Genomic DNA, 576,716 nt, shown 5'->3' on the forward strand with positions numbered 1-576,716 from the left:
GATCTTTGCCTAGCATATCCCACAAATACATCCTGCCTATTATATGTTGGTGCTATGAAGGAACATCTAAAAACATCTCTAAGTCTCTTTTGCTGGTCATGAAGTGAAGCTCCCACCAGTTCTGCATGGAAATGGAATTTGTATCATGAACAGTCATGGGAGACAAACCCAGAGGAGGAATAAATACTTGAGGGATTGCCTCTCCCCCATTACAGCTACCCATCCCATCAGGTTTGCTGGAGGGGCATACTCCAGGTCCCATCAGCTAAGGAGTGTTGCCTGGGCAGACATAGGAGGAGACCCTTTTCTGCCATGGTGCCCACTCTGTGGAACATCGTCCTCCCAGATATTAGACTGGCCTCAACCCTGCTGGTCTTTCAAAAGAATCTGAAAATGTGGTTTTGCCAATGGGCGTGGGACCAGGGAATGTGGCACAACCAGCACAGTGGCTGTATTGAGTGTTATTGTTAGATGTGATTACCTTAGCTATGAATTTTATGAATTGTTTTTATGATGGTTTTCATATGCTTATATATTGTTCTTTCCTTGTTTCTTTAAATTATTGTATTCTTTGTATTTTATTTCTTTAATATTTGTTTTAATGGTAAGCAGCCCAGAGTCATATACAGTATACGAGATGGGTGGCCATATAAATTTGCATTAATTAAATAAACAAACAAATAGTTGGCAGCTGGAGCATATTAATATAATTGCCAATGAAGGTCTAAGCATCAGGAAAGGTAGAGGGAAGAAGCTAGTTGCCTGGGTAACAGAGAAAGAAGGCAGTTGAAGTCCCATAAAGCTGTAAAAGAAAGAATTATGAAGAGTGAAGAGTTAAATAGAATCTTCAGGAGCTGTGAAAAATGTCAGGCAGAAGAACCAGAGTTAAAGATGGAAAACTTTAAAAGACTTAAATGTCAGGAATGAGAGGTTTTCATCCTAAAAAGGAATAGGGATCCTATTTTAGAAAGTGCCAGATCTAACTACAGTTGCACAGTGACTTGGGATTTTGGAGGATTTTCTAAAGGAATATTTCCAGAAATGATAGTGAAGAATGTTGTTTATATTAGGAACATCTCTGTTTTAACTGTTATAGGTTTATAAACTTTGTTTAATAACTGACTAACAAATTGGGTTAACTTGGCTGATAGCAAAGATCTAAATATATTTCTGAAGACCCTGTTACACTCAATTCTTGAACCCAGATGCCTGGTCACCACCTGGTACTTATCAAGAGAAGGCTTAATTATGTGTGGACATAGGAGCATTTTTATTTACTTTTAAATTCAATTTGTATATCTGTCCATCTCAACAAGTGACTCTGGGTGGTGAACAAAATTAAAAGAAAAACAATTACAATACAAAATTAAAACACATAGCAGCCAAGAAATATCATACCCCATAATCACTAGCACAACCAAGAAATGGGCCCCTGCACACTCAAGGCCCCAGGCCCTGCACACAACCAGATTTTTAGGGCCTTACGAGAGGCCAGCAGGGTTGGGGCTTTCTTGATCTCTGGAAGGAGAATGTTCCATAGGGTGGGCACTACAGTAGAAAAGGCATGCCTTTTGGGCCCCACCAACTGCCATTCCTTAGCCAACAGGACCTTAAGCACGCCCATCCTGCCTGGATCGAATGGGTAGAAACCACTGGGGAGAGACAGTCCCTCATGTAACCTGGTCCCAAGCCATGAAGGGCTTTAAAGGTGATAACCACCACCTTGAATTGCACCCAGGAGCACACCAGCAACCAATGCAGGTCACAGACTAGTGGTTACATGCACAAAGTAACTTTACTACCTGTGCTACTACCTGTGCTGCTGCATTCTGCACCAGCTGAAGCTTCTGAATGGTCTTCAAGGGCAGCCTCATGTAGAAGAATTGCAGTAGTCCAGATGGGAGGTCACGAGGGCATAAGTCACAGTGAGCAGGGCCTCCTGGTCCAGGAACAGCCTCTTTCAAGGCTACCAGTAACTCCCCATCCTGCAGTGAGTTGTTGACAATTTCCTGGAACCAAGTGCCTCCCCACCGCTTCCCCTATAGAAGTTGGGAGGGGCAGGGATCCAAGTGGTAAGTTGGACAGCACCTTATCCACTTCCTTCGAGGTCAAACACCAAAAGGAGTCCCAGATAGCAGAGCAGGATAATGTTCAATCATCCCCAAGATCCTGTCCATGTGGAGTCAAGGCCACAGTGAATCTGAGCAACCTTATTGGCAAAGGGTTGCCCAAACTGGTCACAGCGACCCAGGTGAAGATCAAAAGACTGTCTTCTCCCTCCAATGGAATTCACCACCCTGTAAAAGTCCGCTGGATGGCATCCAGCCAGTGCAATAAGGGAAGAGAAGTAAGCATGCTTCACATCCCTTATCACTACAGGGTAGGCCCAAGCATATTTAGACTTTCCCACTAACAGCACAGTATTGTGGTTTACTGGAAAAAGCACAATTAGATACATTGACATAATATGACAATTTACAAACCATACTTTACAAGTCACATGGGCTTGCTTTATGCAAAACACTAAACCAGAAATGGGTAAATCACTTTTGGTTTAGCTGTTGGAGGGAAACAGAAATAGTGCAAGATTTAAATGTATCAAAATATGCTCAACTTCCCATATGTTTTGGGTCTACAGTAGCTGTTTTGTGTGAAGTGTCTTTTTCCACATACAGTAGTTTTCTTTCCCAAAGTACCCCCTTGTCAGCTTTTCAGTGGGCACAACATTAGCTGAAGGTACATAATCCCATTTCATGCATCCCACACTCTACCAGATGGACTCTCTGTACCGTCTTTATACTCTGGTGGTGATAGTGCTGAGTTATTCTGAATCCATGGGCTATCATGCCAATATCATTAGGACAGTATTGATGCAGGGCTATCTCTTTTAAATATCTCCCCTCTTTTTCTAAAGTCAGTGAGAAAGAAATTCTTTGTGACAGGTTTTGCCTCTGTACAAATTTACTGCCAACACTGCTGTAGTTGTGAATAGAAGGGGTACACAGGACACTCTTTAAGTATGGTCGTTCCCTTTGCCACCTACATTCTAGTCGTGATTGCGTTGCATTTTTGGTAATGTCAGTAGTGGTCTTCGGTGATCTTTAGGACATCTTGCAGTTTGCCAGCAGAGTGGGGCTTCTCCCAAATCCTATAGCCTCTCAACTGGCTCACTTTTAATACAAAATCACGTTCTTAGATTTTAAGATTTAAGATTACCCTCACCACTGATATACAGTGATGTAATTCTTCAGCCTCTATGTATTCATCAAGTCCTTATGCTCCAGGCTATTAATCAAAGACCCTTCCTATGATGTAACTTCCTTTAACAGCAGAAGAGTGATGACCCTGAACATTTGGATGGGAGGCAGGGGAGAAGGACACCAAAAACTGGAAACAAAGAAAAACAAAAACAGAAAAGCAAAGCAAAGCGAAGTGAAGTGAAGTGAAGTATAGGTTCAGTGAAGATCAAGTATGTTACAATATGCTATATACAGCATCTCTTGAAAATGACTTGAAATAGATGATACTCAGAAATCTTTGACATCATCCTGGACACAAATACCATATAAGATTTATAAAACAGAACTATTATTTGTTTATTTAATTTATTTATTTAGGACAATGACTGAGTCATATGTTTATTTTCCCTCAGATGGGAATCTGAAGAGAATACAATAAGCCACTTTTTCATATTGATCCTATCTCTAGGAAGAAGTAGAAAATAGCATCCATTACCTAACAATATAGTAATACATGATTTCAAATATAATTATCATGGCAATAGATTGACAGCTACTTATGCCAGTGAGACTTGGAAGGCATCAACAAGTATCAACAAGATATCAACAAGACTTGATGTCTTCCAACAGAGATGCCTCTGCCGAATCTTAAACATCCGATATTTTGACCACATCACCAACTAGGAGGTGCTCCGAAGGAGTGGCTTGTGTAAACTTCATAACATTGTCACATGTAGAAGACTCCAACTGGCTGGTCACATCTTTCGCATGGAGAACAACCGGATCCCTAAAGTGGTAATGAGTTGGACCCCCGATGTTAAACGACAAGGACGCCCTCAAATAACATGGCGAAGAACACTGATACAAGACCTGAAGGCATTGAATATCACATGGAAGGATGCCGAAGCACTCGCCCAAGACCGAAAGAGTTGGAGAACCCTTACTGTCTGATATGCCATGTAGCATTGATTCGGGACAAGAGAGAGAGAGAGCAATATACTAATATATGCTTTGAAATAGTGATTGAAAGAAACAATAGTATATTTCAATAACAGTAATAATGTTAGTAGTGTTGCTAAAATGTATAGTTACTTGCAATATTATTTTTATCATCCCAAATCAAGCCACTGTGGGATGTCAACCTCTTCACTGAAGGTTATGGGTTGGTAGACAGATTTTTAGGGCTTCCTCGTCTAGGGCTGAGAGAGTGTGACTGGCCCAAAGTCACCAGTCAGCTTCTGTGCCCAAGGGAGGGCTAGAACATGGGCCTTCCTGCTTCAAGTCCATCATCTTAACCATTACAGCACACTGGGTGTCATTATTTATTCTTTCTTAAATATATTCACCAGACATGGATACTATAAATCTTTCTTATTCAGTCAGATAGGAATAAGTAACCATCAGAAGTTAGTTCCTCAAGAGTTCCAAGTGCTGGAAAAGGAGAAAAAAAAGATCCATTATCTGCAGTAGGGTTCTTTTTTGAATCATAAATTAAATCTATTTGGGTTTTTGGGGGGCACCTTTTGTATACTATACAGTCGTTAATGGGTGATTAAGAATAAATATGCAAAAGAACACAAATATAACTATAAAATAGTACTAAAATACATAAAACCACCAGAAACAAAATATTAATACATATGTATAAATAACAATATATGTTATGTAATAAAATTTATAATATTAAGTCCTTATGAAAATAATACATAATATTTATTAGGAAAATAAAGCCTAGGCAAATAAAAGACTTTTCATCAAGGGCTGAAAAGATAATAACAAGGACAGTCAGAAGCCACTCTAGAGAGGCCAGTGTGACATGAGAAATGCCCAAGCATCTAGAGTGATGGATGTATATATGGCCTGTCTCTCAAAAAACCTATTAGGATTGTTATTCACATACTTTAGTGAATTGATATAAAAGGTACAAAATTTATGATTTAATAATCTTCCAAGATCAAACAATATATTCCAAATATACTCGTATACATTCAGAGAAAACCATCTACAATGCCTGAGGTTTTAGCTTTCACCTCTAAGGGCTCATACTTAGATTAAATTTCAAGCGTTGAAGCTACTGCAGTGTTGCTTTTTCCCACACTATAATGACAATCCAGGAAACCACAGACCATGTAGGAAACCATGATGAACCTCCTCTTTGAAAACTAGGGCAATGATCTTGTGGGGAGTATCCGCAGTCTTTTTTGTGATTGAGAGCTTCTGATTTCACCACTGTATTTCAAGGGAGCAATATCCTGGAAAGGTTACCTGATAACCTTAAACTGTTGAATGTTGTATGGTATATAACTCCTTAAAAAAATCTACTATTTTTATCTCCTGAAAAAAAATGAATAATCAAATTCATTCCTTTGATTAAGAATAGTGTTGCTAGAGCTGGACTACCAACCACAAGCCTGGGGCCCTGAAGTGCAGAACCAACTCAAGGTCAGCATTACATGTTTTTAAAGTTCAAGAGGTCTTCTCCTCATCCTCCTCTTTTGCCTTCTGATGGAATACTTTCTCCTACTATTCCTGGTTTGTTTCAGCTTATCCACTGGACCCTGAGCTGGCAGAAAACCATCTCTATCCTGTCATAGGCACAATGCCAACAAATCATGTTATGGGGTTTCCAAGTGTACACATTTTTCTTTCCTCTAAATCTGAAAAGGTTTTTGAAGTGCTGCAGAGTGAAGTTACAGACATACCCAGTATTTTGACTTCTAAGGGTAACTCTACTGGCACCCAGAGGACTTCTATGGGTGTTGAATGAAGAAGTAGGATATGTTAAGATTTGCACTGCAGTGCAAGAAAACTCTTTTTAAAAGAAAAGATTATGCCAGCACCCAGTGGCATTAGAAGATGGGGGAGGAAGAAAATGGAAATGGAGGGGTTTGAGGGCTCAGGGGGTATAAAGGTGCTCTGAAGTAATGCTAGATGGCAGTAAAGTGTTAGAGGTTTCCGGATCTCTTTGCTGCCATCTAGTGATAGTGTGGATCTTTTTCTGCCCAGATTTGTAGTCCTAATCTAGAGAATATCTTGCTTAGAGCTCCCTCAACCCTGGCAGCACTGCTGCAGGAATGAGGCTTAATTAAATGTTCAAAAAGTGTCTGAACTTTTGCACTTGTGCCTGTAATTTCACTGGATGGCTTTAAGATTTTGAAAGTATGAGTTCATATACTTAAAGCATTAGTAATAATTTTAGCATTTCCATATGACAGCTGGAGAGTTGTTTTAAAAAATCACTTTTGCTGTTTTCCTGTTTTCTAACTGCACAGTTGGAATCAGGAAGCTCTCTCATGGTTGTGATCTACAATAATTCAGAGGATATCCTCCTCTCTCCCCACCTTCCTATAAATAAATTGAAGAATTTTTCTACGTACTTAGAAAAGCCATGCATAGACATTGCAAACCCTTGCTCTACCCAATTATTATATCATCTTTTAAAGGTCCCCTTTTCCACTACTTGAATTGCACTACAGGGCAATCAGGGATCCAAGAAGAGATTGGTTTAGCAACCTTCCTCTAGGACAGGATCTTCACATCTTGGGCCTTTACGTATTAACTATTTTAACATTATTCAGCATGTCATAAGAAAGATGGATTGAATCAGAAAGGTGCCTGCAAATCTGGCTGAAGACTTGAGCTACTGGGCCTAGTCACTTGTTAAAGAAGTTAAAATAAAGTTTTTTACTGGAGACCCCACAAAACTACTGCAAAACAGATTAGACAACGTTGAACTAAATAGATGAATAGCTTCATTGAGGGAAGGCTTAGGTGTTCAGCTAGGTCTTTAGCAGACTACTAAAACACATGGTCTCCTGAAAAAGTGGCTCTACTCAGAGAAGGTTGCTTGTATGTCGTCATTAAATGGAAGTCAGTTTGTATATCGTGGCAGAAACAGCAGATGAACTTAGAGGTCATTGAAGTATACATTGGAGAAGATGAATGTTATAGTTTTATCCAAAATGATTTAAGTTCTTATATGCCTACAGCAATTCTTTGGACCTGACTTGGTGTCTAATGAAAATCCAGTGCAGTTGCTTCAGCACACCTGGAGTGATGAGCAACGCATTCAGGAACCTGGCTGCCTTATTCTGCACCAGCCATTGCTTTCTCAACAAGCACCAATTTAGCCCTGCAGGAAGCATATTTTAGGAATCATAACACATGTCCATAAATATAAAAAATGAATGCTCAGGAGTTCATATGACTAAGGAAATTTTCTCTTTCACCCTAATCAGATCTTGAATTTGAGCATTATATATGTGACATCAACAGAATTTCCCCCCCGAAAGCATTTATTCAGGCTTAGGAACAAGAAGAAGAAATACCCAGTGAATTCTGGCTGTGTTTGCCCAACTGCATCTACTGGTGTGTAAACTCTTTCTTTAGTGGCCTTCTTCAAAGGAACTCCAGCCAAGCCATCACTAAGATGGCTCAGAAGCTGTCGTTCTTGCTTTTTTAGAAACTGGTCCTGAAAAAAAAGTGGTTTGGTTGGCACCATGGACAGATGTGGAAAATGAACCATCCCATTCCTTCTGTCCCTGTTTCAGTCCTAGGGTTACAGCAGAGAGGAGGAATGAGAAACAGAAAGGTCAGAGAGGGGGTGGGTCTAGAGCAGTTCCATTTTAAGTTCAGGGCTGCTCTTGTCTCAACACTAGCAGTAGGCAAAAAGGTTTAGCACTCCATTTATTCTCCTTATTGTTTGCATGAACATGGCTGATGGCAGGAAGTTAGGAAACCCCAAACAATCCTTTCTGTTGTCCTTTCTAATTGGGTTTTGGCTGCACAACTGCCCCTCCTTAACCCTGTTAAAATGTGCAAACACAGCTTCTCTGTATAATGCTATCCTGCAGTTACTTACTTCTGCATTGAAAACCGTCTCTAGGATGGGATGAGCCAATGGAAAGAAGAACCACATTTATTAAGACTAATTTAAGGTAAATAACAGTGATACAGAATAATTTTACAAGGTATATAAGAGATGTTTCCATAGTCATCAACAAGGGGCAAATGATGGTGTCGTCGTGGTTTCCTGCTGATGCAACCAAATATTTATGTATAATTGTTAAATGTCTTTTTGTTGTGCTGAATTTAAATTTAGGCATTAATTGCCTTGGCATACATGCTATTCCATTTCCAAAGACTCCAATGGCTTATTTTGCACAGAGTTAGTAAAAAATGTATAATGAAGTAATGAAGATTAGGGTAGGTATGACCAAGATTCATTGCTCAACCATGAGCTGATAGATTTCAGCAGTCTAAAGACTTTGTAGTTTATCATGTAGCCTGTTAACTTCCTTTCAGTACTGTCCTTGTAATATTAATTCAATTATTTTTATAGAGCACTAAGAGCTACTGTCTTTTCCTGGCACTAGCCCTGATCCAGCATCAGTAATTGGATAACTGTTGCAAATGTAATGGAGAGGAAAGGATATTGTTATAAAAGGCAATATCATCCCAGTTCATGCCTTTTCCATAATTCCTTACTGCAGATGACAGTCTCATAAAAATAAATGAAGTGGGAAAATTAACTATCTGGGTTACTCTTACATCAAAATTCACTGTTTTTAGAAGATATAAATTAATCATTTCCAGGTGGTACTAGTGAACACAGAACTTCCTTCCTTCCTTCCTTCTTCCTTCCTTCCTTCCTTCCTTCCTTCCTTCCTTCCTTCCTTCCTTCCTTCCTTCCTTCCTTCCTTCCTTGTCTCTTGGTGTCTCCCACGGACACAGCTTAGTAGGTGTCCCCTGAGTCACATCCAAATACACATGTCTGTTGCAATATTCCTGGCTATATAGCTGTGTGATGTACTTTAGCTTTTATGTTATACAACTTTAAATGCTATAAAGACTTGAAAAGCTAGCGTGATTTAAATACATTAATACCACTCCTATGTCTTGGAAAAGATTTATTTTATACACAACCTATATTCTGTCTTCCTTCCACTTCCATACATAGATATTCCCAGAATAATTATAATTGTCCATCCTGTTAGCATGAAGTTGGGAAGGAAAGGGGCAGGGACAGAAAACATCAGAACAATTCATATAGTTTATTTTGAATAGGTCTGGCAGTAGGCAGGATTTTTAGAATATAAATAAACTAACTTCACAAGCCAGAACAGAATAGAACATGCTATGTTTAACATGCCACATTTCAATAAAGGTAACTAATGAACAAAATTTCAATTAACACTATTTTACGAGTTTTAGGGACCCTGTTTCAGAAGATTCTGAATACCGTTCATATCATCACACTGAAGACAGCATTTAATTATAGCCTTTTCAAACAGAGAAGTTTTTTGGAGTTGTAGACAGTGGTTTCAAAAGAGTAAAACTAATATAACAGAACTACTGATAGCACAATTCATACCATCATATTGCAGTCTCAACTAGATAAGCAGATGTGGCAAGTTTGAGGCAGTTCAAAACTTGGCACAAAAACTACACTGAAACACCCAATTTGCCCCAGAAAAACAGGTCTGTCACATTTGAAGAAAACAAAATAAAAAATACAGTTTGTCAGATTCCTCCGATCAAAAGATTCTCAGAACCCCTTATCGGAGCATCTTCCATTACTTCCTTATCAAAGGGGGCAGAGTCTCTGTCACCAGATGGGAGGGGGTGTTAGGTTGGAGTGTGAAGTGGATTATTATGGCTACAGATTTATGGTGGTTCACATCAAGGCCAGCCAGTAGAGATACACCAGCAACACCACCTGGATGGGAAGTGGGGTGACATACTTTCGTGGGAAAGGAAGGCAATCAAGGGAATATAGATTGATTGATTGATTGATTGATTGATCCATCCATCCATCCATCCATCCATCCATCCATCCATCCATCCATCCAATTTGTCCCTGCTCACCTCCTCCCATCGGGGGACTCTGGGCGGTTTACAACAACCAATTAAAACAACAATCATAAAATATACAGTATAAAATTACAATATTTTAAATGTATGTTTTAGCAGGAATTCTCCATTTGCAGCTTTACCTCTGTCCTAGTTATTTCACTTCATTAAACAGTTACAGGATCCTGGTCTCCTGACTGTCATTGTGTGAATGCTCCAATGATCTAGTGCTGACATTAAGCTGCAAATCCATTGTATTGGAGAACTCTTCCTGGGAAAGTAATTCAGTTGAGAGTTAACAATATAACGCCGAAACATGGAAGATCCAAGGCGAAGGAGCCATTGCCCTCAATCTCCACTGAGAGGACAGCACTGTATGCCAAGGAGGAAGAAGAAAAGTTCGAGTCGGAAGGGAGCTCTGGGAGTGGGGAAAGCAAGTGTGAAACGGAACCCCGGCTAAACACTACAGAGCTGGAGAGCACACTCCTTACCCTCGACTTTGTGAGAGAACTCGAGACTCTGGACGTGATAGTGGAAGAACCACAGATGGGCCCCTCACAGTCAGGCACCAAGGTGGCGGAGGGGAGAGCACCCCCCCCGGAGGCACAAGTGAGAGTGTTGAGCCCGAGGTCTCGTGGGACTGCAACAGACACTGATGGGACCCCTCAAGCGATTCGTGGGTTGGAGGCGAGGAAGTTCGCCATGGAGGTGATGATGCAGCATGTATTGAAAACCCTTGACACCCTAGCCTATCCCCTGGGGGAAATTTTGACCCAGCTCTCCAGGGGGGCATCACCGGAGCCATGAGGGAGACGCCACACGATAACCCCCACCAGGGGGTTCAACTCCCCAATTTGGCGACGAAGGAGTGGGGCCCACGCGGAGAGCCAAGAGGAATTGGGAGGACCTCCAGCAGGTGAAGCGGCACACCTGCAGACGCTGAAAGAGATACAAGTCAAATTCAATGGAGATCCCCAGCAGCTGGCGTTTTTCTTGACCAACATGTCCATTTATATGTGAGAGTTTGGGTCCTGCTTCCCCATGGAATACAAGAAGGTGAGCCAGGTTGGCACGAGGCTTTGCGAAGCCGCAGCAGATTGGTATGTGCAGCTGCACGATGCCATGGCATATGAGCTACACAGCTTGAGGGAGTTCATGAAAGCCCCAAGGGAGAGGTTCGAGGACCCGCTAGATAAGATGAGAGCAAAATTGGCCATCCAGCAGCTTAGGCAAGGGGGGAAAAGTGTGGCAGAGTACGCTATGGAGTTTAAAGCCCTAGCAGGGAAAGTCATGGACTGGTCAGAGACCACCAAGACTGATTACTTCAAGGGGGGCTTGCAACCTGAGGTCCTGAGATGGGCGTTATGCAGAGGGGATCCCTCCACTCTAAAGGAATGGATCTGCCTGGCTGGGGAGGTCGAGAACACCCAGTACCAATTCTGTAGGCAACTGAGAGCGCAGGTGGCAGGGAGGAATACCGGGGCTTTGGGGCAATTCCCCTTTGCTCAACGAAGGCTGTTCTGAGAGAAAGAGGACAATAAGGACCATACCTGGAAGAAAGGCAGCTGCTTCAAATGTGGTAAAGACACTCATCAAGCAGCGGAGTGTCCCTGCGGAGGACCGGAGGCAGCCAAGTCGGGAGTGAAACTGGCCAAGACCCCACCACCCAAATGCAAAGGAGCTGCCACGACCACGCTGGCCTGTAGAGACCTGGATGCCGGCCCACTACTGGAGTCAAGCGAGGACTCGGAGCCAGAAGAACAGAAGCTGGCGGGAAACGAATATCACCTGTTTTGAATCGCACTCGTGAGCAGGTGGAAAATTCCGGGCGCAACACGCCAGCTTCTGAGGAGAAGGAAAGGGAAGACCCTCTGGTGAGTGATGACTGCCCTACGTTACTGGTCAGGGTGGAATTAAAAAACTTAAGAACACATCACAAAGCCAACCTGACGGCCATGTTAGACTCGGGGTATACTAAATGCTTAATCCACCCCATGCTAATCAACACACTAAGCCTCAAAACTAAGAGACACAATTTGAGCTGTTTACACAAATTTACATCACATTAAGCTATGACTTGATTGATATTAAGGGACGTGGTGGCGCTGCGGGTTAAACCGCTGAGCTGCTGAGCTTGCTGATCGGAAGGTCGGTGCTTTGAATCCGCGTGACGGGGTGAGCTCCCGTTGCTAGTCCCAGCTCCTGCCAACCTAGCAGTTCGAAAACATGCCAATGTGAGTAGATTAATAGGTACCGCTTTGGCGGGCAGGTAACGGCGTTCCGTTTGGTGATGCCGGCCACATGACCATGGAAGTGTCTACGGACAAACGCCAGCTCTTGAGCTTTGAAATGGAGAGGAGCACTGCCCCCTAGAGTCGGACACAACTGGACTTAATGTCAAGGGAAACCTTTACCTTTACCTTTGATTGATATTATTAAATAAACCATAACTGGCTGGGATTGTATAACATGCTGAGTCACATGGCTTACAAAAACTGGCTGGGTTTACACAGTACAACAAACCACAACCAAACAAATCACATTACAGCTTATTTCAGTGTGTGAACCCAATCCCTTTCACTAAGCTTTCTTGGTGGGATGGTAAAATTCAGAAATGCTGGTGTATCCTGGAGAACAGTTCTACATGTAACTGGAAAAGAAAATACTTATTTTTTTCCTGTGACACATGAAAAGTAGATAGCTCAGATTTGCAAAATGCAATGTTCTGCTATACAGATAAAGTAAAATAGTACATTGTAATAGATATATACTGAAGAAATTATGTGATAAAGTTGGCTCTCCTATGCTTGATTTTATAGAAAGTGTTGCTGCAGTAGATGATAGATAGATCTGTTAGTGGTACAGCAAGCTGAGCTATACTGGTTCACCCCAATAAAAAAGACGAAAACCCATTATGGGATCCATGAATAACACGTTCACTTCTGTGGTTTGGACTGGGTGCTGCAATGCTACAATTACTTATTTTTAAAAGCTTTCAGCAATATCGCTTCAGTAATCTCAATCCACTTGGAAGGGTTTTCACATGCCACTTTGTTGAACAAAAGGTGCTTCTATTTGTGCATTCATAAAAAAATCATACCCTTTGGGCAAAAGATTTTGTGATACTTATATAAGGTCTTACATAATGTTTCCATCATGGAAGATGAGTTATTAATACAAATCCTTTCCTATTCGAAAGAATGAAAAAATAGTATATGGAAATGGGGTGGGCCACAAGTGTGAAGGACGGTAAAAAATTAAAATGCATTTTTTAACAGACCTCAGAAATAATAATTCTTGAATTATAAGCCTCTTGTAAAAGCAAGAACAGTTAAACAGTTCACTAAACTTTTCACTACCTTAAATATAAATTAGTATGTTTCAGTGATATATAATTAATGTAATCAATGTATCTTCTGCTATGACTGTCCTACCTAGTTGTGGTGAATTGGATTAATTTTTTTTATAGCTTGCCTATATTGCTTTTACATTTGCTTGTTTGTTCATGCAGCATATGCATTTAAGGGAAACCTTGACCCTGTATATAATGTTATATGATTCTCTAGCAATCTTGCATCCATTGGGGATTATCCAGTGAGGGAGAGGGAGAACAAGTGACATCACAAATGCCGTGATGTCACCATATACCTGATGTGAGTTACATACTGTATGTAATTTGCATTCTGATGTTGTGATGTAACTGATGCAAATTACATAATTTGTATAATTGGTGTAATGATGTCATGGAATATTTGTTGTCATTGGGACTTCTAACAGATGACTACACTAATACACCAATATCATTTGTTGAACATAGTTGTCTGAAGAAATCAAGCTTAAACACATGCATTGATTTCCAGCAATACTTCTCCAATGGGAAAGTATTTTCAAGAACCATGTAAGATATAAGGGTTGAGGCTAAAAATCAAATCCATTCTTCAGAGATATAAAACCTGGTTAGGCTGTTACTAATCCAAAGGGCAAAAAACTATGGGAAGGTAGTAGTGATGGTTCAAAATAAATTTGCTAGACATCTACCATATGAATTCAGCCCTTTCCCCACTCTTGAAATGATTCCTAAATTAATAGTGATTGCAAAACATAGTCAAAGAAATTTCTCTTAGGAAACTAAATTTTACAGGTCACATAGAAACTTCCCCAGGCTTTCTTGAGGACTGCCACTGCCTTGAGAGAAATTCAAATATCAAACCATATTTTAGTAAGCTAAGAATAGAAAAAGGGTCCAACATTGCAACTTCTGTTAGTAAGATTAAAATAAGTTCAGTATTGCAATCACATGAAGTTCAGAAAATGGTTAATATCTCTTTTTTTCCCTTTGTTAAAATATTACTTAGAACAAGTATGGGTTAAGTGGATGCTCACTCTACTAGATGTAAGAGGATGGGCAGACTGTCAGTCCCATCAGGAAGACCAGACTAGGAAGTCAACTGGAAGGCTAAAACGACTTTTACTTAGAGTGGCTGTAATAATAGAATCTTGCAAGTCTGATTGGGCTGTACCTCCTCCCCCTTCTTATACTCCATTGAATTAGGAAGTATCTGTCTGAGCTGTTTCTGCCTATTTTCTGCCTGTTGTAGACTTAAGATATGTTTGGGGTCACTTTGGTAATGGGGCCTACATATCTCCATCAAGGTCATCTTCCTTACTATCTGCACAGACATAACTGGAGAAAGACAGTCCTTCAGATAACCAAATCTTGGGCCATAAAAGGCTTTATAGATGATGACCAACAACTTGAATTCCACCCAGTTGGAGTTGACTGGCAACGTATGCTCTTTTGATCCATCTCTGCTTCTGATTGTATCCAGTAGAACTATTTATAGGTTAATAGAAAGGTTAATGGAGAGAAAGTTTCCATAAGAGCTTCAAGCATAATTTCCCTGCACTTATTGCTAAAGATAATGGGGTTGTAGTCTAGACAGGCTGCTCTGAGTCTCTTAGGCATACCATATCTGAGCTGCATCAATCTGGACAGGGCAGCAAAGAGGTTTAAAAAACTTTCAGTCTCTGTCAGCGTCTAGCAGATGTTTGCATTGCAGCTATGATTTCTTTCTCCCTTCCTTCCTTCCTTCCTTCCTTCCTTCCTTCCTTCCTTCCATCCATCCATCCATCCATCCATCCATCCCATACAGTTCTATATAACTGGTAAATGTTTGTGTACCCTCTGCCTGGATTTTTTCTTTGCAAAGAGTGGTTTTTCAGGCACTAGCAATAGTGACATATGAAAAACCAGTAGGCAGAGATACTGATGACAGTCTGCTGGATTTTTATATGGCATGATTGAATAATTCAGCTGCATTGCAGTTGATGTGATAAGGCTGAAAAACGTTCACTTGGGAATAGAAACATGAAATTTGATATGAAATGTGAAGTGATTGATTAAAATGGTAAATAAAATTTACAAAATAGCCACTAAGGTGAGTGAATTTCAAATAAAGTGATATAAAATTTTCTTCAATTAAATACCTATCACAAAGTAACCTTTATCTTTGTGTAAGTAAGACAGTTCTTTTATCTATCCACCAGTTGATATTTTAGCAATTTACAGTTTAGAGTAATATATTTGCAATTTATTTGATATATATTGCAGATAGATATGATATTGTAATATCTGTATTACAGATTACAATTGTAATCTTTGTATGAGTAAAACAATTATTTTGTTTATCAATAAAGTTCATACCTGATCAACTTATCCTGGTAGCAAAATAATTTATTAAAATATACAGACTCTATTGATAAACAAGAATCCTCAGAATCCTCTCTTGTGATAGAAATGAGAAAGATGAATTCATAAAATGTTATTTAATGAGCTTGAAAACTAGAAGTGGACCATTGTGATTTTCACAAACTATAATCAGCAATTTTGTGGCAATATAATTTATCATCATGCCTTGCAAAATTCTACAGAGAAGATAATTCTAAGGCCAAAATTCCAGAAACTGAAATAGAGACAGCATAATACATATCTTTGCCTCCTTCCCCAGCTCTTATTTTATTAAGAACAGAAACAAAATGCATCTCATTTCAAGGTGGCTGATTTCAGCAAATTGTATATAGCTCATCTCAAAGAATGAAAGGTTGACAGCATAAGCAAATTAAATTCTTTGAAAAATTCTTTTTCAAAGGTGATGATGATGATAGGAGACAAAAACACAATAATGCAGGTTTTAGCTCATTGATACATATCTTAAAGATAGTCAGAAATATGGTACTGATAAAATGCAATTCATGGTGCAAAAAAGAAGCAGCTATTTCCAAGATCCATGATTTTGCCCCAAGTAGCATTGCTTCATGCTACCCTGAAGAAGTGAATATAAAGAAGTGGACTTGAGAATAATACCCGACTTAAACAATGTGATTGAGACAGTGACCACCAGGGGACGCTATGATACCAGTTTCATCTTATTTGGAACTCCTCTGATGTAGGTAGCCAGACATTATTCTGTGGGTTCAAACCCTCTGCCAGGAATAACAACAACAACAACAACAACAACAACTTTAGATGACTAAATTCAGTGCACTAGCTTTAGAACCTATCCAAATCCTGGACTCAGCAGTATTGCAGGAAGGAATATATAGAATCTCTCAGAATGGTCTATACCATGTTTTTCAACCACAGCAACTTTAAGACGTGTGGACTTCAACTCCCAGAATTCCACAGCCAGCATTAAGGTCCACTTTTCCTTAAGCTCTCAAAGCAGAGAAATACAAATGTCACATTATGTCATGTTCCCTTGTACAGGGTTTTACAGGACATCCACTGTGTCTTCCCTTGAAGGGGAGAAAAAATTCTGTTTTATCACAAGGTATATCCTGGATGGTGTTTCAGTTATACCGACCACCCGGAGGCACTATGGGACTAGTTTTGACCTATTTGGGACTTGTCAGATATGAAGAAACCCCACAGGATGCACTATATATAGGCACCTAAAGTGCAAAGGTTGGTGAGTTCAGTTCCCAGTAGAGGGTTTGAACCGCATAGAATAACACCTGGCTACCTACATCTACCACTTGGGTTGTAATCTAGCATGGGAAATGATAGAATCTAATGTGTTGCCCCTCACATGTAATTTCATATATCACTCATAAAAACCATTACAGGTGTTTGTTTCCCTTGCTGACATCTCTTGAGGTATAATTCAAACCCTCAATAGTGTTCCAGGGCTAATGTAAAGATAAGCACTCAGGTAAAAATTGATACCAACCAAACCAGTAAATAGCATTCATATTAATCTTCCCCACTTTTGTTGTTGATTTCTTTACTTGATATAGAATGGTGGCAAAGTTATGATCTCTGAATGGATAGTCCTTCCCCTGGTTCCATCTTTAAGAAAAATCACACACTTATACATCCTGTGGTTACACAGAGTTAAACACAAAACAAACAAAAACCATCAAATAAAACTTCAAATAGGTCAATAGCATTTTTTAGTATCTTCCATGGCATAGGGGGTATGCCAGCATGCCTGCCTTCCTTCCTTCCTAATATTACAGTGCCTGCTTGGTTTGAATAGTACATACTACACGCAGTAGTATCTTCGACCTACTTCCTGCCAGTGCTTTTTTCTTATGCTAGCCATCTCTAAGTTGTTGTTTTGGAGTCCCTCTAGACTAGGACTTCCATCACTGGAACAGCATGGACATTGTCTGGGGATGCCGGGCCCAACAACTTCAAGGGTGCCAGCATTGAAATGGCTACCATGGAACTGAAAGCCCAAAGTGTAGCACTTTGTCAGGCGATTGAAGGTTTGTTTATTAGGGTTAAATTACTTAAGTGTGGCAATGTTTGATTATTACACAGAACCACTTGGGGCTGTCTGCAAATTTAAAGTGTGTGCGTTTGTGTATAGTTTTTCTAAAGAGCTATATACTTCCAACTTAATTACTATTCCTTTAGGATGGTACAAAAATAAAGCTTTTAAGTGTGATGTTTATTATCTGTGTAAGTTCCAAAGCTTGCTTTTAAAATAACAGAAAAACATCCTGCTTGATTTGGTGGGAAGGGACTAGGATTACCTCCAAGAGAAAGAGAACTAACATAAATGTGTGTCGTGAGAGCTCCAATGCATTTAATATTTCACTTTTAAAAGAGGTTAATTGTGCAAGTGTGCACCATCAATCTATGTGATAGACTCAGTTTTCTTCTGGTTCCCCCCAGAGCTTTCTCTTTTTTCTTCCTGTTCTGTTTGCTCCATTTTAGAGTCTTGCTTTAAAAAAAATATAAGAATTCAGATGCATAATGCATATCAGCCTGACTTTAGCTCTTACAAAAAAACAAAATAATGTCCATGGTAACATATGATGTCACAGTACAAAGTTTAGTTATGTGTCTAGACCAGCCTTTTTCAATCTTTTGACCCTGGAGGAACCCTTGAAATATTTTCCAGGCCTCAGGGAACCCCTTCATATTCAGGCTCAAATACAGGCCACAAGTTACAAAATTATTATATTCGCTTCATGTGTAAGCCTGTACAGTGCAGCATTAACAGTGTTCTTAAACTAAAAATAAAGAATGAAATTTACCTCTTTAAAGTGAAGTTGCCTGAATTTGAAATGATTTTTTGAATAGAGTCTGATCTCCCAGGGAACCCCTAGTGATCTCTCATGCAACCCTGGTTGAGAAACCCTGGTCTAGACTGCCCAGACCAAATTTCCCAGTGAGCAGACTAGCCTCCTTTTCAGCACAAACCTCTGCTTCATTATGAGCCTAAAGCAAATCACCTCGGATCCCAGGGGCTTATCTTCTTAGGTTTGCAACCTTGGTTAGGAAAGAAAGATCACATATCATTTCAGTGCAAAAGTCATCCAATAACTGTTTGAAGAATATGAGGATGACCATGAGCAAGCAACAAGTATGATGTAATTGGATATGCCCATTGCTTTTTCTTTGCCTACGAGCAGCTCCAGAACCATAATTTGGACTGGATCTGTGGCTCTAGAACAGAATTCTAAGAGAGATTTTGTTTTGTTTTGAACTCTTCTGTCTGGTCCATTTTCAATTCTTTCCCTCTGCTCCACTTCTTTGTTTAAATCCATTTCCAGCTAACATTAGCTAATATAAACCACTCTTCACCAGCATCACAGGTGCTATCACAATCCTATCCCTCCCACCTAGTGTTTGTAAACAGGCAAAAAGCTGTCAGGGGATCTGATCAAAGGTTTCTGATGTCACAGCACTCTAGCGTTTCCCGCATGACCGCTCTGGCTCAGTTATCTGACATGCATCACACTCTTCTCCTGGTGCAATTTTTCATTCTATATTCCTTTTTTACCCTCAAAGGACACTGACAATAGTTTTTTCAGTTATTATGATTTCCCTGTACTGCCTAGTTATATGCAGCTATTACCATATCATTTTAAAATCTGTATTCTTGCATGATTGTGAAGTTCTACATACAGCTCTTTGACTTCTTTTTTTAAAAAAAGCACCTTGAAATGGCAACATCAGTGGGGAAGAAAGTGAAGCGCATCGTTCACTGAGCATCACTAAGATAAAGATCTAAAATTGGATTCATTATATTCTAACTGATGACACACAATTCAGAATAATCTGTATTTTTATTTTTATTTGTTATGTATGTTAAGTATCTATTTTTCTGGACAACAAGAGGAAGTTGAATGCTTGATGTCAACTTTTGTTCATCCATATTTCTTTTTTCTCTTTTTTTTAATTAACTAAATACAAAAAGAGAGCCAATTTGGTGTAATGGCTAAGACATCAGGCTAGAAACTAGGAGACCATGAGTTCTAGTCCTGCCTTAGGCATGAAGCCAGCTGGGTGACCTTGGGCCAGTCACCTCCTCTCAGTCCTGGGAAGGAGGCAATGGCAAGCCACTTCTGGGACAAAAAAAAAAAAAGACCTTGCCAAGAACTACAGGGTCTAGTCTAGGCAGTCACCAGGAGTCAAAAAACTGGCGGGAAGGAACAACAACAAAGAAATACAAAATACAAAAAGCGAAGAAAAGGAATAGACAAAATTAGAAAAGAAAAAAAAAGGAAACGAAATAAAAACACACAAAATGTATATACTACAAATCGCTAAATAGTTGGAGTCATATAATTGTGTTTCTAACACTGAACAGTAAGTCTTTTGATTATGCATTCACTTTCTCTGTATAAAAGTCAACTGCCATGTGATTGAGATAAATCTCAAGGTTGAATTAATACATGTAATTGCTTCTTACTGAAATGAAACAATATATTTAAATAAAGCATTAGCATGTATCTCCAACAATATAAATGCAGTATAGTCATTTCTGAAATATTGTTTTATGTTGAAAAGATGTGATCTAAAATCTATTGAGTTTTTTTAACCCCTCTTTTTTTAGTTAAATAAAATGTACAAGCCAAAAAACAAAAAAAGAAAAAAGAAAAAGATACACAAATATATTGATTATGTGCCATCAAGTTGTTTTAGACTCCTAGTGACCATGCAGATTTTCTCCATGGTGATCTGTCCCTAACCTGGTCTTTCAGGTCTTCCAACATTGCCACCGTAACTCAGTCCATCCACCGTGCTACTGCTTGTCCTCTTCTCTTTCCTTCCACCTTTCCCAGCATTAAAGCCTTTTCCAGAGATCTTTGCATAATGTCTCCCAAGTAAGATAATTTGACCCTGGTCATTGGTGCCTCAAGTGAGGACTCTGGGTTGATTTGTTTGATGATGCATTTGTTTTTCTGGCTGTCCACAGTATTCTCAGGAATCTTCTCCAACACTAAAGTTCAAAAGCATCAATACTCTTCTTATCCTGCTTCTTCAAAGTCCAACTTTTGCTTCCGTACAGCATTATAGGGAATACTGTGGCTTGCATGGTTCTGATCGTTGTAGGTATAGACACAACATGGCTTTTGAATATCTGTTCCATGACCTTCATGCTGCTCCACCAAGTGCTAGTCTGCAGTGTATTTCTTGAGTGCTCGTTCCTTTACTGTTGATGGCTGATCCTAAAAGGCAGAAACTAGACACCACTTCAGTATCTTCACTGCCACTTCTAAGGCTGGTTGTTCTACCCCTTGTCATTAGTTAGGTCTTTATAAATAATTTTAGTCACATTTTTTCACTGTGCTTCTTAACTTGTATAACCGAGCTTGCAGATCCTTTGTTTTTTCACCTATCAGTGTAGTATCATCAGCACAGCGCAGGTTATTGATGTTTCTTCCTCTGATTTTAAAATCGTGCTCATCTTCTTCTTCCAGCCTCCCTTAATATATGTTCATCATATAGGTTGAATAAAGTATTTATTTATTTAGATTTATTTATTTAGCATATACAGCTTTCTCGCACTCCTTTGCCAACCTGGAGCCAGTCTGTTTCACCATGTTCTGTCTGTACTGTGGCTTCCTGACCTGTATATGTTTCTCATGAGGACAATGAGATGTTCTGGGATTCCCATTTTTCTGAGCACTTTTCATAGCTTGATGTGATCAACACAATCAAAGGCCTTTCTGTAATCAATGAAGCATCTAGTGATTTTTTGGGGCATATTCTTTGGCGTGCATCAGCAATAGTATCTCTTGTTCCTTGGCCTTTTCTAAAGCCAGCTTGAATATCTGGCACCTTTTTCCACCTAGGGCTCTAATCTGTATTGGATGATCCTTATTTTGCTAGCATGTGAAATTAAGGATATTGTACGATAGTTTGCACACACTGTTAAGTCTTTTTTTCAGTATCAGAATGTAGATTGACCTTTTCCAATCTGTTGGCCACCGTGTCATTCTCCAGATTTGCTATATATGCACATGTTTAAAAGGAATTTGAGAAAGAAAATTAAAAAACAAAACAGAGAAAAATTATAATATTTCTGAATGGGAATGAGTATGTTTCTTCTTTAAAATCTTGTCGTCATCATCATCATCATCAATTTCTAGTTTGTTTTATGAAGAAACTGTAACAGCAGTGGTATCTTGTGGTCTGACTGCAGCACGGCATCTTGTTTTAGCCTTTAAAAAAAAAAAAATGAACTCATTTGGAAGTGACTGCACTTTCCAAAACTGGGGAGTGTAAGGTGTGTCATTACATTAGCAAAGAATTCCTTTGTTTTTATTATTTGCTATGATTTCTGCTGGGATAGTTATGTGTAGTTAATACGATGCTGGTCGCTGGTGCTACCCCCTTAATTATATGGGGCTTTGACTCGTTCTCACATGACAGGGCTAGCAATATGGTTCTTCTTTCTAGATTTCTAAAGTAGTGTTTCTTAGATTTTTTTCTCTCAGGACCTCTTCCCATTTTTAAAAATTATGGAGGACCCTAAAAAAGCTTTTGTTTGTATGGGTTATATTTATCAATATTTACCATATTAAAAAATAAAATTGACACATTCACTGCCTCTAGTGTTTCTTATGATCGTTTGATGGGATTTTAATATTGTATTGCAGTATTTTTCAACATAGGCTGGCAAATAATTTTGATTTTGAGGACCCCTGAGAGGGTCTTGGGAGACCCCAGGGATCCTAGGACACTTAAGAAACACTGCCCTAAAGTATGGATCCACCAGACACTGATCTTGCCATGGGTACTTTGCGTCTCCTTGTTTTATGTTTCTCTCCAAGATGAGGTCAACAGCAATTGTGGGCTGCAGCAATTCTGAACCTGCTGGAGTGTGACAGGATTTAAAATTTTGGTACTCGATTGATGGTACTCCATGGTTGGTACAAATGATGCAATTCTTATTTTTGTTCTTTTTATTGCTATGTGTTTTTATTCCTCTTTGTATGCTGCCTTGAGTTTCTTAGTAACTAGGCAGCTTTAGAAACCGATTTTTCTAAACTAAACCAGAAGTAAATAAGTGTGATTATGTGATGGGGGGGGGGGACGATGACACAATTTATAAGTAATGAGACTGCTGCAATTATTTAGTAATGAATATACAAGGATACCAGAAGTGGGCTGCAAAAATCTAGACCTCCTCTAGATGGAATCAAAGAGTTTCTGAATCACTTTGCTGACAGCTGGTGTTGGTGTGAATTTTGCAGCTTAAACCTCATAGTCCTATGAATGGACTAGAAAGGAAATGGCACTAAAGTGCAGTCAGCACTCTTCCTCACTGCCTGGCTAAGTACTACCCAGAGAAGGGTCTCAAGGAGGGAGCAGAGAAACTTGGAACAAACAGATTCCATTCACACAGCCAAATTTCCAAAGCTGACTGACCTTCCTGATCTATAAGCTTCCATCTCCATATACCATTGTGGATGCTGGTCAAGCGAAGGAACTGAAGGCAGTTTATTGCAGGAAGTTAGTTCTATTGATACAGTCTCCCCCATGCAATTAATAGTGAGGGTCCTACCTTATGAGGAGGCTGCCCAGCTGCAGAAGGCTTCCCCCTAGGTATCCATGGCTGGATCTCAGGGAGTCAGAGCCAAGAGAGAATCGACAGTGGAGAGGAAGCCTATTTCATCCAGACCTGGGCCCACCTGACAGCCAACCCTGATTTACTGTCAAACCCTTGTCTGGCAGGAATTCTCACTGAACACCAGGCCGGGGGGGGGGGGGGGGGCGGATATTTCTGAGCAGTCCTATCTAAGATTGGTCTTCCACAGCAACACTTGCTCCTCCAAGCTGTTGTGAACGGTGGTTCTTCACTCAGCAGGCGAGCCCAAGTTGCTCGGGGAAAAGACCCCTGGATCCCGGTGCCCGCAGCTGAGGAAGACGCGTGCTTTGTCCCTGCGCCCCGCTTGCGCGCCTCAGCCCTGCAAGGGTCCGCCTGACCTCGGCTGCTGCCTCCTGGGCGGGGGTTGGGGCGTCCCTCGGAGGCAGCAGAACCCCCCCCGCCCCCGCGAGCAATACTTGGGAAAAAAATTAAGAAAAATAATTCCTCCGACGACCGAAAGGTGGGAGGCACTTCATCCGCGGCAGCGCGGCAGCTCGCTCTCTTCGTGTGGTCCGCCCAGAGTGGTCGGCGGCGGGAAGCGGCGGTGCCGGGGTGGGGGGGCGCCTCCCGTCCGTGGCCCAATGCACAGAGTGTGAGGAGGAGGAGAAAGAGGCGTGAGGGTGGACAGCGACCCCCTTTCGCTTCCAGACGGCTGCCGTGCGCGCAGACCATGCCATGAGCGCCGCCGCCTCCTCCTGCTCAGAGCCCCCAAACGCAGCAGACCCGAGGCCCCGCCGCCCCCTCGCCATGCACCGCCTGTGCTACTCGCTCTGCTTGGTGGCTGCCGCCGCGGTGGGGCTCTCGAGGGCCAACAGGAATTGCCCGGACGTCGTCGTTGACAGCTGCCTCTGCACCGCCGAGCGCTCCAAGGGACCCGGCCGGCAAACCCTGCGCCTCAAAGTTGTCTGCAGCGGAGGCGAGTTGGCGGAAACTTTGCACCCCTCCCTGCTGCCCAACCGCACCGTCTCCCTGTGAGTAAGAGGGGACGGGGTGCGCTTAATTCTGCCTAGAGGCTCAACTCGGGTCCCTGGAAAGATAACGGGGCGGGGCGACACTTGGTGCATGGACAGAAGCCCCTTCTTCTCGATTCTCGGGGTCTGTCAGAACCTACGGGTAGTGCTAGGGTAATGCCCTAGCACTACCCGTAGTTTCTGGTTCCGTAGAGAGCTGCTAGGGGAACCCTCGTGTGGGAACTCCGCCGTGTTTGCAGGCTAAGCGTGGATTAAGTTTTATCGATTTCAGAGAAGCCCAGTTCCAAGACAGAGGGCTGAAGGCTGCTCGTCCTTTTAGGTTTACACCGTCTTTTGCGGGATTTGTTGGGAGGTGGGGGACTATGCGCAGGAAATCCTGCTGTCCAGGATCTGGCTGCAGACCTCTGAACCGAGCGAGGGAGCCTAAGACTGGTTACTGCGTTTCTCAAACCCAGAATGGATATTGTTAAAGGAAATTCGCTCTTTCTGACAAAGCAATGGGGTGGAGAGAAAGAAGGGCTGAAAGAGTTATAGCATTATTTCTTTCCCCCGCAGACTGTAAGGCTAGTTTAAGGATCCAGCTTTCTCTGGCCAGGGGAAAACTTTTGATTCCTCAAATGATACCTGTCCAGCTGAGGAAAGACAAGCTCACCTATGGCAGGGATGCTGAGCAGATATTTTGTGTGTCCTTGGAAATCCCACACCCTTTTCCTCCTACAAAAGAAGTATGAGAGGAAGAGATGCTTTGGGGATCCTTTGGTGTGAAAGAAGACAGGAATAGGTTATATCCTGGCATTACCTTTCAGAGGCTAAGGTCTGATTCTGATTTTTGAACACAGATCTTTCTTCTAAAAGTTTGTTCAGTGGAAGCCTGCTTTTTCTTTCTTCTCTGGGAACCTTTGCTAGCATTTTTTTGTTTTTGTTTTGGGGGAGTAATGTATACTGAAAAGTAAATTGTACACTGCCTTGCCCAGTTGTTTGCAAATAATACTTCCATGCTATGGCTTATATCAATTGAGGTATCTTTAAATCTGACTGAGGATAATTTCAGCCAAAACCGCACTGAATTATAAAGGCTTAACTGGATTTGAGAAATAAGTTCTATTATCCATATTTTTAGATGCCCATTTTAAAAATTTCCTTTTTCCCCCAACCTAACACAATGTTAAAAATATACTTTGAGTTATAGTTCCTGTTGCATAAACTAAAATTGATAGGTCTGTTTTCCTACGCACATTTATTTATGTGTCTGTCGCTGAAATCAATAGGAATACTAAGCAAATACCATTAAACTTGGACTGTAGATTAAGCAAACTGATCTAATTAACAGATAAGTTTAGGTATTTGGATTTAAAATGCAGGGCAGTCTTGTTTATATTGTATAAACTTTATTCTTACAGCCTGATCTATGGTTCATTTAAAACAGTGTTGAATATAATTGATTGTATCATCATTTTTTTCTCTAAATCATTCATCCAACTAATCCAGTGCTGTTGAATGTAATTGTTGACAACTCTTGCTGTGAAAATTTCCAGTCTTTGCTGAACTTCTTTCTTAAACTTGACACTTTTTAGAGAGACAACTGAAAAAGGAGAGTAATTTACAACATCTGTGGAACTTGTGCTTGGAAAATACAGATGTGCTCTGTGTTCTCTTGCTTAAACTTTGGAAAAATCTTTGGCGTGCTCTTTTCTTACTATTCTTCTGGGAATCTCTTCCTCATTAAGGTATAGATGTGCTAACTTCATTTTGAATGGAACTCCTCTGAAATAATCCAAACAACGTCATAAAACCTTATATGTAATGTAATCACTGTGGTTTAATTACTTTAAGGATACAGTGCTGAAATGTACAAGTGAATATGAAATATATCTACAATATATGGTGTGCGTAGGATCATAGACACTAGTTGGGAGTAAGTTCTATTCAACATACTGATACCTATTTTTGAGTAAATACTCATTGGACTATACAGTCTATTACCATCTTAGTAGCTATTAAAGGCTACTCCCATGTGTTCTTGTGCTATCCATCCATCCAAAGCCTAACAGATTTATACTGTACCATGAAGCTGCCCTTGGATAGTGTTGGAATAAGGGGGAAATACTACTTTAATATACTTGTCTTGTTCATGGGCTGGTTATGAGATGAAGGCAGTGTTATGGGGCCATGGCAGAACAGTGATTATCTTGGTTAGGTGCAAGTAGGGAAAAGCCCAAAGCAACTTGAAAATTATGTGTATATATTCCTTGTTTTATTCTAAAATGATGGATTCATTTTGGCAGATTGCTTGCATCATAGTCATAAACAATGTTTGCTTGAAAGTAAAGCCCATTCATTTCACTTGACTTTAATGGTTTGGAATGTAGATTCAAGCATATTTATCTTATTAAAATGTATACTCTTTTGTCCACAGTTACTTAATGCAGAGTATATTGGCAAATTTAACTGTTTCCTTGTAACTGTTTTATGTTAATTGAACTGCTAAGATAAAATGAAGCCAATAATAATATACATTTGCTGACTTGTAATCCTATTCATGGTACTATAATTACATACACACAATTTTCAAAAGTTTGTTGGCATATGAAAAAGACCAAACCTGTAAAGTGCAGAACTATTATTTCTGTTTGGAATGAAGTCCCACTGAGTGTTTATTTCCGGGTAAGTAGACAGAGAATTGCAGCTTTATAGTACATTCAAGATGAAATTTTAAAACTGTTTTCCTATTTTGACAGTTTATTTTGTAAGTAATCAAGTTAAAGGAGACTATTCTAGAATATTTAAAGTAACAGTTGCTCAAACAAAATGTTAAATAAACAAAATTAAAAGGAAATGCTTTTTTCAGTAGCTGAATATTTTAGCTGACAGGTTGATCGAAAGTGTCAAATACTTTCTGCAGAGAATGGGTTTTTGATTAATCAGATTATATCATGTGACTTTTTGCCAGCTGCAGAAATTGGTAATAAAAAGTGCATAATAATGCATGGAAGACCAGGGAGTTCATGGAAAACCAGGGAGTAAATATTTTTATGTAGATATTGGCTGTTTACTTCCACTTTATTTTCTCTCAGAGAAGGGGCTTCAGTGTATGGAACATAACTTCTCAAATGATTTCAACATTTCACATAATAATGAAAAAAGAATTATCTAGTGATAAGTCACTGTGTTTACACCAAGACAGTTGTAATAAACCAATATTTTTTCATGGATATTTAAACAGAAATTAGAATGTTCAGATTGAAAGAGCAATTTTAAGAGCAAATCAATGAGTCTGATAGATTTATGAGTGCCCCTGCCATTTCTAAGATATTGCTGATACAGCGAGAATGTTATATGTTGTAGACAGATATATCCTTGTATGATAGAGAAATCATCTAAAATGATCAAGAAATGGCGAAAAAAGTAGGCGCTCTTTGTTCTGGATGGTGCTCATTGGTCGTGAAAACTAACATTACTATTAATTAACTATAACACACGGACACATATTGTGTTGGATGGCACGTTTATGTATAGTGAATTGATGCAATTGGGATACTGGAGGGAAAATAACTTTTGCTTCAACTTTTGTTGAAATGGACTTTGATGCACAAAATAGAATTAAGCATCACTGCTGTTAGGGGATTTGTTCATTATCTGGTGTTTGGGTGTCAAGAGGGAATTTCTCAGCCCTGATTTGTATTAACAGATTTTAGCAACTGGACATTTTATGATGGTCTGGGTTGTTCAGTGTGAAGTTCACATAAATTAATGAAGTGCACTGGCAGTTGAATCCAACTGAGACGATTAAGCAGCTGCTCTGCCTTCTTGATGTTTAAAAGGGAACTTTGTTTAAAATATTCTCCATGCATGCCATTCTGACTAATAATTCATGTCCCTAGGTATGGGAACTCTGCAATTTTAGCTGTTTGGTTTTTTAAAAAAATATTTGATTTATGTTCAAAAGTAGTATTTGAATGAAGTACTTTCCACTTCAATGTTCGATTAATAGTATATTGTTAATAAGTGATTAGAGGTAGACACCATTTTATTTGCCACCAAACATATCAAGATGTTAGAGGTATTACAAAATATTGAAATACGACGCTAGCTATTTTTAATACTGGAAAAATAAATACCTGATATATTGTGAGTTTATTGACTAGGACAACTGTACGATGGTATTAGATAAAATGATGACCTCCAGGTCAAATCCTGTAGATGTGAACTTTGATGTCATCTAATTGCTAAATATACTGTATATTTATTGTATATTTATTTTGATAGTCATTCAGAAAAAACAAAGCAGTGTTATGTGAAGGATCATTATATCTAACTCTATTAGTACAGCAACACCACTGTTGATTAAGATAGATCTTACAGTATTAGAGATTAATTATGACATAAAATCTCATTGATCTAATTTGTAAATTTGCTCTGATTTGCTACTTTCCTCAGGTTTGTAGACAGAGCTCTTATTTCAATAATCCTTTACTGCTTTACATAATCATGCTATATTAAGTAGCGGGTTCATGACAGCTGATATCCATGGGTTTCTTTCTGTAATGGATTCAAGGTTTGTATTTAGAACTACAGTCCTATTTTTTAAATGAAATCTGAATTTGTAATACGCTTCTTGCCTAAGCATAAAATCAGAGTCTTTTCAAACTACTTTGATTATATAGTATTTATATTCTATACCATATTATCACACATTGATTGATTTGTTGAGTGCGAAGCATTGTGATAAAAATGCATAACTATATATTTTATGATGTGTTATCAAAAAGCATGTACATGACTCTAAATAAAAAACACAGAAGAATCCCAAATTCCATAACTTGCAAATTTTAACCAATACGATGACTACTACTACTCTGACTACTACTAATTTGGTGCAGTTTGTGCTTTAATTCTTTTGTACTCTAACTGTATTTCCCATTTTGCTATAATTTATTCCTTCTTCTGCTATAATACAATGATATTTTAGTTTCACATCTGTAAAGTATTTAGTATTGGAGTTTATTGTCATTGAGTTGATAAATTTAGTCATGCAAGATAGTTTGTTAATTCATTTCCAAAACTAATAAAATACTTTGAGTGTTCATATCACTTAGACAACTGCACGTTCAATTTTATGACCACAGTCATACATGGTTTAAAACTGTTCTTCTAAATGTATATATTTTCTTATCTTAGGATAGTTATGCCTTCTTCCTGTTTCACTGTGATACTGCAGATTGATATTTAGCTGTGTCCTAGTTTGAGTTAGTTGAGGGCTTTTTATGAGGAATAACTGTATGTCATTAAACAAAGGTATATAGAAACACACACACAAACACCACTTGATTCTGAGGAAAGTTCAGCAACGTCAGTTAGAGATCTTTTTCTCTGGTAGAGCTTTTTCTTGACAGATTTTAAGAAATGGCTTTTACTTATCTCCAAATCACGCTTTATAGTACATATAATTAAAAACACAAGGAAGACTCTGTCTACAGAAGATTATATAAATTTATTTTTCCTTGTGGCAATGAAATATCAGCATTAGCCATGCTTTAGCAATAAAAAAATTTAACTGTCATTTTTTTTAGTTTTTGTCTCAGTATACCTTTTCAATATAAAAAGCAGAAGCAAAAACAAACAAAGGACCAAACAGGAAGTTCAGTTCACAATAGCATCTCTCGTTCCTCTTTTACATGTTAAAATGATTCAAGAATGGATTACTGCTGATACAGAAAGTGAATTTTAACAATCATTAGGAGTAGCAATTTTTTTTTCTAAGTTTGCTCTTCTTGTATTATTTACTTTTTCCTTTGAAAATGCTAACCTACATCCTGATCATTATTATTACATGTATACTTCTACAAGTGATCCTTGGAATTCTCTAAAGTATAATAATCTTGGAGACCTCCTACAGAACCTTTCTTTTACTTTTGCTATATGAATTAATCTTCTTGCCTTTCCTGATTCTTGAAATCCAGCTCTGTGTTTCCTCAGCTTCTGCAGGTGAAGTTCAGCCTGCTCTATGCTTTGACCAAGATTTTTTGACTGATCATCTGTCTTTAAGTCATTTTGAGTGTCTGATGCTAAACTGATATATCACCTGGTCTTACGGCCTGTTCTGAGATGGTTGTTTTAGACCTAGATGCCTAAATTCTGAACAATCCTCTGCTCTTAAGCTGTTTCCTTCACCTGCTTCCTAGTGAAGCACAGAGGATTTCCTTTTCCTCACCATGCAGACAGAAAGGTCAGAGACACACGGTTTCTATTGCAGCATGTTATTTCCTAATAAACTTTATTTGTCCTTTTGGACCTTAAGAGTCTGTCTCTAGACAGGCTTGCTTCTGTTCACCAAGTGTGTGCTGCTGACTATGAATGCTAATGAAGTGCAAGATTCTGACCATAGTTATACTAAAAAATTCCTATGAATTTCAGTATAATATGAAGATGTGCTGGATATTGTTTTGTTCTGAGACTGGGTCATCAGGAGTTGATCCATTCGATGTAAATGTAATGGAATTAGTGATCAAGGACATTCATAGATATTTCTATTATTGTATGCACAAAAATGGAAGAATAATGAAACACCCAGAATGGAAGATTGGCTTATAAAATTAACAGAGCTCGCGGAAATGGCAAAACTGACCAGTTTGGTCAGAGAAAAAATGATAAAGCCATTTTAAAAAGACTAGAAGCCTTATATGCACTTTTTGCTGAAAGAAGGAAAGACTGAACTGATGATATATGGGGTTGGGGGTTAAAAAGAGAAGGGAAAGAGTAAGATGGCAATTACTCAATAGAAAGAAGGTCGGAAGTCAAAATTCTATACTTTCTTTTTCACTTCTTTTTTCTCATTTCCTATCTTTTTTCTTTTTCTTATTTTTCTTTCCATTTCTTATACTTTTATTGAATTGTAAAATTCTAATAAAAATATTTTTAAAAAGGATGTTTATAGATATTTTTGAATATTTTTTTTTTGCAATTTCTAACTGGGTGAATGCTTCTGAAAAGTAAACAACAATTCTTTAAAAATTACGCAGTGGGTGAGGGTCTTCTTCAGTTTTATTTAATGGTTAAAAAGCCTTTGCGTTTTACTGCAATGCTGCGTTATTTGTACAAAGGTTTCTTCTGTGGTGCTTCAGCAGGTGGCAGCACCTGGCTAAACTTGTCTGGCCTTTAAAGCTAAGCATAGTTGGGTACTTGCATGGGAGGTTGTCCAACATTGCTATAGCCTAGGCTGGGTAGTTTTAAAAAAATCCTGGGAGGAAGAATGATCCATTTGTCTATAATTTCCAAGGAAATTGAATGGGAAATGAAATCAATTTGAATACCATTTTATTTTTTGCCTCTGTTTCTTGGATGACCAGTGAACAATGTCCCATTGCTAAGGAGAGTGGTTATAAACTCTGTTTTCATCGTCCCCTTTTCCTCAATTGCTACTACTCAGTACTTAATATTTGTATTAATAGTTTACATTCATTACTGAATTGTAGGCTTTTCCAGCATCCTGTAAATTAAGTCAATATTATAATCTTCCACATTGTAGAATAAAGGGGTTGACTGCCTGAATCCACCTCCTTTTCTTCACTTCCTTTTGTGAACTCATCTTTGCTGAATGTAGTTTGTATTCTCAGTGTTTTGGCCACATTCAGTGCTCTCAAATTTATTGCTTCCATAATCCTGTACAATTGCTACTATATGTGGATACTTTTTGTATTAGTAATTTCCTTTTAATATCTGATTTTTCCAGCTCTGGTCTTTAATGGGCTGGTTAGGCTGAAGCTTCTTATCTTGAGACATCTTGTTTCCTTATTTAATCAGGGTATGTGTTAACATAATAGTTAGACTGCAGCTCTGTTCTTCTTAGTAAGGATGCCATTTATAAAACAACTGCAGCTGCCTTAGTTTTGCTGACTCTCCATAGCTGAAATGATCAACTGCTCTGTCAATTCAGGATGAGAAATAAAGGGGAAGGGTCACTGACCCTTCAGTTCCTTCAACCATATATAACTATTCCTATCCCACAATAGGGCCACAGGAAGTGTAGCATACTTCTAAACATATGTTAAAACAATGTAAAGCAAAGATTCTCTCCTTCCCAGGAAATATATTCACTGGGAAACAGGAAAGTCATCTGTTCTGTATGTGCATGGAATATGAGGTTCAGTGGACTATGCTCCTGTACTATGTCTGCAGTTCAGCTGGCTCCATTCTCTATGGCCTAACAATTTTACTTCATCTTAATCAGATCAGCACAATCAGAAATAACTATTTCTAATTGTAATTCTTTTGGCTATGAAATCTGGAGTAATTTGCCAAAGCTACTGCATGGCACATTGAAAACAAAATTATTTTGCAAACATCTAGTACATGTATTTGTTTATTGGATTATGATTTGTATTTATTGGTCATAGGATTGATTTTAAAAATGTACTTAATTGGTTTCACTTGCATCCCTTCTCACATTAAACTGTCCCAGGGCATGTAACAGCGGTGTTAAAACAACTCAAAAATGAGAAAACTAATATAACTAAAAATCAGTAAGAGCAGTAATAACAGAGTTAATTATAGGTAGTCCTCGTGACCACAATTGGGACTGGCAATCAGGCGTTAAGCAAAGTGGTTGTTAAGTGAAACTGTAACTGTGCTTCTTACTTCAACTTTCCTTTGCTTTCCAGACCTGCAAAGGTCCAAATGCAAGGATTGCTTGCAAAGTTAATTTTTTATCACCATCATAACTGTGAATGGTCACTAAATGAGGCAGTTGCTAAAAGAGGACTACCTGTATATATCCAAGCACATCTGTTACAGTGGACAGTAGTAATTCATGAATACCTGATTAAAAAAGGTAGGTCTTAGCTTGATGCAGACAGGTAATATCCCACATCTTGAATTACACATCTCCAAAACCAAAATAGCTGTAACATGTGCTGTAAATTCTCAAATGTGTTAGTTCTTTGGCATTGCTTAGAGACAATGTGGCTTTCATACCCTCTTTCTTCAAATTTGGCTGTATGCACATTCTTCTAATGTGTGTTTTCTGATTGGACAGGTTCCAGTAAAGTTTGGGAGCATAAAAACTGATTGGTCTCCAACAGGACCTGAGACTTTCAGCCAATCTCGACTGTTGACTAATTGAAGATGAGTGATGATTGGAAGAAGGTGCCGTTTAGGGTTACAGGCTTGTGACATACTGTATGGATGAAGGTAGAGTAAAAGTGTCAGGGAGTCAGGGACAACAGAGACGAAAAGCAGACTGAATGTATACTGTTTCTGAAATTAGATCTAGATCAAATGAGTTGTGATGTGGTAGAGTTCAATTTGTATCATTTCTGATAACATCTAATCAGACTCCCCTGTGTAATCTAGTTTTTAATATTTTCACTACAAGCATGTTCTTTCTACATTCACTCTACACTGCATTTTGAAAATATGTGTGGCACTTTAATTGCAACCTGATTAGGTTACCTAGGCAAGTAATAGTAAAGCAAAAATCGTGGATGTAGTCCTTTTAATAACAAGACTGATATTTGGGAAGGTCATGTTGAAGTGAGGCTACTCAAGATACTTGTACCCTTGCTTGAAGGAGATATTTTAATATTTATTAATATTAGGAGGTCAGGGACACAACAGTCCTCCTAGTTTGCTGTTTCAGAATATTACTCTTATAGCACAGGCTTACCATTTTAGTCTTTTTTAGACAACATTACTTGAGGTGTTTAAAGTTAATATAGCAGTAAAGAAAGGGATATGTGGTCTAAAGTTCTTCATGGGGTGATAAGAGAGAAAGAGAGGAATTCAACAGGAAGGCTGGTCTTTTCAGAGAGACACTTCAGTTCCGTACTTGAAAATAACTACTGGGTCTTTATTTACTCTTTCTCTAGCTACCAGAACTAATGCTCATGTTAGAAAAACTTTAGCAACCTGCAAGGCCAAGGAAGTAAAACCTTGTATTTACTGTAAGCATGATGGGATGATCTGAAATGTGCTATTTGACTATTGTGGAAATGAATAATGACCTTTCTTCTCTCCTTTGGACTAGAAAGAATAGTGGCACTGGCAGCAGAGACAGGGACAGAGAGTGGACGCAGCTATGGCTAGTATTGTAATCAGAGAGGCTGGTGTGTGCAATGATTTACTGATAGGCTGTTGGATGGATAGATAGATAGATAGGTAAATAAATACATACATACATACATACATAAATAAATAAATGCGGAGGCTACTCTCATTCAAGAGAGTAAAGAAAGGATAGTATGGCCAGAAGTGTTTTGCAATTTGTAAAAAGTGAACACTTAAACAAAATGAATTTAAAACATCTGTTTTCCCTTTGTGTGCAAAATAACAGCTATAGAGTATTAGAGAAAAAGTGTCAATCTCACATTTTATTTATCTGCAGAATTCTAAATTTCACAGCTAAGGAGAATACTAATTTAGAGTACTGGCAACAATATTTTAAGTCACAGGACACACTGGAAAGAATTGGAAACAATTTGAAACACCTGGCTGACTCTTTTTGACAATGTGCAAACTGATACGAAAGTATTTCAGAGCAAGCTGTTCTGCCAAAATTCAGTAGTGGAGATGGCATTTGGGACTGCAGACAATTAAGGGATCTGTTGATTACTGGGTCCTTTTTTGTTGGTTGTTGTTTCTTTCCAGAATCTTTCCAGAATCTCTCTTTTCTGCTTTCCCTTCTCTACATTTACAAATGTTTTTATATATTGATGGCTAAGGGTAGTTTTTATTTTGCTGAATTTCATATTTTATCAATTGCAAATTCTCTTGGCCCCACTGTTCATGAGTTAGGCAGAAAAATGTGTAGGAATGTTCATTTACAAACCTGTATTTTTTTAATTTACAGATTTTTGTATGCATTTTCTTAAGGAGTATGCTTTTGTAAGCAATTTTTTGAAGAAGATTTGAATTCTGATATATACATTTTTATTCATACTATGCAAATGTAGATGTATATTATTTGTATTGCAAACTCCATTTTAAAATTGCACTTCAGATTCTGAGAGATGCAGATTCTCCTGTAGGTTCAGATACATTAATCTACACATTATAACAGACTGGAATTTCTCAACTGTACCAACTGTGATGAGATTATTCAAGCCAATTTTTTTTTTTGTCTCATTGATCTTAATTTTAGACTTTCTTGTTTTTTCCCATCCCCTACTTTTTGTAAAATGAGTACCCAGCTTGCTGGGGAAGGTGACGACTGGGGAAGGCAATGGCAAACCACCCCACTATAGTCTGCCAAGTAAACGTTGCAAAAGTGGCGTCCCCCCAAAGGGTCAGACATGACTCGGTGCTTGCACAGGGGACCTTTCACTTTTTGTAACTGATGAAGAGATCTGAAAAACCGAAGAGCTTGCACGTTCTTTGGTGCTGTTTTAGTTGATCCTAATATCTCATAAAGTCATTACCTAACTGTGGACTTCAGGTTTTTAAAAACTCTTTTTAATGTAATTTAATTAACACTGAAATGGGTTCAAGAGAAGCTTATCTTTAAAACTTCTTATATTAAATAACATTTGGCTAAATAAATCTAAAAACTAGCATGTGAGGGAATATAACCAAATCAGAGAACGATCTGTCCAGATCATGATAAATAGAACCTTTGTAAACCTCACGAGTAGATCATCCTACATTCGTTGCTTCTGTTTCTGAGGGCACAACTAGGTATCTGCGAATACTTTCCTATAGTCTGTGAGCCAGCAGGAAAGTGTGCTAGTGTACACTGTGTTGTCCTCATTACCAATCCCCCCCCCCACTCCGGAAGGGAGAAAAATTATCCTGCTGGCCCAAGGGAAAGTCCTCCCTCTGCGGAGGTGAATAAAACAACCTCTCAAGCAGCCTGCTGGCAGCTGACTGGTGACTTGCCCCACTCTATGGGGCAAGACACAGTGCCTGCCTAGTGCAGTGTGACATGCCAGCCATGTTTCCTTCAAGCATGTTGTCATCTGAAAGGGCCTTTCTTCTCTGAAAGGTGCAGGAAAATCCAGCAGAGCGAATGTGTTTATTTACCTGGGATTTAAATGACACAAGGGTCAACGGACCCTGGGCTCCCAACAGGCTTATTTTGCATTACCGTTCAGTGGGTCTTGCATGAAGCTGCAGTCTGGTTCATGCTTGTTTGGGAATAAACTTGTTGAAAGTAGTGGGGCAACCTGCAATCCATAATGAGCCATAATGGTCTTGCCCATCTCTCTTTAACACACACACACACACACACACACACAGGTGTGCACTAGAAACAAGATACAGATTCTCTAGTCAGATTCCTCTTTCTTCTGAAATCCTTTGATGTTTAACCACACCATTGGAGAAGAAACTTGGGGAGGAAGTTCCATCTTATTCCCACAATGCCATCATTGGCAACAGTCTCAGCATTTCACCCCATTTCCTTTTGTGGAATTGCTCAATTCCTTGGAAAACTCATCCTTTTCTCATTCGTTTGGAATCTTGGCCCAAAAGAGCTTGTAACTTGGAGTACTGGATATGCATGGTAGAGAATCTGCCTCTTCAGAGTGGTGGAAACTAGTTTTGGAAGGGCCAAGTATATATACTTTCCTGTTCTATACTGGTTTCTGAACAGCTAGATGTGTGTTGTTGTTTTTTTACAGTTCTCTTCCAAAAGTGCAGTAAACCTGTGTTTATAAGAAGCCCATGTAAGATCTGACAATCATTCTGAAAAGTGCCAGGCAGGCATTATGTGATCAGATGCCTCCATGGAAGGATGTGGATAACAAGCAATGCAATGGTTTTTAAACCATTTTGATTCTGCAGCAAATCTATACTGAATGTTTGATAAGTATTTTCTCCTTTCATGGGATTGTAAGCTTTAAGGAGCTATTCACATACTTATTGACAATTCAATACTATATAGTTAGATAATTTGTTGTAAAGTTGGATCAATTTCAATATTTTTAAAAAATCAGACTTTAGTTTCTTCTGAACTCTAGATATAAGGCTTTATGCATAATATGGGAGTAGAACTCATGGTCTCTCAGTTTCTAGCCTGGTGCCTTTAACTTCTACATCAAACTGGCTGTTTACCCCCTTTCTACTTTATATTAATTTACTTTCTAATGTCATGTGTGTGAAAAAAAACTTGCAAGAGTTCATGTTTCCATAAAATTCCATAAAATTTGATAGATACATTGGTCAAACAAGTTTGTTCATGCTAATCTGAGTTGTTTCTATAACCCAGCCTTTCTCAACCTTCTGACCCTGGAGGAACCCTTAAAATATTTTTCAGGCCTTGGGGAACCCCTGCACATTCAGGCTCAAATATAGGCCAGAAGTTATAACATTATTATATTTGTTTCATGTGTAGGCCTGTATATATGCATTAACAGTGTTCTTAAACTGAAAATAAAGAATGAAACTTACCTCTTTAATGTGAAGTTGCCCAAATTTGAAATAATTCTTTAAATAAATCGTGATCTCCCAGGGAACCCCTAGTGACCTCTCACAGAACCCTAGGGTTCCACAGAACCCTGGTTGAGAAACCCTGATATATTCTTTGTGTAAGGATGATATGTGTTTGCCTGATTTCCAAAATTATTCCAGGAAGTTTAGTTTTCTATTTCCAGATTGGTAGGTTTTTAAAATTCCTGTCATCTCCTTCAGATTCAGGGCAGTCACTAAACATGACAGTAAAATAAGAAATGTATAACCTGGAATGCCTGAAGGTATTCTGATTGAAGTGAAGGCACAGCTTGACAATTGCTCCCTGGCCTTAGCACTTCAAGTGATCATCAGACAGGGTCTTCTAACTATTTTCTCTTCCTGAAACATACAGAAAATGTTATTGATTAATTTATATGCAGCATGTACTTATTAAAAATGCAGATGCAAACAAAGTAAGTTTGTACTGCTTTCACAATTAGTACAAAAATTACTGTATTTTAAACATGTAAAATTTGAGTTATTAACTGGCACACTTCCAGGAATAAGAAATGAAAGAGATAACAGTTGGATTTTTTGCACTTTCTCTGAAAAGAGGTTAACAAGTAAAAATCAAGACGTTGCTATTTCTAATGCTGCCATCATTTAGTACTGAAGTACTAAGTAGAAAGTTCAGTAGATAATTTTAAACTATCAGAATCTACTATGGTTTAATCTGGTTTAAGATATTGTGTCGCGTCACGCGACCAGTCCTTCGCCCTTCGGTCTATGGGATTCCCTGGGGGGGAATGAGCCAACGATTCCCTCGCAAGGGTGAGGTCGAAAAAACAACGGTAGGCACAGGATTCTTTTGTGGCGAGTGACGCTACATCTCAGGAGGTTGCTGGTACTGCCTCCTGGGCCACGCCCCCACCTCCTTTTATTCAGCAGTTCTATCAGGGCGGGGGAGTGAGTACAAAGAGAATAGGGAAATACAACTCATGCCCTTATAAGGGAATATACAGCATTCTGAGGCTACGTGAGAGACGTACAATCTAGCTGTGCAGTAATGGAGTCAGGTTCGTCACAATTCCACCTTTTTTATTTAATTTTGTTCCTCCCCCAGAGGGTCTGAGTCGGGGAGCCAGGGACTCTTCAGTCCAAGGAGACCCATCCCAGCGTCCTCTCTCGGGGGGTAGTGTGACCGGGGGTCCTTGTCCATTTCCGATTCACTATCGGAGGACCATCCCAAGAGTGGTGTTTTCTCCATACCTACAGCAGTGACCAGGTGTTGAACAGCAAGCTTTGTCTCGGATACCTCTGAGTCCAATGTATGAAGTCTCTGCTTTAAGAAGCGGAGAACGCGACCCAGCACACAGGGGCCTATGGTGCATACGAGAATCAATAACAGGAGGGGCCCCAACAGAGCGGACAACAGTGTGGTTAGCCATGGAGAAATGCTAAACATATTTTGATACCATGACATGGATTGTTGGCGCTCCAATTCCCTTGTTTTTAAACGGGAATTGAGCTCTTTCATAGAGTCCAATACTACTCCTGAGTTGTCGGCATAAAAACAGCAGTCTTCCTTTAGAGCAACACACAGTCCCCCTTGTTTGAGGAACAGAAGGTCGAGACCCCTACGATTTTGCAAAACCACTTCGGATAGAGAGGTAAGGGAATCTTGTAGCGCCACAATAGATTGTTCGATGGCGCGAAGGTCAGTGTCAATGATAACGCTAAGGTGACGCAGGTTCTGATCATTGACAACAAGGGCTGACACACCAGTGGCGGCTCCAGCCGCACCTAAGCCCAGTAGGACTGATAAAGTTACAGCAGTCACTACTTCGCGCTTAGCCTTGAGGGGATAATGAGGGGGCTCTAAAATGGAGAGAAGTTCGTCAGGGGAATAGATAGAAACCTTGGGGAGTAGGAGCACCTGAATACAAAAGGCGTTAGTTTGTAACAAGGTATCACCATATACACATGCGGTGAGGCCAGAAGAACATGCCCAAACAGAGTTGTTCCCAGGGATAAAGTATTGCCCTGTCAATCGGGCAGAGATATTACCAGAGGTAGTGTAGAGTACACCGTAGCCACCATGGCCGGTGTGACCGTTGATGTTCAAGCGATTTTTTGGAAGATAGAGGGCACAGTGATCATGAGAAGAATTAAGGCAATATTGAATATAGTTAGCAGGAACACGGCCAAGGCAGCAGCCCTGCCCTATTAGAGAGGTGATAGTCAACGTGGTGTTTTGCCAGCGGCAGGAGGCGGCTGAGGTAGAGTTTCGGATAGGGTCAGGAGAACCGACTGCTTCATAGAATGGTGGGGAGGAAGACAAGCAAAGCCAACATCGAGATGTGTTAGAAGCGGTGTGAACAAGGGAAAAGGAGGAGTTAAGAAGAGAGACAAGGGGGTTTTTTTGTTTGGTGAGGGGTTTAAGAAAGGTGGAGTGAATGTCGTCGGCATTGGGCCCAACAGGTGGGGACTGAGGGAGAGTGACCTGTCGTTGAATGTAGAATATGTTGCCGTAATGATACCCGGGCCATCCGGCATATATACGACCTCCCCATTTTACACCTGAGTCCCAGGCATTCCCCTGAGCTTTTCCTGCAGCAGTGAATTGTACAATAACCGGATTACATCTATTCCAACCCCCCTGTCCTGCCGCATTCTTTTTGGTTGCGGTGCACCTAATGTCCTTTCTCAACCGAGTGAGGGTGATGTAATCAGTCTTATATGGAGGGGTCCAGTAGATGTAGCCAGTGGAAACGCAGGACCAAGATTTGCAAAAGTAATCTGCTAAGCCTCCGCAGTCGTGCACGTGATCAGGGCTGGTGTCATGTCCTGGGCACACATACAGGGGATACCTTTTAACGGTGGAGTGGCTGGGCTCTGGGAAGCCGTCCAGCCTCCTGTAGGCTGTCACTCCTAAAAGCATTTCTGAAAAGTCAAAATACAGGTTAGGGAAACAAGATATAATTGGGCTATAACAAAAGGAGGTATTCAGGATCTGTCCCAAGGCATCGCGGATTGTCCAGGTGATATTGTAAGGGCGATGCGATCCCTGGGCGTCAAATGCCAGTAGGCGTCGTCCCTGCCAACGGGCGGGCTCAGGAAGGGAGAGTAAAAATAAGGTGAGCGTAAGGCGAGATGAGGTGGCGAACCCCTTAATTAATTTTGTTATTTCACAGTGATATTGTCCTAGATCGGTCAACTGTACGTTGGTGATAGCAAGGGTAGTTTGGCGAAAGTGATAAGTGATGGAGTAGGAATCGCCATCTTGGAGAAGGGTGTTGTTGCGGAACCAGCGCCAGAAGGTGCCTTTTCTTTTGATGGGAGAGCGTTGAAGACATTCCATGGCGTTGGATGCTGAGCTGCGGCCAATGGTGGCAGGGTAGCGTAAACGATGGGTTCGAATGAGAGAGGTTGTTTTAGGGTTCGTTGTGAGGGGAGCAGAGATGGAAGAGAGATAACAGAGAAGGAGGGTCAAGAAGGTGCTTGTCAGGAGGCTGCCCATGATATGGCCGGATGCAGCGAGCAGGAACCCAGAGCACTCGATCAGGTAGTTGCACAGCAGCGTAGCCTTTTCCCCAGGTGACGAGTTGCGCAGGGCCTTTCCACTCAGGGCTGGGCAGTTGCCTAAAATAAACAAGGGGACGGGAAGAGGGAACTACTGGCTTGGAAAAGTGTCGAGATGCAGCCGTAGCAGGGGGGGTACCGGTAAGATTAAGGAAATTCAAGGTAAACAAGGTGAGATTAAGGATATTTTGTAACATCGGGAGGCTTGGGGGGCCTAAGGCCTTTTTCCCCGTTTGCCGATCAAGGGCATTCTGTAGGGTCTGGTTAGCCCTTTCCACAATAGCCTGACCTTGGCTGTTGAATGGTATACCGAATCTGTGAGTAATGGACCACTTACGGCAAAACTCAGCAAAGGGAGTGCTGACGTAAGCGGGGCCATTGTCAGTTTTCAAAGTTTTGGGACATCCCGATGTGACGAAAGTGCGAATACAATGATTGATTACGTTTTTCGTGGCTTCTCCTCTTTGCAAAGTTGCCAGGATGAATCCCGAATAGGTATCCACAGATACATGGATATACTTCCAAGGTGCAAAAGAGGGATAATGAGTGACATCCATCTGCCATGTGTCACAAGCATGGACACCCCTGGGATTAACTCCCTCAGGGATGCACTTTGCCTGCAAACTGCAGGTTGGACATTGTTGAAGAATGGCGGTAGCTTCTTGATATGTAATGCCAAATTGGCGCACCAAGGCTTTTTTATTTTGATGGAAATAAGCATGGCTGTCCCCTGCTGAAAGCGGCGGAGGAAGAGGGGAAGAGGCCATAATTTTGCAAGCCTCATCTGCCATGTGGTTGCCTTCGGACAGGAAACCGGGTAGCTGTTGGTGGCTTCTAATATGCGCTACAAACAAAGGGGATGTTCTGTCCTTCAGGAGAGTTTGAAGCTGCAAAAAAAGCGTCATGAGAGAGGGGGGGGTAACAGGGGAAATATATGCATCAAACATGGCCACAGCCATTTGAGTGACATACATACTATCTAATATAACATTCAAAGGCTGTTCTGGGAAAAGAGACAAGGCTAGCAAAAAGGCGGCTAACTCAGCCTGTTGGGCAGATGCTTGTGGGCCTGTTAGGCGTTTATGCCATTTGCAATTATTTTGCCATGTACAAGCCCCTATGGTTTTGGAGCCGTCTGTAAAAACAGTGAGGGCTTCCTTGAGTGGCTGCTGAACGAACGGCGAGGTTAGTGTAAAGGGTACTGTTCGCAACAGTTGCAATCGAGGATCAGGGGGAAGATGGCATGACACCTGGCCACACCAGTCCTCCAAGGCATCCTGCAGTGCAGTGGAGTTTTGTAGGAGGGGTTCCCATTGAGTAACCTTAAGGGGAATGTACAGGGTGGAAACATCCAGTCCCATTAGGGCTCTAATCCTCTTCCGGCCTTTCTCAACAAGAGAGGCCATTTGTGCTGCTCTGGTGATGATGGATGTCTTAGGTGTGTGCGGCAAGTGTAGCCATTCTAAAATATGTAGATGTTTGTTATCAGACGTTTGGACAATGATGGCAGTTAATAATTGATGTGTCGAAAGAATGGCAAGAGAGGGTAGTTTGTCAGTGAGCGCACGGTCCACCCATTGGGTCGTAAGGACGGCATTGACCTGTTGTAGGGCGTGCAATTGTTGTTCTGTAAGGTATACCTTGTCAGCTGGGTTTGTCAAACCCACTAACGCTTGGAATAAAGGTGATAACATGGGTGTAGTTAAAGCAAGGTATGCGCGGGCCCAGTTAATGACCCCCAGACATTGTTGTAATCGGACCAAGGTGGTCGGCTGGGGAAGCGTGAGCATAGGTAGAAGTGGGGCAGCAGTGGAGGCTAAAACTTTGTGGCCTAGATATTGCATTGGATAACGAGACTGGACCTTTTCTGGTGCAACGTGCAACCCTGCCGTTGCTAGGGTGGCTAAAAGAATAGGAAAAGTTTTTTGAACTGTCCCTTTCGGGCCCTCAGCAGCGACTAAAATGTCATCCATATAATGATACACAAGAAAATGCGGAAATTGGGATCTATAGGGTTGCAATGTTTTATCGACAAAAAATTGGCACATTGTGGGTGAGTTCAACATGCCTTGTGGGAGGACCTTCCACTGGTACCGAGCAGTAGGCTTTGAATTGTTAAGTTCCGGTACCGTAAATGCGAAAATAATTCTGTCCTTTTGTGCCAAAGGTATGGAAAAAAAACAATCCTTGAGGTCTATTACAATAAGGTCGTGTCCTTCCGGAATCAAGTTGGGGTTGGGAAGTCCACACTGCAAAGGTCCCATGGGCTGAAGGATGGTGTTGATAGCCCTAAGATCCTGTAGGAGGCGCCATTTGCCAGACTTCTTTTTGATGACAAATACCGGAGTATTGTATGGGCTGGTGGAGGTTTCGATATGGCCTTCAATTAACTGCTGTTGGACCAAGATATGTAAGGCGTCCAGTTTCTCTTTGGTGAGTGGCCATTGATCAACCCATACCGGCACAGAGGTTTTGAGAGAGAGAGAGAGAGACCCTGAAGGGTCCTGTAAAGCCATTAGGGAAGTTGAATAAAAGCGTGGAACTGTGAAAGCAAGTCACGGCCCCATAGGTTACAGTGCAAAGGCAAGATATAAGGCTTTAGATACGCTGTAATATGAGAATGAGCAGTCACAGCAGAAAGCCAATGAGAGCTGACCTTAGCGGCCTGTGCTCCGCCTACTCCTTGCACCGAGGAGGCTTCAGCGATAGGCCAGGAGGAGGGCCATTCAGCGGAACGAATGACAGAGACGTCGGCGCCGGTGTCAATCAAGCCTTCGAAAGAGCGACCATTTAGTGTGACAAGGAGGGTGGGTTTAGAGGTTTGGACTGGTTGCTGCAAGGCAAACAATGATGGCATATCAGGAGAAGGGAGAAGTATGAGCGTGGCGACAATTGTTCCTTTATTTAAGGAAAAGCACCTATCTCCCACTCCTGCCAGAGCAATTTGTGTCAAATCTGATGAATCATACAAATAGGGAGCAGCAACCATTCCCTCAAGCGTAAGCGAGGAGTTGGGAATAAGCAAAGCAGGGGTAAGAGGAGGGAGGGGTTTATGCAGCGTGACAACAAGAGGAAGGGAAAGGACAGCCCCCGGATCGTCATACAAAAGATCCTCTGCCAACTCCACAGGGAAGCTGGAGATGGGTAATTCAGCCTTTGGGGCGGGGTTAGCTGACAACCCCCGATCTAGTTTTCCGAAGGCTGGTGAGGGGAGGAGTTATTGCGACATTGCGAGGCCCAATGATAGCCTTTGCGGCACCTGGGACAAGGAGTTTTAGGTTTGGAGGGGGGGGGCGGCCCCCTTTGAGTGGAAGGGGGCGCCCCACCTCCCCCGGGTGCACGGCATTGATTCTTAAAGTGGCCCGGCTTCCCACAATTGAAGCAATTTCCATGACGAGTGATTGCGAGGGCTTCCGGGGAATGGAGCTGAGGGGAGGGGTTAGTAGAAGGCAGCGAGGTGGTAATGGCGGCAGCGAGAGCGCTCACTTTGTGAGAGGTGGTACCAACGATTCTGCAGAGTTGCAGGAAGTCTGCAAGCTTTACACCCGGTTGATTGACTGCGGGTTGCAGAATGGTCTGGCAGTCATGATTAGCGTTAGAGAAAGCAAGTTTCATTAGCAGCTCATGTTTAGCCGTGGCATTATCAATTTGTCGGTCTAAAGCAATCTGAAGGCGACTTATGAAGGAAGCATATGGTTCATTTGGTTCTTGCATTATTTTCAAAAACGTTTGGGTGGATTGAGAGTCGGAATCATCCACTCTTTTGAGAGCATTCATGGCGCACATGTGAATAATAGCAAAACAACGACGGGGGGAGTTCTGTTGCTGGACTAAGGTTGCGAATTGTCCCTTTCCTAATAATTGATTTGCGGTCACCCCTGCGGGAAGACCTCTTCTAATTTCTACTTCCACCCCTTTGTCGTATTCAGATTGCCACACAACGTATTGCGCCGGGGTCATAAGCATAGAAAAAAGCATTTTCCAATCATACAATAACATAACAGTGTTAGCAGTAACTAAAGAGTCTAAAACTCCCCTAGTAAAAGGAGAGTGCAAGCCGTAGGTGGTTACAGCATCTTTGATTTGTTTCAAAACCTTAAGTTCAATATTGTTATACAAATTTCCTCCCGCCGCCCCTAGGCCGATGGTCATGGGAAAGGCAGAGGGACTCTCCATTTCCAATGAGAGGGGGGAGGAGAGGAGTTCAGTGATGGCGCCTCCTAGGGGGTGGTGTTGAGGGGATCCGGGGGTTGGAGCTGAAGGGGGAGGAGGAACGGCTGGGTATGGAGGGGGTGGTGGTGAGGCAGCATCGAGATGGGCGGCAAGAGGGGGTGGGGTTTTTGGGCCGGGAGGAGAAGGGCAAGTTTCCGGGGAAGACGGGGGAGGGGAAAGAGTGTTGATGGCCGCCATAACAGCCTTCCAGGCAGTCAGAATAGGCACGGGTGCTCGTGGGGTATCATGAAAATATTTTCCTATCCTTTCCCAAGTGGATGCTTTGAGCGACCCCTCTGAAGGATAGACAGGGCAGTGTCTGTCCATGTACAGTAGGAGTTGAGTCACCGATTTTTTTGAAATGGGAAAGATGGTCGTACCGTTAGCCTTTTGACAAGAGTTAGCCTTCTTCACTAAATCATAAAGTTCGTCCCTATGAACTGACGAAACTTTGGAGAGTGGGGAGCCCATTACTTACGATTGCAGAGCCTTTTCCAGGTGCGTAGTAACGAGAGTGAAGGCAGTGCACCTCTAGACAGAGATCACACCGTGAGACCGAAGGGATCCCGGACGAGCCCCCAGTTGTCGCGTCACGCGACCAGTCCTTCGCCCTTCGGTCTATGGGATTCCCTGGGGGGGAATGAGCCAACGATTCCCTCGCAAGGGTGAGGTCGAAAAAACAACGGTAGGCACAGGATTCTTTTGTGGCGAGTGACGCTACATCTCAGGAGGTTGCTGGTACTGCCTCCTGGGCCACGCCCCCACCTCCTTTTATTCAGCAGTTCTATCAGGGCGGGGGAGTGAGTACAAAGAGAATAGGGAAATACAACTCATGCCCTTATAAGGGAATATACAGCATTCTGAGGCTACGTGAGAGACGTACAATCTAGCTGTGCAGTAATGGAGTCAGGTTCGTCACAATATTGTAGTTATACATTTTTTTGCCCAGGTTCTCCAAGATTGGGAAGGGAGGTCTGTCCATTCTTTAATATCCTTTTCAATAGGTTACTGATTTGCTTAAAATATCTTAGAAGACTTAACATAGAGATTCCTTGTAATATCTGTCAATCTATCAATCATATTGTTCTAAACACATTTATTTTCCCCCATGAGCTCATTATAATTTTCAGTCATCTATTTAGATCAATAGGAATTTGAGTTAAAAAATGTGTAAGTCAAGTTCCAAGGAGGCTTTCCTAGGAATAAGTATTTCTGAACTGGCAGTAGTTACAATGATAATCTCTGTATGTACATTGTTTTATTTACTTGCTTAGAATTCTTTCTTGAATGGTAAATGCTGTTAATGGAAAACATTCTTGTATTAAGAGTATGTTTCTATATGAGATGTCCTGAAGTTAGATTTAGAAGAGCTATTTATTTTTAAAAAGACAGTTATTTATTTAATTTTACTTATTATTCATTTCAATTTATGATAGCTACACCTATCTGGTGTGTTTGTGTTAGAAGTCCAGAGCATGAGGTTGTAGCTTAAATAGGTTTGTTTTAAATTAATGCATCGCATCTTGAGTTGAGATGGGCTGAAATATACCAGTTTGGTGCAAAACGAAGTGAAATTTAGCAATATAATTTTTAGGAATATAATCATATCTGCTGATGTAACCATTTGACTGCTGTATTCCTTTTACAAGAATAAAATAATTATAGCTTAGAGACAACATATTACCTTCTGATCAGAAAATCCATGAATTTTGTTAATTAAGTAGCCTATTAATATTTTGTTCAGATTGCTATTCTGATAATCTGCATTATTATTTTGAGTTATGCTTGTCACACTTTCATTATCCATGCCTCAGTCTATGTTGATTGGTTCATAGGTGAATTTCATCCTTTTAGCACTGTAGCCTTTTACTATTTTATTATATATTTTTAATAGACGAGCAAAATCCACAATAAGAAAGTAAAGTAATACTTTTCTTAGTAGTAAGAAAGTGAGAAAGTGAAACATGGACAGAAAGAGTAATTTAGCTTGGCACTTTTAATGAGGTGGGGAATAAGAGACATATCAAGTTAATAAAGTAGGAATTAAGGATAATGTAGTTATTTGTATTTATATCTAGCACTGCAGTTATCAGAATTATGTGCTTCAGTTCTAATTATCTTTAATGTTCACCTCGTTAATTTGCTTTATGCATTTTATGTTATCCCATGTAAAACAGACCTCTTCAGTCTAAAGAGGTAGATAGTCTTCTATACAGTAATTCCATGTCTAACTGGTTAAGGCTACTTTATTCATGAAGGAAAATCAGCATAAGTTCCTTAGTGCTCCTGGGTGAACATGTGAATTGCCTTTGTTCTTCTTGATATATAATCATAACTTCAGTTTATTATTAAATGGCAAAAGATCAAAAGCCATGTAATCATATGGAAGGAAAGAAGGAAAACAATCAAGATGTAAATTAGGGTTGTGAAAGGAGAAGAGATACCAAGGTTCTGAGTGCTGAGATAACAGAATTGTCTGGGTACAGTTGCTGAATTCCATTAGTACAGCTGAATCCTTGAGATGTATTTATGACTGAAATGTCTCCTGCCTTTCCTATGTTCTTGTTTTTTGAAATTTGACTCTAGTTCTTCTCCCTGCCTCCCCTAAACTGGATCCTAAGGCTTCACACCTGGTTATCAGCATATATATATTCCCATTTTTGTGAATTGGGGTCATGCCTGATCCTTCTAGTTCTGGTTCCAACAGAGGCCCACTGGCATCCTGGTTTTCAATGAGATAGCAGCACTTCCTCTCCTTGCAATTCAATGGTATTTGGGGCAAAGCTGTAAGCTTCAATGTATCTTAAGCAATTCTTTGAAATAGAGATACTTTCTGAACATTATTTTTCCCCAAATAATCTACATCAAACTCCAAGTCATAATGCATGTGTTGCCTCAAAAACAATTCTTTATTAAATATGGAGGTTTCATTCTCAAAGAAGGGTCATAGGACTGCAACATTAGCCTAAAGTTAAGGTGCCGGGTGTCTCACTGAGCATTGGTTTATTTCTCTCAATTACTGCTTTTCACAATTTAATAATGGAGCTCAGATAGAACAGGGTTTACAGTTTGGCTTCCTACAGCCTGTATTGGAAGCAGTTAACCCTAGAACAAACATTTCAGAGTTTTGATGAGTAAAACTTTTAAGAAGGAGGTTAAATATTAAATATTCTATTTTTAAATGAGAAATCTATATATAAGCAAACTAGGGCAGGGATATTCTTGGTCTTTTTCTAGTGCCATTTTGATGTAAAGGAAAGAAGGCTTGTTCCTTGTGAAGGAGGATGGACAGTGCCTATTGATCATTTTGGAAATGGATACTACACATATTCTTGCTCTGAGAACTTGTTCTCACATTGGCATCCAAAATCTTTCTGTGCAAGTGTTGCACCTGCTTATCACAGAAGAATAAAAAAGTTTGGATAGCTGATGCTAAGTGATTCAGGGTTTATTACAGATCTGCTTTACAGGTCATCCTAAATCATGGTTTGACATGACCTATACCAGCCATATCTAATTACAGTCGTACATGTTTTACGTCCCCACAATCTTATGTGTGAGAGAAGAAGCAGAGCATGTGAGCCTGAGGTTCTCTATAGTTTGTGCACCTCATAGGAAATCATATTGTAGCTGTGATTTACAAATGCAGTCCTGGTCTTTTAGAGATTTATAATCTCAAACAGAAGTATTTTGGTTGTAGATTATTGTAAAATTGGGATAATGTGTTTAGTTTTGCCTGTAGAGAAAGCATTCCAGCTTAATTCTTAAAGTTATGTTGCTATTTTAAATAATACTATCATGTATACAATTGTTTTTGTTTTGCAGTATGTTCAGGTTGACTGCATATTTTGTTGTTTTTATTTTTTTCCCTTCGTTCATTTCCCCTAAGCCAGGAACTATAGTTTCCTGTAATGAGGTTTTTTGATATTCTCTAAGAAAGCTGAATGGCTAAATTCTAAAATGACCCATTTTGAGTTCAAAAGGACCTCTTTTCTTTATGAAACTGTACTTGGTATGATTGAAGAATGTATTAATTCAATCATATAATGGATTTTTGTGTGAAAGATGTTGAATATTTGAAACTCTAAAAGATATGTCAGGATAAAAGCACATTATTATAGCTCTTCGAAATCTGCCCAGATGTCCAGTAGTGTTGTCATAGGTTTTATCCGTGTTTGATATATATCCCTATTGAAAGGATATAAAATACCATGAATGTATAAAATCCTTTAGCGGGTTTAAAGACTTAACATTCCAAAGAATTATAGGAAGAAAACCCTTCCCAATGTTTATGGGAATGTTAGATCCTTCTGATAAGTCTCATGTGATTGAAAAAAATATTACATTATTTTGAATGAGAATAAATTTTCAATGAAATATGATATGAATTTGCTCAGAAGTAAGTCTGGTTCATTTCAGTTGGGTTTACTCCCATCTAACAGGGTATAGATTTGAAACTTCAGCATTTACTTGCTTGGCATATTTTTCTCCCCTCAACTCCAACATCAATTATGAAATAAGCAGTTTAATATTAGCTTAACTAGATAGATGTGCAGAACCAGTATGAACCAGTTTGAATTTCAAACATCCCATTTAGAGTTTGAAACACTCTATTTCCCGAAACACTTTATTTCAAGCTCCTGTTTTGCACTTCCCTACTTATCTGGTAAATACTTAGGAAGCAACATTATTTCATATTGCGATTTTAGGAAAGAGTTGCATTGTGTACTTTGTGTGTATGTGTGTGTGCGCCTTCAAGTCAATTTTTGACTCTTGATTTTAGAAGTGGTTTGCCATTGCCTCCTTCCTAGGGCTGAGGGAGAGGGACTGGCCCAAGGTCACCCAGCTAGCTTTGTGTCTAAGCCGGGAATAGAACTCATGGTCTCCCAGTTTCTAGCCTGGAGCCTTAACCGCTACACCAAACTGGCTCTCACCTGTGTACCTTACTGTCTAGACATTCCCCTTACGTTTTAAAACATAATATTTTAGTAGTTTGTTTTGAATCTTCAAACTCTGGCATTTGGGTGTGATGCAAGTGATAAAATTTTGGTAGAAGCCCCAGGATACGTCACAGCACACACATTGTACATTCTCTAATAGTTTGACAGGCACATTACAGGCAATAATCTGACTAAATTTCAAATACAACATGGATCACTGATTTGTTCATTTTCTAGTTAAAGGTTGTAAGACGTGTTGAAAATATAATTTCCCTTAAAAAATTTCTGTGAAGCAAATTACTATCGGGTATAAGGCTTAGATCTCTAATCAATGGCTCTGTTGGAATACTTCTCTGAAGAAGTGATAGAAGCAGCCAAACTGGATCATCAGGAATGGCTTAGAAGGCTACTGTTGCTGAACTTCTCACTTTTATTTTCCTCCTTCATATTCCTTATTCTTGTTAAGAGGAAAAGTGTACTTCTGAAAACACTGTCTAATAAGAGTTCTGTATATCTGACTTCTTCCAGATGCCAGTCTACCATAGAGAGGGAGACTGAGTGGAATGTTTTCAGTACAATGGACCAAAGGGTGCTGATTAGGATGCCAGGAATATTGTCCTTGTTTTTAATGAAGGAAAATTGATTATTTTCTTTAATCAAGACTTGCCATAATTGTTCCTAAACTAACCTGTTCATAAGATAAGTTATGCTATTTCTTTTTCAACAGCATAATTTATCATTTAGCAGAATTGATGCATTTCTCTTTCCTCCTTAACCTCCACAGCTCTCAAGGGAATCTTTGCAGTCTTTCTCTGCATTTGGGCATCTTGAGTTTAGGCTTAAAAAAAACACACATCCCCACACCCAATTCTTTTTCTTCCCTGTATTTTGAGACATTTGTGTCTGTGTCTCTAAATATCTCTGTAAATGAATGTCTGGCACTCCATGTTATCTTGCTTGCTGAACCCATCGTACCACCAAAGACCACTTTTTGGATTACTGTAGCAGAATTCATACAGCAGATGTTACAAAAATAAATTATCTTGGGGAGAGTGGTAAAACAAGGATCAGTTCTCTGCCATTACCTCTATGCTTCTTTCTTTTTTCCCTATGCTACAAATAAGAACAGTTTGGTGTAGTGGTTAAGGCACCAGGCTAGAAACTGGGTGATCGTGCATTCAATCCAGCCTTAGGCACAAAGCCAGCTAGGTGACTTTGGGCCAGTCACTCTCTCTCAGTCCTAGGAAGAAAGCAATGGCAAACCACTTCCGAAAGAAGATTATGTAGACTTGTCCAAGCAATCTCCAAGATGGACTTGAAGGCACAAAAAAAGAAAACTAAAAATTGTTGGGATAGAAACATTTGGAAGTGTGCTTTGTGTGTTTGTGCTTGAAACACTGTTTTGAATGTCTCAAGCTTGGAACAAATGAAATGGGCTGATTTTCAGTGGTGCTGTTTCAAGTCATCTGTGCTGTGCTGGGCAATGTGATTGAAGTGTTGTTTTTCTTGTTGCAGTCAAAGTGTTCTCTTTCGGATTTGTGTACAAGTTTAATCTAGTCTTTACTTCAAGGCAGATGAGACATGAACTGGATATATCATCATTTTCTGACTAAACTCTGGGTCATTGCCACCCTGGACCTCTGTAGGGGTTGAGAACCTATTATAAAGTCTACCCCAGATGCCTAATGGAATTGGAGGGTTTTCAAAGAATGCTTGGGGATTTTCCTGACAATTCGAAGGGCAATTCTGTCTCTCACTTGGTCAGTCTTTGGAATATAGAGGTCACCAACACATTTGACAAGATTGCCCCTGTGTGGCCTCTTTCCAGTCACCAATCCCAAGCAGCTTCCTGGTTTTCTGACGAGTTGCAGGAGACAATGTTACTGAAAAGACACCTAGAGTGATGAAAGGGTTAAACCAAAAGTGAATATAACCAAGCATTTGTATGAGCTCAGGTTTGAACCTAAACAGTGGCGATAACAGCAGCAGAGCATCCACACGGGTGGTATACTAACTATGGCTCCTCCGGATCCAGGATGCTGTGGCCACAGTAACTCACACTCTGATGACCCACAATTGGACTGCTGCAACATACTCTACATGGGACTGTCTTTGAAGACAACTTAGAAACTATAACTAGTTCAGAATCTGGGGGCCAGGCTGCTAGTCAGGGAAACCCATTATACCCAACTGCTAATAGGATAATGTAACAGAATATTGAACACCTATCAAAGTAATTGTTCCACACAACTTACACCTAATATAGTTAAGGCAGAGTTACTTTAGTCTCTTTCCCTTCCTCCCCTGGACTTAACAATTCCTTCTGAAACAGCCCAGTTCCCTCCCTTAACGTCTTCCTTCCTCCTTTGTGTTCCCATTATCTGTTAAGCGTTCTATTGTGTATTCTTGGGAGAATATAGAGAATAAGATGATTAGCTGGACTACAGATTCCACCAAATACAGTATTTGTGTAGAGGCATGCCATACTGTATGTCTTACTCATTGTCACCATCATTTTTGTCATCAAGAAGGATGTATGTGTTTATATGTAGAGAATATTATTTCTCATTATTTCTCAAAATAAGGTTATTTTTCAAAATTTCCTCAGTGCCAATTATCTATAATATATTTTTAAATTTTGGAAGCTATTTCAGAGACTTTTAAATCCTAAATTTTAAATAATCTAACATTTGCACAGTAACAATACTTTTGAAGCAACACTTTCCATCACTTTATATTAAATTTCTGTTGAATTCTAAAGAGGGAGTTAACTTGCTATGAGTGGCAGAGTTCCCATTAGTTTCTGTTCTGACAAACTGCTGTAATTTAGTTTGAATGCAAATGTGTGTGCTCCAGAAACGAAGGCATATTAGGGTGACGGTATCATTTTAGGAGACTTACCGAAGTTATTGTGGAAGAGCAGGAGAACACTTAGATTAACCAAAGTATATTTTCAGTTTATTGTAGCTCCAGGATATTGATTTCTTGCAAAGGCTTTGGAATTCCGTAAAGATTTGAATGCCAGACTTCGTTATTTTTAAAAGCAATTTAGCCAACCACAGTAACTGTACATGTAAATGTTTCAGGAGACAGAAAGTGCTTGGAATACTGTGCTGTCATAAAGTAAATGAAAGATGATTTAATGGAGAATACCTTTGCTAATGTGGAGGAATCAAGGGCTAAATATACACATGAAGATATCTCAAACATACTCAGATGGGAATTCAGGGAAGTAGGGAAAAAGTACTATTGGAGAGCATACTGAGGATGAAATATCAGGGGCTTTGTATTTATCATTTGGGTAAGTGAGTTGAATAGCGTTTTTGGAAACATGATGCATAAGATTTCAGATGGGTCTGAAAGGGCATCAGGATCAAATATTGAACAAGATGCTTGGTTAAACAGTTACAGTGCCTAGATTATGAGATAGCAAATTTAGTTGGAAACTAAGACAGTGTGTGATGCAGAGAATACAAACTGAACTTACAGTTTGGGGCAGTCTGATCTAATGTGAAGGTTTAAGTGGGGAAACTGTTCATAGGCTAGAGATGGCCATTGTGTAAACATTCAACAGCTACCAAGTATTGTGCCAAGTATCCATTAATTTGGAAGAGTGGGTGGAACAAGCCTCAAATTTAACCCCACCAGGGTATAAAAATAGTTTATAGCATCTCACTGGTAATCAACTGTTTAGCTTTCTTCTGGTCTGCAATAAAGATTTTAATTTAGCCAAGCTATAATTGTGAGCTTTCTGATAAATCAAGCCAAGGAGCCGAACTAAGCCATGAAGTGTTGAGAAATCTGTTATTTACAGCTGAGCCCTGATCAGGAAACCTGCCATCTTGATTGCCTGATCAGTACTCCTTTTGCTATGGGAGGAGAGCCATTGCTTAGAGATCAAGGGTAAACACCCTATGGCATCTCGATTAACCATTGACCAAGTTGCTGTTGCCTTGCTCAGTATCAGAACTGAATAGCCACCCAGGCAGACCAGTTATCCATACTGGGATATAATTTTAATTCAATCACCATCTCAATATCTAACTTAATTCACATGGTGGTAGTGAGAAAGGAATACCACATGGAGAGAATCATGTATGCTTGGCATATATTTCTTGGAAGAAAAGTGGGATAAATGGTCTTCCAGAAGTTGCTGAACTACAATTACCAGCAGCTGTAGTCAGCATGGTCAGTGTTGACCATGCTGGTCAGTTGAGCAACATCTGAAGGGCCACAATTTCTACACCTGTTCCATATATCAAATACAAATATTGGCTAATTATTCTAGCTTGTAAGAGAATCAACCAGGGACCTCATGTTAGATGGGAAGCTAAACAAACCACAAACAGAAATTTTGTGTTTTTTTAAAATCACTCCTTCTGACTTGAACTAAATGGCAATCATCAGGTAGCAGGATGGCTCTAAATCTTAGCATGTTTCAATTATTGTGAACTGGCACCCAATGTCCCCCACTTTTTAACTTCAATTAGGTAGTAGAAAGTGTGCTGTATATAGGGGGTGTGCGGTACTTCGTATTTGAAGGTAAAAAAGTAATTTATCCATTGTAAAAGTAGGCAACCCAAAGTGTAAACAAAACAGTGATTTGGATAAATTAAATACAATCCCAAATAAAACTGGAAAAGAAAATACTTAGATTTTGCAATTAATAAGAGTCATGAATGTAATTCTACTGTATCTTCAGTAATCATAACAGTCATCTTAAAGAGCAATTTAAGATTTTCTTTGTGTTGCAAACACACTCCTGTCTCGGTTAAAACTTGGTGCATAGTCACAGACTCTTATGAGCCAACTCCTACACAAAAACATCAGTTGATATTATTACATTTCTTTTTATCTCCTTTCACTAAAACTAGGCAAATACAACAAAATGGTTTTCCATTGCTGTCCTTTTACTGTTATAATTATTAATTTGGAGTAAAATCAGAAGGTTTATCTTCTTGATGGGAGCTTCTCTTTTATGGAACTACCTTCCTCTGACATGTGGTTAGCCCTGACCCTGTTGGCCTTTAGAAAGGTTGTCCAGACCTCGCTTTTTCCTTGGCCCTGGAGCTCTGACTGGTTGATGGTGTTACTACTGATTGGAGTATCATTTTATTATTTTATTGTTCCACGGTTGATTCTTGATGTATGTATATAATTTTGCATTCTTTTTGTTAGATTTTGTTGTTTTTTCTTTTTGTAAGCCACCCAGAATCACCTTGGTTGAGTTGGGTGGCTATATGTTGTTGTTGTTGTTAGTTGCCGTCGAGTCATTTATGACTCATGGCAACCCTATGTATAACAGAACAAAATGCTGTTCGGTCTTGCACCATATGCCTGACTGTTTCAATGTTTGCATCCATTGTTGTAATTGTATCAATTCATCGCATTGAAGGTCTTCCTCTTTTCCGCTGGCCCTCGACTTTACCAAACTTGATGTCCTTTTCAAGCAATCGGTCTTTCCTGACGATGTGTCCGAAGTATGAGAATCTAAGCCTAGTTATCTTCGCCTCTAGGGAACATTCTGGTTGTATTTCTTCTAAAACTGATTTGTTTGTTCTTCTGGCAGTCCATGGTATTTTCAATAATCTTCACCAACACCACAATTCAAATGCATCAATTTTTCTTCTATCTTCCTTTTTTTAATGTCCAACTTTCACAGGCATATGTGGCAATTGAGAAGACCATGGCATGAGTCAGATGCACCTTTGTTTTTAAACTGGCATCTTTACTTCTGAAAACTTTAGATAGGTCTTTGATGGCAGATTTTCCCAGTGCGATACGTCGTTTGATTTCTTAATTACTACTTCCCTTGGCATTGATCATTGATCTGAGTAGAATGAAATTGTTGATGGCTTCAATTTCTTCTCCATTTATTGTGACATTGTTTATTGGTCCATTTGTGAGTATCTTCGTCTTCTTCACATTCAGGTGTAGTCCGTATTGCTGACTACAATCCTTGATCTTCATCAGCAAGTACTTCAAGTCTTCTTCACTTCCAGCAAGCAAAGTTATATCATCTGCATATCGCAGGTTGTTAATGAGTCTTCCACCAATTCTGATACCCTGTTCTTCTTCGTACATTGCTGCTTCTCGAATTATTTGTTCAGCGTACACATTGAATAAGTAGGGTGAAAGTATACAACCTTGCCACACACTTTTTCCAATTTTGAACCACTCGGTATCACTGTTTTCTGTTCTAACGACTGCCTCTTGATCCGTGTACAGGTTCCGCATGAGTACAATCAAGTGCTCTGGAATTCCCATTCTTCATAATATTAACCATAACTTGTTATGGTCCACACAGTCCATACCATAACCATAACTTGTTATGGTCCACACAGTCAAATGCCTTTGCGTAATCAATGAAACAGAGGTAAACATCTTTCCACTATTCTTTACATTCAGCCAAGATGTTTAAAATAAAAAATCAAATCAAATCAAAATAAAATAAATCCAGCCTCAGTTTTGCCCTAGATAAGGTTGTTGTTGTTGGGACTCCAGTTCCAGAGCATCCTAGAGAAGGGAGGTTATCAGTCAGGTTTCAGGCCGGGGCCTGGAATGGAAGCAATGATCTGCAGTAGTTTTGCTCCTTCCTGAGTGAGCAGTTCAGTCCAAGGATGTGGGGAGACATCAGTCCATCAGTTGCTCTCAAAGCACTTTTCTTTACCCACTTTTTAAAAATTTTTTACATGAAGCTACTAGGAAAGGTCACATTACCGATTGGTTTGGTGGGAGGTAACATCAGTATTAGCTGATGATGTAGTGGAAGTCTTCTCCCTAGAAACCCATAAGGTCCAAAGATCCATATGATGCCCTCCCTCCTGGTATTTAGGAAAGCGGTTAAAATAGAGCTATTCAAAAGAGCTTTTAATATGGATTTATTTAACATATTTCTATTGTGCCTCAATCAAAAGACTCACAGCAGTTTACATAGAATAAATAAAACTATTTAAAACATCCATGGTACCATCTTAGAGATAAATAGAAACAACAGCGAAAGTCAAATGACAATAATGCCATAAAAATAAAGGTGGAAGATGGCAAAATATAACATACAGCTAAGCTATAGTTGTATAATTATAATTAAGATATAATTGTATATCTGTATCTTATGAGATCATTGTTTTATTATGAGTTATAACAGTATTTAAATATAATAACATCTCAAGAAACACGTTACTTGTCCTTTGGCATCCTGCAGAGTTCTGCATATTTGCATGACCACCATTTTTCTCCTCTCCATTTACACTTCTGAGTGTATTTCCTTTTGCTAGAATGGATTACAGGAGAGGAATAATGTCTCTTGTGAGATGAAGTGGGGGCACTTTCTCTGGTTCTTCTTTTCATGGTGGCTGTGGTGAAGAATAGTGGGGAGAGGGAACTCTCTGGTTGGCATAAGGGATAAGGCATAGAATGGGTGCATGGAACAGATAAAGGAGCATCTGAGACCCAAAGGGACTTGGTAAATGATTTTTTATGATGGATTTCAATTTGGACTTTTGCACCCCAACTATTGTTCAAAAGGTTTGCATTGTTAAACTGAATGTCTGCTTTAAAAATGTGTTGTTCCTAAGCACAGATTGAGCTACACTGAGCCAGAAAATTGAATAAATTATTAGAAGAAATATAAATGCTCATAACTGCATTAATTATAAGAATATCTGAGAAGGGAAGCTGGGCTACTGAAAATAAAGACAATTACCAGCCAAGTCTTTCTGTTTTTTGGTCTGAAAAAGATGTTTTATCCAGTTGGCCTGATTCCACATGCACTAGGCAATAACTCCATCATACACAGGAGAGTAATGATGGAAAAGGAACTCCATTCATTGGGATTAAATCAGGAAGCCCTTTATATGCTTACCTATAATCAGGCAGCCAAAATGATAAACTCATGTATATTGGATATAGAGTGTCAAACTAACTCTACCTCCTTACTTAAAGTTTTCTCTTAAGCAGCTCTGCCCCTGTGTGGAAACCAGCAAGGTACCTGAACAATGTAACAATAGCTAAATTTAGACGGTTCCTCACTCTCACCCACTTTGCTAATCATTGTCATGGAAGGGAAATTCAGGAGAGTTCCTTATAATGACCAATTACGTCCTTGTGGATCAAACACAGTGGAACCCCTAAGCCATATTTTATTATGGAAATATTAGGACCAGTTACATTGTATCTCTTCCCATGGTATTTTTTATATTCAGCTTCAGCTGGCTGATCAGTGCCATCTTACATCTCTGGCAGGGGCCAAATTCTGCTTTGCAGCCTTTTAGATCAGACACCAAATTCTGATCCAGCCAGAGAAGTACTCAAATTCTGGATAAAAAAATCTGCAACTGCTTTTTGTCTTTTTCTCTTCTTTTACTTTTAAACAACAACAAAAAACCATGCCTCTTCTTTTTCTTTTTGTATTTTGGTCTATGACTGCAAATTTAATAAATGAAATGAAAAATGGTTACGAATATGTATATTTCAGTTTAAAAAGTAAAACTGAAAACTCAAGGAATGAAGTAGAACACTGATATTATTCAAAGTATTATGATTTTATAATTTGAATACTGTCTAGCTCTGTATTTTTTTCTCTACTGTTTACACTGTCAGAGCTGTTTCCATTGCCATATGCCATTTCAGGAGATTTTCCAGGTGTTGAGTTTCATGGATACACTTGATTGCAATTTTAAGCTTCTATGCAATGCTTTCCAGTCATGAGTGATCTATAAATATGACCTTTAGAACTAAGAATATTTGTGCAGTCAAATACATTTTTCAGAAACAAATAGAAATAATATGTTTAACTTCAATAGTTCAAAGGTTGGTACTGCTTGTCAAACATTATAGAAAGGACACTGGTACTGTCTTTTGAAATTAAGCAATTTTTAAAATTATTTTACCTGAGATTTATATTTTTCCTTCTCCTTCTTCTCTCTTATTTGCATATTTAGCCTCTGTCCTGCAAAAAGAAACCAAAAGTGCCTATCATCATCACTGTGTTCAAACATGTATAGAAAATGCAATATTATATCAATAATATTTTTAAAAATCAGCAAAAAATTAATTGTATAATAATTGTATAGGATACAAATAAAATATCACCAAATTAGTCACATCATACTTCCTGTCTCACTACAAAAGAATGAAGGGGTATCTGCATTAATCTACAATCTTACTAGCTATAAACTTCTCTGAATGGTATCCAAGAGAAGTAAAAAGACCTATCGGTCGACCTCCAAAGAGATGGGAAGATCCAATAGTCAAGGACTTCGGCCGAACTGGAGAAGAAAAGCCAGGATTCGAGACGAATGGAAATCAAGTTGCAACCAGCAGGACTCTGTCCAGTTATGGTCTGGTCGATCAAGGTGATGATGTGCTAGGTAGATGTATTTAAGAATTAACTGGTTTCTCCCAAGTAAACTCAGAAGCAGGGAGGCATGGCAAGTTTTTATTAGGGCAATTTCCTGGTCTCCTTTTACAGAGGGGGATCCACCCAAATTAGGGTTTAGTGTTCGAAATAATATATTTTTAAATTAAATTATTTTTTTTTAAATTCAAGGCAATTAAACCCATCATTTAACATATAATCCCTAGAGTTAATTCATTATTTTATATTTCCATGCCGGTTGCCATTTACTGAGTCACTGACTTTAGTGGACAAAATGACAAGTGAGAAAAAAAATTACATTGAGATAGACTGCAGAGAGAGGAACCCCATAAATACATGTGTCAAAAGATCTGTGTGCTTAGATTAACATTTTGCCCCAGGCCGCCAGGGTGTCTTAAAAGAGCTCAGAGGTAAAAGATGAAACAATTCTGCACTCCACTCCTTTTCATTAATATAATTTACAGTATTGTGATTTTTAAGTCCTCATTTTCAAATGCTAGAATTAAAAAACCCTCCACTATATATGTGCGATAGTAAGGAATTACTGTTAAAATTTCAGATTAAAAGAAAAGGAGACAAATAGCTACAATCTTATAAGACTGTATAATCTTATAAGAAGTGTTGATGTTTTTGGATACAGTAAGAATTATTCTGGATGCTTTCCTGTTTTGTGAAGTAATTTGCCATAGATAGTAGCAAATTCCAGACTTGCAAAAGTGAAAAAAATGGCAGGCTTTTGTGTTAAAAAAACAAACTTCCAATGCAAAAACTGTAAAAAAAAATTACACAAATGTCCTTTAAGAGGACATATCCACGCTAAACTCTTAAGCTGCCCCTATTCTGTGTTCATGCTGGCTTGATTATAAAATGGCTTAAGAAAATCCTGTCTGAACTAAGACACCTTGGCAACAAGCTTGCAAGATATTCAGTCTGGACTACATCCTCTTATTGGACATTTCCTCTCCCACCATTTTGTTCCAGGAAAGCAACTGCCAATCACTTTCCTTCCTGTGGGTGGGTCTTACTGGACATATACAGCAAAATGAAATTTATATACAGTACATGGAGGCACAACACCCAGTTTTAATATATCAATTCCTTTCTTATTACCCTGTTGGTTGCTTATGTCCCCTAGAGCTCCCTTTACTAGCAATATTATAGTAGCATAATGTTATACAAAACTTACCTTGTAAATAGAAGATTGCTGATGTGAAACCAACATTCAAAAACCTATTTGGGAGCTGGGGGTGAAACTCTTCTACTTAAATGACAGGAAAAATGATGAAACGGTGCACTGCTGTACTTATTAAAACACAAACTCAGAAAAGTATCTAGCTCAGGCAAGGAAAAACAGTATTTTTTAAAACAATTATGCCAAATTTCAAACTAGCTAACTATATTATAACTTTATAAATTATAAATTTATAATTATTGAATTCTAACATTATAAAAGTATAATTAAATTAAATTAAAAATATAATTAAATTAAAATTATAAATAAATAACTTACAAGGCAAGTATTATAACCTCTGTGCTATTATAGCATTCCTAGTAAAGGTAGCTCCAGAAGACATGAGAGATCATAGTAACCATTGACTCAGTTGAGGGCCCATTCTCATCTCTGTAATGTAGTCAATGAACTGCTGGGGTTAGCCTGTAATGAAGACCGAAACAGACAGGAATGCTCGAGGTTACATAAAAGGAAAAGGCTACGTTCAAACTGCAGCTGGAAAACACACCCAGAGGTGAAATTTGTGATACAACTGAGATGAATAAAGAACAGCGTTACCCATTTCTGACCTCCAAAATAGTTGATACTCTGTTCTGGTGACAGGGCTGCTATTCAGTGCAGTTAACTGCGAAGTGTCAATCTGAGCACATCCAATGAATACATAAATTAGTTTTTTGTGTCTGGAACTTCTTCTAGCCTCTTTGAACTTCAGTTCATTGACTTTCTAGAAATTATGGAAACCTATCTTGGGAAGCTGATATACTGAGGTTTTTAACATTTGATGTGCTAATCTTGTAGCCTCTACTTTGCATATTGATTATTCGTTGCAGACATATCAGTTACGTGCTTGAGCCTGAAGGTTGTTGGGCACTGGGCACATTTTAAAATACTATAAAATATATAAAATAAAAATAAAAATAAAAATGCATGGCTTAGGAATTCCCAGCCAGTATGGAAATGGTTGTGATTATGAGAGTGGAGATCCAGCATATCTGGGAGATGTCAGATTGGGATCCTTGTACAGAAATTATTCAGATGTGCTAACAGCCTGGCAAGGTAGTGACAAAAAGATTAAAAAATGATTAAGCATGTGGTTTAACATTGCAGACAAACTCAAGAATGTGGATAAATGTTAAAATCATAAGGAAAGAAGTCTACATTTTACAGCATTAAATGCACTCTCTGAAGGCTCTTTTTGCTTGAGTTTTTTCTTTTTTTCTTGAAGAGTTATGGAAGCGGGCAAGGCAGAGCAATGTGTGTGCAACTTAGTGGGTTTCTAATGGCCAGAGTCGACCCTGGGCAAGAGGCAATGACAGAGATAGTGAATGAGTGATTATTGTGGGGATATAGACATAGAGAATGGATTCTGTATTCACCTGCCTCTATGGACCCACTCTGATGGCCAAATTTAAGCAACCCATTTGTTTAACAACCATTTGTTTAGTGGTGGTTCAGACTTCGACAGTGCTGAAAAAACCAACTTATATCTGGTCCTCACACTCACGGCCATCACAGTGTCCCTGTGGTCACGTGATCACAGTTTGGCTGCTTCGCAACCGGTTCTCATTTATGACCCTTGCAGCATCATGTGGTCATGTGATTGCCATTTTCGACCTTCCCAGTCGGCTTCTGGCAAGCAAAATCGATGGGGAACCATGTGATTTGCTTAACAACCACGTGGTTTGCTTAACGCTTGTGGTGATTTGCTTAATGACTGCCACAAAGAAGGTCGTAAAATGGGTCGGATTCGTATAATGACTGCTTTGCTTAGCAACCAAAATTCCAGTCCGAATTATGGTCTTAAGTGAGGACTACCTGTACGTTTGAGAATATAATACTGTAGAGGCAGAGAAGTAAATAAGTAAGTGAGTGTAAATCTGTTGCCTGGGTTATTTTGTAACTGCGAAGGGGATAAGAACAGCTATGTCTATGAAGGTGATTGTACTAGTCTTCTGCTGTCCTGAAATAAATGTGGCCTGTGGGCTCAGTAAAAAAAGAAAAACAGGGAAAATTCAAGAGACAACGACAAGACAATGGTGTAACATGAACCTCATTTAAAAAGTGAATACACAAAGCTGGAAATTCCATTTTAAATACCTACTGCATAACACTTGAGAAAATGCTGTATTTCAATGAAAGACTTGACGCCTTTAAAGGCTTGGGCCCCTCAGATGGATCCTCTTTAAGGAGGAAGCAGAGGAACTGGAAAAGAGCCTAGTGTACCTAATTCTAAGGAATCAGGACCTACTTTAGAAATTTTGACAAGACTCTGTGACCTGGAGTTGGACCTTGAAGAAGAAATGTGGGTATCAGGCCTGTAAGAGTACCTCGCCCCAAGATGAGCACTAGCAATCACAGAGACAGAGAACTACCAAATTGCTGGGAAGAATAGTGGTCTAATAGGCCAGCAATCACATTTCAACATTGGTGGCACCAGCTGAGCTTCTAGGGTAGAAGCCTGAGTTCGTTCAAATGCTAGAACAGCTTTGGTGGCTGCTTGACCTTGACCATGCTGTGACTATCAGATTGATGCTTTGCTGCTCAAACCCCTGAACTAGCTGCTAAATGCCATAAACGTGAATTCTGGACCAGGCTTCATTTTGTCTGTTGATACTCCTGTAAGTGCCTTGTGTGGGTTTCAGTCATTGGACTGCCTATGCTTCTTGTTCAACTGTGTAACCTCTGGGACAGCTGTATTTGCCATCACCAAGTAACTATCAGTAAGAGAAACAATTGGGATAGCTGTAGTAATGGAACACTCAAAGTGGAGCTGTTATAATTATAACTCAAATCTGACCTTCCAAAATGTTTTAATTAAGAATTTATAAAAAATGGAAGATTAAATTATGAACACTATAATTCCAAACTTGATCTGTGTTATCACAATCAGTATTACAATTACAACTGGGATTCAGTATCTTAGCATATATGTATTTACGTTTTATTCTTTAACTACCCAAAACGTATAGAGCCGGAATGGGCTATATGTTTTGGGTATATCTTCAGATAATCCCTGGGCTATCTGAAGACCCTAAACATGATTTTAATGACGATCAATACTTCCAGAAATAATACTATTTTAACTGGATAGCGAATCACTGAGTAGGAGCTGATTTCTTGAGATTTTTTTCACTGACAATAAAACCCTGTAAAACCCAATTGCATGAAGAATGCAGCCCCACTCACTCACATGAGATCATCCTACCTTCTGAAACACTTAGATGCATTAAAAAAAAAAAAAGCAAAGATCCTTGTGACTGAAAATCTGCCCACTCTAATGTAGGTTATCATACTTACTATACATTAAAACAATGGATCCACATCAGTGAGACAGCACACCTAATATTCATTCTGAGGTTTCTTTTCTGATCTTGCTGCCCTTCCCTAAGTCTTAGTCCTCTCTATTTGCCTCTTATATTTGCTGCTGACCATAATTCTCAACAAAGTGGGATGAGATATATGATCTTTGCATGTTTAAATGCTTAGTCTTTTGATCTAGGAGATGTGTATATTCACATCCACACATATTGCTGTCCTTTAGTTGTTGCATTTTAATTCTGGTGATAATGTTGGCTGTGATTTCCAGTAGTTGTGTTCGCAGCCCTTCTGAAAGCTGCTGCATTGAAACAGCTGATTTAATTTAGTAAATACTGTTTCAGTCTATTGGAACATTCCAACTTTCAAATGAATTATGTATGTCACGTGGCAAATATACTTAATAGAAAGCTTTCTTTAAAGTTTTAAATCTCCTTTTCCTACACTGAAGCATGCATTGTATGTGTTCTCAATCTTTCTTTTTCCATGACTTGAATTATTTAGCACTATATGCAGTTTTAAAAAGCTTATTGAATGGGACACAAGTCATTTTTGGGTATTCTCTGTGCCTGTTATAATTTATTATATTACCTTGTGCTTAGCTGGGCAGCAGCACCTTGTCAGCTGTGGCTCATTATGAAAACCTAAGCAGGGTTGAACCTGATTAATATTTATATGGGAGACAGCCAGAAATCCCAGGGCTGTAGGTATTCTGCAATGGGAAAAAAAAATTGGAAAAAGAGAATAGCAAACATTTCCTTATTGTTGCCAAGAAAATTACATGGACGTGTTCATGAACTTACCAGAATTTGAGCTGGATTCAAAGGAGACTTCATTATAGTATAGAGCTATCCTAAATAGGAATGTATGGAATAGGGGAGATCCATGAAAATATTGCTCATTATTTTTCAAGCTCTGGCAAGCTTACCTTTTCTAGGCTATTTACTTTTTATCCCTCTAACGTATCTTTGTTTTTCCTCCCTTTGATAGTTATGAGAAGGAAAATACCTACAGTATTTCATTTCTTGGATGATGATTTATCCAAGATAAATTTAGGTTCTGATGTTGAATACTCTGGGTATACAATAAGATAGAATAATCCTAATACCTTGCCAATTGTAATAAAGTAGTTATGACATTATGTAAAAAACGGGTTTGTTTTCTATTCAGATTCTATCAAATGCTTCAGGATAGCTATTCCTAGGAAAATGCCTATTTTGGTATTTCAAATTGTATAGCACAGTTAGTGGGAATATTAATAGGTGGATGAAAATATTTATGAGTTCATGGGAAGAATGTATACAGTGTACATTTAAGGTAGATGAGATATATTTGGGTGTTGCTGGATAAGAAATTAAAATCTGATTTTAGTTGTCAAAAAATTGACTGGCTTTGAATAACTTTATTTAAAAATGGCATAAGACCCCTTTTTGGAAAAATATAGGCAGAAAGTAGGGTAGGTACTTTAAATCACTTAACTATCAGTGACAGTTTAAAAACTTTTGAAAGAGTTCAAAAAGAGTATAATTTACCAAAAAACAGCTGAATAGCAATACATTTTGTTAAATCAGTTGTTAGTTATTCAATACGGATGCCACGGCTACCTCCAAAACTCCTGGGGTTTTGAATGCATTAGAGAAGGTTTTTTTTGTTTTTTTTTAAAGGAGGAAATCCAAGTCTTAAGGAATATTACATACTGTACATTTTTCATGATCTTAAGGAAAGGTTAAAAATCTTTTTCAGATTTTATTTTATTTGGCTTATCTGCTGCTCCAATTGATACCAATTCTAAGCAGCTTATATACCAAGTTAAGTGAAGGAGGAGTGGCAGTGTACAAATTAAATAAACGATAATAAACAATAATTAGAACAACATAGTACTACGTCCATTTCAAGCCCCTCAGAACAATTACCATCAAATAAATGGACAATCCCACTGCAGGAAGAGGCAAATTCATACCATATCCAGATCCAGTGTCTGCTGGAACACCCAGGTTTGAATGGCCTTTCTAAATCCCAGCAAGGTTGGGCCAGTCCAATTTCAAGGAGGATGCTGTTCTATAGAAGTGAGGCAGCAACTGAGAAGGCCTGACTCTGTGGTTCCCATTGATAGCATTCACTAAGAGAGAAACTACCCTTCATTGCCTAGATTCATGTGCTTTTCTTGCTGAAGAAGAATTTGATGTGCAAATTTATTTAATTTATCTCCTGCCTGGCATAAAGCCACACTTCTCAATTTTTACTTGTCTACCGCTCTTCGTATCTTCAAGCACAGAAGCCATCTTCACACATGCTAAACAAATTACAGAGCCACTCCGTAAGCAAATCATACCAGTACTTTCAAAATGTCTTTAATTATACCATTCACATCTGCAGCTTTATCATTTTTCAGCATTTATAAGTTCTGTTTCATAAAAATGTTGGCATGAACACTTAAACTTTTCATTTCTACTTGTTGACATATGACTACCATTCACTGTATACAATCCTCCTTCCTTTTACCTGCTTACTATTCATCCTGTTGGGAGATGAACCTGGACTCATACTTTTCATACAAGACTTACTTTTTATTTTCCTGCAGTTCTATTTTCACTCTGTTTTCTTTGTTCCATACATTTCCTTTTCTTCCATGTCCGTTCTTTCTAAGATCCACTCTCAATGCTACCAAACAATAACCTGTCGTACATTTAGAACCTCTTATCACCTTTGCATCTTTCCTAATTGTCTCAATATTTCATTGCATAAAAGCAGCTGAATCATATTTTCCATATTTTCATTTCTCTTCCATACTGTATGTAAACTCAAATAGGTTGCTTAAATCACATATTTGAAAGAAAAAACCATATTTCGAAGCCAACATTCACCAAACAATCACTATAATCATTCATCCATGGATTTCCTCATGACCCTGTCACTTCTGTACTCTCTTGTCTCATTCCTACACAACTATTCCTGCCTCCTAATAGAATAATATTTTCTGCTGGATTTCATTTATTTGGAATATTGCAGTTTCCCCAAAACTCACCCTTGTTTTTTTTAATCATTCATGGAACATAACACAGATTCCTAATTTCATGCACATTTATAGCAATCTAGGTGACACTAAATCACATTTTCTGAGATACATTTTAATCCATTTCTTCATAATTAAACCTATCCCTTTACTTCCCTGAATGTATTTATTCATTCTATTCCTCAGGTTCAAACCATCTTCATCCATCCCCTCCTCTTATTTCACAGATACACAACATATCTGTTTTCCTTTCTTTTAATTTATTAATTCATGCTCTTTACCATTTACTTCTTTTCAATTTCCAAGTCACAATCTTTCATATGACATGTTCATCTTTATAGCCATAGATATAGACCTCCTATCATGGCTTTGATCAATCAAAGCTTTCACATAACACTTATAGGAAGAGAAGGTGTAAACCAGGTTACAACCTTAGTTGTACACTTTCCTGCTAATGATAAAGACAGTAATAGTCAGCTGTAGACAGATGGTGATAGTAGTAATGAAATAGCCAGCTCAAGAGAAATTGTGAGAAATTGTCTTCATTATGACTTGGGCAGAGATAAGAACAATTCAATAAATTTGGGCAAATAATTTAAAAATACTGGAAACACTGAAACGGAAAGAATGAAACAGAGCAGAAAAAAGCCATGATAACATCATCTATTTGCTATTAAATAAAGCTATTTAATATTTTAATGAAGTGGTTGTATAAAGCCATTTGGAGTGAGGTGTCAGCATGTGGATGACACCCAACTCGACATTTTTTGTAACATCTGAACCAGGAGAGGTTTTGCCCAAATTAAATCATAATTTAAATGTAATAGTGGATTGGATGAGGGCTAACAATGTGAAGAAACTGTGAGAGGTTTCCAAGTACATGAACTAGGAGAATTGGCTCTCTTGCATCATCTGAAAGAATAAGTTTACAGTCTGGAGACTTCTGTAGTTAGGAGCACCCTATTTCAGCTTAGATGATATATGCAGCAGCACCTGATCTTGGACAGAAGTAGCTCAGCCATAATGATTCATGTAGTGGTGTTCACAAGCTTTAATTATTGTTTAGGATTACCCTTAAGACTATTTCATATATAATTTTTATTAAGAATTTTGATTATAATAGTAAAATCTAATACAAACTGAACTTAAAGAAAAGAGAATGGAAAGAAGGAGTAAAAAGTGCAAGAAAAAAGAAGAAAGAGAGAAGAAAGATAAAAGAAAGAATATAATAAAGAAATAGAAAAGAAATATATAAAGAAGTGACTTCCAACCTTCATCACAACAAATTTAGTGACTATTCACCCTTTAAGGTTATAAACATTTATTTCTTTATCCCATATCCCATCTCTTTATCTATAAACAAATCCATAAAACATCAACTTTTCGTTTTCAGCTTATGAATAAAATTTTCCTTCATTTAGGTTTGAAAGCAGACCCAGTATTTTCCAACTTGTCCTTCCAGTTTGGCCTAGTGGTTAAGGCAATGGGCTAGAAGCCAGGAGACTGAGAGTTCTAGTCCCACCTTAGGCATGAAAGCCGGCTGGGTGACCTTGGGCCAGTCACTCTCTCAGCCCAACTCACTTCACAGGGTTGTTGTTGTGGGGAAAATAGGAGGAGGAAAGAGTATTAGGTATGTTTGCCGCCTTCAGTTATTTATAAAAAAAATAAAGGCGGGATAGAAAATAAATAAATGAATAGCTTAAAAGTAGTTAATGAGCAATTTCCAAAATTGTGTGTGTGTGTGTGTATCCTTCTTTATTTTCCAATACTTATAACTGTAGTTGTATAGAACAGATTTTTTTCTTAAAGAAGATTGGACTTGAGCATATGAACTTATAATGGAAGAATGAATCATTTTTTTCCTATTTTTATACAACTTTCCTGCGAAGATGTCATATTTTTAAATTTATAAAGCTCCAGTGATGTACAGTAGTATGAAAGGTGATGATGACTGATGATGACTAACCTAAAGTTGCTCATTAAACTTGGTTGACTGAACAACAACCTTAAACCCAGATCTACTCAATCTGTATAAATCAAATCATATCTTTATTATGGTCATAGACCAGCATAGTTCAATAGTGGCACTGGTTTGTATTCTAGAATGATTCTATATTTGGTTTTGGATTCCATCTCTTATACATGTGCTTCCTATCTTTATAATGAATAACAATAGTATGCAAAAAGAAGGCATTTGTGGTCTCATTCATTAGTGTTGTATATTTGGGAAGGAAAGACACATCTCAAAAGCTTAATGGCATATCTTAAATCAGTGCTTCCCAAATATTTTCCTTTATTACCCAAAACAGCTTATCAGAAAGTCCTTTTTACCCAATGTAGGTAAAACATTTTAAGTCAATTTAAATGTCTCTGTTGTGATTGGATAATGGGTTCATGTGTTGTTACCCACAGAAAAACCACTTTTGCTGATTTTGGGTAATTTACCCAGGTTTGGGAAGTACTACCTTAAATGGCATACCTAAAACTACTTTACCATTGTTCCAAATTATCTCTAATACATTGCTATTCAGGCAAAATTCTTGTATTTTTTCATAAAAGATGGGGAGGTTGATACTTGGTTTTGAATGCTATTAATATTTAATGAAACCTAAGGTATAGAAGTTTAGTTAAATAAAAAGCTTTCAGTATGATGCATTGATTTATTTATACTTAATATTGTTTTGTTGTTAAAAATGCGAATTGTTTTTTATGTTTGAATCATCATTATAGAGTGTCCTTGACGAATCAAAATGGAATCCAAAGAGTAGTTATAGTCTAAAAGCTTTCTGCACTTACATTTTTCTGCAACGCTTCCAGGTTTTGTCTTGCAGTCATAGACAAAATCATTTTGTTAGAAGCAGCTGACCTTATTAAATGGAAAATGAGCGTAGAAATCAATGTGTGTTTTCAATTACAGAGGTCTAAAAAACTCCATCTGCTTTTTTAAGAACAATATAAAACAATTTATTTTAATTTGAAGAGATTTGACATCTGACGAGACATCTGGAATGGTAGCTGGGTTTTTACCTTCACTGAAGGAATTCCATCTGTGGCCAGGTATTTAGCATATCAGGATACAAATCTCAATTCTTTTTTATTTATTCCTGCCTTCCTCAGACCAATGGATTTCTATAAATAAGGGAGCAAATCAAGAATATAGGAATTTAAATAATTTCACAAGTGGAATATATCTCAGTGAAGTATCTGGCCCAATGTTCCCATACAGCCATTACTCCACTAATCCAAAATTCTACCAGTACTTTTTCTCTGTTATTTTCCAGTCTACCCTAAGATCCCTGCACTTTGGTGAACAACCTTATCCCCTTTTTCATTAATTGGTCATGAAGCATCTTATATTCTGATTAGTTACTCCCTATTTACTTGCTAAAACTAAGCAAGATTGTATCTGAATGTTAGAGCAATAAAGGTTGCAAATTTATTTATTTATCCAATTTGTCCCCGCCCATCTCCTCCCTTCAGGGGACTCTGGGCGGTTGTCTAATTGTCTAATTGGAAAAAAAAAGATTATTAAATAGAAAATGGTGAGGCTTTTTTTTTGCCTAAAAATAACAGGATACCTTGAGAATATATCTAAAGAGAGAAGGCAGTGAGCCTCTTCATATTACTAACTTAAATTTAGCATGATTTATAGAATCCTTTGTACTGCTTCTTCAGAGCAGGGGTTGGGTTTGTGGCTTAAATGGCCCCTTCCAACTCTATAGTAATATGATTCTGCATATTTTTTTGCAGTAATGAAACTGCATATTCGGGGATCCCAGCACTGAGTGTTCATACCAGCTGTGTGTGGCCCTGGATCTCTGATTTTTCCCTGAAGTTGGCAGCTCTTCCAAACTGTGTTCAAAAGAGTAAAATGTAGCAATAGGCTTCCCCTTGGCTGTTTGTTTTATTGTGTGTCAATGTGTGTGTGTATGTGTGAGAGAGAGTAGTGTATATAGAAAGGCAGAAGATTGTGTATGTTTGTGTGCAGAGGAGCTGTGTGTATGGTGGAGACAGGGGAAATGTGTGCATGTTAATGGTGTGAGGAAGAGAAAGTGTACAGGTAGTCCTCGCTTAGCGACCACAACTGGGACCAGCAACTTGGTCATTAAGCAAAGCAGTCACTAAGTAAAATACCACAATTTTACGATCTTACTTCAGCTTTCCTTTGCTTTACAAACCTGTGAAGGTTGTAAATGCGAGGATTGGTCACAAAGTTACTTTTTTATCACTGTCATAACTGCGAATGGTTGCTAAGCGAGGCAGTTGCTAAATGAGGACTACCTGTATGTGCATTTGGAAGGGGAGAGATGAGTGATGAGGGAAAATATCTTGCCATAGAACTTGATTTAGGTTTTGTAGCCAAAAGGCTGCTAACCCTTAGCCTAAGAAATGTAAATGGCTAAAATGGCTGCATTGGCAGCAGTTCCTGCCAGCAGGATAGGTTTTTTATGCTGCTTTTGTATCCACTACTGTCAAGGCAAGGCAAGACAAGAAATGCCCATCCAGTATATATGTCTGCTTATGGCCTTGTTGGTTGCTTCCCATATGGCTTCATTCTGTCAGTCCATAAGCTCTGAGTCAAGGATTTTTTTTTCTTTTTCTCAAGTTGAGAGTTATGTCTGAAATCCAAGCCCAGTCTCAAGCCTCCAGCTAAAGTATGTGGGTTGTGTTAAAGGCCATGTAATAGGCAGTGGAGACCAGATCCAAATAGTACTTTGTAACAGTTGTGTCCATTTTCTCAGTAGGTTTTCTAACTAACTACTGGCCTATCATGCCAGTTTTGTTGTTTATTCGTTTAGTCGCTTCCGACTCTTCGTGACTTCATGGACCAGCCCACGCCAGAGCTTCCTGTCGGTCGTCAACACCCCCAGCTCCCCCAGGGACGAGTCCGTCACCTCTAGAATATCATCCATCCATCTTGCCCTTGGTCGGCCCCTCTTCCTTTTGCCTTCCACTCTCCCTAGCATCAGCATCTTCTCCAGGGTGTCCTGTCTTCTCATTATGTGGCCAAAGTATTTCAGTTTTGCCTTTAATATCATTCCCTCAAGTGAGCAGTCTGGCTTTATTTCCTGGAGGATGGACTGGTTGGATCTTCTTGCAGTCCAAGGCACTCTCAGAATTTTCCTCCAACACCACAGTTCAAAAGCATCGATCTTCCTTCGCTCAGCCTTCCTTATGGTCCAGCTCTCGCAGCCATATGTTACTACAGGGAACACCATTGCTTTAACTATGCGGGCCTTTGTTGTCAGTGTGATGTCTCTGCTCTTAACTATTTTATCGAGATTTGTCATTGCTCTTCTTCCAAGGATTAAGCGTCTTCTGATTTCCTGACTGCAGTCAGCATCTGCAGTAATCTTTGCACCTAGGAATACAAAGTCTTTCACTGCTTCTACATTTTCTCCCTCTATTTGCCAGTTATCAATCAAGCTGGTTGCCATAATCTTGGTTTTTTTGAGGTTTAGCTGCAAACCAGCTTTTGCACTTTCTTCTTTCACCTTCATCATAAGGCTCCTCAGTTCCTCTTCACTTTCAGCCATCAAAGTGGTATCATCTGCATATCTGAGATTGTTAATGTTTCTTCCAGAGATTTTAACTCCAGCCTTGGATTCCTCAAGGCCAGCTTGTCGCATGATGTGTTCTGCATACAAGTTGAATAGGTAGGGTGAGAGTATACAGCCCTGCCGTACTCCTTTCCCAATCTTAAACCAGTCTGTTGTTCCGTGGTCTGTTCTTACTGTTGCTACTTGGTCGTTATACAGATTCTTCAGGAGGCATACAAGATGACTTGGTATCCCCATACCACTAAGAACTTGCCACAATTTGTTATGGTCCACACAGTCAAAGGCTTTAGAATAGTCAATAAAACAGAAATAGATGTTTTTCTGAAACTCCCTGGCTTTTTCCATTATCCAGCGGATATTGGCAATTTGGTCTCTAGTTCCTCTGCCTTTTCTAAACCCAGCTTGTACATCTGGCAATTCTCGCTCCATGAACTGCTGAAGTCTACCTTGCAGGATCTTGAGCATTACCTTGCTGGCATGTGAAATGAGTGCCACTGTTCGATAGTTTGAACATTCTTTAGTGTTTCCCTTTTTTGGTATGGGGATATAAGTTGATTTTTTCCAGTCTGATGGCCATTCTTGTGTTTTCCAAATTTGCTGACATATAGCATGCATTACCTTGACAGCATCATCTTGCAAGATTTTGAACAGTTCAGCTGGGATGCCGTCGTCTCCTGTTGCCTTGTTATTAGCAATGCTTCTTAAGGCCCACTCAACCTCACTCTTCAGGATGTCTGGCTCTAGCTCACCGACCACACCGTCAAAGCTATCCCCGATATTGTTATCCTTCCTATACAGGTTTTCTGTATATTCTTGCCACCTTTTCTTGATCTCTTCTTCTTCTGTTAGGTCCTTGCCATCTTTGTTTTTGATCATACCCATTTTAGCCTGGAATTTACCTCCAATGTTTCTAATTTTCTGGAAGAGGTCTCTTGTCCTTCCTATTCTATTGTCTTCTTCCACTTCCGCGCATTGCTTGTTTAAAAATAATTCCTTATCTCTTCTGGCTAACCTCTGGAATTTTGCATTTAATTGGGCATATCTCCCCCTATCACTGTTGCCTTTTGCTTTCCTTCTTTCTTGGGCTACTTCTAGTGTCTCAGCAGACAGCCATTTTGCCTTCTTGGTTTTCTCTTTCTTTGGGATGTATTTTGTTGCCGCCTCCTGAACAATGCTGCCAACTTCTGTCCAGAGTTCTTCCGGGACCCTATCTACTAAGTCCAGTCCCTTAAATCTATTCTTCACCTCCACTGCATATTCCTTAGGAATATTAGTGAGCTCATATCTAGCTGATCTGTGGGTCTTCCCTAATCTCTTTAGTCTGATCCTAAATTGTGCAAGAAGAAGTTCGTGATCTGAACTACAGTCAGCTCCAGGCCTTGTTTTTACCGACTGTACAGATGTCCGCCACCTTTGGCTGCAAAGGATGTAATCAATCTGATTTCGGTGTTGTCCATCTGGTGAAGTCCATGTATAAAGCCGTCTCTTAGGTTGTTGGAAGAGAGTGTTTGTTATGCAGAGTGAATTGTCTTGGCAAAATTCTATCAGCCTGTGTCCTGCTTCGTTTTGTTCTCCCAGGCCATACTTACCTGTAATTCGAGGTGTCATTTGACTGCCCACCTTAGCATTCCAGTCTCCTGTGATGAAAATAACATCTCTTTTAGGCGTGTTGTCCAGTAGGTGCTGCAGATCCTCATAGAACTGCTCTACTTCAGCTTCTTCAGCATTTGTGGTTGGGGCGTATATTTGGATCACTGTGATGTTAGATGGCTTGCCCTGAATTCGAATTGAGATCATTCTGTCGTTTTTTGGGTTGTATCCAAGCACTGCTTTAGCCACTTTACTATTAATTATGAAGGCTACTCCATTTCTTCTGTGGTCCTCTTGTCCACAGTAGAAGAGATAAAGTTTTCATTTTCATTCTTGGGAATGCAAATAATCGGATTTGTGCATTTAATGGGAAGAGTATACTGATACATATATTTTTTAATGGAAACCTAAGGTTTCTGTCTCTTAAGCAACAGAGACTATTTTGCTCTGGAGTTGGCCCCTGTCAATTTGTTTGATGCATAAGTTGTATTGTCACTCATGACTCTAGAGGAGAAGGTGGTGCAGGAAGAGGAGCAGGAAGCCTTATTGGATGATCATTTACTGATCATTTACAAAAAAATCACAATACACATTCTGTGGAAAGAGCTTTAGGAAATCAAATACTATCTGGAACCAACATAATGTCATGGCAGTTTACAAAGTGGAGAACGCCTATAATAAAAGTCTCAGTGGGGAGTTGATGTTATTTATTTGCGTGAACAACTATTCCTACTACTGATATGCATTCTAAAAAAAAAGCATTCATTAAATATGTTACTTAGCTGCAGGTGTTAAATTTAATTATGAACTAAAGCGCCGTATATTATTTTACTAGTTGTTAATTAAATAGGAACATGTTGAAGATGTAATTGTTTACAAATGATTATTTTATTTGCTGCTGTAAGAGGAAATGTAAATGCAGCACAGAAGCCTGTGATTAGTGTTTATCAGAACTGTCACTTACTGTAATTACATGTTTTTTAATGAGTAAAATTGCTACCGTGTTCTGCTAACAAAAACCTTTCCTTAAACTCCTTTTCAGAATTCTGAGTAATAACAAGATCTTATGGTTAAAGAACAATTCTTTCACTGGACTGAGATCCCTGGAGAGACTGTAAGTAGCTCTTCAGTTTTGTTCATACTTTTTTTTTTTCTGGTAGAGATTTGAATAGTTCGAATCAATATGCACTATATATTATAAGCTCTGCAGTGAGCATTGAAATAGGGTTTTCCTGGTCAGCCTTTTAGATGGTTAATAAGCATAAAGAAAATTAAACTGCACAAAAGTAGCTGTGTCAATTTGGATCTAAAATAAATAGAAAGGAAATGGGAAATGTGTATCTGCAGGTCCTTTCAAAAAGAAGAATGGAAAATGAATGGTAATTTGTTTTAGGTTAAACTGCGTGGCCTAATTAAATCCTTAGTTCTAAGTATGTGTGGTTGTGTTAGTCTTCACTGTAAATGAATTTTGCTACATTTATCTTCCCTATATCTGCTCAATCTGTCCTGACTTTCCTATGAAAGGTCTTGAGTATAATTTGAGTTCGAGATAGAGAATTGTAGCAGTGGCCTACATGTAAACCCACTGACAAGTAGTGGGTTCAGTACTTCAGTAGTTTAACCTTAATTTGATGAAAAACATGCACTAGTAAGGTGTAAAAGATATCCCTGCATTTCTTCAAAAACCTTACTTCGGTAGACGTTCATTTTCTAGTACTATATTTTGAAAATCTCTTATTTGGATAGTCCAGTCTTCACTCTGAATTGCTCAGTTGAAAAGATTCAATAATGATGGCTGCTGAGGCATCAGGAGAATTAGCAGAATAATAGTTGTTCTCCTGGCATATGGGTAACTAGAAAATAAACAAATTGGAATGGATTCAGAAACATATTTGGGCAACTGATATTAGTCTTTGGAGTGTAGCAAAGCATCAGCCTCTGTAAACACAGAAGAGAGGAAGCGAATAGCTGCCTATGGCCATCCAGGACTTCAGCCCTACTGTTATCAGTAGAATTAATCCCTTTTTTCTCTGTCAGTGTGAAATATTATGGCAAAACAGCAGGAGAATGACGATGCTCATGAGGAAAGAAACAAATCTGGGGTCACTTCTCCTTAATGACTCATGTCATATTTCATCAGGACAAATTAAATTATTTCCAATTAAATGTTGGAAATAATTTTACTATTACTTTATAAGTGAAGTCAAGTAAGATTAATCAAACCTTTGTACTAGACATTATTAGTGACACTATTTGACATTATGTTAAAAGAGTAATGCCAGTAAGGATAATGAATGCAACTTCTCTAAAATCTAAGTAAAATGAATTTATAACTGCACCCAAATATTAAAAGGGCAATTATGCCTTATCTGAGTATGACTAGGACCATACCTTGAAACTGTTCTAATTTCATTAATTTAAACATTTCTAATCTATGGAGCAGGGCTCTCAGCTGAAAGAGTGCTTTCTACCTTCAGTAAACGTGCCGTGAAAAAGAGAAAGGAATAGGTACAGTAAGTTCTTCAAGATGTTTTAGATATCAGAGATGTCTAGAGCTCTAAAATATTAAACAGAACTGATTTAAAGAAAGGTAACTAGTATCCTGGTGGTCTGATTTCTAAATAAAAAAATTAGGTTGGGACCATTTTCCCTCTTTCTGGGTATGTTATGGGGGTGGGAATCTGGTCATGTTCCAGATGTTGTTGGACTCTAGTTCTCATCAGTCCCAGCTAGCACGAATAAAGTCAAGAATAAAGGGGGAGTTCAACAATATTTGAAGAACAAGTTTACCACCTCTGCATGCAAATGATAATTTGGGGGTTTAGGGTTTTATTAGAGAAGCAGAACACCCTATGCTAAACTAGAATGTGGTTTGCTTGGTTTGTTATGAGTAAGCCCATTCATATTCATATGCTGGCTTATTCAAGAAATCATCAAGTATATATGGTAGTATATATAGTATGATGCTTGAACTAATCAGTGTCTAAATCTCCTGCATGGTTATACATGTCAGAACATGGAAGAATTTTTAAGAAAAATATTACTAATGTTAAGCCAGAGACAGCAACAGCAAGGAACCTATTATCTCTACCTATTGGACAGAAATAAACAAGCATTAAAATGTACACATAGATGTAAATAAAAGCAATAACAGTCATTATTCATGAAAAAAACTCAAATCCATAACTGAATAATATTATTAACAAGGCCTAGGAAAAAGGCACAAAAGTCTATATGTAGAATTCTTTATCTGGCAAGATGTGACAAATTGCCAGAGATGGAGAAAAAGCATTTTTTTTAATAGACTGGTTCTTTAGCCCTGTAGCCTACATTTTAATGTAAATGACAAGATGGTGATTGTAGATTGAATGTGTAAGTCAGTGATAAGAATTACACCTGGCACTCAGGGACAAAAAATAATGGACGATCATGTTCAGTTTTGGAAACCCAAAGCCAGTCTGTCTCCATTCATGAGTAAAGCACACACACTGTACTGAGCACAAAGCTTTCTTTCACCTTAGGTTGTGAAAAATCATCATCCTTTGTTTCAGAGTAGCACAAATAAAACAAGGTTCCTTCACTATCTGCTGATACCACTGAGAGGTGTTTATTTTATGCCTTTTGTTCTTCAAAGTAGTAATCTTTATTATATTTACTGGTGACAATTCCATAAGTTAACAAAATAATTAAAACAATTAAACAATTTCTATTTCAAATAAAATGAAATATATAACTAAGTAATTGAGTGATCAAGGCATGCCTGGTTTTACAGCCAGTAAAACAGAATTTAGCCACATTTAAGGAAATGGAATTATACTGGTCTGATAAGAGTAACTATATGTAAGATAAATCAGAATTGTCTGGATATTTCACCAAATAGGAAGTTATCAAGCAGGCTCTTGCATCCTTATAGATACAATAGGACATGATCTATGGATTCAATGGATCCTTCACAATCTTAGCTGATAAGGAATGTTTTTGTATTTGCCCTCAAGAACAGCTTTTGGGAGAATGTGGAAATGTACTAATGTTAGTGCTCTTTGGAGTTTGGGAACAGTTACTTGGTTTAAATAACTTGCCAGCCCAAAAAAGGGGGCTTGACTACTCAGGTACACGTTCTTGGTCAGGTCATATTGATCTGATGGGGTTTCCTAGACTCCAGCACATTCCTTGAGCACAATAATCAATCATTGCCAATAATCTAAATGGCCTCTCTTGAGAACCTACAGTGTTATCATATTTTCAGGGATGAACTTTTCCATGTTGATATGTAATTATCCACAATGAACAAAGATCCTAGACCTTCTGGAAGAAATGATAACTTTAGCTAATGAACAATAATACATGTGGTCATTAGTCAGACCGGCTTCCCTTTTTAGTACGAAGTTAGGTACACATGTGGCGACAAAGTATATTCCTTAAGAAATCAGACTGAACTCTTTCCAAAGGGACATGTCCCAATTATATAGTCCCAACTGAGTACCGTGCAAAAGTTACATACTTACCTTAGCCACATATAGCTTTAGTGCTGCTGGAATATGCTGTGTTCATCTGGTAAAACGGAAGGATTATATTGTTCTTTAAATGTTCATTGCTTACTCTGACTTGTTAGAAATGTCCAAATGCTCCTGTTTGATTCCTGCTCATCTAATGATTTGAGGGTGGGTTCTTTACTTGGAAATGCACCATTATTACTTTGCCAATAATCAGAAGTACTAGCCTCAAACCTGAAAAGAAAGATGAATAATCCATGGCTAGCAAAATGTCAGCGCCTATTCATTGACTCATATGCATTACTCAGAAATAATTTAACCAGTGAATAGCAGCCATGAAGACCTACACTTGATGATAAATAATCCTGCTTTGTTATCTTTGGTCTTTTTTATGGCAGATGGCCAATAAACTGAAATTGTTTTTGCCTGTGGTGTCCTCCTGTGAGCATTCTGACTTTTTCTGTTCTCAGATCTGCCTTCTCAGCTTCCCTTTCAGTCTGTCACTATTACTTTGAGACAGATATTTCTGCTTGGAAGTAAACCAGTCTAATCTGCTGCACTGGATCCCAGTGATGATCTATTTACATAGCACTGACTTCGTTTTTAGAAAACAAACCTCTTTATCTGAGTTTCACAGATGAAAAACTATGAACACACTGGAGGGGCCCATTGTGTGAGTATTGTGCTATGTGTGTTTCACAAGAAGATGGGACAACAGTACTTGGGATGGCAGACTGATTTTCTACAGTATATTTATTATAAATATATACAATTTATTTTCCTTTTAATATTTAATATACTATCAGCAGCAGTCTTATTGTTGCTGTTACTATATTATCAACTTAAAAATTATATTCAATATTAGAACAGAGGAAATGCGTGTTACATTATTTATAAAATCATAGAACGTAAGTGCTGGAATATTATCTTGTTCAGTCTCTTGTGTGGTGTAGGAATCCACTACTGCAACATCCTCAACAGATGGCTGTCCAGCCTCTGCAAATACTTCCAGTGAAGGAGAGTCCATCACTGGCTACTTCCTTGTAATTTAAACCCATAGTTTCTTGTCCCATATTCTGGAATACCTTCTGTTCCATCTTCTACATGACTCATGTTCTCCCCAGTCTGTTCTTCTCCATGTTAAACGTATCCATTGCCTCCAACTGTTCCTCATAAATTATTCTTACAGACTCCTTATCCTCTTGGTTGCTCTCTTCTGAATATGTGCCAATTTATTAATGTCCTTCCTAAGATGTGGTGCCTAGAAGTAGCCACAATGTTTTAGGTGCATTTGGCCAATGCAGAATATATAGGAAGAATGACTTCTTGTAGAGATAAACAGTAGAGAATAGAGATAACCTTGGAAAAACTATGTGATGGCTGTTAGCAAAACATGACTTAAGTCTAAGACTGGAAGAAAACATTAAAAAGAAACTCAAACCAGTTCTGCCTTAACTCTTGAGTATAAGAGGGAGGAAGGGAAAATGCTGTCAGTCTTCCAAGATTCTATTTCTATAGCCTATATCAATAAAATAGAGTTCCAGTGTTACTTATGGAGTCTGTTTCCTGATCGGTCCAACTTCAGAGAAATAAAGTTAGCAAAGATATGAAAGAACCCTTAGGAGATAAAAGAAATAGTAAAGATATCTCAGTCCTGGGAAATGAGGGGGCATAATAGAGACACAAAATAATCATAATTTGTTTCTGTGTGGGATAAGAGGGGCCAGAGGAAAACTCTGGGAGGCACCCATGTTTTTCATCCCTAAAATGAATAATTCTTTTAGAACTGTACTTGACTATAGATTATTGAACAGTGTAACTGTTTGTCAGCCTTACCAGGTAGACCAGACTGGAAACATGACCAGATAAGTTAATTCTACTTTATTATAAAGCTACGTTAACACAATCTTGCAAGTCTGAAAGTACAATTCTCCTGTCCTCTTCTTTAGAGCCCAAGAAATTTCTGGTCAGAAGGGTTCCTTCTGAGCCTCTTGCCCACCCCCACCCCCATCAAGCTGCAGGTATGCTGTCTCTTACCTGACCATTCCCTAGGCAGCATCTCTTTTTCCCATCTCCCAAGGCCTTTCCCACTTACCATTACACTATTAGAGATCACAGCCCACTGCCTCTTATTTCAGACTTGCTGCAAATACCTTCAAAAGGCATTCATTTTCATGAATTTGGACTTCAGAAGCACATACAATTTGATTAGAATGAAAGAGGGCCATGAATATTTAACTGCCTTTGATACCAGGTATGATAATTTGAGTACCCAATGATGCCATTTAGATTGGTGACCATTGGTGATAATTGGCTCAAATTATCCTACTTCAGACACAAGGTGGAAGGAAAGAGAAGAGAGGAAGACCAGAAGCAAGGTGGATGGACTCAGTTACAGTGGCGATGAGTGCACCATTGGGAGACTTGAAAGAACAAGTGAGGGATAGATTGTTATGGAGAAAATGTATGTGGTTTCTAGGAGTCAAAAATGACTTGATGGCACATAATCAATCAATTATGGTGTGGTCTTTTTCAGATACACGAAATAAATATGTTTTGATATTTTGGATAAATATATAGTGGTGTAATTGGGTGACATACTGAAATTCTTCAGAAGATCCATCCTTACATGAGTCTCACATCAGAAGTGACTTAGAACACAAACCCAAACATTTTGCTAAATTGGAAAAATGTGCATTTGATTTTCCTCAATTGCAGTATTTGGATTACCAGTTCTTATAAAAATACAGTCTGTACTCTCATGGCAGGCACCTAGAAATGTGAAGAATGTACATTTTCTGAGCTTTACAAACCTTTATTGAAAGTTCATCTCAAATTTTGCAGAGCTCACAAGACTACTTTCTCTACTTTAAAAGAAAGGATAAATGTTCAAATGGTCTACTCAAGAGCAAGCAGTATTTCAGGACTTGGAAATCCTTTATTTTTCCTAGCCACTGTTCAGATATCCTGATCCCTCTTTTCCCTTTGTTGTGCAAACCGATGTATCAGGTGCAATATTAGGAACTGTTCTCCAAGCAGTCTCCTTGAAGGAGGAGGAGACCTTTTACCATGTGCTTTTTTCTCCAGGTTGCTTCTTCCAGGTGAAAGAAATTGATATTTTCAATAAGGAGATCTTTCCAATAAAAACTGCGTTCCAGCAATGGAGGCATTTCATGGAGGGAGAAATCCACCTAGTGCAAGTACGCACGGGTCACAAGAATTTGGAACACCCACAGAAAACATAGTCCCTTATGCCTTGTCATGCACAATTGTACCCCCCTTTCAATTCTTATATCACTTATATTTCTGGCTCATAGAACAAAGTATCATGTAAAACTGAGTATGGTCTTCCATGCTTGTCCTTCCCTACCACAATCCTAAAGCTAAGTAACTTTGCCCCTCCGCCAGAAAGGTTGGAGGCAGGGAGACAGACAGTAGATCTGTTAGAGTGCAATAACAACAGGATTCATATGGCAGGGCTTGGAGGATGACCTCCAGAAGACCCACAGACTGATTCTTCACCATTCTCTGTGAATGACACAACTGTTTCAGAACAACAGTTTATAGGTTCCCCTTCCTTTAAAGGAAGAGAGATTACAACTCTGCCATGATAGCCAAACTGCAGGGCATGGGGGAGCATTTAATACTTTGTGTTGGGTCATTGAGAGCCAGTTTGGTGTAATAGTTAAGGCACCAGGTTAGAAACTGGGAGATCGTGAGTTCTAGTCCCACCTTAGGCACAAAGCCAGCTGGGTGACCTTGGGCCAGTCCCTCTCTCTCAGCCCTAGGAAGAAGGCAATGGCAAACCACTTCTGAAATCTTGCCAGAAAACTGCAGAAACTAGACCAGAAAATCGCTAGAAGTCAACACTTCTTGAAGACACACACACAGACACGTACACAAATTGGGTCCTCAGAGATTCTGGTGGCTGAGTGTGAGAACAGATGTCAAGGACTATGTTTCATCCAGTCATGGTTGTTGTCAAGTCAAGATTATTCCTGGAAGGCTGGTTGCATTATTTCAGCCCCTCCCTTCACTGCTGGGATCTGGGGATTCTGTTTCAATGCCTTTGATGGATGATCCTCCTCCTATGCAGTTCCTCTTATGCAATTCGTCCTTCCGCCTTCACTATTTTTGTGACAGTGGATTTGTTTACCAAGATGGCCCATTATATTCCTTGTGGAGGCCTTCTGTTGGCTCAGAACAACTTTTTCTAGTCCATATTTTTAGGTACAGCGGCTGAGTCAAACATGCAAACTCAATTTACATTGAAGTTTTGGAAGGCTCTCTTCTGGCTATTAAACATTCAGATTCATTTGCTATTTTCACATCATCCAGCTTTTAATGGAAAATCAGAGAGTGTGAACCAATTGTTAGAACAGTGCTTGAAGTGTTTCTTATCAGCAGGACAATTTGAGCTGTTACTTCTTTGCAGAATTTCCCTGTAACTACTCAATACATTCCTCCATGTCCATGTTTCCCTTTCACCTTGCCCTTCAGAACTACAGCATCTGCTGTCCCTTGCACCTCAGGCTTTTGGCAGAGATACAAGCTCCTCAGCTCCTCTTAAAAGAACAGTAAGAGTTGGCAAAGCCTGCATACAAGAGTGCCACAGATAGACACAGACAAGAGGGTACCAAGACTGTAGAGGGGAGGGGGGATTTGATGTGGCTTTCCACTAAGTTTTTTATTTTCTGCCTGCTTGCTTAAAAGGCAGGATTCAAAGTCACCATTCCCAGTTACCCAGCAAATTAACTAAGTGGCCTTTTGTTTGTAAATGTCTGGTTTATTGAAGATTTATCTGACTTCCATTGATTGCTGCTTGTTCATGTGGAGGCTCCCCTGCCCCTTGCATTTTGAAACTGTTCCTCCACACCCTCTCCTGGTGGATGGAGAGTCTGTATTCTAGATTCTAGATGTGGGATGAGATGTTTGGAATATTGTATTCATTGAAAGGACTATCCTGAATCTGAGAAGTCGTGGGAAAACATAATCAATGTCTATGACCCACATTTTGCACAATTGTTCCATCAAAAATTCCTGCCACAGCTATTATCATGATCTGCCACAGCTATCAATAGACAGGGAACCTGAGGAAGAAGAAGATTCTGTGCTTCCTGCCACAATAGACTCTCCAGTACTTCTGGGTGTGCAGCAAGGAGGGAGGGGGGACTTTCCAGTTCTGTCTGGCTCTGCATGTAAGCTTTGTTGGTTGACTTTGGGGAACTGCTAAGTGGAGACTGAGTCTGTAGTTGTTTCCCATGGAGACATGCCTGGGACATCTTCATCCATGGGAGGGGAGATTGGTTCTGACTGGGGATGTGGTGTAGAGGAAAACAGAGATAAAGTTGGTGAATGTACTATATGCAAGAACCTTCAACAAATAAAAGAGAGAGCAAATGGTACACTATCTCAGCTCTGGAAAAGGAGGAAGTGTAAGAAAGACTCAAAATAACCCCACCTTGATTCTGTATGGTAAAAGAGGAGGCAGAGGTAAACTCTAGGAGGCTTTTAGGGATCTGTTTTTAAATCCTACAACAATAAAGTTCCAGCAGTCTTTGCCATGTCCTGCTTCCCGCTATTTTCCCAGCTTTCTTTCAGTAAGGTAAAGGAATGATGATACTCAAAGTAATCTGGTCTAAATTTGTAAGAAATGGTCCTATTTCAAGAATTGATTTTTTCCCCTTCTGAAACAACATTCCTCTCATTTTTACAATACCTAAAATTAGTGGCACCATGCAAAGTTTCAAATACATCTCTGCTGACTATAATGATTTGTGTGTGTGTATGACGAGAAAGGGATGCGGTGGCGCTGCAGGTTAAACCGCTGAGCTGCTGAGCTTTCCGATTGGAAGGTCGGTGCTTTGAATCCGCGTGACGGGGTGAGCTCCCGTTGCTAGTCCCAGCTCCTGCCAACCTAGCAGTTCGAAAACATGCCAATGTGAGTAGATTAATAGGTACCGCTTCGGCGGGCAGGTAACGGCGTTCTGGGACTGTCATGCTGGCCACATGACCATGGAAGTGTCTACGGACAAACGCCGGCTCTTCGGCTTTGAAACGGAGATGAGCACCGCCCCCTAGAGTCGGACACGACTGAACTTCATGTCAAGGGAAACCTTTACCTTTACCTATGACGAGAAAGGCTTGTTTGAAATAGCAGAGTTGCTGTGCTTGATGGAGACCAGCATAATGAAATACAGAGAATAAGAAAGAAGAATATGGATACTACTACTAATAATACTAATGCAGTGTTTCAGTGGTGTGTGTGTGTGTGTGTGTGTGTGTGTGTATATGTATATATATAAATATAAATATACACACACACACACACACATAAATAAATGTAAAACATACTTGTCTTTGGTTACATCTTACTAACATCTGTAGCTGTTGGTTGCTGAGTTGTTATTGCTGGATGAGCTACAATATATTGTATAGGTTGCATAGGTTGTGTTTCTAATTAATCATAGAAGATTGCATTCATTGTATTTATTTAACACATTACTGAGTATATTTGTGAAATGAACAACCCTATTCTTCTTTATGGGTTAGTGGTACATTTAGTACTCTATTTTTTGAATGGGTCTTTGAGATGATTAAACTAAGTGAGTGGGAGCTTGAACTTTTAAAAATAAACTGTGTATGCTGTTCTAATGGAAGGAATTTCTTAAAGTGTGAAAAATACATTTTTCCCAAACTAGTATAATCCAAACGTAGCCAAGATGGAATTGTATGGCCAAATATGTATCCGAGTAAAAATGCATGAGAAATTGAAAGAGGGTTTTCCCCCCATCCCTGCCTCAAACTTAAAAATAGCAAAAAATAAGAGTATATTTGTTATCATTCATTTTCAAACTTCATTATACTGTCATAGCTGTGATATATTTAAGCAAAAAAGATATTTTTCAAAGATTGACAATTATTCATAATGCCTATTTTGTTTTATAGTGCCTAATCATCATAATTATTTCTCTGTGCTAAACAAATTAATCCATATTTTTAAAAGTATGTTGTTAGATAACTAAACCTAAGGGTTAATCTGTTGTACAACCAATACCTTCTGTGCTATATAAACAAGTAGACTTTCTTTGCTAATTGTTGATTATGATTCTTCTGTTATTCCCTCCTATGGTAGCTGTATTAGCTTACTGGAACAAAAGCAAGAGAGTTCTCTGGCATTATAAAGAAAAACACATTTATTATGAAATGAGCTTTCATAAACTAATTTCATGACAGCCTGATCAAATCCATCCAGTATTATATTGAGTTACATCTTTTGGTGATGATACCCACTGCCAAGGTATTTGTAGTAAGTCCATTAAGAGTTTCAGTGTATTGATCTCATTTAAAACAGGACAGATCTAGGAATGCCAGTAGCTAATAACTTGTCACCAAGACTATGCCAAGATCAGAGACCAAGCCTGACTACTCTTTCTTAAATCTACTTTATTTTGGAGCACTGTAACAGAATCTTGTGATTCCAAACCATATGGGATAAACAGTAGCTCAATGATGTCCTTCTGTATTCTACACAAAAAGGGCTACTCTCTATGTAAAATAAGTATACACAGATTTGGTATCAGAAATGAAGTGTTAAAAAATGTATGGAGCTGCCAAGGCAACACTGCCACTGATTGTGATTTAGTGCACAAATTTATTAATCAGGAACAAATAAATTTCAAAAGAAAATTACAAAATCCTAATCCTGATGAGTTAGGATTCATCAGATTTAATTATACCTCCCACAGTTTGAACTGGAGTAAGTTCTTCCTATCATAGTAAATTTTATTAAATGGTTTGTCTAATCCTAGGTTTATTTATTACTTGGGCTTGTAGGGTGCTTCACATGTAGCCAACCGTAAGTGGCAGCATTTAGGTTGTTTGTCTTGTAAACGGCCACTCTAAAAAAGGCAATGATACACTATTCACCTTTGATTTTCACACCTTTCTGTTCTCACGGTTTAAATTTACTGCCACCCAATACGTAAAAGTACACTTGTAGTTTTTCATATAATAGAAATCCATGAAAGCACATGCCAAACTAAAATTGCTAGACTTTGTAGGCAGTCCAGAATGCTTCTCTTTACTTAAATCATGTCACATGAGAAATGACTATAATGCTGATATAATCCTGAATAGATTGTATTCAGAAACTTTGTTTGATAAGACCAACATGTCTTTGTTACAGAGTTACAGAATTCTAAAATACTGAATTCTTTAGATATGAAAAGTTTCAGGTGTCTTTATGCTGTGATATCTTACTACAGTAGTAGATTTACCTTGTGCAGTACATAGATACATAGAAAGCTGCAGTACACCAAATCAGGCCATGAATTTATCTAGCCCATTATTGGTAGTACTATTAATAGTGGTTGTCCAGGCCTTCAGTAGATCTTTTCCCCAGTTAATACCAGTGGGGTAGGAGACTGCTATAAGTTTCTTTTATTTTCTTTTTAGTTTTTACAGAACAGAGTTCATACTGAGTTCACTGGCTATATAAGGAGTTTGCAACACAGCTGATCTTGTTTCAAGGTCAGTCCAACATTATGGTAATAACAGAATTCTGTGGTTTGACAGAAGTCAGTGTTTTTTTTTTTATAACTACTTATGATGTTCACTACCAGTAATTATTTTAAAAGCCAGTGGGTGCTGTAGACACATTGATGGCTGCCTTAATGAGGAATTCTAACAGATAATGCTTTTCTTTACAAGTGTAAACATTCATATTACCATAGATTTTGCTCTGTCAGCCATTTGGCAAGCTTATCATTTTTCATTTGTAAAATTGCCTGTGATTTCTCTTGTCTTTCACTATAAGCATTTTCTTCTCCTTTTCAGGCATTTGGACTCTGGCAGTCTCTTCATGCTTCAGTAGAAAGAAATAAAGTTCAGCATAGTTAATAGGAAGGAATGGGAAAAGCCTTCAGCTTATTTGTGCCTATTGACCACTTACAGTAGTTCATTGCACATTGGCTGCTCCAGATTCATTCAATTTTCTAGCAAAATTCATACTAAATGAATATATCTTGTAGTATGAGAGGGAAAACTCTTCTAAAAACATTTGTTAGGTTTTGTGTTTCTAACAACGAACTGTATAATGTCTCCATTGAAAGGTGAATGTTGGACAGGAGGCAAGTTCAAGTGAAGCTGAAGTTTATTAACAATTTTGTTGCAAAGAGAGAAATAGCAAACGGTGGAAAGAAAATGCTTCAGGACTAAGTTTAAATGCATGATTACCAGAATATCTGTCCAGAGCAAATAAAACATTGGCATGCGGCACCAAAGTTCCTTGCCTGCAAATACGAGGATAAACAGGTGACTGTTTAAGACATTTTAAATGAATTCCAGATTGCAGCAGACAAGGCTAGTTTGCAATGAAAAGTAGATACAGTATATGCCTTTTGTTAGTAACAATGCAACTGAAGTAACTTTTGTCCTATGCAGGCTATCATCAGGCTATATGCAGGGAGATAATGGATGAAAAGTTGTTGGAGGATAAATTGAAAGGAGGTGTTTTGTTAAATCCAAGAAATGAAGTTCAAGGAGGGCTTATTTTAATCTCAGCTAACAAAAATAAGTTTCTGTCATCATAAAGCAGATGCTATATGCTAAGTATATGTTAAGTATTGGCTGGGTGACCTTGGACCAGTCATGCTCTCTCAGCCCAACTCACCTCACAGGGTTGTTGTTGTGGGGAAAACAGGAGGAGGAGGAGGACGGAGTATTATGTATTTTCCCCGCCTTTAGTTAGTTATAAAAATAATAAAGGCGGGATAGAAAATAAAATAATAACAAAAATAAAATAAAAATAAAGTAGTTTATTAGCAAATGTACAATATGCCAGTGTGGCTTTGTAATGACAGTTTTGCATGAGCCCTTTTTGCATAGCTGCAAATGACTGTGTAGACATCTATTTGAGCCATCTCAATTCTTAGTTTCTAGGTTGGCAGAAACAAAGACTAATCAGTTCTGTATGCACCTCTCCATTTCATTTCTGGAAAGGGGATGTGCCATTCCATCATGTCATTTTTCTTTCATTTTAGTGCCTTACTGATAATCTAAAATGTACTTTTCCATTTTAGGCTGTAGATGCTTTCATGCTTTTCATCAGATGTAGCACTCTTTCAAGATAAATTTTAATGCTGACGTAACTGGAATGGCCATCTATACATTTTTTTCATTTAATTTGATGATATTTGGATAAAAATAAATATTCTTTAAAAATCACAATTAAAGTTGATTCTCCAAAACCTGGAGGAGTCGGGAGGTTTGACATGGTTTACATTTGAGTTTAGAAGTTTTTGAAACAGAATATAAATTTGGAACAAGGTTATCAGTAGATAGAAATTGTTTCTATGCTAAATGTAGTATAGTTCTTAAGACTTGGGATTGATCTAGTGGAAACTTAGAATAGGTTTTGAAAGGGCAAAGTTGTAGTTAATATGACTGTACTGTATTCTAATACAAGGCAAAATGTATTAAGCAAATCATACTAAACAGTGAAAGAACGTTCTTAAGTTTTTGTGTAAAAGTAGTTAAGAAATTCTGGTAGCCTCAGATAAATGTACCATGTGAGTGTATTAGAGTCTTTTAAGTTTTCTTTTTCTTTTTTCCTATAAACAAAGGTATCTCCTGGTACTATTAAAGCAGCATCTAAACAAGAGGATATATGGATTTTAGTAAGATACTATATTAGTACTTATGAATAATTGACACTCCACAGCTCTTTAACCATATTGCTCAGACAATAATTTCTAACACTGACACAATTAACATATTACAAAGGACCCAAAATGCCAAAGATGATCCAAAATAATGAGTAGCAGTAATACAATCCAGATATGAGATATTTTACTGACAATTTAAAAAAGCTTTTAAAAAGCTGGTGGGTGACTATAACCTTTAAAAGGCAGTGATTAACTCTCTAGTAGAATACACATTTTAGTTTTTGACGTTTTTGTTATTGAGAAAATGCAAGTTGTACAAATAGTATTCTACAAAGAGAAATAACTAAAATTGCAAATGTTGGATGAATGTGGAAAAAAAAATGGTAACATTTCATAGAAGGACTTGGGATGAAATGCAACTTATTCCCAGGTAATTGTGTACCAAAAACTATAAAATTTCTACTTATAGAAGAAAAAAATAAATGGGAAGATCCACAGGTGCAGCGTTGTGTTTCTCTATGTGGTTTTGAAGTAATAGGAGATCGAACCTGATGAATGTTAAGCTGCTTCAGGCCTCTTGCACTTGGGATGGACAACCTGAGGACCTCTAGATATTGCTAAAGCACAACCCCCATCAACAGCAGCACCAGCCAGCTGGGATAAATATAATAATAAGGGATGCAGGGCATGGTAGTTCTGTATCATCTGGGGGGCTGCAAGTTCTTTGTCTTTTTCTTTCTACATACCTTTTGTGAATAAAAAACCTTAAAGTGCTTGCTTACTAAATACGATGCTGCTGAGCTTAGGCTGCAGCAGTTGAGGGTAGGCAGGGGAAAGGAAGAGGAGGATGTAGAGGTTGTTTCTTCATAGCTGTTTCTTTATGACTACTACCAAGACACTGAGCCCCAGAAATTGCTTAGGGCCTCTGAGGGTTCAACTTCTAATGCCTGTTTTAGCCCTTCCTTGATCCAGGATATCCAACTGATAACAGGAGGAAAGTGATCTGACTTATCAGAGGAGGAAAAGTAGGATTGGGTTGGCAGTATTCCTGACTATGGCAACTGAATCAGGAAGAATGACTTTGCCACTTCTCCACTATGACTCTTATTGGGGAATCATGTAACCAGATAAGTTGAGAGCTTCACGATGGCTCTCTTCCTTGCTTTTTCTCTTGGTTTACCCTGTTCCAAGTTGTTATTGCCTCTTTTAACCTGGTTGATTCACATTTGTTTCATTAATTTGCCTCTGATACAGGGTGTTATCATAGTCACGGAATAGGTCCTTGTGAGATTAATACTTATTCTTTGGAGCTGTTACAGCTTGTATTCATCCTCCTGAATTGTGGATAATTAAAGTTGGATGAGCAACAAATACTTTTATCAGGATTGATAAAGTGATTTTCTGTAGTATCATTGTCAAGAAAGCAAACTGTATTCTTAAGGAGTGACATATGGCCTGCTTAAAATAATATACTAATGGTGAATCCATGCAACCTCACACCCCCCATATTCTGTTTTCCTTTATAGCTTTTAAGTATTCTTTCCTTCAGTTCTGTTATATATTCCATCTATGTGCCATTTTCTTAGAACAATGCAGCACCTTAATGTAAAGTTGATTAGAGAATTTTCAAAGGCCACAACGTTTATCTATTTGAAAGCCATGCTCACTTATTCACATCTGCTTCCAAGGTCATTGTAATGAAGGTTAATGTTGCCTTAAAGATATAAAAACACCCTTAAGTAAGGTTTCTATTTGTAAGTAAGCTGTCGACAAGCTTGTATGATGTTTATGTGTTAGAGGAAAATATTACAGACATGAAATATGAAACAGAAGAATACAATATGACAGCAGAAACATTTGAGAAACAAACAAGGGAATAGAGTATAGTGGATGATAGGTTTTGTTCTCCCTTTTTTATACAGCTGTAAGAAGTTCATTTTGATTTTACTAGATTATCTATGACTAGCCTGAAAAAAATGATATACTATCTCTATTATTAAAATAATTACTATTAACCACGTGTTAGAGAGAAAATATCAGCCAACTAGGTTTAATTCTTCCATATGTGTGCGTCTATGTGTGAGCTTAATATATGGTAATCTATGATAAATGTTGAATTTTGATGCTGGCAGTTGTAATTATCAGTGGCTGCCAGTTACAGACATGGTCAGTAGAATGTTGGTTTTGAGCTCTGGAAGAAGGAATTGTATGAAGAGGAGAGAAGAAGCTATCTTTCCAAATAACTGCCTATGTAGTATGTGTCTGTTCCAGTTCTACAAATATCTTTAGTCCAAGACAAATAACTTAGTACTGTAATGGTGGTGTAGCATTCAGTAAGGTTTTGTAAATATATTTTAAGAAGCTGGTTGCCTTCCCACTTGAAAACATTCAAATTTCCAAATGGTGAGTGTATCCCGTGTCATTCCTATTTTGCAATAAAATATTTGAAATGCGTACTCCAAAACTATAATCCAGAAATGAAATGATTATACTACCATGCCTGAAATATAAGAACAATATAGTTTTCCATCCATTTTTTTGTAACCAACTGCCTCATTTTTCCTTGACTTGATACTTACTGTGATGGAACTATATTGGTGATGCCCAGTGTAGGTGCCTGCTTGTTTTAGCTGGGCAGCTGGGATGAGCATCATTCCTTGGGTGACCCTGCTGGGAGTATATGCTCTTGGCATACACTCCTGGTGTTCTTCACTCACCCTTCCCAGGAACACTCTGCTGCCATGATGAGGCAGCACAGTTGGACTTGAGGGTGAGGATATTTATATGGTGTGCATTTATAACACAGAAGCATAACAACATGCTCACAAACCAAAACTCAAACTGTTTGCATTTATAATAAGGTCTCTTTTGCTTAGCTATAGTTTATGAATAGTTTAGTTCCTACTTTGTACTAAGATACGTGCTCTGCACTATGACTTACAAACCACAGTAGCTCAGTTCAGTTGGTGTCATGAGCTCTGATGGTGAGCAGGAAGGGGCCTCTATCCAGGGGGGAAAACGCATGCGTAGTACTGAGGAGTTAAGCAGCCATTCAAAGAGACACAGATCAGACCCGCCTTAACTTTTGGGGTTTATCTGTCTGGGTTTTTCCCATGCTTCTTCAGTTTGTTAGGATTTTCTGTCTTATGTAGCAGTAATAAACACTAGAGACCTATTCCTCATCTCAGCATGGTTCCTGACTGTTAGGACAGTTGGTTCTTATTTTTTAAAATAATTTTTGAATTTTTAATGTATTATGTTATATGTAGGCTTTTCAAGTTTTATTGATATGTTATTAAAATTATACTATGGATGTTTTAATGTATTGGATGATCTTGTAAGATGCTAAGAGTCATTTGTAACATAACTAAAAAGAAAAAACCAAAAAATCCACAAGAAGCAACAAAATCAAAAGCATTATGGCTTAGTGCAATATATGAACCAGTCACAGAGAGAGGCCTACACATAGGTAGCACTGGTGTGACCGGCCTGATCACATGGAGAATACGAAGGGAGTCAATTACCTAACACTCAAGAGAAATAATATGCAAGTGCTGAAAATAAATGTCATCATCTGTCTCAACTTTGCTGCTTGTGGTGGATTTTGGTGCTGCCACTGATTCCCAGGAAGGAAGGAGTGCATTCCAGGCAGATAAGAGGATTCACAGTCCAGAGACTGTTGCTGGGAAAGTTAAGAGGTTCAAGGTAGCTCCACCCTAGAGTCTCCCAGGTTATTTACCCTTAGGTCAGTTAGAGTAGCTTTAGTCTGGCAAGATCCTGTCTGTATGGTGAAAGCAATAAAGAACTGGAGTTTGGATTACACTGACTCAACATTGTTCTTGTTGGTCCTGACGCTGCTTCTAGGAAAATCATCTTGCAAAAAAGCACTGCCAATATTGAAACCTCTACGGATACCGTCCCTGCCAAATGAGCGATAAAGCAAGTCTGAAAACATTTCAGTTGGCCGGGAGAAAAAAAGTACATATTAAAATAATTTTCCAAAGTGGATCTAAAGTTTTGGGAGCAGTCCCTATGGGCTTCACATGTATTCTTCTACTGTAGTTACATAATGCATTTATTTTACCCCAGCATTCGGGATTTAACTAGTGCAATCTGCCCATGAGATGACATTTATTGTAAACAATGTGGACTTCTCTGTGGGTGAGGTTGAAATCTTACCTGTCAGCAAATAACAATGAACTCACTGGGACTTCCAAAAAATAGGAAAAAAGACAGAATTTTATTCTCCGTATAAAGAAGAATCCCACCCAAAGTCAGGCCTAGTTTGCGGTTTTCTTTGTTAAATGTGGATAGTGGCAGTGAGTGAATAGACTTTCAGTCCTGGCCCCTAGGAAGTTTTACAATTATTTTGATAATATACTTGGGTATTGCATAGCATGTACACTCTCTTAATGTAAGCTCAGTTATTCCAAAATATCAAAAGTTTTTTTAAATACTAAAATGAGCCATTATTATGTATTTAAGTACTCAGATATTAGTAGTTTCTCTTCTGAAGCTGTTTGATCGTTGCTATAATTCATGTGTGTGTGACTCCATATATGCATGCATGCGTATTTGATACCTAATTGTATTAAGAAGTGTGTTTATTTTTTTTTATTCAGTTGTTCGTCACCTAAAGTACTAATAAAGAAAATATTTATAAATAATTAAACAACTACATTGATTTGAATAGGCATCTTCTACAAGCCTACTTTGAGTTACTAAGGACTGTTGATTTATTTGTGAAAAGCTTGTATGTTATCACCTGAAATAGTCTTACAGTGTCTCCAGGGAACATGAGGATTGAGGAGATAGGACACTGCAAAAAGGTATGGCTGGTTTTAAAAATAATCTCTATGTATGTATGTATGTATGTATGTATGTATGTAATATTTAAATACAGTGTTCTTTTAAAATAATCCTGAAATCTAAATTGGGTGCTTTAGTTAAGTGGAACTAGCTATGTAAGGAGAGAAAGTAGTGTTGCATTCTGTGTGCTGTGCAGTAGCCATTCTAGGAGGCCATTTCTTCCCATTTCTCCAGCTAGTTTATTTTATTTTTATTTGTCATATTTTTATTACCACCCATCTCCCCCACTCGTTCACTCTTTCCAACTCAGACTCTCTCCTGTCACTTGGTTTGGGCTTTGCCTTCACCAGAGAGGGGGTAGTGAGCTCTGCTGGGCCCTGTGACCATTATCTGCCCACACAAAGCTGTGTGCCTGCTGGGAATTATGTGTTCTAAGTGGTCTAATCTTGTCAGAAGGTAAGCCATTATATTTTTGTTGAGTTATACCCTCCAAAGAGCCCTGTATAAATCATATTGCTGTCAGCAAGTCACAGAAGGCACTTAAAATACTGTAAATTCTTAGGAAGACCTTATTGCAATGTTACATTTTTCACCATAATTCAAGGAAGCATTATTCATTGTAAATAAATGTATAACCACTATCCTTCTGTATTTTGTTTTATTTTCCTAATTTCTCCCAGAAGCAATCTAAGCAGTAGTATAATGCCACTCCTAACTTCTTACTGCCGCTGTGTGGAAAAAATCCAAAACAGAGGGTGGTCTGCAATTTAGAAATTGCTAGTGCATGTTGGCAGTGCATTGTGACATGTTGTACTTTGGTTAAGTTGAAAAATTACTTGATTAATTAATGAATTGTGGTATTTTGGAAAAACTTAAAAAATAAACAGAGGTCAACATGTGTAATATTGACTGTCAGAACAACATGACATCATAGAGTCCTATCTGATGCCAGCTGCAACTGCTGGTAAACAATTTATTCAGTCATTGAATTGTAACTAAGGATAACAGTAATGGCAACAGCACCAAACTCTATGGTTCTCACTATTTATAGTTATTTATTAGATGTCAATAGATTGCCTTTGAACAGTCTATGAATGTCAGGGGACTTGATTTTGTGAGAAGTCTTTGATCAAGTTGCATGACTTCAGAAAGTGTGTGGGTGTAATGGTGTAATGTGTACAGCCATATGTCTCATTCAGCGACCATTCCACCACATTCTGCACCAATGGCAGATTCCAAACCATGCGCAAGGACAACCCAATATGTGTGTGTGGGTGGGGGAGGGACAGATATGAGACCTCTCCTTAAAGACCTGAAATGATGTCACATAGAAGATCAAGACCTGTTTCTTTTACTCCACAGTGTGGGACACAGAGTAACAGATGTATATTACAGAAAGGCAGATTTTGATTGAATGTTAGGAAACTGTAACAGTAAGAGCAATCTGTGGATGGTATGCTCACCTTCATTGGGTATGTTTGATTAGAAGCTATATCACTAACCCTTTGGGATGCTTTAGTTTTTATTCTTCTGCAGAATCAGTGGTTGGATCTGATGGTCTAAATGCTCTTCCTATTCCATGATTCTGTTGTTCTTTTCTTCTATGAATAAGTGAATATAGGCTGGGGTAATGACAGAATTCTCTTTTTATATTTAATTATTTATTAGATTTATAGGCTACCTTTGTAACAGGAGTTCCGATTTATTTATTAATCCAGGAATTTCAATCTAGATTTCATTTTGAAGAAGCTGTTAATAGCAGCATTTGTTTGTTACTTTAAACCATTCAGCATGCCTAGTTTGAAAATTGCCACTTGTGACTCTTTTCCTAAACGGTTTGGCTAGCAAACTACCCATTTGTGGTTTGTATATTGTCAAATATGCCATCTAAATGCAGGATGAAATACTTGTATCAATATTCAGTGAAGAACATAACAGTAAGCAAATGCATACCAAACCATGGACCTATTTAATTCTGGGCCAAAGCAAGCTGCACCCTGCATTTTTTCACAGTAATCCAAACAGCAGATGGATGGTTTGCTAGACATGCTACTTGGGATAAGGTGGGGAAGGGAAAGGCAGCTGCATGCCACAAGTGGATACATTGAGGTTTAGTATGAGGTGAAAATGACTTAAATGCAGCAAAATGCAGCAAATGTGACTAACATCAAAAATAAAGCCATAAAACATTAACATATAATAGCACCAAATAAAATTATCACAGCTGTTCAACAGTTTGAAGCTGTTTTTTACGTACATATTTTATTTAATTAAAATATTATAGGCCAAGTTGAATGGTAAAATTCTCTTTAAACATAAAATTATATGCAACTAATAATAAAACCAATAATCACAAATAGCAAGAGCGCTTGCTTAAGGTTTGAGCCAAACACAAAACAGAGAAGTGACAGGAGTAAATGAACCTCTTTGGATAGAGAATTTCATATTCTATATGCTGCAACCACAATGGTCTTTGAAAGCAGCTTCACTTCAGAATATGGAACGTGTAAAAAGGTCCTATCATCCAACTTCACTGAATAGGTAGCTTTATATGGAAATAGGACATGTTTAGAACAGGGGCTATCAAACTTTGCAGTGCCATGTTCTGCTGAACTGATAAATGAATTTGTGATTCCATCCTATAAATGATGATTTCAGTGAGATTAGGCTGGACAAGAAATAAATACATCACTTATTTAATAATTAGTTTTTATATATCTAATAAACAATGATAGATCTTTGCAAAGAAAAGCTTTTTGTTAGAAATAAATAATAAAACAATCAAATTTAAAACCATCTTTTTAAATGGGAAGGACAGGTTTGCTTAGCTTCACATAATTCCTTAAATTTGGGCTGGGCTGAATGCATTGCATTCTGCCATTCTGCTGAAATGTTGCAAAAATATCCTTCTGCACCAAGGCATGTGTCTTTGTGGGGATGACTTAGTAGAGTTCTGGAGCCACATGCTCCTTTATTACTGTCTCAACAGGGAATCCCGGACAACTCTTATTCGTCCTGTTCTGAATATATTCCCTGACAAAGAGCATGACTTCTATTTCTTGTTTCTCCTGTCTGATCATTACTTGGATATATCCTCCCAGGTTGCCCAATTTTATGCCGATATATGTATTGTACATCTTACCTTACATTTGCAGAATTGTATTAATTGCTTTTAATTTTTTTAAAAATTTCTATGAGTCTTGCCGTTATGGCCATAATAAAGGTTTGATTTGATTTGAAAATTGGGTGATATTTTTTGAGATAGCTACTCTCATTTCTTGTCAGCCCTACAAGGTAGAACAGATTAAGAAACAGATGCTGTGTAGGCCTAAAACTAATTTTATTAGAATGGCTGTGGTAACAGAACCTTGCAAGTCTGAATGTGTTTTCCTTCTCCCCTCTTTTATGTCCATGTGAATTTGGGGCAGTGGGGCTGCCTTAGGCATTTTTGTAAATCTCTATCTCAATAGGGGCTTAAGCCATATTTATCTGTTCATTGCCTTGGTAATGGATCTTCCCTCTCTCCATCAAGGCCATCCTCTATACTCTACATTTCTTGTTCCTCATTTGTTTTTAATCAATATTTGCTCTTTATAGCAGCAACTGTAGAAAATCTTGACTTTGTTGCTGGTTTATCTAGGTCAGGGTTCTCCAAAGTGGTCAGTATTGACCCCTGAGGGTTGATGGGGCTATCCATTGTTGTTGTTGTTGTTGTTGTTATTTGTAATACTATTAATTAAAGTAGTATTTATTAAATGATTTTCATATAATAAATGTTTGGGAATTGTTGAACAATCTGAAACTTCATGAAGGGGTCAATGAGCTGAAGAGTTTGGGGACCCTTGGTCTAGGCAGAGTAGGAGCAAATTCTTACAGTGATCGCACTTCAGGTATGCATACCATGAGATTTGCACACATACAGTAAAGCTGGTCCTCTATCACAGGTTCGTCAACCTTGGCAATTCTAAGCTGTGCGGACTTCAACTCCCAGAATTCTCCAGCCAGCAGCTGGCTGGGAATTCTGGGAGTTGAAATCCGCACAGCTTAGTGTTGCCAAGGTTGAGGAACCCTGCACTATCAGAACTTGCTCCAGGCTTTGCTTGGACAAATTATCTCCTTGCAACATCCAACTCTACATATGTAAGCACTTAGGCTGCATTCTGAGCTTTGTTTGAACAAGCTGGATGCCAGCTTATCCAAGCTGAGTGAGAGCAAGCTCTGACAGCAATCCAACTTTCAGTGCACAAGCCAGAGCCCTGTCAAAATTCTCTTTAGGCTTTGCTTGGAGAAGGCAGCAGATGAATTGTTTAAGCAGAGCAGGAGTGAGTTCTGATGTTGATTCTGTGCTGAGTGCTGTAGTCCTTGAAAATTTGCAGCCCCTCGCCTCGTCAAATTTGCTTACAATCCTGCTGGAAGGTTTGAGAACCCCTGCTTTGGATATAAGACAAGGATGTATGTACATATCACATACCAACATGCTCATGCCTTAACTGTTTGTGGAATTTCAGGATAAACATTCTGAAGAATTTTAAATACAGATTGAGGAGAGAAAATAAAATCAAGATTTGCACCAGCAATTTGGGATTAGCACACAATCAGAATGAAATATTTGCTAATTTTTGAACCAACTGTAGTTCATACAGTGGTGATGAGCTTTGTCACTACTGGAGTGACGCTGGCTGTGAAAACCTGCATCAATCTAGCTGTGGTTTGTTTGCTTTATATCTAATAGATTCTAAAGGAGTTATAGTTGCAATCATTAATATTTAATTTTATGTTCATTTTGGCCACACAGCAGGGATTTTTTTTACAGACTTTTCTATAGCACTGTAACTTATAAATTTAAAGGACTTACTTCTGAGCAGGAATGCAGAACATTTTGCTGGTAGTATGTCAAATTCTACACATTTAAAGGAATTATCAAATGCAGGCAATCTTTCCAATGAAAGATTAACTTTTAGAAGCATTTGCTTCTGAAAATTAAAACAGCATATTGAAAAGCATATTCTCCTTTCAATAACTTTGTTTTCATATTTGTACTAAACTGGAGATCATTATTTATTCAAAGCAGTAACTGTGAAATACTTGATTGTGGGAAATTCTATGCAGATCCAGAAATACATTTGTTTGTTTGTTTGTTTATTAAACAAATTTATATGGCTGCCCAACTCACACACGGTGACTCCGGGCTGCTTACAGAATTAAAAATCATAAAAACACAATACACACCCCATGTGATGGACTTTAGTAATGCTGCTGGTTTTCAGAAAGGAGGGAGCACATTCCAGGGAGGAGAACAAAATAAGAGAAAACACAGCCTAGAGATGGAATGTAGGAATACTAAGAGGTTCAGAATAGCCCCACCCTAGAGCCTTCCAAGGTTATTTCCCCTTAGGTTAGGTAGAGTAGCTTTAGTCTGGCAAGATTCTGTCTGTACGGCGTTAGCAAATAAAGAACTGAAGTTTGGCTAGATTGATTCTTAGTCATTCCTGAGCAAGCCCTGACATCCCGTGGTGGTAGCAGACACATTCAAATCAGCCACTTGATCAGCTCCAAAGCAACCTGGGGTCTCTGGGCCCACTGACAAAACCATGGCTTCAAGGCTTTCCAGTAAAGGAGCAAGGAGGGGGCCAATCTTACCTCTGGGGGAATGTTACAAAGGGAGGGAGCCACCATGGAGAAGGCCCTTTTCCTCGGCTCCACTAATGTACAGTACCTCCCTAACTGAAGGGACCCATAACATGCCCTGCCTTCCTGCTCTGGTGGGCCGGGTAGATATGACTGAAGAAAGGTGGTCCTGGAAATAACCTGGCCCCAAGCCATGAAGGGTTTTAAAGGTGATAACCAGCACCTTGAATTTGACCCAGAAGCAAATCAGCAACCAATGCAGCTCCTGCAAAAGGGGTGACACAAGGGCAAGCCTAGGCTTGCGCAAAACTATGTGGGCCACTGCATTTTGAACCAATTGAATGTCCTGACCCAGTGCCTGGAGGCTGTAAGGGTCTGGATGGGGTGCAACGGGCTTCAGCTCAACCCAAGCAAGACTGAGTAGCTTTGGGTCTGTGGGCCTTCCGGTGATAAGGTTTTTCCATCATTGGTCTTGGATGGGGTTGCACTGCCCCAGACAGACCCGGTACGCAATCTGGGGGTCCTCATAGACGAACAGCTCCTGCTCAAAGAGCAGGTGGCAGCCATGGCTGGAGGGCCTTTGCACACCTTCAGGTTGTGTGCCAGTTGCGCCCATTCCTGGACCAGGAGGCTCTACTCACTGTCACTCATGCCCTCATGACCTCCTGTCTGGATTACTGCAATGCGCTCTACATGGGGCTGCCTTTGAAGAGCATTTGGAAGCTTCAGCTGGTGCAGAATGCTGTTGCATGGGTAGTAAGTGGAGTTGGATATTCAACACATGTAACACCGCTGCTACAGGAGCTGCATTGGTTGCCGGTGTGCTTCCGGGTGCAATTCAAGGTGCTGGTTGTCACCTTTAAAGCCCTTCATGGCTTGGGACCGGGTTACCTAAGGGACTGTCTTCTCTCAGTTGTTTCTGCCTGTCCAATTTGATCTAGTAGGTTGGGTATGCTGCGGGTCCTGTCGGCCAAGGAATGTCGGTTGGCAGGAACTAGAAAGCATGCCTTCTCTGCCATAGTGCCTGCCCTCTGGAATATTCTCCCTACAGAGATTAGGATGTCCCTGACCCTGTTGGCATTTTGTAAGGCTGTGAAGACCTGGTTATGTGCCTGGGTCTGGGCCCCCGAATGTGTGAATGGTCCCGTTTCTTGGTTATATTAACATCTTACATTGTTTACTTGGCAGCCATGTATATCTATTTTTTATTGTAATTGTTTTAATTGTAATTGTTTTATTGTTTTATGGTTTTTATTGTTGTAAGCCGACCAGAGTCACTGGTTGAGATGGGCGGCTATAGAAATTGAATAAATAAATAAATAAAATTGAAGCTTCTGGATACTTTTCAAGGGCAGCCCCATGTACAGTGCATTATAATTGTCCCAAAAGGAGGTGACTAGGGCATGGGTGACTGTGAGAAGGGCCTGTTGGTCCAGGAATGGGCGTAGCTGGAGCACAACAGGTACTTGTGCAAAGGCTCTCCTGGCCACGACTGCCACCTGCTCTTCGAGCAGGAGTTGTGAGTCCAGGAGAATCCCCAGATTATGCACAGGTTCTATATGGGGCAGTGCCACCCCATCCAAGACCAAAGATGGTAATTCTCTGGAAACCAAAGAGCCCTGAACCCACAGCCATTCTGTCTTGCCAGGGTTCAACTTCAACCTGTTGCTCCCCATCCAGACCTCAACAACCTGCAGGCACCAGTTAGATAACTTATGCTTGAATGGAGATTGAAGTCTTGTGGTACACTAGTATGTCATACCTAGATCCCAGGACCAAGCAGTCATGCCCAAAGCAAATAAGCAAAATGGTTTGAAAAAGCCAATCTTAGGCTCCCCACTACCCCCTTCCAGTTTTAAATGGTTCTGGACACACTGCACCCTTTGGTGTTTATATTGTCTAAAGTATTTTGGCTATTTTGTATGGTAGTATGACCACTGAAAATTACTGGAGAACCTATCTCACATATCTGGATGACCATCCCCAATCAAGAAATAGATATTTGGCAGTAACAGTGCATGCAACTCATAATTACGGAATGCAGTTGAAGGAGAACAGCATTTTGCCTTCACACTTCAGAATTTTTTAAGCATGTCATGGATATGCCCACAAAATGGCTGACACAGTCAGTCATAAAATGGTGAGATTTTTCTCCCACCCACGCCAACGTTCCCCTGAATACACCTTAGCAATCTCACAGCTTTTCTCCTACCCTCTCTCCCTCTTGGTAGCTCACCGTTATTGTTATTTTCTAAGAAATCCTTTGAAATACGTTTTCCATTGAAAACTCGAAGCAATTCTAAATACAATTTAAAATGTTTAACAGTACTATAAAGGCTGCAGATGTAGATGGTCTGGTGGATGCCAAAGGAGGAGACTTTGTATCACTGCGTACATTTCTGAACTGAGTTGGTAGCATTTTTTTCAAATGTCTTCTATTTATTGAGGGGGCAGCATTTGCCCCTTTGCCTGTGCGTTTCCAAAAAGATTATATCTCCTGCCTTTGATATATTTACCAAAGCATACTCATTTCCCTTTCTGTAAAAAAAAAAAAAGATTGAATTGACCTATGAAATTATCACTGAAGTCTTCATAGGTAATAAACTTGCATATTGTCATGTTCACCGTTCCGGTGTTTATCTACATCGTAACGGTTCGCTTGCCAAGGTGCTGATACGTGTCCGGGCTGGGAGGGTGCTGCTGAGAGCCTTGTACAGAAGACGTGCTGATCTGTGCCTGGTGGAATGTGTTTAGGCTATCTCTGAAATGTCAAGGTCTTTTTGCCCGTTGATCAGCGGAGCTCGTTAGGAGCACCTGGGAATGTGGGGAGAACTGTATGTGAGGGAGGGGGTGGGGTGTTGTTTGCAAAGACGCTATTTAGTTTGAGTTTAGGCGCGCTTTTCTCATTCTCAGCTTTTTACCTGTTTGCACTCTTTTCTAACTAAATCCAGAACCTGAATTGACATTTTGAGTCTGAGAGTTTTATTTAGGATAAGGCAACCATCACACATATTTTCAGAAAGGCAGGCACAAAAGAATAAGACTCAGCTTTAAGGGAGGGACGGTTTCTTTTTGCCTAGTTGACTGTGTCGAAGTCACAGAAACTTTGGATGCTACAGGTGCGATGAAGTGGATGGATGGGTGACCCAGTTACTGAGTAAATGGAGTTTACGGTGTGTTGCGGTGGTTCTTGAAACCTGTAATATTAATTACATTTAAAATTAATGTCATTGTACCATAGTAACAGCTTAATTGTTTTAAAAATTATCTTCTTTATCCTTTTGATGTCATTGCTTTAAAAATTCATAGCTATAAACTGACATTGATTTGATGTTAGAGCCCTTAATAGAGCATAATTTGTTTGGACTAGCCAACTCTGCAGTCCCAATCACTAGGGTTTCTCTAAATATTTCATATGGACCTTTCTGTTTAAAAAGCAATAAAGCAAAATGTAGATACATCTGAATTATGTAAGTTGCCTCTCTTCTGTTTCCCTTTTGTTTATTTTATTAATGATAGATGTGTTTAATTTCCCTGGGGCCCATTTTCTCCATGATGCACTGGGGAATTACATGTACATATTCCATTAAATTTAATTGGCATTGGAAATGAACTGTTGGCTTGATTTAACTGATCTATCTATGGTGAGTGAAGTGCCAAAGAATACAAATGTGAAAAGGAGGGAAAGAACAGATGTGTGCTCTGTGTGACTGAATCCAGCAGGACTTACTCTTACATTCTAAGTCTAAACTATTGCTCAATCCTTCAGATGAATTAATTATTTTATAAAATAAAAAATAACTTGGAATCATCTCCACAACACTGGCTATGTTAAACCATATTTTTTGTAACCTTGGTTTATTGCATACATGATTTAATATAAAAACAGCATGATATTTTCCACCTGCATTCTGTGTATGTCACCGTTGAATTCAGATCGACAGCCAAATGTCATCTGACTTTCTTAAATAATATCTAATAATCAGTCCATCCAAAAATCAGAGTTACAACTTTTCAGGCATCTAGTAAGGTAAGGAATAATAGGTATGTTCCCTGCCTTGAGTTATCTATAAAAATAATAAAGGCAGGATAGAAAATAAATAAATAAATAAATAAATAAATAAATAAATAAAAAACTTGCCTTATCATAACTTGCAAACTTGCACTATCATAAAAACTACCATACAGCTGATACAGCAGTTGTGCTATTACTACTACTACTATTATTATTATTATTATTATTATTATTTATTATAAATGGTTTGGAGATAGATGATACTTGTGTAGTAGACATTTACTGTGTATAAACGTTCAGAAGATGAAACCAGTTTCTGACTGAACCGTTTCTGAGTTTCGAAATGGAGCTAGATATGCAAATTCCACTATGATGTTAGTTATGACTACACCACTAAATTTAGTATACGCCTTAAAACTATTAGATAATAAGGTATTAGGCAGTAAGATCAGCACTTTCATGAAAATGGTTATTATGGTAACTGTGGTCCATCATAAAACACCAGAAAGGAAGCAAAACCTTTTGCTGCACCCACTTACCTAATTTTCAAAGAAAGCCCGTGGGGTTTGTGTGACTTGAAATACAAGTTACGCTTGAAGCTGGTGCTCTCCTCTGCGGAACTTTTCCTTTTGTTTTTACATTAAATATTCTTAAAATATAAGGCAAGGCAGGGAGCTTGCCAGGTATTAAGGAATGCATCAGCAGGAACATTGTCACACTGGGGTCCCAGGCTATATCTAAGAAGAATATTTTCAGTACCTCACATGGGTTTGCTGATGCATGCTTTGCGAAAAAGTAAGTTCCTGTCTCAGGGGAAGGCAGGCTTAGCAATGGTATTACATAATGTTCTGTAACACACTCTAAATCTGGCCTCTCTTTGAAGAATCTTTGGAAGCTCAACTTGGTCCCTAAAGCAGCATCAAATGTATTAGTGGATATGTGCCTGTGAGGTAATTTTACAACTCTCCTGAAACATTGGTCTTGGCAACCAGTTTACTTCTGGGCACAATTCAAATAACTGATAATTAGCTTTCAAACATTGTATAATGGTTTGCACCCACAATGCTTGAGGCTGTTGGAGGTTTTGGCAAATCCAGCATGCCTCATTAACATGTAAGTTGCTTCACAATGCAACTCAGAGGAAGCTGTTTGTTGCCACTCCCACTTCCTCTCTCTCTCTCTCTCCCATCTTCTCCACCCAGAGGGAGGCAGTGTGGATGCTGCTCTCTTCATCAGGGCCATGTGCTTGGGCCTTGATGAGGGATTCTGCCCCTTTCTTTCACACACCTCTTGGAAGCTGTAGGGCTGAGAGTTTAGGGCAAACTGTGTAATTAGAAAGAAAAGAAGAACAAAGGAACTTCATCTCTCCCACCAAGATGGATGTTATAGAACAACAAAGAATAAAGCCAGTAAGCTTCTTTTTACTTCTTAACCTGATGTGTCTAAGCGTGTGATTCTTTATGCTTGGGAGGGCTAAATGTGTAAGAGCAATAACCTGTGTTTCTCTGGCATGCTCATTGAAGCTATCTAAGATAATTTTCTTTTTCTGTCCCAGCTTCTAAGCTGTGTTAAGCTCTGCTCCATTTCAGTGGTTCTAGCAGGCTGCTGAATTGGCTTCAGAGGCATCACTGCTCCTGCCTACTCTCGTGTCAGTCAGTCTGCTCCTAATATTGGAAGTTCTTTTCTGTGTCAAGCTTAGGATGAAGAGAGTGGTTAATGGTGACAAGAGTTAGGGCCTTCTTAGTGACTGCACCAATATTGCAGAATAGATTGCCTTGCTGAGTGCTAGGGGCTCCTTCCCATTTCTATTTAATGGGCCTTTGCCTGTTAAGAGTTTCATTTAAAGGTTTTTTAAAATATTATTTTAATCTATTATCTACTGACATCACCTTTGTATTTTTATTATGTGTATTATTCTAAAAGTTATTCTTACCTGAATTTATGGTTTTATATTGTAGTTGTATATAGTTGTGGCTTAAGAACTAGAATGGTAAGATACTGTATATAGGAAACAGTAAATGGGATTTCAAGTTTCAGATTAGACTAGCAAATGATCAGAATTAATATGAGAATATATATTCTATTCAATATTGAAAGTAAATTTCAGATTAAATGAAAATGAAGAATAAATTATAATATTAATGTGATATGAAGTGAGCAATTGACTGATGTAAAAAAAAACCTATTGCCAGAAAACTTTTTCTTTCTTTCTTTCTTTCTTTCTTTCTTTCTTTCTTTCTTTCTTTCTTTCTATCTATCTATCTATCTATCTATCTATCTATCTATCTATCTATCTATCAAATTTGTCACCGCCCATCTCTGAATGGAGGGACTCTGGGCGGTTTACAACATACAACAATAATATATAATAAAATTCCAATATAAAATATAGACAAACAATTTTAAAAACTACCAAATATAATAAAATCCCGATGGCTATGGTCTCATTCAGTCCTTGCATAGGAGGGACACTTCAAGGCACTAGCCAACCCCAAGTATGACTATTCTCCTCCCTGCCCCAAGCCCGATGGCAGACCAGGTCTTCAATTCCCTCTGGAAGGCTAGGAGCGATGGGGCTAATCTCACTTCTGGGAGCAAGATGTTCCAAAGGGTGGGCACCACTGCAGAGAAGGCCTGCCTCCTGGACCCCGCCATATGGAATTCTCTTGCAGACGGGGTCCACAGCATGCCCTCTCTGCATGACCGGGTGGGATGGGCTGATGAAGCGGGGAAGAGGCAGTCCCTCAAGTAACCTGGTCCCATGCCATGTAGGGCTTTAAAGGTGATAACCAACACCTTGAATTGGACCTGGAAGCAAACTGGTATCCAGTGCAGCTCACAAAGCAAAGGTGTTATATGCACCCTTCTAGGCATAAAAAGGAGGGGTGTGGTATAAGAGAATCTCAGGGCCATCAGGGCGTGATCTGACTATCACAATGGGGATAGCTGTAACTCTCCCCTCAGGTCACATTGCCACTGCTCCGACAAGAAAACTAAGTCTGGGGTGAGGTCACTGTCTCGAGTCAGGTCCCGAATAATTTGAGTCAGGCCCATGGCTGCCAGAGGTAGCCATGAACTCCTGAGCTGCCTCTGAGGCATGCCCCAGGGATGGCAGGTTGAAGTCCCCCAGAACCATAAATTTAGTTTTAAAAATTTGCTGCAATCTCAGTGATAACGTTAAATAATTATTTTTCAGTTCTTACTTTATAAAGTGACATTACTTAGTTTCAAAGCAATGTAAAGTGCTCAAGATTGACTTTGAATTTGTGAGATTAAATTTGGAAGTTTAATTTTTGGTGCCTTATAATACAATATATAGTGCTATTATTACTATTATCTGTACAAAGTATCTAGAAGACCTTTGCAATTAAACAGCATGAAGAATTTTGGTGAGCAGTCAGTAGTTCAAAGCATCTACACATTTTTTTAAAAATATCAGACCTTGAGTATGCCTAAGATCTTAAACAGGAGTACCTAAAACAAATAGCCTTGGGTATACTGGTTCTAATTTTCATGGTAAAACCAATTTGTTCATCAAAATTAAACAGAACTAAGTATATGAAGCATACTAAATTACATATACAAATCTGGTATTGTTGCTAACTTCACACTAAATGGTATATTCAAACCTGATATTATTTATTAAATAAAAAAGGAAGCATTGTGCTAAAACTCTGTGATCTTCCTTGCATCTTTTCCCAGACATTTTTAATAGAAGTGATGATATAGGGGTATCATAGAGGTAACCCTTCAGACACTCTCACATTTGAATTTTCCATTGCTGAAATCTATTATAAAATTTTGGATCCTATTTTGCTTTTTTTGTATAATCTCAAACTTAGAAATTTTAGTTCAGTCTTAAAAATATAATGAAACTGGTAACAATTTTTCAGATTGTATCCAGTAATTGAATATGGAATGAAAAGTTCAGTATAGATCTTCCTGGCTGTACCCCACATCCAATAATAAGATATTTTTCTGACAAACATATTTCAGCAGGATACAAAACCAAATTATAATAAGTTACAAATGTTTTGAATTACTGGTTTTGGGGAGGTTGCTGTTTTCTATTTATTGAGATTTTAGAAACTGCTCTCTGTTTGCTGCCCAGCATATCTTAATAAAACATAAAAAATATTTTCCCTTTAAAAGTATTTATTTGCCATGTAGTTGGCTTCATTTATATTAGATGAAGAAGAACAAGTGAAAACATCTGTTTTTGGTGGTCTGCTGGGTGTGTACATTGTATGGCTGAAAAATCTGTAGATTCACAAAATCTTTATGTATTTTGGCTGCACTTTTGGTACTCCTGTGATAAAAACACCCCAGAACCAAATTGCTTAGATATTTATCTTCCTAACAGATGTTTATTATAGTTCAAGATAATACAGTATAACTGGCTATTTGAAATTAAAGCGAGTAAAACACAAAAAAAGGGTCTGTCCATTTAATTTAAGTGCAATCTCCTGTATTTTTATTGAATCTTGCCTAAATATAGGTTTCAAAGTTTTACATCTTTTAAACTCAGTCTATCTATAGCGGCAGACACTCTTAAAATTAACTTCTGGGTCCATTGTTCAAAAATATCCTTCAATATGTCCAATGTTAAAATCTTTTGCTCTATTCTGTATTAGTAAGTCAAATTTAAGTGTTCTTCTCCTTTAATTGTAATCTTTAGTTCCTTCTGGTTTCCTCTTGTGTCCAACCTTCAAAGTCTCATTCTATCATGTCTAGTCCATCATTTCTCATGGCACTTTCTGCATATACTGTATGTTACATGGATAAGTGACAGTATACAACCTTCGCATACTTCTTTCCAATTTGGAACTATTTAGTTGCTCCTTATTCCATTCCAACTGTTGCTTTCTGTTACCATGCAGCTTCTTCATTAGCTGATGAGGTGGCCCAGTGCATCCAGTTTTTAAGGGCTATCCACAATTTGTTGGGGTCTGCATAGTGAACAGCCTTGCTATAACCAATAAACCAAAAAGCAGGCATGTTTTTGGAACTCGCTTGTCTTTTCCATTATCCATCAGATTTATTAAAATGATCATGGATGCCTCTTGTAAATCCAACCTGTTCATCTGCCACTTCTCATTCCGTGCATTGTTGAATTAAGGATAGCAAAGCATTGAACATGATGTTACCAGCGTGTGATTTCAGTTATTTAAACTATTATATGTATATGTGTTACAAAAATACTAGAATTTTCAAATTGACAAAAAAACATTTTTTTTGTACTTTTGCATAAAAATAGTTTTGATAGCATTTAGAAATCTGATTATCACTCCCTGTAAACATAGATTCTTCTTGCAAAGGTTCCATGCTAACGAATAAATTAGGAAATCTCTTGAAGCTTGAACAAATCTTCCCCATTTCTGTTGTCAGCATAATATAGGCCACTTGTCAAGTCTTGTGACTGATTTATCAACTATCAAGTGAGGTGTTAGTGAGCTGCTTTTGCATAATATCAGTGTACCTGATATGGAACATTACTTTATGCAGTTATAAAAAATGTGGATTCTTATGCTCCAGATAATTTATAGCACTGGAGGAGAAGTCCTTCACCTGAAAATGAATCAAAGTGAGCTACTGGTAGGTTTTCCTTCAGTTTCTAAGAAAATCCAGAGCTAAGGTGAGACATTTGTTTGGTAATTTCACCTTTCTTGTGACCAACAGATTTTTATAGTTTAAGTACTGCTGTTAGTTTGGTAAGGCTACCAGATCTGGACTGCAAAAATTCAACATTTCTAGATGGAAACAAAAAGATACAGAATACTTTAACCCCTGTGTTTATGAGTGCAGCCTCCGTTTAGGGTCCTACAGCTCATGCAAAACTGGCTGCTTTGCTTAAACTTTCATCAAATTGAAGCATCCCTTGAAGATTTGCACAGCCCTACTAGTTTTGAGAAACAGTTAGCAAAGATACCTTCTGTATAATTTTATTTTTATTTATGCAGCCTCATTAAGTAAATATAATTGCTCATTATATTCTTGAAAGACAACTGACAGCTTCTGAGTGGCAGAATTCAAAAGGAAACCATAGCTCAGTTATGCTGTGCTGTGCTGTGCTGTGCTGTGCTATGTTGGGTAGTTGTGCGCTTAGAAATAATGAATTATGCGTTAACCCCAAATAAGGCAGCTAATTATGTATGTACAGTATGTTAATTACATCCATAATCTTGCTTACATAAGTGTTCATGACTTAATTGTTTATCAGTGCAAAATGTAATACAAATAGGCAACTGCTTCATAACGGACTAGAGTGGGGAGACAGATCCAGCAGATTTGGTTCTGAATTCATAATAATGTTGCTCATTTACAGATGCATTTTTTGTTACTAGCCTTCTCTTTGGTCTCTGGCCTAGAAATAGCTACTGTATCTACCAGAAATACAGTGTGTATTTCTCCTCCTTCTTGATGATACATAAACTCCGTGTATATGAAGAGTACATGCAGCAGTTGATTCTCTGGTGCATCTTTTTATGGGATAGTCATAAAGGAAAAATGTTGTGAATCTACTGCACTTATTTATAGCCAAGGAACATGTTCTTGTTAAATCATTAAAGAACACTCAGTTCAAACTCAGATGGCATCTCCAGCATTACAACATTTTAGAATTCCCTATGTCTTAGATCATTCTAGAAGATTAGTACACTATATAAATCAGCCTTAATTCAATTCAAATTGGAGATTAAAGATTCCAAGAAGGCATGATTCAATTCAAGTTTGCACTTCAAGACCCCAGCTCAAGCTGATCTGTCCCTTCAACATTTGATTGAAAAAAAGATTCGAGCTGAGCTATAATGAGCCAGTATTAAAATGACTTGTCATTGCTTAATTTTTTATTTTTTGGCAGAACAGGATAAAATAGCAATAAAGTAAACCTGTTAAATGCAAGTTTCAGCTGGATTTCAATGCCATACATTTTAAGCACTCCTTCCAGCACCTCTTTTGAAGTAGAGATAGCAGAAATAAAACATGGAGGACTATACACAGGCTGGGTATTGTCTTACAAGGAACCTTAGTTATGCTGACCAGTGTAGTAAGTGTTTTCCTCTAGCTTAATAAAAAAATATTCAAGAACTTTTTAGAAAGTATCCTGTTCCTTTTTTATTTTTCACATACCTTTCTGGGATGGTGTGCTTGGCATGTCTTTGAAGAATGGTTTGTCACAGCTTGGCCTTTTCTGGGGCAGACAAGGAAGATTGACTGTTGACTTGACCTTGTGAAATTGGAAGTTTTGCCTCCTATGATTGTTGGGATTTCAGAAGTTTTAGGAGGGTTGGCATAGCTAATTATGGTTGCCTGTTCCTGCTCATTACTGACATAATTGCTGTGTCAAGAATGCTGGCAATGAAATACGTCCACAGAGACAGGCGGGTAACAGAGAAAGACATTGGCATAGAAAAAGTAACATTCGTAGCCTTGTTTTCCATGTTTTTTTTTAAAGAGTATATGTTTATACAAATGCTTGGAAACTGGCATCCATTCATTCATTATTAAGAGATTTTAACCCGCCCCTGACATGCAGAATGTAAAACTAAGGTTTCACAGAAGAATATGCAGAGTATTAAGACTGAGCTAAACTCCAAGTTGTTTTGAGGGGAGCAGAAATCTTCCTCCCTCCCTGTTCCTTCCTCCTTCCCTCCCTCCTGCACCCCCATGCACCCTCCCTGACCCACACCACAGCCTTGCACATGCTCCCCAACCCTCACTGCACCTGCCCTGCACTCCCTTGCTCCCTCCCCATCCGGCAGAAGCCACTTACCTGTGTGCTGGCCTTGGACTTACAACTTCCACTGGCTTTGCTTGTGGGAAGCTGGCAGGAAGTGTTGGCAATCACAATTGAGTGTAGACTTCCTGCTGGCTTCCCCATTGACTTGTGGGAAGCTGTCAGGGAGTGTTGGAAATGATGATCATATGGCTGCAGCTGACCATAGCAGTGCTGAAGCAGCCACAACTTTGCCAAATTTAAATCCCATGGAAGAAATGAGTTCTGGATTTTGGCTGCATTCTGTAAGTTAGCCCATTTGAGGTACCTTGGTTGAAAAATTATTGCCCTATGTTGCACCATTTCATTCAATTGAAGGTTACAAATTGACAAACACATGAACATTTTAGGAGTATGTAAATAATAAGCAGCAGCAGCAGCAGCTGGTAACAACAATAGCAACAACTATTATTATGAGCTGGTACTCAAATGCAGAAGAACTCAACTCTGAAACAAGACACAGGATTCTCTGGTAGAAGTACAGCTTTGATTTTATATCTATACCTTTTTGCCATTATTAAAAATAAAACAATGTAGAAACTGTAGTTTCCACCATTATATCAAATCAGTTTAGGAGTGGTTGTAAAACAATATTATTCATGAATAAAATAATATGAATAAAATCTAGCTCCTTGCACATAAGTATTTTTATTTTCATTTCAGGGGCTGAGGGGCTGTTTAACTTGGATTTTATTTTTCTTTAAAAAGTTGAAAGTTTTTCTGATTAAGTACTGTCTTTTTTTATGATACAAATACATACAGGGTAAAATGCAGTTGCACATGGTGATCATCTAGATAAATTTTGAATGTATGGATATCTGTCACTTGCCACCACTTTGTTTTATCTGGTCTGTCCTTTAAAAATTTGGAATGCATTTCTAAAACTTGTACATTGATGGAGATGGTGCTGAAATTTAAGGCTCATTTATTTAAAAGCAGTAAAAAAGAAACACACACACCCCTCCTCAGACCATTAAAGTAAGCAGTGGAAGAGTTCATGAACCAATCATTTGGGCTTTTTGGCAAGCCATATGGAACTTTTCTAACAATTATTTATACGGTTCTAGTGTGTTTATTTTCTCAGTAAACCTGACATTGCTGAGTATGTTGTTTTCATAGTGAAATAAATACTCAAGATTACAAACATAACCTTTTAATAAATGTTCCTGAAGGCCCTGAGATGCATTTAATAAGCAGAATACAATTTCTATTGATAAAAAATATATCTCAACTTCAAGACAGAAGATAAAGAGAACAAAACCTACATTTAGCAATCTTTTTTTCCCCCCTGATTGTTAATTTGGGTTGAAGTGTTCTCTCTGGAAAAGTGTCCCAGGCATCACAGAATAATGTGGATTTTTAGGTCACTCGCTGAGCTAAGTACATTTTCATTCTCAGTGTACGCATTGGTATCATTTGAAGGAATATGATCTATCTGGGGATCTTTCCCCATTAATTTGGATTTTAAAAAAAAATTTTGGGATGCTGGTGGACACACTAAATTATTTGTAGCTATGTTCATCTTGAATATCAATGGGAAACTTTCATTGTCATCCCTTGGAATGTATAAAAGGATAGTTTCTCATGACAAGCAAAGAACAGGACCTGTCCAGAAAATGTGATTATTCTTTCTACCATTTAAATCTGTATTCTTGTTTCCTTCCTTTTCAGTCATTCGATCCTGTTCCTCTTCTGTGCAATTGTCAGCTTCTTCCTCCTGCAAAGAAATTCTACCCATTCATTGCATCCAAGCATGGGCATGGAATGTGCTTTTATTGACCCCATGTAGAGTAATCAGGAGAATCATTGCACGTCTTTGTTCCTCTGTGTTGTTTTTTCCTCTCACCCCATAAGCCATTTTTTCTCTACTACACTGACCTTTATTTTGCAATGATTCTAGTGTTGGGTGGACATATCATATCACTTCTCCTGTGGTACATTCCATAGGTATGTATTTTCACAATGTTTGTACCTCTGCGTTTCTCCATGCCAGGTCCTTGGTATATTACTTATATCCGGCACTGAGCACAGCCACATAGATGCTCTTTTAATCAGACCTTAATGCTTTTACATAATGTTATTCTGTTTTTAATGGAAACTTTGCGGGAGGTTTCCTTCTGGTTAGATCTTTTTTTCTTCCCCAACCTTAATAATTTTAGGAGCATTTACAAACCTTGGAACTGAGCCTGCCAGTGCCATTTTAGTTGTATTGAACACTGAGAGATTTCAGTGGAAAGACTGCAATCAGTACCAAAATGTATTAGAATCTGTTTGTAGTAGAGATTATTCTGGGCACATACCACATTTATGATAGTTTGTTTAAAAACAAAGCATTATTAAATATAGTAATTTAAGATGTGTGTTAAATTATTTAATAATGTTTTGTTTTTAAAAGCTGTTCCTGAAATGTGAGAAAACCATACAGCAGCTGAACTAATTATTTTAGAATGTAATAAATGCCAGAGCCCTCAGGATGTGCAGTTTTATGATGATCAGTTTCTGTGTTTAGTTGATACAGAAGGACTTGTAGTGAAGTGGGGGAAAGAACAACTCTGTCAAGTTCTAATGCATTCTTTGGTAATTAGTTATTTTTATGAGCAGAAAATCTTTTAAGCCAGATTTGATTAAATCAAGTAGAACAAAAACTATCTTATAACACTAAACACACAGTGCTGCATTCCACGTTTTATTGAAGTCATACAGGCTGTATTGGCAAGAAATTATCCTGTGGCAGTTGCCGTTACATATTATTGAAGTATATGTATATTTAATAAAATATTTCTTTTAAATTTAAATACACAGGGTTGCTGTTGTATTGATATATTTGTATTTTACTAAATAATTACCAAAGTATAAAGAGAACTAGTCTCAATTGATATTCTCAGAATAAGAAACTGGCATCATGACCACAAAGAAAATAATTTTCTAAGCTATTTTATTTTAAGTGAGTTTATTTTAAGTGAGTGAATAAAACTGGTGAGTTTTATTTTAAGACCAACATTTGAGATGGAGTAAGTAAAGGAATGTCTTGACAGAAGTACACCATGCTGAACAGAAGCCTGGGTAGATCCTCTGTGGAACCTTTTCCCAAAATTTGTAGTAGCAGATCAAAGAAAGAATGAAGGAGAGCAGAAAAAGTATTTTTCTCTATCACATGCTGTTAGAAATGCGAGTGCAGAAGACAAAAAAGAGGGTGTTCTAATAATCAGGAATCATAAAATATGAAAATAGATATAAAGCTTATGGTTGAATCCTATCATTTAGTGTGCAAATGTTTAGGATGGTGCTTATAGGTCCCAGTGGCTCCTGAAGATTAAGGACACAAGAGCAATGAAGAAACATACATGACCATTATAACAATATTAACTTCAACACAGCAATTACCTTTTACTACTAAATTAGATATAAATTATCACTCTGAATTGTTAAGATCCTATTCTTACGTTAAGATCCTAAATGTCCTATTCTTCAGAAGAAAACTTACTTGATGTTCAATAAAGATTTCAAAGTAATGAAAATTGCTGCTTTGAAGAAGGGACATAATCAGGGAGAATACTCAGTGGAAAACACTAGCAAGAGAATGCAATTGATTTTCTGCTCATTGACTTCAGCTAGATACCTGGTTGGCCACAGTGGAATAGAAAACCAGGATAGTTTACCCTTTGATTTGAACAAACACAGCTTTTATGATCTAAGATATAAATGGAATATAGTATGTTAAGATATGTTAGATTTATCTTTTATTTTAAAGTTATTTTCTAAGAATAAAAATAGATCTGGAGTTTTCTTTGGCTATGGAATTTCATAAGTCACCATGTACAATGTAATCATAATATTAATTAAAGGCATTTGCAAAAATTCATAAGATAATAATGTTTAATTTCCTCCCTATCAACTTGTATTCATTGTTATATTAGGTTTTGGATGAATGGACTTTTCTGTTTAATATCACAAAATATTGTGTGAGTCAGAAGTGAAATTAGTTATTAAACTAGATATGCAACAGAAACATTCCTTGTTCCCCAATATTTGTAACCAACAGCAAAATGGAATCAACTTAAACAACTAAGAAGAAAATATTGCTAATCTATTTGTGTTATAATTTATGATGAAGTATTGTCTTGAAGTTGAATGAGATGATAAGAAATCTGAAAGCATGAATTTTAAGTATAATAAGATTTTGTCATTCTTATCTTCAAAATCAAGTAGCTCTAGCTCTTTCATGCCCACGTATTTTCAAGTGACGCTTGAATATATTAGGATTCTTTTCCTTGGGTGCTGTTGCTATTGAGGATCTCAGCATCTTCAAACAATTTGGAGGACAAAGACTATTAACTTGATGAACTGGAAAAAAATGGTCTGTCCTAACCAAAACAGCTTAATCCTCTGTTTCTGATTCATGTTGCTCATCCTCTTCTAGAAATAGAGGCAGTTTTGTGTATTTTACTGGATTTTTTTCTTAATACACACTGTTTTGTGTTAAGGCAGTCAAGTCAGTCAAGAATGCCATATGTACTCTAGCCAGAAAGAGTTACTGCACTTGGCCTTGAATCCTAGAATAGGACTCATAATCTTCTTCCTTGTCTTGCAAAACCAGATGGCAGAAAATTACCCAGGTTCAGGCCCCACAGTAGCATTGGTTATTCAGAATACTGGGCTTATTCAGAGAGCCAGGGCCGGAAATTTACAAAGCTTCTACATTCACTTTTCCTTTTAATTAGCAACATATCTATTGTGTCTAGATTTTAAATGTAATCACCAGGCCCAACATCTGGTGATATTTGTCATTGCAAATATAAAAGTATAAAAATGCAAGGATTTCAGCATTAGATTTAACTGCTAATACTTATAATTGGTAACTGTGGAGCTAGCATTATTATTGTTTTGTGATGGGAAAATATTGTAAGTTGATGGATGAGCATGTAATCTCTGTGAAAAATGTTTTGTTAAATCATCAACACTAGGTTGTTTGTCTCTTGGATCAATGACCCCTTCATGGCAGCAAAGATTTCACTGTGATGGATTTTAATATCCCTCTTTTTCCCGTTAGCAACTACAGTTTTAAAGCAGACGCTGTTCCACTCCAGCATGAATAGATAAATTGTCAGAGGATGCCAGCAAAATAGCTTCTGCATTAGAGGATTGTAAGCAATACTCTATACACTCTTTTAGCTGGTAAACACAAACTGTGCACATTTGGTGGCACATCTCAATTCTCAGTCTTCACTTGAATTTAATGAGTTGTAACAGTGTGATGAGATTGGGAAGAATGTGTTTAGTGTATATTGAATAGAAGCCAGATATGGAAGGTCATTGTTCAAGCACTGCCCTTTCCCACCACTTATCAGCCAAAGAGGAGGGGTAAGAATGGAACTTGTACACAGTTCATACTATAAAAATGAATAAGATTTAACTATGTAGTATCAGTCTTTGAGATATGGTGATGTGAATATGATGTCAGATTAATTTTTCAAAATGCTTTAACTGTATGTTTGGGAATATAATTGTAGAAGCAGGTCAGTAGTGGAACAAAGTTCTGTAAAGAAAGCAGTAAATTGTTTATGCTGGAAATGTTTAAAGAAAGTGTGGATAGATATTTGTGGGAATACCTTTTTGGCCAAGACAGGACTAATAAGCTGTCACAAATTCTGGGCATTCTTTTGCTATTCTATCCTTACCATCCCACACTTTTAAGAAAAGTTGGTTGGTTAGGCTAGAACTTCTTAATTAAAAGGGCAAAAAAGAATATCTTAGGAGATATTTTCAGGTTGGTTAAGTGAATTTTCACTATTCTGTTCCTGCTTTTAAGTGAACTCTGATTTAGGCCTTTGTTTCTAAACAATTTGTTTTTCGCTATTCCAAGCATCAGTTGAAATGAAAACAGCATACCAAGAAAAAATGAGGTCTCTGAGGACATCACTGTATCAATTATTGAGATCTCTAGCAATAGCAATATATTTTGTTGTAAAAAGTTATTTTCAGAGCTGTTTGTGCTGCGTTGTCCCGAGAGAAACAACGAATTTAGACTCTTGAGATCAACTTCAGAAAAAACATTGTTTGCCTTAAATCATATTCACAGTAGGCAGTTGCGTGCCAAGAGACCAATATCTGAATCAAACATAAATCAGATTCCTCAGCTTTTTTGAACTGACAAATAATTGCAGTTATCCCAAGTCTGTTACTTAAGGCAACATAATTCTTATGTTGGCTCCCTCCTCATTGCATTTAAAACAACAAGATTGCCTTGAAAATATGCCTTCGAATGGTGAATCTGTCTTCCCAGATTAACTGGACGTTCATTTTAACAATGAATAAAGAGGAACCATGAACAGACTATTGAGGTCTGTGCCTGAATTTCATTAATTGCAGTTGAACTGGAAGAAGGAAGCCTTGTGGAGATTGGCTGAATTGTGGTCTTTTAAATATTAAGATGTTCTCTTAATAATCTCTTGGAGACATCTTGGTTAATCAAACGATTGCTTTTGCCTATAATTTAAAGGGAATACAATTACAAAAATAAAGAGATAATAAAAGAAAGGAAGTGAGAATCAACACATTATGGTTATGCTGACTTGAGGCTATCCAGGAACCAAGTGACAAAGCTGAATTAAACACTATCTCATGCCAGGCACTTACTCTTTCAGGTTGAATGGATCAGGCTATATGCCACTACCTGCATTAGCAAAAACAATTTATAGTGACCTTACTTTGTTAGGATTCAGTTTCCTAGCTCCTGTATAGTCCCAGACGTAGTCGACAGGAGAATTCAATCCAAACCCCTAAAAAGAGGAGTCAGAAGTTTCATACAGAGATGAGATGGGGGTAGGGAGGGGAACCCACCAAAGCTGATAAAGTGGGACCCTGCCAGATTCCACTTTAGTGCAATTAATGCTTTTTCTGGGCATGATTTTGTTGCTAAGAGTGAAGTTTTATCCATGTAGCCCCAAAATCCATCTACAGAGTGGAGTTCAAGTGGTTCATAGAATTTATCCTAAATGTCCCATTTCCTCATGCAGAGTGAAGCCAGGCCTTCGGTTAACTAGCAGCAGAGGGCAATGAAATGGGAGAGATGGGAATCTGAATGCAACTGGAATATGGATTGAGCATAGTAGAAAGCCCATTTGAAGTGCTATTCCATGGCAATGTGGACAGTGAAGAGAAGGCTTACTTATCTGTTTCCATTGCATCATCACAGAACAGGATGGCACTTCTGTTCTGAATGATCTATTCTTCATCAGAATCCTGAGAAGGTAGAGTCAGAGAGTTAGTAGCATATTGTGATCATTCTGCAGTACTGTTTGTGGATAAAAGTCATTTGCTCATGACTTGGAATCTACTATTGAGGCAGGTTATGATGATGTAATTGTGGCAATGGCTTATCCTGTTGGTTTTAGTTTCATTTACTGGGTCTTGAGGATTTGAACAAACTGGAAAAATGAAGGCTACCACTTGTGTAGTCAACCTTTGCCCTCAACTTAGATTGGCTCTATGGTAGAGGCAGATAATTAATGCTTCCTTGTTGGAGTACCATGTCTCCATTTGTTTAAAGGATACCATTATTAATTAAATCTTCCTCTGACCTGAAAGAGCTGAAAAATTAACAGCTAATATCAAATGTACAATTTCTTTCTTGTTTCCAGACATCTGCTCAACACCTATGTTTTATCCTCTCAGTAGAGTTTCATTGTAGCTCCTATTCTAATGTCTACAAGAAACTACTGGAAGAGGGCATCCAGTTCTTTAGAGTGAGTGTCATGTTCATTGTTTTGATGTGCATGGTACATCGTAACGGTTCGCATGCCAGGGCGCTGACGCGCATTCCTAGCTGGGAGGGAGCTGCTGAGAAACCTTGTACCAAGCGCTCTATCTCTGCTCGTGAGGCAGGAATGTGTTTGGGTTATCTTTTTGGTTCAAGGTCTTTTTGCCTGTTGATCAGCAGAACTCGTTAGGAGCACCTGGGAATGTGAATTTGAGATGTTTGCAGGGGGGGCGTGGGACTCCATTTGTATCGAGACTATTTAGTTTGATTTTAGGCGCGCTTTTCTCATTCTCAGCTTTCATTATGTTTGCATTCTATTTCTAATAAAATCAGAACTTAAACTTTGTTTTATGAGTCTGAGAACTTTATTGGAATAGGCATTCATCACAGGGAGGTACCGTAGGCCTGCTGATGATATTCACTGTTAACTTTTCCTTGACAATGAACTCCGAACAAAGTGCTGTAGTCAAATAATTTGACTGTTGCTTAAGGTTGATAAGAGAATGGATGGATTGAGTTTAAATTGAAACAACATATAACTGCTGTAAGTATTTGGCTTTGGGACTGGAGTTCAGCATCTTCTAGATAAGGTTCCACTGTCTTTGAAACAACATCCTGAGACTCGGAGTGCTCCTTGATCCCTGCTGTTGCTGGATCCTTGATGGCAGTTGTGCAAGGAAAATGTTTGTACAACGAACTAGTACTCTACATGCTTTCCTTTCTGAGCCACTCAGTTCCAGCAACAACTTTGATTACATCATGGTTAAGCTATTACATTATGATCAGTGTAGGGCTACCAGTGTAGGGCTACCCTTGAACAGGAGTTTAACAACTAAACTAACTGGTGTACCAGGCTGAGAACGTCTTATATCCATGTAGGTTTCTTGCCAGTTATTTTCTGGGTACAAGTCCACCTGTTGGTTTTAATCATGAAATCCCTAGACAGTTTAGGATCTGATTATCTGCAGGACCCACTGTCTTGATATGGACCTGCTGAGGCATTAAAAACAGTAGAAATCCTATTTTAAAGATGCCATGCTTTCAGAGGACAGTTGGCTATGCAGGAGAGGGCCTTCTTCTGCACTGATATTTCCTGTGTTGTACTTATTTCCTACTGTCTCTTTCAGTCAGCCCTTTTAAGTTGTACTTTTAAGTTTGCATCAGTTCAGTTTTCAATTGTTATTTTCATTTTACCCTATCAGCTACCTTCAGTACTTTACAGACAGACCAGTAGATTTAGATTATACTAATATTAATGCTATCTAGTACTCTAATTGCCAGTTTTAGGGGGATCAGATCTTGACTGGTGTATTGTATTTAACCTAGTTTCACATGAAATATTAATTCTGATGCAGGAATCTTAAATCCAGTTATGTAACTTCCTCAAATATAGGAAAATACCTAATTCAAATCACAAATGTTTTTCTGCTCTTTATGTAAGCAATACAAACTGTTATAATATAATATCCAAGAGTCTGACTTCTTTTTATATGCCAAATGATTAAAGAAAAAGCAGTGGCTGGAGAGATAATGAGAGGATTGTATATCAAAAGTACACATATTTCATTTGCAGAAGATCCCAAGTTCAATTCTTTAGCGTTTTAAGAAGGTGCTGAAAAACTCTTGCCTGAGCCCTGAGAAAACCACTGTCAAAGTATGATTTAGGATCTCAAGGAAACAAATGAACTTTCTTCATTTAAAAAAACTGCATTGCATTAAAAACAATTGATCCAACTTGTGATGGATTGATTATGTGCCATCATACTGATGTCGACTCTTAGCAATTGCAAAGATAGATTTTTTCCAGAACAATCTGTTCCCAACCTGGTCCTTCAGGTTTTCCAACAGTGCATCCATTGCTGCTGTTACTTTGCTACTGGTCATCCTCTTTTTCTCTTTCCTTCCACCTTTCCCGGCACTGTAGACTTCTCAAGAGAGCTAAGTGTTCATATAATGTGTTCAAAATACGATAATTTGAGCCTGGTATTTGTGCCTCAGGTGAAAACTCTGGATTGACTTGTTCTATGATCCATTTGTTTGTTTTCTTGGCTATCCATGGTATTCTCAGGAGTTTTCTAAAACATCAATATTGAAAGGGGCAATGCTCTTCCTGTCCTACTTATTTAGGGTCCAACCTCTGCTTCCATGGAGTGTCACAGGGAAAACTATTGCCTGCATGATTTTGATCTTTTCAGGTATAGACACATCCCAGAATCGGTGTATCTTTTCCAAAGCCTTCTTTGCTACTCCACCAAGTGTCACTAGAAGGTTTTCCTTTGACCACTGGTTCCTTTACTGTTGATAATCAATCCCCAAAGGCAGAAGTTATCCACCACTTTATTATTTTCACTGTCAGTTCTAAGGCTGATTGCTGTACCTGTTGTCATTAGTTGGGTCTTCTTTATATTAAATCTTAGTCCCATTTTTTCCACTGGGCTCTTTGACTTTCATTACTAGTTTCCAGAATATTTACCCTTTCAGCTATTAGAGTAGTGTCATCACCATAGCACAGGTTACTGATGTTTCTTCCTCAAGTTTTAAAACCACACTAATCTTCTTCAGCGTCCCTGAATAGCTTATTCTATTCAGTGTATAGGTTGAATAAATAAGGAGAGAGCGTACAGCCTTCTTTCTCTCCTTTGGATTCAACCTGTATTCCTCTATAACTACCTTGTACATTTAGCTTGGATGGATTAGTGCTGAATACAAATATTAAGCCCGGAGATTTACATTGGTTTTTTAATGCAGGAGGTAGGGGATTTGAAAATGCTTTTAATATAAAATGGTCAAAGATTTATCTTCCTTTTGAAAGCTGATCTAAAAGAGGCTTGCTGCTGGTGAAAACTAAGCATATGTAGACTAAATAGCATATAATTGTTCTCATTACTTTTAAGGCTCATATATTTCTTAGCTAGTTTATGTGCCTGGAAGTTCTTATATATACTATCCAATTTTATTCTGAAATCAGAACAATTTATTCTCTGTTGTATGCTCATCTAATATATACAGTACATGACATGAATAAGTGCATTTGTTACCATCCCAATAGACTTGTTTGTAGTGATGATAATTTGCAGGGGGGGAAAAACCTGATTGGGTATTATCTGTCTATTCAAGTGTTGAAGTGTAATATGTCAGCCAATCTTGAGGCAAGGAGCTGTTGCATTCTTAACCTTCATTCAGCAGCCAGATGCTTAATGTATTGCTTATTTGTTCCACTGTGCAGTTCAAAGTATTGCACTGTAGTGTAAAAGCCTGCATGCTTTCTATAAAGCAGTGACTTTTTAATATCCAAATGACAAAATTATTAAAAGTATTTATTTGCAACATTTAAATCAAAAGTATGTATGTTGAAGCAGAGAAAATACAAATAAGTCACAATTCCAGAGATATTTTTTTTATACATGTGTATGGAAAATCCCTTTTTCCTGTCTCTGACTGATCAATAAATCTCTGTAAAGGAAGGCCTCTTCAAAAAGGTGATCTCCCCTATAGATTTTAAGCTCATGGCAGGTTACTAATGATACAGGCAAGTAGTACCCAGCCATTAAACAGATTAGGGCTTTAAAAGTTAAAAAACAATGCCTCGAATTCATCTTGGAAAACAATTGACCATCAGCACAGATTTTTCAAGATAAGCACAATGTGGTCATTGTATTGTATACAACTTAACTGCCACATTTTGTAGCAATTGTATTTTTGAAACATACTTCAGTGTGACTCAATGTATTGCAATAGTCTAATCATGTTTCAACAAATTATAGATAAGCACAGAAAGAACAGATTTGCTATGGATTATTTGCTGTTAGTGCAGTAGATTAGCATAAAACCGGTCATGTCACTAGAAGGAAAAATAACAAAACTTAGATTTAGTTACTTCAGTCAAGTCATGAGATCAACATCATTGGAGAAAGACGTTATGTTTGGAATGATCAGTGGCAAAAGATGATGAGGTCACCAAAGAACGCGCTGGTTGGATGTAATCAAGGCAGACAGAGGCCAAAATATATAGCAACTGAAAGAAGCTGTACAAGATCGGAAGTCATGGAGAGAGCTGACTTATGGAATCGCCAAGGGTCGGATATGACTGAATGGATAATTCGATTCGATTTGCAGTAGATTAATTGGCATGAATATAGAAGTTGCTACTGCTGTCTGCTAAAAATCCAAGGACAGAATTTAAAAAACAAGGTTGTGTGGTGGTGCCAGATGCTAAGGTAAAAAGGTGCTTTGGAGTAGATGGGAGGAGGAAACCACTGAGAAGCACCAGAGGACAAGTAAAGTCTCTCTCTCTCCAGCATCTACCGAATAGACCATCCAGCGGTGTTGCAGAAGTTCCATCTCCATATTCTGGCCTAGAACCAGTATGAAACAGGTACAGATAATCACTATCTTCCTGATGCTTCTGGAGTTGCTAAGTGCATCGTTCTGAATGTTTAATTACAGTTGTGCTGTTAATGTTCTAAAAACAGCAATAAAACTGCCAAAAAGCCTCACGTTTCCAGTAAATTCCAGCAGTATTTTTGCAGCTGTACAACTGAGCAATTGCTGTAGCATGCATTGACTTAATGTAGCATTCTATGGTTGGATTATAGCAGTAATTTGGTTTTGATTTATTTTCAGATGTGTACACACATACCACAAATGACATATTATTGGTATTCAACTCAGAATTCTCTGCCAAAAGAATGCTAACCCATAAGTTTAGTAATTTGGGGATTTTAAAAAGAATAGATTACATTGAATAAAACAGTTCTGTAAAATGACCCAAAATACTTTTTTGGCTCTGTTTGGTCATGGCTGGTGCTCTGTGTGTGGCCCCATCTGTGCTGTTGCTTGGTGTAATTAATACCAAACATTTTTTGCCAATCTCAGCAGTAACTTTGGAGGGATGTGGAATAGGGCATGTAAATATGCAACCAAAATTGCTCTGGTTTTCTTACTTAGCTCTGTAGAAAATTTATGCAAACAAGTATAAAGCTTTTAATGAACATTCAAAATGTTCCAAACAGTCTAAGCTAAACTGCATAATGGCAGTTACCTTGGGGGGAAATCAAAGTGGTGGAAATCTATATATATATATATTAATTTCCTGCCCCCACATCTCTGTCTCTCTCTATGTATACTGCTCTGCATTGATTATAATCAGGACAGGTCAAAACCATGCGTATAAACTTCAGGAAGGAGCCTTGCCCCCATTTCTGGCTGGACTGCCAAGCCAATTGATGTCATCAGTCTCCAGCAAGCCTGATTCAACAAAGCACATTCAGTGTGGTTCAGACACCCTAGATTTCATTCAGATTCTGAATCTTCCTGTTGTACATACAGCACTCCACTTCTGTTGTTTTGTTTTTTCACCTGCTATATGAATAAGTTTTCATGGAGACCTACTACATGTCTGTAGCCTGTCCCCACCAATCTGGGAAATTGGGAGTACAGTACTCAAATGGTCTGTGAAATTCAGCTAACTAATTAACCCAAGTAAAAAATCCTAAACTTTTGCCTAGGTAAGACACAGTGGACAATTTTCCAAGTGTATTTTGAGCTTGGTCTAATAGCTTTTCCATCCCTTTACATAAATAGTTTAAAATTGGGCTTCTCTTCCCTATATGGTGAGTTGATAGCCATATGAATTGAAAGAAAGAAGGAAGGAATTCCTATATGCTATTATTTTCCATTACAACTTTCTGGCTTCGTACATGTTCTCTGAGTGATCAGTTCTGGACCAAACCAAAAGTTGAAACCCCTACTAGAGGCCTCAGAATGAAGTTGTTCATCCATTTGCTTAATCCTTGTTGTTTAAGAATGCAACTACTGAATACTTTCCTGGAAGGAGTTTCTCTTTTTATTGTCTGAATTCATTCATTGTATTAAGCCATAATATGTTTTGTTTCACTCCTTGTGGTTCAGTCATTTATGGCTTAGAGTTATGTGAGGATTGGACTACATATACTTCAAGAAACCATGGTTGTAATGCACCAGAGGTCAGCACAGTGTTATAAATCCAGATTTTCCCTATATTTCTATAAAATACAGAGGTGAAAGAGAAGTAGATGTTATCTTCCTTTGTAATAACGACATCTTTTAGGGTTTAAGCAGTAACTCATCAGAGAGATCAGCCTATTTGTTTTGTTCACTTCCTTTTCACTTACCTTATTCATAAAAAACAACCAAACCAAATTATCCCCTCCAAAATTTTCACTGTAACACAAATTTGGTCTGTCTTTCTCATTTTCCATTGTTTTTTTTTTCTTTTAAAAAACTCCCTTTATGTTCACTGGCAACTAGCATGGGACCTTTTATTCTCCTCCTCTTCCTGCTCCTCATTATTTTGGGAATTACCAGATGACTTTACCTTGCAGGAGACCAATGTTCTTCTCTCTTTGGTATTTTTAAAAAGCATTCTGCATACTGCTCACTGTGAGCAAGCAAGAGAGCTTTTCTCCTTCTTTTTATGCCAGGAATTATTTAGGTGGGCATGCAGTCTTGTGAAATCATCTGGTATCCCAGAAGAGAAAGACGAAGAGGAAGAAAAGGAAGAAAACTGCTCTGATTCCTTTTTTTAAAATAGCCATGTGAAGGAATTCTTTAAAAATAAGTGGAAGAGAAGGACACCTTTTTGCTGTTTCTTGCAAGAAAACGTGACCGCACTTCCCCTTCCATGACTTTTTAAAATCCATCATTTTATTTGCTAGAAAAGGGACAGAAAAAAGCATAATCTTTTCACAGAGAGTAATGAAATTATTGAAAGCAATCTCTTTGCTTTCAATATCTAGGCCAGCATAAGCCTAATCTTGGTGTTCAGTTTTGGTTTCCAACGATTCTGCATCTCATAAATTTCCTAACTTGGTACTCCATAAGTGTTTCCTCCATATGTAATGGCCTCAAGTTTCTATAATCTGTAGATTTATTGCTAAGGATTTAGTTATGCTTATTAAAGAATAACTCAAAGTAAGAACACTGAGTAAGTATCCATGCTCCCTCATTGCACTGCATACATATATGTACATTTTATATTAAATACAAATTTCCATGAAAAATAATAGGGACATGTAAATTAGGACATTTGAGTCTTACAGTTTGATGTCTTTCTTTCTCCTGTCCATCTACCTACCCACCCACTTTCTACAGTGAAACTTTGGTTATAGTTATCATAATTTGATTAAAATGAAGGGCAATCCACCATAACATTGAGTATATTAACCTTAACGTTCTTAATTTACTTCACTGTCTGCAGTTGGCCCACCTGTACTGAAAGGAACAAGAACTGAAGGCCAACTGGATTCTCTTTAGACATAAACTGTTGTCCTTGTTCACAAAAGAACTGTCAGCCTGATCATTTGGATGATTAGTGGAGGTGGAGGGGAAACATTCATTCAGTTGGCTGCACATATGCTGCCTTCATGGCTATTCTGGAAAGAGTTACAACTGGTTACAGTTTTAGTATTTGTGAAAGTTCTGAGAACTAGGTTAGAGTTGATATTTACATAAAGTGAATAACACGGGACTGCCGAGAGAAAATAAACACGCTGGTGAAGGTTAAGGCATAGATTCTTAAAAGGATAAGACGGAGATCACAATATCCACAAACAGGGTATCATATTCTTCCCTGGAGTTCAGCAAGCATGGATAATTTTGCTTTATACAAGGAGTTATTTGGCAGCATAAATACAAGGCAGGGATCTCTGTGTGTGCAGAATTAGATTTTTTTTTTTTGCTTCAAACTGTAGCAAACCTGCTTGGATTACCTTGTTGGAAGACACAAGAAGTGTTGTGTTCAGCTTTTATTAAGGTGCATAGTACACATCCCTACTAGGATCTTCCTTTTAAACCTTTTTGGTTGAGTTTAAGGGAATAATTCCTCTTCGTCTTTTCCAGATAACTGACACAGAGAAGGAAGGATAAGTCTGTATGTCCACTGATACTTCCTTTTGCTAAATGCTACATTTTCACAAATGCAGTTTATTGAATTTTTTAAAATTGGAAATAAACCCAAGAACAATATAAGACAGTTGTGTATTTAAACTTGCAATTGTAAATTTATTTTATGGAAGAATAAATGACCAAAAGCTGAAAGTCTGTTGGTGGTGTTGGCGGACAACCTTCACTGAAAACTAGTTGGGAAACACTTTTCTTGTTGGCTCTGCTTAACTAGATACAGGTTTTAAGTACCATCAACCATAATATATATTTATTAAGTTATTATCTAATTTGTGGTTTATAACAGTTCAGATTGTATCAGATTCAGTTTTGCTATTAGCCTACAAGATAGTTGGACAACATTTGGCCCAATGGCCACACAATCTTCCTTATCATGGTTTGAATGTGCGTGTGTGGGTGTCACTGTCACTCTTATTCACACAAAGATCAAAGCATTACTTATGATAAGTAAATAAATCTCATTAAATTCAGTGAGACTTACTCCCAGATGAGTACAGAATTGCTTGGTTGAAGTCATATTATCATAAGAGGCTTTGGGGGATGCAAAATATGCGGTCCAGGGTTAGCCAATATTAGTTTTCTGTTCCAAGTAAACCTAATTTATCCCTTAAAACCCATGAATCTTTCTCCCAAAATGGGCCCTGGGCCCATTCACTCTTACTTTTGAGTCAAGTGAAGTTGTACACCCTTATACAGTATTTTCATAACACCTGTTTTTGTAAATTAAAAATAAAAAAGGTGTGATCATAATTATTTTCCCCAAAATAGACATTTTTAATGCATATCCCACTAAACACATGTTTGCAGAGGTGTGTATTTTTATCTGATAACTGAATTACAAAACTCAGAGCAGTGTACAGTGGAAAAATCGTACTTTTCTGATTTATGTAGTAGCCTGTGAATGAATTAGGTCAGTCTGCTTATAACAACCCAGCTAATATAGCAATCCCTAATGTAGCAGCCCCACAGCAATTACTTAAAACCCTAAATTGCATCGTCTTGTTAGGTCTTTGTTTACATTTTTATAACAAAACATGTACTGTCACATGTTTGGCTGTTACTGGAAAATAGAAGCACAAGTATTGGGTTATTTTTTGCAGAACAGAAGGAAAGAGATCACAAGTAAATCTGTATTTCCCCAGTGATAAGGCACGTATGGGCTATGAAGTTCATTGGTTATAGTAAGAAAGAAAAGCTACATCACTAGTGATTTACATACCTAAAACTAATTTGGAAAGAATAATAATGTAGCTAATATTGTCCATCATTACTTTTCCTTCCTTTTTAAGCATGAGTTGTTTAAAGATCATAAATAATTGCCCACCTAATAATGGCAACACATTTTTATTTTGGTAGGTCCAGGTGCCATTCATGGGAGTCTCCTCTGATCTTTCCTACAGCAGCCCAGTAATGCAGGTTAGGCAGAGAGAGTATGACAGTTTAAAGTCACCCACTTATGCAGGGACTTGAATTTGGGTCTCCCCAGTCTCAGCTTAACATCTGAACCACTGCAAATCATTGGCTCCCCAAACTTTGACTTCAGGTTTTGGCCTTCAAGAAGTTGACCATTGATTTTGATTCCATTTAGGACAAGGGTAGAAAATCTTTTGTTGACCAATGGCTTCACTTAAGATTTTGGGCTTTTGTTTTTGAGCGATGATACCCCTTTTTAAGGCTTTCACTACATTTTCTTGTTTCCTTTCTCAAAATAGTGCAGAATGGGGCCCTTTAAGTCTTAGCAGTTACAGCTAGAGAGGGCTTTAAGGCAGCAGAAAGGGAGCTTGCAGTCTCTAGAGCAGTGTTTCGCAACCTTAGCAACTTTAAAAGTCTTAAAGTCCACACATCTTAAAGTTGCCAAGGTTGAAAAACACTGCTCTAGAGTGATAACTCCTGAGGTCTGTTTTGGTGAGTGAGTAACGGAGAATTTATAAAAATCTCAGAATTTCATCTTTTTCTCATATGTATACAGATCTCTTAAAAATTGGGCTTGTGTGCATTTCGTAAACTGGATGTGCCTTTGTTGTAACTCTGGAAGCAGATTGAAAAATGAAATTCCCAGAGTAAAATAAGTACAATGCAAGGAAAGTTGAGTAAAAATATATTTAAATCTAAGAAAAACTCCTCTCACTGAATGTGAAGGAGAGACTTTTCCATTATCTTTTGTTTCTATGTAATACATTGTGTTGTGAGTCACCTTAATCATTCTTCTTGGATGGAAAGGATTAATTCACACCCACAGAAGTAGTTTTAGTTTCCTTTATAGTTTTTTTTAAATATCAAATTTGAAAAAACCTATTCTGTAACTTTCAAATTTTGTCTCCTGTATGCTATGTTCCCTCTGAGGTATGTGTACACACTACTTGTCAAACCCACACACATTGTAAAAAGTCGAGTGTGCACAAAACTAAACTAATAATAATAAATTTAGGCACCATAAAATTCCAGGCCCAGAACTTCTGGATCAGGCCCAGTAGAGCACGCTGGGGCAGCCCAGAGCCTCCTGTGCATGGCAGAGCACCTCCCTCCTCCCTTCAAAATATCTGCTGAGTTTTGGACAAGGTCCATGATCAGTGTTAATTTTATAAAAAATTCACAGTTTTAAAATTAGTAATAATTAAAGTTTAAATGAGGTCAGAATCCATCCAGAGAAGAAGGGAAAAAATGGGGGAAAAGGAAAGAGAGGGAGATATCCAAATGCTTTTTGTATGTTTTTCTTTCCTTTTTTTTTTAAAAAAAAAACCCCTTTCATTACAATATCAAATTTAAAAAAAAGAAAAGAAACCATTTTAAGTGCTTACAAAATATTGATTCCAATTATCAGTTATCTGTGACTAGTGAGTTTATATTATAATCTGTAAGCATGTATGTATGTGTAGAGCCGGTTCAGTGTAGTGGTTAAGGCACCAGGCCAGAGACTAAGAAATGGTGAGTTTTAGTCCTGCCTTAGGCATGAATCCAACTGGGTAATTTTGGACCAGTCCCATTCTCTCAGCTCTAGGGAGAAGGAAGTGGCAAACCATTTGTCATGTTCACCGTTCCGGTGTTTGTCTACATCGTAACGGTTTGCTTGCCAAGCTGCTGATACGTGTCCAGGCTGGGAGGGTGCTGCTGAGAGCCTTGTACAGGAGACCTGCTGGACTGTGCCAGGAGGAATGTGTTTAGGCTATCTCTGAAATGTCAAGGTCTTTTTGCCCGTTGATCAGCAGAGCTCATTAGGAGCACCTGGGAATGTGGGGAGGGCTGCTTATGAGGGAGGGGGTGGGGTGAGGGTTGCAAAGACGCTATTTAGTTTGAGTTTAGGCGCGCTTTTCTCATTCTCAGCTTTTTACCTGTTTGCACTCTTTTCTAACTAAATCCAGAACCTGAATTGCCATTTTGAGTCTGAGAGTTTTATTTAGAGTGAGGCAATCATCACACCATTTCTGAAAACTGCATGAGACATTTGCCAGGAGTAAAAAATATGACTTGAAGGAACAACTGTTAAGCATGTTTGTGACATACTACAGTATTATACTTTCTAGTTTCTATACTTCGAATAAGAAATATGTAAACATTTTAACCTATTACATGTATTTATAATTAACTCGTATACTTGAATTGTGGCAGACAAATTTGTACTTGGTATGGGGAAAGCTGCACAAGACAATGTTTCCACACACATAGCATGTCAGAAATTAGAGGGAACATTACCTGTATGTACCTACTCTTTGTAAATCTATATATGGTGCTAGTGATTGGAACAGAGATTATAGTAATGCATTGAGTTGTACTTCATGATCAGTAAGCAACTCATCATCTAGTTACTTCTTAACTAGTTTAATAATACATTTTCGCTAAAGGTGATGAACACTTAGTTTTAATTAGAATTTCTGATGTAAGAGGGGAAAGGGGCAATTTTTTAAAAGTATCTTTCCCTTCATTTTAATTTTAATGCATGCAGAGGAGGTTTCAAAGCTTTGTCCTCCCTCCTTCTCCTCGTTCTGGATGAAAGTAAAACTTCACATAAACTGGACATTAATTGGGTTTTCCCTTCTGTATCTCCAGAGATTTGAAGAATAACTTGATTAGTAGCATTGAACCTGGGGCCTTCTATGGACTTTCAGAACTAAAGCGTCTGTAAGTATTAATTACAACTGAATTACCTTAAAAATTACACCTGTGTTATTGATATTTGGTTTCCAGAGAATTGGGAATATATTACCATGCAATTATAACATATAGGATATGTCAACCAAGGATGGCTGTTTGGTTTTCTTTTCCTATGCATGATTTATTTTTATAAATCAAGTCAAAACAAATCAATCTTTACTACAGTCATAGAAGAAATTGAACATTTGAGAAATTGCTATGTTATATAAAATACATAGCTTATAATTTAAGAATGAAATTAATTCATCAGAAAAGTTTGTTTCATGTTTATTGGAGTCTCAAAAAATGGTTTTAAAAGTTGGATATCATATTTCCTGCATTGGTCTTGTAAGAAATGTTAGGGGTCTTTGACTCCATGATTTGGTCATGCTCAGTCAAGGCTTCCTTTTGGTTTCAAGTTACAATATATGTTAATATAGTCTTAGAAAAAAATACTAGTTAAAAATGTACATGTGATGTTCCCAAAATAGGCAGTTTGACAGTTTAGGAAGAACTTTAGCTTAATGGAATCTGGAGCTTGGCAAAGAAAATTATTTTACATAGATGGGAAGAAATGAATATTTCTGATTTTAAGGAATGAATTCAAGATATGTGTTCTTTATCTGTTTTTGAAATTATATTCTAAAAATTATATGACCTACATTAAATAAGTTTAAGGATTGGATTAATTTCATATGGATATTATATGCAGTCTTTTTTTTCTTATTTACTTTATTTTCTCTTATGTTTATTTTAATCACTGTAATACATATCACTGTAGTTTTGTTATACTATTTGTTATACTACACTAATTAAAATTAAAAAGAGTGTGTTATGAAACATAGTATGCTCTGTTTTGCCTTGTTTATTAGATAATAAAGTCAGTCAGAATGCTTGGATATACTATCACATTTTACCTCTCAAACTACATGTACAATTACAGTTCACACAAAAAGGTAGGCACATACACTTGAAATATATGCATGTTTGTATCTCAACATGGCTAATCCTACTTCGATTGCACAAAAGTTGTACTTCAGAAAACAGAAAGTTAACGGACAACCTATTTGTTAGAATTACAAATGTGGGAAACTAATAGCAGGATGTTAACAGGAATTAAACATATTTACAAACAGAACTACCCTATGAATCTGAATGACCTTTAAGTCATCAAAATATGTGGAAATATGAAAATTGTAAGAAGACAATTGAAACTTATTGCTACGGAGATGATGTATTATAATAACACAACCCTGACCTCTTGTGGGGAAAATAGAGAAACTATCAAGCTATGAAATGGTATTTCACAGTCAAAAGCATGAGAATGAGGAAAGTCAAAGGTCATTGAGATAGAATCTGTTTTGAGTTTGGCGATAATTGGAGAAAAGATTCTGTAATAGGCATACTTAATGCACAAAGTCACTATATTAAGTACAAAAATGTTTCTTGTTATCACAGACCTATGGATTTCAATCCTGTGTGGAATATTCTAGAGGCAAAGAATTGGTTGATTATAACCATAAATGAAGGTTGTTTCTAAGCTGGTATGAGTTTTCTATAAAATAGATATAGAAATAGATTATGTTACAAGATTCCTTCCTTCCTTCCTTCCTTCCTTCCTTCCTTCCTTCCTTCCTTCCTTCCTTCCTTCCTTCCTTCCTTCCTTCCTTCCTTCCTTCCTTCCTTCCTTCCTTCCTTCCTTCCTTCCTTCCTTCCTTCCTTCCTTCCTTCCTTCCTTCCTTCCTTCCAGCTGCTAACTACTTTCAATACGGCGCTTAGTCTGTTTCCTATCTTTTCCACAGAGGATAAAGTAAGCATCTAATGTAATGCAGACATATGTAAGTGACAGGAGGCTTTGTGAGTCAGCTAGAAAAGCCACAGTCTGCCAAATTCATAAAATTAACAATTTCATTTGAAACCCTTCTCATGGGCTGACAGCACTGTGGTAATTCAGTACTGTAGTTGCAATGGCAGAGGAAGAGAACTTGTGGATCACTGCAAAACAATGTCTACCAGAAAAAAAGAAACCAGAATGTGGGCCACGTGTCTGGTTTTTTTTTACAAGATTAATTTTATAGTCTCCATTTCTAGTAAAAACATTTACAGGAGAAAAAAAATGAACACCAGATTTATGTGACATGAGATAGATTTGGTCTGAAATGCTAAGAACAAGTTGAGAGATGTGTAGAAATAAGCTGATACAAACTGACTTTTTTTCTTTTTCTTATTTATATGTCTGCAAATGTTTCATTAGGAAAATTTATAGCATATTGGGTGGAGGGGAATAGCACTTACTTTGGAATCTTTGCTGTTCATTTGGTATAGCTGTGACACACGAAGTACATAGCATAAGTTTAGAAGTTTCTCAACTAGTGAGAAGCTAGTTAATATAAATATTAGAACATCTGATCCAGGTGCTAGATAGATGCTTTTTTCTTAAATTATCTCTAAATTAAATTATACATTTAAGAGAAATTCCATTGAACTCAACAGACCTTAGTAGAGTACAAATGCCTGTACTTGCTCAGATAAATATTTTTGTAGTATTTAATTTAGAGATGCTAATTGCAGAAGACCATTAAAATCTTGGTGCTAATTCTCACTGGTTGGATTCATGTAGCAAAATTCGGCTTGTTCGTGGCTTACATGTTGTCTGATCTCAGGCATTGTGCCTCATAAACCATAGATTAAAATTTAGTGTGCTGTGCAAACCCAGTTAATTCTCCTTTATCAGTAATCACACTTAAGCAAAGATTGCTAATCATGTTATGTGACCCAGATCATTGCATATGCAAAGTGATCTGAAGTCCCTTGTTAAGGCAAATCATGTTGGGCTGTTGTCCTACCAAAGCAAATTGAATTGCGTTTCCAGCACATCATCACAAAGACAAATCAAAGCCACCTTGGGGCTAAATGGTAAATCCATCTTGGTCTTATGGCAGGCCTATCTATAATCCCCCCCATAACTTATACTCATGATATTTTTAACTCTATTCACTGATTTAGGAGGGAGGGAGGGAGGGAAGAATTATATTTTTAATCTATTTTTGAGATTTTCAGAAGGTCAGCCAAAACACAAGTCATGTTTAAAATGCTAATAAAATAAAATAAAATTGAAATAGTAGTTTGGCAAGATTTTAAAAACATTCCTTATAAGTTATATATACTTTTCTTTGTAATTTTCATTTATGAAAATTAATTCATTTATGAAAATTATTTTAGTGATGGGTGTACCTCAGTATGCCCATGTTACACCTCTGCTCCATGAGCTGTACTGGCTCCCAGTGTGCTTCTGGGTGGAATTCAAGGTCCTGGTTGTCACCTGTAAAGCCTCCATGGTTATTTGTGGGACCAATTCTGCCCAATTGTTTCTACCTGCCAACTAGGTCCAACAGGGGGGGCATGTTCTGGTTCCCTTCAAATAAAGAATGCCATCTTATGAGACCTAGGAATCATGCCTTTTCTGGTGCAGATCCTGTTCCCCTGAAACATCATACCCCTGAGATCAGATTGACCCTGGCTCTCCTGGCCTTCTGTAAAGCTCTAAAGAACTGGATGGATGTTAGATGCCCCTCTGAGATGTTTCTCTCTTGTTGGGTTCATTCTTGGTGACCACTGTGTTTTTTCATTCCGCTAAAATTGTTTTATATTGTTTTAATGTGTTGTTAGCTGCCCAGAGTTGCATTCATCAGATGGGCAGCCGTATTAATTAATTTCATAAAATGTGTAAACAAATTTGTTTTACAGTATTGGTTATTTAAAGGCTATATTCGGGTCAAATGAGAATGAGTTCATACTGTAATTATATCTATAGTTAATGCTATTTTTTTCCTTCCAGGGATCTTTCCAATAATAGAATTGGTTGTTTAACACCTGAAATATTTATGGGTCTTAAAAACCTTCACAAATTGTGAGTATGGTACTTTTTGAGAACTAAATTATCATACTAACTTTTACAGATTAAGTTAAGATAGTTTAATGATATGCAACTAATGGGGCAAAATAGTTTGGTTGAATCTATACCTTGATTCCAGTATTAGAATGTAACTTACTTGGATCTCAGGCCCCCCTGAGCCACCCAAAATGTTCTCCTGTGCCCACTTCTTTGGAACTGGGAGACCTTCTGCAATGGTGATTGGTAATTGGAAAGCTAACCAAATGGGGAGTCTTTTTTCTCTTAAGTAATATATTCCCTAAAAAATAATATTTTGGAGGCTGCATGCCAGCACTAGAGGAAATCATTGCCTCCCCATCCATCATTCCCCCTCTTCTCTTTCTCCATTACTGAAAATTGTTTCTATTCCTCTTACCAGATAATTAAATTTAGACCAAAGGATTCAGGTTCCCCTTTGTAAGAAATAGCTAAACTGGCAAGAAGTGCCTCAATCCACTCTTCATGAAAGCTTCTGTGGGCAAGAAGCTTGCTCTGTGATTCCTTTCATGAACAGAAGGGGACTTTCAGATTCAGTCTGATGTTTGTTAGGTTTACAAAGGAAAATAAAAACAATTCTGATGCAAAATGAGGACTGAATGAAAACTGTAGTCTTCATGTTTAAAAGTTTATTCTGTTTTCACAACTTATACTTTTATAAAGGTATGTTTTACTTTGGTTATTGTTAGGTTGTTGCTGTGTTTTGGTTCTCCTCCTTCATCCTTTCTGGCTGTCTGTTCTAGTTGCACTGAGCCAAAACAGATTTCAGATTGCCATTGCCACATTGTCTGTGGTTTTCCTCTGATCTCTTTCTCCTTCTTCCCCCCATCTTCTTTTAAACTGCTGCTACAGCAAACATTGACAACGTTTCTATCCATTTGAGGCCATTCATATCTAGAATGTCTCCTTAGCAGAGGGAGCTGTTAGAGGGGAAAATCTGCTTCATTAGACTTGTAGGAGGTAAACACTTTCTCAACTATGGTCTTGGAAGTAAGCGTCATTTTGAGCAGGAGCTCTCCTCATGCTCCCCAATTTATACCTATCTGGCATCAATGCTTTGCTGATTTCACCTTTTGGGGCAGTCAGATTATTTTCCTTCCAGTGCAAATGCAATTGGTATAAATTACCAAGCTTCCATTTTGCAGTTTGTAATGCTGGAGCATTGTATTACTTCTGTTGGGCCCAATTGGACTGTAGGGGTACAGATACACACTTTCCACTCGTACAGTTCTTTGTGTGTCCTGTGCTGGGATTAGTCCATTGACCCAGCACCAGGAATGTATCTCCAGGCCTCCCACATTTAGCAGCCTGATCTCTTTGTAAACCAGGGAAGCCAGAGAATGTTTCTACAAAATTTTGTCCCCAATACAACATGAGAATTTCTCCAGGCAGACTGATTCCCGAACACCCTGTACTATATATGTGTGGCTATCTCTACTAAATCTATCTCTAGGATATTTATAAGAATATCCCTGTTAGTTTGTTGTGCCCTCCCATGGCTGAGTCACAACATTCAAGCTACAGACTTCTTTAGTTTCTTGAGTAAGCTATAACATGAGTTTAAGAATTAGACTAGATTGGGGTTTCAGAGCTTTTTAAAAAAAATTTAAAGCTTCATAAATAATTATAAAATTGAGCATCTAAACTTTGGTAAATGATTAGGATGGATGCAAGGCTCATCATTCATCCTAATCTGAAGGAAGGGAGAGGAAAGAAGAGAAAACAGGACTAGGACATGGGGAAATGTCTTCCTTTCTACATTTGGTGTTCTCATCATTCATTGTATTTCATCAATCTTTCTGAGGTAGGATCAGACTGAGGAAAACATAAACCAATGGAGCTCATTCATCCCTGAGGGCTGCTTGTCTTCATATGTTTATCCTTCAAACCTTTAGGACTGGATACCCTCCTCCTTATTTCAGCCCATGCTTCCCACTGCTTTTTTTCAACTATACTTCTCAGGTACAGAAGCTCCAATATTCCTCCCTTGCCCTCTTCTTCAACTACGTCCACCTGCATGTGGATATGACTGCAGCTGGCTCTCTGTGCAGGCATTTTGGTTCTGTTTCTTGACCCTCATGACAGTCTGTAGTCAGCTTGCTTTAGGTATTTTAGCTTGTTGTTATATATCAATTTCTTGGTTTTTTTTTTCTTTTTCTTTTTGACAACTCAGTGCCTAGTTTCCTTGCAAAATCTAAACAGGTCTGGGAGGGAGGAAAGCAAGTAATACAAATCAAGAGGCTTTATGCCCTTTTGCAGAACTATACCAAAGCAGTAAAAAATCAGTATTTCTGACATGGCTTCAAGCACTGTATTTATCACTTGAGGACAGACCATTTACTAATTTGCGGGAACTCTTGTCTCACCCTACCTCCCACCACCTGAATTCAGAGTCTGTGGTAGATTTCCCAGGCAATTTATGAGGGTACCTGAAATTAATCCTTCTAGTCAGTTGCTAATCAGGTTCAGAATCCCTGTAAAAAGCACTTAGATTTTCTTCATTTATATAAACAGCATGCACTGAAGTCTTGCCTCACTCCACCTACTGACCTCTGGGCTGAAATATGCTATTACTTTTTCTCCCCACCCCCTTCAGAAAGAGACTTTATGCTGTCACGTAGAACCACATGAGGAATGCCAATTTGCAATGGGAATTTTTGTAGAGGAAAAATAATGTCTTAATGGCCAAGAAGCTTTCCTCTCATACTAGGACGTCAGATGTTTTTGCAAAACAGTGGGACAAATGCACCCAGCATTATTGAAAATATTGAGGGTAGCAGGAAGGGCTACAATATATATATTTTCTTCTTCCTGTATGGGTTGGGGGCAAGATTATTTTAATTACTATTGGTCAGTGGGAGGCAGCATTGATTGCATCATTGTGTTCCCTGGCTCTTTTCAGTGTTCTGAGGCTAACAGGAGTGAAAATCATTTCATGGCCATCTTCAAAACTCTTCAGAAGAATCTTGGAGTGGAAACAGTGTGATGCAAAAGTGCCCAGGCTGTTTTTAGAGAGAGGCTTTGTGGTGTGGAAATGACGTAAGAACATATTTAATGCTTGGCAAAAAAAAAGAAAAGGAAAAATAAATAGGAAAAGGGAAGGAGGAGGTGAGGGAGGGAGGGAAGAAAGGAAGGAAGGATAAACCAGAGGAAGATACTCCAGCCTCAGAAATGTTAAGAATTCTCCAATGCCCTGAAAATGGGGGCATGCAACCCCTCCCCATGTGAATCTTTAAAACACAGCACTAAACCCATCAATTGTCATAACACCTCATTAAACAGAAGGAACTTTTTATCACATGTGGTGGACATGTTAAAAAAACCAACAGTACTGGAAGACATACATAGCATAGTGCAGAAAATCTTGCAATTTAAATTTGAAATGAAACCACAACTTTTTCTACTAGGTATAATTTCAGAAAAAATTAACAAGAAACATCATAATTGAATTAAACATATTCTTAAAAGTTGAAACAAATCTTGCTCAACACTGGAAGAAAGACACAATTCCTACAGTATGTGATTGGGAACTTAAACTTGGAGAATATTGGCAAAACTAGCAGTATATTTACACAACAGAAGTTTAACTAAATTCAAGCAAGAATAGTTCCCATACATACAGCACACCACTCAGCATGGTAAGTAGAATCACTTGCAGTTTGGCTTCTAAGGGAGCCTAAATGTCTACGAATGTTGCAGATTAGCAGATGTATAAAAACACGGGAGTCAGAAACCCTTATTATTTTCCTTTTTCTCTTTTTTCTTTTGTAATTCATTCTTGTTAAATGTGTTTATATATTTTTACTTTTATTAATAATATGCATTATATTGATATACATATAATTTATATATGAAAATATACATTATATTAATTAATACACACATACATACTAAGGGAGACTCTAATAAATAATCAGCTTAAGATCAAAACTTCTAGTATATAATAAGTATTTTGCTGTGAGTTGCAGTGGTTCTTTTCCAATGTTATACTCAACTTTGGATGAAAAAGCCAAATAGCAGCTTGTTTTATGGTACAGTTTAAAGTTTGGAAGGGTGAGGCCAGCTTTGCCTTTGAAATCTTGTAGGATTTTTTGTTTAACTGTGGGTCTTTTCCCACTCCGTATAAATTTAATGACAGTTTCTTGCCGTTCTTGTAAGATCCTGAGATTGGAATTGGTGCCATTTGAAATAAATAGTTTATCATGAATAGCACATTCATTTTGATAATTGCAAAAGATCCTAACCAAGAATAATGAATATACTGTTGAATGTCCTAATGAAATATTTTGAAAAAATATTGACTTAAGTATTCAGCACAACCCTATTCAAAATTATTAAGCCCTATAATATTTGGAATATGTGAAGGCTTTATTGCACTTTGCTGGTGTACAATCAAGGAAAAAAGAGTAACATGGTAAATATTTGGCAATTACTTGATGATGTTAGTATTCCAGTAAGTGTTAATACTGGTTGTTTTGTACTTTGTTTTGTGTAAATCATGTGCAATAGCCTATGATAAACACAATATGCAAATAGTTACTTGGATACGAATTCCAAAACCTTGTCCCTTGTGTTCACAATCATTAGGATGTTCATTAAATACTAAAAGTGGAACTGTGGTTTTTATGTAACTTTCAGGAAGCAAGAACAAAGACTATATTGTTATCAGTTTAATATCACCTCTGATTCAATTTCATTAAGTCACCAAATCCTTGCTTGCACATTCAACAATTTTCTTTTTGTTTCCTTTGATTATTCAAACTTAGAACCTTCCCCACTTCTGAGCTGAAGTACTATCATACACCCTTCAGCATGACAGTAGTCAAGAATGGGTAATAGGGTCTTTCCCCCTGCTGGGTTGAAGTATTAAGTCTGTGTGCGCATATACATACAGATATGCCATGTACATACTACAAATTTGCCAGTCTCTATACTGTTTCTGTTGCCTGTTTCAAGTTCTCATGGTTACTGACTTCCCTCCAAGATATACTTCACAAAGTATAACAGATTTTATAGATCTTGAAGTCCCATTGAACAGTGTGGAAAAAAGAGGGAAAACCATACTTTAACATTGGTATAACTAACTGCATTTTGAACCTGTTTCATTCATGGGCTAAAGGACAGAATGAAGGCAATGTTGTGGAAACAGGACAGAAAAAAAATGTTGCCAGATCATGTTTATTTCAGGGAAACCTACTTTTAAATTTGGTTTGTAGTACACATTTTCTTCATATTTAAATTGCAAATATATGCTGATTTATAGTCAGAGATATTATTTGAATGTCTTTGATTCTTTTAAAAAATGTATGAGTTTCAAAATGATCATACAACTTGTGTTCACATCAAATTAATTAATCAGATTTGGAGACAAATCAATTAATCAGAAAAAAAACCTTTTTACCTAAGTTGTTTCAGAGGTGTGTGTTTCTATAATGTTACAACCTTCTACATTACCAACTTTCCTTCTTTATTTTATGACCTGATTCCTAATTTAATGCCATAAGCCTGAAATTCTGTTGCTCTTATCCATGGAATCCTACCCAAATCCTGTTTTCTGGCATATCCATTTTTCCCTGCCCTTTCCACTACTAGATTTCAAGAATTAGTCAGTGAATTTATATCCATTATGACAATGACCATTACTACCACCTCCTTCCCATCTTACCCATTTTCATGATATAAACCTCTTATAGTTTTTGCAAATTCAAAATATTTCTAAGAACATGTGATCTCTACATGTAAGGTGTGGCAGTAGGAATGAACATGCTACTGTAATCTCCTTTGTTGACTTCCTAGAAGGAATTCTGCTTTTAAACTGTATGCATATCTTCCACAGAGAGAAGTGATTTTTCTGCTGTGAATGGCAGACTGAGCCCTATATTTGTATGTGGTAAAGCCTACTTGGGTCTGTTAGCACCCTTAGTTGCTGTTAAGGGATGCCCTTAAGGACTTGATCTGAGCCTTGACATTCTCCCAGCCCCTTTCATACATTGCCAGATCGGTTTCTGAAGACCAAAGTTAATTGTGTTTTAGTGCTGTATGTCTGCCTGTTTTCTCATGGGTTTATAGTTGAATATTTTACATATATGATTATTGACATCACAGAAGTTTACTGAAATGATTCACTTCATATGACAGATGTGGAGATAGTAGCTGATGGCAAAAAATATTTCTGAATAATATACCAGCCTGACATGTCTTGACTAGCTTATTTATCCCTTGGCCATATTTATCTTTTGTGAGCTGCTCGGATTCTTTCTGTGATTATGAATGACACATCTTAAGGCAGCACATTTTGCTTTATATATATTTTTTAAAAAGTTAGTGGCCATGCTGCCTGTTCTGACAATGAGCTCTGTGGAGTAATTTTGAAAGTATAATGGGGCTCTCTGTAATTTATACATCTCTTGGGAATTCTTTGCTCTGAATATCAGGTGATGTAGCAGATTGGCTATTTTCCTTCAGTAATGCATGTCAGCCAAATTTGATGGATCTACCGAATCCACAACTCAGACATTCCTTGTGATGCAAATTAAGCTTCTTTAAACTTTATTCACTTGATTCAAGTACATATGATTACTCTTTAATCCTGAGCATGAATAATCACCGACAGTTAGCAGTATAATATCATAACATATGACTGTAATAATGTTACTGGAGCAGGCATCTAATTACTTTCATCAGTGCCAAAAAAAACATACAGAAAAACCCAGTCGTATAGAAAACTGATGTAGCTCTGCTGAACTATATCCTTTTTAGATCCTTATTGTCCTACTGATACTGATCCATGCATTACAGAGTTGAGAATTGAATATGGTAATGACATTTCAGATCCTACTTCTGCACTGGGTACATTAGAATTAATCAGAATTTATTTATGCCTTGAGATTCTGCATGGGTTGAGATTAGTACCCATTTTACATACCAATTAGGCCTCCTGAGGCAAAATGCTGCCATAAGTACAGAGCATTTGAACAGTGTTTATGGAATGCCAGCTCTCCTTGTTCTCCATATTAAATAGAGACTGAGCCTTGTGGGAGCTTTTTACTGTAATAATATTTAAAACAGCCATTGATTACTTACATAAATAGAGAGTGCAGCTTCCAGGAAGTGGATTCAAACAATTGAGTTTAATAATGGATGGGATATGAATGAGCAAAGTGAGACTGAATTCACATTAGATGATACAAAAAGTCTGGTTCCTGGATTGGGATTCAACTTCTTGTGAAACATTGGGTTTATAAGCTGGGAGCACTTCTTGATCTTATACACAACTGAATGTTCAGATGATAGCAGTTGCAGGGATTACTTATGTAACTCTGTTAAGCTGTTGATCTGGCAGAGTTATTCATGATTTGGTTACATCCATGACTTGGTTATCCTTGCCTTGATACAGACTTCGGCAGTACTCTTTGTTTAGGCTACTCTTGAAGAGTGGTACATTTGGCAAGTAGTTTACTGATTGATTGATGTGCCATCAAGTCATTGTCAACTCTTAGCAACCACACAAATAGGTTTTCTCCACAATGATCTGTCCCTAACCTGCTCCTTCAGCTCTTCCAGTGATGCACCCATTGCTACTTTAACTGAGTCTATCCACCTGGCTGCCGGTTGTCCTCTTCTTTTTACCAAGCAAACCACATGGATCATTTACTAATGGTGTAGAATATTATAATACTGATATTGAAAGATGTGCACTAGTTCTCAGCTGGTTTCCAGGATCAGTTCAAAATGTTGGCTTTAACCTTTGAAGCTTTGAATAACTATTACTTGTCTGATGGATGGACTGTTCAGTATCAAGGACTAAGGGACAAGCCATTTTGGAAGCACCTTTTCTCACAGAAACCTACTTGTTAGCCACACAAAAATGAATCTCTTCTTGTCTAGTGTCACCCTGAAGTGTGGAATGCTTTTCCCTGACAGCTAAAATTTATAATTGCTTTTCAGAAAAAAGTTAAATCACATCTTTTATGAATTGGCCTCTCAAAATTGTTAATCAAAGTTTAACTACTTGGTTAATATATGTCATTGCACTGCACCAGTTAAAATGTTGGATATTCTTTCAGTGACAGAAACATATTCAGCCAGTCACCCAATCAACCTCACTGTAAGGCAGGAATGCTATGGAGGGCACTTTGAGAGAAAGGAGCAAGATAAAACTAATAAATAAATAAAGTTCTAATATAGTTTCAGTGTTTTTTAAATCATTTTTATCTTTGCAATTTTTGTTGTCCTTGTGACTTTTTTCAGAAGCATTTGTGAAGTTCAAATTGGGAACTTTATATGATGTCTTGAGTTCTTCAGAAGAAATAACAGGTTATAAACAAAATCCATGTGGAAGACAATGCCAGATTTTTTTTTCCAGTTCTATAGCAGAAATTGTGGATTTTTACAGGAACAGCTCTTGAAAGAAGGCTGAAAAAAAAACTTCAGCTTAGATTTTAATTACCTTCTAACGAAGGCATCCATGAGGGCAAATGATACAAGCCCTCCCACTTTTGTATGTGTGTCATAAAGTCACAGGCATGTGTATGAGGGACAGAGCTTGTATCTCAGCATCAAGATTCATGTTTTGTCATTCAATGAAATCCAGAATTTATGGATACCTGGATCTGAGTGATAACTCTTATGCCATCACTGAAGATTATCTACTTCACTTAAATTCCCCATGCATTGGTGTTGTTCAGAGGCAATCTATATTTTATTTTTATCACCTTCCCCAAACTGATGCCCTCCAGAAGTGTTAGGATATTACTCCTAAAATTCTATCTGGGAATTTTTGGGGTTAGGGTGAAGATCAAACCACTCCAGTGTCACAGAAGCTTGAAAATGCTTTTCTTTTTACAGTGTTTTTGTTCCTTTCATAAGCAGTTCTTATTTCGCAGGGAAAGCCTAGCAGGGACAAGTATTTAAAAGCCATACATTAAAGAAGGAATATGAACCTCAAAATTGCAGCCATACATGCCTCTGAAAAGGAGGTTAGGTTTTATTGAAGAACACCACAAGGAAAATAATGTCAGTGGAAATAGCAGTGAAGGAGAAAATAGCAATAATTGGGAAAATATCATTCACTGGAGAAGTAGCCTTTAAAAGCAATAAACAGCACTGAGCAAATAACAATGAAAACACGAAAAACATTCACAAACCATTCAATGGGGAAAGTAACAGTCAATGGAAAATGGCAATGAAGGGGAAAGTAGCAGTCACTGGGAAAAGCATTCAGTGTGGAAATAGCATTTAAGGAGTATTGAGGGAACAGCAAATGCTCTTCAGGGACTAGCAGTAGCACAGCATGTATAGCGAACAGCATGAATAGAGCAGATTTTAGGAGAGCATGCCCAGGGTATGCTCAAGGCAAGCCCCTTTCTTTTCCTTGGAGAAAGAGACAGAGTTTTAGAAAAGCCTCAGGGGGGAGGCAGGGGACACAATTTTGGCATGTGCATCTTAGTCAGGAATCCAACGAGAACAAAGGAAAAGGAGGACTGAAAAAACAGTCTGTGTGTAACAAGTAGATGAGGGGAGGGTGGGTAGAAAAAGGACAACTAATAAAAAGAAATGTGGCTGAGAAGCCAGCTTAAAGCTATGATAATAGATTTATTGGGGGGAGGTGGAAGAGGAAGGCAGGCTGGGTTATCTTTTCATTGCACTGTTTTTGAAGATCGGTGGTAGAGAAACTTGTAGAAGCTTATAGAAGCAGGGGAAGGAAGATACCAATACAGTAATTACTTACCAGTGGTCTTTTGGCTGGGTCAGCTTAACAAGCTCCTTGACTTCCTGAAGTTGGGGACCCAGACCATTTCACAGACTGGCAATTGACATATTGTTCTTTGAGCCTTTGTCAGGGCTCTTGAACAGACAAAGAGTGGCTATTCCAGGCTATGGAAGCAAGTCATCAGGGTCTGGTCCAGGAAGATTATGCTTCTGAGTCTTAGGAGGCAACATACTCACAACATATATTGTGAAAAACCCAGTGGTTTACTTGGAGTTGTAATTGCAAATCCAGCTCAGTGGAGGGTTTGACTGTTCTATAATCATACTGGCTGGACTTTTCTAGTCCATTTAGAAGATCTTACCACATGTATCTCAAAGATCTTTCTTTCTGGAACAGCAAACACTTAAAAAGGACAGAGAGTTCAACTTAGCCTTCTCAGCTGCTGCAGCTTCTCCTTGAGTGACTTTAGCTGGCGATGGAGAAATGGTGTTTCTCTCTTGGGTGAGCAAAGTCTTGCAAGGAGGAGGAGAGATTAGACTGGTTGCAAGCTCTTCAGTTTCCTCTTAAAAGAATTCTGCTAGAGATGAAGTCAACACGATTTTCTTCTTTTTCTCTTTGGCCTAAAAGGCAGGATTTTTAACCTGTCTACCTAATGTTGATTATTCAGAGCGGGTTCCTGAGTCATCTCTCTGCCCAGGGACAAATTTTTAAAAAGGCTTTCTAGGAAATATTGTATTATATTTTTACTATCCTTTTCCAACCAACATGACTGGGAATTAAGAGATTCGGATTCTAATCAACATTTTAATGGGATTCCTATGTGTGTTCCCTGCATTTTATATAACACCTTTGATGTTAAAAATCTGGGCAAAAAAGGTCACATCTGTGAGTGGGGTAGTGGATTTAAGGTAACAATTAAACATATTTATTGATCACTGGTACTATTTATGCTTTTATTGAATTTTAAATTGTTTTATTGTGAACTGCCCAGGGTCCCCGTGTGGGGGAGATGGGTGGTGATAAAAATACGATAAATAAAAACAAGCTTCCTCATAAGCATTGTGGCTTAATAACCTCCAATTCCTGCCATTATCTCCTCTACTGACTGCCATAGTATGAAGGTTTCTTCCATGTATAAGCTAAAAGGAGTGTAACTCTGGAGAGGTGAGAGTCTCCCAGGACAAGCTGAAAGGTTTTTATTCAAATTGGGGGATTCACTACAGATTTTATAGTACAGTTGGAATTATTTAAATTTACAAATCCTAGTATGTATACAATGCCACTAAATGCAATGCACTTGACTGAGCGAGCTGCAGCTCACAAAAGCTTATTCCCTTTTAATAAAATTTGTTAGTCAGAAAAAGTGCTATCAGATAGACTCCTAATTGTTTGCTACTGTGGCTTTCTCCCTACAGTGACTAGTAGCCTACACTTTTAGTACATTATTACTATAGCTACAGGTATTTGTTATTAGGCTTTTAGAAGCTATTTTCAGAATATTAAACAAGGATTGAGGAAACATTGATTTCTTTTGTTAGTTATTGAAACTTTGATGAAATAATATTCTCGTATATACAGATACTCCTCAAGAATGCCCACAAGCTTCAATTAAAGTAAAAGGCCTTCGAGAAGATGGGAAAGGGGCAGGAACCGATATATACACTCACATAAGCTTTCTTCTTCAGTCTGAAGGGATGTTTATTGTTACATTCTTTTCAAATAAGCCATTTATAGTTATTTCTATCATACAGTGGCCTAAGGTTATCAAATGGTTATACATTTATACACTGAGATTTTTGCAGTTCATCTCCCTTCCTTCCTTATTCACACAGGTGTTTCTTATTACTCCTTTGGTTGCTCACTCCTTTGGATAATAGTTTCAATTTCAGGCTTGCTTTTAAGTGAGCTCCTTGGAAATCCAGCACCTTGGTCAAGCTTTTCTTTGCTGACTTCTGTCTGTCCTTTCCAAGTAGAATCTTAGTTATTTCACCAGGTAGTCTGCTTCACAGGACTTCCTTTACAATGCTTCTGCTGGATCCTTGGTTGAAGATTCCTTCTTCACCCAGGAATCCTCTCTTCATCTATGCCTGCTTTCCTCCAATAGCTCCAGTCTTTGCTTCTTGATACACAGCACAAACATATCTGCCTCTGATATATATTTTCACTGAAAGGAAGCTTGCACACTCACAGGTTATCTTAATTAGGCAAGAAGTTTCTTGGCGTCTAAGTACCTATCTGCATAGAAGAGAAAATCCTAACCTTGGGACCAATTACAACTTTGTGTCCATTAGGGCAGCTCACCTTGCCACAACAACATAGCTAGGCTTTTCACTGGTATATAATACCTGGATTATATTATACTTGTATTGTCAAATCTTCATTGGTTGCTAAGTGTTCAAGCATGGCTCAAGGTTTTGACATCAGCCTTTAAAGCTCTAACAAAACATAGGGAGCAACTGTCTATCTCAGTATGAAGCTGTGCAATGGACATTAACATTTAAAAAAAACCCTTATTAAAGATGCCCACATTTTTAGAGGCTAGTCTGTTGGGCGTACAGGAGAAAACATTCTTTTGCACATGCAAAAGCTATGGAATTCAGTCTTTTGAGAGTTGACAGTCGTTTTCAACCGGGCCTTTTGACTTGGACTTCAGTAATTGTTGATCTTTTATGCTTTTTAATTGTTTATATTTTATTTTAGAATATTATCTGTCTTGAGTGGATAAAGGAAAGATAAGACTGGAAGTCTCCTGTCACAACACTATCATTTCAGTGGAAGCTTAGGGATGCTACTAAAAAAGTTATTAGCTTGGTGCCGTTAAGTGTAGCTCAACTCCTGGTAACTACATAGATAAAGGCATGCTATCTTCCCCTGTTTTAGCAATACCTCTTTCAAAACAAGTGTGTAATTTCTTCAATCCCATCCATGAACCTTATCTGTACTATTGTTCAATGGAAGCTTCTGCTGTCCTCAGTCTTGCCAAGCAAAGTTGTTGTCAGTTACCTGCTTGCATCACATGCCCAAAGAGAGGTTTTGCTTGCTGATTTTTATGGAAACTCTCTGTTTTTATTTGGTCAAGGATGATTGGTTATTCAGACCTAGGATTTTAAGGCATATCTCTAATTTACTCTTTCTCAATCTAGGATTCACAGCTATTCATATCAATGGAGAGATCACTATTCTGATACTTGTCTTAATTCTCATCCCTCATCCTTCATATAAGTTTGTCACTGCCTTCTTCTCTATAATTACTTGTTTTTACTTCTCCAACACATGGTCCATCTTTAATTATTCTTGACTGAGAAAACAGTCTGTACTACCTTCATTTCTTTGCTGTCAACTAAGCATATTGGTTCATATTACCTTTGTCTGCTTAATGTTTAACTTGTGCAAAAATGTTTAATATTTTTACTTTCATTATGAACTCTGTCTTCTTTATATTCAGCTAACAAAGTGGTAGTGTCTGCATAACTTGGATTGTTCATGTTTCTGCCTTCAGTTCTGATTTCAGATGTCAACTCTTCCAGTCCTCCCATTTTCATAGTATATTTTAATTTTTATTCTTGTTTTTATACTTATTTTAAGGGTAATTATATATTTATATATTGTATTTATATTGTATATTTGTTGTTTTAATTGATGATTTTATTGTTAACCGCCCAGAGTTTCCCGATGGGAGGAGATGGGCAGGGATAAATTTAATAAATAAATAAATAAATAAATAAATAAATAAATATTTGCCTTACAGGTTAAGAAAAGGGTATGGATCTACCAAAAAGATTTCCATCCACAAGAATAGTCCATTCCTTTCAATGGAAAGAAAATTCTGCATAACTTTCCATTTCTAGACATATATGCAGCAATTGTATGATTTCTGGATGGGACAGTACAACGTGATACAAAGTTTAGCACCCTCTTCATAAAGATTTCCATGTCTACTTGGTTGCTCAAGGCACAAGTAATTCCTCACCTGTATGTACTATACTGCGGGTGCATATCAGAGGCAAAAAACAGATTACAATAGCTGCACAGGTAACTATTGTACATGTGCATAGTTATGTACAGTACGTATATTGTAGATAGAATTAACTAAAAAAGTAGTTAATTCTAAATATGCATACCTTAAATATACTACCAGTGATCCCAAATAACATCATCCAACTGAAATACATTTCATTTTTTTAAAAAAATGATTGTTTCTCCCTTTCAGGAATTTGTCGGGAAACATTTTTTCAAGTCTCATGAATGGACTTTTCTCTGAGCTTCTAGCTCTGAAAGCCTTGTAAGTACACCTTCATTTTGCAATGTATGCTATAACTTTGTAGCATCGTACAGTATATGTATATTACTATTGCCACTTCTTTCACAATTTATTTAGAGAGAGAGATATAGATATATAGATACAGATATAGATATTTTGAAAATTATATTCAAAACACATTTCTGCATCTTGAAATAATTTCAAATCTCTAAAATATTGAAAAATATTATGGGAGTTGACATAATAAGATTACAGTAATATTTTATGAATGTTTATTATTTGAAGTTGTCTTTAAAAATATTAAAGCTTCATGGTTAATTTGCCTTACATTTTTTAAAGGGCTGAATGAAAACAGAAAGCAAACAAATTAATTATTTACAGTATTTGCATAAAATGTTCATTATAATTGTGGTTAGATTAAATGTACATATTAGATTAAAATATTTATATTTTCCTTTATTAAACAATAAAAAAGAGTGATGAAAAATTAACTAGAGTATAGAGGGCAAATAATATTTTTATAATTATGCACCTGGAACTTATACTTTTTTTTTGCTTAGAAATGGAATTTGGTCATAATCCATAGGAGTTATGGAACTGTAAAGACAAAATATAGGTCTACTATAATGAAAGGTCAGGTGAACTTTATGGCCAGGTGAACTTTAGAGACTGAGCCCAGTTTTCTCCACCCAAACTGGTGATTTAAAATTCCCAAGTTATAAGCAAAACTACATTTTAAGAATTCTGAAGCAAATCTCCAGTTGGAATCTTTAAATCCTGACTTGCAATAATTATATATTATTAGTGAGATATAAATGGGTTTCCCCACTAGCTGTCTTTCAAACATACCTTTCAATCAGCTATATTGGCTGAGAATTTCCATAATTCTCAGCCAATACAGAAAAGTCTAGCACTGGGATCATGACAGTTGAAGTTCTATATATCCGTTACAAGGATTTTCCTGCAGTATGCTGTTTCTATTGGATTTTCTCAGTAGAAACTGTACATTTGTGACATAAACTTCTGCTGTAACCTGGGTATGAAATATTGGTGCACATCATGTGTCACACACTCCATTTGTGAAATCAGAGGTTCATTAAACGTGATGTCTAGGGCATTAAGCTTCATCTATAAGTGAAGTTAATGTCATTTAGGATAATCAAGCTAATAACTCCAAGTATCCATTTTATCTTGAATATGTAAATGCATTCTATTGACAAAGTGTAATAATGTATCCATGAGCAGTTGAGAACTGCACATTGGGTAGTAAATCACCATCTGGCTGTCCAAGAATACCAACCAAAGTCTGAATAACCAAAGTGTGACTAAATGGCAGCACTGTTTGTATAGGAAAACAGAAGCACAGTATGTCTTGGGAAATTAATGATAAGCAGAAATATATCAAGTGAGCAGTCCTTTTCCCATTTGCACATATCATAAGCATCCAAAGTGAAAACTATGCATATTGCTAGGAGAAATATGCGTAATGTAACCTTGAGGGAACATAAACTTATCCAAATGAAAAATACCATATTAACTGAAAGGAAGATGATTGTAAATGTAAAATTATTTCCCTTACCCCAAGGAAAATCACAGAGAAAATAAATCTGTGTAATTTGTATCAAAAAATATAACAGGACCCCTCCCTCATTTCATAGGTGATCATTAAGGGGAAAAGCACATTTCTGTTAAGTAAATATAGTACATACTATATATACAAAGCACATACATTTATACATATTTGAATATGGATATTCCATGCAGGATTATATGATTTATACCTGTTGAAGGAGTGGACACTATTTCAACCCCTCTCACTACCACTAGATAATCTGAGAGCTAGGCAATTGCAATTTACATATCTTGGTTGATATAATCAATTCGTTATATGGTGGGTTTTTTTAATTTAAAAAAGGAAATGTTTGGGATTTGTTTTCAGACATTTCTACACTGATTCCCTCATTTGTGATTGTAATCTCAAATGGATCTTATATTGGGCTACAAATTCGTCAGTGCGGATATCAGAAGAAACTGTGTGTGCTTTCCCAAGGAGTTTACAAGGAACACCATTTCGGAATCTGAAAGAAAATCAGCTGATATGTGGTGAGTTATACCTTTGTTTTTCAGCATCATAAATTGAAACAAAAATGTACTGAAAAAAAATGCCCCAGAAAGAAAAGGGGTAGAGATTTGTAGAAAAGCTGGTGGTCAATACTCATGTACAGACCTTACACATATATGCATGCACACACACATAATTGTGTACACATACATACAGTATATATGTAAAATCTTGTAATACATAAACTTTCATGCATGAGTCCAGTGAAGAGATCACAGAGAGGCAAACATTTTAAAAGAAATATTTGGCATTATACAAACAAATTGGACAGGAAAGAGGTATAATGAAATAATATATTTGAGTAACTTGATTTTTAATTCAAATACAACCTCTTTCATTATTATAAAATCTAAAAATGTATTTAATCTAAAGTATTTAAATATCTAGAGTGCTTAAAATACCTATCTAGAGATATAACATATAAAAAAAATTAGTTCTAAGAAAGCTTGGAAGTGATGTTCCGGTCTTGTGTGTGATCTTGATGTCTTGGTTTATGCTGGTCTATGAGTATAATAAAGATTTGATTTGGTTTGATGTCTTGGTAGATTTCAAATAATGGTGATATAGCCAAGAAAACTTATATATCCTTCCTATACCTGAATTAGTATAAATCCATTTTCATCTAATATATTTCAGTTATAAGATAAGTCCTTACCCCATGAGTTAATGGCTTATCTTCTGAGTTGTGTCCACAAAGGTATTGCAATCTGCACTTGTTGAACATTTTCTGAGATATTTGGTATATAGGAAGCAAAATGTTTGTTGTATTAGTCTCATTTTAAGGCCAGAAGAGAGAGATTTCAGTCTCACAGGATATCAAACTCATGTATTAGTAAAATGAGAATAGGATGGAAGTTCCTGGCTTATCTATAAAAGGTATCAATCATATAAAGAAAAAAAAATCTTATATCCTGCAATTCTACTATAATTTTGTTAATATTTGCAGAATTTCTAATGGTACAGGAAAATTTCAAGAGGGCAAAGAGCATTTCATTTTTTCTTTCACCTGAAATTGAAGGGTTTCAGTCCCGGCGCCCAGTCTGGATATTTGAGAACTGATGGTTAAACCCTGCTATACCAGGTGACTAAAAAAATGGCAAAACAGTGGAACTGCACTGAATGAATGAATGAATGAATGATGAAGCACAGTGACAAGCAGGGAACTCAGAAAGGAAAAACCTTGTTTCAAACCAGCAATCTTTGACTTGCAAATCCAGAGTTACATTGACTGCTGTTGCAACAATGAGGATAAAGAAAAGGTCTAAAAGGTACAGACTAGTGATAAGCACTGCTTCAGCTGAAGGGGTGTTCCTTCCTCTGTGAAGTTGGTAATGAACTGCTGGAATTAGCCTGTAAGAAAGTAAAAGGCTTCAGCCTAAACAGACAAAAATACCTGAGGAAAGACTGCTTTCAAACTGCAGCAGGAAAATGCACAAGGGAGACTAATTTGCAATGGAAAGGAAGTGAGTAAAGACTGACATCCATTTCTGCCTTCAAAAAATGGTTGCTGTTCATTCTGGTAATGGGGCAATACAGGTAAATCCTATGTCTAGGTTTTGCTTGACCTATTAGAGAGAGAAAAAAAGACAAAGGGGAAGAGTCAATTGTAGTACAATATATAATATTTTCTTGTAGCTCCAAGGAGAAATAGCTAGAACAAGCAAGAGCAAAAGCTTTTATTAGAGATAAAATGTTTGGCAACCTGAGGGATCAAACACAATAGGAAAACATAGAGGCTTTTTTATTCTCCCAAAAGATTTTAGTGAGAATTTAAAGAAGTATGAAAATTTTAAGTTCCCATCATTGCTGGAAAGGATCTTTAGATGGCATCAGATAATTTGGGGTGGTGGGGGTGGGGAGGGGAGGAAGCTGCAAATGTAAAAATTTCTCTCATTAGCCAAATTTCTCATGGTGGGGAATGACTTTCTGTATTCTAGCAGGTTGTTGGTTGTTGGTGTTATCTGGGAAGAGTGTTATGTGAGATTTATTTCCTCCCATTCAATTACTCTACTAGTACATATTTTTTGCAGTTGTTCCTTTCTCATGGCAAAGCTAAGAAACTTCACAATAAATGGCTGAGTCCGTACAAAAGGGAAAGGCTAGAAGATGATCAATCAACCTGATACCTAGCTAATAATTTTCTGGCAGAGATATTTCAGCTTCCACAAAGGAGACTTAATGGTTAGTTTTATAACTTTATTGTCCCCATACATAATCATAATAACAGACATAATGTTGCTCTTATCTGCATCTAAAGTCTAATGGAGTGGGCAGCCAAAACAAATGTAATGAATTGAATTGAATTGAATCTGCCTTATTGCCTGGGGGATGAAAGTAATCAACACATCCCCTCTCAAAATGAAAGCAAAGTATCCTTGTTTCTGGTTCCAATAAGGGATAATTTGTCAGTTATCAGGATAACCATACTACAGGGAGTACCAAAGCATGCTAATGCCAGTCCTAATACAGTAGTATCTTGATCAGAAGTCACTTGAAATAAAATATATATTTTTAAAAAGTTAAATATTCTTCATCCTGATTCACTCAAGTATTGTAAAATTAGGAGAGCTAATTTGTTTAAATTCAATCAATTAAATTAATTGATTTGGGTTTTGGTATTTGGGGAACATATGTTCCATCACTGTAAGGCAGTCCATTAGAACAGATCTTGTCCTCATTATTCAACCAGATTCTCACACCAAGGAAGATGTGGCCTCTAAACTAGGCAAAATCCAATACAACTAGGACTTTAATTGATAATAATAGCAGTGTTGTTAATAAGCCAGTTCAGATTTTTTGATGATGTTACATATCAAGGAATAACCAGTTGCTGCATATTTTCCCCCCAAGAAAAGTGGGTAAATAGAATAGGGGATCTAGGTTCTGAGTGATCCAATGACAAAGATTTGGTAGACCAAAAAAAAAAAAAAAGCTTTAAGGTATATGCAGCAAAATATATTATTTGATCTTTTTCATTTTGATCATCTTTGCTTTTTCATTTTTATGAAAATTACTGAGAGTGTTGACATTCAGTGTAGGCTTATATTAGTAATCAAGTCTGGCTAATAGTAGTAATCACGTCTGGTGAGGAACACAGACTTAAGTGATTCATCCTGATGTTTTTTTTAAAGATTTCCAATTAAAAGAGTTAATGATTCATGGTGCATTTTAGTCACAGTATAAAAGCAAACTTCTTGCCAAGAATCTATTCACATAGAAATAAAAACATATGTATATGACATGGTTATCATATTTTTATGAATGCTAGAAGCTTTTTCCATCCATTGCATTTAGATTACTTGGTACCTAGAAAGCTAGTCTATTGCTTTAAATTGGTACCTAGAAAGCTAGTCTATTGCTTTAAATTCAGACAAAAAGCATGTCTGGTATGATAACCTCAAATATCATCTCTGAAGATATTTCTAGATTGAATATTGAAGGTGTTTTTCATGTGAAAAAAATAAAATATACATCTCTGTGGCTATCAGCAAACCAAAGAAAGACATTTAACAGGCAAAAAAGATTGGAATTTTAATGCTGAAGAATTGGGGAATGGGAGTTAGATAGTTTCTATTAAAATTAACAAATGATAGAAACCTAGAGCCAGGCCAATTCCAAAGCTAGGTACCTTCATGTCTTGCCCTGTACTTGGATCTCCCCTTTTATTCTTCTGTCAGTATCTTGTTTGTTTGTTTTTCAAATTTAGCCACTGCCCATCTCACTGGGTATCTTACGTACCCAATGTGTAGTTTTGTAACCACCCAACTGCCATTCCACCAGATGCCCAACAGCTTTTTCTAGACTTTCTTACAAGTTGGCCAAGATTTCTGTGAACTGATCAGACGTACTGTACTGAGTAAATACTGAATGCAAATGTTAACAGCAACTGCAAAATCTAATATCTCTCTTTTATTTCTAAAATGCCGTAACATAAAACTAGCTAGTTCTGTTAAGGAAACTAAATCTTGTAAGAGTCTATAAGATAAATTATGAGAGCTGTGATGCATGTTTCTTGTATGGGATCATGTTAAAGTTAGGCCTAAATATTTAGGCTGTTGCTATCAGTACACAGATACAGAATTTTCTTCCCTCTGTTTCTGATTCTTCATTATTCTAGAATACCTTGTGGATGTTATCATTTTCCTTCTAAGCAAGTTTCATTTGGTTGTACTGTACCAACTGTGTCATAAATTAAAACTGCATATGACTGACTACTAGGCTGTCACTATATCCTTATTCCTTGAGCCCCTAATAAGTTGTGTCAAGTATCTTCTTAGTTTCTTTTATACAAGTGATATCACCAAGGCTGTGTGAGTAATAGGTTGGGAATTTGATTATACAGATGTGGAATTTGCTTGTGCTAGTTCTTGCAAAGAAATGTTGGCCCTTTTTACCTGTTAGGCAACTGGATGGAAAAGTGGGGAGAACTGAAGGATTTGTCTGGCAGGGATAGATTTTAAAAGAGAAATATAAAAGTTACCCATCTGAGAAGAATGCCACTGGAATTTTATCTTTAAAATAGTTTCAAAATATATTTTTGAAAAGGCATTTGGCGGGAATACTAAGACAGAACAAGGAGTTCATCTTGGTGTTATCCGAGGACTGATTTAATTAGAGGAAGGGATTAAGTAACTCAGGAATGGGTGGGTTGATTATAGTACTTTTATAGAGAAGCAGGGTTGGCCAAGTGAGGGCAGTGTTTTTCAATCTTGGCAAGTTGAAGATGGGTAGACTTCAACTCCCAGAAACCACCCCCAGCTACCATGAACTTGACTTCTAGAACTTTCCCTGCCTACACCTATTCACACATAAAAGGGCTGAAGGAGGTGGAAGGAGGTGTTGCTCAGGCCAGATGGAACCATTGTGCAAACAATGAGCAGGTGTCTCCCATCTCAGACCTGGGGAAACATCAACCAAAAGTCCATTGATTTGAAAAGGTAGGAGAACAACATCTTAAGATTTAAACTCTGGGGTCTATATACATAGGGCTTAATTTTTTAATTCAGGAGTAGGCAGATTCTCTGCATATATATATGATTTATTTCTTATCTTCACTAATGGTATCAAGTATGAAGTTCCTGCTTGTTACTGAATATGAGAATGAGTTTCTAGACAGTAGAGATTTATAGCCATATCTGGCCAACAATCTGATAACACAGAACAAACATGACCTGGCAACATCTTTTTTTCTGCTCTGTCCTCATGTCATTGCCTTCGTCCTGTTTCCAGCCTGTGAGTAAGACAGGATTCAGCTGTCCTTAGGTGCACTAGTATTAATCCTTTCCCTCTTATCCCAACACTATCCAAGTGCAGCCTCAAGGTGGGTAAAATCTGTCACTTTAGAAGGACCTTAGGTGGCTGCAGTGTAGGGTAGGAATCAGCAATGGGAAAACACATTTCAGTTTTCTGCTGATGCAAGAATAAGTGGAGAGTGTTACAATTCAGCAATGGGGAATTAAAGGTCCTAAGAGAGACTTTTTAACCATATATTTACATGCCACTTTCTGGAAAAAAGAAACATTACCATCATCTTGTCTTTACCTTTTCTATGTTTAACAATATCTAACCAGCCAAGAAGCTACCCACTGGACATATTTATAAGCACCTTAGGAGTGGGTCTCGACAGTGATGCTGTTTTTATTTAGAATCATTAGAACCATCAGCAGATGTTAGAGATTCTAGGAACCTGATTCCAAAAAAAATCCCTTATGTGCTACATGCATGATAATTCAGACTTGATAGTATCTCTCTGTGTATTAAAGAATGAGAAAGAAATGCTCATGTACATATTAAAATTAAGCAATTCAATCTTCATTGCCAACAATGGAGGCTATTTTAAAGCTTGACTGCAATGTGTGTATGTGTGCAGGGATAGATTGGTGATTTGGGGACTTACACTGTTGCAGAAGGGAGATTTAGCTTTACCTTAGCCAGCAGATTCTTCTTCAGAAATGTCTCTCTTGTGGAAGTATGACTTTTTAAAAGCCTTTACTAACAACAACTGAGACTATTTTAAAGTCTTGTGAGTTAGGCAGGAAAGCCTTCATAGGGCAGGTGTCATGCGCTGCCTGCCTCTGAATAATGCTCAGACACTGGTTCGATGGATCAGGCTCTGGTTTATTCACAGCGCAGTTACAGCGTCGGAAGAAAAAAGCTGAGAGTGACAGGAGCGCGCCGGTGCGGGGTTTAAATACCCCGCGCCGGTCAGCGCCCCCTCACTCGCGGTCACGTCACCCCCCTTTGTCCAATACGTTGCCCTGCCGGTGGGTGAGGGGTTGTGAGGCCCCGCTGGCGTTCCGGGATCGCCCATCATCGGGTTTTCTATTCATCCGGTGATTGCTGTCAGCTGGGCGGTCCCCGTTGTATTGGCGCTGATGGCTCGGGTGTGCTCCGTGATCCGTTTAGTTATTGTTTGTTGGCCGTTAGTCGTTGTGAGTTGATGGCTACTTATCTTGAGCCCCTTCTCCTGTTTCCTTGCTATTGTCATGTGTGCCATTGCGCTGATGACTTCAGCTCAACGGCACTCATGACAGCAGGCAAGTTATTGATTAGAAATGAGAGCATTTCCCATATTCTTAGGCATATGTCATGACCCCTTCTGGTTGTGTTCTCATCAGAGGAGGGGGGAAAATGAGACGAGAACAGATCCTGTGGTAGTGCTGCATTTGAAAGATCAGATCTAAATGGGAGCCCAGGAGTAGAGCTGTATTACTTATTTAGAACCTGCAAGTCAGACACCTGATACTACTGACACCACAACCTTCACGATGATGAGAATTGTATTGCCTCCAAGTGATGCAGCAACAAATGAAATGGTGCAAAAGTACAAGGTTTCCAGGGATAAAGTCCTTGGGAATAAAAGCTTAGTCTAAACTGGTTGTTCTCTCTTAAAAGTTCATAAGTGGTAATAGCTCATCATGGGGGTGGCTAGCACCATAGATCTTTCCCACCAAATAAGAACGTTGCCCCTTGGGTCTGGTATTTATTTTATTTTTATTTATTGGTGTATTTATTGTAATTTATATTTTATGAGTTTAATCTTGGTTTTATTGTAAACTGCCCAGGGTCCCTCTTTCTTGGGGGAGATGGGCAGTAATGGAAGTTTGAAGAATAAATAAATAAATAAACAAGCACTGGCTGAGTTTGGGTGGAATCTTCTCCTCCTTTTGACATAAAAGCTGAATGTAGTTTAGTGCTGGAAACCACATTGCTTATAGCTATCTCCTTTATCTACGTGCTTAGATTGATGATGCAGCTTGCTCACCAGAATTTATGAAACTTCCTCTGACTCTTGATTAGGCTGTAGGGTTCCTCTTTTGGATTTATGGTGCTTCCACTGCTATTCTGAGCCTTGAACTGAACTTTGACTATCCGTACTGTCTTTTCTCTGATCTAAGGGCCCCTTGTGTTCCTGACCTTGATTTGTTAGATGGTTATCATTGTACCGCTGCTCCTTGACGGCACTGAATGGGAAGTTTAGGTTCTTGGGCTGTGGTTCAGGACCTGGGAAAAGTACATCAAGGGCTCTAGAACAGAAGCAGGGCTTGGGATGGTAGGTGGGATGGATGGATTAATTGGACCTGGAATGATGTGGTCTGCGGGTTGCAGGAACCCTGTGACTTAATATTTTATGTTATTTATATTAACATATGTAATAGTTTAGGCTGCTCATAAAGTTCATAAAAAGATAGTTCTGAGAAAAGCACTGGCTGTGCTTTTAAAGAATATTATGACATAATTTCTAAAAGCATACATTTAATATTATTTTATCGTACTTCTGCCAGTGTTTTCTTACATTATCTTCAGATCTTTGGCAAGGCATATAATTTGGTTCTGTTCTATTTTGCATGCTTTTGTGTATTTGGTTTTTGGTTAAGGTATTTATTGCCTTATATGTGTCATAAATATTCTGGTCTATCATTACTGATTTAAACCTAGCTAGATTTTTTGAATAATTGGTAGAACCATCCTACACTTAAAGAACATCAGAACGACAGCTGCAACCAATGGATGCTGAGCCCTAGAGGGAAAAAACGCAGATGTAAGTTTTTATAAAATGAAAGAAACACAAGACAGTCACAGTGTTCCTGGGAACTCACCAGGGCCTGCCAGTGAGAGTGGGTGTGCCACTGACAATGCAACACAGCACTTAGATTACTCTGTGGACAAGAAGCATGCAGTGGGTGAACAGAACAAGAGTATTCGTCAGAGAGAATACTCTTTTTGCAAGAGATGGGATTTATGCCATACCAGGCAACAATAGTGCTAACAGATAAAAACTGAAATATATTATTAAGAAATGGCAATGGCATTATGCTATATACGGTTCATAATTTTTTCCTGCTTCTTTAGGTTTTAAGTTAAAGTGCACAAGATGTGGTGACAATAACTGTTTTTAATTATATGTTTTTGACAGACTTCTTACAATATTATCTTCACTTAATGATGATTCATGTTCTTCCGTTGTTTGCTGCCCACGTACTAAGGAAAAATGCTTAGATGAAAGAATACATACAAAATGCTTGTTGTTGAAATGAATATATAGCACGTTTTATTCATAAAATCATTGTCAGATTTAAACTGTCTAGAAATTAGATTCATTTCACTGCATAGTGATCCAGTATAATGTGGTTGTCTTTCCAGTGAAGCCAGACAAGGGAACATGGATAGTTATTTTTCTTTTTAGAGGTTTCATTAATTTGGATAGCTCCTTGAGATTAAATTTAATCATCTGTACATCTGTGTACAAATGAGCAGCGAGGGTTCAAGCCTTTTCAGAAATACTAATTAGAAATTATTTAAAGAGAACAGAGCACTCTCTTTTGCCCTAGTAGAAGTTTACTTCCAAGGAACATATATACTACAGCTGTGCAAAAACTCACAAGAGATACTTTGGTTTGACAAGGCTTCAGTTTAATCATTCTGTTGAAGCATATTTGTGAATCAGCAGATTGAAGCAAGTGGCTGAAAAACACTTTGGAGATTCACTGGCTATTTTCAGGGGAGGCCAAGCTTCCCAATCAACTATGCCAACACTTCTACACCCGCAAAATCCAGCAATCAGAAACAGCAAAGCACCCCAGCCTATAAGGGCAAATGGTCATTCTTCAATGTCATGCCAAGCCTGGCAGCCTGGAAAACCAAGAGTACTTTTTAACATTTTTATTTGTAAGTTGGAGTAGACAGTTTCTATATTGATTTAACCAGTACAATTTAAGTTGATTGCTGGATACTTTGGAAGCTGCTGTTCTGTCCTTTCGTCGTCCTTTCTGTCTCAGCCTTAAGAGGCATTCAAATTTCAAAAATTTATTGTGAACCTTGAACTATCCTGCTGAAAGTTCTCTGAGATACTTCCTCTAGGAATTCTAGGATACTTCCTCTCCTTCCTATTTTCAGCCCCCCAAATGTAGCATCAAAATCAGGTATTTTGATGCATCACTTTCATAGCCTATGGACAAATCCTTTTTTCTTCTAATTAAAATTCAAATATAGAAACACTCTAAATGGAGTAAGTTTGCTTTTAAATACTGAAGTGCAAACTTGAATAAAAATAAGCCTACTTTATTAAATTTGTTTAATAAATAAAATCCCAAATCTTTTCAAATCAAATTAGAACTGATTTGCACAGGCCTACTATACATCTCTATATGTTTTTCTCTATGTATTTTTCTAAGATCCTGTGTCACTTTTTGAAACATTACTAGCTGTTATGAGAGAGGAAATTAATCTATACATGGTAAGATTAACCTGCCTTTTGGGAGCGGGGCATTTTCCAGATTGAAATCACAGCTCATATAATCTAGAATTTCTGAACAAGGAATTAAATGCTGTTCAGCCACTGGCAGTCCTTAAACCTAAGAAATGTGAAAAGGTTATGATGATGGTGTTGATGATGGAGATGATGATGATTTGCAAATGCTCTATTGAAGACCAGAAAGTGACATGTGACACTTGGTCAACCTACAGTACCATTTGGTTGGGCTTGAACTGGATTTGTTGTTACCCAATGAAAAAAAGATACATGTTCTCAGATCTGTCCAATTCAGAACTTGTGGACAGGATTTTTTCAAAAGAATGTCAATAGTAGCACTGTTTAAGAATGATTCTGCCAACTTCTTTGTAACTCTGTGTTCAAGCACTACACTTCTTGGCTGTTGCGTATGAGGCTGAATGGACAGAAGGCCAAGCTTGAAAAGGGTAAAATGATGATTTGTATAAACATAGAACTGCTCTGGCAATATTGTTCTAATAATAATATTGTTATGATTAGAAACAGGATAATTTAATATTTAGGTAACAAAGTTACTTACATTATTCCATATATATTTAATATGCCTGATAAGTTCTGTATTATGTGTGTGAATGCACATATATCATGATATATTTGAATTCCAAAGTAATTTGCAATTGACTGGTAGTTTAAATTAGGAAAAGAAAGCGGTTCATCACACTAACGGTAGTAAATTATTTATTCTTCAGAACTGTATTTGATTATTTTAAAAATTCACATAGACCATGAATTCATATTGGGCAGTACTGAACGCAATTGCTATATAAGGCTGTAAGGAAAGATGAAAGAAAAGGGGAAAACTGTTTTGGTTGCTTCTATCTGAATGACTTTCCAGCCCATCAATTCTGAAAACCATCTTAATTTTAACAGACAAGTCATGAGTGAAATTAGCACATAGTGGCTGACACACAGAATATTATCTAGAAGAGGTAGGGTTTTTATTCTGAAAGAACTCTAAAAAATAAAGCTGTGTCGGAAGTTTCAGGAAGCTGATTTACTATTTCATATTCTTTCGAAGTCATTCCTTTTATATATTGTTCAGCATTTAAATTGGAATACTGTACAGTCAATCTAAATGGGGAAAACTTTTTTGAATTATTGCTAGTATTCATAAATGTGTTGCCGCTATTGTATGCATACATTTCTTAGAAGGTTTTCATCATCCAAAGCACATTCATATTAAAAAAAAAAAACCTTAGTAGTGGGCACAAAGGTGAATTTAATCTACTAATCACTTTTCTTACTTCAGGAGTCATTGTGAAGTCAGAGTTGTGTCTTGTGGCAGTATAAAAAAACTTGCCAAATAATAAACTTCTATTTCTTTGATTTTCAATTAAACCATCTTTATTTATTTGCTGATTGAAGAACCGATGTCTGATACTCATGTTTTAGAAGTTTTAGGTATATTGATTATCACTGACCTTTCATTCATACCTGCTTGTACTTCCTCTTCATGCCTGACAAAACGAGACAGGTTCAGGCCCCTGTTTAATTGGAAGTCATCACAAGTGAGAGCTACAGAATATTTTACCTTTTAGAAGTTCTTTTAGTATTGGCAGGCATACTGTAACCTCTGGATTGGGTGGTATAAAGATCACTCCCAGGTAAATAATAATAATAATAATAATAATAATAATAATAATAATAATAATAATAATAATAATAATAGGCTGCTTGGACACTTCAAAGTAATCAAATCAAAGAAAAACCACTATCCTGCTTTATTCAGGAGTGGCAGGAACATTGGCAGTAGCAATACGGGTGCCCCATTTTTCTGGCAAGTTATGCTATATGACATATGTATCCATTTTGAACTGTGACTGTGAGTTACTGTGGACAAAGTCAAATGACATTTTCATGTTGATATCTGACTACAGTATTCTAGGAACTGATTAATCTGCTTTCTATATTCATATTTGTATAACATTAATATTTGATTTTCAGGAACAAGTTTATTCTATTACACTGTTGCATTTTTCAAATGCTTTGTTTCAAGGCCACATGACAATTACTATTTATATTGTGTGCATGGAAATTCACAATTAATTTTACAAACATTTTTGCTAAAGCACATCGCTTTTACATGTACTGTAGTTCCCCTAATAAATACATCTTTTGCAATAGTTTTTTCCTAAGATTTTTTTAATTGCAAAACTGCTTTGTAAAAGTGAGAGAAATACAAAACATAAAGGATAAATTGAATTTTATCATATTCTCTACAAAATACATGGATCTTGTCAAAGTTCAAAGTGTACATGTGATTCAATATGTCTCTCTTAATGTGGATCAGAGGAAAAATATGGTTCTACTTATATTAAAAAGATCAAAATATTATATTTTTCTGTGTTATAATGAGAGATACATGTTTTTAAACCTCTGGTTTTGTTAACCGAATGCAAATTAAAAAGAACAATTTCTTCTTTGCCCAGGCTCTTTTCTCTTTGCCCATAGCTCTTTGCCCAGGCCTTTGGTGAGAATGATTGACACCCCTTTTCTTCCTTTTCCTTGTCCTATCTGGGTTTGTTTTCTCTGCCATTGTCTAACCTCTCAGGTAAACCAGACAGGAAACATGATGATTAGATGAGCTAATTCTATATTATTGTAAGTCTACATTAATAGAATCAAGCAAGTGTAAAAGTACAATTCTCCTGCTCTCCCTTTTTACGGCCTGCCAAATTAGGACAGGTCCTTCCTAAGTTTCTTTCTCTGTCCGTTACTCAGTTGTAGGCTCCTTCCCCTTTTATCAGATCATTCCCTAGGCAGCATCTTTTCCCCTCCCCTCCATCTTCCAAGGTCACCCTCACATTCCATCACAGCCGTCTTTGTTTCTAAATGTTTTTAACAATTTGTAAACCTCCCAGAGTTGCTGGGAGTTGGGTGACATATAAATTAGTAGTAGTATTAGTATCATTTCACTCACAGAAAGAAAATTTCTTTGAAATAGTTTTCAGAAGATCTGTTACAAATATATAACACAAATTTGCCAAGTCCCTTCCTGGAGGATCTCCACCTTCCAACCCTCTACCTAAGTTAAGGGATATCTGGGTATGGCTGTTTCTCCAAATGGAGCAATTGTACCTGAGGCAGGTAGTTAAACTGCCACATTTCTTGAATGGAGAGTTATTCCACCTTTATCTGGAATCTAAACAGGTAGAAGAAGACATACGCCTTCCCTAAGATTAAGCTTCTAAGTGAATTTGGTTTGGTTTGGATTAAGTTAATTTGGAGTTCATGGTGCTAATACAACCCCCAAACAACACAAAAGTATTTTTTTAATACTTGCAAGAAAGTGAATATGTGGGAAATAGGATAGCTGAACTGTGTTATGAGGCCTGGATATACATATAAGAGCTAGTAGTCATTAATTATCAAATATGGAAATATAATAAAAAGTTATAAAATAGGAACAAAGGAAGGACAGTAAAGTAATGCTGAAATAGGCCACTTTGCCTTTACTTTACTGCCAGTTTTATCAATTTTACCATATTGGCTCCAGTTTTCTCCGGGCTTTTGGCCAGAGGGCCTGAATCCTATAGTCCTTGCTAGTCTCAGGGCCTCCAGATAACACAGACTGGTCTTTTAGTGGAAGAACGTAGTGGCATTTAGAGTATAATTTATTTAGAATTGCTAGCCAGCCTCAGGCTGCTAAATGTACTACATAATCTTTTCTCTTTTTTACAAAAATATTATGTTTTTCCAGGAGTTAATTTCAGTTCTTCTTAGTCCCATGTTAAAACTGTTTTCTACAATTTGCTGACATACTTTTCTATTTAGTCTACACATTAGTACTCAGTTTGTATATTAATACACAGATGTTGAGCTATGCTTTCCCTATCTTTCTGTATGCTTTTTTGCTGCTTTTTAGCAGTGTAAAAATACTGAAAGATAATTGCACTCCAGTACACATACTGATTTAGGAAGTAAGAACATAGTAATTGCTATCAGAATCTAAAGGGAACAAAACCTTATATATATAATTTTTAATTTCTAAACTAATTTGGGACACTATTATTTCTATGATTCTGTTAATTTTTTTTTCTATTCCTATTGTTTATTTTAGAATTTTATATTTTGGGGTGTTATTTTTATATTCAAGAATGAGAATGATAGTTTAAAAAGAGCTGTCTGTCTGTCTGTCTGTCTGTCTGTCTGTCTGTCTGTCTATCTATCTATCTATCTATCTATTTATAATACCTATATGGCTGCCCATCTCACATGATGTGACTTTGGGCGGCATACAAAGAGGCCATAAAAAAACAATTTTAACACATGCAAAAAGTACAGACATAAATATTATTATGAAAAGGCTATGTGCAATGGAGCCAACTTTTTTTTTTTGCCTTTTCAGTACAGTCTGGATTTCTTTTTTTCCTTTTTATATTTTCTTATTATATTATTATAAAACACAAGGGTCTGGATTTCTTGATCATTTCCACTGAAACCTGACATGGCATCCCAGACACAGATAGTCAACCTATAGGTTTCCAGGTGTTACTTAACTTCAGCTTCCTGAAACTAGCCAATAATAAAGGAAGCTGGGAGTTACAGTCCACTACTAGCAGGAGAACCATAGGTTAACTATAAGTATACTATACTGTACTGCATTTTAGGCAGTAGCTTTTGTCTTATTTGGCTGAACATTCCCAGAAGGAATACAGAGGGATTAATGTCCAGTTCCTTGGCTGCTGGCCTTGGAGATTCTCAGGCCTCTATTTCATATCCTTTGCTTTTTAAGGTTGCCATTAAGCCAGTGTGAAGGATCATTTGAGATTGTGGGTTGCATCTAATCACTGAGCTGATGATAATCCCCTGTTAGTCTTGTTTTAAACTAATACCAACAATGCTGATAAAGTCCTGAAAGGTGCTATAATTTCCTAATACTGTATTAGGAAGAATTCAGTATTGGAACCAATTATCAAGAGAGGTGGTGGGCTCAATTTAGGAAAGGTTTTGATGGTCACCGATTAGTGTAATCTGGGATTGGGATTCAGGCCAACTTGAGGGAAGTTGATTTCCTTCTAAAGCATCAGGTCTTCAATTTGGAGATTTTCCATGACCTATTCTAGATTTTGGATGCTCAGGAAGTTTCCCTTATCAGGAGTGCCTTTACTCCCTCAGATAATGTTCCAGTTATTAACATCATGAAGAAAGAAGAGTTGGAAAATGATACATGCTTTTGATAATTACCTCATTTAGATTATCACAATGGACTCTCTGGGGCTACTTTTGAAGCATGTCTAATAAATATAGCTTGTCCAAAATATTACAGCCAGGCTGCAGGTGGTAATCAGCAATGGGCAGCAAGCTCCAGGGAAATTAGGAGATTGTGGTGTATAGGAATCTCAGCTAATCTAGAATGAGGCCATAAGAACCCAGTGAGCAGCATAGGAAAGTCTTATATATGCTAATTTATCTATTTAGAATCCTTAAATGTTGTGTCCCTGAATATTGCCCTAGCATATTTCTTTTATTACAATTCCCCATTGGAATTACATTTAAATAAACTGTTTTTATTTTATTTTTCTGTGCAGATAGTTATTATCCCAAATACCATCTTTCCTGTCAGTACATTTTCTTTTATAGTCTTATAGAATATAACTGTAGTCTTTCGTGGGACTTCAGAAACTGGCAGTGTCAAGGGCAGAAGCTAATCTATGCTCAGGGCGTTGTACTTCTAAGTGAGGTGGAAAAATACAGTGCTAATGGGGTAAGCCCTTACTTTGAAAGGCCTGCTGAATGATATTTTGGTTGTGTATATGAAGCTCACGTACTTGACAGTTGCCTAGCACATTCCTGACAGCCAGCTAAATCCTCAGGTAACCACTGGTAGTTGTTATAGGTTGTTTTTAATAATTTGTGGAGAGCTACTTTATGGTCTCTTTTCTAATTCTTCTTACTGGGAAGATCAAATTACCGTAGCAGTGGAATCTGTCATTTTTAAATGATATGACAGTAAAAATTACGTGTTCTTGTACTGGAGTTTGCTGACCATTTTACCATGTAAGACAGTCATTATACTGAGAATACTTGGTCTCTCTTAGCTGCCATATAACATGGCAGCTAAGCACTTCCAAATTACTCAGTAGCCTGCCATGTTCTGAGGAAATATAGAGATCCTCATCCTTATCTCATAAGTAGATGCCCCAATCAGGACTATGCATGAATGTAAGTGTAAGATTGGAAGCGAGGACTACATGTACATATCATTATTGTAACTTTATTAAAATCTGTAAGTCCAAGATACATGTTTGGCTACATTCATTTTAAAGTGAGAGCTCTTTGTCTAAAAGATTGGTAATCTATGTTTTCTTCTTTCTGCCTTTCTTCCCAGGCACTTACACGTATGTCACATGTTCTTACGTATGTCACATGTTCTTTGACTCTTATCCTGGTTGTCTGTAGCTAGCTAAGTACTAGGCATTGCCTATAATCCCTATAATGTATTTCTGTAAATAAATCTCCTTTCTTTTACTGCTATAAAACCTGCTTTACGAATCATTGCTTAGGTCAGAATTCTGCTCTTGGGAATTCTTGTGTGCACATACAGAACTCTTTAAGCTACTTTTACTTCCTCAGCTAAGTCTTCCACTTTGGTTCTATTTCTCTACTGAAACATTTGGAAAACTGTCAGCAAAGAAAGATTGTTTTAAAGGAGCAGCTTGAAAGGGTTTGTCTGTCAAGGTATGCTAGAATAAATTAAGTCCACTATTTTTTCTTTGAACAATCTTCAGTTTGCATTTTGAAAGCATTATCACCCATATTTTCTTAGTGATTAGGTGAGTAGTAATAGACATGAACATCAATACTCCTTTTAATCATTCTTCCACTTGTTATTAGACAGGTGATCTCTGTTGAGGTTTTCCTACTAATAGATTAAGACTGCTATTGTATCAAAGCATTTTGGCCAGGTGAAGGGGTTGTATTAGATTGTCTCCTCTCACGTGCTTCATGCAAATAGCCTGGGGGGAGGGGAGGAGCTGCCCGGACTTGTCTTCTCACTTCTTTTTTTTTCTCTCTGCTGGAAATGTAGCTCAGCAAGGCTTGCTCCAAAGGGAGCTACGTACTTTAAATGTTTTGCTTTTGTTTTTGCTTTCTGTAAATAAATTATTTTTATAGAAATGCTTGGTGTGTGACTTTTTTGACCTCTCCTGGGCTAAAGGCTTTCCCAGCATCTGCCAACAGGTTATGGGCCCAGTAAACAACGCAGTAAAACCCAGAGAGAAAAGAGAGATCAGCTCCACACCTCGTGCAAAATTTAAAGGCAGGTAGCAAAGACCTGTGAAGATTTTCTTTGGAGCCACCTGGAGATTTTCCAGCAACTGCCGGTCTGCAGGACTTAGAAGCTAGCTGAGGTGACTTGCAAAAGAAGGAAGAAGCCATGGCTACCTCCCAGCCCTCAGCGATGCCTCTGGAGCGCCTATCAGAGACCAACTATTTGAATTGGGCCCTGAAGATGGAAATGTATCTTCGCAGAGAGGATCTTTGGCTGCAAATTGGTGAGCAAACCCCCCAAAATCCCAGTGCTGAATGGCTGAGAAAGGATGAGCGGGCTAGAGCCACCATTATCTTGGGAGTTGAGGACAATCAGCTAGTCCACGTGCGAGGCATGCAGTCTGCAAAGCAACTTTGGGACGCTTTGAAAGACTTATATGTAAAGGCAACAGCAGGGAGTAAAGTTGCTCTGATGAAAAAGCTGTACAGAGCCTACCTTGCAGAAGGAGATAGCCTTCCTGAGCACCTGCATTATATTCAGCAGCTGTTTGTTGAGTTGCAGGAGAGAGGAATGGAATTTACACCTCTCACAAAATCATATATCCTCCTGTCCTCACTAAATGAAACGTGGGACACGCTGATTTGTACTCTGGAGGCTATGCCTGAAACAGACCTCACCCCATCGTATGTTACACAGCGCTTACTCGCTGAATGGGAGAAGAGAGAGGAAAGATCCCCCCCCCCATCTCTTCTGGAAAGCTGCAAGACCAGAAAATGAGGGAAAAGAAGGGAAAGGAATCTGAGGCCACAGCACTAGCCAGCCAGCGATGCTTCACTTGTGGTTCAGCTGGACATTTGCAAAGAGACTGTGCCATGAGACCCAAGAGTAGAAAGACAGAGAAGAAGAACACAAGGGCAACACAGAAGAAGGCTCTTCAGACAACCCAAATTGCACAGGTTGCTGAGAAGGGTAATTCTGATGTATGGGTGTTAGATTCTGGGGCCAGTTGTCATTTATGTAATTGTAAAAGCTCTTTTGTGTCACTGTCTAAAACTGAAAGACAAAGTGTATCTTTGGCTGATGGGTCTGTGACCAAAATTATGGGACAAGGTGACTTGTATTTATCCTGCTTAGGAGAAACTGTAAAAGGTGTGTTGTATGTGCCAAATTTACAATCAAACCTTTTATCTGTGGCACAATTGGCTGCAACAGGGTATATCATAACATTTAAGAAAAATGGTTGTGAGATACGTAAACATGGGAAATTGTGTGCTACTGGTATGTTAAAAGACTCCTTGTACATTGTGCAAAATGCAAGGAAGCCAAGCTGCAAGGCTGCAGTTGGCAACACACCATATCATGACCAATGTGTACATCTGATGCACAGGAGATTTGGTCATGCTAATTTCAAGTATATAGCACAAATGCCACAGCTATGTGCTGATCTAAAGATAAAACCCTGTGATAAATACTTAGATTGTGTAGTTTGCAAAGAATACAAAACACTAAAAGCTCCTGTGAGTAAGCACAGTGACAGAGTTACAACTAGACCTTTGGAAATTGTACACTCTGACATTATTGGTCCTTTTGCTCCAAGTCTTGGACAAGCAAGGTATGCAATGACCATCATTGATGATTTCTCAAGATACACATTTATCTACATCTTAAAACATAAAGATGAGGCATTTGAGAAATTTAAAAGTTTTGTGACATGGGCAAATGGAAATTTCCCTAGGCCTGTATCTGCACTCCAGTGTGATAGAGGAGGAGAATACCTTTCTCACAAATTCAGAAGGTTCCTAGTGGAAAAAGGGATAGAACAAATTCTTTCTAACCCGTACACCCCTCAGCAAAATGGTGTTGCTGAAAGAAAGGGCAGAACCTTGCAAAATGCGATGGAATGCATGTTAAAAGATTCACGCTTATGTTTTAAGTTCTGGGGAGAAGCTTTATCGACTGCTTGTTATGTTCAGAACAGGTTGTATAACTCTATGATTCAGGACACTCCATTCCATTTGTTTTATGGTGTGAAACCAAAGGTAAGCCATCTTAGAGTGTTTGGTAGCACTGCATGGGTTCACATTCCAAAACAGCAGAGAAGGAAAGGAGGCCCCACAACAAAGAAAGCCATCTTTGTTGGCTATGAACAAAGCCAGAGGAGCTACAGGTTCATAATGGGAGAGAAATTAATAATTAGCAAAAGCGCTTCTTTTGCTGAACAAAACTGGGGGAGATTAAATTCTAGCTCTCCAGTTGAACTGACCACCACAAGAGAACAGCAAGGACTTGCTGATGGTGATCTTTTGCCTGATGAGGACATTAAACCAGAAAAGCAAACTGAAGATCTGTCTGATGAGATAGAAGCTTCTCAGGAAAGTGATAGGAGTCAAAATTTAAGCCCTGTATTACCTCGCAGATCTCAGAGGAGTAATAAAGGCGTTCCTCCATCACGTTTTCAGGCTGAAACAGTAAAGGCTTTTCACATATTCACAGAACCTGAGTCTTTAGAACAAGTGAATGCTTTACCACCTGAGATTGCACAAAATTGGCATTCTGCCATGCAACAGGAATTAGCATCCTTGAAAGAAAATAAAACATGGAAACTGGTAAATCTACCTCCCAATGAACGCTGTCTGGGTTGTAGGTGGGTTTTCAAACTGAAAAGGGATGCTGATGGCAAAATCCAAAAATATAAAGCAAGGTTGGTTGAAAAAGGGTTTACTCAAAGGAAAGATTTAGACTTTGACAAGACTTTTGCACCAGTTACTAAAGGTGAATCAATTAGATTACTGTTAAAAGTTGCTGCACTCAAGGGAATATCAGTTAACCACTATGACATTCAAACTGCATTTCTCTATGGTGATTTAGACCACAGATTATACATGCAGCAACCCCCTGGCTATGAAAAAGGGGAGAATCTAGTCTGTGAACTGCAGAAGTCAATCTATGGGTTAAAACAAGCTGCTAGATCCTGGAACCAAAAAGTAGATGAAAAACTGCAGAATTTTGGTTTTGAAAAAGGAAAAGCAGATCCCTGTGTATATATGAAGAAGGACAAACAAGGCTGTATGTATCTGTGCATTTATGTTGATGATTTGCTGCTGTTCTCATCAACAGAAAAACGGCTTGATTTTGAAGCCTGCATGAAAAGCCATTTCACATTAAGAAGCCTTGGAATTATAATAACCTAGGTTTGGAAAAACACAGGAAGAAGAATGGTAGCTTTCTGTTGAACCAAAGGGGAGATAATGGTAAAGTAATGTGAATGGAAAGACATATAAAGGTGTCAGAGAAGATTGGTTATGCATCTTAATCTGTAGTGTAAAAAGGGGAGTGTTGAGGTTTTCCTACTAATAGATTAAGACTGCTATTGTATCAAAGCATTTTGGCCAGGTGAAGGGGTTGTATTAGATTGTCTCCTCTCACGTGCTTCATGCAAATAGCCTGGGGGGAGGGGAGGAGCTGCCCGGACTTGTCTTCTCACTTCTTTTTTTTTCTCTCTGCTGGAAATGTAGCTCAGCAAGGCTTGCTCCAAAGGGAGCTACGTACTTTAAATGTTTTGCTTTTGTTTTTGCTTTCTGTAAATAAATTATTTTATAGAAATGCTTGGTGTGTGACTTTTTTGACCTCTCCTGGGCTAAAGGCTTTCCCAGCATCTGCCAACAATCTCAACCATTACTCTAAGTTCATTGTTTTTTATTCTGTGCAAGTGTGAGTTCTTTTATATAAAGGGACTACTCTTCCTTTTCTAGTGCTTCTGTTCCTTTTGAATCAATTGTACCCTTCAGTTGCTGCATTCCTGCCATTGGAGTTGTCCCACTAAATCTCTGTTGCACCTATTAAATAATGTTTGCCTTTCTTTACTAACAGTTCTAGCTCATTTTGTTCATCTCCCATTCTGTGAGCAGCAGTACATAGGAAATGAAGAGCATGAACTATGAACCAATTTTCTTTCTGACTTTTCACTGAGTGATTTAATAGCTCCCATTAGAACAACACTCCCATTTACAGAGTACAAATCTTTATCTGGGGTTCTTACTTCAGAGCTTTTGTTTTGTCTCCAATTCTCATAGTTCAAAAATCTCTCTATCAAATTTATTATGTTTTGGGCAACGTTAGCCAATATTTTTACTAGTCTTTGTGAGATTTGGTACATCCTGGACAGTAATCCACTATCCAGATAAATCACAGCCTTAGAAACTAAATTGCCACTTATACCATTGGTGTAGCCAATAATACACTTGCAGGATTCTTCTTTTTTTTCCCCGCACCACTTTCAAAGGTTGTACCCTTGAGGTCTTGAGGTTCCTTCCTAAATCTTTAAAATTCATATTGATATATGTGTTTCTGTTCTTTGTTGCTTCATTTGTCCCAATATGGATTTGCAGGAAAGAATAACTTAATGAATTTGAATATTTAGAAGTTCTTCTGTAATGTTTGTTATTAGTGCTCCTGGCAGACAGCACGCCTCATGAGCTGATGGGCTCCATTGGCCTACACTTGGTTCATTTCATTGTAGTAATCAGTTATCAACTACCACAACTTTTATCTCTGATTTCTTTCAAGGCTTTGCTGCATCCTATCTTGCCCTTCAGTGACCCACTGTGTAGTCATGTTCCACAATGTTCTGTTAATGAAATAATTGTCATGACCAATGAAATCATCATGCTGCATATCCAAATGAAGTTTTAAACTTCATATTCATATTCATTCTTGACTTAGAAGAAAATGTTGTCATCTTCCATTCCCAAAGTGCTTTCCTCTATTAGAAATATAACTTCAGCATCTGAACTCATAAACAAGAATCTTGAATAATTCCACTGGGAATTCAAGAACCTTCACTTATTAACCTAAACCTAGACTAGCCTATATAGCAGCATCACATTATGGACACTACTATGCAACTATACCAGAGTTAGCAATCTGGCACTCACAACATTGCTAGAAGGTTCTATGCTTGATCTTAGCTGAAAGGCCAATAAGTTTGACTTGCTTTGTAGAGTAGCCAAGGGTTCCTTGGTAGCCAGGCTCAAGTCCTATAGGGCACAAAACTCCAACTCTTTCCCCTGCTTTATTGTTATAGAAAAGATCATATAAAGCACTTCTTAAAAATAAAAAAATGTGCTAAAAAAGAATTATGGGCTAAATTTACACAGGCCACCAAAGCAAATTATAGAGCTCCTTGTGGTAGATTGCAGCTCAAAAGATGAAAAGTAAGACCCTGGGGCAACCTGTCATATTCCTGCACTTAATTGGGAACTGTATTCTCAAATTCTTGTTGCTTGTTGCTTCAGAGACAGATACAAATTCTCTCTCATCCTGTGATTCTCCACATCTCAATCTCCCAATTTGACCTCCAGTCACAACTGCAGAAATTAAGAAATGAGAGGCACAGGCTAAAGCAGGCAGGTCTGATTATATCCCCATTGAACTTTTCAAAATTAATATTGATTGGTGGAGACCAATTTCAGTTTCACTTTTTTCTGTCACTGATTTTTCCCTGGTAATCCCCCCCCCCAAAAAAAATGGCCCTATCAATTAGTATTCCCATCTATAGAAACGGGTCCTGCTTTAGTCTACTGAGTATAATCAACAAACTATATTTGAGACATCTCTGTGTAAAAGTTTGCAGTTGGCTGGAGTCTGAAGATATCCTTGCAGATAAATAAGCCAGTTTTAGAACTGGCAGGTCTACACTCCACCACTGCCAGGTATTTCAACATCTGGCAGAAAAATGCATTGTTAAGCCTCCTGGGACCCTTCATGCGGCGTTTATCTCAAACCCACCTTTGATTTTATCCCATGTGACAGAGTTCGGAAAAAGCTGGAGGCTTCAATGATAGATTGGAGGCTTTATTTTCTGATACAAAAACTTCATGAGAATAATTTTCTTAAAGTCATTTTAATGTCCAAGGACACTTGTGGCAAAGCATCTCTCAAAATAAGTAGTTGAAAAAGGGCTGAATACCGGCACCTTTCTTGTTCAACTTTTATTTGAAGATTGTGACCCAGGTTCTTAGAAACATGAAACACCACTTCTGGCCAGTAGAGAAATTCCCAACTTACTTTATGCTAATGATATTAGTGTTCATTCATTCCGCATTGTGAGACTAAGAAGAGTGTTATAGCCCTTCACAACATACTGTGAACAATAAAGATTCACTATAAAAGGTATGCTTCAGCAAAGGATCGTTACCTTATCGTGGTGCTGGAGCTTGAGCACCTCAATGATGCCATGAGCTAAACCGTGAAGGGCCACCCAAGACGGGAAGGTCGTGACAGAGAGGTCAGACTAAATGCGATCCCTGGGGAAGGTAATGGCAACCCACCCCAGTATTCTTGCCATGAAAACTAAATGGATCAGTACAACCAGAGATATGTTGGTATACCATCGGAAGATGACACCCCCAGGTCGGAAGATGGTCAAAATGTTACTGGGGAGGAACAGAGGATGAGTTCAACTAGCCCCAGACGTGATGACGCAGCTAGCTCAAAGCCGAAAGGACGGCTAGCGGCCGACGGTGCTGGTGGTGAGCGGCGAATCCGATGTTCTAAGGATCAACACACCATTGGAACCTGGAATGTAAGATCTATGAGCCAGGGCAAATTGGATGTGGTTATTGGTGAGATGTCAAGATTAAAGATAGACATTTTGGGCATCAGTGAACTGAAATGGACTGGAATGGGCCACTTCACATCAAATGACCACCAGATCTACTACTGTGGACAAGATGAACACAGAAGAAATGGAGTAGCCTTCATAATTAATCGTAAAGTGGCTAAAGCAGTGCTTGGATACAATCCAAAAAACAATAGAATGATCTCAATTTGAATTCAGGGCAAGCCATCTAACATCACAGTGATCCAAATATACACCCCAACCACAGATGCTGAAGAAGCTGAAGTAGAGCAGTTCTATGAGGATCTGCAGCACCTACTGGACAACACGCCTAAAAGATGTTATTTTCATCACGGGAGACTGGAATGCTAAGATGGGCAGTCAAATGACACCTGGAATTACAGGTAAGCATGGCCTGGGAGAACAAAACGAAGCAGGACATAGGCTGATAGAATTTTGCCGAGACAACTCACTCTGCATAACAAACACTCTCTTCCAACAACCTAAGAGACAGCTTTATACATGGACTTCCCCAGATGGACAACACCGAAATCAGATTGACTACATCCTTTGCAGCTAAAGGTGGCGGACATCTATACAGTCAGTAAAAACAAGACCTGGAGCTGACCGTAGTTCAGATCACGAACTACTTCTTGCACAATTTAGGATCAGACTAAAGAGATTAGGGAAGACCCACAGAGCAGCTAGATATGAGCTCAGTAATATTCCTAAGGAATATGCAGTGGAGGTGAAGAATCGATTTAAGGGACTGGACTTAGTAGATAGGGTCCCGGAAGAACTATGGACAGAAGTTTGCAACATTGTTCAGGAGGCGGCAACAAAATACATCCCAAAGAAAGAGAAAACCAAGAAGGCAAAATGGCTGTCTGCTGAGACACTAGAAGTAGCCCAAGAAAGAAGGAAAGCAAAAGGCAACAGTGATAGGGGGAGATATGCCCAATTAAATGCAAAATTCCAGAGGTTAGCCAGAAGAGATAAGGAATTATTTGTAAACAAGCAATGTGCGGAAGTGGAAGAAGACAATAGAATAGGAAGGACAAGAGACCTCTTCCAGAAAATTAGAAACATTGGAGGTAAATTCCAGGCCAAAATGGGTATGATCAAAAACAAAGATGGCAAGGACCTAACAGAAGAAGAAGAGATCAAGAAGAGGTGGCAAGAATATACAGAAGACCTGTATAGGAAGGATAACAATATTGGGGATAGCTTTGATGGTGTGGTCAGTGAGCTAGAGCCAGACATCCTGAAGAGTGAGGTTGAGTGGGCCTTAAGAAGCATTGCTAATAACAAGGCAGTAGGAGATGACGGCATCCCAGCTGAACTGTTCAAAATCTTGCAAGATGATGCTGTCGAGGTAATGCATGCTATATGCCAGCAAATTGGGAAAACACAAGAATGGCCATCAGACTGGAAAAAATCAACTTATATCCCCATACCAAAAAAGGGGAACACTAAAGAATGTTCAAACTATCGAACAGTGGCACTCATTTCACATGCCAGTAAGGTAATGCTCAAGATCCTCCAAGGTAGACTTCAGCAGTTCATGGAGCGAGAATCGCCAGATGTACAAGTTGGGTTTAGAAAAGGCAGAGGAACTAGAGACCAAATTGCCAATATCCGCTGGATAATGGAAAAAGCCAGGGAGTTTCAGAAAAACATCTATTTCTATTTTATTGACTATTCTAAAGCCTATGACTGTGTGGACCATAACAAACTCTGGCAAGTTCTTAGTGGTATGGTGATACCAAGTCATCTTGTATGTCTCCTGAAGAATCTGTATAATGACCAAGTAGCAACAGTAAGAACAGACCACGGAACAACGGACTGGTTTAAGATTGGGAAAGGAGTACGGCAGGGCTGTATACTCTCACCCTACCTATTCAACTTGTATGCAGAACACATCATGTGACATGCTGGGCTTGAGGAATCCAAGGCTGGAGTTAAAATCTCTGGAAGAAACATTAACAATCTCAGATATGCAGATGATACCACTTTGATGGCTGAAAGCGAAGAGGAACTGAGGAGCCTTATGATGAAGGTGAAAGAAGAAAGTGCAAAAGCTGGCTTGCAGCTAAACCTCAAAAAAAAACAACCAAGATTATGGCAACCAGCTTGATTGATAACTGGCAAATAGAGGGAGAATGTAGAAGCAGTGAAAGACTTTGTATTTCTAGGTGCAAAGATTACTGCCGATGCTGACTGCAGTCAGGAAATCAGAAGACACTTAATCCTTGGGAGAAGAGCAATGACAAATCTCGATAAAATAGTTAAGAGCAGAGACATCACACTGACAACAAAGGTCCACATAGTTAAAGCAATGGTGTTCCCCGTAGTAACATATGGCTGCGAGAGCTGGACCATAAGGAAGGCTGAGAGAAGGAAGATAGATGCTTTGGAACTGTGGTGTTGGAGGAAACTTCTGAGAGTGCCTTGGACTGCAAGAAGATCAAACCAGTCCATCCTCCAGGAAATAAAGCCAGACTGCTCACTTGAGGGAATGATATTCAAGGCAAAACTGAAATACCTTGGCCACATAATGAGAAGACAGGACACCCTGGAGGAGATGCTGATGCTAGGGAGAGTGGAGGGCAAAAGGAAGAGGGGCCGACCAAGGGCAAGATGGATGGATGATATTCTAGAGGTGACGGACTTGTCCCTGGGGGAGCTGGGGGTGTTGACGACCGACAGGAAGCTCTGGCATGGGCTGGTCCATGAAGTCACGAAGAGTCGGAAGCGACTAAATGAATAAACAACAATAAAAGGTATGATTTGCTCAAAAACACTGGTTAGACATCGCAGATGAATGGCTATGTTATTGAGTAAATGAGGGAACACAAATACCTGGGAATAATATTTTAGGATTTGAGGAGCTGGCTTTATCTCCTTAGAAACCCAGTTTTGGCAAAGCAGCACTGTCTATGTTTTTGGCAAAACATTGTCTATGGCAGGGTTTCTCAACCCTGGGGTTCTGCAAGAGGTCACTAGGGGTTCCCTGGGAGATCAGAATTTATTTTAAAAATTATTTCAAATTCAGGCAACTTCACATTAAAGATTTGAATTTCTGTTAATGCATATATGCAGGCCTACATATGAAACAAATATAATAATTTTGTAATGTCTGGGGTATGTTTGAGCTTGAATGTGAAGGGGTTCCCGAGGCCTAGAAAATATTTCAAGGGTTCCTCCAGGGTCAAAGGGTTGAAAAAGGTTGGTCTATGGTTTAGTGATAACAACCCTAAATGAATCACCCATTGCGGCACAGTCAAAAATCCATCTAAAAATTTTCCCTGCCTTCTGATCTTTTTAATGACCCTTCCTCATATCACCACTGTGCCTTTTGGCCTGTTGAAATGCCTTACCCTCTGCAATTATATAATATACGATGTGCTGGTGTCCAGTATGGGTATACCAATTGCACTCTTTCCTGGATCAGGAGGCACTGCACATGGTCACCTGTGCTTTGGTCATCTCTTGGATGAATTACTGCGAGGCAGTCTATATGGGGCTGCCATTCAAGAACATCTGTAAGCTTCCATTTGTCCGGAACACAGTAGCGTAGACAACTATGGTTATGTCTTTTTATGCCCATGGTACGCCTTTGCTCTGGAAGCTGCACTGCCTCTCAATTTGCTTCTGAGTACAATTCAAGGTGCTGGTTTTTACTTCTCAAAGCCCAAGAGAGACTGCCTTAATCCCATTGTTTCTACCCATTCCATTAGTTTGGGCAGGAGGGGAACGCTCTGAGTCCTGACGATCAGGGATTGTCATTGGCAGTCTGCCTTTTCCATAGCTGTGCATGCCCTCTGGAACACACCATCTGAGGTTTGGCTGGCACCAATTCTGTTCACCTTTCAGAAAACCGTGGAGACCCAGCTGTTTTCCCTGGCAATGGGCAGGAGAGTAGTTGAGCCCATGCTGCTGATATATGTTGTTTTGGGGAACCATTCTGTGTCAAGTTGTCTGGGAAATGTATTTTTTAAATATATTTTGCATTTAAATTGTATTTTTCATCCTTGTTAGCCTCCCAGAGCCACATTTGTGAAATGAGCAGCTATATAAATCAATTTAAATAAATACAATGCAATATGTGTCTATGGTCATGCCTTTCTGGATCTGTTGAGTCAGTGGCACAGGTATTATTGTACTGTTCCATTTGTTTTGTGCTACTCTGTTGTGTTGTTATACTGTAGTGTCATATTGTTTTAGATGGACACACAGAAACAAATTAATTTTAGCGATCTTTAGCTAGCTGAAATCTCAAGAGATCTGCAGTCAAATCCTATGATAAAATTATATCTATTTCACTTGTTGATCAAAGACATCACATTTAAAAAGAAACTAGAATATCTCTCTGTTAAAACAAAAGAAACATAACAGATAAGGCCAGATGGCTGATTAGGAATGACAAAACTGAATGAGGAAGTGACAAAAGAAATTGTAATGTCATCTGTACTTCCCTGTATTTTCCCAATTAAAAAGCCAGGCTGGACAAACAACAAATTTAACTTTTGTATTTTTAAATCTCACATCTGTCTGCTTGTTCCATCTTCTTTCCAACATCAGTGCAAGCATATGGTATATATGTAACATATGTACACACACACACACTTAACAAAAGAATTTTATGTACAGGGTGATGTTGTAAAAAATTGTAGTTTCATATAGTGGGAATTCCCTACCTTACCACATCCCATAGGTACCTTATGCCTGAAAAAAGGGAGATTCCCCACCCTTCAACAGAAATATGAATGTGTAGAAGACAGCTGTAGTAAGGAAGGATTGCCCTGCTTTGGGTTCTACTAAAAGAAACAGCTCCATCAGTGGAAAATTGAAAGTGAAGGTTTTCCTTGATTTTTAAGGTACCACAAGAATTTTTTTTATTTTGCTATAACAGATTAAACACTGAAAACACAGATAGAAGTTTCTTGGCAAGCCAATGGTTTTCAGTTTTATCTTACCATTCCATGTATATTCTTAATATTGCAGGTCCAAGAAGACAGGTAGCTATTATCAACCAGTCACTGTTCATTGTAATGTATGACCTTGGACAAGTCTTGGTTAATGGTAACTGTGATTTGGCAAACAAACCAAATTCTACTTGTTACATTTTTATTTGTCAGGCTAATCACCATTTCAGGTTCACATATAAAAGGAAATTACTTTTTGTACAAAATACTAATCCAGAATATGCCTTTTGAATAATTGAAATATAAATGCCCTGAATTTCGGTCAACTCAAAGGAACACTTTGTGAGCAAGATAGCAAAAAGAGTGCTTTAATTATTGTAATGATAGTTTAGGCCTCATCGGTAATTCCTTTGCTATTGTGCTTTAATGCTACTGACAGGAGGGCATTGGAGATTATTAAAAAAAAAGCTTCAGTAGCTTGAATTAAATGCTTTTAGAAGAATCCTTGCTGAGGTTTCCAAACAGATCTGTTCATTGCTGTTTTGTTTTGTTTTGTTTTGTTTTTAAAGTGTGCATAAACAAGAGATCAGTTCCAAGTTATCCTCTGCCAAATTTCTCCCTGGATGTTGGATATAATTTTACCAGAAATATTTAGTGGAGAGAAACTTCTAATGCCAGAATCCTGTTGAAAAATTAGCTTTCCTGAAAAAAAAATACTGTATTTCTTACTGTACTTTTACAAGCCTACAGCAGTGGTCACAAAAGAGTAAAGAATAAGCATAATTTTAGCTGCTCAAAAGCTGTTAGAAACATTTTAAAAATTACCTGGAAAATAAACAGTGGAAGCAAAATAAAATCAAGCTGAAATAATGATACTTGAATTGTAATGGTATAGAAATGAAGAAAACTGTTTTCTCTCTCTCTCTCTTTAAAGAATTTTATTAAGTTAAGAAATAAGTTTTTCTCTAGTGGATGAAGAATGTATTATTCTTGCAAAAATGTGCTTTGCATTTGGTGGTGGAATTCAGCATATATGGTCTGCCGCTTAACATCTTTAAAGTATTAGTTTCACAAACTCACTTTTAGTTAGAAAGGGAAAAAGAACTAAAGTTTGAGTTGGAACTGTTATGCCTTTTGTGTGTAGAAAAATGCTTTTCAGAAATACTATACGATCTCATATATAGAGATGTTTTCAAAATGTAATTGAATTAAATTTATTTTTACTCCCTTTGGCTTTTCTGACATTTAGCTAATTGTAAAGAGTTTTATTTGCTTACTGATTGCACCATTTAGATAGTATATGAAATGTGTTTGGATGAATTTGTAGAATGTTTTAACTCTTGAAATGGTGGGAGAAGAGCCCTTGAGAAGTATAGTCCTTAATTAAATTACAGCAGGTAAGTAATTTCCTTCCAGTATATTGATTTTAAAAAACAGAGATTTAAAAATGGACCAGAAACAAATTGTTGTAATGTAACCCACTAACAGGAATTAAGTTGTTCAAAGTTTCAACTAGCTCCAGAATGATTACTTTTGGATGATTTGGCTGTATTTGGCTGTTAGGATAAACTAATTTATGCTTATTCTTATACTAACTGACTTTTCCCTCCTGTCCTGAACACCTCTCTGACAACCACTTCTTTCTTTTACATTCCTCAAGTCATTGCTGCCCCTGGTTTGTGTAATCATTATCATGTGTGAGTAGATGACTTTGGGCTTTCTCCTCCTCCTCCTCCTCCTCCTCCTCCTCCTTAAGATAAATAGAAGAGCAAAATTAAAAAGAGCGGAATAATAAAAAAACACCCCAAAAAAAGAAGCAACAAGAAAAACCACAATTTGAGAGTGTATTTATTTATTATATAAATTTATATCACTGCCCATCTCCCCCAAACGGGAGACTCTGGGCGGTTAACAGTGTATACAGATACACTGTTAATCTTATGGAGAAATAAAAATATTTTAAGCATTTAATGTTTTTGTCCAGAAGGAGGTTTATGTAGATGAAGGTAATCTCTTAGGAACAAATATATTGTTTCAGGTTTTTTTGGTTATATTAACAGGAAAACCATTAGTCAAGAGGCTTTTGATATTGTGCTAACTTTCCATGGGTTTTCCAAAATCAACCAACTTTTTTCTGTTGTGGTAACTTTTCATGACTTTTCCATGAAATGGCATAACCCATTTATGGGTTTCCATTTCCATTCGGGACAAAAATCATGACTTTTCCATGAAATGGCATAACCCATTTATGGGTTTCCATTTCCATTCGGGACAAAAATCTAGTCCCATTACAGTGAGGATCCTAATATCTATAACACAGGACCATATTCTACATTTGTCATGACAAGTAGCAACCTTCGAATGAAGAGTGAACAAGATAATGATGTTTAAAGATCTTCCTCCATAGATGGTTCAGAAGTAGGTGGTATCCTATGCAGCTTGTCTGGTAGCTAAATAAAGGGATCAAATCCCTTCCTGCTATTTTTTACTTCTTTAACATACATCCACCATTTAGAGGGGGTCAGGCCAGCCTAGTTTGGTGTAGAGGACCAGTACTGCAATTCTAGAATACTGCATCTGAAAGTTCTAGGAGATTTGGAGAGGGGGGAATGTTTGGTTTTTAGTGTCTTTAGTTTTTGCTTCATGTTTCTTTTTTGGTTTCATTTGTATTTTTATCTCTGTTTTTTTGTGAGTTTCTGCATTTTTCAAAACTTACATGAGCCACTTTTTGTTTTCTTTTTTTTGTCTTCCTTAAGCTTTGGAAATACAGGTACTGGTGTCCACATATGTCTTGTGCAGATGGCTGGGTAGATAAATCCTCAGATTTATTTATTTATTTAGTGGTGGTTTTGGTAGGGAGGAGTTTTGTCCCATAAAATGTCTAATAGTTTCATGGGATATAAAAGCCTTTAGATGACTCTGCAAGAGGAGACAAGATGGTTGCCAAATACTAACTGAAGTTGCTTTTTGACAAGAAACTTACCTCCTTCCACAAATAAGGTTCTCTTATTATAGGATGGATTGATCAAATTGAAATTAGCATTTTTTAAAGTTAATATAGTAATTTTTATTGACAAATGCTCAGAATTAATTGCAGAACTAATCAAAGTAGTCAAAAACTACATTTTTAATATAGGTACTAAATTAATTATTACGGTCCTACTATTAATTATTAATGATTCTGTTACACAGTATAATAGATAAATATATTTTTTAAAATATATTTTTATCTGGCTGTGGATCAGAGTTTGATGTGTCAATTTATTAGTTGTTTGGGATGCCTTCAAGGCATTTATAAAAGTTATGCCTTAATGTACATATGCCTTAAAATATTATTTCTTACGCTTCATGGAAGAGTAAAAAAAGTTAAACAAGAAGATTTGTGGGAAACAAGCATGAGCTAACTTTTGAATATACAGTATATGCAAGACAACCTAGAATTATATAAAGTTTTAATGAGGGATAAATAGGAATATGCACTTGAGACAATGGAGGCTGTTCATTGAATTGAGAAATTAAAGATATTAGGAACAAGGTCAAAGACCAAGTAAAGTACTAGACTCTCGAATAGGACTTGCATCATCATCACAATGTATTGCGACTATTATAGACTCTTGGGGTAAATTACATGATGATTCTGACTCAATAAGTCAACAATCCTGTTATTTTTATTCTCAGTTGTGTAACTCCCAATCAAATGTAACCAAAGAAGAAATAAGTGTTTATATAATACAGGTCTTCCTAAAATGTTACCTATTTAACTGTATTATCATTCCAATAAATAATAAATACCATTAAATCTACAAAACATGAAAAGCTTCCAGTCCAGATGGCTATTCCATTGGGTTGTATAAAATATATATTAAGTTCTTTGCCCCAATACTAATGGAAGTCTATGATAATTTTAAACAAAGTTTTACAAACCTCATTCAGTGAGGCTTATACAGCAGTGATTTTGAAGGCTGGTAAAGGTCCTGCTAATCCAGCAAATTATCATCTGATTCCCTGATTGAATGTTGATGCAAAAATATTGACACTAAACCTGGCACACAGGTACACATCCTCATTTTATAAAATGCTCCAATGATACTTGATTTTTAATTGCCATTCTTGATATACCTTTCAGAAGAATTGAAATCTACAGTAATGGTATCATGAAGTATGGAAATGGCCTTCAATATGGTACACTGGATATTTTGAAACTAGTTTTATCTCAGTATGGATTTCTTCTTTTTTATTAATTGGATCAATATGTGCTTCTCTATTTTTAATTTGATACTGGAATCATTGGCCTGACTTATTAGACAGATGGAATACATTTGGTATTGTGTAGCAGGAGTTGAATATAAATTGTTACCAGGTGCTGAATATATACTGTCTTATTGACATGTTTGTACATGTATTGATATGGTAATTATCAGATTATTCAATTAATAGTAAGTCTCACACTATAGGCTGTGCTCTTTTTATGGACATTGGTAAGAATTGGTGTTTCACATTCTTTTTTATATCTGGGACTGGTTATTCCAAGGAAACTTTCTTTATTTATGGTTGTAAATGTATCAACTTCCTTATATCAGATAAAATTAGCATAAGCTTGTAGCTAAATATCCCACTGAGTTTATGAGAATGATAAATCTTATAAAAATGAATGTTACTTCAAAACTGATTCATTTAGCCTAGGCTAATACCTCTAAATTATTTTAAACTCTTTGTTAAGAGGTTAAGAAATGTAAAAGATTTCGTCACCTAATTATAACTGTCATAGGATAATGGGAGCTTTAATTTTCCTGATTTTTAGCTTTAATGTTGTGCATATATTTTGACTTTTATGGAAGGTGAAAATCCAAGTCAAACCTACTCCATGGACGCAATTAAAATTTTATTTTGTGATACCTCTATCATGGCAGAGACTTGGCTCCATTTTTAACAAAAGCTCTACTGTATTTTAACCCTTATTCACGTGATAAACTTAGCACCTGGGACACTCCAGATAAGGGAGGTCATGAGTGAGTAAGGACATCAATAGTTTTTAAACCATTGAATTTTTCCAAGAGGAATTTATATTGCCTAAAATTGCAAAGTGATAGCAGATTAAATTAAAACATCCTTTGATTTCATAATTCAGTTGTGACATATTGGCAGCATTTTAAATTCCTGAAGTATTATCATAATAGTATATACCAAATTAATTACAACCCTTCTACTCCAACAGGAAATATTTTAATTAATATAATGTAATTTTTATTTTAGATTTTACCACATGAATAATTTTTATATTCAATTTTTCCTGGCTTGCTGAAATGAATAATTTTTATATTCAATTTTTCCTGGCTTGCTGAAATGAATTTTATGCCATGAAGGGTTTACAATTGATTCATAAAGTTCCAAGTCTTCTTTCTATACTTTGTATAAATTACGTTGTATTTAATATAAATCTTTCATATATTACTGAAGAGCTTCCCATGTTTTAAAAAGTTGTGCATATGTACCATTCTTCAGATCTTGTTAATGGTCTTAATTGGTAAGATCTGATAACCTTAAAAAAAAATGCTTCAGTAAAATGTATTTAATATAAATAAGTTTCCCCTCAGTTATCAGATTTTTAATATTATAAAGTCATCATATGTACTATATAGTTTAGTTTTCCATAAGAGCAAGGAGTGCTATAAATATATTCTAAAGTAGGACATGAATTATACAGATAATAGAATTAACAAGGGATGGATCAACTTTAACAAGAGAAAATTGAAATATGGCATAATTTTAGACTTCAGAAGATCAGAAGACATGTGGAAATTAACAGAAAGTCTGAGATTTTTCAAGCCTCCACGTTTGTGTTCAGGCACAATGTTGAAAAATATTTTTATTCCTCATTTGACATGAATTGTATCACTTAAGACCACACAGATTTATTAATTACAGTTCTGTGCACTAACCAAAGTTTTGAAAGCAGATTACAAAATTATTAAAACATTAACAATTTTAAAATAAAACATTTTAATATATAGTACAGAAAAGAATGAATATATATATATACACAGACATACATACATACATATAGTCATATATGTCCACATACAGGGTTTGTAAATAATGGAAGAGGAGGACATTATCCTGGCATAATGATGTCCATGGGGTTTGGGGAGAGATCAAAATGGGCAAGATGGTGGATGCAGTGTCATGATCTGAGCCCTGCCCATGGATGTCATTGTCTGGCACCGTAAGGACAGTACCAGAGTTCCCTAGGCCTCCTGCCTATCTTCATTTGAAAGGACCATCTTTCCAAGACATCCATAAAATTTGGAAATAAATATTTTTAGCTCAGAAGGTTTACTTTGCACTAAGCATGCATGGGACTCCAATCATCTAGAAAATTTGGAAAGGATAATATTTGTTCTTCGTTATCCTAGGCTGATTCCAATTTCTGTCTACCAGATGCTAAAACTAGACCAGTGGTGTGAATGGCAAAATAAATCTAAAGTAGTATGCATAAACAGTAACTCTAAAACGAAGAATGGCCTGCAAGGTTACTTAGCTACAATTTTTAAAAGATTAACTTTCATTTTATGCACAAGTAGTTAGCCTTTTGAGACAGAAAATGTGTTGCTGTTTGAGTGAACATCTGAATTAAGTATGAGAATATGCATACAGTCCAAAGCAATTACTTTTGTGGATAACAATTTATGAATAACAATGATACATTGGTGAATTAGTTGTATTATAGTGGTTTCTATTCTCTGTTCTCTGATTTTGAAATTAGCCTTGCTGCTGTTGCTCTTGGCACCTTGAAGAAGAGGCATGATTAACACAAATGGAGTCCCACCTCCAAGTGTTTTGTAGTTAGAAGCAGTACTGATAGCAACAGCAGAAGGAAGGATGAAGAGAAGAGGGCTGGGGGAGAAAAAGGAGTGGAATGCCTTTGCATATCTTCAGATATTGGCTATGTTACAGAATTAAAATAAAGCCAAGAATCATCTGCTTGTTTATTTATTGCTTTTATTTATTTCTTAAGTCTCTGCCTTGCTTTTCATCATTGACCTAAACCCAGTATATTAAATAGTGCTGTTAAATGTTGAGGAAAACAGTTTTTACGTACCTATCACCTAGTTGCATTCTTAAAGGTATCTCCACAAAAAAATATGTTTAATTTGCTGTAGAGATAACTTCAAGAAAATATTTTCTATCTGTGGCCTACAAATGAAGAGCAAAAGTATTTTCCTGCCTTACCTCCTGAGGGCAGTTCTTTCCTTCTTGATAAGCAAATACACACAGTAATTTACAATCCTATATACTATACTATACTATACAAAAAAAAAGCATTACATTATTAAAATATTATTTTATGCCATTCATCCAATGGTGTAAATGAGAGATCCATGGAAACAGATGAGTGAACTCTTGTTTAATGAGAATTGTTTACTTGCTGATTTAGTTTTGTTAGAAAATATTTTCCTGTTCTACTTTTCATGTACTCTGTTTATTATGTTTAGTATTTTTTAATTCCTGAACCTATGGTTATGGTTATCCTTGACCTTTTCTTAGTTTATTTAAGATAAATTTTGATATGTGGGAATGACCTTAGGAGACAGGAGGAACAGCTGCAGATGAGACAACCAGAGTATAAAATATGTCTCATCCCACAGAAGTGGGGATGGCATGGGAAATGTTTCAGAAGGGACCCTCCCTAGTTTTCCAGAAAGTAAAAAGAGAGGAGGGGAGAATCAGTCTTGCAAGATTCTGTTAATGTAACCTTATGGTAAAGATAGAGCTAGTACCCCTGGTTGTGTTTCTTGCCTGGACTACCTCGCAAGGTGGAGGTAGGTGGAGACTTAAGTACTTTGCTTTCCTCACCTACCCTCCTTATGGTGGGGAGATGTTCTGTGAATAATTTCTTATTTAGTGTGACCTAAGGGACAAATTACATACAGCCTTAATTAGGAACTGGTTTTTGCACTTGTTACACAAACTGCAGCTGCCAGGTCAGCTCCCTCAGACCTGGATTTGAGGGATTATAGTCTGTACTGCAGAGCTGAACTACACAGTTATGGCTATGTCTGTCACTTCTACTCACCATTTTTAAAAAGAGAAATGATTTGCAAGGATACAGGATACTAATATTTAAACCATTAAGACTTCCAGAATCTCTCTCTGTTTCTCTAAAAGGAAAATATTTAAAATGTTCCTCTAGCTGCAGACATGCATGTGCAGTGCATATTGTACTGATGGTTGCCTGTTCAGAAATGATCTTGTTTTGCCCTCCAGAAAGTTTTGGGAAACATGGCAAATCTTTTCAGGGTAATGGTTTCTATTACAAATAAACTCACCTGACATGTTACATACCCTGGGAAGCTGCAAATAAACATTTATTTTTGATGGCTATACAGTGGAAGACAATGAAACTTGCTCTTATCAGCCAAATTGAATTGATTTTGAATAGCAGTGTGTGTGTTTAAAATATTAAGGGACTAAAAAGCAAGTAAATGTTAAATTATTTCTGACATCCATTCAGTCATTTATTTATTTGTCAAATTTCTAAGATGGTCTGACTCCATAACAGTTTTGGGCAGCGTACAGTATTAAAAACAGTGGAAGTCATTATAACTAGCAAAAGAACAATAGACACCCAGGAGGAGCAATAGAATTATAACCCACATATTTCTATAAGGGAACTGATATACTCCTTAACTCAAGGCCTGGGGGAACAGCCAGCTTTTCAAGGCTCATTTAAACAAGGTCAGGGTAAGGACCACTTGAATTTCTGCAGGCATTAGTACTTTTTGTAATGGTTGATAAAAAGTATTTACACACCCTTGAGAGACTGTATTACAGAGGTAATTTGTTGTATACATATGAGTAGACATAGAAATCCCTTTATCCTTATTTATGAATATCTCTCTTGACAAGTGGGGGCTGACATTCTGTAAACCCATAGAATGCATAGTTTTCACACTGACAAGAAAAAAGCCACCCTCCTCCTCCTCCTCACTTCATTTCTAAAAATCTCCTCCTGCTGCAGCTACATTTAAGTGATTTGTGCTTATTGTTGTCACTGCAAAGTAAAGAAAATAGAGTGCACTGTTTCAGACCTCCACCAGTAGATGAGGGCACACTTACAGGCGTAGAAGGGACCTGTGAGTCACCCAGGACCTTCTCTCTCTGCATTAGCTTTTGTCATCAGTTTTTTTTCCCTCATTCTCAGCCAGCCAGCCAGCCATCTTCCATCTCTTAACGACTCCCTTGCATTAATGTGTGCATGGCAGCAGAAGAAAGATGAGAACTGACTTTGCAAGCATTTCTCAAGTCAACATTAGTGGTTTCGTTTAATCACAGTTGTGACAGAGAAGTGAACAGGTTCTCTGGCCTGGGAAGGGCTGGTTCCTAGCCTGCCAGCTTCAGTCCTTGCATCTGCAGCCTCCTGTGAGTTCATAGTCTTCAGAATGCATGGGAGCTGAAGACACAAGATTTTTCAATTGTAAACACTAGGATACATTATAAACACATGTAAGTAGACCCCTTACCTTCCCCAACCCAACTGTTATGGTAGCTAGATAGCTTTGATTTCCATAGTCAGGACAGAATATAAAATTAAAGATTAAAATATATTAGAATAATACTAAAATTATTTAACAATTAAGATCTGGCACCAGAATAGTGTCTTGGTGTTTAAAAGCAAAGAGAATTAAGATCAAACATAACTCCCAAGGAAGTACATTCTGAATCTTGGAAGTAACACGGGAGATAATTATTGTGCATGCTTGCTAGATGACTCTTTGGCTGTGGGGGTATCTTCAGTAGAGTGATGACTGAATGACTGAACAGAACTTAATGCTACAACTCATGGCCATTTACAATAATAGCCCATTAAAATACTAAAAAAATGATAACATAATGACAACAATATAGCAATAAAGTGATTAAGATTAAACAAAAACAGTTACAAATAGCCATCATCACTAATCCAACAATCAAGCTATACTCACTTTTGAAAACCCTATGACAAAGCTGCTTTATGAAAAAATGCCAGGGTTGGTGCCAACCACACCTCTGGAGGGAGGCTACTGTGAAGAAGACCACAGACAAACAGTACTTCTTTTCCCCAAAGTTCTCACCTCTCACATCTGAGTGGTACTCACATCCAGACAATTAAAAAAAATCAGTAAGATGGAGCATTCCAATATCCAACAGTATAAATGTTATGAAGTGAAGCTGATTTCCCTCTTGTAATGCTATCGCCTGATCTTGGAGATTATAACAGGGCATTTATCATGCCTCCAACCCTCAATTTCTAGAGTTGTTCTATCAAGATACTGTGGTCGCTGATATTTGCAGTTTAAAGCTCAGTACTTCCCTGTTAATATAAAAATGAGGATATTGTCTATCTAGTAGAAGCTGGATAGATAGCATAATTTGTTCTTCTCCAACTTGGCATTCTTCAAATGCTTTGAAGTTATATCTTCTAATAATCCTCATCAATGTCCATGCTAACTGGAATTCTGGGAGTTGTAATCCTAATATATTGAGCAGAAATGTTCCAACAATACCTGTCATGAGTAAGGATGGCGAGCAGGGGGCTCCCATCCAGGCTGTAAAGTGCATGCGTAGTACTGAGGAATTAAGCAGCCATTCAAAGAGACACAGATCAGGCCCGCCTTAGCCTTTGGGGTTTACTCCTCATCTCAGCATGTGTCTCACTGTTAGGACAATACCTTTTTGAAACTGACTAGAATTGAAATGAGAGATGAATGAAAATAGTTATGCTTGCTCTGAGTAGGTAAGACATTTTATATTTTTATCATGAATATCACAACTCCTTAGAGGGTTTTGAATGTATTGTTGTATCTCACTAGTAACCAGAAAATGAGAAAAAAAAATCTTCACTATCAAATGAATCAACTCAGTTCTATAGCAAGATACTTCATGATATTTCAACATGAAAAAGAATTCTGATATTTGGTATGTTGATAGATTAAAGAAATACTGGCATCTGTACTCTATATAAAGGCAACCTAATGTCCATCAAATATTTTGGATAGATTGCCATCACCTGCAGTTACCATGGACAATTGTATGGATTTGTGAGAGATGTTGTCCAAAATATAAATACCATTTTGTGTATCTGCTGTAAGGAAATGAGCATAGATAAAAATGTTAGTTGGTTATGAATACATGCAATAGGTATTAATACAGACTTACATTAATTGATGCTATGGATCATGTTCCTTACTTTCAACAGTAACCTTACATTATATTAATTATTAGCTCTTTTAATATCAGGTAAATATAAGAGATTCTCCATTAATTTTTCAATTAAACTCCTTCAGTCTGTTTTGGAAAGATGTACAGATGTTTCAGTTGTACCCCAACTGGAAAGATTAAACATTTCCTTTCTAAGCAGATAAAGAAAGTACCTGTCTGCAGTATAACAAATGAATAAATATAAATAAATCTGCATAGAATTAAAAATGCCTGAGTCAGCGCTACCATCTTTTTTATAATGCATATAGATGTCCGTGAGATGAGAAATGAAGTTACTGTTCAGACAAGACACAGTATTTGACCCTTGCAGTGCAAGTGGGGGGGGGTTTGGTTTAATTTTGTTGGCTATATAATGCTGGTCAGATAGGCTTTAATATTGCAATAGCTGGGTTTAGCCCATTCTAGAAGAAGGAAAAGCAGAGGAAGCAGGAAGGGATATGTGTGGAGAAGTCAGTCAGGGTATGGTATTGATTTGACACTATTTGAATTGGGTAAACAAGCTGCTATGTTTGAGAGCTGAGTAGTTTTGTGCTCTGTATCTTGAATCAGTAACTTTTTCTGCTGATAGAACATTTGGTGCTTATGTAAAAAGATGACAATGTGTAGCCAACATTACCTTCGAATGAACCATATATTAATCCAGAAATGTTGATGAGATTGTAGAATATGTCCAAAGATCAGGCTGTGTTCTTCCCCCACGATAACTCTTAGCACACCTTCACTTTTTATGATAAAATGAATGAAAAGAAAATAGCAGGCTGATGACATGAATAAATGTCCACATGCAGCTTACAAACACAAATTTTAAATTTCCCCTTTCTTTTATTATGGGATGGAAACAGCTCAAGTTTCTTGATTTCTTTGGGTCACGCTGCAGTGCCCATGCCTTCTCCCCTTTGCTTTTCAGTCCTAATGATTTTAGTATCTCTTATCTTATGCTGCCTGCACTTAAGTGAATATAGGCAAGGGGAGGCCCTTTTCCTCTGAACCATACATACATTGATAGTGAAATCAATCATCACTATTGGCCACTTGGAAATTATAATTTCCAAAACCCTACTGAAATCCATCTAGCCGGCCCACCAAATTGGGGAGGTGGGGTATGTTATGGGTCCCACCCATTAAGGAGATTCATCTAGTGGGACCAAGAAGAAGGGCCTTCTGTGTGGCCTCTCTCCCTCCCTGTGGAACATCATCTCTGCAGAGATAAGGCTATCCCCCACCTTAATACTCTTCTGAAAGGCCCTGAAGACATGGTTTTGCCAGTGAGTCTGGGGATCCCAGGTTGAGGCAGAGCCCATCAAGTGATTTGTTTGAATGTATTGCTGCTGCCAAGGGGTTTTGTATAGTGGGTTTTGTATTTGGGGTTTTATTTTTGTAAGCTGCCTGGAATTGCCATGAGTTGAGCAGCCATATAAATCTCTTAGATAAATAAATACTTACCCTTGTGCAGAACTCTTTGAGAATGAACAATAGATATTGAAAAGGCACTTCATTTGTGTATTAAAAAGTAATTTGCATTAAGTTAAAATAAATTAAGGCTATAATCCTATGCTAATCCTAGTGGGTATAATTTCTGAACAGACATGCTTAGAACTGCACTGTAAACAATAATCTTGTTCATATTGTATTGAATCTGGTACTGCTATATCTTTTAAGGAGGACGATATTATTAATAATGGAATAAAAAATAATTTTCTTTATACTCCCATCTATAGCTGGTCCATTGGAGTTGCCTCTTTTTGAATTGATACCGTCACAGAAACAGGTGGTTTTTCATGGTGATCGCTTGCCATTTCAGTGTACAGCAACTTACCTCGACATTACGACACAAGTACATTGGTACCGTGATGGTCGCTTGGTTGAAACTGATGATGAACGAGGCATGCTTGTGGAGGAGACCATAATACATGACTGCTGTTTAATAACACGGTAATGTATTTTTGTTTTTCATGTGGTATGGAGTATGATTTTTTTTTATGCTACGGTTTTAGCAATGTGAATATTGGAGCCTGAAAGGGTTTTATTTCCCTATCAGGTATGTTGATAAAAAGCTTCCTCATTTAATAGCATCCCTTCAGATCCAAAGAAAATATGAAGAAGCCAATTTCTAGCAGATTCAATGCATTTAATGCAGGCAAAAATCTTGTGTTTAATTATTCAAATTTGTTACAATATATGTCAATAATATTAGATAAAATCACTGATCTATAATCCCTTTACAGCAGCTATTGAATTGAACTTTCTTTGTTGTCTTGATGTAAAATCACAATGATGGAAGATGGCAATCTTGCACTGGAGACACCATATATATTTCTACCTGATCCTCAAATTCTCTCTCCAAATCCAGTTTAATAATAAAAGGGGCAATACTGGTTTATTTTTCTCTCTGTGTGTTTACCTTAGCATCTGAGCTTTCGATATGTGGAGTACTATGCTTAATTAAGAAGTCAATAAAATATGTCCCAGGTTTTGTATATAGAATAATCCTATAATCCAGCTTTGGACAGGCTGTGCACTAATTTTGCATGGATGACTGCAGGGGAATCCCAGAGTTTTTTTTTACTGAATTATCCATTATGCTAAGTTATGATGTGCTAGTTTGGTTTTGGCTTATATGAATCCAACCACTATGGTTTCTAAACCAGGAATTAAGATTCAGATTATCTTGTAAAATCAGCCATGGTATTAGTATGATATCTGAACCTAGCACTTTGCTCAGTATCTCCATAGGTGCAGTAGTCCACTGATAGCTGGATAAAAATAAAAATTAAATTAATAAAATAAAACTAAATTAAAATTAAAAGGTAACTTGAAATGTGCTTATTTTTCTTTATTGTTGACTTCACCTATACTCCTGTACCATTTCTCCAATAATGGTATTTTGCCTGAAATATTAGGGGACATGTCAAACAGCCATTTTGCTCTTTACAAATAAATTCATCTGCACATTACTTACAACTTGAAAAAAGCTCTTTTAGAATATGCTTTCTATGTGAGATATCTGGGAGGTGGATAGGTTCAGCAGCAGTACCTGCTAATAATTCTCAAAGCTCTATGCACTGGCAGCAACTATTATAAATATGTTAAGATTCTGAATCATCATGGTTTATAAAGTTTATATTGAACAGTGTAGTCTCAGAGCTATGAAGACCTGCCAAGTTGCTTTAATTTGTGTGTGTTTCCTTTATATTAAAGGGAAACTATTATTCAGGTCATTTTTCAACTGTAGGACACTACAGTGATGAAATAGAGATTTAGACTGATGAATTATATTCTTTATTATTTAGTAATTATATTTTATAGTATACAGAATTGATTTGATGCTTGTTTAAAAATGTCAGAGAAGGAACACAATGCAGGATGTTAACACGAGAAATCTATTTATGTAAAAAGATATGCTAGATTCCAGTCTAATCACATTTACAGTAGTCTAATTGAAACCAGTTGAAGTTCTTTTAGACTTGACTAAGTTCAGCCCTACTGAAGTCAGTGGATTTCTTCCAAGATCTAGATCCAGTTAGTGCTGATAGTTCAGTTGGTTCTTTCATCAACTAATGCTTAAATTATAGGGTTGCTACACTGTCCTTCATTTCCATTTTTGGAGCTGCCCATTTTATGTGTAACATAAAACTAAACTACTGAACTGCTGGGAGCCTGTGTAGATCATGGACAATGTGGGAGAGCCATAGCTCTTTTCTGACTAACAATTTTTATTCAGTGGCATACGTTTTTTATCAGTTGCAGCTCACTTCATCAGATGCATAGAGTACAAGGGTTCAAAAATATCCTCCCAGGTTTCCCAGTTTTGTGCTACCATCTGTCCAATACATCACCCTATAGACTAAGTTGGGATGCTTATTTATTCATCACTCTTTATAATGTAATATTTTATTTTGTCATATACTGTATGTTCTTATTAATCTTTAGATCTTATTATATTAATCTGTCTTTCTGTTATATATACTGTATGTATTTATGTATTTATGTTACAGTTCTATGACTGGATAGTTTACTGCATCTGGCCTTATGGCTGTAATAAACATTTTTTTAATTTTATTATTATGTTGAATAAGTAAATAAATGTGATCAAATTACAATGGCTTGAAAACATATATGAAAACCAAATTTCACCTCTCTTGGTATTCATGCAGCTAGTCACCCTTATTTGTACTATGCAGACATTTCAGGGGTGTTAACTAACATTACACTTCAGAATTATGCTGATTTTTTTTTTAAAAAAAAGCAATGGATCTGGCATAATTCATAATTCAAACTGATACATTATTATAGTGCTTCCGATATCAGAAAAAAATCATCTCTGTAAAGCTCCCATTAGGGAGGTCTTTTTAGGTCACCCTTAACTATAGCTACATATCTAATAAAACAAATTTAACTTTTCCTTTTAGTGTTGTCATAGAAACTAGGGTAGTATTACTGTAAACTTCATTGTTTAATACATATAGGCACTCCTTTATTCTTTCCAATCCAGTGGAATATTGGAAAGAAATAATGTAAAGTCTCTGCCTGTCTCTCTGTGTCTGCATCAGCAAGATAAATCTCTAGAAACAAAAGAGAATGCGACCAGATTGAGGGTGGCAAAAGAAACTATGCCCCCCCACCCAAAAAAAAGGACAGGTTTAAAAATGGGTAGGATCCATCCATGTGCTTCAGAGAAAAAATATTCCAGAAAATGATCCCTCAGTCATCATCCCTCTAGGAAAGGCAATTGGGCAGTAGCATGGAATGCTGCTGACTGCTTCATTCTAAGCCCGCCCTCCTGATCACATGACCCGGACCAGAACACATGGAACCCACTCTGTTCTTCCCAGTACATTCAAAGACAGAAAGGTGCAACACAATTATACCCTCTCTATTAATCCATACATGCACAAAGATGCCATAAATGCGTCCATCCTGATTACATCCTCTCAAGGTTGATCTACATAGCTACTTTCCTTTTGTACCAGAGCTGGAAAACTTTCCTATTGACTCAAATCTTGCTGTTTCACAGCACACCCTTACCCAGAACTTAGCAGCTGTGTTGCTGTCCATGCACTTGTAATGTATGATGCTAAAGGGGAGTGATTATTGGTTTCTCTTAAGTGAGGGTTGAATATCATCAGTCGTAGGAAAAGCCATCACCAATTGCCATACAGAATGTGTCCTAGCGCAGTGCACTGTATGGTCTAGATGAGCCATCCAATCACATTTTTATTCAATTTTTTTTCAAAGAAATTTCCTCCATCCTAAAGATCACAGGATGGCAGCAAAGAGTTTGTTGCTCTTTAATATAATGTAGCCTCAGTTGGACTATTGTATTCTGGTTTACATTGGGCTGCTTTTGAAGAGCATTGAGAAGTTACAGCTAGTCCAGAATGCAGCAGCTTGAATATTACAGGCACTCCCTGATTTGCCCATACAACACCAATACTTTGACAGTTGCACTGGTTTTCAGTTGGCTTCTGAGAGAAATTCAGAGTTCTGGTTGTCACCTTTACAGCTCTTCATAGCTCAGTATTTGGATATTTGTGGGCCTGCCAGTTTCAAGTGATGTCTGCCTATACAACAAAGTAGAGTGGACTCCTTCCTGGCCCTTTCATTCAAGCAGTGCCATCTCTAGGGATCACAGAAGCAAGCCTTCCCCGATCACTGCCCCATTTCTGTGGGGCAATATTCCCTCAGATACCTGGATGGTTATTTCCATCCTGTTTTTTTCAGGAAGGCCATTACATCATGGTTATTCTTTAGGGCTGGAATGCTATAAACTTGTTCCATCTGGCAGTAGAAGATGTTTTGATTTTTGGTTATATTGGGATTGTTTCTGATCCTATATGTGAGTTGCATAATATCACTAACTTGTTTTTTTTATTATTATATTGTTTTTAACCCAATGCATAGTAGTTGCAGAGTACTGTATACCATTCAAGTTTGTTATGACTGGAGTATCCTATAAGCCCAGTAAAATAAATATATAAATAATAGCCACATCCCCAGTTTGTGTTGCTCAGGTAGAGCCACTGATTAAATGTTCTCGGGGTTCTAAAGTGTATGAGAAATGTATTAAGCTGTGAGGTACTCTTGTGTACATCTGCCCAATTTTTCTACAATTGTTACTAATTAATTGATGACTAGATGGCAGCAAAGAGTAGGGGTTTTCAGTGTATCATGCCTGCTTTCTTGTGGTCAGCTGGATTTGTGCATCCAAGATGTAATCACTGGATAAGTGTTATTGAAGAGATGGAGTTTAAGAAAATATTTTCCTGGAAAGATGGTACTACCTTTCAAAATGCATTGAATAAAGTGGCTGCAGAAGCTGGGTTTTTGGTCTCCCTTATAGCCAGAGCAGTGCTAAATGCAGAGGAGGTCTCCTGTCCTGTGTCCATCCTCAGTGTGTGTAGGAAGCCCCCTGAACTACCCACTCTATAGCTTAGCACAAATAGAACTGGTGTTCAAGAGCAGGAATGTTATATGTGTGGTGCCCATCTATCAGGTGCTTTGGGATGCACTATATGGCAGTTAAGGGAGCAACTTCTTTTAGGTCAGTCAAATAACCTACCCATAAGAAGAGAAGAAAACATGAAGAGAGTGACTGTGAAAGCCAACATTTTGGTCTCCTTCACAGCCAAAACAGAACTGTAGAACAGGCTCCTAGCACAGTAATTAGACAGAAAAGGGTGGTCCCACAACAGATCTGATGGACCAGTTGAAAGCAATTGGAAAAGCAAATAATTGACACCAACTTTGTGCTCAAGCCTCTCCTTCCATGCACCCTAGGTTGTCCATTTGGAATGACTTGTGGCATAACATTCAAAACTTCCACACCAGTACACCCAAACCTATCTTTGGGCTGCCTTAGCAGTAGGTTGTTAGGGGATATTAGTCACATTGTGAGGACATGTCCTCAGCAAATGATAAGTGGGCCAGTACCCTCATACACACAGACGGAGAGGCAACACATATGTACTAGATTAGACTCTCTCATATTCAGACAAAACAGAGGCAACACAGGCATCCAGAGCCAGTTTGGTTAAGGTGCTGGACTAGAAACCAGGAGAGTATGAGGTCTAGTCCTCTCTTAGGCATGAAAGCTGGCTCTGTGACTTTGGGGCATCATTCCCTCTCTCAGCCAACCCACCAAACAGGATGGTTGTGGGGAAAGTAGGAGGTAGGAACATTATGTACACCATTTTAAATTGTGCAAAATAAAGGTGGGATATGTATATAATAACAACAACAATAACAACATCAATACCACAACCTGATTAATTCCTGCAGAGAAGGAACATATTACTTTGTGATACAGATGAAACTAGAGAAATTTCCTCTGGCCACTGCAGATAAAGGGGTTAAAAAGAATTTCAGAAGCTGTGCTTAGCATGCTTCCCCACCTTGTTTAACACAGCTTTGTAGCAGATGCATAATACTTCTTTTTTCAAAGGCTATCATTTAAAGGGACGTGGTGGCGCTGCAGGTTAAACTGCTGAGCTGCTGAGCTTGCCAATTGGAAGGTCGGCGGTTCGAATCCACTTGACAGGGTGAGCTCCCATTGCTAGTCCCAGCTCCTGCCAACCTAGCAGTTCGAAAACATGCAAATGTGAGTAGATTAATAGGTACTGCTTCGGCGGGCAGGTAACGGCGTTCCGTGTAGTCATGCTGGCCACATGACCACGGAAGTGTCTACGGGACAAACGCTGGCTCTTCAGCTTTGAAACGGAGATGAGCACCACCCCCTAGAGTCGGACACGACTGGACTTAATGTCAAGGGAAACCTTTACCTTTACCTATCATTTAAAAAGAATTACTGTATTTATGCATGCGGTCTCTCTCTCTCTCTCTCTCTCTCTCTCTCTCTCTCTCTCCACACACACACACACACTTAATACCATCTATTCAAATTGTTTTATACATGCATTTTCAATTCAACACAATTATACTTTATAAAAGCTTTAATTTTATTTATTTTATAAACATAAATATTTAAGCACATTGCTGATGTTCCTTAATAAATGATAAGGAACAAAACCCATGCACAGATTTTACTGTGATAATGAAACAAATTTATAAACTCATGTTCTATCCCAGGTCATTTTTTCTTGGCCATGCATCTTTACTGTATCAGAGATTCAAGAAGATGCTTTCAGTTTATACCTAGTTCCCATTTTTTATGTTTTGATAAATAACATTGTTCAGATTGTACTGAACTTCTGAAAATTATTCTTCCAGAGTTGTTTAGAAACTCTGGAAGAATATGCATTTCCACCCTGAGTTAACCACACATTTTTAAAACCATTTGAAAATAATTTGTATCTGATATATATAGTAAACATGTTACAATCAGCTGAAGTCCATGTGTACATGTTTACTATGTGATTTCAAAATGAATTATTGCTTTTAAATATTGTAAAAAGTATGTGGTTAGCCCATGATGGAAATATAAACCTGTTCCAAATTGCCTGAAGCAGACTTTTGAGAAGGGCAAATCATCCTATGGCAAACAGTTATGAAGGTAAGTATGCTAGTTTTGTATTGGTTTGTTTGTTTTGTTAAAGTATTTGAGTACATTCAAGCAGTTTTTAAGAAAAAGAAGTAGTTAAGCAATATTTAAATAGAGTTGCAATCACTACAGTACAAAATATGTAAATATTCTTGTGTTTACTAGGTCATTCTCTGTGTTGCTGAAAAATGTGAACGGTGGCAAGCATCCAACTGCAATATTTTGATAATGTATACAAGAATATATTTCTTTATTGCATTGTTACTTTCTGACATATCCATTTCTTTCAGGGCTGAATTCACAGCACATGCTAAAGTCACAATCTTCTGGTTATTTTGGCTTGGATTCAGACTTCTGTAATTCCACTAATTTGGACTTAATCAAAATTGTTCTGTGCTGTGATCTGTCTCTCAAAAATAAATTAACTGCAAAAGTTAAATCTCAATGCAAAAAATACCTTGAATTTATCTAATAGTGCATATTAGCTACAAGCTTCGGACAGTAGGAGAGAAAAAAACTACTACTTTTGAAGAATGACAGCTTATTTTCATAGCTGTGTGCTCCAAGACTGACTCCATGTCTAACACAGCAATATGAATAAATCATGCAGGCTTCCCAGTGATACGAAGCTATAATGATAATTGTAGTCAGAGGTCTTCATCAAAGATAACAAAACCATGCCAAAATCATGTTACTGCAAGTGGTTGGGTGGTATATAGTGACTATACTGACATATAGTTAGATTTCTCAGGTACATTCTAACCTTTACCTAGGAAGACTGAAGTGCACTTCCAGCCACTTCCAATGGGTATGACTGTGTGCTAACCATCATTATTTCAAAACTTTGCAGAAAGTTAATCGCCTTATATTCTGCAACAGATGTGATGATTTTCTGATTCAAAAACTATACTATATAATAGCAAAGGCAGGCTAGTTTTGGAGAGGGGAATACTGTCAACAAAACTTATTAAGTGTCATGGGAGAGAAATTACAGTCCTTTTAAGATTTTGAAGCCAAAGCATCATGTTGTGCATCTATAAAGCAGCTTTAGAGAATGTGTAAGCTTACTATTTCTATTCTGTGTTGAAAATTTGGTGGCAACACAACAAAAAGACAAATAAATCCAGCTACCAGAATTTCTGGGTAAGTGGTCAAAGTGCAGCTAAGAGTAGTTATCTAGCAAAATGCTGAAACTTGGTAAAGGCATGGGAATTGCCTGTGTAAATAATTCAACATTTCTCAAATACCAATTCATAGTTTGTGTGATATTAATATCAGTGACAACCATAATAGAAGTTATAAATACTTTGAGATATAAATAAAAAAATAAATAAACTCACTAAAAGTTCAGCTGCTATCCTACCTGAGACCAAACTAGTTAAGATATTGTGATGATTGCCTTAATCCAAATAAAACTCTCAGACTCAAAATCACAGTTCAGGTTCTGGGTTTATTTAGAAAAGAGTGCAAACAGGTAAAAAGCTGAGAATGAGAAAAGCGCGCCTAAACTCAAACTAAATAGTATCGTTACAAACATCAGCCCACCCCTTCTTCGCATACAGTACACCCCACATTCCCAGGTGCTCCTAACGAGCTCTGCTGATCAACGGGCAAAAAGACCTTGACATTTCAGAGATAGCCGAAACACATTCCTCCTGGCACAGTCCAGCACGTCTCCTGTACAAGGCTCCCAGCAGCACCCACCCAGCCAGCACACGTATCAGCACTTTTGGCGAACCGTTACGATGCAGAAACACCACAACGGTGAACATGACAGATATGTTTGCCATAATCATATGTGACCAACAATCACATTGAAGCCAAGATTCAATGATTTAAGCCCAGCTAGGTGGCAGCATCTATCCAAGCTAGGGACAACTGAACCCAATTAGTCCTTGGGTGAGAGAACTATGTAAAATCCCAGAGCTTTAAGCAAGACTGAGAAGTCAGAAATGCATTCTAGAAAAAGGCAAAAGGAGTCTACATTGTTGCCAAAAAAGTACATGGACGTAGCCATGACATCAGCATGAACTGAGTTTGACTTGAAAAAGTCTTGACTTCACAGTCCTTGTATGTGATAAGATTTGATCTAAAACTAAATAGCTGATAAGTGCTTATATATGCAAAAATCAGTGATGATCATGTGTCTCCAGTCTGGAGCCCTGTGCACGTAATTGGACTTTCTATCATCTTTTGCCAGTAGAGTTTGAGAAAGCAGATCAGGATCAGAACCTGTGTTGTGGACTTCTGAATACAAATGTTTTGCCTCATGGAGATGTCTGAAATATATTTCAAGTAATATCTGAAATATGTAAACTAGGCCTAAGAGCTACATTTTTTTTAAAAAATGCATGAGCTAAGACTTGATCCAATAAGGTGACAGCAACAGTGGCAGCAGCATATTAAATTACTAACTATATGTTGGGCTGAATGAGAATGTTTCTATTTGTCATCTAATGAAAGAACATCACGTAGAATCTGTATTTTTGGTAAACTCAGCTCATGCTGATGTCATGGCTACATCCATGTACTTTTTTGGCAACTATGTAGACTCCTTTTGCCTTTTGCCTTTTTCTAGAATGCATTTCTGACTTCTCAGTCTTGCTTAAAGCTCTGGGATTTTACATAGTTCTCTGATAAATTGAGGCTGTGTGTAGTTTTGAGTATGCAAAAATCTGTAAGAGCTCCAAATAAATTTTGTTTCCTTCATGCTATACAGGGTAGTATATCATCGGCATCTTCGTATTTAGTTTTTGAAGAAAATCATACCATGGATAAATAAATAATTGTTTGCTTGTTTAAATATTCTGCTGTCCATCTGGGAGTTTCTTACTTTTTGCTTCAAGGTACTGCATCTGATTCAGCGGATTCATCCAAGGGTTTGTGTGGTCTTTACTTCCATAGAAATAAGAGTGGATGCATGTTTATGTGTTTATTTTTGAATATTGCATTATTATGGGGTTTTAAGCAGGTATTACCTGTTTTGAATATAAAGATTTAAAAAGCAGAGTATTTTGGCAAAAGTTATGGCAAGGGAGAGTGAGTGTGTGGGCTGTTTTGCTTTAAAAATTCCTGCTACATAATTTTTCTGCACTCGAAACTTCCAAATAATGCCTGCACATGAGCAGGTTTTAATCACTGATACAGCCCAATCATGTGGCAACCTCCCCAAATTGCCCTTGCATAACTAGAGCAACCTTTACAGGGTCCCTTTGTCTTACGAGTTAAAGCAGCTGGATTCAATTCATTTTAGATATCCTATTTTACACTTACTCTCTTGATTTTTCTTGTTTTAATCCTTGATTCTCATTTTGTGCAATAGTGTGTTTCAATTAATCTCTGCTTATTTTTGAAATTCTTCATATTAATAATTGAGAGGAGCTTGCCTTGTATATAGGCAATGTAGAACTGCAGAATATGATCTATCAGTCTTTGCAGAGGAGCTTGTATAAAGGGAGTGGTGGCAGGAGACAAAGTAGCTTGTTTCCCTTTTTTACCAGAACTAAGACTGAATCTTCTGGATTTGTAACAGGAAGTCAGGTCAGATTTTTTTTTCCTTGGGGAACGAAAAAGTCAGTGCTGTGCTATGACCTGTTCTTTATATGTTGCTTCCTTCTCTTACTGATACTTAAATGACCATCAGTATGCAAATAATCACTGCAAGTATCTTATGGCAAAACAAAAAAGAAATAGGTTTGCAGAGCAAGGCTGAAATAGTCTGTTTAATTAGTTGTATGTAGCTGCACTGATGAAAATGTATTATTCTAAAGGAAAATACTTCACCCCAGATTAGTTATTTAAAACAGATTGAATTGAACGCCTGCATTTGGCAGTGGCCAATGCTGTAGGCTACAGTTGAACATCATAATGGTTTTCCTGAATTAATTTTCATTGTACATTATGGAACAATTTCTGTCACGCCAGATACTGGATTTAAGCAAGACTGCAATTATGCAGGAATTTTTATTAGCACATGAAAAAAGGAAACATTACCTCTTACAACCACAAATCTTGAAAACAGATTTAGTCTTACTGTAATTGCTCAAGGATAGTGATGAAGTCCCCTGTATCTAGAGGTGCTGGCAGTATAGGCTCTTGTTTAACTTCCGATATTTATGTTTGGCTCTGTACACAGCTTTTTCTCAAGGTCATATACTTCTTTGAGATTTATAATCTTCCTTCCTAAAGATGGACAGTTGGATCCCAAAACTACAGAATTGGATTGGAGGTAACAGAGGAAGTCACTTTCATGAGCAGTCAAACAAAAGAGCAGCTCAGTGGATGACAGTGACTACCAGATGCAAGTGACATAGGAGATGTTCTACACTACTGGAATTTAGAGACATTTTTCATGCTTTCTAGGAAGAAACAAGCTCTGTGTCAGCCTTTTGAAGTGGGCAAGGTTGAGAAACAGAAGCAGCGGGGTATCCAGGAATGTGCTTTCTTGTTATAGGGTAAAATAACAGAATCTTGAAAGCTTCTCAGAGTTTCTTATACCAAACAACAAGGTAGTTTTATTTTGTATTTCTTTCTCACACTTCCCACTTTTTTCAGGACCAAGTTGCCATTTCTCCACCCTTAACAGTTCTTTGTGCTCTTCCCACTTCCTAAGGCCAGATCTACTTTCTTTCATATTCTATATTTCAGGGGAACAAAAAGAGACACTGTGAAAAGGAACACAAGGCAATTTATAGCAGAGAGGATATACCTGTGCCCTGCAAAAACCCAATTGTTCAGCTATTAGGAACTGAAACAAATGTACGCTGAGTGAATCCATTTGCTTATGAAATGTGCTGTCTTTCAGGTCAAAAGACCAGGCATATATGATAGAATAATTTCCAAGTCTTACAAAGTCCACTAACAACTATCACTTTCTATTAATCCATGTGGAGATGTATGATATTGCAAAGAACAACTACAACGTTATTTCTATGGACATTGAAAATCTAGGAAGGAAGATCAAGCACAATTGCAAACAATTCCAACAGCAATGGAAGACAGCAGAAAAAGCCAGTGTGGTTACGATACACAAAAATATTGGTGAAAATCAGAAAATGAAAAAGGATACAGAGAGGATAAAATATGAATGCATTTATCTGCTGTAAAGAAATTGGAAGCCTTTTTAATATCTTTTTTCTTTTTCTTTCTTTTCTCTTTGCTTTACTTGTTTACTGATCACTTTACTTCTCTTTAGGTTTATATTGTTTTTACTCTGTTAAAAAATTCTTCAGTAAATAATATAATAATAAAAAGAAATGAAAAAGGACAATCAGTAGACAAGGTAATGGCTGTGGAAGGAGCAGAGAGTCTTCTAGTGCCACTGGAACTATCAACGGTTATTAAAAATTTTGGTAGTGGTAGAGGCTCTGGAATTTGTGATTGGTTGGCTCTGTGGGGACTAACCTCAGTGATGCAACTGATACACTGAAAACAATCCAAGAACCAGAGAAGACATCAGAGACTGATCTGGACCTGGAGATCGTCTGTGTAGCTGTAGCAACAGCAATGAGCAGTAATGTGTGTTTGCCTGGAGATGCTGCCAATCAACTGCTACGTGCTGGACTGCTGGCTGGTGGCTGTCATGAGTGCCGTTGAGCTAAAGTCATCAGCGCAATGGCACTCATGACAATGACAAGGAAATAAGTGAAGGGGCACAAGTTAAGTAGCCATCAACCCACAACGACTAACGGCTAACAAACAATAGCTAAACGAATCACGGAGCCACCCAAGCCATCAGCGGCAATACAACGGGGATCGCCCAGCTGAAAGCAATCAGCAGAAGAATGGAAACCTGAGGATGGGCGATCCTGGAAACCCTCAACCAATGGCAGGGCAACGCATGGGACAAAGGGGGGTGACGTGACCGTGAGCGAGGGGGCGCTGACCGGCGCGGGGTATTTAAACCCCGCACCGGCGCGCTCCTGTCACTCTCAGCTTTTTTCTACCAACGTTGTACCTGCCCTGAAATAAACCAGAACCTGATTTGCAAACCAGTGTCTGAACGTTATTCAGAGGTAGGCAGCGCATGACATAAAGCTGAGAGTCATAAACTCAGCCTCGCCGAGCCCCACCGGACGACAACGAGCCGCGGGAGGAGTAGACGGCGAGAAGACCAGCAAGATGAGGCCGGAACGACGCGGGCAAGGAGGGCGAGCCGCGCGGCAAGAGACAGAGGAGGACCGACCGAGGCCAGAGGCACCGCGGACTCCCGGAGCCATGGACGCCCACCCCACCCGACCCGAGCCTCAGCTCCAACCCCAAGGGGAGATGGCGACGGAGGCAACCCGACCGCGGGAGGGAGCAGCACGACTTCCGAAACCAGCGGAGGACCCCGCGCCCCACATCGCACCCCAGCAACGGGCGTGGAGCGACAGCCCCACGGTGCTCAACACGGAGGAGGACGACGGAGACACCCATCAGACGGAGGAGGAAGCGGACCTGCGGCGGAGGGACGATGAACCCCACCGGCAACCCACCCCCGAGGACGCGCCAACGGAACCGGCCCCAGCGGCGGCGCGGGCTGTGGACGAGGAGGCACGAGCTGAACTCGTGGCCATGCGGGCTCAGCTGACGGAACTCCGGACCATGCTCCAGGCGCTCATGCCCCCCGCGCCACCCAACGACGTCCCCGCACAAGCCCACACCCCGAGCGAAGCACCGAACCCACACGGGCCAGCGGAGAGCCAGCAGACGGCACAGGCGGCCGACACCACACCCCGGGAAGCGAGAGGCGGGGCCGCGCAAAACGCCCGGGCCCCAAAGGACTTCCCCATCTTCGATGGGACCCCCTCAAAACTCTCGTTTTTCGTTACCAACGCTAGGGAGTTCATGGGGAGGCACGGACACTCCTATGACTCCGAGGCCGACAAGATCGCCGCCGTGGCGATCAAACTCCAAGACAGGGCGGCGGACTGGTACGTCCAACTGTACGAGTCCAGCTCCCCCGCCCTCGCCACCTTCCCTGCTTTCATCAAAGAGATGAAAAACTACTTCGAAGACCCCCTAGCTAAAGTACGGGCGAAAAGCGCACTCCAGAGACTTAAACAGGGCACACGCACGGTCCCTGACTACGCCCTGGAGTTCAAAGCCCTCGCGGGAAAGGTCTGCGACTGGTCTGAGACCACCCTGCTGGAAATCTTCAAAAGGGGGCTCAACCGCGACGTTCTCCAATGGGCCCTCTACCGCGACGACCCAGAAACGTTACACGGGTGGATCCACCTCGCGGGGAAAGCCGAACACGCGCACCGCACCTTCCTTATGACAACCACGGAAGACACAAACTACGTCGGGAAAAAGGTACCCGCACCACACGGGGGGATGGCCGGCCCCATATACCCAAAAAAGAAGTTCAACCGGGAGCCCTGCGGGAGGTGTGGCAAATTAGGGCACAAGACGGCGGATTGCTTCGCCAACCGACCGCCGACCAGCGCGCCCAAGCCCGCCCCGAAAATTAGCCCCAAACCACCCAACCCGGGGCCGCCCCCTCACCGCCGAATGACCGTGGCCACAACGACACCGGAAGAGGGCTGGGACGCTTACTGGGGAGAAGAGGACAATACCGACCCCGACCAGCCGGCGGGAAATGCTCCCCGCTTGCCCTGAGACGCGTGGCGAGGCAGGCGGTGGGACAGCAACGCGAACCACCTCAACGAAACGACAAAAGCTCCGTAATATTGGCAGCAATTCAACTCTCTGCCGGCAACGGAGCCACCACGGCCGCGGCACTAGTGGACTCGGGGTGCTCAAAAAACCTCATCCACCCCGACCTAGTCGCCAAACTCGACCTCCGCTGCTTCCCCCTCCCCACGCCGCTGGCATTCCACCAGCTGGACGGCTCTACAGCGGGAGGGAAACCAGCCACGCTACAAACCGAGCCGGTCACCCTGCAAATGGGCACTCACACCGAGCGCACATCGTTCGTAGTCACGCCCATCGGATGGCCCATTGCAGTCCTGGGGATGCCATGGCTCGCGAAAAACAACCCGCGGATCAACTGGGCGACCCGCACCTTCACATTCGGCGACGGCGAGTATCGAGCACCAGTACCAGCTGGCAAAAGCAACCCCACGGTAGGACGAGCGGAGGCGACCACACAAGACAACGCCGCTACCACAGCAGACCTACCAGAACAATACGCCGACTTCTCCGAGGTCTTCGGAGAGGCAGAGGCAGACCAACTACCCCCCCACCGCAAGACGGATTGCCGGATCGACCTACTGCCCGACGTCCCCCTACCTAGACCAAAGATCTATTCGATGACCCCGAAGGAGATGGCAACCCTCCGGGAGTTCATCGATAAAAACCTAGACAGGGGATTCATAGAGCCAGCATGCTCACCGGTCGGAGCCCCCGTCTTATTCCGGGAGAAGAAAGACGGGACCCTACGGCTCTGCACCGACTACCGGGGCCTAAACGCGGCTTCCCTGTCCAACAAATACCCCTTACCCCTGGTGAAGGACATGCTCGCCCACCTGTCCACGGGCAAAGTCTTTTCCAAATTGGACCTTCGCGAGGCGTACTATCGCATCCGAATCAGGGAGGGGGACGAATGGAAGACGGCGTTTAACTGCCCCCTAGGCGCTTTCCAGTACAAGGTACTGCCCTTCGGACTCGCGGGGGCCCCTGGGGTGTTCATGCAGCTCATCTATGAGGTACTGCATGAACATCTGTTTAAAGGGGTCCTGGTCTACATCGACGACGTCCTCATTTACACAAAAACACACGAGGAACACGTAACCTTAGTCAGGCAAGTCCTCGACAAGCTCAGAAGGGCGCAGCTCTATGCAAAGCCTACAAAGTGCGAGTTTCACAAAGAGCGCCTAGACTATTTGGGGTATCGAATCTCCGGGGACGGCATCGAAATGGACCCCGCAAAAGTCGAAGCGGTGCTAAACTGGGAGCGGCCCCGCAACAGACGGCAACTACAGAGCTTCCTGGGATTCGCGAATTTCTACAGGTCCTTCGCCCGGGGGTTCGCTGAGATAGCCCTCCCCTTAACGGACCTCCTCAAAACCAAAGGGGTGGGGGACACCCGACGCGCCAAGAACCCAGGCACAGTGCTGAATTGGACTCCCGCGTGCCAGACCGCATTCGACAAGCTGAAAGCGCTGTTCACGACGGAGCCAATCCTCGCGCACCCGGACCCAGAACGGCCGTTCGTGGTCCAAGCCGACGCCTCAGACTTCTCCCTGGGAGCCATCCTGCTACAAAAAGACTCCACGGGGCTCCTGAAACCATGCGCCTACCTGTCAAGGAAGTTCTCCGAGACAGAGAGGCGATGGCACGTCTGGGAGAAAGAAGCCTTCGCGGTGAAATCGGCACTAGAGACATGGCGTCACCTACTCGAGGGAGCCACCCAACCATTCGAGGTCTGGACGGACCACCGGAACCTCGAGGCCCTACGAACGCCTAGACGCCTTAGCCCAAAACAGGTCCGATGGGCCCAATTCTTCAGCCGCTTTGATTTCCAGCTGAAGTTCATGCCGGGCAAGAAGAACTTCCTGGCCGACGCCCTCTCCCGGCTGCCCCAAGACGAAGAGCCCGCCCCAGACACCATTGGGACGGTCCTATCCGCCTCGCAACTGGGGATGGCCGTGACCACCCGAAGCGGCGCACGGAGGCAGCTCGACGCTACGGCGCAGCCGACGGCGGGACAACCGGCGACGGAAAGAAGCCAATCGCAACTACCAGGGGGAATGCGCACGGACCTCGCCGCCGCCCTCAAAACCGACCCCTGGTTCCTGGCAAACCCCGACAAGGTAACGATGGCGCAAGACCTGGCATGGGGGGAAGGCAGAATCTACGTCCCGGACTCGCAACGCCAGGCGATCTTGCATAGGTCACACGACGCCAAGCAAGCGGGACACTTTGGGTTCCTCAAGACCCTACACCTAACACGGCGCCAATTCTGGTGGCCCGCGCTCAGGCGAGACGTAAAAACCTACGTGGCGTCCTGCCCAACGTGCGCTAGGGCCAAACGGGCACCAGGCAAACCCGCGGGGCTATTGCAACGGGTGGCAGAACCCTCCCGCCCATGGGAGGAAATCTCTATGGATTTTATAGTGGACCTCCCACCCAGCCAGAAGAAAACGGCCATTTGGGTGGTGAAGGACTACTTCTCAAAGCAGGCCCACTTCATCCCCTGCACGTCGGTCCCATCCTCACAACAACTAGCCAAACTCTTCCTCATCCACGTGTACAGGCTACACGGATGTCCCGTACGTGTGGTGACCGACAGGGGCACACAGTTCACCTCCAAATTCTGGCGGGCCTTCCTGAAGCTGACGGGGACCCAACAGGCCCTATCTACGGCTTGGCATCCGCAGACGGACGGAGCCACTGAGGTTCTTAATGCCACCTTAGAGCAATTTATACGATCATATACGAACTACCACCAAGACGACTGGGCTGAACTGCTCCCGTTCGCCGAAGTCGCATACAACAACGCCGTCCACACGAGCACGGGGAAAACCCCGTTCGAAGTAGTCTCGGGGCGCGACTTCGTCCCCATACCGGAGCTACCTCAACCCCCGGAACCCCAGGTGGACGCCAGCGACTGGGGACGGAAGATCGCGGAAGCATGGCCAGTAATCACGGCGGCGCTGAAGGAGGCACAGGCTGCTTACAAAGAGCAGGCCGACAAGCACCGGCGCCAACAACCGACGTTCCAGGCAGGGGATATGGCCTATCTCTCCACCAAGTTCCTAAAGTCAACCCAACCCTCGAAAAAACTGGGGCCTAAGTACATCGGGCCGTTCCGAGTCACGCAAATAGTGAACCCGGTAGCAATACGCCTGGACCTGCCACACAACCTCCGGAGACTCCACCCGGTGTTCCATACCAGCCTCCTAAAACCGGCAACCACCTCCCGATGGCACCCAAGCACGCCACAGCCTGCACCGCTAATGATCGACGGGCAACACCACTTCGAGATCAGGGACATCCTCGACTCCCGCAAGCAACGAGGAACTCTACACTATCTGGTCAGGTGGAAACACTTCCCCCACCCGGAATGGGTGGCGGCGCACAACGTTAACGCGCCTGACCTGACCAGAGCATTTCACCGGGCATACCCCGACAAACCGCAATCAAGGTCAGCAAAACCAACCCCCCCCCCCGCAGCCCCCCCCCCCTCCCGTGCCCCAAGGGAAAGGGCCCCCCCCAAGCCCACGACTTGGGTGGACCTTCCCCCCCCCGGGACTCACTCCCCCCGCCCCGGGCCCACGGGGTGGTGACAAACGATCGCCAGCACCCTCCCCCCGCCCCCCGGCCGCGGGGGAGTGGCAAGCAAGTCAACAGGGCAACCTGGGGGCAACGCCCAGGAGACACAACAAAGGCGACGCACTCTAAATAAGAAAAGAAGGGCCCTACCTGGAGCTGAGCAGCACCCGACCAGCCACGCCTCTCGCCTCGCCGAACTGAGCCAAACAAACAGGGTGTGGTTGGAGCATGCGCACGCCAGGTCAGAACCCGAGCATGCGCACCATGGACACACCCTGGGAAGGCACGTGGTAGAGGGAGGAGCAAAGGGAGGGGCGACAACTACTCCGGCGGGAACTTTGAAAAAAAAAAAAAAAAAAAATGTGGCGTTTTGACAGCTCCACGGGGAAAACCAAGAAAACCGGGGGAGAACACTATTCGAAAAGGGGGCAGTATGTCATGAGTGCCGTTGAGCTAAAGTCATCAGCGCAATGGCACTCATGACAATGACAAGGAAATAAGTGAAGGGGCACAAGTTAAGTAGCCATCAACCCACAACGACTAACGGCTAACAAACAATAGCTAAACGAATCACGGAGCCACCCAAGCCATCAGCGGCAATACAACGGGGATCGCCCAGCTGAAAGCAATCAGCAGAAGAATGGAAACCTGAGGATGGGCGATCCTGGAAACCCTCAACCAATGGCAGGGCAACGCATGGGACAAAGGGGGGTGACGTGACCGTGAGCGAGGGGGCGCTGACCGGCGCGGGGTATTTAAACCCCGCACCGGCGCGCTCCTGTCACTCTCAGCTTTTTTCTACCAACGTTGTACCTGCCCTGAAATAAACCAGAACCTGATTTGCAAACCAGTGTCTGAACGTTATTCAGAGGTAGGCAGCGCATGACAGTGGCACTGAGTGCTTGTTGGTTGTGGAAAAGGCATCTGCTATTGACTGCTGGGCATTGGTAATGGCAGTGAGCCAGATATGCTGGCCTCTGGTGCTGGACTGCTAAGGTGGGCAGGTGCCATGAGGAAGAAGCAACAGGAACAGGTTGGCAGCTGAATTGGTTGTTAGCTTGAGTTTTGCAGCTTCTATGGAGTCTATTACTGTAAGCAATGGCCATCTTATCTCTCACATGTTATGTCATTGGGGTTGCAAGAAAGTGGTCTATCAGCTGCCTGTTCAAATAGCTGGTTGAGCCTTTTACATTGTATATGTCTACAGGATCAGAGGAATCTAGGGTTGAGGACACTAGGATTTTTGATCTGTAGTTTAGAAAGATTGTAGTGGAAGTTCTTTCCAGACTGGGGGCAGCTGAGGCTCACTCTCCTGGTGTAAGAGTATGGGGTCAATGGTGTCCTTCTTAAATCATCCCAGCTCATAGTTGGTATGGAGATGGCTGTATGTATCAGGGCTTAGACTCTTTTATCAGCAAGAGTCTAAGCCCTGATTAGTATTAGTGAGAACACGTATGGAATCAAGTGGGAGTGACTGTTGTGATATGTACAGTATGTGCTGAGAAGCTGGCTTGACTAGATTTGTGATACCACTGACTGTAGAAACAGATGCGGGCAAAGGATTCTAACAAGCTAGCTGGTCAGGGAGTGGCTGCTTAACATTTGGGAGTTGAATAGGATACTTGGACCTAGAGAGAGATGCAAGGTTTGGGCAAGTTGGTTTAATGCAGGGAAGGGCAGGCATTAACATCCCAGTGGTGATGTGCAGAGGGAGATATCCTGGGAAGCAGCAGGTGGGCCACTCTTGGGGCAGGTAAATTCAGTGCCATGAACCAATTCCACCTTCTAGCTCCTGAGCTCAATCCTGGTGTCTAAGATTCTTGGTGGCCCTGGGCTTAGACTCTTGCTGATTAGTGCTGGGTTGGCCTGTAATAAGACACTTATCCTGGATGAGACAGCTGACCTGATTTGTATTATTGAGACCTGGATGAGCCTGAGGGAGGAGTCCCCCCTCAGCAGTGTTGCCCACCTGAGTTTTGAGTATGGCATCAGCCATGACCCCGGGGCAGACATGGGGGGAGTGAATATTGTCTTAAAGAGATTATTGTTGCTCTTAGAGGCACCTCTGTGCAGATTGTAAGACCCTGTTTGTGTATTTGGGTTCCAGAAAACAGATAGGATTGCTGTTACTGTACTGTGCCTGAGCTGCTTGATACTGTGGCTGAGCTGGCGAAACAGACCTTGTGTGCAACTTGGTGGTTCTTGTAGATTCCTACCTCCTACCCTCCTTGAAGAGCAGGTAGCAGCCAATTGTGCCCATTTCTGGATTGAGAGGCCCTACTAATAGTCACTCATGCCGTTGTAATCTCTCATCTGGATTGCTGCAACATGGTCTGCATGGTGCTGCCCTTGAAGATCACTTGGAAACTACAGCTGGTCCAGAATGCAGCGGTGTGAGTTATCATGGGAGTACCTCAGTATGCCAATGTGACACCACTACTTTGCAAGCTGCCCTGGTTGCCACTGGGCTTCCAGGTTCAATTCAAAGTGCTGGTTGTCATCTATAAAGCCCTTCGTGGCATAGGGCCTGGGTTTTTCAGGACTACCTTTTTCTGATTACCTCTCTCTATCCTAAAAGACCTAACAGGGTTGACATGCTCCAGGTCCCATCACTCAAGCAATGTTATCTGGTGAAATCCAGGAGGTGTGCCTTCTCTGTTGTCATGCCTGCCCATGGAATACCACCCCCCAATCCAGATAACCCTGATCCTGCCTGCTTTCTGAAAAGCTCTGAAGATCTGGCTCTCCCCCAGGCACTGGGTCAGGAGGTTTTGTGATATCTTGACTGTTCCTGGTTGTTTGCCTCTGGTGCAGTGTCTTTTATTATATTTTAGTTTTTGTTCTTTTTAATTGCATATACAGTGCTGACTCACATGTCAAGTGGGCAGCTATATAAATTAAATGAATAAATAAGTAAACAAACCAGCTGCTGATGTATGATGGCAACATGGTGACAGAAAGAAAAGGCAGAGCAGATTTGTCTCAGTCATCTACAAGAAGAGCTTATATGTTCCACCAGGACAACTGTAAAGGGAAGAATGAATGGGCAGGATTGAAGCCTGATGTTGATTTAAAAAAAACAAAAAACAAACAGAATACCTGTTTAGTTTAAGGGGGTTTAAATCTACAGGACCAGATGAGTTCTATCCTAGAGTAGTAAAAAAACTAATTAATGGATTGGCTGATTTTTTATCATTCTCTTCAACTAATCCTGGAGCCTGAATGAAATGCCAGACAATTGGTGGAGGGCATATATAGTATCTGTTTTCAAAAAGAGAAAGTGGATAGTTCAGCAAATTACAACCAATCAGTCAAAATGTGATAGCTGGGAGAATTCTAGAGAAAGTCATAAAGAGATTAATATGTAAGAACGAACTATGTGATAATTACTTGAAGTCATAATGGGTTTGTCAAAAGCATTTTTTCCAGACTATCTTATTTCATTTTTTTACTGGGTAATATCCTTTGCTGATTATGGGAATGCTATAGGCCAGATGTATCTTGATTTTAGCAAAACATTTGATAAAATGCCTCATGACATGCTGATTAGCTGGATGGCTTGAAAATTAAGTCAATATAGCTGACTCAAAAATCATTCTCAGAGTACTCATCCATGATTACTCATCAAACTGGAATGAGGCATTGTGTGGGTGCCACAAAGTTCAGCCCTGAATCCCATACGGAACTACGGCTTCTTACAAAATGTAGCTGTGGTGTGTTTATCTAGTAAGTTTGGCTTTAGCAGCTTTTGTGAAGGATTGAATATTCTAGCATTTCACTAAAAAGAAAAGAGAGGTCAAAATGAAATTACAGTACAAAAATGCATTTGGGATTTTTCATCCTTGTAAGATCATGGCTGAAACAAACTAGAATAAACTTCACATTTATTTAAAGTTACAATTGAAAATAACATTAATGCTCATAAAGATACCATGTACGCAGCAAGAGCATTTTAACCAAGTAGTATTTTATCACAAATTCCTAGGATGTTTACTCTAAAAATCCAAAATAATAGGAACTGGTTCACAGAGATGTCATTTAACCTAAAAGAAAACATGGCATGAAATTCTGTTGTTTAATTATTCACCTCTTATATTAGTAAAATATTTTATATATATTTTAGTTTGGATTCTCATGCCTTGGGCTGGTTTTAAGACCAGAGGATGTGCATTTATGACTCAGATATTTCTAAGGTGCAATGCAGTATCCTGCAAGATATGGATCCTGAAAAATCAAGGAACTTTCAGGACCTTGGATAGCACAGACCAAGGCTTAACTGACATACTTTTTTCTCATAGCAGGGTTGTCTGCAGACAGCTGGCTAAAGGAGATGTCACAGCAGTTCTACTTCTACTGGATGCTGGAAATGATTTTTGAAAGAACCATGACTATTTCTTGAATGTCAGAGTTCCACAATGCTGAGGGACAGATTTGGCGGGTGGGGTGAGGGAGGAAGCTCTCATAATTATGTCTCTCAGTCCAAAGTTGAGAATCCTGTTAAGATAATGTGCCGGAAGTGGTACTGAGTGCTCATTTCAAAGCTGAATGCATTTGGATCTTTGGAGGCTGAGTCTCTGGTGTACAGGAGAAACGACAACAAGATCTCAAAGAAGGAGATGTTTTACACTCATAGAATGACCTATCAAATAAGATAGATGGGGAAAAATAAAATACCCAGAAGGCTTTTAAGTGAACTTTAACTGTATGTACTGAAACCACTAATTTTTTGTTAAACTGTTTGGATTATTTTTATGCATTGCTATACTGTAGTCTGATGGAAATTAAAACTGGAAACTTCTATTTCCAGCACAGCAACATACCTGTTCAGAAGTAAGCTTGATATGATGATAGTCACCCAATATCAAGTGTTTGGCTATCTAGGACAAGCTGCAAATGAACATAGAACATCTATAGAGGAGTTTTCATAGTTACCTTCGTTTAAGCTAGTTGTTTCTTAAAACCCATTATTCTTTTGCAGTGAGCTTATCTTGTCCAGCATTGATATTGATGCAACTGGAATGTGGGAGTGTGTCGTTAACAACTCCTATGGAAGCATTTCTAAGCAAGTGGAAATTGTTGTACTAGAAACAGCTGCACCTTATTGTCCTGCTGAGAGAATAGTTAACAATAAAGGAGATTTCAGGTAAGATTTTCTTTTAAAAAAAATTTATTTCAGTTATCAGACTACAATAATTGTTTTTTCTTACAGAAACTCTACAGGTTGCCTTTCCTGACCAGACACATTTTTCAGACTGAATAGTTAGGCTAATAACAGCAGTCAAGTAAAACCAGATAAGGCTATAGCTGCTTCTCAGGTATTCTTGCTAGGTTCGAAAGTTTCATTTGTAGCTATCAAGAGCAGTGATATGGTGGAGCAAGCAAAAGTAACAGAGTCTCTGTGTTTGCACATCAAAATAAACTAACATGTTTGGTTGATTGCTAGTTTAACATGTGTAAACCCAGCCACTGGAATTGGTAAACTATGGCTTATAGCTGAGTATATTGTAAGTTATTTAGTTGAAGTTTATTCAAAAGTTAAATCATTGGCTTAATGCAATGTACAAGTCCAACTGTTATATTATTAAAAGACAAAGTGAAGAATAGTTAATAAGTGTTTTTCTATATAAATTGAGCATTAAACCACTGAAGGAGATTTCCAGACTTTTCCTTTTTCCTATATTCCTTGTCCTTCAGTAAAGAAAATATTTCTCCCAAAATAACATTATCGTGAGTCTTTCAAAATCCACTTTTATTTATTATTATATTATTACTAGACTTATGCCTTCAATTTTGTTTCAGAACTATTTTAAGAAGGCTTATATTCTTACCTGCTTCAATGCCTAGGAACAAATTTGGTTGGCTGGTATGTAGAGTTTTTTCCAAATATGAAGCACATTAATGTAAAAACCATAAATCAAACTATTTTCTGTAACTGAAAAGTTCCGTTTTACACACCCAAGAAAGGTTGGTTTGAGTATTTCAAATAACAGCTACACATCCATGAAGATAATCATTTATGAAGCTGAAGAAATTTTCAAAAGCAGTATGACATAATCTATAGTGCTTTGCTGTATGTAAAACCCGTCAATTATAATCAAGAGTTTGAGTGGGCCTGAATTAGTTTTTTCAAGCCAGACCATTTTAAAGAGCTATTGAGACATACAATATCTTAAGTCATGGAGCAAAAAGTTGAGCTTCATGAAACAGAGATTTTGGAATATCTACTTATCACATTTAATTAAAGAGCAGCTGCTAATATCAATATTAATGATATAAATTTGTTGTTCAGCATTGGTCAGGAAAACAGCACTAAATTGTTGATTTTCTGTCTAGATATGGAATTGACCCAGACATTGTTATCTATTACACAGACACCAGTTACATCTGTGAAAGGTTGGAGAAAGATCACACTTCCCTAACACTTTCTAAAAAAAGAAAAGAAAAGGGAAGGGTATGTGACAGCCTGCAGGTTTCCATGCTTTTCTGTGAGTCTGTCATGTATCCACACAAGCACCCAAACAGACATCCTTTTCCCTTGTTGATAAGTAGAGTCTGAAAGTAGAAGAGATAGCATAGTTTCCCATCATCATATTTTTCCCATAGGAGAAGGGAGGAGTGAAGATGTCAAGGAAGGTGGAGTATTTAAAAAAGGCTTATAGATAGAAGGAGGACTTTTGATGAACAGAGTTGGAAGCATACTGGCTAGCAAAACAACATGGACCTAGTCAGAGTTAGCCAATAAAAATTGTTTGTTTGAGGAGAGACCAGAGGAATATTCTTAGAAGTGGAATAAGGAGCCTGGGATAAGACCCACCAAAAAGGGATTGCCTTGGGACAAAATTTACCCTTTTCTATGATTTTCATGGAAAGCTGGAAAGAGAACACCTGCCAGCCCCAGAGAGAAAAACAATGCCAGACAGTGTATTTATACTTTTTTTTTTTTGCTGCCTTTGAGTCAGTGTTGATTCCTGGTGACTGCTTGGACAAGTCCCTGTAGTTTACTTGGCAAGTAGTTTCAGAAGTGATTTCAGAAGTGGTTTGCCACTGCCTCCTTTCTAGGGCTGAGAGAGGGACTGGCCCAAGGTCACCCAGCTGGCTTTGTGCCTAAGGTGGGACTAGAAGTTACAGCATCCTGGTTTCTAACCTGCTGCCTTAACCAATACACTAAAGTAGGAAGTACGAATAGAAGATAGAAGTAAAATACTCATAATTAACCAACACTCTATATGCATAAGAAGATTGACTTTACCAACAGCAGAAAATGTTGCTTTCCTAGTAGAGAAAGAACTCATTTTAAAAAGCCTGGGTAGTCGCTTCCAACTCAAGCAGTTGGTAATTGCTTTATTGTGTCTGTTATCAATAAAAAGGACGTGAGAGTAGAGAGAAAGAAATATGGGCTAGAATCAAAACTAAAGGCTTTTGCTGTTGTTTTTTTTGCTGAATAAAAAGAGAAAAATGCATGAGCTGTGTCTTGATGTGCTATCTCTTAAATCAAATTCTGAAGAACCCACAAAGCTCATTATACCCACAACAGCCTCCAATGCAGGCCTAGAATCCCAAAATTAAACTTGAAAAATGGCTGAAATCTTGCAAAGTTGTCAGACATTGTGGGTTTGCATGATTTTGTGATATTTTAGGCACAATATTTTAAAGTACTCATGTGAAATCACATGACATTTGAGAATGTGATTACAAACATTTAATGAGATTTGACAATTTCATGAGATTGCCACTGTTTAAAAATTATTTTTATTTTTTGATACCAGATGATGCAAGATTACATGATGGCATCTGTTGAGCTCTAGTTACACTGTATAGAGCAGTGTTTCTCAACCTAGGTAACTTTAAGATCTGTGGACTTCAGCTCCCAGAATTCATGGCTGTCTGCGGAATTCTGGGAGTTGAAGTCCACACATCTTAAAGTTGCCTAGGTTGAGAAACACTGGTATAGAGGACCTCTGGCCCTTATGTTGTGCAGCTACTGTATATGCTATAAAAGTTTCTGCAAGGGCTCAAAAAAATCTGGGAGGGCTGCAACTTGCCCATCTCTGCTCTCCATTCTTCCAGGTGATTTTTTAAAAAATAAATCATACTGGGATTCCTAGTAGCACTTGAGAAAGTAGTAAAGCTTCTTGCTACTAAGAGTTATGTTTATACCTGAAGACACATATGCTTTTCTATTTGCTTTAGCAAACATGGGCGCTTAGAAGTCTCTCTCCTTTTTCATGCATTTTATAAAACTAAGAACTTCTGACTAAATTGAGACTAAGGACTAAGGAGAGTTAGACTAAAATTTCCAGCATGGATCAAGTAGGACCTAGTTGGTTGGAAAGGAGACCATATGCCCATTATGTTATCCTTAGGTGGGATATTCAGTCCTTAGCAGCGTTTTGCTTAGTGTTTTCACTTTCCACTTAAAAACAAAACAGAGAAAAATGACCTTATTTCACCACAGTAACTATTATGATAAATATCTGTAGAACAGCTATACAAGGTTTTGAAGAGGAAAATCTTTGCTTTTCTTTGCAAAGTTCAAGACATGATTATCCCCAGAGACACGCTGCCTTTCCACTCAGCACAGAAAAGCTCAACTTGAGGTGCTCTTTAATGAGTTAGTTTTAAAATATACTAAATAAGTCTGTACTGACTGCAACTTCCATTAAGAAACCTATCACTCCATTGCTGGTAAATGTCGTCTTAAAAAAGATAAATAAAAGATAAATAAATGCTCAGCTAAGATGAGAGGCATTTTGCTGTTTCATTTTCTAGAAATCAAAAAGCTGAGGAATTCACCTTGGTTTCATTATTGATCATCATTCTGCACAATGATGCACAAATTTATTTTAGAAACATACATCAAAAGCATGCTGAGTCCGTATATTTCTTTGGCATTTCAAAGTAATGAATTCAGAATTCTAGAGAATATCTTTGGAACTAAAAGTTGACATTAACACCTGACGCGTTTTTCAAAGGTTTCACCTTTTGGATGAGCTTCCCTGCCAATAATGTATCATGAAATGTCTTTGAGGTTTTGATATTATAGCAAATACGTTGGAAGCAAGCTATTACAAGCACAAAAGCAAAACTAAAAAAAACCACCCTGTTTTAGAAAGAGAGATGCATTAAATAAAATGGAAAAGTTGACTCTTTTGAGTTGACAGGTCCAGGTGGTATGTGTAATTGAAATCTCGCTGCAAGGATTTGTAATGCAAGCTTCAGTGAACAAAAGCTATTACAAGATGAGGGTTATATTTGTTTTCTTCCTTCTCTCATTGTAAGGTACTTTTAAGTAAGGTAAAAATGTTTGTGTCCTGGTGTTTCCAAATCTTAACCATCAATACCCTAATACTGTGTGCTCATTTGTAGCTTTCCCCAACTTGGTAAACTTGGGAACCATTACACTCAGTGTGTTGGCACTCCAGACTGCAATTCTGGGGAGCCATGGTCCCAGCATAACTAAAACTAGAACCTAGAACTCAGATTCCTTAAATGTGGTTTGATAGGCTAGATTGATGGCTGTTCCCCAGTTTGGAGTGACACAAAAGAAGGTCCTCTGCTATATGCCTCAAAAATAGGCTCTGAAAGCAGGGGACTGCTTTCCATCTTAATGCCCAGTTAGGGTCAAAATGAAAAAGAGAGTCTCAGAAAAGCCTTAAGTACTGCAACACCATAAGATATGCCAAGAAAACAAATGGTATATGGTGCGGGTCTTAGCATGGTTATATGACTTTTTACCACTTTGCAAGGGTAGCCCAATGGTGCACTAGTTCTTCCAGATGTGTGTGTTTTAGCTCCCAGAATTATCTAGTTAATATGACAATTGCTGAGAATTCTGGGAATTGAAGTTCACACACATGGACCACTGATTTAAGTGCTCTCAGTTCATAGACCCAAGTATCTGATTTTGGCGCAAATAGGATGAAGAGCAACATCTCGTTCCTTGAGTACAGTAATTCATTAAAGTGACATACAATCTAGGAGTAGATCAGAAATGCTCCATGATTCCTAATGCATTTTAATTATTTACAACATTCTTACTATGATTAATTTTGTATGCACTGACTTTTCTCTTCAGAATGAGTTATTTTAGTGGATGTCAAATATGGAAAATAAGACCATTAGTTTCCTTACTGTAGTTTTGCTTAGAAATAAAAATTCAATTTTGCCAATGTATTATATAAAATTGTTGATCAAATATTTTCCTAAATGGCAAACTCTATTTTTGATCCCTCTTGGTTTGATACTGTTATAGCATAGGTTATCATTTTTATGCGGACAACCTGTAAAAATTCCGCAAATTCCTAAAGACTGCCACTGCCAGTTATAAATATGAGTTACTCCTCACTGAGATTTTAAAGTTATATCCAGACAGTATTACTTCAGTCTGTGGAGTGGAGAAGATGTCTTAGTTGACTGAATGCTACTGCATACCTGCACATAGTATATTAGGCTGTATTCTATCCTTCCTGACATAATAGTTTTCTATACTGTATATGGGACTTTTTGAGGGAGTGTAATGAGGCAAAAGTTCATCAGTGGAAAAGCATGGTGGTATTATAAAATAAGATCCATTATACATATTTATGAATGTATGTACTGGATGTATGAAGGGAAATTTGAGAGCTTGATCTTCCATTCATTGTCTGAAGAAAAGTCATCATATTCTAAAACAAAATTAAAAAACAAAATTGCTATTCAGCAATACATTGAACATAATATTATTGTTTTCATAATGCAGTTACTGATATTATTATTGGTACCATTGTTCCTAAGCATTTTTGGAAAGATACAAACATTTAAAAAACAAAAAGGCTTTAACTTGAAAGGGTGTATCTAATAGACATGCTATAAAAGGGATGGGAAGGGAAACATTCTTCTGTTCTTCTATAATGTATGAACCTTGCTTCCTAAACTTGACCTCATCCAACAGGGTTGGGACTATTGGTCATGCTACCTAGGAATTTGGAATTTTTCAGTCCAAAAACATGGAAGTTGGGATGGGCAAGGCAGGCCTACTACTGATGAATCGGTGTCCTGGGATGAAAGAGCCAAGTTGTAACCCATCCCAAGCAAGACAAAGGGAGTGAGTTTTGCCATTGTTAAGGTAGAAAGACTGAGTCCTTCAGTTGATAAATATACCAATTAAAATGATTTAAAATAGAACAACCTATTATTCAATATGGAGTAGGTAAGGAAAATTGCTCTATGGGTTCCAGTACAAAACAGATTTGATTGTATTACATGGTCTATTGCAAGGATGAGCAACCTGCAGCCTTAGGGCCTAATTTTAAAAATCCATTCCTAAGTACAGAAGCCTTTTGCAAGCAAGCAATTCAATCCTCTGGCAAAAACAACCTGCCTCTTTGCCAGCAGCTTTTCATGTGAAGAGAAAGAAAGAAAGAGAAATGAGGATATCAAAAATACACTCACATGGAGGGTTGCAACTGAAGAAGAAAGAAGAAATGCTAGAAAGAAAGAAAATGAATAGCGCTCCCCCTCCCATATTTTTGCTTCTGGCCTTGGCCACCGTGGCTGGCTAAGGAACTCTGGCAGTTGAAGTCCACACTCTTCAAGCTGCCAAGGTTGAGAAACACTGCCCTAAACCGATTACAGCCGTAGTACTTTAGCCTAGCTTGCCTGTTCCTGGTTTACCTCAAAATCTCATAGATCTCAGTGGAATATACAGTAGTCCTTAGCTAGAGTGCCTAGGTTTGGAACCTTATTTTATCTAATGTTAATGTATTAGTGTAGCATTGCAGTAGCTTATTTTCATTTTTTTCACAGATGGCCTAAAACCGTGGCAGGCGTAACTGCTTACCATTCATGTCTTCAGCATTCCTTAAGATCAGCTTCCTTTCTGAACGGGGCAGAAGAGTTAAAAGCATGGCGTAATTGCAACCGTACAGGTTGGTGGGCTGAAGAAAGCTATTCCAAATGTCCTTACTCACAGGAATTAACTCAAATCCTTCATTCCTTTAGTCAGGTAAACCATACTGTTATGCATAGAATTTATTGTATGTGTTAATATTATACATTTCTTACCAGGTTTCTGCATAGAAAGTCTCTGTTATCTAAATTATATAACAAGAATAGGTTCTAAACTATCCTAACATATACAACCTATAGTTGTATTCAACTGTTTTGTATTGGAATAATAAAGTGTAACATTGATTCAAATGTGATTCTCATGGCATTATTCCTTAGCTTTAATGGTAATTTAAATTAAATTATTGGAGCAGGACCACTATTTATGGTGCCACAAGGGTAAGTTGCCTGACAAAAAATGATTTAAGTTTGTAAAAACTTGGTGCTGACATAGCAAGTCTTATATTGGACATTTAAGTATTTTAGCATAGTGTTCTTATTAGACAATTTAAGTATTTTACAATATGATGTTTTTTGCAAGTTTGAATTTTACATCAATAATGTTCTTCATCTCTAGAACAAAATTTCTAATTTTTTAATGTAGAAAATGGAATTAAATTTTAAACTGAATTTTATCTCTTGGAATGTTTCTTTTCAGAGGCATCTTAATGCTACCAATGCACTTGAATTTTCCCATCAGCTAGCAACTTACACAAGAGATGCTGCCAACTTTGCAGATAAAGTGGATGTTATCTATTTGGCTTACATGCTGGAAAAGCTAATTGCATACGTGGAAGAAATCAAAGATGTAAGACTCTATTTGACTAACATATGTGATGATTTAATGTTGGAACACAAGTGTGTAAATTTAAGACAGACATTTTTTCCTAAAGTATATATTAATATCCAGTAGTGATTTTTCAGGAGGGGGGGTCTTTTAAAAGAGTAATTTTAACTTTTCATTCAAGGGCTTTTCATACAGTCTTTTAAAATTTGAATTATATAATGCACAGTACTAAAAGGAATTCTTACTCATAATAGACTTTTCTATGACCGTATGAGCTTAGGATCAACATTGCTTTTGCTGAATATTTTCATTTTAAGGTTAAATGGACATATTTTCAGTGTATTTCTAAAAAAATTGTGTATCTACTCTTTTCTTAAACCTTTCCCAGCATTAGAGCCTTCTCCAGAGAAATTTAAATGCTTAGTAAACCAAAATATTTTATGAAGCATTCTCATTCAAAGAGGGGAGTAATCTTGAGGCCATAAATAATGTTTTTGTGTTACTGGCAATGCTGTACTTAATAAAACTTTCATTTAATTCTGACAAAATAGTTGCATAAAGCTCTCACTGCAGCATTTTGGGCTGATGATTGTTACATTTTGAAATGCTTTTTTCCCTTTGTTTTGGCTTTGTTAATTTCATTCTACCTTTTGAGTTTGCAAAGTTGAACTTGGAAGGAATAATTCAGCAGATGTACCACTGAATGCGAAGCCCTGCTGGCTCAGAATAAACTTAAACTTTTTGATACCAATATTTTTATATTGCCTGTAGTATCATTCTTTGCTTCAAACAGGTGAAGCTTCTATGAGCCTTTGTGCAATTTAACATTTTCCTTACAGTTCTTCACTCTTTTCTGAAGAGCTGAATAAAGCTTCCTGTGGTTCCAACTCTGTCAAACTCATGTGAAACTAGAATCATTCCAGTAAAATGCCTTGTGCTTTTTAATTCTCTCAGTAGCTTGATGTTAAATGGCTTGGATTTTAAACATTTTCACAAAGTGACATCTTAGATTTCAGCTAGACATAAGTGGCTAAATTAATGATCTATCTAAAAATGTTTTACTTAAAGTAAGGAAAAGTTGTATAAAGACAACTTCGGAGAATGAACATTTTCTTTAAAAAACTGATGTTGGTGAAACAGATTTTCTTATAGCAAGCACAACAGAGGTGGGAGGGAAGAGACTGTGATCAGTGTTTTTTCCAAACTTGTTTCAGGCATATTTCCTAACTGACAATATGACCAATCTCAATAGGTGCTGGCACAATTTCCAAGCCCTCTTTCAGCCAGCTAAGCAGTAGTAATCCCATATTTGTATTTATATATGGTGTATGTTTTTAGCACTACATGGTTCTTTTTGTTTTATGGTTTGTTTTTTGTTGAGTCACATTGTTGAGTTGGCTGGCCTTATCAATCTGGTAATAGATAAATCAATAGATAAATCAATCAATCAAGATGGGATGCCAGATTGGAGCACTTGCATTATTCTACTTCATATTCTTGAATGTATCTACCACGGGATTTTTTATGACTGATCAGGAAAGAATGAAAAATGCATCATATCTCTTCTCCCTTTCTTGGATGTTTCTTATGTTGTCAACCTGTAAGCAGAAATGGACTTGCTGGTACTTTTGGGGAAAATGTGTTAGCTTAGAAGCAAGCATGGTGATGGTGAAGTATTGCAATATGCTGTGTTTCATGCTGTAGAATATGAAGTAGAATAATCCATGCGCTCCAATAATCATGGTGCTTTGCGGATAATTAACTCTGGTCCAGTTCAGACATACATCCCCAGCTCATTAAGGTTAAGTGGTGCTATGAGATCTGTTATGCATGTATGTCAAATAAAATAAAAAGATGTCAAATGTCAAGAAAAGTTTGTTGTACCAGACTGTATTTGTTAAAGAACAAGTTTTTAAATGAACTGGACTGCTTATGTAGGAAGTTGTAATCTGTCAGTAAAAAATAACCCTTCTTAAAAATCTAGTTTAAATATTTCATTTTCCTTTAAAATGCTAATCAAAAGTATTTTACTACTATTCTTCAAAATCAGTATAAAAGTGTCTTAATAGAATATCCTCAGATTTAGAATACCAGGTCTGATGGTACATATCACATTAAGCTGTGGTTTGTTTAACTTTGGGTCATTGGTGTTTGTGTGAATTCAGTCACTGTGACTTACATATGGTTGGGTTTATATTAGATGCAAAGATAAGAACAAACAAACCATATTATAGCCTAAACCAATCATACATTTAGAAATTAAAGCAATGGTTTGGGATTTGATTTTTGTGAAATAGAAACCATAGTTTGGGCTAATTTCTGAATTGGGCCACTGAGATGCTATTTGCCAGATTTCCACAAATCAGATATTAGCTACGGTCAAGCCAACGCTATTCCCAATGCATAGCACAATCAGCTATTATCTCTCAGTTATGGATGGGTATGAGTATTGATTCCTCTGATGTCTTTACCTGAATATGAAAATATGCAAGACTTCCTATGAAATTTTTTTTCCAACAGAACTTAATCTGGTTTCTCCTACTAGCTATTTGCATTGTTATTTTATATATTATTTATATATCATTTGGACTTTTTATTATTATGAGATGCAGTTAATGCTTTTTAAAAAACTATTTATGATCAAATTCTTACAATTGAATGACTTGTGTTTGCTTCAGGGATTTTTTATTTTTATTTTTTTGTGTCTATATTTTTTTGCTACAACTTCTTGCCGCAAAGTCTCTAAGATACTTTTATTCTCAATAGAACAGCTGCTTGGACTCATGTAACTCTGAAATAGTTTTGACTTGATAATCACTGACTTCCAAAGAGGCATATCCATCAATTTATTCTTATGACTACCGAACCTAAATGTAAGCTGATGCTCCCAGAACAGATAGTTCCTGAATGCTTCACAGAACACCTAAATACAGCTGTTTTCAAGTTTGCCCTTATGTTGTAGATAAGTCAAATACTTTTTACTCTATTTTTTTTCTTTCTTTTTGTCTTTTTCTCCTACCAGATTGCTGATGCTGTCATAGAGATTGCCAGCAATATAATGCTGGTAGATGACCATGTATTATGGATGGCACAAAAAGAAAAAAAAGCATGTGCAAGAATTGTACAGTGTGTGGCACACATTTCAAATCAAACTCTGACAAGCAATACACAAGCGGTATCGAAGGTATTTATTGAGATTACATGTAGCTTCCTGACTTGGTAAAACTTTTGTCAGGAGGAAGAACCAGCGACTCCTTGGAAAATGTGTCTCTTGTTACGTTACATACTCAGCTGTTTTTATAACTTCTCATGTGTTGTGTTAGTTGCCAGAACATAGAAATGGTTCAGTAAGGCTAAACAGTTTGTAAAGTACAAACTTCTTTGGTTTTAAACTGTACAACTGTAACGAGGTAGTACTGTAGTTGGATCCCAATTAATGAATAGTGGAAGAAATAGTAAGGAAGAAGCCAGAAAGAACAGGAGGAGGAATGGGCCAGGGAAGGAGGTTTTCCACCTGGGAAAACAGATTAAGATACAGTATGTGAATAGATATTTTGCTATTCTAATTAATCCAAATGAAGTTACTAAAAGACTGTAACCACCTGGCAAGTCTGCATCAAAGAAACAGGTAGAAAGTCAAGCCAGGCAAGCTTTTCCCTATAATCGTTGCAATCTGAACAGTACCACTGAAATGTGTATTCACTGTGGGAAATGTCATGCACAGAGGGCAGAATGTCATTGGTATAAAAAGCAGGTCACTTTGCAACTGTCTGTAGTCCTTGACAATGAAAGACATTGAAAAATACAGTGATAACAATGAGCATTTCTTTCTGATACCCCATGGTTCTGACATATAATAGGGAGTGCCTTACAAATCAGTGCCCATTCAGTAGATTTAAAACTGATACAGGAACTGAATAGTCGTGATTTCAGAATCTGTGTATAGCATATCTTACAAAGTATTGGCAGTAAGACTTTATCTTTCCTAGGATGCTGTGTAACTGGTACCCAGCACAGAGGCAGAGAATATGATCTACATGGGGAGATAAAATTTCTGGCCTAAAGCAAGGGGTCTAGTACACCATGTGGAAGACCCTTACAGAGTCTCACAAGGAAATAGGAATCTTTATGATAAAGTTAAAGTTTTATGGAAAAATCTCTTCCAGAATAATCTGTTCAACAGAACTAGAGAAGATGATTCAGTATGGAGAGATTGAAAAGATGAGGAGATCAGTAGAAAAGTGAATTCCAGTGGTATCAGTAAAACAAACAAACAAACAAAAATGGAACAATTCACATGCTGTATGCATGGACCTGAAATATCTGAACAAAGCCATGAAAAAAGAGAAGAACATCTCCGTATTATAAATGATATGCTTACATTCTTCCCCAACTTTTGAGTGCTTGAGTATTTGCAGTGCCTGATGCTTGCTGGTGAATTTTAGCATATCCAGCTAGATATATTGCACTATTTATTACACCACTGGGTAGATTTTTCTTTAGGTTTGTGGATCTGTTGCATTTGCAAGTTGTTCCAAAGAGTCTATGCTTCTATATCACTTGGAAGCCATTTTAATTTTCATAGACAGCATGAGGATCTCATCCTTATGAGAATGAACATGACAATGATAGTAAGAAACTATCTGAAGTTCTAGCAACCATTGAGGCTACACATTTAAAACTGAACAAATGCCCCCATGGATTAAAAAGCTTCCCATACCTGGGATATATTTTAGAATCCATAGCAGAATTAAAATTATTTTGGAGCAAACTGCAATATGTTACAAGATTTGTACCAAAATTGGCAGTGGTTTTGCACTGTTAAAATAAACACAAAATAGGTATCACTTGGCAATTGGGGCATGCACCAGAGGATGCTTTCAGGACTGTCAGGGAACTCTTAGGCCAGCCTTTCTCAACCTTTTGACCCCGGAGGAACCCTTGAAATATTTTTTCAGGCCTCGGGGAAATCCTGCACATTCAGGCTCAAACCAAGGCCAGAAGTTACAAAATTACTATGTTTGTTACATGTCTAGGCCTGAATATATGCATTAACAGTGTTCTCAGACTAAAAATAAAGAATGAAACTTATCTTTTTAATGTGAAGTTGCCCGAATTTGAAATAATTTTTAAAATAAATCGTGATCTCTCATGGAACCCCTAGTGACCTCTCGCGGAACCCTAGGGTTCCATGGAACCCTGGTTGAGAAACCCTGGCTTAAGCCTTTTTGCTGTCATTTTTTATTTCAACCAGAATATTTTTGGGAAGCAGCTATAGAATGGGTTGTGTAATACATATTGTGTAATACATGGACTCGTGCCTGGGGGAGCTGGGGGTGTTGACCGACAGGAAGCTCTGGAGTGGTCTGGTCCATGAAGTCACAAAGAGTCGGAAGCGACTGAACGAATAAACAACAAAAAATACATATTTACAGTAAAGACGATAGTTCTAGGACATTCACAGATCCAGAACCTTGGGATGTCTATTGAGAAAGTGTGTCTTGTAGCACTATGGGTGAATGAAGGATCTTCCCAGTATCTTTTTGTATTGGAACCTCTCCAGCTATGTGCAGGCCACAAACCATTAGTTCTCCTGATAAATTGTGAAGATGTCAGATATCATTCAGATGATGAATATTGTCCAGGCAAAACACTTGTCATAGGAGGTTTTGTGATCTTATATGTACAAAAATCTGATCTAGATACTTGTAGAAGTACTGGAGACTTACAAAGCAGTATTGTAAGACCTATTTCTGACTAGTTTCTTCACTGTAGAATTATTACTCTTAATCTGTTTGGTGGCCCCAGTTGAGTCAAAGTCTTAAACATTTATTGCAGGCTGTGATTTTTGCCTAAAGAATAAACCATCTCAACAGATTCACTCTTGGTTACACTAGTATCAGAGTATTACACCAGTATTTGATCTGATATTTGTGAATTTGCAAGGGTTTGCCCCTGTAAGGGCTGAAGTTGGTAGGGTGAAAACCAGCACATTCTAAGAGTGGATAAAATCATTATGTAAGATATCTCTGACTTTCAAGACCAAGAAAACAAATGCCCAAAAGTCATTGACTTAAGAGGTTGGGATTTGGGGTTGAGATATGTATAGGACTTCATTCCTATGTTCTGTAGTAGGCATATCTTCTCCATATATATGATTTTTTTATGGAACATAAGAACATAACCAGTGCCCTGCTGGATTGGACCCTTGGCCCATCTAGTACAGCAGTCTGTTCTCACAGTGGCTAGCAAACTGCACAAGGAAGTTCTTGTCTACAACAAGGCAACATATCTAACTGTGTTGAGTCTAGGAAATTTCTATTACTGAATGTGAAGTTGAATTTCTGGAAAAGTGGTATTTATTGCCATGTGTAGTATGAAGCCAGACAACAAGAACTGCCTACTCCTACACTCCTGTAACTCTGACTTTGATATTAAACAATGGTTACTGATCCTCTTTCCATTCATTTCAAAACAAATTAGTTGAACTGAGTGAAATTAAATGTAACAAAAGTTTTGATGATTATATAAAAATTGTGATCATATCTATCATAAATTAAAATGGAAGGGGAAATAATTCCAAGTTGATATTTGTTAAACATGGTAAATTCAGTCTACTTTGAGATTTAAAAAAGATCTACATGAATGCTTTTCAAAGTGGTATATATTTTAGAAGTATACAAAACATGGACATGAAAAGACCAACTCCATACATTTAAAATATATGGTTTTCTCACATTTGTTTTGACAGGTTTCTCTTAATATTGCTCTGGAAGCTTTTTGGATCAAGCCATATGTTTTCACGGGCATGACTTGCACTGCTTTCCAGAAACTGTCTGCTAATCCAGACAGGCCACTGAGTCCTGTCAACAAAGAGACAGACCAACATTTGAATTTTAAGTGCAACACTGGAAATCAGAGTACCTCTTTGGTGAATTTCTCTTCCATGGTGAGTGGTATAACCAATGAATACACTGAATTTATATATTTAAAAATAGCTAATGTTTGCACTAAAATCAATATTTGGAGCAATGATTCAAAAATGAAGTTAGATTAAAACTTCCTTCTGATTTTGCATATTCATTAGCAGAGAAATTTAACTTCTTGTAAAAGTCTGTGTGTACGTATTCAAGCGCACAAAGCTAGAATTCTTAAGCATAATTCAATCTTATAGCATTGATTTTTATTCACTGACTTCATCACAATCCAATGTGCATGCATAAGGGTGCAGATTATTTGAATTTACTTGGCTTCTGTCCCAGTTTACTGAATTGAAGTGATATGAAACCTGTATCCTTGAATGAAAACCAGTGCCATGTATCCTTTTTCTAGTCAAAGCTAAAAGAGATTGAAGCGTGTTTATATACATTTGATTAAATCCATTTAAATTCCACTTCAGTTTTCTCATTGATCCTTTGTGCTAAAGAAGTTGCTAAGATATTTATTACTATTTGTAGCAATGGTGCTCTGGACATTGGGAAAAATAAATTCTTATGTAAAAACACAGTAGTATATAAAAACTATAAAAATGTCCAGACATTAAAAACATTTCTAATATAGAATATTTCCTGCTATTTCTTTAATTAGGATCAGTAATGGTTTTATTCTATTTTTTATTTGTTATATGCTCTTGTTTTACTGATAGTGAAGTCCAACTGGGTATGGCCCAGACAAGTATGTTCTCAAAATCCTTTGTATGTAGATAGGGTAAGCAGATCAGCTTTTCATAAACATTTTAAGGTGGTTTTTTTAAGAGCAACACTGCATTACAGTGTTATGTGAGACACTTAGACAGTTTGGTAACTGAAAGTATAAATATTTTATTTTTAAAGTATAAATATTTTATATTTTAATCAAAGGGCCAGGGTTCCTGGGTCAAACTCAGAAACAACCCAGCCCCTCAGCATGGTACAGCTAGAGAAGTATTTTTATTGCATACTAGGGTAAAAGGACTTGAGCAGTTGATTTCTCTGTATCTGTATGAGAATTCAGTTCCTTCTTATCCCCACAGCAATTTGAATCCAACATTGATTTTTCTGCTTTCCCTCAGCCTAATGGATACCATATTTTGCTCTTCTCAAGCTTGGTGTAAGGTGGCAGTCAGTAGTCGACATTGTCAGTATTTCTGCTCAGGGAAACTCTAGTTTTCAGTTTAACTCCCACAAAAAAAAGGCTATAATCAGATTTTTTTAGTGCAAGCAATATCATTTATCAGGATATGATAAAAGAAAAACGGTATGAATATACAGTATTAGCAGTTATATGTTCTCTGCCTTGAGTTATTTATAAAAATAATAAAGGTGGGATGGAAAATAAATAAATAAATAAATTAAAAAAGGGGAAGGGGAAATAATTCCAAGTTGGTATTTGTTAAACATGGTAAATTCACTCTCCACTGAGATTTAAGAAGATCTATATGAATGCTTTTCAAAGTGGTATATATTTTAAAAGTATACAAAACATGGACACAAAAAGACCAACTTTTCCTGAGATGGGCGGCTATACAAATGTGATAAATAAATATAAATAAATAAATAGTTGTTTGTTTTGAAAGAAATGGCCATTCTGAAGCTGCACCTCAAGGCACTGAAGTGGCTCTGTCCTTCCAAAGGTTTGGCGTAGGCTCTTCAAGGGTCTTCTAAATGATTTGCACAGCACTATTTGCCTTTTCCAGCAACTTGTGCTAATGCTTGAAGAGTGACAAAGGAAGGAGACTGTTTTGCAGAAGAGTTTCAGCGGGGTGAAGCAATAGCATTAGAAAAACATCTTTCCGAAGTTACCCATAATAGTTCTTATGTTCAGAGAAAGATAAAGAAAAGAAATTCACATTATTGAAATTGCTCCTGGTTGATCAATATAATTCGTGCTATTTTAAAAATAATATTGTTTTGTTGGGGAATATATAGTACGTTCAAGGATTCTACAGTTAGAATCATAATTCTAGTAATTAGGGCATTTCCTAGATATGCTTGTTCTTCATTTATCCCATTTCCCTTGAAATTTTCCTCTACTTTTGACATCTTGGATGTATTCTAAGGAACACTTGGAATTATAGTGAAGTCCAACTGGGTATGGCCCAGACAAGTATGTTCTCAAAATCCTTTGTATGTAGATAGGGTAAGCAGATCAGCTTTTCATAAACATTTTAAGGCGGTTTTTTTAAGAGCAACACTGCATTACAATATGTGGATTCTGTGTACTTCCAAATGGAGTCTCAAAAATTGAAGTGGAGATAAGGGATGTTGGAACACAGAACTGACCCACTATAAGATGGCTATTAAGTAGTAAGAATGGATCTCACATCCCGGGCTTGAACCTAAGTTTGAGGTATACAGAAGAGAAAATGAAGGTACAACTCAGCAGTAGGCTGGATTCCTTACTGCAGACACCTTCATTCAGAACTGAGTCCTGTGCTAGATAGCCAGCCAAAGAATTGTGCTTTCCCATATCTGAGCATTAGTCTGTATTATGGTAGAGCTGGACATTTTTTTTTCAGACAGAGGAACATATCATGTTCTTTAAATGTATTCTTTTGCAAGGTGATTATGCATTTTTTTTCATTATGACAAAAGTATTGTGTCTTTACAAAATAAAGGCAAACCATTATATTCTATCTTCTTTTCTCTTTCCCCATACTTCCCTGGAGCAAGCTAAGCATCTAGGATTTATCCAGAGCTACAACAAGACATTTGGTTTTGAAAAACTATTTAAAAAATCTTGCAGTAATCACTGTAGAAAGAGCTTTAGTGGTTTAATCCTTTCTTATTCATTATTGTCATCTTTCTTGGAATTATGCAAGTCAGATTCCTGGCCATATTTAAACTGCTATGCCTCATTTGAGAGAACAAAATATTTTTAAAGCTGTAGTTAGAATTGTCAAACAACATTTAAAACTTATAATGAAATGTACCGTTTCATTCAGAATATACCATTAAATTGGAATTCAAGTTGTTCTTGCTGCGATGGCAGGGCATCTTAAAGTGAAATAGTTATAGTTGGAATGTAAATGGATTATGAAATTATGTAAACTCTTTCCACTGGAAAATGAGACACTTTCCTATAACATTGTCCCAAACTACCAAGTATGAAAAAATAGTTTTTAACCAGCCTGCTATGTCAGTAGAATTTCATTATTTTCTTATCAGATAGCAAAACTTAAAGAGTTCTAAAAGCTCATGAATAAAGCATAGGTTTACTCAAGCTATCCTTCCTAGTCTATCCTTCCCCAGCTTAGCATCCTCTAGTTCAGTGTTTCTCAACCTTAGCAACTTTAAGATATGTGGACTTCAACTCCCAGAATTCCCCAGCCAGCATGCATATTTGCATTCTGGCTGGGGAATTCTGGGAGTTGAAGTCCACATATCTTAAAGTTGCTAAAGTTGAGAAACACTGCTCTAGTTATTATGTGACTACAATTCCCAGAATTCTAATTACTTTTGAATGAACATACATAAAATTATGTATTGATGCCAGTGGGAACAGTTTTCAATTGCTAACTGCAGTGTACAGGATCAGAGAAAATTGTTTAAATATCCTTTCCCCACATCGCTAAGGAGGAGGGAGTGTACCTATAAATACATACACACCTGTGTGCATGCATACATCCATACTATACATAAACATTCATATTCTAGCCACACAGTTAACATGAAATTGTCCCATCTCCACCACTCGTTTTCTTTTGCTGTATGTTGTGGCAAAATAGTGCAGTAGGAGGGTTAAGTGTCGTCATATAGGGCAGCGTTTCTCAACCTTGACAACTTTAGGATTTGTGGACTTCAACTCCCAGAATTCTTCAGTCAGCATGCATATTTGTGCTGAAAAGGAGTTTTGTGTTCCTGCTATACGCCAGTGTATATAGTGGTTACGGTGTTGGACTAGGAGCAGGAGGACCCAGTCTCAGCCCCAGAAGCTCACTGGCTAACTTTGGGCTAGTCAGTCTCAGTCTCTCTCAGCCCAGCCTACCTCACAGGATTGTTGTGGTGGAGAAAAATAGGGGAGGAGGGAGTGCTGTGTATGCTGTCTTGAGCTCTTGTACAAAAGGTAGATGATGATGATGATGATGATGATGATGATGATGATGATGATTCCTGATATGTATTTTGCATCACCATGTTAGTTCCTATAACTAAGTATTCAGTTGATTTACTGTAAGAAAACCTTCTCACTTTATTTGTTCAACATTATAGAAACAGCATATAAATACTAAGATGAAGTCTCTATTAGTGATTAGATATTTGACAGTAAGTTATTGATCATGATATGTTTGCCAAATAGTTCTATTGTTAAATAATAATGTGTTATACATTTCATTATTATATATGTTATCTACAATAACCCCAAAATGTTTCAGGTTCTGTTCTATTTTTCTAGGATGTACTGTTATTCCTTTACGAATTTGACACCGTAGACAGTTGAATGAGAATAATGACAACCTCCACCAACTTTGCGTTTATTAATGGCTATGCAAGTTGTCGTACTATTGTGGAAAGAGCCCAGAAGAGAGCAATTTTCACAGCTTGCTATATTTAGCAAAAATCCATAACTCATGAGTAATAATTACAATTGTCTTTTTCCCCTGCTAACAGAAAAAAGCATGCTGAATGAACAAGTGTCAGCAGAATGTCAACCTAGGCGAGCAAACTCACTTTTCAAAATTAAATTAAGAAAAAAGTTACCTTTAAATGCCACCATGGAGCAAGCGAGCTAGCTAGCTTATTTATTTATTTATTACATTTTTACCCTGCCACAATCCCATAGCTTTGCAGAAGTATATAAACCATTAATACATCTATGGTCTTCTTTAAAACATAGAAAAACCTTAATAGCATACAAAAATGAAAAATCCCAAAATCAGCCATTGTTTCTCAAATGCCTTCTGGAACAGCTCCATTTTTATCCACTTCTGGAAGTCAGCTAAGGTCAAAGGTAGCCTGAGGTTGAGGGCAAGGCCATTCTAGAGAACCAGCATTGCTACAAAGAAGTAACACCTCTGAGTTTTGGCAACCTGCATCTCCTTAAGTAGGGAACCACCAGCTGCTTTTCCCAGCAAGGTCAAATTGGTGAAGTTGAAGTACAGTCCTGAAGATAAGTCGGTGTTAAGCCACAAGAGTGTTTTATAGGTTAAAAGCACACACAAGCCTATAGAATGCCACTGCGGGACTTGTAGCACAAGTGGAATATATTCCCACATACCAGACCATCTGAAGCTTCTGAGTGGTCATTATAGACACTCCGACATAGAGCATATTGTAGTAATCTAAATGACTGGTGATAAGAACAAGGTCCTCTCACCCCCCAGGTAGGGCTGCAACTGATGCACCACCTGAAGCTGGGTAAAGGCCTCCCTGGCCATAGCTTCTACCTGCTGTCCAAGCAGAAGCCACAAGTCCAGGAAGACCCTCCCAAGTCATAGATCTGCTCCTTCAGAGATAATTCTTCTCCATCTGGAGCCATCTGAGAACACTGATGGACAAACAGTAACTCCATCTTTAACCTGTTCAGACCTCTACAGCTTTCAGATACCAGATCAACACCTCAGAAGCCTCACCAGTATGGCCCAGGGTAGGTATATAAAGCTCAGTATTATCAGATATCAAATCCCAACTAAAAGATGACATGTGGCTTCATGTAGATATTAAATGGTAGGAGGAAAGGACTAACCTCTGTGTCGTCTCAAAAGGGAGACCCCCTACTTCCATCAACTGAAACCCTCCACTGGGAAGGAATAGAACCACTGCAAATCCCTAACCTCTTCAGTCAGTCTGAAAGGATATCATGGTTGATGGTATTGAAGGCCACTGCTAGGTCTTAAAGGACCAGGATAGGTACATTACTCTCCTCTATAACCTGATATATTTTCTTTCACTTTTCTTTCACTTTTTCACTAGCACAGCCAAGGCTGTCTCAGTCCCCTGCCCAGCCCCAAGGCCTGACTGACAAGGCACCAGATACTTGGTTTCATCTAGAGCAGAGCTTTCCAAACTGTTTGTCACGAGACATTAGTGTGTTGGCTGCAGTGTGTAGGTGTGTCGTGCAATCGAGGGATCATACAGGTACTGCGCATGCACAGTATGCATAATCAGGTTGAAACAGCTGATTCCGTGTGACTTCTGGTGACGCAGCCACACCTGCAGTGTGTTAGGATGGAGGCTGAGTCAGAAGAAGACAAAGAAGGCCCGTTAGGATCGTTAGATCAATTGGCGGGAAAAGGGGAAGGCACGAAAATTGAGAAGAGCCTAGTGCAGGAAGAAAAACAGCTGATTGGTCAGGGGCGTGAGTTGCCGTCACTGTCACCAATCAGCATGAGAGATTAACGAGCAGGAAGGAGGGCCGAACAATGGGAGGCCTGATTGGCTTCTAACAGTTGATTTATGTATATGTGTCCATATCTCTTATAAGGGGTTAGTTTAACCTCCAGTTTGCTGAATTACTGTGTTACGAAATGATGCATGTCTAAAAAGTGTGTCACCAACACGAAAAGTTTGGAAAGCTCTGATCTAGACCTTTCTGTAGTAATGCAGCCAGAAAACAAGCCTATGAAAATACTGTATGAGAGGAGCTGCCACTTTAGCATATCTGTATTCTGCTGTAAAATGCAGTGATCTTATTTATAAATTCAAGCACTCATCCACAGGATTGGCAATGATCTGCTTAATCAACCCACTTCACTGAAGAGATGTAATGCACTCCAAAATTACTTTGCATTCTAAACAAGTGAATAACTTTTATTCCTTTGTACACTAATGAGCTGTGCAACAGGACTTTTCTTGCTAAGTAATTGCCTCTGAGAAACATGTTTGAAGCTGAACCTAGAATTTTTTTTTCCTCATCTCCAATAATAATTGAAAGTTGCAAAATGTTAGCTCTGCAGTCCTCAGTGCATCACCTGTGGTCAACCATTGCACTCACAGACATCTTCCTGGGTACCCATCAAAATGTCTGCCTCTTCTAAAAATTCAGAAATAAAGTTTAAATTGGGATGTTGGCATGAAACACACATTTCCTAGTAGAGGCTGCTCTTGTTGGAGAACACAGAGTCAACTGGGTAACTCTACATTTTCTTTCTTAATCTATTAGCATTTTACTGTCTTCAATGAGTGGCCTACATGTTTATTCTTTTCTTTTTATTTGAACATACTGTATATGAAAAAATACCTTTTTGGTGTTCTAGGATCCTTTGATGACTTCAACTAATCCTGAGCTTTAGCTTTCCTGACAGCCTCTATATAGTTCGAATGGTCTTTTCTCTTTCTTAGTGAGCAATCCCTCTTTCTATATTTCCTTCCCTACCCGTAAGACCTTCTTCAAACTGTTTTTATAGCTATAGTGTATTGGCTTCTTATGTTGACCTGTTACATGCGTGCCCAGGTTCAGATTATGGCCACTCACTCACGCACACCCAGCCTGTCAAGGTTCGCTGATCTCTCAGCCCCCTTGCTCTCTACCTGGGCCTTCCAGATAGGGGTGGCTACAGCTTATGAGACACACAGCCCGGGTTAACATCCAGGAATTAATTAGGAACACATGCAAAGCACTTTCAGCTGAACTCTGAGGCATGTCAGGTTTTGATGGAATACATGGAGACCCAATTAATTCAAAGTGGCAGCAAAGCTTTACTAGTTATAATGTATTTTTGCTCTCTCATAGACACATGCAAATGTCCACTTACCCATGTCCTTTCAGCTAGGCTGCCGAGCACTAACTAGAGAGATGGAAGCTGTGAAGTCCAGATCCAGGATGACTCAAAAAAGTGGGTGGGCTTCAGGACCCCTTTTATCCCCCAAAGCACTTGCTTTATTGATTCATAAGTCTGGTAGCTGTCAGTGGGATAGAGCAGGTTCCATGTACTTAGCACTGGGCCTCCTTTGTCCATCTTGTGATGGCATTTCTCCTTTGACTTGATTCCTTAATGACTTGGTTCCTTCTTATCTACCTCCTTAAGGGATCTTTTTGACAAGGTTCCTGGCTTTTGTCCTCTCTGCATATGCGCCTGCTTCATTTTTAGGTTATGGCAACTTCAGCCTAGTTTCACATTCTCACACCTCCCATAGAATTGTTTACAATTGTGCTTTTAGCACCTCCTTTTTAATAACTTCCACCTATTCTGAGTTCTGTTTTGCTGTTGATTTCTCCTGTCATGGACTACTACTAACCATTATTCTGAATGTACTAAATATAGTTGTTTAAAATCCAAGATACACGTTTGACTACATTCAGTTTTAGTTTCCCTTGAAATAATAAAAAAAAAACATTAAACATTAAATAAGCGCTTCTCCCAGTGTTCCTGTTACTTACATTTCCATGCACCACCCAGAGTTACAACAGATTGGGGCAACGTCAGTACTACTTTCATTGTAAGAGCTATAGTAACATAATCTTGCAAGTTTGAATGTGCTTCCCCCTCCCTCCCTTTATCATCATGTGAACTAGGGAGCGGCCTGTCTGAGACCTCTATGTGTCTGCACATCCATGAACACCAACTAGCAGTCAGAAGACACAATGAGAACTCCTTAATCTCACAACACATGGACAGACTCAACCATAGTTTCAATTGGGAAACTGTGAGCATCCTAAACCAAGCCAAATCCAAAAACACCAGAGAATTCCTGGAAGCCTGGCACCCAGACAAAGCAGCCATCAACAGACCCATAGAGGTAAACAACATTTACATACCATTCAAAAGAGACAATAGAAAAGCCAAAAGACCAGTACACTCCCTTGCCAGCCATCAACACCCAGATATGCAAAAATCAACACTAGGATCAACACCAGATGAACCATCAAACAGCACAATACAGCCTAATCAAGAAATGATCAACTCAGGCAATCAACAGCCCAATCAAAGAACTCCCAAGGAGAGAACAACACCCCCACCAACACAAGCAGGGCAAGCCACGGTATATAAACTGAGAGCAAGGCCCACTCCCTGTTCGCACTGAAGATGCTGCCTAGTCTGGCAATGAAACGTCTGCAAGAAAACAACAAGGCTCAGAGAGCACCAAGGACTCCACAAGTCACAAATTTCCTGGAAGGGCCATTCTGCTCCAGCAGATGTTGCAGTAATTAAACTGCTTTATTACCATTTCATACCTCCTTGAAAGATCTGCCATTAGTTTTTGGAAGGCATCGTCTATATCCTCTCTTTAATTGGGCTGGGAATAGTAGACATAAGTAGTATTTATTCTACCTATTTTAACCCATATGCTCAGAACAGTGCCAGTAAATTGATTCACATTAACATATTGCAATTCTTCCATTCCTTTTTATCCTAATCCTGTTGAACAAAATGTATCTTCATTTTCTATTTTCCAGTCATGGGAATCCAGGTTTCCATTATGTCTGTTAAATCATAGTTACTTCTTTTTACTAAGAATTCTAGCTTATTCTGCCTGTTTTCCATATTTTGAGCATTAATGTATAGACAAGGAAGGCCATAAACTTTATATACCATAGTCTTTTTTTTTGTTTTCATGAAATGATTTAATATGCATTTTAGCATCCATCCAATTTCCTTTATCTGTGGTCTTACTTAAGGATTTTCATCTCCAACTCCTACAGGATTCAGTCTAAAAACATCCTGCTCAAGCTTGCCCTGCTTCAGCCAAAATCATTTTTACCAGTTCTTGTGAGTTACCCCTCGATTCATGCCAGCAGTCTACCATCCAAGTACGTCACATCAAATCTGCCCCATCACTTTTCCCATAACTTCTCATTTCTTTGCAGCATTTTTCTCTTACTTCTCAGTCTTCTTCCATAGTCTGATAGGATGGATGAAAACATTAACTGAGCCCACAGAGCGTGGAGATTTAATTCCTAGATTTTTAGTGTCTACGGCAATAAGATTCTTCTTTGTTTCTTTGTGCTTTGCAATATAATTTGTCCCCAGATGAAATAGCAAGAAAGGGTAATTGTCAGTGGACTTTATAAATCTTGAAAATTGTTCTGTCACATCCCTTATCCTTGCTCATGATAAGCAGCACACTTCGTGAGCCATGTTTGCTTTAAGTCGTCATGACCCTCCTCTTTGTCTTCTAGGAGACCACAGCTGCACCTTCTCCTCTGCCATTCAGAGTTCCACCATCTTGTCTCTTATTCCCTAATGTATCTTTTCTTTCACTAAAGATTCAGTCTGTTTCTTCTGCAAAGTCCTGAAGGTTGTGAATTCTGAATTCCAATAGCGCTGTATGTAGTCTTTATTTCTTGCTTCTGGTATTCACTCTCATCCACTGGGCTTCCTAATTTATTTTATTATCTTCCTTATGAAGAGTGGCTGATTCTATCAGCTACTGCCATAGCATCTCCTTTGTTTGATCTGATGAGTCTTCATCCTCTTATCAACAGAAGTGTGGCCAATTGCATCTCTAATCTACTGAATTTTTCAACAAGCATTTCAACAAGTTTGCACCTGCTGCAATCAGTTAATCTTCCTGACTTTTCATAATCCAAAATATGATGTAAAATTTCTAACTTTGTGGTAATGGAAAAGCTATTCATAAGATTTCCCCAAATGTACTATCCAGGTGATTTATATATTATGAGACAAGACAGCTGAATTGCTAAACTCTTTCATGTGCAATGTGATGGTAAATAATAACTCAAACCCTAATTAAGAAAGTCTAGTAGGAACTACATTGATGTTGTAACAGTTAATAATACAGTACATTAGCTTTTAGAACATGCCTTTCAAATAAAATTAATGATATTTGTTGCAATACTGAACAAGAATGTGTGAAATTATATATCTGCTTGAAAGTCTTCTCATGGCTAGGATTTACATTGTAAAATGGCTGCGTATGGTCATAATCCAACTGAAGAGCCCATTGTATATTGAGAACTGAGGTCAGCTATGGAGAAATCATGGCAAATTTGGCTGTCTAAACACTTGTGACTAGGATCTATTCTGTAGAAGCAGTAGCAACAAAAAAGCATATTTCACTGTCAACACTGTTATTTATTTAAAAAAAAACTATGGAAAAAGTGTAACCTTTTAAAAAAAATTCAAATATCCATTTCATTCTAGTAGGCATATGCTTGTGGCCATAAAATATTGTTTTGTTTTCTCATTCTGTCTTTGGAACAATGGAGGAAAGTCTCCATTAACTTATTGGGATCCATTCACATTAATGTGGTACCTTCTGCTTTGACAGGAACAATGATACTGAACTTGCTTTTCAGTACCCAGAAATTATGGGATCTCTTTATCAACATCTTTGGCTCTATTCCAATTATCTCTTTAAGAAAGCTTGTCACTGCAGTGGAGAAAAATCTATGTAATAATTATTCTTTTGTTTTAAATATTACATAAAAGTTTAGGACAGCTTGTATTACGGGTAAAATAATATGGGCTGGAAATTCTAGAAGCAGCACTTTATGTAATCAGAAGTCTCCATCTTTCTCCACATGGAGGCTAGGGGATTATCAGCAGATACATGACTTGGATAAGGGTTTGGACAAACAATCCTGATCCAACTTCACTGTCCTGCATTTCAGGGACAGTGGGAACAACACATTCGAGCATCTGTTAGTTTATTTTGTTTATTGAGATATATATGCTGCCTCCTTCAGTGATTCTAGATGACTTAAAATAAAACATTAAAAGAAATCCAGCATTAAAAACATGGTTCATACTTATATACTATAATACTGTAGATAGTATCCACATGGAAGTGAAAACAAGATGCCAATAAGTGTATTTCATAAGAACAACAAGAACATGGAATATTTTGTTATAATAGTAACATTATAGTCACTTATGTCAGCTGTTAATTTGTTTAATTGAATTTCTGCCTGTTGATTAATATTCCTATTTTAAACATTTCATTTAACTGTAAATTCTGAAGCGAAGCAGAACAATTGACACAAGTCTCCCATGAAATAGCAAAAGAGAAGATGGCAAATGTTGGCTGAGCTAGGCTACCATTAGTTCATACAGAATTGGTTGAGCAGTCTTACACCAAACCTGTAGTTTAATGTTCCATGACAAATGGAAGGAGCTGTCCAGTCACAAACTCAGGGCTCAGCATATTTATAAATGACTTGGATAAGAGGTGGAAAAATATGATTATGAATTTGTTAACAACACAAAGATAAGATAGCAAACACCCCAGAGGTCCATAGTAAGAGTCAAGAGGATCTAGACAAGACGGAATGATGGGCAGAAACCAGCAAGCTGAATTTCAGCAGGGACAATTGCAAAGCTCCACAAAAATCTAGGGCTTGAGTATAGAATAGGAAAGATCATATTGGGCAGCAGTACATGCAAAAAGGATCTGGGTGTCTTTATAGATCATAATCTGAACATAAGCCAACAGTGTGATACAACTGCAAAGAAGCAAACACAATCCTAGACTGCATCAATAGAAGCATAGTGTCAGGATCAAGAGAAGTCATCATTACTCTCTATACTGTGTTGGTCAGACCACACTTAGAATGCTGTAGCAGCCATCTGTGGATGCCACACTTTAAGAAGGACATTGACAAATGAGCATTTTAAAAGCATAACCAAGATTATAAGGTGATCGGAGGAAAAAGAATGTATTTGGCAGCATTAGGTCTGTTTAGTGTAGAGATGAAAAAATGGCGAGGCATGATAGCTGTCTTCAAGTATCTAAAGTATCATATGTAAGACTGGGCAGACTTATTCAGTGATACAGGACAAGAAGAAAAGGGTTTAAATATAAGAAAGCAGACTTAAATTAGATATCAGAAATAATTTCCTAATGCCGAGTGCTGTTCAACAATGCAACATATTGCCTCAGATGGTGGCAGAGTCTCCTTTTCAGGAAATATTTAAATAAACTGGATGGCTATCCACTGGGCTAGTGTTGTAGTCGATTCCTGCACTGGATAGGAGTTTGGACTAGATGATCTCCAAAATTCCCTTCTATCCTTTACATTCCACAATTCTATTATTCCACCATTTCATATCTCTGTTTATTAATAGCTATTCAACACTAAGAAAATTAATATAACTAAACTATGTGGCAAAAATATATGTAAGTCAAATTTCTGCTCATCTGTTATATTCTTTGTTTCCAACAGATTGCACTTTAACATCTTCCTTAGTGCTCACCAACCTTTCTACCCTACATGAGGTTTAAAGACATATTTTAAACTAAAAACAAAAAATAAATGGAAGCTGTCATTCTGCAAATCAAACTTTATTATCATATTTTTAAATACCTGAGCCCAATGGAAATTTTTTGGAAACAAAAATGGGTGTGATTCGGCTCACCAGTGCTAATTTTAGAAATACAGGTAGTCCTTGGTTAACAACCACCCATTCAGTGACCGAAGTTATAGTTGACTTGAATATCAGCAACTGCTAATAGTGTCCAATCCATTGTCAAAAATAGGCTGAAATGTTCAAGTTTTAGTTAGAACCATAAAGTATCTGCCTGGAAAGGAATTAAGGATGGGCCCACTAAAGAGAACACAGTTTCTTACATGTACCGATGCAATAGTTCAATCCGTTTGCATATGTCAATCCTTGAAATATCATCAGTACTTTAAACTGAACCCAGGTAGGCACTGGAAAGCAGCGCATTTGTAAAGGATTGGTCAAGGTATGTGTAATTGGTGAATGCCAATTAATCAAACGTATATCGAAGTATACTACTCAGTAAATAACTATAAAATATTGGAATCATCATATGATTATTCTTCCCAATCCTATCCTGATGAGATGATCAGAAGGAGGACATTGCAGACACTATCGATAGCTGCTCAAATGTCCAGGAAAAATTATAAGGTTTCATTCCTGACTTCCATTTCCAGCATATCCTAATCAGGCATTCAGGATTGTTTCTGGTCCACAACCAGATTAGATATATTTCAGGTCAGATATCTGTGTGTGCTTGCGAAATTCAGTATTTTCTTGAATGCTGTACAGACACAGACACACACAGAATATCTTTTCTCATAGGTAGATGCACACATTATAGGGCTGGCAAGCAAAGATCACCAGATGCCCTAATTCATAAGTGAGTATTGGTGGTACTGTTTGGCCCCAGCATCTGATACTCAGAGGCGTTCTACTACTGAACACATTTGATGGAAAGCATACAATTCTATACTGTATATGCCTGCTTAAAGATGTTACTTTAGGGGGTAGAATGTATTAAGTCCAGTTGTGTAGTTATAGCAGGCAGTGAATTCAATCAGATCACAACCTTGGTAGAGGAGTCTGCAGGATCTGGTGCTTTGTCAAATAGTAAAAGCAGTTTTGTGCTGTTTTGACACAAGCCCCAGCCCTTTCATAAGTACACGCAACAGCACAACATACAATATGTACAAAAAGAATGGAGCTTGTAGCACAATAGCAGAATGCTGGCTTCATCATTCCCCCCTCCCCCCGTGATTAATAGATGTAATAATGCCTATGGTGTAATTTAATTAGAATATACTCAGTAATTCATCTCAGATCTTCACATCTTTACAAGAGATCTGTTGTCTTATTTTAAATTAGTAGAAGTAGGAATGGGTTTATCCAGACTGATTTGAAACAGCAGAAACTATGCTTCTAATATTAAATTGCTGTATTGCAGAAACATGGTCACAATTTTCTTTTAAATAACTAAGATTCAGCAGGAATATTAGGGCACTAAAGACCTTTTTTTTACTGTAAGAAAGTCAAGAGAACAAGAGGTGAAACCTCAGTTCTTTTGGAAAATTAAAGTCACAGTTCCATTTTTCTTATGTCAGAACATAGTATATTACTTGTTATTGATTTCAGCAACATTGCTGCTATGGCAAAGTGTAATACCTAACTATTGCCACCTACTGACAAGTTACTGGACAAAACAGAATGTCTAACGAACTTTAGGAAAACTCCTACATTCTCTGGAACACACACACACACACACACATATCATCATTTTATTAAAGATTATAATTGTAACAGTAAAAACTAACACAAACTGAAAAAAGAAGTATAAAAAGAAGGTGCAGAAAAGAAAAAAAGAAATACAGAGAAATATAAAAGAAAGAAAAATAAGAATATATTGACGAAAAAGAAAATATATATAAAGAAGTGACTTCCCTCCTTCATCATGACACGTATAAACAATTTTAGTAACTTATCACCGTCCCTTAAAATACAACAAATGAGCAATTCTTCCCATATCCCATCTCTTATCTATAAACAAATCCTGAAAGCCTTGTCATTCAATCCCGATGTCAGTAAAAGTCCATAAGGGTTAGCAGAGATAACAACAAATCTATTTTAACTTTGATTAAATAAAGCAACTTTATGTTCATTCCTTTTGCTTCTAACAATCTTAATTGTTACAATTAAATAATGTCATAGAACTTGATTTATTTTCATGTTTTCTTTATCCCTTTCATAAAATCCTTCAAAACTTTAACAACCCTCTTGTCCTATCTTACAGCGAAGAACCACGCTGAGACGGTAGCTTGAGTCTCTAGTGTTTAATGTTCTACTGTACCAGACAGAAAATCCTGCCAAACTGAAAGGCTCACAGATAAACCCAAAAATCAAGGCGGGTCTGCTCTGAATTTCTTTGAAGGGAAGTTCAAAGTCTCTAAACTATGCATGCACATTTCCCCCTGGTTAGGGGCACCCTCCTGCTCACCATCAGTACACATGACACCTCTTTCATAAATCCCATATAGGAAAATTATCCAGCACTCTCTTGGTTTGTTGTTTGTATATCCCTGTTAATTATTAAGACATCAGCCAGTTTCTTTTGTATGTCCAGTACAATATCTTTTTCCGTGTCACTCTTATATCCTGTCATTTTTAAATCTACTTTCAGTTCAGTCTTGATCTTGTCAGGTAGACAAGATCAAGATCCATAACATCTCCTAGGCACAGTCTATCCTTAGAAGTTGACACTATTAAAATTAACTTCTGGGACCATTGTTCAAAAATATCCTTCAATACGTCCAATGTTAGAATATTTTACTTCATTCTGTAATTGTAAGTTGAAAAGTGTTCTTCTCCTTTAATAGTAATATTTAGTTCCCTCTAGCTCCCCTCTAGTGTCCAATTTTTAAAATCTTATTACATTTTCTTTAAAAAAAATTCAAAACAAAATCATTTTCCGACAGGAAGGATTATTTATAATTAATTCCAAAATCTTACTTCAAATTTATCTGGACCCTTAGTCCATTTGTAACTTTCTAAAATCAAAGTTTTAATCACTCTTTTGCTGTTTATTCCAAAAAATATTTTTTTAAGTTCTTAAACTTGTAGTTAAAACTTCTTTTGCTAAGGATTGAAGGAAACTCACCCAGTGCTGTAAAACCTGTTGATCCAAAGTTCCTAATAGCTGAAAAGTAGTTAACAAGCAATTTCCAAAAGTGATTTGAAAAGGAAATATGCGAAATGAGTGTCCTTCAAAGTAGCCAATCGTGGTTTGAGCAAGGTGGTTATTCCCTTGTCTGCCAGAGTTCTAAACTGCCGGAGACCACTATCTTATCGTCTTCTCATGAGGAGCAGCTGTCTGGAACACTTGTGGGCAATCTCAAGTCCTCTTCTTTTCTGGACAGGAATTATTGAAGAGACAGTCTACTCGCTGGCTCTTCATTCCACTACTGTCATCTTCAGTCTGTCATTTCTTCCTCCAGAAGCCCAACAAAATAAAATTATTATTCTGGATATCAAACTTTTGGCACCATCTTGAAATGAATTGTTTTCTTTCCCGGATGTAAGCATAGTACAATTATGGAAATCCAAAAATATAATCTGGAGGGAAAGTTTTTCAGAACAACTTTTGTAGTAATTTGTCTAATGCAGAGTTTATCAATGTAAAAATTAGTACATTGAATCTCAATTTTATTTTGATAAACAGAAACGAAAATAAAGCTAAAGGATATTACAATATGATTATATTATTTTGGTTACACAATCATTTTTAATTTGGTATTAGGTGCATAAAAGAGCTATTCTCTATTTTGAGGTAAAAGCTAATACCCAACAAGCATTTCATAAGCATTTTCCTTGATTTTCCCTTGCCAAAGACTGTGAGCATATCCTGTCATGCTTGGGTTGTAACAAAAAAGGAACTGAATCATCAAATACATTAGTCATCAAACACAGATTGAGCTTAATCTGTTTCTAGGAATGCTGTATAATAAATGAGAGTTTATCATCATTCAAACTTCTATCAAAAATTCTGAGTAGATGTTTATTAAAGCTTTATATACTGTTAATATAGAATGGAAATGTATTTATCATATTCTGGTAGAGAAACCCTATCTAGTCTAATTATTGTTACTATATTTATTATTTTAACTGTTTATAACTTATAAACAAAATAATAAACTTACAACTGTTTATAAATTAATAAATTTATTTTTTCAATTTATATGGCCATCCATCGCAAACATATGACTCTAGGCAGCTAACAGAAAATTTAAAAGGATTAAAAAATAATAAACACAATAATGGTTGGTTTCCTGTGAATTATCCCTCATTTTGGAGCTATTTTTAATAAAGTTACAGTGGAATAGAAATTTATAAATAAACATAACCCATAGTTGTTGTATACATGTTATCATGCGAATGGATGAATACATTTGTTTTTGTAATGGTCTGTGCTAATAATTAACATTATGAAATTCCTAATGTGTAGAAAGCACTCAGTGATTGCTGTTTAAGTTCTGATTTTTATTTTAACTAGAGCCAGTTGATCCAGAAAGATTATTTCCCAAGCCTGTATAGAGTTTAAAAAAAGAAAAAAAAAAGCTTGAAACCTTATGCACAAAACATGCAGACAGGGCATTTTGTTATAATTATATGAAGTCAGGAGTCTTGACTAAATTTCCAAAGAATTACTTCTAACATGATTATAAATTAGTGCAGAATTTTAATATGTTCTGTTTTAATCTATTCCTTTGGTGTATACCTAAGTACTCTAGCTTTACCTGCAAGGCCTGAATTAATTCCTTAATTTAAATGGAGGGGTGGCACATTGATAGGCACCAAATCATTTTCCTCCACTGAATATCCTGCATCAATGAGAGTATGCATTAAATTATAATACAATTATTCAACTGATATTGCTTACACTTTTCTCTTTTCCTTTGGTTGAGTTCTGTGGACGTGTAATGGTAACTGTAAGCTGCCATTTGAAAATATTGAGCAAAATCTAGGTGTGTTTGTCAGGGGGCGGAACAGATTCCCTTATTTCCTTGCAGTTTCATGTACCCACAATCTGTTATTGTGTGTTAGGGATCCTCCATAAGTGATTTTGTGGTTTCCTGGTGAGCTGGAGGTGAGAAGGATGGGAATGATTCCACACTTCTGTCTCATCCTCAAAAGTCCTCCAGGAGAACCAGATCTTCACTGCTGCCCAGAATAATAGAGAAGGGGCCACCCTTATCCTGGAAGCAATCTACTCCAGAGTTCCTATATGTAACAGCTGCATATGCCAATCCTTACACTGTATCGCAGCAATCACTTCAGCATCCTGATTACTGGGAAGCCCCTTTTATGATTAAAACTAACAGAATTTCAACATGAAAAATATTTACATTGAGTCAGTCTTTTGGTTAAATTAGCTCAGCACTGTACTGCAGGATAAATAGTGGCTTTCTGGGATTCTTTCCTAGCTGTGGAAGTGCTAGGTGTTGCTTCTGGAAGGTTGTAGTTTACTAATTGTCAGGAATATTTCTGAATGGACAAGTCATAAGAAAATGGTGGATTGGTTTTCTGTATAAGATTTATTGGTGAGGCTTAAAAGACCTTTTTCCCCTCTAAGAAACTAGGCAGAATTGTAAGTCCTACGTGTTCCACAGTGAAGAGAGACCCAAAGAATTCATCCAGGTTCTCTGTAATTTCCTCATCCTCCTGAAAGCAGTAGCCTCAGAATTCTTGATTGTTTTACCTTTTAAACAATAAGGGAAGGATTTGTTATAAGAAAACCAGTATCTACGCTTTAAGCGGAACAGATTTTCGTTAAAAGAGAAATGAAATTAAACTATGTGTATATAAAATACATCTAGTAAAGAGCATGGGAACTGGAGATGAAAGCTGTTTTCGTATTTTACTAATGGATCTCTTTAGCTGAGGGGTATTTTGCTTTATCTTAGTGGTTCAAGTAATCTCCTTGAAGATTTTCAGGTTCAGTCATATTAGTATACAATAACTACTACTGATTCAAACACCCACTGGTATATCAGGAGTTCAGAGATTCCATCCTATGACTTCTTAATCCTGGTTTGCCTTAGATGTAGTTTCTTTGGAAAGAGTGCAGGCATCCCCTTGTCTTGCAATGAAGCTGTCAACAATTGTCCCCTTTTCTTTGTGCCTGCCAGTGGCGTAGACAACAGGCTCTCATGAATGCATCAACTCCTACCCTTTCTCACTTCACAGTCTCTATCCCATGACAATATATAGTATAATAAGAAATTCTGTGGGAAGCCCAAGGAAAGGAAAATAAACTGATGCAAGGACCTGGTGCTTCTGTAAATATGTTTTTACAGATGAATTCAATCTGTGCTATCAAATGAGGGGGTTTTTTTTGGGGGGGGGGTAGGAGGACTAAAAAGATAGCATAATATTTCCAAATACTGTAATGCTTGCAGAGTGCTAAACAGTCAGTTCCTTAAATCAAGTTGAATATAAAGGCCTCTATATGACCTTCTCAGAGACACCTATTATCTTTGTCATGTCTATCTAGGCATAATTAATGATACTCTGTTAGTGGCATGGGCTGAATGTTAATTTGTCTTCTAATGGCTGATGGAAAGCTTGGGTACCCTTATGATAATAGTGCTATGTTCATAATTATTCATACGTATTAAACATATGTTAACATTAAACTGGAACAGCTGTATTTGAATTCATCACATAGTGGGTGAAATTTGTAGCATCTAATATTCAGTGTAAGCACTGAAATAATATTAATAAAAATTCATATCTTCAGAGCTATTATGAAGTCAGTGTCTCAAGAGCAATTTATATAGTCACCTCCAGCAGAAAGAGATAAAAATAGCAATGTCTGAAGCATTTTTATGTGTTCCTAACACACATTATATTTTGTAATACTTAGAACAATTCTACAGAGTGGATCAATATTCCTTAAAACAAAGAGACAGGGACTTGCCTAGAGCCACATAATGAATTCTTGACAAAGGTAGTATTTAAGCCAGGATTTTATGATTTATTATTCAGTAACTTAGCCAGGACATTATATTAACTCTAAAAAAATCTAATGATGTTTTTAGTATAGTTTGCAAATGTGCTGGACTTCATTCACTTGAAGAAAGTATTTTATGAAAAGAAAATTGAACTGATCTTTTGTATAGGAAAAAGTAAAACATTTACATAAATAGTTCTTTGCTCCCTCCTTTCTGCCAGTTCAGTGTAGGATAGATGTTACAAGGGAAAGCCAAATTATAATTTTTACTATGATTGATGTATTTTGCCATTATTGTTGGCATTATAAGCAATACCATATTTTTATTTACTTTTCCAGAATAATAATATAATTAAATTTAAAATGGCAGCTTTTAGTAAGAATTTAGACCGAGCTACTCTTTCTGTCATATATTCCATCCCAAGTATTCAGAGTGACCATAAGACATTTTTAAAAATTATTTGCAACTGAGCATGGGAGGAAAAGTCCATAATGAACACTTATTCAGGATTTGAGTGATTGGTGATAAAAGTATTGAGCTTAAATAATAAAAGAATCCCTCTGTTTTCACCACAAATAGTAGAGGAACAATATACTTGACAGGCTTGTATTCTGAAAATTCAATTATGCTGCTGTTGGGTGAGTTGGCTTAGAGAGGAAGACACAGAAATTTCCCACATTGTTTCATAGCTATTGACTGTTTAAATACAGAATATGTCAATGCAGTAGAAAGTGTCAGAGTTAACCTGATCCCAAGCCTTATTAAACACTTCATCTCAATAGAGCAAACCTAATTAGCTGGGATTTTTAGTTGTATCACCTTCACTGATGGGTGTAATTAATGTGAACTGAAGTGAGTCTAATAAGCTTGACCTTGACTCTACTGAATGAATACTTTGGATCACTAATTGGGAAACTAAAAGACTTAGAGAAAATGTTTGCTTATGTGTACACACATCCCTGCATGATGCCCAGTTGCTTAGTTAAGGTAGACACATGGAAGAACACAGAGATTCACAATCTACATAGGGAACAGAACCCACTTGAATTTATATTTATCTTATTATTGATCTTGCCCTGCTGGGTTTTGGTGAGGAGTTATGGCTCTTATCAAATTAAATATTAGAAAAGTGTTTGTGAGCACGTGGGGAAAAACAGGCATTAAGTGAACCTTGCATCTAGAGTCCATAAAGTAAAAAGAAAAATAACCCTACGGTAGGAGAGCTTTCACTGAGCAGTTGGATACCATTGAATTTGGCCATGTTCCTGGTCACTACATGGACAGATGCTCACCATCATGAGCAAAGAGAGTCCTTTTGAATCTGTCCATCTCCCTTATTACCTTTGCCTTAGTATTTGGCATCAGTCCTGATTATTTACTCTCCATCTTTGCTTTTATACTGAGCTCGTTTAAATCTGCTTTTCACTTGGCTAAAAAAGTTTCTCCACACGCAAACCCCAAAACGTTAATGTACAATTTTGATTCTAGCTGTCATTGTACTCAGTCCAGCCGCTCTTTAAATATCATTGCTATATAAATTGATCTGATATTGGTCAATAGGCAACTTTGTTTCACTCCCTTCCCTAATTTGAATCATACGGTTTCCCCAAGCTTCTTTCGTATAGTTACTTCTTGTTCACTGTAAAGATTCCTCAGAAGAGTGATCTGGGGTTCTGGCTCACCCATTACATGGGTTCACCTTCTCACATGCCATGATCCAATTGTATGTGTCACTGTAAAACCAGAGCTCCTGTTGCAGCACTGACACCATCAGTGGCCAGACTTCCTTATGGTATTGGCCTAGCCATATCATTACTTCCAGATCTGAGTAGGGAAGTTTGACATTCTAACCCAGGAACGTTGAGTCTCATCATTTGGTACATGCTTCAACCCTCGCCCATACATCTGTCTTCCATTGCCTTCTTCCAAATTTTATATCCTAGTGAGGAAATCAAGAGAGAATATTGATAGTTCGCTTCTATCAGCAGCTTAACAGCAGGTAACGTCTACCCTGCATTCACTGCAAAAGAGTTTTAGGTTCCTGTAGCAGATGCTTGTGACCAGTTACTCACTTGAATATTCTACCACTGTGCATGAAAAGGGGAGGGAAAAAAGTATTTTGACTCATATGTTCTAATGTCATTAAACGTGATTGCTCATCTCAAAACTATCATTCAGGGGCCAAGAGCAGCCCTTAGCCCTCATCACCATCCCAACGGCCTGCTTTAAAATAAACTATAAATCAAGTAGAGTCAACTGATAAAAATAAAGCCTCTTTCAAAAGAACAGATGAAATTTCTATTGTATAACAAGAGCACAAAAGCACATACAAGTGATACAATAAAATAAGCATAAATAAATAAATGCAACAAAATAAGCTAAGCATAGTCAGATGCTTGTATAGTTATTTCAAAATTAAAGTAAAAGTTTGTGGCTACTTAATCCAATATGTTCTTAATTAGGGTTTCTCATAAGTACATATTAGCCCAAACAGCTATGATATATGTTACCTTTCCAGTCAATGTATCCCTTGAATTATAACAGCAATCCTAAGTTACAAAACGCAAAACTATAATATAAGTAAAGTAGGAAAAAAATAAAGAATCTCTATACAGAGCCAGAATAGCTGTCATAGATCATTAATCTAAAGCCAGTAAACCCTGAGGTTATAAAGATGGGCTGAGATATAAGTAAAGGTTAAAATGTGACTGAAAAGATAATTGCTTAATTCCTCTTGGTGTAAAAGATATAATAGAAGTTCAAGGTTTTAGCTCAGCAGGCTCTTGTCTTGTCAGTCTCTTGGAAATCCATCTCTGCAGTGGTTGAATTGCAGAAGATGGAAACATCCAGGAAGATTTATAAATCCTCCAGGTTTGTTCAAGACTAAGCTGCCTTGATAGATAAACTTGCTGTTCTGATTCTTGACAAATGTCCAAGAATACAAGATTAGCACGGTTGTAAAAGGAGGAATAATGTCCCTGTAGAATGCTCTGCTTCATCTCTAACAAGTTGCCATCTTTTATTTCTCACCATCTTTTAGCCAAGACTGGTGCTCTTTGGAAGTATAGTTATGAATTTTTATTTATATCATTAAGACATAGCATATAGTCACATGAACGGTAACGTACGGGTACAGTAATGTAATGATTTAATCAATACAGTGCTATTGAACTCAGGCGAAATGAAAACCTCCATGTCCCATGAGAAGGCTTGATCAGAGTTAGCAATAACCCTTTCACAAATAGTTGGACTGAACAACTGAGCCGTCCAGAGATTTGGATGGCGAAGTGGAGCAGCCACAGCAACATTACCAACTATTTGCTGCACAGTGGTGCTTGAGTTGATATGCGCCTGGTCACTTCTATTAAATTGTCATTTGATGGGACCCAGGAAGCATGCCTCCTCTGTTGGGGTACCTGCCCTATGGCACAGTTTATTTCCCAAAATTTGTATGGCTTCAACTGTATTGGGCTTTCAAAAGGCACTAAAGACCTAGTTGTTCTCACAGGCATTGGGCCAGGGTGTTGAGTGAATCCAACTCTGAGGGACATTTAAGGGTTGTTTTACAGGAATGGATGACTGTACTTGGTTGCTATATGTTTTGGTTTTGAGGTCTGATGCTTTTTTCTTGATTTTTAAATTTGTTGTAAGGCACCCAGAGTTGTTTAGGATTGGGTGGGTGAATGAATGAATGAATGAATCAGACATAGCAGCTTCCTTAAAGGTGCAGTACATTTCTGATTCTCAGTACATACTAAACAAAACCAGGTCTCCCCATTTCCTTGCAAATACCTAGAGTCTCTGCATAGTCTCCCATAGCTTTTTGTGTCCCATTTTATTTTCAACATCTTGATCCCTCTTTCCTTTGGTTGGACCTCCTGTCATCTGGGTCTTCTAAATCTAGTCTGTGTCTCTTGGTTATCTAGGCCTCAGTCCACTCCCAGCCAAGTCCACTGGACAATTCCCTCATAGGTGAACTTCCATCTTCTCATGCTCCACATTGAACAAGCTGCCAGTCATTGCTCCAGTATTCTTTGTGCCCCATGGCTTCCCCATTTATCCCTTATTAATTCATTAGCGTATCTTTAGAGCTCTCCTACCCATTCTTTCTTCTTTCTGCGCTTCCCCCTTCTGACTTGCCATACCCAATGCTGGAGTCCTGTATAAGTTTCTGATCTAGTTCCTCCCTAAAGCCAGTTTCTCTTTCTCTCCATTCTGTCCCCTCCCCCACCACATTATGTATTTAAGGGCTGGTTAAACTATATTCCCAGTGCCAATATGTCTCACAAGAAGGGCAATCCAGTCCTAATTCTTATTTCTTATACATTCATAAATTTAACTACTTATTTTAACATGTTAATTTTTTCCTGATATGCAGCACCTTTCCTAGAACCATGGGGCTGTATGTGTAAAAAATCAATAATAAATTCATCCATGCATTCGGTAGGAAAGGAATTGTGCAGTGACTCAGAATGCTGCCAAATGCTCCCTTCTTAAGCCCTTTTCCCAGTTACATGACCCAGAGCAGACCCTACACACCCCACCCTTTGCTTCCTACTTCACACCAACATGGACACAACTCAAGGGGAAGGCACAAACATACATAGGTACAATACATTATTTCATTATCCAGAAGAAAATATAGATGCCTCCTAGGGCCACTGCTAGTAAAGATGTTAGAAACGGTTCCAGAACCATGTTCTGCATGCCTTCCTTACCTTGTTTATATAGAGCAGGGTTTCTCAACCAGGGTTCTGTGAAACCCTGGGGTTCCGCGAGAGGTCACTAGGGGTTCCCTGGGAGATCACAATTTATTTAAAAAATTATTTCAAATTTGGGCAACTTCACATTAAAGAGGGAGGTTTCATTCTTTATTTTTAGTTTAAGAACACTGTTAATGCGTATATATACAGGCCTACCCATGAAACAAATGTTATGACTTTGTAACTTCCGGCCTATATTTGAGCCTGAATGTGCAGGGGTTCCCTGAGGCCTGAAAAATATTTCAAGGGTTCCTCCAGGGTCAAAAGGTTGAGAAAGACTGATATAGAGTATAAATACTCTTGTTTGTTTATTTTTATTTATTCATTCACAAGTGTTTCATTAATATTTCCTGCATATAAGCAGTCAACAAACAAATCTTATTTATGACCCCTCTACTCTTTGCCAACTTGCTGGAATTGCTCAGTTTGACATGTCACCCCACCCCCCAAAACCCTATAGGTGATGTATACTGCTTTGCATTTTCCTTCTTTAAACTGATCTTGTAATTCAGTGTTGGCTTATGAAAGTTTCTGCTGAGCATGAAGGATACAGGATATTGTCTTGAAATTTTCAAGCATTATTTTTAATAAGAAAAAAGCTGACATTTTGCATTGTGTTTGACAGTCTCCTGGTATTATGTCTTGGTGTTTCTACTGAGTTTATACACATAGGAAGAAAGGTTATATATTACTTAATCTAATTCATAATACATCATTTTACTTCCTTAAATTAAAGTGTAAAAAACAAGTGTTTTTACATTAAAGATTTTTAAAGTTGAACTTACTCATTTTCTAAAAAGAATATTAGGAGAAAAAGGAAACAGCCTGTATTATCTATGAGAGGAACAAAGCTGGCATTTGGTAAATATATTGTATGTAGTATTCAGATTATTTATTAAGTTCTGTTAATCTCTGTTTGAAGCTAGTTTTTATTTTAAAGATGTTATTTGATGAAAGCACTACTGCTTGACTTACTTAGGTGAGTCAATTCATTTATCAATCAATTAAAGCAATCCTAAAATGGTGGGCGAATTTCTTTGAGTAGGAGATACCACTTCCTAAATACTCCTGGGTTTGTATGTTTTCTGGTTCTCTTTTGGGCATGCCTACAATGCTATGTACCACTGACTGGTGATGGGCTTTCCAGTCATCCATTATCCTTCTCCATCACTCATGGAACATTAATGGAAGACAGCCACAATGGTTAAAATTTCTACAGGTGTTCATGAAAAAACATCCTTCTTCTCCAGATAAGAAAGGATGCCTAAGGTCATCTGTATTTCCCATTTCCCAAATTTCCAATAGAATATAGGAATGTTTTCTCTACCTCAGTCATGAGAAGTATGTTTTACTCTATTCTCCACCGATCAGACTATACCTAAAATACTCTGTCCAATTCTGGGCATCATATTTTAGGAAAGACACTCACAAACGAGTATTTCCAGAAGACAGCAACCAAGGTGATAAGAGACCTGGTGGAGGGAAACTAAAGAGGAACAGTTGGACATGTTGGTTGTGCTTAGCCAGGAGAAGATTGTGGGAGATATGATTGCTGTTCTCAAGCATAGAAGGGTTTTGTGTAAAAGATGGGGCAGAATTGCTTAGAACTGTTCAAGGATAAGAAAGAATGGGTTTAAATTACAAGAAAGTTCATTTCAGCTGGACATCACTGAAAAAAGTCTTTAAAAATAAGAGCTGTTCATTCACTGAATCAGAATAGACTGACACTGTGGTACTTAAACACAGGTTTGATGTGTTTGGGTTATTATAGTAGCAGATTCCTGCACTGGGCAGAGAGTTGGACCAGCTATTCTCTGAGGTCTCTTCCCAACCTTACATTCTATGTATCTAAAATGTTTTTCTAAACTTCCTTTCTTTTTAAATAATTTGCCTTTATTCATCTTAGAAGAAGATGAATTCACCATACTCTTCCACCATACACACTTTGTAGTTTAGCAAAAAATTTTAGGTAATGAGTTTTATAAATATTTTGCCCACTTAATCCAAAATGTTGCTTTAGCTGATAAAAATGTTATTGATCAGTGTAACAGATTATTCAGTTGTTTAATCAGTCAAGTGTGCTAAATGAAATAAGTAGCCAACAGGCCAAATTAGTACTGTTCAGTTTTTAAATTCATAATATGTTTGCCATAGCAAAGAAATACTCTTAACAAATGCTCAAGAATTGCTACTCCTTTTGCTATTCCTATTTTGCATATTAATGAGTACAATTCAAAGTAAAGTCATTCAGTTTATATAAATCCAGTGAATTGGATCCATATTAATTTAATCAATGCTAATTTAGGCCTCATTAGTTTAAAAAGAACTAGTCTGGCTTAATTTGAATCTAGGGATTTGGGGTTCATTCCCTACTAAAGAAATATGTACTCCTTAGATATGCTTTTATTCCTATTTACCTCAGAGAGAAAAAAAGAATAATTGAATTCAATAAAGCTTAATCCTAGCAAATGTGTAATTTTTAACTTTAAGCTATTAATCCTCGAACAGAATGAAAAATGAATAAGTTCTTCAGAATTTTCATTTTTGTAGGAGAAAAAGTGCCTATCTATTGTTTCCCTGCATTTAAAATGAAACATTTGGGAAGAGAATAGATATGTAGAATATTTCCACTTAGAATAAATGTGCCTTGTTTTCTAGAAAATGGACCAAATAAATTTTGTGCTTTGACATGTATATTATGAGCCACTACAAAATGCAAAACTTTTTCAACCGTAAGCATTTTATCCTGAGTTACAGTGTGGCAGAGAGAGCTTCCAGTGACACAGAGAATAATTACCCATACTAACAATATATAAAAATTCTGCTCTAGGAAGGCAAATTCTAAATGTTAAGAATCTTATCAGGTGTGGGTACATGCATGCATGTTTTTACATTATAGTATATATATATTATAAACTGTTTTACGATAGATTATACATCATATGTAATCTATAAAATATAACAGCCTCGTGTGGCACAGAGTGGTAGGCAGCGGTATTGCAACCGAAACTCTCCCCACGACCCGAGTTCGATCCCAGAGGAAGCTGGATTCTCAGGTAGCCAGCTCAGGTCGACTCAGCCTTCCATCCTGCTGAGGTTGGTAAAATGAGCACCCAGCTTGCTGGGGAAGGTGATGACTGGGGAAGGCAATCCACCCTGCTCTATAGTCTGCCAAGAAAACATTGTGAAAGCGGCATCCCTCCAAAGGGTCAGACATGACTCGGTGCTTGCATGGGGGACCTTTCACTTTTTCACTTTCACATAATGTATAGTGTATATGTATAGTGTATATAGTGATTATGGCAACCAGCTTGATTGAAAACTGGCAAATAGAGGGAGAAAATGTAGAAGCAGTGAAAGACTTTGTATTTCTAGGTGCGAAGATTACTGCAGATGCTGACTGCAGTCAGGAAATCAGAAGATGCTTAATCCTTGGGAGAAGAGCAATGACAAATCTCGATAAAACAGTTTAGAGCAGAGACTTCACACTGACAACAAAGGTCCGCATAGTTAAAGCAATGGTGTTCCCTGTAGTAACATATGGCTGCGAGAGCTGGACCATAAGGAAGGAAGATTGATGCTTTTGAACTGTGGTGTTGGAGGAAACTTCTGAGAGTGCCTTGGACTGCAAGAAGATCCAACCAGTCCATCCTCCAGGAAATAAAGCCAGACTGCTCACTTGAGGGAATGATATTCAAGGCAAAACTGAAATACTTTGGCCACATAATGAGAAGACAGGACACCCTGGAGAAGATGCTGTTGCTAGGGAGAGTGGAAGGCAAAAGGAAGAGGGGCCAACCAAGGGCAAGATGGATGGATGATATTCTAGAGGTGACGGACTTGTCCCTGGGGGAGCTGGGGGTGTTGACGACCGACAGGAAGCTCTGGCGTGGGCTTGTCCATGAAGTCATGAAGAGTCGGAAGGGACTAAACAAATAAACAACAATACATTATAGTACACACTGTAGTGTTAATGGCTGTTAACTCTCTTTTGACCATTCAAAAACAACAGAATATATTCAACTATGGTTCCTATCATACTAGGATTGAGTCGAAAATTGGCAACAATTATCATTTATATTATCCTTTCAAATGTAGATTTGAAGATTTCCTTCATCTTAAGTGTCATATAAAATATAAGCTGTTTGTATCCTACAACCTGAAGTAGTCCCACTGATTTTAGTGGCATTTACAATCATTTAGCTCTTACTATGTATCATTTCAAAATGTCATGTTTAATACTTTTAGCTGAATCATTTGATGGAAAAAAAAACTCTGTACTTGCGGTAGTTTCAGTTAGTTTTTTAAATTAGATCCCAGTAGCTATCTTTTATGCATTAGCAGAGGAGGTAGAGAGAGGCATGTGTTCTACCCCGTCTAGTATGGCTAATTTATCTGTTCTTTCAAATCTTTTTTCTTTTTCTTTCAGAAATCTAATGTATGAGATAAAGCATAGTATTTCTGAAATTAATTTTGCACTCAATTATCTTCATTTTTTCAGATGCCAGAGTTACTTTTTTAAAGTATGCAGAGATGCAGTGTGTGTAGAGACTATATATTGAGTCATAAATATAATAAAGGGTATCTCTATTGTTTGGGATGTTAGCAGCTCTCTACAATCTTATGTGAATAGCCTTCAAATCCCCAGCCCAAGATGTTGTATTTATTGGAGATACCATTGTTAAAATGGAAATATTTCCTTCCTTTAAGAAATATATTGTATTTACCTGAAAGGTACTGTAGGTGACACTGAGTGTAAAACAATGCCACACAGAGAGGCCAAACTATTAATGATAAAATACAGAAAAACTCCCATACAATCCCCAATTCCCTGTGTGCATACATACACATATGAATCAGGGTGGGATAATGGCTAAGTGCTGAACTCGGAGCAGTGAGACCCAGGTTATAGACTACCTTTAGACATGGAAACTAGCTAAGTGACTTCAGGGTAATCACTCACTGTCAGCCCTAGACTGGGAAGTCAAAAAATATTTATCTAGCAACTTGCACTGGACTGGTGTGGTAGATTCCAGTTCATAACCAGACTGATGAGAAACATTCCCATTATTTAATCCAACTCAAGAGTAATCTGTATTTACTTTTTACAGTTTGGGAGCACTGTTATATAGACTCATGTATAATGGGTGGTCAGTATGGGATATAACCAGCAGAGATGCGGCTGAGGTATCTCTGTTCAGGAGAGTTTGCAGCAGACTGAGACTGAGTTGAAAGTGGATTTAAAAATGACAAGATACAAGAATGACATGGAAAAAGATGCTACACTGGACATACTGTACAAAAGAAACCGGCTGATGTCTTAATAATTAAAAGGGATATACAAACAACAAACCAAGAGAGTGACCTGTATAATTTTCCTATATTGGATTTACAAAAGAGGCTTGTTAAGTTTTTGAAGAAAGTTGTGAGAAGGGATAAAGAAAAATCCCCCTCTCGAATGAGAATGCGGTAATATGCTTCGTGCAGGTCAAGTTTGGAAAAAACTTTACCAGTTGACAAATGGGTTAACATGTCTTTTACAAGAGGCAAAGGGTACTTGTTGGAAATCGAGACTGAATTTAACCCATGATAGTCTGTACAAAGTCTAAGGGTGCCATCCTTCTTTTCGCGGAACAGGACGGGAGCCCCAACTGGCGAGTTAGCCGGTTCGATGAAACCCCTCGCAAGGTTTTTGTCAATGAACTCCCGTAATGCAGCCAGTTCCTTTTGGGTCATTGCATAGATCTTTGGTTTGGGCAATGGAATGTCTGGAAGGAGTTCTATGGCAGAGTCAGTTTTGCGGTGGGGGGGCAATTGGTCTGCTTCCACTTCTCTGAAGACATCAGCAAAGGCCTGGTATCAGGCAGGCAGACCCTCCATGGATCGATCAGGTACCTGGGGATTGACAATTTCAGTGCGACCCACCCCCACATTGATGGATTTGCTTAGTAGCAAATAGGAATTTCTACTGGTTTTTGTAATCCATCCACTGGAGCCTGGTAAAACCCATCTTCAAATGTGATAGTACAGTGTGTCCAGTTGATGTATGGGTTGTGGGTAGAAAGCCAGGGAATCCCCAGCACCACCAGTGGGTTACCCACTGGTGCTATGACCTCCATGTGACTTCCCATATGCAGTGTTACATCCCCAGTGACTGCCCCCCCCCCGCCGTGGAACCATCCAATTGTGTAAAGACCAATGGCTGCTGAAGGGGAAAACAAGGCAGCTCCAATGCAGCCACTAGGTCGGGGTGGATTAAGCACCTTGAACACCCCGAGTCGACCAGACTTCGACGGTTCTGGTGCGGCAGTCCAACTTGACCTTTACAGCTAGGATGGGCAGTCAGCACACACCATGTCGTCCTCGCGCCCAGACTCCACCACCTGCCCAGTGGCGCTATTTAGGACAGGTGGAAGTCGTTTCCCGCCGGTTGCTTGACGGCAGTAAGAGCGTCTCCCGTAAATCTGTCCACCAAGATAGCCTTAGACCATTCAGGTACTTTTCCCGCCAATACTTTGAATTCCAGGGCATAGTCAGCAACTGACTTTTGCTCCTTCAGAGCCTCCTTAGCCCTAGCTTTAGCAAGGGGATCCTCAAAGTATCGTCTCAAGGCGGTCAAAAAAGTGTCAAAAGCGCCAAGCGCTGGGGCTTTTGCCTCAATTAACTGTACATACAAGTCGGTCGCTCTGCCCTTAAGCTTCGTGGCTACTGCCATGATTTTCGCCTTTTCAGATGTAAAGCAATGTTCGAATTGCTCCATGTAGCTCGTGGCATTGGTGAGGAAGAAGGACAACTTTGTAGGGTCACTGTCAAATTTAACGGGAAAGTCCTTGGTGACCCCCCCCCCCGGCTGGTGCAGATCTGACCGCTGGGCAAGCAGGTGTCCCCCCTGATGCTGATATTGGACCGTGCTGCTCCGGGGATGAACCACGCTGCCGTCCGCGCCCTCTGGGTGCCTGCGGCGGGGAAGGGGGGATGTTGGGAGGTAGATTCGTACCTGGACTCCCATCGCCTCTCACCGGGGCCCCCACAGCCAATGAAATCGATCTCAACATGTATTCTATAGATTCGATTTTTGATTTGATGACTCTTATTCTCTCAGGCATGATTGACTTGTCCAGCCTCGGGGCCTCTGGTTGTCGTCTCGCCGCCACTGTGGTAGACTCCCTTTCGGGAGTCAGGGGATATTGGAGTCTCCATGAGGTGTGAGACGTCCCCGGCCTGGGGTCTCCCATCGTATCCCACATCATCTCCGGGGGAGGGGAACCAGTTGTTATGGGCTGTTCCATCTCCCCCCCTTCAATGTGCAACCACATTGAAACAATGAACATGACAGATTTGTAGCAGTAATCCTCATGGTCTAGGGAAGGGCTACCAAAGAAATACTTCCTTCAGAGCTGCCAAGATCACAACCTCCTGGTGCTGCCAGTCAATTCTAATCTATTAGCTGTTATAAGATTTGAACAGTCCTCCAGATCTTATTTACAGTACATCTTTAGGCACAATAGCTGAAAATTATCTATGAAAAATGACAAGATAGTGAAATGAACTACAAAAGTAATATGAATCAAGTAAAGTGAATTGAACAGTTTTATACCCCAAAGAGCTACTTCTGGTCAGTGTAGTCAATATTAAGATAAATTAATTAATTAAATGCTTAAAATGGGACAACTGAAGTGCCCCACACTGGAATAACCAAGACCTTGAGTGCTCTTTCCTCATGATGACAGACTGAAATTGCCAATTCAGGTAGGAGCAGAATGACTCCGCTCAACTGCCAACCCTTGCAGATAATCCAGTAGGATACTGGGGTCAGTGGTATCAAAGGCTATTGAGAGGTCCAATAGGATCATGTGGGTTGCACTTCCCTACAGAAAGTCATCAACCAGAGTGACCAGTGTTGTTTTCCATCCCTTGACCAGGGCTGAATCTATTTTCTCTAGAACTTTTTGAAGCTACCACCACTTTCTCAACAACCTACCCTCAGAAGGATAGTTTGGTGGAAGAATGGAAGTTACCAAAAACTACAGGCTCCAGGGAGGGCTTTTGCAAGAGGATACACAAACTTCTCCTTTTTAAAATAGACAGCATGATCCGCTTCCTCAAAGACTTTTTGTCCATTCCTTAATCCAGCCATTTACAGTCCACCAAACTGTCTGAAGGAGCTAGGAAGGGCATAGATCAAAGCCTCAGGTGGCACAGCTCATGCTGCAGAGAACCCTATCCACTTCCTCAGGTGCACTAAACTGGAAAGAATCCCAAATAACAGCACAAAATCTAGCCTTGTTCACTAGATTAGATTCTGTCCAAATGGCATTCAATCCAGAGCAAATTCATTTATTAGAGACAGAAGAATTGACAGAATGTATATTCATATTTCTTCAAGCACAATTCTGTTTTGTACCATTTTCACTTGTATTTTAAACTGGATGCTCATAGATATGGATTGCATGAATATGAAAATGCATATACAATTCTTTAAGTAGCTCTCCCCCCAATGCACTAATTTTCTTTTGATATGTTTTTTTCCTTCATTACTCTTTTTATCGTACCCTGTTTTTTCTAAGATATATAACATTCTATGGACTTTTAGTACAGAATTGCAAAAAAAAAATGTGGAATTAAACTGATGGATAATTTCTTTCCCTTTTGCATATTAGTTTTAAGAAATGTGAATTACATTATAATAGTAAAGTGCAAAACAATTGCATTTCATCTTCATCAGTAATACTTACTGACCCTTCACCTCTTTTTCCTTACTTAGTTGGGGACTATCTTATTCCATCAGCTTCCCATAGAAGTTGATCAGAATTATTTAATGTAGGAACTCCTTGAGCAGAGTTAAGACAATCCTAGAATTGCTCTCTGTAAATGGGACCTCTCGTTTTATTTATTAAGTCCTTTAAAGTAAACGTTATTTTTACTATTACATGTTTTACATTTGCTATCAATATGGTTACATGACATTTATTGTACTGATGTGTGTTTTATTTTGGAAGCTGCTGTATGAATTTTGGTGAATAGGGGCATATACAGTTGGTATGAATAACATGACATGGACTTGATGAAGAGAATCATATCATTTCCCTGACTTTCAACATATTTATCCATAGTTTCTAAACAGAATAAAAGCATTTTTATGCAAAACAGAATATAACTGTTTTCCTCTTATCTTCAGTGCTCTTGAATTATCTTACATCCTTAAATGTTTTGAATTATGCAATTAATATAAAACGTGTTTGTTAAGAATAGAGATCTATATTATATGTCACATGATAAAGTTTAGATTTCTTATCAACTTTGTTTTTGTTCTTTGTTTTAAAAACTATTGAAGCTTTCTCAGTTCATGCATGGAACTTCACATATGTGGAGACAGTATATGCACAATATATATATAGCCTGTGAGTTTGTGGCAGAAAGCAAACAAGCAGCTGAGAAATCTAACTGATGATAAGTGCAAATGTGTTTATAGAACAGAGCTTTCCCATACAGGCATTTTAATGAAGATGTGTTTGTTGAAGCAGTGCCTCAGAACAAGTTGGATATTTTTCATGGCTCAGCTTACATACTTCATATTATGTTATGAGCTGGGGTAGTTAAGAAATTGTTTTGGTTTTAATGGGATTTTATTGGAATTTTACCATGTATTTATTTGAGTTTTTATTGTGTATTTATTCTGTGTTGTAAACCGCCCAGAGTCCCTCCGGCTGGAGGAGATGGGCGGTGACAAATTTGATAAATAAATAAATATTCTAGTATTTAAAAATAAATGCTTGGTACTATACTCAATGGAACTGTTGAGGAACTAATACGTTCTCAGTGGCAGAGATTAAAAACAAAAAGAACTTTGCAGACCAACAAAGATTGTGAACCATGCGCTCATAGTAAGAACAATGTAAATAAGTGCCTTGTTCCATTTCAGCATTCAGTGTCAATAGAATGCTTAAGAAAAGTTTTTTTTCTAATATAGACAGTATTTAATTGGAACATTAGAACCTTAATAATTTTCCTGAAGAACTATTAAAGCACAGAAAATCTGTGTCCTTTTCCATCAGCTGCCTTGCTACTTTCATCATTATGGAACCTTCTTTCCAATCTAAGCAGTCTACAGCCAAGTTGTGACTTTACAGTAAGAGTAATATCCATAGACGTCCTTGAGGCACTTTAATGTTCAAAGGTCAAGCCTAAGTAGAAAATAGTTTAAGGGCAAACTTTTAAGGCTACCTCAGAGAATAATATGAGAAGATAAGTTTATGCACATTCAGCAAATAAAGAGAAAATCCTGAGACAGTTTTGTGAAAACCTTGATTGGGCTGCCTAAGATAGGTGGTGCTGTGTAAAGAATGTACATGGAAAAGGAAACATCTTGGATAAAGTTGGATTTTTAAAAAAATATGTACTAGCTGACTATTACATTCATTATGTGATTATGATAGTTCAGTCAATGTTAGTCAATTCTGAATACCTGGGACATAAATCAGTTTTAGAATAAATTCAGACAATATTTTCAAAATATAGTTCTTTCTTCATTTGGGGCCTACAACAGCATCTTGTATTTCCCTTTAGACAAACCCAGTACAATTTCTGGAGGGCAATAATGTCTCATCTTGAATATACATTCCAATGTACATGAGAAACTGCTCTGTTTTCAACAACTTGCTCAGGATGTTGCAGGTTGTTTTGTGTATCTGAAAGGAAAAAAATGTTCTGCTTCTTTCTCGCCCTCATCCCTCCTACTTTGTAAAATCATGCTTGCCTTAGAAGTTTTCACTGATGCTGTTGTAGATGACATTGCATCCCTGATCAGAAATCTATATATATATTATTTTTGTTCTGTCACAATGTTTCTTTTTCTTCTCCAATTTTTCATCTTAAGAACTATAGAACTTTCCCTACCCTTCTTTGAAACTATATGCTTGAATTCTATGCTTTATTTCAGAAAACTTTTCAGGGCTTTGGGACAGTAGGGAATACATAGACATTTTCTCTCTTTTACACTATTTCAGTAACTTTAAAGAACAGTCAGTTACTAATGTATTTGTCAGAGCCTTTGTTCTTTAGGTTTACAGTGCTGATGTTAAGTTTACAAAATTGATATCAAACTTACTGAAAATCAAGTTGAAACCTTTTAACAAGGAATACAGCTGTGTTCAGCTTCAGCTGTAAGAGCAGAGAATATCTGCTGGTTTATCTCATGTACACATATCTAGAAGAATTCTTTGTTTCATTTTGACACATGCCCTCACCATCATTTCCCATAATGATGTTTTTTCAGCAAGGGTTCTCAAAAGACTTTTATTCGGCTTTGCTGAATGTAAAGATGAGTAACTTTCTTTTCCGAGATCCTTAGTGTCAAACTTCTGATTATTCAGACTAACTACTGTGAATAGCGTTAAGAAGATTATTATTGAAAGATGTTTTATTCTTATAGAATCTATATATTTTCAATGTCTATCTCTATATGGTTGTGTCTATATATCTATATCTGTCATCCTATGCCAAATGAATATTTACTTTTCACTTTAGAATACTTATCTTTTCTAGGAATCTAAGATATTTTCGCTTGGGTATACTTACTTTTCCTAATAACTACTCTGTCATCACCAAGAGAGAGATGTGAAATACCAATTTTGAGAGCACTTTCTATAACATAATATGCACTTATGTTATCCAGTTATTTGTTTTCTGCCAAACATCCCATTTAGTTGATGAATTAATACATCCATTACAAAATATAGAAGGTATATTGAGATAAACAAATAGCAGGATTGCAAAGTAACTTAACACAAATACGTAAACTGATATCCCTGGAGTGGAATCAACAGTAACAGGGACCACTTAACTCTAATAAGTTGGCTTTGCTACATAATACACTTATGAAGCACCCCTCTGAATACGCTGCTCCATGAAGCAGCCAGTTGCTCAAAGGCATGGCACAACTGTTTTGATCATATCTGAAGATCAGTACAAACCCAGATATTGGTATAGCAGCTCTGTAGCTTCTAGGAGCAGATTCATGAGTCACTCTGAGTGAAGTTCCTCATGAAATGATTTGCATAGCCCTGCTATATAATGGAGAAGAAACAACAATAAACTGCACTGTGCTGATGACACCACTATGATATCTGAAAATGCAGATGATCTGCAAGCTGTAGTAATGAAAGTCAAGGAGTGCAATTTAAAAAATGGGACTAAAATTACATATAAAGAAGACCAAACTATTTTCAACAGGTCCAGCAATTGACAGTGAACATACTGAAATAATGGATAGCTTCTCCCTTTTAAGATTAGTTATGAAAAGTAAATGAATCAACAGTCAAAAAATATCTTGCAGAGTAGCACTGGTAGAGTAGCAATTTAAGCCTTGGAAATTATACTCAGATGCCAGGATTTGCTATACTATAAAGATCAGAATCATGCAGGCAGTGGTTTTACCCAAGACATCTTGGGGAAGCGAAAGTTGGACTTTGAATAAGCGGGATAAAAAGAGTATTTTTTTTCCTTTTCTCAGGAAGTCTCCTGAGAATACCAAGGATAGCCAGAAAACGACAAATGGATCATAGAACAAAGCAACCCAGTATTATAGATAGGGCCAGATTAAGACAACTGATGCTCTAAGCACAGCCCAACAATGGTGCCCCTTGGCCCTTCCATTGCTTAACTGGCAAGACATTAAGACTCAATAAATGCTGAATGTGAAATAAGAGATTAAAGAGACCCCACAACTATATTAAAACTTTTTAAAAACTGTTTTTATTTACCACTAAATAGCAGTAAGCAATATAATCAAATTGTTTACTTATAACTAGGACAATGGAAAATGCATCTTTAATGCATTTTTTAAATACAATTGTTATAAGGGAAAAGTGCAAATACAGAAATGTATTGAAAACAATTTTTAATCACCCTCCCAAAGATTATAAGGCAAGGTAAGTTAAGGACATTATAGATATGGGAAAAGACTCTGGTACCCTCCTTCCCTTGGTGTCCTAAGCACATGCTTATTTTGCTTAATGGTTAATCCAGGGTTGATTATCATGACTTCTCAAAGGATGCACACATAACCAGGCTCAAATTATCATCCTTTGGACACATTATGTTATGACTTAGCTCCTTGGAGAAGTCTATAATTTTTTGAGAAAGGTGGAAGAAAAAAAAAGAGGGCTATCAGCAGCAAGGTGGATAGACAGCAGTGATGGGTACTCCATTGGAAGACCTAAAGGACCAGGTTAGGGATAGATTGTCCTGGAGAAAATCTATCTGTGTGATTGCTAAGAGTTGATACACTGACTTGATGGCACATAATCAATCAGCTACATAATAGATCAGAAAATAGAACCTTAAGACTCAGATCCACTTATAAAACTGAATAAATATGAAATATACCATAGGACACAGTATTAATCACAGTTTAAAATCTGAACTCATTTGTGCATATTTTATGGATTCCCCTTACTGATGAATCAATAAAAGACTTTCTAGTAATTGTAGATTATAGCATTATGAGCTTGGGTTTTTTTTTCTCCCTTTTTATAGGGATAGAAAAGAAATGGACTATAATTCAGTATATTTTGCTGTCCTCTTATATCTCAGTAAAGATTCAAATGTGAATAAAGTCTGTGGCTCACTCCAATGTATGCTTCTTTAAACTCTATTTGAGTTCTAGAGCTCTGATTTTAAAATGTGAACTGAAAGTTGTATTTGTAAGATAGATAGACTATAAGATGAAGTAAACTGCATCCTGATTTATCAGGAATAGAAAGTAATTTAAAATCCAAGGTGTTCAATCATAGTGAAGCGTTTTACAGTGGAAGAAAAGATGATTGAGGATCAGGTTGCTGCTGAACAGGAATCTGTAAGCTTGGCTGATATTTTCATTTTCCAGGCTTCTGCTGGAAAATCTGTTTCCGCTGGTTGTAGACAATGAAAATCTGTTCCAGCAACAGGCTAAAGAGGCCAAAGAAATGCACATTCTGCATTTCTTGCTGCTGGGTAAAACTGAAGAAACATGCACATATATATTCACGTAAAATCTATGATATCTTGATGGCAGATGGGCTTTTATAGCAAAGACCCTTTCTTTCTACCCATGTGAAGAATCAGTGAAGATGTACATTGGCTCCTGTAAATCATTGTTTGTGGGAATGACCTTGGAGACAGGAAGAAAAGCCACAGACTGGACAACTTGCATGTAAAAGATATATCAGTCCACAGAGGGAGGGGCAGCATGGGAGCATTTCAGAAGGGACCCTCCCTAGTTTTCCAGAGAGTAAAAGAAATATTTTCAGACTTGCAAGACTGATGTTAGCCCTTTGAGGTAGTCTGGACAAGAAGCACAGTAGTGAACACTGGCAGCTCATGAGCATTCTCCATGAGTCCTAGGCCTAAAGCAACCAAGTTAGTCACCTTTCCTTCTGAAGGCTTTTTGTTTCAAATATTCCCAGAGTATTGTGCAATGCAACTACACAAAAGCAGCAGCTAAACAACTTGGGAAATGGAAGAAGTTCCCTCTCATGAAGATTCTTCTGAATGTTTCTCTGCCGAGCAGTTGCTTAGCAACCAGAGGGGAGTAGTGGATGAATCAATCAGAGGACCTATTTCCCTATTGTCCTATATATCTCACATTCTTTCCCCCATTATGGCTAATAAATATGCTGTTATTGTATAATAACTTGCTAAAATCAAATAACATTTCAAACCCATTACAGTTTTGAGGCTATAATTCTATCCTACTTACTGGGGAGTAAGTTCCAACTTAGTATAATTTTCTTCTGAATGGAAATGGATAGGATAGCATTAATTAAATATTTCACCTTCCTACTTTCATCTGAAAGTATGAATTGCCCTAACTAATGGATTTAAGAAATAGCACCACCACCATGGGAAAAACATCCTTTATTCCAATATTTTATGTACAAGTCTCCTTTGATTTTAATCCTACACCTACTTCACTAAAGCCTGGCAGAGCAGTTCTACATAGGTCTTGGAAATAATACCTATTATTTCTGTAGTTCTTACTCCCAGATAAGTGTGTATGGCACTGCATCCTAAGTCCCACTCAGTTTATAGGATTTTTATTTCGGATGAGGTTTGTGTTACGTTCCTCTGGGGAAATAGCTATAAATTCCCCAACTGATGTATCTCACTTCTCTTTTTATTATTTTTGGCTTTGTAATAATAGCTAATGATCATTTGTATATGTATTTGCCAAAAGGTAAATTTGCCAAAAGGCTAGCTTAGCTGATTTTTAATTAGTGAAGTATATATTGGCATTCCATCTGTTTAAAACTAAAATCAATTAAAAAGTCTATATCTTTCTTAAATGATGGATGCATTTATAACCCTTTTGTCTGTCATGTTCCTTAAAAATACCAGCGTCACAGACTTACACTATCAATAGATGTATTATTTTAAAACTCTATCATATAAACAGTTTTATACTCTGTGTCCTTTGCTGATTCAGGTATCCTTCTCAATGACCCAGACTTTCTTTTCATGGATTGTTGCACTGTAGGGCTTCCTGTAACAGGCAAATTGTAGATGAGGGACCAGACTAAATATTATCCACTGGAAAAAGAATAGCAACCTATTCCAGTGTTCAGCCAATAAAACCAAATGGACATTCATAACCACAATGTCACATGATATTGGAAGATGACTCTTTCAGAAGAAAAGGTATTCAGTGAGTTACTGGGGAAGAGCAGAGGGCATCTATGATTTAACACTGCTGTTTATAAATGGAATAAAGCCAAAAGGATGTCTTAACTACTGATGTGCCCAGAGATAAAAGATAAGTTTGATACTGCAAAAGTATGTATACCATTGTTACATAGAATGTCAGAACCATGAACAAGGCAAACATGATGTTGTCACAGGAGAAATTTCAAGACTGAACTGGGAATCAATGAACTGAAATGGTCTGGCATGGGTCACTTCACATCAAAGGAGCCTCAGCTTTTCTACTGCAGGCAAGAAAAATTGTAGAAAAAACACAGTAGCTGTCATTATTAACAAAAGGATATCAAAGTTAGTGCTCAGATAGAACCCCAAAAAGTGTTAGAATGATCTCCATTTGAGTTCAGGGCAGGCCAATCATTTTTACAATGCTCCAAGCCAATGCTCCAACCACAGATTCAGAGGAAATAGAAGCTGAATAATTAAATGACAACATTCTCAACTCAAACCACATAAAAAGTGACATGCTAATTCTAGGAGATTGGAATGTTAAAGCTGAAAATAAATTAGCACTTGGAATAATGGGGAAAAATAACAGTTTCAGTTTATAAAATAAAGCAAGAGATAGGTTAATAGATTTCTGCCAATAAATCTGAATTTTTAAAATATATAGCCCCTTCCAACCTAAAAGATGACTCTTCATATAAGAATCTTGCATGTGATGTACAAGCCTTCCATAAACGTCCATGCATCTTGTTTTTGTACATACACATGTAACTGGACTCTGAAGTGATATAACTTTGTGAGAATTAAACATTACTTTTGAATTTTATTTTTCTTTCTTGTTTAGTCCTTCATGTTCTTTTAAATACAGTTTATAAAACTTAACTATCCCACTGAACCTGATTCTGTTCATCATGTTTAAATGTATGATGCAATAACTTAACCATTAACTAGTTATTCAGGGATGGTAAGGAAAAAAAAAGGCTTGGGTACAACCACCACTGGTCCTACATAAATGTAACTTGTTGGTTTATTCTTAGGCAGAAGGTACAGGGAAATATTTTTCATGAAGCATTTATTGTGTTTTGAAAAAAATGTGAATTGATTAAACTAAGAACCTGTAGAGTCAATGTCTTAGATATTGCAAAAACCATTTCATAGCTATATTATACTGATTGAATTAATAAAATACATCTACTACAAACCTTAGAAAAGTGTGTGAAGATTTAAATGAAGCCTATGGGAATGCACTGAAACTAATGCAAACAGGTGATGAAAGATACACATAGCAAAAAACTCCAAACAACTGGCTAGACAGCATAGCAAGGATAAATAACAAAATCTTCTTGACAGCATTAAAAATAGGTACTGAAGAGAAGTCTCCAGATACCACTATGTTGGTTAGCCTTAATTTCCATCCCATTTTAATATGACTTGAAACACTTGAATCACAGAGATTTCATTTTAGTCTCATCCATGCTGTTGGTTAAAATTATAAAATAGGGGGACGTATTGCTGTTAATCAGGGAAAACAAATCCAGTGGTTTTTGTTGAGTTAATAAACAGCAGTCAAAAACTGATTGATTTAGTTTGCATGTTAGATTGTTATTTATATTGTACCATAACTTGAAAGCATGAGGGACATATTTGCGTGGTAGCATGAGGAACATACTTTTCAAAGAATAATTTTATGCAGGAAAAATCACATATGATATCAATTCCAGAGGCAGATACAGTTTGGCTATGTTGAATTATTACTCTAACAATTATTAGTATTGAATACTAGTCAACCAAGTAATAGATAACTCTACTACATTATAACAGTATATAACAGGGAAGCATACCTATTACTACACTTCCATACTGGTGACAATATACACTTGAAGTAAATCAAGCCATGTAAGCATATCTCCATGGCAATTTCCTAACTTCCTTGTTGGAGGCTGTCCTGCATTTTCAAATATCTTGTACTATAGGGGTCATTTACTTCCTAGAAGGTCATATCCTATCAAGGAGAGAAAAGAAAATGGAGCTTTATAGGGTCAGATGAAGAAAAGAAAAGAAAATCATAGATAGTTGGAGCAGCAAGTTGTGGTCAACTGCAGGAAGACAGTCAATTGCAGCAGGGGCAGAGACAATGTAAGAAGCCATTTAAACTAGGCAAAAGAGTTTTAAGGCCTGGGGCTACAGTAATAAAAAAGTGAAGTCTATGAGCTTTACACTATGAGACTTATATTCTACAAAGTCTTCCATTATGTAAGGAACGTTTCTCTTTAAAAAAGGTAGTCTTGAGGAACGATGAAGAAAAAGAGTTGCTTGAGCCTCAGAAAGTCAGTCAATGGTAGGTAGAAAACAGGATTGCAACTTAGTTCCCAGAAGATTTACAGCTCACATCTGGCAGGTATGTAAAGAGTGTTACTGAAAAAGATACTATGGCTCCTAGGAAATAGGAACTGAAAACTAGAAACCATGCTGATTCTGTGCTATTTGCTCTCAGATATATAAAACAACTGAGCCATGTTGTTTTGTTTAGATAAGTACCTCTGAGGCTGGTCCTAATCTTGCTGGCATAGCTATAGTACACAGATAACACCTGTAATGGAGAATCATGAGTCAGATAAATGCCATAAATACCTCCCCTGCTAGGATCACTGACGCAAGAGCATCACTGCTAGCTTTGGGAACCAACTCACATAACTTACCTCATCCAGAAAATATCCTCCTTAAACATCGACGTTTTATTTTGAGACCAAGCTCTGTAAAATTTGAAACCATACTATATAATTCAACATTTGAATTAGCTTTGATTTCTTAGTTTAAGGGCATGATCACATGATTCTTGTGGCTTTCCAGATATTTCCAATCTATAATTTTTAGGAATCACAGCCAATGATAATTGATCAGGGAAGCAGTAATTCATTCTCCAACTCTCCCTTAGAACATGGAGAGGACTAGTGATTTGTTGTCAGGGTTGTTTCGTGATTACTCATGATAAAATGAAATACTGAAGTTTTGACAATACCACTGGCTACTTATAAGGGGAAATTTGAAGATGCTCATGCCCAAAATAATAACATCAAATATCTTATTGGTGGATCAATTATTCCTTCAATGTCATGTTAAATTTTCAGCCACCCGACCACAGAAAAATTACAGTTTTTTATTTGGGCCTCTGGTTTTAAGTAATTTGTTCCACTGGCGAACAGCTTTTATCATTGAGGAATTTTTCTTAATGCTTCAAAGAAGCTAAAATTTGCTTTGTTGCCATTTCTACCCATTTGATCAAACTCTGGAATGAGAGAAAACAAAGCATTTTCCACTTTTTTTTTCTTTTTTCTTTGCATGACAACTACTCACTTTTTTTCCCCACATGAACTAATTCCAGTTTATGAGTCATATTTGTATTGCTGATATTTGGGATATAAAGGTGTGTAAAAAAAATGGGATATATTCTGAAAATATAAAGCCAGACAAAGGTGAGAAGTGCCCTAATTCAGCTGATTACTGGTAAGGGACAACTGGTTGGGAGGAGGTGACATTCAGGGCCACAGAGCCCTGGTTTGTTAGTGCAACATCTTTACAGACTGTAGGATTGGAGGGAAACCTCCATAGAAATACTTACATTCCTTTGTTTTACTTCTAACAATCTTAATCTTTATTTCATTCAAATATTGTCATAGGATTTGATTTCTCTTCATTTCTTCTTTGTCCGATAGCATAGAGTTCTTCAAGGCTTTGACAAGCCTCTTTTGTAAATCCAATAGGAAAAAATTGTCTAGGTCACTCTCTTGGTTTGTCATTTGTAAATCCACTTTCAATGCCATCTTTATCTTGTCAGATAAAATTTGTTCTACATTTGTCATTTTTTCAGTAACATCTTTTGGACATAGTCTATCCATAGAAGCAGACCTCATTACTGACATTGTTGATATTGTGGCTACTAATTTCTGACTCCTTTAGTATTTTCATTGTTATAAGGCTTTGCATTTTATAGGCTTGCATTTTTTTTCCCTCTACCTAAAATCTTTAGTCCCTTCTAGTATCCAGTTTTTAAATCATGAAATTGCTTATCTCAGTTATGTCTTCCAAAAACCAAAACAAATCTATTTTCCATGAGAAGCTCTTTGTTCTGTATAATTAATTGCAAAATCTTATTGTAAAAGTTTCAATATTCCAAATTTATCTGGACCCTTAGTCCATTTGTAACTTTCTAAGATCAAAATCTTACTTAGCTTTCTGGTGTTTATTTCACTTTCTGCTGTTTATTTCAGATACTTTAAGTTCTTAGGCATATGATTAAAATTTCTTTTGTTCAGGATTGAAGGCAAAGTCACCCAGAGTTTTCAAACTTGTCATTCCAAAGGTCTCTAATAACTTAGAAGTAGTTAATGAGCAATTTCCAGACGTGATTAGCAAGTGAGGTTAGCAAACTTAGTGTCCTTGAAAAGGCCCTGACTGTGGTTGCAAACAAGATGGCTATTGCTCCCAGCACTCAAACTCATGGGAGACTGCTGTCTTGCAGTCTCCTCTCAAGGAGCAGCTGTCCGGAGCACACATGGGTGATCTTCTGTCTTCTCCTTGTCCAGAGAGGTTCCGAAGAGCTGGTCTACTCACCAGCCCTTTGTTCTTCACCATGGTCCGTGATTCCGCTTTCACAGAGTCATCTTCAGTCCGCCATTCCTCCCCCAGAAGCCCAACACAATCAATCTTAAGTGTCCCCTCAGGTCCATGTTTTCTGCAACCTCCATGTGGTTAAACAGGTCAGGAGATGGTTGGAGTGAAAATGTGTGAGATTTGTCACAGGTAAAGCTGGGTACATACTAAGGTACATAGTCATGCCTACTCTATGGCTGCAAAGAATACTTATTTTACAGCTTCTGTTACATCCTTGAGAAGTTGCCCAGCAGTTACTTATACAGGTAGTCCTCAGTTAACAATCACTCGTTCAGTTACTGTTTGAACTTACAACGGTGCTGAATGAGGACACTTAGGACCTGTCCTCATAGTTGCAGCCATCACAGCCTCCTCGTCATGTGATCATGATTTGGTTACTTGACAACCAGCTCTCAATTACGATGGTTGCAGGGTCCCACAGTCACATGATCGCCATTTGTGGCCTTCACTGCTGGTTTCCAACAAGCAAAGTCAATAAGGAAGCCAGCAGGAGGTTGCAAATGGTGATCACACTTAATGACCATGCGAGATTCGCTTAATGATTGGAACTGTTGCAATACCATCGTAAGTTGGCACAGTCACATGATATCATGCTTTATGACCACGTTAGCAACAGAATTGCCAGTCCCAATTACTGTTGTTTAGTGAGAGCTACCTGTAGACAGGTCTTCTCAATGGTGATATCTGCACCCTACAATCTCTGAAATCCATTTTGTATCTATTAACCTAAGATTTGGGGTATAGGCTGTTTAGAAGTAGTATAGCATTCAAAAAGTACAGTATGTCCTGTCCCCATAACGTGATATCATTGGGCAAGAATGCCTTTGCTCAACTTTACCTGGTATACCAACTCTACCTTTTCTAATGGAAAGGAAATTGGCTAGAGTGGTTAATCATTAATTGCTTCTTTTTCAGATTAATGCTTTGATTTATATTCTGTCATGATTTCTTCCTTTTAAAAGGTGTTCAGTGAGTACAGTTAGTAGAAAATGTAGTAGCTAGAATTGGTGAGAAATGCACTTTGTACATGACATTTCATTGGTGTGAGAACAAATATGCTGGCTTTGGTTACCTCTTTGTGCCGGTTTTGATTTAGAAACGTATAAATGGCTTGGGCCAGAGCTAAATGAAGGATTGTTCCTTCCAGATGAATCTCTCCATAACTAGCATTTATCATCAAAAGCTCAAAGACCAGGTTGATAGGTACATAAGCTCAGGCCCTTTTCAATTCTGAAACTTCCTTCCGAGGGAACTCAGTCCCACTGGTCTGTTTCTAATGGCAGTAGAGGACATTTAATACTGGTGCACTGATTTATTATTCACTCATTTTCAGTGGCATATTTATTACCCCTATGATCCTCTTATTTCTATTAGTTTTAATTTTATCGTAAGTTGGCAGGGATTTCTAGTAGCGTGGCGTTGGATATGCAGTCCTTTCTAGGTCAATTGTGAGTGCGCTTGTTTGAATGCTGTTACTTTTATTATAACATAAGCATTCACCAACATTACATTATTATTTTTATTTGAATCAACAAAATAGGCAGGTTTGAGTACTTTATTCTATTTAAGTTTTGTATGAGTTGTGCAAGTAGAAGTGATAATTAAGGTCAACAGTATTCAACAGAATCACTGAACTCCCTTTTACACCTGCCAGGAAGGCTGAAGTTCTCTGCAAGGTAATCTGTAAGAGTTATTAGACATGTTTGAAAGTGAGCCCTGAAGAAACTTTTAGTGGTACAGTTTAACTATAACTTCTGATAAATGTTTAAAACACAATTTCAAAGTATAGATCTGGGTCATAACCTGTAGCCATGGAACAATTTCCTCTCTCCCCCCTTCGTTCTTTGAAATGAAAAGTCTAATCAGTAATAAGGTTCTTTATATTAGTATTTATGGAAGACTGAAATGTGGAAAAGTATTTTCTGGCTGTGCTATGATTAATTTTCTTTTGATTAACAAGCACAGCACACTGAGTTACATCACGTTACATAGCTTGATTTTAATTTTAATTTCCTAAATATACCCTTGTATAATTAATTTATAATAGCAAGTTATTCACCAAATGATGAGGATTAGCACAAAAATGTGATCATAATTAATGAGTGCAAGCCCTAACCGCCTTTAAAGCTCCTTCATTTCCTTTGAACCATTTCTTCCCTCTTCCCTTTTATGCTGCACTATCCCTCTTAAGTGAACTACTATGTATGCTAGATTGGATAGCAATACATTTAAATAGATTAAAAGCAAAGAGCTTGTTTTATTATAAAAATTGTTAGTTTTCAGCCTCAACTACCTGGAACCTGGGGTATTTCTGTGTTTTCTAATATAGCTTTTACACATTTAGATTTTGACAAAGATGGAGAGAACCTGAGATATGTCAGCTATTTTACCATTTCTTACTATTTCTTTTGTCATCATGTTACAGACATTTATGAAATGAACAAAATAGCAGGATGTAGCTCTCCTGAATCTTTGCGAGACCTGAAACCAACCTGATGGTCACCTATACAGGAAAGTACATGCAGTGTGATTTTAAAAATTGTTAACATATAGACTTCAGCAAAACTCCTGGAGAATTAAGGAGGGATTAAGGATTATGTTGACATAAATATGCCAAAACAAATTTATACATATAATTATGAAAATATTATTTAGTAGTTGTGGCAATAATTAAGAAAATTACTAAGCATTATGTTTATTGGTCAGCCAACTATGCAAAACAAGCAATATGGATACAGATATCAGTTCAGAGCTACCATCAGTGATCTGGTATGAATGACAATATTAGGACTTGGCAACTTTCATAGTAATGTCTAAATTAGATGCGTGTAGGCAGTTGCCTAAAAGCTGATCATCAGCATACCCTGTCTGTGATTTCAGCAAAGTTTGGAATATATTTTTTTTCTCACTTCTTTATAGAAGTTGCAGTACAACAATCACCTGACTTACTCTGACAAGACCTTTTGGTTCACAGTGTATTTTTATAGCAACCTTCCAGACCATGGCCTCAAAGCTTGCTGGTGAAAAAGTTGTTCTATATTTTAGCAGCATCAAGAAGCTAAGATAAGAAGCCCCATTTCTGAAATTTGGAAATATCAGACTGAAAAATTACAGTGAATTAATGAAATACCTGAACAGGTTCTGCCTATCCTTATTGTAAGATCTTTGTGTGACCACAGATTTGCTATGGTTCATACTGAATTCAAGCAAAAATGTTGGAAGAAAGTCCAAGAGTAGTCTTTGTAAATTAGAGCTTCACAAGATAAAAATACACAATTAAAATGTCCAAATTTTATATTTTGCACTCTATGTTTAAAATAAAACATAGAGTGCAAAATATATAACAAAACCAATCTGTAACCTAATCAAGATGGCATCATAGTCCAAACACTCTTGGAAGAACTCTGTTTTGAGTTGCTCCCAGAAAACCAAGGAGCAATCCAGGATCAGTGTTCTTCATCAAGGGACCAGGGCTGAATGCGCTTCCCTTTCTCCAAATCCATCTACATATCCATCACTAGATCATGAATAGACATGAACTGATTACAGACAGACCTGGCATTTACCAGCAGCACCTTAATGCCAGGTCCACTGACAATCCAGACACCAGGTTGGAGACCATCCTTCCCCCGAAGTACTCCACCCAGCACCACCCACTATATCTCTTTTGACCCGAATCACCAGGATGCCATAGTTAAGGACCCATTGCCATCTCCCAAACTCCATGCTCCCCCAACATGTTAGTCAAATCACACAACCCAACCACTCCTTACAAGCCATCTGGCAAGCCATTCATGCCAACTTCTATCCAACCACAGCCACACATCACATCCACCCCATCAGTCCCTCACACCATCTGTTACTGACAGCAATAGCTACCTCATTCCAGTGTTCTGGCATTGCAGCTATCACTGCTTTCCCTTCAGCACCAACTAGTAGCCCCTGGTAGCAATGATTGCCATGCTCTGTTCTGCTGCTGCCAGAAGAAGACTGAACTCTGCCATTGCTGCTGCTCCACCACTACTCAATCCTGCAGTGCTGATGACACTATCCATAATGGTGGCCCCCATGCCTGGCTGCTCCAATGTTGCCACTGTTCCTGCTACCATTCCAACTCCTGCCATTGCTGCTGTTATTCCAACTCCAGCCAACCAACCTCCAACAATGGCAGTCATTGCTCCAGGTTGGGAGGATGCTCCAGATGGGAGGAGCAACTCCACATTGCTCCTCCCATCTACCAGCCGCCCATAGGTTGGGAAATCCTCACCAGTGTCTCCAATAGCAACTTGGACAGCCTCAATGGCTCTTATGGGTCCAGCAACTCTGGTTAGTCAATAAGCAGCTTCAGTGACAATGATAAATCTCTGGGCCACATCCTTTCATCTTCATCTTATCTCCAGTTTCACAATCCTCACCATCCAATCTACCTTATAAACATTACACACATCAGCCACCCTAGCTCTCCTTCCCAGTTGGCCTCACCTCCAAATTCTAACCTCAACCTATTCAATCTAAGTTCAACCTATACATATTAAATATAACCCTTGTTATATTTAACTCTGAACATGAATTTACATCCTTGCATGTAATTTAAGCCAAAAACATAACATGGCATCTGGACTAGACTAGTCAAAGAATTTTACCCAGATTCCAAGCTAACAACCTTGGGAGAACCCCAAATGCCATGAAAAATACTGCTCATAAATGCCATCTGGTATAAAAGAGAAATATCTGAATAGTTGTGCTTGATTTTACCCATTTCCTTTGGTCTATGAAGGCCCAGAAACATAATTTAGGAAACTTGGCTGTTGGCTGTTCATCTGGAACATAACACACTATTTTGAATAGGTAAAAACTTTGGATGCCTTGTAATTTAGCTTTAATCAGTTATTTCTGCAATAGTTGGCAAATCCATTCAAAAGCTAACATAAAAAGAAAATTACTACGTTCCCATCACTATTATTTAAGATTATAACATGTAGGAAATGTTCGAGCAGTGAGCTATCACATTTTCTTATTAAACATCATAAAACTTCAGTCAGGCTATAATCAGTTTAATTAATTACAATTGCCATTTAGGAGATTGCTTACTATTTCAATAATACTTCCTTTTAAAATGTTGCATTTAACTTCATAAGCTATTCGTTTAAAAGAGAGTTGTGAACCTGTTTGCTGCTGCTGCTGCTGTTTTAAATCAAATGGCTAATTTCTCATAGACAATTGACAAAGGTGGGTGTTTTTCTTGTCCTGTAAAATCTTTTTTTTTTTAATCACAAAATCATGCAATATCTATTTCCACAGTCATTTTGTTCGTTTCCAAAATATTATTTTAGAATTGAACATAAACCTTAGGAGCATGAATGAAGTGATCAGATGTGTTCTGCTTGGAAGTTTAGCTGGACCATTCTGGGTAGGTCATTGTCCAGGCAAAGCAAAACCCAGATCATCTTTCTTCTTTACATTGTTAAAGCAGTCTTAGGTGTCTTCCATTCTAAGCAAAGTAAATTAGTTCATGCAGCTCAAATGCTGATTTCATATATTTTATTCATTGTAAGTATTAGTAATTCTTAAACATTTTGAGCTACTTCTTTTTGACAAACTACCTCCATGAAATAATTGTGGAGACTTCCTCCCAGTCCAGCCACATCCACTAATTTTCTTAGTCTATATCACTTATTTCAGGGTTGCTCGCTTCCAGAATAAGATGCAGAAGATTGGGTGCCCTTTCCTTAGCATGCAGTATCTGTGTTCTTTTTTCAAACACACAAAGCTTAAATAAACCTTAAGGCAACCAGGGTGCAACACTTGATACTGAGATTATCCACTGAAGCTAGTGATGGAAGTTTCTGAAGAGATAAATGCATAGTACACAGTTAAGCTATCAAATTAACCACTTCTAAGAAACACAACCTGAGGTCCTAGGGACACTTTTGGACCCAGAAGCCTTGAGGTCATTGAAAGTTATCATCACATGAGACAGAAAGAGAAAATTATTAAATACATGGCTGGATAATAATTCTCTTAACTATATTTCATTTTAATTAGATTTAGATATATAGTAAATGAAATCTAATTTAGTCTTAGCCATTCCATTTTGAAGTGTAGTCACTGGCATGCTACTCAATGACTAAATGCATTTCTTCATCCAGAGATAGGGGCCATGTTCTGGTTTTTCCTCACAATGCAGCGACAACCACTAAGTTATATAGCTTAGGAAATTAGACAAATTCACAAAGGACGAGACTGTCAATTACTATTAATCCTGATCTTAATGCATCTCTGCACTGAGGAGGAAGCATTTTCCTTAGCTGTCTCTAGTCTTTTGCCTTTCTTAGGCTCCCTACCATGCCACCTCTCTCCAGAAAATTACAACCCAATTGTCAATCCATAGTGTGGCAGGACTCATATATTAATTTTTGAGTACATGAGTTGGAGGATGCTGAACACTCACATTCTGCTTACGGAATTCCCATTGGCAGCTGTGGCCACTGTGGAAACAAAATGCTGGGATAAATAGTTTTTTATTCTGATCCAGCATAGTTGGGACATTGTCAGTAAAGAGAGAAAGGTTACTCTTCAAAAACATATTAGGTACAGTGGGACAAAGTTAGGTACAGTTGATCCACTCAAACACCATCAGAAATTCTCTAGAGTAGGAGAAACTACATCAAGATAGCTGATGTAGTCCTTCCTGTTGGAACCATGAGTGGTGGGGATGAAACAGAAGCTACTTCTCCTACAGTACATTCTGTCCCTCCCCAGAATGTGAGCCTAGTAAGACTTGTGGTTCCTCCACTGCACACTACTGTCCACATAGCTTTTGTAAGATTACTGTTCTATGTATTCTAAGGCTTTAGGTTTTAATCTTACACAGCCTTAGGACTGTGCATGCTTGGAAAATGATTCAGAAGAAGTACAAGGGGGAAGGAAGAAGAGTGGGGAATGGAATCTTCTGAGGTGAGGGAGGTATGGGAAATGAACTTCTTCAGCCTGATTTTTGGCAATTTCCTCTTGCTCAAGCAGCATCAGTCTCCCCTCCCAAATTATTCAGAGAGACCCACAGTTTTTCAGAGTAGTTTGACAGGGAATACAAATAGGTATATACATTGAAATCCAGTCTAGTTTTCAGTGGGAGTGGATCAGAATGATTCACAAAAAATGGACTCCAGCATGACAGGAACTGATAGTAACTGTACAACCCCTCTTCCCACTAATATTTAGGAGAGATGCGAATAATATATTGGGTAAAGTTTCATACCAAATTCTATATATTAGCAAAAGCTATCTGTACATTTCTGTGTTTGAGGGAAAGCTATAAATGGCAACCAAACTGGATTTTTATCACTTTTTTATTGACCAAAATACAATTTAGACAGAACCATACTTCTTTAGATGCAATTGGACATAAGAGTTATGGATGGAGAACTTTTCTTTATTCAATGTCCTCTTAGAACCTCAAACACAGTCTTCTTTATAGCACAAACACAGATGTGCTAATTCTGCATACAAAACCTCAGATAGTTGTTTCTCTACTAGAAGGATGTCAGTGGTACATTAATGAAGACTTTGCTTTTGGTACCTTTGAGTCAGTCTTGACTCCTGGACTAGTCCTGCAGGGGTTTTTTGGCAAGTTTTTACAGAAGTAGTTTGCCATTGCTTCTTCCTAGGGCTGAGAGAGAGTGACTGGCCCAAGGTCACCCAGCTGGCTTTGTGCCTAAGGTGGGACTAGAACTCATGATCTCCTGGTTTCTAGCCTGATGCCTTAACCACTACATCAAACTGGCTCTCTCTTAATGAAGAGTAGAAGCAGATTATCTTTCAAATCCTATTTTGCCAGTGCTGTTTATAAAAATATCTTCCATTTTCATCATAGTGTCTTAATTTGGCATATTACCTTTGGGGAGAAACTACATTTCCTTTTTTTCTCTGAATTTGTCATCTTTTAATGTGGATCAAATTCTGAATATTATCCACATAGGACTGAGAAGCAATCATTGTAGCAGAATGTATATTCCCATCACTGATGTTGCAGTTGCTTATTTGTCTTTTGTGTTCATACAAGTAAATTGTTATTAGGATAGATCTATTAGCCATATGAATTCAGAGTGTAATAAATTCTGAATGATATTCTGAATAACATGGATGAGCCACACAGAGCAAATTTTGGTGCAGACAATCCCACCTCTGCCTTCACTTAATTAGAGAAAACTTTCTAGGATAGCAGGTGATCCAGCCTTCTCTTCATAGTGCACTAATTATCACTTCCTTCTTCCTCATAACTTGATGCCTTAAGAAAGATGGTTTGGTATTGAACAGATGGATCAGTACATTTTATGCCTGGCAGCAATTAAAAAATAATGCATTTTATTTTAGTATTTTGAGAACCTATTCTTCCATGTATGATCATCTGGTAGTTATGCAATTCGTCACTGTCACACCAAATTATAAATCAATTATCTTAATGTACTCTGATTCCTGCAATTCCTACATTACCTTTTTAATGTTTAGAATTAGAGTGTTATTACACTTTGAATTCAAGTGTCTAATAAAATAAACATACTGTATGTCTAGTGTGATGATATTGCACAACAATACCCCATCATTATTCAGCTTATCCGCAAGACAATAGATAGAATCCTAGAATGGAAGAACCCAAAGATATCTTGGATATCATCTAATCCAACTCTTGCTGATTGCAGCCATCCGTATTCAGTTTGTTGGGACTTTAAATAATGGCTTAAAAATCTGCATTTAAATCAGTTGGTCTGTACATTAAATTAGCTTAAGTACGAAGAAGAAACTTAAGTTTCTTTCTTCTCCTCCTCCTCCTCCTCCTCCTCCCTCTCTCTCTTGCATATTGCTTTCCCTGATCTTATTTATTTTATTATTCAAATTTTGTTACCGCCCATCTCCCCCAAGAGGGACTCTGGGTGGTTATGAACTTCTGCTTATATGCAGGATTCATCTTAAATGTGAAGTGATATTGGGTGCCTACGGTAGAAGCAGTGAAACTCTTGGGCCTGGGTAAATGCATAACACAAAGCCAGAGGAACATGTAGCAGCTGACCTAGATTGCCTTTAGTAAGTGGTCAGCCAGCTGTGACTGAAAGAGAGCCAGTTCAGCACTATCAAGGTGAAGTGCTTTGTGAAAAATTCCATGGCTTCTCCAGAGGTTCTGGGATTTGTGATTACATTAATTATTGAATATGGCTCTTGTGTCAAATGCTGTGTTTGCAAAGAAGTGAAGTGAAGGGTTTTTTTCTTCTTCTTCAAGGATATCTTTAAGGATATCACATACGTATAGATGTATTTCTTCATATATTTTTAATTTAACTCTTGATTTCTGTGCTGCATTGCTGAACTATTGTCAGCAATCACTTTGGTTTATAGCATGGTCATAAGCATCCCTGTAAGTTAATGATGGCATTAAGGAATATTTACAATTTTTTGATGAAGTTAAAACTTCAGCAGTAATTGTAATATTATAGAAAGAGTTAGAAGGCAGAGGGTGTGAACTTTTTTTTTTAAGCAATACCTTCTCTTTCAGCTTCCATCCTTCAACAGATCAAAAATATGTAGGACAACATAGCTTCTTGTTCTTCTGTGTGGGATTTTCATTGCATTCAGCACATGATATCAGTTGTGAAATTTATTTTATACATACTTTTAAAATTAAAAGTTGTAGGAGTATCTTAAATATAAATTGTGCACACCAATTCTTACCTTGTCTTCCACAACCTGTATATTACTTTGAACAACTTCTATTTTAAAGGTACATTTGTTTTTTTTTAATATGCCGAATTCTCTCTCTCTCTCTCTCTCGTATACACACACACCTCCAGTTCATAATCCATAAATAATGAATTTTTTTAGTGTTGATTTCAGGTCAGGCTTCAAAGGTCATACCTCTGATGTTCATCTATGTGTCAAATTAATTTATTTAAATTATGAAGTTTCAGAAGACTGCAGTCAGATTAATGCTAATTAAGAACAGAAGAGAGAATTTGGGGAGAAATATTTGTGCAGAGCTGATCTTGTTAGTTATGTGCTGGTCAGGACAAGAATAATTTTATACCGTACATTGGCTGTGGTCATAAAATAGGCAGGGAAAACATCTGCTCTGCAGGCTGCATATTCTTTCTGGGTTACCTGTTCAGCCCAAAAGTTGTTTATCACACCCTGGTTGCAATCTCTGGTCAGAGAAATTATATATTAGACTTCAAAGATTTTCCTTGTCCCATATTGTAATCAAGCTTTTATATACTTTCTTTGGTACCAGAGAAAATTAGTGTGTGAAGGTGTGCATGACTGTGGGAATTATTTCAGTTTTCAGAAATAACATGTCCAAAAATGGGGTGAGAATGTGGCTGGTGTGTGTGTGTGCAGGTCTCCAAGAAAGTACATTCCAGATTATCTGTTAATTTGGGACAGTGGTTCTGCCCTCTCTTAATCTCTGACTCCCTATGTGCTTGCCTACATCATTGCTATATGATGATGTGGATGCTGATGCTGTAAGACAGTGTTTCCCAACCTTGGCAACTTTAAGGTGTGTGGACTTCAACTCCCAGAATTCCCCAGGCAGCAGGCTGGTTGGGGAATTCTGGGTGTTGAAGTCCACACATCTTAAAGCTTCCAAGGTTGAGAAATACTACTGTAAAATAGGCTAGAGAATAAGGGTTCTAAAGAAGTTTTTTAAAACAGTTTTTTATAATCCTATTTGCATATTATGAATGTTGAGATGTCACTGGATTGCATCCTTCAGGGGTCATTCTACTACTGCAAGCTTTTTTCTGCTAGGACAAATCCTATTCCTAATTATCCACAACAGTGAAATCCAAGGGTTTCTGCTTGGGGCGTAGTTGCAACATGAGGATTGTTCTGACATCAGGTGTACAAAGAGGTCTGCTAGTACTTGTCAACTATTTGTTTAGTGCAACCTGCTAGAAGGATATTCATTCATTCTGAAACAATCTGAATACAGCCTAATGTTTCCTAGTATCAATTCCCATTTCTCTTATAACCTTATCCAAGTACACTTCCCTAATTACAACCCAGTTTCAAATAGCTTTTTCTACTTCCATCAAGATTATTTCTCCTAGAGTGACCCAAACAATAGGATCTGACATTCTTCCTCCAGTCAGAGATCACTGGAAGGCTTTTTTTTTTTTCTTTTAGTTATTCCTGCTGCTTTTTTCAGTTCAACTCCCAGCATTTTGAGATTTTTAACTTGACAGACCTGATTTCTTCTCCTGGACAGGAATTTGTGAACAGAATAAGCAATAAGAAAGTCACTCAGTTGCCTCCTTTTGTCGTCTTGTTTGTTAAGGCCAGGTGCCTTTCACTGTCATTTCTGAGAAATGTCTTTCTCCTTGCCTTCAGTTATGCCAATAATTTTTCATCCTAGGCTTTGTTCTTATCTCCTCCTTCCTCAAAATGTTCTTTGACAGAACTGATGGATGTCTTCCTACTGCTTCAATAGGGCTGTGATTGTCCCTTTTATGATCTTGTAGTTAGAACTTCTGTATGCACCTACCCACAGGCCTATATTTATGGGCCTTGATAGCTCATAAAGTGTTGACTAGTTTATCAACGCTGTGCTTTTTATTATTTTGTTCAGTATATCAGCTGATAGGATAAATTGTGAGCCATTAAGGCCTTCAACAACTTGCTTGCAAATATGAACACTTCATTGATTTAGCAGGTTGCCTATAGTAAATCTTGCATACTAAGGGTATGGTATATCTTTTCTATCCTCTGTTAATTACATATAATTATAATAATATATCATTTAATGTATTTTTACTACACTCCATTTAAACAGCATTGTACCTCAAAGTTATTGATTCTCCAGAGTTTTAGTTATGAATATATATATGTATTTGTACACACACACACACATACAAATATACTTCTATAGTTATTATCATCAATTTTATTCAGGCCATAAGGCCAGAAGTTAAATTATATATATATAGTATATACACATATACAATATATACTTATACATACACATACACACAACATATATATTGAATATATAAAGATAAAAATTACAATACATTAAAATACTATACTGTTTTAATACAATTCTTCAGTCACATAGAAAGACAGATGTATATATAGAAGCACAAAATTAAGCAACCTAGGAGGATATATTAGTTCCTGGTCAGACAAAAGAATCCACAGAAGCAAATAGAAGTCATGCTCTCTACCAGGGAATTCTTCAGGATAGGATAGATTAATGTCATCTGGGATTTCCTGTAAAGAGAATAGAAAAAAAGCATATGGCTCAGGGACAAGATTCAACTGTCTCCACACGGACATATGTGCTGGGCATTTTTGTAGCACCCTAGTAAAACAGCAGAGGGTAATGCATCCAACCTGGCCAAAGGAAAGGCATGACAAATTTCTGGAAAAAATCCCACAGGCTGTGAGGCTGGGAAGCAGACTTGGATCGATATGAAGATCAGTGTCCAGATACACTGCTTAAGAACACTGTGGCTGTTTTCAAAGCCTAGTGGGCAGAGGATCATCAAAGAGTCTTGGGGAGTGCCAATAGCTTTTTTTAGCCAGGTTGGCTTAAAGTTGTCTCTAAGAACCAGTGGGGCCAAACTGAACTTTAGCCAAAGGTTAAAGAGATAGTACCAAGTCCTAGCATCCATGGAGACCATACTCATCTCTAAATGAAAGCAGTGTTCTAAATACATTTTAGAACTGCAAGAGTAGCTTTAATAAATTTAGACTGAACAGCTTCAAAGATGTCAAGCTTTGTAAAAGTACAAAGTTGGGCACGATACAGATGCTGAGAAATGACTTGCAAGCTACAGGGGAAAAGGATTCTCTGTTTGAATGGTAGAATCTTAGGATAGCCAAGGAGCTACACTGAACAACTCCAGCTAAATAAGAGAAAGTCTTCTCTCCAGGACAGTGAGTCCTGGAACAACATTCCAAGATATAATAAGTGTGCACTAGTTCAGTAGAATCCCATTTAATTTACCAACTGTGGATTTTATGGTAGATTTGTCCAAATATTAAAACTTTAGTTTTCTGACCATTTTATTACAAGTTTTTCTCTGAGGCAAAAAGAGTCCAATGCCCTTTTTATTCCTACCTAAGAGACAGACATGATTTCAATGTTGTCTGCATATAAAAGCTGAACCACTCAATTTGCTAATACAGGGTGGACGTGGAATGAGTGGAATCTGGGAAGACCTGGATTATTGAATTAATATACAAATTAAAAAATTGTATAATGTACCCCTGCCTTACCCCTTTCTGAGTAGGTGACAGCTCCAGAGAGATGTCCCCAAAGGGAACATCTAACTTTCAAAGATATGTTGGAGTAGAAAGGCTGAATGAGAACCTTTTGTTTATGGAGGACCCCCTTGGCTTTTCTCACAGCCTCTCCTTTGAGAACAATGTGGATGTTTTTACAGTTGGTTTTTATTCTACAGCTATTTTAGCACCCAATTTGACCATTTTATTTCAGTCTATTCTTATTTCAGTTGGCTAAGTCTTTCTGATATGCCTTTTTAAACTTTATTAGTGCCAAAATATAAATTGTGAAGAGCGTAGGCAAACAAAATTTAATTTATTTAGAGTCCAGTGTAGTTGTTTACCAACATTTCATGAGATATTGCTCCAGATGACCCTCCAATTTCAGAGTCTTTTGGGGAAACTTGGAATGCTGTTTCGGAACAGAGAAGGTAAAATGGCTGTGTACGTAGTATTTAGTGTCCAGTTTCATGATTAGTTAAACATGAAATGTGTGAATTACTTTTCCAACAGCTCAGAGTTCAAGATGATGTGTAAGTCTGTTGAGTTGGCTCATCAGAGCATGTCTTTTATGTGAGTCACTGAAGGACTTGATCTTTTTTCAGGCTCAAGCAGCGGGGTTGGGACAGACACAGTATTTGAAGAACTGCTGCACTGAACTCTTAGGCATTCTGGAGCATTATTTCCAAGACATTTTTGAAGCATGCTTAGCCCTATATTTACAGAAATTATACATGAAGAGGTCATCAGTGCCTCAGATTCTTTGCATGTGAGTTTGTCTTCTTTCCATTCCCATAAAGGTGGGAAATCTGTCTGTCGTATCTATCTCTCTGTCTATCCATCTCTGAAAATGATCACATACAGGCAACTAGAAGTTAAACAGAGCAGTAAAAATGAATTTACCATCAGTGATATCTTGTTTGTTTGTTTGTTTATGTACCAGTGGAATCTCTATAATGACTCTGTGAGGCTGATCTCCCAGGAAAGGAATTTCACAGTGCGGATGCCATGACAGAAACAGGTCCTATTATATACTTGTTTTAAATGTCTATTCCATCACGTAGAGGAAATATCCATGGTTACTGATAAGTCTCGTCCAATTTCAACGATGCACTCCCACATACATATAAATAAAATTAGGACTGCAGATTAAAATGCATTATATATCTATATCTATATATCTATATAATGTATATCCATATCCATATCTATATCTCCTGTTTACTCTTATGGAAGATTTTTTTCCCCAAGATAATTACCTATTAATTGAGGGGGTCATCATACATTCAAACAAAACAGTCTGTTAAAACAGGATTGAACAAGAAGTACAAATGACTGCACACCTGTTGCAGAGGGTGGATTCCTTCGAAATTAGCCAATGTTTGCTGGAAGTTCTTTGAATTGACCCCTTTTTAAAAGGCCTAAACACAGCTGCTCTCCCTCTCCTTTCCTTCCCTGTCTAATAATCTCTTCTTCTCCTCTAATCTCTATTTTAGTTTTGTTCCCACCCCTTGTCACTTGCTCTTAACCCATCTGTATTCTGTTCTGTCATCTTTTTTGTTATTTCTGCTGAAAAAAGGGAAGACTGTGGCTGTCTATATGCATTTGTATGTATGTATTTATTTATTTATTTATCAAATTTTTGCCACCGCCCATCTCCTCCCAAAGTGGGGACTCTGGGTGGTTTACAACTCTGGGCGGTTTAAAACATTAAAATACCATTAAAAATATAAATACAAATCTAATATTCAGATAAATACAGTATGAAATCCAGATGACGATGCTAGTTGGAAAATCACTCACATATGTCTAAGAGGCCATTTAGGGCGCTGACCATCTCCACGAGTGATTACTCCCCCTCCCGCCCCAAGCAAGGTGGCAAAACCAGATTTTTAGTTGTTTACGAAAAGCCACAAGAGTTGGAATCTGCCTCATCTCTGGGGAAAGAATGTTCCAAAGTGTGGGCACCACTGCAGAGAAGGTGCGCTTCCTGGACCCCGCCAGATGGAACTCTCTTATAGACAGAGTCCGCAGCATGCCTTCTCTGCATGATTGGGTGGGACAGGTGGATGTAATGGGGATGAGGCGGTCCCTCAGATTCCCTGGCCCCATGCCATGTAGGGCTTTAAAGGTAATAACCAACACCTTGAATTGGACCCGGAAGCAAACCGGCACCCAATGCAGCTCACGAAGCAGTGGTGTAATATGTGCCAATCTAGGGGCACCAATAATTGCTCATGTGGCCGCATTTTGGACCAGCTGTAGCTTCCGGATACTCTTCAAGGGTAGCTCCATGTAGATCACATTACAGTAATCACTATGGGAGATGACCAGGGCATGATTGACTGTGCAAAGGCCCTCCTGGCTGCAGCTGCCACCTGCTCTTCGAGCAGGAGTCATGAGTCCAGTAGGACCCCCAAGTTCCACACTGGATCTGTCTGGTACAGTGCAACCCCATCCAGAACTAAAGATGGCAAATTCCGGGGAGCCGAGGGTCCATTAACCCACAGCCACTCCATCTTACCAGGGTTCAGCTGAAGTCTGTTGATCCCCATCCAGACCCCCACAGCCTCCAGGCACCTGGAAAGGACGGTCACAGCATCACTTATTTCACCCAGGACAGAGATGTATAATTCAGTATCATCAGCATATTGATGATATCTCATCCTGTGGTGACGGATGATCTCACCCAGCGGTTTCATGTAGATGTTAAAAAGGAGAGGAGAGAGTACCGAACCCTGCGGCACCCCACAAAGGAGGGGCCGAGGCTTGGATCTCTCGCTCCATATCAACACCGATTGGGACATACCCTGGAGGAAGGAGGTGAACCAGCGCAAGACTACGCCGTCCACCCCCAACTCCCTGAACTGACCCAAAAGGATACCATGGTTGATGGTATCAAAAGCCGCTAAGAGGTCAAGAAGAGCAAGGATGGATGCACTGCCTCCATCCCACTCCCGCCAAAGATCATCCAAAAGTGTGACCAATGCCGTTTCCATCCCATATCCAGGCCCGAAACCTGACTGAAAGGGGTCTAGATAATCCGTTTCATCCAGAAGCCTCTGGAGCTGCAGCACCACCACCTTCTCAACCACCTTCCCCAGAAAGGGGAGGTGGGAGACTGGATGAAAATTGTCCAAAACAGTAGGGTCCAGTGACCCTAGACACATTTGTACGGGTCTGTGAGGGGCTTTTGTTTGGTTGGTATAAATAAATAGGGATTTTTTGAAATGGCAGTCCTGACAATTACATGTACATACTTGCATATATGCACACACTTATGTAGAATCTTACATTCCCACATTTTTTGAGTAGGTGGAGAATCTCTGATTAGTTTCAACTGGACCTAGCAAACCTGATTGGACAAGATGGGGAAGCTGAGCATTGCACAAAATTGTGTGTGTGTGTTTGTGTGTGTATTCATTCACTGTCTCTCTCTTTCATATATATGTTGCACTATTAAATGCAATCAATCAGTGAAATTGAATTTACAATCATAGACCAAAATTCTGGGAAACATCAACAACAGACATGTTATAAACTAAAAAATTAAAAGAGAAAAATATAACTAATTGGCTTTTGACATGGAACAATCTATGAGAACTCAATTATACCCAGAGTTGACTTACAGCAGTGGTGACTGAACAGTATTTTGCTACCTTTTTTGAAATTTCTAAGGATTGATCAGCTAATAGAAAAAACATTTTCCATGGTTCACTTGGAGTGATTTACTAGGAGGGTTATATTAATTCAGGACTCAGTGTACAGGTAGTCCTCGCTTATCGACCATTTGTTCAGTGACCGTTCAAAGTTACAACAGCGCTGAACGAATGGTAGTTACGATCCATCCTTGAAGTTACGGCTGTTGCAGCACCCCTGTGGTCACATTATCAAAATTCAGGCACTTGGCAGCCCACCCACTTTTATGACTGCAGCATGCACTTCTACTCTCCCCATATGCCTATCTCCCCCCACCCCATCTCTGCCCTTTTGGCTGCCCTGCCACCCCTGCTGCCTCGCCACCCCTGCTGCCCCCCTTTTGGCTGCCCTGCCCCCCCAGCTGACCTTTGCTGTCCTCTTCCTCCTGCTGCTGACAAGTGCCCAGCCAAGGCAGCTGCTAGCCCTTTGTAAGGTCATGCGAGGCCTCCCAAGGCCATGGGGAGGCCTTATGCAACATCACAGAGGCCTCATGTGGCATTGCAGAGGCCTCACTGGTCCTCACAAAGGGCCAGCAGCTGCCTCAGCTGGGTGTGCCTTGCCAGCAGTGGGAGAAAGAAGATGGGGAAGGTCAGCTGGGGGCAGCAGGGGTGGCAGAATGCAGGGTGGCCAAAAGGGCGGAGATACAGGGGGAGATAGGCGGGTGGGAGGAGGTGAAGCAGAGGTAAGTGTGACAGTGCAGGAGAAGCATAAGTTCCTGGCCTAACAACTGCATCACTTAGTGATGGAAATTCTGGTCCCAGTTAGGGTTATTAAGGGAGGACTACCTGTATGGTACAATGGACAGCTTAGCAGAACATCTGATGTTGATTCCACAACACCTTTTACACAGGGAAGGGAAGGTTGCTATATTTCCTTTCTAGAACCCCTGCTGACAAGGCATTCAGCCTGGTGGGAGTAAAAGCCCTTTTGTGAGGGAAAGGATATTGTATTAATAGTTAGGGATAGATAAAGGGCTGTTCCAAAGGCCAATATTACAATAGTGAGAGATTCTGCTCCTGTCCTTCAGTAAATCTAGATCGAGGATATGTTAATCTCTTAACCTCTCAGACCCTAGTGTTATCAGTGATTGAGCTGAGAATCCACTCTAGGATAACTCCAAAGCTATACTTTTTTTTTCCATTTGGAGTTGAACTTGTTGATAAAGATTAGGTGGAATAGAGATCTCTCTCCCCAAAATTAGTTTTTGCAAGTATTTTAGTCAGCAGATCCTCATGCAAACCTCAATTGACATGCAAACTAGCTACAGCCTCAAGCTTGCACTGGAAATGCAGTGAGAGACATGAAGCATTGCTCTTAAGAACTTGGACTGGATTGTCTCCAGATTTTTTGCATCTTTCTATGCACAAATTTGTGTGCCATAAAGTATTCAATTCAGCACTTTGGCTCTGAAAAGCGTGATGAGAGAGGGAACATAATTATTTTCATGGTGCTTGGCAAATCTGATTTTGTGCAAGTCTTTTTGGCAAATATTGTTGTGCAAGTTCCAGTGAAATAGTTTTTTCTTCGTTATTTCCAGATATTGGAGGATTGAAACACAATTCATAACTTTTTAAAAGTCACGTGTTTCTCAATCTGATTGCTTTGATTTTCCATTAATGGAGGACATTAGCATGTCATTTTTAATATGATCACTTTTTACTATAAATAATTTTTAGTTTTTCTTCCCTACAATAAGTGTCAAAAGCTCATGAATTCCATTGAAGACCAGCTTGTATTAGGGAGAGGATAATCACATCCTCTGTGTAAAGCAAAATAAATATTGGTTTATTTGTTAACATTAATTTCACTTTTTTTTAGGGCTTGACTTAAAAGTTGATATAATGATTAAATTAAAAGGGACTAAAATTCAAGTTTATTTAACTCCTTTTATAATGGGAATGTGGACTGAAAGAACTCCAGTCACTGTTCATCTGATTTCCTTCATAAATATCATCGCATTGTGATTAATCTAAGAAGACTATAATCTGTAGACGTGTTTAATGTTTCCCACCACAGTCTCTTCCTAGAGAGCAAACCAAAAGCCATCTTCAAATTTACAAAAACAGCAAAAAGGGAATTTCAAGATGGAGAGAAATATTTTTCCACCAGTTGGTTTAGGATAATATATTGATCTATGGTTGATTGTCCTGTTTGGAATTCTGCTTGTTCATCAGCCAAGACTAGCTGTTGTTCTAATCAATCAGTGTGCATCTCATGAAGATATTTGGCATTTAATTTACTAATAATACTTAAGGGACTGATTGGACAGAAGTCAGCAGAATTAGATTTATCACTTTAAATCTATCACTAGATTGATAGAACAGCACCAGCCTTTGGTCATCTGTATACAGCAATCAGTGTGTGTGAAGAGGGAAGTCAATATAGGGGATTATCACTCTGTATTAGGTTTTATTAGTTCTGCTGCAATCCTATCTCCACTGGCTGCCTTTCCATTTTTTAATAGGGCTATGAGTTTGGAAGTTTTCAACTGGAGGCCAGTCATGAAGGGAATTTACTGTTAATTTGGGGATGGGGGTGGTAAGACTCATTTAAGCCAACACTGTTAAAATTTTCAATCCATTTAACAGGAGGAATTATACTTCGTGCTCTGGCAATGATTTGTAATGTTGAGTTGGCAATAAACTGCCAGAAGACAAAGTAATTTTTCTATTTAACCACTTGCACCAATTTTCCCCAGTTTTCCATTTGCAATTTTTTAAAAGTTCAATAAAGGTATATTCTTTAATTTTTAAAATTTGTATTGAAGATGGTGGCCACAATTCCTGTAAGACCTCTAGAATATAACTAATTTAGCCTTGGCTTTTAGAGTCAAACCTTGGCTCTATTAAACCAGGGTTTGTGAGGTTTTAAGGTAGTTCTCTGACTAGCTGCAACCTTAACTTTTAAAGAGTCCTAAATTGAGATAATCAGAGGATGGTAGGCATCTAGAATATCAGCTTAGATTCTGAATTACATAAGGATTGTTTACATTGGAAGGCTAATAAAGATTTAAAAAATAGGGAAATAGCCATATCAAATCAAAAATAAAATTTTATTTGGTCATAGACCAGCAGATAAAACAGAAGATTCATATCTAATTAGAATAAAAGGGAAAACACTTAAAATTCGAAAAAAAATCTGAGAAAAATTAGAAGAGATACTGCGGCGTACTATACAAACTATAGAACGATACTTAGCTGTGGTTGACAAAATAAAATCAGATTGGTCTGATAGTAACAACTTAAGATAAAACAAATCTGAACGACCTGGATGTTTAGTAAAGAATGGAGATAATAATTCCTGGCGAGCATCTACATAGGACAATACAAAATGATGTGTTCCATCATTTCAGTTTGGTTTAAGATTGGGAAAGGAGTACGGCAGGGCTGTATACTCTCACCCTACCTATTCAACTTGTATGCAGAACACATCATGCGACAAGCTGGCCTTGAGGAATCCAAGGCTGGAGTTAAAATCTCTGGAAGAAACATTAACAATCTCAGATATGCAGATGATACCACTTTGATGGCTGAAAGCGAAGAGGAACTGAGGAGCCTTATGATGAAGGTGAAAGAAGAAAGTGCAAAAGCTGGCTTGCAGCTAAACCTCAAAAAAACCAAGATTATGGCAACCAGCTTGATTGATAACTGGCAAATAGAGGGAGAAAATGTAGAAGCAGTGAAAGACTTTGTATTCCTAGGTGCAAAGATTACTGCAGATGCTGACTGCAGTCAGGAAATCAGAAGATGCTTAATCCTTGGGAGAAGAGCAATGACAAATCTCGATAAAATAGTTAAGAGCAGAGACATCACACTGGCAACAAAGGCCCGCATAGTTAAAGCAATGGTGTTCCCTGTAGTAACATATGGCTGTGAGAGCTGGACCATAAGGAAGGCTGAGCGAAGGAAGATCGATGCTTTTGAACTGTGGTGTTGGAGGAAAATTCTGAGAGTGCCTTGGACTGCAAGAAGATCAAACCAGTCCATCCTCCAGGAAATAAAGCCAGACTGCTCACTTGAGGGAATGATATTAAAGGCCAAACTGAAATACTTTGGCCACATAATGAGAAGACAGGACACCCTGGAGAAGAGGATGATGCTAGGGAGAGTGGAAGGCAAAAGGAAGAGGGGCCGACCAAGGGCAAGATGGATGGATGATATTCTAGAGGTGACGGACTCGTCCCTGGGGGAGCTGGGGGTGTTGACGACTGACAGGAAGCTCTGGCATGGGCTGGTCCATGAAGTCATGAAGAGTCGGAAGCGACTAAACGAATAACAACAAAAACATCATTTCAGTTATTCCTCTGCCACATGGGCACAGTCTTTGTTCAAAAGGGATGTTTCAGTATCTCCCTTCAATAACAGCTGTTGGAAGGACATTGAGCCTAGCCAAAGATAAAGCCCTTCTACATTTTGGAATCATTATGCAACTAAGATATCTGGCTGGTTGGAAAAGATGTGCAGAATGGCCCAAAAAAGTGTTTTTACGTAGAACTGATAAATCTTCTGGCAGCTCTAAATCGATGGCCTGGTGCTTGAGATCAGCTAGTGCACGTTCATAGCCCATCAGGATTATGGCTGGCCATGAAAAGCCATATAATTACAGTTTGGCATGTATTGCCTGGCACCAAGAGGATTGAAAGCTATCAGTCATAATCAATGGGGACCATATCAAATTTATTTGACTATCTTATTTGGAAATTATCATCAGTAGTCATGTCATCCTTGTTCTTTTGCCTATTTCCCACAGAGGAGAATATCACTATCTGGGTGGAAAAGAACTTTAAAATTTCTAAAGTATGTGGAGGGATTAGGAGATACTTTCATGGAATCAATTATACCTGTTTCCATGACCCCCCAAAAACCTCTAAAATCCTTTGAACCATTCATCAGTTGCACCATTTAAATTGAATAGCCTGAATTTTTAAAAAGAAATTCAGCCAGTCTTGTTAATACCATTGTCCTTGGAGCAGCATTCTTTGACGTTATTTAATTTATTAAATCTAAAACCAGCCTGATAAATTCAGAAAGGGCTTGTTATTGCCTAATCTTGCTAAAATCAATTTGGCATTGGGAAATTTGAATAGCAGCTTTAATAAATAGTCCTCAAATTGATTTTGTAAAATTTGATATCCGCTTACTTTAACGCTAATGGACTAGTTGGTTCTATTAAATTGAATTAAATTTTTTTGATCAAAGTTCATAGGAAACCACTCAGTCCTCCTGATGTCAATCTGTGGCATGCAAATACAAAGTTTTTGGCTGAGTGAGAAAATGACAGCTGTATGTGAAATTTATGCCTGTTAATTTTATTATTTATAACCAAAATCATTATTCAGACTGTTTGGAAAAGTTGAGCAAAAGGATAGTTTGATGATTTTGAGATAGAGGATTTTGACATCTGTTGTTGACAAAGTTCCAAAATGAATATTTTTATTATGGTCACTGACCAGAGTTGCAAACAAAAACACATTAAAAATAAAAATAAAGTAAAAACAAAACAAGATAAAAAATTATAATTGTTGGTGGGTTCATCAGTGGACAATCAAAGTCTGCCTAATTTTACAGGCAATGTAACAAAATTTAGCTACATTCAAGGAGACTGAATCATACTGATATGATAACAACTGTACATAAAAAAGATCAGAATTTCCCAGGTGTTTACCTCGTAAGGAGTTATAAGGCAGGTCCTTGAGCCCTTATAGAGTGTACAGTATAGCAGGACATGAGCTGTAGTTTCATCAGCCCCTTGTCCACAGGGGCACTCACAGCTCATAGCGGACTTTTTATATCAGCTCTCCAAAACTGCTGTGGGGAGAACATTGAAGTATGCTAAAGTTAGTGCTCTTCAGAATTTGGAAACAGTTATGTGTGTAAGTATCTCGCTGGTTTGTGAAAAGGGGCTTGACTGCTCAGAAAAATGTTCTTAGGTACAGCAGACTGGTCCTGCTGGGCTTCCAAGTCATTGATATGTTGTTTAAATGTGCAGAATGCATGCTCATAATCTATCATAAGGAACGCCTCCCTGGAAAAGCCAAGATATAGAAGTTTTTGTGAGATTGTCCTGAACCATATTGATTTCTAATTGTCCTCAATAAAGAAAGAACTCAAACCTGTGGGAAAGAACAGTAACTTCAACCAATGTGCTATGATACAGGTCCATGCATCCATTTCGACTTTAGACAGCCCAGCCCTGCCTCCCTCTTTAATACTACATTAAGAGGCTACCTGGAATATGGCCATTAGGAATTTTAGTTTGGACCCTTTCAAGAGGAGTAAAGGAAGTGTAAGGTCCTAGCTGGGCATCAAAAAGTAGTTGTGTGTGAGCCTTAGTTGAATATAGCTTCAGTGCTGCTGGGATATGCTGTGTCCTCTGGTGAAGTGAAAAGATTGAATTGCAGCCGCTGTTTTTTGAGCATTTTGCATAACGTAATTTTGGTGTGCAACAAACTTCCATTTCTGCAGCAGTCTGAGATCTGATTTTCTTCTCACCTGGTGTCTCAAGCAACTGTCCATGGGCCGGGGTGCTTAACATTTCCTGTAACTGACCTAAGGTAAAGGTAAAGGTTTCCCTTGACGTAAAGTCCAGTCGAATCTGACTCTAGGGGGCGGTGCTCATCTCTGTTTCTAAGCCTTGGAGCCGGCGTTGTCATAGACACTTCCGGATCATGTGGCCAGCATGACGACTCGGAACGCCGTTACCTTCCCGCCGAAGCGGTACCTATTGATCTACTCACATTTGCATGTGAGTAACTGACCTAGTTTTTCATTAATAACCTGTAAATTCTGGAATATCAGCACCACTATCTGCAGGGAAGATGCTCTATCTAGCTATAATCTGCAGGGTTTTGTTTACATATTTTAATTATCTATGGACTCTTAGCTATGATGGGGGGTGGAAGCAACTCGTATTATCCTCTTCCTCAGGATCTGATTGCTTAATGAGAATTATTTATCGTCACTCACTGTAATGCTTTACTTGGGATTCTTCCATTTTCTGTTCCTCTGAAGATTTTTATTGGATTGGAATTAGTTCTTTTTTCCTTCTTTCCCATCTGGACTAGAAAGCTTTAAGAGTGCTATACCAGTTATTACAATGCAGTGGAACTCAGTCTTTCCACAGTCAAGGATGTTTATCAAGTTGAAAAGTAGGTACAGGTACACAAGTATGTGACCCCATGAACCAAGGACATGGAGGAGTTGATATCCGTTGCTGCTTCAACTAGCAGTAAATGGCAGTATTTCACTGCTTCTTGGCAGTGTATTCATCTTAAGTATTTGTTATCTGGTTTACAAAGTCTGAAGTGATCACTGCTTCTGAAGTTCCACATAGTTAAAGATCCTGGAGGAATTATCTAAGCCAATGACCCTTCTTTATAGGAAGGAACCTGATGAAATTATTTATGTATGCATCTTTGAAATACCAAGCTTGAATGCCCTGTCTTGGTAAGTCAGACCACTTTCTATGATGTTAAAGTGGGTTTAGTACGGCAAAAATGTTTACTTTATGTATATGGATACCACAGAAAATGTTAAAGCATTTTTACAATAAACTTTCTGTTGGAGATGGAACTCTGGATATGGAACATTAATCTATATGGTTTGGCCTTGTCCTATTATTGTGCATTTTGAGCTGTCATCAACAGAATTCTTAATATCCATTTGGATAACCACTCAGAGTCCCTCCTTGGGGGGAAATGGGCAGTAGTACAAATTTGAGACATACATATGTACATACATAAATACATACATAAATAAATAAATGTGAAGTGGAATCAACAAGTGGAATCCTTCAAGAACTCTGGATTTGCGGTCATGCAAGTTGACTAAAAGAATTATTCAACACTGAAAAGAGAAATATATAACTGATTTGTAGGAATTTTGATTGTGCTGTTGATATGCCTTGTTTCTCAACTTTTGAATTAGCTTTTTTTTTTCTTTTTACAAAGAAAGAAGATTTTCAAAGACATGGTCAGTGTGCTTTTGGAGTTGTTCTTTGTAAATAATTTTCATGCCTTTTTTCTCTTCATTTATTCTTAGTAATTTGGAAGTTATGTTGATCCTTCAAAGCTACTTTATTTGTTATTTTTTTCTTGTTGATTAGTTCATACACACACAGACACACATGTACATATATAGATACACTCATACATACATTTTTTTTTTTGCCCTTCTGGGGCAGGGAGATTCATCTTAGGCTCAGGGTCATCCTCTTTTTAATTAAATATACTAATATGATTAGTCACAATAATTGATCTGATAATTAATGTGTATATTCTTATTCTTTCAAGGTCAAAATTGTATTTTTAGGTTGCATTATCCAAACACTGTTAAACTAGGAATTTTTTTCCTGTTATTTCTTTAATTAACAATACTTTTAAACTAGAAAAGGCAAGTTAGTATAGAGCAGGTGTTGCTATTTGCGCTAAACAAATTGTGATGGCCATAATCTTTGTCTGAAAAGAAATTGTATTTTTAAGTCCTATCTATCATCCATCCATCCATCCATCCATCCATCCATCCATCTTCCATCTTTCTCCAGGAGCTCATTGTCTCCCAAAGCACCTTTTCTGAGTAATTTTCAAAGCATGGACAGCTCTACTATAGATAGTAGGAGATTCATACATAAATTTAGCCCTCTTGTTCCTCTTGTCTCCTCCTCTTCTGTTTCTTTGTAAAGAAAGTAATAGCACAGGACTTTCCTCTAGTGGATAATAAAATGCTGACTTTGTGAAAGAAAATCTATACAATGTTTTACAATGTAATTAGATGATAAATATTATGTGATATATTGGCCTACTGACTTTTCCTAACAAGTATGCTCTAAATTATTTATTTAGTTATGCAAGCTTTGCTTTAGTCTTCAGTTTAGCAGCTAATTTGCAAATTTCTAAAAAAGAAAACAGAATAAGCAGCTCCTTCCTTCATAATTATACTTTTTTCCTAATCACATGGACATAAAACAAAGTTGTAAATATTGGTGTTGCACATCTAATTTCACTCAATATATGTCTTCCATAATAATGTGATTTGAGGGTCTGAGTGGGGTAGGGGTTCAGGTTTGTGAAATGCCTTTATTATACTTGAAAATGATTGGACCCTGAATTGGTTTTTCACTGATCCTTGGTTATTTGTTTAATTGGTTGTCTTTACCCATGAGTTTCTGATCAAAGCCATTACATTGTGCAGAAGGAGAAACCCATAATAATGATATACAAGAGGGAAATATGTGGAATTGAAATCAGTTCAGTTCTATAATTTTGTTTGTTCTTAAACCAGGTTTTACCTCAGGGTGAGACTGAATTTGTTGACTTTAATCTTTGTTAGAAATGGCCTGCACAAATCCAAACTCATGCTGTATGTTGCAGACAGCTGGTTGTCATGGTAACTGTAGTGCAGTTTTAATTCCACTTGGTGAGTAATACAGACACCGCATTGGTGAATAAAGCATGGCTTTGCTTTACAAATATATAGCATTATCCATATTGGTGTTGCTAAATAAAATGACTTCTAGACACATCAATTTGGCTTATTGATACGGCTTTTTTCCCCTTCAGTTAAAAACCAGGCAATTTATTTGGCATCAGTCAATCAGGGGAATGGAAGTCAAATAAAATTCTTCACAGATGCATAAATTAGATTATTGAAAGACAAATTACTTAACTATACAATGCATTAGAATTCTGTTCATCTAAATATGTGGGACAATGTATTGGCCCTGTGAAGTAGGCTAACAAGCATAGTAAGAATCAAACTGTAAGAATAACATGTTTTATGTAGAAGAAAATCAGAATAGGTTTTGATCTCTTTTCAATTTGATAAACATCATACTTGAATTTTTAAAAACAGTTAAGCTCTTTTTCATTGAATTACAAGATTTGCTGCAAATTCTATTAAAATATTTTGTTATTTCCATCCCAATGCTAAGCTTTTTTAAAAGAATAAAAATTATATTTATACATTGATTTTTGAGAATGTTGTTAAAATTCACAGATGTTGTTTATTCATTTAGTCGCCTCCGACTCTTCGTGACTTCATGGACCAGCCCACACCAGAGCTTCCTGTCGGTCATCAACACCTCCAGCTCCCCCAGGGACGAGTCTGTCACTTCTAGAATATCATCTATCCATCTTGCCCTTGGTCGGTCCCTCTTTCTTTTGCCTTCCACTCTCCCTAGCATCATCCTCTTCTCCAGGGTGTCCTGTCTTCTCATTATGTGGCCAAAGTATTTCAGTTTTGCCTTTAATATCATTCCCTCAAGTGAGCAGTCTGGCTTTATTTCCTGGAGGATGGACTGGTTTGATCTTCTTGCAGTCCAAGGCACTCTCAGAATTGTCCTCCAGCACCACAGTTCCAAAGCATCTATCTTCCTTCTCTCAGCCTTCCTTATGGTCCAGCTCTCGCAGCCATATGTTACTACATGGAATACCATTGCTTTAACTATGCGGACCTTTGTTGTCAGTGTGATGTCTCTACTCTTGACTATTTTATTGAGATTTGTCATTGCTCTTCTCCCAAGGATTAAGCATCTTCTGATTTCCTGACTGCAGTCAACATCTGCAGTAATCTTTGCACCTAGAAATACAAAGTCTTTCACTGCCTCTACGTTTTCTCCCTTATTTGCCAGTTATCAATCAAGCTGGTTGCCATATTCTTGGTTTTTTTGAGGTTTAGCTGCAAGCCAGCTTTTGTACTTTCTTCTTTCACCTTCATCCTAAGGCTCCTCAGTTCCTCTTCACTTTCAGCCATCAAAGTGGTATCATCTGCATATCTGAAATTGTTAATGTTTAAAATTCATAGATACCTTAACTAAATCACACTGTTCTAGATTTATTTAATTTTTTAAAGTAGATATTATGAATGTTCCTCATAGGATAATATGATTACCTTGAAGAAAGAAACTAAGAGTTTTCTGGTAATTAATAATCTGAGTCCTTTGCATCCATGTTTTCTTAACCTTGTTTCATAAATACAGAGGCCAGGAACTGCAAGCAAGGCCAGACAGCAGCTTGCAGGGAGGAGGAGACTGATATAAATGGTTTGACACATAGCTTAATATTTCCCAAACTACTGTCTTCGGGATACTAAATCTAGTTATTCATCTTAGTTAGCCTTTCAGCTGACATCAAGGGACACATTTGTAGGGGTTTTTTTTTTCCATTATTGACTCCAACACACACACAAACACACACACACTCCCTTGTTCACTCTCTGAAGAGTCTCTTCTAGCTCTTGACTCTTAAATAATTGATTTTTCCACTCAGGTGCACAGAACAACATTTTGAAACCACGAGATTGCAAAACTGCATGCACTTTGCTCACTGATGCATTAGTTTTATTAAGTGGCTACAAAACATGATCTAGGTAGAGAATGCAGAAGCATCAGTTGGCAAAATTAATTTTATGTTTTATTTAAAAATATGATTGAAAGCTAGATATCTTCCAGTTTGCACATGCTTTTTCCAACTAAACATACACAGGTAACATCGTAGGTTTGTAAAATTCGTAAGATGTATCAGTAACAGCCTTAGAGAAAATGCACTTCTTGATAAGGCAAACTCCCAGACATTTGTTTGTGAATATTTTAAATATAGCCTTATTAGAAAAAAAAATGTTGTCAGAAACGCAAACTATTAGTGAAAGTAATTACAAAATCATTAAAGGAAGATGGGTATACAGAGTATATTGTAACTATTGCTATGATATGTCTAGAACAATTACATAAATTCTTTCTAGTTCTATTTATGCTTGTTTCTTTTCTGAAATAACTAAAATGGAAGATTTTTTGAAGTACATGTGGTCACTATACGTCATCCTGTTTTAATCATAAATTGTGCTAAGGTGAATATGTGTTATTTTTTTAATTTCCAGACTGAAATGTTACCCATTCTTTTTTTTCCTTTCAGAACCATGTGTTTTATGATTTCTAATAGTAAATCTAAGATATATTAGATTAACTGTGAGAATACATTCAAGAGCTGGTCAAGTTATTCACGAACAGAAGCTGCAGGTCCATTTGATGGCTTTTGTATGAGGTCTAGGTAATAATGAGGGGGGTGTTGATAACATAATGAACCTCCTTTCTCTTTTCTCCTGTACCCCTCATGTAGTACAAAGTGGAAACAGAATTAGACATATCCAGTGGTCCCTAGGGCTCAATGACAGAGCTTGGGTCTGTAGGGCCATCAGATTCTCTTGCTGTTAACCCCATCTAATGCCATTTCCACATACCTTCAGCAATATGCTTTTTGCCCATCCCTGATATGGGAGGAAACTATGCCCCTTTCAATCCCACCAGTCTCTTTAATGTGCCTCTGCAGCAAGGCTGGTTAAGCTGCTTCCCACACAGAAAGTAAAGTATGTTACTTTCCGTACAGCAACTGGAGTGGGAGAAGATGTTGCATGCTGCTTTTTCCAGCCCAGAAGAAGCAATCTCCCTTTAAACTCAGCAGGAGAGCTTAACTGGAGAATCTAATTACAGGAAATCCACTGAGGTGGGGGGATTGAATTTGCACCAGAACAGAAGCCTACCCAACTGGTTATCTATGCTGTACCTCTCCTTCAAACTCTCCCATTGAATTTTTAAAGGGAGTTTGGTGGGGAGCAAAAGTAAATAAGTGGAAAGGAGACAATCGATAGCAAACCAATATGCCCTGCTGCCTTCCCCTTCTTTCTCCCATGTATGCATGGGAGTAGTATAGCAGTATAGTAGTATAGCAGCTGTGACAGCTACTTTGTGAAAAGGCCAGCAGAGGAGTGAGATAGGTCAGAAGAGGGAGGATGTGGTGAGAGAGGAGGCATTATTTGAGGAGGAGAAATAGACAGTATTAAGGGCACCCTATCTTGCACGGGTTCTGTCAAACATGGCAGCATCTCTGACGGCTTCGTCTCTCCAATTATTGTAGAGTTTGCAACATTAACCGTTATATTGTCTTTATATTGTCTATTTGCTCACAGTCTACTTTTTATATAAAAGTGTAAGTCAGCAGGAATAAAGGTAACAGTTCTGGTTACCATTATCTTGTCATGTTTTCCAATTTTTCTGCCACAGTTTCTCTTTTTCTTTAAAGCAAAATGCATTTAACATACAAACATCTTCGGGAGAGGGAAGTCAGAAAACACGAACCCCTGAAAACATCTAGTATGGGGAAAATACCACCATTTAAAAAGAGCCAAAAATCCTTCTCTGGGTGGTTTTTAAACAACCTGGGAAATGATTTGTCTTTGATGCTTATTTGTTCCTTGCAGGAAAAGTTTCAAATCCTTGAAGTTTTTAACTAGACTAGGGGCCAATCGTTTTTCCAAAATGTATTGAAAAGTAACAGCATTGTTATTCCAGTGCTTTTCACAGCCAGCATTTTTTCCTGTCCTTCTCCTTCTCTCCCTTCTTAATAGAAGATAAATTACATTACAAATAAAATTAACTCAAAAACTATTTTTAAACAAACAATTATTAGGGCAGTTGGCAAAAAGGTGGAATAAAGGAAGATTCAAGCAATGTGTGTGTGTGTTTTTTTAACTTAAATGTCCATACAGAGTTCCATCTGATAATCCACTACAGAACATGACTGCTTCAAATATTCCAGCAAGCTAGGTAACAAGGAATATTTAGAAATGCAAATTATTTACAAAGCATATTCATGGCATTCTAATTTCTTGTTAGGCAGACACTTGGCTTTTCCCATGATCCTCTCCTGAATTGCTAAACAACTCCAAAGACCGATGGACTGATTCTGATGTTTAGAGGAAACAGACCAAGTAATCAAGTTTTGCAATTTTCTATGTGAAAAGTGATAACAGTTTTTCAAGAGAGACACTTCAAGGACTCACTGTATGAAACAAAGCAGGATTGCAGTCAGTTTTCTATAGACAATATAAGCAACATAAAAATTGACTAATGATGAGTAAGATCTCACCACAGTTGGAGACAGCTATCCACTAAGCAGTTGTTTAGTGTAATTGCTCTGCAACCCAGAAAAAACTTGTAATTTCCAATCTGATGCTAACTGTGATGGAATGAGGAAGGGACAAATGAACCATTAAGGAAGGAGTTTCAAAGAAGATTACTCAGTCCTGGAAAAGAAGTGTGAGAAAGGAATTCAGGGTGACTTCGCCTTGATGTTGTTTGTTATAAGATGTGGTAAAAAGAAAGACTGATCGGCTTTCAAGATTCTGTTATATCTATCTGTATTGTTGTAAAACAAGAAAGAGCATTCCTGAAATCCCTGCTGTTCCTATTTCTTGACCTTGCCTACGTTGAAGGGCTGAGATCAATCTCAAAGCCTCCTACTCTCTTTAGAGAGACATCAGAGCATTCAGAAACTAAGCCATGATGACCAATCCTCAAGGAACCCTGCTGTATGCAGAGAAAGTAGCAGTGCTCTCCTGCAGTATCAGGAGCAGATATATGCAATAACAACCCCGTACAATGCCATGATGCACTTAGCACAACACCTGGGAGCAGCACCACAAGTTGCCCCACAGCCATCGTTACTTTGATTTCCTGGAAGCCTGTCACAGAAGTGTGGAGAGCTACAAGATCAGTTCTGACTTCTACCACCCAATTTGAATTATTCCTGGTGGGCAGACCTGTGGAATGTTTGACTGATCAAACAAAAGTAACCTTCATTCTCAGCCTGTTGAAGGAACAGTCCTATGGGCAATTTCACTCATTGGAAGCCATGGTACTATTTTTATTTATTTTCTATCCCGCCTTTATTATTTTTATAAATAACTCAAGGTGGCAAATATACCTAATACTCCTTCCTCCTCCTATTTTCCCCACAACAGCAGCCCTGTGAGGTGAGTTGGGCTGAGAAAGAGTGACTGGCCCAAGGTCACCCAGCCGGCTTTCATGCCTAAGGCGGAACTAGAACTCACAGCCTTCTGGATTCTAGCCCAGCACCTTAACCACTAGACCAAACTGGCTTATCTTAGACAACTATTAAAATTTCATGCCAAGATTTAGAGCTGCCTTTGACAATTCAGCCAGAAAAGGGACTGAAAAATTGCTGAGTTTGTGAGTAGATTTTGTTGTTTATTTGTTCAGTCGCTTCCGACTCTTCGTGACTTCATGGACCAGCCCATGCCAGAGCTTCCTGTCGGTCGTCAACACCCCCAGCTCCCCCAAGGATGAGTCTGTCACCTCTAGAATATCATCTATCCATCTTGCCCTTGGTCGGCCCCTCTTCCTTTTGCCTTCCACTCTCCCTAGCATCAGCATCTTCTCCAGGGTGTCCTGTCTTCTCATTATGTGGCCAAAGTATTTCAGTTTTGCCTTTAATATCATTCCCTCAAGTGTGCAGTCTGGCTTTATTTCCTGCAGTATGGACTGGTTTGATCTTCTTGCAGTCCAAGGCACTCTCAGAATTGTCCTCCAGCACCACAGTTCCAAAGCATCGATCTTCCTTCTCTCAGCCTTCCTTATGGTCCAGCTCTCACAGCCATATGTAACTACAGGGAACACCATTGCTTTAACTATGCGGACCTTTGTTGTCAGTGTGAGGTCTCTGCTCTTAACTATTTTATTGAGATTTCTCATTGCTCTCCTCCCAAGGATTAAACGTCTTCTGATTTCCTGGCTGCAGTCAGCATCTGCAGTAATCTTTCTGCCTAGAAATACAAAGTCTCACTGCCTCTACATTTTCTCCCTCTATTTGCCAGTTATCAATCAAGCTGGTTGCCATATTCTTGGTTTTTTTGAGGTTTAGCTGCAAGCCAGCTTTTGCACTTTCCTCTTTCACCTTCATCATAAGGCTCCTCACAAATTGTATGCCATATATGTGCACTGGAATGATTTTGCCCTGATTGAACAGTTTGGGGATGGGCTGATGAACTGAGGGATGAATTATTAAGATAGGGCAAACTAGGCAATTTAGAAGATTTGTTGTTCAGCTAATCAGTGAGTGGTTGGAGGGGTGGAGGGGTGGGGGTGGGGAATGCTACCAGTGATGGTTTTATAGCCTATTGTCACCACTGTCTCCCCTCCCTATTGCCTCCTTGGCGCCTATGCAAATAAAAGTGGTAAAGAGATCCTTGTCTGCAGGAGATAAACACCCTCCATCCAGAGGGTGGAATAGAGACCAGGAGAAAAAAAAAAGTTTCAAGTCCTAAAATTCTCCTGAATATACCATTTAAATATTTGCCCTCTTTTCAGAAGTTCACAAAACATTGGACATCTTTCACATTTCTAGGTGCCTGCCATTTGAGAATATATTGTATTCCTGAGGTGATCCAATATGTCAAATAGTCCAACTGAGGGACATCAGACATACATTTCTCCAACAGCAAAAAGCTTGTGCTTGCAAAGGCACACTAAGGTATGCATCATGCAACATGGGTCTTCTGAAAAAAATCAGAAAGTCATTCATGTACACCGTTACATATTTGTCCAAAATATTCGAAAATATTTCATTCATGAATCTGGAGGGGAGTTAACCATAGGGGATTATAATGCATTCAAATTTGCCACACCACATGTCAAAAGCTATAAAATATTCGTGACTCTCTTTTATCCAAATCAAATTGTAGGCTCCTCTCAAGTTCAATTTAGTGAAAATGTGTGCCTTTTGAAAGCAGTCTAGGAGATCTGGAATAAGCAGTAGTGGGTAGTGACTCCTAAGAGTGATGGAGTTGAGAAGTCTACAACCATAGACTGGATGTAAAGAAGAAATATCTTTTTATGAAAAGAGGGGTGCAGAGGCAGGAGATGATGAAGAGTAAATAAATCCTTCAGATTGTCATCTAGAAACTCCTTTAATTTTTTTAATCCTTGAGAAAACATGGAATATTGCCATTTAGCTGAGATCTGGGCTTCAAGTACCTAGCTGATCATGCAGTCATATGCCTGATTGGGGGGCAGGAGGCAAGGTATCTTCTTTCTCTTTCCCCTAAACATCAGCAAAATCTGTGAATTTTTTGGGTAATGCAGGAGTTTCCAGTACTGGGGAGGGGAGGGGGAGAAGAAGAAGAACTCAATGCCTTAAAATAGTGCTGTTCACACCTTTGACAGGGAAAATAAACTGCCCCTTGCTCCCAGTGGATTTCCGGATTATGAGTTTGCAGCCAGTCTATTCCCAATACTGTGGAAACATATAAGAAAGTGGTGACAAATGACAAGAATTCTGAATGATCATTTATTTTCAACAGCAGAGGAGTTGTATATTGCAAAACTGGACCAGATCAAAGAGGTTGACTGTCAATAGTTTCCACTAGTATCAACCTTTCCAGTGATTGCGTGGGGTAAAACAAAATGATACACTACAGTTTTATCTATGAAATTAGCTGTTATGCCAGAGTCTAAATGAGCAGAGAGCTGTATTTCTGTGCCTTTAGGGATGTGCAGACTAACAGAGATCATAAAATGCACTTGCCTCTGCCAATCTTTGGAGTTCTTGTTAATTGTATGAAGGCCCCCCTGCTAAGCTCTTGGGAGTCTGCAAATATTCCTGAAGATGGGGCTCTGGAATAACTTGGGCATTTACTTGCAAGATGATCCATGTTTCCACAGGTATGGGACTTCCAAGTCAAATCAGAGTAAGGAACTTCAGCAGGACAAGCCATGGCTAGGCATCCAAGAGCATCACAGTAAAAACACAAACTGAGGTCTCACCTTCATTGTTTATCTCCTGCAGACAAGGATCTCTTTACCACTTTTATTTGCATAGGCGCCAAGGAGGCAATAGGGAGGGGAGACAGTGGTGACAATAGGCTATAAAACCATCACTGGTAGCATTCCCCACCCCCACCCCTCCACCCCTCCAACCACTCACTGATTAGCTGAACAACATTTAAACAGCTCTTCTAAATTGCCTAGTTTGCCCTATCTTAATAATTCATCCCTCAGTTCATCAGCCCATCCCCAAACTGTTCAATCAGGGCAAAATCATTCCAGTGCACATATATGGCATACAATTTGTGAGGAGCCTTATGATGAAGGTGAAAGAGGAAAGTGCAAAAGCTGGCTTGCAGCTAAACCTCAAAAAAACCAAGAATATGGCAACCAGCTTGATTGATAACTGGCAAATAGAGGGAGAAAATGTAGAGGCAGTGAGACTTTGTATTTCTAGGCAGAAAGATTACTGCAGATGCTGACTGCAGCCAGGAAATCAGAAGACGTTTAATCCTTGGGAGGAGAGCAATGAGAAATCTCAATAAAATAGTTAAGAGCAGAGACCTCACACTGACAACAAAGGTCCGCATAGTTAAAGCAATGGTGTTCTCTGTAGTTACATATGGCTGCGAGAGCTGGACCATAAGGAAGGCTGAGAGAAGGAAGATCGATGCTTTGGAACTGTGGTGCTGGAGGACAATTCTGAGAGTGCCTTGGACTGCAAGAAGATCAAACCAGTCCATACTGCAGGAAATAAAGCCAGACTGCACACTTGAGGGAATGATATTAAAGGCAAAACTGAAATACTTTGGCCACATAATGAGAAGACAGGACACCCTGGAGAAGATGCTGATGCTAGGGAGAGTGGAAGGCAAAAGGAAGAGGGGCCGACCAAGGGCAAGATGGATAGATGATATTCTAGAGGTGACAGACTCATCCTTGGGGGAGCTGGGGGTGTTGACGACCGACAGGAAGCTCTGGCATGGGCTGGTCCATGAAGTCACGAAGAGTCGGAAGCGACTGAACAAATAAACAACAAAATCTACTCACAAACTCAGCAATTTTTCAGTCCCTTTTCTGGCTGAATTGTCAAAGGCAGCTCTAAATCTTGGCATGAAATTTTAATAGTTGTCTAAGATAAGCCAGTTTGGTCTAGTGGTTAAGGTGCTGGGCTAGAATCCAGAAGGCTGTGAGTTCTAGTTCCGCCTTAGGCATGAAAGCCAGCTGGGTGACCTTGGGCCAGTCCCTCTCTCTCAGCCCAACTCACCTCACAGGGCTGCTGTTGTGGGGAAAATAGGAGGAGGAAGGAGTATTAGGTATATTTGCCCCTTTATTGTGCCAACTGATTACCCTGTTTTGGGAGCTGCTTTCTTTCAGGCTTCAGAAGAGGGATGAGGCATTGTGCATTTAATTCCAGATTTCTCCTAGCTGAATGGAGCTATGATATCTGTCATGGCCCAAGACTCAGACTTTGACTCTGAAGAAGCTGCACCAGCTGAACCGGTGGAATGTCAGCCTCAGCAGTCACCAAGCCAGGAATCACCAACACCATCAGAACAACTGGAGCAGTCAGATGATGAGGTACAGCAAAGATGCTCCATGAGGCTCCTTGCCAAGCAAGGGTGTAGCTATCTTAATTAAAGACAGCTGGCTGCCGCCTGATTTAAGAGGCAGCCTTGACCCCGGTTTCTCTATTGGAAATGACCATCTGATCTCCTGCTATGGAGAAAACCCTGAAATTCTGCCCTTTGGACTGACTGACAAACCTGGCTTAGCTCTCTGAACTGCAGACTGGATTTTGACTTCTCTTCTGCTTGTTCCTGTTGAAAGCAAAACTAAACAGGCAAGCTTTCTTTCCAAGAAACTCTGTTTTGATTTACATTCCTTTCCTCATCTGCCTTGAGTAAATTACTATTATTGCTTAGTAAGTGTGTGCGCGCGCATGTGTGTGTGAGTTTAAAACCTGAAACAGGACAACATCTTCAGTTTAGAGCTGCTAGCAATAAAACCAGCATTGTAGCAACTGAGACATTTCTTACTGGGAACAACTCATCTTAGAGAGAGCAACCCAGGTACAGACAGATCACAAGAATTTGGAGTACCTGCAGAAGGAGCAAAGCCTCACATCAAGCTGTGCAATTTTTCTCCTGCTTCCATTTTTATATCACCTGGGTTTCTAGTTCACAGAACAAGCTGCTAGATACACACCCATGCAAGTCTGAATATATGATTTCTTGGCCATCTCTCCTGTCAGGATCGTGAAGCCAGACAATTTTGTCCCTGCCTTCAGAAAGGACACTCCAGAGACACTAGGGTGGGGAGACAGTCAATAACTTGTTAGATCAGATTTGCTTACAATAGGACCCATATGTCAGGACTTGGATGGATGGCCTCTATTGAGTCCCACAGACTGATTGTTTCCATTTCTCTGTGAATAAAGGACAGTGTTACACAACAGTCACTTGTACATACCACTTCATTTCAGGGAAGAAGTATTGCAATTCTTCCACAACAATATAACTGCCAGACATGGGGGAGTGTTCAAAGAGTTGCATCTCCTGCTCAGGAAGATTTGGTAACTAAGATGAGAGCAGATGTCAAAGACTATGTTTGTGTAGATTTTCTCTGTCAGACTTGCTCATTGACCTTGACAAGCTGCCAAGCCCATCTTCACACATGGCAGTAATTCTACAACAGAGATAATGGAATGGAATGTAGACCTGGCCCTGGGAATGAGAAAGGGATGACTGCTAATTAACTGTTACACAGTTCTAGGAAAGAAGAAAGTGTGAAAAAGAAACTCAAAATAATGCTGCCTTGATTTTGTTCGGTATATGATGTGGTAGAGAGAAAGATTGGAGATCCTGTTATAAGACCCTACAATAAAGAGCATTCCCAAAATCCATGCTGTTCCTGCTTCTTGACCTTGCCTGCTTGAAAGGGCTGACACTAACTCATACTTATTATTTTGAATCACTGATCTGTGTTAAATTTCAAATTACATGTAAATTTTATTATACATATCACTTTGCTATCTAAGTTAGACAACATCGCTTACCTCCAAAGAGGAATAAGGCCTTATTTTAAGAAATACCCAAACATTGGATGAGTACGTGTTCATGTGCGGAGTTATAGCCCATAAATGCTTTCCAGGTTAAATTAAATTTACTATCAGACTTTTATTTTTAATATGAAGTTATTATGGACATTGGTGCCTACTCCCATAGGATGGTGTGCCATTCTTCTAAAGAAGGAATTATCTGTAATTTTCAGTAAGAAGCATAAAGTATCCTAACAGCTATTATATACAAAACCAACTCCATATTCTTTGTAAGAATATACAGAAAAGCTTAGTAACATTTTGCCAGTTAACACTAATATATTGGTAAAAAAACATCTTGTACCCATTTTCTCTGAATATAATATTCACAGTAAATGTAATATTTATCTTCCATTGGTTTTCCCACTGTTGCATATCTATTGTCCTATTCAGATTCTGCATCCATTTAATCATACAATATTTGACTTGTTTAATTTCTGAATTGCGTTTCAGTAACAATGTATAAATCAGACCCAACAGATGTTCTGAATTTTGTCTTGTAAACTTTGCAAATTTCATCGGGTGTCTGAGTATTCAATGTTGTTTTTGTAATTACTTTTGAATTATATTATTTATTTGAAGATATTGGAACCAATGAGGTGTTTCTGACAATTTCAAGGACAGAGTCTTAAAAGATTTCATATTTGTTTTATTAAAGATTAAAATCTTCCAATCTATATACATTATTATCTCTACACTGATCAAATAAATAGTATTAAAGCAAGGGGTGATACATCTGGACTTAATTCTTTTATATTTATCCCATATTTTTAATATTACTTAATTTTGAATTATATTTTTGTTATAAAATTTAGTTTAAAAAAGGCCTTTATAAATGGAGGAGGTGGGAAGACATACAGTGGTGCTTAAAAGTTTGTGAACTCTTTTGAATTTTCAATATTTCTGCATAAACATGATCTAAAACATCTGTTCTCCATACAAGTCCCAAAACTAGATAAAGAGAACCCAATTAAACAAATGAGTCAAAAACATTATAATTGTTCATTTGTTTATGGAGGAAAATGATCCAAAGCTACGTATTTCTGTTTGACAAAAGTATGTGAACCTTTGCTTTCAATAACTGTTGTGCCCTCCTTGAACAGCAATAACTGCAACTAAATGTTTCCAATAACTTGCTCAATCCGGCACATCAGTCTATTGGCTTGAAGGAATTGTAGCTCATTCCTCCTTACAGAATAGCTTCAATTCAGGGATGTTGGTGGGCCTCCTCAGATGAACTGCCCACTTCAGGTCCTTCTACAATATTTCTCTAAGATTAAAGTCAGAACTTTAACTTGGCCATTCCAAAACATTAACTTTCTTCTGCTTTAACCATTCTTTGGTCATACTACTTGTGTGTTCTGGCTGAAAAGGCAGATACCCTGACATTTTCCTGTAGAATTTGCTGGTACAGTTCAGAATTCATAGTTCCATCAATGATAGCAAGCCATCCTGGTCCAGAGACAGCAAAGCAGCCCAAACCTTGATACTGCCACCACCTTGTTTCCCAGATGGGATAAGGTTTTTATGCTGGAATGCAGTGTTTGCCTTTAGTCAAATATAATACTTTTCATTCAAGGCAAAAAGTGATCTTTTGTTCTCATCAGTCCACAGAACATCCTTCCAGTAGCCTTCTGGCTTATCTGCGTGATCTTTTGCAAACTGTAGATGGGCAGCAATGTTGTTTTGGAGAGGAGTTGAACTGCCTCTATTTGTACACAATCTGCTTTACTACTCTTTGGAAATAGTTCTGTAACCTTTTCCATCCTGCTGAGCATCAACAACTGTTTTTCGGAGATCCTCAGAAATCTCCTTTATTTCAAGGAAGTGAAATACATTTCATGACTCACTTCCACATACCTGTGTTGTGAAGATCAGACTTTGATAGTGAATACCCAGAATTCTGTTCTTTAAATAAGGCAGCACCTTCAACATTCACACCTGATTTATCATCCCATTGATTGAAACACCTGACTCTAATTTCCCCTTCAAATGAACTGATAATCCTAGGGGTTCACATACTTTTACCACATACAAATATTTGGGTGAGTTTTTTCCAGTGTCTGTTAATGATTAATGTTTTAAAAATCTTTCTGTTAAAATAATTAGTATTGTCAGGATTACATGTCTGAATATGTATATTTAGTAACATATTAAGTAGCATATTTGCTAGCACAATTTATACTACTGTAATGGGAGAAAGGTAGAATATAACCACACATTGGAAGAAACATTATGAAATGGAATTGTTCATTTCTTCCTTCTCATCCTTTTTTTAAAAAAAATTATTTAGGCACCCCCAAAGAATTCTTTGTAAAAGAAGCTGCCAAATAGCTTCAATACAGTTGATGCTTGATGGTCATTTAAACACTAGTTATTGTGGAGTGATCACCTATGTCAATATTTCTTCTTGTTTCTTGTGGGAAATGTGAATTTGTTTAAACAAGGATAAAGCATAATCAATTGCCTCGAGAGTAGTCAAAATTACTTCAGTGGGGCTTTTATGAAATAAATGGATTGAGAATGAAAACGCTAATTAAGCTATCCTTTCACCAACCAAAAATTATTTTGCATTAATTATTCTGTCATGGCTATTGCTTCTGATGACAGACAGGAGACTGTCACAGGGAAAAGTCTGCTACTTGTTAGCTGATGGCCAAGAAAGATAATTAGTACATTTCATATTAGAATAGTATCTTTAAATTTTAAATTTATTTCCAGTGTTAATGATATTAGTAAAGCGAAGGAAGTTATTTTTATGATTGGATAAGCATTGCTAGATACGTTTCTAGAGTACTGTTAGCATCCTCTGTTGTCCACTCCTGTGAGATAAATGCAAGGTTGAACCTTATGACTGAATATCTACATGGAAGCACAAGGAAGTAGCCTCTAAAAAGCTAGGCAGTATGAATAAAATCTAGCTTTGGTTTCTGAAATGATTGAACCACAATAATATCAGTCATTTGAAAGCAATGAGAAAACAAAGCATGAATTTGGAATGGGCCAGACCAAGTACTCTTTACTATGTTTTACGTGAAGTATATTCAGACCTTTCTGGAGAGGTGATAAAGATTCATTTTGCTCTTAAACACGTAATTGAAAAGATAGTCACATAGCACGGGCGTACATAGCATGTACCACTGTAACATATCTAACCATCTTTGTTGTATGTGTTTAATGTTATATTCCATGTAAGAACTATAATATACCATTCTTAATATTATTCGGCATATTTTCTGGTAATGTCACTTCTTGCATACATGTGACAACTTCACATGATTTGTCAAGAAAAGAGCTCCATGTTCTAGCCTAGGAATATGACAAGCTACATTAACTGTTGAATCTCTGTTCTGTCTATCATAGAATACAGTTTATTTAATGGCAGCAGTTTTCTAAACTTTCAGATTCAATTCCTTCCCACCCCTATTTGAACATCTAGGTATGCAGAAGGGATGGGAAAAATGGAAATTTTAGGTAAGGGTCTGAGCTCACTTTAATTTCAACCACTTTTTAATCAGCTAATGTAATATAGTATTGGCATTAGTTAAATTTGATACTACACAAATGTATTGGAACTGCATATTCATTGCTGAAATGTATTGAAAAAGGACATGGAGCATCAGAAAATTGCTCTAATCTTTTCTGGTAGCTCTGAATAATATGGCTACCTGATTTCCATGAGATAGTAACAAAGAGAATTTTCTGTGTTTACTCTGCCACCACTTTTGCAATCCAGATCTGTAGCCCCATTCAACAGCCAGGCCGCAGGTCTTCTATGAAAGCTAAACTTAGTCTTGAGAAATTGACATACAAGATATTTCCCTTCTTTTCAGTATGAGCTATCTGGGAACAAGACAGTCTTTTTTCACCTGTGGCTAAAATTCTGAAGGACTGAAATCAAAGGAAGCTATTCAAGTCCCTGAGGAAGGAAGACAAATGGATGATTAATCTAGCTGAGTCAGTCTTGGTCCTACTTAATCTGAAGGCAGATTAATGTATTGTCAGCTCTTTTGGTGGGAAAGACAAAACATACATCTAATAAATAATACTATCCTTTGTTTCCTATAGTTACGTAATATTCCTTGGTGAAACTTGCAGGCCCCCATAGGCGTTGCTTTCTAGGTAATAACCAAGCAACTCACTTGTCTTCACAGTAATGTTATTCATTAAAAAAATAGAATAATTTCTAAGCAGCCATATGCCAAACTATCTCAGCATCAAGGCCTACTCTGCAAGGTAGAAGCTCTATGCAAGAGGAAAGAGAAAACTTGTAGCTATGGAGATTGCACAGTATTGTGGTTGGGTTAAAAACAGAAATACAATCTCCTTTCCCACAACTATCTGTGAGCAAAGAAGAAGCACATATGCTTCCCATTCGATACCAACCACCTGATTTCTGTTCAAGCAGTGCACCATAGAACACTGTAAACACATGAATGGGTAAGCCATGATTAAACTTTACTTCAACCCTTCATTGTTGTCTGTGTGGTCCTTCATCTGTTAACTTCTGCAGCAGGCAGACTTGTTTTTGTCTATGTAAGATGGCCTCATAATTCTGACTTTCAGAAATTAGTAGCCGGAAAATGCCTGCACTTCAGGGAAATGATTCTTGTTCTGTCCCCAAACTTTTGTTTCACAGCAATGGGAGGAATTCAGAAGGGAAATGGAGTTAAACTTGACTGTGGCAATGTTTTAAAAAGTGTTTAATATACTCTGTGTGTGTGTGCACGTTTGTGTATGTATGGTGTATTAAACACTTTTTTAAACATTGCCACAGTAATAGCTGTTGCTTAGCTATTAGCATATATACAGTATTTTGCATTAGTCTGAAGTGTTTCTTGACTGTATATTTACCCCACCAATTTCTGCCCCTGTCTTTGCCTACTGTTAGCACTGCCTATCATGCTTGATTCCATTTACTAGACTGCCATATCAAGAATATGGAATAGATATAAACCCAGGCTGTGCCCAAAAACACCTCTGTGGATCTCAGCACAAGAAGCATTTTAGAGAAGAAGAAACAACAGGCAAAGACAAATGGTTAACGTACCAGGAATTACTGGAGAATCACCAAGGGGAATATAAAATTAAATCAAGAAAACAACTAATGGCAGAAGGATATAGTTGTCAATGGTTTTCTCATTTATCAGAAAGATTTAAAATGGATAAAAAGATTTATGGTGGGGAGCAAAGAAAGACAGAATCTGCAATTGTGTACAGATGATGAACATGTAATTGCAAAAATGTATAAACTTTTGTTGAAATTCGAAATGGAAGAACAGGTTAAAGAATGTATAGTAAAGTGGGCTAAGAATTTTGATTATAATGTACAGATGGATCAGTGGGAAAGTGTGTGGTCAAAAGGGTTGAAATATACATTATGTTACGATCTTAAAGAGAATTTTTATAAAATGATATATTGTTGGTACATGACGCCAGAGAAATTATCTAGAATGTATAAAGGCATTCTAAATGTATGTTGGAAATGTGAACAGCATGAAGGGACATTCTATCATGCTTGGTGGGCATGTAAAAAAGCTTTAAAAATTGGATTCAAATACACACATTGATACAGAGGATTTTAAAGATTAATATTCAATTGAAGCCAGAACTTTTCCTTTTAGGACTGATGGATACACTGTTAGAAAAGAGTCAGGGAAGATTATTTCAATATACGATTACTGTGGCAAGATTATTATAGGCAGAAAGATGGAAAGATTCAGCACTACCCACCATGGAGGAATGGTTGGTGAATGGATAGCCAAACTGATCTCTTTGATTAGAGAAAGGTTATTATTGCCTATCATCCTTGATTTCTTTTATCCTTATTTCTTCCACCCTGCTTTCTATCAGCCACAATGGGCATCATTCCTACTGGTTAGATCCCTGTTAGTTAATGGAATTTGTATATCTGGTTTGCAGTCCTATACATACTTACTTGGAAGTAAGCCTCAATAAACTCATTAGGATTTATTTTTAATAGGCATGCCTAAGATCGCATTGTAATTGGGTTACCTGAGCACTGTTCTGAATGCAAATGCAATCCAGCCACAACTAACAGCATCCTAATCCCCTTTTCAAAAAGGAAACACAGTGAAATACTTAAATCTACTGACTTTTTAAAAAGGGATTTAGTCATGCCTTTTGGAACAGCTTAGGGTTTTAGTAGTAATAGGATAGTTCATTATCATGAAGGTTAGGTTGGCTCCTTCCTTAATTTCATTCCAGAAAGCAGTTAAGACTGCTTTTTCAGACAGCTTCAAGGTAAAAGGGCCAATATAATAGAAGCAATTATATCAGGGTGGCATTGTTTTTATTTAGTTCAGAAACTATATGAGCTGTTTTATTATGTTTTAATTAATAACTTTCAATGAGTTATGCAATATGTATTTCATACTTTACAGTGAACTAAAGTAATATGGGTAGTAAATAACCTAAGCAGTATGGATAGTAATTCTCAATATTGAAGAACAGTGGTTATATTATTGTAACTTTTGTCTTCTTTGTTGGCATATAGTCCCAGAATTATTGAAGATGTATGTATCATAACATCCTCACGAGAGCAGCAGGCAGGGGTAGATGTTCAAATCTGACATCTGTTTGAATAGTCACATCAGATTTCCTTACAAGATATGAGAGGAAATTACAGCAATCATAGCTATCTGTGATCAATAATGCTGCAGCGTGCAAATTATATTGAGTATATGCTAATGCAAGTTACTTCCACTATTCTACTGGATACTGATTTCATTTCTATCTACATTAAAAGAAGAAAACTATATTTCCATTTTTTTTCCTTCACCAATCCTTCATATATAAGTATAAACATTTTGTTTTTCAATAACATTTTATTAAACTTGCAGAACGGACAATATATAAAACACATTGCTTTTCCGTGGAAGAGATATATCTTTCTCCCCATGCTAAAAGCTATCCCAGTATTAAAAGCCACAAGTTGAAAGATGCTCCAATTGACTGCTATAACACTCACAAGAACCATGGGAAAAAACTCTAGTCACAAAGTACCTTTTTCCCTGCTGAAAAATCCTGAAAATTGTAGCTGTTTTCATGCATCTCACTAAGCCCTAATGCTTGTTTAAGGTTAGTCGGATAGACCCAGCTATTTCAGCTTATCATCATCGTTATCAAAATTAGCAGTTAAAACCCAAGTTTACAACAATTAAAACATTATATAAAATGTATAGGATCAAATAGGGAATAAAATAACAAAACAATAGCAAAGAAAAGCAGTGATCATAGCTTAAAAGTTGTAACAATATTATTGTAAAAATAATGAGAAAATAAAAATATCTTTGCTGAAGGTCAAAACAGGGTGCCTGGTACCAGGCATAGCTCATTGAGGAGGATATTCAGAAGTTGCTGGGCAACCGCTCGCCATATCTCAGCAAGGGTAGGCACGTGAACTAAGCCGTCTGAGGATTATCTTAGACCATAGGTAGAAAAATATGGGAATTAGTGTTCCTTCAGGTGTTGTGGTCCCAGGTCCTAAAGAGCTTTATAGACTAAAACAAGCACCTTCCTGTCCCTTCCTGGGACAGGACATGGACTGGAATCTAGCAAAATTCATAAAAATTTGATGTGACATGTTCATATTGTGCAGGTCCTGCATTTTATATTTACTGAAGTACTGAAGTTTCTAAACCATCTTCAGGGACAACCCCACCTTTTATTTGTTTGTTTGCCATATTGCTATATGCCAACTTCCCACAAACCCCAACAGTTTACAAAAAACTGAGCACAATATCTGTAAAACCAAACAAAATAAAGCATCATCATAACTCCAGCATCCAAATAAGCAGCCATATTCCAAGTCATACTTTGTTGAAATCTCTGTAGATGAGCCAATTTTCACTGGCTTCCTGAAAGCCATTAGAGCAACATGGTGTATTGGAATAATCTAAACCAGATGTTACCAGGGAGCAGATTACCATTGGAAGACTGTCTTTATCCAAATAGGTCCATTGCTGATGATTCAGCACTAATAGTACTTTTAAGTTGTCTGGATTAATCTTCAGTTTGTTTGGCCCTCATCCAGTCCATCAGCATGGCCAGGCTGTGTTTCTGCAGTTTCACTGCTTGACATGGATTTGATGGAAAAGTAAGATTGAGCTCAGCTACTGATGATACCATACTCTAAATCTCTGAATGATCTCACTCAGTGGTTTCATGTAGATGTTAAACAGCACAAGGGGAAATGAAACTTTTTGGAGCTCAAAGTACCACCCTTTGGATATACGTAGCCATCCAGGTATGAGTGGTAAGAGTTTAAAGCTGTTCCCCCCTCAACCAGTTGGGACAACCTCTCAAGAAGGATACCGTGATCAATAGTATCGAAGGTGTTGAAAGACCCAGGACAATCAACATTTTACTTCCTGGCAAAGACCATTTAACAGGGGAGTAAGGCCTAAACACAAGTTGAAATGAATCTAGAAAATGTGTTTCATCCAGGAATGTCTGGATCTGATCAACCACTGCATGCTCAATCCCAGGAAAGAATGTTGGCCTATAATTATATAGATTTTATGGATCCCATTATGATCTCTTCATGAGTAGTCTCACTATAGCCTTCTTTAAAGGAGGGACCACTCTTCCTTGTAAGAAGGAATTCATAATTGCTGGATTATACATTATTTATACATTTATAATGCATAATTTATAATCCATCTGAGCACCTCCTTCCTACTAGATGGAATAATCAAGAGGCAAGGAACAAGCATCATGTGGTTGGCTAATCTTGCCTGTGCACCTTGCCTGTGCATCAGGCCTTAAAAAAACTCAAAGACGTCTGATAAGAGTTCTGGACATCTCTCCAAACTGAACTACTAAAATGCTATAGTCCAAGAATTTAACCAATGTTGCTATCTAACTGTGTAGCCAACTTATCATAGTGAGCTACTGAAGGTTCTGTATAATCTGTAACTGGGCCAAATCCCAAAAGGCCTTAAATCACTGAAAGCTCTACTAGGTAACACTGAGATGACACGAGGAGAAAAATGGCTGTTTTACCATAATCACTACAAAGCAGACTTGATAATGAGCTTTAACTACTGTTCAGTCAGATGCAAGTTTTCCTTACTTGCTGCATTGCCTTCAGCTAAAATTTATACCAGTTGAAAGAATGGCTTTGCAGCATGCGAAAAGATGCTCAGGAGTTATTGTTCAAAGTGCTCTCTTATTTCACAAAGCAGCCAAATTATTGATGGAAATGCCAACCATACCAGCTGGAAAACTTCCTTGAACCCTCTGAAATCCATTGGAATCTATAGGTGGACTATTCTAATGGCTCCATCCCTTCAGAGAACCACTTTAAGCCTAAATCCCAACAGGATGTAGTCTGACCATGAGAAGGAAAGATTAAAGTTCCCCACTTTCATTCCACCATCCTTCAACCCAGAAGAAAAAAATAAATCCAGACTGCAACTTGCCATCCACTGGTTCCTGAAAGTTTTTTTTTTTTACTTAACAAACTACTTCACTGGCCCCCAGTACTTAAACCAGGTTCACCATGCTTTAGAATACCTGTCTGTCTTAATTCTTATTTTTGAATACTTTCTGCAGTCCTTCCAATTTCTGTATGACATGAACACTTTGTTCTGTTGCTTTTAGCTGAATAGTTCAGTTATCCATTTGTCAGGTAGTTTTTAGCTCTTGACATAGACTTTGAATAAGTCAGTTGGTCATCTTATATTTGATTATATATTTATTATTTATTTATTTATTAATCAAATTTATCACCGCCCATCTCCCAAAAGGGACTCTGGGCGGTTTACAGTAAAAGATAAAAATATAAAACTATAAAATCCTATAATACAGATACAATAAATATAATAAAAATATATATAAAACAATAAGAAACCCCAGATTTTAGGTAAGTTCACTGTCTTCATCAGAAGAGCTTATATGTACAAATCATCAGTAAGACTTAGAGCAGACATACTGTAGCTATATACAAGAGGGAAAAAATGTAATAAAATCAAATTCGGTGAGGTCTCCATATTCACGTGATCTATAATCATGGATTCATGTTTTCATGGTAGTGGTGGCAAAATTTATCATAGTAAAAATTTGGCTACCACTTGCTGCATTCACCCTGGGTGAAAATGTGGCACATGCATCTTCAGTCTTACAATAAGCATCATCCAAGTAGGATGACTTGTGCCCTTTGTGTGTAGTGTGTGTCTGTGTTAGGCTACTCTAACTTTACTTTAGACATACACGTAAGTAGGTAGAAAACATCTGAGGCTATTTGGGTGAGAGTGCAGATTTTTGCAGAATTTCATATTTTTGTGGGAAATGTTGACATGTAACCACCATGAATCTGGAGACCCGATTGTACAGTACATTCTGGTGTCTGTGGTTAAAAACAAAAAAGAAATTTTCTATAGCAGTAGTAATCTTACGTAATAGATATTTACTACCTTTTGGTGATACCTTTGCTACCTGAGCTGAAATGCATGGCTAATAGATCAGGGCGTTAAAAATAAGTGGGTGATGACAATTGGCTTCTAAGGGAAAAGTGGTCTGTGAATTACAACTCCAATAACTCAAGCTCTGATTTGCCACCTCCTCCATGATGATAATTATATGTCCTCCCTATCATTAGCATGAAGCTTTCCTTATCTAAAACTGCTTGCTCCTTGCATATTACTTTATTACACTGTAGCTTGTATTTTAATGTCACACATGTTTCTACAACTGTAAAACTTTGAAGGGGTTGAGTTGCTATTTCCAAAAAGATTCTGTCTTCTAAAATTGTGCGACCGTGTTGCACTACAGGTGCCGCATTTTACTACCAGAGAAACAAAGCCTACTCATTCTTCATGCTGCTGTTGTGTTTTTTAATGCAAGAGCTTGTAAATCTCAGAGAGTGCTTTGCTTTCTGTCTCTCCCACCCTGCTCTACAGTGCTTCCATACATGTGTCTGGCCTTAATAACAAGGTTCCCACTTGTGTAAGAGGAAGAACCCTCACCTACCTGATGGGGAAATCCATTAATTTAATAGAAATCTGTACCGGTTGTTTCAGTAAGCTAAAAGACATAAAAGTTACAACTCAGTCACATATTGTTGTGTTCTAATAGCCTGAATGTCCCTTGCTTCTTTTAGTTCGTCAGCGTTAAGGAGATTTGATTGTACAATTCTGCATCAGGGAACTGAGTAATTTTTTAAAGGATGAAATCATCGTCCCACAAGAAATACAAAACTGACTGCACTGCACACTTCAGTTTAGACCCATTCCCTGATGCAGTTTGAGATATGAATAAAATGCATTCCAGTCCCCTGTAATTACCCTTTCAGAAAGATACGTTTTACTGTAAGTTGTCTGATTCTGTTTTAAGTGAACAAGAAAACCTGGGAGAGGTTGTCTCTTTAAATCAGATCTGCAGTGTTGATGGACCCTCTAGCAGGCATGGTAAGAACCATTCTCACCTCTGCAGCAGGGAGCTTGACCATAAAGATTCTCACATTCAATCAAAACGTTTTCTGTTTTAATATGCACTGTACCAATCCTATTCCCATGGTTACAGCTCCTGTTCCTCTGGTTGTTTCTAGCACGTTGGAAAATTGAGGCAGAGCACATTTTCTCGTACAGGAGTTTAAAATATAATGAAAGCAGCCCTGTTGTGATTTGCATTTTAAGTTCTCTCCCCCCCCCCCTTCTCATTGTACAGAATGCTGTGGCAATAGCTTCAGTTCATTTGCCACAGTCTGTCTTCTCCTCATCTGCAGCCTGGCAATCTGTTGATAACTCCTCTTGCAAGCTACAGTTTATTGCCTTTCGGAATGGAAAACTCTTCCCCAACACTGCAAACTCGTCTCATCCTGCAGGTTATGGGAAGCACAGGATCGTTGGCACACCCGTAGTCTTCATTAAAATAGGTAAGTGTTTTGCCCTGTTTATTATTCTAAAACCTAAGCTATACATGAGGGTATCTCGTAGAATGGTGCAGTGTAGCATGCAGGTATACTGATGTGAGAATTGCCTCTGTTCTAACAGAAATGTGTGATTTTATTACCTGGGTCTTCGTATTTTAAAAAGAAACTTACATAGTAGAGAAGCTTGGCAATTGTAAATATAGGGTTCTCTTTTGTGGCTTGCTGAAGTTTATCGGAAAGTAAAAAAAAATGATTGTGTGGAAAATGGGGGAGAGGGAATGTTGGTTTTTAGTCCTGCTTATAGCCATTGAAAGTCTGGATCCTAAAAAGATTGATAGCAGGGATGGTCTCAGTCCTGTTGCATGTATATTGATGGTCCCCTGTGTACTTCTTGAAATGATAAATCTATAACAAGTGCTTTTATTGGTGAAGGTGATAGGTTAAATATTGTCCTTTCAGTGTAATGTTCAGACCATGATATGTGAAACATTTTATTACATCCTGAATTGGGTTCACATTTTAGAAGGTTATAATTGAAGTTTGGACTATGAAATTGGCTCTGATGTTAAATCTATCAAAGACATTAATTTAAATTTACTATTGTTGTTTGAAACAATCATCCCTCATCATTTTTATTCAGGGCATTTAATTTGTATATAATTTGTAGATCAACTTAATAAAATGGCAATTATAGGCAATATTAACTATTCCAAACTTTTGTACATTGCTTTTCTGCTGATAGACCAGGAGAGGGATTTTTGCTCTCTCTAATGTGCATGTATATGTACAAAATGTTACCAGCTTCTATGTAGAGCATGTAGCAATAAAGCATTTTCCACTTCATTGCTTTAATTCAGTTTGTTCCTTTGGCAGATGGGTGCAGTATCGGAAACCTCACCAGTCCTCTTATTATAACACTGAAGCACTTTGCCCAGGGCATAAACCCCATTGCAGTCTTTTGGGCTTTTGACCTTCTAGATGGACATGGAGGCTGGTGGGGAGAAGGGTGCCACATAATTAGCTCTGCAGACAATATTACCACTCTTCATAGTACTCACTTCGGTAACTTTGCAGTGCTAATGGTGAGTATATAACTTCATGTGTGTGTGTTTGTGTGTGAATCTGCCTGCCTGTCTTTACTTAGCAGTATCTGGTTGTTAATCTTGCATTCCATTTAGTTTAGGGAATTAAATGAGAGTGACTTAAAAGACCCAAGCTCAATACTTGGTAATACTCAACCATATTACCTGCTAGCAGGCCTTGTTATGAATGCTTTGATGGAAAATGAAAGTTCCATCAAGAAACTAATGAAAGTAGATTTTCTATCTGTCTGTCTGTCTGTCTATCGATGTATGTAGGGGTGTGTGTGTGTGTATATACATACATACACACATGTCCATATATATTCATTCCCCTTTACATCTAAAAGGGATGTCATCTATACATCTAGCACTGTGTTGATCATACTAATTAATTGCTGGCTTACTGCAATATTGAATCATTAATAAATGGAAAAAACTAAGATTGCCTGCTTCACTAAACAAGGAATCTGGAGTCCTTTCTGACAGTTCTTGAAATTCATGTCCCTGTGCTGACGGTAGCATTCTTTTTACTAAATGGCTGTTTGTAAAGAAAAAAAAATATTTATGCGTACTGCTAACACAAAGGCTGCTGAGGTTTCTCCTCAGGCATATTTTCAGTTCACAATGCAGTTATTTAACAGTTTTATTAACTGGAAAGTTACCAGGGCAGACACAAAAGGCACATTAAATTAGATGACATATCAGCTGTGAAGTAAATGTAAATAGTGGATGAAACGTATGAGAGAATCACATTAGAAAACATTTTCTGCAGCCTACAAAAGGCTTACTCAGTCTCAGTAGCTATTTGAAAGGAAGTAGTGTTCAGTCATCTTTTCTCCCTAATGCTGAATCCAGCATTCATTCCAGTATATACTTGTGAAGAAAAGGTGCTCCTTATGAGCACCACTGAAAGGTTCATACTTGAGTAAATAATGCAATGTGTGTGTAATGTGTATAGGACGGCAAAACAAAAAAAACAAAAAACAAAAAAAAACAGATGACAAGAATTGAAAGGACATGTGCAGAGAATGCCAATCTGCTGCTGTCAGATGGAGCACAGATGTCAGCCGGTCATGGACCAAGTCAGTGACAAGTATCTAAATCCCATTCTTACTTTCTACTTTATTAAATGGAATGCCTTCAGCATTGAATGACACATTTGTTTTCACTTACTGCATATTACATTAGAATGCCCCTGAAGATCCAGTGTTCCAAAGCCCACTTTTTAAGCTTGTGAAACAAACAAAGCTTTATTTGAACATTTAGTTAGCTCTTGATGGTGTAATGGGGAATTCTGATGTGGTTCCCCATAATCTTTTCCAAAAGTACCTGTTGATGCTGCAGATACCACACCCATTTTGGCTGACTGATTTGGTATTATCAATGAGGTATTTAAAGCTTTGTATTTATTTATAAAGTGGGAGAAACTTCTTCCTTCTTTTGTAGACTATCAGGAATAAATTTATGTTATCATATGTATTTTAATTTGCTGTTCATGTCATTTTGAGGGATGGAATGTTTCCTGTTAATAGGATTTCACATAGTCGTGAATGAGTTAAAGACTGCAAGACTCACTGTGTAGTTTACTGTAATGTGTATTAGTATATCAAAACAGCATAAAATTTTATTGACACAGATTTGACTTCATTGAACTAATGTAACTTGACTCCCCAAGCCTATGAAAACAAACCCATTGTTATGTTTGTGTTGCGATTTTAACAGATTTTATGAAATTATCAGGAGAAACATTTAAAAAGCATTATTAGTGGATGAATTAGATGCTAGTATAGTCTGGAGATTAAAGCAGGAAATATTAAAGCAGAAGAACTGAGCTGAAGTTGAATGAAAAGTACCGTAAGATATTCATTGAAGACTGCCTTATCGTGGTTGTATGTATTGTTTTATTCCATACATATTTTTAATGCCAGTAGAAGGGCAATAAAACAACAATATGTATGTTCAACTTGGGTAGAAATTGCTGTTTGTTTGAAGTATATTGGAATTCAGATAGTAAAATCTGTATTTCAGTCAGTTGTGAAATAAATTGGGTATCCTTGAGCAAGTCACACACTCTCTCAGCACAGGGGAAGGACTGTGGATCTGCAAGCATTGCATGCAGAAAGTTCCAGGTTCAAATCATGGCATCTCTAACTTTGCTAGGAGAAACTTCTTCCTGAAATCCTGGAATATGCCTATTATTGTTGACATTTATTAGATTAGATGGACCAGTGGTCTGATTTAGGAGGAAGTAATCTCATCCACCTTGCAAGGTTACTAAAGTGGTACATGAGATAAACTTCAAATATGTAAACAAGCCCTGGGGAATACAACCTTCATTATAATGATACAAGTCTTTTTTATGAGTTGTTCTTTGTTGGACTATATAGATTTAAGTTGATACTCTTCCTTTTAAAATGAAAACTAATTGCAATGCCCTGAATGATATGGAAGCCTTTAAAAAATGAATGGGATAATATTTTGTTTAATGGTTATGGTAGTAAAGCCAGATATATTCACAAGACGATTGTAGTTGTGAATGTAATTTCTGTTATTGCAAATGTAATTTAACATATGAGAAGTATAGGCTCAAATTACCCCAGTTGTGTATTGAGCTGTTGATGCAGTATCATATTTATATTCATAATTCTATTTGACTGCATATTGGTGGCTGTGAAGCTTTTTCTATAGGATGATGCTCCCTCAGAAAATTAAGAATTAGCAGTGTTCAGATGTTTTAAAGGGTTGCTGTAGCCATTGGAAAATAATTTATTTTTCAAGAGTTCTGTTCAGATTAAAAGTGGCAAAACAGCTTACCCACTTCAGCACTTACCAGTGAGGTTGAACAAAGTATGTCTCAGAACTTCCTGTATCTCTGAGAATCTGTTTGGCTTAATAATCATTAGGATGGTCATACTTATCGGATGTTGTATTGACAGAGTGTGTATTATGGATGTGAGGGCCATCTGGCTGCAACATCTCTCACCCCATTGATCACCAGGGTTGATTTTGGCTGATCTGGTTGGCTAATGACCATCCCAGTTAGGAGCGTACCAATCTTTGGTCAAGCATATTCAGTAGCTGCACTTCTCCTCTAGAATCTCCAAACAAATAGTATGCATTATAGAAAAATAAAGTTCCAAAAATTACTGGGATGTTTTAAGGCAGGATGACACTCAAGTCTTCAGGCTTTCTGGAAGTCAGCCATTGTCCTTGTTTCCTGTGAGAGACTGCAGGCACATTCAAGTCTGAGAAATCCATTGATGCTGAAAGACCATTATGCTGTCACCATCAGTTATAAAGAAACCTAGAATCTCTTGACATTCCTGTGTTGTTTTACTGAGACTTTCTTTGAGTTCTTTCTCAGGCCCTTTGCCTCTGCTTTCCTATCTCATCCATCCTTGGGCCCATGCAGTGGCACACACTTTAGGAAAAAGAAGTTACCACTTGGCAGAGATGATTTTGGCACAATGAATTGCATGTGGCTGGAAGAAATTGCTCCCAACTAGTGGCCTGCTCAAAATCTTGTAGTGGGTATTAGCATAGATGTGACAGAATAGTGTTTTTTCATTAGAATCAAATCAGTAAGTTCAGAAATGATACAACTATAAATCATTCGCTGCTCTATTTCATTTCATGTTTCATGTTTGCAGTTTACCCTCCTTTCCTACGGACTGTCTGGCCATGTAAGAAAGACACACAGATGCTCAGTTTGTACCTGAAAAGCAATAGATACTAAAATTTAGTTGCTCGCAATCTGAAGTGCACAAAAAGTTTTAGTGCTAGATAAAATGGGGTTTTACTTTAGAAAAATGAACCTCAAATAAGCAGATAAAGTGTTTTACCCAAGATTTGAGGGTGGGAAGATGAAAACTAGTAGAAGAGAAAACTGATAATTAATTTAGGCATATGAACCAAAATGGAAGATGAAAAAAGACAGGAAAGCTGTAATAAAAATAAAGGACAAAGGAGAAGAGGGAGGATTTTAAATATATATGGAAGCCATATAGTGAATATGAGATAGAGAAATAGATCTTTGCTGAAGAGATTAGGCTGACCATGTTCCTCAATGAGAAATATAAGGCAAAAAAGATGTTATTGAGGTAGTTGCATTGGTGTAAATGGTAAACACAGCATAAGCTAGAAGGCCTGTATGTATAATGTCAAGAACCAGTACCATATCATATCTCTGCTACGTAGTAGTAACAATTCATTGTAGCCCATTGTTCCTTGAGTAGTTTGAGGGTCTTTGGTTATGATAGCAACATTTAGGAGGAATTGTAGCTCAGAGGTGCCCCCAATAATTGTTAACGTTTGCCTGTCCATCCAAATCCATAAGCTATTTGTTTGTGTCTTTCTTAAATGCTGTTCTCTATCCTAAAAGAAAAGTTTAGAAGCTGGATCTATAAACATCAGGTGATACTGTATTTTTTTTTTTAATAGTTGGAGAAGTTATAGATTGTTTTGCTCTTGAAAATATCTAATATTGGAGAGTTGTTGATGACACTGGCTTTGTGTACACTGAACATTTAAAACAGTATTTCCAGTATTGATGTTTAATGTCCACCAGACACCAAAGGTCCATCAGTTACTGCAGTAGGGTACAAAGTATAGGAGTCTCTAGAGAAATGAAGATCAATCAGAAGTAAGAAATAGGCAGAATGCAACTAATGCCAAGGCAAAGATTCTAAGTAGTGAAAATAGAGTGCCTAAGTACATGACATGGAGTTGTTATTCCATCACAGGTCCAGGAGGCTGAAGTGTTTAGTTTTTTACAAAAAACATATCCTCCTTCATTTGTGAGAGATTATAGGGAGGCTGGGAAGTAACAGAAGGAATGTTAGACATAAGCAACCAAAAGATAGGAGGGAAGTCTATTGGTAGGGTATCTCATAAATAGCAACTTAGTCCATGTGATGAAACAATTCAAAATGTTCTGGGATATTCTGGGATATTCGGAATATTCTGAGAAGAAACAATTCAAAATATTCTGAGATATTCCACCTTAATGAATTCACTAATAAAGGATGGTGAGAAATTCATCTTATACGTTCCAAGATTCTGTATTTACCCTAATATTAGCATTAAACATACCTTTTTGAAGTCTATGTAATTATTGCTTCCTTCATCTTGCCCAGTTGTGCGGGACTTTACATAGTTATCTATTGTGTTATAAGGTACACCAGAAACTTGTTCCTCTTGATTATACATCCCAAACAGAATTACATCAGATTTACTGCCATCTTACTTTCTGGGACTAGGTGTTGAAAGGAAAAGTCAAGGGTCAAGGTTGACTATTAGGAGTTATTAATGTCATCTGCCATAATGTCCATGGGACTGGGTACAGTAATTCATTATTTATTCATGTATTGAATAAATTATTATAATCAGGACTGACTCCTGATGTATGGACATATATCAGAATAATAATTTTAAACATAGTATAATGTATGAAACTGTAAAAACAACATGATGCCATTGATAAAACCAGAAGACTTAAAATGCCTACAGAAGAGCTCCATTTTAAGGCCTTCCAGAAAGGTGCCTGGGTAGGTACTACCCAAACCTCCGGGAGTGGGGAGAAGCTGCCTGTGGGCCCCCACCTCTCCCATTTCATGAGTAGGGGACCTTAAGACTTTCCACCTCAGACAAGTGCATTGGGAAGGTCCACCTACAATTCATTTCTAATTGTTGAAAAATCTCTATAGTGCTCTGCTCCGCAGGATTCCATTATTGCTTTTTAGATGAGCTCTGACCAGGATGAATTCTGATAGCTAGAGTCAGTATGATTCAGATAATGTCTGTCTGTCTATCTGTCTATTGGAAGCACATTTGTGACATTTCATCTTGCTTTCAAAAACAAAACGGAGCCCAACATTGGATATGCAGATAGGAGCTGGCATAATTCTCAATAAACTATTATTACTCTGAATATGAATCTTTAGAGAAAATCAAACACAGTAGATATGAAAGCTGTAAATTTTCTTTCAAAAACCCAGTCTTATTTCACAAAAACTTTTGAGTAGTCGTGCTGAAATTGCTACAGTATTATTTTACACTGAAGCCACCATCCTTTTGATTTTGGCCTGCTTCCATACATTGTTTTTAAGCAATTTTTTAAAAATTCCTATTTGATCAGCCAAAGTTACCCATTACTTCTGTTAGACTGGAGTGCATTTTTATCTCAAATATCCATTTGATCATAGGCAGTCCACCTATTGTGGCCCATCCCCATCCCATCGACCCTCAATTACTGAAGATTGCTCTCTGCTGCGGTAGATACAGTAGATGCAACATGCAGTTCGGTGTCCTGATTCACTATATTGCACTTTGTCTTAATAAGGGATGGAGTCCAGCCAAAAGTATTTGGAATGGTTCATTAAACTACAAAGAGCTCAGGACAGAGCAAGTTATCTCAACCAATACTTCACTGGAGGCAGCTTTTCATTATGTTTTTAGTTGGCTTCCTTCACCTCTCAACTTTAAAGGAGAACATAAGTTTATTGAAGTAAAAGTATTATGATTCATCATGATTTGCTAAATATTGCTTGTCTCTCAGTGTGTGATATAGAAACTAGAATCTAGTTTGCAGGTTTTCATTCTTGTGTTGCAGTGTTTCCCATCTTGGCAACTTCAAGATGTTTGTACATCAGTTTCCAGAATCCCTAGCAGTGGTTATGCTGGCTTGGGTATTCTGAGAGTTGGGATTCTCACAAGTTTAAAAAAATAGGAAACACTGATCTGTAGGAATTTGGAATTCCAAGAGGTAAGCACATCAACGTGGAGAAGAATAAATTAGAGCATTGGGGAGATGCAAGTTAAGAGTCTTGTCGTGCAGGGAAAGCAGGAGGTGTATTAGACAGGTACTCAAGAGTATGGTTGAAGGAGGAAGTATGAAATGATGGGAATAGGGAGAAATAGCAGGAGACAATTCAATTAAAAAAAAAAATACTGAAATTAATCTATAGGAGTTTCCTGGGATTTGCAGCAAAACCTACTTATTTTTGTAAACTTTATTCAGAGGTTGAAATTGGCCTGAAAACCAACAAGAAAAAATGCCCATGGTTTAACCCAGTGTTTCTCAACCTTATCAACATTAAGATGTGTGGACATCTTGTTGATGTGTGGACATCTTGCACCATGCTGGCTAGGGAATTCTGGGAGTTAAAGTCCACACATCTTACAGTTGCTGAGATTGAGAAAACCTGGTTTAACCAAATAATTAGCAATACAAGTAGTCCTCTCTTACTGACTGCCTTGTTTAGTGACAGTTTGAAGTTACAACGGCTGGGGAAAAAACAGTTTTGTGACCAATCCTTGCATTTATGACTGCCACAGTGTCCTGTGGTCATGTGATCACCATTCAGGCACTTCACAACTGGCATGCATTTACAACTATTGCAGCGTCCCACAGTCACATGATTGCTATTTGCTTCACAATGCTTCCAACGAGCAGAATTAATGGAGAACGTGGAAGTGAAATTGCAGATTGCAGTCACGTGATGTCTTCTTAACAATCATGGTGATTTACTTAAGCAGAAGTGACGTAAATCTAGTCATAGTCACATGATTTTTCACTTAGCAACTGCAGCACTTAGCAATGGAGTTGAAGGTCCCAATTGTGGTCGATAAACGAGGACTATTTGTACAGAAAATGGCCTAAAATTTCAGAATAACTGCAAGTTGTATCTAATGGTGACTGATCCTTTGTTGAAAGTATTTAACCTTGTGCAAGGTGATTTTCACAATCACCCCCAGATAAGCTTCTTGAGGATATTCAAAAACAGAATTGAACATAGTACAGAGGACTTTTTGATTGATAACTGGCAAATAGAGGGAGAAAATGTAGAAGCAGTGAAAGACTTTGTATTTCTAGGTGCAAAGATTACTGCAGATGCTGACTGCAGTCAGGAAATCAGAAGACGCTTAATCCTTGGGAGAAGAGCAATGACAAATCTCGATAAAATAGTTAAGAGCAGAGACATCACGCTGACAACAAAGGTCCGCATAGTTAAAGCAGTGGTGTTCCCCGTAGTAACATATGGCTGTGAGAGCTGGACCGTAAGGAAGGCTGAGAGAAGGAAGATAGATGCTTTGAACTGTGGTGTTGGAGGACAATTCTGAGAGTGCCTTGGACTGCAAGAAGATCAAACCAGTCCATCTTCCAGGAAATAAAGCCAGACTGCTCACTTGAGGGAATGATATTAAAGGCAAAACTGAAATACTTTGGCCACATAATGAGAAGACAGGATACCCTGGAGAAGGTGCTGATGCTAGGGAGAGTGGAAGGCAAAAGGAAGAGGGGCCGACCAAGGGCAAGATGGTTGGATGATATTCTAGAGGTGACGGACTCGTCCCTGAGGGAGCTGGGGGTGTTGACGACCGACAGGAAGCTCTGGCGTGGGCTGGTCCATGAAGTCACGAAGAGTCGGAAGCGACTAAACGAATAAACAACAAAACAGAGGACTTTAGTAAATAATACATTTAGCAAAAATTGTATGCCCAGGCTTGCTTGCCTGAAAGAAAAAGCTGTTATAGATACAAACCTATGACATTACTATTTGACACTGCCACACCTTAATGTTACTTGATTTGACGAAGTAGTAACAGAAACCATGTTTAAGGCTTGACAGGTAGAGTTCTAACAATATCCTCAAGATTTAGCTCTAAACAATTAGTTTGATACACAATGAATTTCTTTTATAGAGGATCTGTGTGTCATTGGTTTGCTTCAGACACTCATATTGTCATTTTCCTGTCCACTCAAATCTTTCATTTCTGGCCCTCCATAAACTGTATTTAAACCAGATAATCTATTAGCCATCATTTCCCATTTCCCATGAACTAGGAAAGTATGTTTACCAGTTTCAGTCTGAGCTTGTATTCAATATCCTGTTTTCCCAGAATGGACAAAAGAGAGGATGATAATTAGTACATTCTGATTTAATTGTTAAGTGCTGGCAAAGGAGGAGCAAAAGAAGGCTTGTGCATATCTCTGCCTCGTCTCCTGAAATATGATGATCTAAACATGGCCATTATTGTATTATCTGGCAAAGAAATGTACAACTTTGTTTTCCAGAGGACAAGCAAGACATTCTGTACAAAAGAACAGCTTCCTGAAGCACTTCAGGAAACCAGTGTGTTCATGCACGGTATTCTACTTCACCAGGTTTACATCTGTTGAAAGTGTTCATAATTATTTATCCCTCTCCACCTTTTATTTCTTCCACTCTCTGTTTCTTGACTCATTACTCAGATGTTTACTCTTGGGGTCTTCCCACTGTCTTTTACTTTATGACACAAATATCCATATACAGTTTTCCTTAATTACAGCTTTCCCTACTTGAGACAACTTTTTCCCCAGAGAGGAAGCTAAATACCCTTTGTTATTTGATAAAATTTACTAAGTACTTGAATAGAATAATTCCACTGGAGAGGATGATAGAATTATTGTTTTCTGCTTTGTCCAATGCTCCTTTTTTTAAAAAAAATGTTCTTATTAATACTTGCAGCTATGCTAAATCTTTATTCTTCATGGTTCCTTCTTCTACAAAGGCAGATTACCTTGCCAGTTACTAATATTCATGACCTCTAGATTCTCCTCTAGGAAATAACATCTGAAAGCTGCCTTGTTCAAATACGCTGATGTGCAATTGCACTATTTTGCATACTGTGTTAAAAAAAAAAGTCTGTCTTTTTCTCTTGGGACAGTACGGAGGAGGCTGACAGATCAATAAGATTTAATTATCATTAAAATAGAGACAAGATTAATTTATCATGTACCAGGAACAAAGTCATTCTTATGTACCAGATGAAATCAAGGATATTTTACAATGTCATAACACATTGCAGGAGCATAGCATAAAGTTTCACTGCTTGATATATGTGAAATCAAAACTAAGCTTAAAATAAAATTATGGCTGGTTTTAATTAAAAAGTGCCTTTCAAACCATGATTATTGATGACCCATAGTAAAAATGATTATACTGAAGAAGACATAGAGCATTTGCTTTCATAGGAATACTTGAGCATGACGTAATAAGATGACATTTATATATATTTTTGCGTACAGCTAAATGTCCAGAGTGTACTGAAACAGGGTTCTGTAAATGAAAATTACTCCTTCCTGCTGCTTTGTGTGTTATCTCTCCCTAGCACATTTAATATATCCATTATAGTTTTCAGTAGCCTTATTTTGTTACAGGAACAGGTACAGAAACATTAAGGAAGTGTTACATTAGGTGCCTCCTCCTCCTGTTCCAGCAATCAGCTTTTCAAGCGGCGGCACCAGTAATGAACAGTAAGGTTACAATACTCTGTGAGCCCCATGTGCTTATGTTTCTGAAGAGAGGTGCTACCCTGTGCCCCTTTCTAAGCATTCATCAAGCACAAGTGCCATCATAATCAAATGCAGGGCTTATAATTAAAATTATGCACAATGCCTTCTAAAGGTTCTCCAGAATAAAACTAATTCACAGATTCTTTAGAATAGAGGCAATCCAGTGGCCCCTAGAATTCAAAACTTAATTTGTAAAGACCAAGACAGACGGTCCCTGCTTCCTTCCCATACACACATACACTCATATTTACACACATAAGGACTTTTTTTTTTTTGATAAGCAACATTTACTGCAGCATTGCAAATTCCTATGGCAGGAAAGATTGCAAGATGAGAGCTTGTTTGTGCTAGCCAGATGTGTCAAGCCATTTCTAAAACAAATTACAAGCATCCTATTATCTATAAATAGAAATGAATGGCAGCATCTTATATTGGTTAAAAATGTGTGAACAAGGCGCACTGTTCATTCAGCAGTCTGATGAAATCAACCATATTTGTACATCCAAAGTATGCATTTTTCCTAATCATTCTCACACTTCTGTGATCCCATCCCATTTTCTCTCTTCAGCAGCTGAAGTGCTTTATTTTCATATTTTCCCCTGGAAGATCCTGCAAGTGGAATGCTGGCTCAACAGCTTAACTCTCCCCCTCAGTAACTGAGGCTAACTGAGGAGGGGTTCAAGTTCCATTTGCTCTTTGGCAGGGGATGAGCAAGGAGCAAAATGTAGAACTATTTTATTTTTATTTTTTTCATTAGTGTCAAGTGGGAATAAGGAATCTTTGTTTTTGCAGAACTTGCAGCAGTAAAGAATGGAGCACTTTCATAGTATTCCCCAGAATATCTGCCAGAAACATTTAGTCTTGGTTTAAAGCATGTTGGAATAGTGTTGTTTTAACTATTTTATAAAATGCTGGGATGGAAGGGGCTGCTTGAACCTCTGGAGGCAAGGAATTCCATAGTATAGGAGGGGCAATACAAAAGGCTTGCTGCCTGATCCATGTCCCCTCACTTAGTGTGGAGATTCTAAGTAGGCTTTTTAGGATTTTCATACTAGACTTGGCAAGACGGCACATGATGTAAGCCAATGCTGTGCCTTTTAGGGCTTTGTGGGCTGTCACTATCACTTCGAATTGGGCTCAGATTTCTTCTGGTGACCATGCAATATTTTTAGTAGTAGTGTTATTCTACTATGAAGGAATTGTCCTGTCAACAATCTAGCTGCCACATTTTGGACCAGTTGCAACTCCTGTATCATCTCCAAAGGTTGCCCCATATAGAATGGGTTACAGTAATTCAAATGAAGGGTGATCAAATCATGAGCTGCTGTCACCAAGCCATCCATGGTCTAGGTAGGGTCATAACTGGTACACCAACTGAAGCTGGGCAGAAGCCTCCCTTCCCATGGTCTCCAGCTGCTGCTTAAGCAATAGTGACGAGGATCCACAGACTGTGAAGCAACTCGTGTCTTGGCGTGTGCCCCATCCTGAGTTAATGATTAGGGCCAATGTTCCTGGATGTTTGTTATGAAAGCAATCCAGCTGCCCATAGGTCATGACCTTTGTTTAAATATAATTTTTATTAAGAACTTTGATTATAATTACAACTAATACAAATTAAACTTAGAGAAAGAGAAGAGAAAAAAAGATATTTAAGTGCAAGGGGAAAAAGGAAGAAAAAAAAAAGAATATAATAAAGAAAAAAATATATAAAGAAGTTATTCCAACCTTCATCACAACAAGTATAAACAAATACAGTATAGTGACTCTTCACCCCCATAAGGTTACAAACAGATATCTCTTCATCCCATATCCCATCTCTTACCTATAAGCAAATCTATAAGACATCAACTTTTCAATCCTGGCATCAGCAAAAAATCCATAAAGGGTTGCCAGAACTTTGCAAAAGAAAAAAAAAAGTCTTATTTTAATCCAGGCCATGACCTTCTGAAAAAAGGTAAATGTAGTAAAAATGAATTTTACTTTCAGACTGATTTGTCTACTTAGAGATACTCCTACCTTATTCTCTTTAAGTTATTTGAAACAGGTTGGTTTGATATTAATTTTATTTTTATGAGGAGGACAAATCCCTAGATTGTCTTTATTTAAATTGTGGTGATCATATGATGATGGGGCTTCCGCTTCCCTGAATTTCAGTTTGTGCATACATTCTGAATTCAATTTCTTCATGGAATGAAAGTGATCAATTCTGTAAAACAAAAAAAAACAAAAAAAACCCTATGGACACACTTAGAAAAGTTGTTAGGTGACCCCTTTGATATCATGGCAGACCCCTGGCTCTATTTTTAGTCTTAGCTCTCTTGTATTTCCTACATTCAGGACCACAAGACCCATTTGGAAGATGCTGGGATAAAAGCATAATCTTGATTCTTATTCATGTGACAGACTCACACTTTGGGATAACCCAGTTTAAACATGGCTTTATTTGTTTATTTGGGGTTTTTGTTTTTTGATTGTTTTTTGCAGTAATGGACACTTGAGGGAATTAATTATTCATCTTATTGCTAATAAACTTTTTGAATCATTTGAGTTATTGTGAGAGTAATCTGGATTGCTTAAAGCAGCAAAATAGTAGTATGTTGGTCCAGATGCATTAGCAGCACATAAAACTTCCAAAATAATTAGAAAGTATTGGAATGTGCTTTCCGTGATTCTATGTCTCTGTATTTTTTATAAACAATTTAAGATTATCATAAAGATATTAGTTGTTTTTATGAACTCTAGGAAAATGAATACTGTTTATTAAATCAATGGCTGAGGGTCTTAAAGAATGTTAAGTATTGTTCTTATGTTAAAATGAGATTAATTCAAACAAAGGTGTTTTTTTTCATTTATTGGACTCCCCAGAGAATATTTTAAAAGCTCTAGCCTTTAAAACAGCTAACCATTATGTTGAAATGTAAACTCGATGAAGAGACTCTTACTCATATAATAAGGGCTTTACTTATTGTTTCCTGGTTTTGGCTTAATATCCATAAAGTTTGTTAATATTGTGTTAAAAATGGGAATGTATTTTTGAATTATGTACCAGGGGCTTGGCATGATATGAAGAATTACAGATTTATCAAGTGCAGGGGAGGGGTAACAAAGAAACAGAAAAAATGTTTAGTGGAAAGATAGAACAATCTCAGATTTATACCCTTGGATGCTGCTGCTGATTTTATCCCACCTTTTTTATATATACAGTCATGGGAAAAAGTAAGTACACCCTCTTTGAGTTCTACGGTTTTACGTATCAGGACATAATAAAAATCATCTGGTCCTTAGGAGGTTTTAAAATTAGGTAAAGACAACCTCAGACATATTACACCATGTCATTATTTTTTTTTTCAAAAATAAAGCCAAAATGGAGAAGCCATGTTTGAAAAAGTAAATACACCCTATGATTCAATAGCTTGTAGAACCACCTTTAGCAGCAATAACTTGAAGTAATTGTTTTCTGTATGATTTTATCAGTCTCTCACATCCTTGTGGAGGAATTTTGGCCCACTCTTCTTTACAACATTGCTTCAGTTCACTGAGGTTTGTGGGCATTTGTTTATGCACAGCTCTCTTAAGGTCCCGCCACAGCATTTCAATCGGGTTGAGGTCTGGACTTTGACTGGGCCATTGCATCATCTTGATTCTTTTCTTTTCAACCATTCGGTTGTAGATTTGCTGATGTGCTTGGGATCATTGTCCTGTTGCATGACCCAATTTCGGCCAGGCTTTAGCTGTCGGACATATGGCCTCATATTTGACTCTAGAATACTTTGGTATACAGAGGAGTTCATGGTCGGTTCATTGAGTGCAAGGTGCTCAGGTCCTGTGGCTGCAAAACGAGCCCAAATCATCACCCCTCCACCACCGTGCTTGACAGTTGGTATGGGATGTTTGTGCTGATCTGCTGTTTGGTTTTTGCCAAACATGGTGCTATGCATTATGGCCAAACATCTCCACTTTGGTCTTGTCTGTCCAAAGGACATTGTTCAAGAAGTCTTGCGATTTGTTCAGATGCAACTTTGCAAACCCAAGCTATGCTGCCATGTTCTTTTTACAGAGAAGAGGCTTTCTCCTGGCAACCCTTCCAAACAAACCATACTTGTACAGTCTTTTTCTAATCGTACTGTCATGAACTTTAACATTTAACATGCTAACTGAGGCCTGCAGAGTCTGAGATATAACTCCTGGATTTTTTGTAATTTCTCTGAGCATTGCACGGTCTGACCTTGGGGTGAATTTGCTGGGACGTCCACTCCTGGGAAGATTGGCAGCTGTCTTGAATGTTTTCCACTGGTGAATAATCTTCCTCACTGTAGAATGATGGACTTGAAATTGTTTGGAAATGGCCTTATAACCCTTCCCAGATTGATGGGCAGCAACAATTGCTTCTGTAAGATCATTGCTGATGTCTTTACTCTTTGGCATTGTATTAACAACACCTGAATGCTCGAGACCAGCGCATCCCTAAACTTCAGCTTTTATAGAGGTGGTCACACTTGCTGATGATCAATTAATCAAGGGCATTTGATTAGCAGCACCTGGCTGCTACTTAGCCTCTTAATACCTATGGAAGCAGTGAGGGTGTCCTTACTTTTTCACACATGGCTTCTCCATTTTGGCTTTATTTTTGTAAAAATAATGACACAGTGTAATAGGTCATGTGTTGTTGTTCATCTGAGGTTGTTTTTACCTAATTTTAAGACCGGCTAAGGACCAGATGATTTTTATTACGTCCTGATATGTAAAACCATAGAACTCACAGAGGGTGTACTTATTTTTTCCCACGACTGTAACCCAAGGAGGTGAACATACAGTGCCTAATAATCCTGCCTCATATGATAGATATGAGCTCATTTTTTAAGGGCCTTGGAAAGTTTGTTCAGTATTGTTTCTTGTGATTAAGATTTAATTATTTGTATAAATAGTAGGCTGAATGACTTCTTGTACACTATAGAATATGTTCTTGTTTATTTTTTATTCTCTATTTGTTTTGGTATTTTGGAGGTCCTTCCTTCCTTCCTTCCTTCCTTCCTTCCTTCCTTCCTTCCTTCCTTCCTTCCTTCCTTCCTTCAGGCAAGTATTTAAAAATGAGTCAGAATGCTTTTGAAGAATTGAATAGAAATAGGTGTGATCAGATTGCCCTAAAAATGGCCTAACGATGGCCCTTCTTTGAAAAAGATTGCATTAAATATTAATACATGGAAGTATTAAAAAAAATCAGCGCATTGTTGCTTCAGATGCACTCATTTGCAACACCAAATAGTAACTCCCATTTGTGATGACTGCTATCACAGGGCAGTCATTTAACCTAATTCATACAATATACTGTTCATGTGTGAAACCGTGAAACATCACAATATGATAAAGTGATACAGATTTTATATATATACACACACACACACACACACACATACATACAATCTCCACATGCACACGCAAACATCCCCAAATATAAAGGAAAAAAAATCCTAATCTGAAAACCTCACAAAGTGAGAAAATGTACCTTGGTATAATATTTGCAAGTAATGGGAGGTAGAGTATCTGGGTGGGTCCACAAGGCTATATAATTAATAGCACATGAGAATATAGATGACTTCTGAGACTTCATAAAGCAGAAAGACTTCCATGCTAATGCCCACTATGCATCTGTAAATTTTACAGCTGGACAGGAGCAAAGCAAGCAGGAAGGGAGCCATGCTGTGCAATCTCTGGCTGCAGTGAAAGCCTATAGCTGGATGGTTGCCTTCAGTTTTTAGCATTAGCACAAAGAATGTCCTTAAGAATGGAATAGAGGAGAGCTCCAATAGAGGAGAGCCCCACTAAAGCCTTGTCTCCATTTGCAGTCTCATGGTTTCCCCTTGATCACATAACACCAGCTTGATCTAGTTTTCGGTTAAGAATCAAACTGGTCTTTTGTCGTCAGTCTGCGTTCTAGATTAAAAGTGATTTTTTTCCTGTTAAACTAACAGGTTTATTCCATTACAGCAAGACACAGACAACCAATGCTGCTTCTCAACCCATCTGAAATGTCAGATGTCAGATGTCCTGTTTTTGTGTATTGCCCCATGTGTGGGTATATCCAGAGCTGTGGCTTTGCTCTTTCTCTTGGTCACTGGTCAGCATCCACCACTGCCATTTCTTTCCAGTGTTTACTTTTCAGTTGGGATCCCTGCTCCTGCCCTTTAAAAAAATCATAGCTGTCAAGATTGTGGCTTTCCCCAACCAATTTCTCCTTCTCCCTGCCCAACACTCACCCATCACCCATCTGCAGAGCACCTAGGAAAGGGATGGTTTTATGCAGCTTTAGAGTTGAGGAACACTAAAGAGACAAGAATGAATCCCAAATACCCAAGGCCTACTTATCAGTGCCAGTAGTTTTCTGTAATGCAATCTAATGAGCTTGATCTTTCACCTCTAGGTTCAACTTTTTGACCCATGCAAAGTATCATGAGTCCGTAAAAATACGATGAGCAAAAGAAGAAAGAGACAATATGGTGTTGTGGTTAAGGTGTTGGACTAGTACGGAGGCCCAGGTTCTAGTCCACTGAGTGGTTGGGAGCCAGTAATCCTCTCGGCCCAACCTAACGTACAGGATTGTTGTGGGAAAATAGGAGGAAGGAGCACTATGTATGCTGCATTAAGTTCCTGGATGAAAGACAAGATATAAATCTAATACATTAATGAACAGTCAGACTGAAGGTGGAGGCAGATTTGCACAAAGGTCCAACAGTGGAAGGCTGAAAAGGTGTCAGGGTAGATGCAGCACCCTGATTTGTGCATGTTCCTTTCAGAGATGAAGTTAAACAGGAAGGGCAGTAACACCCAGACAAGGAGAGTGATACCCAGTAAAGTGACACACCCACCAATAAGGGCAGCAAAATTGGATACGAAGCCACCACAGACATTATACAGACCTTGGCTTGAAAGAGGGGTATACAGTACATAAATACAACTAAAACTGCTAAATGCAGTCTCAAATCACATACAAATTTTGCTGAATTAATTCTAATTAATCGTTTTTGTCAGTGGGTGGATGTAAATAATGCAGGTCCTGGCTGGTAAAGGAATACTAGCTATTAATGACAGGGATAAGTTTGGAGACAGGGTTCTTATTCAAACTGTGCTGTCACTAACGCATTACTTTCAAGATGATAGGGATGTGTGCATTGTCAAAATTTCACTGCAAAACTGCAGAATCCACAGGGTCTTGGCATTGCCTTCATAATGAGCAGGGAATATAGAAAATGAGCATGATAAGCATAATGTATGGGGATGTAAAAAACAGGGCTCATCTCCATTCACTTTTACCATTATAGATTTTAACAATTTTGATTCATTAACGTAACCCAATGGATGGGATTATTTTATCAGAAAATATATTTAAACCAAGCGTTCCTAACCTGGGGTTTAGATTTCAAGAGGTTTGTAAACTTGGATGGAAAAAAAATACATTATTTTCAAATAATCTATGTAGGCAACAAAATTATTTATGGTCTGACTCCACAAGGGTTTGTTGAATTCAGTAAATCTCACTAAAATTACTATTTTTTTAAATCCATTCAGTTGTGTCCGATTGTTGGAGACTGCCTGGACAAGTCCCTGCAGTTTTCTTGGCAAGGTTTTTCCGAAGTGGTTTGCCATTGCCTCCTTCCTAGGGCTGAGAGAGAGGGACTGGCCCAAGGTCACCCAACTGGCTTTGTGCCTAACACAGGACTAGAACTCCTGGTCTCCCGGTTTCTAGTCTGATGCCTTAAGCACTACACCAGAGTGACTCTAAAAAAAAATTGTATTGTGTACCCTAACTAGAATGTTCGCTAGAGGTGAAGATAACTAGGCTTAGACTCTCATACTGTGGGCACATCAGGAAAGACCAATCGCTAGAAAAGGCCATCACGTTTGGTAAAGTCGAGGGCCAGCGGAAAAGAGGAAGACCTACAATGCGATGGACTGATACAACTGCTGCAACAATGGATGCAAACATTGGAACAGTCAGGTATATGGTGCAAGACCAAACAGCATTTCATTCTGTTATACATAGGGTCGCCATGAGTCGTAAATGACTCAACAGCAACTAACAACAACCCTAAAAAAGGTAAAAAAAACTTACTGTACCCCAAAAAAGGTATGAGCCAGTTTGGTGTAATTGTTAAGACTGATGGAGCTTTTAAAGGTTAATAAAAGAACTCCAGGCAGCTAACAGCAACCTTGCAGAGTAGAAGCGTGAACCAAAGATGGAACTTGCACATTAAGCTTAATTACGTTCAGAAATAAATTCAGTCTTCACACTGTAGTTAGATGAAGAAAAATAGAGATAGCTTACTTTTATTCAATAGATCTGGATACAGGTAAGTTCATGGCAGAAAGCACTGAATCATCACTGGTTCTTTGTAGACGCTTTCTATGTGGAATAGAAAGTCTGCGTGCAAGCAAGATGGTAGGGAGAGGGCTGCATTCCTGCAGCACCTCCTGCTTGCATGTCTGCCGAAGGGTAATGGAGATGGTTAATCCTCAAGCCCAAGAAGAAGGAAGAAGTGGAAATCAGGTGAACCATGTGACATCCCACAAGCGCAATAGAGATGTGTTTGCTAGAAAGGCCCCCTTATGCTTATGAGACAATGCTGAGTTGACCCCTGATAATTCCAACAAAGGTATCAGGCTAGAAACCCGGAGACTATGAGTTCTAGTCCCGTCTTAGGCACAAAGCCATCTTGGTGACCTTGGGTCAGTATTTTCTCTCAGCCCTAGGAAGGAGGCAATGGCAAACCACTTCTGAAAAACCTTGCCAAGAAAACTGCAGGGACTTGTCCAGGCAGTCGCCAGGAGTCAAGACTGACTCGAAGGCACAAAGGAAAAAAAAAAGTAATAATTGGTATAAAAGGTATAAAAATTATGCCCCCAAGAAAGTATAATCATTAAATCAATTGTTATTGATTTAATGAATGAATGAGAAGCACATATATACTATATTACATCTTATTTTTTAATATTTTGATAATTATTTGAGCACAATTAGTTTTCTTTGTGATACAAGCTATATGTGTGTATTTTATTTTATGCATATACATACATTTTTCTGAGAAGGGTCCTGTTGGGTTTACCGAACACTCAAAGGGAACAAAAAGGAACAAAAACATTAAGAACTTCTGCTTTAAACCATGTTTTAAAACAAGTGGCCCCTACAGGTAGATGCGACTCCTGCCTACACATAGAAGACAACAACTCTGTCAGCATCAAACTCAGGAGTCCTTTCTCTTCCTTTGTGTTGTACTTTTGTATGCGAGTTTTGAAGAAGATTTTTAGAAGGTTTTAAGATTGCCACCAGTTGACACACAAGCCAATAAACTGAAATTTCTGCATGCAAGTGAACGATTGCTGTGGCCTAAGAGGAGATCTGAATGGGCAATTGAAATAGATTAGAGAAAAGTTTAACCAAGAAATGAAATCAGCTTCAGCCACTACTCCTCTCATTGATATGACTCTAACAACTATCATGCAGGGTGGTTGAAAGCTACTCTCAGTATATCTCAACCAGTAGTAGGAGTATGATATATTGGGTGGTATTGCAAGTTGTAAACCATTCGGAGTTTGGCTTACTATGTTCCGTGTCAGCTCTACTGCAGAATGATCACAAGCCACTCTCTCTTTGTCAAGGACTGTTCCAAACTGCAGTGTGAAGAAGATGAGACACATTAGCTTTGGATATTATAACAGCAGGGCTATTTTTAAAATGGTTCGCATTTTATAGAAATTGAGTTAAAGCAGAAATGTTCCTTTTGCTGCCATGTGTGGAGGTAAGTAGGCCCTGGCGCTCAATCCCAGCTACGTATCCTGAATTCTTCATTGATTTCTATGGACAGCTGTCACCTTTGTTTCCAGAGATCTTTAAAAATAGCTTCTTGGTGTCAATTTGGGAAGGAACTATTCAGACAATGAGACAATTCCCTTTTCCTTTTTCGGTATCCATGTAGCACACGCTTTGTCCTCTTTTGCTAATTTCTTTGGGAAGTGGAGGAGGAAAATAGCACAAGGACAACTCAATCAGAGTTGCTAATTTTTCTCCTTTTACCTCTTCTGTCATCTGCAATCACATCATAGATTAACATATTAAAAGGTAAAAGTGCCTCAGGTTGAGCTCAACTCCTGGATGAATAAAGTTTTGTTGACAATGGTACACAAGTGGTTTGCCACTGCCTTCTGGGATTTTAACTCTGCAGTCTAGTATTCTCTAGCAGTCTCCCATCCAAGTGTTAACCAGATCTGATCTTGTTTAGCTTCTGAGCAAAAGAAGGCTAGCCAGGCACTGCTACCTGCTCTTCTGTTTAACCTGCTCATGAATGTTAGCGAAGAAATAACTTTAGTAAGAAAGAACAGGTCTTTCAAAGACAAAAACAAAAACATTCACATCCTATGCCTGGAACTATCTACAGCCAGCTCTGCAGATAGCCTATAAATCCCTCCTCTATTTGGTCCCAGGAAATAAGAAATATCTCAACTATATGAGTCCTAGGCTACCTTCTTTCTTCAAACTCCCCCACTAGGTTAATTGGTTTCCAGCTAACTTGCCATGCCTGAAAAATGTATATTTAATTGGCTACTGAAATCTACCAAGATTATTTTTTCAGTAGGGAAGTCTTACACTTTTAAAGCTAGAACTAGAGAGAGATCTTTGGAATGTCCATATATGCACAATGAACTAATAATTATATTAGCTGTATCATGTAAGAGTAGAATAGCGAAGCCAGTAGCATATGGAAAGTAGTACAAAGCAATATTCACTTGTAATTTATTACAGCACACATTTCATGTCTGATTGTAATTGTTTGTAAATGGTTAATTTGTAAATGTCCATAACTTTTTACTGAGTTATTTTGAGTCTTTTTATCATTTAGACACTTCTGAAGTTTGATACAATGAACGTGATAAAATCAGCCTTTATTCTAGCATGAAAGGTAGATGTTGTCTGTGAATTCGGCATCTTTGGATTGGAAGTTGCAAATATATCAGTGTAAATGGGCCTTTTATCAGTTTTCCTTTTCATCACTACAGTCCTGTTTTGATATCAGGACAACACATAAAATATTAGTCATAACAATAATTATGTTAAGATATTGAATTAAATTAAGAAGGACATGTTAAGATGGGAGAAATTACAACTGTCATTGTTGGGGAGAATTTCTGTGATAAAAACCAATGTTTTGCCAAGGATGGTGTTTTTGTTTCAAACAATACCTATTCTGACAACTGATAACACCATTTAAACAATGGCAGAAAGATATATCTAAGTTTGTACGGCAAGGGAAAAAAACCAAGAGTTAAATATAAAATACTTGAAACTGCAAAGGAATGAGGAGGATTGGGACTGCCTGATTTGAAATTGTATTTTGCAGCCTTCTGCTGAGTCTGAATGAAAGAGTGGGTTTTGCTGAGTAATAACAGAATTTTAGAATTAGGAGAACATGATCTGAGGTTCAGATGGCATGGCTTTCTGTGGTATGATAAAGTTAAACTTAATGTAGATTTTGAGAATCATTATATCAGAAGTGCCATATTGAGAATATGGAACAGATATAAACCCAGACTGTGCCCAGAAATGCCTTTATCGGTTTTGGCACAAGAAGCGTTTTACAGGAAAAAAACAGTAAATAAAGAAAAATGGTTAACTTATTGAGAGTTGTTAGAACAGGAATGTGGAGAATATAAGATGAAATCAAAAAGCAATTGGCTGCAGAGGGATTTAGTTTTCAATGGTTTTCGTATTTACAGTTAAGAGAAAGATTTAAGGTAGATAACAGGACATTTGGAATTGAGCAGCAGAAGACAGAATTTGAAGTTGAACTATGTGTAAATGATGATTGCTAAAATATATGAACTTTTATTGAGATTTGAAATGGAAGAAGTACAAGTGAAAAACTGTATGATAAAATGGGCTAAGAACTTGGGACGCAATAACTGATGGAACAGTGGGAAAATAAAGGGATTGAAATTTACATTGTTTTAATCTAAAAGAGATTTTTTATAAAATGATGTACTGCTGGTATATGGCTCCAGAAAAGTTGTCTAGAATGTATAAAGGTACTTCAGATTTATGTTGGAAATGTGAACAACATGAAAGGTCATTTTATCATGCCTGGTGGACTTGTAAAAAAGCCAGAAGTTTATGGGTTCAAATACATATAATGATGCAAAGAATTTTAAAGATCAACATTCAATTGAAACCAGAACTTTTCTTGCTGGGATTAATGGATAGCCAATTTTTTAAAAAGCCATGGAAGCATATATTTTTATATATGATTACTGCTGCGAGACTATTATATGCATAAAAATGGAAAAGACTCTGAAATACCCACAGTGGAGGAATGGTTGGTGAAGATGACAGAACTAGCAGAGATGGCAAAATTAACTTGTTTGATTAGAGAAAGATCAACAACTACATTTATCAGTGGCTGAACATTTCTTCAATAAAAGTTAGTCATAGATGATATTGGATAATGGTTATGCAATCTGTGAAATGCAGTGAGATAGGAACTGAAAGACACAAAAATAAATTCAAGACCTGACTTGAGTGTTGACAAAGAATGACAAGCATATTTTGATGTAAAAATTAAGTCTGGTCAATGTATTTGAAAAAGATGCTTTAAATGTGTCTTAGCACAAATAAGCACCTTTCTTCACATTATTAAAGCAGTTATGTCTTTCAAAAAGCTGTTTTCACTTTCTGCAATAGAAGTGCTATCTGTGCATCCACCTCAGACAGCTGCTGACAGTTTTGGAAGCAGAGACATGACCACTGCAAAAGATGCAGTTTTAACTATACAAAGCAAATACTTTGTTCACAATAAAGCATATTGGAAAATACCTCTTTTGAATGCTGTGCACAGCCCTGAGAATTTCAACCATATATAGGAAGGATGTAAAAATGCAGTGTAAATTTGTAAGAAATACATGAAAGGTATAAAAAGAAATGTACACATCCTAATATAAGAAAGAACCATTGGGCCATCTTTGATCACAAGCTTGTACATACAGGTTACAGTTGTGATAAGGATCTTTGAGTTTACTTCAGTTCCTCGTCCACACATAGGTTCAAGGAACTCATTAGAAGCCATAGTCAGTTGAAAGAGGACAAGGAGTCCAGATGAGAATGCAGACTTTTGGACCATTGCTCTTTCATTTGAAAGAAACTAGTGTCACTCTACATAGAAGGCAAGTATTGCAGTGATTAATTTGTTTCACTTTCCTTGTTTGACAGGATCAGAAGACGGTGTGGCCCCTATCCCAGTACCCAGGGGAGTTCCTGCACCCTGTGGTTTATGCATGTACAGCAGTCATGTTATTGTGCCTCTTTGCTTCAATTATCACCTATATTGTGCATCACGGGTAAGAAGAGAGATGCAGATTGTTAACATTAAGTGGACTCACCCCCTTCTTTTCTTTAGAACATAAAAAGGTGTGTTAAACTGTTCTTCTTCTCTCCCCTTCCCCAGTCCAATTCTTGGAAGAGATCTGGTAAATGGGAGTTCATAACTACAGTATATGCAATTTCCGTCTTCATCACTTCCATAAATAGCTCTCTTAACCCAATGCAGAAGAGGTATGTGTATGGGAAAGACTGAGGACATCGAGGCACTTCAAATGCTATTTAGAGCATCCAAAGTTTGCTTTCACATGGATGTTCTCTCTCTCCCCCTCTTCTTCACACACACTCACACACACATGTACACCCAGAGGCTGGGAAGGAGGGTGGAATGACAGATAAGATTCCACCCTCCATTATTGCAAATGCTCTGACAATTTTGGAGAAATTTTCTGCTGTTGCAAATGGAGGTCGAATTCACCAGTGATGCTCTCCATACATATAATTATATCTGAGCTTTCTTCTCCAGTTTGTCAGGGCTCAGTGATGGTTTATGTAAATAATATAAATATTTCTATTCTGCTTAAGAAAGAAATATTTATATTATTGTTAATAATATAAATACTAAGACATTCTTCTGCCTAAGAAAGTGAAGATGGGAGAGGTTTCCACAGGTTTTTCTTGAGTATACTTGGATATGAGCTACTTTCACAGTATCTAAATTTCTTTTTATATTCTAAACAATAACTTCTTTCTGCCCTTCCCACTCTCCAAAATGCCATCCCTAGAACACCTTTTTTTTCAAATGCTGATGCCAGGAGTAGCTGTGATACTTAGAAGAAGAGAAGTATGGAGATTTTTATGTTTTTTTCTTCTTTCCACTGCCCCCAACCTCTCTTGTATCCAATCTTTTACTTACATTTAGTTTCACAGTTCTCAATAAGCCAGGCCTGATTTAGTTATAAATCTGATCTGCTACGTAAATATTTTTCTTCTAGTGTAAATAGGGATAATGTTATGGTGAGCTCTTATCTATGTTTCTCTGTATAGACTTTCTCAAATATGCAAGCTCTCCATGCACATACAAGAATGCATGAATTTTGTTAGTTGCACATGGATATAATTTCATGTGTTTGTTAAAGTAATTGGCATTGTGACTGAACTATGAAAATATAATTTTTTAAAGATTTTTTTATCCCGCCTTTATTATTTTTCTATAAATAACTCAAGGCGGGGAATATAACTAATACTCCTTCCTCCTCCTATTTTCCCCACAACAACAACCCTGTGAGGTGAGTTGGGCTGAGGGAGAGTGACTGGCCCAAAGTCACCCAGCTGGCTTTCATGCCTAAGGTGGGACTAGAACTCACGGTCTCCTGGTTTCTAGCCTGGTGCCTTAACCACTAGAGCAAAATGAGAAGCAACTAATGCTTGATGTGTCTGGTTTTGTCTGCAGTTTATCAATTGCACACTCTTCTCATGCATGATGGCCCATATATAACATGCATTTTCTCTGGCTATTAATCTGTTTATTATGCTATTTCCTCCAGTGGTTCTTGGCTTGAATAAGGCTCAGTTCATACCCTTATGGTCTGTGAGCAATACCAGCAACCCTCTTTTCATTTCTCTTAGTATGCCAACGTGATCTGCAGAATATCCTTCTTTCATCTATTTCCTTGTTTAGTCCAGACAATGCTACAATTATCCTCCCCCAACCTGGCACATTCCAGATCTGTTGGATTGTGATTCCCATAAGGGGTTTGGTTGGGGATTATGGCTGTTGACATTGTAGTTCAATGCACCTGAAAGACCCACGTTTGGGAAGGCTGGTATAAGGATTCATCCAGCTGGAACACTGAGAATAGCTGCAGGTGCAGAGCTGCTTAAGAACCCACTGCCTAGAAATCCTTGGAGAAAAAGCAGGCGGAGAGCCCTGTTAGTCTGTGGGAGCCAAAATTCAGAAGGAGCCTGGTAGCAGTTTATCAAACTAGCAATTTTTGTTTATGCCTTTTAATAAAACGTGTTAGTCTGACACCTTTTGATTTTTGGAGGAAGAGTGAATCCAAAATGTATTTCAGAAATAAATACTGTATAGACTTTCTTGTTAATTAACCTCCATGTAGAAATTACAATTGTTATTCTCTAGACAGTTTATTTTTCCAAGGGCTCATTTGCATAACCTCTTAAAAGTTGCTTCCAGCTCTGGTTTGTTTACACATTGAAAAGACTAATGGTATGCTAAAATAGCAAAGACAAAGAACATCAAGGTACCAGTCAACCAGCCCTTGAAGTCCCTAGTTAAACAAATGATTTACCCTAATTTGCATTTGAGTCATGATCAGATAGGGAATAGCACAGTTTTAAGAAACGTTCAGAGGTCAATATAGGCAAGATTCAGTATAGTGAATACAGTGATTAGAACAACCTTAATAGCAACAGAAGTTGAGGTCCTGCAATTCTAGAATACTTTCTTTAAAGAAGCAAGTTGTATTCAGGCAGAATTGCAATTCTGGCTCAACCCTTTCTGAAACAATTCCAAGTCAAGCACTTTTGACCTTCTAAAAAGGGTCCTAGGTTTGAGTACCTGGCTATATACTGTTCACATTTCTGTGATGTTGTTTGCAACAAACATGTGACTTCGGGGTTTTGTTTTGTTTTTCTTTTGTTTTTGTTAACTTTAAACAGCACAATTCGAATCAGCAGAAAGGGCTGGCACATGCTTCTCAACTTCTGTTTCCATACTGCTCTCACTTTTGCCGTTTTCGCTGGTGGAATAAATCGTGTAAAATACCCAGTTATCTGTCAAGCGGTGAGTGCATGCATGACCATTACCATTTATTTTATAATGAAACAAAAGCTGTGAATTGCACATGTTGGTGACCTTAGCACCCTTCCTTTAGATGGACGGATGGATCTTATTCTCAAAATTTGAATAACACTGACTGGACTGCATTCAAGAGCTTTTTGTAGGCGTGGGGAACTTTAACAGCTCAGTCAACCATATTTTCTTGGAGATAAATCATATCATTTCAGTGGGACTTCCTGAACAAATAAGTATAGTTCAGGTAGTATTCCATGTTTATTTATTAATTTTCTTTGTTTCGCTACATTATTTTATACAAGTTCTTCTCCTTTCTTTCAAGTGATTTTCTGAAGTATTTCTAAGCCTTTTTTGTTTATGTGATTAGTAAGTACGAGAAGAGAATAACTTGTATGCAGATAAGAAAGTGCTTAACTTTAATGCAAGGCATGGACTTGTATATCTTGTTTTTAAAAATAAACTCTGTCTTGAATTAAATGAAAGAGCAGAAAAGTGAAAGCTTTGCTGTTGGCTTTCACGGGAATTTGTCACGATTGTCACTTTCGTCTCCCTTAGTAAGCCCAAATGAGGACATAATTGAATAAGGGTGGAAAACAGTTTTGTTTGTCCAAACAGTATTGTAGTGCTGGGAAAAAACACATCACATTGCTCTAACAGGTTGCTGTGGCCAAAACCTTTGAAGATACAACGTAATTTTATTAGCATGCAAACAATAAAACAGTGTACACTGGACTCCCAGCAAAGCATTGGCAGCTTGTTGGGCCCTAAGCACAAGCCGAACCACAGCTTATATACAGTACCTTTGGCCTACGACTTTCCAAAAACAAGAACAAGAACAAGGCAGACACAGTGTAAATTACAGCATGATGTTGGAGTATTTTAGGTAAACCCATCTGGGTGACCTTCTCATTATTTACCCCTTCCTACTAGGTCAGCATGAAGCTATACTATCTTTGAGATATGGTGAGTGAATATATAAATAATTTGGTTTACTGGCCCATAGGTTCCTGGCTTATTCTTCCCCCTGTTGTTACTCAGAGTCAATTCCACTTGCTGTTAATGTTTTCTTACAAGGGCACTTTAAGCAGTTCACATGTATTGGGGGTGGGGCATCTTATAGTTTTGGTAGTGGATGCAGCTCATGTGTGTATGGGGGGGGGAGAGATTTTACCACCACATGGTGAAGAAAAGGGTGACTGAAATGATCAAAGAGTTACCTTTTTATTGAGAAAAGTTAATGCATCAAAACTATTTTTATCATTTTTAAAAAAATGATCAAGACAGGATCAGAGATTCATAAAATTATGCAAATTGTGAAAAATTGATGGACATCAATTTTCTCACAATGAAACTGACAGCAAGTGGATTAAGAATGATTTTGTAGAGAAAATTATTGAATTATGGGATTTGCTATTAAGTGTGATTTTCACTAGCTGATGATTCTTCCATGAATTTAGTGTTCAGTGTTTAAACCATCTACAAGTCATGTTGTTCCTGGAATCTGAGGCTCAGTGCTAAAATGCCACTGAATGTCAGTTTGTGTGAAACAAAACTGAGGAAAGGCTATTGTTTGTATCAGGTTTTAGGCTTCCTAATAGGATCAGGCTGCACAATGTGGGATGCATAAAGCTAGAATGGATGGATTTTTCTGTTGATCCAATAGGTCTCTTTTCATATATTGATGTTGAAAACTCCAGGATCAATAAGAGCAGAAAAACTGATAATTGTGTGGATATACTCTCATTTAGATTCTGTTTAGATTTTGTCATCTAATTTATGAGTTATAACTTGGTATAATTTAACTGCTAAATATCAAACGTATGTTTCTCTTCTTTTATTAATTGGAACAATAGAGCTGAAAAAGGTTCAAAACAGGGCTGACCCAAATGTTTAAAGGCTAGAGAAGTTACAACTGAAAGGGAGGAGACACTATGGTCTTTAGGGCTTTTCAGTTTAGAAAGAAATAGAGTAAGAATGGAATGTATATAACCTATGCAAGGCATGGGAAAAATGGATACAGAGGGCTTTTCCTTTTTTTCATATTAATAACTAGAGCTGAGTTAGTTCATTATGGCTAAGTGCAGAGAAATTTAGGATGAAAAAAAGAAAGCTAATATGTGGGATTCATATCCATAAGGGTGAGCAGTGGATTACTTCTGAGAAATCTGCAGGTCTAAAGGCTGACATTCCACCACCACCACCACCACTTTTTGTAGCATCTCTATTATTGCCCCAAGTTTCCTGCTGAAAGAAAAGCAGTAAATAAACAGAAATGTTAGTATCTGGGTTTAACATAATTTTAAGAAAACATCAGAACCCAGAAAAACAACCCTCCTCTCTCATGCTGCATCTATTGCAGCCTTTGATCTAGTGGCCCCTGATCACAAGAAGGATATCCTATAGATAGTAACCTAATTTGATTCTATAGAATTCTATAGATAATAACGTAATTTTATTTTTTTCCCTTCATGTAAAGACTTCATGAATATCTTCAATTTAAAAATTTGTAAATTAATTAATGATTTTCCAGATTTGCCTTTTCTAATTATAGCTTCTTGCTTGCTTTCTGGCATTTCAGTTATTGCTAAGAATTCACAAAGATTATGGACAGTGACTCTGAAATAATGTCCACAAACTCTTTCACCATCTGGATATAGTCTATCTGGCCTTGAAGTCTTGAAATAGCTATATATTATCTAACTATCTCCTGGTTTATCCAGGCTGCAAATTTCTCTTTACATATAATTTGCTCTATTTTTCCCAACTGAAACACAGTTCGCCTTGAAGAAGACTAAGGAAAATTGGAATTGCACAGTACCTATTTCTCCCAGTTTACTTGCGTTAATCACAGCCCCAGCCCCCGTTTCTTTTGCTTTACTTATTTACTTATTTATTTATTTCTGTATCCATTGCAAATATCATGTCTTTCTAGTCCCTTGTCTTTTTTATACCATCTTTATAGCTCCCCAGATGCTGGTGGGAATGGGTTACAATCAAGCAAGACAGACACTGAACCAGAGGCTTATTAATGTGAATACCCAGGAAGATCAAAATAAAATCTCCGACGGTGTAATAGTTCAGATTTGGTTAAATCATCCCTGGGAGACATGATCTCTCGCACAACTTACTCTCCCAAGGTATTGCAGAATATTTGCCCAAGTGTGTTTTAATATCCTCTCTTCAGCAATTCTTTAGGGTAGATATAAGAACAGGCCCTCAATAAAAACTCTGACCATGTGGAGCAGATGTGATAGAAACATTCTGTACTGTCTATTCCATAGGGACATCCATGGCAACATTGGAGCCTCATTAGTACAAACATTTCCAGGTGCTAAGGACAATTTTTGTGTAAGTTGAGCGGCCATATAAATTACATAATCAAAAATAACAATTATTTTTATCCTACTGCATGTAGACATTGAAATGTACTGTTCCCTTAGCCAGGGATGTTTAGTTGTTGTGGCTTTGAACCAGCCTTTCTCAACCTTTTGACCCTGAAGAAACCGTTGAAATATTTTTCAGGCCTCAGGGATATGCATTAACAGTGTTCTTAAACTAAAAATAAAGAATGAAACTTATCTCTTTAATGTGAAGTTGCCCGAATTTTAAATAATTTTAAAAATAAATCGTGGTCTCCCAGGGAACCCCTAGTGACCTCTCGCAGAACCCTAGGGTTCCATGGAACCCTGGTTGAGAAACCCTGCTTTAAACTAAGATATACAAGGAAACTCTCTGCATAAGGTAGCACTGTTAAGTATCATAAGTTTTTCTAGTAATGTAAAACAAAGTCTGTTGGCACAATTCTAAATGTTATTATTTGATATGTTTGCTTTCATTATTTTGAGATAAGTATCTATTGATGACTGTACCTTTGGGGAAAATCACCACCATTTTCTTTATCTGTAGCTTTGTAAGTCAAGACAGTAGGATAGTTTATTGAGCAAATGTAGCTGGATAATTACATGGGCACAAATGTCTGTCTCTTGCAGTCAGAATCTAGGGATTACCTTGCAGATTGGAAGCTGACACCATTAATATGCTAATGAAAAATTGATTTTCCTGAGTTCGTTTGCTTAAGCAGTTTGTACAGCCCTCCAGTTTGCAGTTGCAACACCAGGCGGTTATCATAGGGTTAACACACAAAGCAAAAACAAACAGCAAGAGTAAAAAACAACAAAAGCCGTAGGACAAGTGAGCCAAACTACAATCGTCTTCATAATCCTAAAACAGTGCAGGGAAAGAGCCAGGTTTTCAGAGCTTTACCGAAAGCCATTCGGGTGGGAGCCATCCAAAGCTCATGGGTATGCTCTTCTGAAGGGTAGGCACTGCAGTTGAGGAGGCACGCTGCACACAGAAAATTAGTAACACATTTTCTAGGGGCAATGTGTAAACTATATTTTTCCTTACAGTGAATTGATAGTGGTAGTGCTCTATTGTCAAGATACAAGATTCACAAAGAGAATTGTGATACAAAATAGTCAGCTTATCCTCCTCTTCAAGTCTATGGTTCCATGGAAGCTACTTTACTTTTTCTTTTGTTTCTTTTCCTTCTGTTTTTGTCACCCTACTAATGTTAAGCTGCTCTGCCACAAGCTAAGCCAAGACTATTTTTGCACTGAGCCACAGCTTATCAGGCAGTTGTGAGTGAATGCCAAAATACTATCCTTGCTGTGTTTAGCATGGGCATCCACGTAATGACCATAGTCCACAGAATAGCCTTGTACCCATTTCTTTTTCTTTATAGGGAAAATGCCCAAGTTGGAAGTAATACAGTATGTAAAGAACTAATAAACTATAGTACAGAGCCAGTTTGGTGTAGTGGTTAAGGCACCAGGCTAGAAACCAGGAGACCGTGAGTTCTAGTCCTACCTTAGGCATGAAGCCAGCTGGTGACCTCGGGCCAACCACTCTGTCTCAGCCCAAGGAAGCAGGCAATGGCAAACCACTTCCAAAAATCATGCCAAGAAAACTGCAGGGTCAAGTCCAGGCAGTTACCAGGAGTCAGCACTGACTCAGTGGTGCACACACATACATACTCACACACACTGCAAAGGGCATCTTTTCTGATGCTGCTCACTGTTTAACTGAAAAGAAAGAACTAGATAAATGATCCCAGACAAACAGTGTGGAAGATATTAGTTCCTAACATCCCAATTTATTAAAATAAAATAGGAATAACTGAATTTGACACAGGCATGGGTGGAAAACGTTCTACCTATCATTAGAAAGGATGCAGGCATTGACCAGAGGGTGCCCACTACATGCAACACCTGTAACTGAACTTGAAGAGCTCGCTAGAGATAAAATTCCATTTATCCAGCAGTGACAACTTGTGGTTTTAATACTGGAGAAAATAAAAGTCCCCAGAACTAGAGCGATAGACAAGGAAAGTGTGCTTAATGCCCTTGCAAATGCTGATCTACAGTACATAATACAGCTCTTGCACAGCCATTGTGCTATTTTTTTTTCCATGCTAGAAAAGCCCAGATAATGAGAGAGAAACATTGACTAAAGAAAAGAAGTGCAACTTAAGATTCCTCAAGGGAACATTACATGCCAACATGTTATATAGGTTTATATGAGTTTTTATTTGGGTAATCAATAAGGAAACTAGTCATTACCATGGCAACTAGCACATCACATAGCCCTTAAACTATCTCTAAATATAGTGAACAGATTTTAAAGGCATACACAGGACTTTGAAGCACATGGTGCAGTCCCCACCCATTAAAATCAATGGGAATTATGCTCACTTAATCACATTTTCAGTTGGAAGGGTGATATTTTCAGAGGCTTTATTTACCTAAATACTGCAGTGCTGGTCATACAGATCCATCTGCCATGATATATTAAAAGGAAAATGACATTTTTGACTAATATATGGTATTTGTACAAAATACTGAGTTTTCCTCCCAAACTCATCCATCACTCATATCATCATGCATTTTTAGCTCGCCATACAGATCTTCCTCTACTGGAGGCTCCCTCTCCTTCAGCTGAAGTACTACAATCCTTCATAATATTTAATTTATGTATAAGAGGCATGTTGGTTCAGCATTCTCTTTCCATAGTGACCTGCCAAGATCTTACACCCCTAAGTAGGACGTGAGTGCAGTTGCCTTCCCCCAGTTGTGTTCCTCTATGTCATGATTCTCCAAAGCAGTCAATATCAACCCCCAAGTGTTGATGGGACTATCCATTGTTGTTGTTGTTTGCAGTACTATTAAAGTAGTATTTATTAAATTATTTTCATATAATAAATGTTTGGGGGTCAATGAATAATCGGGGTTCATGAAGGGGTTGATGAGCTGAAGAGTCTGGGGGCCCCTGCTCTATGTTATTGTCAAAAGACTGATTTGGAAGTAATGTATGTCTACCATAATTAGTAGCCATGGGTAGTCTTATCCTCCAAAAATGGGTCTGCTTCAGTTTGAAAGCCATCCAAATTGCCAGTCATCACCACACCTATTGGCCCTTTTCTGCACTCCATTCAGCTCCACGATATCTTTTTTGATATCTGATGATTTATATATTATATGTATTTAAAGTGTGATCACTCCAAGCATAGTGACATTGACAGTTTTATGTTCTCATCATCCCTAACACTAGAATCTGAATTTTTGATGCAAGAATCCCAGCATCCCTTTCCTAATCAGTTACCACTGGCTCAGACCCTACCAGCCTATATTATATACTAGAGTTTTGTAGGTGTTTTTTAAACTGGAATTTGCATCACTTTATACTTTCTTACATTGCATCACATTTCACATTTTAATGCACATTCTCCTAGTTTTGAGAGATCTCTTTGTAGCTGTCTGCTATCTCTTTTGGTATTGTATTTTTTTTTACAATTTGTTTTCTGAATATTTATGTAGAAGTAACACTTCAGACTAGAAAATGAAACTAATTCCATTTTACAAGTCTTGAGTACCTAGAACCTTTATTTTTATCTGTTATACTTTATTTTGCTAGATTTATATGCCCTTCTATACATTAGCTCAAGTTAACAGCAGTGTGTCTGTGTGTGTGTGTGTACGTGTGTGTGAACTAAGTAATTAAGAGCTGCAGAAGATACTTTTAAAAGCAGCTAGTTGACATCATTACATTAAAATACCAGTGAAAACATGGACTAAAGCCCCAGCTGTAGAGTCACTGATTTAAACAAATAAGCATTTGTGCGCTGGTAGAAGTCCTCTGTTAAAAAAACATAGAGGGGATATACTTGATTTTGAGTAGCATGTAAAGATCCAAAGTCTACAAAGTGGTCAGGGCCAGAACAAAATTAGAATTGATTTAAATTATTTAAATGAAGTTTAATTCAGTACTGCTGGTACTTAATATTGATATTTGCTGTTTTGTTGTATTGAAAACTATCAATGGCCACTTTTAAGAGATTCTTGGGGCTACATCTAAATTTTGTGGGACTGTACATGGCTATGGAGCTGCAGGTTGTCCATCCTCACTGTAGGGAGTTGCAAAATGATGCCACCAAGAAGGCCCTTTCTCAAATCTCTCCCAGGCACAAGTCAAATACTGGCAAGACAAACTCTGTTTAGGTGTGAAGTGCTATGGAACTGAGCTATTCTTCAGTCCCTCTTCAGCAAGGTCTGTAGGGATAATGCACTTAACATTTCCATGAACATAAACCCCACTCACCATACAGCCAGGGTGCCTAATCATGCAACAATGCCCCCAAAATATGAGTAGAACCAGCCCTTTAGATCTTGTGGCTCAAAATGTAAAGCTCAGTGCTTGATAAGTGGAGCCAGTGCACATGGAAATGTTGGGGCACAGTGACAGTTTCGGACTCCATCCAGTGTCTGTTTTGTGATTCTACATACCTTCTGAGGACAAAGTACTGAAACAGAAGTAGGGACAACTTCCTCTCAAGAAGATCTCAAATCCAAGACATATATGGAAGGTAGTCCTTTAGGTAAGCTGATTTTAAGACAATAGAGCTCACAATTAGCATTGTGAATTGTGCCTAGAAAAGGACTGGCAGCCAATGTGACTTTAAGAATCACAGGCTATTGAAATTGGCTTTTTACAAAAAACTGAATGCAGCATTCTGAGCCAATTGAAGTTTCCAAATAATTTCCAAAGGCAGGGTCACATTAGTGAAAGATAAGTTATTTTTAACAATTTACCCTACTTCTGCAGTCTCCTAACCTGTTCCAGAAGTCCCACCAACCCTCTAGGCAGATTCTGAGGAAGAATAAAAGACTACAGAAGAATGGAGATCATCCCATTGGTGCAGCAAATCCTTTACTGCAGCAATTTCTTAAAAATGAAGGCAAACAGAGTTAGGAGATTTATATGCTTGTAAGGTTGGCATGAATATAAGAGCTTTTCTGGATCAAACATTCCATTTTGCATAGTGTCCTGCTTCGCAAAATCATTAGCTTCAGGGGTAGTTAGAACGTGAAGTCAACAGCGCTTTCCAGTTGTTTGCAGATAGAGGCCATTATCCAGGTTGTTTTTAAAGCCATCTAAGCTTAGTTGCCATCATTAGAACCTGAGGCGTGCTATTTATTTTATTATTATTTATCTCTTAAATTGTATAGACCACCGCAATTTTACAACTCTTGGTGATTTACAAAGATAAAATGTCCACAATACAATAATATATAAAAAGTGTAATGACCATAAACTAGCATAATGATAATTTAAAATTGGAACAGTATAACAGGAACAGTTACAATTCTTGACTGTTATACTAACTAGTAAAGAAGCCCTTAGAAGAGTTCCATTTTAACCAGCTTCAGGAACGTTGGTTGGATTACAGCAAGCTGAACTTGGTTGCCTGTTTCACAGCATGGCCGGAACAGAGAAGATGGTGACCCCTTCTAGGCTCACATGCCCTGTGAAATATTTGTACTAACCAACAACAGCTTCCTCATTAATGTTGTTACCATGTATTCTCAATTGGTTATTTTGCTTCTTTTTCTGACATTAACTGCCTCAGTAAAAGCTGTGCCTTCCTTTTGCTTAATTTTTGGATCAGGGGATGGGCTAAGCAATCAAACACTATTAAATATTCTGAACCTTGGGTTGGACCCAAGATAGTAATCAATGGAAAAACAACAGGATCCAGCAATGCCCTTGCCCCTTTAGCTCCTCAAACTCTCCTCTGAATGATCATCTAACCCTCTGAACAGGTATGTGGAAGGAGTGATTCAATTGTATAATGAAATTATAATCATTAGACAGTAGTAAAAAAAAAACTTGCCTTAAAGCATATTTTGTTTATCCTATCCTGTCTCTCCCCCCAGAATGAAGAGACTCCTGAAACTTTAGTGAAGTTGAGGCCAGGTTACTTATGGGACTGTGGGTAGACAACTCCCCAGTGTTGTCTACCCATCCTGTTAGATCTGGTAGGAAAGGATGCTCCGAGTCCCATCCACTAGAGAGTTCTGTCTGGGGGAACACAGAAGAGAGCCTTTTCTCCCTTGGTGTCTACCTTCTGGAAAATCATCCCCCTGAGATTAGAGTTGCCCTGACCCTACTGACATTTCATAAGGCATTAAAACCCTGGCTTTGCCATCTAGCCTGGGGCCCTGGTAGTATGGGTGAATCTGTTTTGGGGGTGATTTGAATGGGACACCTTGTGAATGTTCTTGGCAGCTATTCTTTGCAATTGATTGAATAGCAATGAAACAATCTATAAGCCAAATAAATAAATAAATAAATGTTCTCAGCTTATCACTCATGGGTGACTTCACTGTTCTTATGGATCTGCTGTGCTGGTCTTAGGAACTGAAGGCGTTTGGCAAGAACTAGGACATGTGAGGGGTGGAACAGCCATCAAGCAATTCTGCAAGCTTAGAAGATTCAAAACAAGGCACTATAGTGGTACATATCCTATATCGGTGAATCCACAGATGGCTATGCAAAGAGCTACAGTTCCTGATAAATAAGAACTTCTTTCTAAATCATGGGAAATAATAGTTCCACTTTATTCTGCATTAGCCAGAGTACTCTGATCCATTCTAGGTACCTTAAGAAGGACTCAGATAAAATGGAAAAGGTTCAGAGAAGGGGCAATAAGGATGATCCAAAGACTAGAAATTGACTTCAGTCTTTAGAAAATGAAGAAACTGAAAAAGTTTAGTCTTAAGAAAAGGATTCTAAAGGTGGATATGATAACAGCCTTCAAACACCTGAAAAGATGTCGTTCAGAGGAAGGTTAGGACCTCTGGCCTGTCACTTCACAGCATGAGAAACAGGATAATCAGAGAGTGTGGTGTAATAGTTAAGATGTTGTCCTGGCTTCAGGGAGACCCATGTTTTAGTCCACTGTCAACTGGGGTAGTTCACTGGGTGACTTTGGGGTATAAATCTAATAAACAGACAAAGATTTAAGGGAGGCAGATTCCAACTGTATGTTAGAAGATATTTCTAAGCAGTATGAACAGTTGGGTGGCAAAACCAGTTACAAGAGAGGCTCTCCCTCCTTGGATGAAAGAAACAAGCCAGGTAGCCATTTGTCAGGGATTTGATTTGGATTTCTGCACTGAGAGGTGATTCAATTTGATAGTGTCTTAATGGCTCCTCCAACTCTGTGATTCTCTTCTATTATTCTTTTATGTCTCCCTCGTTTCCTCAGGAAGGGAGAATTGTATAAAAAAGAATAATAACTGCTATTACTACTTGAAGCGTGCGGCTGCTGCTGGACTTTTACATTTTCCATCTAACAGTCCCTTCTTTGTATGCCACATTTTCCATAAGTAGACTGTGCTCAAGGAGTTCACCCAGTAAACAGTTTAAATATAATAAATGCGTGTATGACAGGTCAACAATATACAGTCCGAGTAACAACACCACCAATAGCAGCATTATAATCAGAAAGTAGATTCTTCAATTGTTAGAGATGAATAATAAGGCTGGTTTCTGACACTGCACTAAGACATAATATGGTTGGCTGGTAGCAAAGCAAATCTGTACACAGTGCTGTACACTATACAGCGTAGCAAATTTGTATACAATGCTTTCTTGCAGCACACACCTTCCCCAACAACAAACTATTGCTCTCCACCCTTCTAGGACTTGCAAGGTGATGTTGCCATGTAAATATGCCTGTAATACTCAGTCCTTTAATACTTAGTTCAAGCAAAAGTCTATAAGTCTGTAAAGTGTCATAGAACTGTCACCTCCTTCCAAATGTTCTTACTCTAGTCGGATTGGGGTGCTGCTTCAGCGTGGTTGTTATTCTTCTAGTTGCTACTGAGCTCCTGGCAAAGCTCCAAGCTCCAGGCAGGACTCCCACCAGGATATGCTGCTCACCATAACTTGTGGTCCTGGCAGTTGAAAGATAGTCCTCTTGTCTGCTTGTAATAGCAGCCACTCTCCAGAAGTTGTCTCCACTTCCCTGTCTGTATGCCATTTGCTTGTCACCTTTCCTCCAACACACACCTTCCCACTTTATCTTAGCATTTGCTTTTGTAAGCTAAGAGCTTGGATGGGGTGAGGCTGCCTCTGGAGGTTGGCATGTCCTTGAAAATGTGAGGGTGTGGCTCAATTATCATAGGCAGCTGGAACACTGGCGTGGATGCTTGTGAGTAAAGTTGTAAATGAATGTATGAGGGAAATGGGGAGAGAAGCATTTCTGCCTAGCTGCAGCTACATTTCCCGACTTCACTCCCTCACGGTTGGTTGGTTCTCTGTTAGTACCATGTGTAAATCCAGCTTTTGGATTAATGACATACTGTTATATGAAAATGGACCATTGTGACTCTTTCAACCATGAACTCAGCCTAAGATCTCTTGCCTCATCAAAACAGTAAAAGACAAAAAGATAATAAAACAAGGCACTTCATGTAGCAGAAGGCAGTTGGCTTCTTTACCAGGATCCTGGGTTCTTGTGATGGCAACTTTTCTTCTGACCGTCTTTAGATACCAGGACCTCAGGAGAGATGCAATGGGAAAGTCTCTTAGTCCCAAAGGTGGGGAAAGAAAGGTAGAAGCAGTGAAGTCCTGTGGCAACTATTGGTGTATTTATACCACACTTATCTGGGTATGGGCAGGGTTAGTATATCATGAAACACTGAAACCCAGTCAGCTGTGGGATTAGAAAGGGACAATTTAAAGTGCCCTTCCCTGGACAGCTATATCATCCAAGCACACAAAAGTGAGTCAGTTGCCCTGCCTTATTCAAACATCCAGGAAAAGATTTGGGGCTACAGAGTGGCTGAAAATGCCAGGCTCTTTGTTATAGAACTAATTGTCAAAGGCCTGGCAGCCAGTGAATACATCACCAAGTGTACCTCCCTAATGATGATGGGTAGATCAGTACTTCTTGTCAGGTTATTTGTGGATGCTCCTTCTGTAAGGACTTAAGTCAGCAATGATGCCAAATGAGAAAAAGCCCTCAGCGGTGCCTTTTGCCCCTAAACATCTGAAAATCTTAAAAAATGTCCCCATATGTTTCATTAAAGAGTAGTGCATTCACTGGCAACCTCAGGCTTGATTTCTGCGGTGGACACTACATAGGGCTCTTTTTGGTGTCACTTGAAATGTCAACTGGTACAAAATAGTGCGTCAAGGCTAGACTCCAGAGTATCCGGTAGAGTCTATATGGTGTCAATTCTGAAATCTCTGTACTTGTTTCCAATTTGTTTCTGGATACAACACAAAGCAATACTTATTTTCCTTGAAGCCCAAAATGGTGTGTGCCTGGGACACCTGAGAGAAGGCCTCCTCCAGCAGACTTCCCACCGATCACAAAGATAACTTTTTAACTTTTGCCAAAAGGATAATTTAATTCCACTGAAACTTAATATATGATTATTTTATATAAACAGATAATATCCCCCCAAATGCTGTTTGAGAGTCAGGAAGCATTTCTGCCTGTGCTGGGGAATGCAGAGAGAGGGACGGTCATCTTTCCTGGGGTCCACAAATAAGAGTTTTTTAATGCCTTTCCAAGGGTATCCTCTACATGTGGAGTTTGATCAGCTCTGCCCCTGCATGAATGCACAGTGTTGTTTCAATTCGGCAAATGAGATTATTTATTTCCACCTTAGCAGTGGATTAAAAGGAAATACACTGGATCTGTGTTTCCGGTAGAACCACTGGAGCTCTGTGGATCTCAAGGAGTGTCATTTTCTCACTGTTGGGAGCTCCTGGTTCCTCCTTTCTACCCACTAAGAGACTAAGCCACTGTAGCTTCATACTATAATGTCACTACTATTTAATTACATCCAATAGAAGAATGGCATCTTGCTGATGTAATACTTTGGTAGTTTTGCACTAACGCTGATTCTGAATGTTCATGCCAAACCACAGACTGTGGATAAAAAACTGGCTGGCTCCTTGAGTGTTCTCCACATTTTGAGGGTGGGGCAATGTGGATGATAATGGGTCAATTTGAAAAGGTTTCTGAGAGTTTAGAGAGTTAAAAGAGTGGCAGTGTGGAAGGAACTTCAGTCTTGCAATATATCTTCAAAGTGTTTTCCTGTAACTCTTTTCTTTTCACTGGAGGCAAAATAGGGGGAGAAAAAAAGATTTCAAGGCCCACTTGTGCACAGATAAACAGATTAAAAGACCCAGAGAGATTGCTTGCTGAAGTATTGTGGCTGTTGGAGTCCCCAGGCAATTTTCTTACTGTCAACAGAACACAGGAGTATTTTTTGGCAGATTTTCTTAAAATATATAAGATGACTGAACATCTACCAAATTCCAGCTCCTATAGTCTAACCCATCCCTCTTCCAGATTTATACACAATTACTCAATTCAAACTGGGCCTTTAAATCATTGGAAATAGGTTTTCAGGGTTTAGGTTCAGTGAAATACTTGCCCAGTAATAGGTTAAATTATGATGCAGCACCAAGACAAATACTGGATTTATTTTTTAATGGCAATTTATTGCAGAAGAATTAGAAAAATCAGTTTGAAAGGTCTACTTTCATATTTGCAAATCTTTAAAATTTGGGAGAATAGATCGTTTTGGGCCAGCATTCCTATAGTATCATTTTTACAATTCTTGACTTCCAAACCTGATTCTTTTACAAAGTAAGCTGCATGTATTTTATAGCAAATAATGAAGACTATTTCAAGAATCCTTGATTATAGATTTTGATGTGCTTTTATTTATACGTAGGGGTTAGAAGAAAGGGTCAGTAAGATGAGAAACTCAGTCCATATTGCCAAGTTGGGTCATATGGCCAATAATTGGTTGCTGCGTGAGTCTAATAAAGATTTAAGCTATGTCACTCCAGTCTTTAGATTAGACTGAACTGGCTGTTAATAATGGTACAAAAGAGGTTGCCTTTTTGTTGATACATTTAATTTTGCTCCACAATTAGTAAAACAGGACTATTATCCACTTGCTAGCAGTTCTTAGCAAATCCTTTCAATTTTAACTCAAGTAGCTTAAATTCACATGTAAACTATAGCCATGAAGAGAGAAGCTTTCAAAGCCATATCTTTGAGTGGTTTCAATGTTATCTACTACTAAAGCCTCTTATAAGTATATCCTTTGAGTCATAGGGAAGAATTATCTCCTATGGCCCACTGTTCAATACTTCATTTCTCCTATTTGTACTGGAATATAATGCATAATATGCAGAAAGAGAAAGTTAGAAAAATATTGTGAACCATTGAGTTGCATATAAATTCTGGAAATATAGTTGTTCAACTGCAACAAAAAGATTTCATCAGTGTCATTCACATCAAGTAATAACATGGCAGCCCTTCTCTAGACAGGACAACAGATGGTGAGCAAAGTGTATTATACACTTCAAGATATAAACTTAGTATCTTCTATATATAAACCATAATTATATTGCATAATCCCTTCCTAGTTTAGTGTAAAGCAACTAAATTGGCAGGGCACCACTGTATCTTTCTACAGAATGAGGACAAGGATCAAATGGAATATTTATATGAAGTAAAAAGTATGCATAGTGTGGGAGTTAAACTGAGAGCAAGAGATTCTCAGGGCAGAGTTAGCAATTATGTCAACAACTAACAGTAACCCAGCTTCAAGGCCAAGATACAAGGTCCCCCCAAATCAGGAGAAATGTGGGAAAAAGAAATACCAAGATTAAACCACTATGGGTCTAAAGAGGGAATTGTGTCTTCATGTTGACAGAAGGCAGTCAACTGTTTAAGTAGCAGCTTCCTAATAGGCAATAAAGCGGTATCATTTTGCATGTCAAAAAGTCTCAAGCTCACTTTGAGCCTAGAGTGGTCAAGCGTGGGAAAATTCTGCCCAAGTCTTTCTAGTGAGTTTTGACCTACTCATATCAAGATCCACTTTTGGATACGTTCATGATTCGGTTGTACAATGGATGAGGAAATGTGTTTTAGGAGGTGCTGATTATTGTTACTTAAGTATTTTCTCATTGTTTTTGAAAAATACACATTGCTGAAACATGATTCTTTATCTGGGCAAACTGGTAACAAAGTGTCTGCAGATTGCCTTACCTTTCAAATCTGCATGATCCAACAAAGTAACTAAAAGCATTTTCCATTTCTGTTTTAAACCTAAGCAACACTCTTTTCAGCAAAGTGGGGGAAAAGACTTTATATGTTCTCTTCTTATAAAATCCCTATTTTGTCAGGTATCAGCAGTAATAAACACCAGCTTAAATTTAAAGACACACCTTATTTCATTTTCTTTTTCATTTCTTACACTGATTAAAAGCCTGGAAAGGCAGTGGAATACTTAGAATATCCCCAGATTCATTTCATTTAGCATAGGTTTGTATTTGTCAATATGAACAAAAAACACTAATGAAAGAATGTTTTATTTTTGTGCCCTTGTGTTGAGCCTTTCTCCTTTTCGTCACTTTATTGTAGGTTGGCATTGTACTGCATTATTCTACACTCTCTACAATGCTCTGGATTGGAGTGACAGCACGAAATATTTATAAGCAAGTTACAAAAAAGCCTCAAACCTCCCAAAACAGTGATCAGCCTTCTTATCCAAAACAGCCATTGCTCAGGTATGATGATTACCGACAAGTTTCCTCTCAAATTTGCTCCACAAATGTATGGCCATCTCTACCTTTCTGAAGACACCACAGTTAGCTAAGGATGGGTTTAATTAACTTTGGAGTTATATTACGTCCAAACTGAGAAATGAAATTATAGCTTGAAATTGGTTTAAGGTTGTGGCTGTTCTGACAGTGGTAATCTTAATTAACTATGATAAACTATGATAAATTGAAGATTTTCATGATCTCATTGAGAAACGAGAGAAGGAGCAGCACATAAATTTACAAACACAGGTTATGTATATCTTGGCTTAAGACATTTATCTGGAACAGCTCCAACTATATAGTTATTTGACCATTCCTTATTTCTAGGGCTTTTATACCAACATGCAGAGTAAACCAGTGCTCTGGAATATAAACAGAGAATAAGGAGCACAAGCCATTTGGCAATTATTCATTATTCATTAATTGATTAATCCTAAACATTCCGGTATGACCTCAATCCAGTATGCCCACTTCTGCAGAAGGATTTTATTGTTTTAATTGTATTGTTTGCATTGGCTGTGCTGGTGTTGCTCTTTGTACACCACTTAGCATCCTTGGAGACAGAAACGGGCTCCAAATTTCATAAATAAAATAAATGAATAATAATAATAAAAAATGAATAATAATAGTTTGTCGATTGGCAGGGTCCCCCAGAGGTGAGGCAGGCCCCCACTCTCCCGGCCTTCCGGAAGGGGGTTAAGACCTTGCTTGGGGTGGGAGAGGGGATAGCCAGTCATTGGGGTGGTTGGCACCTTGATGGGGCCAATGATGAGATCATTATTCACCATTTTTGGCCTTTATATTTTATATTTTGCATTTTTATATTTATGTGTATTTATATTTATATTGTATGGTTTTAATGATATTTTAATCTTTAATTGTTTGTAAAATGCCCAGAGTCATTGTAATACAAGATGGGTGGTAAATAAATATTATAAATAAACAAACAAACTGTTCCCAAATAATTTGAGGAAGTAAAATGTGCTTTGTAGCCATTTGTACAAAATGTGAAGAAAAATTACATTTCTATATACAGATTGTGACAAAATAATCAATAGTCATTAATTTCTGTTCTTTAAAATATTTAGGGGAGGTTTACTTCAAAGTCCTCTAAAATCTGTCTAATGGTTCATTTAATGGAAAAATCTTTGAATTTTGTATAACAACACTCAGTGTTTTTACTGTGACTCCAAGTTACTCCATTTACAAATCATTGTAATGGTTCTTGCTTAGGAATTTGTGGTAGTTGAGTAATTGCCAGTTCTACAGGCCTCAATACAATCATCAAGGTGGAGGGTTATTTCAGGTTGCAAAATCAGGGCATGCTGTGTGTTTACTAAACAGAGGTCACTTTCTAGGGTACTATCATTGAAGGGGACATATGAATATTTATTACGGTTCTGAGGAATGAATAATTTTGGAGACAGGCAATGAATAGGTTTCTCAAGATATATTATAACTTACATTATTTTCTTGAAGGAACATCTTCCTTGGAACAGGTAGAATTATAGGAAAAGGCAGGTGAATGTGTTGTTTTAAATGCACTTAAAGTTGAGGATGTTCTATATATTTCAATTATCAGCTTAGTCTCAGATTTCAGTCTTTATCCTTGTATTAATCGTATATTAAGAGTGCATGTATTACAACCATAATCTTAGAAGGAATCACATATAAATTACTTCAAAAATTAGTATTATATATCTGTAAGAAAACTTATTCCTAAGAAAATGTACCTTAACATATAAAAAGATTCCCTGACTGTTCTCCAGTTTATAATTCTAAATATCTACCATGCATGGCCTTTTCTAAGCATGGATCTGCAGGGTTGGTTTGTTTGTTTTCACTAGCTGGTTATCCACTAGCTAGTGTGATTAATTTTAACATTTGACATAATCTTTCTTGATAGTTTGCAGTAATAATAAAAAAATTCTTCATGTAGTAATTTTTTTTAATATATGAACTAACAGTTAATGAAATTAACTGTTTCCTCTGCCTGTTGATGAAATGAGCCAGCAGTTCTTTGAAAAGACTAACACAGTTCTGTTTCTTCATACATTACATAAGATGTCAGAAAGACTATTTTCCAAGTAATTATTTGGATTCATTTTCTACCAACTAAAATGAACTGCTTAAAAGATTTTTAGCCTCAGCCTAAGAATTGAAGCTGATTGACTGATAATGAAAGGCAATAAACCCTAATCACTTATTGTGAAAATCCCTTTCAATATGCTTGAGAATAATTAAAGTATTTTAGCAAGGAGATGGCTAACACTCCAACATATGGCCAAAATATCATGGGTTGAGAACTTCCTGGATTGTGAGGTATGTGGCTGAATATAACTATATATTCAGAAGCTTACTTTATTCAGAATCTCCAGAATGTCAGAATTCTGCTCATATTCAACCAAACCCCCTGTGGACTTCTTCGTTCAATCTGGGAAGGTGGGTTCTGGGCACAGCTTTGTTTCTCCTACACTCTTTCCTTTATTTTTGGGGCACACTAGCTAAATAATACTTGTATCATTCTGTTGATAGAGTGGTTTTCCTAGATTGGATGTGTGTTTCTGTTTAATATGCTGTTAATGGTTAAATGGTTGTTTTGATGAAAAATATAGCTCAGATGTTTGATCTGATAGTTGATGGGACTGGGAATAATTGCAATTTCTGTGTATTCTGCACTTATTATAGCTATATATTACTTACTATATGTTTGTGATGAAAATTCAGTAATTAAGAACATCAAAGTGCTGATGCAGGCCAATGGAAGGTATTGAAAAAAGTTGAAAAAAGATTTAACTGCTAGTGCAGCTATTCTCTGTGGTAATGTTTCTCATTGGCAACTGTAAGATGTGTGGACTTTAACTCCCACAAGTCCCCAGCCAGCCACACATCTTACAGTTGCCATGGTTGAGAAACACTGCTCTGTGCCTTTGCCTCTGGCACCAAATATCTTGAACTAGCCCTTTCTCCCCACTTAGAGGAATAGAGATGATTGGGTAATTAGTAGTAATATTAAGTTTATGTATAACTATCCTATAACACCAATACAAAAGCAAAACAGGAAATCTAACTAAGTCTCTTGTTCTATTACTTCCCATTTGAGCCAAGGAACACTTTAAAGAAACTTCTTTTTTGTACAAATAATTCCATTGTGTATTTTTAGATCAAGAAAAATTGTGCTGTAATTAGCTTAATTCATTAATGAACAATGGGCATTTTTAGCAATTCTTATGCATTTGCAGGCTTGCATGTTACTTGAATAGCAGAAATTGATATAAAGATCCAGGATATAATAGCTACTTACAAAACATTCTCTGTTTTTCTGAAAGCCTTATACTACTTGGATTGAAATTTAAAATACCTAAAATTGATTTTGCTACTGAGCTTGGAAGGAGAATTTGCAATTATAATTTATAGTATTGCACAAGCCAGTATAATGGTGTAATCTGTATTCCTCAAAACATAAATTTTAATTCTATAACAAAATACAAAAATTAATTACAGAAAATGTGCATTTCAAAAATATATGTATCGCTTAATGATTCATCACAGTGCTAAGAATTACAGAGAAGCCCATCTTGACATATAATAGATCTGATTACAGTCTATGAAAGCCAACAGAGCAGACCTTCTGAGAGATGGATTGAAAGGCATGTCAGAACACCTAACAATTTCTGCATTCCAGCCCTCTGGTTAACTGGGTCCTCAGTCAGTTGTATTTTAGGCTTATCTGGATTGAATTTCAATTTCATTCAATCCATGTCTTCAGGAAGCTAAACATCAAGGCATGGAAGTAATACAAGGAGCTGTTTTAAAAATGAAATATATCCAGGTACGTGCTGTTGCCCTTGGCAATCATCGGAGCACCTCACCTTTACCCATTCCAGCCTTAAGTCTGAAAACTGTGATGGATACAGTAAAGCTACAGAGCACTAACTCTTTCTCCAGATGATGCTATTGATTTGAACTTTTAGGATTTGGAAGGGTTCTTCACCTGTTGCCCAAAGGGAAAGGGATTAAGAAGTCTGTAGTGGCTCTTTGATGTCTTCCACTTAGGACTGTCTCAGAAACTTTTACATTCTGCATGAAATCAGCTTTTTTCAGCAATTTCTACTGGGAATACTGACAGGACCATATAGAGCATGGGAGTTTAATTCTCTCTCTTAAACACATTTTTTAAAAAGCCAACTGGGTAGAATTTGGCTTGGACTTCTTTTTTTGCAGTCATGCAGAAGAAGGCTCATACTCCCTTTCTTGTTACTAAAACCTGCTCATGGTGTCATCAAGCACCATGACAGACATACACTTCCTCTGCCCACTGAATTACTGCATCTTATAGAAGAGGTGAATCTGGCAACAACCAATTCAATCGTTCTTGGAGACTGAACATTTAAAAAACATTATTTAACTAATTTAAAGCACTGCTGTTGCTCCTGTTCAACCAGAGAAGCTTCCAAGCAGCTAAAAGAATCATAAAACCAGCAACAAAAAAGTGGATATGTAAGAGAGCAATCTGGCTGTAGTAAAATCAAATATATTCTGCAGTGAAAAAGCTTGCAATTTAATTGCCTTTTTAAAATCTGTTCTATACAAGGGTGTTTTAAGTTACTTGCTGGACATTTCCTATCATTACTACCTATTTGTATTACATCATAGCAAGATTTTGAGAAACACCAACTCACTGAAGATTTCTAAGTCACTCTTACTGCCAGGTTAACTATTATACTAAAGTTAATTAAATTATATCACCCATCATGGATGTGCAAATTGCCACAAAATATTTTTTCACACCCTTCAGAACTGTGATGTCACAGTAAAAGCTAATTATTTTACAGTCCTATGGGTTGTGAATCTTTCCATCAAAACTTTTTTCTCCCAATGTTATTAGGGTTCAGCTCTTTGACATTTCAGGAGTAGTTGTTATTTGCAAATAAATATATTTGAGGTATCAGAGCGTGGTAAAATATACTCGTCTGTTGTACTGAATATTTGCATGGGTTCTCAGACTTGGGCTGAGAATCCTGCTAGGTAAAAGGTGCTATTTTTGTATCTCAATAGATTCACAAACTTCAAATGTTCATGTTCCTTGGAACTGTGTTTATGTACCTAGCAAAAATTATTCTGGATTGAGAAGACACGTAGATAGTTTGTGTAAGTCAATTTATCCTAAACATCTGGATATCCTGTCTACTGCATACAGTTAATAGTTACTGAGGCTGAGTTGTTAAAATAGTATGGTTCTATTTGCTAGGACTGTTATGGAAGAATAGTGATGCACTAAAATATGAACCAAAGCCATGGAGATCTGAAATTAAACGGTGATCTCTGGGCTCCTAGTTAAACAGGCCAGGAGCCCCAACAGTAGATTGGAAAAGGATTATATGGGAGAAAGAACAGGTACATCTACAGTCATAATTAATTGCGTTACATAGACAGGAAAGTACCCCAGCTCTATATTGGCAATAAGGTGATCAGCAAAATCTAGCCTTGAAGGCACCTCAAATTTGTTGTCAATCCTGATCTATACAGTATTTCTTAAACCAAAGGACAGACATTCATTTCAATATTATGATAGCAGGACCCTTTTTTCACATTTCTCCTTGAAATGCAAGTCTGTGTCTTGTTACCTGTAAAAAGTGACAAACATGACCTTGACAGAGATAAGCCAGATCCATTACCAAAGTGATGAGGGGAAAAACGTGTCAAGTCCACAACAAACAGAAAGTATGTGTAAGTGATTCAGACAGGCACCTCCCTAATTCACATGGGTATAAGAAGGTGTCAACCCTTCGAGGTAGTCTAGACAGGAAACCAAAACCATGAGTACTAACACTACCTTTATTGTAAGGTTACAGTAACTGAATCTTGCAAATCTGAAGGCGCTTCTACCCTCCCTTGCCTTTACGTTCCAGAGAACTAAGGAGGGTCACTTTCTCCATCCCCATTCCTTCTGTGGGCTGTGGGTATGTCTAACCATTGTCTAGGCTGCAGCTCTTCCTCCTGTTTCCCAAGGTTATTCTCACAGCCCATTACAGAAGAGAGGAGGCACAGCACAATCAGACTGTCATGAGTACTGATGGTGAGCAGGAGGGCGCCCCTATCCAGGGGGGAAAACGCATGCGTAGTACTGAGGAGTTAAGCAGCCATTCAAAGAGACACAGATCAGACCCGCCTTGACTTTTGGGGTTTATCTGTCTGGGTTTTTCCCACGCTTCTTCAGTTTGTTAGGATTCTGTTTAATGTAGCAGTAATAAACACTAGAGACCTGCTCCTCGTCTCAGCGTGATTTCTGACTGTTAGGACACAGACTGACAGTTTTCTATTATTGTAGTCAATTGCAATAAAAGTAGTGTTAACCTTTCTGTGGAATTGATTCTTGGTCTGGTCTTCCTGGTGGGGCTTACATCAGTCTTGAAGGTCAGATAGTTATATTTCTTACTGACACTGGTTCTAGTCAGTGCTGGTACAGGGAAACAGATCTAGCTCTAGGACTTCCTATGTGAAATGCCATAGGGCTCAGCTTTCTCACCACTCCTATTTAAAATCTACATGAAGCCACTGGGTAAGGTCATTCAATGGCATGTGGTGCAATATCATCAGTATGCTGATGATAATCCATTGCACATATCAACCCCAGGCTAGACCAGTGATGCTATTCAGGTGCTCACTCAGTTCCTGGTCAGTATGGGGAAGAACCAGCTGCAACTCAAACCTAACTAGATAGAGTGACTCTGTGTTCTCAGGTCCCCTGGAGCCAAAGTGTTGTTGTCTTTAAATTTTGATGGAGTAATACTCCCCCAAACAGAGTTGGTGAGCAATTGGGGGTCCCCCTGGACTTGCACTCCTGGTCAGGGAGTAAGTGGCACTGTCACTGGGGCAGGCCTTTGCACAAATCCATCTTGTAGACCAATTGCACCCATTCCTGGATCGGGAGGTCCTACTCATGATCACTCACACTTAATCACTTCCTGACTGGACTGTTGCAATGTCTTATGCGACTGCCCTTGAAAACCACCTGGAAGTTCAGCTGATCCAGAATGCAGTGGTATGCGCAGTTCTGGGCACCTCGTGGTATGTCCATGTTACACCACTGTTGCATAAGCTGCACTGGCTCTCAGTTTCCTTCTGAGGGCAATTCAGGCTGAGCTGTTAGTTATCACTTTTAAAGCCCTGAATGGCACGGGGCCAAAGTATTTGAAAGACTGCCTCTCCTTGAGGGTATCTGCCCATTCCACCAGATCAGATGGGGTAGGTGTGTCCCAGGTCCCCTCTATCAAATAGTATTGCCTGGCAGGACCTAGAAAGCAGACTTTCTCCATAGCAGTGGCTGCCCTGTGGAACAGCCTCCTTCTGAGATTCAGAGGGCCTCTGCCCTCCTGGACTTTCAGAAAGCGAGGAAGACCTGATGTTGCCCCCAGGCGTTGGACCAGGATGGGAGCTTAGCCCAACACATGGGTGTATTTGGTATAGAAGTGCTTTGGTGGTATGGTGGTTTTAATAGGGAGGGGGGATATTTTATTTTTCTATGTTACGGTTGTTAGCTGCCATGGGTTATATTGTATAAGATGAGCAGTCATACAAATCTTTTAAATAAATAAATAAACAAACATTGAACACAATGGATATTATTTAAGCATAAAAAGCTAAGTCTTAACCCTGTAAAACTACTTTTAAAGAATTTCAGCTTTTAAACTCCACAGTGGTTTAAGGATAAGAAAAATGTTGGAGATGCTTTAGACAGATTCATATGTAACATGAAGTCACTATGTGTTTATATGTGTAGTATGATGTATGAATCCACCCCTCATAACTTAACATTATGTGTGAATCAAACCACTTTAAAAAAATCTTACTTGATGATAATTCTGAATGCAGCTTTCAGAATTAGGAAAAAATATTTACTCAAGGTAAACATTATCCTTCATGACATCTTTACACTGTAACACTGGATTTACTGTAGCTTTCCTATTGTTCTCTGATGACTTTTATTATGCAACAACCTTCTGACAAACCTAATGTGTGCCAAATGTGCCTGCAGTGTTTTGAAGGAACTGTGAGCCTAGTGCAAACTGGCAGTCAGTCTTCCAGGTATCTTACTGGAAAGAATGAGAAAATAGAGGCATGTGTATCATTTGTTCGCTCAGAAAATTTTAAATAAGAAGTTCTAGATAAATAATAAAGCATCATCAACAGCAACATTCCCATAGTTGTGTTTTACTTGTTCATGGTTTGTTACAAATTAAAATAGATTTTCAATTCCATTTCGGCTATTTAACATACCAATAGTCCTAAAAACCATATTATGGCTCACTATACTATAGAGGCTGGGTCCAATATGTATCTTTTTTCTTTCATGCTTTTCTGATACCACCGTAGTGAGTAAGTTTGTTGAAGCAAATCCCATTTATTTCATAGGAATTAGCATGCTTTAGGCTGTTGATTAATAACTAGCTCTCTGTTGGAGACTGCTGGGAGATCATTTGTATGCTACAGAAAAATGTGAGCACAGCTTTCAATGTATGTGAATGTACACATTCCTGTGACCCAAAGCTGGAAAGGAAAATGCAAATTGAGTCATAGCTACTGGGAATGATCTTAATGTTTATATTTTTTTCAGAATAATAGTTTAATACAGTTGATCAGAGGATAAAAATGAAACTATGGTGTCTGACGTGGGATATGGGTTAAAAAGAAAATACTTATCTCCTCCCTTTATGATTATAAGTAAATTGTGTTTCGTGAAGTGCAGTCGTCACAGAAGAAATGAATTAAACAGACATAAATAATTTCCTGTTATCTCTTCAAACATATTTTGTTGGAATTGGGGGTGAGAACCCTTATTTTGCCAAAAAACCCACAAAACAAAAGTAGGGCATGTAATGGAAGTGGGGAAGATGATGACTGAGGAAGCACTAAAAAGAGAGAAGCAGAAATTCAGCCAGTGCAGATCATAAACGGTCTGCTCTTTCTCTCAGCTGTTTCTGTGAGTCTGAGAGAAGACTGTTCACAATCGTGGTGTAAGGATTGCCTATTCTAAAACACCATCAGACTCATAAACAGGGTCATAAAGATATCTGATTTATTAAAGAATAGTATGCAGGATCACAAAGAAAGCTGAGAATGGAAAAAGCGCACCAAATGCAAACTAAAAACCCCTAGGTACAAACGAGATTCCTCCCCCCATAGAATCTTCCCAGGCTCACAATCCCAGGTGCTCCTAACGGCTTCTGATTGTCCGCGGGAAAAGTCCTTGAGCAGAGCACATAACCCAAACACATTCCGTTGAAATGAACACAGATACAGAGCTTGGCACAAGGTTTCACAGCAGCTCCCTCCCAACAGAAACGTGCGTCAGCACCATGGCATGTGAAACGTTACGATGTATAGTGCACATTGAAACAGTGAACATGACACGTGGCCTGATCAGAAGGAAGGAGGTCCTTGCACCCAAGGCAAGATTGGCCTGAAATAATTGTTCCTGGGGAGCCAAATACAAAAGAAAATGGAGAAGAGTGGATCTCCATGGCTCTCCTTGGAAGCCAGAAGGATCATAAGGATGAGATGCCCTGATGAAATAAAATACAGGGAGTGGGGGAGGTAGATAATACCCTAGAACAGCCTTTCTCAACTTTTTGACCCTGGAGGAACCCTTGAAATATTTTTCAGGCCTTGGGGAACTCCTGCACTTTCAGGCTCAAATATAGGCCAGAAGTTATAAAATTATTATATTTGTTTCATGGGTAGGCCTGTATATATGCATTAACAGTGTTCTGAAACTAAAATAAAGAATGAAACTTACCTCTTTAATGTGAGTTGCCCGAATTTGAAATATTTTAAATAAATTGTGATCTCCCAGGGAACTCCTAGTGACCTTTTGAGGAACCCTAGGGTTCCACAGAACCCTGGTTGAGAAACCCTGCCCTAGAAGATAGAAATAAAATTCAGATGATTGTAATGGTAGAGATATGGGATGATTTAAAAAAAAAAAAAATACATGAAAAGAATTTTACTTAGGAAGCCGAATTCAAGTCCACAGGTATAGAGGGGGAATATCTCATTTGGCAATATTACTTGTGAAAAGGATTTTGGGGTAGTGGCTGATTGCAAGTGGATTACAAGTCAACAGTGTGAAGACTTAGACAAATTAGAATAGCTTCAGAGAAAGGCAGGGAGGATAACTGGAGGAGGTCCAGGCCTCATTAATGGCTATTTTTCTCTGGCTTCAAGTAGCAATAAACACATCAGGCTAATCTCAAGGTCATAAATCCAGTCCAAATATCATACACATATCAGAATATCCACCAGCAAGTTGTGTTTATGGAACCAGCAAGAGAGAAGGAATCCAAAAACAAATTCAGATTTTTGTAGGGAAGGATCTCAGCAAAGCTGAAATTTTTCAGGCAGAAATCAACGAAACCTTCACAGGATAGCATTTTTCCATAGATGTACCAAACTCCATTGCTCCCTGATTACCAGAAGCTTTGGACCCTACCTGAACACTTATCAGGTCTGGCTTCCTTTGGCTGGTGAATCTTAACATCCTGTTCAGATCCAGCTGTCTCTGAGAGTAGCTGAACACTTTTGTATTGCTCTGTCTTTTGCTATTCCCTCTTCAGATCCCAGCATTCTTGAGGATTGGATGGAGAGGATTCCTGGGCAGGGTCAGAACTTTGTGGGTCTGGGGCAGGAACAGTGGAGTGATTGCTGGCCTGGCATCATGCCCTGATCCTGCCAACACAGGCCCAGCTTCTTCATAAACCTCCTCCTAGACCTCTTCCTCCTCTGGGGCCAGGCCAGAGGACTATGAAATGTGATTGAAAGGACTGAGAATGTTTAGACATCAGAAGGAGCCTGGAATCATCTTTTCCAACTAACATATTTCATTGAAAGGCATAAGCTTCCATGGAGCTGCAGCTCACTTCATCAGATGCATAGAGTGGCTAGACCAATGGAGGATTTAACCGGGGTGAGGTAGAAGGGAAAGAGGGGAGACAAGATGGTTAAACAGATGTAGCTTATATGTGAAACAGATCAAAAGTACCTTATTAATTAACAATTGTAATGTGTTAGAAACCCATTTTGCTTGTTGAGACCTTCTGAGATCTCCTGAAACCTTTTGATGGATGGGAGCTCAGTGACCTCTCACTCTGTGGTGGAATTAAAGTCCTGTTTTTCCAAAACAGTCACTCTGAAGTCTACTATAGAGGGTCCTGGGAGGTTGAAATGCTCTGATGCTATGTTGTCCTTCTTTTGATTTTTTTTCCCCACCATAGACTAACATGACTCTCCTACAATAGCCTTGAGAAGGGTAGACTGAGTGATAATACGATAGCTCTCTTCAAGAACCTGAAGACTACTGCATGGAGGACTACTGCAAGATTTATTCTGTATCACCACATCGTACAGGATGCAAATGATGGTTTTAAGTTACAGGGAAGGTAGATTTCATTTAAAAGAAACATCCCTAACTGTAAGAGTAGTTTGATAGTGAAATCGGTTATCCATATGGGTTTTTCTTCTCTGGATGGGTTTAGGCAGAAGCTAAAAAAATATCAGGGATGCTTTTGTCTGGATTCCTAAACTGAGCAAGGGGTCAGACTCAATGACGTAAATAGTCCCTTCCAACTCTTTGATTCGAAGTATGGCCCTCAGCTGTTAAAAGGTTCCTCACTCTCAACAAAAGACAAATTCTTCCTTGTCCTTCTGATCTTCTGGCCTAGGTTTATAGAGAAGGATGGCAAAATGTACTTCTAGTTGGCTTTAACACATATGGCAGGCACACTGCATTTGTGGTAATCACTGCCTCATCTTCATGTTTTTTTCCTGCCTAATCAAATTTTTTTACTTATAAGTCAGTGGGTAAGAATCTTCAGTGATCAGGCTGATACTTACGACTACAACTGGGACTGGAATTTCCATTGCTAAGCAATGCGGTCCTAAAGTGAGATGTCATGTGACCGCATCGCTTAGCAACAGCAATCCCAGCACCCCCTGTTGCCATCGTTAAGCAAATTCCACTGGCCATTAGCCAAAGACCCACCCCAATCCAAGCTATTACAGGCTTGGTCCCTCCCAGCCTCAAGCCTCAGTAAGGTAAGGGACTGCCTCCAACTCCCCCGCATCTCTGTCCTTTTGGCTGCCCTGCACCCTGCCTTGCTTTGAATGGCCAAAACTTTGAACAGTTGCTAAATGAATGGTCGTAACTCCACTACCTGTATTTCCTATTTTAAAATTGCACTGCTAAAAGGGGGAGCAGTGACTTCACTCACCCAAAATAACTTAGTGCTTTTAAAATTTATTTATTAATCAAATTTATCACCACCCATCTCCCCCCAAGGAGGGACTCTGATGATCATTTCTAGTTCAGAAAAACATTTAACCTTTCCTGCCAGCATGATTCAGCTTCCAAAAAGAACAATTCATGCTTGTACTTCCAATTCATGAGAGTTTTGACTATTTCTAGCCGTCTATGGCCTGAATAAAGTCATTAGAAGATATTTTATGGATCATAGTATGTGCTCATCAGAACGATGAGTAATACCAAATCATCATTACAAAGATTCTGATTACCTACAGAACGGCCTTGAGTATAGTGCAGAAGTTTAGAATGAAGCTCTCGGCTTTATTGACCAGCTAATGGAATGAATGAGCAGAACTTCATATTAGGGTTCAAGGCTTCCCAGTACTGCAACTCACTCACTTCTAAGGCAGCCTCAGCCTCCAGGGCTCCATGTCACCTTCAAAAGCCTTGGATATGTCCACCCTGAGCCAGCCTTTCCTCAAATTGCTATAGTATAATTTCCGATGCTCCAGAAAGGAGGAAATGGTTCATATACATAAGGAATAAGTGACTTAATTTTGTTGACTTAATTTAAATATACATTTAGATTTAGATTTGATTTTTGTCTGTTCTGGCCCCATCTACTTTGTCCTAGCATTTTTACAGCATTTTCATTAAAGAAGGCATGTAGTTAAGAATGCAGCTTTTCTGAATATTGCTAAAGCTGCTTCAAGAGGAGGAGTACCCATCTAGCAAGCATTGCCTGAAAGACAAATACAAGATACGCAGGAATGTCCTTTAGATTTCATTTATGAGAATGGCCTTTGGTACATGCTGGAACCTCATGAAAATATATTTCAAATAAAAGGCCTCTTCAAAGCCCTTGATTGGAGTGGCCACACCCCTTCAATCCAGATGTTTGGTTGGGCTTTTGTGCATGCACAGAGGTTCATTTCTGGCAGAGCAAAGTGGCCAGCCAGACCCATCAGCCTATTCTAATATTCAAACTTGCAGCATTAAGGCAGAACAACTTGATGCTTGAAGTGGGGCACAGCTGCTCCACAGAGTCCAAAATGAGGCAAACTAGCATTGATGGGTGCTCACCATCAGGATCGTATTACACTAGAGGACAGGAAGCTATTAACTATATGACGAGAGAAACTGTATAAATCATATTTAATTTTAATTACATGTAAATGAATGAAAGCCTCTTCTTTTGGCATGGTTTCCTCCACTATTTTTGGCAGTGCAGCCAGCTTCATTCCAGGTTGGCCGTGGCTCCACTGAAAATTGTCCATCCCAGCTTTAGACACAGTAAAGTATGTCAAGTCAAGTCTCCATCCTCTTTGGCTTTATAAGCCCCATGTTTATAACCCCAGTTGCTTTCATATATGTGATACTTAAACCAACATTATTCAGGATTCTGTAGACCTCTCAAACAAGTCCAAATGTTATCAAGATTGTTAGTATTACAACAAAAACACCCTGATTTGGTTACTTTCAAAGCATAAGTATTCAAGTGCTACAGAGTGTAAATGAATACTGTGCCAGCTTGTTACCTAAATGGCAAAGAGTATTCAAGGGAACTGTTGTACAGGATATTAAGATTTAAAGATTTTAGATTAACAATTTCGGTATGCTTCCTCAAGAGGCTCCTCCATTTTGAATGACAGCTAATTTTGTGACTGAGTTCATACTGAGTGGGGGTGGGGGGGAGGTTCTGGCTTGTGTGCACATATGAGCATAATCTGAAGAAATGCAGGGTTTTAGATTCCATGAAGGGAAAGAGTATAGCATTAATGAAATACATTTGTCTAAGCAAAACATTCAGGAGATAGAAGACGTGATAACTACAAAATATTTCATTTGCTTAGACCAGTGTTTCTTAAACTTTTTGATGTCAGGACTCCCTCCCACTTTTAAAAATTATAAAGGACCCCAGAAGAGTGTTTGTTTTTATGGGTTATATTTATTGATAGGTAGTCCTCGTTTAGCAACTGACTTGTTTAGTGACCATTTGCAGTTATGAAGGTAATGAAAAAGTAACTTTGCAACCAGTCCTTGCATTTATGACCTTCGCATATGAACTTCCCCAAGTTCTTTTTTCCATTCATGATAGGAATATTATGGTCGATATAGTAACAGAAAACTGGTTTGGCCACTTTTTTCTAATTATTCTTCTTTCACTTAAATGCTCAGGTTGCCTGATCTGATTTAGGTTATGAAAGGTGTGCAAGAAAGAATTGCATATTTCTGTAAAAAGTGTAGCTTATGCCTCGATAGGAAGATTTTTAGGTTGAAGTCACGGGTGTCTGCAGAGTATGGTCCAAAAAGTCAAGATGATGGCCGCCCTGTTATTAAATCTGATAATTTTTTTAAAAATTGAATTGATTAAAAAATTAAAAAATATGTTGACTACAATGGTGTAATCAATACCCTGTTGCACACAAAAAAACAGACAGAGCTTCAGTCAGACCCTGGTGGCCACTATCTTGACTTTTTGGACCTTATCCTGCAGACACCCCAGGCTGCAGAACGGACGATATTTTTTAAAGTTGGAAAATGCGTCATTTTTAATTTAAGACTAAACTACTACAGGAAGTGAGCATCTGTGGAATCAAGCAAATCAGCATTATGGCCAAAACAGGTATAATTTCAACCACTCTATAACAGGTTACTGTGCTTTACTGTTACTTTTACTGATTGAGCCAGCTGGCATATTTAAAGAATTGAGTTGCTATGACTTGTATAATTTTTCTTTCATATATAATAACCCATTTTTATAATGTAAATGGAAGATTTCACAGACGTACATTAAATTTCTTAGGCACACAATGCACACGATGGTACTATCAGCCAAGATTTAAATAGATTTTGCATTTGAATGAGGACTGTTGTTAAAATCTCTTTTTTTGTTTAAAGCTCTACTTCTGTGGCCACTTCTTTCCTATAAACAAACAAAATATCCTGTAGAAAAGCAGTGATTCGACTGCAGTTGTCATGCAAAAGAAAAATGCATTTAGAGCTTGACACATCTGGGCTATTCAGAAAGAGAGTAAGTAACAAGTACCTTTAAATGAAATGAAAATCTTTGAAATGATTATGTAAATGCAAAAGGTGGGTTTAATTATTACCTTTCTATGAAAGAGAACAAACACATAGATGGCTGGGGGAAATGAGACAGCAAAGCTTGTCAGGGGAGAAGTTTCCATTTCTCTGTGTCAGCAGTCTTCCAGTTGTTCAAGCTTCAGAACTTCCAGTCCCTTTTATGCAAGTCACAAAATGTCCAAAACTAAATTTCCAGCAAAGCTTATCTCCAGATTTGTACAATGTCAGTCATGGAAACAAAGTGGAAGAATGACAGAATTCCAATTTTTGGAATTGGCATTATATTGGCCACTTTTGAGTCAGCTGATATAAATACTGATCTTAGAGACAAGTTAAAAAAATCAGCATATTTACACTTGAATTCCTTAAGAACTCCTGTATTTTTATTAACTATGTCCTCCCATTAGACAATTCTCTTGCCATCTTCCTGTGTGTCTGTTCCAGAAAAAGCAGTCAGTCACTTTCCTTCCCATGGGAGGGTCTTTCTGGAGACAGACACAGACAGACAGACAGACAGACAGAGAGGTGTGTGTGTGTGTCTGTATGCGCATGCGTATAATGCACATACAAAGTTAATTTGAAATTATAGAGAGAGAAAATTAAAGCATCATAATGCACATATTTTCAGGGAGAACAAGCAGCTTTAAAACAAAAATCTATTGTTTCTAAAAAAATTTTTAGACCTGTCCTTACTATTAATGCTATAATAGCACAATGGCTATAATGTTTGCCTGGTAAATAGAAAGTTGCTGGTTTGAAATTGAGGTGAAGGGTATGATTATTTTTCCCCTGGGTCTTTTTTTTTAGACTTCCAATGGTGCTTCATCTTACCATCTGTCCAATCATCTAAGATAGTTTCACCCCCAGTTCCCAAATAGCCCAAAGATTAAAACCTTGCAAAGAGAAGACTGACGAGTATTAGATTTTGCAAAAGCTTTTAATAAAATTAGTTGGTCTTACCTATTTTCATTATTGAAGCATATGAATTTGGGAGGCAGCTAGTTTAAATTAAATGTTATAGACTTTAAGATTAAATAGTTAGTTTAAGATTAAATGGTATAGACTTTCCCTTATTTAACATTGAATGAGAGAAAAATAAGGGTGGCTTCTCTCCCAATTACTTTTCACTGTTGCTAAAACACTTGGCTAAGGAGATTAGTGAACATCCTGAAATTAAAAGCATATCATCTTTTTAAAAAAATCATATGAAAATTAATTTGTTTGCCAGTGAGGTAGTTCTAATTATTTCAAATCCTAAACAGTCCATTTCCAAATTAATGAATCTTGTCAAGAATGTTGGCAATTTGACAGGCCTACACATGAATCTCACTAAATTAAAAATGATGTGATATAATATAAAGAATTACAATTACAAATAGATTTACAGATATTATCAGGCATAAAAATTAGCACAAAATACCTCATTTGGAGGAGTGTCATACCTAAAAATCTGAGGAAATTATACTCTTTAAATTGTATGCCATTTATTAGGAATATTACTCAAAATCTTAAATTATGGAAATCTTTAAAAGTTTCTTCTAGTTGGAGAATAATCACAATCAAAATATCTGTTCTACCACATTTTTTTTAAATTTCAAGCCTTTCCTCTAGTTCACTCTATAGGAATTATCCAAAAAGGTAGAAAATATTGAATAACTTTATACATGAGGTAAAACAGCATGGGTTAAGGCTAAAATTACATACAAGTAGTCCTCAGTTAATGACCACTCATTCAGCAATCATTCAAAGTTATGATGGCTCTGAACAAGTGGTACTTATGACACGTCCTCAAAGTTCTGGGCATCCCAACACCCCCATGGTCATGTGATCACCATCTGGGTGCTTGGCAACCAGCTTGTACTTACAACTGTTTCAGCATCCGCCATTTGCGACCTTCCCTGCTGGCTTCCCATTGTCCTGTTCAGACTATGAGGCGGCCAGACAGAAGTATTATCAAACTCTTTATTTAAAACAACTATTTACAACAGTGAAAGTCTATGAATAAATAGGCAAGCAATCTCAATCAAGACCACCCAGGCAAGGGCTGATGAACAGACAAGGCTGCAGGGTCAGACTTAGGCAGAACAGCAAGGCAGAATTCAGCTAACTCTCTGATCGAAGCTGTCAGACTTGGTGATGCTAGATTGTGTGGCAAGGCAGAAGCTGAAGGCGAGATCCCATAGACTGGCACGCATTCAGTCTGGAATTTGGAGGCTAGGCAAGATTGGACTGGATAGTCAAGGCAACACTGATCTCTGGAAACAAGGTTGGACTTGACTGGAGGGTTCAAGCAAGGCTGAGAGCTGGAAACAAGGCTGGACTGGACTGGAGAATCCAAGCAAGGCTGAGGACTAGAAGCAAGGCTGGACAGGACTGGAGTGTCTAAGCAAGGCTGAGGACTGGAAGCAAGGCTGGACTGGACTGGAGTGTCTAAGCAAGGCTGAGGACTGGAAACAAAGCTAGAAGCACACCTGGATCGCGCTGAAGCACAGCGACACAGTCCGGAGCTAAATGTGACACTGTGCTCAGCAGGGACAGCAAGAAGAGACTTGACTGGAACAGCTTGCGCAGAAGGCAGTTCCGCAGAGGTAGAAGACACTGGCGCTGGTTCCACGCTGGCTACAGGCAAGGCATCCAACGGAGGTAAGGACTCTTCCACAAGGACTGTGAGCTCGAAGGATTGGTTGTCTCCGGCAGCTTGCTCTTCGCCCGTCTGTCTTTTAAGGCGATCCTTTCCATGCCTTTTCTCTCCTGCAGCCAATCGGGCTGCTTTCTGATTCGTGTGCTTCTCTGCTCTCCTGTCTTGAGCACTGATTGGAGAATTCAAATCCCTCTCCGGAGTTTGACCAATCTGCATCTGCAAATTCTCCCGCTTTGCTGAGTCACTTCCTGTTCTGCTTCTCCAAGTCCCTCCTGATGAGTTTCGCTTTTCCCTTCTGACTCCGGATAAGTTTCGTTTTCGGAGTCAGAAGCGGGCTGAAACCTCACACGCACAAGCAAAGTTAATCAGGAAGCCAGCAGGGAAGGTGCCACCCCCAGCCCCGCCATGCTTGCACCTTGCTGGCCCCTCGCACATTCTCACATACCCTGCAGCAGCCACCCCAAGCCACACTCGTGCTTTGCCAGCCCCTTGTGTACCAGCCCACCCCCTCCCACACGCTGCAGCAGTCATCCCAAGGCCCGCTTTGGAACAATTGGTATGTGATCTGGATGTGGGTGTTGTTGCCACCAGCCCTTTGCCCTAGTCAGATAACTTCCTGGTCCAGTTGTGATTGATCGCCATTTGAGATCTCTATAGGCCTGGACCTCTTTGAATGGTCTGCCCCAGGCACCTCATGGATCTGAATGACTTTCAGTAGGCCCTTGGGGAGTTTTCTGACAATCTGGCAGATAAATCCATTGAAAGCCTGGTTTGCTCTTGGCATCATGAGATGGCCCAAGACTTTGATAAACTTGTACTTAAGTGGCCCCTCTCTTTTGGCCCATCCAAGATGGTTCTTTGGTTTACCAGAATCCTGCGAGAGATAAAGCAATGGAAGCAACATCTAGAAAACCTGTGAAGTAAGTCAAGAAGTGAATCTGACTGAGTACATTCAGGTCTATTTCCTGGTGATAAGAGAAACAAAATACCATTATTTCCCCTCTCTTATTGTGTTCGCAAGTTGTCATTCTGCACTTGTGTATTGGGTGGTCAGTTCACAGTTAGGAAAGAACCAACATCAAGAGCTTACCTCTCATCACTGTGATCACATTTCACTGACAGAGTTGCCCAGATTTGCTTAAGTCTTGACTCTATGAGGGCAGAGTCCAGGATGATGACTAGAGCATCATCTTGCTTGCTTTTGGGATTCCTTGAACCTGTGACCACTGATGAAGTGCTCTCTAAGGTGTTCTCTGCCACCTATGGGCTAGATCTCTCCCCCCACTTGGATCCTTCAAGCAACTAAGGGGGAAGTAATTTCCTGGATCAGGGATATTGTTAATGCCTTGTTGTCAGAAGGAAGTCTACCAAGTGGAAAGGAATGTAGAAATAACTTTGATGAAGGAATGTATCAGCCCTTAAGGGAGGAATATGACAACTCAGTCTTGGAAAAGTGGAAATGGTGAGAAAGAAACTCAACCCTGGCTCAATTCTGTTTGATATAAAATGGGGCAGAGAAAAACTGTGAGAAGCTTTCAAGATTCTGTTATTTTGTCCTATAACAATAAAGTAGCATTCTTTTGTTATCTGTTTCCTGATCTGGCCTGTGTTCAGGGCCGCAACTGGGGGGAGCAAATGGGGCATGTGCCCCGAGCACCACGCTGGGGGAGCGCCAAACTGAGCGCTGGGGAGGCCCCAAAATGGGCATGGAATCCATGTTCGCCCCAGGTGACACAGACTCCCTACTTGCAGGCCTGCCTGTGTTGAAGGCTGACACTGGAGGCCTTGAAGGAAACTCTGGTGCATCTCCTCCTTAAGTCCACCCTAGATCTGGAGGTATTGGACAACCATCACCTAGTCTCCAACCTTTCCTTTCTGGGGGAACATTCTTGAGACAGTGATGAGGAATCAGCTGTGGAACTCCCAGGAGAAAATGGATTATCTGGACTATCTACTGTCAGGATTCAGATCTGGACATAGAATGGAGACATCCTAGTCTTTTGGGACCTTGCAGCCATCTTCGATGTCATCAACCATGGTATCCTTCTGGACTGCTTTTGGAGGCTGGGAATAGGGGGCACTGTGTTGCAATGGTTCCACTCCTTCCTTAATGGACAGTTCCAGTCGGGGGGGCAGGAGTGAGCAGCCCTATGACTACTTCCTTGTGGGCTGCTGCCAGGGTCAGTTCTCTCTCCCCTCATATTAATGTTTATATGAAGTTGCTCAAACAAGGCATCCAAAGGTTTGGGTTTTTTTTCTTTATTACCTAATACTGCAATTCTTTTGGAGGGTATATAAGAATCAACTTGGTGGTCCAATGCAAATTATAATTAAAAGATTGGCATTTAAAGGCACAGAACCTATTATTTACTCACTTTCCTTTTTTCCCGTTCTGTTTAAGGAATGGTGCTGTCCTACAAGCATTTGTTTCAACGTCTGGTCTTCACAGGAGTACCTAGGTTAATGGCTGTTTTCTCCTCACTGAAAGCAAAAGGACATTATGATGGTTATTGACTTTCTCAATCTGTACTAATGTCTGATGGTGGTTGCTCTGCTGCCATTGCAATTGAATTTTAGATAACGGTTTGGCTAAATCCCTGAAAGAAAAAGATACCATTCACTTACATTAAGACTCTCAACCAGTTTGGGAATTAACATTTCAAACACCACTGGACATCTTGTGATTCTGAGGAAGAGATGACTGTGCAAAAAGTGTGAGTGGTGTGAGCAGCTTTGGATTACCTGATAACAGTTCCTTTTTCAGAAATAATGTACAGGGTACTCCACTTCTGATTTGGAGTCCATTAAGCAATGAAAACGCCACATGGCCTGACAGGGAGCTGTAATGTAGCCGTATTGCTATTTTGCTCCCACCTTTAAAAAGGAGATTAATCCTTGACTATAATTTCTAAAGTAAGTAATTTCTAAATAAAATATTACTAATTTCATACTTAAATGAACCATAGAAAGTAGGGAGCCTCAGGCCAGATATTTACCATATGTAAGGCCTATGAATATTTTTAGAAGTTTAAAATTGAGTTAGTAAGTGTAAGTGTTGAGGTACTGACATTAATTCATCTTGTCAATTCATGGCTGCCATTTTTAAACATGGCAGACTAGAACAATATTAGAAAAAGGAACCCTAGGCTTAATATCTCTCAAACTCAACAAATACATTTACAGTCATCAAGAAGTTCCATGTATGCACTCTGTGGATTGGCCATTGTTTTGCCATTTTATGCATTCTGTAGGGTGACCATTTTGTATAATCTTTTTTGCACTTCCATGACAGCCAATTTTCCCAGCTTTTTATCTATCCATACCAGGTGGCCATTTTGTGTATGGGCAGGGGACAGTGAAGTAGACACGACTTCATATCTGTACAAATTTGTTCCACTGTTCAAATCCATTCCCCCTCTCTTTTCCTAAAATGGGACATGGGCCATTGATCCAGGTGGAATTGCTTCCTGCTAGGGCTACCAGATCTAGAATGCGAAACTCTAGAAAATCACCATATGGTAGCAAAACGTGCATCAGTTAACTCTTTGATGCCATCTAATGGACATCATGATTTTTGCAGTCCAAATTTGATAGTCCTAATTCCTATCCTGAAAACTAGATGCAATATAAGTCTTTATGTCACTGCTAAACATCCTCTTGATGTCTTACTTTTCTACACTTAGTGAGGATCACCACTGAATCATAGAATACTAAGGAGGCATTGTTCCTCTTCAGGAGGACAAATTTACCATCAAAGATGTGCAAATAATGTACAGGGTTACGAGTGGACTGATCTGACAAATTTTTGCAATGCTGAAAGGTATTAGGCTCCAGCTTTGAAAGTGGTTCACATTAAAACCCTATTCCATTGTTGAAATCTACAATTTAAGTTTAGGATTATTTTGGGGCAACATCTACAGAGTCACAGAAAATAACTAACATAGTGAAAGGGAGATACTGGGAATGACATCATTTTGATGAAAGGTATGCTCTTTATTTTTCTTACATAAAATGTAATTGCTGAGAAACTATTAATATTATACTGCAGTATCAGGGTTTCTAAAAAGGCTTTTCCATTTTAAAAAATATTTATGTAATTGTTGCTTAGGTTGTACATGCAACAGTTTATGTTATCAATGCAAGATGCAACTTGATATTGAGCTATAAGATACCTTAGTTTGTAAATTCTTGTTGTACTACAGTAGACAGATAATACTTAGCATCATTGGCTGGAATATTATGTGCAGGATGGCTGAGGGATTCTTCTTGATATAAATCTCTTCCTGATATACTATCAGGATACACACATAGTAGAGAGCCCTTAAAGGATATTAATGACAATCCTTTATATTGTACATCTATCTGACAATAAACCCCATTGAATTCAGCAAGATTAATTTATGAATACATTTGCTCTGTACTTTTTAAATTATTTTTCATAAGCAACTTAATAATTTTCTACTCAACAGAAACATTCTGAGTGGTTACATAAATCTTTCTAGTAAAAAATAACATTTCTGAAAGAACTTGAAATACTAGATTCAATATGCCTTTCCTGTGTTGATTTCTTAAGCAAATTTCCAGTTGGTAAAGAGAAGCTAAAAAATATTTCACCATCTTTTCAATAAAATATATGTCTTTATACACATTTGTGTGCTTTTTTAAATCATAGGCTCCCTATGCTGGGCAGATGTAGTTTTCAATGTAGATGTAGTTGAATACCTTCACTAATGGCCGTTGCTTGTTGACACAAGTAATGCTATATATGCCTTACTGTCAGCTAATACTAAGATTCAGACAATCTGTTCGAAAGATGGGATTAACAACATTATTCTTTTTTTATAGAGTAGACTGTTACTCATTACTATATCCAATTTGAGAATAGTTTCATTGGAAGGGGAATATCCAGGAAAAGAAATCTAACTGCTTAACATAATACACTCTTTGATATTTATGTGCTTTTCTTCAATACCTTTCATCTGTAGCATAGTCTGAAATCAAGATCTCAATAAATGTTTATTCTCTTCTGAATTATTATAAGCAATGCAGTCTTTTGAGGTACTATGATACATTTCCCAAACATAGTATTTTTCCTTCCAAGGATTCAAAAACTCTGCAACTTTTTATTGGATTAATTTATACCATATTATTACCTAACAGCTGTATAGTTCTTGTAACTTTTTTCTTCAGTGTACTTCAAATACGTATATAGAAATTTTCTACAAGCCAGCTTATTAGAGCTGAACAAAATGTATGTAAATGAGCATTTAAATGAATATTTAATCCTAGCAATTTAAATTAAAATACAAGCTCAGTAATGAATTATTTGCCTTCATTGGACATGATGATTTATGCCTCATACACGAATTGTTAAACATGCTTGCTCACAGAACACTTCCTTGCAGCTTGACAATAGAGTGGTCTATTTGTACAGGTGAGTAGCTGAACCACTGGGGTGTAGGGAGGGTGTTGGACTGGGCTGGAGTGATCTAGGTTCAAGTGCAGATTCAGCCATGGAAGCTCACTGGGTGAATTTGGGCCAGCCATTATTTCTCAGTTCAAGTGGCTTCTAGGATTAGGAACAAGATATAGAGGAAGGAATACCATATAAGCCAGTTAAGCTCATGGAGGACAAAAAGGATTCTCTGTCCAAAGTTGGCCAAAGGAGAGGAGCCAATGAGGTATGATTTATATTCAAGGGTGTTTTAGAGAGAGGACATTAGCCAAGAGTTCACAGGTCATGGACAACTCTTTAAGAAGATAATTTGCTTTGTATAATGGTCTATAAGAATGTCCTTGAGAGACAGGAGGGAGAGCAGCAGTCTACACAACAGTCAGATAAGAGGCAGCTTAGCCCACAGAAGCAATAAGGATGTGGCAAATGTCTGAGAAGGGACCCTCCCTAGTTTCTTGGTCTATAAAGGTGAGGAGGGAGAGATGTACTTTCAGACTTGCAAGATTCTGTTATTGTAGCCTTACAATAAGGCTAGTGTTAGTGCTCATGGTTGGCACTTCTTGTATGGACTACCTCTAACTTTGTCAAGTTTGGAGCTCAGTTACGGCTTTTAAAATCTGTCATTGGTCTGATTATCCCTACTAGGCTCCAGTACCAACTGAAGAGTAAAGGCTAGCATGTCACAGCTTCTCAATCCATTCTCACCACCTGCATTGCCTGTGCTGCTGAGAAGACAAGGAGTATGGAACTAGTGATATGGAAGGGATCTAGTTACTGAGGAGAATACAGCTCAAGAGGTGCTATCTCCAGTGGTTTAAATTTGGAAGTCTTTGATTTAACAAAGGACATGTAGCCAACAGATACGATGTTAGGAGACAGAAGTTCAACTCTTCTGTCATTTGCAATTCTGGTCATCTTCCGCCAGCTTTCTTTGTATCGAAGTCACAGTTCTTGGCCAAAATAGGTTAATGATACAACCAAGGAAAGAGTTGTAGGCTTGTTCTGTGTTCCAGAGAGATGAGGAGTCTCATTTACTGGTTTTTATACAGTTTTGCAAGTTAATAGATTTTGCTAAATTCTGAACAGAAGCTGCAGATATGGGGATATGAGGCTGACTAGCAACTGGTAAGAGAGTTGTAGTCAGTAGGATAACTCCAGGAGATGGGATCAAGGTGGGGAAATAAGATGAGTTGGCAGGGTTATAAATCCAGTGGCAGGTGGGGGGAGGGATATGGCAAACAGATTTGAGGACTCAGTCAAAGAGGTATTTCTGTGGTTTCTTGGCATTCTGAGAAATCGTTGGATTAGGAGAACACAAAAGTTCTGAATGCATGCACAGCTCAAAATGAGTAGAGAACAGGGCACACGTGTAGTCCTGTCCTTGCCTCCCACCAAACTTCATTCAGGTTGAAGGTTTGAACAGGAGCTATACTGGAGTTGCTTGAACACAAGTGCAATGGTACATATGATTCCACACCCTGCTTTATCACAGAAAGAACGGTTCTCATATTAAAGCAAATGTAACACAGCTCCTCTTCAGACTTGCCACATGGAGATTAGAGAGAGGCATGGTTAAGACTGCAGTCATGGCCCTATTCTCTCTCCATTTTGAACCCTGCATCCCTGCATAATATTCCCCTATTTATGTTCTTACCTACGTACATATGTCTGGCTTAAATCAAGTAACTATCAACTCATAAATTGCTATTATATCATTCATTATGTCGAACCCATTATCCCATCCAGCCACGTTTCTTCCATAGTATTCTGGATTATTACTGGTACCTGCTGTTTTATCTTAGCAGACCTTGCCACTGGTTTTATTAAAAAATACAGTCATATTGCACAGTTCCTCTGTAGCTATTTTATTGAATTGAATGACCACGTGTAGAGAAACTCTCAGTTTACTGCATGTACATTTTACTCATGCAGAGTATTTCCTTTTTGTGCATGTATCCTCATGAATCAAGGCACAGCAAGGTGTTTTTATCAAGGGATCTTGTTTGAGTCTAGCAGCACCATAACTTGTTGATATGATTTAATAGAAAAACCCTGCTGAGATTATGCTACGGTTTGTTACAATACAATAATAATATGTTTCACTTAATGTATTACCTATTATATCTCCTGCTTTTCGCTCAATATCATCCCATTGAGGGTTACTTTTATAACAACTAACAATTGAATATTCCCTTTTTCAATTAATGTGACCTTGAGTTAGGCTTCCATCATACAATATTTTCTCTGTTATTAACTTACAACTTAACAGGTTTATAAATCTATACTACTGTATAGCTTGCAGGTTCATATAGCAATTGATGCCTTGCACATATTAATAAAAACTGGAGCCTTCCAAAATAAAAACACTTGAGAAAAAGTATACAAAGCACTAGCTTGGCTATGGATATTTGAGAGAAATTGTAATACTTGGGTACCCTTTCTTAAGGAATTAGTAAAAAAGAACTGAAGAATGGCATGCTTGGTAGAAGAAATGTCCCAGTCGGGTTTTCCGGTGTGGGAGCAATGGTGTCAGGCTGAACTCTACTGAAGCTCTACAGATAGAGTTCTCATTGCGGCTTGATATGATGAGTTGGAAGGTTTTTCCAGATCGAAAGCAACTCCTGGCGAAAGGAGCTGTGAGTGAGAAAGCGAAAGTGCTCTTCGGACAGCTGACAAGCAAGAAAAATGGCAGACGTCGCTCTTTGCGAAGCAGAGGTTCAGCTGGGAAGCACTTCCTTTTCAGTAAGCAGAAGCTGCAATTGAACGTCTTGTTAAAAGACAATACCCTCGACCACCCCACTTCCTTGGCTATTTTACAACTTAATAGAAGAAAGAAGAAGAGACTAAATGTAGCTGTAGAGACTCAGGAAAGCCTGGTGAGTCGCTTTATTTCAAAACGGGTGGGTGAACTGTAGAGGGATTAAAAGGAGAAAATAAGGACTACAGGAACAGAGTGCAGGTTAATTATTAATATATAGTAGCCATTTTCTTGTGACTATATTACTTCTCACCATATAGTGGATTTGGTGGATAAAAGCTGTATAGCAAGTTTCTCCTTATAACGTGGTGGATATAACCTTTAAAATACTGTGTATATTATATAAGCACTTCAACAATGAATAGGTAAAGGTAAAGGTTTCCCTTGACGTAAAGTCCAGTCGTGTCCGACTCTAGGGGGCGGTGCTCATCTCCGTTTCAAAGCCTTGGAGCCGGCGTTGTCCATAGGACACTTCCGGGTCATGTGGCCAGCATGACTCACGGAACGCCGTTACCTTCCCGCCGAAGCGGTACCAATTAATCTACTCACATTTGCATGTTTTCGAACTGCTTGGTGTGCAGGAGCTGGTACGAGCAACGGGAGCTCACCCCGCCGCGCGGTTTCGAACCGCCGACCTTCCAATCGACAGCTCAGCGGTTTAACCCGCAGCGCCACCGCGTCCCTTCAACAATGAATACCCGGAGGCAAAACAGAAGAGAATTGGGAGCAGGAGGAAATGATGGACTTCGAACAATGTTTGAAGAGTTTTCTGGAAAGACTTCACAGACAATCTTGCAAAATGTAAATACAATGTTGGAAAAACATTTTGAAGATTTTGAGAAATGATTGAAACAAAATTTAGATAAAATAAATGAGAAAATAGATGGGGAAATAAAAAAGGTGATTGCAAGAGTAGAAGAACTGGAAGTAGAGAAAGAAAATGAATTAGACAGAATAGCTCTTTTAGAACTAAGAGACAAGGAATTCAGTCTGAGGTTTAGGGGTATACCAGAAGGAAAGGAGGATGAGATAGAGGAAATAATAGTCCAAACACTAGCAAACTTACTAAATTGGGAAGAAGATAAGATGGAAGAGAAGACTGAGAAGATGTTTTGTATAAATTCAAAATATGCACAGACACATAAACCTAGAGACATATTGATTGAATTTTCAAGGAGAAAAACTAAAGAGATGATATTACATGCAAACTTTGACAATAGAATTAGAATTAAAGGAAAAGATATTATTGTGCTTAAAGAAATACCGATAAGAATTTTGAGAAAAAGAAAGGAATATGTAGGTTTAATGGAAATGTTGAAAAGAAACAACATACCATTTTGCTGGGAGAAATTAGAGGAGGTAAGCTTTACCTTTCAGGAAAGGAGGTTTAAGTTGAATTCAATGCACAAGGTTAAACAATTTCTAGAAAGATACAAAAAGGATTTAGACCATATTAAGACAAATATCAAACTAGCAGAGAAGAGTCAGCCACAACTTCTAAAGAATACGAAGAATTACTGGTGTGATGGGTATTAGTTATATTACTTGGAACATCAATGGGGCAAATAGTCCCCAAAAAAGGAAAAAAAATCTTTCGCCATCTTAAAAATTTGAATAATGATGTTATTTGCCTTCAAGAAACACACATTAAAAAAAAAGATGTAAAGTATTTACTTAATAGGAAATTGGGTAATGAATTTATAACAGCAAACAATAAGAAAATAAATGGTATAGTAGTATATGTTAAATCTTATTTAAAACCACATTTGCTATTTTCTGATGATCAAGGGAGATTTTTAGGAATTGAAATTGAAGTTCAAGATATGAAAATAATTGTAGTGGGAGTATATGTACCCCATAAAGACACGAAGGTTTTTTATGAGAATTTAATGGAAGAATTATTAAAATATTCTTATACCAGCTGGATATTAATGGGTGACTGGAATGGGGTTACGATACCGGCATTAGACAGAAAATCAGACAAACAAAATCAGACAAATTAAAAATAAACAGGGAATATTACCAATTTTTTTTTTTTTTGAATTAATGGAAAATTTAGCTTTGATAGATGCATGGAGACATAAAAATGGTTTAATGAAAGACTGTACTTTTTTTTTCTGATAGATTCAAATCCTTTTCTAGAATTGATATGGTATGGGTAACTAAAAACTTAGTAAATAAAATAATAAAAGCTGAAATTTTACCAAAAACATTTTCAGACCATAATCCAGTGAAAGTTATACTCATGAGGATTTCTAAAGGTACAAAATGGAGATTGAATGAGAGTATTTAAAAAAAAAAAAAAGGGAGTAACAGAGGAGTGTACAAAGAAATTAAAAGAATTTTTTGATATAAATTTGAACAATGAAGTGGATATTAGAACTGTTTGGGATGCTGGTAAGGCTGTAATGAGGGGACATTTTGTATCTTTGAACCATAAAATAAAGGAACAATTATCGACAAAATGTTCAATTAATAATGAATCAGATTAAAATAAAGGAAAGAGAATTAAAAGAAAATTCATCAGACGAAAATTTAATATACCAAATCAAACTGTTACAACAACTTGAGCTTATGACAATAAAGGATATGGAAACAAAATTACGCTATGCAAAACAAAGAAATTTTGAGTTTGCTAATAAACCAAGTAGATGGATGGCTTACAAATTAAGACAAGAGAGAGAGAAAAAAATGATTACTAGAATAAGAGACAGTGGGGAAGATGTGGTAGATAACAAAGGAATTAAAAAAGCATTTTTCACTTCTCAAAGCTATATCAAAAGTAGGAAATTTCAGAAGAAAAAATTGATAAGTATCTTAATAACCAAAATCTTCCCAAATTAACACAAAGTCAACAACTCAGTATTAACGGCCCGATTACTAACCAAGGAATTATAGATGCAGTAAAAAAAACTTAAAATAGGAAAAACACCGGGTATATCTATGGGCTATTATAAATTATTTTTAGAACAAATTTTAACGCCACTTAAAGTTTTAATGAATTCGATTCTGATGGGGTCCAAGATACCCGAGTCATGGTCTGAAGCAAATATCAGTCTTATCCCAAAAGGAGAACAAGATCCCACTTTAACTAAAAATTATAGGCCGATTTCGTTGCTTAACAATGATTATAAAATTTTTATGGCAATATCAGCTGAAAGATTAAAAATAGTCCACGAAATTATAAATAAAGATCAAAATGGCTTTCTACCAAAAAGACAAATAAAAAACAACACAAGAACGGTGATAGGTATTTTGGAATATGCTCATCATCACAATGAAAGCCAAATAGCCTTAATATTTTTGGACGCTGAAAAGGCCTTTGATAATTTAAATTGGAGATTTATGATCAAGGTATTGGAGAAAATGGAGTTTGGAAAAGACGTTATGAGGGGAATCAAAGCAATTTATTCATCACAAAAAGCTAGAATAAGAGTAAATGAAGAAGTAACAGATAACTGTAAAATAGAAAAGGGAACGAGACAGGGATGTCCATTGTCACCTTTATTATTCATTCTTGTCTTAGAAGTTCTTATTAGAGAGATAAGATTTGATAAACGAATAGAAGGGATAAAAATTAAAAAATTTAAATTGAAAGCATTTGCAGATGACTTGGTATTTACTTTACAAAACCCATTAGATCCGATAGACTATTTATTGAAAAAAATAACAGAATTTGGAGAGGTAGCAGGATTTAAAATCAATAACCAAAAAACTAAAATATTGAGTAAAAATATGACCCCAAAACAACAAGAAATTTTAAAAGAAAAAGCTTTACAATAGAAAAGAAAATTAGATACTTGGGTGTAATACTTTCAGCTAATAATAATGCATTATTCCACAACAACTATGAGAAAATATGGTCTGAGATTAAATTAGATTTAGAGAGGTGGAGTAAGTTACAATTATCTGTTTTAGGAAGAATATCTGCAATTAAAATGAATATATTACCAAAGATGTTATTTCTGTTCCAAACAATTCCAATTTTGATAAATGAAAAAACTTTTAAGTTATGGCAAAAAGACATTTTGAAATTTATATGGCAGGGAAAAAAAACCAAGAATTAAATTTAAACTATTGCAAGATGCCAAAGAGAAAGGTGGCCTGGGATTACCTGATCTTAAGTTATATCTGGAAGCTTGTTATTTTCTATGGATCAAAGACTGGTTATTATTGGAAGATCAAAAACTTTTACAGTTAGAAGGACATGAAATTAAATTTGGTTGGCATGCTTATATCTGGTATGAAAAAGTAAAATTGAACAAAGAATTTAATAATCACATTATTAGAAAAATGTTACTTAAGACCTGGGACAAATACAAAAAAAGATTACTTCCAAATATACCAAATTGGATATCACCATTAGAAGCCCTATCAAGAAGAGAAAGCTTAGGGGACCAGACTAAATGGTTAAGATATAAAGATCTATTAAAATTTGATCAAAGTGGTCTGCCTATTCTAAAATCTCAGGAAGAACTACAAAATGAAGGCCACACGTGTAATTGGTTTACTTCCCTCCAATTAAATGAATGATTCAAGTTAGATAAAAAGAACTATAAATTTTAAAAAGAAGAATCAGAATTTGAAAAACAATTATATTTAAATAATGATCATATTATTACAAAAATGTATAAAATCTTATTACAAACAAATCAAGAAAATGAACAAGTTAAAACATGCATAATTAATTGGGCAAGAAATGTTGGTTATGACATTCCATTAGAAAAATGGGAAAAATGTGGACTATGGATTTAAAGTTTTCATTATGTTATAATTTAAAGGAAAATTTTCATAAGATGATGTTTAGATGGTACTTGACACCACAAAACTAGGAAGAATGTATAATAAAACTTCAAATACATGTTGGAAATGTCAGCAAGTGGAAGGAATGTTCTGTCATATGTGGTGGACTTGTAGCAAAGCAAAAAAAATTTGGGCACAGATTCGTGATATGTTTCAGAAAATTTTTAAGAAAAAGATGGGGAAAAAACAATTTTTTTATTTGGTCTCTTTGATGGCGATCAACAAGAAAAATATAGTAATTTGATGCTTTACATGATCACAGCGGCCAGATTAGTATATGCACAGTACTGGAAAAGGGAAACTATTCCAACAATGGAAGAATGGATAATAAAACTCATCGAATTAGCACAAATGGCAAAATTAACATGTTTAATGAAAGATAATAATATTTTGAAATTTAAGGAAATGTGGCAACCAATTTTAGATTGCCTGTATGCAATTGATGAAAATGAAGCAATGATATTGGGTTTTGTATTGTAAAGAAATGAATATTTTGAAATAAATAGTAAAATAAGAGTTCAAAATTATCGGGAGTTACATTCGGGGTTCTAATATATATCTTTAGCTAGTTTAGTTGGAAACCTCTTATTTATATGATTTGTATTGCTGAGCTTGCTGATCGGAAGGTCGGCGGTTCAAATCCGCATGACGGGGTGAGCTCCCGTTGCTAGTCCCAGCTCCTGTTAACCTAGCAGATCGAAAACATGCAAATGTGAATAGATTAATAGGTACCGCTTCGGCGGGCAGGTAACGGCGTTCCGTTTAGTCATGCCGGCCACATGACCACGGAAGGGTCTACGGACAAACGCCGGCTCTTCGGCTTGAAATGGAGATGAGCATCGCCCCCTAGAGTCGGACACGACTGGACTTAATGTCAAGGGAAACCTTTACCTTTACCTTATATGTTGACACACCTATTTTCCTTAGGAAAAAGAAAAGTTAAAATCATAAGACATTATAGCAAGATGTGTAGAAATGTATGTTGATTTTTTGTTAATTTGTTTTGTTGAAAAATCTTTTTGTATATATGTCTTGTAGAATTTTTTTTGTGTAGAAATTTTTAATGAATAAAATCTTGCAAAAAAAAAAAAAGTAATGTCCCAGTCATCTAAATCTAATATAGAGTATAGTATGTCCATTTTCTCCCAAGTTATTTCTTTTTTGGAAGAAATGCTTGGGAGTGTGAATATTATTTCCAAGAGCAATATAAATGGAAAAAAATAGTTAATAGGCAATAGTTAACTGACAGATCTTAGCAAGTTGGGAATCCAGATGTTTTCAATTCATGCATGAGCAAGCTAGTAGCAATATAAATGTGGAGCATTAGAGCATAATTTTAAAGAACTAACCAGTAGGCTAAAACTATATGAGTCATACTCAGAGAAAATGTTGACAGTAAGCCAGTATAACCATTTATTTTCTTTCTTTTTTTGTTCTGATCTAACATGCATAGCAGACAGTACACAAGGGCAAAGCAGATGAAAGTATCCATCTCCAGTTCTGGAAGAGAAGCATAGTTGGTCTCAAGAATGTTGTTAGGTTGAACATAACTGCTAAATCCCATTCACATCTAACATTTTCAAAAAAGCCAAAAAGAGAAATGAAAGAATTTTCAAATCACTCGTTTTTCTGCTTCATTGCCTCTGAAATTCACTTTAATAACTCTGACTGAATTGAATTTTCCTTCCCTGATGTCTCCATAGTATTAAACCAACAGATATTTACTTCATTCTGTCTTCCACCTTTTTGTGTTGTATGGGATGCTCTAACAAGTTTCAGGATAACTGGTTGAAGGGAATGTTGACTTATTGGACTGGAAACCTGGAAATGATATGTTTGATCGCTGGAAGAGATTACCCCTTAAATTCAGTAATATTTCAAGGTGGACTATACAATATATAAATGATTCATATTGTTTGGAAAGAGTCCCCCTTCTGTTTTTTTTTTTTTTTAATTTATTTATTCATTCATTCATTCATTCATTCATTCATTCATTCCATGTCATATTATTTATGTCATGTTCACTGTTTCAATGTGCACTGTACATCGTAACGTTTCACATGCCATGGTGCTGACGCGCGTTTCTGTTGGGAGGGAGCTGCTGTGAAACCTTGTGCCAAGCTCTATGTTCATTTCAACGGAATGTGTTTGGGTTATGTGCTCTGCTCAAGGACTTTTCCCGCGGACCAGCAGAAGCCGTTAGGAGCACCTGGGATTGTGAGTCTGGGAAGATTCCATGGGGGGAGGGATCTCGTTTGTACCGAGGGTTTTTTAGTTTGCCTTTGGTGCGCTTTTTCCATTCTCAGCTTTCTTTGTGATCCTGCATACTATTCTTTAATAAATCAGATATCTTTATGAACCTGTTCATGAGTCTGATGGTGTTTTAGGATAGGCAATCATTACAATTTATCCATACCACTTCAGATATATAGTACAGTTTAAAAAAAAAAAAAGCTAAATTGCATTTTTCGTTTAATCAAGAAGAACCAGTGGTCATATAAGCTTTACTCTCTCTAATATCTTGTGTTATACCCACTGGATTTTGCTGATTGGACCAAAGTAATTGAAAATCTGCTGAAACAGCTATGGATCTAATGGAACACAAGAGCAGTAGTATTTCTGACCCCTGAGGGAAAGTTTCCAAATCAGCAATTCTGTTCAGGCTGTTTGTTTGGGGAAAATAGTCTATAATACATTCTCTGGCAAGCCATCTAAAATGTTCGCAGAAGTAGGTAGTGTATTAAGGTTGTCGGAATTCTTGTTGTTTACCTCTGAGCACTGTCAACAGGAAGAAACGTTGGGGTAAATGTTGAGGTGTCAGATTTCCTATCAAGTTCCTTCAGTGCTCTGTAGCTGTTCCCAGGGGGAAGAGAATTTCCATGGATATAATTTGGGGTGATTGGGAGGACTATCTGCAGACTACGAAGAAATGATATGATGGGGTCAGAGGGATTGCTTGAATTGGAATGTTAAAGATTTTGAATTCTGAAAAAATTAAATAGTACTATCATTATTTTCCTTTCAATTTCATATAATATTCAGAGGGAAGTAAAAAGAAATATGTGCCAATCTACTATTCATTTTGAAATCAAGAATATATTTGATTAGTATCAGAATGTAAAACAAGGTGGATTGCTTAATTTCAAAAAAGATGAAAGACCCATGTGCTGACTCTAACAAAGGGCTTGATTTCTTGAAATGGGAGACATTTTATTAGTTGCTATTATTGATTGTGCACTTTCTTCTTTTCATTCCTTGTTATTTTTCTTATGCCTTTCATTAGACTGAACCTATTTCTTGCTTCCTCTAGCTGTGAGCCCAAGCGGTACTGAGCAAGATGTACTGTAAATGCTTTTTGTATACTCCAATTTTTTTTTCCAGAAGAAATCAGAGTAGTTTACTATCCAAGAGGGAAAAATTAATTATAAAATATACAAATATAATTACAAATAATAAAACCTATAAAAATGTAGCATGAAAGAGCAAAAAGTAATTATGCTAACACATCTAGAAGAACAGATCAAAGAAAAACAATTGGAATAATAATATAATAATAATAATAATAATAATAATAATAGACAGAAACAAAATAAAGCAACTCTTAGCCCACAAAAGCATTTCTGTAAAGCTGATTCTTAACTGGGTATCAAAAATGTTTGGTGCTGAAGCTAAGGGAAGACATTATTTCAATTACAAGAAGGTGAAAAAGTCTTAATGACATGTGTTGGCAATAGCTTCCCTGTGGAATTAAAAAAATAGGAGGCATTTTGCTAATTAAGCACAACAGCCAAAAAATGACCTACATATTTCAATGGTGAAATAATCCAGAACATATTACCAAATGTCTGATGGGGAATACTGATAGGGCCATGTGGAGAAATATAATCCTTCAGATACCCAGTTCCCAGAGAATTTAACTTTCAAAAACAAGAAGCATGTTCTTAAATTGTGCCTAGAGACAAACCATACTCTTTGGAATAAAAGAATGATTTTATACCAGACATTCTGACTAGAGAGATCCAATCTGGAAGAGAGGGCAACCAACAACAGAAAATACAAGAGCCCATCAATTATAGGCAGATGTCATACTAGAGTAGTAAGGCCCTTGGAAAATTCCTATAGGCAAGAGAGATTGACTACAGGAAGTGCAAAGCATTAAGTTGCTGTATCTCCAAGAGGATCTCACAGCTATCAGCACATAGGAGGAATTTGAAGGTACTCTGACTTACATGTCTACATTGTCCAAAAGCTTCAGCTTCTACCTCTCATTCTACCTGATACTGGCAAAAGAAGAAGATGATGATGATATCTTAAGGAATCATAGACAGGGAACAAAATAAAAAAATACAGTAACTGAAAAAGAAGGAATTGAAGTTATGATACATAGTGAACTTGAAAAGCAGAAGAGCTAAGAAAAGTTGGGTTGGGACAAAGCTTCTAACCGAACCCAGGGATAGGATGGAGTGTGTCTTATTAGAATAAGGGTTTGAAAATACAATATTTACAGTAGATCCCCTGAATTAAATAACAACAAACATTTTTAAAATTAAATGGTCTTACAAGTTTTATGCATTCTTGCTTAAGATCGCATGAGATTTCAGGTGAGATGACCAAGCTGCTTGGAGTTTTGAAAACAGAGCTGCAAATAAATAAATAAATACATTCTTGTGTGATTTCAGCCATTTTTTAGAAATGATCCCCATATTTTAAAAAATGCCAGTGGACAGATAAGCAAGCTTTGGAAATGTTGAAAATGAGAGCCAGAGAATGAAAGGCTCATGGGACTGGCAGAAGTGATAATTTTACCAGAAGTTGCTTCTCTGTCACTTCAGCAGTATGATCTGGCCATGTGTAATAAGAAGAATGGAAATACATTTGCATTTGCTCATATTTTTATACTCATTTATACTGGCCAATGTTGGCTTCAGGCCTCTAGTTTTTGATAATAAACTGTCTGAACAATATGTTCTCATCTTTCAAATAGTTGTTTATGACTGTAATAATGCCAAAATGGCTACATAGTTCTATATTTTTGAAAGCACCCAAGTTTATATTTGAATGTGACATTTAGGCTAGATTTCTTCTTGCTTCCATCTGCTATAAGGCAAATAAAACCCTTCGGCACTCCCAAAACCCTCTCTGGGATACTGTGTTAAATGTCTTGCTGTCTCCATTTAAAACAATGAAGTGGTACCTGCAGCTTAGCAAAAATACATGTCTTCGGTTGATGAATCTAAGGATGATCATTGAGTCCAAGTAACCCAGAGGCAATTCATCTAAAATGTCACATGTGAATAAAAGCGTCTGGTTCTGTAAAATGATTGCTTCTCTTTTTTAATATCTACTATTCTGGTAACTCTAAGGTATTTGTTAGCTTATAGAATTGCATTTTTTTTAAAAAGGTGCATCTTTCATTTCATTTGCATCCAAAGCATATTTCTATTAAGATTAATATTAAGATAATATTAATATCTATTAAGAGATCTATTAAGTTAAAGATACTTGAGGAATAACATAGCCAGAGGGCTTCCAAGGGTGGGCTTCCAATTTCAGGATTTAGAATGGAGGAATGTCAAGGATAGTCTTGTATCCAAAGGTATATTGAAAATTAAAAGGACAAGGGTTCTTTTTTTTTTTTTTTTCTATCCTGCCTTTATTATTTTTATAAATAACTCAAGGCGGCGAACATACCTAATACTCCTTCCTCCTCCTATTTTCCCCACAACAGCAACCCTGTGAGGTAAGTTGGGCTGAGAGAGAGTGACTGGCCCAAGGTCACCCAGCCAGCTTTCAGGCCTAAGGTGGGACTAGAACTCACTGTCTCCTGGTTTCTAACCCATTGCCTTAACCACTAGACCAAACTGTGAACATTATATAATGGAGTGCTGGAGTACCTGTTCTGTATGCACAAGGTTCCAAGTTTGATCTCCCAGGAAGGCTGGACAAAGTTCACATTCGAAGTAACGAATGAATGAGACAGAACAATACAAGCCCCTTTAAAGACAATTGTATGCTCCATTTCTTTTTCTTTCTTTCTCTCCCTCTTTGATAAGAATTAAAATTACAATATGCTAAGTGTGGATTAAGCTAAAGCAGCTATGCAAATACAGCAAAGTTGGCAGATTCAAACATTCAAATATTTGAAATGCTTGGTAGTACTTAACAATTCGCAAAGCAATGAGAACGATGTTCAGCACAGTCTATTTATGAAAATGATTGTCTGCTACTTGCAGTGGCTCCACCTTCTAATGACTGGAGCAGCATGAAAGGGTAGAGCCATTTTTTGTTCCTGCGCCAAGGGACAAACAATGGAAGAATACAATCATGTAGGTCTTGCTGGACTTGGAAAGATTAGAGCAGTCCAAAAAACTAGCTTTAGTCCTACTAGTTTTACAGCCGAATATTGGCATTACAGTCAATAGAAGTCATGGTAGCAAATTGTCCACCTGTTAGACATCTGTCTCAGGAAACATTTAGTGAAAAATCTGCTGCATGGACGTGATACACCAAGACAGTTTCTGCCCCTTGTCACATCCTACTTACTTAACCCAGGAAACAGGCTCCTACCAAAACTGTGAGTCTCATGTGCTGTTCCAGGGCTCATCCACACAGCCTTCTTGTCCCAGTCACTTAACTTCAGCAGAAGCATATTCTCACAGTGAAGTCTGCATCTCAGTGCCAGCCTGCTTTTGAGGTAGGCTGAAGCTGGATCAAGGTGTTGTGGTACAGAAGTGGGGTTTTCCATTAAAAATGGAATAAAACTTCTGGTGTGAACATTGTATGGCACAAGAGAGAGGAGCCTGAGGGAAGTTGGTGAAGTGCAGGGTCCACTTGGCCTACTGCAGGACTGCCCCCTCCCATCTCTTTTCCTCTGTGGCCATTTCTACTGTGGTTGGTGGTGATCTGGCCTGAGTAGAATGTTTAAAATCATATTCAAGCCTGTACTAGCCTAGCTATTCACCCACATAGATCAAATCACCCAGATACCTAAACAGTGGAAATGATGTATAACCATCCCCTTCTTTAAAAATGATGATAGATACAATCTAACTAATTATCACACAATCACCTAAGTATAATGAGCAAATTACAGGCCAGGATTCTTTATTAATGTATTAGACAACTCAAGACAAGATTTTAACTGTGGAATAAGCTGGCTTTAGGCTTTTTGATTTTTGACTAAGTCATCACCCTTAAATGTTTGCCAAAAAAATTTCCTAGTTGCCCCCAATGATTTTTTATGCTACCTTCATTGACTTGAAGGTGGCTTTGATTCAAAGCTGCCACAACAGAAATTAGACACCTCATCTATTGACCATTGATTGCAGCTAAGAATGGTGCTCCATGAAGATACCTTCAAGAACTCCATTGGCTTTCTCACTCCCCCAATTTAAGTTTCTAAGCACAAATGTTACCTTCCTTTGCCAAACCACAGATTGATTTCCACACTTCTTCAGTCCGATGACAGAGTGATTCTTTCCTTGACCCAGGTTGGCCTTTGTTGTTCCCTCTGGGCATTAGCCAAATGCTGCCATTCCAAAATGAAGGTCCCCGTCCCACTAAGAGACACTGCCCATGTAGTGGAAAATATATGGGAGGTAAAGACATTCAAATTCTTAGGTTTTCTCTTCTAGCCCTGTGTCTCCTAGACACATCAAATTTGCCAGGTCATAGCCTGGGCTCAAAAGGCTGCAGATGCAAATTACTAAAGATTTGCAATTTGCAATGCAAATATTTAAGTTACTGCAGTCAAGCTATTTAATGCAAAAAATTGGAGTTGTTTGTTTCTTTGGTAGTCAGTTTACTCTGAGTAACACACTTAGAAGCTATTCAGTCAAACTAGAAGTCTATTGTGAGCCCAGTCCTCACTGAACACCAGATGCTTTTCTTCAGATACCCTTCTACAACCACCTGAATGCAAATATGCCACCTAAAATATTGGCTGAGACAATCCTTTTGGGGTGAATCACTGGTTCAGCTAACTTTTGATGATACATTTATTTCTGTCTGGAGAAAAACTATTGCTGAAGATCTTTCCTTCTACAGCCTTTCACTCCATTTTTAATATTGTTTGGTCTCAGCAACGGGACGCGGTGGCGCTGCGGGTTAAACCGCTGAGCTGTCGATCGGAAGGTCGGCGGTTCGAAACCGTGCGGCGGGGTGAGCTCCCGTTGTTAATCCCAGCTCCTGCTCACCTAGCAGTTCGAAAACATGCAAATGTGAGTAGATCAATAGGTACCGCTTCGGCGGGAAGGTAACGGCGTTCCGAGTCGTCATGCTGGCCACATGACCCGGAAGTGTCTATGACAACGCCGGCTCCAAGGCTTAGAAACGGAGATGAGCACCGCCCCCTAGAGTCGGATTCGACTGGACTTTACGTCAAGGGAAACCTTTACCTTTACCTTGGTCTCAGCGGAGCTATCCATTAATTTAAACAGAAAGTCCTTGATGCAGATACGTGGTGTGATAGATCTAAAATTGTGATGGTAGCAAATACATGTAGCTCAGAGTGGAATGTTGGATTGTACGAGTTCTCTGATCTTGGTTTTTCACCTGCAGATGTGTTATTACCTGCCTAGGTAATGTCTTCAGTGCTTTGATCCTGGAGAAGTGAGGTTCTTTTTTTGCTGTTGTGGAATATATCATTGCCTGTCCTACCAACCTGTCCTAACTGTGATTAGCTGGTCTGTGTTGTTGGATGGTGGTGTTTTCTATATGATTAACATGTCATTATCTGGCTCTTGTTATAACAATCCAGTGCCATCTCTTGTTTATCTGGTTAATAGTTGTGTGACAAAGGGGGGTGGAATTTAAAAGTTAAAATTCTTTTAAAATAGGTTTTCTTAGTTAAGACTTTGATTTTTAGGTTTATCTATGTCAGTAGAAAATTGCATAGAACTAAGTCGTTGAGGTTCAGGATGCCCTTTGATGCTGTAATTCAGTTTAAAGGGACCCTGAGGAATGAAGCAGAAGGCAGACGACCAGGTGTGGACTTGTATTTTATCATAATATTAAGAGGTCCGTTTGACTGGGAACCTAGTGATCGCTGTTACAGGATATTTTAATAAAGAAATTCTATTAAACTTCAGATCTTAATCCCTTTGGTTCAGATTATAGTGGATCACTATTTTTCCATGGGGGGGGGGCACAGGAGATGCATGGGACTTCCTAGAAGCACTCTTATAAATTAGCCATCAACAGATACATAGACTAAGAACCCATCTATGGACTATTCAAAAACAAGTATCAAACAGAGAGGCGGCAACCAGTGCAGTTCATAACAATATCCACCTTTATGCTTGCAGCGGGAGAGGTTGCCTGCTGGTTTTTCCAGCCAGAACAACTAATCGCTACATACGAAGTAACACTTGTTAAGTTTACACCAGCAACCTTACTGGGCTCACTAGAGAGCTGTAAAAGCCCATTGTGAGGGAGTGGTTTTGAAAATGACACCGTTTCAGGGGACGGGACAGTCTTCAGGACAGGACAAGGGTGCATGTTCTTCCCACATAGTCTTCATTCACATCAGTTGTGTTGTAGAGAGAACTTCCGATTAGGCTGATTTTCTTGTCTTTCAGTTTACCACTTACTTGTCCAGATGAGTCATTTCCCTTCTCCTCACTTACTTGACAAGGCCTATCCTGCTTGGCAATAAGCAAGAGAAAGGGTTTTTCCCTCCACTTCTCTCTCTACTGCCGTAGTTTTCCTTGTTTCTTCTAAGTGAACAAAGATCTCACAATGCAGAGAGGAAAATGGGTGATGAATCACCTGGGGAAGCCTTGAGGAAAATGTGATGTCTGACCTAATTGGCAGCAGCTGTCCTCCTTCTCATCGCTACCATTGCTGGAAAATTCTTACCATCAATCCTTTTCTTTTGCCCCAAACTGGCAAATTGCATCTTTTCACACTTTTGCTATGTTGCAGACACTTGAAACAAGGAAAGCAAGAAGCTTCAGTGAGTAATGCTGTCAAAGCTTCTCTGATGCAGCCCATTATTGGGGAGTGTTTCTGTTCTTCGGGGCTCCATTGAATGGCCTTTTGGACTAGAGAAAGAAAACATTTTCAGCAATAATAAAATTAATTGGAAAGGTGAGACAGAGTTGCTGGGGAGGAGATGTATTTTTTAATTAATTCTAATAGCAAAACGTATGTAACATAGAATTATCCTTCACGGAATAAGTGGACCTTTCGTTTCTTCAAGGCTTGTGGAGTGTTAGACTGAGAACCACCTCTCTTGAGCATCTGCACTTGTTCGATCAGAGTCACTTTTCTGTACTGTGTTGATTGTGGGGAAATTACACTAGGATGGGTGTTTTTATTAAAAAAAGATATTTCCTAGGAAACTGGTTCAGCTTAATGATAGGGCCTGACAATGATTCACTGTTTAATTATAACAGTTACTAATGCACATTGCACACACTAGGGTGGATTTGATTCCAAAAAGTAAGTAGTGTCAACATCCTCTATTTTATGCTTTACTTACATGTAAGTGGCAAAAGAAATTGTATCGCTGCTTAATTATTAAGAACTTTTATACAACATAAATTATATTTAGTTGATGTCAACTTAATGAGTAATACAGCATGTAATCCAGCAGTTCTTATATAGGCACACAGTGCATTGTCTACAATCCCTTCTCGGGACAGCAACTTGGCTATATATTTCGTATGGTACCTGCTCCCAATAAATGATTCCTCTTCCAGGCCTCCCGTCCTGGTAGCTTGGAGATACTGCTGTAATTCTCCTTTCAAAATACCACTTGAGGACATTTTAAGAAGAAAAGCCTGAGAGATGTAGCCTCCTCAGGAGTCAGAACCACAGTGAACACCAATTGAGTCTGGGACAGCCAGCTGCTAAGTATTTTAGGCAGCAGCATCAGAGGCTGAGACAGTGGCTGGAGGCAACATTCTTATCATATGCAGAATCTCTGGTCATGAGCTGTGTATATACAATATATCAGCCTTGCCCTAAGTTGTGATCACTCTTCTAGCCTGTTCCATCTTTATCTAGAACAGTATTCTTGGCATTGGATCCTTGAACTGCTTCAATAATTCTGGCTCTAGTATCTCTGTAGAAGTGATTTACTAGCTTGGCAATCTGTCCTCTTGTTGTTCTCTACATCTCTATGGGGCAGAACAATATTGCAAATATATTTATAAAGGAAAATTCAAGACTAGAAGCTGATGGGGCCAGGTTTGTCATCATGGGTTCTAGCACATTCACTCCATAATCAAGTAAGATGGCAATCTAGAACTTCTGGTTTTGTTCAACATGGAACAAAACAATAGTTCACCCAGAGTCTGTGTTTGATATATTTTTGTGGCATTAGCTCAAGTGCTAGATTGTTTTTTTTCTGTTTCCCTAAGATCAGGATACTGGTGGGATACTAATGTTGCAGAGTGGAATTCCTGATAAACGGAGGTATTAGAGAAGAGGTTGCCAAGTTTACAAAGAAGAATGGTTTAATGGGCCTTTCATCATGTTATACTTTTTAATATTATTATTAAAGTTAGATAATAATATGGCAATTCTGCCTGTAATTTTGGTTTGGCTAATTTTTCAGAATAAAATTATTTTATGTTCTGCATTTAAACAAAAAATCATCACTGTCAACAGTAATTCCTTTTTGTTCAAAAACAGCTGTCATATTTAAGGCTGGATTGTTGGTTTTTTGCTTTGTTTTTTTATGGAGGGGTTACATACATGGATAAATGAAAATATGTTTTTATTGAACGCCCCCAGTTTTGAGTACATTTCATACTGAGATTCTAAACTATTTGTCTCCAAATGTAAACGTTTTGCTTCCTAGATCATCCACTGTGTTTTCAATTTTTTTTTAATTTCCAGATTTAAAGGGTGGTTAAAGTTAATGAACTGAGCTACCCTCTGCTGTCAAAGACTGTTGTTACAAACATTAAAAATCTTTACCTGATACCAAGCAAATTCACCTGTCAAATAATTGTCTTTGAAACAGGTTTTATCTGATTAGTGGAGGAGTTCCTTTTATTATTTGTGGAATTACTGCAGCAACCAACATAAATAATTATGGGATAAAAAGTTATGCAGGAGCTCAATTGTAAGTATATCCCTATATTTTCCATGTATGATGCCACTGTTATTTCCTCTAACAGTAAACCATGATTAAGTAACTTTCATCCTGGAACCATAGAGCCTTCTCCAGGATGCCTGTCAGGTTAGTGGCTCCCCATCAGCATGCAGTCTTTGTCTTTTTATAACATTACATATTATACATCGCACACAGGCTAAGTGGTGGATGAATTGTGGTTTCTAACGTGTATAAAGTGACTACAGGAAGGCATATGGGGACATGCCACTGATTTCTCCTAAATGCATTGATTTAATTGAGTACTAAAGAGGTATTAATACACTGTTATGTATTTCTGTAGTATTTCTGTAGCATTTAAGGAAAGAAAGCCCTTCAGTTACTGCCCTGGCAGATTCAATGTTCCCCTGGAGAAAAGTGGAGGAAGTAAAGCAAACTGTATTTGGTTTGTATTCAGGAAAATACTTTTAGGAAATTCCGTTTGAGAAATACATCAGAGGAGTGAAGAGCTCTGGCAGATTCCTCTAAAGAAAGCAAAGCTCCTTTGGAAGTTCTGTCCTATTAAAACCTATTTCTGCCATCACGTGTGGCTAGACAATCACTTATAATCAACAGGGTGTTAAAAGATCTGATTATTTATGTTCATAAATTTGTGGGAGACTTTCCTTCCAGCACTTTTACAGACGTTGTGCTACTTTAGTTTAATCGCTTTAATCACAGGCAATCAATACCAGACATCACAATGTGAGTAGAACACGGGAAGCAAGTGGAGTGGTAAAATTGCTTAGGAGAGAGAGATGCAGACTAAGTCACAGCACAGTGGGTTGCATGCCTTATTCATTTTTCATAACATCACTTACAAATGCAGATGTACTGACCTCAGTGTGTTTTTCTATGGAACTAATGTTTGAAGTGGCCTGTGATGAAGAACTTTTTGAAGAGAGCAGCACCCAAAGAGGGGGATGGATCCATTGGCTATTGCCCCACTTTTGCTTTTAAGGATACAAGGGGATTGTTTGTTGCTGTTGTTGTTTCCAGTCAGATGAAACTGTTAATATTTTATGTGTTTGAGATCTCTGGGTAGTGAGAAGCACTTGAGAGCAAAAAGAGAGATTCAAATAAGGCTGCAGTGCACAACCTGAAAAGTATATGTTAGCATCTACTGTATCAGCTCAGAGTTTATCCCTTGTTCATCCTAGTGCTTGGAAAGCAGAGCCTCTGCAAGTGACTGCAGGATATTTGAAAAAAAAGAACGTGTACTAGGTGTGCCTGGAATAAAACTAAGCAATATACATCACTAGCACACTAGCAGAACAGAAGAAAATTATATCACAGCAGCAGATGAATTATTAGACCTGGCTCTTAGAAGAAGAATATATTAGCTCAGCACTGTAATGACAGTGAGCGTTGTTTCAGGTGTACCTAACTCCTAAAGTCAGGGGGCTACCACTGAAAGGGCCCATTCAAGGATAGCCACTTCCTCACCATCCTTCCCCTAGTGGAGACATTTAAAGGATTATTTAAATTTATATACTAGTTTATTCAGCTCTGGGCACTGGGTTGGTAGGTGCAGACTTTTGTTCTTCCTAGCCCAAGTATGTTAACTGCTCCCCTCCTTCGCATTAGCAGAGAAGAGTCTGCCTCCTCCACTTCCCAACACAAGGAAGGATAAAGAGATGTTTCAGCGATAACACTGGGGGGAAAAAATCTCTTCACCGTACTAGTGGCTCTGAACAAGCCCCATTTCCCATCTTTCTGTTGGTGGCAGTCAAGAAGAGAATTCAAGTGGGGATGTAGAGTAGACCTCTTCAGGGAGAGGCAAGGGGGGCAAATGACAAAATGTGTGTTGCAGTGTAAACCACATGACTTCCATACCTGTGTTCAATGTCAGGACACAAGTATGAAAGCCCAGGGTTAGTGTTGTAATGTTGCAACGCACATTTCATCATTTTTTTTAATCATCGCAGTTTGTACCAGATACCTATGAGTGGTAAGTCCCTAAACAGATGTAGTTTTTCTCTGTGTGTGTGCTCAGATTTGACAATACACTGCAAAGTAATTTTATTAGATGGGATGAATAGATAAAGCTCTCTATATGCCAAATGCAGTACTCTCAAAACCATGAGAGTACTGCATTTGGCATATAGAGAGCTTTAATGAAAGCTTATTTTCTTGTATGATGTGACAGCCAATATGATGTGGAGATTAAAGTGTTAGACTGGCACCAGGGAGACCAGTTTCACATCCACCCCAGCCACAGAGGCCCACTGGGGGACCTCTACAACAGGCTGAGATCCTATTAAAAAATAGTACTTAAAATGTCATTTTTAAAAGCTGTGCAATGGATAAAAACTAGATATGTGTTCATTACCTGCACTATACATATGTAACCCCCATTATTGTGGAGACCATGTTTAGTTTTAAATTGATTTCATATGTAAATAATAAGATTATTTCTTGTTCTAAACAATTTACAATTTATTGTAAATGTATTTATTTATTTTGCATTAGCAGGTAATTTGTCCTCAGTATTACTAATTTGATTTCTTTTTTTTAAAACTCTGTTCCAACATTCACCCTACCCCTTGCTGTAGTTGTTGGATGTCATGGGAGCCAAGTCTTGGTGCATTTTATGGACCACTTGCATTCATTGTTCTGGTCACATGCATTTACTTCTTCTGCACATATGTGCAATTGAGGCGCCACCCAGAACGCAAGTATGAATTAAAGGAAAGGACAGAAGATCAGCAACGGTTGGCAAGTTCTGAACTTGGCCATAGTCACATGACAGACATTGGATCGGTTTCCCAGGCAACCTGTTCGATGATGTCTTCATCCCTGTTGGAAAATGAGCACTCGTTCAAGGCTCAGCTTCGAGCTGCCGCATTCACTTTGTTTCTGTTTACCGCCACATGGACTTTTGGTGCCCTTGCTGTTTCCCAAGGACATTTCTTGGATATGATATTTAGCTGCCTTTATGGGGCATTTTGTGTGACCTTAGGGCTCTTCATCCTCATCCATCACTGTGCAAAGCGAGACGATGTGTGGCATTGTTGGTGGTCCTGTTGCCCGTCTCGAAGAAACACGTACTCGGTGCAAGTTAATGTCCGTCCCAAAGTTAATGTCAATGGTGAAAGCCAAGCTCACACCTCATGCCTTCAAGACTCACCGTGCCCAACTAAATCTGCTGTTTTTAATCACCCGGCTGTTGGTCACTGCAAACTCACTAATCTGCAGGCTGTTCAAAACCACGTCAACTGTCTTTCACCAGTCACACCATGTTGTGCAAAAATGCACTGTGATCAGCTCCTGGAAGATGAAGCTCATATCCATGTACACAACGAAGGGACTTTCAGACCCAGCATGCACATTCACAGATGTTTGAAGAGCAGAACTAAGCCACGATACTTTAGCCGACATCGATCTGCAGGAGAAAGGGAGTATGCTTACCATATTCCTTCAAGTATTGATGGCAGCATACACAGTTCACACACAGACAGTCCACACAGTACACATGACAGCCACTCAGGCCACAGGCGGCCATGTTGTGCAAAAAACAGTCCCTATCCAACCATCAGTCAGCCTGAAAGTAGCGATGCAAGTACTGTGATCTATAGTTGCGCTAAAGTCCCAGAAACTGAGACAGGCCCTCATGTAGCTCATTTTGAGATGCATCCACGGACACAGTCCTTGCCATTTAGCACAACCAGCCACAATGGAATTCTAAAGGGAAACTTGCATGAAGCCATGATCTACAGTTCAGATAGTACAGGAAATATCAAAACAGGGCCTTGGAAGAATGAAACTACTGTGTAGTTGGAGGCCACATTTCTCCTCTTGCAGCTCAGAGCATCTTAGACTGCAAACCTATATACATCAATTTGGGAGTAAGCCAAGTTAAATTCAGTGGGCTTACTTCTGAGTAGACCTAAGTAGGTTTGTACTGTTGATCTTTGTTTTCCTTCTAAACTGAATAAGATTCTACGTGTTTGTGTAGCACATGAGATAACTGTACAGGTTTTCAAACTATTTTTTTCTTAATAAGAAGAGGCTTTTAAAAAGCAGGGGCAGTCTTGAAATTATTTTTAAAAGAACGATAGAACATGTTCAAGGAAGAACTAAAATGTAAACTTAGGAAGCAGAATACGGGGCTTTTGTTACTATGACGTAATGTATTGTTTTCCTTTCATTTTCTTTAATCTGTATTAGCATCAGACACTTTTCTCCACAGATATCAGCATCATAGCCTTTCCTTGATTATTTTTGCAACAAAATGGTGTTCTATTAATTTTTGAAATCAGCATAAAAAGAAAGGGTTTTATAACCAGCCTAACACAGCTTTTTAGACCTATAAAAGCGATACTGCCTCTAAAGATCTTCTGTAGCATATGGCGTGTAAAACCATGTAGTGTATGTCACCGTTCTGTCTTCTTTCTCTTCGGAAGGAAACACTAGGTCAAGTCCTATGTTAACACCTACAGTGCTGTACTGGTTGTATTTCTTTTTTGTTGTTAAGGTTATTGTCATTAATAACAATATTTTTAATTTCTGCATGGCATCTGTCAGGATAATGCCATTTGTTGTTTTCTAATGTTACATATGTACAAAGAAGAAAAAAACCTATTGTAAAAGGCTGTGACTATCCATGTTGGTATTAATCTAGAGCATTCTGACTCTCTGAAAAGGAAAGTGAAAAAATATCTTCTGCACTATTTTAAGTGGCACAATCCTTTGTATGAGGTTAAACGATTGCTTTGATAAGGGTGCACTCTAATGTCTCTGCAAAGCATGCCCCACTGAATGTGGCACCGCGTATGTCTCTAGCAGCTGTCCCGGCGAGTCTCACTCTTCTGTGTGTTGTTCGTTGTTCGCCTTTGGGAATTAATCTGCAACTAGCCCTATCATCACTGATCAAGGCAAAGTAGAGCTTTCCCATTAACTCTTTGAGGACTACAGTTATTGGCTTAAGAAATCAAGTAGAGCACCAGCAGCCCTAGTTAAGCACTTTGAAAATGCATTGATTTCAGTGAGAAAGACGTAACGTATGTATCTGCTTGCATTTTTTAAACACTGACAACCAGAGTGCTTAACTTTGATTGGATTGTTTCCTGACTATGTTTCCAGATGGGAGGGAGGACTGATACATGCAGTGTTATGCGATGATCATCGTCATCATAACAGTCCAGCCCAGCCCAGGAGTAGCTAATAAAAGCTATGTGACTTAGACGGCCATTCTAAGCACGCTTTTCAGAGGATGGGCCCAGCAAACACCCTGGCCCTGTTTCCTGTTGCTAAGGAAATACATACACGATTTCACTGTAATGAAATACCAATTAAGAGCAGAGGTTTAAATTATTCTGTATTTAGGGTGAAACCACCTCCTTTGTCACACCTTTCAATCTATTGCCAAAGCAGAATTGGGATTGTCATTATATTTCCATGCAGATTTGGCCCTTGAGAGCAGGGTGTTTCACTGATTTATTCTGTTCAGATCTAATGATCTCTAGGGCCAACAATATTCTCTGTTCATGAACTTTTGGCAAAAAGGTGTTTTTTGTTTTAGGGTTTTTTGGGGGGAGGGGGAATCTATCTATGAATATCTGAACGCAGTGCACCAATAAACCTGAATAAGAGAATTATAGTTGCTTTTTAAAAATTAAAGTGCAGTACAGTTTTAAACTGGTGACATAATATGAATAGAACTTTACAGCTCAAAGTGATGGTGGGGAGCTGTGATGAAAAATAAGCAGTAATTCCACATTTAAAGCAACCAACCAACCAGGGAAGCAATCAAAAAAGTCAAGATGGCAGCCACCACCATGTGATTGAAGCCCTGCTCCCCATATACATGCATTGTAAAAAAAAAAAAAAAGGCCAGCTTTGGTCACATAGTTGTGGCCCCATCTTGACTTTTTTGCCCCCCCTGCAGATATTCCTGAAACACACACAATGTTATATGGCCACTAGAAGCCAATTGATAAACGTATCACACATTCAGTTTACCTTAACAATTTGTTTCTTCACAGTATATGGGCTTTCCCCCCACAAACTTAATAGAGCTCAGTTATTTATCTGTATTCTTATCAGCACATTCTAAATCCCTTCATTTATGATAGGTAAGAATCTTTTTCCTCACACTGTACATCAACAGATGATTTTTAGTGGGATGTTATAATAAAATGTGTCAGATGAATGTGTTCTGCAGTCTTTGCAGGTGTGAATTAAGTACTCAAAGGGTTAATGCTCAGTATCTGAGTGCAAGGAATTAACTTTTTCTTTTCTGTATTTTTATAAAATTCAAACACACACACACACACACACATATATAGTAAATTACAGCAAACAACATATCCATTGTGCGTGTGTGTGTTTACACACACTGTTCTTATGTGTGTCTTTCAAAGGTGAACACAGCAGGATGCGCTAAGTAGGCGTTGAGATATGAACAGAATTTCATCTTTTCATGATTGCTTCTTTTAGATGATAAAAATCCAAGCTTTATTATGTATCTGCTGTATATGCTTGAACTGTCTCAGAACTAAAATACAGTATTTTGCATTGTGAGTATAATATATTTCCTAATTTTTATCATTTTTTTCATGGATACATTAATGTCATTCCGCAACATCAGTGAAACTATGTAGACTTATAGATATGCTGTTCAAAGCTACATTTCTGTATCTCAGTGATATTTATAATATTCTGTATTAGCTATGTCCTACAAGATCTCTAGAATTATGCAAGAGAGTTTGCACACACTGAGGTACAGTAAAATAGTCACATTGCAGAAACACACCCACAAATTTTTCCAGCTTGTCTTTCCCTTGCCAATGTTGTTCTGTCTAAGAAAACAAAACAAAGATAATGAAATGGGTGCTGCTTTCCACAAAAAATCTTTGGCATAAACCTTTCCTGAAGACTAATGTTCAGTATTGATATACCTTTCATATTGTGTCTGAAGTTAGCAAATCTTTCTGGGCTAATTTGGAAGTAATGTTATGCAATAATCTGTTTGCATTTTTTTTTAGAAAATATACAATATAATTACAGAGTAGGAAATTATGATATTAAATAAATTAAAAATGTTTTCTAACATGAAATGTGACCCAAAATCATTTTGTGCTTTTGTCTCTCTCTTTTTTTAATCTAAAAACTTACATTCGGTATTTTTTCCCCTGATTATTGGCATAGTTTATTTGATTTATTCACTTCGCCAGTTCTTGGAATCAGATATGGAATTCTATTTAAGTTCAGGGTTTCTGTACATGTAATTGAATTGGAAATTGCTTATTTTGCCTAATCTAGCAGCTGGGGCTAACATGCACGTTCTGGATAGACAAAGCATAAAGTGAATTGCTCAGAAGCCGGAATAGGGCTTAATTCTTCCCAAGCTCCATCTTCCAAATGAATCTAGCGATTTGCATGATTCTATCTTTTACTAAAGGATCAGGAATTTCATTACATATTCTGTTCATACATACAGTATAGCACTGCAGGATTGAAATCCAATTAAGACTATAGAATTATGTGGCAGAACCAGCAGCAGACCAATTTCCTAACTTCACGGAGCCTATTGCGTGTCTTCAAAATCGGCTTTCCTGTCCTCCTCTTTCCAAAATAAATTTGGAGAAAGTTTAGGAACTCTTGAGAGGAAAAGAAGAAAGTTCATCATGGAAACGTTGTGGCATATAAATTTAATAAATTATTATCTGCTCGTGCAACTTTGGATTTCACAAGGTACTATTGTACAGTTTACATCTAGTGAGAGACTAGTTGTAAAACCCTGAGCCTTAAAGTAAAATTTTCTGATTGTAAAAGAAACATTTGGTTAGACTTGAAGGGAAAAAATGTTATTCTGCATTATACAGAAATCTGTCCCTAGTTGGAATTAACAAGTAGAGCACACAAATTTTCTTGAAAAGAGAGAGGGCTTCTGAGCAGCAGAAGTGACTAGTTCGCTGAAATCTGGCAGTATGGACATATTCTTCAGGAAGGGTTCTCATGTTGGGGAACAAACTTGGGATGTTAGTCCCAAATTTAATCTCTGATATCTCCACGCTGAACTGGGGAAAGCTGCTCCTTTTGAAGTTGCTACATAATACAGTAGATCAAGATTCAGGAAATTGCAGGGCGGGGGGAGGAGCAGGTATCCCTGCAAAAAGTGGGGAGAGGGCAGAATGGACTCAGAGGTAAAGTCTGATGCCATCACCAGCATCCTCCTTCCATCTCTTTCTAATACAATCTTACCTACGCACACACAAATATACTATTGTAATATGCCAGTTTGATGTAGTGGTTCAGGCAGCACCAGGCTAGAAATTGGGAGACCATGAGTCCTGGCTTAGGCACAAAGCCAGCTGGGTGACCTTGGGCCAGTCACTCTCTCTCAGCCCTAGGAAGGAGCCAATGGCAAACCACTTCCGAAATCTTGCCAATAAAACTGCAGGGACTTCTCCAGGCTATTGCCAGGAGTCAAAAACTGACTTGAAGGAAGACACCCAAAAAAACCTTCACATTTTTGTCTTCAACCTCAAATTTTAAGTGACACACACACATGTACATACATCCACAAAAATACCATGCTTAGAGTCATTTTTCTCACATGCAGTGGTTAGACTCGAATAAAGCTTCCATCCCAGGCATGCAGAGAGAGAGAGGGAGAGAGAAAGACTGCGATTTATAGTCCATGGCATTCTGCACTTACGGTTGGTTTGGGGTTTTTTATAGTCTGACACCATAGATGGCAAAAAGTTTTTCTCAAGCCTGCTTGTTCTGGGTATGGATATGGTGAAGATCCTGGATTGGAAGATGGTTCCCTATCATGCAGCACCCAACATACTGTTTAATGTCTACAATGAGCTTCTCAATTAGTTACTGTATTGTGTCTGCATGTAATTTTGTTTAGTTTATTTTCTTGAAATATTAGTACCATATCTGTTTTGAAAAATCAAAATCTAAGAAAGCTAATTCAGAATGAATTAGTCACAATATATGTGATATTTGCGATGAGACATACACAAGGACACAGGAATGAGATTGTCATTTCTTTTCCAGAAGAAAGAATAAAAGCTGTCCCTCCTAATCTGGGGGAACAAATATACAGAAAGACGACATTGTAAGAAACTTTTTGAGCTATATATTTTGGCTTTGAGGGTGCTAGTTTACTTTTGCAGCTTAGTGCTGAGTTAAGTTTCTTTAATATTTGCCTGGGCAAACTATCACTCTTCCAAAGACTGGGTTGGCCCAGGACATTTGCCACGCTGTTCCTTAAAATCAGAGGAAACTCTAGATCTCTAGCTCTGAACTGATCTGAACAGTACTAAACCACAGATCCTCAACGGAAGTTTTGATGTCTGCCCACTGCCTCCTCATTTTGGCCATCTGCTCACACATTCTAGCAGGATTTGTATTTCATATGTACTTGTTTTCAAACTTCTCTAAGAGGTATTTCCATCACACTAAAAGCTGTCATCTTGGAACTGTGCCTAGGATTGCCAACAGTAGCTCTTTCTTCATCATCTATTGCTATAGTATTCCTACAATCTTTGCTCTGTATTAATAGCCACTTAATACTGAATAACGGCAGAAGCAATTTTAGGATTCCATCAGTTCACATGCTCCTCTAGCCATGATTCTCCCCTTCTAAAATTACCAATTTCTATGAGCAATGGGATGTCTGGAGTGCTACGTGTTCATTCATACTAACACATGAAGCAGCTCTCAGAATAAAATAGGATTCAAGAAAGGGCTGCACCTTCATGGCATTTCATCTCAGCAATGCAGTGCTATCTATGAACTGCATGAAAGAAGTACACTAAATGTGCCCGTGACAGACAAAACATACAGCTTGTCTTATAGATACAAAGGGTAGATTTGGGGAGTCTGAGGGAAAAAATGGGAATATGTTAACATAAACATTCTTGAATATTATCTTTAAACATGCCCAATTTTAACCACTAGCCGTAGATCTCTTCAGAGAAATATAAATTCTTATTTTATTTGTATGGATTAATATAATGTGTGTTTCTCTTTCCAATTCTAAACATGAAAAGCACATATTTATATCAGTTTACAGTACTGGACAGCAGTAAAGACTTTGCAGGACTTTGCAGTTACAGAAAAAAGGGAGGGTTGGTATGTGGCATTTGTGCTAGTCTTTCCAGTGTTGGCATCTTCTGGGGGTATTGCTACTACAAATCCTAGAATTCCCAGCCAGCATGGCTTTAGCACATCTGGAGGGCACCTAGTTTGGGTTGACAGCTGTGCGTTCTCTGCTCTTGCAACAGCCCATTTGCAAACTGTAAACCAGTTCTTGGTACTAGTCTGAAAATTTGGGCTCAAGATTAAGACTTTTGCTTATTCTGAAGCATACAATTTAATTCAATGTTTTTCAAACTTGGCAACTTCAAGATGCTGGCTGAGGAATTCTGGGAGTTGAAGTCCACACATCTTAAAGTTGCCAAGTTTGAAAAACACTAAATTGAACTTTTTAGAAGTACAATGGAGGATTGGATTGGGTTCCCCTTAATGCACATTCAGCCTTTTTATTTTTTGTTAAATGCTTTAATGTTCATGTCACAGTTCTAATCACTTCTTCAACCTTTTGCAACCAGTGAGCATGTTTGGAATTTTGAAAGCATGTTCTAGGTATTGTCACAAAACAGCAGCCATGATGGGTGTGGCCAGTCACAAAACCTCTATTTACCCAGAGTGAAACTGGTAAGATTTAATTAATTTTCTAGCCTCCCAAGATATTCACTGTCATCTCTGTTCCTCTTCTTTTTTGAGCAGAAGAAACTCCTGTTAAGCATAGCACTTGGAAGCAGCCACCTATGATTTTCATTTTTCAATACTGTCTTTGGAAGATACACAAAAAATAACGCTGATGCTTGAAGCTGGTATGAAGTTTTGCAGCATGATGATGGCTTCCCATTTAAAAGAATCTAAATAAAAATAAAGTGGTACCTCATGAATATCAAGGGGGATGCCGAGTCATATTGGCAACTTGATGCTGGTGGGATGGCAGACATACGTGGTTAGAACTTTTGCTCAAGCTTCAAAAGGAATAAAATGCAAATTGAGATGGATGTTTTCTTTAAAGAATTGGAAAATAAAAAACAAAGAGAAAAATAATATTGGAGTAAGCATAAAAGAAAGTGTCCAATCCTACCTAACCCATCCAAATCATTTATCTTCTCTTGATCTCATTACATACATATTTGATGGACTTCAGAAATCTGTTGCTTTACCTTATTGCATTCTGTGGTTGAGGACTTGTTTGAATTATGACTTGTTTGTCGTATGTGACCTAAAACTCTTTTCAGTGATTAAAGAAACAACTTGACTATTAGATTATAATGCATCGGCCAAACGAACAAAACAAAACCCCCAAAAGAAATCAAGGCAGTTTACTGCAGAACCTTCTCATTTTGCAAGAACACTTTTTCAGTTGGATAGGCATGCCATAACTAGCATTAGAGTTGGGTCTTACCAATAACCATACCCTTCTGAGAATCACGTCTATCCTTGGTATTGTCATTCATTATAGAAACATGAGACATTTTATTTTACTTGTGTGAGCAACAACCCTTTGTGCCCATCAATCATTTGTGTCAGAATACTTTTTTTTCCCTGCTCTTGTGCTTGGCCTCACATAAAATTTAATTCTGGTATATTTAGCTGTAATTCTAAATGACACATGCACCAAATACATTGGCTGCATATGAATAGCTCATTGTTTTCTAGCTCAACAGGTTCATGCATTCACTCAATCTGTCAAAAGAGATCGTTTCCATAAGAACAAAAATATGTCCTTTTTAATTTAAGATTTGGATATTTTCTAGGAAGCGTTTACTGTCACCACAGTGGAAGAAAGATGGTGGTAAGTTTCAAATTTCATTCTCCACATTGTGCCAGTAACAGAATTACATTGCTGATACTGTTAAATCTGAATCTTTTCTTCAAAATGAATCTTGTTTTATGGCCTCAGTATACAGAAGGACAAAAAGCAATATCAACAGTAAGGGCCCTGCAGGCCGTGATTGAGCAGAGCAGAGAATTGCTCTTCTGATAATGATTTATTTTTGCAGAGAGACAATAAGATTATCAAGTTGAGGTTCAGCTGATACAATTGCCCAAAGCTACACCTAACCTTCTGCGCAGCCTATGATGAAGGGTCACCTTGTTTCAACTTTCTGCACACCATAAAAGAAGCCATAGTCAAATCAACAATATCTGAAAATCACCTGGCTCTATAGGTGAGACACATCAGTTATTGCAAGCCTTTCAAAGACCATCTAGGCAGCATTCTTTTTCTAACAGAGGCCACAGAGGATCTCATAAGATGCAAGGAAGGCATGAAAGCAGCCACACATTCTTGTTACTTGCTCTCTCCATCTGGTACTAGCATCTGGAAGCTCCTTGCTTCTGAATGTGGAGGTTATGGATCATAGTTGTGGACAGGTGATTCCTCCCCAATTTTGTCAAACAGCTTTTTAAAACCCATCTACTGTAAGCAACTCTTATTGGCAGTGACTTTCTTAACTAGTTATAGACCTATATGAAACAGCTTCTTTGTCTGAGTCCCAAATCTCCTCATTAATTTTTACTGGATGACTGTTAACTTTAATATTAGAAGGCAGTCAGCCATTCTCTTCAAGGCTGTTTTTTTAAAAAAAAATCAAATGCATGTCTAAATACTGTCCAGTCACATTTGCGCTTAACCATTTTTTTTAACTGAAAGAGCAAGGAACAATTGTACGTTCACGGAAATGGGAATATCAATACAGTAAGCAAGCTACATATATGTTCAACTAAATACTAGGCTTACTGATGGCAGGTGCTACAGAGTTGGCTATCCTTGTCAAGTTTGAATACAATTAATTTACTGCAATTAATTTGTAATACATTAATAATCTTAGGGTTAAGGTAAGGGTTAGGGTAAGTGCGGTACCACACAGGGTAAAAGTGCAGCTGGAAGAGAAGAGAAGAAAATTGTAGATAATCATGACAGATGCAAAGACATTTTGAATTACTCAACTACTATCTTATTCCCATTTCCATTCCAATTCCCATTCCCATTCCCATTCCTATTCCCATTCTATTCTCTTTGTGGCACTGAAAACTGTTGATTATGTATTATACAGGTAGTCCTTGCTAAACAGCCATAATTGGGACCGGCCACAATCGTTAAACGAAACATCACAGGACCATGCTGGACTTATGACATTACTTCTGCTGAGGTCATTAAGCAAATCTGTGGTTGTTAAGTGGGGTGTCACATGGCCGTGACTTGTGATTCTACTGCTGGCTTCTACATTGACTCTGCTTATCAGAAGCCAGCTGTGAAGTGTGCAAATGGTGACCATGTGACCGTGGGACACTGCAACAGTAAGTGTGAGGAGGAATTGTAAAATTACTTTTTCAGCACTGTTTTAACTTTGGTCGCTAAACAGGGCAGTTGTTAAGCGAGGACTACCTGTAAAGGAATCTTCTATTACTTCAATATATTGTAGGCTAAAAAAAAAAAGGTTGCCATCATATATAAGATGACATAAGATAAGCCAGGAAATGTAGCTTCCTAATTCAGAAACTGGTCTGTGAAATTTATCTCCATGTCATAAGAACTTTGTGTTCATCTCTCCTTCCTTCCTTGCTTCCTTGCTTCCTTGCTTCCTTTTTTCCTTTTTTCCTTTTTTCCTTTTCCCTATATAAGCTCTAGTTGTTTTTTGCTTTTATCTCTATTGTGATGAAACCATACTTACAGTACTCCAAAGAACTCAGCATCTACATATGATCCTCACAACAACCCTAGCCAGCAACTTGGTGTGAATGGGAGTGATTTATTCCAAGTCATCTAGTTGATTATGTGAAAGTGGACTGCTTAGTACATTTCCCAAAAACCTCTACATGTTCAGTAACATACTGAGTTCTATAGGTGCTTATCACAAAGGAGCCTGAAGGTGTGACAAGACAATTTATGCTCACAGGCAGGCAGGCATCTCTGCCAAGAACTTTGATCAGCCACATCTCTCTTGTTTTGTAGACTGTGTGCTTGGAGATACATGAGTTCTTTACACATTTAAATGTTTACTGTAGGAAATCCTAGGGAAACAATGTGAAAAAACGAGCTGTCATATCACATTTGAAAGAGCACACTCCAGCTTGTCATTCAACCACTTCAATCCAGATAAGAGATTTGGGGGAGTGTAGTTTGAAGTGGACCCGCTGGCTTCCCCCTCCCCTCCATTTTTAAAATTACATTTTGTGTTATTATGTCTGTGGTTGGTTTAATCTGTCCTAGATGAGTTAGCGTGTCATCATTGCTGCTTTGATGGAGGGGCGAATTCCAGCCCCATGATCAGCATGTCTTGGAAGCAAAGCCTTTGATCTAAGCCATGCAAAAGCCATTTTCCACCTAGGAATCAGATCAAGGCTTTGAGGCAATCAAGCAAGAAGAGCTCAGTGAAGCTCTGGGGAAGGAAAGTAAATGTTGCACTGAAGAATGGTGAAATATAAATAACAAAAACAGCTCATGTTGCATAAATACCACACATGAGCATGGACAGAATGTTACATGAAATGGAGAAAAAAGACCACCTACGAAACTTAGCGGGTAAAGAAAGCTTTGCTGGGAAGTACAGCTCATCCCAGCCTGCCACAGGACAAGCATCTTCCTGTTTAGCTGATATGATGCACTGCAGCCCCAAACCAGCGAATGATGCACCAGAAACTAAGTGATGCACATTGCACAAGAGTGAGAGATGAAACTAGAACAATATTTGCTAATAGTTGAACTAAGTTTGGTCTGTCAGAGATTTACATCTTATATGTGGAACTTTTGTTTTCTATCAGAGGTGTCTGCAGGGTGTGGTCAACAAAGTCAAGAGGGTGGCCACTATGATGCGATTGAAGCTCTGCCTGTCTTTTTATGTGTATTGTCAATAAAAGATCCCCAAGCCATAGAACCCTGGGTCATATAATGTTGATGCTGAATGAAATACTGCTCAGCAAGAACCAACAGACTCATCTAAAAGGGGGTCTCACCAATGCAGACACTGCAGTTGACATCAACCCAAAATTGGAATGTATTCATAAGAGGACAGGGAAGATGGAAAACACTATGGACAGTAAATTCTATCAGGAGCATTTGAGCCAACTCCAATATTTAACACCGGGGAGAAGTGAAGACAGAATGTGGTGGCAGGAACATCTGCAGCAAACCACAATGACTCCAAAATGATGCTACGTTGTGTGGTGATGTCATCATGCAAATGCTGTCATTCCATACATATGTCCTGACATCTGATACAGCTACATTAACCACAGTACTTGTCTGACAATATTGTCAGACACATGTATATTACTTTCTCCCTTTGCACCCAGATCTGATGTGTGACCACTGTCCCGTGTCGGCTCTGGATGATCTGGGATAGGCCCATGGCTGTAATGGTGGCCATGAACTCCTGAGCTGCCTTAGACCCCACTCCCAGAGAAGGCAGTGTGAAGTCCCCCGAGATCATAAATCTGGAGAACTCCACTATGTCATGAGTGCCGTTGAGCTAAAGTCATCAGCGCAATGGCACTCATGACAATGACAAGGAAATAGGTGAAGGGGTACAAGTTAAGTAGCCATCAACCCACAACGACTAACGGCTAACAAACAATAGCTAAACGGATCACGGAGCCACCCAAGCCATCAGCGGCAATACAACGGGGATCACCCAGCTGAAAGCAATCAGCAGAAGAATGAAAACCTGAGGATGGGCGATCCTGGAAACCCTCAACCAATGGCAGGGCAACGCATGGGACAAAGGGGGGTGACGTGACCGAGAGCGAGGGGGCGCTGACCGGCGCGGGGTATTTAAACCCCGCACCGGCGCGCTCCTGTCACTCTCAGCTTTTTTCTACCAACGTTGTACCTACCCTGAAATAAACCAGAGCCTGCTTTGCGAACCAGTGTCTGAACGTTATTCAGAGGTAGGCAGCGCATGACATAAAGCTGAGAGTCATAAACTCAGCCTCGCCAAGCCCCACCGGACGACAACGAGCCGCGGGAGGAGTAGACGGCGAGAAGACCAGCAAGATGAGGCCGGAACGACGCGGGCAAGGAGGGCGAGCCGCGCGGCAAGAGACAGAGGAGGACCGACCGAGGCCAGAGGCACCGCGGACTCCCGGAGCCATGGACGCCCACCCCACCCGACCCGAGCCTCAGCTCCAACCCCAAGGGGAGATGGCGACGGAGGCAACCCGACCGCGGGAGGGAGCAGCACGACTTCCGAAACCAGCGGAGGACCCCGCGCCCCACATCGCACCCCAGCAACGGGCGTGGAGCGACAGCCCCACGGTGCTCGACACGGAGGAGGACGACGGAGACACCCATCAGACGGAGGAGGAAGCGGACCCGCGGCGGAGGGACGATGAACCCCACCGGCAACCCACCCCCGAGGACGCGCCAACGGAACCGGCCCCAGCGGCGGCGCGGGCTGTGGACGAGGAGGCACGAGCTGAACTCGCGGCCATGCGGGCTCAGCTGACGGAACTCCGGACCATGCTCCAGGCGCTCATGCCCCCCGCGCCACCCAACGACGTCCCCGCACAAGCCCACACCCCGAGCGAAGCACCGAACCCACACGGGCCAGCGGAGAGCCAGCAGACGGCACAGGCGGCCGACACCACACCCCGGGAAGCGAGAGGCGGGGCCGCACAAAACGCCCGGGCCCCAAAGGACTTCCCCATCTTCTTCGATGGGACCCCCTCAAAACTCTCGTTTTTCGTGACCAACGCTAGGGAGTTCATGGGGAGGCACGGACACTCCTATGACTCCGAGGCCGACAAGATCGCCGCCGTGGCGATCAAACTCCAAGACAGGGCGGCGGACTGGTACGTCCAACTGTACGAGTCCAGCTCCCCCGCCCTCGCCACCTTCCCTGCTTTCATCAAAGAGATGAAAAACTACTTCGAAGACCCCCTAGCTAAAGTACGGGCGAAAAGCGCACTCCAGAGACTTAAACAGGGCACACGCACGGTCCCTGACTACGCCCTGGAGTTCAAAGCCCTCGCGGGAAAGGTCTGCGACTGGTCTGAGACCACCCTGCTGGAAATCTTCAAAAGGGGGCTCAACCGCGACGTTCTCCAATGGGCCCTCTACCGCGACGACCCAGAAACGTTACACGGGTGGATCCACCTCGCGGGGAAAGCCGAACACGCGCACCGCACCTTCCTGATGACAACCACGGAAGACACAAACTATGTCGGGAAAAAGGTACCCGCACCTCACGGGGGGATGGCCGGCCCCATATATCCAAAAAAGAAGTTTAACCGGGAGCCCTGCGGGAGGTGTGGCAAATTAGGGCACAAGACGGCGGATTGCTTCGCCAACCGACCGCCGACCAGCGCGCCCAAGCCCGCCCCGAAAATTAGCCCCAAACCACCCAACCCGGGGCCGCCCCCTCACCGCCGAATGACCGTGGCCACAGCGACACCGGAAGAGGGCTGGGACACTTACTGGGGGGAAGAGGACAATACCGACCCCGACCAGCCGGCGGGAAATGCTCCCCGCTTGCTCTGAGACGCGTGGCGAGGCAGGCGGTGGGACAGCAACGCGGACCACCTCAACGAAACGACAAAAGCTCCGTAATATTGGCAGCAATTCAACTCTCTGCCGGCAACGGAGCCACCACGGCCGCGGCACTAGTGGACTCGGGGTGCTCAAAAAACCTCATCCACCCCGACCTAGTCGCCAAACTCGACCTCCGCTGCTTCCCCCTCCCCACGCCGCTGGCATTCCACCAGCTGGACGGCTCTACAGCGGGAGGGAAACCAGCCACGCTACAAACCGAGCCGGTCACCCTGCAAATGGGCACTCACACCGAGCGCACGTCGTTCGTAGTCACGCCCATCGGACGGCCCATTGCAGTCCTGGGGATGCCATGGCTCGCGAAAAACAACCCGCGGATCAACTGGGCGACCCGCACCTTCACATTCGGCGACGGCGAGTATCGAGCACCAGTACCAGCTGGCAAAAGCAACCCCACGGTAGGACGAGCGGAGGCGACCACACAAGACAACGCCGCTACCACAGCAGACCTACCGGAACAATACGCCGACTTCTCCGAGGTCTTCGGAGAGGCAGAGGCAGACCAACTACCCCCCCACCGCAAGACGGATTGCCGGATCGACCTACTGCCCGACGTCCCCCTACCTAGACCAAAGATCTATTCGATGACCCCGAAGGAGATGGCAACCCTCCGGGAGTTCATCGATAAAAACCTAGACAGGGGATTCATAGAGCCAGCATGCTCACCGGTCGGAGCCCCCGTCTTATTCCGGGAGAAGAAAGACGGGACCCTACGGCTCTGTACCGACTACCGGGGCCTAAACGCGGCTTCCCTGTCCAACAAATACCCCTTACCCCTGGTGAAGGACATGCTCGCCCACCTGTCCACGGGCAAAGTCTTTTCCAAATTGGACCTGCGCGAGGCGTACTATCGCATCCGAATCAGGGAGGGGGACGAATGGAAGACGGCGTTTAACTGCCCCCTAGGCGCGTTCCAGTACAAGGTACTGCCCTTCGGACTCGCGGGGGCCCCTGGGGTGTTCATGCAGCTCATCAATGAGGTACTGCATGAACATCTGTTTAAAGGGGTCCTGGTCTACATCGACGACGTCCTCATTTACACAAAAACATACGAGGAACACGTAACCTTAGTCAGGCAAGTCCTCGACAAGCTCAGAAGGGCGCAGCTCTATGCAAAGCCCACAAAGTGCGAGTTTCACAAAGAGCGCCTAGACTATTTGGGGTATCGAATCTCCGGGGACGGCATCGAAATGGACCCCGCAAAAGTCGAAGCGGTGCTAAACTGGGAGCGGCCCCGCAACAGACGGCAACTACAGAGCTTCCTGGGATTCGCGAATTTCTACAGGTCCTTCGCCCGGGGGTTCGCGGAGATAGCCCTCCCCTTAACGGACCTCCTCAAAACCAAAGGGGTGGGGGACACCCGACGCGCCAAGAACCCAGGCACAGTGCTGAATTGGACTCCCGCGTGCCAGACCGCATTCGACAAGCTGAAAGCGCTGTTCACGACGGAGCCAATCCTCGCGCACCCGGACCCAGAACGGCCGTTCGTGGTCCAAGCCGACGCCTCAGACTTCTCCCTGGGAGCCATCCTGCTACAAAAAGACTCCACGGGGCTCCTGAAACCATGCGCCTACCTGTCAAGGAAGTTCTCCGAGACAGAGAGGCGATGGCACGTCTGGGAGAAAGAAGCCTTCGCGGTGAAATCGGCACTAGAGACATGGCGTCACCTACTCGAGGGAGCCACCCAACCATTCGAGGTCTGGACGGACCACCGGAACCTCGAGGCCCTACGAACGCCTAGACGCCTTAGCCCAAAACAGGTCCGATGGGCCCAATTCTTCAGCCGCTTTGATTTCCAGCTGAAGTTCATGCCGGGAAAGAAGAACTTTCTGGCCGACGCCCTCTCCCGGCTGCCCCAAGACGAAGAGCCCGCCCCAGACACCATTGGGACGGTCCTATCCGCCTCGCAACTGGGGATGGCCGTGACCACCCGAAGCGGCGCACGGAGGCAGCTCGACGCTACGGCGCAGCCGACGGCGGGACAACCGGCGACGGAAAGAAGGCAACCGCAACTACCAGGGGGAATGCGCACGGACCTCGCCGCCGCCCTCAAAACCGACCCCTGGTTCCTGGCAAACCCCGACAAGGTAACAATGGCGCAAGACCTGGCATGGGGGGAAGGCAGAATCTACGTCCCGGACTCGCAACGCCAGGCGATCTTGCATAGGTCACACGACGCCAAGCAAGCGGGACACTTTGGGTTCCTCAAGACCCTACACCTAACGCGGCGCCAATTCTGGTGGCCCGCGCTCAGGCGAGACGTAAAAACCTACGTGGCGTCCTGCCCAACGTGCGCTAGGGCCAAACGGGCACCAGGCAAACCCGCGGGGCTACTGCAACGGGTGGCAGAACCCTCCCGCCCATGGGAGGAAATCTCTATGGATTTTATAGTGGACCTCCCACCCAGCCAGAAGAAAACGGCCATTTGGGTGGTGAAGGACTACTTCTCAAAGCAGGCCCACTTCATCCCCTGCACGTCGGTCCCATCCTCACAACAACTAGCCAAACTCTTCCTCATCCACGTGTACAGGCTACACGGATGTCCCGCACGTGTGGTGACCGACAGGGGCACACAGTTCACCTCCAAATTCTGGCGGGCCTTCCTGAAGCTGACGGGGACCCAACAGGCCCTGTCTACGGCTTGGCATCCGCAGACGGACGGAGCCACTGAGGTTCTTAATGCCACCTTAGAGCAATTTATACGATCATATACGAACTACCACCAAGACGACTGGGCTGAACTGCTCCCGTTCGCCGAAGTCGCATACAATAACGCCGTCCACACGAGCACGGGGAAAACCCCGTTCGAAGTAGTCTCGGGGCGCGACTTCGTCCCCATCCCGGAGCTACCTCAACCCCCGGAACCCCAGGTGGACGCCAGCGACTGGGGACGGAAGATCGCGGAAGCATGGCCAGTAATCACGGCGGCGCTAAAGGAGGCACAGGCTGCTTACAAAGAGCAGGCCGACAAGCACCGGCGCCTACAACCGACGTTCCAGGCGGGGGATATGGCCTATCTCTCCACCAAGTTCCTAAAGTCAACCCAACCCTCGAAAAAACTGGGGCCTAAGTACATCGGGCCGTTCCGAGTCACGCAAATAGTGAACCCGGTAGCAATACGCCTGGACCTGCCACACAACCTCCGGAGGCTCCACCCGGTGTTCCACACCAGCCTCCTAAAACCGGCAACCACCTCCCGATGGCACCCAAGCACGCCACAGCCCGCACCGCTTATGATCGACGGGCAACACCACTTCGAGATAAGGGACATCCTCGACTCCCGCAAACAACGAGGAACCCTACACTACCTGGTCAGGTGGAAACACTTCCCCCACCCTGAATGGGTGGCGGCGCATAACGTTAACGCGCCTGACCTGACCAGAGCATTTCACCGGGCATACCCCAACAAACCGCAACCAAGGTCAGCAAAACCAAACCCCCCCCCGCAGGCCTCCCCCCGCCTCCCGTGCCCCAAGGGAAAGGGCCCCCCCCAAGCCCGCGACTTGGGTGGACCTTCCCCCCCCCGGGACTCACTCCCCCCGCCCCGGGCCCACGGGGTGGTGACAAACGATCGCCAGCACCCTCCCCCCGCCCCCCGGCCGCGGGGGAGTGGCAAGCAAGTCAACAGGGCAACCTGGGGGCAACGCCCAAGAGACACAACAAAGGCGACGCACTCTAAATAAGAAAAGAAGGGCCCTACCTGGAGCTGAGAAGCACCCGACCAGCCACGCCTCTCGCCTCGCCGAACTGAGCCAAACAAACAGGGTGTGGCTGGAGCATGCGCACGCCAGGTCAGAACCCGAGCATGCGCACCATGGACACACCCTGGGAAGGCACGTGGTAGAGGGAGGAGCAAAGGGAGGGGCGACAACTACTCCGGCGGGAACTTTAAAAAAAAAAAAAAAAAAAAAAAAAAATGTGGCATTTTGACAGCTCCATGGGGAAAACCCAGAAACCCGGGGGAGAACACTATTCGGAAAGGGGGCAGTATGTCATGAGTGCCGTTGAGCTAAAGTCATCAGCGCAATGGCACTCATGACAATGACAAGGAAATAGGTGAAGGGGTACAAGTTAAGTAGCCATCAACCCACAACGACTAACGGCTAACAAACAATAGCTAAACGGATCACGGAGCCACCCAAGCCATCAGCGGCAATACAACGGGGATCGCCCAGCTGAAAGCAATCAGCAGAAGAATGAAAACCTGAGGATGGGCGATCCTGGAAACCCTCAACCAATGGCAGGGCAACGCATGGGACAAAGGGGGGTGACGTGACCGAGAGCGAGGGGGCGCTGACCGGCGCGGGGTATTTAAACCCCGCACCGGCGCGCTCCTGTCACTCTCAGCTTTTTTCTACCAACGTTGTACCTACCCTGAAATAAACCAGAGCCTGCTTTGCGAACCAGTGTCTGAACGTTATTCAGAGGTAGGCAGCGCATGACACCACTGCTAACCCAGAAATAGAGTTAAGGAGCTCAGGCAGGGAGGTTGCTGTGCAGCAGGGAGGCTGTTACAGTAGCAACAATCCCAACTGATCCCTAGAGCCCAACTTAACAAACAGGGTGTCACGTCTGGTGACCTGTGGTGCAGCGCCCCTGAAAGCCATAAGGGACTCCCAGATGAAAATCACCATATCCTGCCCCTGCCCCCAAATCTTGGTTGATGCCATACCTGAAACCCAGCTGGGCATATCTCCAAAAGGGCCAACCCCCCCCCTTTTCTGGGTCCAGCCAAGTCTCAGTAATACATGCCAGGTGTCCTAACAGCCAGGAAACACGCTGAGACAAGGAACTGGTCTCTAATGTTTATTGCTAGTACTTAACAGGAATCCTAACAAACTGAAGAAGCATGGGAAAAACCCAGACATATAAACCCCAAAGGTTAAGGCGGTCCCGATCTGTGTCTCTTTGAATGGCTGACCAATTCCTCAGTGCTACGCATGCGCTTAACAGTCTGGATGGGAGCCCCCTGCTCGCCATCCTTACTCATGACACCAGGTCAGCCCACTCATTGATGATTAAATCACAAATAACGGAGGCCTTATTACAGACTGACCTGGCATTTAGAAGCAGCAGCCGAAAGCCAGGGCCTCTGAATGTCTGCTTACTGGGTATAGGGGCTGAGATCAGGGAACTAGAATGCAAAACCAGCATAAAACATCGGCCCTGCATTCCTGAGAACGGCCTGCTCCCTGTCTTCCACCATAATACTTTAGCCAGCCTCTATCCCACCAAAGACAGCACCATCCCCCAATTCAGGCCCCCAATTCCCGAAGCCAGGGACCTCCCGCTGTCCTCAACTCCATTCAATCCAGTTAGGGGAAACCAGGCACCCTGCAGCACTTTAGCTTCACTAGCTCTCGGTGCTATCAGGGTACCCTGCAACCACCTCCCCACCCCACCCACAACCACACAACCCGCTCCTGCTGCTCCCACCAACTGGTCAAGGGCTTCCTTTCCATTCATCCCCAACCCTTTCCTCTGGCTTTCACCCATAGGGGAGCATCAGTTTTCAGTGGGAAACCCACAGTCCACAGTCATAGGTATCTTAGCCAGTAGATCCACACCAAAATGGTCGGTGAAAGTTGTCTTCTTCCTCTCTGGAACTGACAGAAGGGAAGGCAAAATGGCCTCTGCGGGGTGGGAGAATCCACAGCCTACCACTCTACCGTTATTCCCCACCACCACCTAGCCACTGCCTATACCTCCAAAGTCCCTGCTTCCTCTCAGATGGAAAGCTCAGGGTCACACAGTGTTGCAGGGGGGCAAAGGACCTCCGTCATCAACATGTGACTGGAGTCCCTCAGCTTCACCAACCAGCTACAAGAAATGCCATGTTCACCACCAAAGGTCTACAGTGGTGGGGAGGAGATGTCCACAGCAAAAAGTCCACTGGGAGAGAGATGTCTGCAGTGAACAAACTGAACAACGCAAAACAGCTGCAAAACCCGCGAAGTCCACAGACATGGCCACACAGTCTGCAAAGGCTGCAAAGATGGTGCAGCCAGCACAACAAGCACAGCATGCCCCCATCCAACTCCCCCAGCCACCTCCAACCAGGTCCTCCTCAAGCCTGAACAGGTTAAAGCCAAGTCTAGCATCAATCCAGGTAAGTGCCAACCCAGGCATTCCTCTGACATTCATTCCACATGAATACACCAACACACTAAAATGAGGACAGTCTGTCCATGGCTCCTGCCCCCTCCGCCATCTTACCAAACATATATAAGATGTTACTATAATATCTCTCAGTAAGCTAACATCTCGCAATGGCCCTTCGCCAGAAGCTCCTTTAGCAGTATTTTCCCAAAGTAAATTCAATATTTTGTACCTCAGGAGGTCTGACTGACAGCTGCAGAACAGCCCTGTGGTTGATCTGGCATGCAACAACTTAAATTTGGCACCCAAAGCCCTGCTATTATCATTTAGCAGAGATTTATTTGCCAAGGAAATTCCACTCCAGATTATGCAGAAGGCAGCTCCTTACCCCCAGAAGACTGCCTTGGTTGAGTTGTCCTGTTTGAATTCCAAAATATGTTCAAATATGCAGACACATCTGTTTATGCATATTGCCCATATGTATATGTGCTCCACTGGAATAGGAAAGATTATAATGCTTTTAGTGCAACATTAAGCAACCTAACAAATAATATGAAACAAGAATTTTAGAATCACAAAGTTGGAAAGAATAAGGTCTTCTAGGCCAACCCCTTGCTCATTGCAGTATCCATCAGAGCATCTCTGACACGTGACCAACTGGTCTTGCTTGAAGATCTCCAGTGATGGAGAACTCAACAGTTCTGACAACTCATATAGTCTGAAAAGTCCTCTCGATATCTCATTTGAACCTACTTCCTTATAGCTTTAACTATTACTTTTGGTTCTGCCTTCCATGGCAATATAGGGACGCGGTGGCGCTGCGGGTTAAACCGCTGAGCTGTTGATCGGAAGGTCGGCGGTTCGAAACCGCGCAGCGGGGTGAGCTCCCGTTGTTAATCCCAGCTCCTGCCCACCTAGCAGTTCGAAAACATGCAAATGTGAGTAGATCAATAGGTACCGCTTCGGCGGGAAGGTAACGGCGTTCCGAGTCGTCATGCTGGCCACATGACCCGGAAGTGTCTATGACAACGCCGGCTCCAAGGCTTAGAAACGGAGATGAGCACCGCCCCCTAGAGTCGGACTCGACTGGACTTTACGTCAAGGGAAACCTTTACCTTTACCTTACTCCATGGCAATACAGTATAAATCCATTTTCTACCATTAATTTGCCCTCAGCTGAAAAGAAAAACTTGATACATGTGTTAGGAAGGAGTTCAACTCTCCTTAATCCAGTGATTTCTAGATGTGTAGATCTGCAGGCTTGCACAGGTGAAGCCTTAGAGGAATTGAATTCATTCCTGCTTTCCCTGGGCAACTGGTTTGCACAGACAAAATAAAGTGTGCCTGTCCAAGCTGCTCCTGGCCCCCTCTCCCAGCTTATGAATCTCTGGATGACTGCAAGAATTTGAGAGAAACACTAAAGGGGCAAGACTGCATCATATCAAATGAATATATGTTATTTCCTTTCTTCCTTCCATTTTTCATTCCTCAACTCTTGAAATAGTTTGGAAGCTAATCTGACATTTCTAATAGATTCATATGTGAAAAGTCTCCTTGAAAGACTTATGCATTTTCCCATGTCTGCTGCTTTATTTCAGCAACGATGGGCAAGGGCTGTTGATTCTATTCTGTTTTAATCCTGATTCACTTCCCCCTGCCCTATCATAGCAGGGAACCAGCCCAATCTAAGCTTTCTTGATGGGAATGGAAATTTCTTCTGTAAAATGGCAAAATCCGCCTTAAGCCTGTTCTTTTCTTAGGCTGATTCAAGGTCACAAAATCATGTGCAAGCACTTGAGAGTGAATGTGCCTTAGTGGCTTAGGATCCAGGTTAATACTAGGGAGATGAAGTGTCAAGACCATCTTTTGGGCCAGCCAATCTCTCTCTCTTAGCCCAACATACCTCACATTGCTGTTGTGGGACTAACCTGAAAAGAGAACCCTATGTTTACCCTCCTGTCTGCTCCTGGAGAAAAGATGGAAAATAATTTGGCAAATAAAAAAAAATTATTTGCATTTCATCAATCAAAATGGTAAAGAAAGCAGAGTGATGGTGGGGAAAATGTTACTCTTGAAGCCTCATAGCCTGCAGTCTTAAAGGGATGTAGGAGCTGGCTACTCCAATTTAGCAGATTAGACTCTTTCAGATCTGAAATGCTTCCAGGGAGCACTAAAGTTCCCTAAGCTCTGTTTAGATAAGAAAATAATGGTTACTTTTCCATTTTTATAAGTATGAAAGCCAGCATATGTTAATTTTAGGTTAAACAAATAGCCTCCAGGTATATTTACATACTGGAGCCCCAGCGGATATTCAGGAAAGGCTGTACACATAACAAGTACAGTGCCAAACAGTGGAAAAACAATGTTCAACATCCAACCCCAAAAAGCAGAGATTTTTTTGAAATTCAGAATTGTGAATTGGAAGGAATTAATGAAAGTCAAAGCTATTCCTTCTTTTCTCTTTCCTTTCTTGCTTGTCTTCAGAAAGGAAGGGGGTATAGAAATCTCAGCCTCTTTCAATATAATCTCATCTTGATTGCGACTGAGGTCTTGGGGTAGACGAAGGGGTTGTTGTTAGCCAGATCTAACAAGCCCTGACTTGTCACGCTGCTCACAATGCATAAAGAGATCTTAAACTGAGAAACCCAAATAGAAACAGGCAGAGCTGAAAATAAGAGTGGCTTTCTAGAAATTTTCTGAAAGGACCATAGTGTATGAGAGAGACAAAGAACCAAGAGTTTTCAAATGTCACATCCATTTATGATAGTTGCAGAGCATTCATGCACAGATTTGGCTACCTTCCATGTAGCAAATACCTTGGGTTTCAAAGTGCTATGGGTCCTAACAGTAACTAGTGCTGGCTAGTTTTAACTTTTGAGTAGTGTGCAAGATACCAGTTGAGATGACGTTAAGAAATACTGTGAAAGTAAACCAGTGTTTCTCAACCTTGGCAATTTTAAGAAGTGTGGACTTCACCTCCCAGAATTCCCCAGTGGCTGGGGAATTCCGGGAGTTGAAGTCCACACTTCTTAAAGTTGCCAAGGTTGAGAAACACTGAAGTAAACTACCAGAACATTCAGACACCACTAAATGCAGTGTTTCCCCAATGGTGGGAGCACAACCTCCTGTCCTTAAGACAACCATTACTCTTTCTCCCCTCTTCCTAAAGTTTCAGCATTGTACTCCCTGTGCCTGTTTGTAGGCATAATTTAGACAGGATCCTCCCTCTCCCCAACTCCAGCCATGCAGCAATAGGCAACCAGTACGGGAATAAAAGCTCCCCTTTCCAAACATGACATCTATCCCAGCTTGGAAGAGACTTTTCATTACAACGGAAGAATGAGGACTTTGCAGTCAGCTTTCCCTCATAGTCACCACTCAGATTGCTTTGTAAACAGTAAGGAAGTGTCATGAGTAAGGATGGCGAGCAGGGGGCTCTCACCCAGACTGTCAAGCGCATGCGTAGCACTGAGGAACTGTTCAGCCATTCAAAGAGACACAGATCGGGACCGCCTTAACCTTTGGGGTTTATATGGCTGGGTTTTCCCACGCTTTCTCAGTTTGTTAGGATTCTTGTTAAGTACTACTAATAAATATTAGAGACCAAGTCCTCGCCTCAGTGTGTTTCCTGGTAATCAGGACAGGAAGATTGCAAATTGGCCTTCGCAGCCAATTGTAGTGTATTGTGTGAATCAGGACTATATGTTAACTAGGGTGATCTGCTTTAATGAGAATCACATTTCATTTCCAAACATTGAATTTGCAAGTTTCACCCACTTTGGAAAAAAACTTTTGAAATTCTTTGGCAGGCTACCTAGATTTACTTTTCACCATGTGAAATAATTTGGCATACAAACTTGCCCATTTCATTGTTCACCTTAACTCCAGAACATTTGTGAATAAATTAATATCATCAACTGCAAAACTAATCCTTCAGGCCCCCTGCTTGGTATCTTTCTCTGTGAAAATGGCCTGTTTATTCCCAGCATCTGCTGCCTGTTGTTTAAAACAAATACAATCTGTAACATTTGTAGTGTAAGAGCTGCTTTATTAAATGGAGAAAAGGAGTGGGAGATCATGCTATGAATCATTTCTACCCCAGTTCACAAGCAAACTGCAGTTTAAGATGTAGAGATGATTTTGTTGTTGTTTATTCGTTTAGTTGCTTCCAACTCTTCGTGACTTCATGGACCAGCCCATGCCAGAACTTCCTGTTGGTCGTCAACACCCACAGCTCCCCCGGGGACGAGTCCGTCACCTCTAGAATATCATCCATCCATCTTGCCCTTGGTCGGCCCCTCTTCCTTTTGCCTTCCACTCTCCCTAGCATCAGCATCTTCTCCAGGGTGTCCTGTCTTCTCATTATGTGGCCAAAGTATTTCAGTTTGGCCTTTAATATCATTCCCTCAAGTGAGCAGTCTGGCTTTATTTCCTGGAGTACGGACTGGTTGGATCTTCTTGCAGTCCAAGGCACTCTCAGAATTTTCCTCCAACACCACAGTTCCAAAGCATCGACTTTCCTTCGCTCAGCCTTCCTTATGGTCCAGCTCTCGCAGCCACATGTTACTACAGGGAACACCATTGCTTTAACTATGTGGACCTTTGTTGTCAGATGATGCTTTGTGTCAAACAGAATTGACTGAAATAATTTTGTCAGCAGATTTCCATATTACTAAACAATCAAAATGCAAAAAGGCCAAACCCGTCCATTCCGAATATGCTAACATAATCTATACATTTGTTCTCCAAGCCATACATTTTGGAGGCTGCAAATTTTGGTGCTGAAATTAAATGTCTCAGTCCATTAGTTGCTCATTTTAACTTGACTCAGCTATACTTGGACTGAAAATTGCACTAATGAGATAGATGCAAAAGAGCATTTGGTAAAATGAACATTTTGAGGATCTCTGCTAATTTACTGTGTGCTGTGACCACATTAGGAAAATGTATCTATGTTTTGGCATAGGCTGTATTCTAATAAAAAAGCAAGGCAAGGCTGTTTTTCTGAGATGGGTGACTGAGAATGCAGGAATGGGAAATCCTTTGCTAACACTGAATTCACCCCATATGTGGATTATAAATTTTTTCTTTTCATGCACAGGATAGGCTTGTATACATTTCAGCATTCTTCAATCAATTTCATCTTCCAGTGTGTCACAGAATTCCTTCACAAGAGATGCTTCTTTACTAAAAAATAATGAATTCTAGACAAGAACCCATGGTTTTAAATTCCAATGGTGAACAATTCCCTTGCTTTATTAAACTCTTTTCATATTACAATAGAGCTACATCATGTTAGCTACATCAGCTAACAAAAATGTGATCTCTTTGAACAGCCTTTCTTTCTGTCCATTCCCAGATTTTTGTAGTTTTCTTCCTTTTCTGCACAGCACTGCACAACTAGAGACAGTTTGGGATTCACATTATATTAATCCAGGTTTACTTTAATCATGGTTCATTGAAAAACCCGTAACTGGCTCAGTTCTCACATTTGGCTAAGCCAAAAACTATGGTGCCTAGACCATCCATCACATTAAGCCAAAACCAAACAAACTATGTTATGTTCAATTGTGATGTGTTAACCCAACCATATATAAAATAAATTAGTCTGGTGATATAAAACTGTAGGCTCTGATAAATGTGATATTCCGCAGTTTTGTTGAACCAAGTAGTAAGATGGTCTTAGTTTTGGTTTCATTTGTTTTTTAACCTGTGATTTGAAACTTAACTGGCCCCAATGATCCCTCTCACCGTTCTTTACCAAAATGGCACTGTTGATAACTTTTTAAGTCTCAGTTACATGCAAGGGCAGGCTGACTATACATTGTATATATTTGGACCTGTACAGAAAGAAGATGTCTTGAGGAGGGAGTCCCATAGCGGGCTATTCTTTTGTGGGGAGATACTAATGATGTGTTAGAAACCTTGCTGGTCTAGGAAGGAACTATAAATCTAGGTCAGAGCACGTGATTTCCATATGCAGTAACTGTACTGTCTCCAGCTGAAGGATCTTGTGTCACAGGACTAAGAAAGATTTTTGGCTGTAATTTTGCGGGGCCACCTCAAAATAGGTATCAAGATGTCAACATCCATCAGCTATAGCTGACATGGGCAATCTGGAAAAATGGTCTAACTCAGCATAAATCACTCCCAATGGCATAAACAGGGAGATATTATTAAAATGTGGCAATACTTTTATGTTTCTTGCTACTAGAGAAGTGGCAGAGAGAAAAAGAAATAAAAATGTAAGGATCTGTGCTTCAGGCACCAGCTTTCTTTCACTGAAGGGGAAGAAGACTGGCATAAAAATTTGATGTCTGCTGTTACAGATATTCAGAATAAAATTGAAAAGGAAAAAATATTTTATGGACTATTAATATAGTGTTTTTAATCTTCCTAATAACTATAGCAATCTTATCAGATGTAGACTGAGCAATCATTTTGTAATAAATTATAGAAGTAAAGGCTTTTAGCTTTGGCATATATAGCTAGCTAGTTCTTCAGAAGAAAAGTCATTCATGGTGTAGAGTCCTTGAGTTGGGCAGAACATAAATACTTGTGAAGATTAATCATATGTGGTCTGAATCTGATCAGTCTATTTTTTGGTTGAGTCACTCTCACATAGACAAATTCATCACTCTGATACAGCTCATTTCTCCATCAATATGTGGTTTTTTTCTTTGAAAATACAGTATTACTTGCAACTTTTTAAAACAGATAGTCTCTAAAAGAATATGCATTTGTGCAAGCATTTTACCCCAGAAGAAAAGCATTTACCCAAAAATATTAAAATATTTGTGTGCACAATTTACCCATTTTCATGCACATTTTTTTTAGGTTTGAGGGGTCTAGAACATTGGGAAAAATGCAGCAGTAAAAGGATAGTTTATCCCATCCAAGAAGTCCAAATATGTTGATTTGGGCAGAAATATGGAATGAATGAAATCCTTTGGCATCTCTCAGTCTAAACTACCAGTAACAAATGACATATGGCTATAGATCCCTTGGCTAATAACTAGAAGGAAAGGGTTTTTGACTGTCTGCTATTGTAGCAGAGTTTAGGATTTGAACTTTAAGACCTTAAGGTTGCCCAGTGAATTTCTATGGCTGAGAGTGGGCTTGAACCTCAGTTTACCAAGGTCCTAGTCCAACATCTTAACTATTATACTAACTGACTCTCTTTTAACACTTTTAGTCATAACTTTATTGAATACATCTTGTGTTAGGGCTTTGTTGAATGATAACATCCATTGTTGTAAAAAGAACACAGGTTTTTCTACCATCAAAGATAATATTTGTTGTTGTTTATTCGTTTAGTCGCTTACGATTCTTCATGACTTCATGGACCAGCCCACGCCAGAGCTTCCTGTTGGTCAACACCCCCAGCTCCCCCAGGGACAAGTCCGTCACCTCTAGAATATCATCCATCCATCTTGCCCTTGGTTGGCCCCTCTTCCTTTTGCCTTCCACTCTCCCTAGCATCAACATCTTCTCCAGGCTGTCCTGTCTTCTCATTATGTGGCCAAAGTATTTCAGTTTTGCCTTTAATATCATTCCCTCAAGTGAGCAGTCTGGCTTTATTTCCTGGAGGATGGACTGGTTTGATCTTCTTGCGGTCCAAGGCACTCTCAGGATTTTCCTCCAACACCACAGTTCCAAAGCATCGATCTTCCTTCTCTCAGCCTTCCTTATGGTCCAGCTCTCACAGCCATATGTTACTACGGGGAACACCATTGCTTTAACTATGCGGGCCTTTGTTGTCAGTGTGATGTCTCTGTTCTTAACTATTTTATTGAGATTTGTCATTGCTCTTCTTCCAAGGATTAAGCGTCTTCTGATTTCCTGACTGCAGTCAGCATCTGCAGTAATCTTTGCACCTAGGAATACAAAGTCTTTCACTGCTTCTACATTTTCTCCCTCTATTTGCCAGTTATCAATCAAGCTGGTTGCCATAATCTTGGTTTTTTTGAGGTTTAGCTGCAAGCCAGCTTTTGCACTTTCTTCTTTCACCTTCCTCATAAGGCTCCTCAGTTCCTCTTCACTTTCAGCCATCAAAGTGGTATCATCTGCATATCTGAGATTGTTAATGTTTCTTCCAGCGATTTTAACTCCAGCCTTGGATTCCTCAAGCCCAGCTTGTCGCATGATGTGTTCCGCATACAAGTTGAAGAGGTAGGGTGAGAGTATACAGCCCTGCCGTACTCCTTTCCCAATCTTAAACCAGTCCGTTGTTCCGTGGTTTGTTCTTACTGTTGCTACTTGGTCATTATACAGATTCTTCAGGAGGCAGACAAGATGACTTGGTATCCCCATACCACTAAGAACTTGCCACAATTTGTTATGGTCCACACAGTCAAAGGCTTTAGAATAGTCAATAAAACAGAAATAGATGTTTTTCTGAAACTCCCTGGCTTTTTCCATTATCCAGCGGATATTGGCAATTTGGTCTCTAGTTCCTCTGCCTTTTCTAAACCCAGCTTGTACATCTGGCAATTCTCGCTCCATGAACTGCTGAAGTCTACCTTGCAGGATCTTGAGCATTACCTTACTGGCATGTGAAATGAGTGCCACTGTTCGATACTTTGAACATTCTTTAGTGTTTCCCTTTTTTGGTATGAGGATATAAGTTGATTTTTTCCAATGGCCACAAGATGGCCATTCTTGTGTTTTCCAAATTTGCTGGCATATAGCATGCATTACCTTGACAGCATCATCTTGCAAGATTTTGAACAGTTCAGCTGGGATGCCGTCGTGTCCTGCTGCCTTGTTATTAGCAATGCTTCTTAAGGCCCACTCAACCTCACTCTTCAGGATGTCTGGCTCTAGCTCACTGACCACACCGTCAAAGCTATCCCCGATATTGTTATCCTTCCTATACAGGTCTTCTGTATATTCTTGCCACCTTTTCTTGATCTCTTCTTCTTCTGTTAGGTCCTTGCCATCTTTGTTTTTGATCATGCCCATTTTGGCCTGGAATTTACCTCCAATGTTTCTAATTTTCTGGAAGAGGTCTCTTGTCCTTCCTATTCTATTGTCTTCTTCCACTTCCGCACATTGCTTGTTTAAAAATAATTCCTTATCTCTTCTGGCTAACCTCTGGAATTTTGCATTTAATTGGGCATATCTCCCCCTATCACTGTTGCCTTTTGCTTTCCTTCTTTCTTGGGCTACTTCTAGTGTCTCAGCAGAAAGCCATTTTGCCTTCTTGGTTTTCTCTTTCTTTGGGATGTATTTTGTTGCCACCTCCTGAACAATGCTGCGAACTTCTGTCCAGAGTTCTTCCGGGACCCTATCTACTAAGTCCAGTCCCTTAAATCTATTCTTCACCTCCACTGCATATTCCTTAGGAATATTAGTGAGCTCATATGTAGCTGATCTGTGGGTCTTCCCTAATCTCTTTAGTCTGATCCTAAATTGTGCAAGAAGTTCGTGATTGGAACTACAGTCAGCTCCAGATCTTGTTTTTACTGACTGTACAGATGTCCGCCACCTTTGGCTGCAAAGGATGTAGTCAATCTGATTTCGGTGTTGTCCATCTGGTGAAGTCCATGTATAAAGCCATCTCTTAGGTTGTTGGAAGAGAGTGTTTGTTATGCAGAGTGAATTGTCTTGGCAAAATTCTATCAGCCTATGTCCTGCTTCGTTTTGTTCTCCCAGGCCATACTTACCTGTAATTCCAGGTGTCATTTGACTGCCCACCTTAGCATTCCAGTCTCCTGTGATGAAAATAACATCTCTTTTAGGCGTGTTGTCCAGTAGGTGCTGCAGATCCTCATAGAACCGCTCTACTTCAGCTTCTTCAGCATTTGTGGTTGGGGCGTATATTTGGATCACTGTGATGTTAGATGGCTTGCCCTGAATTCGAATTGAGATCATTCTGTCGTTTTTTGGATTGTATCCAAGCACTGCTTTAGCCACTTTACTATTAATTATGAAGGCTACTCCATTTCTTCTGTGGTCCTCTTGTCCACACTAGTAGATCTGGTGGTCATTTGATGTGAAGTGGCCCATTCCAGTCCATTTCAGTTCACTGACGCCCAAAATGTCTATCTTTAATCTTGACATCTCACCAATAACCACATCCAATTTGCCCTGGCTCATAGATCTTACATTCCAGGTTCCAATGGTGTGTTGATCCTTAGAACATCGGATTCGCCGTTCACCACCAGCACCGTCGGCCGCTAGCCGTCCTTTCGGCTTTGAGCTAGCTGCGTCATCACGTCTGGGGCTAGTTGAGCTCATCCTCTGTTCCTCCCCAGTAGCATTTTGACCATCTTCCGACCTGGGGGTCTCACCTTCCGATGGTATACCGACATATCTCTGGTTGTACTGATCCATTTAGTTTTCATGGCAAGAATACTGGGGTGGGTTGCCATTACCTTCCCCAGGGATCGCATTTAGTCTGACCTCTCTGTCATGACCTTCCCGTCTTGGGTGGCCCTTCACGGTTTAGCTCATGGCATCATTGACGTGCTCAAGCTCCAGCACCACGACAAGGTAACGATCCTTTGCTGAAGAAGATAATATTAGGTAAAAATTAAAGAGGAACAAATACCCAAAGTACAACCAAAAGCTTTTAATAATGTGTCTCCAGCATCAGAGTATGAACCATGACTTTATAAGGAATAAGCTCAAAGGGCTGGTTGCCATTCAAATGAAGAACATATTTTTGGCTTTAGATGGTAGCTTGATTATAAGCACTTCCAGTCCTTATTGGCCTTTGTCCATCCTTCTGAAATTAGTTGGGTAGCATCCCAGAGATGCTCTTTTTAATTATAGCCCCTTAGTTATCAAATACTCTTCTTAGGAAAGCTCAGTTGATGCATACTTCATTAATTTGTAGGCACCATTTAAAAGAATTGTAGGCTTCAATCCAATAAACCAATGATGGACAACCCATCCCCTGTAGACTGTATGTGGATGATCCAGTTCCTTTTTCTGGCCTCTGATCACCAACTAACATTTGGTGACGTTGTTTGCCAGTTACAGATAAGCTCCAATGGATCCAGCTGGCTCTAAGCATCTCTATTCTTCTGCAATTCTACTTTTTGTTGCTCCCTCCTTAGGTGTTAGGTTGGGGGGCAGAGGCTACTTAGCATGGTGGGAACCTGGTGGAGCTGCTTGCTGGCTTTACCCCTTTACTCTTCCATGTCATCCCATCCATACAAAGGAAGAACTGGTGAAAACCAGGCTGTGCCTTTATAATTGTATTAAGAGTTATTAGGAAAGTGGGTTAGCCTCTAGAACATTTCTGATTTGCTGGCTAGACACAGGACATCACTGATAGAACTTTGCCTTGATTGGGCAACACAACAATCAATCTCCTGAAGACGTACCTCCCTTAATCCTTGTTAAGGCAAGGAAAACAAAGAAAAAAGAGGAGCATGAAAATATTGGGCTACCTACAGACATTTTTCTCATAGGCCCAATGATTTCTCTCCAACCATTCTCTCTGCAATGAGAATATGCTAAAATTCATGAGCTTATTCAAGGAGGTAGGAAGTAACAAAGTTTAGCTGGCTGCTGGTATTATTTTATTTGGAAATTGGTGTACCAGTTGCTGCCTTTCCTTGTTTGCCACATATCTCTTTTTCCTAATGAACTTCTTTTTATAACTCTGGTTGGGCTCCACAGGTTTTGGAAAGGAATTTCTCATCTCAGCCTTCTCCACATGCACGACTACATGGTTACAGTGATTGCTTTGTGTTGTTAAACTTATCCCCTCTCTCAGTTTGTGTCAGGATGTAGGTCTTTAAAAATAAATGAAAAACAACCCTTCCTTTGAATGGCAGGGGCTCTGGATGGGTTTGGGTGTGTGCTTAAGACTTAAACACTGCTGCCTTCCTAATGCTTCCTAACCTTAACATGCAAAAAGAAATAAAAGGAAGCTGCTTCCCAAAAACCTAAAATGTTAATTTGTCTGTTTATTAAAATTTTCTCATGATACTAATACCCTCCATACCTTAGTTTTTTGAGCACCTGTGAGAAGAAATAAGGCTTCAAAACCTGTTTCTACAAGGCTGTTAACAATGCAAAAAGATGATAAAATAATCCAGATTGTCATCTTTTCTCTTTCCTGTTGACATGAACACTTGAATGCAACTCAGTTGCATTCAGTGTTGTTTATCAAAGGAAGGAGTATAGCCACAATCCTCTGCTCACTTATTTGGAAGTCAGTTCAAGCCAAACTAGTTTCACTTAGATCCCAAGAAAATGCACTTACCTTCTCATTTTTGAACTTAGAAGTATCACTAACTGATATGCAAAGCTTGTAGTTCTACAAATGCATTTTCTTGGGATCGAAGAGAGACTATCTTGGCTTGCAATGACTTCCAAATAAAAAGCCATCAAAGCTACACATATTCCTGTTTATGCACATATCCTTGAAAAATGTGGGTGTTTTCTGTTATGTCCTTCAGAGTGACTTTGCTCCTTAGAGTAATGCTAGTGTGAAGATCTACTGGATGAAACCATTTAGATGCTTAAATTATGCGTCATGCTGAAAAGCAATTTGGATATTTATGGTAAATGTAAATCTATGGATGGTGCTGGTACTATTAGACAAGAATTATATTTATTCATAAGTTAAGCATTAGAACTTGTCAAGACTGTTGATATACTAGCATTTATGATTATTCTTTCATCTCTGATATATGCAACGCAGTTTATACACACACATACCCACACATCTGAGTCGTAAGAAATGCATATTATATGGTGTGTCTTAAGAAAGAAACCTGCTGTGTAATACAGTCAGAAAAAAAGGCCTGTAGGATACAAGAATGAAAATCCTGCAAGACAAGTCAGAAAAAAACCCTTGACTGTTCATGCCAAAAATACATTTGTGGACATGCATCACACACATAGAAATAAGTGGAGCTTCCACCACATCATGGCCACCACCTTGACTTTGTTGACCATACCTTGCAAACACCCCTGTGTGGTAGCCATAGCCTGTCTCAGAAGTCAGATATTAGTATTCTGAGGCATTTTGATCTGCTCACTTCCTTTCCTAAAGAAAGAAGAAAAGAGAGACCCTCACAAAAGACCTCCTCGTGGGCTGCCTACCTGGGCCTGCACTGCCCCCCCCTTACCAAGGAAAGATGATCCAGTTGCTTTAAAGCAAATGTGCAGCTCCACCTGGTGTTGAAGGCATGTAATTACTTTAATCATCTTCCTGTTTTTCTCCCTTTTCTCCCTCCACTCTCCACTCCCTGCCCTTCTTTTAATCTTGGAACCAAACTTGGCTTGTTGCTATCTAGACAATCTAAGGTTAGAATAAATGGGTGTTACCATGCAGGGGTTTCTCTCTCACAGAAAATGTCCAGGATGTGTTAGCAGTGATGGCAAACATCATGATAGGCCGTTTTCACATCTCCATGCTTAATGTGGGAATTATATAAGTTGGGGCCTAGATAAAGCAGAGACTTCCTGCTCTAGTTGCTGAGAAATAACTCATTCTGTAAAATAAACACTGCTTTATGATGGACATCTTTAATTTTGAAACACTGCTTCAAATCTAGTGACCTTTCATTCATTCCATTCATTATTTGCACACATTTCTTCATTTAAGTTTGGAGAAGTCAGCTTCCACAGTGCCGGTGCTGCCTCAGCCCCAATTAATGTTCCATCATTATTTGCATATTATGGGTTGGGTTGGTTTATTTGGGCTTTGGAGCAAAGTAAAGAATGAATATTTTATAACAATTGATTGATTGATTGATTGATTGATTGATTATGTGCCATCAAGTAGTTTTCAACTCCTAGCAACCACATAGATAGATTTTCTCCATGATGTTCTATCCCTAACCTGGTCTTTCAGGTCTTCCAACAGTGCACTAATTGCCACAGTAACTAAGTCTGTCAGCCTTGCTGATGATCAAACTCTTCTCTTTCCTTCCACCTTTCCCAGGATTACAGCCTTCTCCAGAGAGCTGGGTCTTTGCATAATGTATCTGAAGTAGGATAATTTGAGCCTGGTCATTTGTGCCTTGAGAACTCTAGGTTGATTTGTTTGATGATTCTTGGCTGTCCACAGCTTTCTCAGGAGTCTTGTCCAACACCAAAGTTCAAAGGTGCCAATCTAATCCTATCCTAGGTCTTCAAAGTCCAACTTTCACTTCCATGAAGTGTCACAGGGAATACCATGACTTGCACGATTCTGATCTTTGTAGCTATAGACACTTCATGGCATTTGAATATCTTTTCCAAGGCCTTCATGGCTGCTCTACCAAGTACTAGTCTATGGCATATTGAAAGAAATAGGAACCGGAATGTAAGAGAATTTCCCGAAGGAAGATAAGAAGGAAAGAAATTATACACAGACAAAAATCCATGCAATGCCCAGCTCCTCTCCACTGCCTGCTCCATCTGAACCAAAGCCCAGTAGAAATAGCATTACAGAAGAAGGAAAATATGGAAGGGAGAAGGGGAGGGACATCTGTGCAGGAGGGGAAGGGAAAGGGAAAGGAAAGAAGAAAGGGAAAGGAAAAAAGAAAAGAGGATGTAGAGATGAAAAGAAGGAGCTAGATAAGGAGAGAAGAAAAAGAAGATGAAGTCATATAGAGATGTTGTAACAGGTTTAATTTCTCCAGGGAAACAGCTAATCTTTATAGGCTTCCATTCTTTATAGCAGGGTTCCCTACAAACATCTGCTCTTCTTGTTTATTCCTTTCATTTCAACAGCCTCTTCTATTTTTATCAGTGAACATAAGTGAAGTACCATTCATAGGTACTTCCTGTTAGGTAATAAATAAGATGTCATAGTTTGAGCTTAATTGCCCCCTCAGTTAGGTTGTTGTTGTTTTTTGGTTCTGCCAGATCTATTCCTTTCTGAGAGACAGAGTGCATGCTGGCAGGAGGAAGAGAGCAACAATAAATGTTGCGTCCTGTGCCACACCTCACACATTAACTAAACCCACTTGATATCTAGAAGGTCCCTTTTTAGGAAGTTAAAACATGGTACCCCTATTTCACTGAGTACAAACATTGCTGCAAAACAGGATATAAGCCCAGAATTAAAGTTGTTAGAGGACAAACTCACATTATCAATGCAGTTACCATGGAAAGGTCATCACAAAATCCTGATGACCTCCTCCTTTTTGGGGGAGATGGGCGGTGGTATAAATTTGAACAATAAAATAAATAAATAAATAAATAAAAAGAAATAGACTGAACAGGATGACTATAAGTGTATTAGTAGAAGATCACCAATTGATCTGCTTTGATCCAACAAAATGGCATTCACTTTTCTTTACAGAAATGTAAAGTTTTGCATGTAGGCAGGAAAAAACAGATGCACAGGTCAGCAATGTGCCACAGATACCAAAAGAGCCAGTGCAGCTTAGGGCTGCATCCACAGAGGTATAGTGCCAGGATCACAGGAAGTGACAGTTTCACTCTATGCTGCTCTAGTCAGACCACAGCTGGAATATTGCACACAGTTCTGGTCACCGCACTACAAAAAGGATGGTGAGGGATTGGAAAGAGTATGACAAGGATGGTAGGGGGTTGGAGGCTAAATCCTATGAGGAACAGTTAAAGGAACGTGGTATGTTTAGCTTAAAGAAGAGAAGGCAAGAGGAGACATGATAGCAGTCTTCCAATACTTGAAGGGTTGTCACAGGGAAGAGGGTGTGGATCTATTCTCCAGAGCACCTGAAAGTAAGACAAGGCCCAATGGGTGGAAGCTTTACAGAGGGAGATCTAAACTTGAAATAAAGAGGAATTTCCTGACTTTGAGAGCTATTAAGCAGAGGAACAGCCTGCGTCCTGAAGTTGTAAGTGCTCCATCACTGGAGGTTGTCAAGAAAATACCAGTAGCCATTTGTCAGGGATTCCTGTGCCAGGCACACTGTTGAACGAGACCTCCAAGGACTCTTCTAAACCTATGATTCTGTGACAGCCATAAAAAGAGAGAATATATCAAAAACAGTACATAAAATAAGCAGCTTAATTAATAAATTGTGCTTACTTTAAAAAAAACCTATACAAGATATGCAAAATCATATGGATGCTATGATGGAGGTGACTGAACAACTGTATGGAACTGGAGAAGTTATCAAGGATAATTACACAGCAGTGCAATTTCTATGTAGCCACCTGAATGAAGCAAAAAGGAATCTTATAAATGCTTTAGAAACAAGGTCTGAATCAGAATTAACATTTGAATTTGTTCAAGGAAGACTTTTAGATGAGCTTCAAGGTAGAAAGTGAACCTATTAAGAGAACATAATGATCCAAATTAAGAAGTAATGTTAAAACATTAGATAACATGTACGGAGAAGAAACTAGAATCTATTTCAGGTGCAAGAAAAAGGGACATAGAAGAATTGTGGTTTCAAATGTGAAGTGGAGCAATTCAAGAGAGATTCCCAAGTTCATAAGCAAAAGGTCAAAGCCACAATCAGTGATAAAGTGAACAATGATAGAATGGAATTTTTAAAGTTATATAGAAACACATTATCAAAAGAGAGGAATTGACTGAAGCTAATAGTTACGATAAGTGATAAGACCTTTAAATATGTGATGAAGGAGAGGTTTATCTTGCTAAAGAAGAGAGTATTAAACGCAAAGTATTAAAGTTAAAAAGGGAACAAAAGTAGGTATTTTGAAATGCTGTACTGTAATGAAATTGGAGCCTCTCAAAATATACAGGCATATAATGTCTTCTGTGTTCCAAGTTTAGAAGTAGGATGTTTAACAGAAAAGGGATTTATGATTATATTTAAAGGTAATGAATATGCTATTCAGAATGGGTCAGAAGTTATTGCCAGAGCAATAAAAGTAAAGGCTGCTATCTCTACAAGTAAGCAACACAGTGATTGCATTCATGTTTGGCATCACCATTTAGGATGTAGACTTCCCCAAGGCAGATTGGAATTACAGTGGCTAATCTTGAGACCTTTTAAGATGACCTCATGCTCTGCAGTGATGAGATGTGAATGTCATATCACAGTTTGAGCAAATGCAGTTCCTTTGTCTAAAGCAAGTTCAGGGAGAGCTAGGGATCCTTTTTCATGTAAAATATAATGATGCATGTAGACCAGCGAGGCTACCAAAACTTCTGGGAACAGATACGCACAATTTACAAAATTATAGCAAGTAATTTGTTTCAGGGCCAACTTCACCATAGGAGATGAATTTACAGGGAGAAAACCTGAAAACTTTTAAACAACATCAGAATCCAATTCCTGATCTGCCAGAGCAAAATGGGGTATCTGGAGGAAAGCCTAAAACATTAAAAGACATAATAAGTTATATGTGGACTGAAACTGAATCAGAAAGCCATTGAGGTAGGGCAGTATTGACATTTAGGTTTATATAAAATAGATTACTGTATACTTGAAAACAATAAATATAATGCCATGAAAGCTTTGGTATGGGAAGAACACACACACACATATATAAGATATTGTATGTAAAGCACAATTAGAAAATACAACAATGGAAGTGATTTAAAGTAGATGTGTTGAGTAATCCATACAATACTGAATTCAAGTACAGATAAAAACACAATAGTGTGATTTTATTTCAGAAAGACTTGAACATGAATCTGTTGGTCCCAATAAAAGGAGAAAAAGAAGGATCTGCTGAGCAAAAGGGAAAATCATCAGAAATAAAAAGCATTCCAAAATGAGAGCCTTTCCATGCTGAATTAAGATATTCAGCTTGAACTAATACCTTTCCAGGATGAAAGTTCAATTTTTTTATTATTAATGATTTTATCAGAGACCCAGAGAAGTTTACCTGTATTAGTTTTAGGCCCTCTTCTTCCCATAATAAAAATCAGTGTGTAGAAATCTAAGGAGAAAAAAAAATTGGCAGGAGGAGGGTTGAATAGGAATAGGCTATCAAAAAAAGGGGTTAAGCACATTGTTTCTCTCTCTACTCTATCCACACCTATAGATCCTCTTCTCACTGACACCCACCACAGAAGAAATATGGGCTGGTAACATCTTTTTTGTGTTGTGTCCTCACAACATTGCCTTCATCTTGCCCCCAGCCTATGATGGAGACAGATTCTTTAGCTATATTGGTGTTAAAGGTGTGTTTTCCCTCTTGAGCTGTCTACATCCAACAAAAGCTGCAAGGTGTGTGAAATCTGTTATGTTAGAGGCAACCTGGAGTGACCAGAACTGAGTGGGATCAGAGGGATGGGGCTTATGATCCCTTTCAGGCTGATTGAGGAGGCCAACAAAGAATTAAAAGCACAAATATTACAAAGATGTTTTTCATGGAAGTGTTACATTTTTTTGCATACTTCAAAGAGAAGTATGCAAAAAAAAAAATGTAACATGCCCATAAAAAACACTGAACTGGGGGACACACAAACTCCAAATGTTCATTATTAGATAGGTTCACCCAGCATCCTGGCCCAATGGCTGAAGGGCATCCACAACAATGGTCACTGGCCTCAAAATGGTGGGTGTGCCTGGGTGATAAGCTCCACCCCTTTAAATTGTGTATGCAATGCTTATTAAAAGGGGCAGGGCTTCTATCACCTGGCTGCACCCACCATGCTGGCTGAGGAATTCTGGGTGTTGAAGTCTACACATCTTAGAATTGTCAAGGTTCAGAAATACTGATCTAGTCCAACCCTTTGGTCCACTAGACCATCTTTGACAGATGACCATCTAGCTTCTGTTTGAAGACCTCCAACAAAGAAGAACACACCACTTAGTGTGGCAGCCTGCTGCGCTGGCTGACAGCTCATACAGTCAAGAAGTTCCTTCTAACATCTAGCCGGAACGTTCTTCCTTGTAGATTTAACCCCTTGGTTTTGATCCTTCTCTCTGAACCAAGAGAAGATAAGTCTATTGCCTCTTCTGTGTGACAACATTTCATGTATCTGAAGACTGCTTCCATATTTCCCATCAGCCGTCTCTTCTGTAGGTGAAACATATGCAGATCCTGTAACCATACCTCGGGGGGCTAAGTTTCCAGGCCTACATCACCTTGGAAGCTCCTCTGAATTCACTTAAGTTGGCACTTTCCTTTTTGAACTTTCAGGACCAGAACTGGGCACAGTATTCTAAACAAGATCTGACCAGAGCAAAGAGGAACAATTACTTCCCATAATTTGGACTCTGTTCCTGTTAATGCCCCCCAAATAGGATTTGCCATTTGAGCAGTTGCATCACGCTGCTGGCTTATATTTAACTTGTCAAGATCATCCAGATCCCTTTTTGTATGTTATACTGCCAAGCCAGGTCTCCCTGATCTTATATTTGTACCTTCCATGTTTCCTAAACAGATGCAGAGCTTCCATTTCTACGTGTTCAGTTCCATCCTGTGTATTTCAGTCCACTGCTTAAGTCTAACCAGATGCCTTTTTGGGTGAAAGAGAGAAGATTCAAAAAGATCTGGCTAGGCTTCAGCGTTTTAGCCACCTCTTCAAATTTTCTGCACAGCAATATCCAGGCAGTATAATAAACAACTAAAAGGCTTTAGTTGAATCGTCCAGAATTAATCATCTGATGCAAGGCTGCAGTTTTCAAGTGATACTAATCAGTGAATGATGACAGGGACTTTCATGAAACTAGCAACAGTTTAGTACAGTGTTTTTCAAACTTGGCAACTTTAACATGTGTGGATTTTAACTCCCAGAATTGCTGGCTGGGGAATTCTAGGAGTCAAAGTCCACACATCTTAAAGTTGCCAAGTTTGAAAATCACTGGTTTAGTGGGATGCAACATTGCAACTGTTTGCTAGATGAATTCCGAACTGCCCATAGTCTGTCATAAGTTTTCTACAAAGTTCTACACTGTTGTTATATGCTGGTTCCTCAACTGTACTATGCCTATGTATTTACATGTAAAACATAATTGTTATGCATCAACTGGAGACTATGATGGTCTTGCTCCAGGGCCTTTAGGAGGTGGTTGTTGGGCTTCCAAGAGTGAGCAGAGAAAGCATTATTAAGTTGACAGAGTATTTGGGGTACAATAATACTGCAGTGCAAAAGAAGTAACATTTTAGAAGCAGTGGTGGGAGTGACAGTAAAGCAATGTGAGCAATGCTTAGTACCAGGAATAGCATCCTATCATTTGTAGGGTTGTCCTTCAGTAGCTGATATCCAGACTGAAGGTCATATGGCTCAGTGACATTCATGGCTTCCCCTTCTTGTTGATTAATTTAATTTTGTAATATGAAAAGAAGCAGAGTTTATATGGAAGGCAATCCTGTACTCTCATTTTATCGGGCAAGACAGCGTAATAGCAGCCCTGTCCCATCAATGCTATCCCTGGGAGAAGAATGAGAACACACAACAATAATAATAAATAATAAATAAACAATAATAAATAAGAGAAACCATGGACACATCACAGACCACGTAGTGTAACAGCCTGGAAATACCACATGGATGGAAGGACTGATGGCACCCATGGGCCACATAGCACACAGTGAGATAGTGGATGCTGGACCAATCTTAGCCTGTAAAGGAGGAGACCTGGAATACCAAGATTAACCAATGAGACACAGGTTATAAAGATACCTGAGAAAGATGTGATTCAGTACACCTCAAGAAAATTGGACGGTTCCTTCAGTTCTGAGTTATAGTCTTGGTGATCTGGCACCTAGTGATAAAGAGATGGGCCTTTGTGCCTCCCAGGTACAAATATGCTCAAATTTAGGTTTGGAAAACTTGGAATAGGATGCTCCTGAAAGCTCTCCAGAGGAAAAGCCAGTGGCATGTCACTGAAGTCTGGAAACGCATGACTAGAAACCTTGCCTAGATCCAAGAGGAAGCAAATGGGTTTTTGGGGGATGCAAAAGAAACAAGCCAGGAATATAGAAGGTGGGCAACAGTGAGCTATTTCACATGGCACAAATGTTTTTGGCACTGTACAAAATAGGCTGACCTGCATGCTGAATTAAAGTATGCTTTACAGCACTCAGTTCTCCCTCTGCATGTTCATATACTCTATGTGTAAAATAGTTTGCCCTGATTTTCCCAGTTGCTGGAGTGGCAATTGGCATTTATGAAATCATATGTGGTTGTCCTGGACTTATCCCTGCACATCTAAGCCAGACAGGATGGGAGACCACAAAAAAATCCAGGACTGTAGGCTAGACTGGGAAGTTAAAAAAAAAGAAGTCCCAGAAGACAGCGGCAAGCCACTTCCATATTGCTGCCAAAAAATTACATGGATGCATCCTTTTAATCATGTGTCATGGTGGACTTGAGGAAATTTTTAGCTTTACCTTTTTAAGGATATTATTGTTTTTGGAACAGAAGTGTATGCTCATGTTCTCGTACAAAATGCTTTCACGCACAGAATTCCCTTTGCTGAGATTTCTCCTAAATATGTGTGATATGGTGCCAGGGAGGAATTGCCCCAAATGGTATAGCTTATTATCTGAATTACAGAATCTCTTTGTTTGATATGGATATATATAATTGGATGCTGTTTTACAGAGGCTCCTATGTTCTGTCTCAGTGATACATGCAGGGAAGCTGCTGATATGGGGCTATTTTAAAGCCTTCCCTCCCCTCTCCTTAAATCCATGGGAAGGTCATTTCCTGCCCCAAGTCTGGGTTTCATGTAAATTGCTGTCAACAAAGATTTGGAAGCAGACTGAACAAGGATAGTCAAATACAATGTAAAGAGTCATTTGTTTAGATGGGCAGTGTAGAAATATGATAAACAAATAAATAAATAAATATTCTTCAGGCATGCTAACATTTTTGCTCTGTGATCTATACATGATACTTACATGCTCTGCCATAACACAAACAACTCAGGCTGGCTGAAAATACAGGGAAGAAGCCACACTGCCCCTAGATCTGCTGGCTGAGGAATTCTGGGAGTTGAAGTCCAGAGATCTTAAAGTTGCTGAGGCTGAGAAACACTATATATTGGGATGGCCAATGGCACATTCACCAGCTGGTGTTCTGCTGAGACTGACCTTCAGATCCTAAGGCTTCATCCTTCCCATCACCAGAATAGATATATTTTGATGAAGGCAGTGCAACATTTTGGAAGAATGAGACCCTTCATTGATTATTGAATTTCTGGGGGAGGAGAACTTCAAGAATTTGGTGGGAATAAAACAAATAAGTGGACAGATCCAGGGCAAAAAAAAATGAGTATGTTCATATTATTTATTCTCTATGTATTTTCACTATTTTCTGTTTCAACCACCTTGAAACATGTTACATTGGTTGCAAATTTTAAAGCAATTCTGATGGTTGCATCCATGACTTTGTGCATTCCTGATCTTAAATTCAACACCGGTTGATTCATTTCAGAGTTGAACAAGTTGCTGGTCTTGTTTTACCCTTTTTCTGAACTTAAGGCAGGCCTGACAGCATACCTCCCTCCAGAACTGCAAATTCTCAGAAATGTTGACGTGACTCATCATTTCTGCTATCTGCTATCTTTCCAAACTTTACCTATTCCAGTTTATAAACAGAAACATGTCTTGAGAAAAGACTGGTTTCCAAATGGCTTTCAAGAGAAATAACTTATTATCCACCAATAATTGTATACTTTCCTAAATACTTTCTCTCATCTGAAACAAAAGACCTGAGGAGGAAAATAACATTCTTCATGACAGTTCTCAAAGTTACACCCTAAACTCCTTTATTCATACTAATCTGGGAAAATTCAAAATAAACTCAAAATCAGAATCTATGCTGGTTTTTAGGCACACACACACACACACTACTCCAGGCACAACTTGGCAAAGCAAGATTATGATCTGTATACTCTGCTTCTGTTCATGCATCGTAAAATTATGATAAAATTTTTGTTCAAAATAATCTACCAAGTATTTAGATCTTTCATACAAACTGATATTATGGTCTTCTTATCTTATACTAATTTCTCTGATTTTATCCGAGACTTTACATTTATCTGTATTCAACTTCATCGTACAGGTTTCAGCCCATTTCCAACACGTCAGGATGACTGTGGGTTTAACTCTGTTCATTTGTTCTTTGTAATCACACTTAAATTCCCAAATAATCGAATTATACCATGTTGCTTTGATGGTCTTCTCATAATTGCACTTCTGGAAAACAATGTTTCAATATCATGTGGTGGGTATGCTTGCAATCCTCATTAAGAGAGAAGATTGAGAAATTGTTTTGATGAAGTATTTTGCTTTGGGATAGATTTTTGTTTATAACCATTGTTATTGGAATTACATGTGTGTTTGGGGTTACTATTTCCAAGAAATGTTAGAATTATGCATTGATCACTTTCACAACTGTACTAACCCATGGTTTGTTCAACCAGGCTTGCAAATTAAACACAAGTGGCTTGGTTTACACAACACAATATGCCATAAACCGTAACTTTTAAAGTCTAATGGCTGATTCAAACAACACATCAAATCATAACCCATCAAACCACAGTTTGGCATTGGGCATTATGTGTATCCAGCCACTGACTTGATATTCATGGATGCTGCCCCATATTTATACTATCAACACTGTGGTTTGCAGGATCCCACTCTGCAAGCCACACATTACTATGCTATGAAGTCATGAAAAAAAATCCTTACTCTATATTTTCCTGAAACGAAGCATGAGAGCATTACTGTAATATGTTGCAGCAGATATTATAATCTCATAACTATCTGTGGAAAAGCATCTCTTTTTTGCACGGAGAGGCATCTTTTTGATGTCACATAACCTCAGAAATGCCAAAAAGGATTGAAAAGCAAATGGATCACTCTTTCAGCAATAAACAAATAGGCCATCAGTGAACAAGCTATTTGGGGATGCCATGCATGAAACATTATTTCTGTCATAATCCTAACAATTTAACTGCATTAGCTGAACATGGAAAGTGTCTGACATTTCTCACTCTCTTCTGTTAGCTCTTTGTAAAAGTACAAAAAGAACATTGGGTGAAATTCATAAAAAGAATCAATGCTTTATTTCAGCTTCATGAATGATGTTTTTTTCATAGCTAGTGCAGAGTCTTTGGGGAACACAGAAAGAAAACTTTTTTTCTACTTATGTTCACAATTCATTGAGTAAATTCCCTTTTCTTTCTTTTGAGAATTAAGTCAAAGTTTAAAAAGTAGACAAGCAGAGATAGTCTTTCCATTTCTAGCTTTGGAGTATTCATTCATGTAATTATATTCAGTTGTGGAACAAGTGAACTGGATAAGCTGATTCAAATCTACACCTCCTAAACCCTGAATAACGTGTTCTTAAAAAAATAACTATATAAGGTATTTACTTCAGTCACTTTGCAATAAAACCCTTCATCCATCTTTTTACATTCCTAAAATGAGCTACTATACAAACTTTTCTTAGGAGAAGTTAACAAAGAAGGACTAAAATATTGCTGACTCTTTCATCCCTTAGAATTTTCAATATTTGGGGTGTTTGTGTTTGTCTACCTGAGAACTGATGTACCATAAACAAGTTGTGAGCTACTCCTATAGCAACGTAATCTGTAGCCAGTCCAAGTGTATTTATTAAAGTTTGCTCTAAATGTGTTTAGGATGCACAATGGAACTTACCTCTGGGTAAGCCTATATCAAGGTATTGCTAGAGATTACCTTTTGAATCAGGAAGCACCAATTAAGAGCTTCGTTCAGGTAGACACACAAAAAAGCACATTCTGAGAGCTTCGAGGTAGAGGGGTTCCAATCACTACCACTCTGAAGGTACTGTCTAGATCAGTGTTTTTCAAATCTGACAACTCTAAGATGTGTGGGCTTCAACTCTCAGAATTCCCCAGCCACACATCTTAAAGTTGAAGTTGTGAGAAAGGGGGCTAGCGGTGTTGTTTTTGCAGGTGGGGGACTTGCTTTTTCAGTAACTTGTTAACTGAAGCTGGCTTTCTAGTAGCTAGATTTGCTTGACCGTATATTAAGGATGTGGAATATGTGGTCAGGGGAACAGAAGATAATATCTCTATGCTGACAGGTGTTAAGGAAAGAAGCTGCCTGATGCTGAAAATATGCTCAACACCAGTTCTAGCGAACTTTGTGGCCAGAAACGATCCCGACCTACTTACTCCAAGGGGGCTAGCTGCCTTATAAGGAAAAGAATAAATAAGGAACTGGGGGAGGTAAAAAGTGAGGAATGGGAGATATAAACAAAGGCAGATTTCCTGCAAAATCTAAGGCGTCTCGGATAGGCTGTGAACTCCCAAGTATCTATCCAATGGGGAACAGGAGGAGGGATTTCACCAGCCGGGGGTAGGGAATAAAACTGCATGCTTTGTGTGAAGGGGGGTGCCTATCTTGGCTGGGCACCCGTCCTTGCAAGAACGTTAATAAAATCTTTTTGCTGCTTCTCAAGGCCTTGTCAAATTTATTCCAGAAGGGATTTTTCCCACAAAGTGCACACATCTTAGAGTTGCCAAGTTTACAAAACACTGGTCTAGATCGTTTCCTGATGGATTTAATGTGTGTGGAAAGAAAAAAAGATGGAACTATTGGTAAGGAAAACAGGAGGATTACAAAAAGAAGTCAGAAGGGCAGAATTGCCTGGATCACCCATAACATCAGGTAAATCAGGCAAGGTGCCTGCAGGATAGATGCTCTGGAAAAATGCTCTAACAAACCTCCATTCTTTATTATTGCATTAACTGCAATCAAAATTACAGGGTTCTTGTAAGGATTACAAAATGACATGTGTGTGGGGTTTGGGGGGGAGAAAAACCGACTAAAGTATTTTATGATTATTACTATTCAGAGTAAATATTTCACTCATCTGTTAAGAGAGTGAAGACAATTCTGTATTCTTTCAGTGGACCTTAAAAAGGCTCTTTCTAATTCTGTCCCTTTGCGTGTGTGTGCGCGCGCATGTGCACACGCCTTCAAGTAGGTTCTGACTCCTGGTGGCTCCTTGGACAAGTCCCTGCAGCTTTCTTGGCAAGATTTTTGGAAGTGGTTTGCCATTGCCTGCTTCCTCGGGCTGAGAGAGGGTTACTGAGCCAAGGTCACCCAGCTGGCTTCTATGCCTGAGAAAGGGCTAGGACACACAGTCTCCTGATTTATAGTCCGGTGCTTTTAACACACCACCAAACTGGCTCTCTTAGGCAATGTAGGTGTCTAAATCCAATAGACGCAGCCCCAAATGTTTTGCTATACTGTGTACATGAAATATGCATTTTGGCCTCGTGGCCTTCTCTCTCCCAGAACGTAGGACCAAATGTTCTGAGCTTCCATGTCTGATTTTTAAGAAAGGCAGTCACTAATTGCCTAATTTAATTCTTTACATTTGCTGGAAATGGAACATGACTTACACTGTACTTGGGTTGAGAACAAAAAGTATCTGTGCAAGAACTGGAAAAGGAATCTAGAAATGATGCTTTTCATATTGGTAGGTAGGTAGGTAGGTAGGTAATAATTTTAAATAATTAATCATTTTAAATCCCTCCCCCTTTGGAAATTTTCCAGCTGTTTTGATACAATGCATCCATAAAGTTTAAATTATTGTTTAAAGAAGTAATCAAATCCTAGGGCAAAAGTAACAGCGGAGGATATACAGTGGATAGGCCCTAGGTTATAGTAACTTTTACTTCAACTGTATCTACACTGCAGTGTTGTATGATTTACATTAAAAGTCAAATGAGCTCCATTGATTCACCTGTAAACAAGGATAATGTCTGTCACCTCAGAAGAGAAATAGTTAACTGCCCTGTTAATTCTATGTGAGTCCATGGAGCTAATCAGTTCTTTTACAATGAAATTGTTTTGGAACACATGACACGTTTTGGGTGGAAAGCAAACTTGATTCAGCTTGGATGGAGACTTCGTTAGGGGAAATTCATATTACTACTTTATACCAGCTTTTCCTGGTGAAATATGTTTCTCTCTAAGAGCCATGTGATGGGCAGAAAATCATGACTGCCTTCCATATCAGGAAAAATTATTTATTTGAATTAATATATGGGGCTTCTGCTTTTCTGGCAGCTATTAAAGTCAAAGGTGCCTATTGGAAAAATTAGTGTACCATCCCAGATGATTTAAGGTGATAAAGTTACTAAATACACTTTTGCTTAGTATACTGTACAATGTGTTGGTGTATCAGAAATGTGCATCACGTTAGTAGCTTGGTCCCTGCCTGCAGTATGATTTATTTTGAAGGCTATTAAGGAAAGCTGTGGATTTTTTTTTTCCAGAATCATTTTTGGTTGGCATGTAAGATTTGAAAGCAGCAAGTGGCTTCTGTATATAATTAATAGTGAAATTAAACTTGAAACAGTCTGGCTGCAGTCCTATGCACACTTGCCTGGAAATAAGTCTCATTGAACTCAACAGAACTCACTTTTAAATAGACACACATATTTGTTATTGATTTTTAAGCCATTTGTAGAAAGGTTCAAAGCAGTACAGATAATTGCCATTACAAAGCAAATTATAAATGCGTCAAGATGAAAGGGGATATGTCCTGTTGTCTTTCTTTCAGAAACTTCAAATGTTTAAATGATTTTTGGACTCTCTTGTTAGAAATATGGACCACAAGCAATAGGCAAGATGCCATGGTATTTAAAGCTGATTATCAAGGGAGGATAGTATTTGCCACAGGCTCTTTTAAGGGAAATAATTGATAGGCTTTTGTATGACTAGACAAGGATGGTTTTACCTGAAATGCAGCCCATTTTTAGCTTATTAATATTTAATACTAATAATATTTAGTATGTGTCAAGCACAAGAAGAACTTAGCACAGGAAGAGGAAAGATGCATTGCCAAATGTCTGTAATGTTAAGTTAGTCTATAATTTTTTTTCCAAGCAAAGGAGGAGGATCAGTCAGTAATTAATTTCCTGAGTAAGCAGCATAAAAATTTAAACAAGAAAAAATTCTGTTTATTTGTGGGAAAGAACCTGTTCACTTTATGACTGAGTTGGGAGCTGTACCTGCCCCAAGTAGTTGATGTGAGAATGTTGCTGGTGAAGCATCTGTTTGTGTGTCACACTCTGAGATTAGCATTCTCATAAACAAAGAGCAGGCAGAATGAGAGAAGGGATACTGAATAAATCGATAACTTTTTAGCTCCCACCCATAGCCTCTTACGATCAGTAAGTTATGAAGTGCTAAACACTGAGTGCCACTAAAATTACACTTCCAACAGGGAGAGCCTTTGCACCGTTGTATCTCAGTAGCTTCTATACCATGCTGGCTGGGAAATTCTGGGAGTTGAAGTCCACGCATCTTCAAGTTGCCAAGGCAAAGAAACACTGTTTTATACTATCAACCATAGGCTGCCCAATTGAAGTAGGTTTGGAAGATCTGGCTCTGCTTGAACAAAATGTACAAAGAGGACATTTTGGAGAATGTTGGAGAATGATTTCATATCTGAAATCCAAAGTTGGAGAATGATTTCATATCTCTTTGACCCTCAAAAATTTCATCTTTTTTTCTAGGGTTTTATGATAATGGATGAATTGCTGGCTTCTCCTTGACTTGCCACCTGTTAGATTTTTCAGAGTGGCTATTTTCTGTCTTTTATATCATTGCTTATGATCCACTTTGTGAGTATAAGAGACAGGTCTTTTTGGCAGTGGTGTGGTGTTTAGGTTCTGGAATCACCTTCCTTGAAAGGTTTATTTAGCTCCTGCTCTAGATCCTTTTGTTCATGCAGTGTCCTCCCCCACAGTAGGACTATTATAATTTGAATCTGTCAATTTAAGGAAATAATGCCTGAACCTTCAGTGATGGGATCATAGCATATCCTGTAAATATACTTTGGATCTTGTGAAAAGTGGCAGAAACTTTGACAAAGTTTTAATATGCTCTCTGGCTCCACAAAATAAGTCCATGGATAATGATTTAAGGAGCTACTCTAAAGTCTTTGGAGCCTTGTTTCACCATTCATAACAAATAACATTCCAGATGGTCCACCAATATCAAACTTCTGGTTTGTGCAGGGATTTGTATATTTTCATTTGATCTCCTTGGAGATGTGAAAGAAAAGGAAGAATGAATGAATGAATGAATGTATATATATTCATATATATATATATTATATATTATATATATTATATATATATATATATATATATATATATATATATATATATATATATACACACATATATATATATACACATATAATCTCTAATAATCCATCCAAGAAGGAAATTTTCTTCTGGCTTTCAGTTTACAGACAGCAGATTGTATTATGCATCTAAGTTAAAGGCTTCTGTAAATTGCAATCGTATTAAATCAAACCTATTTTGTATTTGTGATGTTTACAGACCATAGGTAGCAACCGTGGCACAAAATGAGGCACAGAAGCACCTGCCTATAAAGGGTAGAAAAAGGGATTTTAAAAAAATCACATGTACTGTATCTTCCTGTGCACTGTGGATTTGATTCAAAATAGAGCAACACATTAACTATTAAATAAACTCACCCAATGCTGTATTTATTGCCACATGCAGTTTTGCTCCAATTGCAAGTCTTAGAGTTGGAGACCTCACTTGATATTGAAAAATACTGCCAAGTTGATTAAGTCTAAAATGCCCACTTTCTATTTCCAAGTTGAAAGGCACTATGGTCGATGTATAAAAGCAATGAAGAGGTGAGTGTCAACCTCCATTTGTCAAATAGTGAGAAAATTGGCAGATTCCTTATTAAACAATTAGCACTGGGGAGGTAGTTCTCTTAATTTAGTGGCTCTTGATTAGAAAAAGATGCAGTTGGCTGTCCGGACATGAATCAGAAGCACCAGGCCAGATCGAAGCACTGATATATAATTTACAACCACAGGCTTCTTCCCACCTCCATCATTTCCTCTACCAGTAATGCAGAGTTTTCAGAATCTTGATTCTGAAAAAAATCAAGGGCAACAAGAATTTATTCAGAGAACCCAGTGGCATCAATAGTAGGGGCATTCAGGGAAAGTTGTTTGGTGTTCTGGTTGGAAAATAATCCCCCACCTTAAAATAATGAGCAAAAAGTTATTGAGGTGTCACAGTGAAAGGAAATCCTTTTCAAGTGGTGGTGATTTCCCTCTCCCTTATGACCGGTTCTTGTATGGAGGCATGTTTAACAGAGAAAGTTTGTAGTGTAACCATGTATTATTTGCTTTCTTCTCAATTGCGTTCTCACTGCTGTTGCGCACAGAAGACAATCATAGTAAGGCTGTTTTTCCCCTGCTTATTTAACGATGCAACTGCTGGGTGGGGGCAACTAAAGAGAGACAGTAGGAACAGTTTTATGGATAGACAATCTTACTGAAACTGTTCTTAAAGGCAAACCATCATCATAAAAATTAAACAAGTGAAACAATGGCTGAGCCATGTGGTAGAAAATCATTCCTCATACTGGAGCCCTTTTGTTCCAGTGGGTTTACTTAAACTAAATTAGAAGGAACCCCTTGAGGCAAGCTGGCAATAAGCAAAGCTCTTAAAAATAGAACGTACTTCTAATTAAAATGTAACAAATGTGTATTCCTTCATCTACAGCAGCAGGGGTCCTAAAATTTTGTATAGTCATTTATGATAAGGCTATGAAGAAAAATAGCTCACCCCCTGTGATAAAGCAAAAGAGAAATCCTTGGTAATTTAAATTAAAGCTATAACTAGTTAGTGAGAAAATGTACCATGCTACTAACCTCCTACCCTTAGATATTCTTCCCCTCATATCTATGTTGTACTCATAAAACTTCTGACATTAATTGAGCTGACTTGAAAATATGGGATCTTTTGTCATTATGTCTAAACTTGGAATCCTGGCTTATTTGGAGCTGCTACTGAGCCCTTTACCAATCTATAGAGGGCAAGGCAAGAGCAAACCCATGCCATTATAATGTCAGCTATCTGAAGAGATTGAAGATACCTATTTCAAGTGGATCCCGTATTTCAGTTATTTTTAATGTAATTTGTTTTAAATTCTTTTTCTGGGAGTTAATGGACATTCTCTAAGGGTGATTGTGATGCCCAGGGGATGTTGAACTCTGGACTGAAGAAACTCTCTGACTTGCCATTAGTCTTTTCATGAAATGATAAAACATCATTTAACCTGATTCTCCTTTATAATTCATGTCTTTTTGATCAGAGAAAGTAATATACTATCATAATAGTGGATCTGCAGTTACTGTTCAGTGTTCATCCCCATTTGCTAGAATGAGGTAAGAGTTATAAATGGGATAAAGACTATAAAGCTATACTATAGAATACTAACTTAATGAATAACAACACATCTTACATTTCACAAAGGAACATAAGGCAAACTTGTAATACTTCAGTTCTCATATGAAGGATCTCTAGCTATTCCAGTGACTATATAGTCTTTTGTTTTGTTTTGTTTTGTTTTGACGGCTTAAAAGCTAGGAGGAGGTTAGTTAAGAGAGATCAGATAAAGAGAGGCTGGAAAAGCATCACTTACCATTCAAAATATATTTTAGTAACTTCAGCGTATGAGAGCCAGTTTGGTGTAGTGGTTAAAGCATCAGGCTAGAAACCGGGAGACTGAGAGTTGTAGTCCCACCTTAGGCACCAACACATCTGGGTGACCTTGGGACAGCCCCTCTCTCTCAGCCCTAGGAAGGAGGCAAGGGCAAACCACTTTTGAAAACTTGCCAAGAAAACTGCAGGCACTTGTCCAGGCAGTCACCAGGAGTCAACACTGACTCGAAGGAACCAAAACAACAACAACAAAAACAACAACCCTACAGCATATAAAAAGATACCTTTGCCCTGCATGATGCATTAGTATTCAAACCATCCATTAATCTAGATGCATATTAGTAATAGGATGCAACATCTATTAAGTTCTCATTTCTGAAAATCTTGGGAGAACTAAATGGTAAAAAGAATCAGATATATTAATCTAATACAGAAGAATACTGTCTTAAATTTACAGTAGTTTAATACTAGCAATTCATGTTAACTTAAATATGCACAGGTGAATAAACCGCTTTGAACTTAAGGCGCACTATCAAAAGGCTAAGTAAATAAAGCAATGATTTAACAGGAACAGCATCCCTAAAATAGGGTTTCATGTATAATAGTTACGGAGTACATGTAAAACACTGTTAAATTATAATTACTAAAATGTAGGGCTTTGTAGAGCTTTTGGGTCCAAAGGGTAAAAGGGGTTCCAGAGCACATGGGGGGGGGCACAGTGACTCCCTAAGATAGCTGTGTTTTTTATTTATTTTATCAAATTCATACACCGCCCATTTCACTACAGTATGCAAATGACCCTGGGGGGCTTACAGATAAAAGTGCAATCTGTCAGAACCCACGATCAAAGAGCTGGTAGATCATTTGGTCATGTTCCCTGCCATCCGAGTCAACACGTATCAAGAACTGGTTGGGAGGGGGAGATTGGCTGAGAGTGGGAATGAACACTGTTTCATCTAATGATGGTGTCCAAGGTCATGTCAGCCGGAGACGGTTGGGCATGGAATGCCGGACTGTTGGTGAAAAGGGGGGAAGGAATGTGGAGGGGGTTCTGGCTTGCCTGTGTGCTTTTAGTTAGGTAGTTTGCACGGGAATCTTTAGTCGTGGCTTTTTTGCTCTCATTCTGTATGCATCTACAATAAATCTGAAATCTGCATTTTACATGAATGCATGAGTCAGGTCATTATTGAGCCAATTGTGTCATATCCTTACACAATCCCAGGAAAATCTGTGTTTGCTTTAAGGAGCTGCGGACAGGTAGTGTTCATACACCCATTCTGAAGTACCATATTCAAAACTGAATTGTTGCATAGACCTGCTAAAATGTTCCTATGAATATATGCTTTGTCCCTGTGTTTTTCTAATAGCATTCTAGTATTCCTGAACATTCATAATCAATTTTTATGGTCTTTCAAATATGAATGTATAAGCGTATCTCATGAGCAATATTTAATCAAGAGACTCTCCAAATACTCTGACATTATTTTTAGAGAGATATGATTAAATTCTCTTTACTTTTTCTCTCTCCAGTCCTTTTTCAAGGACTGTAATGTATGCAATGTTTAGTAAATTAAGATTGTAATACTAAATAATACTTTTTAATTTAACTATTTCTACATTTATAACATGCACACACACACAAATCTGCTTAGAGTGTGTATGTAGCCATGTTCCCACCACCCTTCAAGAAGCCATTGTTGGACTCAACCTTTTGGGAGAAGGTTGCTGAGAAGTTGGTTGGTTTGCAGCTTCAGAGAGCCTTGGAGGAAACAAGTTTTCAGGCAAGTTTCAAGGCTGAGATATAGTAGAAATTGAGATGGCATTGATTGCACTTGATACCTCTGATACAACTGGGTTGCAAGTGATGTGATTGTCCTGATTCTTCTTGATTTCCAGTGGCTTTTGATACCAGCTTTTGCCAGCTTTTGCTGTTCACGTTGTCATTAGTTTGGTCTTATTTATACAGATAAAAGCACAATATAAATATAAAGAAAAAAAGCCAAATTATCTATAAATATAATTACAACCATCCAGTAGCCAATCTAAGGCAACTTTAACTTTCATAAGCCCTGTGTAATAATTCTGACTTGATGGCCTTTCAACATTTTAAATCTGTTTTAGAAGTCTCACCCATCTTGAGCTTTATTTCACATTATCTTTTTCTTCTGCAGGAATCTTACCATTAATCTGTGTTTATTAAAATCCACTTTTTTGAAGTTCAAAATACACACTTGGCTGATTTCCCTTAACATTCAGACTTCCAAGATTATACAATCACTTTTCCCCAATGTTACTGCATTTTCCATTCCTCAACTATTTTTTTTCCTTGTTGATTAGTATTAAGACAAAACAGTTAATCCTATTATCCCTTCCTCTACCTTTTGAAGGAGAAAGTTGTCAACAAGAAGTTAGGAATTTTTTGGAACAACCATGCCAGGCATAGTTTATCTCCCAAAATAAATTATACTAATTAAAAACCTCAACACTGCTACTTCATGCCTTTTTGAATGATACATCATTTGCTTTTTAAAGCCATCTTCCTCATCTTCACCTTGGTTGGACGGATGATACTATACACCCAACCGGTGGTGTCCACAGGGTATTGTCCAAAAAAGTCAAGAGGAGAGCCATGAAAAGGCAATCAAAGCTCCACTTGTTTTTTTATGTGTATCATATGTGTGAACCACCCCTGCACCCAACCAAGGTGAGGATGGACAGATGGACTGGTTAGATCCCAAAGGTTCTCAGGCTAGTGAGAATCATTATATAAGCATAATTTGGTTATCTTCCTGGCCATCAAGAGAACAGCCAATATTTATAAATTTCAGAAGGTAGGAGGAAAAAGCCTAAATTTTACATTCTGGAGCACTAATCATTTTTCTTCATTCTTGTCTGCAATAAAAAACAACAACAGATTATGTCTGAGAGTTTTCTTCCAAGCCAATTCCTGAACAAGAGTTTCAGAGTCTGGAGAGCTGAGATTTATTGCCAAGTCCTAGTGTGAAGCCTGACAATAATTGTACTGCTTTTATTCCTTCCTCTGAGCAAGAATAGATATTTTAACTTATCTTGCACGTCTTCCTTTTCTATTGCTTTTGCTTCTTTTGAACGAATTGTATTCTTCAGTTGCTGTGTTCCAGCAGAGGGAATCATTCCACCCAGTTTCTGTGTGACTTTTTGTACTAAAAGTTCAAGGTTATCTTATTTATTTCCCATACTCTTGAGTATTAGTGTATAGGCGTGGAGAAACCTGAAGAGCCATTGCTCAGTATTCTGTTCAATGAGCTTTAATCTCATACAGGTATGACTTAAGATCACAGCCAAAGCTTGGGACTTATCTATTTATTTATTTATTCAATTTCTATGGCCGCCCATCTCAGCCAGTGACTCTGGGAGGCTTACAACAATAAAAACCATAAAACGATAAAACAATTACAATGAACAGAATTACAATAAAAAATAGATATACATGGCTGCTGTCATGTTCATCGTTCCAATGTTCTGAATACATCGTAACGTTTCGCATGTCACTTTCCTGATCCGTGTTTGCTGGGTGGAGATTTCCAGCCGTGCCAGGCTGTAATCTCCTTACTGTAACTGTGGAATGTATGTTTGGGTTATGGAATGTCTTCAAGGTTACTTTCTCAGGCCGATGTGGGCAACGGTTGCTAACACCTGGGAGGGGGTGGTTGCTAAGCGCGAGCGAGGGCGGAACCGGGTTTGAAGTGAGGGTTTTTAGTTTGTATTTGGCGCGCTTTTGCTCATTCTCAGCTTTCTTTGTATTTGCACACTATTCTTTCAATAAATCAGTTATCCTTAAGCACCTGCTTGTGAGACTGAATCTGTCAGAATAGGCAACTATTACAGCTGCCAAGTAAACAATGTAAGATATTAATACAACCAAGAAACTGAGCCCTTAACACACTTGGGGCCCCAGGCCCGGGCACATAACCAGGTCTTCACGGCCTTACGGAAGGCCAACAGGGTTGGGGACATCCTGATCTCTGAGGGGAGAATATTCCAGAGGGCAGCCTTCTAGTCCCTGCCAACCGACATTCTTTGGCTGACAGGATCCGCAGCATGCCCAATCTATCAGATTGAATTGGATGGGTAGAAACAACTGGGAGAAGACAGTCCCTTAGGTAACCCGGTCCCAAGCCATGAAGGGCTTTAAAGGTGACAACCAGCACCTTGAATTGCACCCGGAAGCACACTGACAACCAATGCAGCTCCCGTAGCAGTGGTGTCACATGTGTCGAATATCTGACTCCACTTACTACCCATGCAACTGCATTCTGCACCAGCTGAAGCTTCCGAATGCTCTTCAAAGGCAGCCCCATGTAGAGTGCATTGCAGTAATCCAGACAGGAAGTCATGAGGGCATGAATGACAGTGAGTAGAGCCTCCCGGTCCAGGAATGGGCGCAACTGGCACACAACCTGAAGGTGTGCAAAGGCCCTCCAGCCATGGCTGCCACCTGCTCTTTGAGCAGGAGCTGTTCGTCTATGAGGACCCCCAGATTGCGTACCGGGTCTGTCTGGGGCAGTACAACCCCATCCAAGACCAATGATGGAAAAACCTTGTCACTAGAAGGCCCACAGACCCAAAGCCACTCAGTCTTGCTTGGGTTGAGCTGAAGCCCGTTGCACCCCATCCAGACCCTTACAGCCTCCAGGCACTGGGTCAGGACATCCATGGCATCACTCAGGCAGCCGGGGGTAGAGATATAAAGCTGGGTATAGTCAGCATATTGATGATACCTCACCCCAAACCGTCGGATCACCTCCCCCAATGGCCTCATGTAGATGTTAAATAGGAGAGGGGAGAGAACCGAGCCCTGAGGCACCCCACAAAGTAGGGGACATGGGCTGGACCTCTCCCCCACTATCAACACTGACTGGAACCGACCCTGGAGGAAGGAGGAGAACCAGCACAATACTGTGCCGCCCACCCCCAACTCCCGAAGCCGGTCCAGAAGGATACCATGATCGATGGTATCGAAGGCCACTGAGAGGTCAAGAAGAGCAAGGATGGTTGCATTGCTCCCATCCCACTCCTGCCAGAGGTCATCTAAGAGTGTGATCAATGCAGTATCAGTCCCGTAACCCGGCCTGAACCCTGACTGAAAAGGGTCCAGATAATCCACTTCATCCAGGGTCCTCTGCAGCTGCCACGCGACCCCTCACTCCACAACCTTCCCTAGAAAGGGGAGGTTGGAGACTGGAGGAAAATTATCCAGGTTGGTGGGGTCGAGCGATAGCCTCTTTGACGAGAGGATGCACCACCGCCTCCTCAAGAGCCGGCGGGACCACCACTCTCTCAAAGAGGAATTAACCACCGCCCAGACTCAATCGCGTGCCTCCTCCCGGGCAGCCTTGACCAACCAGGAGGGGCACGGATCCAATGCAGAAGTGGCCAAACTAGCAAGGGCCCTGTCCACTTCCTCAGGTGAAGCTCCAAAATATAGCTCCAAAATACCCATTATATATGCACAGAATTGTGCTGTAAGTGAGGGCTACTAAAAATCCTATGGATATTTGTCATTTTCTGAGTACAGTATTAGTCATGTCTTGGATTACTCTGACAGAATATTATATTGGAGCTAGTAAGCAGAAACTAGGCAGGAAGTAGTAAATATAAGATCTTAAAAGAGCAGTAAGACTTTGGGCCAGTCACTCTCTCAGCCCAACTCACCTCACAGGGTTGTTGTTGTGGGGAAAATAGGAGGAGGAAGGCATATTAGGTATGTTCCCCACCCTGAGTTATTTATAAAAATAATAAAGGCAGGATAAAAAATTTAAAAAAAAAGACTGAATAACTGGGTACCTTTTATTCTGTAAATACTGTTACCCAATGCCAGTTGTGATTTCAGCTGAATGTGTAAACTATCTGTTTCAATGTTGACACATCTTCTTAGTGTAGCATATGTTTGTGGTGGTCTAATCATACTGATTGTAGCGCAAGAGGGTTCTTTTGCATAAGAATAGCCTTGTTATGCACATCTGGTAATGTGGTTTCTTTTCCAGGAAAATGTACCCATTCATTGGTCTCTAAGTGTGTTTTTAGTGAAGTAAAGCCTACTGAATTTAGTGGAGCTTCATCCAAACCAAGAATGTTTAGGATTGCACCCTACGTTGACTTTTCTCACAGGGTTGTTGTTGGGAAAATATGAGGAGGAAGGAGTATTAGGTATGTTTGCTGCCTTGAGTTATTTATAAAAGTAATAAAGGCAGGATAAAAATTAGATGATAGGTAGACAGACAGACAGACAGACAAACTTACTTGCAGAGGACTACAACCTTCTTTCCATTCTCACCCCAACTTTCTGGAGAAAGCAAATAATATAATGACTCTGGAATGGGGTTTAAAGGGCTAGACACATTAAGCTGGAGGCTGCGTTTGCAGGACACAGTGAATCACTTATAAGCCAACATTTCAGCCTAGCATGTTACATAAACCCAACTCAAATAGGTACTGATGGCCTACCATGCCATGGGAACCCCAATTTACCTAATCAAGCTAATCGTGAGTAGGTACAGTCGTTGGTGCAAGCTGGCTGAGGAATTCTGAGAGTTGAAGTCCACACTTCTTAAAGTTGCCAAGGTTGAGAAACACTGCCTTAAAGGCTCTCCAAGTTGTGTCTCCGTGTTAGGTCCGTAGCCTGGGCTTGACGGTCACCTAGCGGTTGTCAGGACTTGTAGGGCCTGGACCTGGTGGCCTGGACGTGAGCAACCGAGGCAGGGGCCCCTAATCTGCCAAATGTTTACCATAAAGAAGGGGCTTAGCGTTTCAGGAGCCACCGGCTGGGCGAAAATAGGTCGGTCAGCAACTGCAGCGCGGTGTTTCCGCAGAAACCTCGCCTCTGGTTACAGAGAAGTTACTCTTAAAAGACAAAAAGGCTGCAGGCGATGCCGCCCACTCTTTCGGCCACTGGCCGGGAACAAGGCGGAGCCCCCTCCTTGGCTCGCGCCCGGCCAAAGGCGAGGCGCGTCTGTTGCCATGGGCGCTGCCTCGATCGGCAAACATTTGCCGGACGGCGCCGGGAGGGAGGAGCGGCGAGCAGAACCGCCGGGGGAGCGACCGAGAGGCGAGCGGGAAGGGACGAGCGGACCTTAAGTAGCCAAAGGAAAACGCGGGGACGGGTGCCGGAGAGCGTCCGGGCGCTGGAAGTGGAGGTCGGAGGGAGGCAGAGTCCTCTCGGGTCGCCTCCCGTCGTGCGGGGCAAAAGGACTCCGTGGCAGCAGCCGCGATGGATGACTTCGAGGAGGAAGAGTCCTGTGACTTTGACCCCCTGCCTGCGCTCTCGGAGGACGAGGTGAGCGGCGGAGGCGGCAGCAGCGGGGAAAACGACCCTTTCCGCTAACCTCGCCCAGTTCGGCTAAGTCCTGCGGCTGTCTGTCTGGGCTGGTGGTGGTGCCGCCTCTCCGGGTGGGGGGGGGCGGGGGGCGGGGGGACACCCTGCAGGTGGCGCCGACTTCCTTCCCTGGGCACTGGCCTGGCCTGCCCCCCCCCCCCCCCCCCCCAGCTCCTCTACTGTATCTTTGAAACGCAGCCCAGGAATGCGCCTTGCAAGGAGCTGGCAGGAGGGTGGGCGTATGAACCGTCAAGCTGGCCCGAGGGTTCCCGTTGAATAACATCCATCCCAGATCCTTTGTCACTTGGAAACAAGCCCATAAAAGCGGTCCCTTTGTAGCCTAAGTCGTAAAAGATGCAGTGCTTGCACGAATCCGACTCCGGCAAGGCAGGTTGGTAAAAAGAGGCTGCCAACATACTGCCCGTGGAAAATGCATGGAGCAACTCTGCTGTCTTTCGTATATAAAGGTAAAGGTAAAGGTTTCCCTCGACGTAAAGTCATGGGGCTGAATCTGGCCAAAGTTCGGTGTTTCCTTAACCCGCTGTTTTTTCAACCTTGGCAACTTTAAGATGTGTGGACTACAACACCCAGAATTCCCCAGCCAGCCATGCTGACTAGGGAATACTGGGAGCTGAGGTCCACACATCTTAAAAGTTGCCAAGGTTGAAAAAAAACCGCCTTAACCTGTCAGTGGCCTATCCAATCAATTACCAGTCTTAACTTTCTCCAAAGTCACCTGGTCTGAATTCTGGGCTCCTTTAGTATCTGTCTGAACCAAGTATTTATCAAAAGTCATTTCTAAAATAGGCAGACTAAAGTGGGATTCTGCATATGTTTCCGATTCAGCCTAATATTAAGGGATGTTCTGCTAAAGAATGTACTTAATATTAAAGAATGTGCCTGAGAAACTGAGTTGACGGTAACTTCAGTAACATGGCAATATTTCTCTTAATGAAAGTCTCTTTAAAAGTTTCATGAAATTCTTAACTGAGTGCAACGTGGTTTAAAAATCTATAAAGTACCTCCAGCTTTGTGGACAACGTGCTCATGCGAATGGGAACACGTGGTGGATGCTGTGGGATCTTCATGCCCTGCTTGTATGTTCCCTGTAGAAATCTGGTTGATCACTTTGAAAATAGAAGACTCTTCCAAAGTATTGCATTTTAATTTTAAATTGCACCTTAAAAAGCACCTGGAGAAATTTTCATTTTCCAGCTACCTATCTCTAGTTTATTTATTCATTTATTTATGGCCAGATACCATAATCAATATACATGATTTATTTTTATTTATTTATTTTTAGTATTTCTATGCTGCTCTGCTTCAAAACAGAGAATAGAATAGAAATAAAGGTTAAAGACATCAAAGAAGTCACAAGTAGCATTCAGTTAGAGTAGCACTAACCAGCAGACGTAATTATAAAGAAAATCTGACATCCCCCAAATGCTAAGAAGCTCGATCAGAAAGAGATTTTTCTTATATCTGTACTCAAGCTGTTTCACGGGAGGAATGCCACCAAAGCTTCAGTAAATAAAAGCAAAACAAGAAGAAAATAAAAACATCAACATTTAAAAATCAAAACAGTAGCCAAGCAGATATCAAATAAAACTGCTAAAAAAACCTGCTAAATTAACCAGTGTAGAAAATTAAATCCGTATCTTCCTTACAACAATTGCTATTGAACTGGATTTAGCAATGTTTCCAGTAAGTTTTGAAAAAAAAAAATCTGTTAGTAGGGAAAAGGGGGAAAAAAGACATTTTCTTCATCTGGCTGGCCCAGGCAAGGGGCTAATAATGGCTTTATTATATCAGAGCACTAAGGTTGGTACATAGGACAGTACAACTGAATGTGGAAAATTGACTCAACCTGTTTGAGCTGGGGCAAAGATGGTCTTATAAAGTTGTATAGTTATACATCTCTTCCAGAGTTATATAGATGGCAGTAGTTAGCCAACAAAAACATTCTCCTATGTGAAACAGCTTCAGCAAAGGATCGTTACCTTGTTGTGGTGCTGGAGCTTGAGCACCTCAATGATGCCATGACCTAAACCGTGAAGGGCCACCCAAGACGGGAAGGTCATGACAGAGAGGTCAGACTAAATGCGATCCCTGGGGAAGGTAATGGCAACCCACCCCAGCATTCTTGCCGTGAAAACTAAATGGATCAGTACAACCAGAGATATGTCGGTATACCATCGGAAGATGAGACCCCCAGGTCGGAAGGTGGTCAAAATGCTACTGGGGAGGAACAGAGGATGAGCTCAACTAGCCCCAGACGTGATGACGCAGCTAGCTCAAAGCTGAAAGGACGGCTAGCGGCCGATGGTGCTGGTGGTGAATGGCGAATCCGATGTTCTAAGGATCAACATACCATTGGAGCCTGGAATGTAAGATCTATGAGCCAGGGCAAATTGGATATGGTTATTGGTGAGATGTCAAGATTAAAGATAGACATTCTGGGTGTCAGTGAACTGAAATGGACTGGAATGGGCCACTTCACATCAAATGACCACCAGATCTACTACTGTGGACAAGAGGACCACAGAAGAAATGGAGTAGCCTTCATAATTAATAGTAAAGTGGCGAAAGCAGTGCTTGGATACAACCCAAAAAACGACAGAATGATCTCAATTCGAATTCAGGGCAAGCCATCTAACATCACAGTGATCCAAATATATGCCCCAACCACAAATGCTGAAGAAGCTGAAGTAGAGCAGTTCTATGAGGATCTGCAGCACCTACTGGACACCACGCCTAAAAGAGATGTTATTTTCATCACAGGAGACTGGAATGCTAAGGTGGGCAGTCAAATGACACCTGGAATTACAGGTAAGTATGGCCTGGGAGAACAAAATGAAGCAGGACATAGGCTGATAGAATTTTGCCAAGACAATTCACTCTGCATAACAAACACTCTCTTCCAACAACCTAAGAGACAGCTTTATACATGGACTTCACCAGATGGACAACACCAAAATCAGATTGATTACATCCTTTGCAGCCAAAGGTGGCGGACATCTGTACAGTCGGTAAAAACAAGGCCTGGAGCTGACTGTAGTTCCGATCACGAACTTCTTCTTGCACAATTTAGGATCAGACTAAAGAGATTAGGGAAGACCCACAGATCAGCTAGATATGAGCTCACTAATATTCCTAAGGAATATGCAGTGGAGGTGAAGAATCGATTTAAGGGACTGGACTTAGTAGATAGGGTCCCAGAAGAACTCTGGACAGAAGTTGGCAGCATTGTTCAGGAGGCGGTAACAAAATACATCCCAAAGAAAGAGAAAACCAAGAAGGCAAAATGGCTGTATGCTGAGACACTAGAAGTAGCCCAAGAAAGAAGGAAAGCAAAAGGCAACAGTGATAGGGGGAGATATGCCCAATTAAATGCAAAATTCCAGAGGTTAGTCAGAAGAGATAAGGAATTATTTTTAAACAAGCAATGCACGGAAGTGGAAGAAGACAAGAGAATAGGAAGGACAAGAGACCTCTTCCAGAAAATTAGAAACATTGGAGGTAAATTCCAGGCCAAAATGGGTATGATCAAAACCAAAGATGGCAAGGACCTAACAGAAGAAGAAGAGATCAAGAAAAGGTGGCAAGAATATACAGAAGACCTGTATAGGAAGGATAACAATATCGGGGATAGCTTTGACAGTGTGGTCGGTGAGCTAGAGCCAGACATCCTGAAGAGTGAGGTTGAGTGGGCCTTAAGAAGCATTGCTAATAACAAGGCAACAGGAGACGACGGCATCCCAGCTGAACTGTTCAAAATCTTGCAAGATGATGCTGTCAAGGTAATGCATGCTATATGCCAGCAAATTTGGAAAACACAAGAATGGCCATCAGATTGGAAAAAATCAGCTTATATCCCCATACCAAAAAAGGGAAACACTAAAGATTGTTCAAACTATCGAACAGTGGCACTCATTTCACATGCCAGTAAGGTAATGCTCAAGATCCTGCAAGGTAGACTTCAGCAGTTCATGGAGCAAGAATTGCCAGATGTACAAGCTGGGTTTAGAAAAGGCAGAGGAACTAGAGACCAAATTGCCAATATCCGCTGGATAATGGAAAAAGCCAGGGAGTTTCAGAAAAACATCTATTTCTGTTATATTGACTATTCTAAAGCCTTTGACTGTGTGGACCATAACAAATTGTGGCAAGTTCTTAGTGGTATGGGGATACCAAGTCATCTTGTCTGCCTCCTGAAAAATCTGTATAACGACCAAGTAGCAACAGTAAGAACAGACCACGGAACAACGGACTGGTTTAAGATTGGGAAAGGAGTACGGCAGGGCTGTATATTCTCACCCTACCTATTCAACTTGTACGCAGAACACATCATGCGACAAGCTGGCCTTGAGGAATCCAAGGCTGGAGTTAAAATCTCTGGAAGAAACATTAACAATCTCAGATATGCAGATGATACCACTTTGATGGCTGAAAGTGAAGAGGAACTGAGGAGCCTTATGATGAAGGTGAAAGAAGAAAGTGCAAAAGCTGGCTTGCAGCTAAACCTCAAAAAAACCAAGATTATGGCAACCAGCTTGATTGATAACTGGCAAATAGAGGGAGAAAATGTAGAAGCAGTGAAAGACTTTGTATTCCTAGGTGCGAAGATTACTGCAGATGCTGACTGCAGTCAGGAAATCAGAAGATGCTTAATCCTTGGGAGAAGAGCAATGACAAATCTCGATAAAATAGTTAAGAGCAGAGACATCACACTGACAACAAAGGCCCGCATAGTTAAAGCAATGGTGTTCCCTGTAGTAACATATGGCTGCGAAAGCTGGACCATAAGGAAGGCTGAGCGAAGGAAGATCAATGCTTTTGAACTGTGGTGTTGGAGGAAAATCCTGAGAGTGCCTTGGACTGCAAGAAGATCAAACCAGTCCATCCTCCAGGAAATAAAGCCAGACTGCTCACTTGAGGGAATGATATTAAAGGCAAAACTGAAATACTTTGGCCATATAATGAGAAGACAGGACACCCTGGAGAAGATGCTGATGCTAGGGAGAGTGGAAGGCAAAAGGAAGAGGGGCCGACCAAGGGCAAGATGGATGGATGATATTCTAGAGGTGACGGACTCGTCCCTGGGGGAGCTGGGGATGTTGACGACTGACAGGAAGCTCTGGCGTGGGCTGGTCCATGAAGTCACGAAGAGTCGGAAGCGACTAAACGAATAAACAACAACAACAATGTGAAACAGATGAGATATTAGTTAGATACTTGGCAATACAATACTCTTTTTGATTACCTTTACACTAATGGGATTATGTAAACTTCCATCCTTTTGTAAATTGAATTTGAAACTCACTGTTTAATCTTTGAAGTAACTTTCTCATATCTTGGTCTGAAAGGCCACCATAACATACTGCTGTCATGGTCCTTTGAGTCATCCCTGACTCCTGGTGACTCTATAGACAAGTCCCTGCAGTTTTCTTGGCAACATTTAGGAAGTGGCTTGTCAGTACTTCCTTCTTAGGGCTGAGAGAGGTAATTGACCCAAAGTTACCCACCTGGCTTTTGTGCCCAAGGCAGGACTAGAACTCCCAATCTCCCAACTTCTAAATCAATGCCTTTAACTACTACATCAAACTTAAATTATAACAAATGCCTTTTTTCTTGTGAGAAGCAAACTTATCAGCAAGAATTTAGTTCCAACATCTGTCACCCCCTTGATCTCTAGGATGGATTTGGCTAATCTAGGTAAGTCGGAGGTTGTCTTCTCCCTACCTCATTGCTCAATATATCTGTTTTTGCTTTGCAGTACAATTGCTGAGGCTTGCTTTAATGGGGCAAAATAGAGCAGGAATCCCAAACTCTTCAGCTTATTAACCCCTTCAAGAAGTTTCAGTTCATTGAACCCCAAACATTTATTATATGAAAATAATTGAATAAATACTACTTTAACTACTACTTCTACTAATAATAGAGACAAGTCAAGGCCACTCTTGCTGCTGGCTGACCACTGAACTGTCTCACCACTAGCCACCTCACATTCAAAAGTAGGGATTAGTGTGGAGCTTTACAGAGATCCCAAAAGATTAATTAACCCCAATCAACCTTCCATTATTTATCGACCACCTATTGACTCCCATACATTTGACTGATGATTATGTGTCATCAAGTCATTTTCGACTCCTAATGACCACACAGAGATTTACTGACACAGATAGACATTTACTGACCCCCTTTTGACCCCCCAGCCATGTGTTGACCCCTTGGATAGACCCATCAACCCTTGGAGGCTAATATTGACCACTTTGGGGAACCCTGAAACAGAGAGAAGCAGATTTAGTATAATGGATTTGGATATAGCTTTACCTAATCTTCCTAATTTGAAGATTATACAGTGTTCAAAAAAGAACTTTCAAATAGTACTAATTTCTTAACTGTTTTATTTGATTTATTGAACTTATTCATATCCCACCTTTCTACTCAATTTGGATACTCAGTGCAACCTTTTCCCCTTGTAACTCAGTTCAGGATTTAAAAACCCAGGAGTAAAACTTTTCTGCTAATAAACTGCTGGAAAAGGTGTATAATATGCACAGTTCTTTGATGGCAACCTATACTATTAAAAATCAATTAGAGTTGAATCTTTCCTTTTGAGTTGGAGTACATCTTTTTCTGGGAACAGAAAAGCAGTGGAACTTTGGGGTAATTTTATCCTTCCATTAATGCTTAAAATGCTTTCCCACAAGCGTGGCCACCTTCATCAGGAGAGAATGTTACTTTTTCACGGATGTGGATAATTTTTACATGTTTGTGCCCTTGCCATATGGTAAGACCATTTATATTTACAGCAGCAGAATTGTACTGGGGCAAAAGCACTTGCCATGGGACTTAGCTTTTTAGCGCTACAGTATTCTTATAGCAAGAGCAGTATGTTTCCCATTCTTAAATAGGCTTGTCAGGAAGCTGTGCTACTAAAGCCAGAACATTTTACAATTGCACTGTGGATTAGGCTAATGGTTCCATTCACCGGACTTCTAATAAAAGTATGATTGCAGGGAGTTCGGGGCACAGCGTGGACTATTTATTTGAACATTCCATTGAGCCAGTAGCATTATTTCTAAGTGTTTGTTTTACTTACAGTTGGAGGTCATTTTTAAAAAATGCGTGCAGAATAAATAGAATAAATTAACACATGGAAGCAAGCAAAGTATGTACATAAATCTACGGAGTAAAATAATGAAGTCATGATAAGCAATAAGGTAGTAACTGATCTTAGAAAACCACCATTTTAGTCCTGAAATAAGTCTAGGCTGGAGTGAGTTTAAGCCTGTTGATTTCTTTTTTTCCTTTTTATTATGTTTTATAGATCTTGATAGATTGTGTTGTTTCAATACAGTAATGTTTATACAATTTTAATTGAAGATTGTTAACATTATATTATTTAGATAACTTAGAGTATTGAAAATAAAGAAGAGGAAAAAACCTATTCTATCAATATTAATTAAAATTTAGGATGACAATATTACAAGCATATACTTATTTGACATTTTCATCCAAAGGTGAGTATAACATTGAAAAAAAAACTGCTGCAAATTGCATCAAAGTGTTTGTTTTATGATAAAGTTTCCAATCTTAAGTGAATCAATTAGTATTAAAATCTCCATTATATCGTTACTTTATATACACACACACATTAATAAAAGGAAAAAATGGATAAATGAAGCAAATTTAACAAAAATCAAAATACCAAAGTGGAAAGAAAAGAGAAAAAAGGGAAAGGAAGGGATTTTTTTTTTTAAAAAAAGAACTATTGGGTTTCTAACTTTCCACCTTTTATACACCTGCTAATTTGCAATATTTGTAGACATGTAGGCCCCCATAGAAGCCAGGCTGTAGGTAACCATGCTGTGTGATGTGCTGTATATATAACTTCCTTAGAAGTTTCTGTCGAAAGAAGCACTATTGTTTCTAAGTAGGTTTATAATTATTTTGCTACCAAAGTTTAAATCTAAGTATTTTCTCTGAGGAGAACTGTGATAATTTTTATTTAGTTATGTATACAAGGTTTTATGTACTACCAGTTTCCTAGGTCTCAAGGTGATTTCCAATCATAGCAAAATAATATAAAGTTCAAGAAAAACATTAAAATACAAAGAAAACTCAACTAATAATGGTGGCACCCTCACCGTTGGCACCCAAATGCCCACAGGAATAATTTTTATTTATTTATTTAATTTTCTATCCCGCCTTTATTATTTTTAGAAATAACTCAAGGCAGCGAACATACCTAGTACTCCTTCCTCCTCCTCTTTTCCCCACAACAGCAACCCTGTGAGGTGAGTTGGGCTGAGAGAGCGCGACTGGCCCAAGGTCACCCAGCCGGCTTTCGGGCCTAAGGTGAGACTAGAACTCACAGTCTCCTGGTTTCTAGCCCGGCGCTTTAAGCACTACACCAAACTGTAAGACAAAGGTCTTAAGAGATTTTCTAAAGGACAGGTGATTTGTACTCAGGGGTTATTTGTACTCAGGAGGTAAGGTGTTCCAAGGTATGAAAGCAGCTTCTGTGAAGGGGCATCACTGGATATTCATGTAGAATCATGAATATGGGATCATCAGCATTCCTCCTCTAAAATAATGTATGGAATGGGCTGAACTTTGCTGGGAGGGTTCCTATAAATGGACTCTGAGCTATGTAGAGCTATATAAGTAATAACTGGAATTTTGAATTGGACCTAGAAACAAACTATTAATCAATGCAGCAACTGTAGCATTGATGTCACTTTGCTAAATCTTCGTCTTTGGACCAATTAAAGCCTCCAAGTTGTTTTAAAAGGCAGCCCCATGCAATGTGTATTGCAGTAGTCTAGATGCAACATGAGGAGGCATGTGCCACTGTTATGAGGGCCTCTCAGACTAAGGAGGCCTGGAGTTGGAGTACCGGCTGAAGCTGGAGTTGCCCTCCCCTTGCCATGGCCTCCATCTGCTGTTCTGTCAGGAATCATGAGTTCAAGAGGACCCCAAAGTCATGAACCCAATTCTTTTGTGGGAGGGGCGAGTCTATCCAGAGCCAAAATTGGAGACAGGTAGGGCATGGATCAAGCCTATAGAAGGCAGAGTTTATGCCACAGAGGGCTCTGTCTACATCCTGAGTCTTCTGAAAAGAACTCAAAAGAATCCCAGATGGTCTCACAAGACATAGTCTGAGTTAATCTTACTAGACTTTCCCCAACTGGTATCCAACTCTGAGTGAACATGAGCAATTTTATCTGTGAAAAACTTTTCAGACATGTCACAGTGTTCTGCAGGAGGATCTTCATTTTCATTCTTCTGCAAAAGGCAAAGTGTGACCTTGGATAGAGCCTCTAAATGCAAGTCTGAAGATGCAGTGACCATCGAGAAGTGTGCATGTTTCACTGCCCTTTTCACCATGATATACTCGCAGACATGGCATACAGCCATATTCAGGCACATTAACGTTTTCCTTCATCATTGCTCCAAGCATCTCTTCATTTGCTTCATTTCCTACAGCTTCTCAATAACCAAAGATTCTGTTAGAGCAGTTAAATAAAGAAATATAAAATAAATAAACAAGACACTTTAAAAATAATTTTCTCTAGGAATTCCTTTAGAATTCCATGGCAGATTAGGTGTTTTTCTCCAGCCCTTTCCTGTGCAAAATAATATTTACATTGGTAAGGTCTTGTGAAGGGAAGAAAGAAGGACAGAGCATGAAGTCAGTTTCTAGTGCTGGTCATGAAATCTTTGTTCTATGAGCCTTCTGCTTAGAGTGTCTGATACTGTGGTGCTTGGTATAATTTATCAAATCTACTCTTCCAGATGAGATGCATTTGGGAGTTTAGAGAGGGTTGCAGCTGCAAATTAGAAAAATATTGAGAGGGAGGAAAGAAATCTAGAACAGGAAAGCAAAATTAAATAAGCAGGTTTAGACCAATTGGAGGTGACCGTGAAGGTGAAACTTGTGAAAATACCTTTTAGGTTTTTTGTCTTAGAAAGCTTTGAACTTGTTGGAAATGTGTTGGGTTGTTGGACTGTCCTGAAGTGTGGAGTAATTCTGAATTCTTATCTTGGCAGGAGAATGTGTCCCTTGCTGATGTTCTGTCACTGCAAGATAGCTGTCTTACTGAGCAAGATTTTTGGGCTATTTGCCTGGAGTGTAGTCAGTCTTTGAAGAGCATTGTCCAGTCTACAATCTTCCAGACACTTTGCGTTACTCCTGACACTTTGGCTTTTAACACCAATGGCAATGTATGCTTCATGGAACAGATCAGTGGTAAGTATTTAGACTGGTAGGCAAAGTACAAAAATTCCTACTGAGATAATGTAGTGAAACTTTATATTCTCTCTGTCAGATTTTTACATGGATTTTAATTAGAGTGTGAACCATAATTTCTTAATGCAATGATGAATGTCAGCCCATGTCAAGCTAAATTAGGTTACATCTACTAACTGTATGTTCATTTAGGTGTTATAGTATTGAACAAAGATTAAATTTAATACATTGTTGAATTTAGTTCTTTAATCTAATCAATGTTTTCCAGAGGATTTTATGCAATAAATGCTACCATCCCCTTGTATGAATGTTCTTAAACATAAACAGAATCTGAGAGCCAAGAAAGATAGATTATATATTTAGTGTTCATTATATATTCCAACTGGAGAAAAGCTGAGTAGAAAACATTAACTGGCTGTAGCAGTAACATGCATTATTTAATATATAAGAAGCTAAAGCTAGCAAAAATAACTTTCCCCCTTCCCTTAGTGAACAGATTTTATGTGTGTTCCATGAATTTATTTTATTTTATTCATTTAAAACATTTATATAGCCACCCCTCTTAAAATAATCAGCATTCCTCCTTTACAACCAATAGAACAGTATAAAAACAGTATAAAATATAAAAATCAACAGCAATAAAAACAGAAAAACCTGGCACCACAGCCACACTCCCCTGATGCACCCACATTCTCATCACACCCTGGCCTTGCTCTGTCCCAATGCCTGGGGAAAGTGCCAGGCTTTAAGCACTTTCCGGAAGGATAGAAGGGTAGGGGCCTGTCGGATCTCAGATGGGAGGGTGTTCCAGGGGGCAGGAGCTGCACGGAAAAGGCACACAAGTTGGCAATATTTAAGGGAAGGGACCTGGAGCATGTCCACCTTGTCTGCTCTGGTTGGACAGGCAGATATCCTCAGGGAGAGATGGTCCTGCAGATAACCTGGTCCCCTGCCATGTAGGGCTTTAAAGGTAATAACCAGCACCTTAACTTGCACCCAGAAGAAAACTGGGAGCCAATGCAGCTCACGCAACAGGGTTGTAATATTTGTACATGTATTACTAGTTGGCTAAGATAGCATGGCAATATGGCAAAATGTATTGTAGGAGTTTAGAAATAAGCAAGAGTAAAGTTAGTACACTGATAGTGGACTCACTGTATTTCAGCTTCCTGATATGGCCAGACATAAAGGAGCCATAATTTCTTTTGCCTCTTTTGTTCCTGACACGGTTACCCACCCATGTATTAGGTGTGATTTGTGACATATTGGAAACCTTGCTTGACTCTGGCAGGTTGTGTTGCAAGATGATAAGCCAGGGAATGGACAGGAGAGTATGTCTGATGTTTCTATTGCTTTGGGACATATATAAGCGAAGTTGTAGTTCGGTACATAATAGTGGATGGGCAAAGTAGATAATATCCATGGATAGGGACCAACTTTCTTATAGCTTTGCCTATTGACATCATGTGGATCTCTAGAAGCCAAGCTACAGGGTTCTGTACCCCATGTCCTGTGGCTCTGGAGGAATCCATCTTTCTTCAATCTCATCTTACTTACTAAAGGGAGATTACGAAGAGAACAAAGCCAGCTCACCAGGAGCCATGGGTGTCCTCAAGAACTTGCTGCTTCTGTTAGCAGTGACAACACAACACACTTGAAAAAGGGGTGAGAATTCTATCACAATGCTGTTATTTATTTATTTATTTATTTACTTATTGCTCAAATTTAGTCACCGCCCATCTCCCACAAAAGAGGGACTCTGGGTGGTTTACAGTAAAATCCAGCGCAAAATATAAACATTAAAATCTCATAAAACAGTTACAATAAAATACAGTACATAAATTGTCATGAGTAAGGATGGCGAGCAGGGGGCTCCTTTCCAGACTGTTAAGTGCATGCGTAGCACTGAGGAATTGGTGAGCCATTCCAAGAGGCACAGATTGGGACTGCCTTAACCTGCGGGGTTTATATGGCTGGGTTTTTCCCACGCTTGTTCAGTTTGTTAGGATTACTGCTATGTATTAGCAATAAAACATTAGAGAACAGTTCCCTGTCTCAGAGTGTTTCCTGGGAGTCAGGACATAAATAGAATCCAAGAAAGGTATAAAATCCAGGCTGGTGGGAGGGACTCTAGGGTGTGAGCCACCCCCAAGAATGGTTATTCACTTTCCCGCCCCAGGTGAGATGGCAGAACCAGGTCTTCAGGGCCTTCCGGAAGGTCAGGAGTGAGGGGGACTGCCTCACCTCCGGGGGCAAGATATTCCAGAGTGGGGGGGCACTACAGAGAAGGCCCATTTCCTGGACCCCACCAGATGAAATAAAGTAATGTTACTTTAGTCATTCTGCCCCTTTGGGAATTGGGAGTTTGCTAATATTGAATTTGTTGAGGGGGTTTGTAGTATTGAGATGTTTATTATTTGGGGTAATATTTCAGAAAGAAAGAACAATATACCACAGGGGAATATTGAAGGGATATGACCTTAGTTCCAGAAAATAGGATCAAGAACCATGCTCTGATGAGATATTTGAAGGAAATAGATCAAGGGGTAAAACTGGGGAGAGGTAGCCCCAGCATGAAGGTTGTGGGTGAGATGTTTCATCTGTAGTTGAGTAGAAACAGAAATACTGAGGAGCAGAAAATTTAGGGAACTTGCAAGCAAGACCTACCAGAAAATATTGAAGACAGAACAATAGGAAATGAATGAAATTTTGAGAGTTGTCTTTGAGGATCTGATAGAAGAAGGCTCTCTGTAAATTTCCTAGGATCCCAAGAAAACTTTTGAGATTAGGACAAAGTAGAAAAGTGTTTCAAGGGGCCCACTGCTGTTGTGATATATTATTTTCCCCTTAAATATTTCCATCAGATACTTTGGAAGATATTAAATTGCTCGAGCTCTCTGTGTGACCCAAAATGAATGAAGCAGATAATTCTATGTATTCATTTTTGTCATACTAGTCTGACAAATTGCACTGTGTTTGCTTGTTACCTTTTAAACTCCTATTTTAGCAACATAATTGAATTACTTCAATGCAATATGCAGTATAGTGGTATCTGTTGGCAGAATGCTGGGAAAGCCTTTAGCCCAGGAGAGATCAGAAAAGTCACACACACCAGGCATATCTATAAAAATAATTTATTTACAGAAAGCAAAACAAAAGCAAAACATATTTAAAGGACTTAGCTCTCCTGGCTTGCTACATATTGGCAGAGAGAAAAAGAGGAAGTAAGAAACAAGTCTGGCAGGATCCTCCCCCCAGGCGATTTGCATGAAGCATGTGAAAGGAGACAATCAAATACAACCTCTTCACCCAGCCAAAATGATTAGGTACAATAGCAGCTTAATCTGTTAGTAGGAAAACCGCAACACTCTCCTTTTTACACTATAGATTAAAATGCAAACCAATCTTCTCTGACAACTCTTTGTGTCTTGGTACAGGAAGAGGTTTGGTTAAAATATCAGCAATCATGTCTTTTGATTCACAATATTTTAACATTATTTCTTCTTTGCTTATCATATCTTTGATATATTGATATCTAATATCAATATGTTTTGTTCTATTTCTGCAGGCTTCAGATCAAGCCTTTGTTTTTCTGTTGATGTGAACAGCAGCAAATCATCAACATAAATGCACAGATACATACAGCCTTGTTTGTCCTTCTTCATATATACACAGGGATCTGCTTTTCCTTTTTCAAAACCAAAATTCTGCAGTTTTTCATCTACTTTTTTTTTTTTTTTTGGTTCCAGGATCTAGCAGCTTGTTTTAACCCATAGATTGACTTCTGCAGTTCACAGACTAGATTCTCCCCTTTTTCATAGCCAGGGGGTTGCTGCATGTATAATTTGTGGTCTAAATCACCATAGAGAAATGCAGTCTGAATGTCATAGTGGTTAACTGACATTCCTTTCAGTGCAGCAACTTTTAACAGTAATCTAATTGATTCACCTTTAGTAACTGGTGCAAAAGTCTTGTCAAAGTCTAAATCTTTCCTTTGAGTGAACCCTTTTGCAACTAACCTTGCTTTATATTTTTGGATTTTGCCATCAGCATCCCTTTTTAGTTTGAAAACCCACCTACAACTCAGACAGCGTTCATTGGGAGGTAGATTTACCAGTTTCCATGTTTTATTTTCTTTCAAGGATGCTAATTCCTGTTGCATGGCAGAATGCCAATTTTGTGCAATCTCAGGTGGTAAAGCATTCACTTGTTCTAAAGACTCAGGTTCTGTGAATATGTGAAAAGCCTTTACTGTTTCAGCCTGAAAACGTGATGGAGGAATGCCTTTATTACTCCTCTGAGATCTGCGAGGTAATACAGGGCTTAAATTTTGACTCCTATCACTTTCCTGAGAAGCATCTGTCTCATCAGACAGATCTTCAGTTTGCTTTTCTGGTTTAATGTCCTCATCAGGCAAAAGATCACCATCAGCAAGTCCTTGCTGTTCTCTTGTGGTGGTCAGATCAACTGGAGAGCTAGAATTTAATCTCCCCCAGTTTTGTTCAGCAAAAGAAGCGCTTTTGCTAATTATTAATTTCTCTCCCATTATGAACCTGTAGCTCCTTTGGCTTTGTTCATAGCCAACAAAGATGGCTTTCTTTGTTGTGGGGCCTCCTTTCCTTCTCTGCTGTTTTGGAATGTGAACCCATGCAGTGCTACCAAACACTCTAAGATGGTTTACCTTTGGTTTCACACCATAAAACAAATGGAATGGAGTATCCTGAATCACAGTTATACAATCTGTTTTGTACATAAGTGGCAGTAGATATGGCCTCTCCCCAGTACTTAAAAGATAATTGTGAATCTTTAATCATGCGTTCCATCGCATTTTGCAAGGTTCTGCCCTTTCTTTCAGCAACACCATTTCGCTGAGGGGTGTAAGGGTTAGAAAGAATTTGTTCTATCCCCTTTTCCACTAGGAACCTTCTGAATTTGTGAGAAAGGTATTCTCCTCCTCTATCACATTGGAGTGCAGATACAGGCCTAGGGAATTTTCCATTTGCCCATGTCACAAAACTTTTAAATTTCTCAAATGCCTCATCTTTATGTTTTAAGATGTAGATAAATGTGTATCTTGAGAAATCATCAATGATGGTCATTGCATACCTTGCTTGTCCAAGACTTGGAGCAAAGGGACCAATAATGTCAGAGTGTACAATTTCCAAAGGTCTAGTTGTAACTCTGTCACTGTGCTTACTCACAGGAGCTTTTAGTGTTTTGCATTCTTTGCAAACTGCACAGTCTAAGTATTTATCACAGGGTTTTATCTTTAGGTCAGCACACAGCTGTGGCATTTGTGCTATATACTTGAAATTAGCATGACCAAATCTCCTGTGCATCAGGTGTACACATGGGTCATGATATGGTGTGTTGCCAACTGCAGCCTTGCAGCTTGGCTTCCTTGCATTTTGCACAATGTACAAGGAGTCTTTTAACATACCAGTAGCACACACTTTCCCATTTTTTCGTATCTCACAACCATTTTTCTTAAATGTTATGATATACCCTGTTGCAGCCAATTGTGCCACAGATAAAAGGTTTGATTGTAAATTTGGCACATACAACACACCTTTTACAGTTTCTCCCAAGCAGGATAAATACAAGTCACCTTGTCCCATAATTTTGGTCACAGACCCATCAGCCAAAGATACACTTTGTCTTTCAGTTTTAGACAGTGACACAAAAGAGCTTTTACAATTACATAAATGACAATTGGCCCCAGAATCTAACACCCATACATCAGAATTACCCTTCTCAGCAACCTGTGCAATTTGGGTTGTCTGAAGAGCCTTCTTCTGTGTTGCCCTTGTGTTCTTCTTCTCTGTCTTTCTACCCTTGGGTCTCAAGGCACAGTCTCTTTGCAAATGTCCAGCTGAACCACAAGTGAAGCATCGCTGGCTAGCTAGCGCTGTGGCCTCAGGTTCCTTTCCCTTCTTTTCCCTCATTTTCTGGTCTTGCAGCTTTCCAGAAAAGATGGGGGGGGGGATCTTTCCTCTCTCTTCTCCCATTCAGCGAGTAAGCGCTGTGTAACATACGATGGGGTGAGGTCTGTTTCAGGCATAGCCTCCAGGGTACAAATCAGCGTGTCCCACGTTTCATTCAGTGAGGACAGGAGGATATAGGATTTTGTGAGAGGTGTAAATTCCATTCCTCTCTCCTGCAACTCAACAAACAGCTGCTGAATATAATGCAGGTGCTCAGGAAGGCTATCTCCTTCTGCAAGGTAGGCTCTGTACAGCTTTTTCGTCAGAGTAACTTTACTCCCTGCTGTTGCCTTTACATATAAGTCTCTCAAAGCTTCCCAAAGTTGCTTTGCAGACTGCATGCCTCGCACGTGGACTAGCTGATTGTCCTCAACTCCCAGGATAATGGTGGCTCTAGCCCGCTCATCCTGTCTCAGCCATTCAGCACTGGGATTTTGGGGGTTTTGCTCACCAATTGGCAGCCAAAGATTCTCTCTGCGAAGATACATCTCCATCTTCAGGGCCCAATTCAAATAGTTGGTCTCTGATAGGCGCTCCAGAGGCATCGCTGAGGGCTGGGAAGTAGCCATGGCTTCTTCCTTCTCTTGCAAGTCACCTCAGCTGGCTTCTTTGTCCTGTAGACCGGCGGTTGCTGGAAAATCTCCAGGTGGCTCCAAAGAAAATCTTCACAGGTCTTTGCTACCTGCCTTTAAATTGTGCATGAGGTGTGGAGCTGATCTCTCTGGGTTTTACTGGGCTGTTTACTGGGCACATAACCTGTTGGCAGAATGCTGGGAAAGCCTTTAGCCCAGGAGAGATCAGAAAAGTCACACACACCAGGCATATCTATAAAAATAATTTATTTACAGAAAGCAAAACAAAAGCAAAACATATTTAAAGGACTTAGCTCTCCTGGCTTGCTACATATCGGCAGAGAGAAAAAGAGGAAGTAAGAAACAAGTCTGGGCAGGATCCTCCCCCCAGGCGATTTGCATGAAGCACGTGAAAGGAGACAATCAAATACAACCTCTTCACCCAGCCAAAATGATTAGGTACAATAGCAGCTTAATCTGTTAGTAGGAAAACCGCAACAGTATCCCCTTCCCCCCCTGCAACTTTATTGGAAAGCCATTTAGCACTGATGTGACTAGCCCAGGGTTTCTCAACCTTGGAAACTTTAAGATGTGTGGACTTCAACTCCCATGCTGGCTGCAGAATTCTGGGAGTTGAAGTCTACACATCTTAAAGTTGCCAAGGTTGAGAAACCCTGGGCTAGAAAAACTTCGTCCATTCTGTGGCTTTACTTTACTGACTTAAGATATGCAGTCTGTCTTTGCGTCTTAATTTAAACCATAATGAACTTAGTCACCTCCCCATTGCCTTTCTTCCAGTCCCATTGCTTTGCATACTTGCAAAGCAAGCTTTGGCTTCCATTTTAGGTTAGCTACATTGTAAAGTGTTGTGTGAACTCTTAAATGTTCACGCTTAAATTTAACAGTGTATCGACCTGACAAACTATGTTGTCCTGTTAGTCTGTTTCTACCATCTATAGTTAAGATCAGCCATGATTTGTATTTCAAACAACATAGTAAATTGTGATTAATAATCAAACATAGATTTAAAAAAAAGCTTTAAACTCTTCTTGCAGCAGTGATAGGAGTACACAGCCAGTACAGGAGGACAAGCTAGTCCATTGTCATAGTCCTGCTGACTTAAAGGCAATCTTCTTACATAACACTAATCATCACTGCAGTTAGTTTTTTGCATCAATATGATGTACAAACCAGATCAGCTTGTTCAACAAGCTGTAAGAGATCCTGGCTTAATGTTATGTTTGAATTCAGAGTAATTTATATTTGTCAGTTTCCTGGTGATTCTCTGCATTTATGAGAACAGTGCTCAGTGTTTTGAAGATTTGTAGCTGGCTGTTGGCAATTTCTGCATATTTTGATATCTTTTGAACAGCAATTTTATCCTATATTTTAAGCAATAATAATTGAAAATAAAATTTTGTCTCAAAGTCAGGTATACTCTCATATGGATGGAGGGATGGATGGATGGATGGATGGATGGATGGATGGATGGATAGATAGATGGATAATGTGTCATTAAGTCTGTATTAACTCTTGGCAACCACATCGATTTTCTCCAAGAGGATCTGTCTCCACCTGATCCTTTTCACCTTCCAGGAGCACACCCATCACCTCTGTAGTCAAGTCCATTCACCTTGTTGCTAGTTGTCCTCTTCTTCTTTTTCCTTCCACCTTTCCCAGCTGTAATGGTTGCCTATTCTAAAACACCATCAGACTCATGAGTATGAATTCAAAGATATCTGATTTATTAAAGAATAGTATGCAGGATCACAGAGAAAGCTGAGGATGATGAAAGTGTGCCAAATTCAAACTAAAAACCCTCGGTGCAAATGAGATCCCTCCCCCCATAGAATCTTCTCAAGTCCACAATCCCAGGTGCTCCTAACGGTTTCTGATGGTCTGCGGGAAAAGTCCTTGAACAGATAACATAACCCAAACACATTCCATTGTACTGATTTCACATACAGAGCTTGGTACAAGGTCTCAGAGCAGCTCCCTCCCAAACAGAAACGCGCGTCAGCACCATGGCATGTGAAATATTACGATGTATAAACTACATTGAATCAGTGAACATGACACCAGCATTATAGACCTCTCCAGAGAGCTAGGTATTTGCATAATGAATCTGAAGTAGGATAATTTGAGCCTGGTCATTTGTGCCTCAAGTGAGAACTCTGGGTTGATTTGTTTGATGATCCATTAGTTTGTTTCTTGGCTATCCTTGGTATTCTCAGGAGTCTTTCCCAATACCAACATTCAAAAGTGTCAATACTCTTTTTATCCTGCTTCTTCAAAGTCCAACTTTTGCTTCCCTAGAGTGTTACAGGGGAAACCACTTCCCGCATGATTCCAGTAGGGACATCGCACCATCTGAATATTTTTTCCAAGGCCATCATTGCTATCCTACTAGGTGCTAGTCTATGGTTCTTGACAGCTGATTTCTTTACTGTTAATAATTGGTCCCCAAAGGCAAAAACTACCCATCATTTCAGTATCATCACTGTCTGTTCTAAGGCTGGTTGCTGTACCTGTTATCATTAATTGAATCTTCTTTATATTTAATCTTAGTCCCATTTTTTCACTATGATCCTTGACTTTTATTACTAGAGTTTGCAGATCATTTGCATTTCAGCTGTCAGAGTAGTGTCATCAGCATAGAAGATTATTGATGTTTCTTCTACCAATTTTAAAGTCATGCTAATCTTACAGTAAATTCAGTGCTCTAATTCATTCTAATATTTAAATTAATATACTGGCATGCAAACACATAACTGAACAACCATTTTGATAGCATTCATAATTTTGAAGCTCTGCCTTTAGATTTCCAATTTATTAAGAAGTGTCCTCATGATGCAGCTTGGATGATTTAGTGTTTTTAAAGCCTTGCTTGATCAATGAAAAAAATGAGTGTGTAAAGAAGATATGAATAATCCTTCATGAATAGGTTACAGTGGAGTGCCTTCCACAGTTCCCCTCTACAGATAGCTTCTTGTTTACTTGTCCTCATTAGTGCTGGAGTTTGTTCAGTCAGAAGCATGCTGATTAACATCTGAAGGATATGCATAGTTTTTTCTAGGATGTTACATGGGGCCTACTGTATGCTGGTATTAACATTTCATTAGTAAGATCAGGCAGAGCATTCTATGTGAACTGGGATATTTTTTTTTCATGCCTAACAAATGATACTGTATTCACACACTTTTATTTAATAATAATGTCAGCATTACTGAGGCTGCTAGATCTCTTTGTAAGTGCATTGACAGTGCCTTTTTATGTTTCATTTCACCCTGATGTAATTGTTGAAATGACAAGGGAACACATTTTGTGGAAAATGTTCTGATAGAATCGTCTCTCTTACTAATGAGGCAGTGGCTTCAATTGTGATGTGTAAAAGCATGAACTGAGCAGATTTGAAAGAGTATGAACAGTCTCTTCATTGCACTTGAATGTTTAAAATAAAATAATTGAGACATTTGATTCACAAATACGTTCTTTAGTTAATGTATTGATAACAAGTTCTTTTTCCAATGCTCCATTTTAAATTTGATGCCAAAAATATTTCTTCTCATCCCACCCAAGCTGTATAATGTATTAAATAGAGAATGTTGTTGCAGGTTTTGTGCTGAAGAACTTTGCTTTGCTCACTGCCTGATTTAGATATTTTTTAAATTATGTACTTAGATTCATAACTTATTTTTAAATGTTTTGGAGGATTGTATTTATTCATACCCATTCCAAAGAAAGGAGTTCAAACAGAATGTGGAAATTATTGAACAATTTCATTAATTTCACATGCTAGCAAAATTTTGCTGAAAATAATTCAACAACATTTGCAGCCTTACATTGATAGAGAACTACCAGAAGTCCAAGCTGGATTTAGAGAGGACGCGGTATGAGAGATATCATTGCTGATGTCAGATGGATCTTGGCTGAATGTAAAGAATACTGGAAAGATGTTTACCTCTGTTTCATTGATTACGCAAAGGCATTTCACTGGGTGGACCATAACAAGTTATGGTTAATATTACGAAGAATGGGAATTCCAGAGCACTTGATCATACTCATGAGGAACCCATACACGGATCAAGGGGCAGTTGTTGGAACAGAAAACGGTGATACCGAGTGGTTCAAAATTGGAAAAGGTGTGCGTCAAGGTTGTATACTTTCACCCTACTTATTCAATGTGTACACTGAACAAATAATTTGAGAAGCAGCAATGTACGAAGAAGAACAGGGTATCAGAATTGGTGGAAGACTCATTAACAACCTGTGATATGCAGATGATACAACTTTGCTTGCTGGAAGTGAAGAAAACTTGAAGTACTTGCTGATGAAGATCAAAGATTGTAGTTAGCAATACAGACTACACCTGAATGTGAAGAAGATGAAGATACTCACAAATGGACCAATAAACAATAGAGAAGAAATTGAAGTTGTCAACAACTTCAGTAGAGATCAGTCTACTCAGATCAATGATCAGTGCCAAGGGAAGTAGTAATCAAGAAATCAAATGACATATTGTGCTGGGAAAATCTGCCATCAAAGACATATCTAAAATTTTCAGAAGTAAATATGCCAGTTTAAAAACAAAGGTGCGTCTGACTCACACCATGGTCTTTTCAATTGCCACATACGCCTGTGAAAGTTGGACATTAAAAAAGGAAGATAAGAATTGATGCAATCGAATTGTGGTGTTGGCAAAGATTATTGAAAATACCATGGACTGCCAGAACAAACAAATCAGTTTTAGAAGAAATGCAACCAGAATGTTCCCTAGAGGTGAAGATAACTAGGCTTAGACTCTCATACTTTGGGCACATCGTCAGGAAAGACCAATCGCTTGAAAAGGACATCATGTTTGGTAAAGTTGAGGGCCAGCGGAAAAGAGGAAGACCTTCAGTGTGATGGATTGATACAATTATCTCAACAATGGATGCAAACATTGGAACAGTCAGGCATATGGAGCAAAACCTAACAGCATTTCGTTCTGTTATACATAGGGTCGCCATGAGTCGTAAACAACTCAACTGCAACTAACAACAACAACAACAACATTTATTTATTTATTTAACGCATACATTTATATGTTTTGCACAATTGCAAAGACTCCAGGTGGTTTAGAAGAACAGAATACATCACAAAAGAGGAAAATCAGAACACCCCTCAGTCTCAGAATAAAAACCAACATCCCATTAACTTTAAACTTAAAAGCAATAATCCAAAATAATATCCAGTCAAAACAAAAGGCAGCCCTGTACTCAGGCTATTGCTTCAATACCTGTTAAAACAATGTCATTTTTATGGCTTTACGAAAAGCCAACAGTATGGGGACCAAATGAACCTCAGAGGGCAAGCTATTCTACCATGTTGTGGCCACCACTGAAAAGGTCTCCCTGCATGCTCCCATCTCCTTAATCACTTGGTCCTGACATCTGAGGAGGTCAAGCTTGCTGACAAGCATTGCTTATTGACCAGGAAGTGATCTGACCATTGCAAAGGTGCAAAGGACTCATCCCAGTGTCCTTCAGACTGCACATCATCAGCTTTAAAGTTTTTAAAAATAAAATAAAAAGAGCAGATCTTGCATGTGATTGTCTGTACACATCAAGTGTGAGATCACCTGAGATTAGCCTGAGATTGCCATGAAATACTGATCCATCCAGACCTAACACACAGGGCATGATGATTGAAATCGTCCAACAGCAATAGCCTGGATGACTCGAACCCCAGCCCAGCTATGAGACAGCCGGACCCCAGGAAGAAGCAGATGGGCTAGAAGCAGGGACCAGCATTAAATTGCTAGTCCAGTGCCCCCAGTTGCTTTGCTTGCCATTGTGATTATTTGCTTCCTGAAATCATCAGCCCCCTGAAATTTCAAGAATACCCTCCTGAGCTGTTCAAATTGGAGCTTCCACTCAGTCCAAAAAACAAGTACCCAGTGAGACAGCAGGATGTGTCCTCACTATCACATTCACATACCCCGCATTAACCTAAATACATAGCCCAACTTTCATGCCAGGGCCTTTTCCTCTAAAAGCCTGTTCCTAGTGGAGCCGTTGGTTGAGTGAGCCCGCCTGTACCCTTACTGGGAAGAGGCTCTCCTCCATTCTGTTTCTCACCCAGGAAGCTGCACACCCATTCTTCCCAGCCATGTCTGTGATACAGCCATGTAAGCCTATAAAAATGACTGTGGGTTAATAAAATTAGTTTATTTTGATAAAGTAGTATAAACTTTATCAGATCCCTTTTGCATGGCTTATAAAAGTGGGGAGGTCCAAATCTGACATACCACATTCAAGGTATTTAATACAGCATCTCAATAATTTGGAAAGATCACAAAAAGTTGTGTCATAACTAATAGCTTTTAGATTGATATGTTGAAACAGTAAAATTGACGCACTGAAGTTAATTTTCAGTAGCTTGACTACCTTCCAAAAATATATCTGGCATAGAATGTTTATGCTGTATGACAACAAATAGATAGTGTAAACAGTACTGTAGGACATCTCAGAATGTACAGTTCTCTTGAATGCTACTTAAATGTTTCTTCTATGTCCCTCCTGGATTGTAGAGAGGAATCAAGGAAATTAACTGAGAAATTAATTGGGACACCCTGGGACTGTTTATATGTAAGATCTTTCTAGCCCTGTGAGAATTATCTGTTGGATATCTCCTCTGAAAAGCCTAGAGTGAACATCTAATATTTTGGCAATAGGAGTATGCAAAAAGATACCAATCTGTCTTCCTTGTCCTACCTAAATGGATTGATAGCTTTCAGCTTTCAAGGTATCGATGAATGACCCTAATTTTGTGATTTATATTTTATGATTTGTAGTGTTCAGTGATAGCTGTGGTACTTTTTTTTTTTACTCTTATTATAGAGTAAACTATTATAAACTTCTTAAATGAAATGTTACTGACTTCCACAGAACTTCCTATTGCAATAGTTTTATGAGAAAATGGGAAAATAGCTTGCTTATGTGGCATTTATACTGCAGAATTCTGTAATTTATTTTTTGTTTTTCTATTACTAAGAAATTTTGTAGGTGAGAATTTTATTTTCTTACACACAAGGATAGTAGTACAATTATTACCTTTGCTGCTTATAGCAGAGCAAAACAAAGTAGAATATAACTTCACACACACACTGGGGAATTTTTGGGTGTTACCTTCAGTCTAAACTGAACCTACTATTTGTTGATTGAAGTGATTTTTGGTCTGCCTTGGAGTTTAACCAATTTTAATGTCTTAATATGAAATTCTTTTCAAAGATGATCCAGAAGGTGCTTTTGTCCCTCCAGAGATTGATGAAACAGGTAACACATTTGAGGTAAGTAATAAAGTGTTCTTGTAACAACTCAGATCTTTTTTAATTGTAAAGAAATTTTGTTAAAATGTTGAATGCTTGGTATGTACTTTGGTTCCCAAACATGAATATCTGTATGTTTTCTCCTCTAGAATTTAGTCAGAATCTATTATTATATAAATCTTCTGTTGCCATCCCTATTGTGTGGACAATGACTTTTAAGTAATTACTCCATAACAACATAATGGAAGAAAATGTTTGATAAATGTATTCATTTATAATAAACTTACTTTCATGTTTTGTTTTTTGCATTGGATCCATTTGTTCATGGGCTAACTGTAAACATTATAGCAAGCTATAAAATTACTTGGTATTGCCTATAAAAATAATTAATGTTGGAATATTTTATCTTCTGGTATAATGAACAAATGGATCTTCCTAGTCTAATGATTCTTAAATGTTATTTAGTGTTGAATTGAATTAGAGGCTTAATTGTGCACACTAATTCATTAGCCTCCAAGATCAGATATCCAAAGGCCTCTTCAGTGTTGGTTTTCTACTGAAAATCCTATTTAATATTTTCTTACTTCTGTTATGTAATATATTGAAATACAGATCAGAAGACTAACTAGTTCCTCATATTATTTTTTTTATTTTAGCTGGGTTTGAAATTTATAGATTTCTCAAATCTACATCACAAACATTAAGAGACTTTTATTGGTGATTAAAGTGGGTTTTTTTCAGGTTTGAATGAGGATTTTCTGTTTGTATTGTTTCTTTCAAACAATGAAACATCAAGTATTAATGGTATCTTAATCCTAGTTATAGGACTGTATAGGGTTGTTGCATGGCATGTCCTCAGACTTAAGCACCCACTATATAGGATCTGTACAAAACAGGAATGGAGAAGTAGAAATACTGTTATTCCCTAATAAATTTTAAATGTTTTAGAGCAGAGTGCTGAGCACTCCCACCCTCCTCAGTTTTGGGAAAACAAGTCCCTTGTGCATGAACAAACTATCCCTCAATTCAGAGATGCTGAATAACCTCCACCCGATCTCCAATCTTCCATTCTGGAAATGGGTAGTAGAGAGAGGGGGAGGGGGCCTAATTACAGAGGGTTCTGGGTGAAGTCGATTACCTAGACCTCTTTCAGTCAGGTTTTATGCCCATATATGAAATAGAAACTGCATTGGTCACTATTGTGAATGATCTGTGGCAGGACCTGCTGGATCTCTCAGTGCATTTGATACCATTAATTAAGCTATTTCATTGGACTTCTTGCAAGGGCTGGAGGCATTGTACTATAATGGTCCACTGTACTGTAGTCAGTAGTGGTGAAGAACAAGAGATTAAGTTCCTGGCCACCATTAATGGAGTGTTGCAGGGTTTGGTGCTCTCTCACATCTACATGAAACTGCTGGGAGAGATCATCCATCTGTTAGCACAATATTCAGTTATATGTCTTCACCCTGGGCTGAATTGGAGGTGCAGTGTAGTGGATAAGTGCAGTCTTTATTCAGTTCAGAGACTATGAGGGAGTGAATGGAATGAGGCTCAAATTAGATCTCACATAGTGGCTTGGTTCCACTGGCTCCATTTTAGCACTAAGTTTGCCTCCGTTGCAGTACAACCTTTGGTTCTTGATGGGGTAGCACTCCCTCTGAAGGAGAAGATCCATGATTTGGGATGTTTTCCTGAACTCATGACTCCTGATTAACCATGAAGTAGAAACAGCCAGGAGAACCTTTGCTCAGCTTTGGCTCATACCTCAGCTATAACCCTGTGGGGTAGGATGCTCTGGTGATAAGTCATTTGTGCTGTCATCTCATAGCTAATACAAATAATTTATTTTATTTCAGTGAGCTATATATTAAGGTCCCTTTGAAGGCTATTCAGGAACTGTTGAAAGCTGGAATAGTGAGAGCTGTTTTAGCAGAATACTAGCTTTATTGCAGGTGCTGTTTAGTGACCACTAACTTCTGCACCAGGAAAACCATTTTTCTAATCATTGCAATGCCAACACAGAGACACAGAATTGATGATGTGGTCAACACTTCCATTGTGAATTCCTATTCTACAACTTCTGCTGTTAACGCATTGATCTGGTTCCATGAATACGCACTCTTGCATCAGTCTGGTGAAATAAAATGTTCCAATTATCAAAGGGCTGAGGAATATAATAACCCTAAATGAACCAGCAGAATAACCATTTCTATGGCTGTAGGACAAATGGTAATAATGGAACAGATACTTATAACACAGTGATTTGGATCTTCAAACTCTCTCAGATGAATGCAGAAAGAACCTATGGAGAAAGTAATGGTACAATCATTTCTGCGAGCATAACCTACATCGACTCACACATGTGGGTCTTTTAAATCTTTTAAAATAATTGATAAAAAAATCCCAGTTATTGTTAACAGTAGAGCTGAGAAGTTTAATTGTGCTGAGTATGAATGCAAGGTGCCTCATACAAACTGCCATTCAGAAGATTCAGAGAAAGCTCCCATCTGGTCTGGAGTTTGCTTTGCACTAGTATCTAATTCTGCTCAGTTTCCTGGATATGCAAATAATAGTAGAAGTATATTATTTTAATTGTTTCTAATATGACGTTTACTTGGTAGGATAACTTGTTCTTGACTGGCATTTAATCTAGTGTAATTGGGGGCAGCTGCCTGGTTTGTTGAACTATTGGAATAGAAGCAAGGTGCAGGTTATTGGGACAGGGCTGTTCAGATTGGGGTGGCCAGGGGGAAAGTGCTGAGTGAAGTGGCTGCAGTTCCTACCCCTGACTTTATTTGGAGGAAGGCACAAGGAGGGCAGCCTTTATGGACTTCTTTAAATCTGGCACTGCTCCTGATATTGTCAAAAACTCCCTTTGCTCAAGCATTACTCAGAACTACAAGCACTGGTAATGTTACTTACAGGTAGTCCTCACTTAATGACCACAATTGGGATCAGAGTTTCAGTTGCTAAGTGATGCAATCATTAAGCAAGGCATCATGTGACTGGACCCAATTTTATGACCATTTTTCCACAGTTGTAAAGCGAATCAAGCAGTCATTAATTGAATCAATGGTTCCCTATTATTTTGCTTGTTGGAAGCCAGCTGGGAAGGTTGCAAATCGTGATCATGTAACTGCTGGATGCTGCAGCTGCTCATAAATGTGAGCTGGTTGCCAAGTGCCCAAATCGTGATCACGTGACTGCAGGGGTGGTGCGATGGTTGTAACTTTGAGGACAGGTTGTAAGTAGCTTTTTTTAGCCCTGTTGTATCGCTGAACCTTCGTTAAACGAATGGTTGTTAAGCAAGGACTACTTGTAGTTGGGTAATGACACTTCTGTGAGGAAGCAACCAAGCTCAGAGGGCACCAAGAACTCCCCATAGAGTAATGTAAAGTGTTGCCTTGTCAGAGAGCATGATATAGATTGGTTAAGGATGGCTCATTGGTGATGCATTTCTACGGAAGTAGTTCTATGGATAAAATTGAGAAGTAGAAGTTTGAAGGCTGCAGTCCCAGATTGATAAGGTTGGAATGCTAGCTACGTTCCTAGCTACTTTATACAAAAAGTGATCCTGGCATGAATTGATTCTTTTCTGTGTTGTTACTTTTCAATGGGGGTTGTGCTCCCTGTAACAGTTGTATGTACTGATATGAATTACTGCTTTTTCACTAGAAACCATAAACTATTTTAGGTCACAATGGAAAAAAGCTATACTCACACAGAGACCGGCTTCTGCTACTTTGTGAAGGGGATATGTGATTGCAGATGCAGTACCACAGATAGGCTTTTGAACTTAAAATGCACAATACAAAGAATTGTTTGCTTAGCCATCTGCAAGCCTTTCAATGCTGATTAATTTATATACTTGCAAGTGTAAAATGTCATGTGTAATTAGAGTGCTCTTTTTAGTTTTATCCCCAGCAGGTCCATAGTCAATGAACTAAACCGATAATCGGGATAAAAAAACTGTTTTGGTTCTTCAGCTCTGAACTGCTACGGTAATCAGTGCAGACAGTATCCTGCGGTTGTACAAATATTCTTTGCTTGACTGTAATAGGCTTTATTTGTGTTCATGCCATCTCCCTGCAGCCCTAGTGTTTGATTTAAAAAGTACATGCATAATGTATAGGATATATTAACACAGCACACTATGATCAGGAATCAGTTATATATTCCAATGTAGCCCTGATTGCTTAACTTAATTATTACCGCTGTAGATCAGAGGTCACCCATAATTTTTGCCCTGAAAGTTATTCATTGCTTTGGTAACCTGCCTGGAGACCACAGGGACCAAGGACAGTGAACATGATGCCACTGGAATGGGTGGGGTGGACTTTTTCAGTTCTACAGGTCTAGGGGTGAGTTAAGGGGCAGAGTGAGTACCTTAAGCCTCTGTTTGACTTCAAACCTATTTTGCTTTTTAAAGTTCCTCAACCATCTACAAAAAAAAATGCTTTCCCCCCCCTAATTTTTCAACTTTTCCAGTCAGAGTGGTGGTGTTTTCTAAATGCCTGCTAATTTACCATGGACATAGGGTTAATGCATTGTGTTCATATCTGGAAAATCACCATTGAAGTGGCTACATGGTACTACAGATATATTTTTCTCTTACTAGGTTGGGTATGTGTGGGAATCAATAGAAGAGAATATCTGTAGCTCAGCGTTGAACAGTGTCCTTGGTGCTCTCTATGATTATTTCCTTGACAGTGTTACATTGCCCAACTAGGTAACACCATCAGTGCAAGTCTGTTGACTGATATTACCTACCTGTAATGATTGCCTATCCTAACAGAGTCAGACTCACAAGCAGGTACTTAATGATATCTGATTTATTGTGAGAATAGTATGCAAATACAGAGAAAGCTGAGAATGAAAACGTAATCCCTCCCCTCGCCCAGCCATAGCAAACTCCCCCCCCCCAGGTGTTGTTAACCGTTTTCTACTGATCCTGGGAAAGTAACCTTGAACACATGAGATAACCCAAACACATTCCAAACCAACAGCCAACAGATAACAACTCCCCGAGATGGAATCCTCCTCCCTTCCCAGATCAAACACGTATCAGGTAAATGACAGGTGAAACATTATGATGTACCAGGAACATTGGAACGGTGAACATGACATACCGCCCCCCCAAAAATACTAAGGAGCAGGTTTCATAGGGTAAGCAATGTGGAAGCGTCTAACTAAAACAGGAGAGTGAACATCGCGGGCAGCCACCCACTCAGGGTGGGGGAAATGTTTCCATCGGATTAGGTACTGCAAAGTGCCACGAAGCCGGCGAGAATCGAGGACCTCCTTCACCTCAAAATGTTGTTGCCCGTCAATCATGATTGGCGCAGGAGGTGTAGGTTGCAGATGCCAGCGATCGGAGTGGTTGACAGGCTTGAGCAAGCTGCAATGAAAAACAGGACGGAAACGTCTAAGATTGTGTGGTAAATCCAATTTAAACGTGACAGGGTTCACAACTCCCACAGTGGGAAAAGGACCAACAAATCTAGGAACTAATTTCTTCAAGGGTTGAGGAGACTTAATGAACTTGGTGGAAAGGTAGACCTTATCCCCAACTTTAAAGGCAGGTTGAAGTGCTCGTCTCTTATCAGCATGCAGTTTATAGGCGGATTGGGCATCAGCCAGCGCTTGTTGAATTACCGGCCAGGAATCGGCCAGGTGTGCAGCCCAATCCGAAGCAGAACAAGGCGGTGTAGTGGGCTGAGGCAGATCAGGAATGGCACAAAATCCCAGCCAAAAACAGCACGGAAAGGGGTGTGCCCCATGCTCTGATGGACAGCGTTGTTGTAAGCCACCTCAGCAAAAGGCAGGAGATCAACCCAATTGTCCTGCTGATAGTTAACAAATGCGTGCAGAAATTGCTCAAGGGTCGAATTAAGAGCCTCTGTAGATCTGTCAGTCTCAGGATGCGACGCAGTGGACAACGCCTGTTTAGTGCCCACCAGCTTTAAAAATGCCCACCAAAACTGGGAAGTAAACTGTGTCCCACGATCTGTGACCAAGCGGGAGGGGCTCCCGTGGATCCTGTAGATGTGGACTGGGAAGAGGCGGGCTAATTGTTGAGCAGACAGAATGGAGGCACATGGAATGAAATGGGCTTGTTTAGAGAAGTAGTCTTTCACCACCCAAATCACAGTCTTTCTCTGACTAGGAGGCAAATCGACAATAAAGTCCATGGAGATCTCCTCCCAAGGACGGGAGGGATTGGCCACCGGCTGTAGCAAGCCTTGCGGTTTGCTCCCCTTCCGTTTTGACATGGCACAGACAGGACAAGAAGTGACACAGTCTTTGACATCACGTCTTAATGTAGGCCACCAGAATTGCCGGCGCACCAGGTGTAAGGTTTTCACGAAGCCAGAATGACCAGCCACCTTATCATCATGAGATCTACTCAAAATCTCCCTTCACAAACTGTCAGGGACATAGAGGCGGTTCTGCTTCCATGCGAAGCCTCGGTCAAATGTAACATTGTCTCTATTCACTTGCAACCAAGTGTCAGATTTCAGTTCGGAGAGAAACTTTTGTTGCAATTGCGAAGGAACTGCCGGCGTTCCCCCAGCCAGTGAAACTGAAGCTGAGGGCAGCTGCGCACGAGTCTGACTGCGTGTGACATACCCAACTGGGGTTCTGTCCACAGTGTCCCCACCACGTCAGGTACCTGGACCGAATCCTGGGGCAGGCGGGAAAGCGCATCAGCCAGGAAGTTTTTCTTTCCCGGAATGAACTTCAGTTTAAAATCAAAGCAGCTGAAAAATTGAGCCCAACGGATCTGCTTAGGGCTGAGCTTACGGGGCGTGCTAAGCACTTCCAAATTTTTATGGTCAGTCCAAACCTCAAAAGGACATTTGGCCCCCTCTAAGAGGTGGCGCCATGTGTCCAAAGCAGCCTTGACTGCAAAAACCTCTTTCTCCCAAACATGCCATCGCCTTTCCGTCTCAGAAAATTTGCAGGACAAATAGGCACAGGGCTTCAGGGAGCCTGCAGCATCCGCCTGCAACAAGAGTGCCCCAATGGAGAAATCGGATGCATCCATTTGAACCACAAAGGGCTTAGTGGGATCAGGGTGTTGCAGAATAGGCTTAACAGTGAACAGGTTCTTAAGTTTGTCAAATGCCAACCGGCACTCAGGTGTCCAATTGAGCAACGCCCCCGGGTTCTTCACCTTCCGTGTGTCCCCCAGCCCTTTTGTCCATAATAAATCAGTGAGAGGCAATGCAATTTCTACAAACCCCTGGATGAACTGGCGATAATAGTTGGAAAAGCCAAGAAAACTCTGGAGCTGCCTGCGAGTACGCGGGTGCTCCCATTCCAAAATAGCTTGAATTTTTGCAGGGTCCATTTCAATACCCTTGTCGGAAATTCTGTACCCCAAATAGTCAAGCTGAGTCTTATGAAATTCACACTTAGATAGTTTAGCATAAAGCTCAGCCTTTCTCAGTTTGCTAAGCACCTGTTTCACCAAATGCTCATGTTCCTCCATCGTTTCAGTATAAATCAAAACATCATCCAAATAGACCAGTACTCCTTTGAACAAATGTTCATGTAACACTTCATTGATCAATTGCATAAACACCCCAGGTGCCCCCACCAAACCAAACGGCAAAACCTTGTACTGGAAAGAACCCAGAGGACAATTGAAAGCAGTCTTCCACTCATCCCCCTCCCGTATACGTATACGGAAATAGGCTTCTTCCAAATCCAGCTTAGAGAAGATCTTCCTCTTGGCCAGATGTGCTAACATGTCTTTTATTATTGGCAAAGGATATTTGTTCAATATTGATACTGCATTTAATCTGCGGTAATCTGTACAAAGTCTCAATGTCCCATCCTTCTTCGCACGGAACAAAACGGGTGCCTACTGGCGAATTCGCTGGTTCAATAAAACCCCTGGCCAAGTTTTCGTCCACAAACTCCCGCAGCGCTGCCAGTTCTTTTTGTGTCATGGCATTTTTGGCTTGGGTAGTTGTGCATCAGGGACCAACTCTATGGCACAATCTGTTTTCCGATGAGGTGGGAGTTGGTCTGCCTCTTTCTCACCAAACACATCTGCAAAACTCTGATATTGCTCCGGCAAGCCCTCCAGTGGGGTGGCAGCGAAATGCGGGGTTGCTGCCGCCGCCCTCCCCACTGCAGCCTGTGGAGCGTTGTCCTCTCCAGGGGCTTGGTAGAAACCATCCCCAAAAGTCAAAGTCCTGTGCACCCAGTTTATATACGGGTTTTGCTGGACCAACCAAGGGATCCCCAGAATGACCAAAGGACCCCCCACAGGCGCCACTACAAACAGCAGCCCCTCATGGTGGCTGCCCATTTGCAATGCCACCATACCCGTGGAATGGGTGACTGGCTTCCCCCCCGCGGTAGAACCATCCAGCTGGGTAAAAATCATGGGACGTTTTAACGGAAACCTGGATAACTCCAGAGCAGCCACCATGTCAGGGTGCATCAAGCAACGTGAACACCCTGAATCGATCAATGCCCACACTTCAACAGTTCTTGTGCGGGAGCCTAACTTCACTTTCACTGTCAGTGTAGGATAGTTGCCGCTCACCGAAATGTGGTCGCACCCTTCCTCTACCACCTGCCCAGCGGCGCCCTTTAAAGCAGGTGGCTGGCGTTTCCCACCGGCTGGAGCAGCTCGGGCTCCCCCTCCTCCCCGAAATAAGGGACTTCCTCTGCCTCGGTCTCAGCCAAAGCCACCTTCATCTTCCTGGGTAAAGAGGGTGACTTCCCCGATGACTTTCCCAGACGTTTCTCGGTCTTTCCTCTCGGGCACGCTGCCGCTCGGTGACCTTCCTTCCCACATCGGAGGCATTGTCCCTTCGCGTAGCAGCGCTCTCTCTCCTCTTCCCACGCACGTTGCCCAGGCTTCCCAGTGGTTGCAGCGGTGCGGGAACCCTTGCTGAGCTTAGCATATTTCATCACCCTTCGGTGGGCAAAAGTTTCTTGGGCATGCTCAGCCTTCCCTGCCAGCTGTATCCACTCATACAAGGAGTCCGGGTCATCTCGCCCCAGTGACCACCTTAGGACTTCCTTAAAAAGTTCTATTAAGGTGGATTTGGACCAATCCTCAGCTTTCCCAGCCAAAGCCTTAAATTCCAGAGCATAGTCTGCCACCGATCGTGGCCCTTGGCACAGCTCCTTCAATGCCCGTTTTGCTCTTTCTTTAGCTAACGGGTCTTCAAAGTGTAATTTTAATGCCCACAGGAATTCCTCAAACTCCTCCAACTCAGGGGCCTCCGACTGACACAACTGCATGTACCAATCAGCTGCCCACCCCTTGAGCTTAGTGGCAATGGCATTAATCTTAGCCCTTTCTGAACGGAAGCACTGTTCCCATTCGTCCATATAACTTCTTGCATTGGTAAGGAAAAACGACAGCTTGGTTGGGTCTCCATCGAATTTAACAGTAAAGTACTTTATCCCCACTCCGGGCGGTCCCTTCGTCACAGCTGGACGATCGGCCTTCCTCGTAGCCCCCAAAGATCTCCGCTCTCGAGGAGGGGACCTTGAAATTCTCACCCTTGGCGCTCTCACTTCCTCTCGGTGTCGGGCCCTACTCCTTTCCTCTGGGGAAGGTGGGGGCGAGGAAGGAGTCGAGTACCTATGGCTGGACTCCTCTCTCCTCCTCTCGGGGACCCCAGTCCATGGACATTTTCCGGAACATAAATTCTAAGGACTCCAATTTAGCCTCCAGCAGTTTTATATGTTCAGGGGTTTGGGATCCCTCCTTTTTCTCTTGCCTCACCACAGTTGGGGACAATGGGTACCGCTGCTTCCAAGACGTTCTTGACGTCCCGGGTAGGGCTCCCTGTGTCTCATCCCAGGTGATCAACTCGCCTGGCGACTCGCCGGTTGCTTCAGGGGCTCTCTTGCCTCCAATCTCCTCATCCCTGATGCTGAAGCTTGACCCCTCCCGAACTTCTGAAGTCTCTCTAGGGGGAACTTTTTCCGTTCTTACCACCGTAGAATCGGGTTCCCCCTCGCTCGACTCCTCACTTTCCATAGCTTGTGGATTTGGTTTGCTCATCGCTAGCACGTCCCCTCACAAATAAATCTGGAAAGGGGCTAACAGAAATTTTTTTTAGATTCTCAGCTTTATGTAATGATTGCCTATCCTAACAGAGTCAGACTCACAAGCAGGTACTTAATGATATCTGATTTATTGTGAGAATAGTATGCAAATACAGAGAAAGCTGAGAATGAATAAAAGCGCGCCAAATACAAACTAAAAACCCTCAGCTCAAAACGTAATCCCTCCCCTCGCCCGGCCGTAGCAAACTCCCCCCCCCCCCCAGGTGCTGTTAACCGTTTTCTGCTGATCCTGGGAAAGTGACCTTGAACACATGAGATAACCCAAACACATTCCAAACCAACAGCCAACAGATAACAACTCCCCGAGATGGAATCCTCCTCCCTTCCCAGATCAAACACGTATCAGGTAAATGACATGCGAAACGTTACGATGTACCAGGAACATTGGAACGGTGAACATGACACTACCTAGTGTCATGAGTAAGGATGGCGAGCAGGGGGCTCTCACCCAGACTGTCAAGCGCATGCGTAGCACTGAGGAACTGTTCAGCCATTCAAAGAGACACAGATCGGGACCGCCTTAACCTTTGGGGTTTATATGGCTGGGTTTTCCCACGCTTTCTCAGTTTGTTAGGATTCTTGTTAAGTACTACTAATAAATATTAGAGACCAAGTCCTCGCCTCAGTGTGTTTCCTGGTAATCAGGACACCTAGGTAATGAAACATCAGCAATCAAACAACCAATCTCAGAGAGCACCAAAGACTCCCTATATGTGAGAACGTTAGGTTGAATTCTCTCTCAGGTTGGGTCTTGCTATAATGTGAAATCTCAGCAGGTGTCGCATTTGGCCTACCTTGCTTAGGCTTGGAAGCTAAGCAGGGGCAGACCCGGTTAATATGTAGAAGAGAGATCACTAAGGAGTTCCAGGACTGTGGCTTAGACTGGGATGTCTAAAAAAACATCCTGGAAGAATGTACGTTTATTTATTTATTTATTTACTATCCTGCCTTTATTATTTTTATAAATAACTCAAGGCGGAGAACATCCTCCTCCTGTTTTCCCCACAACAACAATCCTGTGAGGTGAGTTGGGCTGAGAGAGAGAGTGACTGGCCCAAGGTCACCCAGCTGGCTATTATGCCTAAGGCGGGACTAGAACTCACAGTCTCCTGGTGTCTAGTCCGTTGCCTTAACCACTAGACTAAACTACTTCCATACAGCTGCCAACAAAAATACACAAGCAAGCCTTTAACATTATCAGGAATTAAGGTAAACTTGAAGGAGACTGTTAGTTAGATATTATACCATATGCACTGATTTATTTCCAATAATTAGTAACTGTTTCTGAAATCTTGGCTGGCAGGACTGCACAGGTGTTCAGTGGGGTACTTCATTTTGATAAAAGGTCAAGCAAAATCAAAGCAATGTGGCTTCCTCATATCTCTTCAGTAATGTTTCAAATTACTTTTAATTGTTAATTTAGTTCAGTATTAATTTTAGTTTACTTTTAAACTTTTTGTATTCTTTTTTTTAAATTGTTAGCTTACTTGAGAACTCAACTGAGTACAAGGGTGAGCTAAAGATCATCAATACTTATTTCTTAAAAATTCTACCCAGTATATAGCATTTTAAAATAAATTTAATATACTATAAAATATATTTTAATTGTAAAAATGGTCACAGGTGGCACAAGAATACTATTATGAGATCGCAAACGTCAAGGTGATTTTTTTTTAAAAAAAATCAGCTTGCTCTGAATAATTTGCTTTATTTTTGACCAATCAGGATTCCAAAAAAATAGAGCTACATATGATAATGTGTTTTTCTGCATGGTGTCAGATGAAATAGCCACAGGCATAATCAGCTTCTGAGGATGAGTGCATTGGTCAGATTGAGCATATTTAACCTTAAATATGTTGATACTACAACCTTATAAGTGACCTGGTGGCAGATTGGTAGCCAGTAAAGTTCTTAAAATAATGTTACATTGCAGTGGTAGCAACTTGCTCAATGTTGCATTAGCTTAGCTTTCCATCATATTGACAGTCCCACACAGAATACATTACAGCAATTAAAAATTGAGGTTATCAGGGCATGTATCCATTGCTTAAGCCATCCCCTATCCAGGAGGAGACATAATTGTTTTTATCAAATGAAGGACCTTACCAATTCGGCTTTTAATGACCCTCATAGTCTGTGAATATATCTAAGTGATGTACCAGTTCCTGCATCTGGGAGCAACCCATCCACAGGATTTTATGTAGATTCAGTATCAGCTTATTGGTTTCCATCTTGCTCACCATTGCATCCAAGCATTGACCTAGGACCAGCACAGCTTCTCCTGAGTTAGATATAACAGTGTAATAGAACATGGTACCATATTCCTAATCTCTTGATGGCCACTTCTGCACAATCTCATACATTAGAGATCCTCAAACTTTACAATACCATGCCCCCCTAACATGATAAATGAATTTGTGACTCCTCCATAAATAAAATGAATAATGAGTTGTGAAAAAAATAAATAAATATGCCACTTACTAAATAATGTATAACTTTCATCATATGTTCTTGATGCAAGCTCACTTTTATCACCTTTTCTGGTAGATTGGTTATTTAGAAACATCTGATAATAGTGATGACCAAATAAATAAATCTCTCTGTGCTGTGTTCCCCTGCCCATTCATTCTGCTGAAACCTTTCAGGCCATATTTCACTGAGTGGTCCTTGGGCTAAAGATTAATCCAGGGGTCCTCTACAAGGCTTTGGCTCCTAGAACTGACTGACCAAAGCATTCCACTGATCCAGATTCTGAGACTCTTCCCAATGGTCTCCTGTTGCTACTTTCTAAGTTATAGAAAACATTAGATCTTTATTTTTATAGACTTGGCAATATAATTCAGTCATCAAATGGGATGATGTGAGTTCTTAAATTTTACACAAATAGAAATGTAGACAGCAAAATCTGTAAATGTGTATTTATTTATAGAACATAACATCCAGAACAAATGGTCATTTTATGGAGTGGGTATTCTCTGAAAAAGAATGTAGTTCTATTTAATCTCACAATCCAACAAAACTGACTTTTTCAGCAAATATCCTAGCTACCTGTCTTTTATCTTTGCCTTCTCTGTTCAATCCTTCTAATTCCTTGTCTCTTCTCACTGTACTTTTTAAATGATATTCCCCACATTTATCTAACCATTCCATTCTACCTACATTCCATCACATTCTCTGCTGTCCAGAATGTCTGTTTTCATAATTCCATTACACTGTAAGAACATTACTGTCCATGGGTTGAAATCTTTTCCTCAGATTGGCTAGAGTTTATGATTTCTTTGTGATAAGGGAAGAGCAACAGGCATATTTTCCTAGTTGATACATTTCTTCTGAATGGCATCTTTAGTCTTAGAACTAAGCTCTGCACATTTCAAGGCATGAGAAAGATGGTAGAGCATGCCCAAGAAATGTTCTGCTTTAAGTATTCAGTTAATAATGGGACCACAGATTAGAGGAGGGTATTTTTAATAAGAATTTTATTAAGTTTAAAGCAAAGATAAAAGCTACAGAAAAACAAAAAACTACAAAGAAAAAAGAGAAAAAACTAAAAAAGTGTAGAAACACAAGAGAAAATGTTTCAAAATTACAAAAAGAGGTGACTTCTAACTTTTAACAGAAAGGATATAAAACAATTTTCCATAATCAATCCCTTACACTATATTAAACCAAAATCACATTTCTATAAATCATTCCATTGGCACATTATCAAAATCACTAAATAGAGTTGCTGCCTCCCCTTAAATAAAAAGAAAATATATATATAAACCTCCTAATCAACTCCCCCTGAAAGATAACATTTATTTAATTATTTCCTTCCTACTAGTATTCTATACATTCCTGTCTACTATAATAAAGATAAAACTAAAAAACATATAAATTGTCTGCCATTGTATTTGACAATACAACAATTTTAATAATCATATTTAACTCAAAACTGGACATTTATTATTTTTTTAATTATACCTTAATAATCTTAATCCAGATTGTTAAAGATAAATGAAATTGGCCGAACCCTAAAAGCAATCCAGATTAATATTCTTAAACCCTTATCCCACTTCAGAATAAACCAGAGCATTTACATAGCCCCACAATGTGCACAGAGTTTTTTCTTTAAAAAATCGAACAGCCCAACTGCCCCCCTCAAAAACATTGACTTCTCTTCAGGAGACCTCCCATACATAATAACCCTTTCTTTTCCATGGCATTCCATGAGAAGATCAATTTCACTTATGGTTTGCAACTCAACCCTCCCTTTAATTTCTTCAACTCAGCTATCCAATCTTCATCCAGCATTTCAACAGAAGTCCCGATCTCACTCTTAGAGATCCCCAACCAGATGACACATTTTAGACCTCATATTTTCCACAATGTCCTGAACGCCTTGTATAAAAACTTGGTAGGAATCAGAAAAAAATCTGTTTAAAATCTTGTTGGAAGTCAGAGAAGTCTGTTTAAAATCCTCCAAGTCTCAGGCAGTAGATTATGGTGCCCCCTCAGAGATTAACCAGCAAAAGTTAAAGAAGTGAAAGAATTTTGAAATGTATTTACAGAAGTGAAAATGAGATATGTAGATCGCTCCCCAGGGAAAGTAGAAACAGAAAACTGAAAATTCAAAACAGTCGATTCAACATGTAGGAAAATGCTAACATCTTCAAATTTAGTACAACAATAATAACAGGGAGACAATTATTTACTCTCAATCCTCCTTAATATTTGGATGGAAAACAAAGTTCAAAATTTTAAAAGATTTTTTTTTAAAAAATTGATCCCAAAAATAATGATAAGCACCAAGAGAACTTGCTTCTCCTTGCTGTAGAAAGCCTCTCTTAAGGTACATGTACTTAAAAGAAAAATAAATTGGCTGATTTAGAAATGGGGTGGCCGATCTTATTGTCCCTTTAAGGCTACAGCGCAGCTTGGAAATGGTGACGTCCCAGCCTCCCGGCTAGCTCTTACCAGTTGACCGTGAACGCTGTTTGTGATTTTCTGGCTGCAAGCAGCTGTCTGGAGGACAGATGGGGTGATTCCAGGTGTTTTCCTTTTTCCAGAAAAACACTCCTGGGCTTCAGGAAAAACCTGCCTGAGCCCGAAAAAACTGCCACGTTGTCAGTTCGGCCTGCTGAGCCCATGGGCACAGCTGTTCAGTCTGCCATGTCCCCACCAGAAGTCCAGATTAGAGGAGAGCATTGTGGACCAAGCTATAACTTGTTTTCTATAACTTAGAAAGTATCAACATCCAGAACAAATTATCATTTTTATGGAGTAAAAATTCTCTGAAAAAGAATGTAGTTCTATTTAATCACACAATCCAACAAAACTGACTTTTTTCAGCAAATATCCTACATCTTACAAAAGGGTCTGGATGACTTAGACTGTACTGTAAGTTAAAATGTTTTCTGATGTAGTTTCTGCCTCGAATTTGCAACTAAAACATAAATTTTGCAATGCACTATTGGGAAAAACTATATATAGACATAATATAAAGCTAATACTGTATTGAGCATTTTTCTGAGATGCTTAGTCTTTAAAACTTCCATCTTTACAGGCTTTCATTTTCCCAGTGGGAATTCCATGTTACTTTTTTCTCCCTAAATCGCACTAACGCTGGAAAGAGATGATAGTGAATTTCAAATAAGGTTTCCTACATAAATTCCCACTTGAGAATTCTTTAAGAGATCATTTTATTTGCTGGCACAACAATAGGCTTCTGCTGGGGCTAACCGGTATTGCTGGTGTCAGCTCAGCTTCAAATGGGCATTTGTCCATATCACAAAGCTGCCATTCAAACTGAGACTGCGGATTGCAAGTATGCATTCCCTTGTTCACAGTATGTGAATGCTCAGTGTTAAAAATCCTGCATCTAAGCCATTGTAACATACAGGCTTTTTAAATGTGGCTCATTTAATTGACTATAGGAACAACAAGCATTTCTTTTTTTTTCCCCCTTCGGCAACCTTAAGTCATATATAGTTACACTATTCTAAACAGCACTGAGGCAGTACTCTAGTGTCTGCAAAATCTTATTAAAAACTACTTTGCTTTCTCTATTTTTTCCTTAAGTTTATCTCTGCCTAACTCTCTATCTGTGTATACAGCTGAAACTTTTCGTTTCACTGCTTATGGCCAGATTTCTGTAAATGATACTGCTTAGATCCATCTAACCTTAGCTTTGAATGTATTTTCTTTTGACTTAAGGAAAGGAGATTATAAACTATGACTGTGTGTTTAAATTCTTTTCTTGATCCAATAAAGGCAGTGCCTTTAAACTAATACACTCTCCTTCTGTGTTCCTTTAGTCCTCTGCTGTGGATTGTGTATTTTTCCTGGTCCTGCCTAAAATTTTCATTGCTATAGCTACATGAAATAAAATGCATTGTTTTGTTTCACTGAATAAGTTTGAAATGGACATTTAATCAGAATAAGTAATTCGTCATTCTCTTTTAAAAGACATCCTTGTCTTTGGTCTTTGCTGAGGTATGTTTTATGGAATGTAATGTGATAAATAGACTGTTTTATTAAAGCTGAAGAGAAAAAAACAATTCTTTTTATGTTAGTAAAACAATATATATAGAATCTTACAGAGATAATGCTCCCCTTGTGTTTGGTGGCATTTCTGCCATATGGATTTGGAGCGGCTCTTTATTGTCTAAAAAGCGGCAAGGGACCTCATTCCATTCTTGAGTTGAAAGAGTCTGATGATTTTAAATTCCACTTGAAGGTAAAACAAAGAGGAGTTGAATTAAAGAGGAGCAATGGCAATAAGATAAAAGACTTTACTAATTTCCTATTTGTGATTCTAAAATGTCCTATGCATTTCTTTCTTGGTTTGTCTCACATATGTTCAACACTTCTGTTTCAGGTAAAAGTTACCTGCTTGTTTCATGTTTTCTTGATAGACATTAAATCTGATCCCACTTTGGTTTTCCATGATTGCTGGCAAATTTCTGTCAAGTAGCCATATCCATCTGGAATTGGCTTGTTCTGCATTTGGAATCTTTCCTGTGTTCAAAAACTAGGTTGAAACAATAACGTATTATTGTAAATATACCAGATATTTTTTTATTTCATGTTCTTGTCAGGGATGTTACAAAGATAAAATTTATGGGATGGAAGAACATTATGCATGCATCAAACAGGGTGTATACAGTACCATGATCCAGTTAAGAACAAGGATCAATTATCACTTAGAAATCTACTTTCATGAAACTTCTGCTTATGCCTTTGGAAGAGTATGTGTGTGCACACTTTTGAGTAAGTGCTGACTTCTGGCAACTGCCTGGGCAAGTCCCTGCAGTTTTGTTGGCAAGATTTCAAAAGTGGTTTGCCATTACCTTCTTCGTAGGGCAGAGAAAGAGGGACTGGCCCAAGGTCATCCAGTTGGCTTTGTGCCTAAGGTGGGACTCATGGTCTCCCAATTTCTAGCCTGATGCCTTAACCGCTACACCAAACTGGCTGTCCTTCCCTTGGAAGACTGAATGATATCTGAAGGATCCAGACTGTTTTTGTTGACTGTATATCTGATTGCTTTTTAAACAGTTCACGACTTGGAGCCCCTTGGAGCCAAAAGATTATAGGCCCCAATAGTAATCATTCTCAGAAACTCATCAGTTCAAAGAACATATAAAACTCTGTGTTGTGCTCAACTTGCTTACTTTATCTGCTAAATAGCCAAATATATTAGCATAATTATTGCTTGATTGCATTTAACATATTTATAACTTACTTTTAGCCAAGATTTGCTCTCAGAAAAGTTAGTTTTCAAAAGCAAACAAAAAGGTATGCTGTATTTCTAAGTAAGCAAAGTAACAAAAAGGTATGCTGTATTTCTAAGTATAGGTGTTTTGACTCACAATATATTGCATATATTGTACAATATATCTTCAGTATTGTTTCGGGTCCCAAATTTTAATGTATCACCATAACTGAAGTTTTTTTGCATACTATGTCTCTCGGCCCCTCTTAATTTTTCCCATGTCCAATTTTATCTCTATTGCAAAATATGTATGATTTGATCAGCATGTTAGTTCATAGAATACTGTGGATAACTAAACCCTTGGTAGAGAATTCACTGTGTTAGTTTTGCACATATTAAGACAGAAGTCTGTTCAGCTCAGTTTTTACATCAGTCAGTGATTTTTTTTAAAAAATAAAGTGGTATGATGATTCATATTCATTGCACTAACATGCATTTTGTCTATAACTCACATAGAATCAGGAGGGTTCATTTAAGCCTATCTACCCCCCTGTTCAAGGGACGCGGTGGCGCTGCGGGTTAAACCGCTGAGCTGTCGATCGGAAGGTCGGCGGTTCGAAACCGCGCGGCGGGGTGAGCTCCCGTTGCTCGTCCCAGCTTCTGCACACCAAGCAGTTCGAAAACATGCAAATGTGAGTAGATTAATTGGTACCGCTTCGGCGGGAAGGTAACGGCGTTCCGTGAGTCATACTGGCCACATGACCCGGAAGTGTCTATGACAACGCCGACTCCAAGGCTTTGAAACGGAGATGAGCACCGCCCCCTAGAGTCGGACACGACTGGACTTTACGTCAAGGGAAACCTTTACCTTTACCTACCCCCCTGTTCAGTGCAGGGATCTATATTTATTTAATTTAAATTAGAGCATCTGTAGCAGATGATTATCCAGCCTTTGCTAGAGCATATCCAATGAAGGTGAGCCTGCCAGCCCTCTTTCTCGTTTTTTGGTTGCCCTCCAAAATTATTTGCAGATAAGTTCTGATAATTGATCTTGGTTTTGTCACTGCTACTTTATCTGCAGGGAACAAACCAAGTTTCCTTTCTTTTCAGTGATCTAGGAAGTCCATGAAAGGATATGTCAGGGAAGCAGAGAGAGGGGTATTGTCCTGTTCACTGTTTCAATGTGCACTGTACATCGCAACGTTTCACATGCCATGGTGCTGACGCGCGTTTCTGTTTGGGAGGGAGCTGCTGTGAGACTTTGTACCAAGCTCTGTATCTGTGTTCATTTCAATGGAATGTGTTTGGGTTATGTGCTCTGCTCAAGGACTTTTCCCGCGGACCATCAGAAACCGTTAGGAGCACCTGGGATCGTGAGCCTGGGAAGATTCTACGGGGGGAGGGATCTCATTTGCACTGAGGGTTTTTAGTTTGCGTTTGGCGCGGTTTTTTCATCCTCAGCTTTCTCTGTGATCCTGCATACTGTTTTTTAATAAATCAGATATCTTTGAATTCCTGCTCATGAGTCTGATGGTGTTTTAGAATAGGCATTCATTACAGGTATGTGGTTATATACAGACAGAGGTCCAGCTCCTGAACTATCTGTTCAGTGGACTAGCTCTACAGCTCTGGGAGCCCCAAAGGTCATCTTTTATGGCTTAGAAGTTTCAGCCTTTGAATTGTCCAACAAAATTCAGAGGTGCTGTTTTGCCGTTTAATACCCAAATTTCTTTGTGCAGAAGATACCAAACTTCAGGTTTGCTTTATAGCAAGTCCATTAAGCGGTGCCTTTCCCCTTCTCCTGTGCTTTTTCTGAAATCTGGCAGTATGGGTCTAAGGTCTTCATTAAGTTGATTTATAAGCAAAAGTCATACTTTTCCCATGTGGAAATTTCTGCTTTGATCCTTTCTTACTTTTCTTTCTTACCCTGTATTTTATTAAAATATATGAATATATATTTAATGAATATACCAGATTTTTTTTATTTCCTGTCTTGTCAGGGATGTTATAAGGATAAAATTTATGGGATGGAAGAACATTATGCATGCAGCAAACAAGGTGTATATAGTACTGTGATCCAGTTAAGAACAAGGATCAAATGTCAGAAATCTACTTTCCTGTGCTTTAAGAAATATTGACTATTGGTTTTAGTGAAGTTAAATAAATATTTCTTTAAAAATATTTTTTCAATGTATATACAGTAATTCTATATTGTTTGAGGAATATTTGGCACACCATAGGTTGCCTGTTCTGCTAAACTTGCACTGAATGGTTTGAACTGACTTGAAGACAGCTCCACCTAGTGGAAAGCTGCTAAACTGCTGGCACTGGCTTTACCTGAATTTAGAAGAATCATTCATGGTGACGATGTCAGAGTTGTTTCAGATGCTATTTTCCATCCTTGGCCCCTGCTGATGATCGTGTGTACCCACCATGATAAACCAAAAGCAAACAAATCATGTTGCAACTTAGTATGATGCATACATCTGTAAATGCATAAATCAGTATAATTAACTAAATTAACTCTGCCACCTTTGTTCCTTCCCAGAACTGAATAATCCTGATATAATGATGTTTCATTTGAGACATTGTAGAACTAGTTAAAATGTTGTTCATTGCTTATTTTGTATTTGTAAGGGGTTTGTTTAAGTAGTCCTACGGTAACCAATTTTTATCCTAGGACTGTTTTTCCTCCAGTTCTTGTTTTAGTGAATGTCTGTGGAAAAATATACCCTGGAGAATGAAGGATTTTGTAGCAGAGAATGGGGAATCAGGGAAATGGGTAAATGTTTTCCCCATATGCTCTTACTCCAGAGCCTCCACATTAGCTAAATACAGAGTTTTGCCCTAGCAGTATTTAATCAAGGAAAAAAAAAATGAAGCCTTAGCATTATTAAAGATAAAGGGATACATTTAAAGATATTTCAAACATTATACAGGTATCCTCACTTAATGACCACAGTAGGGATTGGAAGATTGGTTGTTAAGCAGATCAGTCATTAAGTGAGTCACCATATGACTGGACCCAATTTTATGACCATTTTTACGATGGTCAAGCGAATCCAGCTTCCCCAATGGATGTTTTTTGCCAGAAAGTAGCAAAAGTAGCAAATCATGATCGTATGACCACAGGATGCCACCACTGGTCATAAATGCAAGCCGGCTGCCAAGTGCCCAAAGTACAATCAGTTTTTCTGAGGCTGTTGTATCTTTGGACCGTCATTAAATGAGCGGTCTTTAAGTGAGGACTACCTGTATGATGACATGTAAGTTTAGGTCCTTTTATGTTGGGTGCAAAAATGATGTGTGTTAATTATAACTCATTGGTTTTAGTGGAGCTAAGTTGGATTTAAGTGCAAATGTGGTAGTTGGTAAAGTTCCTTGCTTTTGTTTTTTAATTTTTGCAGGCCCATCTGTATTCCTTAGGAGCTACCTTAAAAGCAGCACTAGAGTATACAATGGAACCTGAAGCAGATCTGGAATTTAGCCAAGACCTATATGCTTTGCTTGGACAAATGCAGAAAGAAAATCCTAAAGAAAGGCCAGATATCGAGGTAAAGGTTATTTTGTCAACTGAACCAATCAGTGCAGCTTGGTCCCATGCCCAGGTCTGAATCCAGCCTGGAAGGGATCCAGATAATCCACTTCATTTAGGATCCTTTGGAGATAAAGCCCCAAAATCTCATCAATCTCACAAATACATCACAACATCCTTCCAGAAAATCATCAATCCAGCCCTCCCCCAGAACAAATCTTGAGTAACCTTGCACAAAGCTGTTGGATGAAAATGTGCAGATGCAAGAAGGACACAGAAGTAATCTGGCTTCACTGTTTTCATCACCATCATAAACTGGTGGGCGTGTGTGCACAGCTGAGATCAAGTAATACTCACTTTTCATTTTCCAGTCCAAAGTATAAATCTCTAGAGAACAAAGTGCAGTGCTTTGACTTGAACTGAATTTCTAATTATATTTCTGTTTCCTGGAAATTGCTGTTTTAGTTTCTAGAAGATACTGCATGTTTACCCCTGAAACTTGATTTACTGCTGTAATGTATTACAAACCCAATTTAAAGCATTCTGTTCATTTAAAGTCCACTATCAAAAAATGAGGGACAGAATTTTAACTAAAATTTAATTTCAAAAAAAGCAGATAAGGTATTTTCACAACATATACTATATTTTAATATTATACTATCTAAATTTTGAACAGCATAAAATATTTTCAAGTGTTATACTTCATATTAATCTCTATACATTATATATAATAAATCAACAGATGAGGAGATATGATATCTGTAAGATATGCAAATGCAACATGCTGACATTTCCAAGGTAATATGAATCTGTTGGACCATATTGAAAACATAGCTAGATAATTGATAATGTCTTACTATATAATTGTCATTATAGGCTGTCATATCATTATGTGAAGAGAAACTCAAGCTTTCTTCCTCAAGTGATATTTGCCAGGGCCTTTCAGCTACTGGAAGAAAGATGCTTTCAATTGAATCATATGGCACCTTTCAAGGTACACTTTTTGTATTTTTGATGCTTCGTGCACCTTAGCATAATAAAATCAAAATAATGTTTGTAACTCAAGAATTGAAATCCAAAGAAGTATGAGTTGAAGTGACATCTAGCTCTTTCTGTACAGGATAAAATAAAGAGTTATTTTGAAATAGTGTTTCCTATTTATAATGGAGTGTGATTTCTAGCCTCCAGCTTGGCACTGTTGACATGTTGAGGTTTTCAAGCAAGCGTGTAGGTGGATAGCAGGCTGGCAATTAGCTAAGTAGCCTAATCTTATCCAGCACCCTGATGTCTTTTCCACTGTGCGAGATGATAGGAAGCTTATTGGCATGTAGAATATACATGGGAAACCAACCTTATTTGACATCCTTTCATATTCAGTTCTTGATACTAACACCCTTTATTAATTTCAACCTCACATGGCACTAACAAATTTAGGATGGGATGAAGAGACAGGAGAAAAAGTGTTTTTAATAAAAGCTTCTCTCTTTGTATCTAGACAGTTTTGATAACATGTGGGAAGGAAAATTCTATGAGAGCATTTCACCGTATCAAGAGTGCACAGATGATAACTTGACTAAAAATCGAACACCATCACCAGACGACTTGAAGTCTGCTAGAAATGAAAGCTCCTCTGGCATTAATGCTCTGAATGACAGAAACAGTGATATAAAAACAATGATAATCAAGAAGGAGGAAAGGTTTTGCTGCCAAAGTATTTCAACCTGGGTTACAAAAAGTCAAGAGAGGAACAGTGTTATAAAATGCAACAAGGAGTTAGATGCTAAGCCATATGCAACTGGAATGGAGAGAGATACATTTGAGAAACACAGTTTAAGGAAACTTAGAACTTTTCCAAAAGTACCATTTAACATTGAGACGGACTCAAGAACATTTTTATCTTTTATAGGGCATAACACTTCACTGACAAGGAAGCAGTATCAGTTACATTCCAGTAATAATGAGGATACTATGTTAGAAGGAAAATCAAGTCAGTTTGATCAAGCTGGGTCAAAAGCAGCATCTCTTCTGGGTCCAAATAATAATTTAGGAGAACTTTGTCTGAGCCCAAATGCATTTTCAATGTATCCAAACCACATGACATCCAGTGGTGACAAAGAAGCGGTGGAATTTTTTCCATATCGTTACGCCATTTCTGAAACGTCAGGCAAAAATAATGTATCAGATGCAGCAGATGAGACAAGTCCTGGATGTAACCTATTAGAACCCTATTGTGTAAGAGAATTCTGTAATGAAGCTGCTCAAAAGTCAAGTCAGAACTGTTTGCTTCGTGTTAACAAGAAGTCTTCCACATTCATGGCATTTAAGGAAAATGGTTGTAACTCAAGCATGCCGAGTTCACCTGAAGAGAGACACAGTGAGAGAAAGGACGGTTGGAGTGAAGATAGACAATATGAAGACAGGGACTCAGAAATAAGAAATAATGAGCAGGTAGTAGAAACAAACCATTTAAAAAATGTTTTAAATAGTGTGGCACAGAAAGGACTTTATTTCTTTGTGGAGATGGCACTACATTTAAACTCTATTGGCACATACATGCTGGGGTGAGTTAGTTGAGCAGTTTTTTATTACCAACACTTTGAAAAGGAAAGTTTGAACGGGAAATTGTTAATAAACCTTTGGGTTTGAACATTGATGTGGTTCAATTTAATACAATTGAAATCATCATAAAGTAAATTTGTACTTTATCATTCTAAATTAAAAATCACTATCTGCATGCAAAAATTATTTTGAACCACTTTGCAGCCTGATTCATAAGAATCAATGTTCTGATTCACTTTTATCTTTAGGTGGGTACATGTGGCATGGCAGGCTCCTTAGGTAGAATGCTTTTCTGAGCAGTTGGATGTTTTTATTGCTTCTTGATGTAATAAATGCCGGGAAAAGTGTATCAGAAAAGTGTGCCAATAGCAGTGGGTGAATTGTTTCCTGACAGCAGCTGGCGGATTGGGAATTAGAAGCAATTTTATATCTGTGGCTGTTGTGGTCTAAACCAGTATTCCCCGGTTTACCATGCACACTGAAGTTTTAAAATAAGATGCCAGGGATATACATAAGAAGTTCCATTCATGCAGTAAAGTAAGATAAGAAGGCTAAAGTGCATTATATAATACAGGAGTAAAATCTGCAGAACCAAGATTTATGGTGGCATGGCTTTGAAAGCATTCTCAAATATCTTCTATCAAGTTCATAAGGAAGAATTGAGGTCTTAAGGAGAGCAGTGCATATCCATGGAGACACCAGTGGAGCACATCAGGATGGGGCAAAGACCGGTGTTTGTAGGCACAGGTGTGTCTTACAGTACTAATTCCTGGATTCTGAATGAAGTTCTCTGATAGATGCGTATCCAAGGAGGTTGAGATTCACCAGGTCATTATTTTGTCCTGAAAGAGAATATTTGTTCAATTATATAGAGGATTATTATATACCTTTATGGGGAAACATCTCAACAAAGATGAAAATGATGGCAATAGGTTTGCTTCAAGTAATGTTACTTTTGCTTAAGTTACCACAAGAGTTACCACAAACTATAAGTTACCCTCAGTAATTTGTGGGTGACATGACTCAGTGACGAGGGAAGTGCCATTCTACATAGGAATATATGTATGGATGTGTGTATGTTCTTTTCAGTGTTCAGGAATGGGTTTGAATGCTTTCTGCTTGTATTAGGTAGCATTCAATTTGGAGATAGCTCTATTGTGCAAATCTTGATGTGCTCCTCAGATTCCAGCCTTCTTAGTCTTGGTATTCTCTTTTGTCTTGGAAATAACCTAAGTTTCCTTGATGCTTGATCGGTCATCTTTAATGTCACCATCATGCTTCTGTTATCCTCTTTGCTTTGCTTCAGATGTATATTACCAAAGCTACCTGCCGGCCTGCTGGCTTCCTAACTGTGTCTTTGGACTTTTTAAAATGGTTTTTTCTTTGCAACTGATCAATAAAACAATTCAGGTGTGACTGAGAAGTCTTTTTCTCTAACCCTAATTTTAATCTTGGTGTCTTGTCTCTTTTTCATGCAGTTGCTATGGCTTTTGAACTATAAAACTAGAACTTTTGTGTGCACTCGTCTCTTAATTTGTTCTGATGATTTCAACCTCAGACCGTCATAGAAGTAAAAATCAATTTAAATAGTGTGTTTATTGGGGGTGGTGGACAATATATCATTTTCAGCAACTCTTATCCAGGTCTCTAGATAAACTTATTAGGAGATGGATGCAGTTTTCAGGAGAGAATGCCTTTTATCTCTCAGAAATAGGAAAGTATTTCTTTTTCCTAAGAAAATAAAATTCCAACTTTCCTGCCCCTCAAAACCTGCTTAAAAGAATGTTTCCTGAAATATTGCAGCTTTGGAACATGAGGTAGAACGGTTGTGGAGGCAATTCATTTTTCACTGGTACGGGTGATACGATTTGTGTTTAAATCATTGAGATACAGTTGTGTTTTTGGAGTGGAAAAGCCTGGAAGAAAGATCAAGAAAACTGTACTGTGCCTATCCTCATATTTTCCTAAGTAGAAAAACTAAGAATTGTGCTTTCTTTTCTACTATATATGAGGATTAAACATTCAAATAGGATTTCTCTTAATATTTATACATAAGATAAACCCTTAGCAGTAGAACAATGGTTCCCGACACTGAGAGTCCACCAGGGCAATGCAGGTAGTCTGTGATGCAGATGCCAGAATAAAAATAACTTTATTAAAAAAGCCAAAATCGTAGAAGCTTCCCAGTCTGACAAGACCTTGTAAGTCTTCTCAGATGCTGCCCATTTTAATTTTAACAATATTCTAATTTGGGGGAGTCTTGGGTCATATAGAAGGAAAACATACACCATGGTGTCCATGAGTGCCATGTTTTCAATCCTTGGCTTAAACAAGATTTTAAATTCACTGACATCCTTTAATCCCGAGTATCAAAAACAACCCGGAACCTTGTTTAATTACATTGATTGATTGGTTGATTGATTGTATTTCTCCACTGCCCATCTGATATGCAATGACTCTGGGTGGTTTACAAATGATAAAAATAACATGTCACTAAAAGAAGACAATATAAATATACATAATATATAAATGTAAATGTAAAAATACAAAATATAAACTGTAAATTCAAGATGGCAAATCAGGATCTTAGTCTTCTTTGTTCGATTGCCTGGTGCTTAAAATTGGGCCGGGCTCTAAGTGTCTTGCATTTTAGATGTACTTGTAGAGAAAGTACCTTGAAAATATAAATCTACTCACTGGAATGCTGTTTAGGAGTAAACTTCTGAAGATTCATTGTTATACAAGGAGCAAAGGGAATAAGCTTTTTTAAAAAACTGGAGGGGAGTAGCAGCCCCATCCCCATGAGTGAGAGGCTTGGAGAAGGGGCAGGTGGAGAGAAGTCTAATGAGATGAGGTCTTGGAGATGGGTTGGAAAGTTAGAGAGCCTCCTGGACCCCATTCTGAAGGAATGATAGCAGAGAAACTCTTTGGAATCAGCAATAGGGAGGGTGTGAGGAATGGAGGCTGGAAGAGGTCCTGCATGGGCATTAGGAGATGGGGGTGAGAATTGTAATAGTGACAAGCGAAGAGAGATATGATGGGAGGCTGGGAGAGGGTCATAGGGAAAGAAGGATAAGAAATGTAGTAAATTCTAATCCTTTCTTCTGCCTCTCCCCACCAACCTCCACCCAGGATCCTGGATACTAGATTGCTGGAGACCTTGGACTCCAATTAGTTCTGTTGAATCCCAGGCCTGTCTGTAATAAGACCATGCTCCTCCACAACTTAATAGTAGTGGAGAGGGCATCCCTGGCAGGTATCACCAAGACCTGGGTAGGTAAACCCAGAGGCTTCCTCTCTCTAACCAGGTTTCAGGCTAGCTGTCTCAAGCAGGAAAGGAAAGGACACTTGGGGACCATTGCACAGCAGAAAATGCTGCTCATGATTTAAAGAACATAGCCGGAATCCTATGAAAGAGTGGTCTCAGTCTTCTCATATCAATCAACTACAATCCTGCTCAATTCATTTCTTCCTTTTCTTCTTGTGTTGTTGTTGCTGTTCCTAGCATTTGTCCTTCTTGGTTGCAGGGTCCTCTTGTTTCGCACTGTGCTTGCTCAGTTCTTATATCAATGCATGGTCCAACAAGGAGTTTTATTTTTCCTCTGGTTTATTGCAGAGCCTGACCCTGGTTTTTAAAAATATTTTGGATAAAATGTATAACATATATTATGTTTTTTCTTATATTTTGGTAATAAAAATCCACTCCCAATATTAATCTTTCCAATGTCCTGTACTTGCTCCTCACGAAAGCTCTAAATGCTGGTAAAGCCTTTAAAGTAAGACATACAAGAGACAGGGAAAATCAGATTTTGGAACTGCCAGCCCAGGATGACAAGTACGGCTGAAGAAAACCTGGCATGTTTTGAAGATTAGATTTTGTTAACCACAGGAAGAGTTTATTCTTTGTTTTTATAATTCTTTGCAAATACAAACTTTGCAATTTAAGTTGAGGATATCTGAAAATGCTTCTGTGTTTGAAGAGTTCATGTTTCCTACAGTTGCTTATATTTTTAATGACTGAAAGCCACATCAGCGTACAAATTGGTGAAAATTAGATCTTTGCCTATTTTGGAAATGGTATGCCATTGCTTCTCCCTGGGGTGGAGAGAAAGTCACCCAGATGCCTAAGGCAAGACTAACACTAGAACGCCCTCCTTCTAGACCAAATGGTCTCTCAATCATTAGTACACCCCTGATATATTCTTATTATTGTTTTTAATAGGATTCTGTCCTATTTCACTGGTCAATCAAGGTGAAAGAAAATAACCCCCGAAGTAACTTCTCCGTGCATTTTAGATGGCCTTGTCACATTTTTTTAGTTGGAGAAGAATATGAAATTTCACAATTATATATTGGATTACCTTTGGGTATTTATATTTATGGCACCTATGATTTTTAATTATGTTCAAGAGGAACATATATCTCTGTATGCTGGAAGAAATAAAAGTAATGATTGTTTTGAATATCTGACTGTATTGACGGTGATGAGGCATTATGCATTTTTGGAGAAATCCAGAAAAATGCTAGTGTTCTGAGAAGAGGGATCCTCTATCACAAATGCAATAACTTATGTTCATAGATTAGCAGGCACATAATTTAAATTAATATGCACATTATCAATGAACATGGCTTCAAAAACACTTTTTGTTTCTCAACTCTCCTTAACATTTTGCTTTCAGTGTGTTTTTCTGAAACATCTCTTAATGCAGTACAGCAAACCATTGAAAGATTATGAACTCTGGGCTTTATGCCATGAATGTCTGCTCACTCTGGAAACGTATACAGATTATCCAGGTAAAGTAATGTGCTTCATGCTTTTAACATTAAGACCATGCTTCATCCTTTTGAGAGCTCTGTCCTTTGGTGGTCAAGATGGAGTGAATTGGTACTTTTGAGATATGCATTTTGGCTTCCTGTTGTACACTCTAGCCAGCCAGCTTTTTTTTTTTTTTTAATCATATGGCATAGCAGTTTGGTGTTCATGCTGCTTTTTCTTGCTGGGAAATCCTTGTGAGGTCCAGCAGCCAGATGTGTAGACTATTTAGCCATGACAAGTCATGTTGCCTGGGGTGCACCATGAGGAGGCTAGTCTACATTGCACCGAGTTGGGCTGAGAGAGAGGGACTGGCCCAAGGACACCCAGCCAGCTTTCATGCCTAAGGCGGGACTAGAACTCACAGACTCCTGGTTTCTAGCCCAGCACCTTAACCACTAGACCAAACTGGCTCTGTTTAATTGGCCAGTGTCATGAGTACTGATGGTGAGCAGGAGGGGGCCTCTATCCAGGGGGGAAAACGCATGCGTAGTACTGAGGAGTTAAGCAGCCATTCAAAGAGACACAGATCAGACCCGCCTTAACTTTTGGGGTTTATCTGTCTGGGTTTTTCCCATGCTTCTTCAGTTTGTTAGGATTTTCTGTCTTATGTAGCAGTAATAAACACTAGAGACCTATTCCTCGTCTCAGCGTGGTTCCTGGCTGTTAGGAAGCCAGCCAGCTAATAAAAAGAGGCTCTGAATGGATAAGAGACCCACGTTGATCCCTTTATCGTTAACATACAGTAGAAAGATGGATTGTGCCATGAATTAGTTATAATTTGTTTAATATTACCTTTAATTCAAATATTATTTACCACCTATGTGATGGGAAACTTGCAGGAGTTTCAGTTGCTAGAATATTTCACACTTCTTTTTTGTAGGTCGATGTGCCTTTAAGACTTTCTTGAGCAAGAATCTTAAACTGTGAAGTGTGTAATGGCACATGAATTCATATAGCCAATAATTCATCACATTTCTTTTTTATTATGACTATGAGGCCATTGACTAGATGCCATCAAATCCCACAAAGGAATGATAAAGTAAAGGCATGGTTTGGAGTTCTTAACACAGCTATTTAATACTTTGTGACTGGGTACATCATATAAACTCTCATTTAAGATGGTGCTTGGATGCTTATCTCTGTAATAGTGTCTTAGGTGATCATCTGTTTGCTCATCTGGTAGATGAAAATTATATCATCAGTACAGATTGTTAATAGGTCTTTCTTTACTTATTTCAGAATTCTGGGCTTGCATGAATGTCCTTAATGCTTGTTTAGCACTTCATAAATTTTGCCACAGAAATTGTTCTTATTTGCAGCTTTTGCACCTTAGGGAACTCCTTTTATGTTTGTTTGTTTTGTAAAAACCAAACTAATATAAGCTTGACAATGAATTGAATTGCCTAAGGCACCATATTTTATATATTCAAATTCCTTGGGATTTTGGATGACCTGAGCAATGTGCTGGCCACTGCACAATCAATTATGGTATATTCAAGCAGAAGGTCCAACAATGCACCATCATCCAGTCTGGTAGAGCAACATTTCCCAATGCCTTGGGTTTATCCCAAGGGCTGAGAAGAGGCTTAGGCCATCTCATCTCTTCACATAAACTCAGGATTACAAGAAAATCCTCTAGGTATTATATAGGGCAGTGTTTCTCAACCTTAGCCACTTTAAGATGTGTGGATTTCAACTCCCAGAATCCCACAGCTAGCAAAATTTAATAAAGGCACTCCATCTTTTAGCAGCTACATAAGCCTCTAATGAAAGTGATGGACCAAGGTCAGGCAACACTCTACTTTGGTCTTTCAAAATTGAAAACTGAATTCTGAAATTGAATTCTGATTTATAATCAAATAATCAAAATAGATGCCAGTGGTGTTATAAGTCCTGTTAATATTATAAATAGTTCTAATGTTGTTGTCTATTTTCCAGCTCACTTGTGTTTAGATTCTGTAGCAATCAACCATGATGGAAGTATTACTTTTGTTCCACATGGAAATGGAGGTAAATGCATGCTGCTGTTAATACTATTAAGCTTCATTTAATTTGGTTGCAAAAATTAAAATTGTTTATTGCAGTTTATTTTACTTTTAGGATCATCGGATAGGTTTTTCTTGGCTCCTGAGGCCACAGAAGAGGATTTTGTTACTGAAAAGGTATTAAAATATATTAACTTTGCATCATAATTTAATGAAAATCCCTCTTTAAAAAAGGTTATGCTCACAAGATAAACCCTATGTGAATCTCTACTGTGTGTATATAGTTTCTTTATATTCCAGGATGCTGCAATAGTGCATGCTTTTTAATATCCTTTTCAAAAAGTGAAGGTTCTAGCTGTAGAGGACAAGTAGCATGTTGATACATGTGTCTCTGATTGTGCCTGCTGGCTCCTTTTGCAAGCACATGTAACTAACCATGGTTTGCTGGCTATATCTTCTCATAGAAGGAGCAGACACAATAGGAACATCATGCAACAACATAGTATTTGTTCCTTTCTAACCCAGAAAAAAATGCATTTAGAAAAAGGAATAGTTGGACAATAAAGTAGCCTTATCTTTCCTGTGGAGTTGATTCATTGTCTAGTCTACTTGGTGAGTCTGACGCATGATTTAGTCTTACCCCATTTTTGCCACATTTGCCAATCCTGATATACACAGGATTGTTCATATGACTCTGAATCAATTACTGGATGTCAAAGATGCATATGTTCCTCCAGTATTTGAAAGCTTATCAAGTATTGATAAGGCTGAGCTTCATGTAAGGAGGGGTTTCCTTTGGGTCAAGTCCTGAAAAGCAGCAATGTACCTTTTCACAGTTTATTTCATATTACAATCACTGAATGATCCATTTGGAGATCTACTCACTAATAGGTGTTTGTGGCTTGGCTTGGTGTTGAGGGAAAGCCCATTATTAGACTTACTTGTGTCTTAACCTCAGATATCCCTAGCTTCCCTGCTTATTCTGAAGCTTGCAATTCATCTGTTGGCCAGTTATGCTTTTAACAAGCATCCCAGTTTTGTGTCTGTGACCATATTGGACTTTTAACCATGTGCATTCAAGATCAGGGAGCAAATTAAGTGGGATTTGCCAGGTGACTTGGTTGCCTTTTCACTGTGCCATTTCCAACAGGCCTGTATTTACTGTATGGCTGCAATTTTGTGGAGAGCAGCAAGATGTAATTTTCCACCTGATCACAAATTGGTGTTGCCAGGGAAACTGAAAAAATTTCTTCTGAATATGGCGAGAAGCAAGCCAGAAGACCGCCCTTCTCTAGCAGATGCAATTAAGGTGAATTAAATTCAGCAATTTAATTTTCAGTTTTATTTCCACAAACCAGCTTAGTAGCAAATAGGAATTTCTACTGGTTTTTGTAATCCATCCACTTCGTATAGTTGTCCTCATGGCTGCCTTCAAAACACATTCATGGGATTTTGAAAGAATACTAATTTTGAGCAACTTGGATATAATTGTAATAAAGTTCTTCCTAACTTTAAATTATTTTAAAAATGCCTAGTTTTTAATGCGCACCTCTCTTTCTTCGTGTCCATAATTCAACATGACCTTTCATGTTTCTAGATTTGTCGTAGTTATCTGCTTGAACAAAGTATCAGCAGCAAGATGGTTCTAGAAGTTTTAGCAAAAATGGCATTTCAGGTATGAGTATTTTTGGTGGAATATGCATGTGTCTATATGTCTATATTTTATTCCAGTAATGTTTTATTCAGACTAAAATAATCTTTGTTCCATATATTCTTTTAGTCTTGTTTCAGTTAAGCAGCACAGCTTTAAACATTTTTGTGCAAGATAAGAAATCACAGAATAATTAAACTGTTTTCAAGACTTATTTTAAAAAGTCTTTCTATGGACCATGATTTTAGAAATGATCCTGACTTCCACCATGCAATCTTAACAATAATACCGAATTACAGTGTCCAAATACTATAGAAACATTAACACCACATGTTTGTGTTCTAAAATACCCCATGTATATCTGGACTTCAGAGTACAGAATCTTAGAATCATAGGGTTGAAAGGGACCTTGAAGGTCTTCTAGTCCAACCCCCTGCCCAAGGCAGGAATCCTCATACCAGGTTGGACAAATGGTTGTCTGATCTTTTCTTGAAAACCTCCAGCAATGGAGCCCCCACAACTCCGGGAGGCAAGCTGTTCCACTGCTTAATAGTTCTCACCGTCATCTCAGTCATGATCAATACCCCACTGGGTACATTTGTAGTTACACTAAAGTGCCATAAAGAGCATCATAGCTGCCATACAGACTGTCCATTCACAACTCTGGTGGCAGAATATATGATACTCAAAGTAATACATTGCTCAAGAACCTGAATCTTTTCCCCAAAATAATTTACCCACCCTCCTTAATATCTGTCTCCAAATTCTCTCTTTTTTTCTTTCTTTCATTCAGTCCATATTCTCAGCACACCAAGCAAGTAGCCTTATATTCCCAGGGTACTGTGATCACTCATTAGCCTGGATCCCATCCCTAGATATATATTTTCCCTCACTTGGATGTGAAGATACAATCACATTGCTGACAACAGTTCTCTAAAAATAATACTACTTCGAGAATAAATTATTAAATCAATGAATGTATTTATCTTCTGTCAGTTTTGTATATTCTGATATAATAGTTGGAGCTCCCAGCTGTTAAGATTTTTAGTCCTGAGTCCACTCCTTAATTTCTCTTTTTTCATACCAAAAAGTAATAAAGTCAGACATTCTGTTGGCAACATTCAATGAAACAAGATAATGAGGTCAATAAAATACAAGTATCCCAAACCATAATTGGGTAATTCTTTTATGTGAGCCAACCAAAAAGGCCTAAAGAAATGCACATTTTTTTAGTTTTCCATAATTCAAACAAGCTGTTATAAGAAACATAAGATGTGGAAAAAGTAAGATATTCCAAAAAATTGGGACAGTCATTTTTGCCATTAGGTCTATTTATCGCAGTTAGGAACTGTAGACAAGTTAAAATATATTCTGTTTGGTTTATTGTTTCAGCACAATAAACATCTTAGTTATAAATTATATGTACAGTGTGTAAATTAAGTAGTGTAATCTATGTATTCCATATTTTGCATTCGTTTTAAACTGTTATAGCTGTTCACTTATTTGTTTGGCATGGATATTAGTCTTATGTAAAGGTTCAGATCAGATATTTGATTTGAAGGTGATTTGACCATTGAATTGAATCAGGGGTATTTGAATTTACTTGAAAAATCAGTGGACTTCTGCACATGCATACACACATTTTATTCAATTGTAACTTTGAATAGATTTGATTCAACTTGTTGAATTGTACGTTATCAAACTGCACATTCAAATCACATTGACTCTTCAAATCAAGTTACAGACTAGATCTTGACTGATTTGCACACTCATAATAAATACTGCCTTTCCTTATCTTTCCTACTCTTGTGTTATACTAGGCCAATGAATGAATGAACATATATCTTGTGGGGGGGGATATACTGTATATGATAAACATTTTATAATCTGGCTTTTCTCAGAGAGCTCAGAGCAATATATGAGGGGTGTCCCTTGATTTTATCTCCACAACAAAAGCCTTGTGGAGAAGGTTGGGTGGAAAAAAAATGAGTTCCATAGTCTACGCACTCCAATATCTTAATTAAATTTATTTATTATTCACATTTCTATCACTACCCATCTCCCCCCAAAAGGGGGACTCTCGTTAATCATTAGCAAATATACTGATAGCATATATTTGGAATCTAATAACTTCAGGTGACTCTGAAGTTATTAGTGATCATAATAATCATAATGAATGACATTGTAATGAAACAATATGATTCATTACAATCAGAAAGGCCCTTAAGGCTCTGTCTTGTTCAAAGAAAAAGACTCTAGTGGCTTGTAGTTTTCCTGACAAAATTGCATCCTTTGTAAAAAAAAATAAAAAAAAAATGGCAAGATTGTGGTGTGAGAGAGGGGTTTGATGAACAAGTCCCTTCCTCCCCCCCCCCATTCTTTGCTGTTGCTATGGCAGCAGAATTGGAGTAGAGTAGAATATAAATCTATAGCTCTATATCTCTATAGCTCTCTCTATATATAGAGAGAGATAGATATAGAGATATAAAGATCTGTTCCTTCTTTCAATAGTTTTATGGTAACCTTGGACCTTTGCAAAGGCCATTTTGACTGCTAGTTGATTCAACAGAAAATAAGTATTCCAGTGACCTAGCAACAGAAAATAAGTATTCCAGTGACCTAGCAACAGAAAATAAGTATTCCAGTGACCTACCATTTCTTGTTCCTATAACCTGTTTTCTTTTACTCTGCACTGGGGAAAACTAAGTTCCATACCTCCTTTATTTTTTTATGCGTTGGGATCTTTGGGGCGAAAGAGGTTAAAAGCAGCCTATGCAAAATCCAGATAATTAACAGTCCAGAGGAGCTTCAACTATCATTCACAATAGGAAAACCATTCTAAACAGCCTAGGCCAGTGTTTCTCAACCTTGGCAACTTTAAGATGTGTGGACTTCAACTCCCAGAATTCCCCAGCCAGCAAGGCTGGGGAATTCTGGGAGTTGAAGTCCACACATCTTAAAGTTGCCAAGGTTGAGAAACACTGGCCTAGATACTGAACTGGCATTTAGCTCAAGGATTTCCTTCTGTGCTTTTATTCTTCTGACTTTCTTGAAATTGGAAGTATAAAAACTTTAAGCCCTTAGGCAGGGTAGAAGAAACATTTCTCTTTGTATTGTGTGTGTCTGTGTTTATGTGCACATACACTGAAGACAGTACTTCTCACCTTTCTTTTGTCATTCTTCATTGTTTTGCTGATAGAGTTTCAGAGGAGAGGATTCTTTTAATGTTAGCTGGCCTTCTAATTTTCAAAGTGAAAGTTGCTCAGTAAATGCTAACTTAGGTGAGTATTTCTCTTTAAATACCTTGCTATTCCTGATTTTTTTAAAAAATAAGAACAATCTAAGTAACATGCCCAAATATGTTAGAGACTTTTTTTGGGGGGGGGGGCAACTGTTGTTCACTATTCTTTAAGCAGCATGCCTACTTTTGCTGTTAATTGTGTTCTCACTTTCAGGATTTTTGCCTATGAGCAACAAAAGCAAACTGATAGCAGTAAAAGGACCGGTTCCTTGCCAGCCTCCTTTAAACAAAGAAAGGATCATGTTGCCAAATGCCTTCACTTCTTCAGCAACTCACTTTAAGCCTATTATTCTGCATCAGAATGTAAATCATAAAATGTGAGTGTGATTGTGATTGTGTGTTGTTCAGGCAATGAGTCATTACATTTAATGGGAGGCAAACTACATTAATTATACTAAGATACCTTCTTTTTTGACTATGATGAAGCTAATCACATCATAAAGATCTTCTGAATTTTGCAGAGAGAAACAAATTTAAACTCCTCTGGGTCTGCTCCTTTATTCCTACTTTATCAACAGAGAAGTTTGGATGTTTTCAGTGCTGTCTTTAATTTGCCACAGTTGAGTCTGGTTAATCTTGATGATTACAGCCAGTTTGGTGTAGTGGTTAGGGTTAGGGTGTTGGCAGGAAAGGAGAGGTAAGCCCCCAGGCTCCTCCTTGGTAGAGTGCCATAGGGATCAATGCTTTCTCCCTCCCTGTTTAAGTTCTATGTGAAACTGCTGAGTAAGGTCATCAGCCAGTTTGGGATTCAGTATCACCAGTATGAGAGCCAGTTTGGTGTAGTGGTTAAGGCATCAGGCTGGAAACCAGGAGACCACAAATCACAAAGCCAGCTGGGTGACCTTGGGCCAGTCCTTCTCTTTCAGCCCTAGGAAGGAGGCAATGGCAAACCACTTCTGAAAACACCTTGCCAAGAAAACTGCAGAGATTTCTCCATGCAGTCTCTGAGAATTGGACACAATTGAACGGATTAAAAAAAAAATCTTAATGATAGTTCCTTTCGAACAAGTCCACTTCAAACCATGGTAAAAGAATATAAGTTTGTAAAATAAAATAAAATGCATTTGATACATTATGTTGTAATACATTATATACAGTATAATAGGGGGTTTTTAAAAAGAAATTCAGTTCATTTAGAATGCTAGGCATTATGTTCTTCCTTAATCATATTTTCCTTAAAAGAGGAAAAGCAAAATGCTTCTGCTGCTTTACTATTTGAGGTTGCTTCCATTCTCGGGTTAATATATAGTCCCAAATTCTATTTTCATGTCCCTCAGAATAATTTTTGGCTATGATTGCTGAAAACGTGTGGTACTGATTCTCAAGTCCCATTCACATGTGATGTACTGTAGCCTGCAGCTCCCCTTCCAAATCTGAACTGTATCTCTTGGCCCCAGAAGATTGCCCAGTCCAAAGGCTCAGAAGAAGGCCAGCTACTTTTATCATTTTGGTTGCTGTCTTCTCACTTTATTCATTTCTGTGAGTTTAGGCCTGGTTTATCTCTGATTTGATTATCGGAACCATGTACATCATATTCTGAATCTGAAGACAAAGTATGAGCTAAACAAGTGATATTTTTTATTCCCCTTCATTTTCTTATGGCTCCTAACGCTTGGGGAACTGCAGCAGAATGTCAAGAACATGCCTGCCCTGAACTCTGCTTGACGTTTCTTACTGGGGATTTCTTTTCTTCGCAGATGTCTTCCACCACTGTCCTGAAGCTAAAGGACTCTGATTGGGGCTGGCTACCAACTATGAGCCTAGATTTATTGCTATTTAGTTTTGGAGGGGCAAGAGAAGTTGAACAGCCAGTTTGGTCTAGTAGTTAAGGCACCGGGCCAGAATCCAGGAGACTGGGAGTTCTAGTCCTGCCTTAGGCATGAAAGCCGGCTGGGTGACCTGGGGTCAGTCACTCTCTCTCAGCCCAACTCACAGGGTTGTTGTTGTGGGGAAAATAGGAGGAAGGAGTATTAGGCATGTTCACCCACCTTGAGTTATTTATAAAAATAATAAAGGTGGGATAGAAAATCTAAAAAAAAAAACCCCAGCCAAGGTTCTAGTATAAGTATGAGATGAGTTATTCGAATGCCTTCTTATCATGTGTTCTTTTAATTTACAAAATTAGAACTTCTGGATACCTAGAATATCCCTTCATTACACATAAACCACATTAAACCACTACTGTTTTGTTTCCAGACTGAAAGGCATTCAGGTATTGAAGTTGCTTTAGAAAGAAATCTTCCTTCCTTCCTTCTTTCCATCCATTCGTCCGTGATGTATTTGGTCTCTTTGTAGAGGGGAGAAAAAAGTATACATATTCAAGGTTATTTGAAAGAAGTTAATCCCCCCCTCAAAAAATTAATGTAAGAGAATTGCCTCCACAGAGTCTCAAAATGTCAGGGTTAGGGCCACAATAGCTTAGAGCAGAAAAGGAAAGTGAAATAATGAGATAACTGTATATAGGACAAAAGGCAGAAAAATATTAAGTAGAAACAAGGAAGCTATTTCAACATAAGGATATAAGTGGTTATAGCTGAAACCCCAAAAGAGCCATTAAAGAAGCTATTGGGGTTGGAAGGAAGTCAGGAAATAATGCTTACAGTTGAAGTGGCACAGCCACCATTAATGGATGGATAGTCGGTGTGAAAAGTCACATTGATATAACTGTTCCATGACTTTGTAAAATAAAGCACCATATTGGTAAAGTGGGTCTTTCTCAAAAACCATCTTCTTGCTTTCCAGAGATGCCATTGCATCCACCGTGGTAGAACGTGAAACTATGCCAAGAATAGCATCTGTGAATAGCAAGAGTCCAAAACATTCAAGCAATGACACTGAAAATAAGACAGATGAAGATTCTGATTTGCCTACTACCTGTATGATGCCTGGTGCTCTGGAGCACAGTAAAGAGGGCCCGGAAATACTACAACGGAAGGATCCCAAAGAGCAATCTCCCAGCAATACTAGCTCCTATATCCCTAATTTACCATTTTTTTCTGAATCTTCATGTGCGTCTCAAGAGAGATGTGTTTTGCAAACATCTCCCTCAGCTAATCCTAACTCTACTGCACCATCTAGTATGACTTTTATAAATAATTTTCTTTTAAAGCAGGATCCTGAGACAAGGGTGTTGACTCTTGTACCTGTGCAGATAGCTGTATCGGAGCAAATACCAAATAAACCTCTCCTTTCAAAAACAACTTACAGCTGTTGTCCAAGTTTACATGTGCTACTTTCAGAACCTGCCGTGAACTGTGATGCTAACAGAGTCCTACAAGCAAATTCATCCTTAGGTCATGTGAGAAATGACAAATTTGGTGATGTACAAAATAAATGTTGGGACATAAAAGCTAAACCAGATGGTTTAATGCCAACGACAATTAATAAAGAGACTCAAACAAAATGTTCTGAAAGTAATCCGTGCCTTGTATCCTTTAAGAAATCTGATACAGATACAGAGAATAGTTTCCTTTTATCAGATCGTGCACTGGATATCTCAGTGGACCAAAATTCTACTTGTTCACTCATCCTAGAAACTTCTCAGCAGAATAAAGGAATGCATAATGTTCCCTTGGAGAATGTCGTGCAACTGATTCAAGAAGAGTTTGCATTTGGTAGATCTCAGGACAATACTACTGAAGCCCTGGCTATAGGTAGGCATTAATATTTTCATACCAGATTACAAATACTAAAACAAAAGCAAATCAGACCTGTCACTAAAAATTGTTGTAATATGGAGCTTTTTATTTTTTTATTACAGTTATCGATATCTCAAAAAGCTTTTCTATATCTTTTAAGTCTGCATATCTCATATAGGATAAAAATCTTTGCCTATGCAGTTTTTGTTTTACTCGCCTTCGTTTGTATCATGCCTGCCTTCCAAGGAATATGGGTTATTTATTTTTAACCAACACTGGAAAGAAATTGCAGGGGGGAATAAACCCCAATGAGCCAAGGATGTTTTTTTGTTTGTTTTACATATCCCACTATTTTGTCTTTTTTTAATCAGGTAAATATATTTTCAGTTTAAAGGATCTCAAATACAACACATTCTATAATGCAGTTTCTGAGAAATTTTGTGATCTTTACTGGGAAGAAAAATTACTAGCAAATCTTTATGATGCAGCAAATGGTAAAACTCCTGAATCTGAAAGGCAAGTGACTCTTACATTCTCCTTTTAATACCAATTTTGCCTTTGTTTATATTACTGTTCAGTTTGCCATTTCAACTCCTCCATCATTCCTGGCACTCATCTGTCCAACCTGACTTTTGAATATGTGTTGGCTTCTGTTCTCATTGGCAGTTCTGAATGGACATTGGAAATCTGGTCGCAATCTGGTATGTTCCATTATTCTGAATTCCTTCACTTTTCACAACCGTGTCTGAACGACCCATTCCTGGATATTACCCTAATGTTTAATCTTTATGATTTAAAAAAAAAAGAAGGAATAACCACTTGGGAAAGTCATTGAGTAGGCATGTATTGGGGCATTTAAGAATTGTGTAGGAGCTTAAATTGACGGGCACATCTGTATAGGCATAAACATGAATACATTGACATAAACATGAATGGGCTCAGGAGAGACTATAAAACACTCAGTCGTTCTGAGTACAAGCTGCTTTGCAATCAAACTGGAATCTCTTTTATTCCAACTATGCAGTATGTTCTCTAGAGGCTAGTTAGATACAAATATATTAACTTCAGAACTTCATTAAGCACATAATAAAGTTGTCTGGCTTCTTAGCTTCAGCATTAAGTGCAAGACAGACTCAAACCATATGGTTTGTGTTTCATAACAGCTTATATCACAAATGCCTGTTTTTTGGCAGTGTTTCTCATTACTAATTTGGTAGAAAGTGACAAAAAAACATCCTTGCCTGTCTGTTCTCTGATTAAGTCTCCAAACAGTTCATTAACTTATTTACCAAACATTGTCTACATACAGGGCAGCTTTATAGATAAAAAAGGTGGGAAGAGTTAAACATTTATATTGCATACCATTGCTTATCAGAAGGCCAGTGCAGAACACTTTTCTGTTGAATTCTAGAGGTGTGGCTTTCAAGTGATCAGCTGAGAACCTTTTCGCATTGATGTCTGTGCCAACGAATTGTTGGTGTAGAAGATTCTTTGGTGCATGTACTACATCAACATGTGTGACATCTTGATTGTTCTTAGGTCATTTCATTTCTCCCTCCATGAAGGTAGAACGAATCTTGGAATACCACTAATCTTCCCCCCTTCCCCCATTTTTCTCTGCATTGTAAAGGCAAGGGAACGTTTTCCCTATTCTATTCTATTCTATTCTATTCTATTCTATTCTATTCTATTCTATTCTATTCTATTCTATTCTATTCTATTCTATTCTATTGCCATTAAGACTCCCAACTTGTATACCTTAGTAATACCAGCATTTTTGACAAAATTATTTAAACCCCAAGATAAAGCTGCTAAAATCTGAAAGCAAAATAATGGTTTTTTAAAAGCATCGTTTTCAAAATTTTAGAAAATGGTCATTGATCTTTAACTCCCATTAAAGCAACGGAGGAAGCACAGAGCAGGAAGTTTAAAACAGTGGACCATGTAATAAATGGAGTGGCTGGAAAGAGAGGTGAAAGGCAATTGCTAGTATATGTCTCAGATGTATACATATTGTGGAACAAGACTTTGGTTACATGTCTGCTAGAAATAGTGCAGTGTTTGATGCACACATCATACAACTTACACACTTCCTCATGACTGTTTCCACCATGTGTTATTAATGCCTGAAATGACTCTGAGAGCTGCTGACTTCTGTTTTCAAATAAGTAGTTTGCACTGCAAATTTGCTATGGCAGGAAGGAAAGGGGAGACTTCAGAAAGCAGAAGAAAGCTGAATTACTGGAAATTGCTTGGAGAAATCATTTGGGAGTAGGCAAGTGCAGCACAAAAGGCAAATTCATTGGTCTTTGGATTACCACTGCCTTCACAAATATAGTGAAGAGGGTAGCTAGATCAGGGAAGAGATAACTATTTGAAAATCTGGATGAACGTAAAGATAGGCTGTTTTTGTTTTTTTCCTAAATAGCCTTGTTGTAAAGGTGCCTGGAGAGAACAGGTGGTGGAATTGGCCACGTGCATTTGAAGTTTTATCATTCACAGCTTGATGAGATTCTACCTGTTTAATGTTTCGCCTGGGCCTTGGCTAACCACTCTATGAGAGTTGCTCCACTGGTGGAAGTCCCACGTACCTTGAATGTCTAAAAGCTTTGAAGCTTTTCCATTTTTGACTGAAATGCTTACATACACATGGTGGAAGATGCAAGTACTTTAGCTTATCTCTGAACTTTTCCACCTCCAAAAGTATTTCATTTATGCATCAGTATTCAGATGTTCATATTTCATACTCTCCCTCATTTTCAGAATTAACGAAGCACAATATTTGAGCAAGACTTCTCAAAGCAAGCCAAACAACTTTCTGAATGGAAGTGAGGAAGCAAAAGGTACAAAAAGGTTAATGGGCATGTTGTACATTCATTGATAACTAACAGCTATAAACCTACAGCAGTTAAATCAAGTTATGAAGCAATAGCCCTCATGTCCTACTACAAGTAAGGAGAAGAGCAATGGGCATTTTGAAGCAAAGAATTCATATTCTTGGAAAACTGGTTCATAAGTGAAGCTACTGGAGAAGGTTATGCTAATGGTTCAACGTTTATTTGTATACAGCAATCGGATTTAATAATTCAGCTTTCCTGTTTTTTGTTTTTTGAAGTGCCATGTATCTCAGATTGTTTAAATGCATGTGATGATTCTAAGGATGATGGAGGAGTCTAATATATAGTAATCCTGAAATGGATGCGATTTATCTGAAACAGTAGAATATTCAGTATATAGATCAGAACAGGTTCCACTATGAACCTGTCAACTATTCAGATTAACAGGAGAAGTTCTTCTGAAGATACCCCTGTTGCCAAAAGTTTGACTATCTGGAATGTGGGAAAAGCCATATCCTGTGTGACTTGCAGGCTGAGGAATGCACTCCATATGGAGATGCATCTGCCCCAACTCTCCCGATTCCATAGGGGACATTTAGGGCAGACTAGTCATTGAGAAATGTATTTTTGTGAAAAAGGAAGTTTATTATATGTTTGTTGATTTAGAGAAAGTGTATGATAGTGAATAACTTGAGTTATAGAATTTTTAGGTGAATATGAAGTTGAAAATCGGTTATTAAATGTGATTATGAGCAATATATGATGGGAGTAAACATGTATGAGAATAAAAAGAATGGATAGCAAATGGTTCAATATTGAACAGGGTGTAAGAGAAAGATTTCAATTTATTTGATTCAATTTATTTAATGTACACATTGCCTGAGTCCATACCAACTTTGGGCGGCTCACGGTATAACAGAACAAGATAAAAAATACAATACAAAACAGAGAAACAAGGTGGGGAATCCAGCCAACACCCCAAGAAAACATATACGAAACATGTTCCAACAAGGAGCTCCATCTACCCTAACCCAAGGCCTGGGAGAATAGCCAGGCCTTTATGGCCTTCAAGAATACCATCCACAGCCACTCAGGATGGGTAGGAATGAGTTGCGATTAGTTCTTCCCCATCCAGGCTTGCACACCCTTCAGGCACCTCCTGAAGACAGGAGACAGGATCTCAACAGCCCCACTTGGCAGGCCTGGAGTAAAGAGAAATAATTGGGCATCATCAGCATATTGATTATTATTTTGTGTGTGTGTGTGTGTGTATGCTTCAAGTCACTCTTGACTCCTGGCAACTGCCTGGATAAGTCCCTGCAGTTTTCTTGGCAAGGTTTTTCAGAAGTGGTTTGCCATTGCCTCCTTCCTAGGGCTGAGAGAGAGTGACTGGCCTAAGGTGGCACTAAAACTCCTGGTCTCCCAGATTCTAGCCTGATGCCTTAACCACTGCACCAAACTGGCTCTCATGCTGATGATACTGAACCCCAGACTGGCTGATGACCTTACTTAGCAGTTTCATGTAGAACTTAAACAGGGAGGGAGAAAGCGTTGATCCCTATGGCACTCCACCAAGGACGAGCCTGGGGGCTTACCTCCCCTTTCCTGCCAACACCAACTAGAACTGGCCCCAAAGTAAGGAAGAACACCACCATAAAGCAGTGCACCCAATTCCCAACCCCTGGAGCCAGTCCAGAAGGATACCTGTTGTTGCTACCAAAAGCCACTGAGAGATTGAAGAGCCCAAGGATTAATGTACTACCTCCATCCCGGCTCTCACAGCTCATCAGCAAGCATGCCCAAGGCTGTCTCCATACTGAATTCCAGCCTGCAACCTGACCAAAATGGATCTAGATAATCGACTTCCTCAAGGATTCTGTGCAACTGAAGTCCAACCGCATTTGCAACAACCTTTCGCAGAAAGGGAACGTTGGTGACAGGATGGTAGTTATCTAAGATGTGTGATCTTCCCTTGGTGGCTTAATGTATTTATGGATAAATATATAAGCAGTGTTAAACATATGTTGGTTAGTGATGTGAATCTATATATACTTCTGAATGCTGGAAATGCCATGCTATTAGCCAGACACTTCAGTGATTTGCAGTGAACATTACCTAGATTGTATGATGCATTGAGAAATATGGATTTGAAAATTAATGACCAAGTTATTTGTGATTGATAAGGAAAATGGAGTGAATGACTATAAGTTACAAATACGTTGGGAAAAACTAGAGGATGGAGAAGATTTTGTGTAACTAGTTAGAATGTTTACTAAAATGAGGAAATGTATGGATATATTTTTAAAATGTTGGTAATATGGGTTAATATGTAGTCTGTTGCAAGGAATGACTATTTCTCAAAAGAAGTGAAAATTGCTGTCCATAAAACACTTCCCACTTGTTATATAGAAATAAGAGTTGACTATATCAAGAGAAACATAAAAAAAAGTTGAATGCAGAAGGAATGGGGTATCTGAGCATCATGAGGGGTAAAACAAGTAGAGATAGGGTCAAGAATGAATGTAGATGAAATAGAAAAGTGAGAGACTGTACAAAAAAGTATGTTGAAGATCAAATTACAAATGAGATTCATGAAGGAAGAGTAAATGGGTTGACAGGAAGTGGGAAGGCCAGGTTTTGGTCAAGTAGAGTCTCTGTCTTTACACAACACTAGCAGATAGATGGAAGGCTATCCTGCAGAACATTCATTATATTTGGGGTCAAATGAAGAAAGCTGATCTTTGAATATGGAGTTGACCTATGCAAAATGTTAATTTGCTAATGCTGCTGAAAATAGCAAATATTATTTATAAATATTCTTATGACAGTTGGCTTGAAAACAACCAACCACTAGAGGAACACATCCAATATAATGTATTACAGTTTCCTTTCTCTGCTCTTTAATTTTCCATACAAATGCAGTTGATCTTGCTGATATGGATGCAAGTGAGAAGGAAGTTGAATCACAAACAGTCCTAGTTGGAATGCAGATGGAGGGAGAATGTTTGCAGATCAATAAAGGTTGCAGTGGACCAAGTGTTACAGAAAAAGAAAAGCAAAAAGAAATTCAAGTAAAGACGGAAGAAAATACGTACTCTGGCTCTTCCTGTCATTCTGAATTGCCTGGATTTTGTCCTGGTTGGAGTAGCGCATTCTATGGTTCAGAATGGTTCAGTCTGGATGTACACAATTATTTTAGAAAACTTGGAAAACAAAAAGCTCATGGAACTCAAAATATTGATGCTAAAAAAATGGTAAGTATCCTGTTTTTTCAAGACTGATAAAGTATGTGTGCACTTTGAGTAGAATGTAATATAAAGCAATAAAAGTAGGAATCTTTGATCTTTTAAACTAGGGCATACATGCACATGTGTGTGTTTGTGTGTGTGTAGTTTCTATGAAGTTCATGCCCATGGATGTTCATAAAGCAATAGATGTACTATTCTATTTCCTATCGTCTTTACAAGATGGGCCCTCGCAGCTTTAGTTCCACTGTTTCTCCTATAGTTCAGGTTATAGAATCTGCAGAATATTGTGAATAATACTGATGTTGGGAATTTCTTTACACTTAATGGTTAGCTTTAAAGATGAAGGAGGAGCCTGAAGAATTGATTATTCCTTGAATTATGTCCTTGAATTATCTTCCTTGAATATGTCACCAGGTCTGGGGTCTGGGGCTCCAGATGCATAGCAGAGCCTGTGCAATGGTTGTGTTGACATGCTGGTGGCAATTTTGTTTTTACCTTGGCTATAGATTACATGTGTGTTGTTGCCTTCATTGATCGATTGATTGATTGATTTAATCCTGCTTTAATTACTGAATTTGAGATGGGCAGCCATATAACTTGAGATAAATAAGCTCAACTGCAAGTAAATAAATAATCAAAAGTAAGTAAGTAAATAAATATTCTGTCTAAAGCAGTGCAAAGGACTTTTGGAAGAGAACTTGAGACAATCTGAAAAATACTGTTGGACTTGTATTTTCCCATCCAGCTACTGTGTCTTGACTTACAGATGATTTCCTTGCTGTAGTTGAGAACTGAAAGGGGGATGACAGCAAAGCCAATTTCCGTGCTTTCATAATGAACAGCACGTGCACAGATCGGGGCATAATATCAAGCAGTTACTCAGAATAGATGCAGCAGATGTAGACTAAAGATTGGCAGTGGGGAGTCCATTGTATGCCAATGCAGTTTTTGGCAGACAGGTGGTGGATAGTACTGGAACTCAAACGCAAAAAAATGTCATGAAAGGGAGTATGATGGCATTCTTCAAGTTCCTTTTGTCACATTGAAGGACAAAATGGTTTTTTCTTTTATTATCTCAAAAGTGCAGGCTACACTATAATGGATTGAAGTTAGAGGAAGGCAGATTCCAGGTGAATTGTTCACAAAAATCAAGAATGAGGCTTACACGGCTTTAGAATGAGACTTCCCCTTTCAGTAGCTGAACTCAATCAAGTCACACAAACGCTGGATTCAGAAAGCTCTGTCTGCTGAGTTCAGTGTTTAAAAGGCATATCCTTTAGGGAAATGCCTTGAACTGAGAATTCTGAGTTTAAGTACGTACTTAAATACAGAGACTGTTCTTAAGAAGAATAAAACCAGTTCATTTGCCATCTGGTGTTCTTACCAGAGAAACCACCACTGTAACCTTCAGCAATCTCTACTTTCAGGAAGAGGTTAGTAAGGCAGGCAAGAAGTGGCCCTTATGTTGAACTGTACTTAAGGATGTTTTTTCCCAACCCAAAGAGAAACTGTTTGGCTTTGGATGACTGAATTCCTATTATTACTTTAACTAAATGTTTTTCAAAATGCAAATAAGCACATCTAGGTGTAATCAGTAATGAATGTTGCTTGGTTTAAGAAGTCATTATTTCTGGAAGTCAAGCCTATGCTCTGTTGCTTCTGAAAATGAGGACAGTACTAAATAGTTTCTAATAACCCTGAGAACCACCTGGAGCCAAGTCATAGTGGATCTTCTTTTTCTTCACAGATTCTTGACAAACTGTTTTTTGAAACTTGGGCTGATGCCTGAATGCCTATGGGTTGGTTTGTTTGTTGTTTTTTGTTGTTGTTGTTTTTGCTAACTGTTTCCAAACAATAATTTCAAAAGCTGGTATTTGCACTATGGGAAGGAAACCATGATTCCAATGGACTTACTGTTTCTTGCAATTAATTGGTGACCCCAAAAGAAAATATATATATTTTGCCACCTCAGATGCATCTTTAAAAGGGATTAGATTTACAGTATTTCCTTATGTACATTCATATAGTTTCCATATGCAAATCTTTGTTACAGTGGGGTACACATATCCTTGAATTTACACATACCTGTGTAAATCAGGTAAAATCAGATTCAAATCATCAGTTTGATTTGTCACCTTGAGTTGATTTGGAATGTTGAACTGATTTGGTTCAGAAATTCCAATCAACTTGTCAAATCAGGTAGATTTTATTTATATTTCTGCAGGGAAAAAACAGTTTCTTTACACGCATAGGAATATCCAAACATTCCTAATCCACTGAGAGGCATTCTGAATTTATTTTCAATTTGGAAAACTGATTTGAGGTAGAGGTTGAACTGATTGAATTGACTCTCACAATCAATTATTTACAAAACCCTAGGCTAGAATGATTTTAGGAACTTCAGTAGGGCTAGTTAATATTTATATAGGATAAAGATTCATTCTTAAGGAACTCTTAGAATTTGTATTAAGTTATCATTGTTTTTCAAAGAAGAGAAAAAAGATAATAACCGATCTTGTACTTCAGGCAAAAGGTACTCAGGAAAACAAGAATTAAAATGTGTGTAGTTTTTTTTAATGTGAACAGTCAGCCTGTATATCTCATAAAGGTGGGACATAAATGTTTTTAATAACACAAAGAAGATGTTGAGCCATGTGACTAGCTCTGATTGTCCCTCAATATCTTTATAGATATTTTTATTTACTTGCTGATTTTCTGCTCAAGGTAGTCAAAATAACTGACAGTTTCCCAGTATTCTGTAAAGGTGGATGAGTAACTGAAATGTTAAATAAAAAGACTTGGTGAAGAAATATAGAAATATATATTATTAACATTTCATTTACTCATTTATTAATTATTTCACATAAAATGTAGAGATATGCTAAAATAAGTCTTATTTACTGGCTTATGTATTTGTTACTTCAGACACAGTGGTCAGATGTTGGAGAGATTTGATAAGCAGCTGTTCAGATACATAATGGCTTGTTATGCCTTCTATCTTCCTTTCACATGTTGCACCAGATATGGTATGGGGGTTGCTGAAACCAGAACGTGGAGGATCATATCTTCACTTGGAGCAAGCCATAAACTATATCCATGGTTAGATATCATAGAGACTGGCTAGGAACTGGGGAGATCTAATACGAAGCATAGCATGATGTGCTACTAGGTATCTTGATGAACTTGTTCTTGGATTGGTCCTTATGCTGCTCAGCTTTTCCTTATCAGAAGCCTGCAGAGAAATGGCTGGGTCATCACAGCATCACTTTCATAGTGTTCTGCCTCTTCCATCAGGAACTTGACCAGCTGATAATGATTGAGACAAAAAATTACAGAAAGAGCATAACCTTCTACCAGAGGCTGTTGTATAAAGAGAGAAGCAGCAAAGGTATATTTGTGAAATGAAATTTTAATAGCTATCCTATAGCAATTGTTTATCTGTGCTGATGCCACGTGGTTCTGATTGCACTTTTCACATCTTGAGGTGGAGAAATGAAAACTTTGTTGCCAAAATTGGAGAGACAGATAGAAGAAATGAAATCAAAGATGCAGTTTCTTGAACTTGTGAAGAAGTATCTACAGGTAACTATATGATTTTTCAAAAATTGGAAATGGATATCCATTTCTGGGTCAGTGAAAGCCTAAGCTTCCATGTATTGACACACTGTTAAGGTGACAACTGCAGTTGTCCAAAATAACATTGCTCTAATTAGCTAAAGCTGCAAAGCTGGATTCTTCATCGCCCAGACTATTTCTCCCTCTTGGCAAGAGAGCCATTCAGACAGGCCAAATACTAATGAAAGTCATTATGATGTACAAGTAATACTGTTGTGACATCTCTGGAATGCTGATTATACTTCCTGATCCCATCCCTAGCGGTAAAACCAGCCTTTTGTGTGGGAAGCAGTTTTGCCTTACCATAGGGCAACCTTCAGTAAAAATTATTCATATTTGAAGTACAGAGAAAAATAAATATACTCAACAATACTATTGAGGTAATGACTAGGCTTGTTTTCTGCTGCATACCACATTCATTTTAGCTACGTTTACCCACTTTGACTTCTGGTTGGCCATTGTTAGGACCAGGGTGCTAAAATACAGTCCAGGGTGAGGTGCTCATGCTTTTTACTGTGCAGGCCACAAAATCAGCTTTCCCAAGGAAATTTCTACTACTGCTGGGGTCTCTGTTGCTTCACAAAGCAGCTGTTGGATATATAGGAAGAGGTCCAAACAACAATGCAAAACAAAGCAACACAGGAGCTTCACTTCACTTTGTAGAATGGGAGGTGCGTTAGTTCATAAAGCAGCTTTGAATTTTTGACAGCCTTTCTGTGTTATCTGTCACAGCAGTGGGGAATCTCTGCTCATTAGGGGTTGTGGATTCTTATCTGCCTGACCAGCACAGTCAGTGGTTAAGGATGGTGAGAGTGCAACTTCAGCGACATTAAGAGACCACATGCTTCTGCCTTGATTTCCCAGGAGCTGCTTCAGATCACTGTTGCAACTTTGCAAGTGCAGCGTACAACTATTTGTGTGCCTAAAGATTTGTATGAGAGCCAGTTTGGTGTAGTGGTTAAGTCACCAGGCTAGAACCCAGGAGACTATGAGTTCTAGTCCAGCCTTAGGCATGAAGCCATCTGCATGACCTTATGCCAGTCACTCTCTCTCAGTCGTAGGAAGGAGGCAATGGCAAACCACCTCTGAAAAGCCTTGCCAAGAAAACTGCAGGCCTTAGTCCAGGCAGTCTCCAGGAGTCAAAAACTGACTTGAAGGGGGGAAAAAAAGACTTGTATATCAGTAGTGCATATATTTTTTTGCCTTCCCACTCCGTATACATCTTTTTGGAAGCATTTTTTCCTTTGTATCTTTTCTGTTTGTTTGCTTCTTATCTCCTTGTGCTGCAGATTATGTATGCAGAAAAATGGGGAGTTGAACCATGCAACTTTCTTACAGTGGTCAACATGGGAAGAAATGAAACACTGGACATCAGTGCCTTAGATGGCATGCTACTTTTTAATCATATAAATAAAACCCAAAGTAAAGCTCAGTATAATGACAATCAAAATTGCCCAAGAAATCTTCAAGCTGGGACACCACTTGGATTAATGGCATATCTCTATTCTAGGTACAGCCTCATGTTCAATTCCACAAAAGATTATGGTACAGTAGAACTGAGTATCAGTTCTAATCTTAAGGCCACTTCTTGTATTCCCTAGAAAAATCAGAAAATGTTATATTGGTCCATAGCTTGGTGTTGCCTGATTGGGTACAGCAGCTTTATAGACCTATTCCAGTGTTCTTGTCTGTGGCAATATAATGTTTGTTGGGAGGGCAAAAGAAGAAAATTGTTCTGCAGTTAAGGGAGGTGTTAGATCAGGGTTCCTCAACCTTGGCAACTCTAAGCTGTGCGGACTTCAACTCCCAGAATTCCCCAGCCAGCTTTGCTTTGCTGGCTGAGGAATTCTGGGAGTTGAAGTCCACACAGTTTAGAGTTGCCAAGGTTGAGGAACCCTGTGTTAGATCACATGTTTACTTTTTTCCTTCATTTTTCAGTAATGGAGGGAAATGGTTTCCACTCTGCCTGGAGTTGGGATCAGAAGTCTTCCAGAACTTTCAGTCTTCTTGTCCCAAATTAATAGCACATTATGTAAATAAAAGCACCACTATACTCCTGTATATAAATAGTGAATTTGTGCAAGATCTTAGACTTCAAAAGAGGAATGACTGTCAACCTTATTTCAGTGACCATCCCACTGGTTGGTTTGTAAAAGCAAGAGAAGAAAAGAATGATTGCTAGGCTAGAATGTTTATTTTCTGCAATCCTTTAAAAAGTCTAGGCATGGGGGGCAGAGAGGAAGCCTCCTGAGTTATTTTTCACATGTTCTTTGGACTACAGTCCAGTGAAAAGGCACCTGTCATTTAGTGGCTAGGGAAGGCAAGAAGAGCTGTTACCTTCTGGAAATATCCCTTTCTTACTACATTTTTAAGCATCCAGACTAACAGAAATTGTACTAGCTTTGTGCACTTCTTAGGCTGATGCTTGCTTCTACAATTTTTAAACACAAAATTAATTTTTAGAATGTGTAGACTTCCCTTACAAATGTTTTTTTTCCCTCAGGGTGGCTTACAACAATTTCAGGAAATATGTTACTTGATATCATACATGTTAAAAGAACTACATGTATTTCAATAAGAACAACAACGAAAAGAAATTGTGATATAAGTGATATCTAGTTGAATCATTTCCTTTTGCTTCTTACTTTTTGTTATGCTTGAGTCCAAATAAAGCATACTTTAGCTTGCATTATTGTTTTCCTTTGTATTCTTCAGAAATGCATTTTTAAAAGGCTATGTGCAACAGTTTCTGTTCGCTTTTCGCTATTTCTGCTCACAAGAGGAACTTTTACAATTTCTTCTTGATAGAATCAGAATTACCTCACCCAGGTATGTAATGAAACCCCATTGAAACCAGGTATCTTTGAGTTCACTAGTATTTCAGTGGCCTTCACCATGTGCCTTTTCACAATTATAAAGTATCGCTTAATTTGTCGTCAAAGGACGCAGCCAAATAAACTTGTTCTTGTGTCAGCAGAAGTTTTTGCCGGCTTTAAACTTTCCACCTGGACCTCCAAGCCTTTTTCTTGCCACAGTAAGAAGGTTAGCAATTGGTGCTATCCTTAAGAGTTTTGATGCGAACAAGTTAAGGAAAGTGATTGGTGGATTTCCTTGCCTTCATTTTCTCTTGCACCAGGTGCTGCCCACTAAGGGAAATAAAGTGTCTCGCCAGCATGGATGGATTGGGTGAATGTCAGCAGGTGCTCAGAACAGGCTATTTAGCTACCTATCAGTTGGGTTATGACGTAGGTTTAACAGTCTTCTGAAAGAGTGCTATACCTGTTTTTAAATACGGGCTTAGCACTCTTCCAAACAAGCATAAACCCAGTTGAGAGACCACAGGGTTGTAGAGAGAAGTAGGGAGTGATTGGTAAAGAATGAGCTCTGACCTTGACTAATGCTGCCAAGGAATGGCATGTTAGCTGCAAGTCCACTTGATGTCCAGCATCACCTAGAAATGGCCTGGGCGTGGCCATGGAGCCCGAATGGAGCAAGCAAGATAGTGCCACTTGCCCTATTTCAAGTAATAAAAAGAGTGAAAAAAAGCAGCCCCAGGAAACCTCTTACTGACAAAAGCAACTCCTCCAGTGATGTCAGAAACAGCAATACAAAGCTAGTAGAACCCAGCTCTCTTTAATTGAAATCTTCTACATGGTACAGGTAGTCCTTGCTTAACTACCACAATTGAGACTGGAATTTTGGTTGCTAAGTGAAGCAGTCATTAAGCAAATCTGACCCCATTTTACAACCTTTTTGCGTCGGTTGTTAAGCAAATCACCATGGGCTTTAAGCGAGCCACATGGTCACTAAATGAATCACGCAGTTCCCCATTGTTTTTACTTTCCAGAAGCCAGCCGGGAAGGTCAAAAATGGCAATCACGTGACCATGTGACACCGCAACAGTCATAAATGTGAACTGGTTGCCAAGCGCCTAAATCGTGATCACATGACCACGGGGATGCTGCAACAGTAGTGTGAGAACCAGTTGTAAGTCAGTTTTTTCAGCACTGTCGTAAGTCTGAACCATCACTAAACAAATGGTTGTTAAGTGAGGACTACCTGTATGGGACCAGTACTAGTAAAACATTTTAAGCACAGGTGTAGAGCTCTTTCAAAACAACACTAAAACCATGTTTAAAAGGAGCTGCATAAGACTTAACAAGTGCTTCAGAAAGTGATTTCTCCTCCAGTCCAAGCCAAAATGGCTCTAGGAGGCAATTCCTAGGGTTCAGAGGTACCTGCAGCAGCCTAAAGTGGCCAAAACAGTTACTGATACATTTTCACACCAGAGTTAGGGGACATGAGGAAATCCCTAAGAGCATCAGTTTAAGTTTGGTCAATTGTCTCATTGATTGCACATTCTCCTTTAGGCCAAAACCTATAATCAGGTTTCAACAGTTTTTGTTCTTGATTAAAAAAGAAAGTTACATTTTTATTACATGTGAAGTAATAAGCTAAGACAGATAATCCTTTTGAATATTTAAGCCAGGTGAAAACACCAATTCATCATTTTTTTTATTTTATTTTCTTAGTTCCAGCCTGGAATCTTCTTCATTGCTTAGCAAAATATACCACCGCAGCTTCTCCATTCTTCAAGCTTGGATTGAAGACTGTTACACTGTAGACTTTACCATAAACCCTGATTTCATGCGTATACTAAAAGACTTTATCATTTCCAAGGTAATTAACTGCTTTGACAGGAAGCTTAACGTAAATGCCATCGAAATCAATTTTAAGTTATGGCATGTAATATTGCAGAACATTAGTCTAAATATAATTGGATGAGAATGTGGGGGGTGGGAACCATGCACTCTCTTTGCTTGCTTTTCTGACCAAAACAAAAATTATTTCAGATAAATTAAGACCCAGTTTGAAATAGAAGAATATAATCACTGACTTTTTGTAGGTAGTACCACTCAATGGTTGTGGCAGACAGTTGCTGTCATTACTTAACAACGTTGCTAGCAAAAAGGAGAGGACTATTTCTCAGTTCTGCAAGACGGAAGAACGGGAACAAGGGGTGGAGATCAATGAAGCACAATCATTGCCTTGTTCATGCAGAAGGGACTCCACAAATGCTTTACAAAAGGTATATAGTTTCCCTAATTTGCTTTATATTCACATATGATACTATCCAATTTTATTCTTTCTTACTATACGTTGTAGTCTTAGGACTGTTGCTTGAAAGAGTGCCTTAGCTAAGTCATCATGGAAGCTTTACATCTAAGTTAAGAAGGGAATCTTGATTTGGAGTAGGATAGAACTTCTAATCGATGTTGTGAAAACTACCCCTCCGCAGGTTACATCTTCTAACCTGCCTTCTTAGTTAGACAAAACCAAACAGCAGTTAATTGCCTGAAATAATTGATATATGCGATCTGTTTTCATAAAGGGGGCATCTAGAAAGAATATGGTTTGTAGAAGAGGTCCTGTTTGGTTATATTTGTAGAATCTCTTCTGCTCTCACATATACATGAGTGTTGAAGTAATGAAATTTATGCAAGGAAAATCCAAGAAGTCCAAGAAGCTTGCCTATAAATTTAAAATGTACCTTATGTAAGAATGGTTTCAGTTTTGCTTGTGGAGAGATGTAGCTAATGCCTTTTGTTTTTCTCAAACAGCGTCTTAGCTGGAGACTGTCAAAAGGCACTGAAGCTATTGTACCCCAGTTGTATCATAAACCTGCACCAGAAGAATTCTCTGGCTTCTGCATCAGAATAACGGAGGCTCCATATTTCTTAACAGAATATACTGCGCAACAGCTTTGTTGTCAGCTGACACTATTAGAACAGGTAAAATGGATTTTATGTCACCATGGTTTTAGCAGTATACTATTTAAATATTGCTGTGCTGTAACACTTCGGTTGTATATAACAATATATTCAGAATGTGGAGAAACCACTGAATCTGTTTTGAAAGACCAAACTACAGCTGTGTCAATAGCCTAATCTGCACTGATTTTCTTCAGAGGTTGTCTGAGCTGACTCACTGACCCCAAGGAGAAACCTCTTCATCCCATATAAACCATTGTAAGTTCTATTATTTTTCTCCAGAATGGGATGAAATTTGTAGGCAAGCTAGAGCATTGCCTACAGATTTTCCCTACGAAGGGAAAATCATGCCAGTTTTCATTTGGATCGAAAGAGGTTATTTAGAAGTAAGTACTTTGAAATACTAGCTTTTAGTTAATGAAGAGATTAAGTGTCTTGGGTAGAATTTAAAACAACAGTGACCCAAAAATAATCAAATTAAGGTGTCAAGAGGCATTTACTGGAAGCCAAACTATCCCTTTGTGGGGCCCAGAGAAATTGCTCCAAGAGGATGCTAAATGCTGGTACTTTCTCTTTGCAGAATGTCCACTTCCTATTTAATTTATCTTCTTGAAATAATACTGTTTAAAGTCAGAACAGGGAGCCTGGTAGGCACCAAGGCAGATGTCTCAGATCATGTTGATGCCAGTGGGCACTGTTTTGCCTACCCATTCCGTAGTGCTTTGCCTCCTGATGAAGGGTCTTGTATCAGAAAATAAATATAAAAATATCTCCATCACCACAAGCAGTGTGACACACAAGAATCAAGAAGATCCTAGGCCAGTGATGGCGAACCTATGACACTCATGTCAAAGGTGACACACATTTTGGGTGACATGCCAGCGTTCACCAACACCCGGCAACAACTATTATTCCTGTTTGAGTTCCAAAGAAACTGAACGAACAAAAGGCACTGCAGTTCCACCCACCATCTCCCCCTGCATCTCTGCCCTTTTGGCTGCCCAAAATTAGATTGTATTTTTTTAAAAATAAATGAATATGTAAAGAATTATCTCTCTTTTGTTCAGGGGGGGTGACATGCCAGCAGAGTCAAGTTAGGCATTTTCCGAATTGTTTACATGCCGAGCCCAAAAGGTTCACCATCACTGTCCTAGGCAGATATTTTTTTTCACCTTTGGAATAATAGCAATATTGCTGTCAATTAGAGTAATCTAAGGCAATTTGGGGATTGATTGAACACCATTCAGAACTGGATTCCAATTGTTAATTTAATAATGGATTAGTATGGCATTTTGTTTATTGTTTATTTTGATCTGATGATAATGTAGTGAGTCAATTACGATTGGAGGCATATACGTTTGTTAAGTATATGAAATAAATATAAGCACAGGTTTTTGCACTTGAAAATTTTCTTATGGCTTTAACAACTAACAACTGACCCATCCTGGATAAAATTTGTCATGTGAGATGCTGTGTGGACTTGTCCCATCAGACAATATCAGCGAAGTTTAGCTCTATCGCTGCTTTTCCCTCCTTCCTTTTCTGGCTCTTTACACTACAGAATTGGAATAAGGATACAGCAGAGGAGAGTGTAGATTATGATAGTAAAAAAATAGGGTCTGTTTTACTTATTGCAAAGAAAACCCCTATAGGAACACAGGCCTGATTACTAGGATGAATCTTCCCACCCATCAGAGTCAATATCAAAAGTTTGTTTTTCTTTTTTGAATGACCATTGTGGAGCATGAGATCATAATGACCATTGTTAAAGTCAGAATAGATCAGATTCAGAGACTTCTGTTCAAAGAGGGGAAACAGGCCCACTACATACTTTAAGACCACCCTAATCTGTGTGCTATTTTAATCTTATCCTGCAGAGAGGGGTCATTTTTCAGTCTGAACATCAGCATGGGAACCATCTTGTGGATGGCATTGCAGAGCTGGATGGTGGTCAAAAAATGATTTCTGCTTATTTTAAAACAGCTACCTAATAAAACTGAAGTTGAAATTGTACCTCAGCCTTTTTCAAGTTAGAGAAGCACAATTTCTTCCCCAAATCCGTTTGTCGAACTTTAAGAAAAGTCCTATTCATATTCACTTGGGAGAAAAAATAATTATTTGGTGTAGCATATTCTGTGATAAATATGTACAGTATTATTGCCAGAGTAACGTTCCTAAATTTCAAATACTAAAATAATGTACTTTCAGATCTCTGGCCACACCCATTGCCACACCCAATCATTGAACACTGAGACTCCACCAACCAATTTAGACGCATAAATACATTCAATGGCAGCAGTCGCTCACAATAGAGCAAGCAACTTTTCAGTCCTACATGAACCTCCAGAATACTTGTGAGAAGCAATGATCCCAGATTCCTTAAAAGAGAAATGGTATATTGGACTTGAAAGATATGAGATTCCTTAAATGGTATATTGGACTTGAAAGATATGAACAGCGATTAAAAGTAGAATCTCCTCAAGTTGCATTTGGCTCCTGTAGACTACATGGACAGATTCTGTTTTCTTGGCAACAAAAATGGGCTTGTTTGCCATTCCCTTCTTTGAGTTGGTTTGTTTTTTACTTTCCAATCTAACTAGAAGCTCTAGTAGTTTCTGGTGGCCTCCCATCTAAGTACCAATAAGATCTGAGCCTGCATAGCTTCAAAGCTGAAACAAGGTTTGCGGGATGCTGACTCCTGTTGGTGGCATGCATATTTATAGGAGTGGACTGCTTCTGACCAACTTTAGGCATTGGTGAATGAAACTGCTAAGGATCTATTTCAGTTGGGCTCAGGACTAATTTTTTGCACTAAAATTGCTGTGATCGTTTTGTAGGATGACTTTTAATGGGTGAGAAATGGATGGAATGTAAAGAGATCCCACTAATGCTTCTTGGTTTACTGGTATAATTGGTGTGTTTTTCTGGGTCATTTCTTAAGAGGCTATGTGAGTTTGGATTAGAAAATACAATAATGGAAGTAGGCAGAACAGAATATATAATACACAGCAATTTTATTTTATATTTTTAGGAAATATTCCATAAATGTCACCCAGTGCATTTTCTAAATTCAAGACTGCTTGGAGTCAAAGATAAAACTGTGCCTCTCCCAAAGTAAGTTTGCTATTTAGCCAACTCTGCTGATGAAAGTGGAAAACTGCTGATATGTCAGAATATTTAGCTTCTACTTGGCTTTAATTACAGGGGTAAAGCTATTATTTAGGAGCGGCTTCTTTTGATATGTGGGGACTCTGCAGAAACCCTGTGATACTTGGTCCTTCTTAGGTGGATTAAAAATGTGCAGAATAGAAGACAGTTCATTTAATCAGAACCATGTGAATAAGTTTACCCCTAAGGCAGAGGCTCCCAAACTTTTTCAGTTAAGGAAGCCCCTAGCAGTTCCCAAAGTGTGAGCCGTGGCACCCAGGGGCACTGTAACAAACTCACTAACTGTTCTACTTATTAAGTAGTAAAATATCCTGCAGTGCCCCTGTGCGTTCACAGTATGAACTGTATTTCCCTTCAGCCTCCCCCAGATTGTTTTCCTGATAGGGGGACCCTTTCTGAGAAAGGGGTTTGGTTCAGATTTTGGAAAATGTTCCAGTAAATTTCCAGACACGGCTACCCAGATAGTTTGAGATATTAGCCTAAAAAAAAAGAAGAGGGATGAATGAGAAATTTAGTGGTGTTACTGTTGTGGAGATGGATGGAAGTGGAAGGGCAGTTTAAACGATAAAAACTTATACAGACCTACATAAGATGGAGTGAGATAGGAACAATTTTTAGACGTCTAGTTTTATTCCTGGCATCAACTGGGCCATTAAGGCAGACAAATCAAAGACTGCAGAACTTGAGGACATTAACCAAGTTCTCCAAGGCATTTGCTTGGTGCTTAGGCTTGTGCTTGCCAGTTATAAAACGTTGTGAAAATCATGTTTTTCCTGCAAATCTAGGTTACTCATATCTTTGAGCTTTGATCCTATATCCCTTGAGATCAGAGATAAATACAGTCCCATCTATTGCTTTCCTTGCAGTGAATTGTATTAGCTTTGCATAGTTAGACACGTGTTCTGTAAGTTTTGTAAATCTTTGTTCTCTGTTACAGGGCTTCTTCCTCTGACCTGTCATCTACTCCAGCCTATAACCTTTTTGTGAAAAACTGTATCCAAGATGATTACCTCCTGCGGCTTTTAAAATATGCAGATAATGTCAGTACCTGGGTTGCTGCTGAAATTGTCACCAGCTACAGTTCTAAGGTATGAATTCCTGTTTCAGGAATGCATGTATCTTTGGCGTCTATTGTCTGACATAGTTTCTTTGAATGTCTCTAAATACAGCTCCGTTGCTTGCAGATACTGAAAGGGGATAAGTGCTTAATTGTTTACAAGAATATAGACTCTGAACCCTGATACTTTATGCCTATTAAATACTGTATTATTAGATATTATAATTTGCATGCTATATATTTTATTGCACCAGGATAGTTTTATTGCACCAGGATAACTCACTGGGGTTTTTTTTTTTTTTTTTTCATATGTCAATGGATTTTATAGTTTAATTATTTAGTTTTATAGAGTTTTTAGATTTAATTTCATAATTTGCATGGATGCTTTATTGTATTTTATCATATTTTATCTTGCTATATTCTGGTCATTAACCAAAATAAAGTCTCTCTCTCCCCCTTCTCAGAAATGCACATGATTATTACTTAGTAACCAGAAAATTACTAGAAAGCACAGTTTTTATAGTTAAGTAATAAGTCTGATAAAGAAGAGATTCATGGGGAAAAAACATAGAATATGTGCTTTGTGGTTTCAGCAAACAAAACAATTATAGTAATATATTTAATCTGACACCAAATCCCCATTCTTAACCAGCATTTTGTTTTGGTTGCTGATGAATAATGAATTTCATCACATTTAGCTAGCTGGAATTGAAAGCATTTAGCTATTTCCACTTGTCTTCATATAATAATCGTGTTCTGCCCGACTGTATAGCAATAAATGGAGTGTTTCCTAGAAATGTGGTTTGTCGTTGAGTGTTGGGCTTTCCAAGCATCGGTTACACACATTGGCATAGAATAGTGATAAGTATTGTAAAAGATACACTCTATTTGTTCTCCAGGTGCAGATGAATTTAGTATCAAAATTTCTGTTCATCGCAAAGTGTTGCTACAAACAAAGAAATTTTGCCACTGCAATGCAAATCCTAAGAGGCCTGGAAAATCTCATTGTCAGACAATTGCCTGTGAGTACAGTGCATACAGTGTTTATTAGCAGTTTATACAGGCAGTATACTTCTTTATAATAATTGGAGCATGCAAACAATGTGTTCCGCTTGTAATATTCAGAAGACTAAAATTTACTTTTATTTCTGTTAGATTTGGAAAAGCTTGCCTTCTAAAGTTTCTGACATACTGGAAGAACTGAAGGCTGTAGAGGTACAGTAAAAAAATAAGCTCTTTTATCTGCTTTGTGAATGGAAATAGGGCTGTTCCTCAGAAATTTTTGTAGCACAGGCAAGCTGTTTAGTTGCTGGCAAGCCTGGGAACATTGATTTGTTCCTGTTTGAGATGGTCAAAGGGGCAACATGCCATAATCTTTGCTTAACACTGAGCCCCCTAGAAGCTGAGGCACCACAAGCATATTCTCAGTTTGTGGGCCATGGCTATGCAGTTCACTGTGGATGACTTGCCTAAGCACACACCCCACCCCACCCCAATCTACAGGATAGGCACTAATTAATGGGTTAAGGAGATAGTATACTGATGCATCTGAGCAGGCATGGAAACTCTAGGCCAACATGTTCCTTCATCCAGTGTGAGACAATATTATTGAAGATCATTTCAAGTTCTCCCAGCTTAGACTGGACTGGAGATGTTAAAAAGGAGCACGTACTCTGTGCCTTCCTTTATATACATCAGTGTGTCTATTCTCAAGAAACGGGGGGGGGGGAGCTGTTGAAAATTTGGAAGCAGGGAAGCAGTAGAGCTTGCTTACTTTTTATATATTTGTATTCAAGCCTTCCTCCAACTATTTCAGGGCAGCTTACGGAGAAACGGTTCCCAAACCAGAGACAAATTTAAGGCTGAGTAGAAAATTGAACAAGATCTTTCTGATCAAGGACTGACATTCCGCCTATTCTACACGCTGGCTTGCCTTCATTGGAAATCTTGTCCCCATCTGCTCCACTTAATGGTTTATCATCCCCTTAGGCCAATTAAGCTCCAGGGTGCTTCTTGTAAATGTCATAATCATGGCCTCTCTGACAGTGGGTGAACGAAGAATTGGAAGGCTGTTGGTTGTTGTTGTTTTTTTAAATGCTCTCCTATAAACATGAGGATAAACACAAACTGAATGGTCCTTTAGTTTGTTTCTATTTCCCTCACATTCTGCCTTTTTATATGCAGTTGTAACATTTCAGATTTAGTTGCAGAAGCTGAAGAATGTTGAATTGTTTTTCTCTAGCTCCTGCATTGTGGGATGAGAACATTTTTAAACACTTACTTTTGATACATATAATGTCTTATTTTTATTAAAAGTAAATCTATCAGTGTCTTCTGCTTTTAGCAATAAGAAAATGACTGTTAGCAGTAGTACAAACAAATGTGTATATGTGTACAGTATGTATGTACAGTTTGTATACAGGTAGTCCTGGCTTAACAACCAGAACTGAGACCCGAATTTTGGTATCTAAGCGAAGCGGTCATTAAACGAATCCAACCCAATTTTATGACTTTTTTTGCAGCAGTCGTTAAGCAAATCACCGCAGGAATTAAGTGAACCACGTGGTCATTAAGTGAATCATGTGGTTCCCCACTGATTTTGCTTGCCAGAAACCAGCCAGGAAGGTCAAAAATGGTCTCACGACCATGGGACACTGTGATGGTCATAAATGTGAACCGGTTGCCATGCTCCCAAATTGTGACTGCGGGGATGCTGCAACAGTCGTAAGTGTGAGGACCAGTCCTAAGTCTGTTTTTTAGCACCGTTGTAAGTCCAAACCATCACTAAATGAATGGTTGTTAAGCAAGGACTACCTGCAAGTGATAGGCAGTATTTGCTCCTCCAAAGATCTGGAATGCTTGTCTCCTTGAAGGGTTCCCCAAAGGGCTTTCCAAAACAAATAACATTTTACAATTTCTCTTTATATTCTCCAGGATTGAAATCTGGCATAAAAATCCAAGTCCAAGGATAAGACATTATTATACATTATTTACATTATACATTATATAATGTATAATATACATTTTATAATATCTATTCTTTTTCCCCAAATCCAAGTCCTTTCTCCTTAAATATTTTTTATACCAAAAATGTTTCTTACAACATAGGAAAGACTTTGCTATCAATGGTTATGCCCTGTTTTAATATGTCTGTCTGTATGCATTATATTAGGTATTTTTAAAAAGTGACAATTTGTGTTTAATGGAAGGAGAGAGGTTTAAAACATCTCCAACAATTCCATCAGCGCATATACTGGCCATGCACATTCAGCAGCTTGAAACTGGAGGATTTACGATGCGAAATGGCTCATATAAGTGGACTAAACTTAGGTAATGTTTTTATGGCATGGAATTTAGTAAAGTGGAATACAGTCTTGCAGGTTAATATAGAACACAATAACTTTAAAAGAACATATTCAGTGTATTAATTTATGAAATGTTTAAAGGCAAGAGAAATTGAATGTTTTGATTATTTATTGTAGAACATTTTATGTACATTTATTGAAAAAAATATTTGAACATTAAGCACATAACACAGTGTTTAATTCCCCTACTTTATGGGAAAAAACCTAACTGATTTCTTTCATCTTTTCTCTTTTAAGAAATATTGCAAAAGTTGTAAGCCAAGTTCAAGCATTTCAAGAAAACCCCTACATGTCCCCACCAGATTGCCAGTTGCAAGATTTCTTAAGACAAAGAATAGCTTTTCTTAATGATGCAGACATCTTTGCGTTAGCAGCTGATAATTATGCCAACTTTCATCAGAAACCTGAAAAGCAATCCCGAAAAATTCAAGATGCATTACAAAGGATGAAAGTGATGTTTCAGTAACTGTTTATATATCTCTTGAGCAATTTTTGTTTAAAGAAACACATTCCTGGGCCAGTTACTAGATAGCTACATGTGTGAAATTGTGCTTACTGTGCAATGCAACCCTATGCAGATTTAACTATTTTCTTTTTAGCTTATTCCTTGTTATGGATACATAGAATTACGTGTTAAAGAATAATCCCTTTTTTGAAAACAATATTGACTGAGATTTGCATTTGGTTTAATTTCTGTTTGGAACTGCCAAGCTCTTGGTAGCATATACAAGATTCCTGCTAGAAGTTTCTCCATTTAATAATGAGTTAGCTTCAGAAGACTTACTAAAGGTGTGTAAAGAAGTTAATACTAACTCCTTTCCCATCTTTATTTTGTCTTGAAGATACAGTTACAGAAAAAGATTAAATCTGAGTATATCTTGTCAGAAGACCCCTTTTTTCACAAATGCTTAACATGTCTTAACAGAAAATTTCAGGACAATTAAATTTGGAGAAATGGGGGCATCCATGGGGGGGATCTAAAAAGTAAAGTTGTTGCTTGGAACCACACAAAGCCCGGCTCCTTTTTAATGTGTGTTGCGTATGTGGTGCACAAAAGGGGTCAGGCTTGGATTGTGTGGTTGTGGCTGCCAGCTTGAGTTTCTTGACTCCCCTTTGGAGATCCCTGCCCAGAAACTCATTTCACTGCTGATTGATCACCAAATTAAACAGATTCAAAAGTGGAACTGGCCCTGCCAGTATTTCTTCCATCAATAAAGCTTGATTCCTCGGATTTCATAAAGGCCTCGCATAGCTCACCCTACTGATGTTTGGATGGGAAGAAGTGCTGCTCCTCCATATAGAGAAAGAAGTTTTGAAAACACTATTCCAGTTTGGTGCTGGCTTTCAGAGAACTTTACTTCCACCGTTCAAGTACAGAAAGGCAGCCCTTTTCTAGCCAAAGAAAGTGTTTTAACTATTTTGGAACCCACTTTTTTTTTTTCTCATTCCTGAACTGCAGAGAGAGAAAGGGAGAGAAATTGCCCATGAAGCTCTTTAATTGGGCTACCAGATCTGCATAGCAAACCTCCAATGACTACTAGAAGTCATCTGGATTTTTGCCATTAGTCCCAATAGTTCATCTTTTTCCACTCTAGCTGCTGCATTTAGCAACTTCTTTCCTAAGAATCTGGTCATGAGGAAGAAACCACGGAGGGGAGGCCTAGAGAAGTAAAAAAAAATTCTGCTGCATGTTGTCAAGCAGATTTTTCTGCTTGAAAAATCTAGTGCGCAGAACACTGCCTGTGGGATAAGAGCATTGAACATCTCCATAGCCAACATCTCTTACTAGGTGGCCAAGGGAGAAACTGGAGACAAAGGTTGGCAACATTCAAAGAGACAAGTCCTGGATGTAGCCCCTAGGCAACCAGTTTAGACCAATGATGACCTAACAGGGCTTACCCTGATTATGTGGATTCCTTGCTCCAATGTAGGTGCAGACATAACAAATTCAAAATGCAGCCCCACAATGGCCATATAACTAGGGTCCTTAATCAAAAAGAAGTACATTAATCTTGCAGCTGAAAGGGTGGGCAACTAAAGTCCTTGGTCTGACAACTTGGAGGACATCCATTGAAAGTTCTGCTTGCTGCTTGGGAGAGAGAATAGAAGGTATCAGAAGAAAAAAAAAGTGCATCAACAAGGGAGTGGTCCTACCACTCGCACAATTGCCTCCATGGGGATGTATCCCTCTAGTGACAAAAGATTTTCCACTTCTTGATTACATAATGCTACCTGAGTACTCATATAGTGCCAGCCAAAGTGGGTAATAAGAAAATATTTAGTTGCCCATTTGTTGCCCCAAATCTCTTAAGTTTTGGGAGTTGGCATGGCTTTCTGAGATTGAGCTCTCAGCATACAGAAATTGCGAGACCTAAATTTGGTTTCTTCTGTCAGATTAGCTGAGCTCAGAGCAGAGCCAAATTCCAAATCACAAGCACTGATTTTTTAAAAAATCTGTTCCAATAATTCATGTTCAGTATATACTATTCTTCAGCTCTGCTGGCAAATCTTTTTCTGGATTATGGTTCTAACTCAGCATACGATTCCTTTTCAAGAATAATTTCCATATAAACTGGCAAATATGATGCATTTCTCATGTGTGCTATCTTTTTGATTGGGGTAACTTTTTGTACGCATGTACTTCCCTTTCATTACTTTTTCTATAATTTCCTATAATAACATTGCACCTGTTAAACGAATAGTTTGGGACAATTTTACCATTGTACACAGATTTCTTTCAAAGGATTTAAATCATTTTTTAAAGCAAGTATTTATTATATTACCTAGTATTAATTTTCCTACTGAAGTTTAATAATGTTAATAATAGTGGTATGTTTTCTTTTTGTTTGAGAATGTTTTGGTTCAGTCAAATCTTTGTTTTTGAATTTTTCTATGGAATTATTTTTCAAGTCTTAAGATTTTGTCTGTAAAAATTAAAAATGATTGTTTATTCATAAGCAAATATTTCTCTGTAAATTACAGTATCAAAATTATTTTAAAAGAGCCTCTTTTCAAATGATTATGTCATTCTGTGCTGTGCCCTTTTGTTGATGGCATAAATTACTTTCCAATATTTGAGATGTCTTTGAGATGTCTTTGAGAAAGTTAGATCTGTTCTCCCAAGTCAATATATAAATTATTAATTAAACTTTGCTTATATTTTTATATGAAGTGGTCAGTATTTTTAAGCCAAGTGTTGCTTTTAAAAGTAACTTATGATATGATGTGAAAATATATGACTGATTTATAGGACCCTTCTTGCCTAATTTAATTCCTATTAAATTTTCTGATTCATTTTGATATAGACTTGAACATCAGGAGAAAGAGGCATTTTTACCCATTGTGCCTTTAAACTGAAACCTTGTACTAATGCATCTGCAGCAACCTCTCCTCCCACTCTAAATTATTTTCAATGAAGTTTGAGAAGCCACATGAAGCTATTTTTATTGTTTATACCACTAAACCACTGAAATATACATAATCTACAGCAAGAGTAAGAAATCTTTAGTCTCTAGGCCACGCTATAACTTCCTGCCCTGGTTGAGGGCATAAGGGGATATGGCTTATCAAATTGGTAGGGCTGAAATTTATGTAACTGTCTGTGTTGGGCGGGGGGATAAGATGCAACTTTTTAAATGTAAAGCAAGTACTTCAGTGAATATGATCAAATATTAACTATGGTACTTTAGCTGTAATATTGCATTCATCTCTGGGTCATGAAAAATGAAAATGAGGCAGAAAGGTTTATTAAAGTCAGGGATGGATGAGATTATTCTCATCTAATCAATATCATAAGGTATATATTATTCTCACTCTCCTTCTTCCACCGTATCTCACTATTGTAGCTTTCAGGTCTATGAGTAATTGAAGTTCTTAGGAGATGCATCACAGAAGCCTTTCTGGATTAGAGCATGTTGCAAACTACTTTGACTACAAATTGCCGTTCCATCCTATTTCGGTTGATTAATGTCTAGATAGATGAATGTATTGCTTGGGTCATTGTAAATGTAAGGCTGAGCAAAGATGCCAGTTTTATATGTGCCCTTCCACATGTATTTGCGTTCATATTTATTACATTTCATTTGTCAATTATATTTAGCTTCCGCTGACTTCAGAATAAAGAGGAAAGATAGAGGATGGATGGGAAATACACTCCATAATCTATTAATTTTTTAAAGAACTGAATAAATCTGTAGAATAATTAAGTCAGAAAAAAAGTTTTAGGTAAACTGGTGATTTAAGGCAAAGAATGGAAGAAATGGATGAGAAAAAGTGCAATTAGGACCATAAAGGAATAGAAATGTTAAAGTAGTATAAATGCTAGTTTAAAAAATGTTACTTTTTTAAAAAAAATACACTTTTTAGAGAAACGATGATAGCTGTATCAGATAACAGTATTCTTTTCCTCGTAATTGCTTATTTTTCCAGAAGGTGGCACTGGAAACCTTTTTAGTTTGGGATAAGAGAGAGAGAGAGAGAGAGAGTTGGGGTTTAAGCTTTTTTTTGTTGGAAACTTAATACATTCCTATTAGTCTTTAAAAGTGCCACCTTCATTATTCTTTGTATTTGCCATTTTGAAGAAATCATAAAGATAATCACACCATGCAATAAAATATATCCTGGTATTAAATTCTTAAAATATATCTACCAAAAGACAGAAAGGCATTATACTCCCATCAGTTCCAGACACCTTATATTTGTTAACATAAGGTCTGCTGAAATCCAGTGAAGCAAAAGTTGAAGGCTTCTTAAGGAGATGAGTTTATGGCAGGAATAGAGAACCTGGAGATCTTTAGGGTTGGGCTCCAGACCCTGCACACCAAATTACTGGCCATGCTGTCAGTGGCTGATGATAATTGCAGTCTAACAATATTGGGAGTGCCACAGGTTTGTCACTCCCAATTCGTAGAATGACATACATGTCCTCAGCATATCCTCCCACCCCCCATTAAGTATGCAAAAAAGAGTTGCCTTCTAGTATTAAAACAAAAAAAGCAGGGTTAGCCAGGTTACAACTCAATTGCTTGGTTTATCTAAGTAGGGTATATTTCAACACATTAATAAAAATCATTGGCTACAGACCAGTATATAATTATTGGGTGAACTCTGTTGGTTCTTGGCAAAGGTGGGACGGCACAGGATTGGATATAATGCATAATACTCCAGTGTTAAAGCAGGTCTATTTGTAACTTAGCCAACTGGTCCTGCCTTTCAGAATGAGATCTGGCTATGTTTCAAAATAATGCCATAATCTACTGCAGAATTATGCACCCTGAAGTTTCACTGAAGTAAGTAGAGATCAAGGGTCTATGCTGTATAGTAAAAAATTGTGGCATTGTGCTTCACCCATTTCAAGATTCTGTGGAAATAGTACTATCTGAGAAAGTACCAGTCCTGCTCTGATAATTGGTTAGAAACTTTTGTTAATATTCACTCCTTCCATTATATTCTATAGAATATGTCTCTGATCTCTTTCTGGGTTTAGGATACTGTCATGCCTATCAAATCCTGGAAACACAGCCAAAGCCTGTTGTACCACAGAGGAATGAAAGAGGCCACAATGGCAAACACACAGTTTACTGGAATTACTTGGCTTAGCTACTAAGACAAAACAGCTCATGCACTTGCACTGGTATTTTGTTTTTCTGAAAAATTGCTATCATTCAAAAAAAAAGCTAATGGGGCAAAATGTTCAAATATAGGAGGAAACAATGAACTCTTCAGACCATGATATAAGCATCCTTCTACAGAGAGCATCCTTAAAGGAACAGTCTCTCTTTCATTGTCATGCGGCTACATTAACCTTGAGACAAGAGAGTGCTTTGTCCAAATGTGGATTCTGCCTTTTGGATTGCCATCTCACATTCTTGCTCTGTTGCAATACAAATAAAGGAAGACTAGATAGATGGAACTCTGTCAAGATCATCTGAGCACCATTCATCTGATTAGAAAGGAATTTCCCTTCAGGTTATGCACCAAAGATCAGATAAATGAATTGTGCATAGGGTTTTCCCAGGATAGATGAGTAAGTCTGGAAACTCTAGTGTTTTTGTTTAGGGGCTGTTTTTCTCCCAGCCAAGACTAACTAGCGGCTTTTTAAAAACTCTCTTTCCTTATTTCCCCTCCCAACATAACTCACCTGAGTTGAATAAAGCAGTATCATTTATGGCTAACTTGCTCTGTAGTAAGCCATTTTTCTGCTTAAGTGTCTACAGTTGAGTGTACGCTTCATTCTGGATTTCTCTGATCCAGATCAAACACCACAAGCAATATACTGCACTGGCTGTCTGTAACAGTAATACAAATCAGCGTATTACAAATACAAATCACCATTATAATTGGCCGACTATGGTTTATGGTCTGGTGTATTTGTACTATCAACAGATAGTAGCTAAAACAAACTGTCTTATGTGAATTAAATCAGAATTAGGCATTAGCTAAGATCACTGAAAGCTACACACTCAGGTATAACGAGTGGATTTTATACATGTCAAAAAACAAAACAAAACATCTGTCTCAAAGCTGCCTTGAGTTGGAATTTATGTTTCCAAAACGGAGGAAAAGGAGTCAGAAAGTTCTTTAGGCAACTGAATGGTGCCTCTGCACTTGACAGAAACTATATTGCATTGTTCCCATATTGTTTTAAGGTAACAACTGAGTGTGAAAATGTAGCTTGAACACTGGTTGCATTAATCCCCAATGCCTCTTCTTTCATTTTTAATACCATCATATTCTTGCAATTCAGAATCTTGTACCCTACTTTATGGAGCTGGCGTAAGAAACATAATACCTCAGTACAGGTTTTGAGGCCATAGGAAATAATTCCTTAATAAAGGGAAGTCTGTCATTTTAAGTTGCACTCAAGGAAGCCTGAATTAATGTAGTTCTTTCATCCTTCCATTGAAACTGATTTTTCTGAACACCAACGTTTGTTGCAGAGTTATCCTTTTATTTATTTACAAATATGTCTACTGATCAGTAGGAAAAGATAAAGGGATCTATGGAAAAAAATATGGATTTTTCTTATGGTGGAAATAACACCGAAAACAAATCAATTCACCCAGTTCCACCTCCTTCCATAAAACAGACAGTTGTGTGAACCAGGCTAATTTTCAACCTCTCTCCTTCCCCGAATGCCTCTATTATTGGACTAGGCTGTCCAGTAATTCAGCCAAAAATATATGGGGTGATCTTGAGGCAATCCTCTCTGCCAGGGTCCCCTCTCTCATTTGTGATGATCAAATCCGGAAGAGAAGCAGCTACCGATGCCCCTGAAGTTCTTTGAGAAAGAAGTAATATAGAATTATGACATCTCCTACCTTATTTATCAAGTAATAAATTACCATTTCTAGTTGGGAAATGGGAGGGAGGGAAAGAAAATCCCAGGCTCTGACACTCCTACAGCAAGGGCTCCACATAACTTCAAATAGTTTATATGTGGAGGGAAGGGGAAGGGGCTGGTGCAGTTGGTAGGAAGGTTGAGCTAAATAAACTTCAGGATGAGGAGGTGCAGAGAAAAGCTATGTAAAACCATTTCCTTCCTCTGGGCCAAAGGAAGTCACTGCTGTTCTCCACGTGTGTACACATACACACACACAGGCTCCTGCTGTCTCGAACTTGGCACCTCTTTAAAGGCAAGGCAGCCAGGAAGGTGGAAGCTAATCATGGTTCAGTTTGATAAACTCATAAGCAAGCAAGAGGCGAGGGGGCATATCCACAAGTGTGGATGTGAAGAAAATTGGCCCCAGCCAAATCTCCTCTGCGCCAGGCCGGGCAGCTATTTACAGTTCCGATGGCCTTTTGAAGCCGCCCTCCATAAAGCTGGGCAATCCGGCTCGGTAAAGGATGTGACGGGGCCTGTAAATCGCTTACCACAGAGCGACCTGAGCCCTCGGCAGACACGTTGGAGCCAGCCCCGGCCGGCCTTTGGAAAATGTGTGAACAGCCTCTTTTGTCGTGGGGGTGGGGGCGATGATAATTAGACGGCGTTATCTGCCCTTTGATGTTTGTTTACACCAGCGGCGCTGGGCTCGGGGCCGCGGCTCATAAGGGAAGGGACGCGGGCGGCCGCGCCCAGCGTGGAGAGCCAGCCCGAAGCCGGCGCGCCATGACCAAGGCTCCCTTCTCAGTGGAATGGCTTTCCCAGAGCAGCAGGCACGCCCGGAGCAGGCCAGAAGCCAAAGAGGCCGCCCCGTCCGAGGGCGGCCAGGCCCAGCAGGGCAATTCACCGGCCAGGGAGAAGAGCCCGAGTGAGGGCAAGCTGGTCCCCGGTGCGCAGGAGCCGCCTCCGGGGCCTCTCCCTCCGCTCCAGAAGAACAGGTCTCCCACGCCTTCCTCGTCCACAGGTACGGCAGGTTTCCCGCTGAACTCCGTGTCACGGCGTCGCAGACAAGGATCGGGCTGCAACGGGGAAGGAGGCCCGGGGAGGGACCGTCGGCGGCACTGGGAGCCTCAGACGGAGGGGGCGCAGGGCTGGCTCAGACTGGGCCCCGGTGTGTAGTGTTTTGAATCAGGCGGTAGACCGAGAATGCGATGCAGCGAGCGGCGGTTGGGTGCTCCCACTCAGCCGTAGGGGAGACCGCTGCCATTCCTCCCAGGACGATGGGATTCCAGTCCAGAGTACGGGGGAGCCCCAAGTTGGAGCCGCCCGGATGGCCAAGTGGAACAGTCGTGTTTTAAGCAGCAAAGAGAGGCGAGCGATGTGCTCCAGCCTTCGAGCCTTGCCTCCCTCCAGAGAGGGCGGGCGAGCGAGCGAGCGAGCCTGCTCTCTCGCTGCTGCTTTGCGTAGCGGCTGAGGGCCTGTATCAGAGCAAATCACTGGCCTCTCCTTCGGAATTTCTGCTAGCTGCTTCCCTATCTGTAGAAGGAAAACCGAGTAAATTGCGTTGCCTGGTCTTGTGCTTATTTGAACTAATAAAACCTCACCGAGCTCAGGGGAATTTCCTCCCAAGGACGCTTACTACAGCGCAGCCTAAGTGGGAGAGGAACGAAACTGGCGGCTGGGAGTCTCTTTGAGCTTTCAGAGATAGGACTGGGCAAGGTTAAGACTGCTTTTTTTAAAAAAATGTATTCCTACAGTTCACCTTAAAGGAAGTAGTTTCATTTACTCCCCATCTCAAGATAATTGTTAATAAACCTGAATAAGTTCTAAATTTGTGAGAGGAAGTTGGGCATACTCGGGAGACACACCACAGCTGTTGAACTTTACGTATCCATTTTACTCAGTATGTAAAAGTTTCTGACATGCGCTTCCTCGGTCAGGTGCGCTCCAGATTCGCGGGCCTATAACTTCCATTGTTCTTGATCAAACATCGTCATTGGCTGTGCTGGCTGGGGATGAAGGGTTGCAACCCAACCCATCTGGGCGATAGACTGGGGAACCCAGCCACTTCCTCTAGAGGAAGGAAAAACTGCAAGCGTTTGCCCCTCTAACCCGGAGCCTTGCCTATTTTTCTTGCGGAACCATTAGCTGCTTCCAAAAGGGCGTGGAGCACTACGGAGTGCGGGTCCGACGGCGAAGGAAGCTTCTCCGAGTGCCAGACTCCAGAGGACGGCGGAGGCCGAAACGCGAATAGCCGCCGTTTGCGCACCGCTTTCAGTTTGGAACAGATCAGCACCCTGGAGAGTTCCTTTAAGCGTCACAAGTACTTGGGAGCAGCGGAAAGGCGCAAACTGGCCAGCAAAATGCAACTCTCTGAAGTACAGGTAATTTTATTGCGCTAATCTACTGTAATTTCATTTACAGAAAGGGATATTCATTCTTCACTACAATCATTCCCAATCTGGTGACCTCCCAATGTATTACTCAAGCGCCGCCTAGTTTGTCTTCAGCTATGATGGCTAAGAATTCCAGGCAGGCTTTGTTAACTTTGTGCATCTGGCGGGTACCAAGTTTTACAATATCTCATAAGAGTATTCATTCCAAATCTTGATCAGGTGATGCCATTATATATCCAACACTGGATGCCACCATTTGTTCTTCACTCTGTTGAAATACAAAGGGAGAAGAATGAGACTCTCCATGTGCGTTAATAAAGGATACTGATTCATCCACTTCTCTTTCTTTCTTCTCTTTCTACAGATCAAGACATGGTTCCAGAACCGTCGGATGAAGCTGAAACGTCAGCTGCAGGAGATGAGGCCAGAGCCCTCCTTCCATGGCGTACCATTTTATGGCCACCTCCCTTTTGGACCTCAAAGTGGTCCCTTGTCCTATGTTTATTCACCACACCAACAGACTTTCAGTAGGAGGGAATCTTCTGCTATTCCTTCTGGCATTCCTTTCCCTCCAATGCCACCTCCCAGCCTGGATCCCAGAAACACCTCTGGAGGACAGCCAGGTGCTATCTGGCCAATGCCTATTCCCTACTTTGTGGGATACCAAGACCCAAGAACAGTGTTCATGACTCTCTGAAGGACTTTGATGATCCATAACACAATCAATTTGCACTAAAATTTGTTCATCAAGTGATTATCAAGAGCTATAGAAATCTTTGGTCCTGGACATACATGCTGTGAAGAGCTTTTGCACAGAGACATTTACATATTGGGTGAGTGGGGAAATGATACTAATGTAAATACAATGCATGCAGTATTGCTAATAGATTCAACAAGATCTTTTTGGATTTGGATTGTCATGCAAATAAGGACTTGATCTGGAAGAATACAGACAATTCCAAGATGTCTCTCCTGGTCTAACATAAATTTGGACATGTCATATTTAGCTGAAGCTGGAGGAAACTGACCTTAAACTGGATTTCTGAAATTAGCTTATGCCTGATAAGGAGTTCAAAAATCTTTTGTTGTGCGAGTTGTGCAAAAGCACATCACAGATAAGTTACAAGCCATGTGTTTTTAACACTGCAAAGGCAATCCAGAATCAAGCGATATTCTGCCAAAAAAAAAGTTTGGCCTTTATTCACACCCAACAACAAATCTTCTGTGTTGGGAAGCAATATATTCATTATGCTATGTTATTCATAGGTTCTCTCCACCTTTTTAATTCTCCATTAGAGCTACTGGCATGATACAAAGCTTGATTTATTGTTGGGTATTGTTAACTTGGGGTTCATTGTTGAGATGCTGAAAATAGCTAAGAATACATGAAACTGACACATACTGAGTCAGATCATTGGAGTCTCTACGCAATCATTTTGCCCCTGGCTGGCAGCATCTTCAAGTTTTGAGGCATTAACTAGTCCAGCCCACTGTGGAAATGCTGCAGTTTGAATCTGGGCTCTTCTGTATGCAGCATATGGGCTCAATGAACTACATTTCCTCCTAAGGACCTGAATGGGAACCACTTGTGATTGTAGATACGCATGCATCAGGTGGCATGGAGAGAGAGCTATAAACATAACAGTTGCTTTGTGCTTTAAGTGTTCAGCCCTATGCATGTTTAAGGTAATCCTTGCTACAGCTGTATGTCCTAGGTCAGAGCTGTGGTAAAGCAGAATTGAGTTAGCTGAAGCTGAGATCAATCAGTTTTACATACTCTCCAAAGTGATATTTGGGTGCCTGATAACTCATAATATCCAAGTGGCTGGTAAACTTGGGAGAAATCCTATCTGGATAGCAAGACAAATCCTATTAAAGATGCCCTCACTTTCTTCTTTCCTGAGTTACTCCAAGCTAGAGAATCAGTTCCCACAAGAACTGTATCCAGTTCCTCTTTCTCCTTTCAGAAAAGGAGTCAAGTTGTTCCTTTTTCACCAGGTCTTCCAAATTAAACTAGTTCATGGAGGTTTAAATCGTTTTTATTCAATTTGGTTTTCTGATAGATTTTCATTATGCCCTCTTGAATACTCTGAGCACAAAGCCAGGATATAAACAAAATAGTCTCATAGTATGTAGCATTACTATTTTAAGACCACCAAATACCTGCTAGCCAAACCTGCCTCCTCCCCCATATTGATTCAGTATTTTTTATTAGGCAATAGAAAGCCCAAAAATAAAAGTTACTGAAAGCAAGTGTTTGGGGCCTCTAACACTTTTCATCAGGACAAATAGAAAGAAAAATGTGAGTTATGGGGGTAAAAGTCAAAGGTTGCATGATGCATTTAGTTATCACTTTGTTGGTGCCACAAACCTGCAACCAGGTTAGGATTATCTCTGCCAGTTACCTCAATTGTAAATGAGTGCCTTTGTCATCCGTGGACAAGTCCTTGCAGTTTTCTTGGCAACATTTTGGAAGTGGTTTGCTATTGCCTTATTCCTAGGGCTGAGAGTAACTAGCTTCATGCTAAGGTTGGACTCACTGTTCTTCTGACTTCTAATTCAATGTCTTTCACTACTACACCAGACTCTCTGCCAATTATCTTAGAGCTTACTATTTTATCCTCACTTTTAAGCGATGTGCACCAATACCACTCTCCATCCTCCCAGCCAAAACAATAGGTAGGGTCAGGACAAAAGCCTAAATGGGATTTCATTCTACTACATCCAATTACAATGATACATAATTAATTCCACTAACAAGTTTTCCCCTTCCATGATATTAAAAATTTGACAACTTTGGAGGTCACTGGGCCTGCATTCTTACTTTTACTAAAGGCTAATGGGATAGGTAAAGATGTGTTTAAGTCAAGCTCACCTCTTGACAACATAGCTCTATCCATGAAGTTTGCTTAGTACCAGTGCAGAAGTGGTTTGCGTTACCTTCCTCCAGGATGTTTATTTTTTTAACTTTCCAATTTAATTTCCTGGCTTTCTGGTGGTCTCCCATCCAAATACTATCCAGTTCTGACTCTGCTTTTAGCTTTTTTTGTTTTACATCGAAGTCAACCAGCTAATGATGAAACACTAGCACTTTAAATAAAGTGGCTTTAAAATGGTCTCTTCATTTTGTATCTTGGAAATATTTTCCAGGAGCATGACTGATTGCATTACGATTGCTCTCTTTCGATTTAATATCAAGGGCTAAGCACAGATACCTAGAAATGAATAGTTCATACTTTTAAACAAATAAATGTTAAAGATACAGTTGAACTGAGAGTCAAGCAGTATTTTGGAATTTCATTCTTTCACTTTTTCATTTCGATTTCCACCTAATAAAAACTATTTTTATTTGAACTGCTTTAGTCACTCATTGATTTTCCCCTTTTGATAAAATGTTCTGGTTACATTTGGGTTTTGTTCTTCCTCCTGGGGATTGGAATTGAAAAATGTGATGGTTTCCAAGAAAATTATTTCATCTAGATCTGGGCTAAACTCTGGCCCGTATAATCAGGTGATAAAATTGGGTAGATAATCATTCTGTTTCCTTTTAAACATACTGAACATATTTTTTATAGTACACAATTGAAAATGTACACTGTTTTAGTCACATCTAGGCATATATGACTGGATAATGGATAGTTAAGTGCACATCACACACACACAACAGCATATTTTCACACATACTGTACAAAATACATGTCATTCCCAGGTAACCTTCAATAGCAAAGTGAAACAACTTAGATAATACAACTTTAGGAATATCTGGAAGCAAGCCCTAAAATTTACTCAGGAATGTTACAGCATTATAGGAAGTAATCTAAACAAACTTCTCAAATCCCATACTGTGATTCAGTTGCCACCAAGCTGAAACCCCATCTTCAGCTGGCATGATCTACTTTAGTGTAAGCCTAATCATATGTTTTAAGGTTATCCTTGCTGCTGGGCTACATATTTTCATTCTTCAGTAAAACTGATCCAGTGTCCAGGATATTAAAACAACAATAGCATAACCATTGCCTTTGCTGCAGTTGCATTTATTCTTTAGGAATGTCTAATATGAATGCATGGTGCTTGAGCTCCTCTGACCTATAACAATGAATCCGGTCTGCATCCTGTATCTATTAAATCAATTAAATTTCTTATGTCTACATAGTGTATATATACAGTATACATACTTCCAAGTATGTAAGGCAGAAGGTACTGAGCTATGCAGCACACAAGATGGCCAGAAGAGATGGCATGTAGGCTATTACATATTCCAGGTATGTTTCCAGATTTTACCACTGATCTGAGCCAGGCATAAGAGCAGATTATAAGAGAAAAATTGGAGGAAATACTTTGGTATGGAGACTAATAGAGAAAATGGTCAATGAGATTCTAGAAACAACTAATTATATAAGGGGGTGGGAGAAAATGTGGGGGAAAAAAGTTCATGGTATTGTGAAAAAAAAAAGTCAAAGGTAAATTATTTGGAAAATCCTAACTAATATGTCCAAACAAATTCAGTGTGTTTCCAAGTCATACAGAATGATCTATCACTGCCAAAGGGTTCTGCAAAAATTGATAGCCACAATACTTCCATGTTTTCTTTGCCACCTTTTACAAACTGAATAAACCATATGGAATTGGGTCTTATTAAAATAATGGAATAGGTAATAATAGTTGGATACCACCACTTGATTTTTTAACCAACAAAACTAAAAAAACCTAAAAAATATTATGAAATTTCTTCTGCATCATTCTAGCATTTCAAAATTTGGCAGTGGAAATCTAATAAACATGATCATAGTAGAAGGGGCAATCACTGAGAGAAACAAACTATATTTTTGAAGTTCTTTTCACATACCAATAGTGCACACCATTAACTGATGTCTTCCAGACATGTTGGACAATCTACTGCCATTTGGTCTGCTGGCTGAAGCTGATGGGGGTTGAAGTAAAAAACTAGAGAGCACTAGATTGCCTATCGTTGATACACAAGAATGACACCTATCTATAGCAATGGCATGTTGTAGACAACAGCAATGAAAGAAAGCTTTCAGGTCTTAAAAGAATGGAGATTCCACTCTTGATATGAAAGAATTACCAGATGAGACAGATGGTCAATCTTTGGATTCAAAGAATGAAGAAGTTGAAGTTTGGACCCCAGGAGCAGGCAAATGCAAAAAGAAAATAACATCTAGACATAGAAGGTCTTATCAATCTGATTAAGGTTTTTTTTTCCAGGTTGAGGTCAAGCTATCTTCTTTTATCTATGCTGACATAAAGAAGAAATTGCAAGTTAGAAATCTTTGTTGATTGTAAAGTAAATACCAACAGGCCATCTCATGTCATATCTGCATGCAGGGCTAAAGATAACATGCACTTCTAAGTTCCTAAGGGGCAATGTGTCCAAGCTAGACAAATAGTTGATTGAATTATTTTATGGATTATCTGAAGCACTGAAAACATGTTCAGAAGTGGATTTAGAAATGACCCCAGAAAATTTCCTGGGGCAGGGGGTGTCTTTTTTGTTCAGTGAAGGCAATTAGGGCAA

At 38.8% G+C, this 576,716-nt stretch overlaps 3 protein-coding genes across 3 annotated transcripts; all 3 read left to right on the forward strand.

The window, feature by feature from the left end:
• Nucleotides 1-131,795: 131,795 nt before the first annotated feature.
• Nucleotides 131,796-418,425, forward strand: ADGRA1 (adhesion G protein-coupled receptor A1). The gene is made up of 17 exons (XM_063307368.1): nucleotides 131,796-131,861; nucleotides 135,712-135,783; nucleotides 149,727-149,798; nucleotides 151,717-151,880; nucleotides 193,427-193,640; nucleotides 216,404-216,568; nucleotides 223,210-223,408; nucleotides 223,949-224,098; nucleotides 227,100-227,261; nucleotides 230,829-231,026; nucleotides 325,676-325,883; nucleotides 326,754-326,962; nucleotides 350,548-350,675; nucleotides 353,338-353,461; nucleotides 369,276-369,421; nucleotides 412,477-412,578; nucleotides 415,161-418,425. Exons 2-17 carry the CDS (start codon nucleotides 135,758-135,760, stop codon nucleotides 416,380-416,382), a joined length of 3,489 nt encoding a protein of 1,162 aa, XP_063163438.1. The 5' UTR covers nucleotides 131,796-131,861; nucleotides 135,712-135,757; the 3' UTR covers nucleotides 416,383-418,425.
• Nucleotides 418,426-474,545: 56,120 nt separating this feature from the next.
• On the forward strand, nucleotides 474,546-561,929 carry KNDC1 (kinase non-catalytic C-lobe domain containing 1). Its single transcript, XM_063306574.1, has 31 exons — nucleotides 474,546-474,812; nucleotides 474,866-474,952; nucleotides 485,051-485,249; nucleotides 499,077-499,135; nucleotides 520,325-520,471; nucleotides 521,329-521,446; nucleotides 521,948-522,900; nucleotides 527,691-527,805; nucleotides 529,766-529,837; nucleotides 529,928-529,989; nucleotides 530,963-531,121; nucleotides 531,410-531,487; nucleotides 534,663-534,744; nucleotides 534,919-535,081; nucleotides 537,507-538,417; nucleotides 538,774-538,918; nucleotides 541,166-541,245; nucleotides 544,162-544,493; nucleotides 547,782-547,875; nucleotides 547,972-548,069; nucleotides 549,392-549,612; nucleotides 550,818-550,931; nucleotides 552,635-552,782; nucleotides 553,009-553,191; nucleotides 553,724-553,894; nucleotides 556,905-556,987; nucleotides 557,979-558,129; nucleotides 558,998-559,120; nucleotides 559,254-559,313; nucleotides 561,271-561,428; nucleotides 561,701-561,929. The coding sequence occupies exons 1-31, from the start codon at nucleotides 474,546-474,548 to the stop codon at nucleotides 561,927-561,929; spliced, it is 5,862 nt and encodes a 1,953-aa protein (XP_063162644.1).
• A 7,641-nt stretch (nucleotides 561,930-569,570) lies between these two features.
• Nucleotides 569,571-571,877, forward strand: VENTX (VENT homeobox). Its single transcript, XM_063306576.1, has 4 exons — nucleotides 569,571-569,808; nucleotides 569,852-570,247; nucleotides 570,933-571,168; nucleotides 571,545-571,877. The coding sequence occupies exons 1-4, from the start codon at nucleotides 569,571-569,573 to the stop codon at nucleotides 571,875-571,877; spliced, it is 1,203 nt and encodes a 400-aa protein (XP_063162646.1).
• The last annotated feature ends 4,839 nt before the right edge of the window (nucleotides 571,878-576,716 follow it).

Source organism: Candoia aspera, chromosome 6 (genome assembly GCF_035149785.1).
Source record: "Candoia aspera isolate rCanAsp1 chromosome 6, rCanAsp1.hap2, whole genome shotgun sequence".
Taxonomy (NCBI): domain Eukaryota; kingdom Metazoa; phylum Chordata; class Lepidosauria; order Squamata; family Boidae; genus Candoia; species Candoia aspera.

Bases quoted from the DNA above. Each gene is read 5' to 3' on its own strand.
- VENTX (XM_063306576.1), top strand. From the start codon at position 569,571: ATGACCAAGGCTCCCTTCTCAGTGGAATGGCTTTCCCAGAGCAGCAGG. The intron at 569,809-569,851 runs GTACGGCAGGTT...ACGGCGTCGCAG, and splicing joins CACGCCTTCCTCGTCCACAG to ACAAGGATCGGGCTGCAACG. The intron at 571,169-571,544 runs GTAATTTTATTG...CTCTTTCTACAG, and splicing joins TGCAACTCTCTGAAGTACAG to ATCAAGACATGGTTCCAGAA.
- ADGRA1 (XM_063307368.1), top strand. From the start codon at position 135,758: ATGGGTCTTAAAAACCTTCACAAATT. The intron at 231,027-325,675 runs GTGAGTGGTATA...CTCATTGTACAG, and splicing joins TGGTGAATTTCTCTTCCATG to AATGCTGTGGCAATAGCTTC. The intron at 412,579-415,160 runs GTAAGTATATCC...CCCTTGCTGTAG, and splicing joins AGTTATGCAGGAGCTCAATT to TTGTTGGATGTCATGGGAGC.
- KNDC1 (XM_063306574.1), top strand. From the start codon at position 474,546: ATGCCGCCCACTCTTTCGGCCACTGGCCGGGAACAAGGCGGAGCCCCC. The intron at 529,990-530,962 runs GTATTAAAATAT...CATTTCCAACAG, and splicing joins AGGATTTTGTTACTGAAAAG to GCCTGTATTTACTGTATGGC. The intron at 547,876-547,971 runs GTATATTTGTGA...TCACATCTTGAG, and splicing joins TAAAGAGAGAAGCAGCAAAG to GTGGAGAAATGAAAACTTTG.